At 41.1% G+C, this 492,499-nt stretch overlaps 10 protein-coding genes and 2 pseudogenes across 20 annotated transcripts; 5 read left to right on the top strand and 7 right to left on the bottom strand.

Moving 5' to 3' along the window:
• The first annotated feature begins 11,632 nt into the window (after positions 1 to 11,632).
• Positions 11,633 to 67,828, top strand: MRPL48 (mitochondrial ribosomal protein L48). Of its 3 annotated transcripts, none has more exons than XM_061202882.1 (8): positions 11,633 to 11,748; positions 21,995 to 22,047; positions 23,058 to 23,095; positions 34,693 to 34,781; positions 47,817 to 47,986; positions 65,283 to 65,385; positions 66,876 to 66,965; positions 67,514 to 67,828. In XM_061202882.1, exons 1-8 carry the CDS (start codon positions 11,728 to 11,730, stop codon positions 67,586 to 67,588), a joined length of 639 nt encoding a protein of 212 aa, XP_061058865.1. In that variant the 5' UTR covers positions 11,633 to 11,727; the 3' UTR covers positions 67,589 to 67,828. The 3 variants fall into 3 exon arrangements, with proteins under 3 accessions (XP_061058865.1, XP_061058864.1, XP_061058867.1); XM_061202881.1 differs by having other exon boundaries at positions 47,790 to 47,986; XM_061202884.1 differs by lacking the exon at positions 21,995 to 22,047 and having other exon boundaries at positions 47,790 to 47,986.
• Positions 24,211 to 24,587, bottom strand: LOC133099300 (large ribosomal subunit protein eL13-like; annotated as a pseudogene).
• Positions 67,829 to 75,702: 7,874 nt separating the features above from the next.
• Positions 75,703 to 78,698, bottom strand: LOC133099298 (cytochrome c oxidase assembly factor 4 homolog, mitochondrial). The gene is made up of 2 exons (XM_061202880.1): positions 78,583 to 78,698; positions 75,703 to 76,355 (listed from the first exon to the last, which is right to left on the bottom strand). The coding sequence occupies exon 2, from the start codon at positions 76,341 to 76,343 to the stop codon at positions 76,089 to 76,091; it is 255 nt and encodes an 84-aa protein (XP_061058863.1). The 5' UTR covers positions 76,344 to 76,355; positions 78,583 to 78,698; the 3' UTR covers positions 75,703 to 76,088.
• A 127-nt stretch (positions 78,699 to 78,825) lies between these two features.
• On the top strand, positions 78,826 to 123,565 carry PAAF1 (proteasomal ATPase associated factor 1). The gene is made up of 12 exons (XM_061202879.1): positions 78,826 to 78,903; positions 80,069 to 80,109; positions 83,031 to 83,134; positions 87,060 to 87,149; positions 99,635 to 99,733; positions 100,357 to 100,507; positions 108,116 to 108,310; positions 113,181 to 113,272; positions 114,611 to 114,726; positions 116,275 to 116,357; positions 121,618 to 121,700; positions 123,105 to 123,565. The coding sequence occupies exons 1-12, from the start codon at positions 78,857 to 78,859 to the stop codon at positions 123,180 to 123,182; spliced, it is 1,179 nt and encodes a 392-aa protein (XP_061058862.1). The 5' UTR covers positions 78,826 to 78,856; the 3' UTR covers positions 123,183 to 123,565.
• Positions 123,566 to 141,638: 18,073 nt separating this feature from the next.
• On the top strand, positions 141,639 to 157,655 carry DNAJB13 (DnaJ heat shock protein family (Hsp40) member B13). 2 transcript variants are annotated; one of them, XM_061202877.1, is made up of 9 exons: positions 141,639 to 141,721; positions 146,875 to 146,978; positions 148,051 to 148,212; positions 151,452 to 151,609; positions 152,649 to 152,762; positions 153,856 to 153,969; positions 154,958 to 155,034; positions 155,585 to 155,766; positions 157,585 to 157,655. In XM_061202877.1, exons 1-8 carry the CDS (start codon positions 141,654 to 141,656, stop codon positions 155,736 to 155,738), a joined length of 951 nt encoding a protein of 316 aa, XP_061058860.1. In that variant the 5' UTR covers positions 141,639 to 141,653; the 3' UTR covers positions 155,739 to 155,766; positions 157,585 to 157,655. The 2 variants fall into 2 exon arrangements, with proteins under 2 accessions (XP_061058860.1, XP_061058861.1); XM_061202878.1 differs by having other exon boundaries at positions 141,654 to 141,721; positions 155,679 to 155,766.
• Positions 157,656 to 159,385: 1,730 nt separating this feature from the next.
• UCP2 (uncoupling protein 2) lies at positions 159,386 to 166,131 on the bottom strand. Its single transcript, XM_061202876.1, has 8 exons — positions 165,974 to 166,131; positions 165,010 to 165,166; positions 162,389 to 162,608; positions 162,021 to 162,231; positions 160,880 to 161,074; positions 160,697 to 160,798; positions 160,176 to 160,356; positions 159,386 to 159,828 (listed from the first exon to the last, which is right to left on the bottom strand). Exons 3-8 carry the CDS (start codon positions 162,512 to 162,514, stop codon positions 159,714 to 159,716), a joined length of 930 nt encoding a protein of 309 aa, XP_061058859.1. The 5' UTR covers positions 162,515 to 162,608; positions 165,010 to 165,166; positions 165,974 to 166,131; the 3' UTR covers positions 159,386 to 159,713.
• A 10,661-nt stretch (positions 166,132 to 176,792) lies between these two features.
• Positions 176,793 to 185,895, bottom strand: LOC133099863 (protein FAM91A1-like; annotated as a pseudogene).
• A 3,496-nt stretch (positions 185,896 to 189,391) lies between these two features.
• LOC133099294 (putative mitochondrial transporter UCP3) lies at positions 189,392 to 195,222 on the bottom strand. Of its 4 annotated transcripts, none has more exons than XM_061202873.1 (6): positions 195,097 to 195,222; positions 194,381 to 194,586; positions 193,923 to 194,116; positions 192,678 to 192,779; positions 192,001 to 192,181; positions 189,392 to 189,506 (listed from the first exon to the last, which is right to left on the bottom strand). In XM_061202873.1, exons 1-6 carry the CDS (start codon positions 195,220 to 195,222, stop codon positions 189,392 to 189,394), a joined length of 924 nt encoding a protein of 307 aa, XP_061058856.1. The 4 variants fall into 4 exon arrangements, with proteins under 4 accessions (XP_061058856.1, XP_061058855.1, XP_061058857.1 ...); XM_061202872.1 differs by having other exon boundaries at positions 193,923 to 194,123; positions 194,385 to 194,586; XM_061202874.1 differs by lacking the exon at positions 192,678 to 192,779 and having other exon boundaries at positions 193,923 to 194,123; positions 194,385 to 194,586.
• A 6,112-nt stretch (positions 195,223 to 201,334) lies between these two features.
• Positions 201,335 to 337,037, bottom strand: C2CD3 (C2 domain containing 3 centriole elongation regulator). 3 transcript variants are annotated; one of them, XM_061201263.1, is made up of 33 exons: positions 336,792 to 337,037; positions 333,798 to 334,067; positions 331,145 to 331,302; positions 324,514 to 324,737; positions 323,663 to 323,910; positions 313,966 to 314,098; positions 313,403 to 313,531; positions 295,013 to 295,160; positions 291,625 to 291,779; positions 290,200 to 290,406; positions 289,542 to 289,654; positions 286,329 to 286,447; positions 284,014 to 284,136; positions 279,633 to 280,127; positions 277,777 to 277,928; positions 275,284 to 275,530; positions 273,370 to 273,550; positions 271,462 to 271,645; positions 270,316 to 270,488; positions 269,095 to 269,218; positions 266,165 to 266,433; positions 265,573 to 265,662; positions 262,013 to 262,615; positions 259,619 to 259,957; positions 248,585 to 248,723; positions 246,162 to 246,226; positions 245,105 to 245,310; positions 243,572 to 243,705; positions 238,490 to 238,651; positions 234,836 to 235,056; positions 224,275 to 225,196; positions 220,030 to 220,141; positions 201,335 to 204,980 (listed from the first exon to the last, which is right to left on the bottom strand). In XM_061201263.1, exons 1-33 carry the CDS (start codon positions 336,844 to 336,846, stop codon positions 204,840 to 204,842), a joined length of 7,041 nt encoding a protein of 2,346 aa, XP_061057246.1. In that variant the 5' UTR covers positions 336,847 to 337,037; the 3' UTR covers positions 201,335 to 204,839. The 3 variants fall into 3 exon arrangements, with proteins under 3 accessions (XP_061057246.1, XP_061057247.1, XP_061057248.1); XM_061201264.1 differs by lacking the exons at positions 220,030 to 220,141; positions 224,275 to 225,196 and having other exon boundaries at positions 204,824 to 204,980; XM_061201265.1 differs by lacking the exons at positions 201,335 to 204,980; positions 220,030 to 220,141; positions 224,275 to 225,196 and adding an exon at positions 225,484 to 225,536.
• A 257-nt stretch (positions 337,038 to 337,294) lies between these two features.
• PPME1 (protein phosphatase methylesterase 1) lies at positions 337,295 to 414,188 on the top strand. 2 transcript variants are annotated; one of them, XM_061201261.1, is made up of 14 exons: positions 337,298 to 337,566; positions 371,663 to 371,757; positions 372,476 to 372,567; positions 381,994 to 382,051; positions 382,501 to 382,552; positions 388,765 to 388,919; positions 389,814 to 389,904; positions 394,243 to 394,308; positions 399,792 to 399,915; positions 405,772 to 405,901; positions 406,804 to 406,848; positions 410,865 to 410,929; positions 411,561 to 411,628; positions 412,968 to 414,188. In XM_061201261.1, exons 1-14 carry the CDS (start codon positions 337,466 to 337,468, stop codon positions 412,984 to 412,986), a joined length of 1,161 nt encoding a protein of 386 aa, XP_061057244.1. In that variant the 5' UTR covers positions 337,298 to 337,465; the 3' UTR covers positions 412,987 to 414,188. The 2 variants fall into 2 exon arrangements, with proteins under 2 accessions (XP_061057245.1, XP_061057244.1); XM_061201262.1 differs by lacking the exon at positions 394,243 to 394,308 and having other exon boundaries at positions 337,295 to 337,566.
• An 11,888-nt stretch (positions 414,189 to 426,076) lies between these two features.
• On the top strand, positions 426,077 to 427,753 carry LOC133099293 (ras GTPase-activating protein-binding protein 2-like). Its single transcript, XM_061202871.1, is given in 1 exon segment — positions 426,077 to 427,753. A coding segment is annotated over 1 exon segment (1,347 nt). The 5' UTR covers positions 426,077 to 426,277; the 3' UTR covers positions 427,625 to 427,753.
• A 4,460-nt stretch (positions 427,754 to 432,213) lies between these two features.
• P4HA3 (prolyl 4-hydroxylase subunit alpha 3) lies at positions 432,214 to 466,386 on the bottom strand. Of its 2 annotated transcripts, XM_061202869.1 has the most exons (13): positions 466,172 to 466,386; positions 459,283 to 459,425; positions 457,995 to 458,218; positions 453,425 to 453,574; positions 448,968 to 449,019; positions 446,910 to 447,073; positions 446,488 to 446,664; positions 442,255 to 442,319; positions 439,436 to 439,595; positions 438,710 to 438,772; positions 435,008 to 435,076; positions 433,613 to 433,709; positions 432,214 to 432,824 (listed from the first exon to the last, which is right to left on the bottom strand). In XM_061202869.1, exons 1-13 carry the CDS (start codon positions 466,369 to 466,371, stop codon positions 432,754 to 432,756), a joined length of 1,635 nt encoding a protein of 544 aa, XP_061058852.1. In that variant the 5' UTR covers positions 466,372 to 466,386; the 3' UTR covers positions 432,214 to 432,753. The 2 variants fall into 2 exon arrangements, with proteins under 2 accessions (XP_061058852.1, XP_061058853.1); XM_061202870.1 differs by lacking the exons at positions 459,283 to 459,425; positions 466,172 to 466,386 and adding an exon at positions 459,182 to 459,272.
• Positions 466,387 to 492,499: the final 26,113 nt, after the last annotated feature.

Here is a 492,499-nt window from a genome sequence, read left to right as displayed (position 1 = left end):
CCCTTGATCTTAGAGCTCCCAGTGTATCATCCTTATTGTACAGTTTTGGATATTGAAGTCTAGAGAGAAGTGACTTGCTCGAGGTCACATAATGGTAGTGCTGGGACTTGAAAACAGGTTTCTTGAACCCCAGCGTGATTTTCTTTCCCTGAATATAAGCTGCTTCCTAAAACATGATAAGAGTATGTATAAAAGGCTGAGATTGACAGAAATAAAAGTATTAAGACTCCAAAGGATAAATGGGTAACCAGCAATTCAGAAAGGGAATAAAATTGTATAACAAAGCATGGGAAAGGTTCAATCATACTAACAACAGAAAATGAAAATGAAAACTATGCAATTTATACTCTACCAAATTTGAAAAGATTTTTGATATGAAATTTTTTACTTAACAAAATTTGGAAAGTTTTCAAATATATTAATATTCAGTGTTTCTGGAGGTGTGGTAAAACAGGAAATACAGAGAAATAAAATGATAGCAATTTTTTTTTTTTTTTTTTTTTTTAAGGTTAGATTGTTTACTTGAGATTTTTCTTGTTTCTTTAGGTAGGCTTGTATAGCTATAAACTTCCCTCTTAGAACTGCTTTTGCAGCATCCCATAGGTTTTGGGTTGTCGTGTTTTCATTGTCATTTGTCTCTAGGTATTTTTTGATTTCCTCTTTGATTTCTTCAGTAATCTCTTGGTTATTTAGTAACGTATTGTTTAGCCTCCATGTGTTTGTGTTTTTTATGCTTTTTCCCCTGTAATTCATTTCTAATCTCATAGCGTTGTGGTCAGAAAAGATGCTTGATATGATTTCAATTTTCTTAAATTTACTGAGGCTTGATTTGTGACCCAAGATGTGATCTATCCTGGAGAATGTTCCGTGCGCACTTGAGAAGAACGTGTAATCTGCTGTTTTTGGATGGAATGTCCTATAAATATCAATTAAATCTATCTGGTCTATTGTGTCATTTAAAGCTTCTGTTTCCTTATTTATTTTCATTTTGGATGACCTGTCCATTGGTGTAAGTGAGGTGTTAAAGTCCCCCACTATTATTGTGTTACTATCAATTTCCTCTTTTATAGCTGTTAGCAATTGCCTTATGTAATGAGGTGCTCCTATGTTGGGTGCATATATATTTATAATTGTTATATCTTCTTCTTGGATTGATCCCTTGATCATTATGTAGTGTCCTTCCTTGTCTCTTGTAACATTCTTTATTTTAAAGTCTATTTTATCTGATATGAGTATAGCTACTCCAGCTTTCTTTTGATTTCCATTTGCATGGAATATCTTTTTCCATCCCCTCACTTTCAGTCTGTATGTGTCCCTAGGTCTAAAGTGGGTCTCTTGTAGACAGCATATATATGGGTCTTGTTTTTGTATCCATTCAGCAAGCCTGTGTCTTTTGGCTGGAGCATTTAATCCATTCACGTTTAAGGTAATTATCGATATGTATGTTCCTATGACCATTTTCTTAATTGTTTTGGGTTTGTTTTTGTAGGTCCTTTTCTTCTCTTGTGTTTCCCACTTAGAGAAGTTCCTTTAACATTTGTTGTAGAGCTGGTTTGGTGGTGCTGAATTCTCTTAGCTTTTGCTTGTCTGTAAAGCTTTTGATTTCTCCATCAAATCTAAATGAGATCCTTGCCGGGTAGAGTAATCTTGGTTGTAGGTTCTTCCCTTTCATCACTTGAAGTATATCATGCCACTCCCTTCTGGCTTGTAGAGTTTCTGCTGAGAAATCAGCTGTTAACCTTATGGGAGTTCCCTTGTATGTTATTTGTCATTTTTCCCTTGCTGCTTTCAATAATTTTTCTTTGTCTTTAATTTTTGCCACTTTGATTACTATGTGTCTCGGCGTGCTTCTCCTTGGGTTTATCCTGTATGGGACTCTCTGCGCTTCCTGGACTTGGGTGGCTATTTCCTTTCCCATGTTAGGGAAGTTTTCGACTATAATCTCTTCAAATATTTTCTCTGGTCCTTTCTCTCTCTCTTCTCCTTCTGGGACCCCTATAATGCGAATGTTGTTGCGTTTAATGTTGTCCCAGAGGTCTCTTAGGCTGTCTTCATTTCTTTTCATTCTTTTTTCTTTAGTCTGTTCCGCAGCAGTGAATTCCACCATTCTGTCTTCCAGGTCACTTATCTGTTCTTCTGCCTCAGTTATTCTACTATTGATTCCTTCTAGTGTAGTTTTCATTTCAGTTATTGTATTGGTCATCTCTGTTTGTTTGTTCTTTAATTCTTCTAGGTCTTTGTTAATCATTTCTTGCATCTTCTCAATCTTTGCCTCCATTCTTATTCCAAGGTCCTGGATCATCTTCACTATCATTATTCTGAATTCTTTTTCTGGAAGGTTGCCTATCTCCACTTCATTTAGTTGTTTTTCTGGGGTTTTTTCTTGTTCCTTCATCTGGTATATAGCCCTCTGCCTTTTCATCTTGTCTATCTTTCTGTAAATGTGGTTTCTGTTCCACAGGCTGCAGGACTGTAGTTTTTCTTGCTTCTGCTCAAGTGATAGCAATTTGACAAAATATATCAAAAGCCTCAAAATGAATCTATCTGGAAGTAATTCTGCTTCTCATGATAGCTATCATTAGGAAGTAATTCTAACATGAAAATTTAGTATAATCTATAATATTAAAAGTAGACAATTTAGGATCCAATGATACATCTTTGTAATAGAATATTATTCAGCTACAATATGATATTTGCAATGAGTTTTTTTAGTAAACTAGGGTATAGATTATGTTATATTATACTGGAAACAAAACTACCTCTAAAATTGGATGCAGACCATATTAAAATTATTTTTTAAACACATGGATAAAAGAGAAATATAATGAAATGTCACTGTACTGGCTGTCTTTGGGTAGTGTTGATTTTGTTTTTTTTTTTAATAAATTTATTAATTTTATTTATATTTATTTTTGGCTGCGTTGGATCTTCGTTGCTGCGCGCGGGCTTTCTCTAGCTGCGGTGAGCGGGGGTTACTCTTCATTGCGGCGCGCGGGCTTCTCATTGCAGCGGCTTCTCTTGTTGCGGAGCACAGGCTCTAGGCGTGCGGGCTCCAGTAGTTGTGGCTTGCGGGCTCTAGAGCGCAGGCTCAGTAGTTGTGGCGCACGGGCTTAGTTGCTCTGCGGCATGTGGGATCTTCCTGGACCAGGGTTTGCACCCATGTCCCCTGCATTGGCAGGCGGATTCTTAACCACTGCGCCACCAGGGAAGCCCTATTTGTTTATAATTTTCTATCTTCTCCAAATGTTTTGCAGTAAGTATGCCCTCACCCCCATTTTTAAGAAACAGTCCTCAGAGACTCAAATAGGAGTAGCATATCATGAGAACTATTTATATTTTGATTAGAAAACTTGGGGCCAAAGATGTTAGTATTCTTCAGCAAGCCCAGTGTTTGTCCACAGATATTTTCTGGTGCCTCCAATATGTACATGCAATAAAGATGCTGAGAGAAACACAATGCTGAATCACACAGGGATTCTAAAATCAAAGAGCATGATCTGGGGGTCAGACAAACACATCTGTAAAGAACTATAATACAAGTGGTAAAGTCCAAAAGGGAGGTAAAGGAAAATAGGTTGAACGGAGTTATCAGTGTAGTAGAAGCAATGGGTATATAAATAGGAGTGGTTGGAATGGTAAATTGGAGATAGATCATGAGAGTTATGAATTCCAAGGAAAGGAGTATGTTGTTAAATTGGAAGGCTATAAGTAGCTATTGAAGGTTTTGGTTTGTTTTTTAATGTTGTTTTTTAAATCATGATCTCCATGATATATACTTCAGGAAGGCAGCTTTTGTAAATAAACTGGAGTGGGGATGAGACTGAAGGCTGTAGATCAATTAGAAGCCAGCACAATAGTTCAGGTGGGAGACAGTGAAAGTGGATCTTGGGAAGTAGATGTGGCGGTAAAGAGGAGGAGGCATTCAAATAAAGTCAGATAATTGGAGGATAGGATAATTGGAGATGAAGGTTAGAAGTTCCTATCTCAGTAGGTCAAGAAAGTATTCCTATCTTCCAAGGAATTTATTTCAAAATCAGCCTCCACATCATGATTTTGTAAAATCTGCACTTGTGTCTCCTATCCCAAGCTGCCAGGGAGGAAAATTACACTAGCAACTATGAGTAGGTTGCTAGCGTGAAATTATAGTTTTTCTGTTTCTGTTTTTTTAGTACACATGTGATATCTGGGGCTTGGGCAGCAGCAACACAAAGGATTCTTCCTAGTCCATAAGAAGAGTTTTTCGTATGTTGAGTAATGGTGTACATTAAAAAGGTGGTTTAGTGCAGGCCAACCTGAAAGGGATGGGAGGAGGCGGGAGAGGATGGCCTCTCAGGTATCCAAGTACCCCAGTATCCCTATGCTGGAGGAGCTTCGTGCTGCAGGTACTCTCCCAGTACCCCTGTGCTGGAGCCCAGGCCGGACCAACCTGAACACAGGTTCTGGGCTTCTAGAAAGATTCTCAACTGAGTTGAACGTGTAGCTGCTTGGTGAGAGGTTCTTTGCACCCTCTCCCTCTCTTCTTATGGGCTTCTAAGATCTCACTAACCACTTGAGCTTCCCTCTTGCAGCCTCTTCCATCATCCTTTCTCCCTCTCTACAGAGTTAGGTAATCCCCACTCACTTGGCCCAGCCCTGCACAAGCAGAAAACTCCTGGTAAAATACAGGCTGGGGAGTCAGCATCATTTCTTTCTGGCTTTTTTTAGGTAGCCAGCTCTCTTCCGCCTCTGGCCTTCTGTCTTTTTTTTTTTTTTCCTTTTAAGTATGATTTTCTTTGTACCAAAACTATACCAAAAAATAGAAGCAGAAGAGTCCTACTTGAAGCTAAAATAGTTTTCAGTTGGAGGTAGCTTAATGCATATATTTTCACTTAAGCCAAAAATTAGAGCTATTTGACACCCTTGGGAAACTTTTTATAATAGGTACCACAGGATTATTATTTTAAAGGAAGTTTAACCTGAGATCAAACATATTCTTTTAAAGGGCCTCCCTTTATTCTCTCTTGTTCCCTAAAGCTTTTTCTGATGTGGCTGTGCTGAGGGCTGGAACAGATATTTTTAAAAGCTTTTAAAGACAACTGGCTTGTGAAAATAAAGCCAGAAAGGCAAAAGTTTCTCCATGCTTTTGTGTGTGTGTGTGTGTGGTGCAAGATCTGGAAAAAAAATCTAAAATCCACAATTATATCTAGGAACCTATAAATATTCACTCATTCATTATTCCATTTAACATTTTAGGAACCTCATTGTGTTCTACAAACTGTGCCAAATGCTGGGGATACAAAGAAAAATGAAGAATATTCCTTTAAGAATGTGCTACACAGGACTAAGTATAACATTAATCGGACAAAGATTGGGAGACATCTGTCTTGAGGGGGAGGAGAAATTTACAAAGCTGAAGACGTTGGTGCTTCAGTGCATTTAGCCTCCATTCTTATCTGGGAAAAGACTGACCTCATTGTTAGTTCCTCAGTTAAGTTGCTCGGGGCCGAAATTCATGTGTGTTGTGTAAATGCCAATTCACCAAGTGTTGGTTTGAGATTTAGGATTGGCAATGGAAGGATCTCAGAGCTTCCAGTTTGCTTTTTGCTGTTGTTGACCATAAGAATGGACTTCCAGAGCTAATAAAATCTATTGTCATTACCCTGTTTTTGTCATGTACAAGGTGTTTAAGCTTAGGCAAGCCACCTATCTTCTTCCCTTAGTTTTGTCATCTACAAAGTGAGAAAACATACCTATCATCCTACCTTTGGTAAAACTGCATAATGTTCATGTAGGTGGTTTGATTATCCGTGGTAATCTTTGAGGTGGAAAAAAAAAGAATACTCTTTTAAAAATGCTCACATTTGGGACTTCCCTGGTGGTCCAGTGGCTAAGACTCTGAGCTCCCAATGCAGGGGGCCCGGATTTGATACCAGGTCAGGGAACTAGATTCCACATGCCACAACTAAGAACCCGCACGCCGCAACTGAAGATCCCACACTCGGCAATGAAGATCCTGCATGCCGCAACTAAGACCCGGCACAGCCAAATAAATTAATTAATTTAAAAAAATGCCCACAATCTAGTGGGAAAGATATACAAGTGAGCAAATAGTTACAATATGCTGTGTTGAGGACATGAAAAATAAGCCAGAGAAGTATAGTGGAGGGACCATACCATTCCTGTGAAATGCATGCAAGAGGTTAAATAGGAAAGGTAACATTCGACTTGTGTCTTGAAAGAGAAGTAGGAGTTTTCCAGGTGGATGAGTAAAGAAAGGTCATTTCAGCAGAGAAAATTGCTGGTACAAACGCAGGGAGGTGTGAGAGAGTATGTCATGGTTGAAGAATTACAGGAATTTATGTTGACAGGGGAGTAATATTTGTGTTGAAAAGGGTGGCAAATGAGGCTAGATAGGTAGACAAGTTCTAGAGAGTGAAGGACTTGGTATGTTGTATCCAGGAGTTTGGACTTAATCCTATAGGCTACTCTAGGGAGCCACTAGCCATATGTTGCTATGTACATTTTAATTAAAATTAAATTAAAATCCAGTTTCTAGGTTGCACTAGTCACATTTCAAGTACTCAATTGCCATAGGTGGTTGGTAGCTACCATACTGGACAGAGCAGATAATAGAACATTTACATATTTGCAGAAAGTTCTGTTGGATAGCACTGCTACAGGTAGTGTGTGGGGAGCATTAAATACATTCCCTGTCCTTGGGCAGGGAAGTGACATGGTCATATTTGTCATATTTGTGATTGGAAATATCACTCTGATGACAGCATTAAGAATGGCATGGAGGAGAGGGAGAGAGAGATTTGTCAAATCATTTTAAAAGTGAAGTGATCATAATTTACTATTTGGTTACCTCTTCCTTAGCCCTACTGTCTTAGCTTCCTCCCCTCCAGTATCCCCGCATCAAGAAGGCAAAACTATCCAGAATTTAGGCCTAAAGAATTTACTTCAGGCAGCCCTTACAGGTGGCATTCAAATGTTCCATCCCTTTTCTTCTATTTCTCCCAATGGGGAGGTCACAAGAGATTTGTTGAGCCTCAATCTATTTCCTACTCTAGGCTGATGGCCCAAGAGGCTTCTAGAAAATAAAGAGAGGGGAAGTAGCATATCATATGCCTGGAGAATGGGAAACTGGCTTATCTGCCACCTATTTGTAGATGGGTACTCAGTACTCATCCCAGGATATAACTCAGAATGTCCCTTACTGCCCACATCTAATCAGGCACCATTCCTGGTCATTATACCTCCTTAACATCTCTTATATTAATTCCTCTCCATCTCTATCAATGCCTTAATTTAGGCCTTCCTTCTTCTCTCTTATATTACTCCCTTAGGGAGCTTCCAGGTTGATGAACACCTGAAGATTTGGGGAGAGTGGTGTGCTCAGAGAAAGTACGGAAGCTCCTCCTCCTTTCCCCATACTTTGCCCTATGCATCTCTTCCATCTGGATGTTCACCTATAGTCTTTATCATATCTTTTTATAATAAACTGGGAATCCAGTTTAAAAAATTCCTCCCTTAGTCTTCTGGCTGGACTCCCTGGCTCCATTCTCTCCTCCACTATTCCACTCTTCACTGGCTCCTGACTGGTCAAAGCTTCCCCAACCCTTTGGCCTAGAATTTAATGATGTGACTCTGTTCTTCCTCTCTAGTCTCTTTTCTCACCATTTTTTCTCTTTGTCTACATTTCAGCCAAACTTGAAGTTCCCCAGACATTCATCACTCCCTCTTTTTCAAAACCACATAGTGAGTAAATGGCTGAAGCAGGATTGGATTCAATACATATTCTCCCATCCTTATGTCTCTACTATGCCACTTGTGAAAGTGCAGACAGAAATGCCATTGTAGAGATGGGTTAGAGGTAGGAGAAAAAAGAGCTAGAAGAAGAGGAAGATTTCAATCAGTTCACCAGATGCATATTACCATGGTTCAGGCCCTGGAGTAGATACTGGAGATACAAAGACAAGTCTATAGAAGGATGAAGCAAGAAGGTAGGAGCCTTAGTACCTGGAAAGTAGCCTGTGTTGAGGTGTGTCTTGGTATCCCCAAGAGAGTTTTAGTTTTTAGAGTCTGGAGAAAAAATAAGTCAGAGAAACTACAAAATAATGGATAGGGAAGGATATCTGATCATATCTGTATGAAAGTGTCCTTCTGGAAAGTTCAGTAAGCTCATATACATTTATAACTCATGACATAATCAACAAAGCTTGGCAACAATAATATAGATTCCAATACATTAATAGATATTGCTAAGGTATCTTTACATCCATGTATGCTGATTTCACCTCCCTTTTGGGTCCTTGATTCCTGACCTTTTAAAGTATTCTAGTTTAAAAGGGAAGCCTTGTACTTCGATACATAGAACTAATTGTCCTCTTCTTTTTCCCTCTTCCCTTCAGCTTCCTCCCTCCTCTGAGTGTATGAACAACACAAAGATGGATTTGTATCTTACTAGATAGCATTTACCTGGACTAGACAAGGAAAAAACTCTCTGGCTTAGCCAACCTGCCCTTTTGGAAACCTATATTTGCAGTCCTATGGAGCAGAAGGCGCACAGGTGCTGAAATTAGCCAGCTCATCACTTACAGTGTGCCTTATGTTAACTAGGCAACTTCTTTGTGCCTCTGTTCTGCATCTATGAAATAAGTATAATGATCCCCAGCTTCATAGGGTTATCGGGAGAATAACATGAAAAGATCTGACCTGACACACTAAGAACTTGAAGCGTTTTGTTTTGTTTTGTTTTTTCTATTTAAAAATTCACTTCTGGGACTTCCTTGGTGGCACAGTGGTTAAGAATCCGCCTGCCAATGCAGGGGACACTGGTTTGATCCCTGGTCCGGGAAGATCCCACATGCCGTGGAGCAACAAAGCCCGTGTGCCACAACTACTGAGCCCACGTGCCACAACTACTGAAGCCCATGCGCCTAGAGCCCATGCTCTGCAACGAGAAGCCACCACAATGAGAAACCCGCACACCGCAACAAAGAGTAGCCCCCACTCGCCGCAACTAGAGAAAGCCCGCGCACAGCAAGCAATGAAGACCCAACACAGCCAAAAATAAATAAATAAATTTATTTTTTAAAAAAATTCACTTCTAAAAATCCCAACAGCTTTTAGATACCCATGCAGACAATAACCTGTGGTGGAGCTATGACTTGTCTGCTATTTCCCCAGGAAGAATGAATTGCCATCTCTGTGTTGCCCCCAATACTTTACACACAATTCTGCTATTTCATCTGCCATACTACGTATTAATTATTTGTTACTTTCTCTTTCCCATGTTTGATTGTGAGTTCCTCAAGGACTGACATCCTGTCTGATTAATTCATTCCAGCATCTGGCACAAGATGTGTAGATCCGACTTCTAACCTCGATGTAAAAGCTGATTGACCCTAAGTGAATTTTCCGACATTCAATTGCCCCATAATAATTGATAATAACTATTTTTTATTTGAGTGGCCGCTATGTGCAATGCATTATGCTCAGTGCATCATTTAACTGTGAATTTGTCTCTTTAGATGGTGTCTTAGCAACTCTTCTCCACAGGGGTTAAGGGCTACCTTTGGGGGACGTAGATTTAGCTACATAGCCCTTTGTAGCTCCTTGGAATTTCATCATAGGAAGGATTGATAAAGCAATAGGACAAGGTATCTTGGCAGGGTTTCTGACAACAAAGGAAACTCCCTGTTACTGAAGACCTATTCATATTTACCAGTTTTTACACCTTTTCCTTGCTAAGTACAAAAATAATAACAAAAAGAGTAGCAGCAGCAATAATAACAGCAACAATAAAAATAACTGCATATTTGTTATTTCACTTGACGTTGACTTTGTAACCATGCACTCCATACAGAGTTTATATGTATATCTCTGTAACTGGAATTCCTCATTGCTTTATAATTGTTTACAACTTGGCCTCCTTACTAATCTCTATGAGCCACTTAAAAATTGTATATATTTAAAGTGTAAAATATGATGATTTGATATACATATACCTAGTGAAATGATTACTACAGTCAAGCTAGTTAATATATCATTTCCTCACATAGTTAGCTTTTTTTGTGATGAGAGCACCTGAAATCTACTCTCTTAGCCTATTTCCAGTATTCAATATGGTGTTATTAACTATAATCATGCAGTACATTAGATCTCTAGATTTATTCATCCTGCATAACTGGACATTTGTACCTTTGACTAACATCTCCTCATCTCTCCCCTTCACCCCCACTGCCCCAACCCCTGGTAACCACCATTCCGTACTCTGCTTCTATGAGTTTGACTATTTTACGTTCCACATAGGTGAGATCATGGAGTATTTGTCTTTCTGTGCCTGGCTTGTTTCATTTAGCATAATGTCCTCCACGTTCATCCATGTTGTCACAAATGATAGGATTTCCTTCTTTTTAAATGCTGTTGTAATATTCCATTATACATATACGGTTTATACTGTTTTTGATAGTGGCTGTACAAATTTACATTCCCACCAGCAGTGTGCAAGGATTCCCTTTTGTCCACATCCTCACCAACACTTGTTATCGTCTGTCTTTTTGATAATCGCCATTCTAACAGGTGTGAGATGATATCTCGTGGTTATGATTTGCATTTCCCTGATGATTAGTGATGTTGAGCGTCTCTTCATATACCTATTGACCATTTGTATGTCTTCTTCTGAGAAATGTCTGTTTAGATCCTTTGCCAAGTTTTAAATCAGGTTGTTTTCTTGCTATCAAGTTGAGTTCCTTATTTTAGATATTAACTCCTTATCAGATGTATGATTTGCAAACATTTTCTCCCATTCCATAGGTTGTCCCTTCACTCGCTGATTGTTTCCTTTGCTGCACAGAAAAACTTTTAGTTTGATGCAATCCTCTATGAGCCACTTAAGGGCAGGGACCATGTAAATATTCATCTCTGTCTTCCCAAGGTTCAAAGGATTGGCACAAAGTCATGCTAAGTAAATGGTTGATGTGTGTAAAATAAGTAAATGAATGTGTGCTGTGACATTATCTCATGTAAGAAGGGGTATGTCAGAGGGAAAACACTTTGTATAAATGACACGGTTTGAAACTCAGCTCTGCCTCGGTCGGTTGGCCCTAGACAAGTCTCTTAACCTCCTGCAATATCCTTACACGTAAAATCCAGTGATAATATCTCACTAACAGGCTTGTTATGAGGAGTAAATTGATGCTCTGAGCATAATGCGCTGCACATAGTGGTCACTCAATAAAAAATAGTTATTATCAATTATTATGAGGCAACTGAACGTCAGAAAGGCTCACTTAGGGCCATTCAGCTTTTAAATAGAGGTTAGAAGTCAGATCTCCACGTCCCGTGCTAGAGGCTGGAATGAATTAATCAGGCAGAATTTCAGTCCCTGAGGAACTCGCAGTCAAACACGGGAAAGAGAAAGTAACAAATAATTAATATATAGTATGGCAGATGAAATAGCAGAATTGTGTGTAAAGTATTGGGGCGACACAGAGATGGCAATTAATTCTGCCCGGAGAATTCGCAGTGAAGGTGACACTTGAGCTGTAGTGGGCGATTTCTAGACACTGAGTCTCAGAAGCTGCCGGAACCAAGGTGCTGCGGGAGTTGAGTGAGTCTCGGTCGGATATTGTTACAGGACCGGATTGAGGCCGTTCCGTCAGTGTTTTCGGACGCCCAGCGGTCGCGGCTTCTTGGGCCGATCTTCAGCTGGCACAATTACAGGCCGCGCAGCAGCAAAGGATGAATGGAGCTCTGGGAAAGGTAACGTAGGTTCCACGCAAGCTGGGCGCGGGGGAGGTGGTGAAAAGAGCTGAGCTGCGAGATGGCCGCGGGGCTCTCACGCTGCTGCAGACATCCGGGTAAGAGACTTGGGAGAGAACAAGGCTCTTCCCAGCAGCAAGTGGGGCGCCTTGTCAAAGGGTTGCGCTTAGTCGTCTGCTGCCGGGGAGTTAACCCGCGCGCCACGCCCCGCTTCGCGCTACCCTCGCCTCGCATTGGCCTGGAAAGAAAGGAGCCCCGCAATGGGAATCACAGCGGAATAGGTCCAGATAATATGTACGACCTTGAGCAGGTCATTTTATTTTTGCTTTAGGTCATCAGCTTCCAGATTTTTTTCTAAGAATACCGTTTTGACTCGCTGAACAGATTGGGATGTGAGGCTACTTGGCGACAAGGGAAGGGTAATAATAAAAAAAATGTTTACTTACAAAACCTTAATTACGTGACTGCAGTAAAACCGTGTGAAGCACGTGAAGCATTCCTTGACTTTCCTTTGTCCTCTTAACAGATTTCAGCTGTGCTTTTTCAGTTGTACCATGCTGCTTAGAATAATGACTTTTTTTTTTAGCAATTTATGTTAAAATTTTATTCGAGGCATTAATTTGGAGACTGTACTCCATGATACACAGCATGATCATTGCTGCTCATGGATCTACTGGTCCTAACTTTGGGGCAGCCCCTGAATGTCTCTAGGTTTGTTTCCTTAAGGTCCCAAACCTCACTTCATCCTTAATGAAGTAACTCTCTGTTGTTCACTTTAGCCAAATTGTGAAAATTTAACTAGATCTGGTGAAAGGATAATAGAAAAAAATCAAAGTTTTAAAATTTAGCTGTTAAAGATGGTCAGATTGGTGGCTCCACGCTCCTGCTCTAAGAGCCTTGATTCTGAGGAATGCTGAAAGGGAGGGATCATTGTTCAGGGAATACTGTTTTTGGCCATTCTATACTCCTGAAGAGCCCATGGAAATCTGTCATAGGCTATCACCTAAAGATACAAGGGCATATAGGGCCCCTCTGGGTCTGATGCCACTGTTCCCTTCCAGACTCCTTTGTTACTGACTTCACTCTTCCGTTCTGCCCTATTGCTTTGGCCAGGTAGTCTCTTCTTTATTTACCAAATGCTGAATTCCTAATCTTTGATCTTGTGGAGCTCTCTCACTTGGAATGCCCTCACCTTTTTCACCACCTATCCAAATGCTCCATGGTTTAAGGCCCAGCTCAGGTCTCATCTTTTCCTTAAAACCTTTCAGACCATTCCAGCCAAAGTGCTTGTTTATTTTTTGAACTCTTAGCTGGTATTATCTTTTGGCATCTAATCATATGCAGTCTTGTGACCATCCTTGTCTCAGCCTGTCTGGAAGTGTTAGTTAATGCTTTACATTTATAAGGAAAACACATGGGATTTGCATCAGACCTGTGTTCTATCTCTTGCTAGCTGTGTGACCTTAGGCAGGTTATTTGACCTCGCTGTGCTTCAGTTTCTTATCTGTAAATGCAGATAATGGTGCCCATCATATGGAATTGTTGTAAAAATTATAGAAGATAATGTAAGTAAGAGTATTTTCTAAGTGTGAAGGACTATACAAATAGGAATATTGATATTATTCTATAGTTAATAAACTGCTTTCATTTCCATAATTTTATTTGAGCTTCATGATATGAGATAATCCTGGCAGACACAACAGATAAGGAGGTGGAAGCTACTGGTGCAGTGTCTGATACATAATAGGTTCTCAGATGCTTTACCAAATGCCTGAATGAACGAATGCCTTGCTTATAGGTGAACAGTCTCTTTTGTGGTAGTGCTGAACTGGAGCCTAGATTTTCTACACCTCCTAAAACCCCACTGCCTTTCCTCTTCTGAGTATCTTGCATCTCCCTAATTTGATAATAATCTTGGTTTCTCTCATCTGTGAAATGAGGAATGAAAACCTTCCTTGACCTTCCCAGTTGTCAGTCCTTCCCTTCTTTGTGACCTGTGCAGCCCATTATACTGATCTCATTTCAGTGTAATAAATAATTTGCACATCTACTTTCCTCATTAGAAAGATTGAGGGTAGGGACTTCCCTGGTGTCCCAGTAGTTAAGAATCCGCCTGCCAATCCAGGGGACACGGGTTCGAGCCCTGCTCTGGGAAGATCCCACGTGCCGCGGAGCAGCTAAGCCCGTGCGCCACAACTACTGAGCCTGTGCTCTAGAGCCTGCGAGCCACAACTACTGAGCCCACATGCCACAACTACTGCAACCTGTGCACCTAGAGCCCATGCTCCGCAACAAGAGAAGCCACCGCAATGAGAAACCCACGCACCACAACAAAGAGTAGCCCTCACTCACCGCAACTAGAGAAAGCCTGCACGCAGCAACGAAGACCCAATGCAACCAAAAATAAATAAATAAAAATAAAATAAAATAAAAAATTAAAGAAAAAAAGAAAGATTGAGGGTAGGCAACTGTATTTTCTTCATGTCTGTATATATGCAGCCTACAGTGTACTTGACCTGATAAATATTGAATGAATAAGTGAATGAAAAAATGTTGACATTATGTGGTAAGTACACAGTAGAGCTGGGACTAGAACTTCAAACTCTTAGCTCAGTGCTTGTGACCCTAAGAAATCATTTCAAATTTTAGATGAGTGAGAAGCTCAGCTTTACTGGAATAAAACTGGGTGGGATCACATACCTCTTTAGGTCAACAGAAGTAGTAAAACAGGGTTGATACAATTAAGACACTAATGCTGATAGTCATCAGACTTCAGAAAACATATTGTTTGATCAAGATGGAAGGATGGTGCCTGTGGAAGTCAACATGCACAGGGAATTGGTAGTGACTCACCTGCTGAGTTACTTTGCAGAGAAAATGGATGGTCCTGGAGTGTCAAGCTCAGGTCTGGATGTCACTCACCCTCAGATTACCATTCTTTTCGGGGATTACCGTACCCTTGAGCCACAAGGATATGATTAGGGGAGTGGTGGTGATCACAAAAGATATGCTAGCCTTACCAGCCCAGAAGGAGCAACCTTGGGGACTGATCTCATAGTAAGATGTTTTCAAATGAAAACACTGAAGGCTAACATGGAGCAGAGTTCATATGAACAAATAGAAGTGAGGATTGAAAAAAATGACAAATCAACAGACATGAATTAGGAGGACATAAGAAGATATGAAACAGGAGGACAGAAATTTCAGAGGGCCTAGCAGGGCAGGGAGTCCAAAAGCCCAGCAAAATGGTCAAGAAGTTGGCTATTTCCTGGTCACTACTACACTGTAAGTTCTGGAGGACAGGGACATTTCTCTATTTTGTTCATGGTTTTATCTTCAGCACTTGTCACATACTAAAGTACATATTGTTTAATAAATGAGGAACTGAACAATCACCACTGTTATTGTCACTGCTCCCAATTTGACCGTTAACAATATGCCTTGCACTTGCTAAGTCCTTTTCATATAATATCTAATTTAATAGTATCAACAACTCTATGAGTTGTTTTTTGTTTTTTTGTTTTTGGGTTTTTTTTTTTAATTTAACTTATTTTTTTATACAGCAGGTTCTTATTATATGAGTTGTTTTATAACCTCTTTAGAGATAAAGAAGCGAGGTTTGGAGATATTTACTAATTTGATCAGCAAATATTTATTGAGCACTTGCTATGTGCCAGAGAGTATGCAAGATGCTGGGATGTAGTAGTTCCTGTCTTCATGGAGCTTATATTTCCAGCAAAACAGACTAATTAAACATATAACTACCTTTTGCTGTATACCTGAAACTAACACAATATTGTAAATCAACTATACTTCAATAAAAAAAAGTATAATTACTTAACCGTGATAAATGCCTCAAAAAAAAAGATTCTATGTGCTATATGGTGTGTATAACAGCAGAATTCAAGTAAGTCTGAGCAGTTAAGAAAGTTTTCTTGGCAATGTTACATGACTAAGACTTAAAGAATGATAGAATTTAGACTGGGGAGCATGTGCGAAGGCCCTGAAATGAGAACACGTTTGGAGCTCCAGAGGGCCCAGAGGAAATTGAAAGGGAGAGAAGCAAGGGAACTTGTATCAAGGGAGAGTGTGCGGAGAAGTATGGGGATGAGAGTTGGGGAGATGGTAGGGGATTGGGCTTACATTTCAGTGACCACAGTTGTTTTGAAACATTTTAGTCCTGGAGGAAGGTAGGGAATTAGGCTTAACAAAGCTCAGCTGTGGCCTAGAAGTGCCATCCAGCAGTATGGTGTGAGGCCAGATAATCCTTTCTTCCTCCCTTCCTCTCAATCTCTCTCTCTTTCTTTCTTTTTAAAATCGAGATATAATTCACGTACCATGATATTTACCCTTTTAAAGTGGATAATTTAGTGGTTTTTAGTATATTTATAAAGTTGTTCAGCCATCACTACTAATTCCAGAACATTTTCATCACTCTAAAAAGAAACGTTGTACCCATAAGCATTTACTCCTCAATTCCCCCCTCTACCCACCCACTGGTAACCACTAATCTACTTTATGTCTCTATGGATTTGTCTGTTCTGGTCATTTCATATAAATGAAATGATATAGTATGTGAGGCCAAGTATTTCTTAAGTGACTTCCCAAAGATCATACAGCTAGTAACATGGAGGAGCTGATATTCAAACCCAGGTCTGTGTGAATCTATAACCTGTGTTCCTAACTGCTGTAAAGACTCAGTGCAAAGACAGGCTTTGATAGTCACCATATTAAACACATTCAGAAGAGAATGGCCAAAGGAAAAATTACAAACATAATCAATTTCGAAAGAACTTAGGAAAAGGTCAGCTCGAACACCACTTATAGCTGTGTGCAGCAGACATATTAATTAACATTTCTGAGCTTTGGTTTCCTCACAGTAAAATGTGGGTAGAAATATCTACTTCACAGAATGGTTGTGAGGGTTAATGCAAATGATGCTTGGCATAAAGCAGGTGCTCAACAAATGGTAAGATTATTTAGGCTATTATTATTATTATATGAATTTTGCTGCTATTAAATTGGTATTGTTCTTTTGAGAGGTAGTATGGCAGAATGGAAAACATGGGTTTTAGAGTCAGATTTGGTTTGAATTCTTATTTATTTATTTATTTATTTATTTATGGCTGTGTTGGATCTTCGCTTCTGTGCGAGGGCTTTCTCCAGTTGCGGCAAGTGGGGGCCACTCTTCATCGCGGTGCGCGGGCCTCTCACTATCGCGGCCTCTCCTGTTGCGGAGCACAGGCTCCAGACGCGCAGGCTCAGCAATTGTGGCTCATGGGCCCAGCTGCTCCGCGGCATGTGGGATCCTCCCAGACCAGGGCTCGAACCCGTGTCCCCTGCATTGGCAGGCAGATTCTCAACCACTGCGCCACCAGGGAAGCCCCTGGTTTGAATTCTTGACACCTCTTACCAAACCTATAACTTTAGGCAATTTACCTAAGCCTCTGTTTTTTCCTCTATAAATAGAGACAATTATTTCAATGCCTCTATTAGAGGATTGGTGTAAAGATTGAGCAAAGTGCTTAGCACAAAGGATGTACTCAATAAGTGATAGTAACAATGCTATTTTAAATAATATTTGTTAATATACAAATATATTCTGTTAATATTCATAAGACAGTTGCTTGCCTCATGGGCCCCTTACCCACTTCTGTCACCATCCACCCCAGGGCTCTGGTGTCTGAAGCTACTCACACACCATAGATTTTGCCCCGTGACTTCAGTTCTTAAGTAGCTGTGTAGTCCTTTTCTGGTTCCTGACTCCCAAGCTCATGGGACAAGTATTTTTGTAACCCACTGCAACAGCTCTGTCCTCATTCATTCATTCAGTAGAGTCACTGGCCTTCTCTTCCATTTGGTCCGGAGCTGGAGCTGCTCTTCATTTGCTGACTGCGGGGAGAGAGTATTTGTGGATACAGTCCCAAAATAGATTACTTTTGTCCTGATAAATAATGCCGAGCATTGCAGGGGAGAGGAAGCACATTTCCCAGAGCTGAAAGGGAGAGTTCACACCACAGTTTGAATGTCTTCCAGACAGTTGGCAACCCTTAAAAAGGTTTGGCTTTTAGATAATTAAATCCATAGCTATTGTGGAGACTCAGAAATCTGAACAATTAAAGTGAGGAAAAATCAGTCTCATCTAGATCTTTCTTCCCATCCAATACCTCTTCTGTATGAAGTGACCCATTTAAGAATACATTCTGTTCACTCTGATTTCTATTCTGTTTGTTGTGGTTGATAGATCTTGCACCTGGAGGGACGTTAGAGTCATCTGTTCTTACTCCAGAGAGGGGAAAATTACTAGCCAATCACTAGTATGGTGACCAGTGTGGGGGGAGCCAGCCAGAGCTCCTGTGTCCTGGGGCTTCCAGTTGCCTGCTCTGTCTTTTATGCTGGCCAATATAAGGTTAAGCATATTGTACACATGTTTACAAAGTCTTTTAGTATCTGATTTAATTGTCATTTTTAGGATTGTCTGCATACTTTGTCCTTCCTTCTGTTATTCATATCCTTCCCAATCTTCATGACCTCACATTCTCTGGGAGACATTTCCTAAATTTGATCATTTTCCCCCCTGAATTCCTAAACACTAACACATTCATTTATGGGAGAGAAGGTGTAGAATAGTGGAAAAATTATAGGCTTTGGAGTCAGAGAAACCTAAGATCCTATGCTAGTTCTGATAGTAGCTGTTTGACTTTGGGTGAATTACTTAATCTCAGTTTCCCCAACTGTAAAATGGGATAATAATACTTGTCCTGTAATGGAATTATGATTTAGACACATGGTAGGTGCTCAACAAAATAGATGTGGGTGGTAATAAATGGTAGCAATGATTATCACTCATTCACATCTTCCTAATCATTTATTTATTTACTAAAACAACAGGAAGATATGACTCTTGCCCTTGAGGATCTCTTGGTTTAGCATAGTGGCCTATGGGTGATGTTAAGAGTTTCAGTGAATCTCTTGAAGTAATATGCAAACTTTTTTTCCCCCTTACTTACTTAATTTATTTGGTTCTACGTACTACATTTTAATTTTTTTTTTTTTTTTTTTTGGCCACGCCATGCGACATGCGGGATCTTAGTTCCCCGACCAGGGATCGAACCTGTGCCCCTTGCATTGGGAGCATGGAGTCTTAACCACTGGACCACCAGGGAAGTCCCCTACCTGCTACATTTAAAAAAATTGAAGTAGAGTTGATTTACAGTGTTTCAGGTGTACAGCAAAGTGATTCAGTTATATATATATGTATATATACCCATATTATATATATAGATTCTTTTTCACATTCTTTTCCATTATAGGTTATTATAAGATATTGAATATAGTTCCCTGTGCTAAGTATGCAAACTTTTGTATATTCGTGTCTATATGTATTTGTCTGGGGAGAAGGTTCATGACTTTGGGCAGATTATCAGCAATATCTGATCTGTAACACCCCAAAAGCTAAGAACTTCTCCTGGCCATCAACACCTGGATTCCCTGCCAGAGGTGCTTGTTGTTTGTGCCACCTATTTTGACTTAATCATATAATACTGTGATATTGCTTAGCTGTTTAATACAAATGTGTATTCATATCTTCAGCCATTCAAATTCCTATAAGACGGGTTGTGCTTACATTTTTTAAACAGCTTTATTGAGATATAAGTCATATACCATACAATTTGTCCATTTAAAGTATACAATTCAATGGCTTTTAATATCTATAGAGCTGTGCAACCATCACTACAATCAATTTTAGAACATTTTCATCACCCCAGAAAAAAAACCCATATCCCTTAGTTGTCATCCCCAGCTCCCCAGACCCCCCCAGCCCTAGGCAACCACTAGTCTTTCTTTCTCTATAGATTTTCCTATTCTGGCTATTTCATATAAATGGAGTCATACAATATTGGCCCTTTGTGACTGGCTTCTTTTATTTAGCATAATGTTTCCAAGTTCATTCATGTTGTTATATTTTGTTTTTACAGTCCGTTTCATATTCAGCACAGTAGTTGACACATAATAGGCTTTTTAAATTTTTTATTTTTATTTTTTAAAACTTTATTTTTGGCCTCGTTGGGTCTTCGTTGCTGTGCATGGGCTTTCTCTAGTTGTGGCGAGCAGGGGCTACTCTTCGTTGCGGTGCGCGGGCTTCTCGTTGTGGTGACTTCTCTTGTTGTGGAGCACAGGCTCTAAGCACGTGGGCTCAGTAGTTGCAGCGCATGGGCTCTAGAGCACACGGGCTTCAGTAGTTGTGGTGTGCAGTCTTAGTGGTTGTAGCTCGCAGACTGTAGAGCGCAGGCTCGGTAGTTGTGGTGCACGGGCTTAGTTGCTCTGCGGCATGTGGGATCTTCCTGGACCTGGGATCGAACCCGTGTCCCATGCATTGGCAGGCGGATTCTTAACCACTGCGCCACCAGGGAAATCCAGGCTTTTTTTCCTTAATTTTTAAAAAATATTTATTTATTTATTTACTTATTTTGGCTGTGCCGGGTCTTAGTTGCAGCATGCGGGCTCTTAGTTGTGGCATGCAGGCTTCTTAGTTGTGGCATGCAGCCTTCCTAGTTGTGGTATGTGGACTCTTAGTTGCGGCATGCAAACTCTTAGATGCGGCATGTGTGCAGGATCTAGTTCCCCAGCCAGGGATCGAACCCAGGCCCCCTGCACTGGGAGTGCAGAGTCCTACCCACTGGACCACCAGGGAAGTTCCCATAATAGGCTTTAAAAAAATAAAATTTAGAACAGTTTTAGAATTACAGAAAAGTTGCAAAGATAGTACAAAGAATTCCCATATACTTCATATCCAGTTTTCCCTATTATTATCTTACATTAGTATGGTACGTTTTTCATAATTAATGAACTGATATTGATATATTATTATTAAGTCCATACTTTATTCATATTTCTTTCATTTTTAAAAATCCAGTGTCCTTTTTCTGTTCTAGGTAGGATCCCATCCAGTATATTATATTACATTCAGTCATCATGTCTGCTTAGGCTCCTCTTGTCTATGACAGTTTCTCAGACTTTCCTTTGTTTCTGAAGGCTTTTACGCATAATAGGCTTTTAACACGTAAATGTTGAAGGAACTGAAATTGTTCCTCATAGTGGACAGGATTTTCTGTTTGTGTTATGGGACCTTAAGGGCATTTATTATTTATTATCTAGTTACTTTATAAAAAGAACTCCTCTATGTTAAGCACTCCCTTAGTAAACCTATAGCAGTGATCTTTTGAGTGGGTGCCAGCAGGGCAGAGTGAGATTAAAATAACTGGGTTGTTGGGGGTAAGATTGTGGGGAGTGGGGGAAGCTGCCACTGCAACTGCCTCCTCTCATTATTATTGTTTTGTTCATGTTGGTATATTATCATTATTATTATTATTATTAAGAGAGTGTGGTGTAATAGAGGCATAGTCTTTGGAGTAAAACAGTCCTCTTAGCCACTTATTAGCTATAATTTCTTGGAATATAATTTCTATGGGCCTCAGTTGCCTCACCTGTAAAATTGCCTTGCAGTGTTTTGAGAATTAGGGAAGAGTTCAGAAAGTCCCTTGCATGGCGACTGTGCTTGACATGTACATAATAGTTGTTGATTGATATTAGAAAATATAAATCAGGGACTTCCCTGGTTGTCCAGTGGTAAAGAATCCACCTTCCAATGTAGGGGACGCAGGTTCAATCCCTGGTCAGGGAACTAAGATCCCACATGCTGTGGGGCAACTAAGCCCACGCGCCACAACTACTGAGCTCGTGTGCCACAAACTACAGAGCCCATGCACCCTGGAGCCTGTGTGCCACAACTAGAGAGAGAAAACCTGCATGCCACAACGAGAGAGAAGCTCCCGCGCCACAACTAGAGAGAAGTCCGCATGCTGCAACGAAAGATCCCGCATGCTGTAACTAAGACTCGACGCAGCCAAGAAAATGAATAAATAAACAAAATAAATAAGTATTTTTAAAAAAGAAAATATAAATCAAATTAGAAAGGGGAAATAGGGTGAAAAAAAAGCAACCGAAGATGTGCGGGTGGTTGGGCTTCTGTTTTTCGAGCATTTTCTGTAGTGGGTAGAATAGGAAAGAAGATGGCCTTGGTTTGCCTGCATGTTTGGTATAACTGTAGGGCAGCTTCTTTGCTAGACAAGAGACTTTGGTTCCGTTTTGGTTTGTGTACTGTGGGTTTCTAGCCTCTATGTGAAGAGGTACTTGGATATCTGTGAATTCTTACAATTGTTCTAACGTGGCTGTTTTGCTGTAGGCGCTGTGTCTGAGGAATGACACCATTTTTAAGCAAGCCTTTTCCCTCTTGAGGTAAGGATATTAATAACAGTAAAAATATAGCTAATATTTGCATTCCACTAGGTAGTTCACACAGCATTCTTCTTTCATCATCTCCACTTACATGTTTACTAAGCATCTCAAGCATTAACTCCCCTGCCAACTTACTCCTTCCCCATTCTCAGTAAATGACAGCTCCATTCATCTAGTTGCTCAGGACAAAATCCTTGGAATCATCCTTGACACTGTTGTTTCTCTCACTCTACATCTAATTCTTAAATAAATCCTGTCAGCCTTGCTTTTGAAATATGTTCTAATAATGCAAGGCTATTGCAAGAACCACTTCACTGGTTCTCTTCCCTCAGTTTCACGTCTTCCTATTCATTGCTCACCTATTGCCAGGGTTAACTTTCTAAAACTTAAACTTGATCATATCACTTTTGTGATTAAACTGCCAGGAGCTTCCCACTGCCTACACAGAGTAAAGACAAAACTCCTTAGCACAGTGTTTGAGGTTTTCATAACCTGACCCCTGATTACCTCTTTTACCCTGCCCCCTTCCCTGCTGCTTAAGTGCCACTCACATCCACCTGCTTGCTGTTCCCCAGATATACTACTTTCATACCTCTGCCTAGAATGCTTTTCCTGTGGGGCTAAATAATCGAGAATAGTTCTTAATTTTTAAAACCTCATTTCAAATAGTTTCACCCCTCTGGTGAAATGAGCACGCTTTCCTTTGTATTCCACCAAATCTTGTACATGTTTTTGTTCTGGATCAGCACTGTATAGTGGCTCGCATCTGTTTACATATCTCTCTCCCAACTAGACCATAGATAGAGACATTTTACTTACTTTTGCATCCTCAGGACCTAACAGATTGACCCATAGTAAGTACTTAATAATGTTTATGGAAAGAAGAGAAGGAGGAGATAAGGAAATATGTAGCATTGATGTATACTAATGAGGAGCATACAAGTTTTGGTAGCTTTGCAAATAGATGTGGGTATCTAATTGTATTCAACATACTTTCTTCCTCTTTTTAGGTTCAGAACATCAGGAGAGAATCCCCTCTGTTCTGCAGGTAAACAGTTATTTCCTGATGTAGTCTTCCTGCTTTAAGTGACCCTCTAACACTATAATAATTTTGTCTAAAAAGATGCTTAACATATCTTTGAGAAGAGTGCCTGGGACCAAATCCTACCCCTCACATGGAACAGGACAAAGGGCAAGAACATAAAGTAGTGGGTTAAGAGCAAGAGTTCTGTAGTAAGTTTGGATTCCAACTCTACCACATACTATCCTGTGACTTTTAAGTACCTCTCCATAGCTTGGTTTCCTCACTTTAAAAAATGAGGAGAATTATAGTACAAACTGCAGTGAATTATTTGAAGATTCAGTGAGATAAAACATATAAAGTGCTCAAAAATAGTTAGTATTATTATTATTCTTGCTACTATTTCAGACCTTTCATGTCCATTATCTACCAGGCTAAGGCTTTTCTTCCAGTATTTTATCCAAAATGAATGTTCATTCAATCTGGTTAACTCAATGAATTTCAATCTGTTTCAACCCTATTATTTGCCATTTTTGCTTTGTCTATTATGTGACAAATTTCAAAGCAGCCATTGGATGGTAATGACATCTGTTTTTTGACTGAAGAGTATCAGAAACAGGGAATTCCCTGGTGGTCCAGTGGTTAGGACTCTGCACTTCCACAGTAGGGGGCATGGGTTCGATCCCTGGTCGGGGAACTAAGATCCTGCAAGCCACGTGGTGTGGCCAAAAAAAAAAAAAGTATCAGAAATAAAGGAATGGGAGCAAGGAAGGGAACTAACATTTACTGAGTGCCTAGTATGTGCCATGCAGTGCATAAGAAGCTTTACATCCATTAATTATTTCAGAAGATGGTGGCAATGTGTAGAGAATCACCACTTCTACCAGGCCTAAAGCCCAGCTTCTCAAAATATGTGCTTCTTTTTATTTATTCATTCTCTCAACAAACATTTATTGGACCAGGCTGTGTTTTAGGTGCTGGGGGTACAAAATTAAGATGATATAGTCCTTGCCGTTTGGAACCTTACAGTGTTATAAGAAATAATTTTTTCCCAAAAGAATAATATAATGAACACTTCTATACCCATTACTTAGATTCAACTGTTGTTAACATTTTGTCATGTTAGCTTTCTTTCTTTTTTTTTTTAATAACAAGTTGCCAACAGCACTTTATTTTTTCTTTTCAACTTCCTGTTCTGCAGCTTCCTTGGCCCTTTTTGCCCAGATGCCAAAGAGCCGGGCATTGGCGTGGGCCATGCGGAGACTGGCAAAGGCCTTGAAGTTCTTCTCCTCCTCTGTGATGACTCTGGCCTTCTCCTTCTTGTAGATGTTCCGTATGGGCATGACTGGTCCGGTCAGCTGGGTGACCAATTTGAGCTTTGCAGCAGAGCTGTCTCCTTGGGGGCCGAGGGCTTCCTGCGGATCTTGCGCGCTGGCTGGTTGAACCACGTGGCCACGCGCCGCTGCCAGTTCTTGTGGAAGTGGGGCTTCAGGATCATATCATTACGGCTGGGCGCCATGGCTGTGGCCGACTGGCCTGGGGAGCAGGGAGGACGGGGAGCGAGTTAGGGCCCGGGCGTGGCGGCCCGCCAGCGCGTGCACCCATGTTAGCTTTCTTGATCAGGTGTTATGATACTTCACCCCTGAATACTTAAGCATGCATTTCTAGAAACAAGGATATTCTCTACATTCTATTAAAGAACCACAAAATCATTATCTCCCTGAAGAAAATTAATAATAATGCCCCAGTGTCATCTAATACTCCGTCCATTTCCTCAGTTGTCCCCCAAAAGTCTTTTATGGGGTTGTTTATAACCAAGAGCCAATGATGGTTCATGCTTTGCATTTTGCTATGATGTCACCTTTAATGCAGAACAGATCTTTCACTATTTTATTTCTACAACAGTTGCTTTTTGATTAGGCTAGACCATTTGACTTATAAAATTTCCTCCCTTTTTAATTTGATTATTTCTGTGCGGTATTTTTATAATATGTTCTTCTGTTCCTTTCCTGCAAACTAGAAGTTATGTCTAAAAGCTTTTCTAGATTCAAGTTAAACAATTTTAGCAAGAAAACTTAATAACTGATGCTCTGAACTTCATATTGCATCCTATCAGGAGAGGAAAAAAAAAAAAAACTAAGAAAATCTGATCATAAAAGTGAAAAGCAGCCATTTTAGAGAATATGGAAAATAAACACACACACACACACACACACACACACAATACACACACGAAGAAGCTGAAGGAGATGAAGAAAATAAAAATCACTTGTAATCCTACCATCCAGAGATTATTGCTTAACATTCTGGTGTATATCCTACCAGGCCTTTTTCTAGGCATTTCTTTCTCTCTGTGTGTGCGTGTGTGTGTGCGTCTGTGTGTGTATTTTTGTCTTGCAGTAATGGGAACAAATTATATATAATGCTTCATAATCTTTTTTTCCTACTTAATCTATGGTGAACATGTTTCTACTATAATAAATAAATATCTACATAATTATTTTGAATATACTGCCTTAAATGGAACAACTTGTAGGGTAAGAACCTGAGTCTGGTTTTGAACATGTTGAGTTGGAGTGCTTGTGAGGAAGATATACTAAGTAGTCCATTGGAGACACTGATCTTGAACTCAATATATAGGTCTGGGTTGAAACTGTGAATTTGGAAGTCATCATATTGTTGATTTTAATTGAAGTCTTGGGAATGAATGAGACTTCCTGAGGAGAACAAGTAGAGAAGAGGCCCAAGGATCAGGCCCTGAGGAACTCCAACATTAAAAAATTGGGTAGAGGGTGCAAGATATGGCTAATGACCTTGAAAAGGGAGGCCAACGTGGTAGGAGAACACCAGGTTAGTATAGTTTCATGGCAGCCAAAAGGAGAGTGTTTCAGGAAGGGAAGAGTGGTTAACCACGTTACAATTTCAGCTGTGTGCTGCTGAGAGGGGATCGCAAAAGACATGAACTAACGATGTTCCTTGGTTTCGACAACATAGAGGTGACCTTAGGGAGAGTAGTATCTGTGTGGGTGTGGTGAGGTCTGTTGTGGAAATCAACTGCATTGACAGGTGAATGGGAGTTCAGAAGTTAGAGAAAGCTATTACAGACAGTACGTTTAAGAAGTTTGTCTTTGAATGGGAGGAGAGAGGATTGGCAGGAGCTGGAGAGGGATGTGGGGTTAAGGAAAGTTTTTTTTGATGGTTATTTTCCTCTTAATTATACTTTTAATTTTGAAAGATATAAAAAGTTATAAAAAAGTGAAAAGGGTGATATGTCAAATAAACCCAGATTTGGCAATTATTAACATTTTGTTAGACTTTCAATTTTTTTCTTGTATATTAAAAAATAAGAATTATGTTCAAGACCCATTTATTCCCTACTCTTGGTATCATCCTTTATCCCATAACCAGAGAAAAAGTTCATTTTGAACTGGTATGTATTCCGAGGAGGGTTTTAAAAATATATTAAAATTATCAACTGTTAAAAATTATAAAAGCATGCAAATGGTAAAAATAAATATAAATTGACGAAAGGGTGTATGATAAAAGTTTGAATTTTTTTCTATTTCCCACCTAGTCTCACTCCTCAGTGGTATGCATTGATAGCAGTTTCTTGTATATTTTTCAGGAAAGTTTTATGCGTATATGAACATATATGTTATAATGCTGGACATTTAGGTTGTTTTTAGTTTTTGTTATTTCAAAAAATGCTGCAACAACTGTTTCTATACATCTTTATAAACTTGTTCTGTACATTTGTAAGATAAATTCTTGGAATTGAAATTGCTGAGTCAATGGGTTGTCAGTTGAAAATTTTGATAAGTATTGTCAGATTGCCCTTCAGAGAAGTTGTATTAATTGACATTTCTATTTTCTGGCCAAAACTGGGTTTTACAAAACATCTTACTTTTTCGCTGGTGAAAATTATGTCTCATTTTAATTTGCATTTCTTGAGAAAGTTTGTCATCTTTTCATATTTTTTTGGCCATTTGTATTTCTTTTCTTGTGAACTGCCTGCATATATTTTTTGCCCATTTTTCTTTTGAATTGTTTGCTTTTTCATTTTTGATTTGTAAGAACTTTTTATATAGTTCCTTTTTTTTAATGAAAATTTTTTTTAATTTATTTAATTAATTTATTTATTTTTGGCTGTGTTGGGTCTTTGTTGCTATGCGTGGGCTTTCTCTAGTTGCGGCGTGAGGGGGCTATTCTTTGTTGCAGTGCGTGGGCTTCTCATTGCCATGGCTTCTCTTTGTTGCGGAGCACGGGCTCTAGGCATACGGGCTTCAGTAGTTGTGGCATGTAGGCTCAGTAGTTGTGGCTCACGGGCTCTAGAGCGCAGGCTCAGTAGTTGTGGCGCACGGGCTTAGGTGCTCTGCAGCATGTGGGATCTTCCCGGACCAGGGCTCAAACCCGTGTCCCCTGGATTAGCAGGCGGATTCTTAACCACTGCACCACCAGGGAAGTCCCATAGCCAGTTGTTTTAACATTTATTGAAACATCCATCTTTGCCCCATAGATTTGAGAATGTCACTTTATCATATACTAAGTTTCCATATGGATCTAGAACTACTGTGTTGTAACTTAGTATTGTTTTATAGATCTGTCTGTATATTTGATACCAGTACCAAGCTGTTTTAATACTATTGGTTACTGTAGTTTTGAGGTATATTTTAGTATCTGATTCCGAGGTAGTTTTATTTTGCTTTTGAAACTGGATTAAATGGGGCATGCTAAATGCTGTTGAAAAAAATCCAATTGAATAAAAGATCCTTTTGAAAAGAGAGGTAGGGACAATAACAATTTACTCAAACAGCTTCCTATTTGGAGAAATTTAAGTTGTCTCCAAAATTTTGCAATGTAAACAACACTACGATAAACATCCTTGTACATTAGTATTTGTGCCCTTGTGTGATTATTTACATAGGATATATTTCTAAGAGTCTAATTGTTGGGTCAAAGGAAATGCACATTTTAATTTTTTTTTTTGGCTGCACTGGGTCTTTGTTGCTGCACGCAGGCTTTCTCTAGTTGTGGTGAGCGGGGGCTACTCTTCGTTGTGGTGCGTGAGCTTCTGATTGTGGTGGCTTCTCTTGTTGCCTAGCATGGGCTCTAGGCATGCAAGCTTCAGTAGTTACAGCACACAGGCTCAGTAGTTGTGGCATGTGGGCTCAGTAGTTGCAGCGTGCGGGCTTAGTTGCTCCACAGCATGTGGGATCTTCCCGGACCAGGGGTCGAGCCCGTGTCCCCTGCATTGGCAGACGGATTCTTAACCACTTTGCCACCAGGGAAGTCCCAAAATGCACATTTTTAAAGCTATTGATGGGTATTGCCAAACTGCTCTGCGGAAAGATTGTACCATTTTATAGTTTTTTTGGTATTTGAGAATCCCTTTTTATACACTCATCAACATTGTTATTTTTTTAATATTTGCTAATATTAATAAGTTTAAAAATGCCATCTCTTGTATTTGTAATTTGCATGTCTTTGATTACTAGTTGGTTGAACATATTTTCGTACATTAACTGGCCATTTATCCTTTCCTTTGCCCATTTCAATTGTGGAATCTCAGTGCCTAGAAGGCTCCAAGGCCCAGGGTAACTCACCAATATCAGCATGCCAAGGTAATTCTCTGTGAAAGGACACAGCTTTGTTGGCATTTTTCATGGGTCTTTGAGATTTCTTTAAAGTCAGAAATTTCAAAATTGAATTATAATGGTGTTCGGAAAAGAAGAGTAGGAAGCAGTGTCCTGTTCCTACCTTTACACATCATACTCTCTGTGGGCCCTGGGTACCATCCCAGCTGCTCTCTCTAAGGGATGGGCCTCATTGTAGTGACCATCTTTTTCTTACTGATTTAAACGTACATGGAGAGGTAGAAGTAAATATATAAAGAGGTCTAAAGAGGTTAAATGAAGGGAACTCAGACTCTTCTTATTATAGCATGAGCAAAAAGGTGGAGTCATCAAAACATGGTACATTCGGGACTTCCCTGGTGGTGCAGTGGTTAAGAATCCGCCTGCCAATTCAGGGGACACGGGTTCGAGCCCTGGTCCGGGAAGAACCCACATGCTGCAGAGCACCTAAGCCCGTGCACCACAACTACTGAGCCTGCGCTCTAGAGCCTGTGAGCCACAACTACTGAGCCCGCATGCTACAACTGTTGAAGCCCGCGTGCCTAGAGCTCGTGCTCTGCAACAAGAGAAGCCACCGCAATGAAGCCCGCGCATCACAAAACGAAGAGTAGCCCCCGCTCACCGCAACTAGAGAAAGCCCACACGCAGCAACGCAAACCCAACACAGCCAAAAATAAATAAATAAATAAATGAAATAAATTTATTAAAAAAAAAATGGTACATTCAAGTCCAAATAGTTCAGTGTAATTAGAAAAACTGAAAGAAGTTTGAAAAGAGATTTTGAAAAAAGTGGGTAGCCGCCAGGGCCAAATCATTGCAGATTGTCTTGGTAAAATATCTCTAGAATTTCAAAACAAAACAAGCAAACAAAAACACCCCAACACTTACTGAGCACATACCGTTTGCCACATGCTGGGGTGTATCTGCCCTTCAGCAATGTGTATTGGATGGAGAAAATATCCTGTAATTAGACTCTTGGCTGGGGTTACCCCAGCTTTTTCCTCGTTCCCTCCTGCATAGCCCTGCCAAAATGCTTGTTCCAATTTTGAAGGAGAAATAATTAAAATAAAGTTGTTTATCCCCATCCTGGATTGATGGGTTTAGTTCCCAGTTAGGTAAACAAGGACATTGAAGGACAGTTGGCTCTGGCATATATAAAGGGAAGGGATGTGTTGTGGGAGAAGTCAATACATGATTACATTCTATAATTGTACTAACTGAAAGATTTTCAAGGCCTCCTTTTGAAATCATGGGGTTTTGTATCTTCTTCAACGAAAAGAGTTGCCTTTTCTCTCAGGAGGCTGCAGTGTTAATATGACAGCAGGAAACCAGCTTAATGACACAAGCAGGGGAAGAAATTCAGTTGAACTTAATGGAAATCAGAGGCTTTCAAACTTGTAAATTTTATAATTAAAACAACTGACTAATTAAGCAGTTTAACCACTGGTAATTTGACCAAAAACCTTTCATTTAAGGGGGAAAAGGGTTAATTTAACAGTAGTTTGAACCAGCTTCTTAATTAACCAGCTGCTCTAATTATAGGAATTGCCCCAAACTAAATTTGAAAATGCCTCCTTGCCAAGGAATTCCAGTAGATTAGAGGCTGAGGCAAGCATTTGTGGCATTTTCACCTGAGATGTGTCATCATCTCAAAGATCGCTTTTGGTTCTGCTACTTGAAACCACTGGTGGGTGATTGAGTTTCTGTGTACTTAAAGATGGTGACGAGTGCCTGGGCTGTTGTTGTTTTTTAATTTACACAAAATATTTTACTATATAATGGAGGCATGGGAGAGCTGCAACTGTAAACTCTTGATGATGTTTGTATGTTTAGGGCAGCACAGAGACGACATTTAAGCTGGCCATGGAGGCTGTGAAGGATATCACCAGTCAGAGAGGTGCAGTCCCAGCATGGGGGACAGCCCAGCACCACACAGAGGCATGAGAACTGCATGGTTTATACAGAATGGCAAGTGTAGCTCTGTGGCTGAGAAGCAAGGTTTTAAAAGTCTGGAGGATGGAGAGTGAGGACATGAAGTGGTTGGAACTAGATTATAAAATTGAGACTCTTAAATGCTTGCCTAAGGAGTATGAACTTCAGGCAGTGGAAAATCATCAAACATTTTGAAATATAGCAAGGACCTTCCTTGTCTCATTTATTGGTGTTACTGTAGTGCCTGATACAGTGCCTGGCACAGAGTAAGTCCTTTTTAAAAATTGTGTGTGTGCAGTGAATAAATGGTTGAATTAATGAAAAAGAATAACATGATTAGGTTTGTGTTTTAGAAGGATTAATTTGTCAGCTTTAGAGGATGGAATAGAGAGGGGCTTGTGGATACAGGAAGACTAACAACAACAACTCAGCCAAGGATGGGTTGCATCTCTGCTTGAACTTCCATCCACACTCCCCCTCCCACCACTTTCCACCCACAACAACCAAAGTGATCTTTTAAAAACACATTAGACATATAATTTCTCCGCTGTTCAGCATGAAATCCAAACCCTTAACATGGCTCAAAGTGGTGGGTTGCAATCCACTGCCCTAATCTCTGGTGCACTCAGCCCCTCTCGCTTTGCTTCAGCTACATGGACAGTCTTTTTGTTCCTTGAATGTGCCAATCTGTGTCCCCCTCTGGGGCCCTTGCACATGCTATTCCCTCTGCCTGGAACATTCATTCTCTATCTTTTTACCTAATAAACTCCTATCTGCCTTTCAGGTCTCAATTTATTTTATTTATTTATTTGAGTAGATAATGCATGTACATGGAACAAGTTTTAAATGATACAAGAGTATAAAGTCAACAGTAAGTCTCTCTCTCCTGCCGTCTAGCCACTTCTCCCTGGGGATAACCACTATTACTATTTTCCTCTGAAATCTGGTTTCAGTTCACATGTCATTTTTTTTAGAGGCCTTTCCTGATATTCCAATCTAAAATAGATCCACTGATTGTATTGCCATAGCGCTTTTTATCATTCATCACAATTTGTAATTTCATATTTATTTTGTGACTATTCCCTCCTCCTACTAGACTATAAGCTCCATAAACAGAATTTTGTTGGCCTTGTCCCCTGTTATATCTCCACCTCTTTGCATCATAAGTACTGAATAATTAAGCCCTCCCTAAACTTTTTGCCTGTTTCTGTAAGCTCATCTCTTGCCACCCTGCTGCTTATACTCTGCCTTGAAATTCTCTCTCTGGGTCTTCCCCTCCCCATACTGTGTTCTCTCTAACTCCTAGTCATCTGTCAGGTTTTACTTAAAAGCCACCTGCTCTAAGAATCCTTTCCTGACACCACAAGTCCAGCCTTAGTGCCTCTCTCATGTATATAGCCCTTATTGAGGTAGCCCTTATCACCTGCATTGATATTACTGTCTCGCCACTAGATCATAGATTCTGTATTGCAGGGACTTTGTCTTTGCCCATTGTTACAGCTCCAGCATCTAGGGCAGTGGTTGGTACCAACCCAGGCCTGCCGTGGATATTGGGTTGGTTGTACATTGCACAGCTCTAGTGTGTGCCATTCACATGGTTGTGAGGGTATAATTGTTTCTGGCTACCCCGGTGGGTAGTAATACATATTTGTTGAATGAATAAACATGCTTTGGAGAGTTCAGTGCTTTTTAGGAGGTCATGTTTTAAAGTCATAATAAAATCTTTTTGGATGGATTAATTTTCAAGGCTCTGATCTGAGGATGATTGTGTACCCAATCAAGGGGATTTGGATATCAGCTCTTTGGGTGGGGCCACAGGTTGCAGAGTCTGGAAACTAAAGCCTCAAAGAGTCAGCTGGGGCTGTGGCCAAGACGATGCCTCAGTTATGTTCAGTGCTCTTTGGAAGCCTCTGCCAAAAATACCTCCTTCTTCCGTGCGTGGTAAACTCTTACTCCTCTTTCAAGAATCAGCTGTTGGGACTTCCCTGGTGGTCCAGTGGTTAAGAATCTGCCTTCCAATGCAGGGGACACGGGTTCGATCCCTGGTCGGGGAACTAAGATCCCACGTGTCGCGGGGCAACTAAGCCTATGTGCCACAACTAGAGAGAAGCCCATGCGCTGCAATGAAAGATCCCACGTGCCGCAGTGAAAATCCTGCGTGTCGCAACTAAGACCTGATGCAGCCAAATAAATAAATAAATAAATAAATAAATAAAAAAGATGGGAAAACTGACTTAAAAAAAAAGAATGCAGCTGTTACCTCTCTGAACCTATTCCCCTGTACCGTCCTCCACTTCTCCCCGCTCACCCCTAAGGTGGAGTTAGTTGTTATTTCCTCTAGGTTCCTTGCTCTCATCTCCATTAAAGTATTTTGTACACTATAAGGTAATTATCTGCTTTCCCATCATCCTTCCCCAGTACACATTGAGTGTCTCTAGGGAAAGTAGTATATTTTAGTCATCTTTGTAACTGTCCCAGTATCTATTCAGTTGTTGGCATATAATAGTAAATGCGGACTACTGCACATCATGGAAGTGATCCATGATATACCAGGGTTGTCTTGATGAAATACTGTGGATTGTAAACGTAGGGAAAGTCTCTGAAGCCACGATTCTTGATTGGCCTGGCACAGAGCAGACCTGCTTGGAAGCACATTTTAGAAAAGAGAAGCTTAAGAAACATTTCACTTGATGTCATTAGACTTTTCCACACCATTTTGTGTTTAGCCCCCCACAAAGTGGTGGCCCTGGGGAGATGCAGGACCACAGGAGCTGGGAGGAAAGGGAGCATAACCTAGGACTAGTACTTTTCCAGAAGGTAGGGAACAAGCAAGAGAGACAGACAGACATAACAGAGCTGTGTAGGGCTGGTTCCAGTGAAGGGTAGAGGTAAGGAGCTGATATCAGATATGGGAGCAATCAAGTCTAGCTAGATTTTTTTTTTTTTTTAATTTGGCTGCATCGGGTCTTAGTTGCAGCACGCGGGATCTTCGCTGTGGCATGCGGGATCTTTCGTTGTGGTGCGTGGGCTTCTCTCTAGTTGTGGTGTGTGGGCTCTCGTTGCGGCACGCAGGCTCCCTAGTTGTGGCGCGTGGGCTTCAGAGTGCAAGGGCTCAGTAGTTGTGGCGCGCGGGCTTAGTTGCCCCGCGGCATGTGGGATCTTAGCTCCCCAACCAGGGATCAAACCCACGTCCCCTGCATTGGAAGGTTGTTTCTTAACCACTGGACCACCAGGAAAGTCCCTAGCTAGATTTTGTATTCCAGAAATTCAGATGTTATAACACATCTGAGAACAGGCTGTTCAGTCACATAGACCTGGGTTTAAATTGCAGTTCTGCCTTTTACTTGCTGGTTGACCTTGGCCAATTCCTATTTTTTTGAGCTGCAGTTTCTTTATTTGTAAATGAAGATAAAAATAATGAGGATTAAAGGAGAATATGTATATATCAGCAAGTCCTTCTTTGAAGGGAATCTGGGTGGCATATCTCTGGGTCTACCACAGTGAATATGTGTATAGAGATCCTATTTTTTACATACACACTGTTCTGTACCTTAGGTTTTTAGTTTTTATTGTTATTCACTTAAAGTCTGTTGGAGATTATTACATATCAACACAAATAAAGCAAATTAGATAGTTTAAAAAACTGTGGAAATTTGTGATTGTCCTTTTTCCTGGTTGTATTTGCCACCTGTCTCTTTCTCTGAACAATCCTCATTGGAAAACTTCAAAAGGATTATTGCCTGTTGAGGAACAGAGAAAATGAGAGCCCTGTGAGAATGTATTTTGTCCCCCTACCACCAGTGGCTCTAGCAGGAGAGAATTTCTCAGTGAAAGATGGGTGGTGGGGATTAGATATAGTCCAGGGGCCAAACGGAGAGAAAAATGGGGTAAACCGAGTGTCAGCTCAGGATCAAGAAATAGCTCTGGTTCTTTAAACCAGCAAGAGGCTCACTATCCCCAAATATTCCATTTCACGATGGAGAATTTGTCTCCTCATGTATGATCTATCTGTCCCTGGAGGAGCTTTGAAACAGGTTTGTCTTATTTTCTCTCTTTTAGGTGGCATTCTGCTGAGCATCAGTCGGCACTACAGGTCACAGCCCACGCATGGCATTGGAAGATACAAGCACCTAGTTAAAGCACAAGAGGTAAAAGGGGCAGGGGTCCTTTAGAAAAGGATAGTGTGCAGCTTTTACAAAGACCCCGAAGATCAGATGTGTATAGGTTGGATTATACTGGAGCTAGAAAGGATAGAGGGTTGTCCTTCAGTCCTCTCCAGTTAATTAGTTTGGATATGATCCAGAGTGGAGATGTTTTTGCCAGTTCCTAATCTTGTCCCTAGGCCAGGTTATCACAGTGAAAAGCAAATGATTTGGTTTTATTATTTGTGACACTTAAAGAAAATATCTTCTTAGTACTTAGTTCAATGTGGACCTCACAATGGAAATATGTTCAGTTCAGTTGAATGAATGGTTTGTGGCACATAGAGGTGGATTAACATTGTCAGCCAAATAGCTAAGTTTTACAGTATTTACAAATTTAAAATATGTATGTGTTTCTTGAATCCATTATCACAGATAACTGGGAGTTATTTCTAAGCATTGTAAGATTATTTAGCCTATTTCTTTGGCTCCAGCTGAAGGATTGCTTCTGTGGTGGTTAGATTTTTTGTGCATTTGCAGAGGATTTTGTAGTGGGATGGACACAAAACTGGCTTGAAAGCCAGACAGTCTAGCTTTGAGTCACGATTCTATCACTTCCTGTAAACAGTATAGTTAGGAAGATTTTGCTGTTCTACTTGGAGAGATTTCAACATCGCTTTTGGTTCTTTGGCTTAGTTCGATGCTCCCATGCAACCCCACACATCTCCCATTGCCTCTCACCTTGGCAGAGGTCCAGTACCACTGCATTTGGGCCTCAGAAGCCACTAAACTTGCCACGTTCTCCTGAGCAACATCCTTATATCAAGGAATTTCATGACAGGAATGTTGCCACACCTGAGGCTTGTATCAGGCACCTTCCCAGCAGGAAACAGCCCTAGTAAAATTGTTCCTTTGTGATGAGAAGAGTACTGAATTGGGAACAAGGAAACTTGTGTTCTAGGCTTGGTTCTGCCAGTTATTAGCTTCGTGATTTGGGGTAAGTTAACCTAACCTCTTTGGGCATAGCAGTCCCTGAAATTATATGTAAAATGTTTTCTATGTGTGACTTTTTCTGGGAAGAGAGTCCATAGCTTTTGTCAGACTCTTCACAAAGTTTGAGAAACTCTGGATTAGAATATCTTCAAGAGTCTTTCAGCTCTGATATCATGTAACTCCATAATGCTATGATACATTTTTCAAACATCTATTATGTGCTAGGTACTGTTGGGGGTGCCTTGCCTATTCAGACTGAGTTGCAATAAAATTTTATAGTATGAATGAACAAGACCTGGTTCATGCTCACAGGGAGCTGATAAACCACTAGAGATAAGACACAAATAATTATGCTCCCAAGCAGAAAGTGACAAGTGCTAAAAGGAAGATACAAAGTGCTATTTAAAATTCAGAAGAAGGAGTGATTTACACACTTCTGAGTTGTGACACCTCAGAGTAAGTTCTTGGAGTTGTTTTATTTTGGGATATCCCCCTTCTAAAAGTCTCACATAAATTTAGCAGGAAATAAAATTAGTTTTGTTTGGGTGTGAGTTTTTTGTTTTTTTTAATTTCTTGGGATCCTCCCTCATAGATAATTTTCTGTATATACCATGCTCTGGCCCAGTCCTTGGCTTGTTATAAAAGCTTAATGGCATGTCTAATGCCATCTGTCCCATCTTTCTCTCCATCCTCCTCTCCCATCTCATGGATACCATACTCAAATCATCATACTGTTTTGAGACCTCTCACATGCTCTTCTGTCTACTTGGAAGACCTGCTCTCCTTCTTCACTTGGCTAATACATTCTGGACATCTAAATCCCATTGAGGAAGCAGGATGAGGAGGGGAAGAACAAATCTCCCCTTCTGAGAAACCACTGACTGCCTGCACTGGGTTACTTGTCCTATCATGAGCTGCTGGAGTTCCTAGTGCTTCTTCTATTCTAGGACTTGCTGCTCTGTTTTAACCACCTGTTTTGATGACTGTTTCTCCTCCTAGATGATGAGCTTCCTCAGGGTAGAGGCCATGTCTCATATTTTTTCTGTATCCTCAGTGTCCAGCACAAAGCCTGGCATCAAGTAGAGGACAATAAATATTGACTGAGCTGAACCTAAATGTGGTTATTGGAGCTGCCCCGAGGTTTTATAAATCAGAGCTGGCAAACAACCCATTCTCTGCAAACAGCTGCCTCCAGATGACCTTGGTTGCTTGAAGGGAGTGATGCTCCCTTTTGTTAGGGCTGTAGGCTTTTCTCTGATGTCATTCATTGTTCCAGGGTGGCTAGCACAATAGGGCTGGATAGTGATGGAAGCTGCTAGAGGCTCCTCACTTCCCGCACGGAACAGCACAATGAAAACTTTCATCCGCCAGCTTACAGAGGCTCTGTCCCAAGTCCCTGTCCCTTTTGTACCCCTGGGGAACTGGACTGGAAAAGCTAGAAGTCATCTTTTGGCTTCCTTTCTCTCCCTGAACTTAGAACCTAGAAAAAACAATGAACAGCCATATTCCCATTTTTTCTTCTCTGACTCTCAGGCTGGCTCCTCTACTCTCTTGAGCCTTACATCCCTGAGACAAGAGTTAATTCTCATGCACAAAGTGGCCAACCCTTGTCCCTTTTCTGCTGGTATAATCTCTTCACTCCTCCTTCCAAAGGTCCCACACTCAGCCTTATGACTCCTGAACCTTGGGAAGGAAAAGGCACATCTACCTCACCTCAGCTTTCCTTGTCAATACTGGTTTTATCTCTATCTTGCATGGCCTGGTTTATAACTCTAGGTTGGTTCCCATCCCTCCATCCTGTGCCCTTGTCCTTGATGCTTCTCTGAGGAGTTAGTGAGAAGAGAGATGAAAACGAAGCTTCCTCTTGGGTGGCAGCATGGGGGATGATAGCAAACCATTTTTTCTGTATCCTCAGTGGGATTCCGGGTCTCTCAGCACAGACCCAATCTCCTTCTCAGTGATTTCCCATTTTGCACCCTATACTTCAGGCACATTTTCTCATACACCCATTCTGTCTCATGCTTCTGTGTCTTTGTACATGCTCTTTCTTCTTTAAGACATGATACCTTCCTTTTTCTTCTCTCATCATGTAAGACCCACCTTGACTCATGGCAGTGAGGGATCACACTTCAGAGCATATCTGCAGCCATAGCACTGTGTCTCAGTGTGTAATCTCATTATTCCTTCAAGGGCCCTGCATCATTCTGTTAAATTTAAAAGGCTTCAGATTGTTTGGTGTGATTTTTATTTGATAAAAATAAAAAGAATATAGTCCTTCACATTCGTATAGTGCTAGGTCATATCTCCCAAGACCACTTACTTACTTGCCCTCAGCTGTTGTTCAGCCTCCAATTTTAGGGTAATAGCAGCCCAAGAATAAAAGCATTGCCAAGAGGAAGATGTGAGAGGATGAAATGGAGACAACATAAATTGCTGTCAGTTTTAGCTGTTATATGTTCTGTTTTTCAGGCTCTGGGGCAAGAGAGTAAGGTTTTTGAACTCAGACAATTTATTTCCTCTTTGTAGAATGGCCACTAGGAATCAAGATACCTTTTCTCTTGGAAACTTCATGCTGTTCTGACTGTTGACATAGAGGAGGTGTTTGTCATTTCTGACACCTACTTATTTTGTTGTAGCACTCATAGATTGATCAGCTCTAACAGCCACAAGTCTGTGAGGAGACTGTGACATCATTCCCAGAAAAATCAGCAGATCAGAATCACTTTGTGGTGATAGTCCTAGCTTCCTGGAAACAGAAAGATTGGTTTTGCTGGCCTGGTGACTGTAGGGCTAGACATGGATTATAGGACTGGCTTACAGAGAGTTGTTTTAAACTAGCATCCATGTTTTCCCTCAAGTCTGCCTCTTGTAACTCATTGAAAAGAACAACCGTTATTGAGTGTCCGGTATGTGCCAGGCACTGTGCTTTGCACAGATGATGCTGTGGTGAGTGGGACACAGTCTCTTCCTACAAAAAGTGTGAAGTGGCCTGGGAAGGATAGTGCTCAAAAATGTAACTAAAATACACGTGGGAAGTGTTTTTCTAGGGAAATGAACTAAATATCAAGAGAGCAAAGTTAAAGATGCAGTTCTCCCTGAAAGGGTCAGTGGAGGTGTTATAGAGTTCAGCTCAACAAACATTTATTAAATACTACCTGTATTCTTGCACTGAGTATGTAAAGTGAACTGACACTCATCTAGGAGTATGCAGTCGCTTGGGGTAGCTGGAAACACTGGGGCTGTAAAAACTATAAAAGAGTTTCCCAGAGCTTTTCCAGGCACAGAGCGATTTCTGTGAAGACCTGACTTGTAGCCTGTGCCATTAGAGCACCCTGGTCTCCAGCCCACTGGGCTCTCATCCTGCCTTGCCTGTTCTGCTAAATTACAACAGTGTCAGAGTTTTAGAGAGATTCATATTTGATATGAGTAAAAGTAATGATCTCTTTCCATTTTCAAAGTGCTTTCACATCCATTATCTCAGTGCCTCTCAAACCATAGGCCCTTGGAACACTGGTGATCCTAGAATGGAACCTCTCCTCAGGTTTAATAATGGCAATCTTCAACATTTTAGAAAGACAATTAAGTTAATGGATAGAATTTTCTAAATTTCAAGTTTTTCTCCCATCAGTTTTACTTGATGAAAATAAATGTTAACAGAGAAACTCATATGTTTTCATATTTTTTGAAGTGCAGAGAACTCCATTTATATAATATAACCATATTTTCTGCTAGTTAAGTCATTCTTGTTTTATACAATGAAAGCACATTGATGAGTATTTCATGTGCTTCACGAAGGGAAACGTGAGTTTTTTCTTAGGCCCTTTGTAACCAACAGATTTGAAAACCATGCTTTTTGCTTCACCAACTATCCTGTGAGGTAGACTGGGCAGAAAAGGAAACTGAGGAGCATAAGTGATTTCTCTATGACCATATGGCTAGTAAATAACAGAATTAGAACCAGAATTTAATTCAGCTCAACTCAACATTTAATATTGCTGGGCTCTAGGAATAGAGAAATGAATGAGACATAATACTTTCTTATTGAGGTAGTGGTTTGGCTGCCATAAGAGGGAGATCCACTCAATCAAGGGGCTTAAACAAGATAGAGTTTATTTTTCTGTCATATAAAGTATAGGTAGATATTCCCGCCTTTTGTTTTGCAACACTTATCATACGGCTTCTATCTCATAGTCTGAGATGGCTGCCTCCACTTAAGCCTTCATGTCCACATTCCAACCAGCAGGAAGGGGAAAGGGAAAGCAGTATGCGTTAGCTCGTATCCCACTGGCCAGAACTTGGTCACATAACCATACCCAGCTGCAAGATTGGTTGGGAAATGTAATTTTTATTATAAATGGTCATGTGCCCAGGTAAAATTCAGCAGGTCCGTGATTAAAGAGAAAAGAGAGAATAGATATTGAGGAGACTGGCAGGCTCTGCGTACCTTCCTTAAAGAGAAAGACGGAGATTAAGAGAAATGTTTTAGAATTAGGCAGACCCAAGTTAAAGATTCAGTTCTTATGCTTACTAGTGTATGTCCTTGGGTAAGTTACTTAACTTTACAAGCCACAATTTTCTTGCCTTTAAATAACCATGTTATTTAAATGCTTTGTGAGAAGTAAGTTAAAAAAGAAAGTTTTAAGTACTTAGCACAGTGTCTGAAACATGGAGCCCATAAGTAGTTACTGGTGGTGATAATGATGATGCTGATGATGGCATTAGTCCCTCTTTTTACAATCCCATAGCACTCTATTTTCCTCCCTCAAAACATGCATCTTCTTATAATTGTTCTATGTATGCCTTTCCCAATAGATTGCAAGTTTCAGCAAGCAGAGACTATGGCTGTCTTATTTACTATCATATCCCCATTGCTAACCCTGGTCTGGCTTATCACTATTGGTTAGAAAATATTTGTTGAATAAATGGATACATGTGATAAGTGATAGTGGTATATAATGGGGAGGGGGTTGCTATGGGAACACATAGGAGTAGTACCTAACTCAGCATGAGGAATGAGGGAAGGCTTCCTGGAAGAGCATGAACAGAGTCTTTAAAAATGACTAGGAGGGACTTCCCTTGCGGTCCAGTGGTTAAGATGCCACGCTTCCACTGCAGGGGGCACGGGTTCCATCCCTGATCGGGGAACTAAGATCCCGCACGCCGCGTGGGTGCCGCAAAAAGCAACAACAACAGCAACAAAAAATTACTAGGAGTTAACTCACATTGAGGATGTTGGGTGAAGAGTCAGACTCTGCAGGGAGGGGAAGCATTCTGGGCAAAGGTGGAAAGTCATTGATCCTGGAGATGCAGTTGGGAAACTTTTAGCAGTTTGTTAATCCTGGAATCTCAAGTGGGCACTAGAGGATGATGGGACATGAGACTTGAGAAGTAGACAGGTCTAGATCAACTTTTTTTAAAGTTGCCATTTATTGAGGAACTACTATATACCCTTATATGTCACGCAAAAAACCTAGGAGTACTGACCTGATCATTGCACTTTCAGCTGCGGCCACCTGAGGTCATTGCTCTTGGGTTTTAATTGACATGGTGCAGGAAGGTAGCTTGTGTTGAACTTGCCATGGGAGGTGGGCTGCTTGTTATGATTAAATTGAGAGGATTGGTTCTTTTTCTTCTTTTTTCTTTTAAATTAATTAATTTATTTATTTTTGGCTGCATTGGGTCTTCGTTGCTGCGCACGGGCTTTCTCTAGTTGCGGCGAGCGGGGGCTGCTCTTTGTTGTGGTGCGCGGGCTTCTCATTGCAGTGGCTGCTCTTGTTGCGGAGCACAGGCTCTAGGCGGGCGGTCTTCAGTAGTTGCGGCACGTGGGCTCAGTAGTTGTGGCGCACAGGCTTAGTTGTTTCGCGGTATGTGGGATCTTCCCGGACCAGGGCTCGAACCCGTGTCCCCTGCATGGGCAGGCGGATTCTTCACCACTGTGCCACCAGGGAAGTCCTGAGAGGACTGGTTCTTTCATGTGTGTCTTCTCTCTCTCTCTTTCTCTGAACTGTAAGCCTCTTTAGAGTTGGGACTGTGTTTTCTCTTTCTTTGGTCTCTTTCCTTAGAGTGGTTGAATCAGCACTTTGCACAGAGAAGGTGCTTAATAAATGTCTCATTCTGTAAAGCATACCAATAGGATACTAGGAGCATGCTTACCTCCAATTTGTAGTAAAAATAATGTCCTATCTGTGTACATTACTCAATCTTTCTTTAAAGATACCACTTACTGAGCAACTACTATATACCAGACGTGTAACCACTGTGTGCCAGGCTTTAAAAGCATTATTTCATTTTACAGTATTACAAATGGTATGTTTTATTTAATCCTCAGATATGCTGTGGTTATTAAGGACCCTGTTTAAGGAATCTAAGACTCATTAAATAACTTGCCCAAGTGGCTAGTAATTTCCAGAGCCATTATTTGAACTGACAGTGGTCCGAATCCATCTAATGTCCATGCTATTTCCATTTCACATAAATTCACTATTTTGAGCTTCACAAGAACCTTAGGTGTTACAGATGAAGACACTGACACCTAGAGAGGTTACTCAGTGTCATGTAGTGACTAAGACAGTACTTGAGCCCAGATTTTCTTTTTTTTTTTTTTCGGCCATGCTGTGCAGCATGTAGGATCTTAGTTCCCCAACCAGGGATCAAACCCGTGCTCCCTGCAGTGGAACCGCGGAGTCTTAACCACTGGACTGCCAGGGAAGTCCCCCAGATTTTCTTTGGCTTCCATCTTAAGTCTAGGGCTCTTTATGCAGCACCAGGCTGAGCCTCTCTGCCATCCCAGTCAGGGTCAGGCCTTCTGTTTGGTGTACATTTCTTGAGTGTGCTACGCTGAGTTATAAACATAACCACTTGATTTCTGTGCACCCTACGGCTCATTATGGACTGTTCAGAGTACCATCACCAAATCATTTAAGTCCCCAGGTGTAGCTTTTAAAATTTCCATCAGCAGAATTTCTGGAAGCTGTATATGCTGCAGGCCTGTCAGCTTTTCATTTGAGGATTAAGATGATACAATTTCTTCTCAACTTTCCCACCCTAGAGAATGCCACCTATAGTGATAGGCAGCTACTATCATCACTTTTGCAGAATCTAGAGGAGAGAGCCTGGGTTTGGGGCCACAGACTCAGCTTCTAGCCATGGCTAGACGTATAGTGGTTGCCTTTTCCATTTCCTTACTGTTGTAACCTTTAAACAAGTCATTTCCCCTTTCTGGACCTCGACTTCCCCCTTATATAAAATTAGGGGAGGAAGGAAGGAGAAACTAAGTTATCTCTAAGTTACCTTCCAGCTATAACAGTCTGTGATTCTAATCTGAGTCCTTTCTCTATCTGTTCTTTGCCAGCAAAGTTTCCCAGTAGCCTTGGCCAAATAACATCCTTCAGAGGACCTCAGTTTTCTGTCTGTAAAATAGGAGTAATATGGATATTTCTGTACAAAAATGGTTTAGTGATTTATCCCATGGCCCATTTTGGGCATCATATTGTACTTCTACAGGGATCCAAGGATGGCCGCCCTGGGCCAACTCACGGTGAATCCAGGTCAGTCACAGGAGTACCAACGTTTGATGGTGGACAGTAGTCCATCTTCCCTGCCGTCTTTCTCGTAGCCTCCATTCCTTTCCTGCCTAGCTCTCCTTCATGGGCAGTCAGGGTGGCCTTCCCAAAACACAGCCCTAGTCATGTACATCCCTTGCACAGATATCTTTAATAGCTCCCCATGGCAGTCATGAAGGTCTGAACTCAGGCAGTAGGAATAAAAAGGAGGAGATGAGAAAGATTGAGCAGGTAAAATTATAGGAACTGGTGTCTGAAATCTCATGCACTCAAGCTCTTGCTGGGTATGCTGTGCCCTGGCTCAGAACTGAAATATAATATCACAGTGGACTCCTGATGGTGTGGATTGGTCCAGACAGATCTAGGCCAACATGGAAAAGCAAGTGAGATGCCAAGAGGGATACTAGAATCAGCTTTCTTCTTTTTGTTCTCCTAAAGTGACACCTTTGAAGAGCCCTGGCATTTTCCCTGGTTAAGAAAAGCCTCCTGCACGCTTCAAAGAAGCTCCTCCCTTCCCTGCTGGAAAATTTCAGCCACTCCCCTTTGCATTCTGACTTTAGCATTCTTCACAGCTCTGACTGCAGTGCTGTCATGATGAGAAGTCTGGATCGCTGCATTTGGCCTCGGGTATGGTGGGCTCTGCAGGAGAGCCAAACCCCTGCACCTTGATGGTTGGTTATAGACGTTGGCTTCTCACTCATAGCAAAGTCTAGGACCCTGGGGTGACTACCACTGTTAAGAAGTTTAATAATGCAGAGGCTTCAGTGGAAAAATTTCTGCATTGGGAGTCAGGAGGTCTGGGTTAGTTCCTAGCATCTGTCCTATGTGGCTGTGTGACTCTGGGGGACATATTTAATCTCTTTGGGCTTCATATTCTTCCCCTGCAAGGATGAAGAACTGGGAAAAAGTTATCTCTAAATGCCATCCTATTCTAAAATTCTAAAATAGTGATTCACTGCATGTTGTCTCTCTGCTGTGCCCTGTGCTAGATGTGAAGAATATGAAAATGAAAAAATAATAATAAAAGTTAATGTTTATTGAGTGTTTAAATATGTGCCACAGGTTGAATTAACTATATACAGTGTTTTGTTCAGTTCTCAGAATATCCCTGTGAGATCAGGTTTGTCATCAGTTTTACCGGCCTTGTGAAAGGACCATTTCTTGGTCCTCCCTCTGTTTCCCCAGATTGGGCCCCTGCTCTCTTAGACTGACCTGGAGAGCATTGATGTGAGAGAACCACTCTAGGTGCTCTGCCAGGAACACCTCTGCTGTGGCAGTAACTAGGCTGTTGGCTGTTAGATAGGGGTGACTTAAGACATGTAAATAGATCCCCACCCCATTTTTTTCTTTAAAAAAAATTTCTACCAAATAGCAAGATTTATTCTAAATCTCCAATAATTAGGACAGTGTGGTATTAGCTCAAGCATAGACAAATAGCCCAATGGAGCAGGATAAAGAATATAGAAACAGATCCAAGTATCTCTGAACATTTATTATATGATATAAGTGACACTGCATTGCAATGGTGCTGGGGTACTTGGGTCAATTGGATTGAATAGTCATGTGAAAAAAACGGACTTGACTCCTATTTCACACTGTGCACAAAAATCACTTAAAATGATTGTAGATCTAAATATAAATATTAAAATAATCAAACTTCTAGAAGATAACATACAAGAATATCCTCATGATCTTAAGGTAAGCAAAGATTTCTTAAACAGGACACAAAAGTCACTATAAATATAAAAGAAAAAAATGAGTATATTGGACTACATTAAAAATAAGAATTTTTGCTCATCAAAATGCACCATTAAAAAGTGAAAAAGGAAGACACAGGGAGGAAGAAGATATTTGCAACATGTACGTTTAACAAAGGATCATGTCTAGAATATAGAAGGAACCTCTACAAATCAGTAAGAGAAAGGAAGGCAACCCAATCTAAAAAATGGGCAAAATACTTGAATAGGCAGGTTATAAAAGAGAATATCCAAATGGCCAGTGGACATATGGGAACACGCTCAGGTTCAGTAGACTTAAAGGAAATTCAAGTTAAAGTCTCAATGCATTACCACTTCATACCAACCAGAATGGCTAAAAGAAACCAACCAGAAAACCTGACTATACTAAGTTTTGCAAGTATTGGCAAGAATGTAGAGCAACTAGAACTTTCGTGTACTGCTGGTGGGAGTCTAAATTGGAAACCACTTTGGAAAACAGAGAACTTATTAAAGATGAACCTCTACATTGTCTGTAACTCAGTAGTTCAAGTTCTGGATATATCCCCAATAGAAATACATACATATGTTCACTGAAAGATACATGCAAAAACATTGGTAGCAGTACTGTTCATAATGGCTCCACACTGGAAACAACTCTAATTTCCACCTACAGTAAAAAGGGTAAATAAACTATAACATATTCATATAATAGACTTACTGCGGCAATGAGAAGGAAAGAATTCCTGTTTCACCTAAAACATGATGAATCTTACAAACATAATGAGTTAAAGAAGCTGGACACAGAAGAGAACATAGTATATTATTCCATTTTCACGAATTTAGAAAAAAGGCAAAATAAGCATATGGTTTTAGAAGTCAGAATAGTGGTCACCAATTTGGGGGGCAGGAGACTTTTGGGGGTGCTGGTAGTGGTCTGTTTCTTGTTCAAGATACTGTTTATACAGGTATTTTCACTTTGAAAATTCATTGAGCTGTGTACTTATTTATGCATTTTTAGTATGAATATTGTAAAAACATTTTTACTAAAAAATTTTAAAAAGCAAGGTAGATTTTAAGATTCTAACTTTGAATTGATAAAAGATTCATATTATTAAAAATTCAAAAAATATAGAAGGGAAATAGTTAAAAAGTCTCCTTCCCATCCCTGTGCCCCAGCCATACAGTTCCCTCCCTCATAGGCAGCCAATGGTATTAGTATTTTTGTGTATCCTTCCAGAGTTATTTTTTTGATATGCAAACAAATAAATATGTAAGTAATTAAACACACACATCTGTTCTCCCCCACCCACCCTTTGTATATGTATGGCAATATTCTGAAAACATTATTCTACAGTCTGCTTTTATCATTTAATTTATCTTAAAAACCTTTCTGTATCAGTACATAAGGAAGTTCCTTATGTCTTCTTACAGCTGCATAATGTACTATTGAATGGATGTGCCATGTTTTATTTAACAAGTTCCCCTCCTGATGGGCATTTAGGTTAAATTATTTCTGGTTGAGAAGCTTTCTTGATCCTGATCTATGTTGTGTTACATATCTGTTTTCCCAGGGCTCATACTTTTTACAGCAGTTTGCACAGGTTGATATGTAGTGAAGCAATACTTTATATGAAAGAGAAGGGTAGAAATAAAATAATTTGTCTGCCTCTAAGTTTTTAAAAGGAAGACTGTCTAAATAATTGGACGGCAGAATTTCAAAGCTAGGAGGGCTGGAAGAGAAGTAATTCTGCACTTTCTTGTGATTGATTTCTTTAAGATTCTGATGAAAGTTAAGATTCTCTCCTTAGAAAAAATGTGCACACATGTAAAATTTTGCATATAAGTTTTGGGGTTGACACACCCCTTGAAATTCCTTTATGGATTCTAGATTAAGAATCTGTTGGGAGGGCTTCCTTAGTGGCACAGAGGTTAAGAATCCGCCTGCCAATGCAGGGGACACGTGTTCAAGCCCTGGTCCGGGAAGATCCCACATACCACGGAGCAACTAAGCCCAAGCGCCACAACTACTGAGCCTGCACTCTAGAGCCCGTGAGCGGCAACTACTGAGCCCGCCTGCGCGCATAGAGCCGGTGCTCGGCAACATGAGAAGCCACCGCGATAAGAAGGAGCCCGCACACCGCAACGAAGAGTAGCCCCCGCTCTCCGGAACTAGAGAAAGCCCATGCGCAGCAACGAAGACCCAACGCAGCCAAAAATAAGTGAATAAATAAATAAATTTATTAAAAAAAAAAAAAAAAAAGAATCTGTTGGGAATTCCCTGGCGGTCCAGTGGTTAGGACTCTGTGCTCTCACTGCCGAGGGCCCAGGTTCAATCCCTGGTCAGGGAACTAAGATCCCACAAGCTGCGCGGCATGGCCAAAAAAAAAAAAAAAAAAAAAACCTCAAGAATCTGTTATCTAGCATAACCCCATTAATATAAAAATTGGGAAACTGAGGGCCAGATTTGGAAGGTGAGTCTCAAAACTAGTTAATGGCAGAAGACAGTCACATGTATTTATGTTAAAGAATGCCAGCAATATTCTCTCTCCTTTCATTGACTGATGCTACAGCCCAGAGTGTCAAGGGAGGCTGCCCATTCCTTCCCAGGAAAAGTTCAATTTATAGGTAGGGTAACCTGAGAGAAAAATGGTAAACAAATTTAATTGAAAGATTGATTTTTTTAATGTATATATATATCAAGACGGTATGGTTAGAATTTCTTGTACAATACTTTGATTTAGTTTCTTTCTGTTTTGTTTCCTGTTCAGCCCAGGAAGAAGAGGGTAAAAGTGGAAGTGAGACCCATTAATTTGGGGACAGATTATGAATATGGGGTTTTAAACATTCACCTGACTGCATATGATATGGCCCTGGCAGAGAGTTATGCCCAATATGTTCACAACCTCTGCAACCATCTCTCCATTAAAGTCGAGGAAAGGTATGAAAGATGCCTTTGCATGGGATGTTCTTGGTGTGGGTAGTATGCTCTGCTTTATTATTGTTAAATGAAGTTTTGAGATATAATTTACATGTAGTAAAATTCACTCTTTTTAGGTATATAGTTTGCTACAATCAAAATATAGAACAAGTCCATTAAGTTCTTAAAACAAAAAGTTCCTGGGTGCCCAAGGTGTAGTCAATTTCCTCTCTCTTTCCTCTCAAGTCCCTGGCAACCACTGATTGATTTTCTGTCCCTATTGTTTTAAGTTCTCCAGAATATCATATAAATGGAATCATACAGTATGTAGCTGTTTGTTTCTGGCCTCTTTCACTTAGCATAATGGGTTTAAGATTCATCTGGGGTTTTGCAAGTATTCTGTTGCTGAATAGTATTGCATTAAATGGTGAACCTTAATTGGTTTATGCATTCACCAGTTGATATGCATTTGGATTGTTTCTAGTTTATTGGTAATTATGAATAAAGCTGCCATAAGCTTTCTCATACCAGTTTTGTAGGGGCATGTGTCTTCCTTCCTCTTCAATAACTACCTAAGCCTGGGATTGTTGGGTTGTATGGTGAATGTATGTTTAACTTTATAAGAAACTGCCAAACTTTTTCCAGAGTGGCTGTCCTATTTTGTATTCCCACCATCAGTATATGAGAGTTTCAATAACTCCTTACCCTGGTCAGCACTTGGTTTGTCACATTTTTTTAAAGCTATTCTAGGAGATATATGGTGGTATTTCATAGTGGCTTTATTTTCTTCTTCTTCTTTTTTTTTTTTTGGCTGCACTGCGCAGATTGTGGGATCTTAGTTACCTGACCAGGGATTGAACCACTGCCACGGCAGTGAAAGCACCGAGTCCTAACCACTGGACCGCCAGGAAATTCCCCATACAAACACTATCTTGATTACAGTAGCTTGATTACTGAAAAAGCAACTTTGTTCTTTATTCAAAATTATTTTGGCTATTTTAGGTCCCTGGGTTTTTCAATAAAATTTTAGAATTAGCTTGTTGATTTCTACAGAAAAGAGCCTGATGGAATTTTGGTGGGGTGTGTTGAATCTGAGGATCAATTTGAGGAGAATTGACATCTATTTTGAGTCCTCTGATCCATTAACATGGTATATCTCCCCATTTATATAGATATTCTTTCCCTCCTCTGCTTTTTACATACTCTTTGGGTTTGCTGGAAAACGTAGGGGAGGAGAACTAACATTTACTGACTAGCTATGCCAAGCCAGGCGCTTTACATATCTTATCTCAATGTTTGAGAAAGTGTGGGATGCCCTGTGGTTTGCCTTAAATAACATTAAATCACATGGTGAGAAATTTCTTCCCTTTTTAATTCTTTTTAAACCTAATTATGTCAAGGAGAAATTCTTAGTGTTGTGCTGGTATGTCCTTAACACCGCTGAAGTACTTCCTAATCTTTATAAGAAAGAGGGGACCTCAGGCTCAGAGTCTTTGGCAAGCACCACCATCTAGCTAGAATTTTATAACATTGTTTTGTTTTCACTGTATTTATTTTTAGCTTACCTTCTATTTATGTCAACTGATACTTGTTTTTCTATTTATTGTAGTGATATTAAGTCAGGCTTATTGAGGTATAATTTACGTTAGTAAAATTCACCCTTTTAGTGAACAGTTTCTGTGAGTTTTGACAAATGCATGCAGTAGAATAAATACCATCATAATCAGGATATAGAACATTTTCATCATCCCAAGATGATGAAAATCCCTCCCTTTGTAGTCAATCCCTTGTCCCACCCCCAGTCCCTGCAACTATTGATTTATTTTATGTCCTTGTAGTTTTGCCTTTTCCAAAATGTCATATAAATGGAATCATACAGTATTTTTCCATTTGAGTCTGGCTTCTTTCACTTAGCATAACGTATTTGAGATTCATCCATGTTGTTGCCTGTGTCAAGTAGTTTGTTCCTTTTTGTTGCTGAGTAGCATTTCATTGAATGGATGTACCACAGTTTGTTTATTCATTTGAAGGACATTTGTGTTGTTTCCAGTTTCGGGCAGTTACAAATAGAGCTACTATAAACATGTACAGGTGTTTGTGAGAACAGAAGTTTTCATTTCTCTAGGAGTGTGATTGCTGGGTCAAATGGTAAGAGTGGTGTATTTTTATTTTTATTTAGTTTTAAAATAAATTTATTTATTTATTGGCCGCGTTGGGTCTTCGTCGCTGCACGTGGGCTTTCTCTAGTTGCGGTGAGCAGGGACTACTCTTTGTTGTGGTGAGCGGGCTTCTCCTTGTGGTGGCTTCTCTTGCTGCGGAGCATGGGCTGTAGGTGTGCGGGCTTCAGTAGCTGTGGTGTGCAGGTTCAGTAGTTGTGGTGCGCAGGCTCAGTAGTTGTGGCGCACGGGCTTAGTTGCTCTGCAGCATGTGGGATCTTCCCGGACCAGGGGTCGAACCCGTGTCCCCTGCATTGACAGTCATATTCTTAACCACTGCACCACCAGGGAAGTCCTGTACTTTTAAATGTGTAAGAAACTGCCAAGCTGTTTTCCACAGTGGCCATACCACTTTTCACTCTAACCAGCAACATGAGTTCCAGTTGTTCCACATCTCAAGTTTCTTTTTTTTTTTTTAATTAATTAATTAATTAATTAATTTATGGCTGTGTTGGGTCTTCGTCTCTGTGCGAGGGCTTTCTCTAGTTGCGGCAAGTAGGGGCCACTCTTCATCGCGGTGCGCGGGCCTCTCATTATCGTGGCCTCTCTTGTTGCGGAGCACAGGCTCCAGACGCGCAGGCTCAGTAGCTGTGGCTCACGGGCCTAGTTGCTCCGCGGCGTGTGGGATCTTCCCAGACCAGGGCTCGAACCCGTGTCCCCTGCATTGGCAGGCAGATTCTCAACCACTGCGCCACCAGGGAAGCCCTCAACTTTCTTTTTAAAATTAATTTTTAAGTGAGTTGATTTAAAGAAAAATATTTAATAAATAATAGTTTGGGTGGTTGGTTTGCCATCGTAGCAAGGTAATACGTGGCATCATATGTGGATATGGCAAAAATTATACTTTCTTACTCACTAGATATTAGTATATTCCCATTTTATAGATGAGTAAACCAAGGCTCTGAAAGGCCAAAATTCACAGAACCAGTAAGTTGCCTGGATTTAACCCAGTTCTCCCTGACTCCAGTATTTTTAATTATATAGTATTTTATTTTAAGTCCTTAAGCCAAATTTGAACTTTTAAACCTTTATTACTTAGAGTATAACTGTGCTAAATGTGCTCCTTAGAAGACTGGATAATCAGCTGTGACTTTAGCTCTCACAGCTGATAGTATTTCAATTGTTTTAGGCCTAAAGATGTGCTTTATCTTTTTCTGATGCCCCAGAGACTTGGTTGCTCTTTCAGCACTTGACACATACCTCTGTCATGTCACTTAGTGCTCTGGGCTGTAATGATCTATTCATGTGCCAGCTCCCTTCCCCCCTGACTACATGGGGACTTGTGTTCTTCTTCATTTCTTCAGTACCTAGCATAAAGCCTGCCACATGGGGAACATTAAGCCATTCTTGAAAGAATGACAGGTTCTTGAATATGACTACACAATCCAGTTGTGTAGTATACATTTCCTAAAGTTTAATGAAAGTGCTTTTAAGTACTTAATTAGAGAACTGCTGGTTGAGCCTCTTCTTGCTCTGTGGTAGGCATTGGACTAGACATTCTGACTGGAGGATGCAAAGGTAAATGCCCGATTTCAAGGAGAGTATGTGTGTATGTGTGTGTGCACACATACACACACCAAAAAAAAATAATTATAACATAATGTGGAAGTGATAAGTGAAAGGTAAAGTTTAATATCAGTTCAAAGAGGCAGAGTAGCATAATAATTTAGAGCAATGCTTCTCAAAGTACCACTCTGCGAAGATTTTAGGAGCTTATGCCAAAATGTACATTAACGCTTTGCTTCCTTCAGCAAGAAACTCTTGCTATTGAAAACAAAATGTTGATTGAATTAAAGTGTGTTTACTGACTGTTTCATGCTTCTTATCTTGTCTTGAACTGATAACAAGCAGTTTGCTTACCAGCAGCTTGTCTTTGGATCACACTTTGAGTAACAAGTGGTTAAGAGTAAAAGCTCTGGAATCAAACTGTCTGCATTTAAATCCTAGTTCTACCAGTTATTAGCAATATGACCTTGAGAAATTCTGAACCTCAGTTTCTTTGTCTTCATAATGGGGATGATAATTTTCCTATTTCTTTGAGTTCTGAAAATTAAATAAGAAAATATATAATAGCACTTAACGTTGTAAACACTCTGTAAATAATATTATTGTTATTAGTAATTAATGAGATTTTTTCAGCTGGCAGGGATTAGGGGTAGCATCTCAGACATGGTGGTGGCAAAGAGGCATTAAATGCCATTTACAGAATGTTATCATACCTACAGTGGATCAGCTCCTTGGAATAGTGTTTTAAATTTTCAGAAGGACTTTTAAAAATATTTTGTTTTTAATACCCTACTGTGAAAAGCTCTGGCTGCATTTGAGTAAAGGCAGGCAAGCAGTAACATTTGTTGAGCACCTACTATCCTAACAGCCAGCCACTCTGCTAAATACATTTTTTGTATATTAGTTTACTTAATTCATACAAGCACCTTGCCATAGTGGATCAAAGCATTGATTCTGGAGCCAGACTGCTTAGGTTTTGCTCTTGTTCTGCTACGTTCTTACTGTGTGACATTGGGCAGTTTCCTTAACCTCTTTGTGTCTTGGTTTCCTCATTTGTAAAATGAGGTTAATAAAAGTACCTATCTAATAAAGCTATTGTGAAAATTAAGGGAGTTAATATATTTATTTATTTATTTATTTATTTATTTATTTATTTTTTTAAACATCTTTATTGAAGTATAATTGCTTTACAATGGTGTGCTAGCTTCTGCTTTACAACAAAGTGAATCAGTTACACATATACATATGTTGCCATATCTCTTCCCTCTTGCATCTCCCTCCCTCCCACCCTCCCTATCCCACCCCTCTAGGTGGTCACAAAGCACCGAGCTGATCTCCCTGTGCTATGCGGCTGCTTCCCACTAGTTATCTATTTTACATTTGGTAGTGTATATATGTCCATGACACTCTCTCACCCTGTCACATCTCACCCCTCCCCCTCCCCATATCCTCAAGTCCATTCTCTAGTAGGTCTGTGTCTTTATTCCCATCTTGCCACTAGGTTCTTCATGACCTCTTTTTTTTTTTTTTTTTTTTCCCCTTAGATTCCATATATATGTGTTAGCATACTGTATTTGTTTTTCTCTTTCTGACTTACTTCACTCTGTATGACAGACTCTAACTCCATCCACCTCATTACAAACACCTCCATTTCATTTCTTTTTATGGCTGAGTAATATTCCATTGTATATATGTGCCACATCTTCTTTATCCATTCATCCGATGATGGACACCTAGGTTGCTTCCATGTCCTGGCTATTGTAAACAGAGCTGCAATGAATATTTTGGTACATGACTCTTTCTGAATTATGGTTTTCTCAGGGTATATGCCCAGTAGTGGGATTGCTGGGTCATATGGTAGTTCTATTTTTAGTTTTTTAAGGAACCTCCATACTGTTCTCCATAGTGGCTGTATCAATTTACATTCCCACCAACAGTGCAAGAGTGTTCCCTTTTCTCCACACCCTCTCCAGCATTTATTGTTTCTAGATTTTTTGATGATGGCCATTCTGACCGGTGTGAGATGATACCTCATTGTAGTTTTGATTTGCATTTCTCTAATGATTAATGATGTTGAGCATTCTTTCATGTGTCTGTTGGCAATCTGTATCTCTTCTTTGGAGAAATGTCTATTTAGGTCTTCTGCCCATTTTTGGATTGGGTTGTTTGTTTTTTTGTTATTGAGCTGCATGAGCTGCTTGTAAATCTTGGAGATTAATCCTTTGTCCGTTGCTTCATTTGCAAATATTTTCTCCCATTCTGAGGGTTGTCTTTTGGTCTTGTTTATGGTTTCCTTTGCTGTGCCAAAGCTTTTAAGTTTCATTAGGTCCCATTTGTTTATTTGTGTTTTTATTTCCATTTCTCTAGGACCTGGGTCAAAAAGGATCTTGCTGTGACTTATGTCATACAGTGTTCTGCCTATGTTTTCCTCTAAGAGTTTGATAGTGTCTGGCCTTACACTTAGGTCTTTAATCCATTTTGAGTTTATTTTTGTGTATAGTGTTAGGGAGTGTTCTAATTTCATACTTTTACATGTAGCTGTCCAATTTTCCCAGCACCACTTATTGAAGAGGCTGTCTTTTCTCCACTGTATATGCTTGCCTCCTTTATCAAAGATAAGGTGACCATATGTGCGTGGGTTTATCTCTGGGCTTTCTATCCTGTTCCATTGATCTATATTTCTGTTTTTGTGCCAGTACCAAACTGTCTTGATTACTGTAGCTTTGTAATATAGTCTGAAGTCAGGGAGCCTGATTCCTCCAGCTCCATTTTTCGTTCTCAAGATTGCTTTGGCTATTCGGGGTCTTTTGTGTTTCCATACAAATTGTGAAATTTTTTGTTCTAGTTCTGTGAAAAATGCCAGTGGTAGTTTGATAGGGATTGCATTGAATCTGTAGATTGCTTTGGGTAGCAGAGTCATTTTCACAATGTTTATTCTTCCAATCCAAGAACATGGTATATCTCTCCATCTATTTGTATCATCTTTAATTTCTTTCATCAGTGTCCTATAATTTTCTGCATACAGGTCTTTTGTCTCCTTAGGTAGGTTTATTCCTAGGTATTTTATTCTTTTTGTTGCAATGGTAAACGGGAGTGTTTTCTTAATTTCACTTTCAGATTTTTCATCATTAGTATACAGGAATGCAAGAGATTTCTGTGCATTAATTTTGTATCCTGCTACTTTACCAAATTCATTGATTAGCTCTAGTAGTTTTCTGGTAGCATCTTTTGGATTCTCTATGTATAGTATCATGTCATCTGCAAACAGTGACAGCTTTACTTCTTCTTTTCCGATTTGGATTCCTTTTATTTCTTTTTCATCTCTGATTGCTGTGGCTAACACTTCCAAAACTATGTTGAATAATAGTGGTGAGAGTGGGCAACCTTGTCTTGTTCCTGATCTTAGTGGAAATGGTTTCAGTTTTTCACCATTGAGGACAATGTTGGCTGTGGGTTTGTCATATATGGCCTTTATTATGTTGAGGAAAGTTCCCTCTATGCCTACTTTCTGCAGGACTTTTATCATAAATGGGTGTTGAATTTTGTCGAAAGCTTTCTCTGCATCTATTGAGATGATCATATGGTTTTTCTCCTTCAATTTGTTAATATGATGTATCACGTTGATTGATTTGCGTATATTGAAGAATCCTTGCATTCCTGGAATAAACCCCACTTGATCATGGTGTATGATCCTTTTAATGTGCTGTTGGATTCTGTTTGCTAGTATTTTGTTGAGGATTTTTGCATCTATGTTCATCAGTGATATTGGCCTGTAGTTTTCTTTCTTTGTGACATCTTTGTCTGGTTTTGGTATCAGGGTGATGGTGGCCTCGTAGAATGAGTTGGGGAGTGTTCCTCCTCTGCAATATTTTGGAAGAGTTTGAGAAGGATAGGTGTTAGCTCTTCTCTAAATGTTTGATAGAATTCGCCTGTGAAGCCATCTGGTCCTGGGCTTTTGTGTGTTGGAAGATTTTTAATCACAGTTTCAATTTCAGTGCTTGTGATTGGTCTGTTCATATTTTCTATTTCTTCCTGGTTCAGTCTCGGCAGGTTGTGCATTTCTAAGAATCTGTCCATTTCTTCCAGGTTGTCCATTTTATTAGCATAGAGTTGCTTGTAGTAATCTCTTATGATCGTTTGTATTTCTGCAGTGTCAGTGGTTACTTCTCCTTTTTCATTTCTAATTCTATTAATTTGAGTCTTCTCCTTTTTTCTCTTGATGAGTCTGGCTAATGGTTTATCAATTTTGTTTATCTTCTCAAAGAACCAGCTTTTAGTTTCATTGATTTTTGCTATTGTTTCCTTCATTTCTTTTTCATTTATTTCTGATCTGATCTTTATGATTTCTTTCCTTCTGCTAGCTTTGGGGTTTTTTTTGTTCTTCTTTCTCTAATTGCTTTAGGTGCAAGGTTAGGTTGTTTATTCGAGATGTTTCCTGTTTCTTGATGTAGGCTTGTATTGCTATAAACTTCCCTCTTAGAACTGCTTTTGCTGCATCCCATAGGTTTTGGATCGTCATGTCTCCATTGTCATTTGTTTCTAGGTATTTTTTGATTTCCCCTTTGATTTCTTCAGTGATCACTTCGTTATTAAGTAGTGTATTGTGTAGCCTCCATGTGTTTGTATTTTTTACAGATCTTTTCCTGTAATTGATATCTAGTCTCATAGCGTTGTGGTTGGAAAAGATACTTGATACGATTTCAATTTTTTTAAATTTACCAAGGCTTGATTTGTGACCCAAGATATGATCTATCCTGGAGAATGTTCCATGAGCACTTGAGAAAAATGTGTATTCTGTTGTTTTTGGGTGGAATGTCCTATAAATATCAATTAAGTCCATCTTGTTTAATGTATCATTTAAAGCTTGTGTTTCCTTATTTATTTTCATTTTGGATGATCTGTCCATTGGTGAAAGTGGGGTGTTAAAGTCCCCTACTATGATTGTGTTACTGTCGATTTCCCCTTTTATGGCTGTTAGTATTTGCCTTATGTATTGAGGTGCTCCTATGTTGGGTGCATAAATATTTACAATTGTTATACCTTCCTCTTGGATCGATCCCTTGATCACTATATAGTGTCTGTCTTTGTCTCTTGTAATTGTCTTTATTTTAAAGTCTATTTTGTCTGATATGAGAATTGCTACTCCAGCTTTCTTTTGATTTCCATTTGCATGGAATATCTTTTTCCATCCCCTCACTTTCAGTCTGTATGTGTCTCTAGGTCTGAAGTGGGTCTCTTGTAGACAGCATATATATGGGTCTTGTTTTTGTATCCATTCAGCCAGTCTGTGTCTTTTGGTGGGAGCATTTAATCCATTTACATTTAAGGTAATTATCGATATGTATGTTCCTATTCCCATTTTCTTAAATGTTTTGGGTTTGTTATTGTAGGTGTTTTCCTTCTCTTGTGTTTCTTGCCTAGAGAAGTTCCTTTAGCATTTGTTGTAAAGCTGGTTTGGTGGTGCTGAACTCTCTCAGCTTTTGCTTGTCTGTAAAGGTTTTAATTTCTCCATCAAATCTGAATGAGATCCTTGCTGGGTAGAGTAATCTTGGTTGTAGGTTTTTCTCCTTCATCACTTTAAGTATATCCTGCCACTCCCTTCTGGCTTGCAGCGTTTCTGCTGAAAGATCAGCTGTTAACCTTATGGGGATGCCCTTGTGTGTTATCTGTTGTTTTTCCCTTGCTGCTTTTAATATGTTTTCTTTATATTTAATTTTTGATAGTTTGATTAATATGTGTCTTGGTGTGTTTCTCCTTGGATTTATCCTGTATGGGACTCTCTGTGCTTCCAGGACTTGATTAACTATTTCCTTTCCCATATTAGGGAAGTTTTCAACTATAATCTCTTCAAATATTTTCTCAGTCCCTTTCTTTTTCTCTTCTTCTTCTGGGACCCCTATAATTCGAATGTTGGTGCGTTTAATGTTGTCCCAGAGGTCTCTGAGACTGTCCTCAGTTCTTTTCATTCTTTTTTCTTTATTCTGCTCTGCAGTAGTTATTTCCACCATTTTATCTTCCAGGTCACTTATCCGTTCTTCTGCCTCAGTTATTCTGCTATTGATCCCATCTAGAGTATTTTTAATTTCATTTATTGTGCTTGTCATCGTTTCTTGGTTCCTCTTTAGTTCTTCTACGTCCTTGTTAAATGTTTCTTGCATTCTGTCTATTCTATTTCCAAGACTTTGGATCATCCTTACTATCATTATTCTGAATTCTTTTTCAGGTAGACTACCTATTTCCTCTTCATTTGTTAGGTCTGGTGTGTTTTGACCCTGCTCCTTCATCTGCTGTGTGTTTTTCTGTCTTCTCATTTTGCTTATCTTACTGTGTTTGGGGTCTCCTTTTCACAGGCTGCAGGTTCGTAGTTCCCGTTGTTTTTGGTATCTGTCCCCAGTGGCTAAGGTTGGTTCAGTGGGTTGTGTAGGTTTCCTGGTGGAGGGAACTAGTGCCTGTGTTCTGGTGGATGAGGCTGGATGTTGTCTTTCTGGTGGGTTCGTCCACGTCTGGTGGTGTGTTTTGGGGTGTCTGTGGCCTTATTATGATTTTAGGCAGCCTCTCTGTTAATGGATGGGGCTGTGTTCCTCTCTTGCTAGTTGTTTGGCATAGGGTGTCCAGCACTGTAGCTTGCTGGTCGTTGAGTGAAGCTGGGTCTTGATGTTGAGATGGAGATCTGTGAGAGATTTTCGCCGTTTGGTATTACGTGGAGCTGGGAGGTCTCTTGTGGACCAGTGTCCTGAAGTTGGCTCTCCCACCTCAGAGGCACAGCCCTGATGCCTGGCTGGAGCACCAAGAGCCTTTCATCCACACGGCTCAGAATAAAAGGGAGAAAAAATGGAAAGAAAGAAAAAAAGAGGATAAAATAAAATAAAATAAAGCAATTATAATAAAAAATAAGAAAAAAAATTATTAAGAGTAAATTTATTAAGAAAAAAAAATTTTTTTAATTTTTAAAAATAGATTTATTAATTTTTTATACTAAAAATAAGAAAAAAATTATTTAGAAAAAATTTATTAAGAAAAAAAATTTTTTAATTTTTTAAAATAAAAAATATGAAAAAACTTATTAAAAATTTTTTTTAAAAATAGAAAATAAGGAAAAAATTATTAAGAAAACATTTATTAGGGGAAAAAAAATTTTTTAAGCCAAAAAAAAAAAAAAAAAAAAAAAAAACGGACGGACCTAACCCTAGGACTAACGGTGAGAGCAAAGCTATACAGACAAAATCTCACCCAGAAGCATACACATCTACACTCACAAAAAAAAGGAAAAGGGGAAAAGTTAATATATCCTGCTCCCAAAGTCCATCTCCTAAATTTGGGATGATTCGTTGTCTATTCCGGTATTCAACAGATGCAGGCACATCAAGTTGTTTGTGGAGCTTTAATCCGCTGCTTCTGAGGCTGCTGGGAGAGATTTCCCTTTCTCTTCTTTGTTCGTACAGCTCCCGGGGTTCAGCTTTGGATTTGGACCCGCCTCTGCGTGTAGGTCCCCTGAGGGCGTCTGTTCCCCGCCCAGACAGAGCGGGGTTAAAGGAGCAGATGATTCGGGGGCTCTGGCTCAGTCAGGCCGGGGGGAGGGAGCGGTACGGAGGAGGCGGGGCGAGCCTGCGGCGGCAGAGGCTGGCGTGACGTTGCAGCAGCCTGAGGCGCGCCGTGCGCTCTCCCGGGGAAGTTGTCCCCGGATTACGGGAGCCTGGCCGTGGCGGGCTGCACAGGCTCCCGGGAGGGGCGGTGTGGAGAATGACCTGTGCTCGCCCACAGGCTGTTTGGTGGCGGCAGCAGCAGCCTTAGCGTCTCATGCCCGTCTCTGGGGTCCGCGCTGATAGCCGTGGCTCGCGCCCGTCTCTGGAGTTCGTTTAAGTGGCGCTCTGAATCCCCTCTCCTTGCACGCCGCGAAACAAAGAGGCAAGAAAAAGTCTCCTGCCTCTTCGGCAGCTGCAGACTTTTTCTCGTGCACCCTCCCGGCTAGTTGTGGTGCGCTAGACCCTTCAGGCTGTGTTCACGCAGCCAACCCCAGTCCTCTCCCTGGGATCCGACCGAAGCCCGCGCCTCAGCTCCCAGCCCCCGCCCGCCCCGGCGGGTGAGCAGACAAGCCTCTCGGGCTGGTGAGTGCTGCTCGGCGCCGAGCCTCTGTGCGGGAATCTCTCCGTTTTTCCCTCTGCGTCCCTGTTGCTGTGGGATCCGCGCTGATAGCCGCGGCTCGCGCCCGTCTCTGGAGCTCGTTTAGGCGGCGCTCTGAATCCCCTCTCCTTGCGTGCCGCGAAACAAAGAGGCAAGAAAAATTCTCTTGCCTCTTTGGCAGCTGCAGTCTTTTTCCCGGACTCCCTCCCGGCTAGCACCGAAGCCCGAGCCCCAGCTCCCAGGCCCCGCCCGCCCCGGCGGCTGAGCAGACAAGCCTCTCGGGCTGGTGAGTGCTGGTCGGCACCGCTCCTCTGTGCGGGAATCTCCGCTTTGCCCTCCGCACCACTGTGGCTGCGCTCTCCTCCGTGGCTCCGAAGCTTCCCCCCTCTGCTACCCGCAGTCTCTGCCCGCGAAGGGGCTTCCTAGTGTGTGGAAACCTTTCCTCCTTCACAGCTCCCTCCCACTGGTGCAGGTCCCGTCCCTATTCTTTTGTCTCTGTTATTTCTTTTTTCTTTTGCCCTACCCAAGTACGTGGGGATTTTCTTGCCTTTTGGGAGGTCTGACGTCTTCTGCCAGCGTTCAGTGGGTGTTCTGTAGGAGCAGTTCCACGTGTAGATGTATTTCTCATGTATCTGTGGGGAGGAAGGTGATCTCCGCGTCTTACTCTTCCGCCATCTTGCCCCTCCCCCCGGGAGTTAATATATTTAAAATGCTTACAACTAAGTCCAGAAACTGTTGGCTGCTATTATTATTGTTGTTATTATTATTATTAATATAATAAAAGCTTGCCTGTAGTCATAAGTGGCAAGGTCTGGATTTGAACCCACTTCTTTTCCTCCAAATTCGTAATTCCCTCTAACTGGTCCTCCACACTGCTTTTGGTGTAATTTTTCTAGAATGGAAATATGATCATGTCGCTCTCATGCTTAAATTCCTTCCATGGCCTCCCATTCCTTTAGGATCAAAATAAAAGTTTCTCACATACCTTGCTAGGTGCTCCATGGCCTGGGCTTGCCTCTCTCACCTTAACTCACACTTCTCTCTCCCTCTCCTTCTATCTCCAGTTACACTGACTTTGTTTTTTGTCCTTTCCCACCTCAGGACCTTTGCATATGCTCTCTAAAGCCTAGAATACTCTTTCCCCTTCAGCTAGTCAACCCCTATTTTTTTCTTAGGCTTTATTTTAAATGTCACTTCTTCAGAGAACCTCATTAAGTTAGGTCTTTATGTTATATATTTAGGAGAAGTAAACGGTATATTCTTCCCTGGTGGCGCAGTGGTTAAGAATCCGCCTGCCAATGCAGGGGACACGGGTTCAAGCCCTGGTCCGGGAAGATCCCACATGCCGCAGAGCAACTGAGCCCATGTGCCACAACTACTGAGCCTGCGCTCTAGAGCCCGTGAGCCACAACTACTTAGCCTGCGTGTCACAGCTACTGAAGCCCGTGCACCTAGAGCCTGTGCTCTGCAACAAGAGAAGCCACCGCAATGAGAAGCCTGCACACCACAACGAAGAGTAGCCCCCACTCGCTGCAACTAGAGAAAGCCCGCGCGCAGCAATGAAGACCCAACACAGCCAAAAATAAATAAGTAAAATAAATAAATTTATTTTTTTAAAAAAGGGTATATAACTTCCCTTTCAAAATGCTCATTCCTTACCCTCATAATTACTTGACTATTATTAGACTCTAAGATATGTAAGGCAGGGATTGTTTCTGTCTTCATCAGCAGTCACGCTGAGACCTTGCCCAGTACCTGACACATAGTAGGCACTGAATGAATATTTGTTGACTTGGATTGAGTTCCAATAGGCATGAACATGAATTCTAGGTTAACAGAATGAATGACGTGCTGCTTTTTGCCTCTTTCCTGGTTCTTTGCTCCAAATAGTAGAGCATAAAGAGCTGTTCATTTTTAGCAATTCACTTCTCTGCACTGATTGAGGTTTTCAGACCATCATATCAGGCATTCTTACTGCCCAGCTTTTCAGAGATAAAATGATTTTCTTTTCTTCTGATTTTCATTTTATCTTGATCCATTTTTCCTTTAGTAGTTGGGGGTAGGGCTCTGACCTTGAGATGGAATTGAGCAGGGGAGCTGTGTGCTAGCTTTTGTTCTATAAATGGTCTGCCTTGCTGCAGCTGCAGCTCACCAAGAAGATGAGAGGAAGGGGCCTCTCCTGTGGGTCCTTTAATTTGCCTGCATCTCTTGCTGAGCAGGTGTCTGGAGAGATGGAAATCTTACTCATCTGGGAGCAGTTTCCAAGCCTGAAGCTGACCCAGCTCCTGTTCTCTGTGGAGAGTAAAAGCATCATTCATCATCATTCTCTGTAAGGCTGCTCTTTCCTTTTTTTTTTTTTTTTTTTTTAATCCACTTACATTTTTTAAAATGGAGGTATAACTTATATATAGTAGAGTCCACAGATTCTAAGTTCCCTAGGATCCCAGCAGGGTCCCTTGGGTCCTATCCCAGCAGTACTCTTAAAAGCTAGCACTATTTTGTCATGTTAGGTTGACTTTTGAAATTCAACTACTTCATTTCTTCCCTTCTGTTTTTTTGTTTTTAAATATTTATTTATTTATCTATTTATTTATTTTGGCTGTGCTGGGTCTTAGTTGCGGCATGCGGGATCTTCATTGTGGCCTGTGGGATCTTTTTTTAGTTGCAGCGTGTGGACTTCTTAGTTGCGGCATGCGAACTCTTAGTTGCAGCACACATGCGGGATCTAGTTCCCTGACCAGGGATCAAACCCGGGCCCCCTGCATTGGGAGCATGGAGTCTTACCCACTGGACCACCAGGGAAGTCCCTTCCCTCCTGTTCTTACTATCTGATCATCCAAGTAATGTTTATTGCAGAAAATTTGGGAAGTACAGAAAAGAGTAGATACTAAAGAAAAAGATACCTATACTCTTACTACTCAAAGGCCTATTCTACTTTGAAATGACTAGAGTTCTCAGTAATTTTTTTTATCGAACTATGTCTGGTTTTTCTGTTGGTTCTCTTCGAGGGCCTCATGCCTCCTTACTTTTGTAGAATGCCGTTTTTTGGAATGGCAAACATCTATGTTCATTCTTTACATCTTGATAAAGCCCTACCTCACCTATGAAGCCTTCCCCAAGCTCTCCCCCTTCTCTCCCTCTTGTCCCTGTAACGTTTGGTACATACCTATATTGCCTTTGTCTTCCTGTAGTGCGGATGTTTGTGTACATACCTGTCTCTCCAAAACACTCTTAGCAAGCTCCTTGAAAGCATAGACTGCATAGTGCCCACCAGACTGCCTAGGACAGAACAGGATCTCAGTAAATGTTTGTTGAAAGAGTGAATGAATGAATAAACAAATCAATGGAATCTTGTAAGTGTTGAGGAATAAAATGCATGTTTAGTGGCAAGAATGAACAATTCTCACTTTATTCAGTCTTATCTGTGGAATGTCAAAAAGGAAAAAGAGCATTTTAGAGTGCTGTTTACTTTTCTGAAAGCTTTTACATAATTACCTTATTTGATTTTCCATAACAAGTCTATGAATGCATCCCAATTTTTTTTTTTTTGGCTGCACCACGTAGCATTCGAGATCTTAGTTCCCCGACCAGGGATCGAACCCATGCTCCCTGCAGTGGAAGCATGGAGTTTTAACCACCGGACCGCCAGGGAAGTCCCCAATTTTTTTATATAAGGAAGTTATTAGCAAAGGTAAATTTGAAGAGATTGTGCTATAAAATGGAAGGGGATATTATTTAGGGAGGCTATCTGGAAGTTTGCAGTACCTGGCATTTACTCACTGTTTATAAGGGCAAGGAAATTGGCATTTGTAGGCACAGTATGCCTGGCAAATTACTTATGTAATCTTATTTAATTATTGCTACAACCCTATGAACTAGGTATTATTATTTTTTTTTTTAATTTTTATTTATTTATTTATGGCTGTGTTGGGTCTTCATTTCTGTGCGAGGGCTTTCTTCTAGTTGTGGCAAGCGGGGGCCACTCTTCATCGCGGTGTGCGGGCCTCTCACTATCGCGGCCTCTCTTGTTGCAGAGCACAGACTGCAGACGCGCAGGCTCAATAATTGTGGCTCACGGGCCCAGTTGCTCCGTGGCATGTGGGATCTTCCCAGACCAGGGCTCGAACCTGTGTGCCCTGCATTGGCAGGCAGATTCTCAACCACTGCGCCACCAGGGAAGCCCTGAACTAGGTATTATTATCTTCATTTAATAGCTGAAGAAACTAAGACTCAGAGAGCTGAATTAGTTTGTCCAAGGTCAAATAGGTAGTAAGTGGCAAAGCCAACATTTAAATCCAGTACTGACTCTTATGTTTCTAATCCATTTTCCGTTACGCCAAACTTCTTTTAGTAGCAGTCTGTAGAGGGCCATACTCCTTACTCTTAATTGATGAAGCTTTGTGTGGCATGAAAATTCAGCAATCCTACTGTTGTTATTATTATTCCATTTATCTCCAGTTTGAGGAATTTTTGATAAGATGAACACAACACTAATACCATATTTCTGTGTAGCCATCAGTCCTATCTCATCACCATATCTGATTCTCACAATAGTCTATTGATATAAGCCTAGATTGTAATCCCCTTTATACATGGAGAAACTGAGGCCCAGAGTGGGAAGGGACTTGCCTAAGGAAATATTGCTAATAAGTGACAGGGCCAAGACTTGACCCCAAGTCCAGCACTCTTTACTGTGGCACGTAGATCTGCTGAAGCCGATTGTAGTGAGCAGAGACTCTACAACAATGGTTCTCAACCTGGGGACGTTTAACAATGTCTGGAGATAATTTTGATTGTTATCACTTCGGGGGTACTACTGGCACTTTCTGGGTGTAGAGGTTAGGGATGCATACTCCAGCCCCCACAACAAGAATTATCTGTTCTAAAGGGTCAGTAGTGCTGATGTTGAGAAATCCTGCTCTAGACTGGAGCAGGGGACTTCCCTGGCGGTCCAGTGGTTAAGACTCCGCGCTTCCATCGCAGGGGGCACAGGTTCGATCCCTGGTCGGGAACTAAGATCCCACATGCCGCACGACATGGGCAAAAAATTTAAAAATAAAATAAAAATAGAACTGGAGCAGGATTGGGTTTCGTGCTTCATTTCTTCAGAAGAGGTGAAATACCCAAGGTTAGCCTCCAAAGTGTACCTAGTGATGAGCTTGATTCTTTTAGAACTGGCTATTCTTCAGTAGCAGTAAATACTTAGTAATCACCAGGTTTTATTCAGAGTGTTATATTAGGCATGACTGGGGATGCAGAAGAGTATTAGACATGGTCTGTCCCCTCACGGAGTTTAGAGATTTCTGGAGGAGGCATAAGAGGATCTGGTTACTTTGCCCCTGGCTGAAGATAAACAGCCTTAGATTGCAGGAGCTACTGCATGCAGTAGTGGCTGTACTCAGGGACTACCCTGACTGAAGTGGTGCTGCTGGCTTAAGGGAACCCTCCCAATAGCTGACTCTTCCTTCCCACAGTTATGCGTTGCCCACCAAAACTGTGGAGATGTTGCAGTTGCAGGACCAAGGCAGCAAAATGCTCCTGGACTCAGTTCTTACCACCCATGAGCGAGTGGTTCAGGTAGGTACTCTGGGAGAAATTTGAAATGTATTTGCCTTTCCTGGTTCTTTTCTCTATCCCGATCTCTTGGTTGAGCTTCAAACCTGCTATCCAGTTGTCTACTGGGTTTCTCCACTAAGATGTTCCACAGGTGCCCTCACTCAGTGTATACAAAACTAATTGTAGAGGGACTGATGTTTTTTTCCTGTAATCCTCCTCACCTTTGAGCTTAATGCTTGACCCTTCTTTGCCCTTGGGTATCCATTCATTCTCCAAATTCAGTGGCTTCTACCCCTAAAAATCTTTCAGATCCATCCACTTTGCTTTACGCTCATATCAATGTGATCATGTCATTTTCCCTGCTAGAACCCCTCAGTGGCTCCCCTTTCACTCTGTACCTGTTAGCAGTCACTCCTCTTTCCCCATCCCCCCAGGTCCTGGCAACCACTAATCTGCTTTCCACTTCTATGGTTTTATCTCTTCTAGGCATTTCTTCAAATGGAATTATATAAAATATGACCTTTTATATCTAGCTTCTTTCACTTAGCATAATGTTTTCAAGGTTCATCCATGTTGTAGCATGTATCAGTATTTCATTCCTTTTTACTGCCAAGTAATATTCCAATGTATGGACATCACCCCTTTTTGATCCACTCAAGAAACATATCAGGAAGGTAACCAGAGGGATGTTACGGTAGTAACACCCTAAATCTATGTTAAATTTTTAAATAATTAAAGTACTTACAATCTTGGTTCTTTAAATATTATCAGGAATAAATTATTTGAGCTACATTTTATGACAGCTCTAACTTGCCACTGAGGCTCACAGGATAAAGTTTGAACTCTTTTGATTAGCCCCTAAGTGCCTTCATGTTACCCCTCCTGCTTTTCTTCTTCACACCCCCTTTCATTCCGGCCACACATGGCACTAGTTTTAATTCCCTAGTACTGTGCTATTCCTCCACGTTTCACTGAATATTGCTTCCTCTGCCTTAAAAAAAACTCCACACTACTGTTGAATTCTCCCGATTTACTCCTGTATTTCAAGACTCTAACCAGATGTTACCTCTTTTGGAAGCTTTTTCTGACCCTCCTGATTGTTAGGTAGGTGTTTCTCTTGTGGGGTCCCACAGCCCCCTGCATGCCCTTCTACCACATATCTGATTTAACTCTGGATTTTCAGCACAGGGTCTGACAACAACAGGTCCTGGTCTATGTGGGTAAACCTGAGTTGATTCAGAAAGTCATCCTGGACTTGACCTCTTGATCCAGTTATGACATTCATTGCCTACAAGAGCAGATATTGGCCATGACCATCTTAGTAACCAGACAACTTGGCAGATCAGCAAGAGAAATCCTGGAAAGTCTGGGCTCCAAAACCAGCTCTGGGTGTTAATCCTTCACCCAAAGGCCCTCTAGCTCTGCTGGAGCTGACATTTGAGCCCTTGCCATGTCTGCCCAATCACCTAGGTTTCAGTGCCTCTCTTAGAGCATCTTCTTTCCTTTTGCAGATCAGCGGTTTGAGTGCTACATTTGCAGAGATTTTCTTGGAAATAATCCAAAGCAATCTTCCTGAAGGAGTCAAACTGTCAGTGAGAGAGGTAGGTGCTAATTTGAGAAGAGGCCCGCTGGTGGGCTCAAAATATGGAATAGAAAATCTGGACTGGCTGGCTTTAGAAACAGAAAGACATGTGAATAATTTAGCCCAGATAATAATAATCAGGAAAGGTGTGCAGGCTGCTTTACCGTGATCATTATTCTGGCTTTTCCAGTGCATCAGGGATGATGCTTTATAGACCATGGAAGTTGAACTCCATCACAGCATCCTGATGTTAGGGGTGAGCCCATTACACCCACAAATTCCTTCCCCTGAGGCAGTTGTATAGCAGAAAGAACATGATTTACTATCACATACAGTGTAATTAAACAGAACACAAATAGGGAAATATACTTAAGGCAGGGAGAAAGTCCAATTCAACTTTGAATCCTTGATACCTAATGTAAGTCTGATACATAGTAGCTACGCAGTAAAAGTTAGTTGAATCTAAATCATTTTCTACAGAGCTGGCTGATGGATCCTTTTCTGATGCTGGGCATATCTGAGTAACTCTGTAGTAATTCCCTCTTATCTTCTTTTTCTTCTCCTCAGCACACTGAAGAAGACTTCAAAGGAAGGTTCAAAGCTCGGCCAGAACTGGAAGAACTGCTAGCCAAGTTGAACTAGCTCACTGCAGACCCTTTCATGCCAGCACTGGTGATACTGAATGGCAACGGGAAGAGCTTCCTGGGTGGCCAAAGTTAAGCAGGAGGGTCAGGAGACCCTGACCCTCAATATCATAAGTACCCATCTCCACAGCCAGGAGTGCCTCCTCTCCTCTGTGGAGGAGTGCCTGCCGATTGTCACCACTTTCCTTTGAGCCAACCCTAGGTATCTTCCATCTAATAAAGATCTGCTGTTGATGGGTGTGTGTGTATGTGAGAAGTCCATCCTGTCGAGTATATTTAACTAAGGGATTCAATTTCTCTTTGCCTGGTGCTTTAGCACATAAGCATGTCCCACTTCAGTATTTCTCCAATTAGAGTGAACTCATCCTTTAAATCAACCTGGCATGGAGTCCCTTTAGTGAAGCAGACAATCATAAGTAAACTCTCTGTGGATAGAAGGCATAGGGAGGGAGATTTTGTATATGAAAAAACCCTCCAGATAGGATCAGGGTCTGTCCATAAGTGAAAAAAAAAGTACCTTGTTGGGTAGTGAGTGACCTGTCACAAGTATGCAGGTAGATGTTACATAACTGCAAATTAGGGTTGCCTGGAATGAGTTTAAGCAAAGAATTAAAGGTTGATCTTGGTCACGTGTCAGAAAACTACTACTTGTGAGCCAAATCCCAACAACTGCCTATGTGCTTTTTAAAAATAATTTATTGAGGTGAAATTCACATGTCACAAAACGAACCATTTTAAAGTGAATAATTCAGTGGTATTTAATGCATTTGCAGTGTTGTGCAACCTCTATCCAGTTCCAAAACCCCATTGCCTGTTTTTGTAAGTAAAGGTTTATTGGAACAGAGCCCTGCTCATTCATTTACACATTGTCTGTGGCTGCTTTTATGCTACAATGGCAGAGTTGAGTGGCTGTGACAGAGACTGTTAAGCTAAAACATTTTTACATGGTCCTTTATAAAAATAGTTTGTCAAACCCTGATCCAAGTCATTGGTTCTCAAACTTAAGCATACATCAGAATCACCTGCAAGCCTTTTTAAATTTATTTATTTATTTATTTATTTATGGCTATGTTGGGTCTTCGTTGCTGCGCGGGCTTTCTCTAGTTGTGCTGAGTGGGGACTACTCTTCATTGAGGTGTGCAGGTTTCTCATCACGGTGGCTTCTCTTGTTGTGGAATATGGGCTCTAGGTGCACAGGCTTCACTAGTTGTGGCACATGGGCTTCAGTAGTTGTGGCTTGCGGGCTTTAGAGTGCAGGCTCAGTAGTTGTGGCACATGGGCTCAGTTGCTCCGTGGCATGTGGGATCTTCCAGACCAGGGCTGGAACCCGTGTCCCCTGCATTGGCAGGCGGATTCTTAACCGCTGTGCCACCGGGGAAGCCCCTGCACGGCTTTTTAAAACACAACTTACTAGGCTCCATCCCCAGATTTTCTGACTTAGGAGATCTTGAGCAAGGGTGATGCTGCTGCTGGTCCAGAGTTACCTCTTTCAGAACCACTAGTCTAAGTTGACCTCTAATGTTTTTCCTATTCTGAGCATTAGTGCATTCATACTTTTGTACAGAATAGCTATAATTTATTGAGCTAGACCCTATGCTAGGTACTACATTAGCTCTAATCCTCACACCAGTTTTTTAGGGTGTATATATGAGTGTGCGTGTGGATAGTAACCGTGAATATCTGAGTGTGAGTGTATCTCACTCACATTTATTGAGCCCTAATTTGCTATATACTTTATACAGATTATCCTTGAGATTGATGGTATTATCTCAGTCTTACAGGTGGAGAAACTGAGGTTTGGAGAGATGAAGCGACTTCCTAGGGTCACACAGTTATTAAGTGGCAGACCCTGTCCCCCACTACTTTTCTGGGATACCCCTGCATAGAGGTCTGTGGGAGCGTAGAGCATTCTTAGCATTGTGTGTACTTTTCTGAAACTCATCAGTTTCAGTCCTGAAGTTATTTTGTTTTTTTCGACTTGGTTTCCAAAGGCAACAAGAGGAAACTCAGATTTCCTCTCAAGGTGTAACACTAAGGGAGGGCTGTCAAGATAGCAGGTGCCTTCAGTTAAAATGCTTTTCTGAATTCAGATTGAAGGCTCAGCAGGCCAGGACTTACAAGTGAACCCCATTGGGAGTGTGGGCAGAATTTGCCAGGTGAGGACTGATATTTTGGTTGCAGAATTGCTCATTGTTGAGTCTCCTTTAGGGAAGATGAAAGAGCAGCAGCTAATGGATGAGTATAAAGTTGGAGGATGTGTAGGGACTTGAAGATAAAAAGGTGAATAAACGCATGTATACACACAGACACAAGCTGCCTCCATATCATGTGGGCAATGGGCAATGTCATGTGGACCCCATTTAGGAGTCTGGAATACAGTGGTATTTTCCAGTTGCCCACCTTTCCTTGTTATTAATTTGTGAAAGCAAGATGTAAGGTTTCATAAATTGACAAGATATTAGAGCTAAGGGACCTTGGAACCCAGCCAGCCTAAAGCAAGTGCAGGTTAGGGGCCCAGGAAGGGCAGTGCTTTACTCAAGGTGACAGGGCACCTCGTTGGCAGAGCTGGGAGCAGGATTCAGATCTCTTGATTCCCAGTGCATCCCTTTCCATTACATCACTGAGGGATGAGTCAGGCTTCTCTCTTAAACAGGAGGCTGCTGGGTTCTGTCACCTTGGAGCTCTTGTGTCACTGACCTAGTTGATTTATCCTCTCACCAGAGCCAAAGGGCTTTTGTTGCTCATGATTAGTCTGACCTGAAACAAATGGAAATTGCTCATAATGCCTTATCCTGGTAAGAGGGACAGATATTCTGATTGCTAGAACCTCAGAGTTACAAAACAATTATAAGCTTCATTTGATTTTCCAGAGGGAAATGAACTTCCCTAGGATCACATGGCAGTGAAATCAAATGGAATGCAAATCTCTGGCTCTAGGTTGAAAATACCGTCCCCTCCCTTCCTGAGACAACCTATAATATTATAAAGAAAAGAGGCAGACAAACCTGAGCTATTCCTAATTTCTACATTTATTAGTTTTGAGGCCTCAGGTGAGTTGTTTTAACCTCATTAAGCCTCAGTTTTCTGATCTGTAAAGTGAGGATAATCCCTTGTAGGAGCTTGAGATGGAGATGATGTATAAAATGGGCAAGCATGTGCTCAGTAAATGTTAGATTACCTTCCCATCTAAACTTCACTATACATTTTTTTTTTTAAGTTTGTTTGTTTATTTATTTATTTATTTAGGCTGCGTCGGGTCTTAGTTGCAGCACACGGGATCTTCCTTGCAGCATGTGGGATCTTTGGTTGCGGTGTGCGGGCTTATCTCTGGTTGTGGTGCACAGGCTCCAGGGCATGGAGACTCTAGAGCACGCAGGCTTAGTTGCCCTGTGGCATGTGGGATCTTAGTTCCCCGATCAGGGATCGAACCCGCATCCCCTGCATTGGAAGGTGGATTCTTAATCACTAGACCACCAGCGAAGTCCCTCACTATACTTTTTTAAAAGATTATTTTTTCATTGAGGTATAATTTATCTATAGTGAAACACACAGATCTTAAGTGTATATTTGATCAGTTTTGAAAATGCAGTCACCTATGAAACCTACACTTAATATCAAGTTAAAGAACATTTCCATCTCCCCAGAAAGTTCCCCTACATTCTTTCATAGTCATTCTTCCCAGAAACAACCACTAATCTTATTCCTATTGCCATAGGTTAGTTTCGCCTATCTAGAACAATATATAAATATCATAGAGTTATAACCTTTTGTGTCTGACTTCATTCACTTACCCTGATGTTTTACCCACATTGTTGCATGTAACCATAGTTCATTTCTTCAGCATACTTTTAGTTTTGAACCCAGTTAGGGTTAAATTATGCCTAGTACCGCTGCAAAAACATGAGAGCTAGGCAAGAGAGAAGAAAAGGAAGGTCAGTGGATTAGGAATCAGGGTAACTGGGTTCTAGTTTTGGCTCTATCAATGCATAACCTTTGAGATAATCTGTTTTGATCTTCATTTTACAGATGACTTAACTGGCCCAGGAGGGAAAGAAACTTGTCCAAGGTCACTCACAGGGATCGCTCCAGGTCACTCGATTCCTGGTTCAGTACACATTACTGAGATTTTTAGAAATGGATTTTTATGTGGATCAGTAACTTTCAAGAAGAACCAAATGTCCAGGTTAAACGGGCAGTTTTCCTAGTGAAGGCCAGTGGATTCCTCGGCTTGTTATTCCCTTTCTTCTGGCTGAGGATGCCTTGTTCCTCCACCATCGAGCCTAAAAATTGCCAGCTGTGGATTCTGAAAGGGTATTTTTTAGTTGCAGAGAAAGAAATGGAATCTGGATATTCTGGCTATTCAGACAATGTAGCAACACTCAGAGACCCCAGTCCCCACTGTTCTAGGATGTAAAGTATATTTAGGGAAGGAAAGCTCTCTGAGCATGCATTGGGTATGTCTGGAACTAGACCTGCTGACAAGGCACTACAGACAGAAGCAGCCAATGTGTCTTGTGCTTGTTTAATCTGTACTTTAATCTTTGTGCCATTTTTGTCTTCAAATGTCTGATCTCCCTGGAGAATTTGAAATGATTCATTTAGTTCTTATACCCACCCTGGAATAACTTTCATTCTCAGACATTTCAGGTTTAGAGAATCAGCTCCATGTTTAGACAGAATAGCCAGGCTCTGAAAGATGTCCAGGCTCTGAGGAATGAAAACTCTTCAGAAGATAACTGCTAGAGAAGGAAAGAATCCCTCCTGCTTCCTCTGCCTGTTTTAAGTCCCTGCTGGAGCAGAGCAGGGAGCCCTACCATTCCATACAGTGGAAAAGTATATAAGGTTTCAACCTGGACTTCCTCCAGTTCTCCTCGGATTTCTAAAGTCAGCAGCCCAGGATTTGGTCTGGCAACTTTACCTGAGGGAGGAAGAGTGGGAGGAGTATCTCATTACTCATCTAGTAAAACACTTTACAGTGCACCTTTGTACTGAGCACTGGCCATATCCCCAGCCAAGGAACTTGCAGGGAAGAGCCAAATCATGAGTCTGCCCTAGGCCTAGACAACGGTGGCACCCAGCCAATAGATCTCTCCACTCATCCCTGGCACCAAGCCTCTCTGCAGAGGTAGATGTAGAATGTATAGGGATAGGCATGGACCACCCTAAACTCCAGGTCCATGGCTGTGGGCTACAGAGCTGAGAGACTAAAAAACCATACTAATCTAAAACACTGTGGGGAACTTGCACTAGTTAGTTTCCTTTATTATAAAGCACTAAAAAAAAAGTAAAGTAATATGTATTTACACAGTAAGTATGGTTACTTACTGTGTGTTAAGCACCGTACTAGGCACTAGATGCTTGTGAGAGAGAACAGAGCAGAGAATAGCATAGGCTTTAGAACATACACTTGGAGTCTGATCCCCAATCTGTCCTTTATTTCCTCCTCTGGAAAGGGGTGTTAGTAGTGTTATGAGGATTAAATGAGATAATGTGACTCAGGACAGTGACTAGCACACAGTAATAATAATAGCTAACATTTAGTGAATGCTTACTATGTGCCAGATGCTATTTCTAAGCTCTTTACCAATATTGACTCATTCTTTCAACAACCCTATGAGGAAGATCTACATTTATTAGCTTTGAAGCCTTTGAGGAAGGTATTTTTGCAGAAGAAAAAACAGATCCTGAGATGTTAAGTAGTTTGCCCAAAACCACACTGCTAATAAGTGGCATAGTGGAATTTGAAAGCAGCATATCATAGGGATTGAGAGCACAGACTCTGGAACCAGATAGCCTGAGTTAAATGCTTCATACATATTAGTTATAGTAGTTTAATAAATACTAACAACTTTTATTACCAGGTATTTATATATTACCTCTCATTTAATTATCTTAGTGTGCCTATTAAATAGGAATTATCCCCATTTATTGATACTTGAGGAAACAGGCTTGGGTGGCAATAGAGCCCTCTTTGCCCAAACATTCTGTGACTGTCCCAGTGTTAGCTCCCTGTCGACTGGAGTCCTTCCAAACCTGCTCCCTCCACTTAGCTGGTTTGAAAGCCATTCCTCCTGCTGAGGTCCTTCCACCCTTTCCTTTTGCTAGAATACCCTGCCCCCCATGACCTATTATTTCTATTTTAATTATACAAATTAATATATAGGTACATTTCTGTTGTAACGTATTTGAATATATAAGAATACAGTCCTTACTGATGGAACTTCACACTGTGACCACTTATTCACTATTATAAACAATGCTGCAATGAACATAATAGATGTTTAAGTGGATTCCTAAAAGAGGAATTGCTGTTTAAATATTTAAAACATTTGTAGATCTCACCAAATTGCCCTGAAAAGCTTTACTAATTTATGATCCCTTCAATAGTGTGAATGTGTCTGTTTCTCTCCATCCCCACCAACACTGGTCATTATAAATACTTTTAATTTTTGTCAACAGGATCATCTAATAGTACTTTTATTTTTAATTTTTTTTAAATTAATTAATTTATTTATGGCTGTGTTGGGTCTTCGTTTCTGTGCGAGGGCTTTCTCTAGTTGTGGCAAGCGCGGGCCTCTCACTATCGCAGCCTCTCTTGTTGCGGAGCACAGGCTCCAGACGCGCAGGCTCAGTAATTGTGGCTCACGGGCCCAGTTGCTCCGCGGCATGTGGGATCTTCCCAGACCAGGGCTCGAACCCGTGTCCCCTGCATTGGCAGGCAGATTCTCAACCACTGCGCCAGCAGGGAAGCCCGTACTTTTGTTTTTAAAATCTGTATTTCTCTGATTATAAGTGATGTAGAATATATTTATATTTTCCTATGTTTGGGGGGCATATTTAACTTTGTTCACTTCTCAGTTGGGCTATTTGCTTTTTCTTACTGATTTCTAGGTTTTTTTTTGTTTTTTTTTTTGCCGCACCATGTGGCATGCAGGATCTTAGTTCCCCGACCAGGGATTGAACCCGTGCCCCCTGCAATGGAAGCAGTGTCTTAACCACTGGACCACCAGAGAAATCCCTCTAGGGACTTTTTATTTGTTGCAGATGGTAATCCTTTCTGCTATATATGTTACAAATATGTAGTGTCTACTTCATCTTTAATGGTGTCAACTCAACTACCTCCCTTCTCTTTGAAATTCTTGCTGACAGCTGCAGTCCACACTGCTACCTCTGATGACCCACAGCACTGGGTATACATGGCCCAACAGAGATTCATTCATCCTTTTATATATATATACACACATACACACAATCATCCCCTTCTGCCTGAAGGCTGAAATTGGATTTTATTGTTCTTTGAACTCGTATTCCTCATATCTTCTCCCCTTCTCTCTTTCTCTCCTTCCCGAATACCAACACAAAGGCTCAAAGTAGTTTTAGGGCCTACTATATTTCAGACTTGTGCTTCTAATACATATATATGCTTAAGAAATGTTACTGATGATGATGAGAGCATATGCCCCTTTGCATTCCAGTTCTATGGCAGGGGTCACCCTCTCAACTCCCTTCCCACTCCCAAATGTCAGACAGAAAGTAATAGAATGGGTAATGCAGTTCCATGGAAGAAAATGAAAAGTGGTGGCAACTGTTGTGAACTGGAAAACACATCCACCTAAAAGAGGAATTGTTAATTCAGCTCCAGCAAATTGTTAAGTAGGAATATAAGCTCCATGTTGACAGCTTCTCCAATTTTCAAAAGCTGAAAATCTGTATGTTAAATGTACTTTTGAAATGTCAAGCCAACATTGTGTGTTTTTTTGTTTGGGAACATGTTGAGGTCAGACTCTTTATCTGTTAACGCAACAGAGTCTGGCATATGAGAGGCACTCAGTATTTGTTTTCCCATTTGCCTTCTTCCTTCCATTAGACTGACTGAAACATCCAGAACAACTGATGAAAGAGAAAGTCATTTACATCATTGTCAGGGATTAATTAGTTGTTCTAGTGTTGTTTTGTTTCTCTCTTAAACCAGACTAAAGCAACATAAAGGCAGAGATCATATTTTCATCATATCAATTTCGTACACAGTGCCTGGCACATGAGAAGGTCTCAGAAAAACTTGATGTTTTTGAACCAATGACTGAATAAATGAAGAACTGACTAGGTAACCAATTTACCTTTAGATTGTAAATTTACTTTAAAATTAAATGTCCATGTAATCAGCGCAGTACTTGGCGCACTGACCCAAGATGTAGCATAGGAGAGCATCCCTTAACCCATTTCTTTGTTTTACATGGCCAATACTGGTCAATATTTAATATCGGTGACATAAGATGGGTGAGGATGTGTAGGATCTCAACATGACAATATGACTGCTCTTTATGGCAGTCATGACCAAACCCATGGCTGCCTGGCTCTCAACCCCAGGCCCAAATACTATCCCCAAGTCTTACACTTCTTGGCCCACACTTCCACTGTGGAAGGATTTCTTTCTCCCATGATCTCTCTGGGTGCTAGCTTCTGCAGGGCCATCCTCTGGGGATAGGTGGTGTGGGGTCTCAGTGGTGGGCACTGCTTTGCTCTTTCCTCCTCTGCAGCTCCTCCCGTCGCCTTGCCTGCTGTTCACTCATGCAGTCCCTAAAGGCCTGCACCTGTGGCTGGCACTGTCGCCAGTCCTGGTGCTGGGCCATGCACTCCTGTACTGCATAGTGGGAAGCAGCACAGCCAGAGCGGGAGATCATCTGGTCCAGTGGGTCCTCTTCTTCGTCTTCTTTCTTCACCTGTCGGGACCAGGTATGGCCTTGAGCTGACATCTTTAGGAGTTTCTAGAACATCAACGGAGGCAAGGTTAGAGTAGGGACATGATTATATATGACACTGTTCCTCTGTTATAAATAACGTTGACCACTGCATTGTTATAGCCTATTTAAGCATATGTCTCCCCTTGAAGGTTGTAAGCTATTTGAGGACAGATACTGGGCCTGATTCACCTTGGTACCCCTAGCACTAGGCCTGGCAGAGAGCAGGCCTGCAAAATGGTCTGAACTGAACATAATGAGATAAAGTATATGAGAATGCTTAGCACAGCACTAATAAGCTCAAATGGATTCTACTAATGGAATCTGAATTAAGTGAAATGTTTCCTTTCTGGAAAAGCTATGTTCTTTTCTCCAATTAGTCTTAATCTATGGCTGGAGAAGAACAAAGTTTAGCACTTGGGAGAGTATCCAGATATGTGTAGAGTTTGACATATGAGAGAATGGAGAGAGTTGTGTGGCTGTAACATAGAGCATACAGGGTCCAGGGCAAGAAATGAGTCTGTGAGGTGTGAGAGTATTTAACGTGAGGTGTATCTGCCCAGACTGTCTTCCTACAATCATCTGCTTCAGAACACCCAGCACAAGGTAGCATACAGAAGGAACTTAAGAAAGGTTTGAAGATAAATGACCTCAGCCTTTGTACAAATTTTACCATGACAGACTGTAAATGAGCTAAGACTACTTAATGTTTTTCCTGGGTCTCTGATTCATTCAACAAATGATCACTGAGTACCTATCATGTACCAAGCACTATGCTAGATTTGAAGATACAGGAGTGACCTAGACAAGACACAGTTTCTGCCTTCACAGAGTTTACAATCTAGATAAGTAAATAGGCTGTTTACTTGTGTACAGTGTGTACAGACAGCTAAGATTGGGAACACAGTGGAGGAATACTTAATCCAGACAAGGGCAGGAACAGGCAGGGAAGGCTTCTTGGAGAAAGTGATTTCTAAACTGAGGCTTAAAGGATGAAAAGGAGTAAGCCAGAGATGTAAAGAATATTCCTGGTCAATGGAACAGCAAGGTGGGGGTTTGAGACAGAATTTGACATGAGAGGAACTGAAAGTTCTACATGACTGGAGAACAGAGTAGGAGAACAGGAAAATTAATGAAATTGGTGAGTTGAGAAAGTGTCTGATCATAGGAAGGCCTCATGTTAAGGCGCCCAGAGGGCAATGGGGAAGTCACAAGAAGGATTTAAGAACTCTATAGCCCTACACGAAACTCATTTGCTTTAGAGGCAGTATAACCTAAGGGAGGAGGGGGAAACTGGGCTTTGAAAACAGACTTGGATTGGTAACTTAGCTTTGTCACTGACTCACTGGGTGACTTTGAGCAAATCACTTCATAATCTCTCTTGAAAAATAGAGATCAAATCTACCTCACAGGATTGTTGAAGACTAAATGAGATAATGCGTGTAAGGAGCCTGGCACGTCCAAAGAGTTGGATAAGTAATAGCTCCTATGTTTTCCTCTTCCTAAATACACTGTGAGCTCTTTAAAGACAAGGGCAGGGACTTCCGTGGCGGTCCAGTGGTTAAGACTTTGCCTACCAATGCAGGCGGTGTGGGTTCCATCCCTGGTCCGGGAGCTAAGATCCCACATGCCTAGTGGCCAAAAAACCAAAACAGAAAACAGAAACAATACTGTAACAAATTCAATAAAGACTTAAAAATGGTCCACATCAAAAAAAAAAAAAAAAACTAATAAATAAATAAATAAAGACAAGGGCAAACCTCTTGGAACAGTGCGGTGGAAAGAACAGTGCCTTGGATCCTAAGCCAAGAAATCTGGGTTCAAATACTTTACTCACTTTACTATGCACACGCCTTAGCGTGCAATCTTTTTTAGTTTCCTTCTTAAGGTAATATTTAACTCTTAGAATTACTGTAAGGATTAATATCCTAATAAGTCACAAGTGAGTGCATGGGCTACAACAGGACTCAAGTAAATGCTGCCTGAAGTACTCAGTCTTCCCTAGAGTAAAAAAAGGAAGACCCTCGCTCAGAGATCAAGACAGGCTAAATGGTCGGTAGCTGGTTCGCGGAAACCGGCCTGGCAGAGGAAGGCACGGAAAGGATGGGAAAGCAGAGAAACCCAGGTGGCTAAGTCACCTACGGCTCCTCTCCCACCTTCAGAAGAGGACGCATGCGCGTGCGCGGCCGCTGGGCACACCCCCAGTTGTGCCAGCTAGGCTTCACGGCGCAAGATCGCGGCACACAGTGCTCACCGAACACGCGGACAAGAGGACCCGAACGCGCGCTCCTGCACAGCTGCGTCGCTTTTGCAGGCACTTGGAACTCTTCCGACACTCCTGTCAGGAACCAGCCTCCTGTAGGAAGCGCGGGCGCACAAAGGGGCGGGGAGGGGAAGAGGATCCACCGCGCATTTTCATTGGTGGCCTCTCGGTGTAGATCCCGCCCTTCGTTCTCGACGCAGCGCCTAAGCGGAGACCCACTTCCGTGAAAGAGCGGAAGACGCGGGCTGGTGGAGGCGGGATCAAGATGGCGGCGCCTTTGAGGATTCAGAGCGACTGGGCCCAGGCTCTCAGGTGAATCTAGGTCCAGAACCGGGACGGAGGAGGCGGGTAGCGGATGTTGCCTTTACGTTAAGGAGAGCCATGCCCGATCCAGGATATCCGTAGGCGTTACCTCATCAATTGTTGAGGGAACCTTGGGTCTAGAAAAAGAAGTCTCAAACCCACATGGTCATTGTTTTTCGTTCTCGCAAGAGCTGGGCTGAGGCCAAGGAAACACATATGCACCGTGTGATTTCAGAGACAGAATAGGATCAATGAGTTGGAGAAAGACAGGAAAACTGGGAGGCAGGAAGACTCTTGGCCAAGTAGTCATGGTCATTTAGCAAATATTTATTGGTCCTCAGTTATTTGCAAAAGTCCCAGTACTCTCCACCACCACATTGTCTTTGAGTGTGTGATGGAGTCTTTGTATGCTCCTCGACCCCTAGTGGTATATTTAGTCATATTGTACAGTTCTTTTCAGGGAACAGTGTAACGCCTACCATGTCCAGACTCTGACCTAGATAGATGCTCGGCGGAGTTCAGATGTGTACTCTAAAGTTAAGGGATGGTTCCTGCCCTCCAAAAGGAAACAGCTTAATTGGAATGCACAACAAACCATTCATTTATTTAACATATATTAATCATATACTGTGCAAGTTATTATGCTAGGCACTAGAATGAGTACAGCAGTGCCATGAATGGCAACTATTATACTAATGAGTTTTTCAAATTGAAACAATGGTGACGATGAATAAAACATAGTCTCCTGCATTTAAGAAACTTCCACTTTTCTAAGTGGGCTGAAATAAAATACACATTGCTTACTACAACACAGAATATGTAAAAGGAAGAACAGTGACATTTATTGAGGGCCACCAAGTGCCTTTGAGAGAATGCAAGACCAGAATCAAGAAGTAACTTTGACCAAGATTGTGCAACTAATAAGTATTTCATGAAATGTTTGATGAAATACTTGAGCTTCATTTAACCAGCAGATCTAGGCGTTAAACACTTAGTCCACAAATATTTCTTCAACAAATAAACAAAATTTGTCTGTGCCTGGATGAGATGTTAGACTAGATCATGTCTAAGTGCTGTGGCCAAACTAGAAATTATATGATCTTTCTCCCTTGCATCAGTGCCATCCTTTTTTGACATTGAGTGAGCCTAATTAGGTTTTTGTCTCTCTTCATAGGAAGGACGAAGGGGAGGCCTGGCTGAGCTGTCACCCCCCAGGTAATGTCCTTAAATCTATATGCCTTCCCTTTAGAGAAAGAGGATTTACTACCCCTAGGAGAGAGCTTCCTTTCTCCTAGCCCAAAGTTCTTGCATAGTGCTAAGGGTCTTCAAATGTTCTTGACCACTCTGCTGTAATGATTCTGCAACTCCATTCTAGGGGAAGGCCTTCAGATTGGTTTTCCATTTGGAAGCCACAGACTTATTCATGGAGACATTGCTGATGCTTCTTAATCAGTCTCTTAGCCATATATTATTGTATTCTAAGCAGTTCTATAGCTTCAGTTGTGACCTTCCTGATTATGATTCCTAGATCTATAGGTCTAGTTCTGACCTCTCTTCAATTTCAAGCAGACATTGAGTAGTTGTCTGCTATGCGTTTCTGCTTAAAGCTCTCACTGTCGTCTTGAGTTTATCAAATTCAAAACCTGAAGCTGAGCACTTCTGTTGTCAAACAGGTTCTCCTTCTTGATTGTCTCAGTTCTTAAGTTACCACCATTCTAGGCATCAGAGTAAAACACCTGGTCACCTCACCCTGCCATTTATCGTTCCCAAGGTTTATGAATTTTCCTTTGTTTTACTGATTATTTGTCATTTCAGAGACCTTTGATATCTTTTTATAATAAGATATTTTATTTCTATGAGAACTAGAGTTTTAAACAGAATTTTCTTTTGAGGAAATTGATGCTGCATCGAAGAAGACAGGGTTGCTAGAAGGTCTCCAAATCAAGGGTTTTTGTTTTATTTTTAAAGATGGGAACTAATTGGAGAGCAGTTAAAATATAGGTTGTAGGTAGAGAAGACAAGGACTAATGGAAAAACCATTGTCTTAGAGGAGAGAGAAGGAGATTGAATTAAGTCTAAAAGCCTAAGATGAAAGAAGGTGAGGGTAAGTGTAGATGTAGATAAATGCAAAGACATGAATATGGAAATGTGAGAGTATCTTATAGCCTCAGTTTTCTTTGTGATGTTGGAGGTAGGGTCAGCTTTTTCTTTGAAATAAAATGTGCGCTATGTTCTAGATGCTTTATGTACATTATTTCTGTTCCTCACAACCGTATCAGGTAGGTACTATTAGCATTCTAATTTTTTTTAGATAATAGCTGTATTGAGATATAATTCACATATGATAAGGTTTATCTTTTTAAAGTGTACAATGCCGTGGATTTTAGTATATTCATAGAGTTGTATGTCTGTCACCACTAATTCCATACATTTTCATCACCCCTGAAAGAAACCTTGTGCTCTTTAGCAGTCACTCCACATTTTGCCCTCCTCCTAGCTCCTAGCAACCACTAATTGACTTTCTGTCTCTATGGATTTGCCTGTTCTTGACATTTCATATAAATAGAATCATAAGATGTGGCCTTTTGTGTCTTTCATTTAACATAACATTTTCAAGGTTCATCCATTTTGTAGCATTCATTTGTTTTTGCGGCCAAGTAATGTTCTGTTGTAAGGATATATCACATTTTTTGTCCATCAGTTGATGAACATTTGAATTGTTCCCAATTTTTTGCTGTTATGAAGGAAGAAGGTTTTGATGGCAGGCTAGGTGTCATGAGAATTGGCTGCTCTGGGGAACAAAAGGGGCAAAAGGACTGCAAAACTGTGCAGAGTTTGGAAACTGGTAAATTGTAGTGGTGCCAGTCTGCACAGTTGTGTCCTTTTCTGTATCTGCACTCAGCAGCCTACATGTAGAAATGTAGAAGGTGAGTAGTTGGATCATTCCCACTTTTGTTATATAGACAAAATACTGAGACTGAGATCATTTCAGAGACTTTACAAGTGTAGAGAGGTCATTGAGGGTGATGACAGGGGATTGGTTGAAATAATGTACCAAAAGGGCCAGACTTCATAGGATGGTTGGTGAAGTCAGGAGGAAATCATAAAATGTGACAAAAAGCAGAGTTCACTCAATCCTATTTTTGTGGCATCTTTCTGAACTAGAATTTCATGCCATCTCTCTGCAAAACCTACTTCACTAGATCTTCTCTAGTCCATACTTCTACACTAGATTGTGAGTTACTCCATTAGTATCTTTCAACTACCAAACTGGTATATTAATTGATGCCTCCTTCCCCCTTGTTCTTTGTGACTTTTTTTAATTCTTGACATGCCCCTCCCTGACTTGGGGTTTCCTTTCCCTTATCTTTGGCCTAGTCCTGTCTTTCTTTCAAGATCCTACTTAAGTCCCACCCTCTCTAAGAAGCTCTCCCACTCTGCATGAATCCATGATGGTTTTTACTTCCCTCTTACTCCTAGAATTTCAGTTTGGTGCAAGTTACTTACTGAATAATTTGTAGCACCTTGCTAGTTTCTGAACTCAAGGACTTCACAGTCTGGTGGGGAGGCCAGAAATGTAAACAGTGTGTTATGGGCTGTTGCAGAAGTGTATATATAAAGTGCAGAAGAAGAATAGAATGTTTTTAACTCCATTCTACCATCTACATATGTTTATGTGTAGGATAATATCTTATTTAGCCCATATCACTGCAAAAGCAGTGTCCTACTTAAGCAAATTTTCCAGTTATTGAAGCTTAACTCTTTACTCTGAATTATGTGTATATACTGTGGATAAATGCACATGTTCATGTTCATCTTCACCTTTCATCCTGGTAGAATTCCATTTCACAGCCAGTAAAACTGAGGTTGAGATTACTCTAGTAGTTTTCTCTACAAATACTATATTGTATCTCAAAATCTTTGTTCCTGGCTTTTAGTCCTTGAATTTATTTCTTCCAAATTAGGTTTGCCTAGACTAGTGCTCTTTCTACTTCACCTCACTTTTAACACAAGTGCCTGCTTTTCTTTCATGAGCCAATTTCCTCGCATTTATACAGATGCCTGAACTGGGTCTTCAAGGAGAAAAATGTTTAATTCTTGTATTTTTTTGAGACATGCTTTTTTGTGCTATATAGGGAAACCAACTTTGTATGGCAGCCTGACTTGTCAAGGAATTGGCCTTGATGGCATCCCAGAGGTTACAGCTTCGGAAGGATTTATTGTGAACGAAATAAACAAGGTAGGTTTTCATGTCTTCTAGATAGCACTGTGTCCAAAACTATGGTAGTACCTATATACGTACTTTAAATATTTATACTGTTATCTGCGTATCAGTGTTGTCTTCATTTCATTTGTATAATAATCGTAGTTTTTACTGCCTTTGAATGTCAAGAGTTTTCTTTTTCTTTTATACATACATATGCTTTTAGATGCAAACTTCCTCTTACTTCCCTTATACCAGTGCTGTCCAGTAGATGAATAATGTGAGCCACATATGTAATTTTTTTTATTGAAGTATAGTTGATTCACAGTGTTTCAGGTGTAGAGCAAAGTGATTCAGTTATGTATTACATATATATTTTCTTTATCAGATTCCTTTCCATTATAAGTTATTACAAGATATTGAATATAGTTCCGTGTGCTATACAGTAGGTCCTTGTTTATCTATTTTATACATAGTAGTGTGTATCCACATGTGTAATTTAAAATTTTCTAGTAGCCACCTAAAAAAGGTAAAAAGAAACAGGTGAAGTGAATTTTAATAATGTATTTTATTTAACCCAGTATATCTAAAATATTATTTTAACCTGTAATTAATATAAAAAATTATTAGAGATAGTTTACATTTCTTTTTTTTATTAAGTCTTTGAGATCCTCTGTATATTTTACACTTAGAGCACATCTCAATTCAGACTCTAATTTTTTTTTAAAATAAATTTATTTATTTATTTTTGGCTGTGTTGGGTCTTCGTTGCCGTGCACGGGCTTTCTCTGGTTGCGGCGAGCAGGGGCTACTCTTCGTTGCGGTGCACGGGCTTCTCATTGAGGTGGCTTCTCTTGTTGCGGAGCACAGGCTCTAGGAGCGCGGGCTTCAGTAGTTGTGGCGCACAGGCTGAGTTGCTCCGCAGCATGTGGGATCTTCCCAGACCAGGGCTTGAACCCGTGTCCCTTGCATTGGCAGGCGGATTCTTAACTACTGTGCCACGAGGGAAGTCCCAGACTCTAATTTTTTATTGGAAATACTTGATATATATTTAGGTTTTAAAAAATTTACAGTTGAAAACAGATTCACATACCTAAGTAGTTCCAAACGTACTTAAAAAGTTTTCCAGTAACTGAATCAAGTATGTTTTTAAACTAAACTTTAAATAAAATTAAAAATTCATTTACTCATTTGCATTAGCCACATTTTAAGTGCTCAGTAGCTTTATGTGGCTAGTACCCACCATATTGTACAGTGTAGTTTTATAACGTGTCTGGCCACACCTTGGTGAAGACCTGTATTAGTAGTACTTAATTGTTTTTCTCATTGGTCTTTGAGGTGAGTAGGTGGCCATGTAAGTGTTGCAGAACTCATGATCTGACTTTCCTTCCTCTTTCTGATGGCAGCAGTCAGTGTGCTCTGGTGAGATGATTCCCAAAGGGTGAAACAGCCTTTTTTGGTGTGTGTATAATTAAGCTTTTTTAGTTGTAAAATATTTCAGGTGTACTGACAAGAGTAGAGAATACTTTGTTTTTTACATAAGATCTTTAGCAGATGTTCATTCATTATCCTCTGTGCAAAATAATAAGCTACATGTTATTATGTATTTTATATTTGTTTTTCATAAACAGTATTGTAGAAAGTGCCAGAAGATCTGAGTCCAAGTCTTAGTTACTGTGACACTTACTAGCAATATGGTTTTGGACAAATAACTTAGTTACCTGAGCCTCAGTTTCCTCATCTGTAAAACAGAGACAGCCTCATAGGCTGATTAGTGGGGAGTGAAATTGCATATGAAAGAAACTAACATAGTTCAAAAGTGAGTTATTGTTTATCATAACAATCCTGTGGGATTGGCATTTTAAATTTCCATTTTGCAGATAAGCAAACAGATTCAGAGAGGTTAATTAACCCCTAATAATCAAAGCTAGTTAGACTATGTCAGAATTGAAACCCAGTTCTATTAACTTCAAGTATAACACCACCTTGCAAGCCTACATTTTTTCCAGGTGTTTGCCAATATCCATCCACAGCCTGGGCGCTGACTTCCTTTCTTCCCTTTGTACTCAGGCTGTGATACAATCCTTATCTTTTCCAATATCATTACTAATTTCTGCAGTGTACTTGCTAAGTCAGACAATAAATGCTTATGGTTGAACATTCGTTTCCTAACTGCCATGAGTCACTTTGCTGTTTGATGTTGCTACATTGTTCTATTATACAGATCTGTCATTATGCTTAAAAACCTAACCTGGAAAGATAAAAAGTTTGACTTTTAATTTTGTCTTAATGTGGAATATTCACACCTCCCCCTCACACTGAATTTTGTCTGTTTTGATATCTCCTGCAGCTTTTCTTTAATATCTTTTCATTAACAGCATGATTCTCTACTGCTGGAAGGTAATTCAACATTTATCTTCCTTCATAGTCTGTTTATGGATTAAAGGGTGATTTGCAGGATCGATAAGCAGGAGAAAACCACTGATTCTTGAAATCTTTTACATAATTAGCCCAAAAGAAATAGTCTTCTGAGAGCAAACCCAGTTCTTACAGAGGCTCGAACACTAAGCTTTCAGAGCTCCTCATGTCCTTGCTTGGTATGAATATTTAGCCAGGAAAGTTTAGCTGACACTTCAGTTTCGGGTACAGGAGACAATTCCAAATCCGGGTCAGCTCTCTTGCAGCTGTATGGGCTTTGTCATGTGGTTAGAAGCAAAAACTCATTTAATGAAAGGCCTGCAGGCAGCCAGGCATAGATACGCTGGCTAAGAAAGTACTGTTTGTATAGATAATCTAATTCTCTTTTTAAAGGAGAAGACCTGTAATAAGAGCATATTGATTTTCAGTGATGAGAATATTATAACTTTGAAACTGTTCTTTCTAATGAATTACGAGGACTGTGCTTGTTGTACATAGATTAGCCTTATAAAGAGGTTCAGAAAATCTTGATTATTGAAGGCATTTTCATTGTCCAGCAGAATTTCCAGAAACTTTCAAGTACTACTGCAGAAGAGATAACAGGTTAGGGGCTATTTGGTGAGAGCAGCTCCTCGCTCTGTGTAGGAGATATACACGTAGGGGATGGTGTTAGTATTCTGCAAATTAGAGTAAGGGATTGTCGTATTGCAAGAATCCTTGAGGCGATGTTTACCAAGCCTTTTATACCTCTGCATTGAAACACCAACATACTTACCCTAAATGGTTGCAATCTGCTTTCAGCAGGTCATGTCACTTGAATCTAACATCTGGTTCTAGGTATAATTTACTACTGTGTCACTAGTGTTATCTTGCTATAGTAGCTGAAATATATGTGATAATGACTAGTCAAAACATGTGGGAAGTCATAAGACAGCTATTTGGTGATGACCAGTCTATGAACATGTATACTCAGTTTAAGTCCTAGTTGGGAATGGGCACCACAAGCCTGACCAGGGCCTACACATTGTATGAGTGTACCGTAATTTACTTTACCTACTTTCTTACTCTGGTAACTATACATGTCAGTAGTCTAACATTTTTTCTGAAAGTTCTTTTATAGGCAGCAAGTTTACTTTTAGACTAGTCTTTTCAGCCCTAGGCCCGGGAGCTGGTGCTGTTTTTTCACAACTGTTGGTACTATTCCTTGCCACACTGCTGACTGAGAATACTGGTATTAGATTTTCTTATGAAAATTAATGTTCTCGTGTTTGTCATTTGTATCTTATTGTTGGTTTGTCTTCTATGGAACAGTTTTCTTCAACATAAAAGCATAATAGCTCAGCAGTACCAAATTACATTGCAGCCCTCTGCAGTAAAAGGACTGCTGATCTGTAGGGGAGTGATAGTTTCTTGGGTTGGGGAAGGAGGATTAGGGTACACTTAAAAGGTAAGAGTGTTCTTTCGTCCTAATGTTTTCTTTAAGAAGCTTTAATTCCATTGGAGTAGCTTTACTGATGGATTTCATTTTTCCTTCTCTGTTTAGAAAACCATTCATATTTCATGTCCAAAGGAAAATGCGTCTTCGAAGTTTTTGGCACCATATACTACTTTTTCCAGAATTCATACAAAGAGTGTAAGTATTCTGATAAAATGAGGAGAAAATATAATAACATGTTAGTTTTTCATTTTATCTGCTTGTCTACTGCTATAAACATATTCATAATTAATGTGTTTTTCATTTACTTTGCATTATAAGATGACACAGCTGATAAAGTGTGATATGTTTGGCAAAACTGGTACTTGGGTCCACTTAGAATAAATATACAAATCCACTCACTGGTAATCTCAAAGAAAGGAATTGTATGAAATTTCCTTATATATGTTTTACCAGAGCCACTTACCAGCTTTTGGATAATGATGATAGTAGTTGATGTTTGAGTAATTTGCCACTGCTCATATTTCTGTCCCTTTGCCTAATGGAAGGGGCATTTTCTCAAAATTCCAAGTACAGCATATTGAGGGATAATTTTCAAAGGTCTTTGTGATAAAGCCCTTTCTACTACCATAAGCTTTTTAGAAGCAGAAATGAGAAATAGGTGAATAAACTGATTATATTAAAGCCTACTGCTTCTTAGTGTGTGGTACATTTTCAAAAATAGCTGTTTTTATCCTTATTGCAAAACAAATATATATTTAGTGATGAAAATTTAGGAAATGTAAAAGTGAAAATCACTCATTTCTATAATCTGAAGATATCTATTGCAAGCTTTTGTTTTGTAACACTTATGAATAATAATCACAGTAATCTTGCCATTTGCAGCAACATAGGTGGACTTGGAAGGCATTATGCTAAGTGAAATAAGTCGGAGAAAGACAGATACTGTATGATGTCACTTATATGTGGAATCTGAAAAATAAAACAAACTAGTGAATATAACAAAAACAGACTCACAGATACAGAGAATAAACGAGTGGTTACCAGTGTGGGGAGGGAAATAAGGAGGGGCAAAATAGGGGTAGGGGATTAAGAGGTACAAACTATTATATATAAAATAAATAACCTACAAAGATATATTGTACAACACAGGTAATATAGCCAATATTTTATAATAACTATAAATGGAATATAACCTTTAAAAAATTGTGAATCACTATTTTGTACACCTGTAACTTATATAATATTGTATATTAATGTATCTCGATTTTAAAAAGTTAAAAAATAATAATCATAGTAGTAATAGCTGACATTTATTGATCACCTGCTATGTGCCAGTACATGCTAAGCTTTACATACCATTATTTTGCTTGATCCAGTCTTTTTTCTTTAAATATTTTACCACAATAGGTTTTTACAGTACATGCTGTTTTATAAGTTATTTTTTAATTCTTAATAATATATTATGTACATCATTCTGTGTTTACTTTATGTGTATTATTTTAAGAGTTACATAGTATTCCACTGTTATGACTTTACTATAATTTATTTTTCTAATCTTACATTACCGGACATTCAGTCATTTCCGATTTTGTGACTTCATATTTTGATGATGTAGCTAACCCTTTTCTCACAAAGATAAGAAAAAATTAGAGTACATTTATAAAAGTATAATGTTGAGTCACAGGAAATGTACTTTATAAGGCTGTTGGTATGTTCTAACTGACTTCCACTTAACTGATTTATTGAGTCAACTGTTGCTCTACATTTCCTCTGTAAACCATTCTGACTCACGCCCACAACACATTTGCAGCTTGTAGTCTCTGAGGTCTGCATACTGACAATCCCAGTTAAGCTGAATGCTTACCAAGGGTCAGTTACAATGCCAGTTGTGTTGTTTTTGAAATTATGTTGATTAAATATATTAAACCAATGAAATATGAGTGTGAAAGGCAGAGTGACTATGTCTTTGAAAACTAAGTTGATTGCTTCATAGAGACTTGATAAAGAAGAGTTGTTTTTTTTTTTTGTCTGCGCCACGCAGCATGCAGGATCTTTGCTCCCTAACCAGGGATTGAACCTGTGGAGTCCTAACCACTGGACTGCCAGGGAATTCCTAAGAAGAGTTTTTTTAAAACCTTCTATTTTAGTACGTGTGGACAAGATAAATGTAGTAGAATATTAGGGGAAAGATTTTTTTTAAAAACCCTGTATAAATTTTTGCTCTTAGATTGCTTTGTAAGTGTGACTAAAGATTTGCCTTGCTTTAAGGAAATTGGAAGTTGTGTACCTTTTGCTTAGAGTATATTACAAGCAAGTCAAGATAAAGCTCTCTTATAGTAGTTAGTGGACTGATGAAAAGATTAGTGAATATTAATGTACATTTATATATTTGAGTTAAAATAAAATGTAGGTATTTACATATCATTTTTTATTATTTCCTACTCTAACTGAATTTTTTGATTAATTGACCTGCTACTGGGCCCTATCCATTGACTAAAAAGACTTTTACCATATTGCTTTTCTACCAGTCTGCCTTGACATTCTATGCTGATACTGGGTATTCGAATTTTTTAAAGTTTTACCATTTTTAGGGATGGTGTTTCATTGCTATTTTAACTTACATTCCTTTGATTAATTATGAATTGACCACTTTTTCATATATTTATTGGCCTCTCTTCATGTCATTTGCCCATTTTTCTAAGTGTGAATTTTTTTCTTTATTGATAAGAGCTCTTCTTATAATAAGGGTATTGATCCTTTGCTATATATTTTGCAGGTTTTTTCTAGCTTATTGTTATTTGTTTATCGTGTCTTGACATACAAAATATTTAATTTTCTAGATAATAAAACCTATCAATTTATGGTGACTACCTTTGGGACCCTGCTTAGGGTAGTCCATGATTTTATATAAATAAATATATATAATATATATATTTTTACTTGTAATTACACAGCATAATGGGTAAGAGCAGGGACTCTAGAGACGGGCTCATTGGATTTGACCCCCTGGATTCGAATTCTGGTTCTGCCACTTACTAACTGTGTGACCTTAGGCCAGGTACTTAACCTTCCTGTGCTATAGGTTCCTAATCTGTAAAATGGGAGTAAAAATATTTATCTCTTAGGGTTGTTATGAGGATTGAAGCAGTTAGAATTGGGTCTAGAACATGGCAAGCACAATATAAATAGTGTTTAGTAAATAAAATTATAAATATAGTAATCTTTGAATTTTTATATTTTATTTTTTACATTTCAAACTTTATTTTTGTTATTTGATTTGAAGTAGGGGTCTAACTTAATTTTTTAAAATTTATTCTGTGGAAGTTTAGTTGATTTACAATGTTGTGTAACTTAATTCTTTTTGAAATGATTAGCTTGTTACAGCAGTACAAAGTAATCCATCCTTTATCTCAAGGACTTGAATTGTCATCTTTTTTTTGTTTTTTAACCTCTTTATTGGAGTATAATTGCTTTACAATGGTGTGTTAGTTTCTGGTTTATAACAAAGTGAATCAGCTATACATATACATATATCCCCATATCTCTTCCCTCTTGCGTCTCCCTCTCATCCTCCCTAACCCACCCCTCTACATGGTCACGAAGCACTGAGGTGATCTCCCTGTGCTATGCGGCTGCTTCCCACTAGCTATCTGTTTTACATTTGGTAGTGTATATATGTCCATGCCACTGTCTCACTTCGTCCCAGCTTACCCTTCCCACTCCCCATGTCCTCAAGTCCATTCTCTACGTCTGCATCTTTATTCCTGTCCTGCCCCTAGGTTCTTCAGAACCTTTTTTTTTTTTTTTTAGTTTCCATATATATATGTTAGAATATGGTATTTGTTTTTCTCTTTCTGACTTACTTCACTCTGTATGACAGACTCTAGGTCCATCCACCTCACTACAAATAACTCAATTCCGTTTCTTTTTATAGCTGAGTAATATTCCTTTGTGTATATATGCCACATCTTCTTTATCCATTCATCTGTTGATAGACACTTAGGTTGCTTCCATGTCCTGGCTATTGTAAATAGAACTGCAATGAACATTGTGGTACATGACTCATTTTGAATTATGGTTCTCTCACAGTATATGCCCAGAAGTGGGATTGCTGGGTCATATGGTAGTTTTATTTTTAGTTTTTTAAGGAACCTCCATGCTGTTCTCCATAGTGGCTGTATCAATTTACATTCCCACCAACAGTGCAAGAGGGGTCCCTTTTCTCCACACCCTCTCCAGCATTTATTGTTTGTAGATTTTTTGATGATGGCCATTCTGACTGGTGTGAGGTGATACCTCATTGTAGTTTTGATTTGCATTTCTCTAATGATTAGTGATGTTGAGCATCCTTTCATGTGTTTGTTGGCAATCTGTATATCTTCTTTGGAGAAATGTCTATTTAGGTCTTCTGCCCATTTTTGGATTGGGTTGTTTGTTTTTTTGATACTGAGCTGCGTGATGAGCTGCTTGTAAATTTTGGAGATTAATCCTTTGTCAGTTGCTTCATTTGCAAATATTTTGTCCCATTTTGAGGGTTGTCTTTTCATCTTGTTTATGTTTTCCTTTGCTGTGCAAAAGGTTTTAAGTTTCATTAGATCCCATGTGTTTATTTTTGTTTTTATTTCCATTTCTCTAGGAGCTGGGTCAAAAAGGATCTTGCTGTGATTTATGTCATACAGTGTTTTGCTTATGTTTTCCTCTAAGAGTTTGATAGTGTCTGGTATTACATTTAGGTCTTTAATCCATTTTGAGTTTATTTTTGTGTATGGTGTTAGGGAGTGTTCTAATTTCATTCCTTTACATGTAGCTGTCCAGTTTTCCCAGCACCACTTATTGAAGAGGCTGTCTTTTCTCCACTGTGTATTCTTGCCTCCTTTACCAAAAATAAGGTGACCATATGTTTGTGGGTTTATCTCTGGACTTTCTATCCTGTTCCATTGATCTATATTTCTGTTTTTGTGCCAGTACCATACTGTCTTGATTACTGTAGCTTTGTAGTATAGTCTGAAGTCAGGGAGCCTGATTCCTCCAGCTCCATTTTTCTTTCTCAAGATTGCTTTGGCTATTCGGGGTCTTTTGTGTTTCCATACAAATTGTGAAATTTTTTGTTTTAGTTCTGTGAAAAATGCCACTGAGTTTGATAGGGATTGCATTGAATCTGTAGATTGCTTTGGGTAGTATAGTCATTTTCACACTATTGATTCTTCCAATCCAAGAACATGGTATATCTCTCCATCTGTTGGTATCATCTTTAATTTATTTCACCAGTCTCTTGTAGTTTTCTGCATACAGGTCTTTTGTCTCCTTAGGTAGGTTTATTCCTAGGTATTTTATTCTTTTTGTTGCAGTGGTAAACGGGAGTGTTTCCTTAATTTCTCTTTTCAGATTTTTCATCATTAGTGTATAGGAATGCAAGAGATTTCTGTGCATTAATTTTGTATCCTGCTACTTTACCAAATTCATTGATGAGCTCTAGTAGTTTTCTAGTAGCATCTTTAGGATTCTCTATGTATAGCATCATGTCATCTGCAAACAGTGACAGCTTTACTTCTTCTTTTCCAATTTGGATTCCTTTTATTTCTTTTTCATCTCTGGTTGCTGTGGCTAAAACTTCCAAAACTATGTTGAATAATAGTGGTGAGAGTGGACAACCTTGTCTTGTTCCTGATCTTAGAGGAAATGGTTTCAGTTTTTCACCATTGAGAACGATGTTGGCTGTGGGTTTGTCATATATGGCCTTTATTATGTTGAGGTAAATTCCCTCTATGCCTACTTTTTGGAGGGCTTTTATCATAAATGGGTGTTGAATTTTGTCAAAAGCTTTCTCTGCATCTATTGAGATGATCATATGGTTTTTCTCCTTCAATTTGTTAATATGGTGTATCACGTTGATTGATTTGCATATATTGAAGACTCCTTGCATTCCTGGAATAAACCCATCTTGATCATGGTATATGATCCTTTTAATGTGCTGTTGGATTCTGTTTGCTAGTATTTTGTTGAGGATTTTTGCATCTGTGTTCATCAGTGGTATTGGCCTTTAGTTTTCTTTCTTTGTGACATCTTTGTCTGGTTTTGTTATCAGGGCGATGGTGGCCTCGTAGAATGAGTTTGGGAGTGTTCCTCCCTCTTTTATATTTTGCAAGAGTTTGAGAAGGATAGGTGTTAGCTCTTCTCTAAATGTTTGATGGAATTCACCTGTGAAGCCATCTGGTCCTGGGCTTTTGTTTGTAGGAAGATTTTAAATTACAGTCTCAATTTCAGTGCTTGTGATTGGTCTGTTTATATTTTCTATTTCTTACTGGTTCAGTCTCAGAAGGTCATGCTTTTCTAAGAATTTGTCCATTTCTTCCAGGTTGTCCATTTTATTGGCATATAGTTGCCTGTAGTAATCTCTTATGATCCTTTGTTTTTCTGCAGTGTCACTTGTTACTTCTCCTTTTTTCATTTCTAATTGTATTGATTTGAGTCTTCCCCCTTTTTCTCTTGATGAGTCTGGCTAATGGTTTATGAATTTTGTTTATCTTCTCAAAGAACCAGCTTTTAGTTTTATTGATCTTTGCTATTGTTTCCTTCATTTCTTTTTCATTTATTTCTGACCTGATCTTTATGATTTCTTTCCTTCTGCTAACTTTGGGGGTTTTTTGTTCTTCTTTCTCTAATTGCTTTAGGTGTAAGGTTAGGCTGTTTATTTGAGATGTTTCTTGTTTCTTGAGGCAGGATTGTATTGCTATAAAATTCTGTCTTAAGAGCTGCTTTTGCTGCATCCCATAGGTTTTGGGTCATCGTGTTTTCATTGTCATTTGTTTCTAGGTATTTTTTGATTTCCTCTTTGATTTCTTCAGTGATCTCTTGGTTATTAAGTAGTGTATTGTTTAGCCTCCACGTGTTTGTATATTTTACAGATTTTTTCCTGTAATTGATATCTAGTCTCATAGCGTTGTGGTCAGAAAAGATATTTGATATGCTTTCAATTTTTTTAAATTTACCAAGGCTTGATTTGTGACCCAAGATATGATCTATCCTGGAGAATGTTCCATGAGCACTTGAGAAGAAAGTGTATTCTGTTGTTTTTGAATAGAATGTCCTATAAATATCAATTAAGTCCATCTTGTTTAATGTATCATTTAAAGCTTGTGTTTCCTTATTTATTTTCATTTTGGATGATCTGTCCATTGGTGAAAGTGGGGTGTTAAAGTCCCATACTATGATTGTGTTACTGTCGATTTCCCCTTTTATGGCTGTTAGCATTTGCCTTATGTATTGAGGTGCTCCTATGTTGGGTGCATAAATATTTACAATTGTTATATCTTCTTCTTGGATTGATCCCTTGATCATTATGTAGTGTCCTTCTTTGTCTCTTTTAATAGTCTTTAAAGTCTATTTTGTCTGGTATGAGTACTGCTACTCCAGCTTTCTTCTGATTTCCATTTGCATGGGATATCTTTTTCCATCCCCTCACTTTCAGTCTGTATGTGTCTCTAGGTCTGAAGTGGGTCTCTTGTAGACAGCATATATACGGGTCTTGTTTTTGTATCTATTCAGCCAGTCTATGTCTTTTGGTTGGAGCATTTAATCCATTTACATTTAAGGTAGTTATCGATATGTATGTTCCTATTACCATTTTCTTAATTGTTTTGGGTTTGTTATTGTAGGTCTTTTCCTTCTCTTGTGTTTCCTGCCTAGAGAAGTTCCTTTAGCATTTGTTGTAAAGCTGGTTTGGTGGTGCTGAATTCTCTTAGCCTTTGCTTGTCTGTAAAGGTTTTAATTTCTCTATCGAATCTGAATGAGATCCTTGCTGGGTAGAATAATCTTGGTTGTAGGTTTTTCCCTTTCATCACTTTAAATATGTCCTGCCACTCCCTTCTGGCTTGCAGAGTTTCTGCTGAAAGATCAGCTGTTAACCTTATGGGGATTCCCTTGTATGTTATTTGTTGTTTTTCCCTTGCTGCTTTTAACATTTTTTCTTTGTATTTAATTTTTGATAATTTAGTTAATATGTGTCTTGGCATGTTTCTCCTTGGATTTATCCTGTATGGGACTCTCTGCGCTTCCTGGACTTGATTGACTATTTCCTTTCCCATATTAGGGAAGGTTTCAACTATAATCTCTTCAAATATTTTCTCAGTCTCTTTCTTTTTCTCTTCTTCTTCTGGGACCCCTGTAATTCGAATGTTGGTGCGTTTAATGTTGTCCCAGAGATCTCTCAGACTATCCTCAATTCTTTTCATTTTTCTTTATTTTGCTCTGCAGTAGTTTTTTCCACTATTTTATCTTCCAGGTCACTTATCTGTTCTTCTGCCTCAGTTATTCTGCTATTGATTCCTTCTAGAGAATTTTTTTTTTTTTTTTTTTTTACTTATTTTTATTTTTTGGCTGTGTTGGCTCTTTGTTGCTGCTCGTGGGCTTTCTCTAGTTGTGTCAAGTGGGGGCTACTCTTCATTGTGGTGCACTGGCTTCTCATTGTGGTGGTTTCTCTTGTTGCGGAGCATGGGCTCTAGGTGTGCGGGCTTCAATAGTTGTGACTCGGGAGCTATAGAGCACAGACTCAGTAGTTGTGGCACACGGACTTAGTAGCTCCATGGCATGTGGGATCTTCCCCGGACCAGGGCTCGAACCGATGTCCCCTGCATTGGCAGGCAGATTCTTAACCACTGCGCCACCAGGGAAGCCCCCTTCTAGAAAATTTTTTATTTCATTTATTGTGTTGTTCATCATTGTTTGTTTGCTCTTTAGTTCTTCTAGGTCCTTGTTAAACATTTCTTATATTTTCTCCATTCTGTTTCCATGATTTTGGATCATCTTTACTATCATTACTCTGAATTCTTTTTCAGGTAGACTGCCTATTTCCTTTTCATTTGTTTGGTCTGGTGTATTTTTACCTTGCTCCTTCATCTGCTGTGTGTTCCTCTGTCTTCTCATTTTGCTTAACTTACTGTGTTTAGGATCTCCTTTTTGCAGGCTGCAGGTTCGTAGTTCCCGTGGTTTTTGGTGTCTGCCCCCAGTGGCTAAGGTTGGTTCAGTGGGTTGTGTAGGCTTCCTGGTGGAGGGGACTGGTGCCTGTGTTCTGGTGGAAGAGGCTAGATCTTGTCTTTCTGGTGGGCAGGACCACATCCGGTGGTGTGTTTTGGGGTGCCTGTGACCTTATTCTGATTTTAGGCAGCCTCTCTGCTAATGGATGGGGTTGTGTTCCTGTCTTGCTAGTTGTTTGGCATAGGGTGTCCAGCACTGTAGCTTGCTTGCTGGTCGTTGAGTGGAGCTGGGTCTTAGCATTGAGATGGAGGTCTCTGGGAGAGCTTTCGCCATTTGATATTACGTGGAGCTGGGAGGTCTCTGGTTGACCAATGTCCTGAACTCGGCTCTCCCACCTCAGAGGTACAGGCCTGACACCCGGCCGGAGCACCAAGACCCTGTCAGCCACGTGGCTCAGAAGAAAAAGAAGGAAAAAAAGAAAGAAAGAAAGAAAAAAATAAAATAAAAAAGTTATTAAAATAAAAAAATTATTAAAAATAAAAAAAATTTTAAAGTAATAAAAAAGGGGGGAAAAAAAAGAAAGAAGAGAGCAAGCAAACCAAAAAACAAATCCACCAATGATAACAAGCACTAAAAACTATATTTAAAAACAAAAAACAAACAAAAACAGACAGAACCCTAGGGCAAATGGTAAAAACAAAGCTATGCAGACAAAATCACACAAAGACGCATACACATACACACTCACAAAAAGAGAAAAAGGAAAAAAAAGTATATATCTTTTGGGAAGTCTGAGGTCTTCTGCCAGCGTTCGGTAGGTGTTCTCTAGGAGTTGTTCCATATGTAGATGTATTTCTGATATATTTGTGGGGAGGAAGGTGATCTCCACGTCTTACTCCTCCACCATCTTGAAGGTCTCTGAATTGTCATCTTTATCCAATATTTAGGAATGCTGCATTGATCTGTCTGTTCTTTTGCTGTGACTAAGGAATAGATCTTTAGCTTTAGGCTCTGACCTAGGTTTGTATCCTGGCTCTGCTCTTTCACCTTGGGGAAATTAAACTACCTCTTAAACCTCAGATTTCACACCAATACTTAAAGATTTTTGAGTGGATTATATGAGAGTAGTGTCTGTTACATGTCTGGCACATAATAGCTAGCTATTCAATAAATGTTAGTTCTCTTTCCTCTTTCTCTTTAAAAAAAATCTGGAGGAAGGAGACAACTGGTATGAAGTATAATCTACTTTTCAGTGTTCTATCACTTTGGAAGAATAGATAGTTCAGACTTAATTACTTTTTAGGTCTAGGAACTAGGGCCCCAAAGATATGTAACTGAGATAAATAACACAATATCCCTGTCCTCTCCAGGAAGAGTAGATTAACTGAGAGGGTACCAAATAATGTATCAGAGTTTCTCAACCTTGGCAGTATTGACATTTTAAGCTAGATAATTCTTTTTTGTAGGGGGCTGTTCTATGCACTGTAAGATGTTTAGCTGCATCCCTGGCCTCTAGCCACAAGTTGTCCATTGGACACCGCCCCCAGTTGTGACAACTAAAAATGTTTACACACATCACCAAATGTCCCCCCAGAAACAAATTGCCCCTGGTTGACAACCACTATGATATATTGGGTTGGCCAAAAAGTTCATTTGGGTTTTGCCATAAGATGTTATAGAAAAATCCAGATGAACTTTTTGGCAAACCCAATATAAACATAGAAGCTGAAGACCACTGGGGAAGGAAGTGGTGAACTCCTTGGGGAGTTGGGAAAACCACTTACGTTTTGAGGAGTGGGTCATTTTAAAAAAAATCATTAATTGTTCCTTTATTCTATTTCTTATTCTCCCTTTCTCTTATTTGAGCTCATTATTAGGTGATTCACCTATTTATTAATCACCTACTATATTCCAGATACTCTTCTGGGCACTGGGGCTATATAGTAATGGATAGAACTGTGGTATAGAGCCTGTATTCTAGGGTGTGGGTCCAGACAGGATTTGCCAATGACTTGGATATGAGATGTGAGAAAATGAGGAGTTGGGATAATTCCAAAAATTTTGGCCTGAGAATTGGGAAAATTCTGGTGTCATTTACTTGGGGGACAAGTAGTTGCATTGGTAGGGAGCGGGAGAAATAAGAGTTCTGTTTTGGACATGTTAAGTTTCAGGTGTCCACTATAAAGCCAAAGATAGATGCCTAGCAGGCAGTTGGATAGATGGTGCCTGAGTCAGGAAAGAGGTTGGGCTGTATTGCTTTAGGGATTAAATTGATTTCAGAGTGAGTAGGAAAGTGTTTAAATATGTTTTGTTTCTGGGACCCTTGAAAGGGGACAGTAGCTGGTCTCATTGATATAGGTCAGATGGCTTTACTTTCTTATCTAGTGTTGATGAGCTGCTTCATCCCTCTTCCCAAACTGTTATTAGGTATTTGTTAAGTAGTTACTATGTACATAGCCTGTGATTTGTGTGAGAAAGTGCTGGACATGGTTCTGACACTTATAAAGCTCATCATGTAGTTGGGGAGCCAGAATAGAGTTGAACTTGACAGTACTGGTAGTCAGATTTAAGACCCAGGATTAGGGTGGTAGCAGTGGTGTTGGAGAAGAAAGATAGATCTGAGAAATGTTTCCTACACTAGAATGTGAAAGCAGTATCCACCGATGAGAAGCTAGGAGCAGAATGGGATTATTATGAGGATCAAATGATTCAGTATATTTGAAAATGTTTTATAAATGATAAAACATGATATAAATGTTAATTCTTGTCATAATCCTTAAAATTAAAAGAACTACAATTAAGTTAATGGTCCTTTTATTGAGGAACCAAAATAAAGAAGAAAAAGTCTTAGAAAGTGTTAGAGTTGACCCATATATCCCTTTAGTTTTTGCCAGACCTATTCATTAAGGCTTAATTGGCATAGAAGTGTAGAGTGGAAGGTTGAATAATTAAAGGCAAAGCTCCTATTTTTTTTTTGTTTTTTGTTTTTGAAAGTTCCTACTTTTTAAAAATAATTTAGGTCATATTGGAATCATAGCTGCTGGGAATATGACTGTGAATATATATCTCAGTCTTACATTTCTGGAATATTTGCAACTGGGTGTTTTTTAATAAAAAGAGGATATTATGTATGCATGTATTGATATATGAAAGAGACTTGGCATTCTGATCATGGCTTATTCATGAAGTGATTCCTAATATTGAAATTGTATAAGTGAATTTGAGAATTTTTCTATTACTTATTCTGAAATACACACACAGTTAAGATTTTACAGAGGGAATGTAAAGTAGTAAATTGGAAGCATCTTTGCTTTTCCTTGAATCCTGGTGCATCTTGGAAGTCTGTCTTTTTGTGTAAGTGGGTTCCTAAGAATTAGGAGAGGTATCTTAATTTTAAAATAAAATAGCAAAAGGTAGAAACTATGGAAATGATATGGGAATAAGTAACTTTATAGCTGAAGCAGGAGATTATAGATGACTACAAGAATAGTTTTTTGTTTCGAGAAATAAAGAGTTTTGGCTCCAGCCTTGTTGGGAGATCAGTGATGATAACTCAGCCTTCATATGAAACACATGTCCTTTGTGTTGGGACGCATAGGCTTGAAGAAGTCTTAGAGGAGTGTGAAATGAGAGAGGTTTATAACATATTTCAAGGGAAGAAGAGCATTTTGTTATTTGTAACACTGGTTGTTTTGTCGTTTAAACAGATAACATGCCTGGACATTTCCAGTGGAGGAGGCCTTGGTGTGTCTTCTAGTACCGATGGGAGCATGAAGATCTGGCAGGCTTCCAATGGAGAGCTCAGAGTAAAGGCTTTGGGTACACTTTTAGGGTGGTCTGAGAAACCTTAGACTGGGCCATGGAAAGAAGAGTGGCCCATTCTGAAAATGTAGGAACACTGCACTTCAACTGATCTTTGTTCTTCCATTTGTTAATCTGAGAACCATGCTCAAGTTTGGTGATTTGCCAGAACAAACTGGGGCTGGAACAGTGGAAGAGCCAGGCTAGTGAATGTCTGTGAGTGGATGATATGAACTGCCTTCAGTGACCCATTTCTAAGACAGAGTAGCTAGGCTGTTACACTGACTATATGGCTGAGCCCCCCAACCTGTACAGAGGGTTTTAAGAAAAGACAAGTAAAAGAGCCCTCAAGCCTCCTCAGCTCCTTATATGTAGAACTAGACTTAGGGATGGCTATGAGAGCTTTGGAATTCAAATTCACAACATCTGCAGCCAAATCCCAGGAAAGGGAGCCAGCAGCTCTAAGAACATTACCTGGTATACAGATGAACTAAAGAGATTCTTTGGACCTCTTTTGTTTTAAAATGCAGTGTGTAGATATATCATTTACGGGACTAAGGATATGGGAGGTAAGAACATCAAGGGATGGACAAGAGAACTAGCATGGAATTTTCTTTTGTTTTTCCAGAGAGTATTGGAAGGACATGTATTTGATGTGAATTGTTGCAGGTTTTTCCCATCAGGCCTTGTGGTTCTGAGTGGGGGAATGGATGCCCAGCTGAAGATCTGGTCAGGTGAAGATGCTAGCTGTGTGGTGACCTTCAAAGGTCACAAAGGAGGTATGAAGAGTGATTTCTCCTAAAGGTTTCTCTAATGATCCCCAGAAATGAATCACCAAAAAGATAGAAACAGAATTTAGTTATCCACAAAAACACAAGTAATTCATCCAACTGGCCATTTAAATGAACTGGTATTTCCCCAAGGATTAGAAATTCCTTTCCTACTCAGTCTTATTATTGCTATCTAGAGTTAACTAACTTACATAGATCATTGTTTTCCACAATTGATAAGGGAAAAAAAGCCTCCATAGGAGATCATCTACTTGTGTGGTGGGAAAAAAAGAGAGAGAGGTGTGCCCACTATTTCACATTAGTCCTTTGGCTGAGGTCATAGTAAAAGCTGGGTTGCAAACAGCTGCATCACCAGACATCAGATAGACCTTGGTACTGATGGTCGGTTCCTGTGGATTTAAATCACAGTTCAGTTTTTTTAAATGGATTAACCATATAACCTGTTGATATCAGATTGTAGAGACAGAGTGAGAACATCATCCCTCTGTAACTGATTGGTTGGTTTGTTGGGGAAAAAGTTAATTTAGAGATGTTTTATCCTTAATTTGGAATGTTTAAAAAAAATGATAAATATGTCATTCTTATTTTTACAAGTTTGGTTATTTTTGAAAATGTAATAACATCCCCAAATAATTTCTTACCTTGATCCCTCCTTTGGGACCATAATACACATCATCTACACCACTCATTTGGGAATTTATTATGTATTTGCCCTATACTTATGGTATTTAACCCAGTGTTTTTGCCTTGTGTACCTGACTATATTATAAATAGCTTGTGTGTAGAGGTTGATTTTTTTAAGTTTTAGTATTTCTTTATAATGGTTTGTCAGATTACATACAGATCATCTAGCAAACACACATGTTAACCTTAGCAAATAAGTGGGTTTTCTTCTGAAACTTAAGTACATGGGTGCATTGAGAGGGAATAGAAGGGATATATAGAGCCTTCTTCACGTTCAGTCCAAAGAACTGACAGGTCTGAGGAGTCAAAACAGCCTGCACTGTTGGGGAATCCAGGAGCCAAAGGAGTCTAGAAGAACACTGAGGGATTCACCTTAGATCTGGCCACCTTGAAGATGCAAGGCATGGGGGACCTTTCCAGTGGAACAAGGCATAACTCTGCATGTTGAACTTAACGAGATGCATATTTAACATCCGTGCACACTTAACTTCAGAATACCTTTGGATTACTACAGTTATTGACTGTGCCCTCCACATGAATCCTAAGTCTCCCAATGTTCTTCAGTTCTCCTTAAGAATCCATGTGTGTCGCTTAGCTTAGGGTGAACTGTAGAGTGTTTGTTGATCTGATTTAAGCTTTTATTCATATAGTTGTTCCATTCTTTTGGCCTTGTGAGAAAGTTCTGGGGTGGGGGTAGGCGCTTCTCCAGAGTATAACAACCCTTACTTTTTTTTCCTTGAGAGGGTTTGTTGTTTTTTTTAAAATTAGATTGAACAGAAATGATAAGCTTTAGGGGAAATTGCATGAAGTCAGGTCCAGGTTAATGTCTGTCAGGTCTTGAATGCTTCTCTCTAGTTAGTTCTATAAAGGAGCCCCGGGTTTGGGGTTGCCCATTCTTCAAAAGTATGGAGCCAAAATCAAGATTAATCTCCAATAACAGAGGCATATATGGGTCACTGTCTTTACGTAGTTGACTTCCAAGTTGCTTTGTGTGGTTCCTTTTTTACAATCTCTTTAATTCTGAGATTTTGAAGCATTTTAATAAAAGTCATGAACCACATAAAAAACAGAATAAAGAATTATTATTTGCATTTGTGATCTTTAGTGTTTTCACAAGTGGTGACTAAATAAGAGAAGCAGAAGATAGTATTGAAGTGAACATGGTCTTTTATTGCCTAGGTAAGTCTTGGCAAGCAAGACATAAAAGGAAGACTGGACTGAACATTACCTGATGCTTATTGCAAAGAATCATTTGGACACTAATAGAGCAGCTCTGTATAAAGATCTGTTATAAAGGATAACCTTTCGTTAGCTTAATTAAGTCCCTGGCTTGCTTACTGCTTCTAGTATATGGAAACATGATAGTAAGGGAGCCAGTACAGTAGAGTGGCAAAGCATAGGATTTGGAGACATACAAATCTTGGTTTAAACCATAATTCTTCCATTTAAAGTCTGGGAAGCCTTGGAAAGTTGCTTAACTTTTCTGAGCCTTAATTTCCTCATGTGTAAAATGGGGATAATAGTATTAAATGAAATGGTGCATATGAGAGATTTAGTATAATCCCTGGTGTATAATAAGTGTACATTGAGTGCTATTATTGTTCATAAAAAATATGACACTATACTTTAAACCCTGCCAGGAAAGTTGAACCTTGTGATGTTTTAACATACTTGTCAAATGTGAAAAGCAGAAATTGTTATTTCTAATACAGTAGACATTTTTGATCTTAGTTGATATGTAATTGGTCTTTTCTAATACTTTTAGATACATATTTTATATTTATTTAAAGGATTAGTGTGTTCTTAACAAGCAGAGGTAAGATTTTTGTAAATCTGTCTAATGAAAGGATAAACTAAAAGTAGTGTTCTATTTGTAATATATGAGTTTACTAAGCAGCTCTAAAGTGTACTTTAATCAGTTTGAAAATTTTTAATTGACCAGGCCATTTAATTAAGGTTGGTGAATTTGGAGATACATATTCATAATCTTAATTCTTTGTAATAAGCACCAGGTCTTTCATAATCTGTGAAAACATTGAGACCAAATGAAACACCATTCCAGTTGATTGGTTGAGGTTTTTTGCTCACCAAGGTAGGAAAGATGCTTACATTTGAGAAACCAGGTGGCATTCTTTTCAAACTCTTATATACTTTCTCTGAAATAGGATATGCTGCCTCCAAGTAATAGGTGCTTCAAGGCTCATTATTTTCTGAGATCTGAATAGAGTAAACTTGTTAAAAAACCTGCCTAGAGGGCTTCCCTGGTGGCGCAGTGGTTGAGAGTCTGCCTGCTAATGCAGGGGACGCGGGTTCGAGCCCTGGTCTGGGAAGATCCCACATGCCGCGGAGCAACTAGGCCCGTGAGCCACAACTACTGAGCCTGTGCGTCTGGAGCCTGTGCTCCGCAACAAGAGAGCCCACGATAGTGAGAGGCCTGCGCACCGCGATGAAGAGTGGCCTCCGCTTGCCGCAGCTAGAGAAAGCCCTCTCACAGAAACGAAGACCCAACACAGCCAAAAATAAATAAAATAATTTTTAAAAAAAACAAAAAACCACAAATGAGTTTAAAAAAATAAAAAATAAAAAAAAAAAAAACCTGCCTAGAAATATGAAATTTGCTCTGTTTCTTACTAATACTTATTTCAGTCATAGTTTAATCTAACATTATTCTTATTTCCCAGACTTTGGCTAGGATGTTTATATGTGAATCAGCTGAATCTTTTCTTGAATGCAGATTTTTTTTTCATCTTGGTTCATATGTTGAGGACTTCTGTCTGTTTGGTTTGATATCTAAAGCCTTTGCAGCTCTGCTAGGTCTTAGCTATGGCTACTTCTCTTACAAAGGCATTCCTGCTACTTTCATAGCTTCTTCTTAAGGTAATTCCTCACAGATTCCTGCTCCTGTAAGGCTCCTCTTTCTTTTATTCTTGTCACCTAAGAGTAAAGAGACCCACACTAGATGCCACTATGTTGTAAGTGACATTTTATTAGAGAGGGAGTGATAGTTTTCCACTCTACTTTAATAAAAAAGGAAAACTTCCTAGATGGCAGCTCTTTACTGAGTATTAGTTGAAATTTGTACACAGTTAATACCATTCACAGCTCCCTAGCCACAGCTGTAGCATCCTGCCTTGGATACATATTTTTCAGAACTTTTTTTTTTTTTTTAAGTTTGCATCACTTTCATGGAACTCAGCATTTTTAAATAGTGGTTAGAACTTCCCAATAAAGACATAAACAGATCTTTGATGGCTTAGTAAGAGTTGAAGCCCCTTCCTAATGTTCCTGTTGGTGATTCCTTAAGATTCTTGAAAGATCTAAGATCCTTTTCTAGCTAGAATGCTGAGTATGTTATGGAGATAGAGTGGAAAGGTGGATTTTCTAAACTCAAGGTTCTTTGTGATTACAAAATATGTTGTAAATAAGAAACATAAAATAGCAACAAGATATGTTGCCTCCTTAGATCTGCTTCTGAGGGAAAGGCTACTTTTAAAAGCTTATCTAGGCTAACACAACATTGTAAAGCAACCACATTCCAATAAAAATGAATTTAAAAAATCAACATATAACCAAAAATAAATAAATAAATAAAAGCTTATCTATATGGCCTTTATCCATTAGATATATAAGTACAATGATTACATTGTATTTTTCCAACAACTATAACCAGCTATATAAATTGTATGTAGTTTTTATTTTAAATTGGATATATTTGGAAACTTAACCCTGTGAATTAGATCCCACATGCTGTGGAGCAACTAAGCCTGTGTGCCACAACTACTGAGCCTGTTCTCTAGAGCCTGTGAGCCACAGCTACTGAGCCCACGTGCCACAACTAGTGAAGCCCACCCTCCTAGAGCCTGTGCTTCTCAACAAGAGAAGCCACCTAATTCACAGGGGTAAGAAAATCATATTTTATCAAACCTGAGAAAATCATATTTTATCAAACAGGCCCTAAATTGGCTACTTTTAAAATTTGTGGCATTTTTATGAATTCATCTTTTTTCTGAAAAAGGCTTTCAAAGTGAAATTTCCACTGAGAGTTGAGGCATGTGGTTAACTGCATGGCTCATCCATCACTTGTGCCTTATATTGAGTTTTTGTAGAGTTTTGTCAAGGTGTGTATATCTGAAGTCATCTCATCTTGAGCGGAATGGAAGCAAGCCAGGGCACTAGTTTACTAAGTAACCTTCGATCAGGTACTCTTATTATTCAGCCTGCAAGTGTTTATTTGGCACCTATAATAGGATAATTAAATGGGTTTTAGTAAAGCAAGTACTAGCCCTGCCTGTATCACCATAGGGCCAGAGTCCCTTTCTACTCTACAGTCCTATGTTGTCACATATATGCCCCTGTAACTCTTTATGTCCTTGACTGTCTCTACGTTTTTACACTGTGTGCTCCTGAGACCAGGGATCATAGCAAATAGATAAGGGGTGACAAAGGGCTTCAAAAGTTGTAAAATCTGTGGACATTTTGGATATTATAACACTCTGCATCTTACTTGATCTTTTTTAGCAGGTGGTCCCCTGTCGAGGTATGGTACAGGGGCCCAGGAGGTGTGTATACTCAGCTTCCTGCTGGGCTCCTCTAACACTGCTCTGGCAAAAGTGGAGCACTGCCTCACTCTACCTGTCTGCAAACAGGTGAGGTAGAAGCTCAGCTTCCCCTTGACCTTGCTGACGCCTTCCTGGTGAAAACGGGGCACCATCTTGCATCACCTCAACTTGCACCGCTTCCTTTCCTCCAAGTGGGCTTGTAAGCTCTGTTTCCTGCTGACTGACACCAGGGGATGGGTTGGGGAAAGTGGAGTGCTACTTCCCTGTCCCTCATGTTTTACCTCTTTCCCCCATTGGTGCTGGGCGAGAATAGAGGCCCAGCTCCCCGCTGACAGTACCCTGCCGGGCCTGGTCAGCGTCGCTGGGTTGGGAGAATTGGAGAGCTGTCTCCTGCTTCCATGGGGGTTGAGGTAGAAATCACTCCCTGTTCAGCCCCACTGAATCTTTGGGAGAGGGGAGGTAGCAGTTTTTCTGTTGCTGTTTGAGTAAGATGGATATTGCCAAAAAGGTTTTCTGTACTGTTAGGCCACCCTTTTCTCAGTCTTCTGCCTAGAGGCAACAGACTTTTCTTGGAGTTGTTTGGTTGTTGTTTTTTGTTTTTAATTTGCGCCTGTTTTTGTTTTTGTTTTTGTTTTTTTTAATTAGTTCTATGTTAGAGGCTTCTGCATTGTCCTGTCTAGGATATATGGGAGGCAGTAAGGAAATCCAGGGAACTCATTGCCCTGTTGTTCTTCAAGTCCTGAGGTCCCTAGGTGGACTGCTTTCTTCTTTACATCTTTCAGCCTTCTTGTGCTTGTTTGTTGTCTTATGTCCACGTTTTTTTAGTTGTAAGGGGAGGACCTGGGAGGAATGGGACTACTCCATCTTGGCCAGATGAGAAGTCACTCCTTTTTTACGATTAGTTCCCAATGGAAGCAGCAGGATCTTTTAAGACAGTGATTTTCACACTGAACTATCTAGGTTGTCTACTTAATTTTTGTTTAAAAAACAGGTTTTATACGACCCAGCAATCCCACTACTGGGCATGTACCCTGAGAAAACAATAATTCAAAAAGAGTCATGTTGGGCTTCCCTGGTGGCGCCGTGGTTAAGAAACTGCCTGCCAATGCAGGGGACACGGGTTTGAGCCCTGGTCTGGGAAGATCCCACATGCTGCGGAGCAACTAAGCCTGTGTGCCGCAACTAGTGAGCCTGCGCTCTAAAGCCTGTGAGCCACAGCTACTGAGCCCACGTGCCACAACTAGTGAAGCCCACCCTCCTAGAGCCTGTGCTCCTCAACAAGAGAAGCCACCACAATGAGAAGCCCACGTACCACAACGAATAGTAGCCCCCGCTCGCCACAACTAGAGAAAAGCCCTCGCGCAGCAATGAAGACCCAATGCAGCCATAAATTAAAAAAAAAAAAAAGAGTCATGTACCACAATGTTCATTGCAGCACTATTTACAATAGCCAGGTCATGGAAGCAACCTAAGTGTCCATCGACAGATGAATGGATAAAGAAGATGTGGCACATATATACAATGGAATATTACTCAGCCATAAAAAGAAGCGAAATTGAGTTATTTGTAGTGAGGTGGATGGACGTAGAGTCCGTCATACAGAGTGAAGTAAATCAGAAAGAGAAAAATAGATACCGTATGGTAATATATATGGACTCTAAAAAAAAAAATGGTTCTGAAGAACCTAGGGGCAGGACAGGAATAAAGATGCAGATGTGGAGAATGGACTTGAGGACACGGGGAGTGGGAAGGGTAAGCCGGGACGAAGTGAGAGAGTGGCATGGACATATATACACTACCAAATGTAAAATAGATCACTAGTGGAAAGCAGCCACATAGCACAGGGAGATCAGCTTGGTGCTTTGTGACCACCTAGAGGGGTGGGATAAGGAGGATGGGAGGGAAACGCAAGAGGGAGGGGATATGGGGATATATGTATGTATACGTATAGCTGACTCACTTCGTTATACAGCAGAAACTAACCATTGTAAAGCAATTATACTCCAATAAAAATTTTTTTAAAAAATAAATTAATTAAATGAATTAAAAAAAAAACAGGTTCTAAAGCCAAAATAATAACTTGAAAACCACTGCTCTAGAAAACCACATGCCACTAAAAATTAAATCCAAAGCTTCTTTTCCATGTCTGTCTCTTGCAGCTAGTCATTGGGAAACAGGGACCGTGTTCTGTTTATTTCTGTTTTTCTGGCACTTGGATGTGCCCAGCCTGTAGTACATATCCAGTACTTGTTTGTGAAGGAATAGAGTCATTTATGCAGATCCATCTTCTCTGCCCTTGTAGTTCCTTTACTACGTACTCCATCTGAGGGTCTTTTTTTTTTTCTCTTGCCAGGTATCCTGGATACAGCCATTGTTGATCGGGGGAGGAATGTGGTATCTGGTTCTCGAGACGGGACAGCACGACTTTGGGACTGTGGGCGCTCAGCCTGCTTGGGAGTCATTGCAGACTGTGGGTCTTCCATCAACGGAGTGGCTGTGGGTACTGCTGACAACTCTATAAACCTCGGCTCCCCTGAGCAGATGCCCAGTGAGTTGATAACAATATATGAATTTATTTTGTTTCCTTATATTCCTTCAGTGTTTGCCTTAGTTTCTCCTTTTCTTCCTCGTTTTCTCCTGCTCTGTAGCTGGTATTTCCATTTTTACCATAAGATTAATATTTGTTGCATGTCTACTATGTTTCTGTTGCTTTGGAATCTACAAAGGAAGTATATGTCATAGTTACTGCATTTGAGTAAGTACAGTTTAATTTAGCAGATGAGACTAATGCCTATAAAACAGAGAACAATAAAATTTTGGCTGAAGTAACTTAGTGATTCACTTAATGCAAATATAATAGTTTTTTGGAAGAAGAGAGTGTTTTAGGTTAGTATAGATGACAGGTGTCACAAAAGAAATTGAACCTTGAAGGATAGATTCAAGTTGAACAGACAAGAATGGGAAGGATGGGAGAATGGGAACTGGGGCAGGGGTAGAGGTAGGGGCAGTTCACATTAAAATAGTGTGGAGGTAAAATTGACTATTGGGTAGAGAGATGCTTCGTTGGGCCAGAAGTTGGTATAAGCATAGTAGGGGGAAATAGGTGAGTAGAGTGATAGCTCTGGTTGAGTCAGAATGATAAAGGTCCTAATAAGGCAGCTTGCATTCTTTTCTTATTTTCCTATGATTATAACATACTTGCTTCTCTGTTTCCATAGGACTATTTTTCTACCATCATCTCTGCTTCTCGCATTTTTTTAAAAAAACAGGCTTTATTTTTTAGAGCAGTTTGGTACACATGAAATTGAGCAGATAGAGAGTTCTTGTATACCCTCTGCCCACACACCCGCACACCCTCCCCTGTTATCAGCATCCCCCACCAGAGTGGTACTTTTGTTACAATTGATAGACCTAAACTGACACATCATTATCACTCAAAGTTCAAGGTTTAAATTAGGATTCACTCTTGATGTTGTATATTCTGTGGGTTTGGACAAATGTATAATGACATGTATTTATCATTCTAGTATCATGCAGAAGTTTCACTGCCTGAAAAATCCCTTTTGCTGCACCAATTTGTCCTTTCATCCCCTATAACCTTTGGCAACCACTGATCTTTTTACTGTCTTCATGGTTTTGCCTTTTCCAGAATGTTGCAGTTGAAATCATAAACTATGTAGCCTTTTCAGATTGGCTTCTTTCACTTAGTAATATGCATTTAAGGTTCCTCCATGTCTTTTCATGCATTGATACCTCATTTCTTTTTTTCCATTTATTTATTTATTTATTTTAACATTTTTTTTCAGGGGGGCTTTCTCTAGTTGTGGCGAGTGGGGGCTACTCTTCGTTGCAGTGCATGGACTTCTCATTGCAGTGGCTTCTCTTGTTGCAGAGCACGGGCTCTAGGCACGCAGGCTTCAGTAGTTGTGGCGTGCGAGCCCAGTAGTAGTGGTGCATGGGCTTAGTTGCTCCGCAGCATGTGGGATCTTCCCGGACCAGGGCTCGAACCCGTGTGCCCTGCATTGGCAGGTGGATTCTTATCCACTGCGCCACCAGGGAAGTCCTTGATACCTCATTTTTTTAAGCATTGAACAATATTCCATTGTCTGAATGTACCTCAGTTTATCTATTCATTCATCTACTAGAGGACATCTTGGTTGTTTCCAAGTTTGGACAATTATGAATAAAGCTGCTATAAATATCCCTGTGTAGGTTTTTGTGTGGTTATATGTTTTCAGCTCCTTTGGGTGAATTTTGCCCCTCACTGTGGACACACTGCAGGTACTCTCCTCACTCTCTTAAACTTCCCATATAGATACACTGTGGTCCAAGAACTAAAATGGTTGTGACTACCACATGTTGCCTGGCCCCTCTTTGGGAATTAATCGATTAATAGGAAGAGTCTACTTCCCAAAGTGTGATACATGTGCAGTGAGTGGTAAACAAGATCATTTCAGGCAGTACACATTTTTAATAGTTACATATTAATGCACACATATCTCACTTCAAACCTAAGATTTCGTAGATACTACTTAAAATAAGGTTGAGTTTTTTAAAATTAGTTGGTTTAAAGTAATTTAAATGAAAATATTCTTGTTTCCTCTATTTCCTCACTTCCCACTTACTCTTCAACCTGCCCTAGGATGGTTTGTGCCCCAGCTACTTAACCAGCAGCAGCTCTTGTCGAGGTCACCAGTGACTCCATGTTGCATAGTCCAGTGTTACTTCTCTGTGCTTATCTTTCCAAATTCTCAACAGGATACAACATAGTAAACTCTTCTCTTCAGGACACTTTTCTTTCTTGGCTTCTGTAATACCACACTACACTGCTTTTCTTTCTATCTCATTGGCTGCTGCTTCTTAGTCTCCTTTTTTTAAAAAAACGTTTATTTATTTATTTGGCTGCGTTGGGTCTTAGTTGTGGCACGTGGGATCTTTTTTAGTTGCAGCATGTGGAATCTAGTTCCCTGACCAGGGTTTGAACCCGGGCCCCCTGCGTTGGGAGCATGGAGCCTTAGCCACTGGACCACCAGGGAAATCCCAGTCTCCTTCTACATGTCTCCTTTATTCTACCTTTAAATATTGGAGGGCTCTCAGCTCTACAATTTCTCTCTTAGGTGATCTCATCATTTCCATGACTTTAAATATTGTATTTAAGCTGGTGATTTCCAAAAGTATATCTAAAGCATAGATCTTTCACTTGCATTTCAGACTCTATTTAGATGTCTAATAGACATCTTGAACTTATAACATGGAGTGTTTGATTTCCTCCCACCCCAGATCTGTTTTTCCCGATCTCAGTAAATGGCACCACCATCTTCTTGCTCAAGCCCAAAGCCTGAGATTCATTCAAGATCCACCCCCACCTTTCCTCATGTCCCGCATCAGCAAAGTCTGTCATCTCTACCTTCAGAATGTTGCTCATTTTTCCACCTCACCTTCTGCCTCCAGCTCTCCCTTCCTCCTGCCAGCATCCTCATCCATTCTACCATCATCTGTTGCCTGCACTATTCTATAATCTAGTCTCCTCAGAGGAACCATCGTGGTCATTTAAAAAACATAAATCCAGGGACTTCCCTGGTGGTCCAGTGGGTAAGACTCCATGCTCCCAATGCAGGGGGCCCGGGTTTAATCCCTGGTCGGGGAACTAGATTCCACACGCATGCCACAACTAAGAGTCCATGTGCCACCACGATGATCCAGTGCAGCCAAAATAAAAAAATTAAAATTAAAAAAAGTAAATGAATAAAAAACATAAATCAAGTCATATCACTCTCCTTTGTCTCTACTCTCCTCTAGCAGCCTCCTTTTTGTATTTTTTTGTTTGGTTGGTTTCTTTGGCCATGTGGGATCTTAATTCCCCAACCAGAGATCGAACCTGCATCCCCTGCCCTGGAAGCATGGAGTCTTAACCACTGGACCGCCAGGGAAGTCCATAGTGGCCTCCTTTTATACATACGTTTGGCCCTCCATATCCATGGGTTCCTCATTCAGAACACAATCCACAGTTGGTTGAATCTACGGATGTGGAACCTTTGGATATGGAGGGCCAACTCTGGGGACTTGAGCATCTGCGAATCTTGGTGTCTGCGGCAGGTCCTGGAAGCAACCTTCTGTAAATACCGAGGGACAACTGTGTATTAAAATCCTAACCCCTTACCATGGCTTATTACAAATGCTTACACTTTCTAACCCCTGCAGTCCTCTCCAGCCTCAAGTCATACCACCCTCTGCCAGGTCCACTGTGTCCCAGCCATAGGTCTCTGTTCTTTTAGCACAACAGACTGCCAGCCTCCCGGCCTTTGTCTTGTTCTTCCCTTAGCCTGGAATGTACCTCCCAAAACTTTTCACGTGGCTGGCTTCTGTTTACCATTCATGTCTCAGTCGAAAAATAACCTCCATGAAACCTTTTTAAAATTGAAGTATAGGGCTTCCCTGGTGGCACAGTGGTTAAGAATCCGCCTGCCAATGCAGGGGACACGGGTTCGAGCCCTGGTCCGGGAAGATCCCACATGCCGCAGAGCAACTAAGCCCATGCGCCACAACTACAGAGCCTGCGCTCTAGAGCCTGTGAGCCACAACTACTGGGCCTGTGTGACACAACTACTGAAGCCTGCCTACCTAGAGCCCGTGCTTTGCAACAAGAGAAGCCACGACAATGAGAAGCCCATGCGCCGCAACGAAGAGTAGCCCCCGCTCACCACAGCTAGAGAAAGCCCGCGTGCAGCAACGAAGACCCAATGCAGCCAAAAATAAAATAAATTAAATTAATTAATTAAAAAAATAAATTAATTAATAAAATTGAAGTTTAAAGTTACCTTCCCCCACTCATTTCCCCACCATCTACTCCCTTTTGGTTATATTTTCCTATTTTATTTCCTTTGTGGAACTCATCACTGTCTGAAGATATCCTACTTGTTTATTTGCTTCTTTTACTATTTCCTATTTCTACTAGAATCTAGAATCTAGAATCTACTACTCCTTGAGAGTAAGTACCTTGTCCCTCAGTAAATATTTGTTTAGTGAATGGATAGATCTCATTTCCTCCAGACCATAAGAGCCATGAGGGCAGAGACTATCTACTTTGTTAAGCCTTGTACTCCTGCTCCAAGTATGGTATCTTTCCATATTACAGATGACTTAATAATAATATTTTAAAGTTGGGTTTATTGAGATATATTTTACATGTAGTAAAAGTCATCCTTTTTAATTGCACAGTTCTGTGAGTTTTGACAAATATGTACAGTCATATAAACAATACCACAGTCAAGATATAGAACATAATAAATGTTTCTTTAAGATTAATAAGTGAATCACTAACAGAATAATTCAGTAAACAGCCATCAATAGTTGTGCTTTCTGGGTACTGCCTGCTGATCAGCCTAGCCCATTATTGACATAGCTCATTTGTCATGCAGGCGAACGGGAGGTTGGAACAGAGTCGAAAATGCTGCTGTTGGCCCGAGAAGATAAGAAACTTCAGTGCTTGGGACTGCAGAGCAGACAGCCGGCAAGTGGTTCCTCTAAGACCTTTGAACTCTGGGGCAACCTGGGTCACTCTGTTTCTTGGAAAGCTGTTTTGAAAACATTTCTAATTTCTCTGTATGTTCACCTTTTGAAGAAGCTGCATGAGTGAGAGGCAGTACAGTATAGTGATTAAGAGCATGGGATATGGAATAAGGGCAACATTTAAATCCTGGTTCTTCCTAATGGCTATGACATTGCACAGGTTACTTAACCTCTCTGAGCCTCAGTTTCCTCATCACTAAACTTGTCATAGTAGGATTTACCACATAGGGTTATGTGATGGGATTAAATGTCCTACTGCTTTGTGACCTTTATCAAGTCACTGGGCCTTAGTGTGCTGTATGTAAAATGATAAGGTTCTATAGATTCCCTTCTTCCTCTAAGATAATGTGAAGATTTTCTGAGTAAAGGACTTAACGCCTTCAGGGCTCTAGATTAATTAATGACCAGAATATCTTTCGTAGAAGAATTGAATTTTCTTCCTTCATTCGCTGAGGTTTTGACAAGCAGACTATGCTCTTAATTAAACTCTGAGTTTCTTGAGATTTTCTAAATTTCTTTCCAGCTCCTGTCATCATCACCCAGACAACTTGAATGATTTGGTTTGACCACAGGCTTTGTATTTTCATTTCATCTCATGACTTCATTGTGCTGGTGATGTTTCCATTTTCAAAGTTTGTTCTGGGAACATCACTATTTTTGATCATATTGCCTTTATACTCTGAATTTCCATGCTGGCTTTTACTTCCAAAGGGAAATCAAGGGTTTTTGTTTGTTTTGTTTCTTTTTTTAGAACTTTCAATCTTTACTGTTTGAACTAACACTAAGGAATAAATAAAAGTCTAATAGTTTGGGGTGTTTTTTTTTTTCAGGTACATGGGGTGACTTGTGATTCTTTAAATTGCCACTTTGTTTCTTTCCCTTCAAAAGGTTGTCACAAGTGCCTTGAAGCAAAACTTAAATGTGTGAATTGCAAGTGTTTATCAAATGGAGGGTTGTGCTGAAAAGAGGGTAAAGGAGACTTTTTGGTTTCAAGGATCCCATGAGTCAATGTGTTAAGGGGAAATCGTATGAAACCTGCTGCCTCAGACTACGATATTATATAACCTGCTTAAGTCCTCAGCCAGCCTCAGGTTCCTGAAATCCTGGGAGTGCTTCCCCCTCAGTTGTTGATGAATGCTTAGTTTAGATCGGAAGTGCTTAAATGGGGAAGAAAGCAATTCTGTACTAAAAGTAGTAAAATTCTCCTTTTCTTGGTGCCTGTGTATTCCTGGAAACAAATTAATCTTTAAACAGCATCTTTGTCTCCTACTTGTTCCAGGTGTTCCTCTTTATTGGCTCAGATGCCTTCAACTGCTGTACTTTTCTTTCTGGCTTCTTGCTGTTGGCTGGGACACAGGATGGAAACATTTATCAGCTGGATGTGAGGAGTCCAAGGTGAGTCACCATTTGTTTGCATGATGCAGGTCTTCTGCAGAGTGGAAATTTTTATTGGCTTTCACAGTGATTTAGTCTGGCATACAGATGGCTATTGAATCAAGGGTATGTTTTTCCGTTTATAAAGGTTTTCCAGTGTGAATTGTCCGATTGTTCTTATTATTCCTGGAATCACATTAAAAGGTAATTTGAGTCATACTGTCATGATTGTCATGATTGCTTTCGAAATTAAGCTTAAATAATGAACTAACATTTCACTTACAATAATTGTGTAAAACTTTTCATTTTAAGGAGCTTAGTAATTTTCTTCATGGTATTAGATCCGGGTTGGCCTAAGATTGATCATTTTTAGTTCAGGTAAGCCAGCTCTGATTCTTTATTTGGCTGTGATCATAACCTATCTAAAATAGGCTTTATCCTGGTCTTAAAGATATCCAAAGGGAATCCACAACCTATTTGTCCCAGGATTTAACAGTTTCTACAATTCTGTCCCTTCCTCCTTCTGTTTCCTTCCTTTGTTCAACTGATAGTTATTGAATGGCTTCTGTAGGCATTGGGCTTTGGGCAGGGCAGTGAAAAACAGGAGTAAAAAATAAAAACTATGCCTTTGAGGCATTTGGAGTCTAATAGTAAAGATGAACAAGTAAAAGACTGTTATGACGCAGTGTGGTCAGTGGTCTGACAGGGCTACACACAAGAATTTGAGGAAACATCGAGAAGGAGAGGGAAGAAGGTGAGACTGCTTCTCCAAGGAAATGAGGCTTTAATTGGATCTGGTCTAGTAGAAAGTTACCAAGTAAAGAAGAGAAGGACCTGGCTTAGGTAGAATAGCATATAGAGAAGCATGAAGGCATGTGAAAGTATGGCACTTTAAGGGACCTCTGTGTAGTTTAATATGACAAGTACGTACCCTGCCGATGGAGCAGTGATGAGAAGTGATGCCAGACAGGAAAACAGGAATTTGCTTAGAAAGGACTTACATACCCTCCCAAGGAGTTTGGACTTTATTCCAAGAGCAGTGAAAAAATTCCAGCTGAAGAATGACTAGCTTATACCTTTTCTTCCATAATTTAAGTTACTTTATTTTTGTACTTGCTTTTGCCTCCGTGGAGATAGGGAACCTGATTACTGTTATAAAGTCACATATATGTAATTGATTCTCACCTTCCTCTTTCATTTTACAGAGTCCTGACAATTTTAATATTTCACAATTGTCTTAATTCTGTCTATAAGTAGAACGATTAACATATTGTTAACATTGTTATCTTAAACCCTTGTCAGGCCTCCCCTAAAAACTGGAAATACCGGTGGTGACTTAGTTCGTTCAGCTCAATAACATGTTTAGATTCACTCCAAGGTGGTTTTGAACGGACTACCTTGATCTACTATTCAAGGATTTTGCCAGGAAAGAAACCATATGAATGTTTAATTTCTGTCCACATTTGTCCTTTGTGCTGTTATGCAGTTAGTGCTGTATGTTGAATATAGTCAAGCATTGCTTTTGAAGGAAAAAAATTGTAAAATTGCCCCATTTATTCTGAATCCTAGGGCTCCAGTACAAGTCATCCACAGATCAGGAGCACCAGTTATGTCCCTGCTGAGTTTCAGAGACGGATTCATTGCTAGTCAAGGTGGGTCCAGGGGCCAACTGAGGTGATTTTATATAGTTCAACTAAACATAGGTTTAAGTTCCTGGTCTGTGGCAGGGCTAGGCTCATAGTCCTACACGATTCTTTGGCGTACTGTACTTTTTACATAGTGTTTAACACCCTACTTGTAATTGTCTCTGCCCCCTCCAATTTGAGCTCCTTGAGAGTAATGACTGTGCCTTATTCATCGTGTTATCCCCAGCATTTAGTTCAGTGCCCACTATGTAGTTGGTGCTCAATAAACATTGTCAGAGTAAACGTACTGGCCCTTACTGCAAATCATTGAGAATTCAATAACAAATCAGTTACAGTCTCTGCTCTAAAGGAGCTCACAGTTAGTAAGGCAGACAGACATGTGGACATGTGATTGAATACCATTTGATAAGTACTGCAGCAGAAGACTATATGGGAACATGGGGAACAGCTAACTCGAGTGGTAGGAGTGCTGCAGGGATGTCTTCATGGACTGGGTGATGTGTAATCCAGTAAATATTTTACCAACTGGAGATGTAAAGATGCACATTGAAAGCCAAAGCTATAGTGTGTGCAAAGTCATAAATAAGTGAAAGGGGGCAGAAAGAAGGGATCTATCATTTATTAGGTGCCTAGCATGCAGTAGGTACTGTGTTTGATGTTTTATGTGCATAGTCTGGGTAAAGTGAGTACCTTGGTGTAGCCAGTGCAAAATATTTGGAATGGAGTTTGGGAGTGGGGTTGGGGAAAATACATGGAAGAAGGTGTCCATTAAGGGACACTGAATCCTCATAGGAATGATGTAGGTGAGGAGGACTGGTCTATAGGCCTGAAGGGACCACCTTATGTGAGTATTTTGGTGTATCAGCTAGGATGTTTTTAGCTGTTAGTAACAGAACACCCAACTGAAAATGGCTTCAGTAATTAGGAAAATGTACTACTTCACTTAACAAGACATTCAGGTTTATGGTGGCTCCACATTAGATTAATTTAGTGATTTGAAAACAAAGTCAACAGAGAGACTAAGAAAAGTTAACTAAGTCAGTATGGTATCCTGGATTGCATCCAGGACGTTAAAGACTGGTGAAATCCAAAAAAATATAAACTAAAACTGGCCGAGGGGCACATGAGAACTTTTTGAACTATCTTTGTAACTTTTCTGTAAATCCAAAATTATTCTAAAAATATTTTTAAAATTTTTTAAATTTAAAAAATAAATAAAGCTTTAACAAGGAAAAAAGAAATAAAATCAAGAACCCAGCTTTGCTTCATCTTTTGGCACTCTCCTCCCTAGCATGCTGACTTTTGTCCTCAGGTTACAGCACAGGATAGCTGCAGCAAGTCTCATCTTCACATAACATAAAAATTGTTACCCTTTTTAAGAATGAGGAACATTTCCTCAGGAGCAGCCCAGCAGACTTACTCTCCTATGTCATTGGCCAGAATTATATAATATATGACGTGCCCAGAAGACCTAAATAGACATTTCTCCAAAGAAGATATACATACGGCCAATAGGCACATGAAAAGATGCTCAGCATCACTAATTGTTAGAGAGATGCAGATCAAACCCACAATGAGGTATCACCTCACACCAATCAGAATGGCCATCATCAGAAAGTCTACAAATAATAAATGCTGGAGAGGATGTGGAGAAAATGGAACCCTCCTACACTGTTGGTGGGAATGTAAATTGGTACAGCCACTATGGAAAACAGTATGGAGGTTCCTTAAAAAACTGAAAATAGAGTTGCTGTATTATCCAGCAGTCCCACTCCTGGGCATATATCTAGAAAAGACAAAAACTCTAATTCAAAAAGATACATGCACCCCAGTGTTCATAGCAGCACTATTTACAATAGCAAAGACGTAGAAACAACCCAAGTGCCCATCAACAGACGATTGGCTTAAGAAGATGTGGTGTGTATATATGTACAATGGAATATTGCTCAGTCATTAAGAAGAATGAAATATTGCCATTTGCAGCAACATGGGTGGACCTAGAGAATATTATACTAAGTGAAGTGAGTCAGAGAAAGACAAATATATGACATCACTCATATGTGAAATCTAAAAAATAATACAAATGAATCTATATACAAAACAGAAACAGACTCACAGACATAGAAAACAACAATAGGCAACCAACAGTATCCAGATTTCCATGGTCATCTCTCTGATATAGGTACCCTTCGTCCCTGTCAAAACTGGTGCCTTATTTCCCTAGCCCTTTGATTTCCAGACCATAGCAAAGAGTAATCAGGAATCTGTACACCTAATTTTTCTAGCTGTCTGCACTCCCTCTCTCTCAATCTCTTTCTCCCACATGGCTGGGCATAAGTTAGTGATGCAGTGGTACTCTTTATAAAACCTTAAAAAGAGTACAGCTGGAATCAGCTTGTGACAGCTTCCCTTGATGCTGCTGCCAGCACTCACGATCCTATTTTTTTTTATTCCTTTTGCTGCCATACCACACTCTTCCCTTGAAATCTCTGCAGTGTGCCCTCCATCCCCATCCCTCTGTTCAAACTGCCCTCTTGAAGGCCACCAATCATGAGCCTCTTGCTAGATCCAGTGGCCTTTTATGTGTACAATCCTATCTTGTCCACTAGTCCCTAAGCTTCCTTGAGGACAGGTGGCATGTCTTCTTCTTCTCTGTAACCCCAGCTCTTGCACAGGACTGAAGAATCTCAGCAAATGTTTGTTGAATGAGTGAGTACATATGTTTCATCTTTCATGATTCTTAGTGGTAATGGATTCTTTTATGTTATTTCTTTCTTAAAACTATGAGGTCTTTTGACTTTGGTGATACTAATTAATCTCCTGATCATTCTCTTTCTCCAGTTACTGCTCCTTTCCCTGATTTCCCTGGTATTTTGCCTAGCATGATTCATGGTTTACTGTAGGTTCTCTAATTTTTTGTTGGCGTTGAATCCTTTTGCTCTTCCTAGTATTGTTGCCATCCCTAAACCAGAAATATTTCCTGAGTTCAGCCTTTGTCCTTCTACCTTTTCTTCTCCATGCTTCCTCAAGCACCGACTGTTCTCATGGTGTTAACTGTTAATGATTGGAATCCATAGCTCTAGCCCTGATCTCCTACTTAGCCTTTATTTTATTGGGCAGTTGCATGATATAGAAAAAGCATAGATTTTGGATGCAAACTGACAACCTAATCAATGAATTTATATCCTCACTCCATCACTTACTATTAGATTCAGCTCTATGAAATTCCTAATACATGGCCATTTTTGATTTATAAAAATGGCAGTTGTATATGGTTTAATCTAACAGTCCTATGACCTTTGTAAACCACTTCACATTTCTAAGACTCAATTTACCTAGAGATAAAATAGGTACTCGACATAAAGTAGACATTCTGTAAGTAACAGTTTCTTCTTACTCCTATAACTACCCCTTGCCCTATAAGCCCTCTTAAAAAGTGTTTCTTCTCATCATGATCCAGTGAAAAAGCACACACTCACAAAAAGTAGAATTATGCTATAGGGAAAGATATGTGGAAGTATCAAAGGAATAATAAGTGTTACAAGAAGTTGATGGGAGGAAGGGTTTACTATATGGGGTGGTTAGAAATGGCTTCCTGGAGGGAATGGGAATAGAGCTGGGACTTATCAAGTAGATTTGTGTATAGAAACTTGAGTGTAGAAGAAGAGCTATGGTAATCAGACTGTCTTATCTCCCCTGTCAATATTTCTATATGTATCTCTAAAATATATAAGAATTCTTTTTTGGAAAATATTATTTTTAATAATAATAATTCAAGAAAGGATAAATTCCTCCTGTATGCTGCTGGTTGCAGTATAGATTAACAGATAAATTAAAATTGATTAACATGTAATTCGGAAAGCAGTTTTTCAGATTTCCAAAAAGTTTCAAATGGTTAATTAATATCTTTTGATTCTTTTCCAGGGTTCTATACAAAGTCATAATCTTAATATAGAAAAAAACCTTATGCATAAAGATATTCTTTTATGCAGTATGCTCTCAACCATGTAAAATAAAAATTTACACAGAAAAGTTTGGAAAAATACATTAAAATGTGAACAGTAATTATATTTAGTGGTAGATATGGGTGATTTTTTGCTTCTGTTTCTTTACTTTTATTTTTAATTTTTTTTCTTTTTGGCTGCACCATTCAGCATATGGGATCTTAGTTCGCCAAACAGGGATTGAACCTGTGCCCCCTGCATTGGGAGCGCGGAGTCTTAACCACTGGACCAGGGATGTCCCTGTTTCTTTATTTTTAAAGTTTTCTTCAGTGAGCACGTGCTACTTTTATATTAAATAAAACAGGAACAAAAAAGTCACCCATTCAGCAGTTTATAGATCATTCCAAGTTTCATTTGACCATGCTCTTCTGAGAAAATTAAGTTTAAAAATTAGATATACTTTTATTTTCTTGGTATAACGTTTCTCCTTTGCCTGATTTATGTGGTCAAGTTTATAGATTGAAGAATAATTTGGGAGCATAGTTGTTTTTATATATATATATATATATATATATATATATATATATAAATTTATTTATTTATTTACTTTTGGCTGTGTTGGGTCTTTGTTGCTACGAGCAGGCTTTCTCTAGTTGTGGTGAGCGGGGGCTACTCTTTGTTGTGGTGCTCGGGCTGCTCATTGCAGTGGCTTCTCTTGTTGCAGAGCACGGGGTCTAGGCACACAGGCCTCAGTAGTTATGGCACGCGGGCTCAGTAACTGTGGCTTGTGGGCTCTAGAGCACAGGCTCCGTAGTTGTGGCGCACGGGCTTAGTTGCTCCACAGCGTGTGGGATCTTTGCGGACCAGGGCTCAAACCCGTGTCCCTTGCATTGGCAGGCGGTTTCTTAACCACTGAGCCACCAGGGAAGTCCTGGGAGCATAGTTTTCTTAAAGAAAACATTTATACAGGCAAATTCCCTGTTAAAAATCATTGTCTAGGATAAGTTTGCAAACATATGTATAAGCCTACAGTTGCTTGCTCTGTGCCCTTGGCAGTTATTGCTAATCAAAGATAACTCTTCTTCCCACTGAGCTTGCACTTGGCCTTCAGATCCTCTCAAGCCCAGCATTTTAGGCAGTCACTGTAGGTCCTCATATTTGGCCCACATAATGAGTCCTGTCTACCATTCTGTGTCTTAGGACAATCTTCTTTAGGCTAGTGATGTAAAGAAATAAACTAAAGTGTTGAGGGGTTTGTTTTTTTTTTAACTTTGCGTGCAGCTTCCTCTTCAGTTATCTTAAGTTTTCTTTCTGCCTTTTAGGTGATGGGAGCTGTTTCATTGTCCAGCAAGACTTAGACTATGTCATTGAGCTCACTGGGGCTGACTGTGACCCTGTGTACAAGGTACAGACCTGAGAGGAGACCAGGCCTGGGTGATTCTCACCTGGGACCTAGGGCTTCTGAGGGGACTGAATCCAGCTACTTTCTGGTTATTAGGGGTAATACAATACTAAGGGGTGGGATAGGAAGAAATAATTTTGAGTCAGAAGTGACTTCATCACTTACTGGCTCTGGAAACTTAAAAAATCACTTTACCTCCTCAGTCTGTCAATTTATCTGTAAAATGAGGATAACAGTGAGATAATGCATATGAAATTTCTTTGTATATTTTAAATATTCTGTAAATATTAGCTATTATTACTATTGTTGTTATTATTAGTATTTAAGTTCAACACTGATTTGGTTAGAGTGAAAAGAGAAAAATGAAAGGGGAAAGAATATTTGTTGACCAGACATTGTTCTAGATGTTTTTACATATATTATCTTATTTAATAGTTGCTATCATCCTTTGAGGTAGAATATTATTATTCCTATTTTTTCTTATAATTTAAAATAAATTTATAATTAATGCATACATATAAAAATTCAAACAATACAGACTTGTACAGACTTAAAAGTCTGCTTTAAGACTTTTTTGGTTCCACTCTTCTTTCCTGAAGTAACTAGCATTAATAGTTTGGCATGTATCTTTTAAGACTGGTTTTGGAGAATTTGCACTTACATCTTTGTGTATTTATGTAAATAATATAGTTTTGTCTTTACTTTGTACATAATTGGGATCATTCTATATGTATTGCTCTATGACTTGGTTTATTTTACATGACATTTTGGAGCTCTTTCCAGACAAATGAATATATAATAGATACATTTCATTTTTTAAAATTCCTGCATATTGTTCTGTATTGTGAATTAACGTATCATTTTCATTTTACAAATGAAGAAATGGGCCCAGAGGGGTTGAGAAAGTTGCTCTGGGTCGTGCAGCTACATATTAGCAAACCTGTGATTAAGCTAACTCCAGAAATTGTGACATTTCCACTAAATTAGTGGTGCTTAGCCTTCTTTGAGTCTCAGACTACTTTGAGAATCTGATGAAATCCTCCTCAGAAAAAAAAAAAGGCACATTTTGAGAACTTCTTTGCATATAATTTTATGAGGTTCAAGGATACCCAGGCCTTTCTATGGACCATCTGCTCCCCCAGTACACACTGTCTGCGCTAAACCATGCACAATGCTAGTGGGTTTGTTCTCCACTTGGTCACTTAGTTTCTCTGTTCTGTAGTCATGAGCCCCCTTGATTCTGGCCAGCTATTTTTTTTAATATATATCATGGATGTAAGTCTTGTCTTTGGAGTCAGTAAAGCTTCTCAGACTCCTTTGTACTAGTGGGGGTCAATGACAAGGCTCTATCTTTTTGAAATGGAAGAATCCCGGGCTTCCTTTGAGCTGTGAACTCTTGTGTTCCAGGTAGCCACATGGGAGAAGCAGATCTACACGTGTTGTCGAGATGGTCTTGTGCGACGCTATCAGCTCTCTGACCTCTGACCCCTTGGGAAGAGGAGTCCCAGTTAATGAGAAAGATTGACTCTGATCAGCAGTGAGCAGAAACATCATCAAGGACCATGGAAGGACCATGGGTGCCCTTTATTGTATTGGGTACCCTTTGGAAGCAACAAAAAGTCAGCTGCATTGGCCCATGTGGAGCTATCATTCCATGACAGGACCCACTTTGAAGTGAGTAAGAAGCTCACATGTGCTCGCTGCATTTGTCCCAACTTCTCCCTTAAACTCACCCCAGCAACATAGGACAAGGATATGGATGCTTATAGTTTGATCTCACACCGATTATGTTAAATGTTTACAAGGACCGGAGGACTGAAGCCTGTTCTCTGGAGGAAATAAAGAAAATATGTTTGGAGGAGTCTGAATTTGAGAATCTTTGTTAAATACTCCTGCTCTAGCAAAAAGTCAGTCATGGTGATGGGATTCCCTTCTCAGGCACTTCCTGTTAGCCTGCCTATAGGGTAGGACTACTTGACAGTAACAGTAAATATCCCATACGCAACCTGGGAAACATTGTTAGACAGGTAGGGTAACCAACCTTCCCAGTCTTCCTCGGACTGAGGGGTTTTCTGCTACATGCCTTCTGTCCCAGGCAAACTGATATGATTGGTTACCCTTTATACAGGTGACGAAGTTGAATCATATAATTGTAAAGGCAGTGGCTGTCAAAGTGTGGTCCCTTGAACAGCTGTATCAGATCACCCGGGAACTTGTTAGAAATAGAAATTCTTGGAAACCACTGCCTCCCCGACCCTTTCAGACTTAAATCAGAAATTCTATGGATGGGGCCCACGATTAGTAGTTTAACAAGACTCCCAGGTGATTCTGATTCTTAACACCTAGAGAAAAAAATGGTGAAGGGCAATTTAGTCATAGATGGAACTCAGGACTCAAGGGATGGCCAGGCTGGTCTATAGGAGATGAGGCTGGAGAGGTTGACAGGGTCCAAATAGTGAACAGCCTTGAATGCCAGGTAAGGAGCTTGAACTTCACTTGATTGGCTATGGGGAACCACAGAAGGGTTTTAAGCAAGGGTACAACATGGTCACCTCTTTTTTTTCCTTAAACATACAAATGGAATCATTATGTATTCCATGGTTTATTTTCACTTAGTATCTCTGAGTTCTTTCCATCTTAGTACATTTAGACGTTCCTCATTCTATTTTTTTTTTAATAAATTTATTTATTTTTTATTTATTTTTGGCTGCGCTGAGTCCTTGCCGCTGTGCACGGGCTCTCTCTAGTTGTGGCGAGCGGGGGCTACTCTTCATTGCGGTGTGCGTGCTTCTCATTGCAGTGGCTTCTCTTGTTACGGAGCACAGGCTAGAGGCACGTGGGCTTCGGTAGTTGTGGCACACGGGCTCTAGAGCATAGGCTCCGTAGTTGTGGCACATGGGCTTAGTTGCTCCGTGGTATGTGGGATCTTCCCGGACCAGGGCTCGAACCTGTGTCCCCTGCATTGGCAGGCGGATTCTTAACCACTGCACCACCAGGGAAGTCCAGACCTTCCTCATTCTTTTTTTTTTGAATTTTATTTTATTTATTTTTTTATACAGCAGGTTCTTATTAGTCATCAATTTTATACACATCAGTGTATACATGTCAGTTCCAATCGCCCAATTCATCACACCACTACCGCCACACCCCCGCTGCTTTCCCCCCTTGGTGTCCATACGTTTGTTCTCTACATCTGTGTCTCAATTTCTGCCCTGCAAACTGGTTCATCTGTACCATTTTTCTAGGTTCCACATATATGCGTTAATATATGATATTTGTTTTTCTCTTTCTGACTTAACTTCACTCTGTATGACAGTCTCTAGATCCATCCACGTCTCAACAAATGACCCAATTTCGTTCCTTTTAATGGCTGAGTAATATTCCATTGTATATATGTACCACATCTTCTTTATCCATTCGTCTGTCATTGGGCATTTAGGTTGCTTCCATGACCTGGCTATTGTAAAAAGTGCTGCAATGAACATTGGGGTGCATGTGTCTTTGAATTAATGGTTTTTTCTGGGTATATGCCCAGTAGTGGGATTGCTGGATCATATGGTAATTCCATTTTTAGTTTTTTAAGGAACCTCCATACTGTTCTCCATAGTGGCTGTATCAATTTACATTCCCACCAACAGTGCAAGAGGGTTCCCTTTTCTCTGCACCCTCTCCAGCATTTGTTGTTTGTAGATTCTCTGATGATGCCCATTCTACCTGGTGTGAGGTGATACCTCATTGTAGTTTTTTTTTTTTTTTTTAGAAGAGTTGGTTTTCTTATTTATTTATTTTATTTTTGCTGTGTTGGGTCTTCGTTTCTGTGCGAGGGCTTTCTCTAGTTGTGGCAAGCGGGGGCCACTCTTCATTGCGGTGCGTGGGCCTCTCACTGTCGCGGCCTCTCTTGTTGCAGAGCACAGGCTCCAGACGCGCAGGCTCAGTAGTTGTGGCTCACGGGCCTGGTTGCTCCGTGGCATGTGGGATCTTCCCAGACCAGGGCTCGAACCCGTGTCCCCTGCATTTGCAGGCAGATTCTCAACCACTGCGCCACCAGGGAAGCCCCTCATTGTAGTTTTCATTTGCATTTCTCTAATAATTAGTGATGTTGAGCAGCTTTTCATGTGCTTCTTGGCCATCTGTATTTCTTCTTTGGAGAAATGTCTATTTAGGTCTTCTGCCCATTTTTGGATTAGGTTGTTTGTTTTTTTTAATATTGAGCTGCATGAGCTGTTTATATATTTTGGAGATTAATCCTTTGTCCATTGATTCATTTGCAAATATTTTCTCCCATTCTGAGGATTGTCTTTTCATCTTGTTTATGGTTTCCTTTGCGTGCAAAAGCTTTGAAGTTTCATTAAGTGCCATTTGTTTATTTTTGTTTTTATTTTCATTATTCTAGGAGGTGGATCAAAAAAGATCTTGCTGTGATTTATGTCAAAGAGTGTTCTGCCTATGTTTTCCTCTAAGAGTTTTATAGTGTCCGGTCTTATACTTACGTCTCTAATCCATTTTGAGTTTATTTTTGTGTATGGTGTTAGGGAGTGTTCTAATTTCATTCTTTTACATGTAGCTGTCCAGTTTTCCCAGCACCACTTATTGAAGGGACTGTCTTTTCTCCATTGTATATCCTTGCCTCCTTTGTCATAGATCAGTTGACCATAGGTGCGTGGGTTTATCTCTGGGCTTTCTGTCTTGTTCCATTGATCTATATTTCTGTTTTTGTGCCAGTACCATATTGTCTTGATTACTGTAGCTTTGTAGTATAGTCTGAAGTCAGGGAGTCTGATTCCTCCAGCTTTGCTTTTTTCCCTCTAGACTGCTTTGGTTATTCGGGGTCTTTTGTGTCTCCATACAAATTTTAAGATTTTTTGTTCTAGTTCTGTAAAAAATGCCATTGGTAATTTGATAGGGATTGCATTGAATCTGTAGATTGCTTTGGGTAGTATAGTCATTTTCACAATGTTGATTCTTACAATCCAAGAACATGGTATATCTCTCCATCTGTTGGTATCATCTTTAATTTCTTTCATCAGTGTCTTATAGTTTTCTGCATACAGGTCTTTTGTCTCCCTAGGTAGGTTTATTCCTAGGTATTTTATTCTTTTTGTTGCAGTGGTAAATGGGAGTGTTTCCTTAATTTCTCTTTCAGATTTTTCATCATTAGTATATAGGGATGCAAGAGATTTCTGTGCATTAATTTTGTATCCTGCAACTTTACCAAATTCGTTGATTAGCTCTAGTAGTTTTCTTTTGGCATCTTTAGGATTCTCTATGTATAGTATCATGTCATCTGCAAACAGTGACAGTTTTACTTCTTCTTTTCCAATTTGTATTCCTTTTATTTCTTTTTCTTCTCTGATTGCCATGGGTAGGACTTCCAAAACTATGTTGAATAATAGTGGTGAGAGTGGACATCCTTGTCTCGTTCCTGATCTTAGAAGAAATGCTTTCAGTTTTTCACCATTGAGAATGATGTTTGCTGTGGGTTTGTCGTATATGGCCTTTATTATGTTGAGGTAGGTTCCCTCTATGCCCACTTTCTGGAGAGTTGTTATCATAAATGGGTGTTGAATTTTGTCAAAAGCTTTTTCTGCATCTATTGAGATGATCATATGGTTTTTATTCTTCAATTTGTTAATATGGTGTATCACATTGATTGATTTGCGTATATTGAAGAATCCTTGCATCCCTGGGATAAATCCCACTTGATCATGGTATATGATCCTTTTAATGTGTTGTTGGATTCTGTTTGCTAGTATTTTGTTGAGGATTTTTGCATCTATATTCATCAGTGATATTGTTCTGTAATTTTCTTTTTTTCTAGTTTCTTTGTCTGGTTTTGGTATCAGGGTGATGGTGGCCTCATAGAATGAGTTTGGGAGTGTTCCTTCCTCCACAATTTTTTGGAAGAGTTTGAGAAGGATGGGTGTTAGCTCTTCTCTAAATGTTTGATAGAATTCACCTGTGAAGCCATCTGGTCCTGGACTTTTGTTTGTTGGAAGATTTTTAATCACAGTTTCAATTTCATTACTTGTGATTGGTCTGTTCATATTTTCTATTTCTTCCTGGTTCAGTCTTGGAAGGATATACCTTTCTAAGAATTTGTCCATTTCTTCCAGGTTGTCCATTTTATTGGCATAGAGTTGCTTGTAGTAGTCTCTTAGGATGCTTTGTATTTCTGCGGTGTCTGTTGTAACTTCTCCTTTTTCATTTCTGATTTTATTGATTTGAGTCCTCTCCCTATTTTTCTTCATGAGTCTGGCTAATGGTTTATCAATTTTGTTTATCTTCTCAAAGATCCAGCTTTTAGTTTTATTGATCTTTGCTATTGTTTTCTTTGTTTTTATTGCATTTATTTCTGCTCTGATCTTTATGATTTCTTTCCTTCTGCTAACTTTGGGTTTTGTTTGTTCTTTCTCTAGTTCCTTTAGGTGTAAGGTTAGATTGTTTATTTGAGATTTTTCTTGTTTCTTGAGGTAGGCTTGTATAGCTATAAACTTCCCTCTTAGAACTGCTTTTGCTGCATCCCACAGGTTTTGGATCATCGTGTTTTCATTGTCATTTGTCTCTAGGTATTTTTTGATTTCCTCTTTGATTTCTTCAGTGATCTCTTGGTTATTTAGTAACATATTGTTTAGCCTCCATGTGTTTGTGTTTTTTACGTTTTTTTCCCTGTAATTCATTTCTAATCTCATAGTGTTGTGGTCAGAAAAGATGCTTGATATGATTTCAATGTTCTTAAATTTACTGAGGCTTGATTTGTGACCCAAGATGTGATCTATCCTGGAGAATGTTCCGTGCGCACTTGAGAAGAAAGTGTAATCTGCTGTTTTTGGATGGAATGTCCTATAAATATCAATTAAATCTATCTGGTCTTTTGTGTCATTTAAAGCTTCTGTTTCCTTATTTATTTTCTTTTTGGATGATCTGTCCATTGGTGTAAGTGAGGTGTTAAAGTCTCCCACTATTACTGTGTTACTGTTGATTTCCTCTTTTAGAGCTGTTAGCAGTTGCCTTATGTATTGAGGTGCTCCTATGTTGGGTTCATATATATTTATAATTGTTATATCTTCTTCTTGGATTGATCCCTTGATCATTATGTAGTGTCCTTCCTTGTCTCTTGTAACATTCTTTATTTTAAAGTCTATCTTATCTGATGTGAGTATTGCTACTCCAGCTTTCTTTTGATTTCCATTTGCATGGAATATCTTTTTCCATCTACTCACTTTCAGTCTGTATGTGTCCTTAGGTCTGAAGTGGGTCTCTTGTAGACAGCATATATATGGGTCTTGTTTTTGTATCCATTCAGCAAGCCTGTGTCTTTTGGTTGGAGCATTTAATCCATTCACGTTTAAGGTAATTATCGATATGTATGTTCCTATGACCATTTTTTAAATTGTTTTGGGTTTGTTTTTGTAGGTGCTTTTCTTCTCTTGTGTTTCCCACTTAGAGAAGTTCCTGTAGCATTTGTTGTAGAGCTGGTTTGGTGGTGCTGAATTTTCTTAGCTTTTGCTTCTCTGTAAAGCTTTTGATTTCTCCATCTAATCTGAATGAGATCCTTGCTGGGTAGAGTAATCTTGGTTGTAGGTTCTTCCCTTTCATCACTTTATCATGCCATTCCCTTCTGGCTTGTAGAGTTTCTGCTGAGAAATCAGCTGTTAACCTTATGGGAGTTCCCTTGTATGTTATTTGTCATTTTTCCCTTGCTGCTTTCAATAATTTTTCTTTGTCTTTAATTTTTGCCAGTTTGATTATGTGTGTCGGCATGTTTCTCCTTGGGTTTATCCTGTATGGGACTCTCTGCGCTTCCTGGACTTGGGTGGCTATTTCCTTTCCCACATTAGGGAAGTTTTCAACTATAATCTCTTCAGATATTTTCTCTGGTCCTTTCTCTCTCTCTTCTCCTTCTGGGACCCCTATAATGCGAATGTTGTTGCGTTTAATGTTGTCCCAGAGGTCTCTTAGGCTGTCTTCATTTCTTTTCATTCCTTTTTCTTTATTCTGTTCTGCAGCAGTGAATTCCACCATTCTGTCTTCCAGGTCACTTATCCATTCTTCTGCCTCAGTTATTCTGCTATTGATTCCTTCTAGTGTAGTTTTCATTTCAGTTATTGTATTGTTCATCTGTGTTTGTTTGTTCTTTAATTCTTCGAAGTCTTTGTTAAACATTTCTTGCATCTTCTCGATCTTTGCCTCCATCCTTTTTCCGAGGTCCTGGATCATCTTCACTATCATTTTTCTGAATTCTTTTTCTGGAAGGTTGCCTATCTCCACTTCATTTAGTTGTTTTTCTGGGGTTTTATCTTGTTCCTTCATCTGGTATATAGCCCTCTGCCTTTTCATCTTGTCTATCTTTCTGTGAATGTGGTTTTTGTTCCACAGGCTGCAGGATTGTAGTTCTTCTTGCTTCTGCTGTCTGCCCTCTGGTGGATGAGGCTATCTAAGAGGCTTGTGCCAGTTTCCTGATGGGAGGGACTGGTGGTGGGTAGAGCTGGCTGTTGCTCTGGTGGGCAGAGCTCAGTCCCTCATTCTTTTTAATAATTTCCAAAGTTTGGACTTCCCTCACGGTCCAGTGGTCAAGACTCCGCGCTTCCACTGCAGGGGGCATGGGTTCGATCGCTGGTTGGGGAACTAAGATCCCGCATGCTGTGCAGCGTGGTCATTCATTTCCAGAGTATGAATACCATATCAATTACATTATTAGAGAAAAGCAACCCTTGTGCTGGGCCATGTAGGCTAAGATCAGGATTTATTTAAAAGAAGAAGGTAATTCCTAGCTGGGGTAATATTATGGTTTACAGAGTTCTTAAAGGCTGGTGGTAGGGAGTTCCCTGGTGGCCTAGTGTTGGGATTCCAGGCCTTTGGTGCTGTGGCCCAGGTTCAGTCCCTGGTCAGGGAACTGAGATCTTCTAAGCCACACAGCGCAGCCAAAAAAAAAAAAAGGCTAGTGATGAGACTCAGTGAGATCTAGTTATTTGCCAAGGGTCATAGAGAGTAAGAACTTGAACAGAGTTTATCTTAACTTTAAATCCCATATTTTCCTTCCGGTTGCTTTTGCCTAAACCAAATCGAAAATAAAATACTATAATTCATTGAGTATCTACTGGGTATCTACTCTGTTCTAGGTACTGTATGTAAATATTTAATCCTCATAACACTCTTAAAAAGGAAATGGTATTATTCCTGTCTAAAGGATAAAGAGGGACTTCCCTGGTGGTGCAGTGGTTAAGAATCCAACTGCCAATGCAGGGGACACGGGTTCGAGCCCTGGTCTGGGAAGATCCCACATGCTGCGGAGCAGCTAAGCCTGTGCATCACAACTACTGAAGTCTGCCTGCCTAGAGCCCGTGCTCCACAACAAGAGAAGCCACCACAATGAGAAGCCTGTGCGCTGCAATGAACAGTAGCCCCCGCTCGGCACAACTAGAGAAAGCCTGCGTGTAGCAACGAAGACCCAACGCAACCAAAAGTAAATTAAAAAAACAAAACAAAACTGAGGCTCAAGGAATTAAAGTACCAGAGCCTTGATTTGGACCTTGCTCAGTCTGTCTCCAAGGCCCATGCTCCTTCCACTGTACCATGTGGTCACAAGACCTCTGGGACTAGAGCAATTTCATTCAAGGAGTGATTTGTGATAGGGTCAGGTAGACCCAAAAGGACATATTCCAGAGCTCAGAAACATTGAATCCTAGAACGTCCAGGGGGAACCTCTAAAAAGTCAGACTAACAAAAAAGGATGAAGAAGAATATAGCTGAGTTCACACAAGTATGTCTCTGAGTTCCCATTCCAGGACTCGTTCTCCATTGCCATCATATTTACAAGCCCCTTTTCACAGGTCTTCAGAGTTGATGTCCTGATTGTGATAGATGCAGTAACCCTTGACAGCTGTCCTGAAGTCCAGACCCATACCGAAGGAGCAGAGGCTAGCTCTCAGGTACCCCAAAGCCTTATCTACTGTGAATGGAATAATCCCCAGTTTGCAGCAGACAAAGCTTTTTTTTCCTTTTGGGTTGAGGAATGCATTCTGGGTAAGGAAGGGTTGACAACCGCCATCTGCAGCACTGCAGGCCCAGGGAAGCTCTGTGTTAGACCTTGTTTCTTGGCTTTCAGATGCCCCCTTGTGACTTCTTGTGAGAAGTGCCTCTATTTCTCAGTCCTCTCAGAAAAGTTGGCAGTGGCAGCAGCTATTGAGCATATACTGTGTGCCAGGCACAGTCCTCACTATAACATTGTAAAGCAAAGGTTTATTTTTCTTGAACAAGTCTCTTTGTGGATATATTTTATATATTTTTCTAATTTACTTTTTATTTTGAAATAATTTCAAACTTGCAGAAAAGCTGTAAGAATAGTTCAGAGGATTCCAGTATATCCCCACCCAGATCTCCCAGTTGTTAACTTCTTATGTTTGCTTTATCATCCTCTCTCTCCCTCTCTCTTTATATATATATAGATATATTTTTTACACAGGTTATATATGCTGTATATATTTTTTCTGAATCACTTGTGAGTAATACACAAATTTTATGTCCTCTTACCTTTAAATACTTCAGTATGCATTTGCTGAAATCAGGGACACTCCTGCATAACCACAGTACATCTGTCAAAACAGGGAAACCTGCATTGATACTATACTATCATCCAGTTTGCCAGCCCCATTCAAATTTTGCTGGTTGTCTCAACAATGTCCTTTATAATCACTCTTTCCTTTGTGGTCCAGGGTCTAATCCAGGATCATACGTTGCATTTATTTGCCTTCTGTCTGGAGTACTTCCTCAGTTTTTCCTTTTATAACCCTGATATTTTTGAAATGTAGGCCACTTTGGGTTTGTCTGATGTTTCCTCATGATTAGATTTAGGTTATGTATTTGGGCAAGAATACTCCCGATGTGATTCTCCATCCTAAGAGCATGGTATTGGGAGCCACACAATGTCGATTTGTCTCATTACTGGTGATGTTAACCTTTTGTTTTGTTTTTTGAGATATAATTCACAAACCATAAAATTCACCCTTTTAAAGTATACAATTTGGTGGTTTTTAGTATATTCACAAGGTAGTACAGCCATCACCACCAATGCCAGAACATTTCATCACCCCAGAAAGAAACCCCATATACTTCAACAGTCACTCCCCATGCCCCAGCCCTGGCAACCACTAATCAGCTGACTCTCTGTCTCTGTGGATTTGCCTATTCTGGATGTTTTATATAAATGGTATCATATTATATGTGGCCTTTTGTGTCTGGCTCCTTTCACTTAGCATAAAGTTTTCAAGGTTCATCCATGTTGTAGCATGCATTAGTACGTCATTCTTTTTTGTTGCCAAGTAATAGCCCACTTGTGACGGTTAATTTTATTTGTCAATGTGACTGAGCCATGTTGCCCAGATTTTTGGTCAAACATTCTGGATGTTTCTGTGTTTTTTAGATGACACTGACATTTAAATCGGTGGACTTTGAGTAATGCAGATTACCTTCCATAATGTAAGGCCTCATCCAATCAGTTGAAGGCCTTAATAGAGAAAGACTGACCTCCCCCAAGCAAGCAGGAATTCTACCAAAGGATTGCCTTTGGACTCAAACTGCAACTGTTCCCTGGGTCTCCTGCTGTACCACAGGCCTACCCTGCAGATTTTGGACCCTTCAAGTCTCCATAATTGCATGAGCCAATTCCTTAAAATAAATCTCTCTCCACACACACACACACACACACACACACACACACACACACACACATCTTACTGTCTCTGTTTCCCTGGAGAACCCTAATAGACCATTGTATGGATATACTACAGTTTTTTAATCCATTCATCAGATGATAGACATTTGGATTGTTTTCACTTTTTAGCTATTACGGATAATGCTGCTGTGAACATTCGTGTACAAGTTTTTTTGTGAACATATATTTTTAGTTCTATTGGGTATATACTTAACTGTAGAATTGCTTGGTCATATGGTAACTCTATGTTTAATGTTTTAAGAGACTGCCAGCTATTTTCCAAAGTGGCTGCACCATTTTACATTCCCACCAGCAATGTGTAAGTGTTCTGATTTCTCCATGTCCTTGCCAATGCTTGTTTTTGTCCATCCTTTTTATTTTAGTCAGGCAATGTTAACTCAGTTAAAATGGTATCTACCAGGTTTCTCCACAGCAAAGTTAATAAGTATTTTGTGGGGAGCTACTTTGAGAGTATAAATATCCTATTCCTCATCAATCTTGTATGAACTAGTTTTAGCATTCTGTAATGATTTCTGTCTGAATCAGTTATTCCTATGATAATTGCCAAATGGTGATTTTCTAATTCCATTATTCTTTTTACATTTATAATCAGCATTCTACTGTAAGGAAGAACTCTCCCTTCTCCCTCATTTATATATTCATTCACTCATTCATTCTTCAGATATATTATTATAGATTACTCATGGATTCATCTTTTATTCTATGGATTATAATCCATTATTACTATTATTTATTTTGCTATTTAGAGTGTCCCATTTGGGCCAATGGGGGCTCCTTCAAGCTGGATCCTGTGTCCTTTTGACATGTTCCCATCATTCTTTGAGCACTTCCATATTCTCTGATACCACAAGATATTCAAGCCTCAACTTACACTTTCCCATCGCAGCCCTGGAATCAGTTGTTTGTCTAAATAGCCCTGGTTCCTTTTAGTGGAGAATAGTATTCAGAAACCAAAATCTGGGCAATAATATGCTCTTTACTAGTGGGGTATGATTGCTTCTTGGCCCTATCAGTAGATAGTACATATACACATCTCTCTTTCTACATCCATCATTCTATATATATTAAAAATCATGCACTCACACTGATGTCACCAATTCCAATCCAGCTCCACCTTTTACATATTTACCTCCTTTCTCCAACAATGAGAAGCTTCACTCTCATAATTCTTTGTATATTCACTTATTTGCTCAATACCGCTGTGAGTAACCAATCTTCCAGCCACACAGGCCACACAGGCCATCTCCTTCCCTTTTACTATGGCCCTTGCACACCTGGTGTCCCTCAGATAGAGTCGCCTCCTTCCTCTCCATTCATCTCAGCCAGTCCCAGACTAAGCAAGGCCTTCCCCCAACCCTCTGAGTTTGATTTTTAACAGCACTTTTTTCTGGCAATAAGAGTAAAACAGGTAATTCCCTGGCAGTCCAGTGGTTAGGATTCGGCACTTTCACCACGGGGGGCCCGGGTTCGATCCCTGGTTGGGGAACTAAGATCCTGCAAGCTGTGTGGCTAAAAAAAAAAAAAAAAGAGAGTAAAACAAATGGCCAATACACAAGAAAAAATGTTCAATTTAAGTAATTAAATAAAAATGCAAATTAAATACATAAGAAAGCTCAGAAATGCAAAAAAATATAAAGAGTAATTCCATATTTTCATTTTATAACTGGGCAATTGTAGCTAAGAAATAACTGTTTTAAGGTCATAAAACTAGTAGCTAACAGATAGGATTTGGCTCTGAGTCTACTGCCTCAATGCTGAGGGAGCATCTTCTATGTGATGCGTGCTTTTGTATAGTTTTATTTAATATTTTCACACCAACCCTGTGGTGGAGTTCATGTTAATAATCCCATTTATTCAAGGAAACTTAGACTTGGGACCATTAAGTAAACTTGCTTCAAGTCACACAAATGGCATGTGAATACAGCAACATCAAGATATGGTCACTCTGGAATGGATAAAGAAGATGTGGTACATACATACAATGGAATATTACTCGGCCATAAAATGGAACGAAATTGGGTCATTTGTAGAGACGTGGATGGATCTAGAGACTGTCATACAGAGTGAAGTAAGTCAGAAAGAGAAAAACAAATATCGTATATTAACGCATATATGTGGAACCTAGAAAAATGGTACAGATGAACCAGTTTGCAGGGCAGAAATTGAGACACAGATGTAGAGAACAAACGTATGGACACCAAGGGGGGAAAGTGGCGGGGCAGTGGTGGTGGTGGTGTGATGAATTGGGAGATTGGGATTGACATGTATACACTGATGTGTATAAAATGGATAACTAATAACCTGATGTACAAAAAAATTAAATTAAATTAAAAAAAAATAAAGTAGGGTCACTCTGACCAGTCAACTCACCCAGAACCTACACTTTACTTCTTAGCTTTTTAATTGATTTCTCTGTCCTTTGGCCCAACTCCAAAAGTGTGTTTTACCACTTTCAGATATACCTAAATATACCTAAAATAGATCTTTTGCCTCAAATAATATGAAAGATCTACTTTAAGGCAGGCCCTCCTCTGTAATATTGTGGCTTCAGAGGACCCAGGAAAGTTCTTAAATATCTCAGTCATTAGTATCTGAAGTGCCAGCAGGGAACTATCAAGATTTTCCATCCACAATTAGAGATGAGGTTTAAAATGTAGCACCCCTCTTTTCCCTGTATGACTGATATTTGATCCTTTCTTAAGAATACGTTTCCATTTGAGAGGAGTAAGAAGCTAAGTACTTAGAGAAGATACTCCTGAGGAAGGAGGAGGAGAGGAAGGGCTGTAGTGTGGCACTGGCCCAGGGATCGACCAGTGGAACAGTAGTCCAGATACAAACCCATGAATATATGTAACATTTGTATATAACACAGCAGTCATACAGATTTGTGGGGAAACAATGGACTGTTGAATAAATGGTTCTGGGATAGTGGGATGTCTAAAAGAAAAAAACAATACCTACCTGGCACCATATACAGAAAAATAAGTTCTAGGTGGATTAAAGATTTTAAAGTAAAATGGACTTTTGGAAGAATATGTAGGTGAAGATCTTTATGACCTTGTGTAGGGAATATTTCTTAAACTAGACACAAAAAGATAACCAAAAAGGAACAGATTGATAAATTTGACCCCATTTAAAAAAATGGTAAAAAGACAAGCTCCAAGGTGGAAGGGGTTTGTATTTTATATTATCAACAAAGAAACATAAAGAGTCACAAATCAATTTGTAAAAAAAGAATAGCCCAGTAGAAAAATGGACAGAAGCTGTAAATAGGCATTTCACAACGAGGAAAAATAATTGCAAATAAAAATGAAAAGACCTCCACCAAGAAACGCAAATTAAAATCCACAATGAGATGCTTTTTCACACCTATATTGGGAACCATTTAAAAATTTGACACCAAGAATTGGTGAGAATGTGGAGCAAAAAGGAACTCTCACACACCGCTATTTTGCCATTGTAAATTAGAATCACCACATCAGAAAACTGTCTGATATTACCTTGCAGAGTTGACACACATGCCCAAATGTTCAGGATCAGCAGAGAATGCATTACAACCTCTGTGAAGACAAGTCACACCCACACACCCACACACACACACACACACGCACAAACACATACCATTTGCATAAATGATACCATTTATATAAAGTTTAAAAATATGAAAAGGTAAATATGTTCTTTGGGATACATGCAGTGGTATGTGGAGCTGGCTGTGCCAACTTGGGAGAAATTGGCAAATGCTACAGATCAGGGCTATTTTTTTCCTTCTGGTGAGCCTGTTAAACATTTGGCAGTACACCATCAGATACATGCGTAGTAGTAAAATGATAAAGAAATGCAAGAGAATAATAAACAGGTAGGGAGGGGCACACGGGCAGCAGTCCTTCAATAACAAATGTTCTAATGCTGCTCTTTCTTGCATGTAAACTATTTCATAAGAAAAAAAAGAATGAGTAGGAGTCAGCTGGGCCAAGCGAGGGTTGGTGGTGGGTTTGGTGGGGAGGGTCTGGGTAGAGGTGGCAGCATAGGTGAATGGGAGAGAATGGTTAGCTGGGCATTTGCAAGTGCTGTAGTGAATTCTGACGAGCGGGTGGAGTGTGAGAAGTAAGAGCAGACAGCAGGGAGCAGATCCCTGAGCACCTGTGTGCCAGGATAAACGACTTGGATTAACTCTGGGCAGTGTTACGGAGCCCAAGCTCGCTCTGCTCGCCACACGACAGGCCAATAAATGGGGAGACCAGTTGTTGGGGCAGGAATAGCGACTTTAATTGGAAAGCCAGCAGACCGAGAAGATGGCAGACTAGTGTCTCAAAAAACCATCTTCCTCAGTACAAATTTGGGCTCCTTTTACACAGAGGAAGGGGAGAGTGGGGGCCCACTGCGATGCCTACCAATGGTTGAGTGGGACTGCTATTGGTCACGCCTGCCCTGCCCTTATTACAAGTGGAGCGAGGTCTCGGCAGGGTAGAGACAAGGTGGCAGGACAGTGAGGAAGTCGTGGTGAACTTGCTGAAAGATGAAAGCCAAAGCAAGGCCATGGCTAGGAGGAGGATGAGCAGAGGAGGAGCTCGAGAGACGTCTAGGGGGTAAAATGGTCTGAGCTTGGTGACTGGGTGTAGAATGTGGGTGGAAAACGACGCTGCTGCCCTCAAGGAGGTGGAGCGGAACTCCCCACTCTTTAAGGGTGGACTGTGAAAGGACTTCCTTCGAAAGAGTACAATCCAGAAATGGGGAAATTAAAGTAACTTTATAGGGGAGAAATCTGACAAACACTACCTCAGCAGGTGATCAAGGTCAACCTTGACAGTGATAAGTCATGGTGATGGTACCTTTGACCTGATGGCATGAGGATGGCACTTTACCTCTGTGGTCTTCCTTCCAAAGCACCCCAACCCCAATCATCTAAATCATAAGAAAAACATCAAACAAATCCCAATTGAGAGACAGTCTACAAAATACCTGACCAGTACTCCTTAAACTGTCAAAGTCATCAAAAACATGGGAAGTTTGGAATAAACCTACCTAAGGAGACAAAAGACCTGTATGCAGAAAATTATAAGACACTGATGAAAGAAATTAAAGATGATACAAATAGATGGAGAGATATACCATGTTCTTGGATTGGAAGAATCAACATTGTGAAAATGACTGTACTACCCAAAGCAATCTACAGATTCAATGCAATCCCTATTAAACTACCACTGGCATTTTCCACAGAACTAGAACAAAAAATTTCACAATTTGTATGGAAACACAAAAGACCCCGAATAACCAAAGCAATCTTGAGAACGAAAAATGGAGCTGGAGGGATCAGGCTCCCTGACTTCAGACTATATTACAAAGCTACAGTAATCAAGACAGTTTGGTACTGGCACAAAAACAGAAATATAGATCAATGGAACAGGATAGAAAGCCCAGAGATAAACCCACGCACATATGGTCACCTTATCTTTGATAAAGGAGGCAAGCATATACAGTGGAGAAAAGACAGCCTCTTCAATAAGTGGTGCTGGGAAAACTGGACAGCTACATGTAAAAGTATGAAATTAGAACACTTCCTGACACCATACACAAAAATAAACTCAAAATGGATTAAAGACCTAAATGTAAGGCCAGACACTATCAAACTCTTAGAGGAAAACATAGGCAGAACACTCTATGACATAAATCACAGCAAGATTCTTTTTGACCCAGCTCCTAGAGAAATGGAAATAAAAACACAAATAAACAAATGGGACCTAATGAAACTTAAAAGCTTTTGCACAGCAAAGGAAACCATAAACAAGACCAAAAGACAACCCTCAGAATGGGAGAAAATATTTGCAAATGAAGCAACTGACAAAGGATTAATCTCCAAGATTTACAAGCAGCTCATGCAGCTCAATAACAAAAAAATGAACAACCCAATCCAAAAATGGGCAGAAGACCTAAATAGACATTTCTCCAAAGAAGATATACAGATTGCCAACAGACACATGAAAGAATGCTCAACATCATTAATCATTAGAGAAATGCAAATCAAAACTACAATGAGATATCATCTCACACCGGTCAGAATGGCCATCATCAAAAAATCTAGAAACAATAAATGCTGGAGAGGGTGTGGAGGAAAGGGAACACTCTTGCACTGTTGGTGGGAATGTAAATTGATACAGCCACTATGGAGAACAGTATGGAGGTTCCTTAAAAAACTAAAAATAGAACTACCATACGACCCAGCAATCCCACTACTGGGCATATACCCTGAGAAAACCATAGTTCAAAAAGAGTCATGTACCAAAATGTTCATTGCAGCTCTATTTACAATAGCCAGGACATGGAAGCAACCTAGGTGTCCATCATCGGATGAATGGATAAAGAAGATGTGGCACATATATACAATGGAATATTACTCAGCCATAAAAAGAAATGAAATGGAGGTATTTGTAATGAGGTGGATGGAGTTAGAGTCTGTCATACAGAGTGAAGTAAGTCAGAAAGAGAAAAAGAAATACAGTATGCTAACATATATATGGAATCTAAGGGAAAAAAAAAAAAAAGGCCATGAAGAACGTAGTGGCAAGACGGGAATAAAGACACAGACCTACTAGAGAATGGACTTGAGGATATGGGGAGGGGGAGGGGTGAGATGTGACAGGGTGAGAGAGTGTCATGGACATATATACACTACCAAATGTAAAATAGATAGCTAGTGGGAAGCAGCCGCATAGCACAGGGAGATCAGCTCGGTGCTTTGTGACCACCTAGAGGGGTGGGATGGGGAGGGTGGGAGGGAGGGAGATGCAAGAGGGAAGATATATGGGAACATATGTATATGTATAACTGATTCACTTTGTTATAAAGCAGAAACTAACACACCATTGTAAAGCAATTATACTTCAATAAAGATGTTTAAAAAAAAACAAAAAACTTGGGAAGTTTGAGAAACAGCTGTAGCCAAGAGAAGCCTCAGGAGACATGACAACTAAGTTTATTTTTATTTTTTTATTTATTTATTTTGGCGGCACCATGTGGCATGTGGGGTCTTAGTTCCCTGACCAGAGATCGAACCCGCACCCCCTGCATTGGGAGTGTGGAGTCTTAACTACTGGACCGCCAGGGAAATCCCCACAACTAAGTTTAATGGGATATCCTGGATCGGATCCTGGAACAGGAAAAAACAAAACAACACAAAACAAAAAACGGCATTAGGGACTTCCCTGGTGGCGTGGTGGTTAAGAATCCACCTGCCAATGCAGGGGACACGGGCTTTCAGGGGACACGGGTTCGAGCCCTGGTCGGGGATGATCCTACATGCCGCAGAGCATCTAAGCCCATGCGCCACTACTACTGAGCCTGTGTACCATAACAACTGAAGCCCGCACACCTAGAGCCCATGCTGCACAACAAGAGAAACCACCGCAATGAGAAGCCTGTGCACCGCAGCAAAGGGTAGCTCCCCCTTGCTCGCTACAACTAGAGAAAGCCCACGCGCAGCAGCAAAGACCCAACACAGCCAAAAATAAATAAATAAATTTATTTAAAAAAACAAAACAAACAAAAGGCATTAGGGTAAAAACTAGGAAATCTGAATAAAGGAGGGAGTTATGTTACAAATGATGTACTGATATTGGTTATTATTTGTGATAAACGTACCATACTCATGTAACGTGTTAATGATAGGAGAAACCTGGTGTGGAGCATATGAGAGCTCTACTATCTTCACACCTTTTCTGAAAATCTAAAAGCATTCTAAAATAAAGATTTATTTATTTGTCTGAAAACTTTTAATTAAAACCAATTGCTACTCTCCTTAAAAACTGTTTTCTTTTTAAATTTACTTATTATTATTTTTTCTGAATTTTATTTTTTTTATACAGCAGGTTCTTATTATCTATTTTATGCATATTAGTGTGTGTATGTCAATCGCCATCTCCCAATTCATCCCACCACCACCCCCCCGCCACTTTCCCCCCTTGGTGTCCATACGAAAAACTCTGTTTTCTGAGTTGAGTGATCCTTAAAAACTCTGTTTTCTGAGTTGAGTGATCCTTAGGCTTGCAGAATCAGTCCCAGTTTTCTCAATCCCTCTTCTACCGGCACAGCTGAGAAGGCGGTTTGCTTAGGCAGGAAGGATTACAACTCCCAGAGTGCCCCTGTGCGGTTGTCAGGAGCAACCACTGAATGCAGACTAACAGATCCGCTGGAGTCAGGACTATCCACCGACTGACAACCAGCCAGCCATGGGCCAGGATTATTACTCTGTGCTCCAGATCCCTCGCAATTCAGAAGATGCCCAGATCAAAAATGCGTGAGTGGGGGGCAGGAGCGAGGCTTTTGGGTTGTACTGGGACAGGCCCACCCTCATCTCTTCCAAACTGAGCTTTCCTGCACAGCTTAGGGCAGGCAAGGTAGACCTTGTTCCTTTTCTTGCTTCTTGCACACCTACTTCCTGGCTTTGGGCTGGGTCAGGTTTCCCAATCCATCATCCTTTACTCTCTATGCCCTGTCTGCTCTCCTGGGTACACTGGTATTCCTAGCAATAAAATGGGAACAAAGGAGACTTTATGCTTAATATTATGGAGACCCAAAGTATTGTGAACAGGAGAGTGACCCAACCAGATGGATGTATTACATATTTTATTCTGGCTGTCCACGTGGGGTTTTGGCATTGAATAAATTACATCTCTGAATAGTTCCATCAAGTCTTGGGGACTTTGTGGTGTGTCTAAGACAGGAATCAGCACATTTTTCTGAAAAAATATTTTTTGACGAATATTTACTGAACGCCTACTTATATGGGTTCGGTGCAGTCTCAGCAGCTAGAGATATCGTGACTCAGACAGATGTGCAGCTTAACATTGTTGGTGGATACAGATGTTGAATAAGTCACAGCAAGCTTGATGAATGTTACAAAAGGGAACATACAGGGCATGTGGAAGCTATCTTGGAAGGAGAGAGACCCCCTTCAGAAGCTGTCATGGTAATCAAGGCAAAAGATGAGGCTTGAAGCAGGGCAGTGGTCTGGAGAGAGAAGAGAGAATGGACTTAGCTATAAATTGGATCATTGTAGGGTAAAGAAAAAAGGGAGGAATCTAGGACAATTTAATTAAGGTTGTATGATAATAGCTACACTTATTGAATTGTGCAGATGCTGTTCTGAGAACCTTCCATCATTATTTCACTTAATCCTCAAAACAGCCCTGAGAGGTAGGTACCATTATTATCCCAAGGCTATGTGCCTAGTAACCGGCAGAGCCAGTATTAAGACACCTTGCCTGCTCTAATTGCCTACCACGGGCCAAGTCCCATAGGGGATCTCAGTGGGGTAAGTGGAGAGAGTCTACAGTGTGGCTGGCGAAACAAGACACAAACTCGTTAATCAATTAGAGAACAATTGGGAACAGTGTGTGATGTCACCCACTGTTCATAGCATTTCATTGGCCAGTGAGACCTGTCTAGGGAAAGGTCACAAGGAGGGAGGGCAGTTGGAATGCAGAAAGATAAGCCCAACTTAAGCACTGGAAGGAGCCAGGTCTGAACCTAGGTTCTCCTATCTGCTAGCTGTGTGACCTGGGCAAATTGCTTAACCTTTCTGAGCCTCAGTTTTCCCATCTCTTAAAAAAAATAAAATGAAAAATAAGAATTGTTGTGGTATTGAAATAGAATTATATGAGATAATGAGCATGAAAATGCCCAGCAATCATTTGCATCTGAAACCATGTCTTATAAAGAGTGATTAAAAGAACCATATATGTTCCAAACAACAGTCCTTAACCTTTCTCCCTGAAACAACTCTTTTTTAAAAAAATTTTTATTTATTTATTTATTTATTTTTGGCTGCGTTGGCTTTTCATTGCTGCACGCGAGTTTTCTCCAGTTGCGGCGAGCGGGGGCTACTCTTCATTGCGGTGTGCGGGCTTCTCACTGCGGTGGCTTCTCTTGTTGCAGAGTACGGGCTCTAGGCACGGGCACGTGGACTTCAGCAGCTGTGGCATGCAGACTCAGTAGTTTGGCTCCCAGGTTCTAGAGCACAGGCTCAGTAGTTGTGGCGCACGGGCTTAGTTGCTCCACGGCATGTGGAATCTTCCTGGACCAGGGCTCAAACCCATGTCCCCTTCATTGGCAGGCGGATTCTTAACCACTGCGCCACCAGGGAAGTCCCCCTGAAACAACTCTTAAGGCATGAGTCACATGTTTGACACACTCTCCCATGGGAGTACCTAGATTTTGACCCCTCCCCCCAAAAAAGGCTAAACTTGTATAATGAAGACAAGCACCACGATGATTCATAATCGCCCAGCTATTAACTTTTCACTCATTCATCCTAGGCTGCCACATCTGGGCTGTGACTTCACCCCTTTCTCTCCCACTCAGGAAAGCAGGTGAATGAGAGTGATGTTACTGCAGAGCTTAAAACCACTCAAGTTTATATGGAAAACTGAACTCTTCTCAAACCTTGTTACTTTTACTCACTGTTAGAGTTTTCTTGCAATTCTCACACCTGACTACAACCTTTGTAATTGAGAAGGGCTGGTTTAGAAGTCTCAGGGAGGGTGTGAAAATTGCCTTCAAGTCTGTCAAGGTAGACAGAGCAGATTCTGTCTGTAAGGCCCCCCAGGGCAGAGTCAGGACCAGGACCCTCGTGGATGGAGGCAGAGTCACAGGACAGCAGACCCAGCTCAGTAAGAGAAATCTTTGCCTAAAAGTCAGACTGGCCCCATAGTGAAATGGGCTGCCTTGTGGGACAGTGATTTCACAACGTTTACTCACTGCACTTGGTGCTAGGCACTGAGGACACAGAGAACTGGACACAGCAACTGGAGGGACTCACTCACAGGCTGGTGGGAGAGACAGATCCATCAAACAACTGAAGCACCACGTGCTAAGTACGAGGATCAAAGGCACTTGGGGATGTGGGAAAGAGTATCTAATCTAGACTGGAAACTGCAGTCAGGGAAGACATCATGGAGGAGCTGACCCCTGAGTTGAATGTGGAAAGATGAATAAATATTTGCCAGGAGGAGATGAAAGGGGCTGGAGAGGGGTGAGCATTCCAGGTAAAGGGAGGAGAATGTCAAAGCCATGAGCAGTGCAGAGTGCAGAGTTTGGAGCCTGGAGAGAAGGACAGGAGAGGTCGTGGGAGCAGGGAGGGAGAGCTGTGAGTGAGAAGGGCAGAGAGAGAAGCGGAAGTTGAATCTCAGAGACATTTGAATTTTATGCTGAAGACAAAGGGGGAACCAGTAAAGGGTTCAGGCAGGAGAATGACTTGGTCAGGGAGCATTTTAAAAACATCAAATTAACAAAAGAGAGAGAGATCAAACTGGTGGCAGCACACAGAACAGACTGGAGAGGGGGAAACTGGAAACAGGAAGACATGGTTCTGCAATGGTTGTAGGGATGAAGAAGCAGCAAGGAAACATTATTTAGAAGGAAAAGCTGATGTGCCTTGGTGACTGATGGGATGGGGGTGGAGGGGACGAAGGAGAACTTGGAGTGGAAGATACTCAGCTTTTCTGCTTCAGGGTCTGGACAAATGGGGAAAAGATTAGGGAATGAAAGTGTGTGCACGTTTGGGCTCATTGAGGTTATGGGGCCCGTGAGACACTGGAGAGGAGATACCGAGTAGGCAGCTAGGTACAGAGGTCTGGAGCCAAGGGAGCGAACTGGTTTGAGATAGAGATTTGGGAATCATCAGCGTGTAGCTGGTGCTCAAAGCCGTCAGCCAGCTGAGCTTGTCCACGGAGTGTGTGGAGTGGAGTAAGGAGCACAGCAGAGCTCTGGGGTCACCGGCATGGAAGGTGTGAGCAGGGCTGAGGAGACGCCCTGTGACCGGCGGACCGTGTGTGGGACCACATGTGTACTGAGTGAATGAGGAGGCTGTGCGGATGCCCTCCTTTTGCTCCTGCAGACCCCCGCCCCACCTTTCTGCACCCTGCTCTCTGCTCTGGGAGACTGGCCCATATGAACTGCATCAGTAGACCTCCTGGCCCTCAGGCTTCCAGATGCATCCTGCAAAAGGAGCACAAGGCAGGAGATTGGGAGGGAGGAGGGTGGGGCAGGGGTATTTATTCCCAGCTCCCTTCTTATGAGATCTGTTCAGGTTGGCTATGGCCCTGAATCAAAGATCACAGCTTTTACCAAGGCCCTGTCCACACACTCTCTCCTGCGGGATTTCAGTAACCTCTCCCTCCCCTCACTGCTACAGGCTCATGGGTGGTCAGGGCACCTCAGGACTCATAGCCTCAAGGAATTGTGCTGTCCCTTGTGGTTTCCTGCCCCACCTCTCACACCTTGGTGTGTGGTCCATTATTAAACTCTCCACAAATCACCAGCTCCTGCCATGTCTTTCCTCCTGGGATGTAAAGATACAGATCCCCAGATGCTGCAGGTGTGGCATCACTGTGTGGTGGGATTGGGCAGACACATAAATGGGGGAAAGAGGGACTTCCCTGGTGGTCCAGTGGTTAAGAATCCACCTTCCAATGAAGGGGACGTGGGTTCGATCCCTGGTCGGGGAACTAAGATCCCACATGCCGAGGGGCAACTAAGCCCGCGTGCCACAATTACTGAGCTTGCAGGCCTCAACTAGAGAGCCCGCGTGCTGCAAAACTATAGAGCCCATGCACTCAAGCCCACGCGCCACAACTAAAGAGAAAACCCGCATGCCACAACTAGAGAGAAGCCCGAGCACCACAACAAAAGATCCTGCATGCCGCAGCAAAGATCCCACATGCCACAACTAAGACCTGCCTGACACAGGCAAATAAATAAACAAACAAACAAATAAATAAAAAAGAAATAGGGGAAAGAATGAGCACAGAGGGGGAGACAGCGAGACGACCTGATCTGTGCTGAGTGCCTCTCTGTACGAGGCCCTCTGACACCTTATTTTATCTAATCTTCCCAAGAAGCCTGTGTGTCAGTTCAGACACCAAGACAGAATTAGATGTGCAAGAAGTGTTTGAGGGAAACAACTGTGAGGATGAAGCGGGACTAGGAATGTGCCGGGGAGCCTTCAGACCATAGTGCAGGTCTGATGCTTGTGAAAGGAGAGAGGGAAGGAAGGGCTGGGTAGGGAGGGCTGTGGCGTCGTCCAGAGAAAATCTCAGCCAGGCTGATGGGGGGACCTCAAGCAGAGGTTGGGCATTGGAGGAGACCTGGGTCCTGTAGGGCTGGTGCAGCACTGATACCCCTACAAGCATAGGCATAGGTTGGGAGCAGCTTGGGGCCAGTGCAGCCTCAGCACAAATGGCCAGTGGGGAAGCTACTGGGACTGTCAGTCAACCATGCTCCCGACACTGGGTTCTCTTCCAGGGGATCTGAGTGATGTGCCTCCCTGGCCACCACAGCCCTGATTTATAGCTGGAACATCAAAGCTCCGAGAGACCACCAGGCAGCAGACAGCAGAGCCAGCTCTGAACCTTGGTCTGTGCTTCAGGATATTAACCCTCCTCGCTCTAGGTACCGGAAACTTGCCCTTAAGAACCACCCGTTGAGGTCCACTGAGCCATCCGCAGCGGAGGCATTCAGGCAAATAGCGGAGGCCTACGATGTGCTGAGCAACCGTGAGTGATTGGGACTGAGCATGGAGGGCGGCTCCTCCGTCCCGCGTCTCTGTTAACATCAGCCCCACGTCTCTGAGCGTTGGGCTTTCTGAGGGGGCCCAACAGAGTAAACATTCCTCTTCCCTGCCCAGAATCTAAACAAATTGAGAAAGAAAACATAATGAACTGCCTTTCTCAGTAGACACAAGCTAAGGTGGAGGACGTGGTGTGGAGAGCCCCCAGATTAGGCTGATGTGCTCCCCTAGTCTCAGCAGTGCAGGACCTGGGGCAGGGCCCCCCCCCCCACATGCCCCATGCCCCACCCGTCCCCTGCAGGACTGCAGAGTGAGATGCTTGCTGCCCAGGGAAGAAGGCTAAGGCTGAGGCAGACACGCCCGGTTATTCCCTCATTACCAAGAAGCTAAATCTCCATCTCCCCGAGGACAGCATATGTACAAAGGGACAGAGAGGGGTCTGTGATTAGGAAATCTCTCTCCTATGGAAAACTGGAGCCTAGGGAAAGAGATCCCTTGCCCCTGCCCGAGGCAGTGCCCATGGGTTCCCTAAGGGCTTGCCCTGGAGACTGTAATCATGGATACTGTGCAGAAGAATGGCCAGAAGATCACTAATGTTTCTCCAGCCCCAAGTTTTCAGGACTTCGGACTCTAAGATTTCAAAGCTCTAGAATTTGGAAGCTCTAGAATTCTTACATCCTACAATCTCAAGGCTCTAGGATTCTATTTACCCCACAAAAGACAGTAGCTGTGATGACTGAGTTAAGCCAAACCCCAGGATGATTGCCCGACCCTCAGTCTCTCACTGTCTTCTCCAATCCCCACCCCTCCCCCAGCAAGTTTCAGTCTTTATCATCTCTCCTCTGGGCTACGGGATCATACCTAGGTCCACCCAAGATGAAATGAAATCCCTAACTTCTAGAGTCTCCCTCCAAAGACTGCCAGACAGCAGGCACCTTAGAAATAAGGCTGTTTTCGCCCCGCCCCTTCCTCTCTGCCCCATATCCTTCTGCTTCCCAGCCCTCCAGCTCTCTTAGCCCCTATGCTGGATCCCTCCTCAAGGTGACACATATCCACAGCTGTGAAAAGAGGCATCTATGACAAGTTCGGAGAGGAAGGCCTGAAGGGCGGAATTCCTCTGGAGTTTGGATCGCAGACCCCGTGGACAACTGGTTACGTCTTCCATGGCAACCCGGAAAAGGTTTTCCATGAGTTCTTCGGGGGAGATAACCCCTTTAATGGTAAGAGGTCTTGCCTGCCCCTTTGCCTTACTGGGAAGGACATAGCTATAGAAGATGCTTTTCTCTGAGTAGTTTTGTTTACTTTAAGAAATATATAGTCCATGGTAAAAAAAAAAAAAAAAATTATTGAAAAATTCCAGTCCTCCATTCCTTCCCCAGAAGCAGCCACTCACTGTTAACAGTGTTTGTATCCTTCTAGAAATATTCTATGGATTTATGAGCTTATATTTATTTTTACATAGCCTTTAATTTTGTTAAGGAAATGGGACCACATTATATACACTGATTTTTTTTCACTTATATCTTGGAGATTATCTTATTATACATTATATTATAAACAGATCTACTTTATTCATTTTAATGGCTGCATAAGATTTCAACGTACAAGCGTGTGTTAGTGAGATGAATACAGGGATGGATGTGTGAATGATTCCAGGTTCTAGTCAAACTGACAAAGAGTTGATTTCCAAGGCTCTGAATCATCTTTCAAGGACAGTTCACCTTCAGACCTGTCTTCCTTCCTGGCTCCAGTTAAGCAACTCACAGAGTCTAGATTTTCATTGCCTGGCTTCCCCAGCCCCTTCTCCCTGGCTATACTACAGCTTGTCTGCATTTCAAAGGTTTCCTCTTCCTCTTCTCCACATTGATATGTTAAGTGGGCTACAGCCTGCTCAGAGGCCCCTCCTACTGTGCATTGCCTTCACCTGTCTGCCAGAGGAAGCTGAGTTTATAAACTCCAGGTGAAACTGGAAAAGCAAGGGACTTGGAGTCAGAGGGCCTGTTTCAAATCAGTGCACCACCACTTGTGAGCCATGTGATTCTGGACAAATCTCTTCACCTCTCTGAAACCTCAGCTTCCTCATTGTTAAACAGCCAGTTCCTCACAGGTCATTATCAAATGAGATGATCTTTATGAAAATGGGCTTTGGAGTCAGAAAAATGCCATACAATGGGCCTATCTCTCCCAGGGACAGGTGCATGGAGAAGAAGCTGTTCAGAGGAGCCAAACCAGAGCTTACAGGGGCATTGCTCATTAGGGAAGGTCAGATTCATGGTATGGGGGTCCCTCAGGCAGTGCCCAGGAGTTATACTGCTATAGTGCTTCACCCTAGGGGTTCTTGTGTCCCATCTCCCTGCAGAATTGAGGGGCTTGGCTTCCTGTGACCTGGCTTTTGGGGTGTCTGATACCTGGCACACCATAGGTGCTGGGAGAACAAATGAATTCAACCATGCAAGAGGGGACCCGGTAATTCACAGGCCTCTCGATGACCCATCACATTTTTTTTCTTTTGAATTTTTGAATTTTATTTTATTTATTTTTTATACAGCAGGTTCTTATTAGTTATCTATTTTATACATATTAGCGTATATATGTCAATCCCAATCTCCCAGTTCATCACACCACCACCACCCACCACTTTCCCCCCTTGGTGTCCATACGTTTGTTCTCTACATCTGTGTCGATGACTCATCACATCTTAAGGGGACAGAGTGTGACACCACCTTGCCCTCCCTAGCCTAAGGTCATTCTAGCCTGCAAAGTTCTTTTTGTGACACTAACCAGGAGGGGCAGAGTACAGAAAATCTTAATTATGATAGTGACCCCTGCAGTTTACAAAGGGCTTCATTAAGCATAGTGGTTAAGCGCACAGGTTCTGTAGTCAAATCCTCCTGGGTTCACATCCCAACTCTACTACCACTAGCTGTGGGACTGTGAGCATTTTGTTTGACCTCTCTGGGCCAATAAGATAATATCGCAAAGAGTTGAGAACAGCACCTGACACGTAGTAAGCTCTCAGCGAGTTTTGTTTTTAGTTATTTTTTTTAAAGATTTTCTTTTTGATGTGGACCATTTTTAAAGTCTTTATTGAATTTGTTACAATATTGCTTCTGTTTTATGTTTTGGTTTTTTTGGCTGTGAAGCACGTGGGATCTTAGCTCCCCAACCAGGGATCGAACTGGCACCCCCTGCATTGCAAGGCAAAGTCTTAGCCACTGAACCACCAGGGAGGTCCCTCTGAGCTAGGTTTAGTTCATCATCATCTTGTTATCTGATCCTAATGGTGGAAGGCAGGTCAAGCATGTTACCCCATCCCACAGACTGAGAAACTGAAGCCCAGACGATTGCAGGGCACCTCAAGGGCAGGGGCTCTTTGCACTAGGATGGAAGGTGGGGCAGCAAGAGGGGTTATGGGTGTAGAGCTGGGAAGGGCTAGAAGAAGTTGAGGAAAGAGGAGTTTGGGAACATGTTGGTGACATCTCTAATTTGTTAGGGATTAACCCTGTCTCTCCCCATCTCAGCTGCTGACTTCATAGAAATTTGAGTCTGGGGTCTCTAGTGCTCTTGGGGTGGGCTGAACAGGGAGGAGGAATGGAGCCTGGGGAAGGGTAGGGAGGACTGGCATGCTGTGACCCTCGTCCACAAAAGCTGACAGCACATCATTTCTGGCACTACCAGCCACTGCCACCAGAGGACACTCCTCTCTCCTCTGAGGCAGCCAGAGTTGAGGAGCACTTCCCCAGAGGTAGGGGTGGGGTGGGGGAGGGAGGTAGGGAAGTGTGGGTGAAGGGAGTCCAAAATGGGGGATGAAGCAGTAGAGGGCATCAAGAGATGGTAATCCTTGGATCTACAGTTGAGGATGTTACTGAGTCCAAGCTTCTACTGCTCGCTGCAGGACAGGCCAATAAATTGAGAGATGAGTTGTTGGGGGCAAGGAATAGCGACTATATTTGAAAAGCCAGCAAACCAAGAAAATGGTGGACTCATGTCCCAAAGAACCATCTTGCCGGAGTTAGAATTCAGGCTTCCTTTATACTAAAAGGGGAGGGAGTAAAGTCACATTTCTTAGCTCCAGTCAGCCTCAGGAGGGGAGGTGTTAATTTCTTCCTGCCTGCAGTCATTCACAGGTGAGCCTGGTCAGGATGTTTCCTGTGAGCTAAACAAAGGTATTTTAGCTTAATGCTCATTACCTGGGAGGTAGGGTTCCCAGAGATGGGCCATTACGTATAATTTAAGCTTATAGGTAACATCCGTTTAGTGATTAACTTGTAATAGAATACAAAGGTTCTTCCCTATTACAAGGACAGCTCGTTGGCCCGGCCAAACAGGCTGAGTCTGCGAGGTGGGAATGGGAGTCTGGGTATTACACTTGGGGACTGAAGAGATGGGGGGATTGTCTATGAATCCGAGTTCCTGGACACAATTTCTCCTACTCCTCGCCTCTCCCCACCTCCTGCAGAGTTTTTTGATGCAGAAGGAAATGAGGTGGATCTGAACTTTGGGGGACTCTGGGGCCGAGGGGTCAAGAAACAGGACCCCCCAATCGAACGAGACCTCTACCTGTCCCTGGAGGACTTATTCTTTGGCTGCACCAAGAAAATTAAGATCTCCCGAAGGGTGAGTACTTGGGAGCCACCTTCTATCCTCTCCAACCCTACTGGTCACCTCCTCCCTGCCCTAACTGGAGACCTCAGGTATGGTCTCTCACAGAATCATGGAATCTTAGATTTGGAGATGGTAGAATTCTAAAATCTGAAGTTTGGAAGGGACAATTGAGGGTATTAGCCTGGTTCTTCCCTAGTGCAGGAATCCCCTCTGTGTGCTTCTAACTGGGACGAGCTCTTTCCGTTCTTCTCAGTTCAGCCCCATCCCTGAGGGAAGAGGGAGGGCTTTGGGTGGGAGGAGTCTCCTGTGAATTCTGCTCTCTGGGCATTACCAGACCATACCCTCTGGGTTTCATCTGGGTGTCCACCTCATGAGTAAGAAGGAGCTGTGTGGGCAAGGGGGGTGGGCTGGGGGACAGTTCCCAAGGGGACTGGTTGAAGAAGACCCTCAGTGCCCCAGGGTCCAGACCCTGCATTGGCCCTGTCCCATGGTCCAGCCCTGTGCTAGGCACATGAGCAAGGCCACCTCACACCTTTGCCCAACAGAGGAGATGCCACCTGTAGCCATGCTTTCCACAGATGGCACCCATCTGGGTACGTGATTGGAGAATAGATGGATGACATAACAGAGGAATGCTTTGGGTGAGGCTGAGATATGTTGCCCTCTGTGGTCTTTCTCCCTTCGGGATTAAGAGACCTGCCAGAGGCTCAGGGCCAAAGCCTCTGGGGTGGGAGAAGAAGTGAGTGCGTGTTCACCGTGTGTCTGTTAGAAGCCAGGGCTACGTAATTTCTAGGGCTGGAGTTGTGGCCTTGATCGACTCATGGTGACTGCTTGGCACCTCAGGCCCTAACCCCATGACATGCCCTGCCATCCTGGAATCATAAGCTCTTGGTTCCAGTGGAATAGGGTGGGAGTGGGGATGGCTCAGGGCAAATTCTCCCCATTGCTAGAGAACTGAGCTGAGCACAGATCCCATGGAGCATCTCTCATGTGTGTAAAGGCCAGCTGGGAAATCCTGAGCAAATCTCCCTCCGCTGTCATCTCGCTACAGGTGCTGAACGAGGATGGGTACTCCTCTACCATCAAGGACAAGATCCTCACGATTGACGTGAAGCCTGGTTGGAGGCAGGGCACACGTATCACCTTCGAGAAGGAAGGGGACCAGGTGAGAAGAAGGGAAGCTGCCTAGGGACAGTCACATGGGTTCATGTGGTGGGAAGACTGAGGGAGAAGGAGGCAATGCTTTTTCTTGCCCCTATGAACCCTGGTCTGGAAGGGAGACCGGTCTGCAGCGTGGGTGAGCTGATCCCTAATGTCCCTTCCGAGGGACAGAGCCTCACACAATGCCTCGGGGAGTGGGTAGCCCAGGGCTTCTCCCCATTTTGCAGAGTGAGAAACTGAGGCCTAGAGAGGGAAGGGACTTTCCCTGGGCAAGAGCACCAGAGCTGAAAGGAGAATCCAGTCCTAACATCAGTGTTCTTCCTGATTTTCTTTAGTGTTTCTCTGAGTAAAGCCCAACTATAGGAGCTATGCAGAAACCATTTATTTATAATAATTTTAAATTACTTACTTAAATAAAAATATAAAATTATTGTCCAAGGCATGCTGAATCCTCAAGTCCTGAGAAGAGGCAGGATGATGGTGTCTTTGGAGCCCGAGTGATGAATTCCTCTGCCTGTACTTCTTGCCCTCTTTCTCACTTATGAAACACCTACTTCCGAAAAACCCACTTCAAGACCCAGCTCCAATGCTCTGGGCATCCTTCCCTGACCTCCCCCACTGGGTCAGCGCCTCTCTGAGCTCCCGCCTCTGGGTTCCCTTTATCACTTTCTTGAGCCTGCTGAGGAGTCACTGTGTGCCTGTTTCCTCCACTAGACTGGAAGCCCTTGGGGGTGGTGGCCAGTCTGATCCCTCTGTCCCCAGGGCCCAGAAGAGACCCAGCAGAGTTCTGGAACTTAATGAAGCTTGGCAGGATAGACTTGCAGGCAGTTCTCTGTCCCCAGTACAGTGTTCTGCCCTCCAGCCGCATGCATCTACTTGGGCTGCTCAGTAGAGGACAGTAATGGGGGTAGAGCAGGATTCTTTGGGGTAGGCTTCTCAGAGGAGGGGCTATGAAGACACACTGGAAAGGCCCTTCCAGAAAACCTGGTCTAATCTCCTCATTATTCAGAGGAAGACATGGGGACAATAGAGGCAGAAACTTGGCCAAAGTCACACAGCCAATTAGGCCTTGTCATCCCTTGGCTCCCCCTGCCCAGGGTCCCAACGTCATCCCAGCCGACGTCATCTTCATTGTAAAGGAGAAGCTACACCCTCGCTTTCGCAGGGAGAATGACAACCTCTTTTTTGTGAACTCCATCCCCTTGGGCAAGGTGAGTGGGCAAAGTGGAGGAACAAGGGGTGGGCAGATCAGAGTGAGGCACCCCCACCCCATGGGAGGCCCCAAGGCAAGCAGGCCTCACTCCCCACTCCCCCTGGTGCATGGCGCAGGCCTTCAGAATGTGATAAGTGCCACACAAAACCTTTCTGGCTGTCTTCACTCCTGAGTGTGAGTGGCCCCTCTGCACCCTCACAACCCAAGCAAGAAATTGGGCACCAGCCTAGACTTTGCCGCCCCTCCCCGACCCCACCTGCGGTCAGGCACTAAGTCCTGTTAATTCCACCTCCAAATCTCTTTCCACTTGGTCCACTTCTGATCAGCCCCACTGTCCCGGTCTGTGCATCTGGGTGTGTGCAGCAGCCTTCTCAGTGGCCTTCCTGCCTTTCTTCTCATCTCCTTCAGGCACTTTCCCACCAGGGTCTTTCCACAAAGTCATCTGACCCTGCCACACTCCTGTCTAAACATCTTTGCATGGCATTCAAGGCCCTCTGCTGTCTGGCCCCTGCTGATCTCATCCCCTGCACTCCAGCCACTGCCACTTAGAGCTCCTGCCCATTGGGTGCATTCTTTTTCACACCCTCGTTCTCTTGCTTATGCTGGGCCCTCTGCCTGGAGTGCTGTCTGCCCACCTTGTCTAACTGGTAGGCTCCTCCTCACCCTTTAAGGCCCTCATCAACTGCTACCACCACTATGGAGCCCTCCTGCCCCACCCCAGAATGGTTCGGTGGACCCGCCACCTTGGCTCCCACCGACCCCTTTACTTCCCTCTGTCATAACATGTATCAACATCATTCTTATCTCCCAGACTGTGAACTCCTTGAGGGCAGGTAATAGCCTGGCTCACTCACCTATTAGTCCTTGAACATCCTTCTGTCTCCAGTGCGTAGGGCCTGGCACTGAATAGTCTCATAAAGTGCCTTCTAAACAGAATGGACATGCGGACCTCCCCCACTCCCACCTTTGGCCTTAATGTCCCCTAGGCTCTGACCTGCTGCACCGTGGAGGTGAAGACCCTAGATGACCGTCTGCTCAACATCCCCATCAATGACATCGTCCAGTGAGTCCATCTGCTTGGGCCCCAATACGCAGAAGGGCTGCCTGGTCCTTAGAGGGTGTGTCAGACAGGCTGGCCTGGTATAGTTGTTCAGGTTGTACCCAGCACAAAGGGGTGAGAGAGACTGAAATCCAGCCCCCTCTCTGGCCAAGCTGCGGGCCGCCATTGTGGAGGCCAGAGGCCCCCTTTGTTGGGAAATCCTTGTTGCCTTCATCCTCTAGAAGTTCTAGAATTCTGAGTTGCATCCCCTAAGCCCTTTTCCAAGCAAGGCCCTCTGCATGGGAAGCTCAGCAGCCCAGCACTCCCCCAACCCAACCCAGGGTCTGCTCCTTGTCCTGTTTCCCATCTAAAATGGGATTCCTGGAATCCACCATCAGAGCCTCAGTGTAAACGGTTTTCAGGGAGCAAGTTGTCTGGAACAAGCCAGTCTCCTCTCCCCTCCCACTGGTTCTAGAAGCTGCTGACCGCCCCACGCCTGAGGTTTTCTGGGCAGGGGCGGGTGTGCTGCTCTGGGGTGCCCTCTGAGCCCCCTTCTTTCATCCTCCCGTCTCAGCCCCAAGTACTTCAAGAAGGTGCCAGGTGAGGGGATGCCGTTGCCAGAGGACCCCACCAAGAAGGGGGACCTCTTCATTTTCTTTGACATCCAGTTCCCCACCCGCCTCACACCCCAGAAGAAGCAGATGCTGCGCCAGGCGTTGCTGACATAACTCTGGTGGGCTGGAGACTGGAGCAGGGGTAAGAGAAGGCTAGCTGGGCCTGACCCCACCCCTACCCCCAGCATGGGGTGTGCACGGGAGCCAGCCCACTGCACAGGCATGATGTGAGGACCGGATGGCCTGGGATTTTAAACTGATACAATAAAGTTTTATTTCCTATCCTCCAGCTACACCCAAGAGAGTGTGTGTTGGAGGGAGAAGAGCTTCATACAGCCCTTCTTGTGGAGCAGAGGGAAGGGCAGGGCTCAAGAAGCTGAGGACCTGGGACCCTGTCCTGGCTGTGTGAGCCTGGCCAGGTCCCTGAAGGTTCAGAGCCTCTGTGCTCACACCTTGATAGCGTGGGGCAATGCTGCATCGTCTCTGAGGGTCCCCAGCTCTATTTCTCATGACACATGATCTTTGGAAGGGCAGTCTCTAGTGTGATATAGTCACATTGTACTCAGGAAAGCAAAGCACAAAGAGAACAAAACACTTGTCTCAGGTCACACAGGGCTCAGTGGCAAAGCCGTCATCAGAACCTTGAAGGCCACTTCCCACAGCCTCACTCTGCTTAGATTAGAGGCAGCACGAAGGACACAAGTGCTGGAAATGGCTTTGGTTTCTGCCTTGCCTGGGCTGCCTCTAGGCAGGGTCTTATTATTATTTTTTTTTAAAGGGAACTTTATTTTTAATTAATTAATTAATTAATTAATTAATTAATTAATTAATTAATGGCTGTGTTGGGTCTTCGTTGCTACACGGGCTTTCTTTAGTTGCAGCAAGCGGGGGCTACTCTTCATTGCAGTGCGTGGGTTCCTCATTGCGGTGGCTTCTCTTGTTGCAGAGCACGGGCTCTAGGCACACGGGCTTCAGTAGTTGTGGCACGAGGGCTCAGTAGTTGTGGTTTGCAGGCTCAAGAGCGCAGGCTCAGTAGTTGTGGCACATGGGCTTAGTTGCTCCGTGGCATGTGGGATCTTCCCGGACGAGGGCTCGAACCCACGTCCCCTGCATTGGCAGGTGGATTCTTAACCACTGCGCCACCAGGGAAGCCCTAGGCAGGGTCTTAGAACTGGGCTCTGCTCCCAATCCTTCCACTGACCCTTTGGATGTTTTTATCTATCTTGTTAGTAAAGCAGAACCCATAACCCTCCTCAGGCAGCTCATTGGTGTGAAAGTGCTTAGTGAACTCACTGCTTAGATTATCAGGGTTACAGCATTGCTATCAATGTGGCCTGGGGGAGTGCCAGCCTCCAAGCCCAGCTGGGCCTTTGCAGACCACACCTGCTTCCCCAGCCTGCCTTCCATCGACAGTGCAGCACGCACCTCTTCTGTGCCAGGGGAGGTGCCCTTCACTTGAGTCTGGACTTGGGCTAGGAGAGATCCAAGCTTATGACAGAGAGGGTGGCCACTTTTGTGAAGTGACTTAAGAGGTGCCAGAGGGAATTCCCTGGTGGTCCACTGGTAAGGATTCCGCGCTTTCACTGCTGAGGGCCTGGGTTCAATCTTTGGTCAGGGAACTAAGATCCTGCAAGCCACGCAGAGTGGCACCCGCCCCCAAAAGAAAAAAAAAAAGAGGTGCCAGAAAAGGGCCCCATAATATCCATATTGCTTGGATTCCACCATTCAAAGCATCATATTAGCTTAAGGTTTTTTTCTTAAATGGGGGTCAGTAGCACCAGTCAGCCATTTTTAAACCATCAGGGAGAAAGCAGCAGACCTTGAGACAGTCTTGACCCAGGGTTCACTAAAGAATGGGGGCTTTGGAGTTAGATGCACCTCAGGTGTTCTACTTAACCAGCTGTGTACCCTTGGGCAAATCGCTTCACCTCTGAGGCTATTTACAATCCCTATCTTGCAGGGCTGTGGAAACCAGAGGAGTGAAGCTGACTCTGCCCTGAGGCAGGACCCAGGTGGAGAGGTGGTGGTAGGTGCCCTGTTCTGAGAGCAAGCAAGTGGGTGAGGGCCTGCCTTGTGAAACTCTGGTGCTCCAGCTCTCCTCTAGGGCAGCAGCAAGGCCTGCTCTTAACCTCTTCCTCATGGTGAGACTCTCAGGCCTGTGAGAGCCATTTATGAGATTGTTGTTATTACCTCAGTGTGGTCTTCAGTGCTACCTTGTGAGTCAGGTATTTTATAGGCATTAAGGGTTGAGGAGTTACTGAGGCCTCCTGGTATGCTGTCCAGTGGTTCCTACCACTTTTCCCAGCCCCTCATTGTCTCAGGGTCATGCCTAGAACCATGATGAAGTCTGGTGGCCTCATGTCCATGCCAGTGTCTGAAACACAAGGCTGGTGAATGAGCCAGCTGACAATGTGTAAGGCAACAAATTGCCCCTCAGTTTTCTCTGGTGCAAAACAAATCCTGCCTCAGAGGATTAATGTGAGAATTAAGGTGCATTAAGCACGCTGACCATTCTTCCACTTATGCTGACTCCCTGCCACCTTCACCCTGGCTTGACTCATAGCCCCCAACCCTGTCCCTCTTGGGGACTATGAGACCTCAGCTCAAAAGTAAGGTGAGGTTGTAAATCAACTATACTTCAATAAAAATAAAAAGGTGAGGAATCCTGGGCCCTCTTTCCTTCTCTACAACCCTAATATCCTGGACCCCTTGCCCAAGCACTGAAGGGCCCAGCCTCCAGCTCTGACCAGTGGGGAAGGCACAGTAGCACCAGCTGACTTAAACAGGAAGGTCATGTTCTCTGGGCTTGGCTCCACAGCTGCCCAACAGGCTTCCTGAAGGACGCCAGCCCCTAGGGGAAAAGTGCACAGGGGGAGGGAGGAGTCTGAGTCCCAGTCCCAGTTCAGCTGCTGATTTCCTATGTGTCCTTGCCTGCATGACCTGTCTCAGCCTTCAGCTTCTTCACACATCTATAAAATGGGCCTGGATGGCTTAATTCTAAGGGCCCAGCCCTTCACGAGATGCCTTGAGATTCTGGCACCTCACAGAGTCCCCTAACCCTTGAAACAGAAGTAGCCCTGCCCACCTGCTTTCCTGACTGGAGACAGATGGTAGGAAGAGGGACAGGGAGGCTGACACCCCTGGTTTGTCACCACCTCCCTGGGATCTCTAGCCTGGGGTGAGGATGAGACTCTAAATGGAAAGACTACTGCTGAGGCTGGATGTCTGCTCTACAGCCTGTCCCACCCAATGCAGTTATACCGCCTCCTAAGGGTATGACTGTGGAGGATGGGAAGCAACCTGACTTGTCCTCACTAAGCCTGGGACTTGGGGGAGGTGGATCTCCCATTTGTAAAATGGAATAAAATAAGCCTACAGCATCTAAGGTTCCTAAGTTCCTCTAAATCTTCCAAGCAGCACAGGAGAAGCAAGGCAAACAGGAACTCATTTTGCAGATTAACAGGCTCAGGGCCAGCTGGGGGGTTGGAAAGGCAGGTACTGGAGTACCAGACACTGGTGAGTGAAAGCCAAGTGGTCTGGCGAGAGAGCAAGGCCACTGCTGACTCCAGGCCGCTCCTTTACTTGCCACCTCAGCCCTGGCCTGATCTGGAAAGAGTAGACTGGATGACCTCCACCCAGATTGCTGGAGGAAGATGGGTCACACCCCCCTTTCCAAGTCAGGTGGCTCCTCCCCTGCCTACCAGGTGCCAAAAGGGCCCATTAGACCAAGACCTCTGGTAACAGAGAGAGGGAGGAGATGCCAAGGTTGAGCTTGTTTTATGGGTGACGTGCTAGTCGGGCTCAGGGGCAGGAAGCAGGACGAAGAGTCAGGCTGAACTTCTCAAGGGACTGAGGGCTTGAGATGCTGGCTGGTGCCAGGCTTCCCACAGTGTCAGCTGGGGTCAACTCCATCGGGACTGTGAGAGGCAACGGGGAGCTGAGGGGTGAAAATGTGGGGAGAGGGAAGGGAGGTGGTGGGAAAGGGAGCAGAAGGAAGGGGTGGGGAGAGAGGGAAGGGAATGAGGGGAGGAGGAAAAGGGAAGCAGGGCCAGGCTGCAGCCAAAGCCAGAGGTGATCAGCAGGGGAGGCTCAAAAGGGAGCATCCTGGGAAGCGCAGGCAGCCACGAGGGCCCGTTTTAGCTGCTCGTAGGTGACGAACATCACCACGTTCCAGGAACCCAATCGGAGAAAGGAGGGCATGAACCTAGAGGGGAGAAAACACAGGTCATCTCTTTCACCCTGCTGGGCCCTGGCATCCAATCCAACCCAGATGCTCTGTCCCAAGGAAGTTGGGAGGGCCCAGGGAATGGAGCTGTGGCCTGTGAGCAAGAGTCCCCTGTGAGTCTCCATTTTAACACCCACAAAGTAGGCACGATAGCAACTCTGAAAGGAAGGAGTTAAGAGCATGAGAATGCCAGGACCAGGATCAGAAACAGTTTGACACGTTGTTGCCATGGCAACCACTCAGTTCTGGGTGGTTCTCTCTCACCTGTGTGATGGGTACAGGTGGCCAAGAGGCCTAGAATTGGGTGGGGTGGATCAGAGGCTCACCCTTTGTAGAAGGCTTGGGGACCCTCCTTCTGGAGCATGGTGAGGGCGCAGTGGCCAGCACTGCGGTACTGGCATAGGGCAGAGTTCATGTATCTCGTCTTGACCACGTCGACAGGGGAGGCGATGATGGTGGTGCAGAAGCCCGCCCCGAAAGCGGAAGTGAAGTGGCAAGGGAGGTCATCTGCCAAGGAGGAGGAGCAGGGGAAGCAGTCAGGACTCCTCACCCCATAATTCCAGAAGGAAAGAGATGATTTAAGTAGCTAAGGTCTCGTGGTTTTAGAGACACAGAGACTGCAGCTGGGACCTCTCCCAGTGTCTCTGAGAGTCACTTTGCCAATCTAGCCTCAGCGCCTCAACGTGCAAAGTGGAAACTTCACCCCAGTTGGCTTCAATTCAGTGAAAGAAAAACTCACTCCATAAGCAAAGGGGAAATGGGATGAAAAGATGTGGTCTCCAGGCAGACCCACACTGGCTTCTGGTTTGGGGGAAGGTGAGACCCAGCATCATCTACCCTAACTCACCTGTCATTAGGTTGGCCTTCAGGAGAGTGTCCTTGATGAGGTCGTAGGTCACCAGCTCAGCACAGTTGACAATAGCATTACGAGCGACATTGGGAGAGGTCCCTGCAGAACGAAAGGGTGCCTATGTGAGACCAAGGAATAGGGGAAGAGGAGGATGGGGAAGGGAAAACACCTGGTACACACCTTTCCAGAGTCCCCGAAACCCTTCCTCTCGGGCAATGGTCTTGTAGGCCTCAATGGTGCTTTGGTACCTCCGGCCACCTCCAGCCTGGGCCTGCGCTTGGAATCGGACCTTTACCACATCTGTTGGCTGGGCCACGGCCACAGCCAAGGCACCTGTGGTGCTGCCTGCCAGGAGGCGGCTCCCGATGCCGGCATCTGTGGGAGAACCATGGGGGTCAGTGGCCAGCTGGGTTTACACTCATTTTCCACCTCCCCTCACCAAAACCACGTCACTGTCATTTCCTGTCTTCACTGTAACCTTTCAGTAATAAGACCCAGACTAGCTCTGCTCTAAGAACTTTTTGCATCATACAGTGTATCACTGGGAGTGTCTACTACGTGCTGGGCACTGGGACAGAGCGAGGAGCAGGACAAAATGAGACTTAATGCTTTCTTTCATAAAGCATTTTCATTCACTTCATTTTACCTACTCAACAGCCCCGAGAAATCAGAATCATTTTATTTTTTTTTGGCAGCGCTGCGTGGCTTCTGGGATCTTAGTTCCCGACCAGGGATCAAACCTGGGCCCTGGCAGTGAAATTTGACAAATATGAAAGGCTCCGAGAGAAGTGGCTTTTCTCAAGGACTGGGATTCATAGGACTTGGGTTCTCATCCCTGATCTACTTCTCCCTGCCGTGTGATCTTGGGAAAAGTCAACCTTTTGATCTGGGTTCTCATTTTCCTCACGTGTAAAATGGAGGGTGGGCATGGCACGCTGAGAAGGTGAAATGGAAGAGTGCTGGCCTTGGAGGCACAAGTCCTGAGTGTGTTTTCTTTCTGGCTCCCCATTAATGTGCCCTTGGCCAAGTCCCTCCCACCCCAGCAAGCCTCAGCCTCTTCATCTGTAACACGGGGATGAAACCACCTGCTCCCGAGGTGGTTGTGAGGACTGTCATGAGATGATGCCCTACTCGGAGCCTGGCACAGCCCAGGTGTTCAGGAATCATTAGAAGAATCAGGGACCCTTCTAGTTCTCAGTTCCTCTGATCTGAAATTCCTCCTAGAGGTCTTGGGGCCTAAAGAAACTGTGCAGCTAAAAGAACTAGGATCAACCATCACTGAGAAGAGGCCAAGAGGCCTATGGCCCAGCTCCACACTCACGCTCAGAGCCCTTGGTGTAGAACTGTTTGACAGAGTCGTAGAGGCCGATGCGGATGGAGGCGAAGCTCATCTGGCGCTGCAGGCCGGCTACCAGCCCTTTGTAGAGGCTGCGGGGGCCCTCGGTGCGCACCATGGTCAGGATGGTGCCCAGCACCCCGCGGTACTGGGCACTGGCCGCAGCCTGCACTGGCCCCTGCCTTTCTCCTTGGATCTGCAAGGCCAAGGCAGGTGGTTGCCCTCCCCATCTCCTTCCATCCCTATGCTCTAAAATTTACAGCCCCCGAAAACCCCACTGGCCCTTGAGGAGTCTGTGTCTTGGGGAGGGAGCAGACTAGCCACCATCAGAACCCCAGGCTTCATCTCCTCACCTGTAGCCGGACTTTAGCAGTATCCAGGGGAAAGGTGATGAGATCTGCAATGCAGGCAGCTGTGCCAGCCCCCAGGAACTTCACAGTGGCAGTAGGGGGCACATCTGTGGCCTTGAACCCAACCATAATGCCAATTCCTGCTACCTCCCAGGAGATGAAGAAAAAAGAAGGGGGCACCTTCAGTCAGCAACAAGACGAGACAGAGGAACTCTGCTGGAATCTAAGCCAAGGAGAGAGAAGGTCCATCAGAAGCCGAAGCTCCAGACCCCCCCTTCTCACTACCCCACCCCACTTCCCCTGATAGCACCACCTCCCTAAGCAAGGACCCAGAGCTGCCCCTGGAGGGCAAATAGGAGTGAGCTCCACAGGCACTCAAACAGGGGCTGGAGAAGCAATTCATTCCTGAGAAGTCCTCCCTTTCACCACAGGGAGTGTCTGGATCACAGCTATCCTAGTGCTACCTCACAGGCACTGGCCCAGCCCTTTGTCTGCTGGGTGCAGAAATTTCACTGATGCCCACATTCCTGATTCTGCAGATCTGTTTAGAGGGCAGACAGAAGTGGGGAAAAGGTTTCAGCTAGACCAAGACCTGACAGGCACAAACCCACAGGCTTATGCCCTGGATGTCTTAAGAAGGAGAGGTTCCTATGGGTCTTGAACTAAGTCTAGAAGAAAAGGAGTGAACAAGACCTATTCAGCTCCTTCAATTCAGTCTAATTCTCTTCCCCACCAGCCCGCACACAGCTTGGGCTCTCTAGAGTCACTCTTTCAAGGAGTCTGCTTTGCCGGGCACTGGCTCACTGAGGCGCAGGAGATAATATCTACCCTAGAGGGGGGCTTATTGTCTGGCACAGGGGATGGACAGGTGATTCAAGCTGCATTTGGGCTTGCAGAACATAGTCTCAAAGTGCAAAGGAGGGAACATCCAACTCCACTGGGAAAGAAAGGGTGGGTAATCAGAAAAGACTTAGAAAAGGTAGCATTTAGCTGGGCCTTGAAGGATACTGAGCAATTCTCAGGGCTGAGAGTAAGTGCATAGGTGCTGTACCCACCCCCACCCCAGGCCTACTGTGTAATGCAGGGAAAACTATTCCCTCTCTGGCCAGTTTCCTCTCCTCCTATAATATAGAGGAATCCACATCTTCATGAGAGGTGGGGATAGGGAAGTGCAGGTCAGAGCTATAGTGACAAAGGAAACCAAAACCTCCATTTTGTTCTCAGAATTGGAACAGCACCTTCCTCCCCTGCCTTGGGAGGAAGTGAGCCCAGCACCCCAGTGGAGGAGGGTGACCTGCTTCTCTCCCCTGAGTTTCTTTCTTTCACTACGTAGGAGTGGCTGCTCTGAGCCTCACCTAATTGGCTGCCCCCATTGCTGGGGCCGGGAGGAAAGAGCTGGCCAGCAGAGGAATGATGTAGTGGCAGTCAGTTGTGAACACACAGACCCATGGAAACAAAATGCTCACCAGGCTTCTTCCTCCTGGGCTTCTCATCCCAGGTGGCTGGGCAAACAGGGAAGTCTAAACGCTACTCACCACTCAGTTCCTGGCCTTATTCATGCTTCCCTGGAGCCTGGACCACATGAGGCTCAGTGAAGGCTGGCACTCAAGCAGCAGAAGGGGTTGATGAAGGTGTTCCAGAACCCCCAGCGTCCCTGCCCTGACATCCTCGTTCCCCAGGAAGTGCTCCACACCTTTCCTCCCCGCTCTGCCTGGCACATTCTACTAGCTCACTTACTTGTCAGTGCAGCCCTGTGAGGTGGCTGCCCTTACTTCCATGTTTCAGAACAGGGAACTTAGTAAGCGTCCTGTCTGCAGGCTCCAAAGTTTAGGCTATTTGCTTTGCACTGTGCCCAGCTCATTTCTTTCCTGCTGTTTTCTCAGCCCCAGGCCTTTCACGAGGAGGTCCAACACCCAAGTTCTCTCATGACAATGTGACAGTTCTGAGAAGGTTCAGGCAAACGGCATCCCTTCTCTGGGCATCAGAGACATGATGACATGAGTCAACCCTGACCTTGATCTGGGTTGCAACGTGTTGTGAGGGCCAGAGAAGAATAAGGCCCAGCCCCTGCCCACCTCAGAGACAAGTGCAAAGGCTAAGTTGCCATTTTGAATGTTGCCTTGGGTTTGCCATAAGTCAGGTCCTTCAGAGGCATGGGTATGAAGGCAAAGGTCTCTGTGCTAAAGACCATACTAAGAAGATTAAACTCAGGCCTAACGAGAAATAGTTAATAATATATTACAATCCCCAGCAAATAACCACTTTCACCTGATTACTAACTGCAATCTTAAGGATAGTCAAAAGCTTGAGTCAACAATATGTAGTTAGAACAATAGGTTCCTGTCCTAACTCTGCTGCTGACTCCTAGGGTGACCTGGGGCTAATCACTGTCCCACCTGGGCCTCAATATCCTCCTTTGTAAAATGGGGATTACCATCCTTGGATTGTCAGTTCAGCTTAAGGGCCAGAACGAGACCAGGGATATATGAAAGTGCTTTGTGAACGCTAAGAGTGACTTTACTGGGACGGTGGTGCTAGTTATTTGTGTTAATGTCCTGCTAAACCTGCCCCCAGACCACAGGGCTGAGGCAGTAGAAGACCCCTCCCTTAGAATGGACTCTTACCCGGCTCTGTTAGATCTCACGCTGAGGCCTTCAAGATCAAGCTTCTCTAAAGGCATCCCATTCTTCAAAGCTGCCAGTGGCTATCATGGCCTGATCCCTTTGGTTTTCCATAGAAAATGGCTGGGAGATGAAACACCTAATGGTCATACTATGTGTCCTGCAGGTGAGGGCAAAGGAGGAGAGTTTAGAAAGGGAAATGGACCTTAAAGGACCACACCCCAGCAAGGAAAGGGCCATCTGTCCAAGGCACATAAGCCCACTCAGTCCTTATCGGTGGGTGTGAGGGTAGGGAACAGGGTCCATTTCCCACAGGGCAGCTGGGGACTAATTAAGTGCACACACTGGAGTAGGGGATGAACCCAGGAGTCCTCCCTCCCCCGTCTGCTCTCTTAGTATCACACATTGCTCTGTTGCAGATTTCTCCTTTAGTGGAACTCAGTATTCTGCAGAAGCGTCCCGCAACACAGCAGACTCTGGTGAGTGGGAGTGGGGCGAGGGGGGTGGGGGGGAGTCATGATGGGTCAGAGACTCGCTGAGTCAACTAGGGACCGGAGCGGGGCTGCGAGGAGGTTAGAGGGGCCTGGAGCGGGCCCTGCTGAGGCCGCATCAAGCAGCTCAAAGCCTCCTGCCAGCAGAAAGAGCCCCAGGAATGGTCTGGGGCCGCCTGGAGTGGGAGAGGTCATTCTGGTCTTCGCTGAAGGTCCCCCACCCCGGCCGAGGAGAGGAAGTGGAAGGGTGAAGGCTTATATTACAGCCATTTGAACGCGAGAGGTAAAGAACAAAAGCAAGACACGAAAAGAGTGAAAGAAGAGAGATAAAGAAAAACAACAAAAGGTAAAATACAAAATAGGGTGGGAGGCTAGGAGTGAAATTAAAGGTGGCGCGCGGGTCCCTTCCGCCGGGGTAGCGGGAGTAGGGCAGGTATAGCGGGCGCAGGGCTGGGGCGGGCCGGGGCCGGGCTCACCGGGCCGCAGGGAGAACAAGCGAGTACTGGCAGATATGTCTGTCGGCGGGCGGAGCACGCATCCACGGAGAGCAGACTGTACTCGACCCAAAGGCGCGGCCGGCCGGACTTGCAGAGACGTAGGCAGATGGTGCGGCCCAACTTCGATCTATGGGGCGGGGCCTGCTGGGCGGGGGCGGAACCTGCGGGCTCCGAGGGCTGGGAGGCGGCCCTTTAGCTGCCGCATTTCCGCAGAGACCGCCACGCCCAGCGTTTTCTCCGCGCCTTCCTCCACTTCCATTTCCGGGAGCCGATCCCAGCGTCTGCCCCTTCGTTCCCCCATAGGGTTACCCCTCGCCCCGCCAACTTCATTGTGAGGATGGCAAGACTGACTCCCGGAAAGAAGCAGAGGCTGCCCAGGGTCATACACGCCTCTGGCCCCTAGCCAGGGCTCTTTTTAACAGCGCCCAGAGGCTCGGGTAGAAGAGCACTCCCTCCTTTCAGGGACGCAGTCCGCTGGTCCCAACTCAGCTACCCGTAATTCCGCAAACCGCTCGCTCTCCCCAGGTGCCAGCGCGGGCCCCCGCGGGGCGGGGCCTCCCGACCGGCCTCGCTGGCGATTGGTTAAGGGAGCCGTGGGGCCAGAGGAAGGAGCCAATCTGGGCTGCAGCAGCAGGTGGCGGATCACCGCCAACGGCCGTTGGGCGCGGCTGGGTTTCCCGCTGCCTCCGGGTCCTGTCCTGGGTTCTCCGGGGACTAAAGGACGGGGAGGGGGCACGAAGCGTGACGCTCCCCCCCCCACACACACACTTACAGAAGAGCCAATGGTCAGGCGCCCCTCGAGTGAGAAGGCCGAACAGGGCGTGGACCTGCTGCGTGTCTAGGCCCCGGCATGAGAAAGGGATGGTAGGAGTTAACCGGGACTGGGTCGCCCTCAGGTGGGTGGTGGTCTTATGGGGGTGACAGACACGTAAACAACCGGTAATTGTGTCCTGTGGCCGGACAAACACGTGCACGTGGAATGTAGACGCAGATAGTCTATGTTCGCCCTTGGACTCTATGTCCCTACTTTTGTGTACCTTCTGACCCCCTCTACCTCTTTTCAGCCTTGTCGACCGTCTGGGACTGTTGTAAGAATTCGTGGAGGTCGTGGAAGTCATATCGTTGACTACATTGTAAGCTCTTCTAGAACAGGAAGCTATTTCCTATATTTTTAGTATCACAACCCTCTAAGACCCGCTTTAGATGTGGACAGGGACCGTTGCCTGCCGTTCTAGTAAACAAAGAATGTTGCCCACCATTCCAGTTCTATAAGGATCTGGCCATTAGTCACTGCAGCCTTCCACCCACCGTGAGCCCTGAAAGGAATTCAGGGTGGAGAAAAACAGGAAGTATTCTGTGCTTTGGATTCTATTGGCCCTAGATAGTTAAGATGCATACCTAAGGAATAATTTAAATGAACCCAGATTCTTGCATCTTCCCATATACAGAAAAGCACTAAAATCATTAATTTGAGATGTCTGTTCTTTGTGATTGACAGTAATCTTTTGATGTTCAACTACATTTTTTTTCCAGCAAAAAACTCCTATTTATCCTGACTTCTCTGTTACCTCTTCCGAGCATTTCCTCAAAGCTATCTGAGAGGCCGTCTCCTGGGCTATTGTCTTCAGTAAGATCCCCAAATAAAACTTAACTTGCTACTTTTAGGTCGTGTGTTTTTCTTCAGACATATAGTAGAGGCTCAATGCATGCTGTTTGGGCTGCTGTTGAAAGTGCCCTTGGGAAGTGTAATGGGAGGATCCGGGAAGATGAACATTTAGTGAGTGCAGTTACTATGTTCAGGTTCAGTGTGGATACTTCACATAACCCTGTGAGGCTGGTATTAACCTCTGATCTACAGATGCATGCCAAAGAGGTTAAATCATCTGCCTAATGTCACACGGTTAGGAATGGTGCGCCATGACTTAAGCCCTGGTTAATCAGCTCAGTGTGTGTATTTTTTGTCCACAAGCAGAAGGAATTGTCAGCCAGGAGACTATATAGCTGGAATGGGACTGGATAATTATAGCAGAAAAGAAAAAACACACTGAGCCTATGATCCTGGCAGAAACAAAGTGGAAACTGAGAAATCAAGCCAAAAATTTATTTCTGGCACTGTGGAGTCTCCCATCCACTGCTGGCCTAGCTTTTGCACGTAAGCTTCTGTCTTTGGCTGTGATGAACGGATTCCCAGGATGCTCAGCAAGTTTGTGGTGAGACTACTGAACTGGTCGGTGATCTTTGAGGAGACATGAAAAATAGAGTAAAACAAGGGCTTGGAAATAAATGTGTTGTCCTGATTGCCAAAACTGGGAAGAATCTGGATTTCAAAGACTGTATACCTGTGAGATGTTTGTTCATCCCTAGCAAAATTCAAGGGACTGTTAAAAGGATGATGTGTGGATACTAAAAAGAGAAGTAGATATCACCAGGATTCAACATGGATTTCTTAAGAAGTCCTGTTAAATTCTCTTTTCCTTAGGATGGAGCCAGGCAGATCAGGGTGATGCTACAGACACTGCCCCTCTGGATTTTTAGAGATACAGCTCATCCAAATCATAAGATGTCTTATGGAGAAAGTGAAGAATGTTTGGTGTCAACTGAAACAAATGCACAACCTAAAAGTTGAGAATTATGTTTTATTTGGGGCATTACTGAGGCCTTAAGCCCAGGATACAGCCTCTCAGATATCTCTGAAGGACTGTTCTGAAGAGGTAGGGGAGGAGCCAGGGTATATAGGAGTTTCTGCAAAAAAACCAGGTAGCTGAACATCAAAAGATTACTGCTAATTAAAGAAAAACCAGATATCTCAAGTTAATGAATTTAGCACTCTTCTATGTATGGGAAGATGCAAGAGTCTGGGCTTAATGAAATTATATCCTGTTTTTCTCCATCATGAATCCCCTTAGGGTGCACCATTGGGGGTGGCTGCAGTGGCTGATGGCTTGATGGTCTCAACATCCTTTGTTTACTGACACAGCAGACAGACATTCTTTGTCCACAATGGATACAGGTAAGTGCATTTTACAAACCTGTTTCACATCTAGCTCACTGAAAAAAAAAAAAAAAATATATATATATATATATATATATATATATATCTTTATTTATAGTTTTGGAACTTTAAAATTTTAAAAACGTTGTTTGAAACACTGAAAATGAAAAAGACACAAGAATGACAGAGAAAACTGAAAACATCAGGTAATGAAAACCAACATGAGAAAAAAATTAAACATTCAAATGTCTCTGGTGTTTTTTTGCTAAAAATGAGTAAGTTGGCTGTATTAATACCCCCCCCAAAACAAATACAAAATTATCTGATTGCATTTTAAAAAAAGAAATCAAGGAAATTTGATGATCATACATTTTTTAAAAAATGATATAAAGCTGAATTTCTTTAAAAACATTTAAGAGGTGAAATTGATCCATACGTGTTTTTAAAACGTCCACGTCTTTTTTTTTTTGGTAAATTTATTTATTTTATTTTATTTTAGGCTGCGTTGAGTCTTCGTTGCTGTGCACGGGCTTTCTCTAGTTGCAGCGAGCGGGGGCTACTCTTCGTTGCGGTTCCTGGGCTTCTCATTCGATGGCTTCTCTTGTTGTGGAGCACAAGCTCTAGGCACGGGGACTTCATTAGTTTTGGCTCGTGGGCTCTAGAGCCAGGCTCAGTAGTTGTGGCACACGGGCTCAGTAGTTGTGGCACGCAGGCTCAGTAGTTGTGGCTCGTGGGCTCTAGAGCGCAGGCTCAGTAGTTGTGGTGCACGGGCTTAGTTGCTCCACGCCATGTGGGATCTTCCCGGACCAGGGCTTGAACCTGTGTCCCCTGCATTGGCAGGCGGATTCTGAACCACTGTGCCGCCAGGGAAGCCCCACCGCCACCCCCACCTCCCCAACCCCCCTCACCCCCGTCCATGTCTTTTTGTTGTTTGTTCTTCTCTTTCTTGGTTTCTTAAAAAAAAAAGAAAGAAAGAAAATGTGGGGGAAATGGCCACACAAAATGAGATAGAATTACTTTGAACATTTGCAACAACAAAACTGGATTAAATTCTTTAATGAATCTTTGTTGTCAAGTAAGAAACCCTACATTTTATTTTATTTTTTTTATTTTTTATTTTTTTTTTTTATTTTTAAATTTTATTTATTTATTTATGGCTGTGTTGGGTCTTCGTTTCTGTGCGAGGGCTTTCTCTAGTTGTGGCAAGGGGGGGGCCACTCTTCATCGCGGTGCGCAGGCCTCTCACTATCGCGGCCTCTCTTGTTGTGGAGCACAGGCTCCAGACGCGCAGGCTCAATAATTGTGGCTCACGGGCCCGGGCCTAGTTGCTCCGCTGCATGTGGGATCTTCCCAGACCAGGGCTTGAACCCGTGTTCCCTGCATTGTCAGGCAGATTCCCAACCACTGCGCCACCAGGGAAGCCCGAAACCCTACATTTTAAATATTAAATTGGGAAAACACTGTTAAGAGTTAAAAGATGCTTCTTTGTGTGAATTAATGTGTGATTGAAACAAAGCTCAGTTCATAAAGCAGAGCATGAACATAGCAGTTGTTCACATTTTGCTCATACCTCTGAAAATGCAAGTTCTCCCCCAGTTTCTTTACAGCATGATAGGCCTTCAGCTGGTGATCGGATGGCTAACATTTCCATTTTTATATAAGAAACAACTTGATCACATGGTTTTTCAGCGCTTTCCCTAAAATCCATGATTGTTAATAGATTCTATTTTTTCCTCCATTATTTCTCAAAGGAAATATAGCAGCAAATTCATTCACTGCCAACCATTACAAATATTCAGTCCTTTATTAAGGTACATAACATTACAGTAGGCTTAGAGTGCTAATACATGGATAATAAAATAACTATAGCTAGTAAAACAAAGCAAATGAAAAGAAAATTAAAGAGCCTTGATCAAATGAAATACAACTTTCAAATGAAACACTGTAGAAATTATATATTGAAAAGCACTAGGAAGATACAATAATTCAGTAACAATTGAGGGAATAAATGAAAGAATCACAGTGATTAGAAGTTATTTTCATATTAATATGTATATTAGTGGGGTTCTCCAGAGAAACAGAGCCAACAGGATATGTGTGTATATGTAAAGAGAGATTTTTGGGTGGGGGGGCATGCTGCGTGGCTTTCGGGATGTTTAGTTCCCCGACCAGGGAGTGACCCCAGCCATGGCAGTGAAAGCACCAAGTCCTAACCATTGGATCGCCAGGGAAGTCCCCATAAAGAGAGATTTTTAAAAAGGAGTTGGCTTGTGCAATTATGGAGGATTGACAAGCCCAAAATATATAGCATAGACCTGCATATGTAGTTAGAGACCCAAGGAAGAATTGCAGTTCAAGTCCAAATGCAGTACTCTGGTAGAATTCCTTCTTGTTTGGGGGAGGTCAGTCTGTTCTGTTCAAGCCTTCAACTGATTGGATGAGGCCCACTTAGGTATGGGGGCGGGGGTAACCTGCTTTACTCAAAGTCCACTGATTTAAATGTTAATCTCATCCAAAAAACACCTTCACAGAAACATCCAGAATGTTTGACCAAGTTTCTGGGCACTGTGACCCAGCCAAGTTGACACAAAATTAACCATCACAGTATGTATTAGTTTTCCTTATATAGATAAGCATAGCATATATTTAGTTTCTAGTTCATGTAAGACAAGTTAGAAAACTAAACATTATTACATTTACTCCAAGTACAGCACTGACTGAGCCACAGGTAACTTGGTCTAAAATATTTAATCCTATAAATAGGCCATAGTATTGAACACATGGTCGTGTTAACAGTTCAAAGAAAGACGTATATTTCTAGAAGTAAGTTAAATGCACATATAGTTTTATAAAGAACAAAAAACAATCAGTAAAAATATTTAGGTTATAATATTCCCAGAGTCTATTTTCCACATTTTTGTTTGGTTAATTTGGTCACAATTTTAAACTGTAAATAATTACCCTTTAGAGGAACTAAACCATAACATGACATAAACTTCCTAAAGAAGGTAACTTGAAAAATATAAAAAGTGATTCCAATTTTTCTAAGTAACATTTGAGATACTACAAGAGCAAATGAATTAAGAAAACCTTTGAAATTATTCAATTATCTTTAAAATTATACTGGCATAATTTAATATCTAGAATGCCTAAAATACTGTTTTCATAGTAGATTTATCACTAGAGTATTTTGACCTTGAAAGCCTCAGTGCTTCTTTTTTTTTTTTTTTTTTTGGCTGCATTGGGTCTTCGTTGCTGTGCGCGGGCTTTCTCTAGTTGTGGCGAATGGAGGCAACTCTTCGTTGTGGTGCTTAGGCTTCTCATTGTGGTGGCTTCTCTTATTGTGAAGCACGGGCTCTAGGCGTGCGGGCTTTGGTAGTTGCAGCATGTGGGCTCAGTAGTTGTAGCACGCGGGCTCAGTAGTTGCAGTGCACGGGCTCAGTAGTTGTGGCTCGTGGGCTCTAGAGCGCAGGCTCAGTAGTTGTGGTGCATGGGCTTAGTTGCTCCATGGCATGTGAGATCTTCCTGGACCAGGGATCAAACCTGTGTCCCCTGCATTGGCAGGAGGATTCTTAACCACTGTGCCACCAGGGAAGTCCAGCCTCAGTGCTTCTAATGTGTAGCTTTAACCTGAAATCATAATCCTCGGTTTGCAAACATCAAATTCAATTTTATGTTAGTTGATATAGAAACTAAACAAAAAATTCTTAAATCAAAGTGATAGCATGCAGCAACCATTGCTACCAAAATGGAAAAGTTCTGTTTTTCCTTAGAGATTCTATGAAAAGAAAACCCAAAGTGAGTGACAAAGCCTACACATAAACATTGTTTAAAAATAGGATGTTTGCCAAAAATGGAAAATAATCCAAATGTCCACCAATTGTTGAATGGATAAATAAAATGTAGTATACCCAAACAATGGGATACTATTCAACAGTATAAAAAGCAATAAAAAGGAATGAAGTACTGATACATGCTACAATATGGATAAGCCTTGAAAACATTATGCTAAGTGAAAGAAACCAGTCACAAAAGACCACATAGTGTATGTTCCCATTTATATAGGCAAATCTATAGAGACAGAAAGTAGAGCTAGGGAGGATGGGGGGATTTGGGCATGACAGATAACAGGTAAGGGGGTGTGGTTGTTTTGAGGATGAGGAAAATGTTCTAAAATTGATTGTGGTGATCGTTGCACAACTCTGATTTACTAAAAAGCATTGAATTTTACTCTTTAAATGGATGAATTGTGTGATATGTGAATTATATTTCAATAATGCTGCTACCAAAAAAAAAAGAGAGAGAAACAAAACAAAATGCAAATCAGACCATGTTAACATCCTTTCAAGGACTGCTCTTGCACTCTGAATAAATTCTAAATGGGTTAAAAAAAAAAAAAATGTTTTCTAAAATTTCTCGTGAAGTGTCAGTGAAACTTTATAGTCTGAATTAAGACCTTATAAAACAAGGTTAAATTATACATAATTTTGCTGATTTGCATAACTTCCACATATAAAACAAGGTTAAATTGTACTGATTTGCATACCTTCAACAAGGTTCAGCTGATACACATAATTTATAGGTATCTACAGGAATTCTTTTTTTTTTTTTAACTTTATTTTTTTGGCCATGCTGTGCAGCTGCTCGGCTTGTGTGATCTTAGTTCCCTGATCAGGGTGAAGTGAAAGCACGGAGTCCTAAGCCCTGAACTGCCAAGGAATTCCCTCCATAGGAATTCTTAATGTCTCATCATATCTTCTCTCAGTAATTGTTGTTTATTGTTTTATACTCTTTCTATTCTAAATACCAAGAAGTCTTTTCACAGGGAGAGTTAAATCACTTTCCATTATCCCCAAAAGTGTAGGTAACAAAATATAAAATTAAATAAGATTTGTTAAAGTAACATAAAATCTCCATAACAATATTCAGTGACTGCTTATAAATGTTACCAGTTATCATAAAGCCTATAAAGTTTATCCTTAGATTAATAAAAAGAAATGTAGGGACTTCCCTGGCGGTCCAGTGGTTAAGACTCTGCACTTCTAGTAAACTCAAAATGGATTAAAGACCTAAATGTAAGACTGGACACTATAAAACTCTTAGAGGAAAACATAGGAAGAACACTCTTTGACATAAATCACAGCAAGATCTTTTTTGACCCACCTTCTAGAGTAATGGAAATAAAAACAAAGATAAACAAATGGGACCTAATGAAACTTAAAAGCTTCTGCACAGCAAAGGAAACCATAAACAAGATGAAAAGACAACCCTTAGAATGGGAGAAAATAATTGCAAATGAAGCAACTGACAAAGGATTAACCTCCAAAATATACAAACAGCTTATGCAGCGCAATATCAAAAAAACAAACAACCCAATCAAAAAATGGGCAGAAGAAGACTTCCCTGGTGGTGCAGTGGTTAAGAATCCGCCTGCCAATGCAGGGGACATGGGTTGGAGCCCTGGTCCAGGAAGATCCCACATGCCGCAGAGCAACTAAGCTGGTGCACCACAACTACTGAGCCTGCACTCTAGAGCCCGTGAGCCACAACTACTGAGCCCATGTGCCACAACCACTGAAGCCCAAGCACCTAGAGCCTGTGCTCTGCCACAAGAGAAGCCACCACAATGAGAAGCCCGTGTGCCACAACGAAGAGTAGCCCGCACTCGCCACCACTAGAGAAAGACCGCGCCCAGCAACGAAGACCCAATGCAGCTAAAAATAAATAAATATATGGGAAAAAAAGAAAAAAAGGGCAGAAGACCTAAATAGACATTTCTCCAAAGAAGACATACAGATGGCCAAGAGATGCATGAAAAGATGCTCAACATCACTAATTATTAGAGAAGTGCAAATCAAAAGTACAATGAGGTATCACCTCACACTGGTCAGAATGGACATCATTAAAAAATCTACAAACAATAAATGCTGGAGAGGGTGTGGAGAAAAGGTAACCCTCTTGCACTGCTGGTGGGAATGTAAATGGATACAGCCACTATGGAGAACAGTATGGAGGTTCCTTAAAAAACTAAAAATAGAATTAGCATATGACCTAGCAATTCCACTACTGGGCATATACCCAGAGAAAACCATAACTCAAAAAGACACATGCAGACTTCCCTGGTGGCGCAGTGGTTAAGAATCCACCTGCCAGTGCAGGGGACACAGGTTAAAGTCCTGGTCCGGGAAGATCCCACATGCTGCGGAGCAACTAAGCCCGTGCGCCACAACTACTGAGCCTGCGCTCTAGAGCCCGTGAGCCACAACTACTGAGCCCAAGTGCCACAACTACTGAAGCCCACGTGCCTAGAGCCCATGCTCCACATCAAGAGAAGCCACTGCAATGAGAAGCCCATGCACCGCAAGGAAGAGTAGCCCCCACTTGCCACAACTAGAGAAAGCCTGCACACAGCAATGAAGACCCAACGCAGCCAAAGATAAATAATAAATAAATTAATTAATTAATTAAAGAAAAAAAAAGACACATGCATCTCAGTGTTCATTGCAGCACTATTTACAATAGCCAGGTCATGGAAGCAACCTAAATGCCCATCGACAGATGAACGGATAAAGAAGATGTGGTATGTATATATAATGGAATATTACTCAGCCATAGAAAGGAACAAAATTGGGTCATTTGTAGAGACGTGGATGGATCTGGAGACTGTCATACAGAGTGAAGTAAGTCAGAAAGAGAAAAACAAATATCATATATTAACGCATATATGTGGAATCTAGAAAAATGGTACAGATGAACTGGTTTGCAAGGCAGAAATAGAGACACAGATGTAGAGAACAAATATATGGACACCAAGGGGGGAAAGGGAGGGTGGGCTGAATTGGGAGATTGGGATTGACATATATACACTAACTAATATGTATAAAATAGGTAACTAATGAGAACCTGCTGTATAGCACAGGGAACTCCATTTTGCTGTACAGTAGAAACTAACACAACATTGTAAAACAATTATACCCCAATTAAAAAAAAAAAAAAAAGACTCTATGCTTCCACTGCTGGGAGCTTGGGTTCAATCCCTGGTCGGGGAGCTAAGATACCGCATGCTGCTTGCTGTGGCCAAAAAAACCCAAAAAAACAAAAAACAAAAATACCCCAGAAATGTAGATTTGCCTTAAAATAAAAATACAGTGCTGATTGCTAAAAAGTTCTTTGTTAAAAAGAAACAAACAACCTAGGGATCAATTAAAAAAAAAAAAGGAGCTCTTTGTTGCATTAGGATGTGCTATAATGAGCAAGACTCCAGACAAAATTAAATGTTTGCCAAACTACAATACAACACACTTTTTTTAAAACAATTAATTAATTATTTTATTTTATTTATTTTATTTTTGGCTGTGTTGGGTCTTCGCTGCTGCGCGCGGGCTTTCTCTAGTTGCGGCGAGCGGGGACTACTCTTCGTTACGATGCGTGGGTTTCTCATTGCGGTGGCTTCTCTTGTTGCGGAGCACGGGCTCTAGGCGCGCGGGCTTCAGTAGTTGTGGCACGAGGGCTCAGTAGTTGTGGCTCGCGGGCTCTAGAGCGCAGGCTCAGTAGTTGTGGCGCACGGGCTTAGTTGCTCCGCGGCATGTGGTATCTTCCCGGACCAGGGCTCGAACCTGTGTCCCCTGCATTGGCAGGCGGATTCTTAACCACTGTGCCACCAGGGAAACCCTACAACACACTTTTAACATCATTAAGTGTAAGTTATACTGCACCAGCAGAATAGTTTTTTTGACTGGCACTATAAAACTAACTTTTAGAAAGAAAAAAAGACACCAAGTGTGAATAACAAATGGTGTAACTAAATTACTGCAAATGAAGATTAGCAGTGAGAAGTGAGGAAGGTGATACTCTAAACCATTCTGATACGATGGCATCTCTAATTTACAAGAAGTAGAACTCCCGTATCAGCATAAGATGGTAAAGTGGACTTGAAAAAGCTGGCCTCAGTGTGAATATCCAGTGTTGAAGCACCTTCCCTGAATGAGTGAACAAAGTTAAGGACATGTAGAGAGAATTTTATGCTGGAATGTCAGAGTCTTTGAAGGCTTTCTTCTCTGCAAAAGTTGTATGTAGCAGTTTTCCTACAAACTTCTCATTTAATTCAGAGCTAAATGGTGGAATTTCAAAGCACAGCTTAAGAGAAAGCCAGTCACTTTTGTTGTGGCAACATCGGAGTTGTGTTTGTTGTTGAATCCGTTGTTGCCTCCTCAGTGACCATTTCACAGGATTCTTCATTTGCTCTGAGCCAGAAGTTAAATACGGTAAATCAGGTTCTCCTTTCTCATCAGACGCATCAAGTTTTCTGTTTACACGTTGACTAGAAGCTTAGATATGGTGACACATTCACAGAAATCCCTGCAAGCCCACTTTATTCCTTAATATTTTCAATGTTTTATGAACATCCATGTTGATACAGCAAACTTTCCTTATAGTTCTGTTTTAATCAAATGAAAAAGGTTTTTCTCATCCCATCATTTAACATCTGAGCTAATCTGAAGTAGGAATTACTTCAGGATTATGACTCCAAAACATTATTAATACTCAGTATTAGCTCTGAAATATATCTGATGGTTTTTGAAGTCTTCTACCTTTGGCCAGTAAAAGAAATAGGGATCTGACTTCTGAGCAGTGGCTTCTGGATAACTGGTCTAATATTCTGAGGAGTACTATTGCTGATGGGCTGTATTCATTAATGAGAGGAGCCATGGAAACAAGCCATGTGTAATTTTGTTTAGAACTCTGCTGCGAGTCACAGGGTCCGAATCAACAAGGCTCTCACACCTTTTAAGAGATTCAGAAGAAAACCATAATTGATTGTTCTGGCTATGTAGTTGTGTGACTATATCATTATTATGATGCAGAGACAGTATGGTGTTTCTCAGAGTGAGTGCCTGATCAAAATATCTCTGCAGTCTGCACTTTTTCTTCATCAGTGTTTTGAACCTTTTCTAGTTCTGTAAGGAAGCTGTCCAGAGACTTATGTGAAAGTCTGCCAACTTTTGGTACGAGATTTCTCATCATTACAAAGGAAAGTGTTGAGTCAAATAGGAAAGCAATACGCTTTGTGAGTCCTGTAGACAGATGCAAATTGCTTATACTGGCTGTGTCAGCTGGATCTTGACTATTTCTATCAGTACCAGAGCTGACAAAACTTCTTTTCAGGACTCCTACTTTCCTTGCCATCTTTTTTTTTTTTTAATTTAATTTAATTAATTTATTTATTTTGGTTGCATCGGGTCCTAGTTGCGGCACGTGGGATCTTTGGTGAGGCACGCGGGATCTTCCGTTGCAGTGCACAGGCTTCTCTCTAGTTGTGGCGTGCAGGTTTTCTCTCTGCAGTTGTGGCCCGCGGGCTCCAGGGCACACGGGCTCTGTAGTTTGCAGCATGTGGGCTCTCTCGTTGAAGCGCGTGAGCTCAGTTGTTGTGGTGCGCGGGTTTAGTTGCTCTGCGGCACATGGGATCTTAGTTTCCCGACCAGGGATCGAACCCACATCCCCTGCATTGGAAGGTGGATTCTTTACCGCCGGACCACCAGGGGAGTCCCTTTCATTGCCATCTTATATCGAATAAAAAGAGTATCTTTTGTGGATGGAAAGTACTTTTAAATCTTTTTGCGGATGGAATATTGCACCTTGATGAATGTACTTGCTGCACATTTATTACTTATGTCTCTTCTTAGGAGCAAAGCCCAAGCAGCAATACATGGAAACATCCTTAGCCAGTGGTATGTCTATCTCAAGGACATTTGCAAGCTCTGCAACATTAATATGCTCATCTATTGAAAGAAATATAAAGTTTCAAAGTACTCACCTAGTCATCTTGAACTCAATTCATTACAAAACCTTCAGGAGAATAAAATTCAGATATTGACACGTTCAAATAAATCCTTTGTTGTATAAACTATGTAGCATATTGTAATATAGGGATTCAGAGAGTTGAGTATATTTCTCAGGCAAAATGCACATCTTTATGTCATATTTGAGATCTGACCAGCCTATACCACTCACCATGCCTCTTTGGCAGTTTCCACTGGCTTTATTGGTAGAAGATGTGACCATTCCTCAAATTTCAAAAAGAAAAAGTTTGATGATCTACACTGATCCATAATATCAATGTACTGCTATCTTTTTATGCCAAGAAAACGTAGACAGTCAGCCCTAATAAAATTGGGCAATGACGCATACCTTTTTTTTTTTTGGCCACGCCAGGCGACTTGTGGGATTTCAGTTCCCAGACCAGGGACTGAACCTGGGCCACGGCAGTGAAAGCCTGCAATCCTAACCACTAGGCCACCAGGGAACTCCTAAAGCATAACTTTTCTCATTGTTCATAATGTCCTCTATAATCTCAGTATAATATGATAATGGTGTTATCCTCAGACCCTTTAGCATAATACCCAATAAATGGTAAATGTACAGCGTGAAATAATCTCGACTGTAATAGTTCCTCAAAGTATTTGCATTCAATCTTTCTTGACGTGTTTAAGTTATATTTCTGTATCATAACTGACTGTGGGTATGTAGAGGACAATCTGCTTTGTGTATTTCCTCTGTGAATTTCCAAGACCCTATCACATGTTGGTGGGCAGCCTGTTCCGTGAGTGGCTGTGCCTGATGTGGAACTTCCTATCCATGGTGCGAGGGCCCTGGGACAGCTGGTGGGGAGCCTGCTGGAGGCCTGGTGCCTTACACTTTAGAATGCCTGGGCTGCCCCATGGTGAGGGCTCCAGACAGCTCAGCACGGCAGAGAACAGTGTCAGGGGTGCATCAGAGGATCTCAGTTTCTTCATTAAATTATACTTTAAGGAAAAAAGAGCTTTTAAAATCATCATTCTTGTAAATAATTATGCAGGTTCACTAATCTACTCTCATATGTGACTGTTCCTCAAATTTCAATGAAAGGATTGGAGAATGCCTTCATTTTGCTTCTCTCCATTTCAAAATTCTTGCCTATGTGACTGTTTTATTTCTAGGTTTACCATATCCTTTCCAGAGTGATCCCTCCTGCCTGTACCCATTATTCTAAGCTCTTCTGTTTTCTCTAGGACCTTTCCTCCTATCTTCAATCTTTCCTTTCTTCTACTCTGTGTGTGTGTGTGTGTGTGTGTGTGTATAAATTAAAAGATACCCTCAGGACTTTCCTACTCTTTTTACAGTGGCTATTTTTTCTCCTTTCTTTCTCTGCCAAACTTTCTGAACAGTTGGCTGTCCTCTGACGTCTCAGCTTCTGGCACAACTCTTACATATCTGATGAATGAATAAATGAATGATCTCACATTCATCTCTTCATTCACTTGACGCCAGCCACACAGGTCTTTCTTCTGTTCTTTGAACATGCCAAGCTCCTTCCCATGGGACCTGTGGACTGCTTGTTCCCTTTTCCTGGAACACTTTTCCTCAGATCTTTACGTGGCTAGCACCTCTCATCATCCCTACAAACACACAGATACACAGATACAGACACACACACACACACACACACTTCTTGGAGATCACCAGTAGTCCTTTCTTCAAGTTGAGTGCACTTTTTAATTTTTTTATTTTCTTTTATTTATTTGTGGCTGAGTTGTGTCTTTGTTACTGTGCACATGCTTTCTCTAGTTGCAGCAAGTGGGGGCTACTCTTTGTTGCAGAGCACGGGCTCTAAGCGTGCAGGCTTCATTAGTTGTGGCTCGCGGGCTCTAGATCGCAGGCTCAGTAGTTGTGGCGCATGGACTTAGTTGTTCCACGGCATGTGGGATCTTCCCCGACCAGGGCTCGAACCCGGTCCCCTGCATTGGCAAGTGGATTCTTAACCACTGCACCACCAGGGAAGCCCTGAGTGCACTTTTAAGTAAAATTTTTATAGAAGTATAACATACTTATTAAACAGTGCACAAATCATAAGTGTACAGCTTGATAAACTTTCATATAGTGAATGCCTCTATATAATTTGCACTCATCAAGAAACATTAACATTATGTTAATTATTCTTCAATAAAGCTAAAAAAATTTAAAAAGAAACATTATTAACACCGCAGAAACAACCTCTTATGTCCCTTCTCAGTCACTATTTTTTTTTTTTTTTTTAATTTTTGTTAAGTTATTTATTTATTTATTTATGGCTGTGTTGGGTCTTCGTTTCTGTGCGAGGGCTTTCTCTAGTTGTGGCAAGCGGGGGCCCCTCTTCATTGCGGTGCGCGGGCCTCTCACTATCGCGGCCTCTCTTGTTGCGGAGCACAGGCTCCAGACGCGCAGGCTCAGTCATTGTGGCTCACGGGCCCAGTCGCTCCGCGGCATGTGGGATCCTCCCAGACCAGGGCTCGAACCCATGTCCCCTGCATTGGCAGGCAGACTCCCAACCACTGTGCCACCAGGGAAGCCCCTCAGTCACTATTTTCCCAGAGAATAACTACTATACTGATTTTTTAAAACGTATTTATTTATTTATTTGGCTGCATCAGATTTTAGTTGTGGCATGCAGGATCTTTTTTTTTTTTTTTTTTTTTTTTTTTTTTAGTTGCAGCACGTGGGATCTAGTTCCCTGACCGGGGATCGAACCTGGACCCCCTGCATTGGGAGCGTGGAGTCTTAGCCACTGGACCACCAGGGAAGTCCCTATACTGATTTTTAACATCAAATATTTGTTTTGCCTGTTCTTAAACATCATACACATGGAATTGTACTATTTTCTATCTTTCACTCAACATTAAATTTGTGAGATTCAGCCAAGTTACATGAAGTTGTAGATCTTTAATTATCTTTGCTGTATAGTCTCTACTGTATGAGTATATCCAGCATATTCACTCTACTGTTGATGGGACATTTCAGTTGTGTCCAATTTTTGTCTATTACAGTAGTACTGCCATGAACTCTCATAACCTTTTGCACTTTTAATAGCCTTATTGATGTACAACTTAAATACCATACAATTCACTCATTGCTAAGTGTATGATTTAATTAATTCTTAGTAAATTTATACAGTTGTGCAATAATGACCACAATCCAGTTTTAAAACACTTCCATCACCCCCAAAAGTTGTGTTGTGTCTGTTTGCAGTCATTTCCTTCTCTCACCTCAGCCCTGGATGACCACTGATCTACTTTCTGTCTCTACAGCTTTGCATTTTCTAAAATTTTCATATAAGTGCAATGTAGTCTTTGGTGTCTGGCTTCTTTCACTTAACATAATGTTTTTTGAGGTTCATCCATGTTGATGCATGAATCAGCAGTCTGGTCCTTTTTTATTGCTGAGTAGTATTCCATCACAGTGATATAGAACATTTTGTTTGTGTATTCACCAGTTGATGGGCTTTTGGATTACATATTTCCAGTTTGGGGCTATTATGAATAATGCTGTTATTGACATTCATGTACAAATCTTTGTGTGGACATATGATTTCATTTCTCTTGGGTAAATACCTAAAAGTAGGATGGCTGGATCAGATGGTAAATATATATTTAGTATTTTTAAAAATTCAAAAATTTCCAAAGTGGCTCTACCATCTTACATTTCCACCAACAATGCATGAGGAATCCAGTTTGTTTCCTACAAAGTTTACCACTTTTAGTGGACAAAGCTGTGGATTTTTGCTCTCTGTCAAATTATTACCCATGTTTTATAGGTAAATAAACTGGGGCTTAAGGAGACCAAGAATTTGACCCATGTCACATAGCTAATGAGTATCAGAACTGGGATTCTAACTTTGGTTTTTGTTACAAGGTTCATACTCATTCCATTGACATGAATTGAGATGTATACTTGAATACTCAAGAGATCCCCACCCCCTCTGCCAAAATAGATTATTCATTGTTTTTTGCTCTCAAAGGCAAAGCTCTATTTTAGGAAGGGGTTTTCTTTAGCTCTTAAAAATTTATTTATTTTAGAGAGAACTTGGATCCTTACCTAACATCATACACACAAATTAACTCAAAATGGATCAAACACCTAAATATAAGATCTAGAGAACTATATGGACTTCCCTGGTGGTCCAGTGGTTAAGACTCTGCGCTTCTAATGCAGGGGGCACGGGTTTGATCCCTGGTTGGGGAAATTCCTCATGCCTCGTGACCAAAAAAAAACCACAAACCCAAAAAACCTATAAAACTCTTAGAAGAAAACACAAGATAAAAGCTTCATACCATTATATTTGGCAATGATTTCTTAAATGTGATGCCGAAGGCACAGGCAACAAAAGAAAACATAGACAGGGACTTCCCTGGTGGCACGGTGGTTAAGAATCCACCTGCCAATGCAGGGGACACGGGTTCGAGCCCTGGTCCAGGAAGATCCCACATGCCACAGAGCAACTAAGTCCGTGCACCACAACTACTGAGCCTGCGCTCTAGAGCCCACAAGCCACAACTACTGAGCCCGCGTGCCGCAACTACTGAAGCCCGTGTGCCTAGAGCCTGTGCTCCGCAACAAGAGAAGCCACCGCAATGAGAAGCCCATGCACCGAAATGAAGAGTAGCCCCCGCTCGCCGCAACTAGAGAAAGCCCGTGCACAGCAATGAAGACCCAATGCAGCCAAAAATAAATAAATTAATTAATTAATTAAAAAAAAAAAGAAAACAGACAAATTGGAGCTCATGAAAATTAAAAACTTTTGTGCATCAAAGGATACAATCGACAGAGTAAAAAGACAACCTACAGAATGGTAGAAAATATTTGCAAATCACATATCTCATAAGAGGTTAATATCCAGAATATATAGAGGACTACTAAAACTCAAAAACAACAACAAAAACCCAATTCAAAGTTGGGCAAAGGACTTGAATCGACATTTCTCCAAGGAAGATATACAGATGGCCAATAAGCAAATGAAAAGATGCTCAATATCACTAATCATCAGGGAAATGCAAATCAAAACCACGAGATACCACTTCACACTCATTAGGATGGTTATTATTTTTTAAAATGGAAAATAAGTGTTGGTGAGGATGTGGAGAAATTGGAACACTGTGCACTCTTGGTGGGAATGTAGAGTGGTACAGCTGCCATGGAAAACAGTATGGCAGTCCCTCAAAAATTGAAAAACAGAATGATCCAGCAATTGATCCAGCAATTCCACTTCTGGGTATACACCCAAAATAATGGAAAGCAGGGTCTTGGAGAGATATTTGTACACCGATGTTCATAGCAGCATTATTCACAATAGTCAAAAGGTAGACACAACCTAAGTATATCCATTGATGGAAGAATGGATAAGTGAAATGTGGCATACAGATATATGTATATAAAATGGAATATTTTTCATCCTTTTAAAAGAAGGAAATTCTGACACATGCTATAGGATGAACCTTGAGGACATTATGAGTGAAATAAGCCAGTCACAAAAAGATAAATTCTATATGATTCCACTTATATGAGGTACCTAGAACAGTAAAATTGAGCGACAAAATGTATAATGGTGGTTGCCAGGGGCTTCCTGGGGGAGGGAAATGGGGAGTTATTGTTTCATGGGTATGGAATTTCGGTTTTTCAAGATGAAACGAGTTCTCGGGTTGGATGATTGCACGACATTATAAATGAACTTAATGTCACTGAACACATAAAAATAGTTAAGTTGGTAAATTTTATGTTATGTGACTTTTATTACAATTTTTAAAAATTAAAACATTCATTCATTCACTCATAAAGTTTGCAATATTCCAGGCACTCTACTAAGGGCAAGGGATACAAATGTAAACAATACCCTGTTCATGCCTGCAAGGAACTTATAGGCTAGTGTGACCATCAGACAGGTGGGCACAGTGTGACCAGGGTTGTGGGAGCCTGTTGGAGGGGCACCTTAGTCCCCTATGTATGTCAGACCCAGCATATGTTTAACAAATAACAGAAGTCGGCAAAGCAATAAATACTACAAGATCTGTGCCTTTGATTCATTATCAGAAAACTCTCTCCTAGGCAGAGCTGGAGATGGTGAGTCTGCTACTACCCAAGTGGTTTGGTTCAGAGGCCAAAAAATGATTTGCTGGGACTATTACTGAGGGTATTTCTAAGTTACTTAGAACATGTGAGCACTGTCCTTTTTTCTCACTACTCCTTCCAGATGGAATCTTCTATTGATTTTATTACTATTCTATTCACTCAACTCCCACTTCCAATACTCTTGTCTGGGTTATGACAACAGCTTTATCTTCCTGTGACCAGAGTCCACTCCACTGATTCATTCTCTGCACTGCAGTCAGTCATCCCTATTTAAAACACTTCAGTGGCTCCACATTACCCTCAGAATACTCCAGACTCCTTAATGTGGTGTCTTAGCTCAGGCTGCCATAACAATATATCACAGACCTGGTGGCTTTAGCAACAGGAGTTTATTTCTCATTAAGGTCTGGAAGCTGGGAAGTAAGATCAAGGTGCCCATCCATTAGGTACCCTGGTGGGGGCCCTCTTCCTGACATGCAGACAGCCTTCTCACTGTGTCCTCACATGGTGGAGAGAGAGCACTCTGGTCTTTCTTCCTCTTTTTATAAGGACGCTAATCCCATCATGGGGGTGCTACCCTCATGACCTCATCTAAACCTAATTACCTCTCAAAGACCCAAACTCCAAATACCGTCACATTGGGTGTTGGGGCTTCAACATATGAGTTTTGGGGGCACAAATATTCAGTCCATAATATGTGGCTTCTCCAGCCTTTCAGGGCCCCTGTTTTCCTCTTTATCTCCATCTCTCTCACTGCTTCCCTTTAGTCTGCAACCTAGCCATGCTGATAGCTGGCAATACTTGAATGCCCCTTGTTCTTGCTTCTTTCTAGGCCTTTGTACAAGCCATTCCCTCTACCTAGAATGACTTTGCCCTCTTTTGCTAGGATAACTCCTATTTGTCCTTTAGGTGTCCTCTGCAAAGAAGCTTCCTGGGCCCCAAACCAGGTCAGGTGTCCTTCATCTGGGTTTCTGCTCTCGAGTGCCTTGTGCATTTCCGTACGGTGGCTCTCATCACACTGTATCGTTGTCTCTCCTGCCCCACCATCCACCACCCCAGTGAACTCCCTGAAGGCAGGACGGGCCTCGTTCACCTCAGCACCTTGTACAATGTGTGGCTAACGATGTATGCACAATGAATACTTTGGTTTGTATAGCGCTCTGTAGTTTTCAGAGTGTCCTGACACAAATTAACTCATCTATAGAGGTATAATTATATTTCCTTACTTAACATTCATTCCTCCTGAATAAAATATTCCTTTAAAAATATTACTTTTACTAACAAGATTTCTGTGAAGTCAATAATCCACCATGTCACTAATGTGACTGAGTCAGGGGTCAAACGATCTCATTTTTCCTGATATACTAGAAGAGTTTGTGAAAAAGCAGATTTCTTTCTATAACCCAGCAGGACCCTATGGGGCCTTCCTGGGACAGACCCCTCTCCTATAGTCTCTGCTTTAGCTCCTCTGTGAAGTACCTAGATAATCGTATCTGATGCACATTTCCTGAGTAGTTTTACAGATGTTAAAACTCCCACCAAATGGAAGAAATTAACTACTTGATGATGATGAGCCCATAGCCCCCAGACCTACTGGCGCCTAAGGACTGATAATGTTACCCCTGTGACATCGTCCTGTTACCTCACCATCAACCAATCAGAGAATTGTGCACAAGCTGTTCACGGACCCTGGGATGCCCCTCCCTCACTTTGCCTTTAAAAATGCTTTGCTGGGACTTCCCTGGTGGTCTAGTGGGTAAGACTCTGTGCTTCCACTGCAGGGGGCACTGGTTCAATCCCTGGTGGGGGGGGGGGACTTCCCTAGTGGTCCCTGGTGGTTAAGAGTCCGCCTTCCAATGCAGGGGATGCGGGTTCGATCCTTGGTCGGGGAACTAAGATCCCACATGCCACAGGGAAACTAAGCCCGCGTGCTGCAGCTAGAGAGCCCATGCACTGCAACTACCGAGCCTGTGTGCCACAACTAAAGACAAGCCCGTGCATCACAACTAGAGAGAAGCCTGTGTGCTGCGACGAAAGATCCAGCGTGTCACAACTAAGACTCTACCCAGCCAAAAACAAACAAACAAACAGAACAAAAAAACCATTAGGGAGTTCGCATGTTTTGAGTACTAGCTTTCCTGAACTCCTTGCTTGGTGCCCTGCAATAAGTGCTATACTTTCCTTCACCACAACCCAGTGTCAGTAGATCAGCTTTACTGTGTGTGGGTGAGAGGATTCAAGTTTGGTTCAGTAACATTTTGAATGACTTGATGGAGGTAGGTGTCTGTGAGGGTGCAGTGGGGGAATGGGTATTGGCCTCAGCTGGTGATCTGACCTCAGGAGTTTGCATCCCTGGCTTCCTGGTGGCAGAAATTGGGAGGCAGGACTAGGAAGGGAATGCCTGTGGCTTGGAGGAAGCTCTTAGTTCTTAGAATCACAGAACTTTAGTCTTAGGTCATTTGGTTCAACCTCTGCCTTTAAGAAGTGGGGAAAGAGATCTAGTATTTTGCCCAGAAAAACCTCAGAAGACCTCCTACCAATCTTGTTTTCCCTCTCCCAAAAGCCTGAAGTTGGAGGTCACTAGGCTTCTGATCTCAATCAAAATATCTCTCAGAAGCATTTATCCCCTCTCTTTCAGCAGCATCATCTGAATAGTATACTCTGGATAGATGATGGGTTAATATTGCTACATATAAACTCATGGAAGGCATAGTCCTTGGCCTCTAGGAACTTACAAATCAAGACCAAGTGTTTAAAAATGATTTGCACATGCCGTCAAGTCAAAAGAAAGAGAAAGTTTTAAATATAGCTTTTATTTGAAAGCCGAACCAGACATTAAATCAAAATAATTTTTATTTTTTTGCTTTTGCTTGGACTTTCCACTTCGTATATGTAGATGCTCTAAAATTATGATTTAGATTTAGGAAAGTGCTGATTTCGGAAAGTGGATGTTCGTTTTTCCCCAGGGTGCAGAGGAGTCAGAGTAGGGATGGAAGGATGACATCACTGAGCACCTCCTGCAAAGTGAGGATTGTCATTCCCACTTCTCTGTAGGACTCTGAGGTGCAAGGATTCCCCATGGTTAGGTTGCTAATAGTTGTGTGTGTGTGTGTGGTTTGAACCCAGTTCTGTCATCAGAGCCACACAGGCTGCTAAGAAGCAGAAAGTCTGGCATTCTGGGTCCCAATTATCAATGTGAAATACAGCCAGTTAAGTTCAGAAGGAGGTTATCTGGTTCAAGCCTGCCTTTTACAGATGGAGGAGCCGAACCCCTAAATGACAGAGCAGCCAGCCTGCAGAAGGGCAGAAGGCAGTGTATGTGTGTGGGCCAGGTGTGGCCCAGCGCTGACACAGGAAGCCTGAAGCGAGAAAGGGTGATTCCATCCAAGAAAGAGAAGGCGGAAAAGTGGCTATTCTCATTCCCACACTCAAGGTGTAAATTCCTTTATTGAGTCATAGTAATTTTCCAAAAATTCTGAGTCCTGGTACTTTAGGCTCTCAGCCCAGTATTTATCTCTTTGTCCCAAAACTCCACACCCTTCAAGGTGCCTCACGGTCCAGCAGGGAGTGGGGGGCTCCCGCAGCTGCACATCATTCTCTGTCACCCCTAGCCCCCGAACCCCTGGTTCCTTTGGTCTCACCTCTAGACCACTGTGTCTTTCAAAAACTTCTTCCCTGGCACTTCCTCACTGACTGACAAAATCTTTCCCAAGGCATGGTCCTTATATTTACATTTGTACAGAGCTTTTGCTTTTATAATGTACTTTCTTGCCCAGCTTCTCACTTGATCCTCATAAACACCCCAAGTGAGGTAGAAGGAAAGGGATTATTACTCCCATTTTACAGGAAAGAAGACTGAGGCTGCCCTCTTGATTCTCCAGTGTCATCAGCAAACATTTATGGGTCTAAGCCTCACACTGGCTCAGCAGTGCTCCTTTGACACAGGTTCTAGGTTTTCTCCTTTTCTTCTCACGTTTCCTGGAATCCCAGTGGGTTTTACACAGCAGGCACGCTACAAATATAGCTGATGATCCATGGCTAACCGAAGGCTGCAGTCAAAAGCTTTGTGTTGCTTTGGCGGTGCCCCTCTAGACTCCTTAGCTGATTTCCAAGTGAATCGCATGCCACTCCTGTCCCTTTCCTGTTTATAATTCATTGTCTAATCAGATTTTTCAGGGGACGTAAGTTTGCAAACTTCCGTTTTATCCAAATGGATCGGTTTTTCCTTGCCTAAATGTTAGGCATCCATCCTGATGGGTTTCACAAATTAATGTAATTTATTTTCCATTTTGTCAGTGCAAAACAAAGGTGTTCTTAAGACAAAGGACTGAAGACCACAGTCCTTCCTCCTCTTCTATTTCTTGAGTCAGCAGCAAGTAAACAGTTCTGTAAACATGTGTGGGTCTACGTCCTTGTGTGTGTGGACCCGCTGCTTTATTCCATCCTTAACTGGTTTTGTCCTAGTTAAGTACCAAGTGGCCTTGTCTTAGTCAAAACGGAGATTCCCGTAGCATCTGGACTTTCATCAAAGCCCGTTTCAGTTGCTCGTAGGTGACGAACATCACCACATTCCAGGCTCCCAGACGCAAAAAGGAGGGTGTAAATCTGATGAGAGAAACAACCACATGGTCAGGTGGGTGGACTTGAGTCCTGCATGGATCTATGTGCTCCCCCCTTGGCGCTGGTGCCACAGGACCAGCCTTCTGTTCGTCACGAGCATTTTCTGAGATAGTTCAGTCATTTTCTTCTCTGCTGAAGGAATTTAGGCAGAAGCTAGAGTTGGGAAAGGAAAGAAAACTAACATTTTGAGCCGTGTTACTGTGTCAGGCAGTTAATTCTCACAGTTCTATCAGGTAGCTATGATTGTTGCCAGTTTTTTCTCTTCAGAAACCGAGGTTAAGTAGCTCAGTTAAAACCACCTGACTCCACTCTGCTGCTGGGTATTTCTGGGCTCATTTACAAGCTGAGTGGCCACCCATGTGGAGACCCCGGCCTCCAGCTGGAGGCCCCCCAGGGCGAAAACAACGTGACACCAAATTTAGCTACTCTCCGGAGAGCCTGCCAGTCCTGCGGTAGGTGTTGCGGCCGGGCGAGAGCCCCCCCTCGGCTGTGCTTCGCAGACTCAGGGAGCGGCCCGGCCCCCGCTCTTCTTCAGCCTCTCTCTCCGCTAATCCCCTCCTGGTCCTCTCAGCTCCTGCCAGACGCTTCCTCCCACAGCTTTGCCCATGTTGCTCCTTCTGCTTGGAATATCTCCTTCTCTCCTTACCGGGCTGTTCGCTCTTGGCTCCGTGGGACTCAGCTTGGGCACCAGAACCTCCCACCAAGGCCTCTCCTGAACCCTCAGCCTGGGCCCCTCACAGGGCGTATAGCACGGGGACCACGAACGTGCACTCTGGCGTTAGACCTGGATTCACGTCCTAGCTGGACCAGCTTCTTGAACTTAATCTTTCTCAGCCTCGGCTTACTTACCTGTAACATGAGGACATCAACACCTACCGCACAGAGTTGTCGAGAGGATTAAATGAGTTAAGGTACAGCACATAGCACCAGGCTCGGTATTAGTAAATCCTCAATAAATGTCCCTTACTGGTTGGCTGCTCTTCAAAGGAAGCACAGCACAGGGCCCAGCACCCGCAAGATGCTCAGTGAATGTTTGCCAAGTGAAAGTACAAACCGAGACAAGTGGCCACAGCTGAAGAGTGAAATGATGGAGGCACTTACAGGAAAAGAACTGTCAGCTGGAACTCAGTTTTGTGACGTCATCCCAGGGTCGAGAACGTGGTTGCTTGTTGGGCCCAATCTAACGCTGGGCACCAGAAGACTATCTTCAGTGGTGGAGGTAAGAGGGCCAAGCAAAGAGCTTAGCGTGGGATGGACGATGTGGGTGGTATCTGATGGTCAGGGTTTGAGCCGTGGCTCTGCCGTTCAAACTTTGTGAGCTGGGACAAGTTCCATGACCTTTCTGAGTCTCAGTCTCTTCCCCAGTAAATGTGGAGAACACGGCCCAGTTCATGGGGGTGAGATAATATTTGTGAAGTGCTTAGCAAAAGGCCTCATACTTAGGGACTTAGCAGTCACGATGATTGTTAATAACTACACTATAGAGTGCTGCCTTGGTGCTGGGGACTCTGGGATGTGGAAGATGTATACAGTTGACCCTTGAACAACACAGGTTTGAACCGTGAGGGTCCACTTATACACAGATCTTTTTTCAATATTAAATACTACAGTACTGTATGATCTGCAGTTGGTTGGATCCGTGGTTGGTTGAATCTGTGGATGTGGAACCGGGGATATGGAGGAACCATGGCAACGGAGGAACCTCATGTATGGAGGGCCGACTATAAATTGTCTACGTATTTTCAACTGTATGGGGTCCATGCCCCTAACCCTCTCATTGTTCAAGGGTCAACTGTATAAGCCACAGTCCTTGGCTGCAAGGAGCCTGCACTCTAGCATGGGGGATAATTTAAACTTACAAATGTTATAATATTGATACAAAGTAGGAAGTGGTAGATCCCATAAAAATGGTGTGGAGGAAGTATCGCTGAAGTTCACAGAGGGGGAAAATTTACACCTGAGAGTGTTAGGGAGGAGGTGGCATTTGAACTAGTCTTGAAGGACAGCTAAGTTGTAGAGCATGTGGATGGCGCAGGAAAGGCATTCCATGCAGAGGGAACAGTAAATGCCAAGGCAGAGAAGCAAGAAAACATGAAGCACATTGGGCACTTGGGCTGCTGACTGTGGTGATCCACAGTGATGGCAGGGGTTCAGGGAAAAGTCTCAGGATTACCAACCACCTTTCCCTCCTCCTCCCCTGCCCAGGACGTTTGGGGATGGCACTTTGACCTATGCCTAGACACCTTTTTTTTCGGATAAGCCTCCCTGACTCTCCAAATCAGATCTGGTCCACTCTTTCTAAAAATCATTTCCGTAGGTCTTTATACTTGTCCTTTGCGGCATTTACACCTGTGCTGTTCACCAGTGTGTTTCCAGGTGGACCCATGGTAGACACAATCCACATGGGGGGAGGAAGGGAGGTGGGGAGGGAGGCCTGCTTCTCTAGGAGGGAGTACTGGCAGCAGGAGGGGAGGCTCACCCCTTATAGAAGGCTGTGGGGCCCTCCTGGGTCACCATCTTCAGCATACAGTCGAAGGGGCTGCGGTACTGGCCTGGGGGTGAGTTCATATACCGGGTCTTCACCACATCCACTGGGGAGGCCACCACTGTGGCACAGAAGCCAGCTCCAAAGGCAGAGATGAAGTGGCAGGGGAAGTTGTCTGTGGCAGGTTAGGGAAGAGCAAATATTGGGCTGTGAGATGAGGAGTGCCCTTGCTTTCTGTTTCATATGTGTCCATTGTTTGTCCCTCATGAAATTGTGAACTCCCTGAGTGTAAGGATAGTGTTTTCCAAATCTCTCACAGTGCCCAGGGCGGACCTCTTGGTAAGGACGTGTAAAACAGAACTGGGCTGTCCCAGAGTTGGAAGGTAATCCAGTCCAACCACCTAGTTGGAGGAAACTGTAGTCAGAGAAGGTGACCCTTGCTTAAAGGTGCATGGGGAGAGGTGGCACGGGGCTGGAAGCCAGGTATCTGGCCTCCTGTCCGGGGTTCTTTCCTACTCATCATAATGATATACTGGGCACTTTTTGCTGGGCACTGCGCCTCCCTCTACTCTTTCTAAAGCCCAGTTGCCCGTGGGTGGTGCCCACTCTCTGGAGTCCCGGGTTCCCTCTCTGCTATGGGAGGGCCGTCTGCCTGGAGCCCAGGGCCTCACCGGTGAGCAGGTGGTAGTCTAGCAGCTTCTCCTTGATGATGTCATAGGTCACCATCTCAGCACAGTTGATGATGGCATTTCTCGTGATGTTGGGCAGAGTTCCTGTCAGGGAGGGGGTGGGGCTGATGAGTGGGGAAGAGGAGAAGTGGACCCCCTGGCTGCAAGGGCACAGGCCCCAGGTGGGGGGACATGGTGCCCCATTCCAGGGGTCTCAGAGGAGCCCACCTCAGGTGGGCAGATTCCATACTTTCCTTTCTGATGTTTAAAAACTCTCAGGTTATCTATGTCCATCTTAGAGACAAAAAACAGAGAGGCCCTCTTGTGTTTGTTTGGGCCACATTTCAGAGCATAATCTGCAATATCTATCAAAATTAACATATGTCTCCCTGAGACCTGGCTAGAGCCAGAAAAGGAAGCCTTTCTTTGGGAGAGGGAGGCTAGGCTCTTGGAACAGTGACAGGATGTAGTCCTGGCAGGGCCCTTGGAGAGCGTCAAGACCACCCCCCTGGTTTCACAGATGAGGGCCGGGCTCCAGGAAGGCACACAGCAAGTGAGGCTGTGACCCAGGTGTCCTGCCTTTAACCTTCACTGGGTCACTGTTTCCTCTGCAAGATTCACGTGAGCCCCGGCCACATGTGGGAGAGACAACAGCATTTGTCAAGGTGGCCACCACTCAGACACATAGGGAACCCTAAAGCCTTGTTCCCAAGGAAGCCCCCTCCTCAAAGCTGCCTCCCCCAGTGGCCTCTGTTTCTTCTCCATGCCCTGCAGTCACCCCTCATAGGCCTTTGCTGGGAAGGCCCTTCCCACCCTCTCTGCACGCTGGGAGCCTGCTGAGCCTTTGAGGCCCAGATTGTGTGTCACCTCCCCCCGCCCCAACCCCCAGCCCGCATGGCCTCTCCTGCCTCCGGCCCTGCCCCTCCACGTGAACCCAGCACATCCTGCCCTGTGGAATGGCTGCTCCTTGACATGTCCCCTCTCCTCTGTGTGACTGTGAGAACCACGAGGATGTCTTCTATTCATTTCTCTCTCCCTCACAGTCCTGCGCATGGTGAAGAGTTGGCAAACTGAACTGAATTTGGGGCAGGGTGGCGGGTCAGCTGGGATGTTGCAGTGGTTGGGATGTTCCTTTAGAGTCGCTGGAATACAAGTGCTGGGAGCTCCCCCCTTGCCCAGTTCCCTGCTCTAGCCCTAGGGTAGGGAAATCACTGCCCAAGACCCCCTGAACCTGGAGTCCAGACCTACCTTTCCACAGGCCCCTGACCCCTTCCTCCCTGGCGATGGTCCTGTAGGCATCCATTGTCCTGCTGTACTTCCTATTGCTCCCGGGCCCAGCGTGCACGCTGGCCTGAAATCGGATCTTCACCACATCCGTGGGCTGGGCACAGGTCACTGCCATGGCCCCGGTGGTGCAGCCCGCCAAAATCCGGGTAGTGATGCTGGAGTCTGGAGGGGAGGAGAGTGAGTGGGCCAGTGTTCCGCCACCCAGCACCTCTCTGGGCCTGATGCTGATCTCTGGGGGCTTCCCCTGCTTGATGCCTTCCTCTCTTGGGCCAAGGTTCCAGAGCCTCCTTAACGGAGGCTCAGAGTCTTCTCATGAGCATGTTACCAACTTCTCACGCCCCAGCTCTGCCTCTGAGTCTGCACTGCCCTGGTCTTCTGACCCACAGCCTAGATTCTGCTTCCGCCCACCCCCTCGGCACTCACGGTCCGATCCCTTGGGGGTGTAGAACTGCTTGACGGAGTCGTAGAGGCCGATGCGGACGGAGGCGAAACTCATCTGGCGGTGCAGGCCGGCGACCAGGCCTTTGTAGGGGCTGCGGGGGCCCTCGGTGCGCACCATGGTCAGGATGGTGCCCAGCACCCCGCGGTACTGCACGCTCCGGGCCGCCTGGTTCTCCCCCTGGATCTGAGGGACACCCCGCAGCGGTGTGAGGAGCTGGGTGGGGGGTGGACGGGGCTGTGTGCAGGGGGGCCTGCTTGGGGCTGGACCTCGGAACAAGCATGATCACTGGGTCACAACCCAGTAAAAGTGACAGTTTTGTGTAGCAAGTTCCAGCCCACAAACTGTTGTACACAGTGTGGTGTTGGATCCTCAGGGAAAACAGAGGGTGGATTGTTTTTCTTGGTACAAGTTGTCAGTGGCTTGCCCAAGCTCACCCAGTAATTCCTTACTTCTACTTCTCACTTTTTGGCTTACAAAGTAGGGCAAGGCATGTCCTGCCAAGGAATTAAGATCTTTTGGTCTTGGGTGATGGCGATGGGGAGGTGGCGAGGCAGGGTCGTGGGCAGTGGGGTGAGTGGCCTGCTCAGGGTCCGCTGTGAGGAAGAGCGAGCGGGCAGACACTGCAGGTGCCCCGGTGGAGAACTCAGCCCCTCCGCTGATGGGAATAATGACCTTCGGCCAAAGGGCGCCTACCTGCAGGCGGACCTTGGCTGTGTCCAGTGGAAAGGTGAGGAGGTCAGCAAAGCAGGCCGCTGTGCCCGCCCCCAGGAACTTCACAGCCGTTGTGGGAGGCACCTCTGAAGGCTTCAGTCCAACCATGGTCCCAGGGGCTCTGCCCGGTCCCTCCAGGGCCCAGCGGAGGTCCAAGGAGAGAGGCTGCTGCACAGCCCTGGGCTTCAGTGCATGGAGGAGGCTGCAGGAGACAGGCCAGAAGAGGGGATAGAACCCATGCCCTCTGGGCCCGTCCCCAGGCCCCCCTCAGCATCAGGAGGGTGTTTATAAGGGAAAAACCTGTGCATGGCTGTGCTTAGCTGTGTGGATTTGACTTATAAGAACAGGTCACTTTCCTCCCCTTATCTCTTGCCATCCTCACCCTGCCCCCTCTCCCCTCCCGGTTGGAGGTGGGTCTTCACTGTATAAAGGCTCAGGCAGGGACAGGCAACCCCCCAACCCCATTCTCCTTCCCCAGCCTCAGGCTGCTTCCTGGGAAAGGCCTGCTCCCTGAGGTGTATGGAGAGAGAGCCTGCCAAGTCTCATCACTTTAGGCCCTGCCGTCCCAAATCAACAAAATAAATGTGCCTCGTGGCTCAGTTAAACTGCTAGCCATCTTGGATGCGGGGTTGTAGTTGTTGTTTCCTCCAAGCCTGCCTGAATGTACTCTTCTTTACTTAAAACAAACACAGTCCTTCTCAGCCTGTGATTGCTTCTCTGTCACTAAAGACATTTAGCCTGTGACTAGAGATGTTTCCCCCCGACACTGTAGGACTCCTGGGCTGGTGTTCTGCTGTGGAGGGACGGGGTAGGGGGGGTGGTGACTGACCCTGGGCCCCTCTGCTGCTCGGCATCCCCAGGGCTCTGAGGGGGACTGTGCCCCCTCCCTGCCCCCAGGTGTGCACTTGTGCCTGCACCCATCTTACTGCTGGTGGACCAGGGGCATGTGTACATGAGGGTCCTGGTTTAGCCTTGGTTACCTTGGGAAGCTGGCACAGGCCTTTGGTGCTGATGCCATCTCTTAGCAGTTCATACCCATGGGCACCCCAACTCACACACTCGGCGCCCCCCAGTGTGCTGGGATCCTGGACCCTTCAGCATTGTCACCCCTGGAACCAGGGCCAGTCCCACAGAGTTAACTGTTAAGTGGGCAGAGTGTGTGCCCCCTTCTCTACAGTAATGGAAAAACTCTGGTCCTGTGGTGAGGAAACCTGAGTTCCTGCCCTGTCTTCATGGCTTACTAATGGGTGAGGGACATTAGATACATTATTTAACCTCTCTTGGGTAAATGGGAATGATATATTACCTATTCACCTGTGGTGAAATGGATTCCAAAAGATAGGGGTGACCACTTGAGGCTTCTTTCAGGACTGTGGTCTACAACTCTGGTTCTCCCTGTGCTGTCTCTTCAACCCACATGGCTCCCTGGACTCTTATGCTTGCTGTCGCCTTTCCCTAGAAAAGTCTGTTCTTAAGAAGGAGCTGATGTTTCTAATTCATGCTAAGGTGTAAGTGACTATCTTAATGATCAGCTATTTCTTGACCACTATGGCAGGTACTAGGGAAGGAAAGATATGGAATGAGTCATGTTTGGCCCTTGCCCCCAAGGAGCTTACATTCAGGAACACAGATAGGTGTAGAATTATCCAAAGGGAACGAAGGAGGTGAGATGGAGGATGGGTTGAGATGGGAGCTCACCAGCCACTGCATCCCAGTCTGGAAGCCTGGGTCATAGTGTGGAGGGACAACTTTTGAATCCTGTCCCGAGGAAGGGGGTGCTTTTATTTTGATCTCTCCCAGCATGAAATTGCACTTAACATTTTACTTTTATTTTTAAAACTTTTAAAATTGAGATATAGCTTACATATAAGGATTGTATGCATTTTGACGGTTACTGAGTCATAAAGGGAATTGTGCACCGATTCTGGAATGTTAGGCCTGGACAGCAAATGCAGGAGGAGATTTTCTGGATGGGGACCTAACCTAGTGTCCAAGCATAATTCAGATCATGTCACTCCCCTGTTTTAAAGCTCTCCAACCGCCCTCGCCCTGCCTAGTTATTCAGAACAAAGTCCAAAGTCCTTGTCGTGGCCTATGGACCTCCCTAAGACCCAGCTCATGCTAAGTTATGTGCTTGGCGCTCCAGGAATCTGGAGATGAGTAAAAACAGTCTGTGTGACCTGCCCGTGGGGAGCTCTCAAGGAGTCTTGTGGGGGCATTAGACACACCCACACATAACTGCAGTGCAAGATGGGCTGGATCAATGTTGGAAGGAAGGAACCATCAGGAAGGGACCCAAAGGAGGGAGAAACCCTCTCTCTTGTTTGTGAGGTGGAATTAGGACAGTTTCATGGTGGGGGGTGGGAGGAGGGCCTTGAAAGGTGGGCAGAATTTCAGCAGCTGTAGAAGTGGGAGGGGGGTTCCAGGTGCAGGGAAGGGCATGCGCTTGTGCGAGAGTCCAGGGCACCGCTTAGGGTAGGAGGAGGGAATGGCTATGGGGCGTGAGGCTCTTGCAGTGGAGCTTTACACACAATCTCACTGAATTCTCACAGCTTTCCTGAGAGGTAGCTTCCCCCTCCTCTCCCTGCGTTTGGATGAGCAAATGGAGGCTCAGAGGTGTTGGCTTGCTCAGTGTTACCAGCCACCAGTGTCAGAGCCTGGTTCACTCTGCTCTACTGGGCTTGAAACAGCCCTGGAAAGAGGTCAGGACAGCATTTAAATCCATTTAACAGGTGAGAAAAGAGAGGCTTAAGATGGAAAGAGACTTCCTCAAATTCACAGACCTCCAACCAGGTTCTTGTGGTGGCAATAAGGCCCCCTTCACCGTTCCTTCCACTCAGGGGCCCCAGTGGATGTGGTAGGGTGGATATCCACCATCTTGCTTTTTTGTTGAGGGCATTCAAAGCCCTTTAAATTACATGCAAAACCCCTCTCTGGGGAATTAAGTGCTAAGCACATAGAACAAGGAGGGCTGGGTGGGTGGGCATCGGTGTCCAGCTTGGCAGAGGAAGAAAATGTGCCCAGAGAGGCTGAGACCGGTGCACGGCACGCAGTCAGGCCTCAGGCTCCCTCTGCAATGCTCCTCCCACAGCCCGTCTGCCTGCCTTTCTGTGCTGCCTCCCTGAGAAGGTCCAAGGAGGATCTGGCCCCTCGGGAGGTTGGCGTGGAGCTGAGCCTGGCTGAGGGGATAGCACTGCAGGTGTGCGGGGGGGATACTGTCCTCCTTCCCCTTGGCCTGCAGAAGCCCAGCAGCTGCCAGGCAGGCGCAGTCCCTGCAGGGAGGCTCTGGCTCCTCTGTCTGGGGCTGGAATGAAGGTGCCTGGTTGTGTGTGGGAACAGCTGCCAGTGCCTGCATCCTGTCAGCCTCCCTTCCCTCAAGCCCTGGCTTTTCCCCTCCTCTGATAGGAGCTGTGCTGCTGGGCACCTCGGCTTCAGGAATCTGAGGGCCTGACTCTCGGGGCGGGGAGGCCCTTGGGAGGTGTGTTCTCTAGTGTCTCTGGCTGGTTGTACAAGTGTCCCTTTTTCAAAACCTTGGTGGCCACCCAGGCTCTAATAGAAGAGTCCTGCAAGTTAGGTATCTTAATTCCACTTTCAGAGTTAGGAACTGAGGAGCAGAGGTGGGATCCCCCCGAGGGCTGTGTGACTCAGTGCATTCCCTGCCATTGGCCCCTGGCGTGGAGTGTTTGCGATGGGCCAGGCCCTGCAGGGAGCACTTCGTGGGCTTTGCCTCATGGGCTGGGTCCGTGTCCCAGGGGGAGCATGTGTCTTCTGGCCAGAGGGGCTGAACCATCAGGCACGGCTTCCCTTCTGAACCTCCTTTGTCCTCAACTGCCTCTGTCCCACACCTTCTTTAGAATTAGCTCTGTTTTTTTTTTTTTTTTGGCCACGCTGCACGGCATGCGGGATTTTAGTTGCCCAACCAGGGATCGAACCTGTGCCGCCTGCAGTGGAAGTGTGGAGTCTTAACCACTGGACTGCCAGGGAAGTCCCTAGAATTAACCCATTAACTGCAATGGTTTCCTGCCTAGATGGGGGGGGGGGGTGGTCCCAAAGCAGGGACTGGGGCTACTTATTTTGCTTCTCTGTGCAGCCTGGTACAGGGACGGCCCAGGGCCAGAGGTGTCCAGGGAGGACCAGCTGACCAAGGGACCCCACTTGCTGAGGTGGGGAAATGGGCAACAAGATCTGAGATGCCCACAGTGTTCTTTGGTCGAGGGCCTCAAATGCCACAGCTGTACTTAATCTAGCGAGAACGTGGACTGGTTGGTGTCTTCAAGTTGAGAAATGACACCATGAGACCTGTGTTTGGATCGGGCTGGTGCAGGTGTCAAGGATGGACTGGAAGGGAGCAACTGGAGGCTCAGAAACAAGTGAGGTTGAAGGGATGGTGCAGCAAGAGGTGTTGGAGCCTGAACTTGGTCAAGAGCAGCGGCCAAGGGTGAAGCTGGAGCCTATTCCAGAGGCTGTCCTGAGCCCCCCACGGGAGGTGGAGTGGACGGGCGTGGACTCAGGTGGGGAGGGCTCTAGACTGTCACTGGTCAAGTGGGGGCAGGGCAGGGGGGAGGCCACGATGGTGGGCACAGGCAGGGGCCCTGAGGCCAGTGCTCCTTAACCTCCTTCCCCCTTTACTCCAGCCTCCTGAATTGGTACCCAGGGAGCCCTAGCAGCCAGAAGAACTTTCCCACTGGCAAAGGTGAAGCGTAGAGCAGACCCTCCTTCCTGTGCTCTGCTGGGGCACGTGAGGGATGGGGCATTTCAGCCTGCACGCCCAGAGTCGTGGTGCCCCATTAACATCTGCTGAGTGCTTCCTGCACCAGGCACCGTGCTGAGGGCTTTACAGGCATTGACTAATTCAACCCCTTTATAAGGCATACAAGGTAGTTGCTATGACTGTCCGCATAAACAAGGGCCCTGGGGCTTTGAGGGCTTCAGCTAATCATAAGGCTAATGGGATGGAGCTGGGATTAGAGCACAGGTCTGTCTAGCACCTGTTCCTGTTCCACCACCCAGAGTCTCAGACTTCAGGGAGAGCTCAGGATCCCTGAGCTGCTTGTTTACAGAGTGGATTCTTGGCCCTCAGCCCCGGAGATTCAGGTCTGAGCTGGGGCCTGGGAATCTGCATTAGAAACAAGTTCTCTGTGGTGGCTCTGAAGCAGGGATCAGAAGCCCCTTTTCTGAGATATGCTGCCTGACTCCACCCTCCTGGCAAAGCCTCTACTGCATTCCCGCTGAGGAAGCTGTCTGAGCAGAGCTGGGGTGCCCCCCCTACTCAGGAGAGGGGGGCCTCATGGGAAAAGGGCTTTATGCTCTGGGGGAATCCTGGGGACTCTAGGCCAGACTAAGGAGAAAGCCACCTCTTTATCTATGGGGATTTGCAAAATCACAGCAGAGGCAGCCAGCAGGGCAAGGGGGAAGTGAGTCCTGGGTGAGTGACACAGGAGTTGGGGTGGAGTCCCAGCCCCTCCATAGTGCCCTCATCAGGGCTGCCGTTCCCTCATCTTGACTCCACCTCTACCGGCTCCGTCCTGCTATGGTTAGCGACCCCTGACAGCTCCTGGCTGCTCTCCGTAGGCTGCCGCGAGGGGAGAACATGGAGGAGGAAGGTGGGGTGGAGAGTGGGGTCTTACCTGTGAGTCCAGCCAAAGTGGGGGAAGCATAGGGTCTCTTTAAGGCTCCTTAGGGCTCCATCCCAGGAGGTGGCAGCAGGGACCTGATCACCCTTCTGTCATTTGCTGTCGTCCCTGCAGCCTCTGGCTTGGCACCTGTCTTTATACACTCTGGCTGACCTGAAATCTTATCCTGGAGAAGCTAGTTGACAGCCTGGTCACTTGACCAGAGGCGGCTGGTGAGGGGCAGGGAGGTGAGGGGGAAGGTCGGAGTTCCAGATCTGCTTCAGCTCCCTTGACTTGGGGTTTTTTGAACTAGCCCTTTCCAGCTGATGAAAGAAGAGCTCCCTCGGGTGATGAGGGTATATATGGGGTGGGGGGCTTGGACTTGTCACTTTTGAGAGTCCAAAGGTCAAGGCTTCCATGATAGGCTGGGCAGGGCTCTCCTGGGCCTCCTCTTAGTAATAGCAATGATAACTCACTTCTTGGTGCCTACCACGTGCTAGAAACTTTACATACATTATTTCTATCTCTTCACAGCCCTATGAGGTAGGTACAATTAGGAGTCTAAGTTTTTTTTTTAAAAAAAAGCTTTATTGAGATATAATTCCCATACCATACAATTTACCTATTTACCTGGTACAATTCAACGGTTTTTAGTGTATTCACAGTTATGCAACCATCAATCATCACAATCAATTTTAGAACACTTTCATTACCCTCCCCAATATCCCCGTACAAATCAACAGTGTCACTTCCTTTCTCCCCTCCCCACAACCCCAGGCAATCACTAATCTACTTTGTCTCTATAGATTTGCTGATTCTGAACATTTTGTATAAATAGAATCACACAATATGTGACCTTTTGTGACTGGCCTCTTTGACTTAGCACAATGTTTTCCAAGTTCATCCATGTTGGAGCATGTGTCAGCACTTCATTCCTTTCTATGGCTGAGGATCCATGCATTTTGATGCTTAGGATACAGAGGGGAAAACAGCCTTAGGGAGGGACAGTGACTCACCCAGGTCGCAGTATGTGGCAGGGCCTGACTTGCAGCCTGCAAACTGTAATGTACTTTGGACCACTGTTCTCTATGTTATGACACTTGGGGGCTTCAGCATGGACACCCCTGAAGCCAAAGGGCTCTGGGGAGGGTGTGAGTGGTGGGGCGGGAAGGGTCCCTCGCAGCAGCCGCTGAGGCCCCGTTGGTAGACACGGAGGGTAAGGGGTGGGTGAATCTGAACCTGGGATCCAGGTGATTGAGGAAAGAGGAGGGAGGGGCAGGGGGCAGGGGAGGAGAGAGGGAGAGAGGTGGGAAGGGAAGGGAGGTAAGTGGGTGGGGCAGAGGAGCAGGCAGAGGCCACTCGTAGACTTGGGCGCAGAGCCATGGCCACGGTCACAAGTCCAGACACTCAAGTGCAAAGGTCCTCCTCCTTGGAGCAGGCCCTGCCCCAGTGTCAGCAGAACAGGCGGTTGGGTTAGTCCTATGAAGGGAAGGGGCTGTTAGGGCTGCTGAGGTGGGGGGAGCGTTCTGGAAGTAGGTTCTTGGCTCCACCTGAAAAGGGCAGTCTGGAGGTGGTGGGTGAATTGCAGCCGGGAGGTGGGGAGGGGTAAATAGTAGGAACCCAAACAAGGGGGCAGTGGGCCCTGGTGAGACCCAGAAGGAGGGCAGCTTAGCTCACGTGGGCCTGGGAGCTCTTCGAGGGCAGGGCCAGGTCTGTCTGCTTTGGCTCCGTGTCCCCAGAATCCAGTCTGTGCTAGAAGTTCCAAAGCTGGCTGCCATGGGCTGAGATCAGCCAACCTCTGGGTGATCAGAAGCACCCATTTTCAGGGCTCTGTGGAGGGAGTGCTGAAAGGGAGGTAGGGAGACACTGGCTAGTTCTGTTGGTGGTGGTGGAACAAACATGTACCTCATGCCCTTACCCGGTGCTGCATGCTTGGCAGGGCGTTTCTCGTCTGAGCTGTTACCGCAAAATAGATCCAACTTCTGGGGAGAGGACACTGGTAAATAACACACTCTGTAAGTGTAGGGGGAGGTTTTCAGACCCTCAGGGTGCCTCTGTGTTATCAGAGGCCGCCCTCAGCCTGGGTAGGAGTCATGCATGTCCTTATCCTAACTCGACCCCATCAAGCTATTTACTGGAGCTGCAGCAGGATTGGGAAGGAATATTCTTCACCTGAGGCTTAACCCTTCAGGCCTGGGCCCCTAGGTTCTCTGTGGCCTCAAGGGAGGCAGAAACCTGGGCCTTGAAAGCTCCTGGCAGACAGGCAGCTGGTGAGCTGAGAGGGAGACACTGGGGAGGAGGTGAGCTGGCAGGCCGAAGGTTAGGGGGCCGAGACAAACAGATGAAGGGGGACATGCTGGTCTGAGTGCACTTGACCGATGAGGAGGGCACCCTGCATCACCCTCTACCCTCTGGGGCATGTCCTGCCTCACAGTTAGTGGTGAGCCTGCCTATCTACTGACTTGCTCCGGGTGAGTGGGGGAGGAGTGGGTGGGGCTGACATTTCCTACGCTTCCACTAAGTGCCAATTGCTGGCAAAGCACTTTCACAAACGTCATCTCATTTAATCTTCTCAACAACCCAGTGAAGCTGGGCTTGTCATCTTGCTTTACGGATGAGGCAACAAAGGCTCAGATAGAGGCGCGCGCAGTCAAGCCGGAGGGGACCTATCAGGAAGTGGCAGAGCCGGACCCGTCTCTGCTCTCTCCCCAGCTGGACCGTGGCCCTGCTGGTTCCTGCCTGGTCTCACCCCCAGACTTAGCTCTTCAAGGAAGCCTTCTCTGACTGCTCCAGCCCACATGGTTTTCTCCATGAACTCCCCGAATTCAAAGCACTTAACTGACCGTATCCTCGGCACAGAAGCCTTGTGACACGTCTGGAGGTGTCTTGTGTGATCTGCTTCCTAAGTACATGAACAGAGGCAAGTCACTTAACTTCGTTGAGCTTCAGTTTAACTATAAGACGGGAATCATAAGATGTGGGTTATAGAGTTGTTCTGAGGACTGAGATGACCTGTGCTTGGGGGTGGAAAGCAGGGCACTCCACGTAGTTCCCTCCCAACCTTCCCTCCCAGCCACTCTGCACATTTCTGCCCCCTTCTAATGCTCCCCACAGGCCCTTTCTATGGTAGCTGCTTGAATGTTTGGAGTCCGACAGTCTAAGCCAGAGCTATGTACTCATCCCAGAGAGATGGGGCATTCTGAGCGGGCCTGTGCCATGAGCCCCATTACTGTGCTGATAGATTTGAGGTACCAGCAAAGGAAATACTAGGTGTCACCCTAATCTGGATCAACCTAATCTTTGGAGGAGTCAGAAGTCTCATGGTGACCGAGGACCCCCCCGTTCCAGATGAGCTTCTCCAAGGGATTGTATGGTCGCAAAGCTTTCTCTCTGGCTGTTAGAGCACAAGCAAATTTCTGACACTGCAGTCCAGTGGCCAACCTGGGAAACACTTGTGCACAAAATACAAATACCAATATGATTTTATTCAAACACAGGCAGGAACAATGACCTTCAGAGCTGGGTAAAAACAATAAGTTAAAAGCATGGTTAGAGTTTCAGACAATCAGATAAAAAGTTTGAAGGAGGTAATTTCCCCCTCCTCTCCTACTGATTATTTCAACACAGCATAAAAATAATTTTATCTGTAAAATACCCTTATTCCCAAGCAAATGAACTGGAGGTCGGCCCTAGGATTTCCCTGGCTATGCACGATGCACAAAATCTCCACCCACCCTCCCCAACCCTTAAGGCAAAAGGGCCTATCATATTCAGGCAGAGGGTAGGCTCGTGTCAGCAGGAGGCTCTGGTCAAGGACACTGGGAGGAGTTTCCCAGCCGAAAGATGCCCGCTTCGGTCCCTTGGTCAAAAGACGGGTGGGCCACTTGGGCACTGGAATCCACCATGTCTAGCCTTTGCCTCACCATCAGAGGAGGAAGCTGAAGTCCTGGCAGGTGGACACTGGGCTGGTCTGTGACGCTCCTCTAGTCTGGGCTGACTGGTGTCCAGGGACAAGGCTGGTGGTGGTTTCAGGGCTTTCATAGCCCTGAAGGAAGCCAGACAAAGCTGAGGGTGAGTGGGTGGGTGGTCCTTCCCTCAGTCTCTTGGGCTGCATTAGTCTTTCTGGGAGTATCGGGAAGAAAATATCCGTGCAATCCTGCGAGTTTCTTCCTCAGACAGGCTGGGAGGCAGCGAGTTAGGTCTGGGACGACAAGGCCTTTGGGACAGGGCTCCCCTGGTGGTCTCGCTCTTGCCCTGGAGAGGAAGAGGTCAGCTAGGTTAGCACTGCGCACATAGCACTGCCTAAAGATGACTTTGACTCTTCTCGTCTTTTGGTCCTTTGGCTAGTACTGGTATAGAGCTCACTGATTTACAAAGCACTTTACATACCTGAGTGTGTTTAACCCTCACCTCGACCCCACAGGTTGGTACATGGTTCCCATGTCATGGATGAGGAAACTACAGTTCAGGTGAAATAAACTCAAGGTCCCACAGCTTGGAGTAGCAGACCTAAGATGTAAACCCCTGTTCAGACTCCTTCTATGCCTCTGGAGAAGGAGGGGCAGTCTCCTCCAGGACATCCCTTCTCTTGCTGCACGTGTCTAGACAAGTCATTTGTCCTCGAAGTGTGACTGTCCCATGTGTGACCCTGCCAGGGAGAAGATGCTGGTGAATAATACACTCTCCGTATGGCCCTGGGGAGTTCCTGGAGCTGCCAGGTGACATGAAGCACATACCCACAGCCCTGCTACCAAACATCTCCCTGTCTTGGGCTGACTGGGTATCACGAATTTCCCCTTTAAGGTGCGTGCATTTGGGTTATGACATCGTGGTCCTTTGGACTCCTCTATGACTCACCCATTTGCTCCTCCAACCCTTTTGTTTGCTTGTTTCTGTGCTTACTCTGTGCCAGGTTCCTGCCCTGAAGGAGCTCAAAGGATACAGGAAAGCCACCCCAGGCAGGTGGCTGACAGCAAGGCCCCAGGGAGGAGATGGAGGCCTGGTAGAGGAAGAGGCAGTGCTGAAAGGACATGGTAATTGCCCCGACAGGCAAACTTGGCTGACTCCACAGCGTGCAGCCTGTCCCCAAATACTGAAGGCACACGCACCACTCCCTAGGCACCAAGAATCAGCTTGGTGGAGACCCTAGAGATTAAGACTACTTCCCTGCCCCTTAGTAATTCTGCTAATGGGAAACTGAGGCCCATTGCTTGTGGGAGTGGAGTTGCTTGTGGGATCAGTAATATTCAGTAATTCCTTCTTTCCTTCACTTCTTTAACCTTCTTACTGCCTACTGTGAGGGGGAGATAGAGATGAACAGTTCTCGATCTCCATAGCTCAGAGGTAAGCTGGGGAGACAGAGAGAGCTATTCAAAGAATTAGAATAGCAGCCAGGAAGTGATAGGGGGAATGGAAGTCAGGCAACCTTGAGGGCCCCTGCCAATCTGGAATTCTAAATGCCGAGGGAGTGCATACAGCCTGACAAGCTCTCAGCACTGACAGCCCACAGGCAGGTTCTCTTTGCGGAGAACCAAGAGCAAAGTGGAGCTGGAGGCTGGACACGCCCAGCAGAGGTGAGCACACACAGCTCCCCATCTTCCAGGCAGGCCTAGGCTAAAAGGGGAGAAAGGAAACCCACCCTGTGCTGGTGTTTGTAGTTCTTCCTTTCAAAACATGGGAGGCACCTGCAACCCATAATGCCTCAGGCTGGGGAGGCCAGCCACCCAGCCACTGCCTGAGGCCCTCTCCCTCCAGACTGGATGCTCCTGCAGGGCATGGCCTGACCCTGATGCTTGTGACTCCTACTGAGACAGGTCCAAGATGGGAGCTTGGTAGCTGATAGACCAGTGAATGGGTCAAAAGCCACGGTGACCAGAGGCTTAAATTAATTGGGGAGGAGACTGCCTCTTGTAGCAAATATCTCATTCAGTCATTCTTTCATTCATTCCAGAACCAGTGATTGCTCAAGTTAGAGGGGAGACGAATGCTGACCTACCCAGCAATCACGAAGAGGAAGCTTAGAGCCCGGGAGCACAGAGAAAGAGCAATTCATGACAGCTGGGAAGGACAGGGCGGCTTCACGCAGAGGTGGGATCTGAGACGCACAGGGTTTCAGCAGAGCTGTGTGTGGGGTGAGGTCACTGCACTGGAGGGGCAGCATGAGCACGGGCCTGCACCTGCTAGCTGGGCTGACATCTATGAACCAGCCACAGCCAGCCTCCCAGTACCTACACCTGGGCCCAGCAACCTAGGGGGCCTTATCTGCATGGCCCCAGCCCAGGGACAGGACGGGGTTTGGCTCCATGTACTGGGCAGGGCAGAGCTGTGGAAGGTCAGCAGCATGTGGCTTTTGTTGACCTCAAAAGGGTCTAAAAAACATCTTGACTAGTAGTAAAGTCTCTTTCTTCGTCAGGGTTGCTATCCCGAGACATACAGCCTTGGCGGGGCTGGGCAGAGGTGTAGCTGCCCACAGCAGGGACACCCTTCCATGTACCCACCACTCCTCTGAAAATACTCCCATGCTCCTGCTGGAGCTCTGGGGGCACCAGCAAACTGTCACCGTAGCTTATGGTTTGAGGAGCCTTGGCCTTCCTGGGGAGGCAGGAGGAGCCCACGTGGAAGCAGGACCATCGGACTGAGGGGCTGCAGGGGCCTTGGAGTCTGGACAGGGGGTGTCACACGTGGGGTGAAGTCCCTGGAAGGGTACTTTCAAGAAGCCGGACTTGAAACAACATGAAGGTGGAATCTGGACAAAGAATATGAGAGAGGATGCTCCAGGTGGAGACTTAGCTTGAGCAAAGGTGTGGAGAAGGAATTTATTTGCTGGGAAAGCCAGGGGGATGGGACTGGCTGACTGCAGGTATGGAGAGCAGAAGACAAACCCAGAGAGGGAGGCGCTCAAGTTCCTGAATGTCTGGGGAGGAACTGACCATAGCCCCCTTGGACTTTCCAATGATCTGGGGGCGTGGGGCTGACCACTGTCCTGGGGTGAAGGACGGAACAGGCTTTACTGTGGTCTGGGTGTTAAGCCTGGCAGTACATGAGGGGCTCTGATTGTCCCATTAAATCCATCCAGCTCTCCCATTAACTTCTCCCACCTCCAAATATGGGGACCTGCTCTTTTCTGGGCCCAGCAACCTGGACACCCAGGCTTCTCGGCCTATTGTTTGAGACAGACATCTCAAAGGAGCCTTCAATGTCAAAGGTAGAACTCCACCAGGGAGAAAATAAAGCATCAGGGGAGGAGTAAGGAGCAGTGGTGGCAGGAAAATATGGGGCTTCCAGGGGTTCCTCAAACCAAGAGGCTAACCCTGGTGGGGGAGTTGGTTCTAGTCCTGGCTCTACCACTTCTTAGCCAAGTGGCTTTGGGCAAGTCACTTCCTCTCTGGGCCTTGGTTTCCTCATCTGAAAACAGATCAGGATGAGCAGATAATACAAGAGGAGGTGCCCTGTAACCCAGGGACTTTTCCCAGCCCGTGGCTCCCTCTTTGGCCAGCTCCCTGTGATAGCATCTTCTCCAAACGCTCTCTCAGGAGGCTCCAGCCCTCTTCTTTGGCCTCGAAATGTGAGCTGATTCAAGCCACTGTGTTCTGGGTTCCCTCCATCCAGTCCCCAGATGGATATCCCTACATAGGGCACATGTTTCCAGGAGGGTGGCAGGTGCAGGTACCCCCATTTACCCCTGCCTCTGGGTGTCCCTCGGACTTTCTCAGAGGGGAGGCAGTGGGGTGGAGTGGAAGGAACACTGGTCTGTGGCCCAGCCCAACTGCCCCACTTGCTTGAGGCCAAGACACTTTGTCTCTCTGGGTCTCAGTATCTCCATTACCAAGTGGAGCTGAGAACTTGTTTGCCTCCTTGCCCAGGTCTACCGTGAAGCTGAAATACAATTCAGATGTGACCAAGGCTCTGGCCAGATACAAAAGCACAGGGGCTAAATAAGCTGGAGACACCAGCTGCGGAGAGCAAAATGAAGCCCTGCTGTTCTGAGACCTCACTTCAGCTGGAGTAGAAGTGGGGTACAGCACCCCCAAAGGCATGCCCAGGGCTAGGCCAGGACTGGCCATGCTCTCCCCCTACCATTGCCCCCCACCCAATGAACCCCTGGGCCAGGCATCAGGACTGAAGGTTTTTTTTTCCAGAGCAGATCCCTTACATGACATAAACACTGCCTCAGGGGCTGGAAGCAAAACTTTCCAAAGAGCTGAAAACAGAAAGTAAAGAGCCGGCTGGTTCTGGCTGGCTAGGATAGGGCTGCCAACAGATTGCTGCTTCAGAGATGAGTGAGGCTCAGTAGAGCCACCTGCCTTGTTCAACTTTCACCTCCTTGGCTGGCTGCCTTCCCCTGTGGTGGCTCCCAGAGTCCTCTCCAAAGGCTGGGACTAGGACTTCCTTGTGCTAAAGAGAGTAGCAAACTCAGCAGCTGCAACTAGGAGCAAGGGGGAAGCGAGGATAAGACACGCAGACCAGGGGCCCAGCCTTGGGAGGCAAATCCTAAATCTGACCACCTAGCCCAGCCGCAGTGTGGCTGGGCTCCAAGCTCTGAGCTCACCCTCCATTCCTGCCTTAGAGTTCTGGTCATGTGGTTCTCACTACCTACACACTGCCTCTGTTCCTCCCCACCCCCCGATGCCTCCCTTTCCTTCCTCCGAGAAGGCTTCCCTGACAACCGGCCTATTCCGCAGGGCCTGGGTCACCCCCTCAGCCCGGGCCTCAGTCTCCCAATCTACACCGTGGAGACGCCAGACTAGATCAAGGCTCTTCAACCTTCTGAACCCACTCCCTGCCAGTGAGAGGGAAGGGTTAAAGTGACACTCTTGGAACTCCTGGCTCCTCCCAGACTCTGGCCTCAGTGCTCAGGCAACTTGAGCCTAGCACCTGCCCAGCAGACCCGTAGGCCCTTTCCCTCACGGTGCCGGCCAAACTGCATCTGGGCCAAGGTGGGCACCAGCCAATTCTGGCTGCTTCCCCTGACTTCTGTACACCCTTGGCCAGAGAGCTCATCTCCTCCTCAGAGCTTTGTGTGGCCTTAATCAGAAGCTCTTTGACCTTTGGGACTCCTCCTGGGGCTCTGCAGAGGGCTAGGGACTTGGTAGCTAAAAGAGGTGAGGTAATAGGTCAGGGCTTCTTGCCCCAAGATGGGCAGCTCAGCCATCAGGCCTGGACCACAGGCTGAGAAGAGGACACCAAGCTCAGGAACTTCTCTTGGACTCCAACCATCTGGTCTGGTGATTTTGTGGAGGACTGGGTTCCTCTACCAAGACTGTGTTTCTCTTAGATGGCTCTGGGCTTGGGGAAGGGAAACCAAGGGACAGAAGAATTCTTTGGGCTCCTCGGAGAAAAGCAGCAGCCTCAGGACTCAAAGGCAGGCAGGCCACGGACTTCTGAGGCTAGGGCTCTACCACCCTTAGGTGGGGGCAGTGGGTCATCCTGGGCCTCTAACTCAGGGTCTGAACTGAGCACACAATCAACTGCTAGGGCCCTGAGCAATGCTCTCCATCCTTCTGGGGCTGCCCTGTGGGGTCTAACTTCCCGGCTCCCTGCGGCTCCCTGCGCCTGGTGCTAAGCTTTTGATGATGTCCCTATCCCTTAGCATTTTTTTCCTACTAGTCCCCCCAGAGTGTAACAGCACAAGAGGGGAAGTTGTCTCAATAATAATGATGATAAAAATAACAATAGTTAACATTCATATAGTTCCTACTATGTCATGTGCTAAAAACTGCTCTAAGCACTTAACATCTTACTCAGTTAACCCTACACAAGCTCTAGGAGGCAGGTACTGTTTCACACATTTTTCAGATAAAGGAACTGAAGCACAGAAAAGGTAGGTAACTTGCACCAGGTTACACAGCCAGAAAGTGGCAAAACTGAGCTCTGAACTTAGGCTGTCTGGATTCAGAGGCCATGTGCCTAACCGCTATACAAAACTGCCTGGTAGGAGAGAAGAGGGACGTATAGCCACAAATTAAGTCCGTGTTGCCTCCTCAGACGGCCAGCAGCAGAGCCAGGGCAAGAAACCAGGTTTGGGCTTCCCTGGTGGTGCAGTGGTTAAGAATCCGCCTGCCAATGTAGGGGACACAGGTTCGAGCCCTGGTCCGGGAAGATCCCACATGCCGCCAAGCAACTAAGCCCGTGCGCCACAACTACTGAGCCTGCGTGCCACAACTACTGAAGCCCACGCGCTTAGAGCCCTTGCTCTGCAATGAGAGAAGCCACTGCAAAGAGAAGCCCGCACACCGCAATGAGAGTGGCCCCCGCTTGCCGCAACTAGAGAAAGCCTGCGCGCAGCAACGAAGACCCAACGCAGCCATAAATAAATTAAAAAAAAAAAAAAAGAAACCAGGTTTGCTGACTCAGCTCCCCAGCTGCCTGGAGTGCCTCAATCCCGATGATGTCTGAAACACTGTGGTCTGGCCAGGTGGAGGTGAGAACTCTAAGATGGGGGGGTTGGACAACTCAAGGCTTTCAAGGGGACACTCGTGCCTGGCCTTGTTGCCGACCTCCTGCCTCCTACACGCACTCCTCATGAACAGTAGCATCTGGCCCCAGGCCTGTGGTTAGTCCAGGAGCTCAGATGACAGGTGGATTCTTGCTCTTTACTTCTGATTCCTATCCTGACTGCTTTGGTCCAGGCTGATCTCTCCCCAGCTCTGACCTCCTCTCTAGCACATACTATTTGTACTTCCCAGTTACCAGATTCTGTTGATTCTCTGAGAGGTTTCTTTTCTCCAAATCCACAGCCTTCAAAGCCTTTCCTTCATCTTTGCTGAATTCTACTCATGCCACCCTACATAGCTCTGTCTTCCTTTCCCTGTACGCATTCTCTTTGTTTTGTTTTACTTAAGTACGAATATAGGCTAATGTCATTTGAGAAAGTTAGTGAGTGGTTTGGTGGCCAGTGCCTCTCATGGAACTGTGACCTCCCTGAAGAGCGTCCATGGCACCACGTCTAGCACTTTAAGCACGACGGACGCTTGGTGGAGTTGGTGGAACTTACATATGAAGCTTAGTCCCCTGGGGAACTGTGAGCTTTGGCGGGGGAAGGGACCACAGCTCCTTCTCTGTCTACTTCTGCACCTAGCTCAGGACTATGGCTTTGTAACTTGCTGAAAGATGTACATTTCAAGTTTGAGGCCCAAACTACTTTCCTACTCTTTGGCCTGCCTGTCCTCAGACCCACCTTGGGCTCTCCTAGTCATCGATGGTAAGTTACTGGAGGGTTCTGAGTGGAGAAGTCACATGATTTATTCGATGATTTACTTAACATCTTAAAAACTTAACAGGATACTGTATGGGGAATGGGGGCAAGGGTAGAAGCAGAAAGGCAAGTTAGGAGGCTCCTGCAACAATCTAGGCGAGAGATAATGACAGTTTAGACCAGGTAATGGTGGGAGTGGTGAGCAGTGGATGGAACTGAATTTAGAGGTAGAGCTGCCAGAATTTCCTGGTGGATTGGAAATCAAGGCATCAGAGAGGATTCCAAGGGTTTTGGTAGGAACAACTAAACTAGAAGGATAGAATATCTATTAACTGAGATGGGGAAGACCAAGGAACAGATCTGAGGAATAAAATCTGGAGTTGAGTTTGGATATATTGAGTAGGCAGCTGGACATACGAGCCTAGAGTTAGAGGAGAGGTCTGGGCTAAGATAATCATTATGAGTCTTCGGCATATAGAGGGGATTTAAAGCCTTGAGATCAGACAGGATCGTCTAGAAAGTAAGTGTAAATAGAGAAGTCTAAAGACCACACACTGGTCACCCCTATTAACAAGTAGGGGAAATGAAGGAGAACCAGCAAAGGCGGCTGAGCAGGAGCTGCCAACAAGGGAAGAGGAGAACCAAGAAGCACTGATGCCTTAGAAACAAGTGAAGAAAATGTTTAAAGGAGAGAGATCAACTGTGTCACATGCCATGGAGAGATCAAAGAAACTGGGCACTCAGATTTAATAACTGGTTTAGGAATATGGAGGGTTTTTTTGGATTTTGACAACCTTGAAGAGTCCCTCCCTCCTCCGGTGGTAGAGTGGGGTAAGAGTCGGATTACAGTGGCCAATCACACTGGCTGCAGTATGGAGACGCATGGTGGTGGGAAAGTGTGGCTGTGAGTAAGAGTAGTTAGAAACAGCTATGGGGGAGACGACTGGGGCTAGATACTGAAATGGTGAGAAGTGAGTGGATTCAACGATATTTAGGGGACAGAATTCACAGGCCTTGGTGATGGTGGGTTGTGGGGGATAAAGGCGTAGGAGGAGGGGAAGATGACACACATGCTCTGGCAGGAGTAACTACATGACCGTGGTCCTGTTTACTGAGATAAGGAATGCCGGCGGTAGAGGGGGTGTGCAAAGGAAGATGACAAGCTCAAGCTTTGGATGTGCTGAATTGTTTGTAACATCAAGTAAAAGACTTCTAGGATGTAGCTGGATCCACGTGTGTCTGCAGCATGGCAGAGAAGTCTGGACTGAAGATAAGGATTTGAGAGTCATCAAACTGTAATAATAAGTGAAATAATTGAAGTGGTTGAAATTTTCCCAAAGAAGCATCTACAAGAGCAGAAGACTTAAGTCTGGGGAAAACAACATGTACATTAGTGCTGTCTCATCCTCTACCTCCCCTTTTAGAGAAGTTGATAAAACTAGTTTGCCCCTGGAAGCTAAGCAAACAGAATCAGAAGTAACTATAAATAAAACCAGGGAGCTGTCCCATTGAAGAGTTACTTTATCACAAAGAGGAAAGAGAAAGCAGAGGCAGCAGAACCTGACTGATTCATAAGGAATTTCAAATGTGCCACTGGATGGCTGTTCAATGGTCCTGCTAGACCCGCCATCCTCCTCCCTCCTTTGCTTCTTGAAGAGGTGACAACCAGAAGATGAAACAGTCATGAGGAAGGGGGGCTGAGAGCTGGCCTCTATTCCCTATCTGTGTGACACCTGGTGCTCTTAAGTGCAACCATGCTTTGAGGCCTGATAACCCCATCTGACAGATGACACAGACTCAGAAAAATCAGAAGACTTGACGAAGGTCACACAGAGAACTGTATCCACTATACTGTGGGGAAAAGAGGGGAAAAGGCCTGTTTCACAAATGCTAGAAATGGAGATTGTCTGGGAGGTTCCTGGGTTCAGGTGCATTTTTTCAGTGTGGTTGAAGGATTAGGCCTTCCCTTAGATCTTGTGGTGAAGCCAGGTGAGCTAAGTATCGCTGTTCCAGGACACTGGTTGAGGAGAGTCAGCCTCTCAAAATGCTCCTCTTCAGCCTTCAGAGCCTTAGGAAGAGGCAAAATAGATGGAATCCTCAAGTTGGGGGTACAGGACAAGGCTCCTACCCTCCCCTGCCCACCTCTCACTTTGAGCTGTTGACTGTGCCTGAAACATAACCAAAAATAGAAGACAGAAGAGAAAACAGGGACTTCCCTGCCAGTCCAGTGGTTAGGACTCTGTGCTTCCAATGCCGGGGGCATGGGTTTGATCCCTGGTCGGGCAACTAGGATATCGAATGCCAAATGGCATGGCCAAAATAAATAAATAAATAAATAAATGGACATAAGAGAAAATAGAAGCTTCCATCAAATGGGAAACTCTATCACCAAATCTAATCCTATCTGCTTTAGCACCCATCTTCTCTGTCTGCCTGTATGCTTGTATGCTACAGGGTGAGTTTTCTTTTTCTTCTCAACAGGCTAATATCTCCACATGTGCTCTGGATCCAGGGACTAGTCTTTCTATTCTCTCCCTCTCCTGCATCTTCCCCCTTCTTCTTTTCTCTACTGGTCACTGCACTGCCGTACAGAAAAAGCTGAAGCCTTTCCCATATTAAAAAAACAAAACAAAAAACCAAAAAATCTTACCTTATCTCAGATGCTACCCCACCCGCTATCCTATACTTCTGATCCATATTCACAGCCAAATCTACGGAAGGACTTGGTGTCTCCATTTTGTCACCATTCAATCATTCTTAAAATTTAAATTACATACGATTTTGTGATTTCATGATGTAATATACCAAATTTAAATTATGAAGCATGATAAAAATGAACATCAATAAACCCACAACCCAACCTAAGAACTAAAACATTGTTAATACTGTTGAATAGACCTATGTGCTCTTCCTCCCCCATCCTATTCCCTGCCTCTGCAACTATGAACACTGTAGTCAAACTCTTGAAAACCAAAGAAAAAAATCTTAAAAGTAGCCAAAGAACAAAGGTCACATAACATTTGGGGCAAGAGCAATAAGAATGATAGCTGCTTCTCATCAGAAACAATGGAGGTCAGTAGAATGTGGAGTGATAGTTCTAAAATGCTAAAACAGGTAATACCCTGGCGGTCCAGTAGTTAGGATGCGGAGCTTTCATTCCTGAGGGCCAGGTTTCAATTCCTAGTCGGGGAACTAAGATCCCACAAGCTGCGTGGCGTGCCCAAAATTAAAAATAAATGAATGAATGAATAAATAAAATGCTAAAACAAACACAATTCAAGTTAGAATTCTATATCCAGTGAAAAAATATCTTTGAAAAATGAAGGCAAAATACATTTCAGCCAATTGAAGCTGAGAGCATCAGTTCCCAGTAGGTCTGCACTACATGAAATTCTAAAGGAAGTTCTTCATGCTGAAGGGAAATGGTAATAAACTGAGACCAGGGTGTGAAGAAGGAATGAAGCCAAGAGCATAAGTTGCAGAAAACATGCTGCTACAAACACATCAAGTAGTGAGAAAGGCTCATCACCAGTGAGGACGATGAACACCCTGATGTTTCCTGGATCATGGGACTTTCAATGCTGAAAATGAGACAGCTCTGGGTGAACTGTGATGACTGGCTACCCTAACTAGGACCCAGAATAAGGTCCCAAGGAGGGAGGTGTTCCTGAGAGCAGCAGACAAACAATGGAGTTTTGCTGTGGGCAAGAAAGAAAAAAGGCTACAAAGTGTATGAAACTTTATCTTCTCAAAACTAGACTTGCCCTTTAACTGAAGTAAACATTATTACATCCCTCTCCCACCCTTTGTATCTTATGTTTAATAGATCAAAGATAATAAGTCCCCCCAGAAGCTGGCACATCAAGAAGGCAGAAACACAAAAGCAGGAACAGCACAAAAGCAGGAACAGCAGTTCTGTTTGGCAGTTGAGAGCTGACAGCTCGGACACAGTGACTCACAGACCTCCCTTCCTACAAGGCACATCTCACTCACATTTCACCCACTTGGCTGGGAGGGGAAGAGGGAAAGGAAACTAACAGTGTCTGCTTTTTTCCTCTAGGGTAATTCTTGTCATCCTCTTACTAGGTAAGAATTCTATTAGCCTGATGTTACTTTAAAAAAAACCAAGACTCAGAAAGGTCAAGTCACTTGCCCAAGATCACTTAGCCACGTAGCAGATTCAGTATTTCATGTCATAGATGTCTTGTTCAAAAGCTTGTGCTTGGTGCTGGACACAGCCCTGCTACCCTAGCATAAGTGCTGACGTGAATACATGGGGCATGCAAGGGAAGATGCAGAGCAGGAGATGAACTGGTGACCTGAACCAGAGGAGAAATAAGGCCACGGAAATGCAGAGCTTCTGGTGGGGACTGGCACCTCCCCTCCTCTAGGACAGGAATACAAATTTGATAAAAACTGAGATGTGTGGGAATTCAGACTTATCAATGTGCCAAAGAAATGAGGTGTCCTCAAAATGGTTCTGGGGAAGCTGAGGGAGAAGTCGGGAAGGAAACCAGTAAAAGAACTAGACATCCTATGGCTTCTCTTTAGAACTATACCCCTAGGCTCCCAGGATACTTCTGGACTGACCCCATCTGTCATCAAAGTAGGCTCTGGAAGAACATAAAAAAATGTTTAAACGTTAACTGCAAAATGAAGCCTATATAAAGAAGGCAAATTAGCTAGAAAAATATACCGTAAGCCAAGTGTCATGATTTTAAAGTGGTGCAACGGAAAGCACAGAGTTTGGAGTCATACTGGTTGGGAGACCCTGGGTAGGTGACAACCTACTTAACCTTTATGTGTCTCAGTTTCTACAGAATAGAAACTATAATACCTTGTAAGTCTGTATGGGAAGTTCTGTATGGGAACCTCAGTTTTCTAGTCTATTAAATGGGGATAACAATAGTACCCCTCTTATTGGGTTCTTGGGAGAATTAAATCAGTTTACACATGGAAAATGCTTAGAATAATGTCTAGTGCACAGTAAGCGTTACATAGGGGTTGGCTACTATAATTAACAAATAAGCTAATACATTTTGCTCATAGCATGTATTATTCTCTGAAATTGTTTTTTTCAAAGCTCCACAATCCACCTCCTAGAGTAATGAAAATAAAAACAAAAATAAACAAATGGGACCTAATTAAACTTAAAAGCTTTTGCACAGCAAAGGAAACCATAAACAAAACGAAAAGAAAACCCACAGAATGGGAGAAAATATTTGCAAATGAAGCGACCGACAAGGGATTAATCTCCAAAATATACAAACAGCTCATGCAGCTCAACATCTTAAAAAAACAACCCAATCAAAAAAAGGGCAGAAGATCTAAATAGACATTTCTCCAAAGAACACATACAGATGGCCAAAAAGCACATGAAAAGATGCTCAACATGGCTAATTATTAGAGAAATGCAAATCAAAACCACAATGAGGTATCAACCTTACAGCGGTCAGGATGGCCATCATCAAAAAGTCTACAAACAACAAATGCTGGCGAGGGTGTAGAGAAAAGGGAACACTCCTACACTGCTGGTGGGAATGTAAATTGGTATAACCACTACGGAGAACAGTATGGAGGCTCCTTAAAAAACTAAAAATAGAACTACCATATGATCCAGTAATCCCACTCCTGGATATATATATATGTGTGTGTGTGTGTATGTAAGTAGTGCTGCAATGAACATTGGGTTGCATGTATCCTTTTGGATTATGGTTTTCTCTGGAGATATATATCAATGTATAGTGCAACTGTAACTAGTGCTGCAATATATATATATTACAGCACTACTTACAATAGCCAAGACATGGAAGCAACCTAAATGTCTATCAACAGAGGAACGGATAAAGAAGATGTGGTACATATATACAATGGAATATTACTCAGCCATAAAAAAGAGTGAAATAATGCCATTTGCAGCAACATGGATGGACCTAGAGATTATCATACTAAGTGAAGTAACTCACACAAAGACAAATATCATATGATTTCACTTACATGTGGAATCTAAAAAAACCAATACAAATGAAGTTATTTATAAAACAGAATTAGATTCACAGACTTCGAAAACAAATTTATGGTTCCCAAAGGGGAAAGGTGGGAGGGGGAGGGGTAAATTAGGAATTTGGGATTAACGTACACACACTACTATACATAAAATGGATAATCGGGACTTCCCTGGTGGTCCAGTGGCTAAGACTCTGTGCTCCCAATGCAGGGGGCCCAGATTCAATCCCTGGTCAGGGAACTAGATCCCACATGCCACAACTAAGAGTTCACATGCCGCAACTAAAGATCTCACATGCCGCAACTAAAGATACCGCATGCCTCAACTAAAAGATTCTGCACGCAGCAATGAAGATCCTGTGTGCTGCAACTAAGACCTGGCACAGCCAAATAAATAAATAAATATTTTTAAAAACCCCAAAAACCAAAAATGGATAATCCATAAGGACCTACTGTATAGCACAGGGAACTCTACTCAATATTCTATAATAACCTACATGGGAAAAGAATCTGAAAAAATATGGATATGTGTATATGTATTACTGACTCAGTTTGCTGTACACCTGAAACTAACATTTTAAATCAACAATACTTCAATATAGGGACTTCCCTGGTGGCGCAGTGGTTTAGACTCTGCCTGACAATGCACAAGATACAGGTTCAATCCCTGGTCCGGAAAGATCCCACATGCCACGGGGTAACTAAGCCCGCATGCCTGGAGCCCGTGCTTCGTGACAAGAGAAGCCACCGTGATGAGAAGCCCGCGCACCACAACAAGTAGCCCCCACTTGCCGCAACTAGAGAAAGTCCGCACACAGCAACCAAGACCCAACGCAGCCAATAAATAAATAAATAAATAAATAAATAAAAATACATTAAAAAAAAACCAATAATAATTCAATATAAAATAAAAATTAAATAAAAAGAAAAAAAGTCTTCATTGGACTGTTGGTGAGATGAGCCTAACCATTGCAACTGTACAACCAATAGAAATTTATTCCAAGATTTCATTTACTCTTATAAACTGCGTGCCCAAATAATAAAAAAGGGAATTAAAAATAAAATAAAATAAAAGCTCCATGAGGCAGGGGCTTTGTATCTCCTCCTCCATATAGCACAGTAGTTAGAAACACAGATTTTGAAACCAGACTGCTTGAGTTCCAATTCTGGTTCTACCACTTAACTACCTGTGTGAGGCAAGTTACTTAATCTCTTTGTGCCTCGGTTTTCTCATCTTAAAATAGCGATAAAAGTATGTACTTCATCAGGTTGCTGAATTAAAGGAGTTAACCTAAAGTGCTTCAAACAGTGCTGGGTACCACCATGATCACTGTTTTCAGCTTAAACACTGCCTCCTCAGGGAAAGCCTGTTCTTTCTCAGGGCATCTAGGACTCATCACAATTTGTAAATATTTTTTGTTTACTGTTTGTACTCCGTTAAGACAGGGAATTTGCCTTATTTACTACTGCATGCTCAGCACCTAGCACAATGCCTGATACAGCACAGGTACTCGGTAAATATATGCTGAATGATTAGAGAAGCAGATATTATTTCCGTGCCACCTGCGAGAAAGGTCTGGTGCTGTGTCAAGGAAGAAGAGGGCACAGCTAGGATTTGCACCAAGGTTCCAACCACCTAACTCAGCTGCATGACGAATAGTTATGAGGTATTCTGTAAACAACAAATAGGTCTAACACTCTGTTACTCTCTTCATCCAGACCTTACTCATCTGCCACGGTCTCCCGAGGTGGCATCTCCTGTTTGAAGCTTCCTCCATTCAAACCCATCTTTGCTTAGTTGGAGCTCCCACAGCACTCAGTATGCGCTTCTTAGCTGAGTCCTGTTTTTACACTTCTGTGCTATTTCTTCTACCTGTCATCTCAGCTGATGACGCCCTTGCTCTTAACACATTTGCTCTGCCTCACTTTTCCCGAGCTCCTCCCACTGCTGGGCCCACAGGATACGCTCAGCACAAGCTTGGAGAGTGACCACTGCTGCTGCCTTTCCAGGAGCATGGCCGGGGCCACTCTGCATTCTGTATGCTTTCATGAAAGAGGAGACGACTCTATAGGAAACAGGAGGTCGGCCAGGTGTCCTCTTACCTGATCTGCTGTGGCTGGTGGTGGCAAAGCTGTAGAGAGAGAGAGCATCCGCAGGGAGGCCTCCAACTGCTGGGGAGGTAAAAAGAAGTTGGGCACCACAATGGGCTCTGGGCTATAAAGGTAGTTAAGGGACACAAATACCTAGAAATCTTCCCCAGACCAGCATCTCCTCTGACCTCTACCACCCCTTTGTTTCCTTCCAACTTATTCCTGCCCATGAATCCTTTGCTCAAGTGGTTCCCTCTGCCTGGAAGGCCCTGCAACTCCTAACAAATTGGTCTATACTTTATGGGTCACTTCAGATCCTGCCTCCTCCCGGAAGCCTCCTCTAAATCTCAGCCACAGTGACCCCTCCTTTCCTAGTCTAGAGCCCAGTCTGAAACACAGGCTAATGCTTATTTAGTCTGATATGATTCTCAATTTGTTTCCCTCAATATTCCCTAAGCTTCTCAAAGGCAGAGGTGGTGTATTTCCTTCAGTCACCTCACTACTTCCCTAGAGCCCCATGAGGCTGGCAGGTAGCAAGCACTGGATGATACTTGCCGAGGGCCTGCTGGCCAAAACCTGACAGACAGGGTAGGGGTGGGAAGGTGGCTCCAGGGCAGCATCTTAGGCTGGAAGGTGCTGCCTGGCATTGAAGGAGGGCCTGTCCTCCTGGGTGTTCTGTGCTCACATCCAGAAACGAGGGCTCTGCATAAGTAGGCACAGCTGATCCACCACCTGGACGTGAGCCCTAGAAGTCAGGTGCTGTATCTTGCACTTCTCCATATCCTCTGGAAGTACCCAGTACTGTGTTGAGAACACAGTGTTCCACAAATTTGTTCGGTCAAAGCAATGATTCAGTTTGGGAGGGGAAGGAGGGGACTATTTTGATGGTCTATTTGTTTCTGTTCAATAAGCTAAGTATGGTTCTGATGCAAATTGGTCTATCACTGTTCTTCCATGCTAGACTTTGAACTCGAGGAGGGCAAAGATGAGCTCTTTTTCATAATATATTCCTGTCAGCTAGCATAGTACCCGAGACACAATAAATGTTCAATAAATATCTACTGAATGAATGAAATGCATCATTTCCTGCTTTGGCTCAAGTCCCTGATTTTTCTACAGAGAGGTGGGGACGGAGTTGGAGATCCTGAGGGGAAAGAGCCCTTTGACCTCAGCCTTCCTCAGAGACCCCGGTGAGGTAGGGCCTACTTGCTGTTGCCGCTCTGACTGCTGAGGACTCTCAGCCTGACAGTCAGCTTGGCTGTGAGGTGCCCAGGGTGTGCTGAAACACCAAACTCCCCTGCTCAGCCCAGCACCACCTGTCTTTCTAAGGGTCCTGCTCCAACAGTAACCTCTGTCACTTATTAGATGGTACCGTCACAAAAGTTCACACTTTGTGCTTGTTCCTTCACCTGTAAGATGGATACAATAATTGTACCTTTTGAGAATTAAATGACATTATATATACAAAGTGCTTAGAATGGTGCCTGACACATAGCATGTACTCAGTAAATGTCAGCCCTTCCTGTCTCCCCAGTTGAGGGGGAAAAGTCACCATTGGTTCCCTCACACCTACTGAAATCTGCTTTCCATCCCCACCTCTGCACTGTCCTCCTAATGCTAAAGCCAGCAAATACATGTCAGTCCACATTGTGCTGGACTTGTCTTAAGCATCAGGGTGCTGACCACCACTCCCCGAAACCCTGCTGCTCCCGTCTCTCACCGGCTCTCCTCCACCTCCTCTGTGGGCACGTCTGCTCCCCCTGCCCTCACGTACTGGTGATCCTCAGGGCTCTGTCTTGTGTGGCTCTCCCTTTCTCTGTCTCCTTGCTGTTCTTGTCTGTTTCCAGAGATATCTACCTTCATAGCTGATCTCATCCTGAACTCCAGGCCTGCATTTCCTCCTGGACGTCTCACAGGCACATGTGCAAAACAGAAATCTGCCTCTTCCCTCCAAACTGTCTGTCTTTATGTGCTATTTCTTACCTAGTAAATGACCTAACTTGTGACAGAAATCTCTCAGTCATACTTTCTATTTTCCTCTTTCTCATCCCCTGCCCCTATCTAATCCTCTCAGATTCCTCCTCCTTTTCCTCATCATAAAGCAGTCTATGCTTTAGGTCAGACTTTCTTCATCTTTCATTATTACTGCAAGTTTCCTACCTGGTCTCCTTGCTTCTGGTCTCCCCTGACCTAATCCACCCTCTACAAGGCACTGGGAGAATTTTCTAATATGTAAATCTGACCAATCATACGCTTGCTTAACATTTACTGAACACTATTTACGTACCAGGCACTATGCTAGGTAGTTTACATTGTTAATTTAATTTTCACAACAACCCCACAAGAAAACTACTGTTATTACTTATTTATTTAAAGATAAGGAAACTGAAGTTTAATCTGCTAACAAGACAGAGTCCAAGTACCTTAGCCAGATATAAAAGGCCCCTTAAGATCCAGCCCAGCTTCACCCCTCACCATCCCTCTTATCCGGGGGCTCTAACCACAGTGACTTCTGCCCACAGGCCAGGCTCCTTCAAGTGGCTACGCCTCTGCGCATACAGTTCGCTGTGACTACAACGTTCTTGTCCCTGCCTACAGAATGGCTATTCATCTTTGAGGTCCAGCTCTACTGTCTCTCTTTCTGGGGTACCTCCAAACAGAGTTATGGCAGCTTCCTCCTCTTGTTCCCTAGCATTTTGTCCATGCCTTAGAACAACAAAGGCTATTTATCACTGCCTATTTACTGTTACTGTCATTACCTGTCTCCTACCTCATAATGGGAACTTCTCGAGGTAAGGGCTGATTCAAATCTCTGTCCTCATTACACAGCACCGGGCCTGGCAATACTCACTTTTTGAAAGAATGAGCAGTTGGGAAGGCCCGAATTAAAGCAGTGCCCTTAGGACCTGGCACATGTGACTGCTCCTCCACTGACTATAAATTCTGAGCACAACTAAATCGACTGTAGAGGCAGAAACATCAGAAGCCAGGAAGAATGAGGCCAGGAAAGAACACCGAGGCACTCTGCTTTCAGTGCTCAGCCTCCAGCCATTTCACGCTTTAAGCCTCTCCTGAGCCCACACCCCCTACCCTCAGGTTTCTCTCTGCCTTGCATCAAGAATCACATCTGTGTGGTATGTACAAATGTTCCCACTCATTTGAGTTTCTCAAGAATCCTGTCAAACTGATAGCTCATTTCAATCTATATTTACTGATCCTTTCTGTGTGTCATGTCTGGGGACATGGAGAAAGACAAGGTCCTTGACCTACCTGGGAGTGTACAGTCTGGTGGGTAAGGGATTATTACCTCCATCTTATAGGTGAAGAAATCGAGGCTCAGAAAGGTTAAACTATATGCTTGATGTTACACAAGTAGTAAGAGCTGGGTCCGAATGGTCGAAGTCAGGCCCCCTGATTTCTAGTGGAGAAAGAACTGCAAAGCACTACAAAGGCAGCCTGCTTCACCCACCAGCCCTGCAATAACCCCTGCTTATTGTTGGGATATCAGGTGAGCTGATGTGATCAGCTGGTTAGGCTACAGATATGAGGGCTACTGATGGTCCCAAGTGGTTTCCTTTCCCCATAACATGCCCATCTGCATTTCAAAGGAGGAAGAGGGGGAATGTCAGATGCCCCTCTCCCCATCAACACTGCCATCCTGGGGGGGCTTGGGTAAGACCATTTCAACAGTGCCCACTTTCCCCTCCCCTTGGCCCCATCACTTGCCTTTAAAAAAAATTAATTAGGCAAGTCACTAAAACTCTGAGTCTCCATTTCGTTACATGCAAAATAGAAATGATACCAACTTTAAAGACTTGTGTGACCGAATGCAAAATGTACGTAAAGTGCCTGGCACATGGTAAATGCTCAATCTGTGGTAGGACTCTTCTTTCTCTATACCCTCCCCTGAAATTTCAACTGAGATTAATGGTCTCATTCCTTAGATGCAGAACTTTGCCTTCAGGTGTAAAATACCCAGAGATTAATCAGATAAATCAGGCTAGGATAGGCTAATGAATGTACTACCAACATCTAAACCCAGTTCAAAGCATTATGCTTCAGAGGCCTGATGATAATGGTAGAATCGTAGCACCTGATCAGTACAGGTGAGTCTTCAGCAGGAAAGGGCTCCCCACGCCCCTGAGTGCATTCTATGAGGGGACCACTGCTCACGCTCATGCGGCTGGCCTAAGCACCAGCACCCAAAATGCCTAGAGATGGCTTAAGGGGCTACCTGGGGGAAACACCAAAGGATACAGGAGGATGCTCTGCTTCGTGGACACCTCTGACCCAGATGTCTCCTGCTTCTGCCTGATGTCAGGGCAGTTGATGGGTGGCTGCTTATGGTTTTCCCTTCTGCTCTGGGAGGCTGGGTGTAGAGGGAGCTTCTCAGAGCTATCAGCAGAGTCACTTAGCTCATCGGAGACCACTTCCTTCTCAGCCTGGGCCTCTGGCTTGGGCTCCTGGTCCTGGTCTGCCTTTGGTGAGTGCCACCCAACACAGGTTTTGCTCTGTTGGGCTCCTGAGAGTGTCACATGGGAGCTGAGCTGAAGGCCTGCTGAGGCAGGCTCTCCAACCCTGGCCTTACAGGCCACACCCTCACAAGGAACAATACTGTGGCTAGGAGAGCCCTGCCTATGCAAGTGGGGGTTAACAGTCCTTTCCGGGCTGGACAGAAAGCTACTTCTGACCTTGAGCTCCTCTCTGGGGAAAGGCTCTGAAGGACAAGAGAGGCCGTCCCTCTGCCCCTCATCAGGCTGAGGGCTGATGATCTCACTTGCATCTGACATGAAACTGGACCAAGGGCTAGTTTTGTCTGTCACGGTGGTGATCTCATTGAGGGTCCTGGGCTCAATGATGTCTTCTTCATAGTCCTCATCACTGTAGGCCGGGCGTGCCTTGGTGTCCTCACTGCTCTGCATTCTTGTGATGGGTACCGTGTGCCCCAGGGCCTCATGAAGCATCCCTCTTCCACTTGAAGTCTCTTCAAGAGCAGAGGGAGGTGGGGAGTTTCCGCCCTCATCTGGAGCTCTTGCCAATGGCAGGTCTGGAGTTGTGCTTCGTTCTTCCGTGGCTACTGTGTCCTGAGCATCTGGGAGGGTGGTGACTTCTCTGCTTCTACTCCTCGCTTGGTGAGAATGCAAAGATCCTTGAGAGTTCCGGGTGATAGTCTGCAGATCTAAACAGTAACAGATATCACTCTTACTACAAGGTAGGGCCACAGACCACTCAACTTTCCCACATTAGCTTCTAGTTTCAGATGTAGTCTTGCAATCAGACCTTTGAACAAACCTTAAAGATAATAGTTAATTTGCCCCCAAGAGTCAGTGAAACTATATTCAAGGCGGTACAATTTCTAGCATTTTATTCTAATATCAGAGGACCAAAATCTAATCCATTTATAGCTGTGGTTACGTCTGTGGAAACACTTTCAGAGACTATCTGCTCATGCTCAGGAATTCTTGGGAGCTGGGAGTCCTGGTGGGAATGTTCATGCTTCCATTTACTTCAGTAATTACCTATATTAAAAACCAAAATGAGAGAAGATAAGGTCTGGGCAAGATGGCGGAAGAGTAAGACGCGGAGATCACCTTCCTTCCCACAGATGCAGTAGAAATACATCTACACGTGGAACTGCTCCTACAGAACACCCACTGAACGCTGGCAGAAGACATCAGACCTCCCAAAAGGCAAGAAAATCCCCACGTACTTGGGTAGGGCAAAAGAAAAAAGAAATAACAGAGACAAAAGAATAGGGACGGGACCTGCACCAGTGGGAGGGAGCTGTGAAGGAGGAAAGGTTTCCACACACTAGGAAGCCCCTTCGCGGGCAGAGACTGCGGGTGGCAGAGGAGGGAAGCTTCAGAGCCACGGAGGAGAGCCCAGCCACAGGGGTGCGGAGGGCAAAGCGGAGAGATTCCCGCACAGAGGATCGGCGCCGAGCAGCACTCACCAGCCCGAGAGGCTTGTCTGCTCAGCCACCGGGGCGGGCGGGGGCTGGGAGCTGAGGCTCGGGCTTCGGTGCTAGCCGGGAGGGAGTCCGGGAAAAAGACTGCAGCTGCCGAAGAGGCAAGAGACTTTTTCTTGCCTCTTTGTTTCGCGGCGCGCAAGGAGAGGGGATTCAGAGCGCCGCCTAAACGAGCTCCAGAGACGGGTGCGAGCCGCGGCTATCAGCACGGATCCCACAGCAACAGGGGCGCAGAGGGAAAAACGGAGAGATTCCCGCACAGAGGCTCAGCGCCGAGCAGCACTCACCAGCCCGAGAGGCTTGTCTGCTCACCCGCCGGGGCGGGCGGGGGCTGGGAGCTGAGGCTAGGGCTTTGGTCGGATCGCAGGGAGAGGACTGGGGTTGGCGGCGTGAACACAGCCTGAAGGGGCTAGCGCACCACAGCTAGCCAGGAGGGAGCCCGAGAAAAAGTCTGCAGCTGCCGAAGAGGAAAGAGACTTTTTCTTGCCTCTTTCTTTCGCGGCGCGCAAGGAGAGGGGATTCAGAGCGCCGCTTAAATGAACTCCAGAGATGGGCGCGAGCCGCGGCTATCAGCGCGGACCCCAGAGGCGGGCATGAGACGCTAAGGCTGCTGCTGCCGCCACCAAAAAGCCTGTGGGCGAGCACAGGTCACTCTCCACACTGCCCCTCCCGGGAGCCAGTGCAGCCCGCCACGGCCAGGCTCCCGTGATCCGGGGACAACTTCCCCAGGAGAGCGCACGGCGTGCCTCAGGCTGCTGCAACGTCACGCCGGCTTCTGCCGCCGCAGGCTCGCCCCGCCTCCTCCGTACCGCTCCCTCCCCCCGGCCTGACTGAGCCAGAGCCCCCGAATCAGCTGCTCCTTTAACCCCGTTCTGTCTGGGCGGGGAACAGACGCCCTCAGGCGACCTACATGCAGAGGCGGGTCCAAATCCAAAGCTGAACCCCGGGAGCTGTACAAACAAAGAAGAGAAAGGGAAATCTCTCCCAGCAGCCTCAGAAGCAGCGGATTAAAGCTCCACAAACAAGTTGATGTGCCTGCATCTGTTGAATACCTGAATAGACAACGAATCATCCCAAATTTAGGAGGTGGACTTTGGGAGCAGGATATATTAATTTTTCCCTTTTTCCTTTTTTTGTGAGTGTATATGTGTATGCTTCTGGGTGAGATTTTGTCTGTATAGCTTTGCTCTCACCGTTAGTCCTAGGGTTAGGTCCGTCCGTTTTGGGTTTTTTTTTTTTTTACTTAAAAAAATTTTTTTTCCCTAATAAATGTTTTCTTAATAATTTTTTCCTTATTTTCTATTTTTAAAAAATTAAAAAAAAATTTTTAATAAGTTTTTTCATATTTTTTATTTTAAAAAATTAAAAAAATTTTTTTCTTAATAAATTTTTTTCTTAATACTTTTTTCTTATTTATTATAAAAAATTAATAAATCTATTTTTAAAATTAAAAAATTTTTTCTTAATAAATTTATTCTTAATAATTTTTTTCTTATTTTTTATTAGAATAGCTTTATTTTATTTTATGTTATCCTCTTTCTTTCTTTCTTTCTATTTCTTCTCCCTTTTATTCTGAGCCGTGTGGATGAAAGGCTCTTGGTGCTCCAGCGAGGCATCAGGGCTGTGCCACTGAGGTGGGAGAGCCAACTTCAGGACACTGGTCCACAAGAGACCTCCCAGCTCCACGTAATACCAAACGGCGAAAATCTCTCAGAGATCTCCATCTCAACATCAAGACCCAGCTTCACTCAACGACCAGCAAGCTACAGTGCTGGACACCCTATGCCAAACAACTAGCAAGACAGGAACACAGCCCCATCCATTAACAGAGAGGCTGCCTAAAATCATAATAAGGCCACAGACACCCCAAAACACACCACCAGACGTGGACGTGCCCACCAGAAAGACAAGATCCAGCCTCATCCACCAGAACACAGGCACTAGTCCCCTCAACCAGGAAGCCTACACAACCCACTGAACCAACCTTAGCAACTGGGGACAGATACCAAAAACAATGGGAACTACGAACCTGCAGCCTGTGAAAAGGAGACCCCAAACACAGTAAGATAAGCAAAATGAGAAGACAAAAAAACACACAGCAGGTGAAGGAGCAGGGTCAAAACACACCAGACCTAACAAATGAAGAGGAAATAGGCAGTCTACCTGAAAAAGAATTCAGAATAATGATAGTAAAGATGATCCAAAATCTTGGAAATAGAATAGGCAAAATGCAAGAAACATTTAACAAGGACGTAGAAGAACTAAAGAGGAACCAAGCAACGATGAAAAACACAATAAATGAAATTAAAAATACTCTAGACGGGATCAATAGCAGAATAACTGAGGCAGAAGAACGGATAAGTGACCTGGAAGATAAAATAGTGGAAATAACTACTGCAGACCAGAATAAAGAAAAAAGAATGAAAAGAACTGAGGACAGTCTCAGAGACCTCTGGGACAACATTAAACGCACCAACATTCGAATCATAGGGGTCCCAGAAGAAGAAGAGAAAAAGAAAGGGACTGAGAAAATATTTGAAGAGATTATAGTTGAAAACTTCCCTAATATGGGAAAGGAAATAGTTAATCAAGTCCTGGAAGCACAGAGAGTCCCATACAGGATAAATCCAAGGAGAAACACACCAAGACACATATTAATCAAACTATCAAAAATTAAATATAAAGAAAACATATTAAAAGCAGCAAGGGAAAAACAACAAATAACACACAAGGGAATCCCCATAAGGTTAACAGCTGATCTTTCAGCAGAAACTCTGCAAGCCAGAAGGGAGTGGCAGGATATACTTAAAGTGATGAAGGAGAAAAACCTACAACCAAGATTACTCTACCCAGCAAGGATCTCATTCAGATTTGATGGAGAAATTAAAACCTTCACAGACAAGCAAAAGCTGAGAGAGTTCAGCACCACCAAACCAGCTTTACAACAAATGCTAAAGGAACTTCTCTAGGCAAGAAACACAAGAGAAGGAAAACACCTACAATAACAAACCCAAAACATTTAAGAAAATGGGAATAGGAAAATACATATCGATAATTACCTTAAATGTAAATGGATTAAATGCTCCCACCAAAAGACACAGACTGGCTGAATGGATACAAAAACAAGACCCATATATATGCTGTCTACAAGAGACCCACTTCAGACCTAGAGACACATACAGACTGAAAGTGAGGGGATGGAAAAAGATATTCCATGCAAATGGAAATCAAAAGAAAGCTGGAGTAGCAATTCTCATATCAGACAAAATAGACTTTAAAATAAAGACTATTACAAGAGACAAAGAAGGACACTATATAATGATCAAGGGATCGATCCAAGAGGAAGGTATAACAATTGTAAATATTTATGCACCCAACATAGGAGCACCTCAATACATAAGGCAAATACTAACAGCCATAAAAGGGGAAATCGACAGTAACACAATCATAGTAGGGGACTTTAACACCCCACTTTCACCAATGGACAGATCATCCAAAATGAAAATAAATAAGGAAACACAAGCTTTAAATGATACATTAAACAAGATGGACTTAATTGATATTTATAGGACATTCCACCCAAAAACAACAGAATACACATTTTTCTCAAGTGCTCATGGAACATTCTCCAGGATAGATCATATCTTGGGTCACAAATCAAGCCTTGGTAAATTTAAAAAAATTGAAATCGTATCAAGTATCTTTTCCGACCACAACGCTATGAGACTAGATATCAATTACAGGAAAAGATCTGTAAAAAATACAAACACATGGAGGCTACACAATACACTACTTAATAACGACGTGATCACTGAAGAAATCAAAGGGGAAATCAAAAAATACCTAGAAACAAATGACAATGGAGACACGACGACCCAAAACCTATGGGATGCAGCAAAAGCAGTTCTAAGAGGGAAGTTTATAGCAACACAAGCCTACATCAAGAAACAGGAAACAGCTCGAATAAACAACCTAACCTTGCACCTAAAGCAATTAGAGAAGAAGAACAAAAAAACCCCAAAGCTAGCAGAAGGAAAGAAATCATAAAGATCAGATCAGAAATAAATGAAAAAGAAATGAAGGAAACAATAGCAAAAATCAATGAAACTAAAAGCTGGTTCTTTGAGAAGATAAACAAAATTGATAAACCATTAGCCAGACTCATCAAGAGAAAAAGGGAGAAGACTCAAATCAATAGAATTAGAAATGAAAAAGGAGAAGTAACCACTGACACTGCAGAAATACAAACGATCATGAGAGATTACTACAAGCAACTCTATGCCAACAAAATGGACAACCTGGAAGAAATGGACAGATTCTTAGAAATGCACAACCTGCCGAGACTGAACCAGGAAGAAATAGAAAATATGAACAGACCAATCACAAGCACTGAAATTGAAACTGTGATTAAAAATCTTCCAACACACAAAAGCCCAGGACCAGATGGCTTCACAGGCGAATTCTATCAAACATTTAGAGAAGAGCTAACACCTATCCTTCTCAAACTCTTCCAAAATATTGCAGAGGGAGGAACACTCCCCAACTCATTCTATGAGGCCACCATCACCCTGATACCAAAACCAGACAAAGATGTCACAAAGAAAGAAAACTACAGGCCAATATCACTGATGAACATAGATGCAAAAATCCTCAACAAAATACTAGCAAACAGAATCCAACAGCACATTAAAAGGATTATACACCATGATCAAGTGGGGTTTATTCCAGGAATGCAAGGATTCTTCAATATACGCAAATCAATCAACGTGATACATCATATTAACAAATTGAAGGAGAAAAACCATATGATCATCTCAATAGATGCAGAGAAAGCTTTCGACAAAATTCAACACCCATTTATGATAAAAGCCCTGCAGAAAGTAGGCATAGAGGGAACTTTCCTCAACATAATAAAGGCCATATATGACAAACCCACAGCCAACATTGTCCTCAATGGTGAAAACCTGAAACCATTTCCACTAAGATCAGGAACAAGACAAGGTTGCCCACTCTCACCACTATTATTCAACATAGTTTTGGAAGTGTTAGCCACAGCAATCAGAGAAGAAAAAAAAAATAAAAGGAATCCAAATTGGAAAAGAAGAAGTAAAGCTGTCACTGTTTGCAGATGACATGATACTATACATAGAGAATCCAAAAGATGCTACCAGAAAACTACTAGAGCTAATCAATAAATTTGGAAAAGTAGCAGGATACAAAATTAATGCACAGAAATCTCTTGCATTCCTATATACTAATGATGAAAAATCTGAAAGTGAAATTAAGAAAACACTCCCGTTTACCACTGCAACAAAAAGAATAAAATATCTAGGAATAAACCTACCTAAGGAGACAAAAGACCTGTATGCAGAAAATTATAGGACACTGATGAAAGAAATTAAAGATGATACAAACAGATGGAGAGATATACCATGTTCTTGGATTGGAAGAATCAACATTGTGAAAATGACTCTGCTACCCAAAGCAATCTACAGATTCAATGTAATCCCTATCAAACTACCACTGGCATTTTTCACAGAACTAGAACAAAAAATTTCACAATTTGTATGGAAACACAAAAGACCCCGAATAGCCAAAGCAATCTTGAGAACGAAAAATGGAGCTGGAGGAATCAGGCTCCCTGACTTCAGACTATATTACAAAGCTACAGTAATCAAGAGAGTTTGGTACTGGCACAAAAACAGAAATATAGATCAATGGAACAGGATAGAAAGCCCAGAGATAAGCCCACGCACATATGGTCACCTTATCTTTGATAAAGGAGGCAAGCATATACAGTGGAGAAAAGACAGCCTCTTCAATAAGTGGTGCTGGGAAAATTGGACAGGTACATGTAAAAGTATGAAATTAGAACACTCCCTGACACCATACACAAAAATAAACTCAAAATGGATTAAAGACCTAAATGTAAGGCCAGACACTATCAAACTCTTAGAGGAAAACATAGGCAGAACACTCTATGACATAAATCACAGCAAGATCCTTTTTGACCCAGCTCCTAGAGAAATGGAAATAAAAACACAAATAAACAAATGGGACCTAATGAAACTTAAAAGCTTTTGCACAGCAAAGGAAACCATAAACAAGACCAAAAGACAACCCTCAGAATGGGAGAAAATATTTGCAAATGAAGCAACTGACAAAGGATTAATCTCCAAGATTTACAAGCAGCTCATGCAGCTCAATAACAAAAAAACGAACAACCCAATCCAAAAATGGGCAGAAGACCTAAATAGACATTTCTCCTAAGAAGATATACAGATTGCCAACAGACACATGAAAGAATGCTCAACATCATTAATCATTAGAGAAATGCAAATCAAAACTACAATGAGATATCATCTCACACCGGTCAGAATGGCCTTCATCAAAAAATCTAGAAACAATAAATGCTGGAGAGGGTGTGGAGGAAAGGGAACACTCTTGCACTGTTGGTGGGAATGTAAATTGATACAGCCACTATGGAGAACAGTATGGAGGTTCCTTAAAAAACTAAAAATAGAACTACCATACGACCCAGCAATCCCACTACTGGGCATATACCCTGAGAAAACCATAATTCAGAAAGAGTCATGTACCAAAGTATTCATTGCAGCTCTGTTTACAATAGCCAGGACATGGAAGCAACCTAGGTGTCCATCATCGGATGAATGGATAAAGAAGATGTGGCACATATATACAATGGAATATTACTCAGCCATAAAAAGAAATGAAATGGAGGTATTTGTAATGAGGTGGATGGAGTTAGAGTCTGTCATACAGAGTGAAGTAAGTCAGAAAGAGAAAAAGAAATACAGTATGCTAACACATATATATGGAATCTAAGGGAAAAAAAAAAAAAAGGTCATGAAGAACCTAGTGGCAAGTCAGGAATAAAGACACAGACCTACTAGAGAATGGACTTGAGGATATGGGGAGGGGGAGGGGTGAGATGTGACAGGGTGAGAGAGTGTCATGGACATATATACACTACCACATGTAAAACAGATAGCTAGTGGGAAGCAGCCGCATAGCACAGGGAGATCAGCTCGGTGCTTTGTGACCACCTAGAGGGGTGGGATAGGGAGGGTGGGAGGGAGGGAGATGCAAGAGGGAAGAGATATGGGAACATACGTCTATGTATAACTGATTCACTTTGTTATAAAGCAGACACTAACACACCATTATAAAGCAATTATACTTCAATAAAGATGTTTAAAAAAAAAAAAAAAAAACCAAAATGAGAATCCACTTATTTACCTATTTGATGACAGTTATTAGAACTATTTTATTTGGAAAATAAAAGTAAAGAAATACCCATCACCCAAATGATAAGGCTGTGGAGATTTGTGAAGAAAATGGAGGCGGCATGGTGTGCTGGAAAGAGCACAGGCTTTGGAGCCAGTCAGTCTTGGGTTCAAATCTCTACTGTCACTTGTCAATTTTATGGTTACGAGCAAACTATCCTGAGTCTGTTTATCTTTAAAATGTGATAAAACACCACCTTTTTAACAGCGTTATGGTGAAAAATATATGAGATAAATGGGCATACATTGTGTAGCACATATATAGGCATTCAGTAACTCCTTTCAAAATTCATCCTCTCCTTGTGAAAATCAGTTTTCCTTCTGTCATACCCTTGCTTAGAACTCCCCTTTTTCTTCCAGGATAAAGATTAAACTCCTAAGCTTGCCTTCAAGGCCCTTCGGCTTCAAGCCTTTGATTCTCCTCATTCTCCTCTTTTAATATGACCTTTAAAGGGATTCTCCTTATCCACTCTCACCTCCACCCCAAACAAGCCTCCCTCTATTTTGCTCTTATGCTTTCTTTCTGGGGGGCAGCAGCTTCTTTGGTTGACTATAGCATGCATGCTTGATGAAAGCACAGACAATGCCTGTCTTGTCCACCACTGTATCCTGCCAGAACTAGTGACACAATAATGCCTGGCACAGTTGGTGCTCAATAAACAGTTGACTGATTATTTCCAAGCAAGTGGAAGCCAAACACAGAGTACACTTCTGTAGTCCTGGCTACCAACAGGTTAGGTATCTGGGAGAAGAGGGTAGGAAGGTTTGTGCCTAATATCAACCATGGTGGCTTTTTTTCCCTTTAAAAGGAAAAAACTGAACTTACTCATCCCTGTGTAGAATCTACACATTCTGCTTGAGAAAAATGATCCCGGGAATTCCCTGGCAGTCCAGTGGTTAGGACTCCGTGCTTTCACTGCTGAGGGCCCGGGTTCAATCCCTGGTTGGGGAGCTAAGATCGTGGTGTGGCCAAGAAAAAAAAAAGCTCCCTCAATGATATCAATACAGTCAAAGTGAGAACCACCACTTAAGGGGGCTTTTCAAAGGGTAGACTATGGACCACCAACACCTAGAATCATCTGGGGTGCTTGCTAAAAACGCAGTCTTCTGGCCTCTGAGAATTAAAATCTGAAATATGTTTGTAGCTGAGTTTTTCTGAAAATAGAGCGGCACGAGTTCACGAACTGCCACTGAAGAACTCATCTAATCCATTCCCCTCTTTTTCTGGTTGGGGAAACTGAAGCTCAAGAAGGGAAAGGGTATGCTCAGAGTCAAACAGTAAGTCCGTGCCACAAACCCACCAAGGACTCGACTCGGGTCCCCTGCCTCTCAGTCCCATGTTCTTTCCATTGCACATGTTCCACTGCCACGCTACTACGTCTCTCCTTTCAAAAGGAAGACAGTAAATAAGTAAGTAAGAAAGATGGTGAAAGCTGTTGGTCTCCATTTGCCATAAAGACTTGTCTGAAGGCACACATTCAAATGGTTTTTGAATAAGCACCCATGACCATAACTCCTCAACAAGAGCGGCCCTGAGCCATACCCGTGATTAAGGAGCTGACTTGCAACACCAGGTTATTGGATTTCTCCAGGATGCAATGGCTTTCGGGGTCTAGGCTGCTGGCTCCTGGCCAAAGATGGTCCCTCTGACTCTCTTGGCACTGCGAGATGGCAGTATGGGTCTGAGGACTGAGGGGAAGTAAAGGCTTGGTGAGCTTCCGGCTGAAGTACCGCTGGATCTGATCTAGCTCACTCAGATTCCTCCTGCAAAAGAAGAAGGGGAGAAGAAAAAAGGGTCATTCACTGGGATTATGAGCATCTTTTATGTTCCCCTGACCTTCCATTGCTTGAGCTAGAACCTTAGCATCTCTCACTTGGTCTATTAACAGCAGGGCCCCTCTCTCTCCAATCCACCAATTCATCCTTCACCTCTCTGACTACAATCCCACTGCCGGGGACAACATTTTCCCCCTCTGTCTGGCTAATGGGATTCCTCTTCTGATGTCCAGCAAGTATTCTACCTCCTTATAGGGAACCATTCTTATCATCATTCCAATCCTCACTTCCCCTTACTCTGGGCTAGCACTGACCTCTGCTACCTTTTAGCCATTCCTGATCCTTCAAGCAAGTGACCTCTTCCAGCAAGCCTTCCCTGACTCTCTAAGTTGGTTTAAGGGCCGCTCCTCTGTGCTCTAGTTCTTTCTGTACTCTTCAACCATATCATCTGTTTGTTTCACATCATTTCCCCTGATGTGATGTGAACTCTGTGCTGATTCCTTTATATCTACTGCACCCAGCACAGTGCTTGGCACAAAATAAATGAATGCTGAATGGATAAATAGACATGAATAAATGACCTTTAAAAAAATCTTCTGTTCAAAAACCTTTAATGGGGGCACATTCATTCTTACTACTCCGAAGAGAAATCACACCAACTATTACCACCTTCACTTGCATAGGATTTTACATTTTATGCTTTCAAACACATTACCTTGTTTAATTCTCATCCAACCAGATGAGATCAGTAATTACTGTTTTATAAATAAGGAATGTGAGGGTCAGAGAATTTAAGTGATTTGTCTCGGGTAAGTAGTAGCATGCAGCTACTCAGAAACTGGAACTCCAAGACTTATGCTTTTTCCATTATAGTAGATGGGCTCTGTCCCAACTGGGTTCATTTCTGCCTCACACCCCTGCAGGCTAGAACCCGAGTTCAAGCTGCTCCCTGCTCTGTCCCTGTCCTATTCACTTTTTAAGGTGCAGCTCATATTTCTCCTTTTCAAAGTCCACTGCCCCAAGTCATTAGGCCACCTCTCCCTTAAACTCCTTCACTCTTGGCATCTAACCTTCTGCCTTAGATTTTCCTTTAGTTTTCTCATTATGTGTTAGTTTAGTTTCCCTAACTAGGCCATGCGCGTCTGGTAATAGAAGGTAATATCTCAAACTTCTCCATTTCTCTAGTATACTCAGTGTGCCTGGCACAACTGGCACAACACAGACACTAAATAACTGTGAAGTAAACAAAGTCTTTCTATCCTTTTGTTAAGAACAGTCTGCATATCTTAGAGTCAAACGTAAATTAAATGAGAGGACAAAGCTGATCCTTATTCTATCACTAGAAGCCACAAGTCTATCAAATCATAGTCGCTTTACTTAGGTGTCTATATCTGGGTTTATGCCACATAGATAAATACCTGTAGCAGGAACATGCAGACAAATGTCAACTTGGTGAAGCTTTAGAAAATATGCAAACCTAACTGGCCTTGTCAGAGGTTCTGGGTATAGAACCTATTAACACCAAGCTGCAAATTCCTCATTTATGGGAAAAGTTTGGTAATACTTGCCCTGCAGGCCTCACAGGATTGCTGTGACTCAAATGAAACACTGCTTTAGGGCTCCATGAACCCAAGGAAGTAATGCAAAATTGACATCATCTTGTTTCATCTGTTTCGTAGGGAATTTGTCTACGGCAGTGGTTCTCAAAACCTGGCTCTAGGATTGGCAGCATCAGCGTCACCTGAGAAGTCGTTAGAAACGCAAACTATCAGGCCCTATCCTAGACCTACTGAATCAAGAGCTGTATGCGTGGGTCCCAGCAATAACTGTTTTAATAAGCTCTTCATGTGATTCTGACACACACTAAATTTTGAGAACCACTCCTCCAGGGCAGTGGTTTTTAGCCTGATGGTTTTAGCTCCAAGGGGACATTCGGCAATGTATGGAGACATTTTTGGTTGTCACAGCTGGGGGAGGGGTGCTACTAATATTTAGTGGATAGAGACCAGGGATGCTGCTAAATATCCTAAGATGCACAGGACAGGCCCCCACAGGCAAAATATCTGGCCCAAATGTCAACAGTGCTGAGGTTGAGAGAAACTGCTCTAGGGTGAAGGAGAGTTTCTTTCTCTCCTTCCTCAGTGGGTGCTAAAGTGTGTCATGTGAATGGTCCAATAAAATGCAGCCACACTGTTGATGGTTTTACTTAGCCTCCAATCTCCAGCATCTTCCTAAAATGAGAATCTGAACATATTACTTCCTTATAAGTTTGAGCAATTTCCCCGTCTATAGCACGACTGCTCAGTCCTTTCTAACCCATGTCCCACCAAAAAAGATTTTGCCAATCTTTCATTCTGAGCTTGTTTTATGAAATCAAATAATAGATTAGTTTTTTTAAAAAATAAAATCCTTTTTTATATTTGTTTCCTCAAACTTTACACATTCTCTTCCTCCCGACCCCATCACTTTCCATTTGAGAATCACTGTTGTAAAAGTGCAAACTCTTGGCCTGACATCCAAGGCCCTTCAAGAACTGACTCCCACACAACTTGCCCTGCTCCTTACATCTTATGCTCAGCCTCACCCTAACTGCACTGCTGGTATCTCCCCAAACTGGGCTTATTGTTTCATGCTCCTGGGCCTTAGCACATTTTTTTTCTGCACAGAATGCCCTTCATATTTGTTGACTTGTTCCTTTAAAGACCAGTTCAAATGTGACTTCTTTATAGCTTTCCATGACCAACCTAGAATGTTACTCATTCCTCCATGTACCCTTGGCCAGGAAACCTGGAACTCTTATCATACATGGTTATAATTATAATGGCAACATGGCTGTCTCCTCCGCTGGGAATGGCAGAGCCAGGATTGGAAATCAAGTCTATCTGACTCTGGAGCCAAGTCCTTTCCACTGCACCACACTTCTTACTAGGTAATCCAGGGGCTGATCCAAATGATCTCTAATGGTCCTTTCAATTCTCACAGTGCTTTTCTGGCTCAGATGCTGACTAAACTAAGAAAGAGACAGGGAAGCATTAACAGGACAGATGCTGGTCTGGAAGAATCCAGTGGTTGTGAGGATAAAGACAGTGAGACAGTAGGCAGGATCAGGCTTCATAAATTGTAGAGTAGATGTGAGGGTGGTTATTATGAAGTCTGATGACCAATCTAAAGTTTCTATATTTATAGGTGGACCAGAAATATAGCCCCCTGAAGGACTGGAAGGCCCCAAGCTGAGACAGATTCATCTGTGAGGAATCCTGTGAGGCTCCAGGTCCACTTCGAAGCTAACATACACGAAAGCCCTTGCTAAACATCCCGGAGCAGTGGTAGCTGATAGAAAGCAGTACTGCAGGTTGCCTTTGCCCATTCACCTTGCGCTCCACTATGGTTCCCTGGGTCTTTACTCAGCAGAGAGCCTCACCTGAGAGAAGTCAGAATGGAAGTATGGGAGGACAAGGGTGATGTGGTCAGTTTGTCATCACTTGGCAAGATTGCCTCTCCCTGCTGCAGGGATTCATGGAATCGGCGGATGTTCTGCACATGCTCTTCATGGCGTGATGCCTTGCTTCTTGTGGTACTGCTTCTATCAGGAATAAATGGGGGCAAAATAAATTCCCAACCAATGAGAAAACAAACAATAAATCTGTGACAACAAACAAATCACCCTCCTGACATGGTACTGCAAATCCATCCCCACTACCACAGTTCTGGCTTCATCGACTCAATTGCTTGGATTATAATTATCTCCTGAATAATTCTGTCTTCAGTCTTATTCATTCCCCTTTTATAAATTCTCTACATTATAGCCTCAGTGATTTTTTAAAAACACAGAACTGAAATAACAGTAACAACAACATTTATGGAGTCCTTATTATGTGCCAAGCACTGTTCTAAGCATTCAACATGTACTAACCTATTCAATTACTATCATTCCTTTCTAGCTTTGGCTTCTCTTTTTTTATCTTTAGAACAAATTTCAAGTTCCTTAGCATGGTATTCAAGAACTTGATCCCAGCAATAATCATCTTCTTTTTGTTTTTTAATTAACTAATTTACTTTTTAATTAATTAATTATTTATTTATTTTTTAAAATTACACTATACTAGGTGTACTTTATTTATTAATGGCTGTGTTGGATCTTCGTTTCTGTGCGAGGGCTTTCTCTAGTTGTGGCAAGCGGGGGCCACTCTTCATCACGGTGCGCGGGCCTCTCACTATCGCAGCCTCTCTTGTTGCGGAGCACAGGCTCCAGACGCGCAGGCTCAGTAATTGTGGCTCACGGGCCCATTTGCTCCGTGGCATGTGGGATCTTCCCAGACCAGGGCTCGAACCTGTGTCTCCTGCATTGGCAGGCAGATTCTCAACCACTGCGCCACCAGGGAAGCCCTTTATTATTTATTTAAAAAATTAATTTATTTAATTTTGGCTTAGTTGGGTCTTAGTTGTGGCACGCAGGATCTTTCGTTGCGGCGCACAGGCTTCTCTCTAGCTGTGGCGCGTGTGGGCTCCAGAGTGCATGGGCTCTGTAGTTGTGGCACATGGGCTCTCTAGTCATGGTGCACGGGCTCAATTGTCCCGCGGCATGTGGGATCTTAGTTCTCCAACCAGGGATCAAACCTGCGTCCCCTGCATTGGAAGGTGGATTCTTAACCACTGGACCACCAGGAAAGTCCCATCTTCTTTTTAAATAACAGCTTCATTGAGATATAATTCACATAACAAATAATTCACCCATTTAAAGTGTACAATTCAATGGATTTTAATATATTCAGAGCTGTGCAACCATCAGCACAATCAATTTTAGAATATTTTCATCACTCTAAAAAGAAATCCTATACCTAACAGCCATTACTCCGTATTTCCTCCTCTCCCCTGACCCTCCACCCAAACCTCCCAGCCCTAGGCAACTGCTAATCCACTTCCTGTCTCTATAGATTTGCCTAATCCAGATATTTTATATTAATGGAATCATACATATGTGATGTTTTGTGACTAGCTTCTTCCATTTAGCATAATGTTTTCAAGCCTAATCTATGTGGTAGCATATATCAGTACTTCATTCCTTTTCATGGCTGAATAATTTTCCATTGTATAGATATATCACATTTTGTTTATCTACTTACCAGTTGATAGACATTTGGGTTGTTTCTATTTTTTGGTTATTAGGAATAATGCTGCTACAAACAATCATGTACAAGTTTTTGTGTGGACATATGTTTTCATTTCTCTTGGGTATATACATAGGAGTGAAAGTACTGGATCATATGGTTCTTCTATGTTTAACCTTTTAAGGAACTACCAGACTGTTTTCCAAAACAGCTGCACCATTCTACATTCCCACAAGCCATGTATGAGGATTCCAATTTCTCCATATCCTCCCCAACACTTGTGATATTTGTCTTTTTGATTACAGCCGTCCTAGTGGATGTGAAGTGGTATGTCATTATAGTTTTCATTTATATTTCCCTGATGGCTAATGACAAACACCTTTCATGTGCTTATTGGCCATTTGTATATCTTCTTTAGAGATATATCTATTCAGATCATTTGCTTATTTTTAATTGAGTTATTTGCTTTATATTATTAAGTTGTAAGAACTCTTTATATATTCTGGATACAAGTCTCTTATAAGATCTATGATTTGCAAATATTTTCTCACATTCTGTGGGTTGTCTTTTCACTTTCTTGGTATCGTTTGTAGAAGGAAAGTTTTAAATTTTGATGAATCCAATTTATTTTTTCCTTTGTTGCTTCTACTTCTGGTGTCATATCTAAGGAATCATTGCCTAATCAAAGGTTATAAAAATTTACTATGTTTTCTTCTAAGAGTTTTTATAGTTTTAGCTCTTATATTTAGATATATGACCCATTTGGAGTTAGTTTTGTATATGGTCTGAGGAAGGGGGTCCCACTTCAGTCTTCTGCTTGTGGATATCCAGTTGTTCCAACACATTTCTTGAAAAGACTATTCTATTAAACCATCTTGGCACCTTTGACATCTTGGCATCCTTGGCACATGGGTTTATTTCTGGACTCTCAATTCTATTCTATTGATCTTTATTTCTATCCTTATACCAGTACTGTATTGTTTACTGTAGCTTTGTAGTAAGTTTTGAAATTGGGAATGTTTTTCTTCCTTTTCAAGATTGTTTTGCCTATTCTGTGTCCCTTAAATTTCCATATGAATTTTAGGACTAGCTTGCCCATTTCCATAAGGAAACCAGCAGGGACTGTGATATAGGGAGTATGTTGAATCTACAGATCAATTTGGGGAACTGATCTTAACAATATTAAGTCTTCCAATCCATGAACATGGGATATCTTTCCATTATTTAGAACTTCTTTAATTTATTTCAACAATGGTTTATAGTTTTCAGAGAACAAGTTCTGTACATTTTTGGTTAAATTTATTCTTAAGTATTTTATTTTCTTTGATGCTATTGTAAATGGAATCATCTTTTCAATTTCATTTTGGATTATTCATTGCTGATGTACAGAAACACAATTGATTTTGTATATTATGTTTTAAAAGTTTCTCAGTTTGGGAGTGGTTGCAGGGAGGGATAAGTTAGAAGGTTGGGATTAACATATACACACTACTATATATAAAACAGATAACCGGGAATTCCCTGGTGGTCCAGCAGTTAGGACTCTGTGCTTCCAATGCAGGGGGCACAGGTTTGATCCCTGGTTGGGAGACTAAGATCTTGCATGCTGCACAGCACGGCCGAAAAAATTTAAAAAATTAAAAAAAAAAAAAGATAACCAACAAGGACCTACTGTATAGCACAGGGAACTATACTCAATATTTTGTAATAACCTATAAGGGAAAAGAATCTGAAAAGGAATATATATATATATATATATATCACTGAATTACTGTGCTGTACACCTGAAACTAACATGATATTGTAAATCAACTATACTTCAATAAAAATAAAAATTAAAAAAAATTGTAAGAAATTAAAAAGTGTCTCCATTTAAATTTCTAATATGGTAAAAACTGATAGCTATAACCTACAGAAACAAACCTCTTTGAGGTCACCAATAATTTTTAAGAGTATAAGGGGGTTCTGAAGTGGAAATGTTTGAGAACCACTGCTTTATTAAAGTATAACCGGTATATAATAAACTTCACATATTTAAAGTGTACAATATGTATTTTGACATATATGTACCTCTAAGGAAACCATTACCACACACATTAAGATAATGAACATATCCATCACCCCTAAAAGTTTCCCCCTGTCCTTTGTAATTCCTCCCTCTTTCCCGCTCCATTCATCCTGCGTTATCCCTAGGCAACCACTGATTTTCTTTCTGTCACTATAGATTAGTACATATTTTCTAGAATTTTATATAAATGGAATCATATACAATGTACTCTTTGTCTAGCTTCTCTCTCTCAGCATTATTCTCTCTCTCAGCATAATTATTCTGAGATTCCTTTGTCTCACTGATTGGCTACGGTCAACGTAACACCTATAAAATAGATATTGGGATCTAGGATTTCACATACACATGGGCTCCCTTTATGCAGAGGGCAGAGGCTCTCTTCATGTGGTAGGAAAGCTACATAGCACTGAAATGGGTCTTTGAGTGGCTAAGCAGTATTAGAGTATTTTTCTTGGAATAAAGGGTCTACTCAGTAACTGCTGCTGTAGGAGTATCTCGTATAAGATCCCTTGCCTTCTCCCTGAGGTGGAGAGAGAGACAAGGAAAAGACTGATGGAGGCAGGGGGATGCCAAATGACACTAGGGCCTGAGGGGAATGGGGTGGAAAGAAGCAATCTTAGTCTTAGATTCTACCCTTTGACAGGATGGAATATGCTCTAGCCCTGATATCCATATGCATATCCACAGTTGGCTAGGTGATAAGGGTGGGCCAACTGCTTTTCACAAAATAACCTGGCATGTAGGTTTGGGAGGGGAAAGGTCATGATATGTTTCTCACACAGCTGATGACTGATTTTAGGGATGAAGGTTAAAGGCCTCTGAGGAAAAGAGAAAAGAGTCCCTTGCACTGAAGCTACCCTTTTGATAGCAGTAAAACTTTCCTATCTTTTTTTTTTTTAATATTTATTTATTTATTTTTGGCTGCGATGGGTCTTATTTGCAGCATGTGGGATCTTTCATTGCAGCACGCAGGCTCTCTAGTTGTGGCGTGCGGGCTCCAGAGCACGTGGGCTCTGTAGTTGCAGTGCACAGGCTCAGTTGCTCTGCAGCACGTGGGATCTTAGTTCCCCGACCATGGATCGAGCCTGTGTCCCCTGCATTGGAAGGCAGATTCTTAACCACTGGACCACCAGGGAAGTCCCTAGTTTCTATCTTATAAAAACTGTTTTCATAGGATCTTGGGGTTCCCAGGGGTTATGAAAGAAGGTCAATTGTCTTTCCCTGTCTCTCATTTCTTCCTCTAATAAAGGAAAGAGAGAAATGACAAGCTAGTTTGCTCACTTCCACTCTTGACCCTATTTCCTTCTATCATCAAGAAATCACTCACCTCCCAGGAGAGGAGAAATCAACCTCCTTTGATGAGGTGTGAACAAGTTGTTCTGGAGTCTGTCTTGCAATGCAGCCGGGGAATGCACCGTACATATCAGAGGCAGGGAAGGAAAAGGTACTGTATATTGGGATCTGTAGAAGCAAAGAGAAAAATGGCACACTTGTTGCCACAAATCCTTTTGGAAAAAAGCAGTATAAATAAATTTGTAAAATTTATTGTATGCGTATAATTTATTATTTTCTATGTATTGAACACTGTACTAAGCAAGGTACATGCATTTTCTCATTTAAACATCACAATCTTATGAGGTAGGTACTATTATTATCCCCATTTTACAGACTACATTATCAGACTGCTTTTTTTAATTTTTAAAAAACATTTAATTAATTAATTAATTAATTAATTTTTGCCTGCATTGGGTTTTCGTTGCTGCACGTGGGCTTTCTCTACTTGCGGCGAGCAGGGGCTACTCTTCGTTTCAGTGCGTGGGCTTCTCATTGTAGTGGCTTCTCTTGTTGTGGAGCACGGGCTCTAGGCATGCAGGCCTCAGTAGCTGTGGCTCGTGGGTTCAGTAGTTGTGGTTCGTGGGCTCTACAGCTCATGCTCAGTAGTTGTGGCACATGGGCTTAGCTGCTCCACGGCATGTGGGATCTTCCTGGACCAGGGATCGAACCCGTGTCCCCTGCATTGGCAGGCGGATTCCCAACTGCTGTGCCACGAGGGAAGCCCTCAGACTGCTTTTTAAAAGCTGCTTTATTTTTATTTATGCTCTTGTTTCCTCCACTAGTTTGTGAACTCCTGGCTGGACATCTTACATTTTCCTTACATGTGAGGATAATCTGGCTGTGATATTTCTTGTCTCATGATTACCAGGGTTGATGTAAAGAAAAGACCCTCCTATATGGGGACTATTTAAACTCTTTGTCATTTTCTCATGCATGCATTTATTCACTCATTCATTCATTTGATATTTACTGATGCTCACTTTACCAAACCCTGGGCCAGGCATGCGTGACAGACAGATGAGTAAAACACAGTCTTTGCCTTGATAGCGCTCTCCTATCTGGGACAGCCTGGAAAATTCTCCTTTCCTTTACAGTTAAACTCCCTGAAAGAGTTGTCTGTACTTACTATCATCAATTCCCCTCTTCCCATTCTCTTTTAATTTTTTTTTAATAGACCAATGATTTTAATGTAACAGAGTTTTTTTTAAAAAAGTTCATCCAATGTGGTTTCAGATTCCACACTGCAACTAATCTTACTTTATTTAAAAATTGAGATTTAATTCATGTATTATAAAATTCACCCTTTGAAAGTGTTCAATTCAGTGGTTTTCAGTATATTCAGAATTGTGCATCCATCACCACCATGTAATTCCAGAACATTTTCACCCCAAAAAGGTCATGAGGTCATTATGAGACACAAATGTATTCTGTATGCTGGAAAGTACCAAACACATGTAAATTATCTTCTTACAGGTTTCGCTCAGTAGAACCCTTATTGGTTAAGGATGTGAATCAGGATACATACCAGTGATCCTGAGGTCTCCATCCCACGTCTTGCTTGCCTTTCTTCTCTGAAGTGCATCAAACTCTCCAAAGGGGAGATGGCAACTTTTATCTGCCCTTGGCACTCTCCACTGAAGTCTGTGATGTTGTACCAGCCACAGACAAACTGGAAGCCAGAGAGAAGCGGGGAGAGGTCCACTGAGGCAAAGCCAATCACCCTCTCCTCATCTGTGGGGGAAAGAGAAGAGCTGGGCAATGTGGCTGGGCACGTCCTGCCACTGAGATTCGAGGTGGCACACAGACAAACTGATTTAGAGGATGGGAAGGTTCAGTGATTCCACAATCAACAGAGAAGACAGATAATGAGGATGAGAGACTGGCAACCACAGCCTGCTTTCTAACTACTGTAAGTTCCCTTTTTGTATGGTAGGGAAAAGCTGGCAGGGTTGAGTTCTGTCCTCTTGATATAGGCCACTAGAAAACACCCCTTAAACATAAGAAACACTTGTTCTTTTCCCTATGTTACCACGTCTCACTGATTTTCCTTAGGGCAGTGGCTCTTGAAAGAAATCATTTGAAAGACCATCACCCTTGGAATTATGAGGGATTTGCATTTTCTTATTTTTACTTGTCTGTATTTTCCAAATTTTCTATAACATACACATGTATTATATTTAATTAAGAACAAAAGAGACATAACTCACAAAAAAAAGGACAAATAACCCCCTAGAAAACCAGTACAGGGTGCAAAATGAGCTTGGGCTATGGCCGCTCATTTTTTGGTTTTTTTTTTGGCTGCATTGCACGGCTTGTGGGATCTTAGTTCCCTGACCAGGAATTGAACCTGGGCCACAGCAGTGAAAGCTACCTAAAGTCCTAACCACTGGACCGCGAGGGAATTCCCTCAGGCCGCTCTTAATGACAGAGAGCGGGTAATCTGTGGGATTACCTCTAACATACATATGTGTTCCCAGAACCATCAGTGCCGTGGTTTTACTTGGTTAAAAAAAGAAAAGGATTGGCAAATTGTCAACATGATGTGAACTTATTTTTACAACCAAGTAAGATAGAGTTCATACCTCCTTTATGCCAAACTTTGAAGACCAGAGTTTGTTGTGGGTCCAAAAGAAGCTCTTTTGATAGCCTATTAAGAAAAACAACTACCATAAATTAACTGCGTAGGAAGCTCCTCTAGTATGAAACTTAGACTTGAAGAACATCTTATAGTTGCAGAACACTTTTCTAACATTTTAATTTCATGCTTATGATCATCTTCTAGGATATATTTTTTTTTTTTTTTTTTTTAGGATATATTTTTATCTTCACAGTTAAAAGGAGGGAATGGAAGCTCAGAGAGGTGAAGTAACTCGGAACTTGTCAAGACCTAAAAACAAGCAACTGTGATGTAGTATTCTTCCCCCTACCCCCCTACCCCGTTTTATTGGAGCAGGTAAGGATTCTTCTTATGCCTTGTGGTGGTGCGTGGAGATGGTGAGAAGAGAGGAAAAAGAGTGTTTATTGAGTACCTACCTTGGGCCAGCCATGGTGCCAAGTGTTTCTTATACATGTAATCTGCACAAAAACCTATGACATGGACATTATTATCCTTGATTTACAGATGATGAAGCTGGGCTCAAAGATGCGAAGTCAGTTTTTCAAGGTCACATAAGAGTCAGTAAGTGGCAGAGCTGTGATTTGAACCCTAGTTTGCCTGACTCCAGAGCCACACTGTGCAGAGGCAAGGCACCAAAATAAGAAAGTACCCAACTTTCTTACCAGGTTAAAGAAGTCAATGTGGAACTCACTGAGCACCTCTAATATATTTTATATGAAGTGAATTATATAGTTTTAAACTACAAAGCAGGTACCCTTGCTCCAGGTGAGCAAGATGGAGAACCAGAGAAAACTAAGAGACTTAATTTCCTTCTCCAGACTCCACTGGGGAACTGAAGAGAGCCGACTTCAAGACCAGTGAGAGGCACTGTGCTAACTTGGAACAAATACTGTGTCAGAGATTTGAATTCTAGCCGGGGGTCAAAATATCCACCTCTGAATTCTAGCTCTCCTAGTATCACCTGAGTGACCCTGAGCACTCAGTCTCTTTGAGCCCTGATTTTCCTACCTGTTAAACGGGATATTATTATCTACCTACAAGGTTTCTAGGAGGATCAAATGAAACAATTTTGTGATAAAGAAATTGCAAACAGCACCATCATTCATTTTTTTTCTAATCTTGCCTCTGTTACCAACAGACTATGTAACCTCCTTGGGCCACAGTCTCAACTGTATAGTAAGGGGATGAAATGAGGTGATTGTTAATGTTGCTTAAACAAGTTAGTAAAGTTAGGTTCTGAATGAACAAATCACCCTCACTTAGAAGCTCAGCCCTCTGGTCGCCTATCTTTTGAGGCAGATTTGATATTTCAGTACTGGCCACTATGGCCAGAATATCTATAATTTCCAGTAGCTCACCATAGACAGTACTGAGTTGTCACTGCAGCTATAGCTCCTGACTCAAGTCAACCACTCAGATTTCACAACACTGAACATGTGAGCAACTGCTGAGACTCGATTAGGTACATAAACACTGTGAGAAAACAGCAGATCAGATACCATGTGGCATGGCTGGTGTTGGTGGACAAGAATTAAACTTTGCAAAAGGTGATGCAGTGTAAAGATAATAGTAACAATAATTAGTAATAGAATCCCACTTTTAATGATAATGCAACAGGTAACAGAAGAAAAGGGAGGAGAGCCTGGTACCACAGCAGTGGGCCTCTGTACCAGCCCCTGACCTCCAAGCTGCACTGCCACATGGTTGAAAGGACTCCATCTCCCCCTTTTTTTGAGCTTCCAAAGAAGATCTGTCATTTGTTATGTACCTACCACGTACCAGGAGGTAATTTCCCTAAATGTCATGTAATTTGGACCTCCTAATAACCCTGTAAAAATTACCTCCACTTTACAGATGAGGAATCTGAGGCTCAGAGATGTTATGTAACTTGTTCGCACAGCTAGTAAATGACAGAGATGGGGTATGAGGCCAAGTCTCTCTAGTTCCAAGCCCTGGCTCTTTCCACTGCAACAGAAATCTTTTCCAAGGATGTATAATCCACAGCCTTTCCTGAGATCAGTCCTCTCTGCCTTCTTTACCTAGATAGCTTGTATACATTCTTCCACACTTAGCTGAGGGGTCTTCAGGGACTGTCTTAATCGATTATCTTTAATTCACACTGCCCAGAACAGAGCAGAGCATATAAGAGGTCTTCACTGAATAATTTTTGAGTTGTACTGAGCAGAGTTAAAAAACACCACAACAAAACCTTTAAACCACCACTAGCTGTGAATTCATAAGCACTAGGATTAAATAACTGTTTGATAAGGAAAGCATTCTCCAACTCTGCTCAATATTGTTGTGTCTGTTACATTCCTCACTCTGTGTTTGTCTCTTGGAACAAAAAGCAGATTTTGGAAGGCTGATGGAACGTCATAAAATACAAACCTTGATTGCTGTTGAAAATTCCAGATGGGGGATTCTGTGTTTTCAACCACTGGGGTGTAGATAGGAGATGGCTCATCAGCTGTTGTGAAGGATACACAACAACTGGGTATTGATACTTTCCTCTGTGTCAAGGGGCTCCCTGAAATAGAAAAGAGTGGAGTGACTATACTTTAGGGTACCAAAAAGAATGTGTTGGAAGCCTCTCATTATGCAGGTACAAGAAGAACCATTCTTAGCTCTCTCCTACCTTTGGGTCTTTCTTTGAGCTATTCCCTGTGTCTGCTACTGAAACTGTCCTTTAAAGGTTCAGTTCATAAATACTACCCAGCAAGAAACAACTTCTCCCATCTCCTTGTACTCTGTGGGATGATGGAAAATATTGGATTAAGAGACAAAAGACAGAACTGCAAAGAGCCTGGACTTACAAGTCAGATGATCAATGATTAGCTCTGCCATACACATTCTGTGTAACCTTGGGCAAGGCCTATCTAGGCCACCGCTTCCTCAAATGGGGCGTATGATACTTACACCTCCTCAGATGTTGTAAAGATTAAAAATAAATAATAATAGTGGGTAACACTTATATAACACTATGTGCCAGGCACTATTCTAAGTACTATACATGTATTAACTCATTTAATCATTACAACAAACCTATGAGGAAGATATTATTATTATTCCCATTATATAGATGAAAAAACTGGGGTACAGAGAGATCAAACACTTATTAAGTGGTCACACATTTACTAAATGGTAAACTGAGAGTCAAATTCAAGCATTCTGGCTCTAGAGTCCAAGCTCTCAGCCATTGCCTGTATTGCCTCCACTAGAGTTAAATGAATGTAAAACACTGAGTACTGTGCTGATGCTAATTTTACAAGATCAGGTTTCCAATGTGGGAGACTCAGTCATTTATTTTCTCTTAAAACAATGTAAAATGAAGACGGATGACAATACTAGATAGTCTAACTCAGCTGTCCAACAAGATAACCACTAACCACAGGTGGCTATTTTACTTTAAATTAGTGAAAATTAAATAGGATTAAAAATTCTGTTTCTTAGTTACACTAGCAATATTTCAAGCACTCAATAGCTACATGTGGCTAGTGGCTACCATACTGGACAGTAAAAATATAGAACATTTCCATCATAGTACAAAGTTCTTTTCAACAGTGATGAATAACACAGACTCTATATAATGTAGTAGACTCTATACATTCCATAAGATCCCTTTCAGCTCTAAAATGCTATGACTCAGGATTACAGATGAAGGAAAGAGAAGAGAAGAAAATAAGTATGTCTTAAATATTATTTATGTGATCCAGAGGAACAAATTCTGTATGTGGATTCTAAATGGTTTGTCTTCTTTCTACCTGACTAGCTCAAGGCTTCCCCAAATGCATACTACCACTTTACTTTGTAGGTGAAGTTGATCTTTGAGGCTCCACCCTGCTCCTTCTCTGATTGCTCCTTTCAGTAACTACTCTTCCAAAGACCCCAGGCTGTCCCTGTGGACAGAAAATCCGATGAACACATTTATACTCAGGAATGCTGACTTTACTCCCTTCCACAAGCAGTGTAACATTTAATAAGTAGCCTTTAAAAGACAGACTCTAGCACCTTCTACTCTGAGAAGCCTCTCTTGACTCTCTAGGCAGAAACTCTGAACGTTACACCCCCATCATTAGATCTCTCCAACTTCAACATTCTTTAGGGAAACAGAAGTGCCTGCAATTTTGCTTTGCTATGTTTTCCTCAACCAAAAGAATTTCCATTAGAGTAGACCAGTTTTTTTTTTTTTTGTAGTTTTATTAAGTGCTTTTTTAAAAACAATTTATTTTATTTTTTATTAAAGTATAGTTGATTTACAATGTTGTGGCAATCTCTGCTGTATAGCAGAGTGACTCAGTTATACACACACAGACATTTTTAAAAATATTTTTTCCATGATGGTTTATCACAGGATATTGAATATAGTCCCCTGTGCTCTACAGTAGGACCTTGTTTATCCATCCTACATATAATAGTTTACATCTGCTAATCCCACACTCCTAGTCCTTCCCTCCCCCACCCCCTTTCCCCTTGGCAACCACAAGTCTGTTTTAATTTCCATTAGAGTAGACCAATTCTTTTCAAATTTTCCCACCAAAGTAACAACTTTTAGAGACAAGTAAATACTAAAATCTGGAGCATTGGGGTTCTTGTTGCCTTGAAAGAGCAACAACACACATGACATCTATTAACAGGCTTGTATTTTATCTAAAATTTCATGAGGATTTTACATTATCTTCCATAATATAGCCCTATTTGTTTAAACTAAAAATGATATTTCCCCTCCAAATCTTGGTAAAAAATTTACATCATGTTATTTAATTTCATGACCTCTAACAACCAGACCAGATGGCATTACTTTTTAGTCCCTCTTACTGGGGATAATTAATAAAGAAAGAAAATGGGTGATGAACAGAGACAAAGGAGTGGAGATTTTGCAACGAGGCCTTGGGAAAGAGAACTGAAGAGGAGGAAGAGGAATGCTAGCCTTAGAAGTGAGACCTGGTAGTAGCTGCGAGGCAGGAGGGAGCTGAGGCGTGTGCAAGAGTTGCCAACAAAGCAGGACCTGGAGAAAGGCTTAACCAGGAGGCAGAGAAGCACTAAGATACACAGAACTACAGGAGGAACAAAATAAAACAAAAAACCATTGGCTACAACCTGGCAAAACCAGTTTACAAGCATATTCTTGAAAGAGCAGGAAAAAATGATTCTAATAAAATGGTAGTAAGCAAAGAATAGTTAATGGAAATCAATAATATAGCACCTGTCGTTACTAATGTAAAATGTACAGAATAGCACTAATAGTACCTTTATCTAGTGAGCTATCTTCTTAAAAAAGTTTTATTTTTGTGAAACTCAACAGTATTACATGGACTGACTTGCTCAGCATCCACCCCCACTAACTTTTACCGTATTGTATTCCTTTATTGTAGAGACTGAAAGGGTCACAGACTCTTTTGTGCTAGAGTATGGATACAAAGAGGTCTCTATCTGTTATATGCCATTACAACAGATCTGGAAGGCAGACGTGAGGCAGAGGACATGTTCCTTTCCCTTTTGCTTTTGCTACTAGCAAGGATGACACTGAGTTTTCTGCTCCAGGGTTTGGTCCCTGAGGCCCTAGAGGCCCGATGTCAATAGTGCTGATGAGAGTTTCCGATCACTGGACTGCAGTGTTGGCACTGTATTTCAAACTTAAAAGATCTACTGGTTCTCTCCTGAAAGCTTAGCCTAGAGCCCACTCCTTGAGCCCTTCCAATAACTTGAAGTACCTTAATAATCTATATTAAACTCCTCTCTGTTTAAAATGGCTGGAGTGGAGCTTCCCTGGTGGCGCAGTAGTTAAGAATCTGACTGCCAATGCAGCGGACACAGGTTCGAGCCCTGGTCTGGGAGGATCCCACATGCTGCGGAGCAACTAAGCCCGTGTGCCACAACTACTGAAGCCCGCACACCTAGAGCCCATGCTCCGCAACAAGAGAAGCCACCTCAACGAGAAGCCTGCGCACTGCAACAAAGAGTAGTCCCCCTCGCTGCAACTAGAGAAAGCCTGTGCGCAGCAATGAAGACCGAACACAGCCAAAAATAAATAAATAAATAAATAAATTTATAAAAATAAATAAATAAAATGGCTGGAGGGAGTTGTTTCCTGTAACTGGACTCTCCCTGACACAGCTTCCATCTCTCTCTCAATCTCACCTCTCTCTGTCTCCCATTTTCCTTAGTATTAATAGGTCTCAAGCTTCTCAACTGATTTCTTCCAATAGAATGTCATAAATCCTCACAGCTAGGGAGAGATAATCTGCCTCTATACTGGCAGCTTCCATAGTATTCTACAATAATCTGTGTGTGTCTGTGTTTCCCTCACTAAACTAATGCACAGAGTAGGCCCACGGCCCTTATTAAAGGTTTGCAGACTCCCTGCTGCCCTTTGTCTACAGATGATTGCCAGGGTTGGAGAAGAGAGAGAAGCTGCCTTGTGTGCGTCCCGAATGCTCTGAGAGAGATCAGCAGAGAGGACCAACTGTAGTTCTGAGAGATAGGACCCCTTGGTTCTGGTGTACTCTGCCACTGATTTAGTGTGACATATTGGGTACTTCATTCTGGCTCTCTGGGCATCAAGTTTCTTCATCAGAAACATGTGCTCTCAAATTACTTCCTACGATAAAATTCTATGATTCTAGATATATACCAATACTGCTCAGATCTCTCTCTCATACCTCAACCCCCCTTTTAAGGTTCGTTAATTTTGAGGCTGCTATTTGCTAAAGTCCCTGAAAGAGAAGTACTATTTTTACTTTGGAAAAAAAGTGTTCCTTATTCAGTCTTGAACAGAAATACTCCTTTCAGCCAAAGAGGCAGGTGATAAAGAAATCTGCTTGGGTCTATCAGGTTTCCCTGGCTCTCCCCTTGTGGTTGGAAATTTAGCTGGGCCTGTTTACCTTCCTGAAAAGGTCAAGTTCTGATATACTTTTGGAGGCAGCCGAGATGAAAACTGCTATACTTCCTACTGGGTTGGGACACACATCGAGAGCAGTTAAGAGGACTTGAGATGAGCCAGCTTTACCATTTTAAGAGTTTTCACTGGATTTCCTGTGTTTTACATAAGTATGAAAAGTAGTAGTTTTATGCATCAAAAAATGGTATGATTGCTTCAATGAGATTAAAATAACCCCTTATTTTTAACACTTTACAGCTTACAGTCTTCTTATCAGCACTAAACTTGTGCTGATGACATCCTTGATAATCACACAAGATGGGTGTCTCTATCTCTATTTTACAAATAAGGCAACCAAGGAACAGAAAGGTAAAGTGGCTTGCTCGTCACACATCTGGTAAACTAGCATTTGGAAGATCCAGCCAGGTTTCCTAACTCCTATTCCAGGGATATTCCATTGCAATAGTTCTAATTAATTCTACCTGGTTAAGAGAAAAGCTCTCCCTCTGGCCTGGAGTTTTGTTAAGCTAACATTAACTGACAGCTGTTCTGTGGCACACCTGCACAGATGAGTCAGATCTGATTCTTGATCTGGAGGCAGACACACAAATAATTATAATACAATAAGATAAAGACTATGCCAAAAGCACAGGGGACTGTGGGGACACAGAAGGACCCGTAACCCTGCCTGGGTAGTTGGAAGAGAGCCTCTAAAGGATGATGATACTGAAGATGGTTTTGATTTTCACTGAGTATAATTTAGATTACCTCAAATCACTTTACCTTTCTGTTCCTTGATTGCCTCATTTGTAAGACAGGGCTAGAGATACCGGTCATGTTGAGTGTAAGTACACAAGTCTTATGAGTACTGAAGCTGATTCTTGAAGGTTCCTTAGAGCTTTTTCTAACAAAAGTACCCAAGAAACTCTTGTATTTCAGAACCAGGACCACAGTGGGGACTATGCTGCCTCAGGTTTAAGGCATAATTCAGGGCTGTTAGTGAATCCTCTGCATGCAGCTTTGCACTAAGGAATCATTCGTTTCCTTCCTCAAGGAAGAAGCTTCTAAGGCATGAGAGGGACAGACACACAGAGAACACTGTTGAAGGCAGGAGGACAGCCAACGTGGATATTAAGGAAGCATCTACATGGTTTTCACAAAAGCTTGGCAATTTATAGCTGACTCACAGAGTGTGGGATATGCTGCCCTCAGCTCCATATTCTTAGAAGATGAGAGGTGAAGAGAATCTTAGAGATGATCTTATATGACCATCACATTTCACAGCTGAGGAAAAGAGAACTGGGTTTGCCCAAAGTCACTAAGCAAGTTAATGGCTTAGCTAGGGCCAGAAGCCAGTCTTCTGACTCCCATTCCAGAAGTCTTTCTATTATATCGTCATTGGGAAGGCAATTTCAGAGATGATAGGCTGGTCTGTACACTCAGGGCCCAGCACAGGGTCTGACTGAAGCATAAATATTTGCGGGGCGAAGGACTATATGGGCCTATCACTGCGAGGGTAGGACTTGGGAGACAAGAGACCTCTGAAAGTGTCCACTCTGAAGCTTGATCTGACCTGGCTAAACGGAAAGAGGCCAAATAACAAGTGATTTACAGATTAGTAACTCATACCAGAAATATGAGAGGTGTTGAGCATCACATTCACAAACAAGAGGACATTATGCTTGCTTAGTTGCATCAGGAAGACCCAGGTGTTGAGACACAGAAATAAACACACAGTCCCTGTCCCCAAGGAACAGGCAGCCTAGTGGAGAGACACATTAGGAAACATTTTCAGTACAAAGTAATAAGCATAACCTCAGTAGTATAATGAAAAAGATACTGAAAGAGAATATTGTTCGCAGCAGTCATTGAAAGGGCTACCCCATTAGTCCAAGTTTCTGAAGGCTGAACAAGCAAGGAGGCAGTGAGAATAGAGAAAAGGTGACAGAAACCTTCTGTGTAAGAGGACATGATCCTATACCCTGTATTAGACACAGTGGAAGCTTAATAACTATTTGTTGAATGAATCTATTAATCCCTGCAACTTCTCCTCTGCTAAATTCCACATAAGCAACTTTCCTGCAGGAGAGGCAAAGCATAAAATCAGAGAACGTATTAAAAGGAGAAAAAGGGCATTTGAGCAAGGTCTCATATTCATCTGCTTCCTCATTTAACAAATATTTACTGCTTATTATGTGTCAGACACAGTTCTAGGTGTTGGGGATTTAGCAGTAAATAAAACAAAAAATTTCTGTCTCTGTAGGACTTATCTTTTTCTAGAAAGACAGAAAATAAACAAAATACACTATTTAAAGGCCATAGGAAAAAATAACGCAGGAAAGAGGGACAGGTATTGTTGGAGAAAGGCTGTAATTTTAGATGGGTGACCAAGGAAGGTCTTGCTGAGCCGGTGATTTCAGTAAAGACAGGCCAGGAGTGAAGAATATTCCAGGCACAGAGAGAACACCAGATTCAAAGGCCCCAAGCAGGAGTCTGCCTATACATTCAAGAAAAAGCAAAGAGGCCAGCGTGGCTGGAACAGGGTGACTAAGAGGAAGAGCAGGATGTTGGGGAGAATTTGGTAACTGGGGAAGGGAAAAAGGAATCCTGGCTAAGAAAGGTGCATGAGCAAAGGCCCAGGGAATGGCTTGCCATATGTTATGATTGGAAGGGAAAGGAAGCCAAGCACTGCTGGAAAAAGTCAGCATTGTGCCACCAGTATGTCCACTACCACTCTAAAATCATGTCAATTAGTTTTAGTTGAGCCCTTGCTGCAGTTCAGCAATTTTCTTATTTATATCTTCATGATTCTCTATAGATCCCTTGTAATGACGATGAACTTCAGCCAAAGAGGATCAATTGCCACCACAATTCCCCATGTTTGCTCCAAGTAGGCCTAGAACATACACTTTCCCACTTCAATATGTTCGTTCAAGTAGAGATAACCACCTGGAATTTCATTCCCACCTTTCTGAAATCATATTCATTCTAAAAAGTTCTGATTTCTTAGATATGTCTGATTTCTCTGTTTCTAAACTCTCTAGACACTAGATATATATTTTTTGTGTGTTTCTTTTTTTCTGAATTTTTGAATTTTATTTATTTTTTATACAGCAGGTTCTTATTAGTTATCTATTTTATACATATTAGTGTATATATGTCAATCCCAATCGCCCAATTCATCACACCACCACCATCCCCCCCGGCACGTTCCCCCCTTGGTGTCCATACGTTTGTTCTCTACATCTGTGTCTCTATTTCTGCCCTGCAAACCGGTTCATCTGTACCATTTTTCTAGGTTCCATATACATGTGCTAACATACGATATTTGTTTTTCTCTTTCTGACTTATTTCACTCTGTATGACAGTCTCTAGATCCATCCACGTCTCTACAAATGACCCAATTTCATTCCTTTTTATGGCTGAGTAATATTCCATTGTATATATGTACCACATCTTCCTTATCCATTCATTTGTCGATGGGCATTTAGTTTGCTTCCATGACCTGGCTATTGTAAACAGTGCTGCAATGAACATTAGGGTGCGTTTGTCTTTTTGAATTATGGTTTTCCCTGGGTATATGCCCAGTAGTGGGATTGCTGGGTCATACAGTAATTCTATTTTTAGTTTTTTTAAGGAACCTCATACTGTTCTCCATAGTGGCTGTATCAATTTACATTCCCACCAACAGTGCAAGAGGGTTCCCTTTTCTTCACACCCTCTCCAGCATTTGTTGTTTGTAGATTTTCTGATGATGCCCATTCTAACTGGTGTGAGGTGATACCGCATTGTAGTTTTGATTTGCATTTCTCTAATAATTAGTGATGTTCAGCAGCTTTTCATGTGCTTCTTGGCCATCTGCATGTCTAGAGACTAGATATTGTACTACCTATCCTTCTGGTCCGTAGAGCATTCTGCTTTATACATCAATAATCATGTAGTTGCTAATCCCCTTATCTGGGTTATCAGCTCTTGGAGGACAGAAACCATGTGTCATTTGCTCTGCACTTTCTGTACCTGGCACTGGTCTGGCACAGATCTACTACTTGATGAACTGAACCACCATTCTTGCAATATAAGCACAGGACTGTGTGTATAGTACATAAGCACCTTTTTAAATACAGAGAGTAAACAGGACTAACTGGTAAACACAGTTTATCTCATACCTAAGAGTCAGGATGGTATAGAGGAAAGAGCACGGGTTTTAGGTCCAGACATAGCTGGATTCAAATTCCAGCTCTGTAGAGCTTATTAACTGTGTAACTCAAGTCATTTTACCTTTTTGAGCTTCAGTTTCCTCATTCATAAAATGGGTATGTACTGTAATCTGTTCATAAAATAACTCCATGGTGGTAAGGATTAAATGAGATAATTAATGTACAAAAAAGAGAATAAAATTTGGCACAAGGAGATGCTCAATAAACTACTGTCAATTGTCAAGCCGTATTTTAAAAATGTAACTCTGTCTAATTGAGAAGTTACAAGTATACTTGCTTTTTGCAATATGGGGGCAACCCCTAAAATGGAAAATAACCATATTTTTGCACATTAAATTTTATTTTCAATGCAAAAACAAAAAACCAAAACAGTTCTTGCAAAAAATCAAAGCTTTTTTTGTGCTTTCCTTAAATTCATTCATGTATTGATTTTTCTCTTTTTAAAAAATTCAGTTTTTACAAATCAGACTTGTCACAAATGGGCTGCTTTGGTAGGGCAGTAAAAAAGCAAAAACTGTTTCCCAACTTTGTGACTCATACAGTATGGACCTCAGTATCTCTAATACAGCACAGCAAGACTGTGGAGAAGACTTTGTCCTGAGATAGAATGTTTCAGGGTCTCTGACACACAAAGGTTATGAGAAGGATGAGAACCTCAGAGTCTTTGTAGAAGCTTATAATCCTGGAAGTAATGTCTGTTGGTAGTGTGTATATGGAGAAATAGAAATGAAAGACAGACAATAGTTACTAGGAGCATGAATTTTGTTTCTGTTCCAAAGTAGTAAGGATACACAGAAAAACTGAGGCAACACAGAATTGATAGGAACCAAGTAGGGAGGCCAAACCAGAAGATGTATATTGAAACCTTCTGGACTCATAAGGCTATGGTTTTCTGGCTCTCAGAACCATCATACATCTCAGAACTGTTAATCACAGCCATTTACAGATGAGAAATTCAAGACAGAGAGAGACAGTAACTTGCTCAAAGTCACAAACACCACAACTTATTGGAAATACAGGGCTGAATACATTCCTACTAGAATGTAAGCTCCACAAGGGCACTATTTTGTCTGTTTTGTTCATTGCTTTATCCCCAGCACCATGGACAGTGCTCACATAGAGCAAATATGACGTAAGTTTTGTTGCTGAATGAATGAATAATGAATGAATAAATGAATGAGATAAGGTCTTTGCTCTTAAACAGCCCCTACCTAGTGGAGAAGAAAATCATGCAAACAATGTTAGTACATGTGATATATGCTATGATAAAAAGGGCAAAAGTGCTAGGAGAGCAAACAGGAGGCAGCCTTTATGTCAGAGAAACTCTGGTAAATGGCGATGTTTGAGCTGAGTCTTGAGAGAGGAGTGGGAATTAAGCAGGTGAAAGAGAAGGGTGATGGCAAAAGGGAAAATTTTAGGAGAGATTACAAGGCTGAATAAAAAGTAAGGCAGGGGTTCCTTATGCCATGGATTACTTTGGCTGTCTGGTGAAGTCTATGGGCCTCTTCTAATATATATATATTTTTTTTTAATGCTTATTGTAAAATACATAAGATTACAAAGAAATGAAATTATATTGGCATAAATTATCAAAACATTAAAAAACAGTGACATAGTAATCACTATAGTTTTATTAATGCATAACAAGATCTAACTGTAGGTTTAATAACTACTGTAATTTTGAAGTAATGACAGTTATAAATGATATTCCAAGATATCTGCAGTAACTAAAATGTGATATGAAAATACCTGTGATTTCTATTGTTGACAACATCACAGGTACTGTTAATATTAATAGGTCTATTGCCTACACTCACAACTGGAGGAAATGTTCAATTTTAGTTAGAGATTAATAAAAATAAAGATGTAATTATTTTCCTATCCAAGTTCACCTACCCTGACTTTAATCCTTGGATCCCTGTGGGCTTATGGATCCAATGCTAAGAACCCTTGGCCCTAGGTACATAATGAAGAGGGCCTGAGTTGGAAGGAATGGAGAAGAAGGTAGAGATCTAAGAGAAATTTAAGAGATACAACAATTTTAATGGATCTGATGATTTGATGGTGGAGAAGAGGAGTATCTAAGTTGATACTCAGGTTTCTGGACTGGGGAATTTATGATATGCAAAATTAGGATAACTGACAAGGCCCACTTAGGGCCTCAGAAAGGCTTTCACTTGGCTTAAACCTTTAGGCTTGAGAAATATAATTATGATTAAGATGATTAACAATTCTTCCAGACCCTGTCATGATTAGAAAGATTTGTGAAGACAGGACCATAGCCTGTGGAGTCAGATACCTGTTTATGGATAAGTGAGCAGAACATACCTTTCAAGCTCAAGTGCATTGCTCTTTCTACCAGGATACTGACTGCAAAAGTTCCATCCAATGCAGTAGGGCCCTCCTGGGCCAGGCAGACTTCAGCTGTGGTGCTGCTGCAGGGGACCTGGGTGGAGGCCGGAGACTTCTGGTGGTCATGTGGTGGAGAGAGCTGGAGCTCATCATTTCCTCTGGGGAGCTGCTCAGACTCACTGTGGCTGCTGCAGTCCATGGAGTCCAGCTCATTAGTGGGCCCAGGGTGTGAAGAAAGAGAGGAGAGAACCACATGAACTCTCAAGGCAGCTCCCGAGAGGTTGGAAGCATTTCGTCCAAATAGAGGATACACACCTGCAAGAGGATGAAGGAGGATAAGCCTAGGCAAGCAGGGACAGTCTCTAAACCTGGAGATGCTCTCTGAGGGTGCTTGCGGCCCTCTCTTCTTTGGCAGTGCTACAGGCCCTAATATACCAATTTGCAAAGAAACTGTGAAGTTAACACACACTGTGAGAGTTTTTACTGCCCCTCCCCCCATCACTACCAGCAACAATGGAAAGTAGTGAGAGGTCTGATTTCAAGGCAAGAGGATAAAAAGCTGGTGGGAGTGGAAAAGTATGAGGGAATAGACAATCTGAAAAGTTGAATACTGCCTTTGGTATCCCTCAATAAAAAGAGGTATTTGTGTTTGAGTTCTGATCCCTAAATCTATATTCAGTTTCCTAAACCTACTTGCTCCAGCAGAGCGAAGTTAAAAGCCTGTCTTTAAGAACTTTAGTTCAAGTGAGCCTTGCACACTTCGAGGACTTTTTCTGTAGTCTCTTTGAAGTGACTCTAGGCCAGCCCAGATAAAATAGGGCACATGGCATTTGATGAGGTGCTCAACAGAGCCAGAATTATACCTGCTGGGTCCAGAGAGAACCAGAGAATCCGGGATGATCACCCAGATGCTCAGTTCTCCTTCTTTAGCTTGGGTCACCCGCTCAACAACAGGGTCAGAGCACAAGGCTAACAGAGCTAAAATAGGGTTGTGACTCAGTTTCTTCAACCGTATAGTGGGGGAAATAACTAACCTTACAGGAATGTCAAGATGAATAAATATGACGTTTGTAAAGAGTCTAGTCTGGCTGTCTCCAATTCAATCTGTACTATAGTTGCCAGCCTTATTTATCTAGAAAGCAAAGCTGTGTCACTCTTCTCTTCAGAAGCCGTTAAAATAGCTTTCCATAGCTCTCACAAAAAAGTCCAAACTCTCCTGCTTAGAAGAGGCCTTCAACGTAGTACTCCTGCCCAGCTGTCTAGCTTCATCTCCCATCATTTCCCAAACTATACATCCTGTGACCCAGCAGTACCAAATTACTTATGGCGCCTAAAATGTATCAAACTGCTTCCTGCCTCTGTGCCTTCACCCACGCTGTTCCCGTTTAGAAAACCCTTCTTTCCCCCTTTTCGTGACTTACTCCTAAATCCTCTGTAACTCAGGTCAAGCATCATCACTTCCACTGAGATGCTGTCCTTGAACCAAAGAGATGTTGTGTCCCTGTGCTCCCATAGTGCCACTGAGAATACCTTTTTCATAGTTCTTATACTTCGCTGTAATTGTTTATTTACTACTCCACTCTCCCATTAGACTATAAGCTCATTAACTATTTCTGACTCATCTTTGAATTCCCAGGGCCAAGTACATGTAGCAAATACTGAACAAATGTTTGAAAGAAAAGCACCCATAGTGCCACTTGCAAAATGGTACCTTTCTCCTTTCAAACCAGTTTATTACCACGTAGATTTTATGATTCCAAGATGTGCTGACCAGAGAGAGAGGATATCTTAATCTCATTAGCAGGTATGCTTTTCAGTGTATTTAAAAACTAACATTCTAGATTATAATATAGGCTCTTATACAGGTGGTTAAAGGTAGTCTCCTAAATTCACTCTTTTTTATTTTACATGTATTAACTGAGGGCTTACAATGTTCTAGACACTATGTTAGGTGCAAGAACCTTATGAATTTGGATGTAGTCTAAGGCTACAAAGTTTAGCACCAGTTCTTAGATCTCAGACAGTATACCTTAGACTCCACTAAGGTATACTGTCACTAGATAATGCCCTTCTTAAAGCATCCAGCGAACCTCCTTCTGAAATCTCTGTAGTTTTAAGAAGCATTACTAAATTACTATTAATCTTTCAACATGCAACAATGGAAAGAACACTTACTAGCATGTGACCCTGGGCAGTTACCCAACCTACCTGAGCCTCCATTTTCATGACTGAAAAACAGGTTTGATACCTACTTCACAGGATTGCTGGGAGGATCAAATAAAAAACTGTCTGAGAGGGTGTCTCACACAGTGCTTGTCATGGAGCAGCAGGTGCTCAAACCACAAGTGCTAAGGCTGGTTCCTCACTTACCACTGACAGTTAGTGTCCTTGCTGACCTCTCCCCAAGTCTGGCCAGGTCCACATAGGCTGAGCCAATCCAGCTGTCTGTCTGATGGGGCCTCTCCACACTGTCATTGCCATAAGCCCGCCACACCTGGATCTCTAACCTCTCCTCTCTGAAGTACCAAATCAGCGATGGGCTCCTAGTGACTTCTGCTCTTTTGGATGCCTTGAAAGTAACCATGACCTGCTTTTTGTTTGTAGATTCCTTAGGTTTCTTGAGAGGGGTCCAAAAGCCTTCATGATCGTACAGCTTGTAGCGGAGGTAGCAATATGTATTCTTATGAATGTGCTTCTGGCCAGCAAGCAGCACGCAATGGATGGGCAGCCAGAGCCTCGGGGTGGAGATGGTAACAGTGGCTGGCTCCTCTTCATCCATCTTGACAAAATCCTTCAGATTATTCTCAAAGCTCCAGCCCAATAGCTCAGCAGCTTCCAACACCCGCTCTCTGTCTCCAGGATGGGTGAAGGAAATGGAAAGCTCCAGACCACCCACAATCTTCTGCATGAGCTCCAAGCCATGAGGCAGGGCCCCCTCTTCTGGTAAAATGATAGGATACCATCCTGTGATCCCTTATGAAAGAAAAGGAAGATTTTTCAATTATTGTTTTAAAAGTAAAAAGACTTAGCCACTTTCCACCCCATAGCCACTATCACCCTGGCCCAAGACAGAAGAGAAAACATATATCCACAGTGCATTGAAGTTTGTTTCATCTGACCACTGAAAGACAATGAGATCAGGTTGAAGAACAAAGGCTAGGAGCTGGAAGACCTGCATTTTCTTCTTGGCTCAGCCCAAAACTAGTGGTTCAGTCTGGGTAAGCCATTAATTTCTCTCAGCCCTATTTCCTTACCTGACAAATGGGAAAAATAGTGCTGATCTTGCCTACCAGACAACCTTATTATAATTGTCAAATGAGATAATGATTTTGGAAGAGCTTTGAAAGAAAATAAAAAATGTGAAATATTATTATGGTACTATGAGTAAAATGGAGAAGGCATGGGACAAGATCAGGAGATCTGGGGTCTAGCCCCTGGTCTTTCACCAAGGGAATTGCCACTTAATGAACACATACCAAGGACCAGGCACTAGATTTCAAAATAACAATTTAAAATATTAGCTACTTGTTACTGAGCATCTATTATGTGTCAGAAATTCTCTTATGCTTTATATATATTACTTCATTTAATTCTCTTAATAACCCTGTGAAGTTCTGAGGATTAAATGGGATAATAATCCCTATTTTGCAGATGAGGAAATGGAAGAGACCTGCCCAAGTCGTTATAGCTACCAGGTAGTAGAGCCAGGATTTGAACCCAGGCCTAGCTGGCTTTAAAGTCTACACACCACCTATTATAGGTTCACAATATCTTATCTAAAACCCTTAGGGTCAGATTTGTTTCTGAATTTAAAAATTTTCAGATTTTAGAAAGATACTGTGGTACATAAACTGAATATTATGTACTAGTCAGTGGTCACATAGGTCAGGGGTTGGTAAACTTATTCTGTAAAAGGCCAGATAGTAAATATTTTAGGCTTTTGGGCCATATGGTCTCTGTTGCAACTATTCAGCTATGTTGTTGTAGTGAGAAAGTGGACACAGAAAATATGTAAATGAATGGGCACAATGTGTTCCAATAAAGCTATATAATCAGGCAGTGGCCTAAGTCAGAAAATAAAGACTAAATAGTCTCATGTCAGTTGAGGTCAGGTTTGGCTGCTTAATGAGTTAATAAAAAACTTTTGACTTTCTGAGCTTTTTGGATTTCATAATTACGTAAAACAGATTGTGGATTGGTATAATATTCACAGCAATTTTCTGAGAAAGGTTTTGTATTAATTAAAATTATAGATGGGAAGATTCAGACTTATTAATTTGCCAAAGACCACTTAAGGTGTTATGATTTTTGGAAAAGGCATTTAATTTTGGGGGGCCTTCCAAGTTTTCGTTTATAAAATGAGGACACTGAAATGAGGAGGTTGATCTCTATGACTCCATTTGACTTGGTCAGTCTAAGAACCTATGGCTTTGGCTTTAGTAATTTCTCATCACTTGGGTATTAATTTCCTCACAACCTAGTGCTTCTTAACATTATTTGGTTACAGACCCCTTTGGCTCTAATGAAAGTTATCTCCAGAAAAATGTACAAATACATAAAAAATTTCACACCACTTCAGCATGTAAGTGGATTAGATCATTCCTCTTGGTCTGTGACTCTGTAATTGAGATTACTGGCAGGAAGAAACAAAATAGAATGTTCACTGTAGAATAACTGAATATAAAGACAAATGATACATTCCAAACTGTCTAAAAGGTTTATTTCCAAGGGGTTAAATTTAATTTGTGAAGGTGGGATTTCTCAGATGGTGCCTATTCTCTGACAAACTCTGTAGTAAGTTTCAGAAGGAAGGAGACTGAGGTGTCCTATGTGCCCAGTCCTGTGCAAAGATCTTTCACGCGTATAATTTCATTGAATGCTTCGATAATCTTGCAAAGATCTTATTATTTCCATTTTTAGAGATGAGGAAACTATGGATCTGAGAGATGAAGTGACTTGTTCTAGATCACAAACAGTTAGTGACAGAAGTGAGATTTGAACCCTATATCAAGCTGTAGAGACTTCTCTCTGGCAGGCACATAGTACCTGTTTATTGAGTATTGCTCCAACTTCAATTCACAATTAAATTTGGGAGACGTGTGATAAAATTGTGGAAACTAGATTATACAATCCTAGGGAGGAAGATGGGCAAGAGAAGGAAAACTAACATTTACTGAGTGCCTACTATGTGTCAGGTACTTTATATATCCTATTTCATTGATTCCTACCTCGTAGAGTTGTCAGCATTAACAGTCTCCATCCATAACGTAAGTGGGGCTCAGAGAGGTCAAGGTCACTCTGTCAAGGTCACTGAGCTAGTAAAATGTAGGACGGGACCAATATTTCCAGACTACTGCCCTGGTGGTTGTGCCTTCTCTTGGGTCTTTACCTCATACCCTTATTCCTTCTTCAGTGAGAGAGGAGAGTATAGTGAAAAAGAATAGGCAAATCTGGATTTGATTTCTAGTACTCTACTACCTGGCTGTGTGGTTGACAAATCACTTAACCTCTGTAAGCCTAAGTTTTCTCATCTGTCAAATGAAGATAATCCTGTATCCCCATCAGTAAGAGTTACCATGAGGCTCAAATAAGATCTGAGAAAATATTTTACAAAGTGATATATAATGCAATGGGTATTGCCATATTTATTATAAGTAGTATCATCATCATTATCTTTCCTGGAGTAAGATGACAGTACAATGTTTTGAGCTTCTTTGCTTTATTAGAAGGCCTTTGAAATGATTAGGAAAGGACTTAAAATGTTTTTGAGAAAACCTTTGAGGTATTTGGGAGAATTCAGAAGCATGTGTTAAGAGGTTTTTTTTGTTTTTTTTTTTGCATATCTTGCAAGAGAGCCAGACAAGATGATCTCTTGCAGGGAAGTGAATGGGAAAGGGTAGGATGAGAAAGTGATAATCCAGGATCCCTACCAGATCTCTTGATCAGCAGATCTTTTGTTGGAATCTTTACTACTCCAAGCAGATAATCTTTGAATGAGTGGATACTGGTTATATCACTGGCTGTTAAATCAAACAAAGAAAGAGAAATTATTTGGTGGTCTACTGACCAAAGGGCTTGTATTACAATATAGCCATATAATCCTCCACTTACACTCAGTGAATTTCAGTGTTGGAAGATGCATTAGAGATCATCTTGCTCCAGTCAAAACTTGAATGCCCTCTAAATCATTTTAATTAAATCATTAAGTATGTGTATGCACACACTTAAATTTTGAAAAATTCAGGCATACAGAAAAGTTAAAAGAATACTACAATGAACTCCTATATACCCTTCACCTAGATTCACCCACTAACATCTTGACACATTTGCTTTATCTCTCTCTACATTCTCTCAAACACACTCAATACATATTCTACATATTTTTGCTATACCCTTCAGAAGTAAGTTGCAGAGAATATGACTCCTCACCCCTAAACACTTCAGCATGTATCTCCTAGGAAGTGCTATACCATTCAAAACAGAGCCCTTTTTAATTTTGATTGTGAGTCATTTGGTGCTCACCTGACTTGGTATCTTCATGATAAATAGCAAAAGTAACTTCTGCAAACTCCAACAACTCTGCCAGGAAACAGGCTTCTCCACTGCAGTGCTGAGTTACCAAGTTACATGAGAATTCACTGTGATGGGAGAACTCAGGGCAGAAGGAACAGGCCACAGGGCGGGTTTGGCGCTGTTCTCCCTTGGGCAGGAAGGACAGATGAGCGGTGACAAAGGCATTGACCCCGACTGTGGCACTAAACTGCAGAGCAGGTTCCTGCTCAGCCAAAGTCCTGTAGGGAAGAAGGGTGGGAATGAGAAGGAAGTAATATCAGAAATCAGCTTGACTGCCTAGAAAACATCACCATTTCCACAAGGCCACCAAGAACACTAACCAGCCATGTGTTTCCTATTTATGTTTTTGGCAATGCCACTATGTGTTTTCTTAGTAATCTCAGTATCACAGTGTACATGTATATGAGGGAGACAATAGTCATCTGCCTACTAGAGTGATACTACAAGGACACTCCATTGTACTGGTCTGGCTTCTTGCCCTTTTTTCTTGAAAGCGCAACACAGACCAAATGCAGGACTTACAAAAAAGTGCCTGCCATCTAATCTGACTTTCCCTGTGAGTTCCCAGAGAGAAAAACAACTGAGTTTCTTATCTATTACTCAGTCTCTCTGAGGTCTACTGAGTATCGAAATTCCAAGTCCTTCTCTGTCAATTAAACAGTAGTTAATTTAACACCATGTTTAAGAATTCTGGCCCGGGCTGGGTCTTACCCACAACAGGTACTCCATTATACACAAGTTTCATGCCTCCATGGCCTTTGCACATGTTCTTCTCTTTGACCAGAATAATCTTCAGCTCTCTTGGGCATTATGATTAACTCCTACTCTTCTTTCAAGACTCAGATTAAGATATTTTGAAGGGTCTTGAATGCCACGTTGAGCAAGCAGGTTGGACCTTATCCTGTGGACCACTACCCTAAAGTGGAGTGAGTACAATCTAGGGGGTTCATAGGGTAAACTATTTGGGCATAGGAAAAAAATTATTAAAACTTCTAGAGTTGTTATCTCATATATTAAAGTTTTACTACTCTCTGGTATATTTTATAGTGTATATATTAGTGTAGTAGTACATGAAGATGACTTATACATGAATAAGTATACACATATTTAGAGAGTATGCTAAATTTTTATTTTTTTATTAATAGGAATGTAAAATTAAAATTAGGAAACCACTGCTACTGACAATGAGAAACCATCAAGAGTTTGAATATATGGGAAAACATGATTAAAAAACTGCCCTGGCATCTCACTCACACTAAGATGTTCTCAAGCAATTATTGGAAAAGTCTATTTGGAGAATTTAGTGAGGAAAAATATTAATTAGACTGAACATTTTACCAGCTACTTCAGTGTCAGACCTCACACGGAAGTAATCCCATTAGTTATTTAGCGACTATGAAGTTAAAGGTAAATAATCTGACTCTAAGTTGTAACAAGGGAAAAAGTTAAGGAGCACTTGCCTCTTTCTTTTTTTTTTTTTTTTTAATTTTTATTTATTTATTTATTTATTTATGGCTGTTCTGGGTCTTCGTTTCTGTGCGAGGGCTTTCTCTAGTTGCGGCAAGTGGGGGCCACTCTTCCTCGCGGTGCGCGGGCCTCTCATTATCGCGGCCTCTCTTGTTGCAGAGCACAGGCTCCAGACGCGCAGGCTCGGTAACTGTGGCTCACGGGCCTAGTTGCTCCGCGGCATGTGAGATCTTCCCAGACCAGGGCTCGAACCCGTGTCCCCTGCATTGGCAGGCAGATTCTCAACCACTGTGCCACCAGGGAAGCCCCAGCACTTGCCTCTTTCTTGAATTCATGTCCAAAGTGAGCTAGTCTGCCTCAGGATTGTGATCTAGTTCTCCTTACTGGGCACCTGATACGTGCTGGAACTATGCTACGTGGTGGCGGGGACAGAGAGGAGTTCAGGCAGTGTCTGTGTCTACAGGAACTCACAGCCTAGGTGAGGAAAACTCATGTATGCAAATAATTGAAACAGAGTGATATGTGCTGCAACCAAGGTGCTAATAGACAAAGGACAAAGCACCGATTCTATCTACATGTAGGAGAGACAGAGGAAGGCTGCAAAGTCTTGAAGAAAACAGGAGCTTGTTTAGAGGACAAAAGGAGGAAGAACATCCAAATTAGAGAGAAGAATGAGTGAAGACCTGAAGGAGGGAAGAGAGGGCCATGTTGTTTATATACAGAAACAGTGTTTCGGGCAGAGAAAATAGCAAGACAAAGGCCTTGAGGGGAAAAAGAGCATGGTGTGTTCAGAAGTAATAAGAAAGCCAGTGCCTGGAGCGAAGTGAGTAGAGCAGCAACTACCAGGAAGAGAGGAGGTCATAAAGATAACGGGGTCAGATCATGTGGGGTCTTACAGCCATTTTAAAGACTCTGGCTTTTACTCTGAATGAGATGGAAAGGCATTGGTGGGTTTTAAGTAGATGTGTGTCAAGACCTGATTTAAGTTTTCATAAGATCACTGGCTTCTGTACTGAGAACAGACTAAAGGGGAATAAGCTAGAAAAATAGGAGGTGGTACTCAGAGATTGAACATGAGAGACTATAGAGGAGGTGTAGTGGTGATTGGTCCTGGCATGGTTGGTGGGCATAGGGTCTGACCTTGGGAATAAGAGGGTAAGTAGGGTAGAGGATAAAATCGCTGGACAAGGTCAAGGAACTAAATTGCTAATAACAGTTAAAACAGCAAAATTTGCAAGTGATTTATTCACTTATATTCCTATATGCTTTCTTAAGAGAAAAAGAGTAGAGTTGTGTTTAATAAACTGGAAATTGTATGCAAGAAAGTTTTACGTTATTTGGGCATCACATATCATGTGGACTGCAGTGGAGAAAGGTTTTCTTTGAGAACTGCTTTTCTAAGGTGAACTTACTTGGCTGCTGCTTGCAAACCACAGGCTCTGATAATCTGGACTGAGATGCAGACAGCTCGGGCTGCAAGAACTCCCTCCGCTGTCCTTGGAGTACACCTGTACCTTAGGCCCACATCCAGTAAACCTAAAGAATGAGGGCAAAAGGAAAAATGAAAAGAAGGTTGGTTGGAATAATCTCTGTTCTACCAAACCCCAAGTCTAGTCAGGAAGGAAGGAAGAGGATAAACACTATAATCCTAATGAACAATATGGGACCTTAGCAGTGAAACAATCTGTCTGTGGTCAGAATCACATTATATTATTGTACTTTAGGATTAATAAAGCAGAACAGACGTCACTATTTTCACTTTATATCCAAGAAACTATGGCTCAGAGATTCAACTGCTTGCCAAAATCACATTAACTATCAGAGGCAGAACTTAATCCCAGTAATTTTTATAGAATTGAGATGGACTCTAACCTTTCTTCTTTTTTAAACCTTTAAAAGGTTTTTGCACTCATATATTTCTGTCACCCTCCTACTACCACCACCTTAAACACCTTCACATGCCATCTTTTTATAAAAATTCTCCTATCACATTCCAGGGAAAGCTTTAAGGAACAATAGAACAAGCTGATCAGTGAGGGTCAGGAGGAACAACTCAATCTTAATCATAGCAAGATAAAACCTTTTGTTTGGGCAGATACTCTCCAGTAAGAATGAACAGTAACTTGATTTAGAAGGCTAATTCTAGTTATTCATGATGTATTTGGAGGGTGGGTCATCCAGCTGGAACCATTAGGATATAATTCAAAACTCCAAATTCTAACTAATCCCTTCTAACTTTAAATCCTGACTTCTTCCTCCCTCACAGTGAATTCCCAGTTCATGCTGACTATATTCTTCCAATCCTACATCATGTTGCCTTAGAATAATAATTCTCTGAGTACATCTATATGATACTTAGGTTTTATGCCATAAGGGTTTATCAAATACTTGCTGAAGTTAAAGGTGAGATGAGACAAGCAACATTTATATACAGTCTACATAACTATGAATTTTCTAAAATTATATGCAAAATTTGCAGTGTATATTCTACACTCATTTTCTAAGAGAAGGTGTCTCCTAGTTTTTATCAGATTCTTAAAAGGGTAAGTACCACAAAATGTGAAGAATCACTAATTTAGAGAGAAAAGGGATATTTATATATACTAGGGAAAGATAAACTAGTCTTCAATTACCTGATGATTGGTTCCTTAGTTCATTCCTATTCTCTAGCCTGGGGGTTAAAGGGAGACTAAAGGTCTGCATTCCCACATCCTCACGGCGTTGCATGGTTACAGTGGCACAGATCCTCGATAATGGCAAGGTTCCTCTGGCGACCATCTGGTCTCTCACATTAGGATAATAGTACCTGTAAGCCACAAAAGCACAAGCTGTCAGTTGAAAGAATAAGGTGGATGAATGATTCACTCTGCCCCAGGGATCAGCTTTCAGTATCTATTTATCTTTGGCGCCTGATTGTTCTGTATTTCTGGTATACAGCTGTGGTTGTGTCTGGTTAGATTTACTGTCCATTACTTGGAGGAAGAACCCCATAAATTATACCCTGTGTTCAAGACAAAGCCCAGCTTCTCACAGGTTTTCTGTTTGAGAAATCTGCACCTGGCTTGGCCCTTTGGGAGTAGCCACTCCTGAGAGCATCCATCCTGCAGCATAAGTGGTTCTAAGTAGTGCAGTTCCAATCTCTTCTATGGCTTCAGGCCCATGCCCCTCAATTCCGAAGGGGCGATGAGGATCTGTTAGTACCTACTCTATTTCCTCCTCACGTTAAAATTATTTTAGTTGGTTTCTTGGGCGTGAGGATGCAAAGGGGGAGGTTAAACACCTGTATTCATGCCATTATCTTTCCTGGAAATCTGCTGAAGTCTGTGCCATGAGTGGAATTGTATTTTACAAAGGCCACTCTTCTGGTGGTGGGAAGAACGGATTACAAGAAACGATTCTAGAAGTGGGGAGACCAGTTAAGAGGGTATTACAATAATTTAGGCATGATATAGTGAGGGCCTGAACTATATAAGGCAGAAAGAGAAGCAGAAAAAAGGTGACTGATACATTTAAGTGACAGTAGGAGATAAAACTAAAACTTCTCTTCCAAATGTAAGTAATGGTTAGAAGTATGAGATACAACTGCTCCCAAGAGCCTAATAACTGAACAGATTTCAGTAAAATCTGGACAAGAGTCATTATCAAACCTAAATAATATTAAACAGGGCAGAAGGGGGCTCTTTGCTTGCTTATAATTCAACCTGGGCTAATTAAGGGAAGGATGCTCTGTGACTGTGCACTTCCTTCCTAGGCACAGGCATGGGTTCTCCACACTGTACCTGCACCAGATTTCAAACTGGACTCCACCTCCAGGTACAAGCTCGTGTGCAGAGAAGGCACCGAGTAGGAGCCTTTGCACTGGAATTTCAGCTGGCAACAGGAGAGAGTGACGGTGCTCACTATTAAAGATGGGGTCTGGAACGCAGAGTGTGGTTGCAGATCTGAAAGGCTTCAGAGTGAATCCTTTGGAAAAGAAAATCAGTTCAGAATAATCCAACACATCATTTAGTGTTTTACAGGGACTTCCCTGGTGGTCCAGTGGTTAAGAATCCACCTTCCAACGCGGAGGACGTGGGTTCGATCCCTGGTTGGGGAACTAAGATCCCACATGCCGTGGGGCAACTAAGCCCGCGCACTGCCAACTATTGAGCCCACGCACCACAACTAGAAAGCCCGCGTGCCGCAACTACAGAGCCTGCACGCCCTGGAACCTGCAGACCACAACTAGAGAGAAGCCCACATACTGCAATGAAAAGATCCCGCAAGCCGCATCTAAGACCCGACGCAGCCTAAATAAATAAATAAATATAGTGTTTTATATGTAGTTTTACAGTATGTTAATATCCAGTATTGTTCAATTTTATCCTCACAATACTCCTGTAAAGAAAACAAAGCAGGTATTATTTCTCCTACTACACAGATGAGGATATGATACCTTGATGTTACATAGTCAACCCAAAGGTCTTAGAGCTAGCAGGTCACCGACCTGGAACCGGAATCTGTATCTTCTGACTGTATTACTCCTACCAAGGTCCATTTCCCTAGCAGCTCTGGTCCCCTGAGATGCCATGGTAATACAGAAGAGATTACTTTTTTGGTAGACAACGTGTAAGAGTTCCAACTTCTTCACTTCCTTACCAACACTTATTAGTCTGTTTTTAAAAAAATTATAGCCATCTCAGTGAGTGTGAAGTGGTATCTTGTGGTGGTTTCGATCTTTATCCCCCAAATGACCAATGATGTCAAGCATCTTTTCATGTACTTATTGACCATTTGTATATCTTTAGAGAAGTGTCCATTCAGATCCTTTGCCCATTTTTAAATTGGGTTGTCTTTTCATTACTGATTTGTAAGAGTTCTTTATATCAACATATCCTGGATACAAGTCTATTATTTGAACCTCAAAACCAATACTGGCAGCACTTTCACGGTTATTCAAGGACATGCTCAGAATAGCAGAAAGTTTGAGTCACCCAACTTGCTCATCCCCAGCTGAGATCAAACAAGGTGACACTCTGTCTTCTTGTTTTAGCTCTCAGAGATGGCCAGAGGATCGGATGGCAAGGGACAGTGCAATGTAGTGCAGGGGCTCTGGCTCTGGTGCCAGTTGGACAGGGTTTGAATGCCAACCTTGGCACTTGTTAGTGGGGAGGCCTCAGTCACTAACACTCTGAACCTTGTTTTCTCTTCTGTAAAATAAAGAAAATAGAATCTATGAGGATGAATTGTTTTAGGATTTAAGATTATGATCTATGTGAGATATGTATATGTACATATTTCCCCCAGGTGCTATGGTTTGGTATTCTCTTAATTCAGTGCTCTTGATGACTTTATAGAATATAACTACAGTAGATAATGAGAATCAACTGTATGTTAATAGATGATAAGAGTGAGTAGGCATGTAAATGATATAAAATGAGACAAAATGTAAATAACTGATGGACCTAGGTAAAGGGTATACAGAAGTTCTTTGTACTATTTTTGTAACTTTTCCATAAATTTGAAATCAAATCAAAATAAAATTAAAAAACAATTTAAGAAAAGTAAAAACTCAGGCTATCTCCTGTACTGCCCAGGTAAGGCTGGAAATACTGAGGAACATAAAACTGACTCAGGAAAAAAAATCCCTAAGCATACTCAATAAAAGAGCCACACAAGAATGAGAAAGCCCAATCTCCCAAACCTACCATTTTCAAGGAACTCAGGTCCTTTCAGCACACTGGGTTGCGAGTCTTGAACTGGAAAGTAGTACTGGACATAACAATCTGCTTCTCCCCAGACTGTTGCCTGAAGAGGGGCGAGCCCTTTAATCTTGTCTATAAGGAGTTCAAAGTGGTGCTCCATCAATCCATTTCCTTGGTCCCCTGCCTATTAAATGAAACAGAGATACTGGGGAGCTTTAAAGAGTAATTTGTATAGCGTATTCATGCTTCTCTATGAAGTCTGAGAATAGACGAAGAAATAAGCATAATTGGCTGATACTAAAACAGATACTTAATTTTCATTGTGTATAAATCTCACAACTGTTCACTGTAATCAGATCAGGCAGGACTTACTCTAGGCTGTGAGACTGGGTCAATATTAGGAAATCCATAAATGTAATAGAGTGCACTAATAGAGGAAGGAAAAAAAGTGACTATCTCAATACAGGCTAAAAAGGCATTTGATAAAATTTAATCAGATGTTCCTGATTCTTCGTACACTAAAAACAGAAGGCTATTTCCTTAATAGGATAAAGAACACATATTTGAAACAAGTTTTCATTTACTTTATTATTATTATTATTTTTTTGGCCGTGCCACATGGCATGTGGATCTTCCCTGACCAGGGATCGAACCCGTGCCCCCTGCATTGGGAGCGTGGAGTCTTAACCACTGGACCACCAGGGAAGTCCTTAATTATTATTTCTAATGAAGTTAGGAATAACACTGAGACTGTTTATTAATGGGGAGGTAGTGAATACACTGTTACTGAACGCACGTCTACTACTAATATGATAAATATATAATAGAAAAAGTTTAGAGTTCATAACAAATAAATAACCAAAAAATCAAAACAAAACAAAAACAAAACCAATGACCTACTAATAGGTATTTTCTTAATAGTTCTTTCTCTGCTAGAGACATTAAATTTGTCATTCAGATTAAAAAACATAACATATTTAAATGGTGTGGACACTGAGACTTGGCTATACTAATAAAGACATCAAATGTAAGATAGAGGAGAACATGATACAGTGGACTTAAAGAGTCAGAAGACCTGTGTCTGAACACCAATTCTCCCATTCTCAGCTGTGTGACCTTGGACGAGTAACATAACCTCTTTGATTCTGTTTCATCACCTAAAAAAGAGAATGACAATGACCTACCTCATGTAGTTGTTAGGGGAATAAACATGATAAAGTATGTCAATGTGCTTTCTCAATTGAACAGCACTGTACAGGACAAATAACTTTTAAGTTATTAGTAGAAAAGCAAGGAACTTCACTTTAACTTTCCAACATGGATTTGGTCAAGAAACAGAATATTTTGCTGGTTTACATTTGGGATCACTCTTCATCTCCATCCCCATTTTCTCCCCCAGATTACCTTTTCTTTTTTTGTCACTGAGACTATTTTTTTAGAGCAGATTTACGTTCACTTCAATTTTTTTAAAAAGGCAATTAAGTTAGTAAATTAGAGGATTAAGATCTGGTTGTCCAATTACATTTTCTTTATAAATTCAAGGAGCTCAGAGGGACACAGGTATCCATTTAAACAAAGAAATAAAAATACCAATGATTCTTTTGAGCTACAGCAAGCATTGAAGTGCAAGTATGTTCTTTTGTTGAGCCTTTCACTATTGAAATAAGAATTTGGGGCAATGGTTTCATTAAAACACGCAAGATAAAATGAGATTATGGTGCTTGAAATTTGCTAAGAGAGTAGATCTTAAGTGTCCTCACCAAACACACACAAAAGGTAACTAGATAAAATGATGGATATGTTAATTAACTAGATTGTGATAATCATTTCACAGCATATGCATGTATCAAAACATCACCTTTTAAGCCTTAAAATAAGATTATGTTTTTTGTAAACAATCAAGTGTTTAGTCACTACCATAGCAACAGATGCTACAGATGGCTGGTCCAGGAAATGGGCTGGCCTGGGGTTGAAGGGAGGAAGTGTTCCTTCTTCATTCTTTAATCTTTGCAGTGCTATTATCTGATCTGAAGAACCCATAGCTAAAAAGACTCGAAGACTCCCATTTTGGTGGCCTGAGAACACATCAATCACAGGCATGTAGCTGTCGACAGCAACAACTGGATACTGAGCGTCAAGCAGCAGGCGAGAAATCTTGGGATCTCTAAAGGGAGAGAAATTGTGCACGAGTAAGTAACAATCATCAATCATGTCATAGAGTTGCTTCATTTCTTACTTGGCTTGTTTTCTCAGTTTGTTAAAATGGATCTACAGGGACTTCCCTGGTGGCGCAGTGGTTAAGAATCCGCCTGCCAATGCAGGGGACACGGGTTCGAGCCCTCGTCCGGGAAGATCCCATATGCCGTGGAGCAACTCAGTCCATGCGCCACAACTACTGAGCCTGTGCTCTAGAGCCTGCGAGCCACAACTACTGAAGCCCGCGCGCCTAGAACCCGTGCTCCACAACAAGAGAAGCTACTGCAATAAGAAGCACGCGCACCGCAACGAAAAGTAGCCCCCACTCGCCGCAACTAGAGAAAGCCGGCGTGCAGCAACGAAGACCCAACACAGCCAAAAATAAATAAATAAAATATAAAAAAAATTAAAAAAAAACAAAGAAAGAAAACAGTATACCAATTCCTCAAAAAAAATTAAAAAAAAAAAAGGATCTACAACTAGAAAATGGTGGTTCAAAAAAATATATGATTCTATTCATAATCCATCAAATAAAAATGACCAGGCAGATAAGTTCTAAACTCAGCAATTTGACAGGTGGGGGGAATGTGTCTAACTTACTCTGTATCATCATGGCCCCAAGGCTTGCTGAATAGCATTATTTTAGAGGTAGGCAGTGTGGTCAGCTAGAAAAAGTATAGATTTTAGAGTCTGGCAGATAAGATTTGAGTAATATTACAAATAATATCGGCCATTTACTGAGTACTTACTATGTGGTAAGCACTTTGCAATGTTTCTATAATCCTTCTAACACAGCAAAGGTTGCTATTATCCACTATTCACAGATGAGAAAAAAGTCCAAGTGCTCTTCATTACACCATGCTGAATCTCAGATCTGCCTCTTACTTGCTCTATGACTCTAAGTAATCAATATAAGTTTTAAAAGTCTGTTTCCACATCTGTAAAATGTAGGTAATAAAACTTCCATCAAAGGGCTGTTGTTAGGACTAAACTGAGATAACAAATATAAAATACCAACATGATAAGTGCTTAGTAATTGATAGCTATTACCGCTTTATGCTCTCTCGGCAATGAATGGGGTCTAAGGAAATAAGAAGGAAAGGGGAATACCAGACCAAACTAATACCACAACAAAAAAGGGGAAAAAGCCAAAAGCTTACAGCTGACAATGACATCCATGATTCCAGCAGCACTCCTTAGCCTGACCAGGCTTCCCAATGTTACCATCATATAAGTACTTAACTGTTCACTGAAGGCTTACCCGTTTATTTTCTCACTGGATCCTCACAACTGCTCCAAGAGGGAGATAGGAGATCTGTCATCGCCCTCATTTTACAGATGATGAAAACAAAGCCAGAGAGGCTGACATCTCCAAGTTATATAAGTTTCCTCATTTGTATAATGGGGATAATGACAATACTTCCTGGGGTTATAGAAAGGCTCACATGACAGTGAGCCATTTCTATAGACAGTGCCCACAACAGTGCTCTTTGCAAAATGTAAAATACAGCATTTAAAACACAGAACCATGAGAAGGCTGTTAGGAAAGAGGTCAGTTCTAAAATAATTAAAAATCACTACCTTGAGACAAAAAATGAACAGTCTGTACTGAGGATAGAAATAATCTTCAGATAAATCAATACCCCATCTAGGTTTTGAGTAGTGATAAGTGAGGTACAGCAATCAAATCTGAAGGTCTAAGAAACAACGCTCAGTACAGAAATCTTGCAAATGGCTGATGTGAACAATACTAACTGAAGTTTGGGACAGAGAGATACACCATCAGTTTTTTGAGGTGATAACTTGGCAGTTGAGTTTCTTGGTGAGGAGAGTGGACTACAGAGCCAGACTCTCTGGGTTCTAAACCTGGTTCCACTACTTACAATATATATGACAAGTTATTTAACTTCCCTGTGCCTCTGGTAACTCATGTGTAAAACAGGGGAAATAAAATTTACCTGCCTCATGAAGGACTGTTGTGAGGATTAAAATGACTTGATATATGTAAGGTTCTTAGCTTAGGGCCTAAAACATGGAAAGCAGTATCTGTAATATTGTTATAACATAGGAGAAAGAGTAGCAACTGTGGTGAAATTGAGAAAAGTCCTCCAAGGAATTATTGGGTTGTTCATGTTTGCAAACCACAAATATTCCTCTTCAGTTCATACAAAGTTAAAGATGTAAAAAAAGAATACTTCAAAAGGTCCTATTTACTTGAATGACATGTAAAACTGATGGAGGGGGAGTTTCACCAGCCCGAGCAGCTTGTCCTGTCCTGGGCTCCGCACCTTGTTCCAAGTTTCAATTACCATCACATTGTTCTTAAGCCTTTCCAGGCATTTGGAAGACAGAGAGACAGGAATCACCTGGGGAGAGGAACAGCCGAAAAAAACAAAACAAAACCCCACATATGAGACAAAGTATTAATTTATACTTTTATTCAACAAGCATTTACTAAAGCCTATTTGTGTGCCAAGCACAGTGCTAGGAGCTGAAGACGTCAAAATAAAACCCACTCTGTTATCCTCAGTCTAAAGCCACAGTCTTGTGTTAGAGACAAACACATAAAGGCCAAATACAAAATGGCATGAATTCTCTGAGGACAAAGCTCATATAGATAGGGCTTCTGGGACACAGGTAGGAAAAGAGGATATTCAGGAAATGCAAGTAGCTGAGCACAGCTGGACTATCTAGTGTGAAGAGTGGCCTGAGTCGAGACTGGAGAAGTATAGGTAGTTTTAAAGGGTCTTGCAGTCCAAACTTAGGGTTTGGATTCTATCCTGAAGGCTACGGGTAATCACTGAAAGGCTTTCAGCAGGAGAGTAAAATATTCAGGTTAGTGTTTTAGAAAGATCATTCCTGTTGGTGCACAGAGGAAGAAATGGACAGGGAGAGACAAGAAACAGGACAGTCTGAAGGCTAGGTGGAATGAGAGTGAGGGTCTGAAGGAAAGCAGTGGCAATGGAGTGGAGATAAGAGAATTTATTACAGAGATAATTAAGTTTGCAGCATCTACTGGATTTGGTGAATCATTATGTAAGAAAGACTCAAGGACAACTTTTAGGTTCTGCTTGGGTTTCTGAGTAAATTATAATATGAATTAGGGCAGACAGGAGGAGGAGGAACAGATTTGGAGGGAATAATAAATTCAGATTTGAATACATCTGAATTTCTTCTTCCATTTACACATCTTTATTGGATACCTGCAATTTGCCAGGTGATGTGTTAGGTGCCAAGAGAAAAGTGCTTTTGAGATATCCAGGTGGTGACGACCAATAGGCAGTTAGACACAGAGATCTGAAACTACAGGGAAATGCCTGGCCTGAAAGAAGTGTGGATCTTGAAGTCATCTTCACACAACTGAAGCTATGGGAGTAGCTGTGGCGACCAAGGGGAAAAGAGGGTTGGTTTGGAAGAATGCCGAGGATAGAGTAATGAATAAGGAACACTAATAATTAAAAGTAGGAGAGAGGAAGAAGTACTGGGATCACAACTCTTTTCCTAGTTTTCCTACTGGCCCAATGACTGAAAAAAAACAGTTCTTGAGTCAGGAAGAAAATAAGAGGAGAGAGTTACAAAAATCAAGAAAGGAAACAATTTAAGCGATAGCATCAAATTCTACTGAGAAATCAAGTAAGATGAGTACTGAAATCAGTGGAGGAATAAATGAGATTGAGGAAAAATAAATAAATAAATAAAATAAAGAAGGAGAGATTGGAGAAACAGAAAAGAAAGAAGGAAGTTCAACTGATCAAAGCCCTAGAGGAAGCAGAAAGGAACAGAACTCAGAATTCAGGCAAAAGAAACAGTGGGAAACCATATCAACTGAGATAGAATAGAAAGAAATAGACACACAAAAAGTTTTAAAATGTTGGCAACGTCTTTTCCTCTTCCCATACAATAGTGGGATTGGATCTGCATACCAGATAATTATAAAAGTCCCTCCGGTCTGAAAATTCTCGTTTTTTTTTACAATGGAATTATGATTTGGGAAACATACTTCTCTCCCCTCCCCAACTCCTGCCTTCATCCTTAATGCATATGGAATGTTAAGACATGTACAAAGTTACCTGAGAAAAGTTAAAGACTGGTTTTGTTGTGCCCCATGCGATGACAGATCTGGTGACTTCTTCTGTGCTGAAGAGCTTGCAATTTAAATAAACATTGCATGATGGTTGTTTCTCAGATTCTCCAGTAATGAAATCTTTCCCATCTGGCACCATCAAAAGCACATGCAACAGCAAAGTACTTTCTTTTGTTGACACATTTATCTGACTTATCAAATCGTGAGAGGCTGGCACAGCCATGAAGGTTGAAGGACTTGGTACAACAGGGCTTGGTGACTTTGGGGTGGGGAGCACCAAATTTTGTGTTTTCTTTACAGTTTCTTCATGAATTTGATTTAGGTTCTGTGGATTTTTGGTACAGGTAACATGTTGACTAGGTTCTGGCAGTGTCTTATCTGGACTTGTAAGAGCACAAAGTGGGCTATGTTGGGTGTTGCTACTTAACTTTGTATTGACACCAGCGAAATCCTTGTTATCTATAACAAGCTCCACAGTTACCTACAGAACATAAAAGGAAGAGAGTTAATAGGAGTATTTTCTAGAATCAGAATCAGAATTTTGGAGCTAGGAGCAGCATCAGATTGTTAGGATATAAATTAATTCATCCTCAAATACCACAATAGTAGGAACACTAATAGACTGCACATACATCACCTTACCAGGACTAAGAAAAGCTAGGCAGATGATTTATTAATAATACAAGATGAGCCTAAAACATCATCTTGTGCCATAAGTAAGTGCTCAGAAGAGAATGGAGACATATTTAAAGGACACAGAATCCAGCTGAAGGGGCTCCCACTGGACAAATCCAGGACAAGTTGAGTCTCAAAATGAAAAATAATAGTAGTGGATTATAACCTTTTGAATAACATAAGAATCCATGAGTCCATACCAATATAAATAAATAAGGGAGAAGGGACAACTCTTCTATATAGTAGAATGCCAAATAATAAATGCACAGGGAATGATGGAGTTAATGGTCAAGTTAGAAAATCATATTCTTTCAAATATCATAGTAATAAGTGATTCAGATAAACCCCAAATGGAGGACATTCTACAAAGTAACTGGCCTTACCTTTCAAAAATATCAAAGTACTAAAAGACAAAGAAGGGCGGCAGAACTGTTCTAGGCTGAAGGAGATTAGAGAGAGATGACATTTAAATGCAATGGGTGTTTGCTTCTTGAGTCTAAGATACAAACCCGTGTAGTATTTCTGACACACTTTCACTTATTAATGACTGTTAATGGCCTATAATCAAACCCTACCCATTAGCTACGCAAATAAGACCATTATGTAAATTGAGGTTAATTGTTTAAAGGTTCATCCGTTCTTCAGAATTAGCTACCCTATGATCTTTAGCTCTATCACATATCATATGAATAAAGGTAATAAAATAAATTTAATTCATTAAAAATAAATAAATAAACGCAATGCATGATCCTGGACTGGAAAAAAAATGCTACAAAGGGTAGTATTGGCATAGTTGGTGAAATTTGAGTATGGACTACAGACAGAATATACTATTGCTGTTCAATTGATCTTTATAACTGTACAGCATTATGTATAACGTTGCCTTTGTTCTTAGAAAATACACACAAGAAATTAGGGAGAAAGAGGTTTAATGTCTGTAACATATTCTCAAATAGTTCAGAAAGAAATTGTGTATGTGTATAGAGAGAGAGTGGGGAGAGAGACAAAAAGAGAGAGAGAAAGAGACAGAAGAGGTAGATAATTACAAAGCAAATACGACAAATAATTGCTGAGTCCAGGTAATGGGTATATGAGTTCTTTGTACTATTTTTGCAATTTTTCTTTAAGTTTGAAGTTATTTTTAAAAGTTTAAAATGTTAAAAAGTAAAAAAGGATGTGGGATAAATGATGAAGAATGAAAGTGGTCACTATTACGAGACTGAATTACTAGAGATAAAGGGGACTTGCAGCTTCTTTTATTTAAAACCCACAGCAAAGTTCTTTTGCTCTATTGAATATAGACAGCAATCTATTTAGAACAGTACTTCTCTCAACAAAGCCAGGACAGAAACAATTTCCAGTCCATCAACTCTATTTATTACCCCTTTCTGATTATAAACCTTGCAGTCTAGAATGAACTAGGAAAGCAAAAAATAAAACTTTGGTAGTGGAAGAATAATGTGATGTTAATTTTTTGCAATGGTAGTCGAACAAGTTTTTAAAATTAAATGGTATCTATTACTAAGAAGGCCAGGAAGAGGGCAGAGAGGGCTTCCAAGAAGAGGAAGCAGCATGAAAATCAAGAACAAAAGCATGGATGCATAATCCAGCACAATACTTTAGCAATTCTTTACATAGTTTGACACGGCTATTGGTAGGGAAGCTGGAACAGAGAAAGCTGTAGTGGTCAGCTGGGGTCATATGGTATGCCCTGTATTTTATCCTCTGGGTGATGAGGAGTCATGGAAATGTTTTATGTATGGCTGTGATGATTTCAAAAGCTCGCCAGTACAACAGGACAAAGCTATAGTGAAGCCATACATTCAAATTCTTCCACCTAATGGGAATGTAAATTGGTGCAGCCACTGTGAAAAACAGTATTGAGGTTTCCCAAAAAACTAAAAATAGAACTACCATATGAATGAGCAATTCCACTCCTGGGTATATATATGAAAGAAACAAAAACACTAATTCAAAAAGATACATGCACCCCAATGATACCAGCATTATTTACAACTGCCAAGATATGGAAGAAACCTAAGTGTCCATCAACAGATGAATGAATAAAGACGTTGTACATATACAATGCAATACTATTCAGTCATAAAAAAGAATAAAAGTTTTGTCATTTGCAACAACATGGATGGACTTACGGGTATTATGCTAAGTGAAACAAGTCAGACAGAGAAAGACAAATACAGTATCACTTATACATGGACTCTAAAAATACAACAAACTAGTGAATATAACAAAAAAGAAACAGACTCACAGATATACAGAACTACTTAGTGGTTACCAGTGGGGAGAGGGAAGTGGGAAGGAGCAATACAGAAGTAGCAGATTAAGAGATATAAACTATTATGTATAAAATATGCAACAAAGATACATTGCACAACACAGGGAATATAGCCAATATTTTATAACTATAAATGGAGATAATCTTTAAAAATTGTGAATCACTGTATTGTACACCTGTAACTTATATAATATTGTACATCAACTATACTTCAATTAAAAGAAAATGATTAGGGCAAGCTCTAAAAAAAAAAATTCTTCCACCTAAGAAACTGATGCTTCTCAATAAAGAACCCTCTCTCCGATGAATTACACATAGCATTCATCCCACCACACACAAACTCAGCCACTTCTCTCCTTGTTCACTGCCACTACTCTAGTCCAAACTATCAATCATTTCTTTTCTGGACGAACGCAACATTTTCCCTCCTGCACCCTACAATATTCTCTACCCAGTAATCTTTTAAAATGTAAATCAGATGTCACTTCCACGCTTCAGTGTCCTTTCTTGGCTCTTAGGATAAAAACTAAACCCTTTACTCTGACCTACAAAGCTCTGAGCGACATGGCTCCCGCCTGCCTGTCCAACCTCCCTTTTGGCTCACTATCCTGTGGCAACATTCTGCCCCTTGATGAAGTGAAGCCCATTCTCACTTTAGAGCCTTTGCATGTGCCATTCTTTTCTCTGGAACGATCTTTCCTGTGCTTTTTACTTGGTGGCCTCTTCCTCTCATTCTTCAAATCTCACCTTAAATGTCACCTCCTTAGAGAGACCTTCCCATCTCCTACTTCCTCCCAGGTACTTCCTCCCAGGTACTATCACATTGTACCATTTAGTTCCTTCCCAGCAGGTTTTTTTTATTATACACGTGAAATAAATTCATTTATTTATTTTTAATTAATTAATTAATTAATTAATTAATTATATTTTTGGCTGCACTGGGTCTTCATCACTGTGTGTGGGCTCTCTCCAGTTGCGGCAAACGGGGGCTACTCCTTATTGCGGTGCGCAGGCCTCTCATTACGGTGGCTTCTCTTGTTGCGGAGCACGGGCTCTAGGCGCGCGGGCCTCAGTAGCCGTGGCACGCAGGCTCAGCAGTTGTGGCTCACGGGCTCTAGAGCGCAGGCTCAGCAGCTGTGGCACACGGGCCTAGTTGCTCCACGGCTTGTGGGATCCTCCGGGACCAGGGCTCGAACCCATGTCCCCTGCATTGACAGGCAGATTCCCAACCACTGAGCCACCAGGGAAGCCCCCTTCCTAGCACTTTTGTTGTCCTGTTTTAATATAAGCTGCAAGAGCAAAGATGCTGATTTTCTTGTTCACTGCTATAATCTCAGGGCCAGCCAGTAACACATGCTCCATAAATACTTGACTACCTGAATGTGAATCTACATACCTTGAGGGGGCCAAGTGGAGTCTGACCATTTTCCTGTTGCACTGGAAGCTGGTCACTGAAAGAAAGCAGCTCAGACTGAATGACAGCTCTCAAAGGTAGTGATGCAGATCCAATGACTTCAGGCTGAGAAAAGAAGGAAAGAAAAAGTTTAGGTTAAAGTAAAGAGAAGCCACAAGGGACTTTAATTGACGTGACAACATATGATGACTTATAAAGGAATCCATGCTTTATGAAGTCAGTAGCTTAATTATTTGACTGAGGCAACTCTAAGTGGGAGCCCATATTCTGTCATTTTGGTCTCCCTTCTGGGTTTTACCAATTCTCCCTGGAAGATTAGAGAGGGTTTCATGAGTCACAAAGAGGTCAGAAGATTATATTTTTCTATTTTTAAGACTTAGTTCTTACAAAAATGTTCAACTTCACGCTTAAAAATAAAAAGTGCAATTAAGATGATGCAAATGTTTGCCATTAAAGCTGGGAAAATTATAAAATATGCCCGATGCTATCAAGGCTATGGAGAAACAGGGGCTGTCATATGCCTGAAGTTGGGAATATAAACTGGCAACATACTTCTGGACAGGAAATTTAGCAATAAATACAAAAAGCTTTTAATATTCACACTCTTTTGCCCAGTAATTTCACTTCTGGAAATTTATACTGAAGAAATAATAAATAATACATAAGAAGCTTATACACAATGTATATTTTAAAAGTTAACAATGAGAAATATGTTCAAAATCAGGAATTATTAATTATAGCACATTCCTAGAATGGAATAATATATAGCTATTAAAATGATGTTTACTAAAATTGGAAATAATATGAACAATATTCATTATGTTTATTAGAAATAGGGTACTAAATTATATATAGTAAACCTTCACATATTTATAAAATTATGTGGAAAAGATTTACATTTTTGAAAAAAATGAATAAAAATCCTCAAGACAATGTTAAATTTAAAAAAAAGCAGGATAGGGCTTCCCTGGTGGCGCAGTGGTTGAGAATCTGCCTGCCAATGCAGGGGACACGGGTTCGAGCCCTGGTCTGGGAAGATCCCACATGCCGCGGAGCAACTAGGCCCGTGAGCCACAACTACTGAGCCTGCGCGTCTGGAGCCTGTGCTCCGCAACAAGAGAGGCCGCGATAGTGAGAGGCCCGCGCACCGCGATGAAGAGTGGCCCCCACTTGCCGCAACTAGAGAAAGCCCTTGCACAGAAACGAAGAACCAACACAGCCAAAAATAAATAAATAAAAAATTAAAAAAAAAAAAAAAGCAGGATAAAAATTGCATATAAAATTATCCTAATACTGTCAAAGATTTACATATATAATGTATTCATTTGAAAAAGATAAAAGAGATACACATAAATATTAACAATAGTTATTTCTCGGTGATGAGATTATAGGTGATTTTTGTGTTTTAAAAATATTTTTCTATTAAAAACATGTATAATTCTTTTATAATTAGAAAAAAGCCTTAACTACGTGATTCAATGCAAATATACTGAAATGCTTATAGAGGTTGTCTTGAGGTTGTGAAATTATGTGTTTTTCCTTCTCTTCCTATTTTGCTATATTTTCCAAAATGAACTTGTATTATTTAGATCTCCTGAAAATACAAACAAAAAGAAAACAAGATGCATTCCTCATACTATCCATACCAAAGAGGAAGTCAAGGATTATAAAAACTACTCTTTTAATTGAAGGAAGTAAAAACTGCTCATGACATAGTTTGATTTCTGTTGTACCAGTTGCAAGTGGATTTTATAAACTTGGAATTAGCTGATAAAACTGCTACCCACATTATATTATTTTGGATATGGGATGGATAACTTATGTATTCTGTCTGAAAAAAGAAAGTAGAGCCTCAAATTAAGGTTACTATCCTGTATCAATCCAAACAACCCTCCATAGCAGGGAGCATAGTAAAGAGGTTAAGAACTTAGGATCTAAAGACTCGGGATAGAGTCCTGGCTTTGTCTTTTATTAGCTTGGGTGATCTTAGACAAGTTACTTCACTAAATCTTGGTTTTTTTCATCTGTAGATTGAAGATAATAAGGTATCTAATTCACAAATTGTTTTAATGATGAAATTTGATACTGTTGTTCACGTAGAGCCTTTAGCATAATATCTAGCCTATAACAAATATCAAATAGAAATTTAAAATTATAATAATAAACAATAATCGTAAGTATTAATATCGTTTGAGCCTGGAGAATTTCCTAGTTTAGGTAGGAATATAATTTTAAGTATGCTCCAAATCCCTAGTGTGAATAAATGGTAAGGCAAAGGTCAAAATCACTTGAAGTACCTTTAACTGTGGCGTTTTCTTTGTGTAAATTTGGAAAGTAAGATTGGAATTCCACCAGTGTTCTATCATTGGGCCACCGAACTGTACCGGAAACACAAATCTCTGCTGGAATTTCACCACTGTAAGGAGAACCAGACACATAAGCACATGTCACACCACCCAACTAGAGCCATCTCATCAATCCATGCCTTGATACCACCCACCTCCCTTTCAAATCTAACTAAGATCTCTTTCAGGAATCCAGTCAGTGTAATTTCACAAAAGTGTTAGGGTTATTAGGACTGAAGGAACAGAGACAAAGAGAAAATCCTGGGTACAGCACAGAGAAGATAAGCAGGGCTATGTTGCTCTGCTTTGCTATGAGAAATGAATGTCAAGCATAGGAGCACAGGATGTGTAAAGAGACATACCATACACTTCACTGCGTGTAAGGTATGACCAGTGCTTTAAAAGACAAGTTGATTGGTAATGTAATGAAAGAAGGGGGCTGGCTGGATGTGGGACAATGAGGGATAAATGAAGAGAAGAACTGAATCAAAAACTGTAATAATGAAAATGAGTTTATTTTCTGGCTGAAGACTAGGGGACTTCTCCTGTCACACTTGTACAAGGTTCTAAGTACTGATCTTAGTTTGCAGTGTTAGGCAGAATGGAGTCTGTCTTTTCATAGATGGAAAGGAAGGGGTTTTTGCTGTAATAGCAAGTGTAAATGGGATAAAGTGATGGTAGTATCTGAGTCTGTGCTCACTGCTACGCGGACTTAACAGGTTTTTAAAAAAAAAAGGAATTTGGGGCTAGAATCATTTGATATGAATAAGTTCTGTTACTTACTAATGAACCACTTCAGCCACAATTTATCACCTGTAAAATGATCTTCCAGTCCATTCACTTCTAGACCCTTAAAATGGATCTGAAGAACCCAGGCAAAAAGGCCCAGTTACAGAGAATCCACTATCTCTGATATTCATTCAAACTGCCCATTTGACCTACTGATCTCTATCCTTCCCATCTTACTTCTTGACTCTTTTTATTTCTTTTGGTACTCATGGACAGGATCTGGGTCTCGCTATTTGGATCCATCCACAGGAACTGTGAACAAAAGGTCTGGGCCCAGCAAGCGCACACCCACTAGACCAGTTTACCTGCTTATCCCACCACGGAAAGAAAAGTAAGACAACACCTACACCTCAGTGGTGTGCTGAGAGGATCAACTGAGGTAACATAAAAAAGCACTTTAAAACACTATAAAATCTTTTATGTACAAACAGAACTGTATTTCAACCTGGTGCTACTCAGATTTCTCCTTACTACTTAAGTATGTTTTGGTACTATATTATTGTATTTGTCATATAATTCTCTGTTTCTTAAGCTTATTTTTTTAAAAGTAAGTTAAGGCAATAATGGAAGAAGAAATTCATGTAAATAAATTGCTAACAATATGCCAAAGAAGACTTTTTTAAAGTGTTGGAAGGGATCCTGAAAATAACTTGTCCATCCCATATTATTGTTAAGAGAGGCCCAGAGATGAAAAGTCATTGTGTCTAGGGTCACACAATTAAGTGTGTGGTACAACCAGAACTAGAACTCTTCCAAATCCTGGCTTGATGCTTATTCCACATGTCCCATACTATCTTTCTCAGAAGGACAAAGGGAGAACTCAATCGCTGTGGCCAATAATAATAATAATGCATGAGAAGCAATATAGATTAAGAGCACACGATTTGGATTCAAAAAGGTTCTAGTTCAAATTCTAGTTCTACCATAAACCAGTTGTGTTATCTTAGACAAGTTACTTAACTGATTTATGCCTCAGCTTCCTCTTTCTTCATCTGTGTGTGTGTGTATGTGTTTTAAAGGATTACATGATTAATATATATAAAACACTGAGTAGAGTTCTTGACACATAATTTAGTGCCCAATAAATGTGAGCTAGTATTAGTTACATACGACTTTAGAGTTTAATGCTTTTACATTCATTATCCCATTTGACTGTCCATTAAGCCCCTGTGTAATACAGGCAGTCCTTGCTTTGTAGATACTATGTTAACTGAAACTCGTGCATATCAGAACCGTGTCCTTGCTGTACCTCAGTTTTACAGATGGGGAATCTGAGGCTCAGAGAAGTTTTAAGGAACTCATAAATGTCCTGTAGGTAGAAGGAGGTAGAGGGGGAAGACCTGAGAAGAGAATCCAACATTTTTCTTTGCATTGGGGTTTGATAAAAACAGTTTAATTGCATTAAAGCTCCTCAAACACATTGACTTCAGCCAGCAGAATCAAGTATACATTCTTGAATGCTTTTAACAAACCCCCAGAGCACCTTCTGTTGCTATCGATAATTTAAGCATACAGAAAATAAACATATGAAAAATTTTAAATGCCCTAATTCTTCCTTACGGTGATGGGGAAAGTGAAACAATGTACTCTAGTAAAAGAGTACATTAAATTACTTTAGGTGCTGTTTTTAAGGGTAAATAAGTATTTATTTTAAACGCTTGTGCTGGATATACTCACGTCAAATGAGAAATGATACATGTGCAAGATTATTCACTGAAGCACTGTCTTTAATAGCGAAATATTGAAAACAACTTAAATATTAAAAGTTGAAAATATTACAGCAAGTCCAAAAAGCCAGTCACAAATATCACATATTATATGATTCCATTTATATGAAATGTCCAGGATGGGAAAATTGAGAGAGACAGAAAGTAGATTAGGAGTTGCTTAGTGAAAGGGGGCAAAGAGAGAATTGAGGAAAGAATGCTAATAAGTACGGGATTTCTTTCAGGGGGGATGAAAATGTTCTAAAATTAGACTGTGGTGATGGTTACACAACCTATAAATATGTTAAAAAATCATTGAGTTGTATACTTCAAATGGGTGAATTGTATGGTATGTGAATTATACCTTGATAAAGCTATTTTTAAAAAGGGAAGAAAAGAAAAACGTCAATAGTTGAAAGAACATGATCTAAGCATCAGGAGTTCTGAGTTACAGTTTCAGCTATGTCACTGCCTTTCTGCCTTGCATCAGAATAGTCATAGCACCTCTGGACCAGTTTCCTCACTTGTAAAGTAAGGGAATTAGATTCACTTCAAAATTCTTTCTGCCTCTAAGATTCTACGATAATACAGGAGTATATGAATAATTAGGGATTCAAAAATTCTTCCAAAGCCAAAATATCTAAGGAGCAGAAATCAAGTTCTCTCTTACTTCCATCTGTAATTTTACTGGATGCGAGTCGAACCACCTCAGTGATCAAAGCTGTCTTTGTCAATCCATTTTTGGAAAAGCCCACAGGAAAGTGATATTCCACAAAGAAGGTGCTAAAAAATCAAAACAAGAAAAGTAATTAAAAAACAAACCAAATAATAAACCTATTTTCTCTCTGATAAATCCTACATATCTTTCAAGGCCCTATTTTTAGAACCTCAGGTCCTCAGAGGACCGACCTGCTCTCTTCAAAGCCTTCACCAGTCTTGCGTTCCTACAGCACTTTTCATATAAAACATCTCTTTTGGCCCCTAAAGCCCTATCATATTGAGTTGGCCAAAGAGTTCGTTTGGGCTTTTCTGTAACATCTTACAAAAACCCGAACGAACTTTTTGGCCAACCCAACAGATAGCCATTTAAATGTTCCTCTCTCCTGCTGACTGTAAGGCATGGAAGAATGGAGCCTGGGTCTTAATTTTCTTTATTTTCATACTTTTAACACTTGGGACCTAGTGGGGGATTCAGTACATTTTTGTTGATTGAATGAAGCATATGAAAGCACTTTACAAATCATAAAGTACTACATAATTATTTATTATTACTACCAGACACACTTTCCAAAAATGTCAAATTTAGTTTTCCCATGTTAGAGACATACCGCTTTTTTGTTGTCAGCTTAGGTGGTCTCCCAGGAAAGCTTTTTTTGCCAGGGGTCTCCTGAGGACTATCTGGAGGAACTCCCATTGTTTCGATGATGATTCTGACTGAATGTGTTCTACCCAGAAGGGCCAGTCTATCCACACTTAGTGTCATCACTTGTGCATCTTCTGGAGTTTCTGATAGCATCTGTTGTTCAATCAAGTTTCTGAAAGGAGTTCATATAGACAGTGAGGCAGATCGTCAGAAGCCAAATATGAAATGATCTAGTTGGTACAGGCAAGAGGAGGAAGGAGGAAGGGCAGCAGGCATCTTAATTCACAAGTTATCAAGGATTGGGAAATGGCTTTAATCATAATTCTGGTCTTAATCTACATGAAAGAAATCTCAAAATATGTAAAAACAGGGACTTCCCTGGTGGTCCAGTGGTTAAGACTCCGCGCTCCCAATGCAGGGGGCCCGCATTTGATCCCTGGTCAGGGAACTAGATCCTGCATGCCGCAACTAAAGATCCCACAACAAAGATCGCACATGCGGCAACAAAGATCCCGTGTGCCACAACTAAGACCCATGCAGCCAAAAAAAAAAAAAAAGTAAAGGGCTTCCCTGGTGGCGCAGTGGTTGAGAATCTGCCTGCTAATGCAGGGGACACGGGTTCGAGCCCTCGTCTGGGAAGATCCCACATGCCGCAGAGCAGCTAGGCCCGTGAGCCACAATTACTGAGCCTGCGCGTCTGGAGCCTGTGCCCCGCAACAAGAGAGGCCACGATAGTGAGAGGCCCGCGCACCGCGATGAAGAGTGGCCCCCGCTTGCCACAACTAGAGAAAGCCCTCGCACAGAAACAAAGACCCAACACAGCCATAAACAAATAAATAAATAAATAAAATTAAAAAAAAAAAAAAAAAAAAAAAGACTCTGTGCTCCGAGTGCAGGGGGTGTGGGTTCAATCCCTGGTTGCTGCACGGTGCAGCCAAAAAATAAATAAATTAATTAAAAAAAAAAAAAAAAGTAAAAACATTCTTGTAATCCAAAGGCTTATTATCTCCACACAAGTACAGAAACTGATATAACAGAATTAGGTTTTCAACAAGGGATACAGACTTTACTTCAGTTATTCACTACTTTAATATAACTACTATCATCACTTTTGTGTATTCCTTTTCATTTGCTTTCTTTATGCATATTTTCTACATTAAGTGTAACAGAGCATACATACAACTTAGAATTCTGCTTTCTCCCTTAACTATTTTATCACATCCATCTTTTCATGTTATTGCATGTTTAAGGACTGCAATACTTATTGAGTTACTGTAACTCAACCAGTCTGACAGTGTTGGCAAACATAGGTGATTTCACTTGCAGAGATCTTGTGAAAATAATCTTCCTTTGCTTTTGACTCTAAACAAGCATTCATAAAGAGGCTCACCTATTTTTCTTGCCCACCGCCTTCTTCTTCAACTTATGATCATTTGACTCTAGAACCTTAGAAGATCTGGCAAGAGCTTTTGACTGGCTCATTTTTTTAGAAGGGACAACATCATCATCTCCACTGAAGACATCACTGACACTGGTATCAGATTTCTATGGGGGGAAGAAACAAAAAGAGAGGCACTAAAAGATAACTGCTTTGGGGATAGTGGTAATGAAAACATTTCTGTAAAAGTAGTAATCAAAAGAGATAACTGACACCAGGGAGATAATCCTGTTTCTCCTGGCTATACAAAAATAATATGAAGTTCACAAAAATAACCTACAAGTTCAGTTCAAAGAAAATAAATGAAAATAGATTCTTCTCTCGAATTCTCAATAATAATAACAACCACTATTTACTGACTGCCTTCTATGTATCTGGTACTATGTTAAATGCTGCATGTGTATTTCTAATACTTAGTATATTCCTGTAAGGTGTCCCCATCTCAATTTTTACAAGTGAGAAAATGAAAGCTGAGAGAAGTTAGATAGCTTTGTTTACGATTCACAGCTGTAAATAGTAAAGGCAGATCTTGATCTCCATGAGTTCCAAAGCCTGTATTTCTACCACAGTTTGAGGGAAAATGATGGCACAACATCACCTAACTATATGGGTGCAAAGATTCTACTTTTTTTCAGCACTCTATACTCCTAATGACTCATTCTGCTTTTAATCTTGCTAAGATGAACTGTTTATTATACGTCACAAATTTTCGTAATGGCGAACTGGTGGGTAAACCCCCTGTAATTTTATCGTGAGAAAAGGCAGCTGGAACAGACTAATCAGCTCTAACACAAACGCAAAATAAGAAGACAGCGTTACAGTTATTTGGCTCCAATTTTAAAAAAAGCTTGCTGTTATAAATGCAAGAGACCAATCCAAAGTAGTTTTAAGCTTATCACCTCCAACTCCCTTTTTTCAGCATCTCAGGGTGTATAACGTATTGACCTGTCATAAGGGTAACAAATTAATAGTTAAATAGGCATGATCAGAATGTCCTTCCAGGAGGCAATGTAACTTTTCCAAGGTGAAATTACAAAGCTTTTTGCTCTTAATTTTTTCTTTGTTAAGTGGCAGCTTCTAAAAATGGTTTTGACAAGGTGATCAAAAGCTAGATGGGTCCACAGCCTGAAGAAAATTAGAGTAAATATAAACCAGGTTGTTCAAAAGCTCATAATTTCAGGAAACAAAACCACAAGGTAATGCTGAATTTCTAAGCTGTGGATGTTATTCAATATTAAGAACATTAAACACTGACCCCAAGGAAGGACATGAGCATTCTAACTCCTTGGTCTTCCCAGCCTCAAGGCCAATTGGTTCACTCCTTCTTCCAGTAAACAAACATTTTCTAAAATTATTTTGTTCAGATAGCATGGGGGATTACTTAGTACCATTCACACATTCATTCGTTTATTCATTAAGAATTCACTGAGTACTCAAATTCTATCAGGCTTTGTTTTACAGGTAATAAAAAGATAATGAAGACATGTTTTTGTTCATGAGGAACTGTATCATACAACATAAGGGCTCTAAGAGAGGTATGTGCAGGATATTGTGGACATTCAGGCAACAAACTCTGCTTAGAGGAGTCTGGGATGGTTTCTTCATAGAGGTGATGAGTTGATTTTTAAAGAATGAAGAGAAGTTTACCAGATGTATAAGGGCATTTCAACATTTAAAGTAGAAGGATCAGTAGGAGCAAGAGATATGGGGATGGAAAAAGCTAGACTGTGGAGTGTTGAGACAATCAGTATGACTGGAGTCTCCAGTGGTTACAGGGCAAAAGTGGGAGATGAGGTTAGGGAGGTTAAGTCAAGATCAGATTCTAATGCTATGCTCAAGACTTAGGAGATGGTGTGTTCTAGTGGGAACAACATGGGCTTTTTGCCACAGACTAGGGTAAGAATTCTAGTTCTGCCTAATTACTAGTAATTAATGTCTCTAAGCTTTTATTTCATGACATGTAAAAGAGACAACACTATCTCATGGGGCTAGTAAAAGAATTAAATGAAATAATGAACTTAAAACATTTGGCACAGTACTTAATAAATTACAGGTAACGTAAATTCCCTGGCACACAGAAAATGTGTACTAAATGTAAGTTCCCTTTCTCTTTTCTCCTACAGGTAACATAGTTTCAGTGATGACTTTTAAGGTAGAAAGTCATGAAATCCTAACAATTCACAGTATCTTTTAAGTCCATCTCCTCCTTTCCAATCCCACTGCTGCCACTCTCATTCTGGCATGCTCTCTCTCTCTCTCTCTCTCTGTCTCACACCTCCAATAACCCAATGGCTTCCTTTCTGCTCCCATTATTCTCCCCTCAGTTGACCTCCTACATCATTGCCAGATTAACATTCCTAGAACACTATTTCAGTCATGTCATTTCCTCCTCACTCGACATTCAAACGCTGTTACAGACTGCTTGCAATGCGCTAGCCTGCCTCGTCAATGTCTCTTCCACACGAATTCTTACCCAGTCAAATTAGATGCCTTGTAGTACACAAACTGCTTCTCTAAATAGGTCATTCTTTCTATTCCTATTTCATATCATTTATCTCTCTGAACACTACTTTTCAAGTCTCAGTTAAAATCCCTTATCCCTCATGATGCTCCTTCCTGACAATCTCATGTAAAAGTCCTCCCTGCTTCTTCTGCACCCTGGTTGCCCTCATTGCTTTTCCACTGAGCTGGCTATAAACTACATTGTATTTCAGGTATCTTTGCTGACCTGGAGAAAAAGAAAATAGGGAATATGACAGCAATCTTCACAAATATGATTATTTGTGGAACAGTGAATGAACTCATTTTGTATACACTCTAGAAGATGTTAAACCAATGAATAGAACATACAGCTTGACATAAGAAAGAACTTTGAAAATGCTAAAACTGCTTGAAAAGAGAATGTTCTGTCTTAAGGGTCAGTAGAGGTATTTGTCCGCCATGAGTAGAGGTGTTTCTGGAACACCTGTATCTGAAAAGATACCAGTCAAGGGTGGTTCTGAGGGTATACCTACATTAGCTCTTCCTTGAAAGAGCTCTTAGGAAGTCATATAATATACTAAGATTATAGGCTTTGGACTCAGGTAAACTTGAATTTGAATCCTGGCTCTAACACTTACTTGGTATGATGTGTCCTTGGACAAAATAATTAATCTTAGTAGGCTTATCTCCTCATCTGTAAAACGAGGATAATACTCTCCTCTTCAGATTGTGATTATAATTAAATAAGGTATGTAAAATGGATAGCTTTCTGTCTGGCAAGTGGTAACATGCCTACACCCACTAATATTATTAATACTCTTGTTCTCCAATTCCTAAAGTTTCAGATTCAGTGACTTACAGGTGCTGTGTAAAACAAGTTCTCCAGGAGACTCTGGTCATACTGAGGGTCATTGGGCTCACTGCTGCAATACACATCACTCCCAGGAGATGGGGAATCTGGAGGAGAGCCTAGCCCGTCCCAGTAACGACCTTGGGATAATTCGGCACTGCAGAGATAAGAAAAACAAAGCAGGACTTTAAGTTTCAGCTGAGCTATTCTTTTTTTATTAAACGTTCTGAAGTTCTAAACATGGAAGAAAATATGTTAAACAGAAGACTTACATTAAACAGAAGATTATCTGATAAATAGTTTCATACTATATTCCCCCTCCTCTGGGGTGTCAACAGCTAGCATTCAAAAAATACACTACTGACAGAGATTGTGATCTCATTCATTTATTTAACAAACATTTTACTGGGTAACTATTATGTGCCAGGCATGGTGTTAGGTCCTGAATGCTACAGAGATGGCTAACCTAACTTGTTCTATTCTTGTGCTGCTTATGGTCTAGTAGGGAGGAAAAAAGGCAAAGAATTAACTATAATTCAATGAGTTAAATGTTATATACTGTTTTTGTGAAGAATGGCTAATTCATAAATATGCCTTCTTCTATTAAGCAAAAATATGTGTATTTAGGTTAATTATGGCAAGATTTGTTCTATGTGGGATAGAGAAATAAGTAAAACAGATACTCTACTTATAGAGTTTGTAAACTAATAAACATAAGCATACAAATACGTGTATATTTCATTCATTTTTGTTTCTCCTATAGTAACTAGCACTTAATGAACATCTGTAAATGAACTTACTGATTCTTAATGAACATGTTATTAATAATAAAAACAATATTTATTAAGTACTTAATATGTGCCAAACACTGTGCTAAGCATTTCAATTATTCTTTCAACTTTGCTTCCCTTTCAAGCTAGCTACTATACTTTTTTTCCCTTCTGTAGTTTCCCAATAATACGTGATCACTACCTTCACATTAGATTGTGTTCCTATAATTCTTGGAACAAAGAAATGCTCAACAAATAGATGCTCAATGAATGTTCCTTTCTTCACCTTTCCTTAATCTATAGCAGAGTTTCTCAACCTTAGCACTACTGACATGTTGGGTCAGATAATTCATTGTCACTGGGAGCTACCCTGTGCATTTTGGATCCCTAGACCCTACTCATCAGAAGCCAGTAGCACTCCTCCAGGTGTGACAACCCAAAGTATCTCCAGACATTACCAAATGTCTCATGGGGTAGGGGTAGGGGAGAACTGCCCTCCAGTTGAGAACCACTGATCTATAGTAATCTCTCTCTCAAAGGTCAAGAACAACTTCCTAACTGCCAAAATCCAACTAACAACTTCCCAATCCACACAGCTTCTCTGCAGCTTGTGAGCACTGCTCCTTTTTGAAGCTCTACTTCTTGGTATTCTACACAATTCTCATTTGCCACTTATGGTTCCCCTTCCCAACGCCCTCCCCAGCACCCCCCCCTCCACCAGTTGCTTTTCTCCCCTCTTTGCACACCCTTAAATTTATGAATTCTGTTCAGTATCTAGTCCTCTACCTTTCCCCCCCCCCAAATTAACATTTCTTTGAATTTATTCTTCTGTCTTTGACACAGAAAAAGGTATGCCATTTCCCTCCATGCAATATTTAGGACATACTTATAACCAGAAACTGGGAGAGGTCAGAGATATTTTGCACAGGCCAGAGGCCTGGGGTTCCTGTTGGGAGGGCAGGAGATATAAAAGTAAAAGAAAAAGGGGGGGGGGTTGGAATTTGCCTGTATTCTTTGGCTACAAGACAAGTCCATTCTCAGAACTTCCTTCTTCTTCTTTTTAATCATGTTTTAATCAAAGAACACATGTACCTATTTTATATTTTTATTTAAAAAAAAATTTATTTATTTTGGCTACGCCGGGTCTTAGTCTGCAGCATGTGGACTTCTTTGTTGCGGCATACACACGGGATCTAGTTCCCTGACCAGGGATTGAACCCGGGCCCCCTGCATTGGGAGCCCCGAGTCTTACCCACTGGACCACCAGGAAGTCCCTACACGTACCTATTTTAAAAGTCAAATAGGACTACCAAGACATAATGAAAATCAGTAGCTGCCTGCCTCCTTAGAATCACTTTCAACTCCCTAAGATGTTTCTTCTGGTATTTACCTTCATATTTCTAAGTAACACATGTGTACTGCTATTTTCTGATTTTTCACTTTTCTAAATGATTTATGGACTTTCTAGTATGAAAAATGAAGGATCCACTCTCTTATACCATTATTCTTGGAAACAGATTTCCCTTTCCCCCATCTTCTCAATTTATATTACAATTTTTTGTTGTTAATCTTCAGGGTTAACATATCAGAGCCAAGTATAATTTACTATACTTTCTTTACAACTTCTAGTTTTCCTTGTTTTAATAACTGTCTTAATTTTCATTTACTTAGTTTTCTACGTGCCTATTACTATTTCATTATTGAACTCTCCAAGAGAACGGACAGATTTCCTCTCATTCTGCTCAAACACAGGAGAAATGTGTTTCCACCTACCCTTTCCCCTCCTTGGAAATATCCCTACTGAAGCCCTGTCCTGCTTCCATAAGAAGTGTTTGCTCTCTAAATATGACATAGGCCATAAAGCTCCTTTGCTCTTTCTTCTCTGTTACATCCCCTACTTCTTGGACTCCATGCCTTGCTCTTTATTCCTATATTCTCTCTGTTGTAGAGAATACCCTATGGTTCCCTGAGAACTAGTGCAAGAGAGGCAATCTTTCGAGTCCCTGCATGTATGAAGATATTTTTACTCTACCCTCACACATGATTGATTGGAAACGGAATTTGAGGTCAACAATTAAGAATTTTCAGAATCCTGGGACTTTCCTCGTGGTCCAGTGGGTAAGACTCCATGCTCCCAGTGCAGGGGGCCCGGGTTCAATCCCTGGTTGGGGAACTAGATCCCACATGCATGCCGCAACTAAGAGTTCGCATGCCACAACTAAGAAGTCCACATGTTGCAACTAAACATTCTGCAACGAAGATCCCGCATGCCGCAACAAAGATCCCACGTGCCGCAACTAAGACCTGGCGCAGCCTAAACAAACAAACAAAAATAAATAAATAAATAAATATTAAAAAAAAAAAAAAGAATTTTCAGAATCCTGAAAGCAATTCTCCACTGTCTTCCATGGAGCTGGTAGAAAAGTCTTTTTTATTTCCGGCTTTATTGAGGTATAATTGACAAATAAAATTGTAACATATTAAAAGTGTACAATTGATGACTTGATATACATTGTGAAAGAATTCCTCTCATTGAGTTAATTAATGCATCTATCACCTCACATATTTCCTTTCCCCTTCTTTCTTCCTTCCTTCTTTCCTTCCCTTTTTATTTTCTTGTGAGAACATTTAAGTTCTACTCTCTCAGTAAATTTCAGTTATGCAATACAGTGTTATCAACTATAGTCACATTATAACTAGATCCTCAGACCTTATTATTCTTATAACTGAAAATTTGTACCACTTTACCAACCCTTCCCTATTTTCTCCAACCCCCGGAAACCACTTTTTGACAATGTTTCAATAAATTTGACTTTATTTTTGATTCCATATATAAGTGATACCATGTAGTATTTCTCTGTCTGGCTTATTTCGCTTAGCATAATGCTCTCCTGGTTCATCCATGTTGTCACAAATGACAGGATTTCCTTCTTTTTTAAGGCTGAATAATATTCATTCCATATTTTCTTGATCCATTCATCCACTGATAGACACTTAGGTTGTTTCCATACCTTGACTATTATGTATAATGCTGCAATGAACATGGGAGTACAAATATCTCATCAAGATAATGATTTCAAGCAACCTAAATGTCCATCAACAGAGGAATGGATAAAGATGTGGTACATATATACAATGGAATATTACTCAGCCATAAAAGGAATGAATAATGCCATCTGCAGTGACATGGGTGGACCTAGAGATTGTCATACAGAGTGAAGTAAGTCACAAAGAGAAATCAAACATCGTATAATATTGCTTATATGTGGAATCTAGAAAAACGGTTCAGATGAACTTATTTGCAAATCAGAAACAGAGTTACAGAATAGAAAATAAACTTATGGTTACCAAGGGGGGATGGGGGGGTGGGATGAATTGGGAGACTGGATTGACATACATACACTGCTATATATAAAATAGATAATTAATGAGAACCTACTGTATAGCACAGGGAGCTCTACTCAATGCTCTGTGGTGACCTAAATGAGAAGGAAATCTATACAACAGTGGATATATGTATATATATAACTGACTCACTTTCCTGTACAGCAGAAACTAACACAACATTGTAAAGCAACTATACTCCAATAAAAAAAAAAAAAGATAAACAACAAGGACCTACTGTATAGCACAGGGAACTCTACTCGATACTCTGTAATAACCTATATGGGAAAATAATCTGAAACAGAATAGATATATGTATATGTATAACAAAACCACTTTGCTGTACACCTGAAATACAACATTGTAAATCAATGATACTCCAATATAAAATAAATGCTTTTTAAATTTCAAAAAAAAAACAGACAATGATTTCATTTCCTTTGTATATACAACCAGAATTGGGATTGCTGGGTCATATGGCAGTTCTATTCTTAATTTCTGGAGGAACTGCCATACCGTTTTCCATAGTGACTATACCAGTTTACATTCCCACCGACAGTGTACAGGGTTTTCTTTTTCTCCAAATTCTCACCAGCATTTGTTATCTCTTTTCTTTTTGTAACAGACATCTTAATAGGTGTGAAGTGATATCTCATTATGGTTTTGACGTGCAGTTCCCTGATGATTAATGATGTTGAGCACATTTTCTTGTACCTCTTGGCCATTTCTATGTCTTCTTTGGAAAAAAGGTCTATTTAGGTCCTTTGCCCAATTTTTAATTGGGCTGTTTGTTTGTTTGTGGTTTTTTTTTTTACCATAGAGCTGTATAAGTTCCTTGTATATTTTGGATATCAACCCCATATCAGATATGTGGTTTGCAAATATTTTCTGCCTTTGCATTTTGTTGATGGCTTACTTTGCTGTGTTTTAGTTTCATGTGGTCCCACTTACTTATTTTTGCTTTTGCTCCCTTTGATTTTGGTGTCAAGTCCAAAAAATTATTGACAAGACCAATGTCAAGGAGCTTACCCCCACTATGTTTTCGTTCAGGAGTTTTATGGTTTCAGGTCTATGCTCAAGTCTTCAATCCGTTTTGAGTTGATTTCTGTGTAGAGTGTAAAACAGTGTCCAGTTTCATTCTTTTTATTTTTTTTGGATTTATTTTTTAAATTTATTTTTTTATTTTTTTATTCAAACAGAAAGTCACAAAAATTATAATCATCCTCATCAGTTCACTCAGTCCCATGTAATTAAATTTTTTTTATCTTGATCTTTTGTTAGCACTTTTATGAATTCATCAGTTTTCCATTAGAGTTCTGAAAATGCTTATTCATTCAGTTCAGCAGTATAGTCAGTTACCAGAAACCTGTGCTTGTCACCATCTTTTCCATGAATTCCTTGAAGATGAAGCCCTTTTATAGCAACATTTTTGCAAAAGCATGAGAGTACACCCAGAACTGTCTGTAAATGACAAAAGACTTAAAAATGACCACGGTTAAAGATTTGATGAAAGTTCATAATAATGCAATTGACAAGGAAATTTAGTTATTTCTAAGATAAACATTTTAAAATAATAACTAGAATTATGACTTATAACACTATAGCAGAACATATAAGATTTTTAGGAATTTCATGTAATGTCTGAAACATTTATATTAACATACTTCCATACAAATAACCCAAAGAAAGTTTAATATTAGTCGTTTTTTTGTTTTTTGTTTTTTTAAATTTTATTTTATTTATTTTTTTATACAGCAGGTTCTTATTAGTCATCAATTTTATACACATCAGTGTATACATGTCAATCCCAATTGCCCAATTCATCACACCACCATCCCCAACCCCCCGTGGCTTTCTCCCCTTGGTGTCCATACGTTTGTTCTCTACATCTGTGTCTCAACTTTTGCCCTGCAAACGGGTTCATCTGTACCATTTTTTTAGGTTCCACATACATGCGTTAATATACGATATTTGTTTTTCTCTTTCTGACTTAACTTCACTCTGTATGACAGTCTCTAGATCCACCCATGTCTCAACAAATGACCCAATTTCGTTCCTTTTTATGGCTGAGTAATATTCCACTGTATATATGTACCACTACTTCTTTATCCATTCGTCTGTCGATGGGCATTTAGGTTGCTTCCATGACCTGGCTATTGTAAATAGTGTTGCAATGAACATTGGGGTGCATGTATCTTTTTGAATTATGGTTTTCTCTGGGTATATGCCCAGTAGTGGGATTGCTGGATCATATGGTAATCCTATTTTTAGTTTTTTAAGGAACCTCCATACTGTTCTCCATAGTGGCTGTATCAATTTACATTCCCACCAACAGTGCAAGAGGGTTCCCTTTTCCCCACACCCTCTCCAGCATTTGTTGTTTGTACACTATCTGATGATGCCCATTCTAACTGGTGTGAGGTGATACCTCATTGTAGTCTTGATTTGCATTTCTCTAATAATTAGTGATGTTGAGCAGCTTTTCATGTGCTTCTTGGCCATCTGTATGTCTTCTTTGGAGAAATGTCTATTTAGGTCTTCTGCCCATTTTTGGATTGGGTTGTTTGTTTTTTTAATATTGAGCTGCATGAGCTGTTTATATATTTTGGAGATTAATCCTTTGTCAGCTGATTCGTTTGCAAATATTTTCTCCCATTCTGAGGGTTGTCTTTTCGTCTTGTTTATGGTTTCCTTTGCTGTGCAAAAGCTTTGAAGTTTCATTAGGTCCCATTTGTTTATTTTTTGTTTTTATTTCCATTACTCTAGGAGGTGGATCAAAAAGATCTTGCTGTGATTTATGTCAAAGAGTGTTCTTCCTATGTTTTCCTCTAAGAGTTTTATAGTGTCCGGTCTTACATTTAGGTCTTGAATCCATTTTGAGTTTATTTTTGTGTATGGTGGTAGGAAGTGTTCTAATTTCATTCTTTTACATGTAGCTGTCCAGTTTTCCCAGCACCACTTATTGAACAGACTGTCTTTTCTCCACTGTATATCCTTGCCTCCTTTGTCATAGATTAGTTGACCATAGGTGTGTGGGTTTATCTCTGGGCTTTCTATCTTGTTCCATTGATCTCTGTTTCTGTTTTTGTGCCAGTACCATATTGTCTTGATTACTGTAGCTTTGTAGTATAGTCTGAAGTCAGGGAGTCTGATTCCTCCAGCTCCGTTTTTTTCCCTCAAGACTGCTTTAGCTATTTGGGGTCTTTTGTGTCTCCATACAAAATTTTAAGATTTTTTGTTCTAGTTCTGTAAAAAATGCCATTGGTAATTTGATAGGGATTGCATTGAATCTGTAGATTGCTTTGGTTAGTATAGTCATTTTCACAATATTGATTCTTCCAATCCAAGAACATGGTATATCTCTCCATCTGTTGGTATCATCTTTAATTTCTTTCATCAGTGTCTTATAATTTTCTGCATACAGGTCTTTTGTCTCCCTAGGTAGGTTTATTCCTAGGTATTTTATTCTTTTTGTTTCAGTTGTAAATGGGAGTGTTTCCTTAATTTCTCTTTCAGATTTTTCATCATTAGTGTATAGGAATGCAAGAGATTTCTGTGCATTAATTTTGTATCCTGCAACTTTACCAAATTCATTGATTAGCTCTAGTAGTTTTCTGGTGGCATTTTTAGGATTCTCTATGTATAGTATCATGTCATCTGCAAACAGTGACAGTTTTACTTCTTCTTTTCCAATTTGGATTCCTTTTATTTCTTTTTCTTCTCTGACTGCTGTGGCTAGGAATTCCAAAACTATGTTGAATAATAGCGGTGAGAGTGGACATCCTTGTCTTGTTCCTGATCTTAAAGGAAATGCTTTCAGTTTTTCACCATTGAGAATGATGTTTGCTGTGGGTTCGTCGTATATGGCCTTTATTATGTTGAGGTAGGTTCCCTCTATGCCCACTTTCTGGAGAGTTGTTATCATAAATGGGTGTTGAATTTTGTCAAAAGCTTTTTCTGCATGCTTTGAGATGATCATATGGTTTTTATTCTTCAATTTGTTAATATGGTGTATCACATTGATTGATTTGCATATGTTGAAGAATCCTTGTATCCCTGGGATAAATCCCACTTGATCATGGTGTATGATCCTTTTAATGTGTTGTTGGATTCTGTTTGCTAGTATTTTGTTGAGGATTTTTGCATCTGTATTCATCAGTGATATTGTTCTGTAATTTTCTTTTTTTGTAGTCTCTTTGTCTGGTTTTGGTATCAGGGTGATGGTGGCCTCACAGAATGAGTCTGGGAGTGTTCCTTCCTCTGCAATTTTTTGGAAGAGTTTGAGAAGAATGGGTGTTAGCTCTTCTCTAAATGTTTGATAGAATTCACCTGTGAAGCCATCTGGTCCTGGACTTTTGCTTGTTGGAAGATTTTTAATCACAGTTTCAATTTCATTACTTGTGATTGGTCTGTTCATATTTCCTATTTGTTCCTCGTTCAGTCTTGGAAGGTTATACCTTTCTAAGAATTTGTCCATTTCTTCCAGGTTGTCCATTTTATTGGCATAGAGTTGCTTGTAGTAGTCTCTTAGGATGCTTTGTATTTCTGCGGTGTCTGTTGTAACTTCTCCTTTTTCATTTCTAATTTTATTGATTTGAGTCCTCTCCCTCTTTTTCTTGATGAGTCTGGCTAATGGTTTATCAATTTTGTTTATCTTCTCACAGAACCAGCTTTTAGTTTTATTGATCTTTGCTATTGTTTTCTTTGTTTCTATTTCATTTATTTCTGCTCTGATTTTTATGATTTCTTTCCTTCTGCTAACTTTGGGTTTTGTTTGTTCTTCTTTCTCTAGTTCCTTTAGGTGTAAGGTTAGGTTGTTTATTTGAGATTTTTTTTGTTTCTTGAGGTAGGCTTGTATAGCTATAAACTTCCCTCTTAGAACTGCTTTTGCTGCATCCCATAGGTTTTGGATCGTCGTGTTTCCATTGTCATTTGTCTCTAGGTATTTTTTGATTTCCTCTTTGATTTCTTCAAAGAGCTCTTGGTTATTTAGTAACGTATTGTTTAGCCTCCATGTGTTTGTGTTTTTTACGTTTTTTTCCCTGTAATTCATTTCTAATCTCATAGCATTGTGGTCAGAAAAGATGCTTGATATGATTTCAATTTTCTTATATTTACTGAGGCTTGATTTGTGACCCAAGATGTGATCTATCCTGGAGAATGTTCTGTGCGCACTTGAGAACAAAGCGTAATCTGCTGTTTTTGGATGGAATGTCCTATAAATATCAATTAAATCTATCTGGTCTATTGTGTCATTTAAAGCTTGTGTTTCCTTATTAATTTTCTGTTTGGATGATCTGTCCATTGGTGTACGTGAGGTGTTAAAATCCCCCACTATTATTGTGTTACTGTTGATTTCCTCTTTTATAGCTGTGAGCATTTGCCTTATGTATTGAGGTGCTCCTATGTTGGGTGCATATATATTTATAATTGTTACATCTTCTTCTTGGATTGATCCCTTGATCATTATGTAGTGTCCTTCCTTGTCTCTTGTAACATTCTTTATTTTAAAGTCTATTTTATCTGATATGAGTATAGCTACTCCAGCTTTCTTTTGATTTCCATTTGCATGGAATATCTTTTTCCATCCCCTCACTTTCAGTCTGTATGTGTCCCTAGATCTGAAGTGGGTCTCTTGTAGACAGCATATAGATGGGTCTTGTTTTTGTATCCATTCAGCAAGCCTGTGTCTTTTGGTTGGAGCATTTAATCCACTCACATTTAAGGTAATTATCAATATGTATGTTCCTATGACCATTTTCTTAATTGTTTTGGGTTTGTTATTGTAGGTGTTTTCCTTCTCTTGTGTTTCCCACTTAGAGAATTTCCTTTAGCATTTGTTGTAGAGCTGGTTTGGTGGTGCTGAATTCTCTTAGCTTTTGCTTGTCTGTAAAGCTTTTGATTTCTCCATTGAATTTGAATGAGATCCTTGCCAGGGAGAGTAATCTTGGTTGTAGGTTCTTCCCTTTCATCACTTTAAATATGTCATGCCACTCCCTTCTGGCTTGTAGAGTTTCTGTTGAGAAATCAGCTGTTAACCTTATGGGAGTTCCCTTGTATGTTATTTGTTGTTTTTCCCTTGCTGCTTTCAATAATTTTTCTTTGTGTTTAATTTTTTCCAAATTGATTACTATGTGTCTTGGCGTGTTTCTCCTTGGGTTTATCCTGTATGGGACTCTCTGTGCTTCCTGGACTTGGGTGGGTATTTCATTTCCCATGTTAGGGAAGTTTTCAACTATAACCTCTTCAAATATTTCCTCGGGTCCTTTCTCTCTTCTTCTGGGACCCCTATAATGCGAATGTTGTTGCGTTTAATGTTGTCCCAGAGGTCTCTTAGGCTGTCTTCATTTCTTTTCATTCTTTTTCTTTATTCTGTTCTGCAGCAGTGAATTCCACCATTCTGTCTTCCAGGTCACTTATCCGTTCTTCTGCCTCAGTTATTCTGCTATTGATTCCTTCTAGTGTAGTTTTCATTTCAGTTATTGTATTGTTCATCTCTGTTTGTTTGTTCTTTAATTCTTCTAGGTCTTTGTTAAACATTTCTTGCATCTTCTTGATCTTTGCCTCCATTCTTTTCCCGAGGTCCTGGATCATCTTCACTATCATTATTCTGAATTCTTTTTCTGGAACATTGACTATCTCCACTTCATTTAGTTGTTTTTCTGGGGTTTTATCTTGTTCCTTCATCTGGTACATAGCCCTCTGCCTTTTCATCTTGTCTATCTTTCTGTGAATGTGGTTTTTGTTCCATAGGCTGCAGGACTGTAGTTCTTCTTGCTTCTGCTGTCTGCCCTCTGGTGGATGAGGCTATCTAAGAGGCTTGTGTAAGTTTCCTGATGGGAGGGACTGGTGGTGGGTAGAGCTGACTGTTGCTCTGGTGGGCAGAGCTCAGTAAAACTTTAATCTGCTTGACTGCTGATGGGTAGGGCTGGGTTCCCTCCCTGTTGGTTGTTTGGCCTGAGGCAACCCAACACTGGAGCCTACCTGGGCTCTTTGGTGGGGCTAATGACAGACTCTGGGAGGGCTCACGCCAAGGAGTACTTCCCAGAACTTCTGCTGCCAGTGTCCTTGTCCCCACAGTGAGCCACAGCCACCCCCCGCCTCTGCAGGAGACCCTCCAACGCTAGCAGGTAGGTCTGGTTCAGTCTCCCCTGGGGTCACTGCTCTTTCCCCTGGGTCCTGATGCACATATTGGCCTATAATTTTCTTTTCCTTGCAGTGTCTTTGTCTGGCTTTAGTGTCAGAGTAATGCTGGCCTCATAAAATGAGTCTGGAAGCATTCCCTCCTCTTATGTGTTTTGGGAGAGTTTGAGAAGGATTGTATTAGTTCTTTAAATGTTTGGTAGAATTCACTACTGGAGTTTTCGGGACCTGAAATTTTTTTTTAATTTACTTTATTTAATTTATCTTTTTGGCTGTGTTGGGTCTTCGTTGCTGTGCACGGGCTTTCTCTAGTTGCGGTGAGCAGGGGCTACTCTTCATTGCGGTGCACGGGCTTCTTTTGTTGTGGAGCACAGGCTCTAGGAGTGCAGGCTTCAGTAGTCGTGGCTCAAGGGCTCAGTAGTTGTGGCTCGCGGCCTCCAGAGCACAGGCTCGGTAGTTGTGGCGCACGGGCTTTGTTGCTCTGTGGCATGTGGGATCTTCCCGGACCAGGGCTCGAACCCATGTCCCTTGCATTGGCAGGCAGATTCTTGACCACTGCACCGCCAGGGAAGCCCTGTAATTATTTTGTTGGGAGGTTTTAAATTATGATTCAGTCTCCTTGCTAGTAATCAGTCTGTTCAGATTTTTCTGTTTCTTCATGATTCAGTTTTGGTAGACTGGATATAAACTTATCCATTTCTTTTAGGTTTTGCAATTTGTTGGTGTATAATTTTTCATAGTAGTCTCTTACAATTCCTTGTATTTCTGTGATATCAGTTATAATATCTCCTATTTCATTTATAATTCCATTGAAGTCCTCTCTCTTTTCGTCTTAGTACGTCCAGCTAATGGTTTGTCTACTTTATCTTTTCAAAAAACCAGCTATTAGTTTCATCGATCTTTTCTATTGTCTTTGTAGTCTCTATTTCATTTATTTCTGCTCTGATCTTTGTTACTTCCACTCTGATTTTTGTTATTTCCTTCCTTCTGCTAACTTTGGGCTTAGTTTGTTGTTTTTTTCTAGTCCCTTGAGGTGTAAAGTTAATTTTTTAGTTGAGCTCTTTGTTTCTTAATGTATGTGTTTTTTAATGTCTTACATGTTATGTCTTACAAAACCTTACATGTTTCTTTTTTTTTTAATTTTTATTTTATATTGGACCATAGTTGATTAACAAGGTTGTGTTACTTTTGGGTGTACAGCAAAGTGATTCAGTTTTACACTTAATGTACATGTTTACTGCTATAAAATTCCCTCTTAGATATGCTTTTGTTGCATTCCATAGGTTTTGGTATGTTGTGTTTCCATTTTCCCTTGTCTTAAATGATATTTTTACATTTCTTATTTGATTTCTTCTTTGACACATTGGTTGCTAAGGAGCCTGTTGTTTAATCTGTACATATTTGTCAATTTTCTAGTTTTGGTTATTGACTTTTAGTTTTATACCATTGTAATCAGAAAAGATGCTTTATATTTCAATCTTCTTAAATTTATTGACTTCTTTTGTGGTCTAATATATAATCTCTCCTGGAGAATGTTCCATGTGTGCTTGAGAAGTGTATGTATCCTGCTGCTGTTAGACGAAATGTTCTGTATATGTCTGTTATGGACATCTGACCTAATGTGTCATTTGAGTCCGACGTTTCCTTACTGATTTTGTTTTGATGATCTATTCATTGTTAAAAGTGGGGTACTGAAGTCCTCTGTATTGCTGTTTATTTCACCTTACAGATCTACTAACATTCGTTTTATATATTTAAGTACTCCTAGGGTGGGTACCTAAATATTTACAGGTGTTGTATCCTTGTGATGAATTGACCAACTATAATTATATAATGACCTTCTTGATCTTGTTATAGTCTTTGGCTTAAAGTCTATTTTTTTCTGATATAAGAATAGGTACCCCCCCACACTCTCTTTTGGTTTCCACTTGCATGAAACATCTTTCATATCTATTCACTTTGAGCCCATGTGTGTGTCCTTAAAGCTGAAGTGAGTCTCCTGTAGGCAGCAGATAGTTGGGTCTTGTTTTTTAATCCATTCAGCTACTCTCTATCTTATGATTGGAGAATTGAGTCCATCTACATTTAAAGTAATTAATGATAGGAGTGAACTTATTACTACCATTTTGGTAATTGCTTCCTGGTTGATTTGTAATTCTTTTGTTCCTTTCTTGCTCTCTTCCTTTAGGATTTGATGACTTTCTGTAGTGGTATGTTTTGCTTCCTTTCTCTTTCTCCTTTGTATATCCACTATAGGCTTTTGCCCTGTGGTTACCATGAGGCTTACATAAAATATCTTACATTTATAACAGTCTATTTTAAGGTGATACCTTAACGTTGAACACATATCAAAGCTCCTCCCCCCCATATTTTAAGTTTTTGATGTCACAATTTGCATCTTTTTACATTGTATGTCCATTAACAACTTATTGTAGTCATATTTATTTTTATAACTTTTGTCTTTTAACCTTCATACTAGATTTTTAAGTGATTTATCTACCATCATTAGAGTAATAGAGTATTCTGAATTTAACTGTATACTTAACTTTATCAGTGAGTTTTATACGTTCATGTTTTCTTGTTACTAATTAGTGTCCTCTGGCTTCAGTGTGAAGAACTCCCTTTAATATTTCATGGAAGGTTGGTCTAATGGTGATGAACTCCTTCAGTTTTTGCTTGGAAAATACTCTCTCTCTCCTTCAATTCTGAAGGACAGCTTTGGCAGGTAGAGTATTCTTGTTTGGCTGTTCTTTTTTTTCAGCACTTTGAATATAACATCGCACTCCCCTTTAGCATGCAAGATTTCTGCTGAAGAAAATCTGCTGATAATCTTATGGAGGTTCCCTTGTCCATAACAAGTTGTTTTTCTCTTGCTGTTTTTAAGATGCTTTCCTTGTAACTTGACAATTCAATTATAACATGTCTTGGTGTGGGTCTCCTTTGAGTTGTCTTACTTGAAAATCTCTGGGTTTCCTGGATCTGAATGTCTGTTTCCCAGGTTAGGGAAGTTTTCAGCCATTATTTCTTTGAATATTTCTTTTTTAAAAAAAATATTTATTTATTTTTTTGGCTGCACCGGGTCTTAGCTGTGGCACGTGGTATCTTCTTTGTTGTGGCATGTGGGACCTTCGTTGCGGCATGCGGGATCTTTAGTTGCAGCATGTGAACGCTTAGTTGCAGCCTGCGAACTCTTAGTTGTGGCATGTGAACTCTTAGTTGTGGCATGTGGGATCTAGTTCCCTGACCAGGGATCGAACCCGGGCCCCCTGCATTGGGAGCATGGAATCTTAGCCACTGGACCACCAGGGAAGTCCCCATTATTTCTTTGAATAAGCTTTTTGCCCCTTTCTCTATCTCTTCTTCTTCTGGGGCCTTTATAATGTATATATTGGTCTGTTTGTTGGTTCCCCAACATCCCTTAAGCTATCTAACCGCTTCATTTAAAAATTTTTCCTTTTTGCTCCTTTGATTGCATTCCACTGCCCTGTCTTTGAGTCTGCTGATCCTTTCTTCCCATTGATCTAGTCTGCTGTTGAACCCCTCCTGAATATTTCATTTCAGTTATTGTATTCTTCAGCTCTGTGATTTGTTTGGTACTTAAAAATTTTTTCTATCTCTTTGTTGAAATTTTCACTTGGTTCATGCATTGTTCTCCTGACCTCAGTAAGCACACCTTTATGACCATTATTTTTAACCCTCTATCAGGTTAATTACTTATCTCTGCTTCATTAAGATCTGTTTCTGGATGTTTATCCTGTCCTTTTCTTTGGAACATATTCCTCTGTTTCTTTATTTTCCTTGCCTTTCTGTGTTGGTTTCTGCTTATTAGATAAAACCGTCACCCGTCTCAGTCTTGATAGAATGGTCTTGTGTAAGAGATGAACCTCATTGATCAGCCCAGCCCAAGATCTTAGTTGCCTCATAAGCTTTTGTGACTTTCTAAGCCTTCTTCTTTGTTCTTAGTGGTTCCCAGTAGTGGAGGGTGTGTTAAGACCCATTAGTGTCCCAAAGGGGAGGATCACAGCCAACACCTAGATGTAGGCTGATTAGAAGCTGGACCCTCACTAGCAGCACCTTCCAGGGAGAAACTGGGAGATGGGTGTTTTTGCCTTCTTCCTCTGTGCTGGGTCCAGGTGTACAGCTGTGAGGGTGAGGGTGCTCCTGCACCCATTATGTTTCGGGAGCTCATCTCTCTGGTAGGAATCTTAAAAGTTGGGAATGCTAGACGTGGGGTTCAAGTCCTTTGCTCCTCAAGGAGAAGCTAGGAGTTGGGGATTCCCTTCTGATTGTATGGTGCGTGTTGGGGGTGGGGTTTATGGTGAGAGTGTTTCTCAGACTTTCCTACTCGTTTGATGATATTTTCCCATTCCTCTGATGTGTAGGAGTTGGTCAGTTACTTTCTCGATCTCTTTCAGAGGGAACTGCTCTGTGTGCAGCTGTACATTTGGTGCATCTGTGGGAGGAGGCGAGCTCAGAAGCCTCCTATGTCTCCATTTTGGTCAACTCTCTGGAATGTGATGTTATTCCAATTCCTGATATTGTATACATGACCTTTTTTCCTTCTTTTTGGACATTTTTAAGATTGTCTATTTATACTATTTTGAAAATTCATGATTGTATATCTTGGTGTAGTATTTTTTCATTCACTGTGCTGGATTCTTGATTCTTATTTTTTTTTTAAACAGCTTTATTTAGACATAATTCACATAACATACAATTCACCCATTTAAGGCGAGCAATTCAATACTTCTCAGTATGTTTACAAATATGAACAATCATCACCACAGTCAATTTCAGAACACTTATGTCACCTCAAAAAGAAACTCTGTATTCAAGACCTATCATCACTTACCCTCCATCCATCACACGCAGCCCTAAGGAACCACTAATCTTTCTGTCTCTAGAGATTGGCCTATTTTGTACATTTCATATAAATGTAATCATAAAATATGTACTCTTTTGTGACTGGCTTCTTTCATTTAGTATGATATTTTCAAGGTTCATCCATGCTGCAGCATGTTACCTGTACTTTATTCCTTTTTATGGCCAAATAATACTCCATTGTGTGGATATACCACTTTAAAAAAATCCACTAATCAGCTGATGGACATTTTTGACTATTATGACTATGGAAATTCATGTACATGTTTTTGTGTGGACTTATATGTTCATTTTCCTTGGGTATATACTTAGGGAGTTGAATTGCTGGGTCATATGGTAACTTGATGTGTAGCAATTTGAGGAACTGACAGACTATCTTCCAAAGTGGCTGCATCATTTTACACTGCTATTAACAGTGTATGAGGGTTCCAAATTTTCCACATCCTCACCAACACTTAATCTGACTTTTTGATTCTAACCATCCTAGTGGGTATGAAGTTTTTTATAGTTTTGATTTGCATTTTCCTGATAACTAATGGTGTTGACATCTTTTATGTGCATATTAGCCATTTGACTATCTTCTTTGGAGAAATCTCTATGTAGATACTTTGCCCATCTTTTAAATTGGGCTATTTGTGCCGTAATTATTAAGTTGTTGAGTTCCTTATATAGTCTAGATATAAATCTTTTATCAGATATATGATTTGAAAATATTTTCTTCCATTCTGTGATCTTTTCACTTTCTTAATAGTATCCTTTGAAGCACATTTTAAATTTTGATTAAATCTAATTTATCTACTTATCTATTTTTTATTGTTGTTGGTTGTGTTTTTGATGCATATCTAAGAATCCTTTCCCAAATCCAAGGTTATAAAGATTTACCTCTGTGTTTTCTAAGGATTTTATAGTTTTAGTTCTTCCATTTAGCTATCTGATCCATAATGAGTTAATTTTTTTATATGGTTTGAGGTAAGGGTCCAATTTCATTTTTTGCATGTGGCTAGCCAGCTGTCCCCATACCATTTGTTGAAAAGACAATTCTTTCCCCATTTAATGGTCTTGACACTCTTGTTGAAAATCAGCTGACCATAAACACATGGGTTTATTTCTAGACTATCAATTCTATTCCATTTATTTATATGTCTATCCTTATGCCAGTACCAAACTAACTTGATTACTCTTGCTTTATAGTAAGTTTTAAAATAGCAAAGTGTGAATCCTATTTTTTTCTTTTTCAAGATTCTTTTGGTTATTCTGGGTCCCTGTAACTTCACAGTAATTTTATAATCAGCTTTTCAATTTCTACAAAGAAGCCAGCCATGATTCTGACAGGGATTGCATTGAATCATGAACATGGGGTTTTTTCCATTTATTTAGATCTTCTTTAGTTTCTTCCAACAATGTTTTGTAGTTTTCAGAGTTGTTTTACACTCCTTTAGTTAAATTTATTCCTAAGTATTTTATTCTTATCAATGCTATTATAAATGGAATTTTTTCTTAATTTTATTTATTTATTTATTTATTATTGTTTTTCTGGCCATGCTGCGTGGCTCACAGGATCTTAGTTCCTTGACCAGGGATCAAGACCAGGGATCGAACCCGGGCCCCAGCAGTGAAAGCACAGAGTCCTAACCACTGGACCACCAGGGAATTCCCTTAATTTTATTTTTCGATTGTTCATTGCAAGTATATAGAAGTACAATTGACTTTTATATAATGAACACGTATCCTGCAATCTGTCTGAATTTATTTATTATTTCTAATAGTTTCTTAGAGGATTCTTTAGGATTTTTTTACATACTAGATCATGTCATCTGTGAATAAAGATAGTTTTACTTCTTCCTTTCCAATTTGGAACCCTTATATTTTTTTTTCCTGCCTAATTGTTCAGGCCACATAGGTAGTAAGAGACAGACCTCAAATTTCAACTTGTGTCTGTTTAAAATCCATGTTCTTTTCATTATAACCTGCTAGCTAACCTTGGTGTTGGGGAGAGACATGAAAAATAAGAATGGAAAGGTAGACTGGAGACCATTCTGTAAGTGAAGCTAAGAATAAAAGGCTAAAGATTGGATTTTTATTTAGTAGGTAGCGAATAACCAAGGGAATGACTTGGTTATTCTAAGGAAGTGTTGCTTTAAGAAGATAAATCTGTTAACAATGGACACAATGAATTGGAGGAATAATTTAAAAGGAAAGAAAGCTAGTTAAGAGCTCTTACCTGCCCAATAGCAGCTGTATGGCTCTGGTATCAGCTTTTGTGTCATGTTTCCAAAATGTATTCTCAGTTGGAGGGAGGAGGTGATTTTCAATGTGGTCTTTAAATTGATTCCTAGATAAGGCTTTGATTCTAAGGAATGAAAAAAATACTTTTTCAGTGGCTAACATATGGGAAAAATCTAAATCAGAATTAATTGAACATGGAATATTTAAAATACTTCAGCCTTCACCTTAAATGTATATAAAACTTCACAATTTACAAAGCTCTTTCCTATATTAGAATCTCATTTATGTAAGAGAGGGAGGAGAGAATATACCCATTTTTTATATAAGCATGCTGGTTCAGAAGAAGTTAAGAATTTAGCCATTTACATATTTAGCAAGTGTCAGTGCTAGGTCTAGATTTTGGGTATCTTAACTCCTAGTTTAGGCTTCTTTTCCACCACATTAAGAATTACTTGCTGAACATTTCCAAGATTATTCAGTCCACATCTTGACAAAAAACACGTGTTAACAACTATCAAGAAATTAACTATTGGGGTTCATGTTTATCCGGTAACTTACTGTGTTGATGCTCCGAGAAAATCTTCCTTCATAGAAGGATGAACTTCTTCCAACAACATGCTAGTATCTGGGCTTGATTTCATTGCAGAAATCACCATGGCATTACGCAGTTTATTGCCTTGTTCTAACAGAGCTGAAGAGGGCAAAACAGAACACAGAAAATCTAAAATCCAACAGAAATACTTGAAATATTTAGCACCTTTCCTTCTCCCACAGGACTTACCATAGTGTACCATAGTGTACTTACCATAGTGTACCATAGTGTACTTGTCTGCCTTCCCCACTAGCTTGAGAATCCCTTGAGGACATTCACCTTACAACAAATGTTTACTGAGCCTCTATCACGTGGACCGTTTTAGATGTTGGCATTACAGCAGTGAATGAAGTCTCCATTATTTAGAGACTGACCGCCTTACTGGAGTCATTACATACATGCATTGACTCTTCCAACTGGTGTTTGCACATAATAAATTTAGTAATATCTACATAATATATTATTTTTGTATCCAGCTATCTTACTGAATTCTCTTATTTGTAACAGTTTTAATGTCATTATTATTTGAGGAACACTAACAACTATATCAGCTAAACTGTTAGGAGTCATAGTGATAATCTAGTCCAAATGTATACTTTTATGGATGAAGAAAAGAATACCAAAACATTTCTATGAGTTGTCTAAGATCATACATCAGGTTAACAGAAAAGTCAGGATAAAGTCTTTAAACTTTCTGATATGTAAAATTTCTCTCATCCCTAAGCAACAACAACAACAATTACAGAGGATAACATTTATTGAACCCTTACCACTTCCTGGGCACTACTCTTAAGTATGTTATGTATAGGAACTCATTTAATCCTCCCAACAATCCTCTGAAATAGGTACTATCATTTCCTTCACTTTCCAGATGACAAAGCTGAGGCACAGAGGATAGGTAACTTGCCCAAGTTATGCATGCAGTATAACCAGGATGACTCTACATCCTATGATTTAACCACTATACATATATGACCCCACTTTTTCTTAGACTCCTTTTTAAAAGCTTAGGACCAGTGGTATTATTTCAAGGAACACTGGGAAGAATTATTATTTTCTTGAGGTTCCACAGTTGCTTAGGAGGTAGGTAAGACTAGATACCAAATGCCTGTCTATCTTGGTCTAGAGTTTTATAGCTTCTAAAAATAAAGAAGATATGGCAGTCAGGCCAAGAAAAAAATAAGCCAAACAGATCCATAAATGTTCAACATTTGTTAGCATAAAGAGTTCAAAATATAGCTTAAAAACTCAAAACCCCAAACCCAAAAAACCCTGAAATATCATAGGTTCAATGTGTTATGTCAAAGTATAAGTAAAAGAAAACAAAGATCACCATCTGCGGTAGGCAGAATTCTACACTTGATCTTAGCCAAAAGGCCAAAAAGCGATGTAGGCAGAATTCTAAGATAGTTCCCCCCAAATTTCCAGCCACTGGTATACAAATACCTTCTCCCAGTGATTCAGTCATCTAGGTATTGCCATAAAGGGATTTTACAGATGTAATTATGGTTCCAAATCAGTCTACCTCAAGACTGGGAGATTATCTTGGTGGTCCCAAACCTTTATAAAGCAAGAGTTTTTTCTGGCTGTTTGCAGGATATGAACTCAGAGATTTAAAGCATGAGAAGGATGTAATGTTTCATTGTTGTCTTGAAGATGGAGAGGACCACGTGGCAAGAAATGCATGTGGCCTTATGGCCTTTAGGAGCTGAGAGTGGACCCTGGCTGACTGCCAGCAAGGAAATGGGACCGCAGTCCTACTACTGCAAGGAACTGGATTCTGTCAACAAGAATGAACTTGGAAGTGAATTTTCCCTCAGAGCTTCCAGATGAGAATTTAGCTTGGCTGACACCTTGATTGTAGCCTATGATACCCTAAGCAGAAAACCCAACCATACCTTGCTGGACTTCAGATCCACAGAACTGTGACTAATAAATGGGTATTCTTTTAAGCCATTAAGTTTGTGGTTACTTGTTATGCAGCAATAGAAAACTAATATTTCCATTAATGCCACTACCCACAAATAATGATTAACATTTTTATATATTCCAGATTTTTTTTTTTTGTGGCTACATTGGGTCTTCGTTGCTGTGCACGGGCTTTCTCTAGTTGCGGCGAGTGGGGGCTACTCTTCGTTGTGGTGCACGGGCTTCTCATTGTGGTGGCTTCTCTGTGTGGAACACAGGTTCTAGGTGTGCGGGCTTCACTAGCTGTGGCTCGCAGGCTCTAGAGCGCAGGCTCAGTGGTTGTGGCGAACAGGCTTAGCTGCTCCGCGGCATGTGGGATCTTCCTGGACCAGGGCTCGGACCTTTGTTCCCTGCATTGGCAGGCAGATTCTTAACCACTGTGCCACCAGGGAAGTCCCCCGGATAGTTTTTAATCTATGCATACATACACCTGTATATGTATGTGTGTGTGTATATATATATAAATTTTTTCTTTTGCAAAAATGGTATATTATGTATACAGTTTTTTTTTTCAATTTTATTTTATTTTTTTTATACAGCAGGTTCTTATTAGTTATCTATTTTATACATATTAGTGTATACATGTCAATCCCAATCTCCCAATTCATCACACCACCAACCCCACTTTCCCCCGTTGGTGTCCATACGTTTGTTCTCTACATCTGTGTCTCTACTTCTGCCTTGCAAACCAGTTCATCTGTACCATTTTTCTAGATTCCATGTATATGCATTAATATACGATATTTGTTCTTCTCTTTCTGACTTACCTCACTCTGTATGACAGTCTCTAGGTCCATCCACATCTCTACAAATGACCCAACTATGTATACTGTTTTATAACTGCTTTTTCACTTAATAATATGCATTAACTTTTTCTATGTAAATAATGGCTATATAAGTATGTATTTTTGTTTTTACTTATTTAAAAAAAAATCTTTTTGGGATTCAATCAGAAAATGGCTGTCTTGTTTATTCAGTGAGAAAGGGTGAGGAAAACATGGTCTGCTAGCATTGGAAATTTGGTTAAAGAAGCTTGCTATGTGACAGGAAGCCCTCCTCCTTTTAGTTTCTAGTTAATACTTGGCTTAATTTGATATGGTTTAAAGTTCTTTAATGAGGTGGGCACACTCAATAAATGCTTTATGAATAAAGTAGTTAATGACAAGCAGTGTCAATAATAAACTTCATTTGATTTCAGGGCCATGTAGAAAAATAGTTTTTCTACTGATACCCAAAATGTCTCTAGAGATATTTGGTACTTGGTACTTTATAATCTAACCACACACAACTATTTTTAATTCCTTAAACACAATACTTCCTTTGTGCTCTCAAAGTTCTGTGTATCTGATTCCATCAAAGAATTACCATGCAGTATTAAAACTGTCTATCTCACCCAAACAACTTTGAGAGGAGAGATTGGCTTTTGTTGGTCTTTGTATGCTCGGTGCCTAGTATATATCAGGAATTTGATTAAATGTTTCAATAAATACTTCCACTGTTGCATATATCATACAAAATTGTACTCTATCTGCTTTAGAGTCTGTTTCCTTTACTACAATGCATTCATTAAGTCAGGGACTATCTTATTTATCACTGTAATCCCAATACTCAAAACAATGGCTGACACAAAATAGGCACTCAAAAGATATCTGCTGAATTGAATTGAGCTTAAAGTTTTCATTCCTGCTAAATAAAATTTCCCTGGGAATAGTAATATTTTAAGAGTGACTTAATTAGTCATTAACATTTGAATAGGAATAGGTACTTAAGATACTTTACAACAGCAGGTTTTAAAAAAGAAATAAACATTGAAGACAACAAGTAGGACAAATCTGAGCAAGGGTGGTCTATTCATTGGCCTCCAAGTGGTTTCTTCCTTGAAACAGCCATTCTTAGAATAGTTCTCTAAAGTCTAAGGCATGGCAACAACAACACCTTAACTTCCCTTCTTAAGAGGAAGCTGGTTCCACACTAAAAGAGCTGTCATGGCATCTTCCTGCACCTCAACTCAATAATTATTGTCTTAACACAAGGGAAGGGCACTTAGTTGAGTTCATGACAAATGCTTCCCTTGTTTATTTCCTACATGCCATGGGCACAGCCCCTGCTAAACAGGGAGGTATACAGCTTCTGGTTTTTTTTCCTACTCCTTGCTATCTATTCTAAACCCCAACACTTAACAAACTTATGGTTACCAGGGGGGGAAGGATAGGGAGAAGGGAGAGTTAGTGCGTTTAGGATTGAGATGTACACACTGCTATATTTAAAATGGATAACCAACAAGGACCTACTATATAGCACAGGGAACTCTGCTCAATGTTATGTGGCAGCCTGGATGGGAGGGGAGTTTGGGGGAGAATGGATATATGTATATGTATGGCTGAGTTCCTTTGCTGTGCACCTGAAACTATCACAACACTGTTAATCGGCTATACTCCAATATAAAATAAAAAGTTAAAAACAAAAAACAAAAACAAAAAAACCACCAACTCTTATAAGCAGGGTGTGTAGCTAGTGTTTCATAAATACTAGCTCGATGACTAATTCAGCTCTGTACCCCCCTTACTGGTATGATGTCAGTATAATAAAGACCAGGAAGATAATTAGGTTTATGTATTTGTTATAAACCTCCATGACTAGCTTTAGACCTACTTACTAAAATGACCCACTTAATCTTAGTGCTCCATGGTCTTGTGGTTGGAAGGGATCTTTAAAGATCATATCTGTCTACTTGATGATTTAATCCCATCTGTAAGAGTCCCATGACAAGGTTATCCAGCCCATACTTGACCGTTCCCAGTGATACAGAATTCACTATCTCTTGAAGCTATCCCTTCCCACTTTTGCAAGGTAGAAATATTAACCCAGACTAAGTCACAATCTGTCTTGTTTTATCTTTAAACCCAATGATCCTAGTACCTCTTATGGAAGAGATTTGCACATTGGCAGCCCATGGGTTGCACCTGGCATATTGTATTTGGCTTGAACAGCTGGCCAGCAATAGTCTTGATTTTTTAAAAAAGCAGGCCTAGGTAAACAAGGAAGCTACAGTAGGATGAAGCAAAGGACTTTGCTGTACAGTTTAAGATAATGATGAACTGGAGCTGAGAAGCAGCTATCCCGTTTGACAGGGCAGAAGCTCCCTAACTGTGAGCCTGTGTCTTCATTTTAAAATGGGGATAACAATCCCAACCTCACTTGGTTTTTGTAAGTTTTTCTGTAAAAGGCACTTGGCATAGTAGGTAGCACATAATGAATGGTAAGTAAATGGTAGCTGTTTTCTTGAGGCTAAATATCTCTTGGTGGTCCCTTCCCCAGTCTAGGTATTCTCCTTAGAAGAAACTCATCTTCTATAGATCTTTAATATTAACTTCTTAAAGAAGACTTCCTTTGGGACTTCCCTGGTGGCACAGTGGTTAAGAATCTGCCTGCCAATGCAGGGGACACGGGATCGAGCCCTGGTCTGGGAAGATCCCATATACCGCAGGGCAACTAAGCCCATTCGCTGCAACTACTGAGCCTGTGCTCTAGATCCTGTGAGGCACAACTACTGAGCCCATGTGCCACAACTACTGAAGCCTGTGCACCTAGAGCCTGTGCTCTGAAACAAGGGAAGCCACCGCAATGAGAAGCCCAAGCACCGCAAGAGTAGTCCCCCGCTCGCCGCAACTAGAGAAAGCCCGCACACAGCAACAAAGACCCAATGCAACAAAAACAACAACAGCAACAAAATTTAAAAAAAATTAAAAACTCCCATTTACCATTGCAACAAAAAGAATAAAATATCTAGGAATAAACCTACCTGAGGAGACAAAAGACCTGTATGCAGAAAATTATAAGACACTGATGAAAGAAATTAAAGATGATACAAATAGATGGAGAGATATACCATGTTCTTGGATTGGAAGAATCAACATTGTGAAAATGACTATACTACCCAAAGCAATCTACAGATTCAATGCAATCCCTATCAAACTACCAATGGCATTTTTTACAGAACTAGAACAAAAAATTTCACAATTTGTATGGAAACACAAAAGACCCCGAATAGCCAAAGCAATCTTGAGAAAGAAAAACGGAGCTGGAGGGATCAGGCTTCCTGACTTCAGACTATACTACAAAGCTACAGTAATCAAGACAGTATGGTACTGGCACAAAAACAGAAATATAGATCAATGGAACAGGATAGAAAGCCCAGAGATAAACCCACGTACATATGGTCACCTTATCTTTGATAAAGGAGGCAAGAATATACAGTGGAGAAAAGACAGCCTCTTCAATAAGTGGTGCTGGGAAAACTGGACAGCTACATGTAAAAGAATGAAATTAGAATACTCCCTAACACCATAGATAAAAATAAACTCAAAATGGATTAAAGACCTAAATGTAAGGCCAGACACTATCAAACTCACAGAGGAAAACATAGGCAGAACACTCTTTGACATAAATCACAGCAAGATCCTTTTTGACCCACCTCCTAGAGAAATGGAAATAAAACCAAAAATAAACAAATGGGACCTAACGAAACCTAAAAGCTTTTGCACAGCAAAGGAAACCATAAACAAGACCAAAAGACAACCCTCAGAATGGGAGAAAATATTTGCAAATGAAGCAACTGACAAAGGATTAATCTCCAAAATTTACAAGCAGCTCATGCAGCTCATTATCAAAAAAACAAACAACCCAATCCAAAAATGGGCAGAAGACCTAAACAGACATTTCTCCAAAGAAGATATACAGATTGCCAACAAACACATGAAAGAATGCTCAACATCATTAATCATTAGAGAAATGCAAATCAAAACTACAATGAGATATCATCTCACACCGGTCAGAATGGCCATCATCAAAAAAATCTACAAACAATAAATGCTGGAGAGGGTGTGGAGAAAACGGAACCCTCTTGCACTGTTGGTGGGAATGTAAATTGATACAGCCACTATGGAGAACAGTATGGAGGTTCCTTAAAAAACTAAAAATAGAACTACCATACGACCCAGCAATCCCACTACTGGGCATATACCCTGAGAAAACCATAATTCAAAAAGAGTCATGTACCAAAATGTTCATTGCAGCTCTATTTACAATAGCCAGGACATGGAAGCAACCTAAGTGTCCATCGACAGATGAATGGATAAAGAAGATGTGGCACATATACACAATGGAATATTACTCAGCCATAGAAAGAAACAAAATTGAGTTATTTGTAGTGAGGTGGATGGACCTAGAGTCTGTCATACAGAGTGAAGTAAGTCAGAAAGAGAAAATCAAATACTGTATGCTAACACATATATATGGAATCTAAAAAAAAAAATGGTCATGAAGAACCTAGGGGCAAGATGGGAATAAAGACACAGACCTACTAGAGAATGGACTTGAGGATACGGGGAGGGGGAAGGGTAAACTGGGACAAAGTGAGAGAGTGGCATGGACATATATACAATACCAAATGTAAAAATGGAAGCAGCCGCATAGCACAGGGAGATCAGCTCAGTGCTTTGTGACCACCTAGAAGGGTGGGATAGGGAGGGTGGGAGGGAGGGAGACGCAAGAGGGAAGAGATATGGGGACATATGTATATGTATAACTGATTCACTTTGTTATAAAGCAGAAACTAACACACCATTGTAAAGCAATTATACTCCAATAAAGATGTTAAAAAAAAAAGAACTCTAACTTAAGTCAAAAGCAAAAAAATAAAAAATAAAATACATAAAATAAATTTATAAAAATTAAAAAAGAAAGAAACCTTCCTTTGCCAACATACATAAAACAGCATTCTATCCTCTCTCCTTCCTTGCTTCATTTTTTTCCCATTGCCATTATCACTATCTAACACTACATACTTACTTATTTATCTAGTTTATCATTGGTATTCCTATCTAGAATATAAGATCCATAGGGGAGGATTTTGTGCCTTTTAAAAATAAAAATTTTAATTGCTATATTCTTAATACCTAGAAGACTGCCAGACATTTAGTAAGTGCTGAATAAATAACTGCTTAATGAGTGAACAAATATTTTATCAAAGTCTGGTGCCCAGGTCTACACAAAATACTCCAGGTGTGGGAATGACAAGTGCTGAGTATAGTCAGACAATTTTCTTTCTTGTTAATGTAGCCTAGGGTTGCATTAAAGTCTAAAATTAATATAGGAACTTCTCTGGTGGTGCAGTGGTTAAGAATCCGTCTGCCAATACAGGGGACACGGGTTCGAGCCCTGGTCCGGGAAGATCCCACATGCCGCAGAGCAACTAAACCTGTGCGCCACAACTACTGAGCCTGAGCTCTAGAGCACGCCAGCCACAACTACTGAAGCCCACGCGCCTAGAGCTCGTGCTCCACAACAAGAGAAGTCACTGCAATGAGAAGACTGCGCACCACAATGAAGAGCAGCCCCTGCTCACCGCGACTAGAGAAAGCCCATGCGCAGCAACGAAGACCCAATGCGTCCAAAAAAAAAAAGTAAAAAAATAAATAAAATAAAATTAACATACCATAATCAGAGTATATTTTTTAAACTAGGGGATCATAGACATTTTAGTTGAAAAAATATTAACACAATGTCTTTCTTCATTAAAAAAAAATCCTTACTAATGTAAATTTTGTATCCAGGTAATTTTTTTTTTTTGTCTTTAAACTAGAATTTATTGGTATACAAAACTCCATTTCATAGATAAAGTGGCACATCTTTGCAGCTTCTATTGCACCAAGTATTGAAGATTAAAAACACACAAAAAGAAACATCTGGTTTTGAAAACACTGCAAATAGCCAAGTACAGTACTTTGGTAAATAAAAAATAAAATGGTTCAGAGTAACACAATCTGAGGAAAGAAACATCCTGGAGGAAATGAACTATGGACATCAGACAATGGTCACATTCCCCCCGTCCAGCTCCACAGATAAGGCAAGACTTGCTAAGTCTATGGATCATGACCCCACAGAGGTCCAAGTAGTTTTAATTTAAAAGACTTTTCTACTAACACTGCAGATATTCTACTTTGGAAATTTTACTTGTGAGGATGGAGACAAATTTATGTCATGCTCTTGATGTCACAGAGATATATGGTTGACCATTACAGTGTAACATAAGGTACCAAAATTGCTTTTCATATAATACCACTACCTAAAATGAGGTAATCCAACCTCGTTCCTATTTCCTTTTTAAATTTCAGTGTAAGCCCTTACACAGGTAAACTGACTCCTTTCTACTTCTGTTTGGCTGTCAGTCATATTTAATACCCAGGCGTAAGATCAGCAGTTTCTGTGCACTGAATGTTCCCACTGAAACCAACAGTTTTCAGAATATGAAACAGGTTTAGTACTAGCCTCTGCACAACGGTATAAGTAAATTCTGATGATGAGACAAAAATCTTATTTGCTTTGAATTATCTCGGAAAAAATCAGGACTAATATTTTTCTATGATAAAGGCTTTCCTCCCATACCCAGGTTCACTTTAAATGGTTCCTTCCCTAAACTTAAAATTATAAGTGCCCAGTAATTATTTAGAAGAAACTCAGTGGTTTAATAGAGCTGCCCTTAAATGGTTAGAAATTCTGGATTCTAGTAAGATTACTCACTTTTATTTGGCTATTTAGTTCAAACAGAAGTCTTGGTTCTCTTTGTAGGTTGCCTAATAAGCAGAGTAATCCCAATAAATATAGCTTAGTCTCAGTTCACAAATATATACATACCTAAAAGAAGGTCCTTGGTAGGAGGGTTGTTTGAAGAAAGAATGCATGAGTCACTGTGACTCTTGGCAACTGTCCTAATTTGAGGCCGGAATTCAGAACTGTTGAGAAGGGACATCTGCTTCTGTGGGGCTTTGCCTTTCAGAGTCATAGACTCTAAACTCTGTCCTGAATTAAGATGGTGCTGTAGTCCAAAGAAAGAGTCCTTTATTGTATCAGAGTTCTCTGCAAAGTACAAGTGGTCCTTTCCCCTGTTTTAAAATAAAGGAGAACTTCAGCAGTATATTATCCATTATGGTAACATTCCACTTTGTCAGAGAAAGAAAGTGGATCAGTGGTGTATAGCAGTGTAGCTCAGACTTTGTAAATATGTTTTTCATTTCCCAAATTAAATAAATAATAGATGTTTTACCTATCATTGTATGGTTGTGGCTAAAGTGAGACAATGAAATAAAGAGCTCAGTGCTGAGCCTGACACAAAGCAAACGCCTGATAATTATTTAAAATCAAAATCTGTTTCTCTTACTTCATTCCATTTCACAAAACACTGCTTTTTCCCTCTTTCCCTTCATGTACACCTATCATGGCATCTCTATGTGACTTAGACATACTTATTTATCTGTATATTGGCCTCCTCACTAGATTGTGAGCAATCTTCAAAAGTAGGAATTGTGTCTTATTAATTTCTATGCCTAGCACCTGGTACTGGACCAGGAACATAGTGAGTACTTAATACTTACTCGCTGAATGAATGACTACCTTTAACCTTTTACACAACCACAAATGAAAGACGGAAATTATGAGTACACTGGGAGTTAGCAGACAGTCTGACTGGTATTAGGTGTAGTAATTACCTTGGAGTGGTTGACCTACTGCTGTTGGCTGCTAACTCTTTTCCATCAATTTTGGTGGTAGGGATCCTCTGAGGCCTTGATGGAACCAGAAACTGAGTATTGCCTGCTTCAGTATATTCTCTGGATCCTTGTTCAGATAAAAGCACATTTTCTGTCATGTCAGTGGTAGGAAGAGGATTGTAGCTGTCATAAGTTTCTGACAAAGGCTCCAGGGCAAGTGAGACCTGAAAGGGACAGGTAATGTATCAGAAGTTTTTTGTTTTTTTTTTTATAGCATTGATTAATTTTAAAACTCTCTAATATAAATTAATGGCCCCGTTCCTTATAGGATCTAGTTCAAATTCCTGCCTACCTCAGAAGCCTCATCTCTCACTGTGTTCCCCTCCTCCATCTCTCTCTCCTGGATATACCAATTACCTAGAGTTTTCTAAATGTACCTTATATTTCATTCCCTTATGCCTTCATGTGCAAATTTCCTCCAGCATTACTTCCTCTGTGAAAACTTCTTTGTGTCCAGGCAGACATGTTATGGTCACTCCGTTTTTCATGTTTCTACTTACTTTGTATCTATCCATTAATATAAACACCATTTATTGAACACTTCACAGTAGGCCAGAAACTGTGCTATGTTCCTCACACAGAGAAGCTGAAGTGATGATATAACTGTCAGGAAAGTATATTATCCTAATCTAAAGATTAAAAAAAAAAGCAGAGGCTTAAAGGAGGTATTTGTACTTCCAGTTTATTTGTCATCCTGATCAGATTATGAATTCCTTGAAGGCATGAACTGTCTTATTCATTTTTCTGAAGACTAATCAGTGTAAGAATACACTTAGTGTACAAGTATGCATAATAATGACTAATGGTCTGAAAAATAAAAGAATGACATAGCACCTGTTGCATCTTTATTGCTAGCTATTTGAGAAAAATAAGGCCCTAGTTCTATGCTGGGGATGAGGCAGGGTGGAGAGGGAGGAACATTAAGATGAAAAGTAATTACTTGAAGTTTCCTTTATCGTCCAACTCCTCTGAATTCAGGCACTCTACTAAAAAGCTTTCCAGGTCTCTGAAAAGCCCGATGGAGAAAAGCCTAATGTAGGAATAAAAAATAAAACAGAGCCTAAAGCAAAACTTTGGAGAAAAATTGAAGAATGTACTCCAAAAGAAAAGAAGAGCAGTGTTGAAAGTTCAGTTACAATGACATAGACAGCAGAAGGAATTGTTCAAGTAGCCAAAGAGAGTCACATAACGATGAATGGCCTAAGACAAAAGTGAAAGATTGCAGTTAAATATTTAAAGAAGTCTCTGGGAAGGTCAATGGAATAATTTACGTGGAGAAACTGCCAAGGCACAGACTCAATAAACACACTTGAGTCTTGATGAGGAGAATTTTGTTCATGAACCAGGTAGCATAAAGTCCTTTAAATCTATTCATCATTAAGATTTTCTACAAAGACAAATGACCGGAATGCAGTGGGATAAATACTTTGTGCAGTCACTGCTATAAGAGGATCACATAAAATCCTGGCTGCCCAAATATAAGTGTCAGAAAATCATCCCTTGCCATTCATCACTTGCCAAAAGACTGCCACTTTATTCTAGAAACAAAGGAGACACTGAGAATAAAGGCTGCGTCCCTGGCCTTAACAATAACCTGCTGGCTGGCCAGAGTTTTGCTTTTTCCCTAAGCAAATTTGAACTAGGCCCAAAACAACTCAAAGGCCTTTACTACCAGTGAGAAAGAAAAGGAAAGTCCAGTTACCTGCCACACCCACCTTACAATCAAAATATAGGTGCTGGCCCAACTCCTTTGTTCAATTAACAAACATCTGTTGATACTAGCTCAGTGCCAGGCTCTGTGCTACCTGCCTGGGGCAAAGAGATGAATAAAACATGGAACCTGACCCAAAGGATCAGAGTATCTTGTAGGGGAATTTAAAAAGAAGTAATTTTAATATAAAATGGTGAGTTCTGGGATTATCTACTACATTTATAACATCTGATATTGGAGAGAACATATTAGTATGTCTATTTTTCAGACTTACGCTAGTCAATATAGCATTTTAAAAGATTTCAAAATTATTTAACAGTGATTAAGAAAACAGATTTTATGTAAAAATTTGAATTTCTGGCTTCTCTTGAAAAATCAGAAGATCCAGCAATGCTGGGTTTCCATCCCATTGTGGCAAAAATCAGCTGGAGTAGACTAGTGGCTTTAATCAGGGTATGTGCTCCAGTTTGCGAAGTCCCCAGCCACGTCCCAACATGAGGTAGAGGGACAACTTCTGTTTATCATCACATTTGATCTGCTACATTAAAAAAAAAATTATTTAATACAGTAAAATGGACATTTTTGTAAATATACACTTCTATGAATTTTAATCTATGTTTAGATCCATGTAACCACCACCATAATTAAGATATGGAACACTTCCATCACCCCCCAAAAACTCCCTTCGTAGTCATGCCCTCTTCTCACCTCTAACCTCTAGCAACAGTTGAATTTGATAAAATTCAATACTCATTTATGATCAAATCTCTCAGAAAACTTCGACTTTCTCAATGATAAAGGGCATCTATGAAAAACCTGCATCTAATACATATTTAATAGTGAAAAGACCAAATGCTTTCCTCCCAAGAACAAGAACAAGGCAAGGCTATCTGCCTGGTTTCATCCAAGGCAAATGGATGAAAATTGTGTAATATCCATACAATGGAACACAACTCTGCAAAAGGGAATTACTGATGAAGTAATATGGATGAATCTCTAAACCTGGCTTCTTTCTGTTATTCTATTAATATTTCTTTTTTTTTCCTATTAACATTTCTTAACCTAGTTGAGGAGCCAATGGGTGTTCACTGTATGGTTATTTTTATATCTTATACATCTAAGATATTCTTTTGCATATCTATCTCTATTTAATAAAAACAAAAAAATTAAATGAAATAAAACATGTAGTGCCTAACATGTGGTAGGCATGCATATAATAAGTGTTGCTAATGGGAATTCCCTGGCGGTCGAGTGGTTAGGACCCCGTGCTCTCACTGCCAAGGGCCTGGGGTTCAATCCCTGGTCGGGGAACTAAGATCCCACAAGCAATGCGGTGTGGCCAAAAAAATAAAAAATAAATGTTGCTAAAAAAGTTATCAGCATGAACTCCTTCAATGTTATCCATCTCAAAATGTTTCTCCTCTTTCCCTCCTTGTTGTAATTCCTCCATTCCAAAGGTAACCCCTATCAGTTGTGTTCTTAATAGAAATTCATTCCCATCTAATTCTCTTCATAACCTTACTTGCTCAATTATCCTCTTTTATTTTCAATATCTTTCTTCACTTGCTTTTCTCTTGGTCTACAAAACAAATCAGGTCTCTAATACTCTAAAAAAGGCTCAGCAAACTCATTCTGTAAAGGGGCAGAGGGTAAATATTTTAGGCTTTATTGCACATTCTTCTTTTTTAAAGTGACCCTTTAAACATATAAAAACCATTTTTAGTTAGAAGGCCAGATTTAGTCCACTGGGCAAAGTTTGCCAACTCCTCTTCTAAAGTAGCAACAAACTTCTTAATTCTGCTACCCACTATCAATACTTTCCTCTCCAATTCAAGTAAATTTGGCATGTCCCTGTCATGTGCCTAAGTACCATGTTAAGTGCTTCCATATTTTTTTCATATCATTTAATCCCTACAACAATGCTGTAAGGTAAAAGTTATTATCTTCATTTTATAAAATAGGATACTGAAGCTCAGAGAGTACAAATGAACACCAGAAATGTTTTCATAACCAGTTTTTCCATGTCCAAGTCTTGTGCTATTTCCATTAGGTCACACTACCTCTCCCTCTCTTCGCTGCCATTTATCTGGGAAACAGAAAGAAATCTCTGTTATTTCTACTTCTTCACTGTAATTACTACTTATTTACTTATTCCATAATCTTTCAAAATCTGACCTCTGTCTCCAAGGCTCTATTAAAACAATTTTCTAAAGAACACAATGACATTTAAATAAAAAACATACAAGTATTATTGTATCAACTGACATTTAAATAAGGGGGGGAAAAAAGATGCACCACCTTAGAAAACGGTCCAATAGTTCCTCAAAGTTAAACATAGTTACCATATGACCACAATTCTACACCTAAGTATACACCCAAGAGAACTGAAAGCATCTGTTCACAAAAAACTTGTATGCAAATGTTCATAGCAGCATTATTCATAAAAGTCAGAAAGTGGAAACAATCCAAATGTCCATCAACTGAAGAATGGATAAACAACATGTGCTATAATATACCCATACAATGGAATATTATTTAGCTATAATAAGGAATAAAGTACTGATTCATGCTACAACATGGATGAACCTTGAAAACATTATGCCAAGTGAAAGAAGCCAGATACAAAAGGTCACATATTATATTACATCATTTATTTGAAATGTCCAGAATAGACAATATATAGAGACAGAAGGTAGATTAGTGGTTGCCAGGGGTTGGGGAAAGGTAAAAAGGGGAATGACTACTAATGGGTATAGTGTTTCTTCTTGGGGTGATAAAATGCTCTGGAATTAGATAATCGTGATGGTTGTACAATCTTGTGAATACACTAAAAACTACTGAACTGTATACTTTAAAAGGGTGAATTTTATGGCATATGAATTATATCTCATTTTTTTATATAGGGAAAAAACCTACCTAGAATTCTACACTCCAACTGTTTTTATTTTCCCTTGTTTTTTCTTCCCCAGTCATTAATCATATGCATATATGTGGGTATAATTTTAATTCTTTTTTGTCATCAATCCAAAATAATTTTCCATGTTGCTACACAATCATAACTATATAATTTTATCTTTTACGGAAACAAAATATTCCACTAATAGACAATTTAAATATCATTGAATAAACTGTTTTCATTTTTTCAATACTAAAAGTGCATTTCCATAACCAGTCTGAAGCATATAACTTTCCTCTCTTTTTATGGTATTTCCTTAATATAAGACCCCAGGGGTAGAATTATTGAGGTAAATGATATATGATAATTATTATGGCTCTTGAAACATAATGCCAAACTGTTCTTGCAGGTCTGATGCAAATCTGTACCATTATCAGAAAAGGAGGAGTAAACCAGTCCCATTTTACCATGAAGTTACCACCATAAGGTGTCACTATCTTTCAATATATTATAAATAAAAACATGATAAATAGAAAATAGAAAATGTTCAGTTCTTTTACTTAGTTAAATCTATTTCTGGACTTTATTCTCTTCCTTTGACAATTATGTGCTTGTGGTTTTTTTTTTTTTTTTAATTTTTTTTATTTCTTATTTTTTTATTTTTTATTTTTTTAATGCTATTCTTGTCTGCTTACATTCTTTTTATGTATGTATGTATGTATGTATGGCTGTGTTGGGTCTTCGTTTCTGTGCGAGGGCTTTCTCCAGTTGCGGCAAGCGGGGGCCACTCTTCATCGCGGTGCGCGGGCCTCTCACTATCGCAGCCTCTCTTGTTGCGGAGCACAGGCTCCAGACGTGCAGGCTCAGTAGTTGTGGCTCACGGGCCCAGTTGCTCCGCGGCATGTGGGATCTTCCCAGACCAGGGCTCGAACCCATGTCCCCTGCATTGGCAGGCAGATTCTCAACCACTGCGCCACCAGGGAAGCCCTGCTTGTGGTTTTATAATAGGTTCTTACACCTGGTAATGTTATATGTTCTTTCCTCATCTTTTTTGAACTGTTTTCTTAAATACCTGCTTAAATTTCTATACATATTTTAGAATACATTTGACAAGGTATAAATTTCTCAAGGATTTGAATATTCAGAATTCTCTAGGAAGAACTCCCAGAGTCTCCCTCAGAAAGAGACCCTTCTATGTTCTTTCCCCCCATCCTGTACATATCTATAGTATATGTGTATCAATATCACACTGCGTTCTACTTGCTACTCTCTTCTATTTCCTCCTACCTGACTTTGGAAAACTAACTGAAAGGCCCATCTCTTATCTTTGTATCTTAAGTTAGTGGCACATAACAGCATATCAAAAAAATGTAGGCTGAATCAATGAATGAACAATCAACAACTGGTTATGGAGATGCAATTCTAATACTGAAAAAAATGAAAAGTTTATTCAACAATATTAAAATCGTAGTCTATTGACTCATTTAAGATACCACTTAAATGAGTCAAACAAGCCATTACTGCTTGGCACTATGTTAGGAGCTGTGGGAAAAACAAAGAAAGTAGAAAACACTGTCCTGTCTCCCAGGGAATATAGAAACTAAAAGGAAGGGAAATTAAAGGGAAACTACAAATACAAAATTTTGGAGACTATGTAGGATTATAACTGAACAATGATTACGTAATTCATGTTATTCTGAATTTAATAAAGAGTACAGAGAAGAATGAGTGCAGTAGGAGCTGCGAAGGTCTCTTGGAACTTGAGATGGGCAGCAAAGCACTAAGAGGATATGGATAAGTGGGAAATAAGTACATGACAGTCTGGGTAAAAACATGAACAAAAGCATGAAGTGGGAATTTGCATGGTATGTGGGAGTCACGTACCTACCCATTCTACAGACAGACTCAACTATTTGTGCCCCCAAGGTTTTATTCTATGTAGCAGAGAATTATAATATTTTTACCTGGAGTTCTCCAAGTTTCTTAGATGTTGGTGAAACAATGGTAAAAAATCCATTGATGTGATGGGTTGGAGAAAGCTGGGCTAGTCCACTGATCTGAACTCTACCAACCGGAAGATGTTCAAGTTTGGTGATTACTTCCAGCACCAGCACAGCCATATCTAATCAGAAACAATTACAACATAGGCAGACAGTTTTCATTTACTTTTTTTTTTGGAAGTGGGAAGAGGAATATACATTACAAAATTTTTTTACTTAAAAAAATCATTTTATTTTCAAATAAACTATGCACTTACCATATCATTCAGGGGGTGGGGAAGAGTGAACCCAAGATCAAAAGAACAACAAAGTTTTAGAGAAGAGCAATGACAAATACCTCAAATGGAGAAAAAAATTACATAAAAATATTTAGAATATCAAGTATTTGATAAGGAAAATACCTTTAAGATAGTATATATATATTTTTTACATATTTGGCAAGGACTCAGACTTTAGTTTTGAAATAAAAAAGCAACAATAAGAAAGTTCTCAGTTTTAAAATTCTCACCATTTCTAGTTTTGAACTGGACAAAGGGCTTCTCTTGTATAGATGCATGGGTTGGTCCCTGCCTCTCAGGAGTATTTTACTGCTTATTTCTCAATAATATCTGGAACACTGAAAGGTCGAGAGCACTTAAAACTAAAAGGAATGGAAATAAACTCCTTAGCTGTATTCATCAATTGGTTGCTTAGACTTAATACCTTCATGGTCCTAATTTACAGCAGGAGAAATAAAATGCATGCATATGCAATCTGAGATTATTTCAGGACAGTGTAACTTCTGAATATTTTCTTACCAAAGTTGAGAAAGTGGTTCACTTTCACCCTTTGTTCAATGCTGTAGTGAAAGGAGTATTGGATTTACAATTAGAAGATTTGTGATTGTGTTGTGGCTCCAACATTCACAAGCTACTTCTGTGTAAGCCACAGCTGTCTATAAAATAGGCATCATAATAACTATATCATGGCTGTGTGCGGAATGGGAGTATTGCAAGTAAAACACATAGCACAGTATCCTCTTAAATGGCAGTTGCTTAATGGTTGTTATATGACTTTAGGCAACTTACTTAACATACCACCGTCCCTGTCTTACCTAATCATGCAAGTTCTCTGAAAATTCTATGAGCTAATAGGTGTAAAAGTGCTTTGTAGACTATAAAATAACGTGCATATATAGAATAAGGGAAATGTACCAACATTTGTTGGTTATTTACTAACAGCCAGGCTCACCCGTGTCTCATTTATTTTCTTAATGAAATATCTATTTGTATCTTTTAAAAGTTCTTATCACTTTCTACCTACTATTGTAACTAAACTTCTTTGTGCATTTAGTTAGAATTAGATACCATTCTGATTAAATTTTTTGATTCATTTTTGTAATCTCCACAGTGTCTAGCACAACGTCTAGCACATGTTAAGTGTTCAATACGTATTTTTTGAATAACTGAATTTTTTTTCTTTATATTTTGATGTCTTCAAAATTTTCTTCTTTAAAGAATGCAAACTTAAGGACAAGTTAATCTTTAATTCACCTCTGGCTCTCCGGTATTCTTAGCCCAACAATATTTACATGATAAATGCTTAATTTTTACTGACTTGAACTGAATTGATTTGATAAGTCCACCATCCAAAATGTGTTTATATGAAAACTTGACCTGAATAGAGAAATAACACAGTACATTTAGAATGCTTTCCTTTAACAGCAATGAAGAAATTTTGGCTCCTGGTTCCAGTAGAGGGATCCTCCCTTCTCTGAAAACCCGTACTATTAACTCACTAAACCACTCAGTTGGTATTTAGGATGTATTATCTTGTATTATTGGTAAATTCTATATCTATATCATCTTTCCTTGAGCATAATGTAAGTCCCAGAGTAGAGACTACAGTTATTCCTTAAAGAAGCATGGTGTGGTGACAAGTGAATGAGTTTTTTTTTTTTTTTTTAAATCTAGTCTGCTCTTTTTTTTTAAAGGAATTCCTTTATTTTTATTATTTATTTATTTATTTTTGGCTGTGTTGGGTCTTCGTTTCTGCGCGAGGGCTTTCTCTAGTTGCGGCAAGTGGGGGCCACTCTTCATCGCGGTGCGCGGGCCTCTCACTATCGCGGCCTCTCTTGTTGCGGAGCACAGGCTCCAGACGCGCAGGCTCAGTGGCTGTGGCTCACGGGCCTAATTGCTCCGCGGCATGTGGGATCTTCCCAGACCAGGGCTCGAGCCCGTGTCCCCTGCATTGGCAGGCAGACTCTCAACCTCTGCGCCACCAGGGAAGCCCAAGTGCATGAGTTTTGGTGTCAGAGAGAAGTGGGTTCAAATCCTAGTTTTGCCATTTGTCAACTATGTAACCTTATAAAGGATTCATTTTATCTCTCTGAACCTCAGTTTCATTGTCTATAAAACAGAGAAAATATCTATCTTGCAGGGTTATTAAGGATTAGAAATAATATGTATCAACTGGTAGCACATAGTATACTCTCAATAATGGTGGCTATTATAAAACCTCTTTGACTCAATAATTAACAATGCCATAGATACTAAGTACACAATAATACCTATTGTTAACAACATAATCACATGCTTCTTATTAGGCCTACAGGTGAAATGATAAGACAAAAACATACCTGTTAGATAAGAGGTAAACTGCTTTGGACCACAGCGAATAGCATAACGTGTAGTTGTTCTCACAGCTTTTGGTTCGGTCTGCAATGCATCCCTGGGACAAAAGAGTGTTCCTTCTGATGTTTCTCCCCACCATCTCACTCGAACAAGTACACAAGCAGGAGGCTTTGTAATCTTCCATATGACTTTATTAACAGTAAGTTTCAGAAAGCAGCGTAGCTGGCCTTCAACCAGGGGTGGTAGGCTTGTAGATGGAGAAATGTCACTTAAACCTGTGGAGGAATCCAAGAATACGAAGTCGAAATTTAGTCTAAATACAGAAAACACATAATCTGCTTTTTGAATGAAAACACACAAACATTTTAGTCTCTACAGAGAGAAGGCTTATTCTATTTATTCTAATACATGAGAAGTAACTAGCAAACCAGACCACAGAATAACCTATCTGGTCACTTAAGCCACCCTGACAACTAGTTAGTATTCAGGATTGGATTCAGGTTATTGTAAGTAAAGAACATACCAACTTAAGACATGCTAATACAAACTCCTCTTTAACTGAAAGATATTAAATGAAAAATACAAATACAATGATACAGTATACAGGTTTAAAAAAATCTATGAAGTAGTTGAAATTTTTCTTCCAAGTACTGTTATTCTGATTATTGCAATGTCTACAGTTTTTTGTTTTTTTTTTTAAATTAATTAATTTATTTTTGGCTGTGTTGGGTCTTCGTTTCTGTGCGAGGGCTTTCTCTAGCTGCGGCAAGCGGGGGCCACTTTTCATCGCGGTGCGCGGGCCTCTCACTATGGGGGCCTCTCTTATTGCGGAGCACAGGCTCCAGACGCGCAGGCTCAGTAGTTGTGGTTCACGGGCCTAGTTACTCCGCGGCATATGGGATCTTCCCAGACCAGGGCTCGAACCCGTGTCCCCTGCATTAGCAGGCAGATTCTCAACCACTGCGCCACCAGGGAAGCCCCACAGTTTTTAAGATATGTTATCTTTACCTAATTCTCTTACTTTAAAACCATCACTAAACATAAAACAGCAACAACTCCTGTCAATCAGCTCTCAAATGAAGTCTACACCTTACAACTCAGCACTTCAAGAAAGACCACCTTAAACTGTGTCTTTTCTTCCTGCCGATATCACACAATGAGGACAGAAACTATCATCTTCAGATTATGCCATTATCTTTTAGCACAGTGCTGGGTTCATAATATTTATGGCTTTTAGACAGATAATAAAATGTAAATCAGGCAATTAATCATGGCTTTCTATAAAGTTTTCCTTTAATGACCCTGATTGTCTTCTATTCACGTATCTTCTAACCATGACTTAGAGGAGATTTAAGAAGTCATTCCAATATTACACACACCTTTCTACTCCTCTCACTTTTCCCTGGGGAGTGGTCATGCCTCACAAGAAAAAAATATACTGGAGTCTATCAGATCAGGAATTTCTATAACTAATTCTTTGGATTTCTAAAGTGAACAGCCTCTCTGCTTTCTTTAGTGAAGAAAAGACCCACCATAATCTTTATGGATAACTAGTTTCAATATAAAAATTATACATAGGTGTGTACATGAGTATTACTGTATATGCATGTGGTATAATGAGAAGGACATTCTTACGTTATTTCTATTTTGATTTTCCTCCTATCAACCAAATATGCTTGACTGGTTTGACATAGGCAGCACCAGCACTGAACACTTCCACACTTCTGTTTCATATCCTCCCATCATTCCTGAAAGGAAAGGCATTGCCTCAAAACTGCCTTAGTTATCTTTAAACAGTTTGGATAAGGTTTATTCCCAGACTGCACCTTTAGTCCTCAATCCAATGGCCTAATGCACTATCACTATTCCTAATACCTCTTTGCCTATACTATAAAATGCAGTCACCCAGTTTTTGTTTTGTTTTGAGGCAGCCCTGTAGAGATTCCATTTCATTTCATGATCTGCCCTGGGTTCCCAGGGTGACTGTTCTTGCTGCAGCTCACATTTCCCTGGTCTTTTCATAAGCTTGCTTCTTTTTGAGCAGACTAACCTGATGAGGTCCTCTTGCTACACACTCTTCCATCATCTCAAATCCTTCAGAGATCTTCATGCCCTAACCCCCGCCACCCCACTCCAACCCTACCACACCGTCACTCACCAGTCTTTCTTCCTCTCTCCTCCACAACTATCTTTTCCCTACTCCCACCTGTAGCCCTTCATGATTCATGACTGTCTCACGCTTCAGTCATTCAATTAACATTTACTAAGTCCTGCTTCGTGTTAGCTCTTGGGGATTCAGTAATGTGTAAAACGTGATCCTTGCCTATTAGGATTATTGACATACTCTCCAACTTATTTTTCTTCCAGTTCTATGTGGACCTGCAAAGCTATACCTCCCCCCTCCCGTCCCCACACATTTAACTTTTATCAAAAACACCCCTAAGTCATGGGGATTTAAAGTACTGCACAGTGACTATAGTTAATGATAGTGTACTGTATACTTGAAAGTTGCTGAAAAGTAGATCTTAAAAGTTCTCTTCACAAGAAAAAAAAATGTTTGTAACTATGTATGGTGATGGATGCTAATTAGACATGCGGTAATCATTTCGAAATATATACAAACATTATGTTGTACACCTGAAACTAACATAATGTTATATGTCAATTATACTTCAATTTTTAAAAAGTAAAACCAAAACATTCCTACAATTTTTTTGTTCCCTTCCTCTGGAAGGGTCCCCTTTTAGCCCTCACTTCGTCCCATTTATTCACCCACTTTGCCCCCTACTCCAGCCCCTATATCCTTTCCATTCGCGGGAGGGCCAATTGCCCTCTCTTTTAACCTTCTTATTCCCTGGTTGTTCTCCCTCCTCAATCCCTTTTTTTTTTTTTTTTTCTTTTAACAGGCGGCTGTGGGAGGTCTCCCTAGAATGCTTCGCGCCCTGCTCCCCCAACTCCGCCCAACTACGCTTTCTTCAACCTTTGGTCGCTCGTATTACCTCTCTTCTGGCGGCTACCGCCGCCCACAGGCCCCTGGGCTTTCCGTTGTTTCATGACGAGCCCCAGCTCTTCTTCACCAACTCAACTCCGGGCCCAGCACCTAAGCCGTAGCCTCCAGCCATCCCTGCCCACGGCGCTGGCGTTCCCCGGCAACCGGCGCCGCTGGGCAGCTTGGGAGGCAGGAAGAAAGCGGTTCTTCCTTTAACAGCCTCCAGGAAGCCATGAGAAAGGAAGGCGCCAAGACTCCTTCCCGCCAATAGACTACAACACCCAGGATGCTTTGCTACACTACCTCTGCGGGGTTGGACGCGGTCGCCTCCAGCTGCGCAAGCGCAAAGGGATAAGCCCTTTGAGGACTCCATTGCCCAGGGTGCATTGCCTTCAGTAACGCTTCTCTTTCCGGCGAGGGTCGTCGAGTTCTCCGCTTGGGGTCTGAGGGATCACAGAGACTCCGTTACCCAGCTCCCTCTGTGGAGGCTGGTGCGCACTTCCGGTGGAAGCACTGGGGCGAGGGGGTGGAGTTTACAGAGCCGGTGGGCGGTGCTGCTGGTAGCTGGGTGCTATCCAAAGGCGACGGGGCGTCGCTAGGGGAGCGAGCCGTGTGACCGGTTGGGCCGCGCTTAGCGTGGGACGAAGCTTCGGGTACTGTTCGACTGCCTGCGGCCTCCCTTTCATGTCGGCCCTCGAGAAGAGCATGCACCTCGGCCGCCTGCCCCCTCGCCCTCCTCTACCCGGCAGCGGGAGCAGTCAGAGCGGAGCCAAGATGCGAATGGGGTAAGTAACCCGTACCCCTTCTCCCTAGAGGCCAGGGCCCGGCCATTGGAGAATGGTGTCTCTGGGCGTTTAGAGCGGCACGTCAAGGGAGGCTAAGGGTAGGAGAGAATGTTGGCGGCGGCCTGGAGACGTTTAGATGAAGTAGAAGGCAGATCTGGGGACTAGGGGAGGCGCCAAGTCAATGGAAATTGGAGGATAAATAGTATTGGAGGGAGAAGGGAATGAGGCAAAGATTGAGGAAGCTGAGAGGATAGTTTAAGACATGTAGGAGGCACCTCCAGAAGAAGGGGTGGAGGAGGTTTGAGAAAAGGGAGAAGAGCGGTGACAAAGGTGGAGGGGAAATCTGCCAGGGATGGTTGAGGGAAATGGGAAACGACGAAGAGAAAAGTTGAGGGGAATTAGGAGAAGAATTCGGAAAAGATTTGGGAGGAGTAAATCTTTATCTAGTTTCTCTGAGAACTAGATAATAGAAAAAAGCTGGGGGAAACAGAGAACACCTGAGGCAGGGTTGGAGCGGAAAAGACAACCAGGGAACAGAAGGTTCTAGAGAGAGTTCCTAGGGGGTGTAAGAGGCAGATTCTGGGAGTGAGGAAGTGACTTAGAGATTAAGTCTCTTAAGGGGTACTGAGAAAGTGTGGGGAACAGGCCTAAGGAAAGATGGAGAACACAGCCAAGAAGACTGTTAGGGGTGATACGAATGTGCTGATAAGGGAGGGTAGGGAATAAGGGGAGGAGTGAGGAGGGAGAGGGCTGAGGGGCTTAGAGAGTAACCATGGGCTCCAGAGATTGAGAAATGACTAGGAATAGGGTCTAGTGAATGGCGTGCTGCAGAGGTAAGGTCTGGGAAGCTTGAAGAGGAAGATTTGGGAAATTGATTTTTGCTGGGCAAATAGGTCTGGTGGAAGCTATGTACTGATCTGATAAGATTCAATTAATGAAGCACTGAGAGGAGCCACTTAAAATGTTTTGGAGGAAACCGTCGTTTACTGGAATTGGGAGGAGCTGTGTTGGCTTTTGGAATTTAGGTTGCTGAATGGCTTGGGCCAGGTTGGGGGATACTAAGGTGTAGGAGAGAGAGTGTAATGAGTTGAACCTGGGAGAAGTAGAAGGCAGAGGTAATTGAACAGGCAGTTGGTTTTGAGGGGTATTTGTAGTATCAGATAGGATTCTGGAGACTAGTGACTGAAAAGAGAAAAGGGGTAGGAAAAATACTTAGGTATGTGGTAGTCAAGAGTGTGTGTTTGGGATTCTAGAGATGGGTTGGTAGACATTCTTGGGATAAGGACTAGAGAAGAAATACCTTAGGTTCTGAAGATTAATATGTACAAAAACTGATCGAAAAGGAGATTTAGATAGGAGATACAATACTGTGAAAGCAGGTCCTAGGAATGAAGAGAAAGGAGAATCCTATAAATTAAAACAGTGGAGTAGAGGGGTGGTGAGAATGGTTGGAAAAACTGGGGAAGGAAACTAAGAATTGAAGTGGAGACCTGACTATGAGACACAGTAGAAAACTGAGAAAACCTTGACAAGTGAAGATAGGTCGGTGGATGCACAGTACAAAGAGGTGGTAGAAGCCTACATGTAAGGTAAAATGAAGATCGTTTTGGCTTTGGAAGACAAAAGTAGGACTGTAACATGATTAAGGAGGATCTGGAAGCTGATCCGTAAGAGATTATTTGGGAAAATTAACCTGGACTATAAAATTAATGTAACGTTTGTTGTTGATATGTATCTTAGTTGCCACCTTTCTTAAACTAAACTTTGATCTTTCAGTATTCCAGCACTCTTCTCTAAAATATATATAAAAATACTAGCTTTTTAATAACCATATGTCCTTCAGACAAGTTAGAGCTTAGCTTCTCACTTTATCAAAAGTTCTCTGAAGATGAAGAACTGAAGAAAAATACTAAGAAAAAATAAAATCTACTGATTAGATTATTAGTAACTTAACCTCTTTAAATAGGTGCTTTGGTCCTCTTAATTTAGGTTAACTGCTTATCCTGGAAAATAAATTTCTTTAGAAAAATGCTTCTTTATAGTACTGTGAAGAGAAGAGCATATATTGGTGAATTTTATGTGGTTCTCAAGTAGCTTATTTTCCTGTGTTTTTATTTTCTACTTCCTTATTGGAACATAGGCATGCCTCATGTAAGCCTAATGTTAATGATAATATAGACTGTCTCCTCCCCTAGAATCATAAAGCTGGAAGAGAGTCTCTGAGACCTATTGTGTTTTTTGGATTCATAGTTGTTATCGTTGGCAATACTTAATTTGAGCTGTATATCTTATTCCTTTGCAAATTCTTTAGGATTCAGTCTTCCTTTTTCCTCAGTCAGTCCTGGTTTATGAAGTCTCACTTCTACCAATTTCACATCATCCTTCTTTATTTCTAACTTCTTCTCACTTGCTTTTTTTTTTTTTTTTTTTTTTTTTTTAACTCTTTCCATCTTTTCCACTCCCCAGTCCATCTCTTACTCTCAGGTTGGACCTGTTCCTTTGACAGTTTCTTATATGACTTACTCTTTCAACTATTTTTCATAATCTCTTGCCTTCAGTTTCAGTAAACCTTATTTAGATGTGTTTGCATATTCAGGGTGGTTTTGAGTTTTTGGTTTTTCCTGAGTTTCCATAGTTTTGTTTTTCCAAATGGATTTAGTAATTCCAGAGTATTGCTGGATAAAGCAATAATAACAATTACTTTTTTTTTCTTTTTTTTCTTTTTTTTTTGAGTTAGTACTATGTGCCAGGCATTGTGATAGTAGCTTTATGTATGTTATTTCTCAGGTAAGGCCTGAAATCCTGGTTTTATTGTTCCTTGATAGATGCCAGTAGATGATACCCAAAACAGTGGTTTTGAACTTTTTAATTAAAGCTTTTGGAACTACTCTGATTTTAGAGCCCTACTTGCAACTGGTATTAGTCTGTTAGGGCTGCCATAACAAAAATACCATATTTTTTTTCGCAAAAGTTCTAGAGGCTGAGAAGTCCAAGATCAAGGCACCAGCAGATTCTGTGTCTGGTGAGGACCACTTCTTGGTTCATAGATGGCAGTCTTCTCACTGTGTCCTTACATGTGGGAAGGAAGAAGAGAGCTCTGTGAGATCTCTTTTATAAGGGTACTAATCACATTTATGAAGGCTACACCCTCATGACCTTATCACCTCCTAAAGGCTTCACCTTCAAATACTGTAGAGGTTATTGGAGATTAGGATTTAAAGTGAATTTTGGGGGGCACAGACTTTCAGTCTATAACACCTGGTGTGCTTGAGGGTGTTTTTATTTTATTTTATTTTATTTTTTTATTATTTTTTTTAATTTTTAAATTTTATTTTATTTACTTTTTTATACAACAGGTTCTTATTAGTCATCAATTTTATACACATCAGTGTATACATGTCAATCCCAATCGCCCAATTCATCACACCACGATCCTCACCCCCCCGCGGCTTTCCCACCTTGGTTTCCATACGTTTGTTCTCTACATCTGTGTCTCAACTTCTGCCCTGCAAACCGGTTCATCTGTACCATTTTTTTAGGTTCCACATACATGCGTTAATATACGATATTTGTTTTTCTCTTTCTGACTTACTTCACTCTGTATGACAGTCTATAGATCCATCCACGTCTCTACAAATGACCCAATTTCGTTCCTTCTTATGGCTGAGTAATATTCCATTGTATATATGTACCACAACTTCTTTATCCATTCATCTGTCGATGGGCATTTAGGTTGCTTCCATGACCTGGCTATGGTAAATAGTGCTGCAGTGAACATTGGGGTGCATGTGTCTTTTTGAATTACGGTTTTGTCTGGGTATATGCCGAGTAGTGGGATTGCTGGATCATATGGTAATTCTATTTTTAGTTTTTTAAGGAACCTCCATACTGTTCTCCATAGTGGCTGTATCAATTTACATTCCCACCAACAGTGCAAGAGGGCTCCCTTTTCTCTGCACCCTCTCCAGCATTTGTTGTTTGTAGATTTTCTGATGATACCCATTCTAACTGGTGTGAGGTGATACCTCATTGTAGTTTTGATTTGCATTTCTCTAATAATTAGTGATGTTGAGCAGCTTTTCATGTGCTTCTTGGCCGTCTGTATATCTTCTTTGGAGAAATGCGTATTTAGGTCTTCTGCCCATTTTTGGATTGGGTTGTTTGTTTCTTTAATATTGAGCTGCATGAGCTGTTTATATACTTTGGAGATTAATCCTTTGTCCATTGACTCGTTTGCAAATATTTTCTCCCATTCTGAGGGTTGTCTTTTCGTCTTGTTTATGGTTTCCTTTGCTGTGCAAAAGCTTTGAAGTTTCATTAGGTCCCATTTGTTTATTTTTGTTGAGGGTGTTTTTAAAATCACTACTTTAGAACATTCCATTACCATTTGAGAGACTATAAGTTATTAAAATCATTTGACCATTTTCCAACATGTTTTTGGTTCATCAATAGTTTCTGTAATTCTATTCTGTTTCTATAATTATCTCTTACATTTTTATAGTGCTTTAACTGACATATATTAGTGCTGTTTTGTATTATTCCATGAGGTAAGTTAGGGCAAGGGTTAATATTTTCTCTTAATGAGGAAACTCAAATGTTCATTGACTTGTCTAGGATCACAGAATGATGAAGTGGCAGAAACAAGACTTCAGAAACCCAGACTTTAGATTTGTAGTCCGTTGTTGTTCTTGTTATTCCTTGGTGCAAAGAGACTGTTGTTTGAAGTGATAATGATCTGAGTTTGAAGGCTAGCTTGAGTATTTATTTTAGTTAAGTCATTTAACCTCTTATAGTCTGTTTCTTATCTCTAAAACTGGGATACTTAATGCTTACCTTAGAGGGCTGTGAGAATGAGATAATATGTGAAAAGCAGTTATGCCTCCTGACACATAAGCTCTTAAGGAATGATAACTAGTAAATTATTATATGTTGAGAACAATGAGAAAGGCTCATTCTTTATGAAGTAGAAGCACTCCTTTCAGTATCTTATAATGTCAACTCTTTTCCCTCAAGCTGTGTATTTATTCATATCTGATCAGATAGTTTTTCATTCAACTTCTTAAGTTTATTATGGATATCAGGCCTCTTAGGAAGGCTTTAAGGGGCTGTTCACACAGATGGAGAAATAAAGGGCAAAGTGGAGTGATTTGCTCAAGGTCACATATTAAGTTACTAAAAGAATTAAATCTTCGTGTATCTGTTTATGTTGATTATCAGTTTCAAAAAATTAAGTTATAATTCACATACCATAGAATTCACCCTTTCAGAGTATACAGTTCAGTGATTTCTAGTATGTTCAAGGTTGTACAATCATCAGCACTATTTCCAGAACATTTTCATCATCCCATAAGGAAACTACTTACCTGTTAGCAGTTACTCCCCCTTCCCCCAGCCCCTGGCAACCATTAATCTATTTTCTGTCTCCATGAATTTGCCTATTCTGGAGATATGTAAATAAAACCATACAGTACGTGGCCTTTTGTGACTGGCTTCTTTCACTTAGCATAATGTTTTCAAGTTGCATCTATGTTGTAGCATGTATCAGTACTTCATTCTTTTTTTTTTTTTGGCTGAATTATATTCCATTGTATAGGCATACCACAATTTATTTAATCATTTATCGGTTGCTGGACACTTGGGTTGTTTCCATTGTTTTGCTATTATGAATAATGCTGCTGTGAATATTCACATGCAGAGCTCTGTGTGGAAATAATGTTTGCCTTTCCTTGGATAATTACCTAAGAAAGGAATTGCTGGGCCATATGGTAAATTATGTTTAACTTTTTAAGAAACTGCCAAATTGTTTTCTGGAGTGGCTCTTTGAAGCTTTTTATGTATCAGGGATATTTTTTTCCTTATAAGTGTTAAAAATACTTTTCCAAGTTGCCTTTTTACTTTGCTTATGATATTTTTTGCCATGTAAAAAAGTTGTTTTTAAATTTTAATGTACTCAGATCTATCTAGCAAAATCCATTGCTTCTGGATTTTGGATTGCAGAAAGACATTTCCTTCTCCCAGGTTGTAAAATGATTCATATTTTTTTTTTCCCTAGGACCTGTATGCTTTCTTTTCTCGTATCCATCTTGTTTATCTTGATGTGCAAAGTGAGGAACAGATCTAATTTTATCTTTATCCATATGCTATCCAGTTGTTGTAACACAACTTATTAAAAAGTCCTTTTCCCATTGTGTGAATTTCTCCTCTATAAAAATTAGTCCTTTTCCCCACTAGTTAAAATGACATTTTTATCATACACCAAATTTCTGCATAGATTTGGGTCTGTTTATGAATTTTCTTTCCTTTTCCCTCGGCCTATTTATTTATGTGCCACTACTATGCTTTAAATTGGAGAGGCATTATTAATATGTTTTAGTAAATGGTAGAGGTAGCTTCCCCTTCATTCTTTTTCAGGGTTTTCCTGGCTCCTCTTACTTGTTTATTCTTACAAATAAACTTTCTAATCAACTAGACTAGTGCCTAATAGTGTTTTTATTGGCATTATTTTAAATATGTAAATTAACTTAGAATGAACATTTTTATGATGTTGAGTCTTCCTTGAAGAAATATGTTTTTCAATTTGTGTAAATCCCTTTTGAAGGAAAACTATTTCGGATCCCAAGTACTAACGTGTTATATTTAATGTTCTGTGTTATATTATGTAAACATAATGTTTAACATTGTATTTAATGTTACTTAAATATGTACAAAATAAAACTAGGGATAAATTCCTGTGTATAAGAGTAAATTCCATATTACTCTTATATAATTATAAAACTCAACAGATTTACTATTTAAATACAACTAAACCTACAAAATTCCTCAAATTCAGATTAGCAATATTACATTAATGTGAAATAATCTAATTTTCTGTTAACAGCTTGTGATTTAAATGGAAATATTATTTATTGAAATAAGTAATATTTTTTATAAATAAGTTCAGAGTTGATTCAGTTATTCAACTGTATCAATCATGACCCAGGCTTTTTGTATCCTTTCTTTTTCCATCCTTAGAAATGTTGGCTTTTCCTTCTCTTGCTTGTCACCTTATGGTTGCAGGATGTCTGCTGCAACTCCACTTGCACCTTACCTTTATTCTGTCTTTCTAAATAAAAAGGAAGGAACAAGGGCAAAGACCTTTTTCTAACTTACCTTGTCCCTGTTTTTTTTCCTAGAATGGGAAACTCCCCAGCAGGTTTTTCCCTTAAATCTCTTGGTCCAGAACTGGTTCACATGTACATCCTAAAACCAATCACTGGCAGTAGGGAATGGGATTACTATGACTGGTTTAGACCAATTCTGATTTATTCCTTTGGGCTGGAGGAAAGATAACAAAAGATCTCTACTAGCTACCGAAACAGTTTGGAATTCTGTTAGGGAATACAGAGTGGTGGGAAGTGGGAAAGGAATGTCTGGAGTAGAGAGTAAACAGCATCTGTTCGGAGTCCTGACATTAACAAGTGGGGGAGACTAATCTGACTTCAGATTCCCTACTGTTTTCATTGCTGCACAGGTATAGGAAGTGATTTCTTTCTTTCCTTCCCCCCACCATTTCCTCTTTATGCCAGGTTTGAGCCGCTTGACCTGAGCACTTCTGAGTGAATGTCCGTTTTTCCATTTTGCTAGACTTATTGCCAGCAAATCTATTTCTCCAAAATTGGGTAATTGGAATTTTTTTTAACCTAATGAGCCTTTCTTGTCATGTTACTTGATGTCAGATTTGAGGAAACGCCTCTGGTTAGTTAGGAAAAACTTTTTCCTTCATGATGTGAAATAGTTTCTTGTAGAGAAGAAAGTTTTAAGTAATAGCACAATTAAGAGGATGGTCCACTTATATACCACACTTAGTTCTTCAAATACAGTATTGACAACCAGTCCCAAGCACATACTACCAATATAGTTGACCCTTGAACAACAGGGAGTTAGGGGTGCCCACTCTTCCCACAGTGGAAAATCCGGGTATAACTTACAGTTGACCCTCCATATACCATGGTTCAATGTCTGTGGATTCAACCAACCTCCAATTGTGCTGTATTTACCATTACAGTTGTGTAGTATTTACTATTGAAAAAAATCCTTGTGTAAATGGACCCATGCAGTTCATACTGTGTTGTTGAAGGGTCAAGTGTACTACACTACTACAATTGACGATTGGTTGAATTAATGTATTTGAAATCTTGAATACAGAGGGCCACGGATATGGAGGGCCAACTGTAAGTTATACACAGATTTTCAGTTGCTCGGAGGGTCTCACATACACACACCCTACTCCTCCTCCCATGTTGTTCAAGGATCAACTCTATATTTTGAAGATTGAATAAGAGATTAAGTTGAAAATTCTAGTCATTCCAAACCATAGCAGAAGGCTGAAGTTGTTTACTATCAGTCCTTTTCCACCGTGCCTCTGTGTGTGTCCTTTGCCATGGACTTTTTCCAGGTGTAAGTGGGAATCCTATCTCTGCCACTAATAAGCCATGTGGCTTGGTCAAGTTTTCCTCTTCCTGGGCCTCAGAAAGAACTCTGGGGTGTAGTAGAAAGAATTCTTTGGCACCAGACATGCTTGAGTTTAAATCCAAGCTCCAGTGCTATGGGAAGTGGCTCTGGGCAATGTATCTTATGTATCTGAACCTGTATTTCTCATTTTTAAAGAGAATATTTTTCTTGCAGAATTCAAAATCCTACTTGATACATAATAGACAGCTAATTATTCCCTTCCATAAAGTAAGATTTGGCTTAGATGATCTCTAATAGCATGATCCAGTATGTAGTTTTTAGAATCTAAGTCTGCTGCTTTAATAAGATGCCCTTATCAATAGTAATGAACTATCATGACCTCAGACAGCCATTTGGTTGCCTTCTTTCCATTCTTTCCATCCTCTTCAGTGTTGCTAATGAGGATTTTTTTTTTTTTTATTAAATCAGTGGTGCCTTGATTTAAATAGCTGGCTGCAATTAAACTTCATTATTTTGTCTCCACTACAAGACTCCTAAACTGGAGAATTTGTGACAACAGTGACTAGGACTGCTACTGTGCAGCTCATGACTCATTAATAACTCTCCTATCAGACTTAAGCAGCTTAGTAGATGTTGAAGTATATTATGTCTTTGGATTTGAGACATTCACTTAAAAACATACAACTTATATTTCCTATTCTTTGTTCTCTAAGTAGGCAGGGAAAATTTTTCCTCCCTCCTTTCATCCTTCCCCTCCCTTATTTCCTTAGCAGTTGATACATAGCAGTCATATAATTTTGTTGGTTTTGGTTATTATCGCCTAGTAGGCATCATCACATAGTAGTCAACGAGTACATCCTCTATGCCCCCATAACCTTCTGTAGATATAACACTTATCCCTCTGACTATAATTATTGGTTGACTGTCTACTCCTCAAGACTGTGAGCTTCTTAAGGGTAGGAATTGTGTCTTAGTTTCCCTGGTGTCTGACATGCTGACTACTTAGGTGCTAACTGAATGAGAAACCGAAATCCTAGACCTATTTAGCCTAATTCTATAAGGAAAATCTTATTTCCTTACCAGTTCCATTAAGATGGCATAACTAAAGCTATACTCCCTTTCTTCTGAAAGCTGTTTTTCACTTCATAAAATAATAGAATCCGTACTTTATTTCAACATCAACATTTAGGTAGAGTGTGTTGTGAGTGTTTACAAATACATTGTCCAATTTGAGATTTAAAATACTCATATGGTTGAAACTCATGCTTGGAATTAGTCTCTTGTATGTGAATATTCATGCCTGTTGCTTAGTTTTACTTTATTAAAATTTGACAATCCATATCTTCCTCTCTCGTTCCCCAAACCTGAAAGCAAGTCCATTACTATAAGAGAGCAAATGTCAATTAGTAATTATTTTCAGACCAGCTGCATTTTATAGGATTGGGGTTTTCTGCCCTTACTCAATTTCTCTCTTACTCCCTAAGAGAGAAGCCTATTTTCCAATGAGGCTGTATCTACACACTGGTGACTCTAACAAGTGTAGGGATGAGAGCAAGAAGTCTACTGTTAAAAGTAGCATTAAAAGTTCTCCATAGTCATGTCCCAGGCAATGTCAATTTTCTAAATGTTTCTTGTACTTACCAACTGCCAAGTTTATTTTACTTTCGAGGCCTCCCATATCACTTTTTCAAGTCCTTCCCATCCTCTAAAATCCATGAAGCTCTTTCAGACTATTCTAGCTCATTCATTTGCTCTGTCCCTCCTCTGAGCATCTGTAGCACTTTCTGTCATTTCTTCTTATTTGCCAATTGTTGTGCGTTACTACTTGGTATTGTGTTTTTTAATTGTTATGTCAAATTTATTATGGTAATTTATATGGGTGATTACCATAAACATCATAATTTATATTTCATGTTTTTATTTTGTTTTTGTGTTTTTGGTTTTTTTTAGTTTCCCCAATAAAATTGGAGGTCCCAGAGTACAGGAGCCTTTGTTTTTATTTCTTTGTGTATTCTACAGTAGCACAGTTTAAAAAATGTTCTCATAAGGTTTGATTTAATAGACATGTGGCACACAACATTCATATAAAATGAGATCCTGAAGCTTTTCCTGATCATCCAGCCTGCACTGATCTTTCCATTTTCTCTCCTTTTGTAGCACCTATCATTTATACCAGGGCTTGGCAAACTTTTTCTGTAAGTATTTTATGCTTTGCAGGCCATAGTTTTTGTGGCAACTACTCAATTCTGCCATTGTAAGGTGAAAGCAACCATAGACAATATGTAAATGAATGTAATTGTATTCCAACTACATTTTTTTTGGTGTCACTGAAATTTGAATTTTATGTAATTTTCTCATGTCTTTAAATACTCCTCTCTTCTTTGTTTTTCCCCTCCACAACCTTTAAAAATATAAAGACCATTTGCAGCTCATGAGCCACACAAAAACAGGGGGTGGCTGGATTTGCACACAGGCCAACCCCATAGTTGCCATAGTTTGCCAACCCCATGTCAGTATGATTAGCTCTGTACTTCTGTTGTCTTGTAGTAGAAAGAATGTAGGTTTTAAATCAGCAAACTAAAATTCTCTTCCGGGCTTTACTACATACTGCTTATAAGCTTGACTGTTATTAAAATGTGTGTAATACTAACCTCACAGTGTTGTTTTTGAGGAGCAAGATATACATATGAGGAATTATTATTTAAATAGTAAAGCTATGTAGTGGAAACTTATTTACTGTATTTCATAAATTCTAAGATACATTTCTTTTCATATTTGAAATGATAGTTTCTTAATAATTGCTCTTGGTCAGGTAAGCTGTAACTTGGTTCTCATTGCCTGTACATGAGTGAACACCAAGACCAGTATCAAAACTTACAAAATAGGTGTTGGCAGCTTGGAAGAAAATGCTGGAGACAAAAGTGGAGCACTCTTTTAATCACTAAGAGCTGAATGGCTGTGAGGAGGGCGGGTGTTCAATCAGATGAGTTAAACAATATTCCTAAAGTGAGAGTCAAAAGTAAGATAGGTCTTCCTACATAATGGTAAAGTCAGCATATGAGCTGGTGTTTAGTTTAGTTTTTTTTTTTAATTATTGAAGTACAGTTGATTTACAATGTGTTAATTTCTGCTGTACAGCAAAGTGATTCAGTTATACATAATACATATATATATATTCCTTTTTTTAAATTTATTTATTTTATTTATTTACTTTTGGCTGCATTGGGTCTTCGTTGCTGCGCGCGGGCTTTCTCTAGTTGCGGTGAGTGGGGGCTACTCTTCGTTGCAGTGCGCGGGCTTCTCATTGCGGTGGCTTCTCTTGTTGCGGAGCACGGGCTCTAGAGCGCAGGCTCAGTAGTTGTGGCGCACGGGCTTAGTTGCTCCGCGGCATGTGGAATCTTCCCAGACCAGGACTCGAATCCGTGTCCCCTGCACTGGCAGGCGGATTCTTAACCACTGTGCCACCAGGGAAGTCCCCAGAAGTGAAATTTTAAAACTGTGATTATTAACAGTATATTTATATCCTTCTATGATTCCATATTTATATCCCTCTATCTTTATCCTACTAAGAAAATATAGCCCAGGTTGTTGTGAGGATTAAATTTAGATAATGCTTGTAAAGTGCCCAGCATAAATACATGTGTGTCTGGTTTGTTTCATTTAATTCTTCTTATCCTTTTAATTAAACCAGCTTTTCCGTAAGCATAAGAACATGGTTCTAGATATATTAATATCACTTTATTTTTATTATTTTTAAAATAAATTTATTTATTTATTTATTTATTTTTGGCCACATTGGGCCTTCATTGCTGCACGCTGTCTTTCTTTAGTTGTGGCGAGCGGTGGCTACTCTTCGTTGTGGTGTGCCGGCTTCTCATTGCCATGGCTTCTCTTGTTGCAGAGCACGGGCTCTAGGCGCTCAGGCTTCAGTAGTTGTGGCTCACGGGCTCTAGAGCACAGGCTCAGTAGTCGTGGCACATGGGCTTAGTTGCTCCACAACATGTGGGATCTTTCTGAACCAGGGCTCAAACCCGTGTCCCCTGCATTGGCAGGCGGATTCTTAACCAGTGTGCCACCAGGGAAGCCCAATATCACTTTAAATTTAGTTTTCTGTGTTAATCACCTGAACTACATCATTATTATTAGCTGAATTTCATCACAAATAGCATTTTAGTGTATTATGGCTAAATAGACTTGGGAATGGAGCTTCCCAGAGAATCTACCAATATTTCATTATACTGTTAATCAGGGGAAATGTACTTCAGTTTTTCCAACAACCTATTTTACAAACCTTTGGAATATAAACCCATTTTTAAGTTGGAGAATATGTTGACACTTGTTTTTTCACTGAATATTGGGAAATTGTATTCTTTACTGGTAATTAGAGGATTTGTACTTTTGCCTCTTCCCTATCCAGGTCATTGTTTAATAAAAATAGTACTTCAAATTTTTATAGCATTTGGTTTAACAAAATCTTCACACCAGACATAATCTTTGTGAATCCTTCTCTGACTTGGTTCCCTCCCTGTAAGTGTCCTGAGCAAGATTGAATGTCCCATCTGTGAGCTCTCATGGTACGCTAGGCTTATTTCTGTCATAGCTATAGTATACAGTGACTGTTTACTTCTTATTTCCCTCCAGACATGAGCTCTTTGAGGTCAAGAACCAAATTTTATTCATCAATGGGAATTTCGGGCCTGCTGATTTCCCTAGTGCCTAGGAAGTATATCAGGGCCTACAATACAGGGCATAGCCAAATGTCTGTTTAATTGGAATTAAGTTACCTGTTTATATATAAGCAAGTTGTGACTGGAAAGAATCTCTCAAATAATTGCCCTAAAGATATTTGCTCTTTGTCTTTTTTCCTGGATCATTATGGCATTCAGGTGAGTCTGGGGAAGGTGTTATGTGGCCATTGGTTCTGAAATATACTTCATTAGGATTTTCTGTATGGATTTTATTGGCTTTTAAACTCTGACCTCAAACCTGCTTGCTTTCTTCCTATTGTGATATGTCTAAGCAGTATAGTAACTTACATGCGTTCTGATGACTGAATATCGCCACACACATTAAGAGAGTGAACAGCTCCATTTGGTCCTTGCAAAATATCAAAAAACCTTGTATTCTGTCTGCTTTTTTGCTTTCATTACTGATGTCTCACTGGTTGTATTTTTGTTTGAGGCCAGATCATTTTAGTAGAATTGTCATTATATCCTTTTTTCTATTTACTTTTAGAGTTTTGGAAAAAGAAGTTATTAATTATGCTGTTCTGATGTTAGGTGAATGGTAGAAATAAAATTTAGAAAATTTTCTAACTTGAGTAAAGCAGAATTCTTTATTATCGGAGGTATAAGATTACAGTTGTTCTTGTGCTGCAGCAGTCTGTCCACATCCATTTAAAACAAAGCATGGGGATATAGTAATAAAACAATCATGTGCCTCTTATGGAGCTGATATTCTCATGGGGAGAGGCCAACAATAAAGAAAAAGCATAGAGAATATGGTGTCCACTACAGATTTAAAAAATTTGGTAACCACATGCCTAGATATTTAAACATGCTCCTTTGTCATGGATGTTATTTTGAGGGAAAAGTTTGAGAGGTACTAAGATTAAACCTAACTCCAAAATAATGATGGCTTAACACTCACCATCCTCCCAACCCCTGCCAGTGCTCATTTCTGTTCACCCTTCTTCTCTTGTATTATCTTGAATAAAATAAAATTCCAAGAAAAATAAAAATAAAAAAATAAAACAAAGTATGTTTTTGTGTGATCTGACTCAGCAGGTTGGAAGTTCCCATACACTAAGTATCTTATCTGAAAATGGTTGTAAGTGAGGTTAGGTTTCATTCATTTGCTTGAAACCACATTGTATGTTGGGCCAATGTCTAATGCAGAACTGTGTGAAATGCCACTATTTCCATTTTTGGATTCCATGATGCCCAATTAACATTAACACTCTCATCAATGGCCAACAGAGAAAAGTATTAGGGATAGGATGTAGGATTTTCAAGCACATGGTAAATCAGTATATAGTAAGTTGGAACTCTTTTAAAAGGTCTCCTCTGTTCTTTCTTTGTGAATGACATCAGAAAAACTTAAGAATTGTCTTTGATTCTTCCTTTCCACTCTGCCCTTCTGCTTTCTCCCATCATTCATTACAGTTGTAAACCTTGACTTTCTTCTTAGTCTCCATTGTACTTCGGCTTGCTGTAAGGGTCCTCTACCAATCATTTTCCCTACAGCAGGAACCAATCCTCTTTCACCTCTTCCTGGGGATTTCTGGGTGCTCATTCTTAGCTTTGATGATTTTAAGAATGGAGAGAGAACCTAGTATTATTTTGAGGGTAGTATTGAAAACTGATAAGGAAGTGACCCTAAGAATAAGATTCTAGCTGATCTGCTTTCTATACTGCTGGATGAGTTATTGATATTTAACCTCCCTTGGCTTTACTTTTCTCATTTGCAAAAGAGGAATAATAGTAGCTACCCTAGAGAGTTGTTGTTGAAATTAATTCATTAATTCATCTCCATTTTCTCCCCAAACCCCATGAAATTATAGTAAAGTAATTTGGAAAAAGGAATATGATCAAAGGACAAAGAAGAGGAGGGAAGATAAGATACCAAGATTTAGGAAGATAGCAAGTTGAAGAATGTTAACTCACTAACAGAGAAGAGCAAACTGAAAACTACCCGCAGAAGGAGAAAGTGCAGACTAATCCATATCACAGCCCCATAAATGCTCAGGAATTATAGGTGCTAGGTACCTCTGAAAGGACACTAAAAACAGGAGGATTGATTGACTATTAGACTCCCAGATTTTTTCCTTTCCCTCAATTTATTGAAAATAAATTTCTCAATAATGGGAGACAGGTTAACTTTTGGAGGAATTGAACCAGATGGCTCTGGACTCAGTAGGCTTATGCGGGCAAAGATAAAGCAACTGGATGAAACAGGTATTAAGTGAAGGTATGTGTTGTGTCCTCTAAATATGTTCATGGCTTTCTCCTTTACCTCCCTCAGGTCTTTGCTTAAAGATGCCTTTCCTGATCACTGATTTAAAATTACATTCCTTCCCAACCTGATATTCATTGTCCCCCTTCCTGGCTTTACGTGGCACTTATTGCTACCTTGAAAATTTTTGCTGCACTTACTGCTACCTTGAAAATTTTTGCTATGTCTCCTTCTACTGAGTGTTAACACAAGAGTAGCGGGTTTTGTCTTTTGTTCACTTCAGTATTCCCAGTGCCTAAAATAGTATCTCATAGGTGCTCAGTGAGTATCTGTTGAGTGAATGAACAAATGAGACTATTCAGTTTCTTTTCCCGAAGGCTCACAGCTAGTCTTATGTCTCCAGGCAGGAGATTGGAGGATTCCTCTCTGGAGCAATGACTGGCCTAAGAGAAAAGACATGCAGATATTGATATTTGGTGGAAGAGTCCCCCATTTAAAAGGCTGGGTCTCTACTTGATAACTGTACAGTGATATTCAATAGTCAACAAACCCTGCTTTTTCATAGAATCACCAGCCATCCAGGGAAATCCTCTAACACAAAAGACAGGCAAAAACAAAATGGGAAAAGGAAACAATAATGCGTAGAACAAAAGAAAATACTAAAAAACCTAATATCTCTCGTCAGAGACAAGAGACAGTATGGCATCTGTGAAACAAGAACAGGATGCTCTTTTACAAAAAAAGGAACCTTGTTTCAGAGAACAAAATGTAAATGTTGGGAATGAAAACATGTATAGTAGATATAAATTCAATAGAAGAGAAAGTTTAAGGAATCTCCTAGAAAGAAGCTTGTTCTACATTAAGATTAAAATTTAGAAATATGAGGGATAAAAAGATTCTTAAAAAGAAATCTCAAAAGCTATACTCCAATATAAAATAAAAATTTTTTTAAAGTGGTAAGAGATGACCAAAAAAACCCCTATAAATTAAAAAAAAAAATCTCCACAGCAGTACCTCAATTAGAAGTTGATAGAAGAATGCCCTAAAGTTTGAGAAAGAACATCTAACCTAAAATGGTTTTGGCTAATATTTGCCTACTGTGTCTTTGTCCATTTTTTAAATTTTGGAACTTTTTGTCTCTTTTTAAGTAGTATATAGCTGGAATTTAAAAAAAAATCTCATCTGAGGGTATTTCAGACCTAGAGTATTTAGTCTACCCTTGATATATTTGGATTTATTTCTGCCATCTTATTTTGTATTTTGTTTCATCTGACCTCTGACCTGTGTTCCTTTTTCTCATTCCATTTTTTTCTCTATTAGTGTACTAATGATATAATCTATTCTTTGAATGTTGCCCATCATTTTTTGGTAACTTTATTGAGATAGAATTCACATACCATACAACTGAGTCATTTAGCGTGTACAATCAATGTTTTTTTAAGCATATTCCCAGAGTTCTGCAACCATTACCACAATTTAGAACATGTTCAGCACCCCAAAAGGAAACTTTATAGCCATGAGCAGTTAGCCCTCACTTTCCCCCAAACCAACCAATCTGTTTTCTGTCTCTATAGATATACCTAATCTGGACATTTACAATAAATGGAATTAAACAATTATGTGCTCTTTTGTGACTGACTTTTTTTGCTTACCATAATATTTTCAAGGTTCATCTATATTGTGGCATGTTGTAATATTTCATTCCTTTTATTGCTGAATAATATTCCATTGTATGGATATATACCAAATTTTATTTATCCATTCAACAATTGATGGACATTTGAGTTGCTCCTACTTTTTAACTATTATGAACAATGCCGATATGAACATTCGTATACAAGTTTTTATGTAGAAATATGTTTTCATGTCTTTTGGGTATACCTAGGAGTGGAATTGCTAGATCATATGGCATCTCTCTGTTTAACCTTTTGAGGAACTGACAAACTGTTTTCCAAAGCAGCGGTACCATTTTATATCATCAGCAGCAATGTATGTGGGTTCTAATTCTCTACATTCTTGCCAACACTTGTCATTGCCAGTCTTTTTGTTTATAGCCATCTTAGTGGTGTGAAGTGGTTCTTTGTGTGGTTTTGATTTGCATTTCCCTAATAACTAATGATGCTGAATATCTTTTCATGTCCTTATTGACCATTTGTATACCTTCTCTAGAGGAATGTCTATTCAAATCCTTTGCTCATTAAAAAAATGGGTTGTCTTTGTATTGAGTTATGAGTTCTTTATATATTCTAGATACAAGTTCCTTATCAGATCTATGATTTGTGGCTATTTTTTCCCATTCTGTGGGTTATCCTTCATGTTTTTAATGGTGTCCTTTGTTTTTGTTTTTATTTCGGCTGCGCAGCAAGGCTTGTGGGATCTCAGTTCCCCAACGAGGGATTGAACCCCAGCCTGGGCAGTGAAAGCGCCAAGTCCTAACTACTGGACTGCCAGGGAATTCCCTTTAATGGTGTCCTTTGAAGCAAACATTTTTAAATTTGATAAAGTTCAATTTATTTTTTTTCTCATGCTTTTAGTATCATATCTAAGAAGCCTTTCCCTAACCTAGGGTCATGAAGATTTATGCCTATGTTTTCTTCTTAGAGTTTTATAGTTTTAGCTCTTACATAGAGGTCTATGATCCATTTTAAGTTAATTTTTATATATGATGTGAGGAATGGGTTCAGCTTTGTTCTTTTGCATGTGGATATCCATTGTCCCAACACCATTTTTTTTTTTAATTAATTAATTTATTTATTTATGGCTGTGTTGGGTCTTCGTTTCTGTGCGAGGGCTTTCTCTAGTTGAGGCAAGCAGGGGCCACTCTTCATCGCAGTGTGCGGGCCTTTCACTGTGGGGCCTCTCTTGTTGCGGGGCACAGGCTCCAGATGTGCAGGCTCAGTAGTTGTGGCACACGGGCTTAGTTGCTCCGCGGCATGTGGGATCTTCCCAGACCAGGGATCGAACCCGTGTCCCCTGCGTTGGCAGGCAGATTCTCAACCACTGCACCACCAGGGAAGCCCTCCCAACACCATTTAATGAAAAGACTCCTCTTTCCTCCTTGCATTATCTTGGCACTCTGGTCAAAAATCAATTGACCATAAATGTATGGGTTTATTTTTTAACTCTCAATTCTATACCATTGATTTATATATTTGCCTATATACCAGGATCACACTGTATTTATTGCTGTAGCTTTGTAGCAAGTTTTGAAATCAGGAAGTATGAGTCTTACAACCATGTCTTTTGTTAAGATTTGTTTTGACACTTCTGTGTCCCTTGAATTTCCATGTTAATTTTAGGATTAGCTTGTCAATTTCTGCAAGGAAGTTAGATACAATTTTGTTACTTATTACTTTGAATCTGTAAATCAGTTTGGGGAATATTGCCATTTTAGTAATAATAAATCTTCTAATCCATGAATATGGGATGCCTTTCTATTTATGTATATCTTTTTAAATTACTTTCAGCAATGTTATATCAATGCTATTATAAATGGAATTATTTTCTTAATTTCATTTTTGGATTGTTTCTTTCAAGTATATAGAAATACAATTGATTTTTGTATATTGATCTTGTATTCTGCAACTTTACTGACATTATGTACTAGTTCTTATAGTTTTTTAATGGATAACGTAGGATTTTGCCTTAGACATTTTAACATGCATACTTAATATATAAAAGTGCAAGTTGAGGGACTTCCCTGGTGGTGCAGTGGTTAAGAATCTGCCTGCCACATGAAAAGTTGCTCAACATCACTAATTATTAGAGAAATGCAAATCAAAACTACAATGAGGTATCGCCTCACACCAGTCAGAATGGCCACCATCAAAAAATCTACAAACAATAAATGCTGGAGAGGGTGTGGAGAAAAGGGAACCCTCTTGCAGTGTTGGTGGGAATGTAAATTGATACAGCCACTATGGAGAACAGTATGGAGGTTCCTTAAAAAACTAAAAATAGAATTACCATATGATCCAGCAATCCCACTACTGGTAATATACACTGAGAAAACCATAATTCAAAAGGACACTTGTACCCCAGTGTTCATTGCAGCACTATTTACAATAGCCAGGACATGAAAACAACCTAAATGTCCAACGATAGACGAATGGATAAAGAAGTTGTGGTACATAATATACAGTGGACTATTACTCAGCCATAAAAAGGAACGAAATTGAGTCATTTGTAGAGATGTGGATGGACCTAGAGTCTGTCATACAGAGTGAAGTAAGCCAGAAAGAGAAAAACAAATATCGTATATTAATGCATATATGTGGAATCTAGAAAAATCGTACAGATGAACCTATTTGTAGGGCAGGAATAGAGATGTAGATGTAGAGAACGGACATGTGGACACAGATGGGGAAGGGGAGGGTGGGACGAATGGGGAGATTAGGTTTGACATAAATACACTACCAAATGTAAAATAGATAGTTAGTGGGAACCTGCTGTATAGCACAGGAGCTCAGCTCGGTGCTCTGTGATGACTGGGATGGCGGGTGGGAGGGAGGTCCAAGAGGGAGGGAATATAGGTAAAGATATAGCTGATTCACTTCATTGTACAACAGAAACTAACACAACATTGTAAAGCAATTTTACTCCAATTAAAAAAAAAAAGAAGAATTTGCCTGCCAACGCAGGGGACACAGGTTCAATCCCTGGTCCAGGAAGATCCCACATGCCGTGGAGCAGCTAAGCCCATGAGCCACAACTACTGAGCCTGTGCTCTACAGCCCGCAAGCCACAACTACTGTGCCCGTGTGCCAGAACTACTGAAGCCCGTGCGCCTAGAGCCCATGCTGCACAATAAGAGAAGCCACTGCAATGAGAGGCCAGCTCACCGCAATGAAGAGTAACCCCTGCTCGCTGCAACTAGAGAAAGCCTGCGTGCAGCAATGAAGACCCAATGCAACCAAAAATAAATAAATAAAAATTTTTAAAAAGTGCAAGTTGAATCAATATTTCTGCCATTCTTCTGAAATAATACAAAGACTTTAGAAATCTGTGGCAGACAAAACAATGATATCCCAAAGATGCTCGAGTCCTGTCGCTGGAACCTGTGACTGGATTATTTTACATGGCAGAGGAGAATTAAGGTTGCAGATGGAATTAAGGTTGCTAATCAGCTGACGTTAAAATAAAGAGATTATCCTGGATTATTTGAGTGGGTCCCATGTAATCATGAGTGTCCTTTAAAGAAGAGGGAGGCAGAAGAGTAGGCCAAAATCTGAGAGAAATTTGAAGATGCCACATTGCTTGCTGGCTTTGAAAATGGAGGAAGAACCTGTGAGCCGAGTAATACAGGCAGCTTCTAGAAGCTGGAAATGGTATTTAAATATCTCAGTTTAGGCACTAGAGGAACTCATTGCTATTAGGTTGATTATTGCTATAGGCCTTTACAATGGCAGAGGTAGCATATTTTTTTTTAACACAAAAGGAATCATGAGTTCATGTTGATATTTCCGATTCAAAATTAAGATTACAGGGTTTTTGGGAATTTCCTGGTGGTCCAGTGGTTAGGACTCGGTGCTTTCACTGCTGAGGGTGCAGGTTCAATCCCTGGTCAGGGAGCTAAGATCCTGCAAGGCGCACGGCATGGCCAAAAAAAAAAAAAAAAAAAAATTACGGGGTTTTTAAATTCTTTGACTTTATATCATCTCTTTTCTCTTACAGTGGGAATTTTGGTTCCTCATGATATTAACCTAACGATCTACTTGCTTTATATATGTATATAAATATGCACTTATGTGATGTTCAAAATAACCAATTATACCACCAATAAAAGCTACTAACAGGGACTTCTCTGGTGGCTCAGTGGTTAAGACTCCTCGCTCCCAATTCAGGGGGCCCGGGTTCGGTCCCTGGTCAGGGAACTAGATCCCACATGCATGCCACAACCAAGGAGCCAGCAAGCCGCAACTAAGGAGCCTGCTGGCGGCAACTAAGACCTGGCACAACCAAATAAATTAATTAATTAATTTAATTAAATTTTTTAAAAAGCTAGTAACAATGTGATTACTGAATACTGTTTAAGACTTCTATTCAGTTGTTTTTTTTCCCTTAAGGTATATCCCACCAGAGATACATAGTCAAATAATTATGTTTTAAAGTCACTTGGAATAATTGTTAGTATACCATTAGGTTAATTTGTTCCCTTTTTTGTTGTTGGTGGTGATTGGTTTTTACAAACTTTTAAACATATTTGTAAAACAAAAGTAAAATTATTTACATGACTACAAAATTGGAACTATAATAGTGTATTCAGAAAAGTATAGCATCTGTCCTTTTTCCCTCCAGTACCCTACAGATAACTATTTTCATTATTTTTTGTTTAATCCTTCCACTTAAAAAAAGTATATATATTTATATCCCCTTCTTTCTTAGATAAAAGATAACATATATACCATTCTGCTTTACTTTTTTTTTTTTTAAACAAATTTATTTATTTATTTATTTTTTGGCTGCATTAGGTGTTTGTTGCTGTGTGCGGGCTTTCTCTAGTTGTGGCGAGTGGGGGCTACTCTTCATTGTGGTGCATGGGCTTCTCATTGCGGTGGCTTCTCTTGTTGCAGAGCATGGGCTCTAGGTGTGCGGGCTTCAGTAGTTGTGGATTGTGGACTCTAGAGCGCAGGCTCAATAGTTGTGGCGCACGGGCTTAGTTGCTCCACGGCATGTGGGATCTTCCTGGACCAGGGCTCGAACCCGTGTCCCCTGCATTGGCAGGTGGATTCTTAAGCACTGTGCCACCAGGGGAGCCCCAGCAGGCGGATTCTTAACCACTGCGCCACCAGGGAAGTCCCTGCATATTACTTTTTAAAATTTAATATATCCTGATCACTCCTTAACAGTATATAAAGATTTCTCATTCTTTTTTTTTTTTTTCTGCAGCTGCATAGAACTCTATTCTGTGAATATAACACAGTTTATTCAACCAGTTTCCATATTGATGGATGTTGGGTTCTTTTTATCGTTTTCTATTTCAAATAGTACTGAAATGAACAAATTAATGTATACGTCATTTTGCATTTCAGGGAGTAGGGACTGATTTTAACATAATTGTCTTTAATGTTGTGTACTTTTACCATAATATGGTAATTCTCTTAAAATCTTGTGTTTTGTTGACCTTTAGGAATCTGTGATTGGTAGTTTCAGTTATGAAAACTTCAGCTACTACTCTTCAAACCTTTATCCATTCTCTAATTTCCTGTTATAACTCTGATTTGACATATGTAAAACGTATTTCTGTTTCCTGCATATCTCTTAACTTCTTCCATATTTTTCATCTTTTGTTTTTATGTTGCATTCTAGATGTATCCAGATATATCTGAACAAATATATTAGTTTACCTTTCTCCTTAGCTGTTAAACTGATCATTTTCTTTTTAATTCTATTCTTTTCATTTTAGAAGTTGTATTTGTTTCAAGTTTCTATTATTTTTTAAACATATGAAACAGTTATTTTATATTCTACCTTATAATTTCAATATATGAAGCCTTTATACATCTGTTTCCTCACATGTTTTATGGTTTTTGACTGTGAGATGGTCATGTGCTTTGGAACTTTATCCATGGGAGTTCTTGGTTCTGTAATGAAGGTTCATTCCTTCAGAGAGGATTTGCCTTTGTTTCTGTTGGACTCCTGAGGGCACTGCTGGTCTGGGTTCACTTTAAACTAAATTCTCAACTTGAAACTTATTCGAATATTTAAGTGTATGAATTTAGCTAAAATCAGTTTAAGAGTTGTCTGTGGCTACAGTTTCATCAGAGAAGGACTTTTTGTTTTTTCTTTCTCTCTTCTCCCGTTCATTCAATGCCAAGTTTCAAGACATGTATTTTTTTTTTTCTTTTAGTCCTGGGATCAGAGTAGGGAGCAGAGCATTACTATTTTACCCTTTCACTGACGATACGATCCTTTGACATCTCAGCTTTATGGGAAAAATAACTTCTACTGGCCTCTCCACCAAGGATTCCCACCTTGTGCTTTGTGTCTTGTTCTGGTGCCCCAGGAAACCCCCAAAACCTCAGGTTCAGCTGGTTGGCAAATGCCATCAAGAAAAAAGCCAGCTTTAATGGACTGAATGCCTCTCTGAGTTCCCACCTACACTTAACTTTTGGCCTCAGTATTCCGTATTCCTTACTTTCTTGCCAACCTCATCTATGCATTTAAAAAGAAGGAGTGAATACAAGACCATTTATTTATTTATTTTCTTTTGGCTGCACAGCTTGTGGGATCTTAGTTCCCTGACCAGGGATTGAACCTGGGCCACGACAGTGAAAGTGCCAAGTCCTAACCACTGGACTGCCAGGAAATTCCCTATGTATATTTAAAAAATATAATTAGTATAATTATATAAATATCTTATATATAATTATTTTTATATATTCATGTATTTTTATACACACATACATATAATTTTAGCCAACATTTCCCAAGTTGGATCTACCAAGGCACCTAGTTATCGTTGATGGAAACAGTCCCTGACAAAATTTCTATACCAGAGAAAGCTGTCAGTCAAGTGTAAAAATGGGTAACAGCATTTCCTGACATGCAGAGTTTCAAAATTAATCCGACTTTCTCAGAAAGCTAATGGAGGATGTGTTCCATCAAATAAGAGAGTGCATCAGGCTTCCCTCATGGCGCAGTGGTTAAGAATCCGCCTGCCAATGCAGGGGACACGGGTTTGAGCCCTGGTCCAGGAATATCCCACGTGCCGCAGAGCAACTAAGCCTGTGCGCCACAACTACTGAGCCTGTGCACCACAACTACTGAGCCTGCGTACCACAACTACTGAAGCTTGCACGCCTAGAGCCCGTGCTCCGCAACAAGAGAAGCCACTGCAGTGAGAAGCCCACGCACCACAACAAAGAGTAGCCCCTGCTCACCGCAACTAGAGAAAGCCTGCACGCAGCAACGAAGACCCAACGCAGCCAAAAATAGAATTAAAAAAAAAAAAAAAAAAGAGTGCATCAAGAAAAATGTGGGATATGGGAATCAGGGATTCAACACAGAAGAAAGGCAAGGGGAATTCCCAGGATGATGATGAAATGACAGGAATTCATTCTTTCCAGGGAGCAAGCAGTCCCATTTGGAGCAGATAAATAAAAGGTGCCAGAAAAGGGAGTTTCCAAAGAAAAAAATGAACCTGATCATTTAATGTGGTTGACCATATTAAGAGAAGTTTTATAGATTTCTCAAATTATAAATTTATATAAATTTTATAGATTTATAAATTTCTCTTAAGTTAAATGTTTAATTATGAAATATAAGTTTAAAAAATATGTAGTTTAAAAAATATAAGTTTAATAAATATGTTTAAAAAATATGTACAGTTTAAAGAAGAATAAAATAAATGCCCATGTATTCACCACCTAGCTTATGACATAGAACCTTTTATTTAATTAAAAAAAAATTTTTTAACATCTTTATTAGAGCATAATTGCTTTACAATGTTGTGTTAGTTTCTTTGTCAGCACTTTAGAAGCTCATTGCCTCTCCGCAAGAGCATTTCCACCTCCACAGCCTTGAATTGCATGTTTATCATTCCCTTGCTTTTCTTTATATTTTTACCACCTATTCATATATTCATAAAAATGTATTATTTCGTTTTGCCTGTTTTTGAACTTTATTACTAATGGAATCATACTGCATTTATTCTTCTGTGCTTATATCTTTTTCCAAATATACTTCTGCGATTCATCCATGTTATTGCATATAATTCTAGCACATCCATTTTCACATCAGTGCCATATTCAACTGTCTGAATATATTATAATTTGTATATTCCACTGATAGTGAACATTTAGCTTGCTTGTTATTCTTTGCTTTTATGGAAATGCTTCTGTGAACATCCTTTTATGTGTATCTTAGTACTTAAGTACAGGCGTTTCTCTGTAAACTGAAACTACTAGATTGAATGACACCTTTTCAGTTTTACCAGGTGATGCCTCACTGTTTTCCAAACAGTTTTCCCTATTTACACTCCCACCAGCAGTGGATGACAGTTCCATCTGATCCGTATCCTCCCCAGGATGTGGTAATGTTTGGCTTCTTATATTTTGTCAACATGCTGGGTGTGAAATTATACCTTACTGTGATTTAAAATTTTATGTCTTTTGGAGTGAGTCAGTTTTCCTGGCGTCTCCTCTATATACATGTTGTTAAAGTTTGATTTTCTCCTGTTTTAAAAAAAATTATGTCTCTTGACTATGAATGAAATTGGGAACCTTTTAATGTGTCTATAGGCTATTTGTGTTTCCTCTTTTGTGAAATGCCTATTAATGTCTTTTGTCTATTAAAAGGTTTTGGGAAGCAATTAGTGATAGTTTAATAGAAACCTCAGTAAACAAAATAAAAGACAGTTATTAATTCTGGACAAAAGTTTTACAAGAAAAGAAAATATCAGTATACTATGTGGCTTAGCTATGAACAGTATTTCTATAATAACTAACATTTATGAAGTACTTATATGCCTGCTTGTAATCACATTTCAGAGCTTACAGTTGAGGAAATTAAGGCAGAAATAACTTGTTAATAATGGTCACAAAGCTTATAATTATTGGAAATAAAGTTTAACCTGAGGTAATCTGTACATAGCCATACTGTAAAAATATATATAATGTTTTTTTAATTAATTAAATTTATTTATTTATTTATTTTTGGCTGTGTTGGGTCTTTGTTGCTGCATGTGGGCTTTCTCTAGTTGTGGCGAGTGGGGGCTACTCTTGGTTGCGGTGCACGGGCTTCTCCTTGCAGTGGCTTCTCTTGTTGCAGAGCACTGGCTCTAGGCGCGCGGGCTTCAGTAGTTGTGGCATGTGGGCTTAGTAGTTGTGGTTTGTGGGCTCTGGAGCGCAGGCTCAGTAGTTGTGGCACACGGGCTTAGTTGCTCCGCGGCATGTGGGATCTTCCCGGATCAGGGCTCGAATCCGTGTCCCCTGCATTGGCAGGCAGATTCTTAACCACTGCACCACCAGGAAAGTCTCTATAGTTTGTTTGTTTTTTTTTTTTTTTGGCTGCATTGGGTCTTTGTTGCTGCGCGGGCTTTGTTTAGTTGTGGCGAGTGGGGGCTACTCTTCGTTGTGGTATGTGGGCTTCTCATTGCAGTGGCTTTTCTTGTTGCAGAGCATGGGCTCTAGGCATGCGGGCTTCAGTAGTTGTGGCACAAGGGCTCAGTAGCTGTGGCTCGTGGGTGTAGAGTGCAGGCTCAGTAGTTGTGGCATACGGGCTTAGTAGCTCCGTGGCATGTGGGATCTTCCCGGACCAGGGCTCAAACCCTTGTCCCCTGCTTTGGCAGGTGGATTCTTAACCACTGCGCCACCCGTGGAGCCCAGTCTTTATAGTTTTAATAAATAGTTTTAATTTTGGTGAAATCCAACTCTTTAATTTTGGTGAAATCCAAATCTTGTCTTTTATCATTTCTGCTTTTGGTGTTGTATCTAAGAAATTGTTGCTTAACCCAAGATCACAATATTTACTCCTGTGTTTTCTTCTTAGAGTTTTATAGTTTTAGCTCTTACATTTAGGTTTGTGATCCACTTTGATTTAATTATGTATATAGTAAGAGGAAAAGGGTCTAGATTCTCATACTTCTGCATGAATACTTTTGCAGTTGTCCTAACTTCATTTGTTGGAAAGACTATTCTTTCCCCAGTGAATTGTCTTGGCCCCTTTGTTGAACCACTATTGATGTAAAGGTTAGAGTTTATTTCTGGACTTCGAATTCTGTTCAGTTAATCTGTATGTCTACTCTCATGCTTGTACTACAGTCTTGATTAGTGTAGCTTTGTAGTGTCCTATTTCCTTTCATTGGAAGCCTTGTCAGGATTCAGTAAGGAGGATTCTGTTTATTAGCCTCAAAGCATAATAATAATAGTAATAGTAATAATAATAATAATAATACACCAAGCTAAGTACTTTATGCACATTAACTTATTTCGTACTGTCAACAGATAATCATCAATGTGTCAGGCTTTGAGAGTACACTGGTGAACAAATGGAGAACATTCTTGCTCTCATGGATCTCAAACAGTAGCAAATTAGGTGGAGTGACTGAAAGATAATAACATACAGGAACAAACTAATTTTACACAATGACTAGTTCTGTGACAAAAATAGAACAGGCTAATTTGAGGGTAACCAAGGGATAAGAAGACTACTTTAATCCTCATAACAAAGCGTGTAAAACTGATGCTATAACCCTATCTGACGTGAAGAAACTCAGGCCTGGAGAAGTTAAGTGACTTGCCCAAGGTCACACAATTAATAAAGGCAGAAATGGGTTATGAAAACAAATCTTTAGTCCCTAGGAAATGGAAAATTAATTTAGATTTAGAAAGTTTTAAGGGTGGAGTAGCCCCTCATTCTTTTCTTCCTCTTTAAAAATTTTCCCCTTTCTGCTGGAAATAGATTGTTAAGGTCAACATATAGGCCAAGGGTTCTTTTTTTAAAAATTTTCTTGAAGTATAGTTGCTTTACAGTGTTGTGTTAATTTCTGCTGTACAGCAGTCACTCAATTATAAATATATATATTTTTTCATATTCTTTTCCATTATGGTTTATCATGGGATATTGAATATAGTTCCCTGTGCTATACAGTAGGACCTTGTTGTTTATCCATCCTATATATACTAGTTTGCATCTGCTAATCCCAAACTGAAAATCCTTTTCTCCCCCAGGCCCGCACCCTTGACAACCACAAGTCTGTTCTCTATGTTTGTGAGTCTGTTTCTGTTTCATAGATATGTTCATTTGTGTTGTATTTTAGATTCCACATATAAGTGATATCATATGGTATTTGTCTTTCTCTTTCTGACTTACTTTGCTTAGTATGATAATCTCTAGGTCCATCCATGTTGCTGCAAATGACATTATTTCATTCCTTTTTATGGCTGAGTAATATTCCATTGTATATATTTACCACATCTTCTTTATCCATTCATCTGTCAAGGGACATTTAAGTTGTCTCCATGTCTTGACTATTGTAAATAGTGCTGCTGTGAGCATAGGGGTGCTTGTATCTTTTCATATTATAGTTTTGTGCGGGTATATGCCCAGGAGTGGGATCATATGGCACCTCTATTTTTACTTTTTTGAGTAATTTCCATACTGTTTTACATAATGACTGTCCCAATTTACACTCCCAGCAACAGTGTAAGAGGGTTCCCTTTCTCCACACCCTCTCCAACATTTATTATTTGTAGACTTTTTAATGATGGCTATTCTCACTGGTGTGAGGTGGTACCTCATTGTAGTTTTAATTTGCTTTTCTCTAATAATTAGCGATGATGAGCATCTTTTCATGTTAGGCCAAGGGTTCTTAATTTGAGATTCATAGATGGGTTTCTTGAAGCTAGGGAATTGTATACGAAATATATGTGTATGCATTTTTTTCTAGAGTGAGGGCTCATCGGTCATCAGATTCCGAACAGGGTCTATGAGAATAGCAAAGGGTCCATAAACACACTTGATTCACGTGGTTTAGGTAGAAGCCATATTTCCTGTGTGTCTCTTATAGTACTATTTTGTTCCTTGGCTGCCGAACTCCTTCCTCTGGTAGCAGGAGATGGGAGGAAATGATACATTTATTTTGTTAGGTTTGAAATAAACTTTTTTCTGACCTCAAAAATTTTGTATACATTTACCTCCCAAAGTAGATTTTTATTATTTTTTTTTAATAATTTTTTTTCTTATTTTTATTTATTTATTTGGTTGTGCTGGGTCTTAGTTGCGGCCAGCAGGCTCGTTAGTTGCGGCATGTGGGCTCCTTAGTTGTGGCATGTGAACTCTTAGTTGCAGCATGCATGTGGGGTCTAGTTCCCTGACCAGGGATCGAACCTGGGCCCCCTGCATTGGGAGCACTGAGTCTTAACCACTGTATCACCAGCAAAGTCCCCCAAAGTAGATTTTTATTTATAAATTGTTGGACTTAATAATTCATCTGTTAGTTCAGAACTTTAGAACTGACTTTGATTCTACTGTCAGTCATCTTCCAGAGCTTGAACATTCCTGAGATTTGTTGATTGCCTTTTTGAAAGTTCTTTCTGTGTTTTCCTCCTTTTAAATTCCATTGTCAGTCTATACTCCCATCTTTTCCTACCCAGGTTATTGCGACATATTTTTTTCCAGAATCAAGTCCATCTTGTACCTCTCACCACATTGATCTTTCTGAAATACTTTAATCTGTGCATTTTATTGGCTGCTCATTTTCTACAATACCATTCAAACCCTATCTGGCTTTTGGGACCCTAACACACAAATAACAGAAAAAGATCATATATTTTGTACTTTATTATTCTTTCTCCACTATCTGCTTTTACTTGTATCAGCTCTTAGTTTTCAAAACTGCTGTACTTATTCCCACCTTATTGCATTTATTTTTTTACTTTGTTTTTTAATAGTATCCCCATGACAGGCATCATACCGGCTCCTTATTTGTGCCCTTCTCTCTCCCTGAAATGTCTGCCTTACCCCTCCCTATTTCCCTGCTTCCATCATCAGTCCAAATTCTATTTGTCCTTTAATGCATAGCTTAAATATTATTTTTTCTTTGAAGTCTCTATTTCCCAAGCTGAAAGTAATCTTTATTCCCTCTGAACATTCACAGCACTGTAGCTGTACCTCTTAGGCTATTTAAAGTATTTATCTGTACATTATGTTAGATATTTAGGTATTTGATATTAGCTTCTTGAGAGCAGAGGCATTGTCTCACTAGTTTTATGGTAATCCCAGCATCTCCTACTACCCCACCTCAGTCACAAGCCTGATACATATAATAGGTTCTTGGTGAATAAATCGTTATTTTTAAAGTATAACTTAACCTTGTTATGCTTTTGAAAGTTCTTTTCTTATTTCAGAATTCTTTCATTATGACTCCATGGAGAAAAAAGTCAGTAATTAATTCATTTAAAACAATTATAAGTAGGGAATTCCCTGGTGGTCCAGTGGTTAGGACTCAACGCTTTCACTGCCATGGCGTGGGTTCAACCCCTTGTTGGGAACTAAGATCCTGCAAGCCACGTGGTGCGGCTAAATAAATAAGTAAATAATAAAATAAAAAATTATAACTAAAAATAGCCTACACAGGCTGTAATGACCATAAAGTAGCTAGGCATAAAAGAATAAGAAACTATTTTTTTAAAAGAACCAAAACTTCATCTCTAAAATACAGAGTATTCTTTCTGACTAGAATATAAAGATATTCTACTTCTTATCTAACCTTGTGCAAAATTTCCTGAAGTCATGGAGTGTATAAACAATTATGTGTTCAAATGCAGATGCTAGGAGTATGCCAGAAAAATCTCCATGGGAGTAGGAGCAACATTTTGAGGTACAGATTATTGGCTTTGTAACTAAATGGGAATTACTCATATGTTGTATAAGTTGGGTAGTCCCTGAAAATTTTTTTTTTAAATGAAGATTGGAAGTGGAGGCTGTTTTCCTAGGAATGATTGCTGATGGTAGGAAGTAATTTTTCTTTAACTAGTGCCTGGCCAACTTGGAAAGTTTCTGTGGCCTTGGCAAAGTCAGTCATAGTTAGACTCTGAAAAGGAAACCTCTGATAATATGCCCTACATAAAGCCTTATTACTTTTCTGAAGTATAAATGAGAGAGGGAGAGACAAAAAAAAATCTGAGAATTAATGTAGCATTGGAGTAAAGAACAGAGACTTTGAAGAGTGATGGAACTGGATTTGAGTCCTGTCACTGCCACTTAGTAGTTGTAGAACCTTTGGCAAGTTGCTTTGTATCTCTAAATCTGTTTTTTAATCTGAGAAATGGGGATAAAAACAACCCAAAGTTTTGTCAGAATTAAATAGAATCATGCCTGTAAATTGGCACAGGGACTCACTGTTGCGTACAGTAAATGTTAGGTACTATTACGACGATATCCTAGCTCTAGACATCAAAATTTCATGCATGGATTCTTAGAATCTATTATAATAGGTTTGGCATGCTATGTTATGATTGTTATATGTACTCAGATTTTAGTATATGCATAGATGAGTTTGTGAGTGACATAAGTAGAATTAAGAGTTCTGCTTTTAGAATGAAATTCTGCCATTTGTAGCAATGTGGATGAACCTAGAGAATATTATGCTTAGTGAAATGTCAGACAAAGACAAATACTGTATGGTATCACTTATATATGGAATCTAAAAAATAATACAGATGAATGTATATGCAAAATAGAAACAGACTCACAGATATAGAAAACAAACTAGTGGTTACCAAAGGGGAGCAGGAAGGGGCAGGGACAAATTAGGAGTATGGGATTAACAGATTCAAACTACTGTGTATAAAATAGATAAGCAACAAGGATATATTGTATAGCACAGGAAATTATGGCCATTATTTTGTAATAACGTATAATGATGTATAATCTGCAAAAATGCTGAATCATTATGCTGTACACCTGAAACTAATATTGTAAATCAACTATACTTCAATAAAAATAAATAAATAACTGACTGAAAAAAAAAATAGGTCTGCTTTTAGTTTTGCAGTAGGAATTCAAGTGCAACCAGCAAACCAAAAAATAGGTCTAGGCTAAAGTTGTAGTTTACTTCCACAGAGGGAGTTTTTCTATCAGAAGATAGGTTTACCCATTTACTGAGCAACTACCAAATGCTAGATATATTAGATTATTTTAAAGGATATCTTATTTTACTTAGTCATTATAATCCAAGGCAGAAAGAATTTAGATAATTTGAATTTGCCCAAGTCCATACCGCAAGTGTTAGGAATTATAGGGAAATGGTATGAACTGTGAGGAATTTGAACTCCTCTCTCATTCCAAATCATATACTCTACCTTTGTATTTCTAGCACCTCTCTCTCAACTTGGGGAGCTTTAAAAATTATCAGTACCTAGGCCACATCCCAAACCATTTAAATCAATTTTTAGAGGTGAGATCCAAACATCAGTATTTTTAAAAGCTCCCCAGGTGATTTTATTGTTACATGGATTGAGACCTACTGACCTGTTTCAATGCCTAGTAGAAGGTAGATATTCAATAAATACTTGACTGTTGAGAGAATACATTCCTTACTGCCCAGCTGCCCCACTGTAATTCTTTCCAGTATTATAGTCAACCTAGAGTGCTTTTGTATTAACTTGTTTTTTTTTTTAATTAATTAATTTATTTTATTTATTTATTTTGGCTGTGTTGGGTCTGTGTTGCTGCGCGCGGGCTTTCTCTAATTGTGACAAGCGGGGGCTACTCTTCATTGCAGTGCGTGGGCTTCTCATTGCGGTGGCTTCTCTTGCTGCAGAGCACGGGCTCTAGGCGCGTGGGCTTCAGTAGTTGCAGCATGTGGGCTCAGTAGTTGTAGCTCACGGGCTCTAGAGCACAGGCTCAGTAGTTGTGGCGCACGAGCTTAGTTGCTCCGCGGCATGTGGGATCTTCCCAGACCAGGGATCGAACCCGTGTTCCCTGCACTGGCAGGCGGATTCTCAACCATTGCGCCACCAGGGAAGCCCCTTAACTTAAGTTTTTAAAAGTAGCTTTGTATTATGCTTTGTACATAGTCTCAATTCGGTCCCATAGCATATACAAGAAGTTGTCAGGCAGGAGTTAATGTTTTGCTGCTGATGGAATTCTAAATTTCCTACATTACTGGAAAGAATCTGTGTGGAAATAGAGGAAGACTCAGGGTTTCTTTCTTGTGTTCCATCCAAGGTTGAAGACATAGGTTGTAAACAGATATTTATCGATTATTTTTGTTTTGTTTCAAAATAATTTAATATAATAATTTAAAATAACAATAATTTAAATAATAATTTAAAATAATACATGGTTCAAAGATCAAAAGATAGAAAGGGATGTACAATGAAAATTGTCCCTCTCACCTCCCAGTCACAGTTCCCCTCCCAGGTTACCATCAGTGTTATATCAGTATTCGTCCAGAGATATTCTAAATATATATAAGCAATTACATTTATGCATATTTCTCATTTTTACTCAAATGGTAGTATGTGCATCATGTTTGTTTCTTTGTTTACTTAACAGTGTATCTTATTCATAAATAAGGAATTTTATCAATATATAATCGCTTCCTTCTTTTTACAACGAAATATTATTTCTCTGTGTACCAAAATTTATTTTAATTAGTCACCTGTTGATATTTAGGTTATTTCCAATTTTTCTCTATTACAAGCAATGCTACATTGAATAGATAAGTCATTTCACTTCTGTGTGAGCTTCTCTTCAGATAAATGCCCAGAAATTCAAGGTATTGATATGGACAGTTTGCCTTCTATGAAGCTTGTATATTGATTGGTTGGGAAATGACAAAGAAGCATGAAAAAATGTGAAGGATTAAAGGTATGAAGAAGCAATAGTGACCAAAAATTATTGTAGCAGGAACAATATTAAAGTGGATTGAGAGGATAGGAATGAGCCTATAGCCAACAACAAGGTGAGAGAACTAGCAGGTTTTGTTGTGTGTATATACACACAATATATTTGTGACTAAAACATACTAATGAATTTCCTAAAATCCTAAAATTTTATACATATTTGAGCTTTTTAAAACAGTTTAATGTAATACTTTGTGTATGAAAACTCTTCATATCTTTACAAGAAAATATCTTGCTATTTTCATTTCAGATTTACATTTAATATTTGTTGATGAAGATTTTACCTTTTCATGCATAACTATTTTTTACTTGAAATCTCTCTCTTTTTTTTCCCTCAGCCCTGGAAGAAAGCGGGACTTTTCTCCTGTTCCGTGGAGTCAGTACTTTGAGTCCATGGAAGATGTAGAAGTAGAGAATGAAACTGGCAAGGATATATCCTTTGTAAAATGGCTTATTCTTTAGTAGGCTTATAACGTTGTCTAAGAAGGTTTGTGTAGTTTCTAAAATGTTCTTTATTCCTGCTATTTATTTCATTTTCATTCTCTACCTGTTCCTTGTACAACATGGAATATTTCTTGTAAGACTGTGCCAATATCTTATTTGGCTATAATTGTCTCATGCATGGGGAAGGGATTAAGAATTAAATTCTTAAAACTGATATATCTTTTGAGGGCCCAGGTTTTGAGGGGAAGGTTTCATGAGTCAAGTGAGTTGAACCGGTTTAGCGTCTAGAAACCAGGGACTGTGTCCTCATTAGGGCAAAGGGAATAGTTTTTTCTCCCATTGAAAAAGTGGTCATGGGCATTCCCTGGTGGTCCAGTGGTTAGGACTCAGCACTTTCACTGCGGAGGGCCTGGGTTCAGTCCCTGGTCAGGGAACTAAGATCCCACAAGCCGTGTGGTACGGTCAAAATAAAAAAAAATAATTAAAAAAAAAAAGTGGGAAAAAAAACGTGGTCATATTGGCTCCATGCCTCAAAAACAGGTTTGGTGTCTCAGAAACTTCTGCTTGAGTGCCTCTTAGATTTGGAAGTCTGCAGCTTTGCTTATAGCTTGGTCCTGACTGAGTTTTCTGATCCAGTCATTATGACTAAGTAATCAAAAACTTCAATGAGCAAAAGCTTAGCTATGTTATCTTTAACTATTCATACACTTTTCGAGTTTACAAGAGTGGCTCAGAGGGTCCAGTCCTACTTCTTCTGCATGGAGGAGGCCATTCTGCCCTTTCTTGGGCTGTGTTCACGGTAAGTAAGCAGTTGATAGTGGAAGTTAATGTTAGTTAGCACAATCATTATTGACTTGGGGATGAATTTGACTAGCCTAACTTTCTTCTGTGCTCACTCACTTAGCTTCATATAAGATGGTTAGGGATGTAAGTCGATTTCAAACATTTATCATTGTAGGCCAAAATCATGTGTTCTTTAAACTAGAAGATTTTAACTGGAGTGAGCTTTAGCACATGAATTCTTCAGTTTATAAAATGTTCTATATATATTGCACTGGGATGAAGGGGATGGAATTCTCCAAAGTAGGGGAGTGTGTCTCAGTGATTTAAGTAATGGATAAGCAGACAGTCTATTTGGGTGCTTTCGATAATGTCTGTCCTTTGTCTCCCTAATAGAACCTGCTGTAGTACTTAACACATCAAAATGTCCCATATATATTTGGAAAGTGTTCCTTCTTTTTTAAATAATGTTTATATTTTAATGGTACTAGTGAGCTACTAGGAAGTAATATTTGGTTGATGATACCCTGGTCTAGAGTACAGAATATGTGTCTATGTGAATACTGCCAGTTGTAGATCTTCCCAATATTCTTGACTCTGGGGTAAGGTAGCCCATATATAAGGGGAGATACTGTTGAGGAAGATACTGGCAACATTCCTATCTAAAATGAAATTGTCATCTCTTCTTGTATGTATCAAGCAGATATACATATGTCATCTACTTACCACTAGTGAGTCTGAAGGACAGCAAGTGGGAGCAAGTGGGAATGCAGCACTATATACCTGGAGCCAGATAGCTGTGGAGTTGAGGAGGGCCCTGAATATATCATTTCGTTCTTGGAAGCAGGATTATTGGAATTAAGTATAAAGGTGCCTTCTCGTGTCTTCTATTAGACCATGAATTCCTTGAGAACAGGGATAATGTCTTACTTCTTTTGTTTCCCAAATTCCTGAAACAGTTCTTGACACATAGGCACTTACTTAACCATTATTAAATTATTGAATGATTTGGCCCTTGTCTTGTTTGCTACTTCCTTTCTCTTACTGTGGAATGTAGCCGTATGATTTGCCTGTAAGTGCTAGACTCTTTCATGTCTCTAGACCTGTGTTATCCGGTAGAAATATAATGTGAGCCACACATGTAATTTTAAATTTCCTAGTAGGGACATTAAATAGGTAAAAAGAAACATGTGAAATAATTTTTAATATATATTTTATTTTACCCATTGTACCCCAAATATTATAATTTCAACAGATAATCAATATAAAAATTACTGTTGAGCTATTTCACATTATTTTTTATACTGTCTTTGAAATCCAGTGTGTATTTTATACTTATAACAAATCTCAGTTTGGACTAGCCACATTTCAAGTCCTTAGTAGCATGGCTTCAGTCATTTACATCCCTCAACTAGATTGTGAGTTTTTTTGGAGGCAAAGACCAGGGTTTATTTATTCTGGGAACATATTGTATACTCAAGGAATGTTTTTTGAGTGAACAAGTAACAACAACATGTGCCTGTTCCTAATGTAGCAACTATAGTATCAATAGTAAACATTTAAAAAGTAGTGAAAATCAGCCTTCAGTCCTTTTCAGTTTTGGTACCTCTGAAGGACCTGGGACCAACCAAGTATGAACTGATTGAAGCCAAGAATTGAATCTGTAGTATCTGCTGATTTCTGTTTCTTTTCCCAGTTAATTCAATTCATGTTAGCAGATATTTATGAATGTATTCTGTATTTCAGGTTTTGTGCTGGGTTACTAAGGACAGAGAAATGAGAGTTCACTCTTTAATAAGATCAGCCAATCAGCAAATACTTAAACCACTACTTTGTGCCAGGCATTATGCTAGGTGCTATAGATACATCGGAGAATTAAATGTATCCTCTTGTTTTTATATGATGTTTTAAGTCTAATGGGGAAAATAGGAAAAATGGAGATAACATATATATAGATAATACAGCAAAAATTTTAAGAAGCTTTTATCTCAGACAGACTGGGATTTGAATCTCAACACAACTTAATCTATCATGCTTTAGTTTCTTAATTTGTAAAATGGATATAATACTACCTAGTTAATAGAGTGGTTATGAGAATGAACAAAAGATGTGAGGTTCTTGATAAAGTGCTTGACTCAAGCACTCAGTTGTCAGGACTGCCCTGGTGGTCCAGTGGTTAAGAATCCGCCTTCCAATGCAGGGGATGCAGGTTAGATCCCTGGTCAGGGAACTAACATCCCACATGCCACAGGGCAACTAAGCCCACACACTCTGGAGCCAGCGCGCCACAACTAAGACCCGACGCAGCCAAATAAATAAATATTTTTTTAAAAAAGCACTCAGTTGTTAGATGAGTTTATAGCATCTGTACAAGATACAAAAGTAACAGAGGAGGGAATTATTAACTCTGATGATGGTTGAGGGGGGAGATTAAAGAAAGTTTCATAAGAGAAGGGACATCTGGGCTTTAAAGACTGAATAGAAGTTAGATTAGTAGAGAGGCATTTCCAGGAGAGATGAGTACAAAGGCAGGGAAGAGTGTAACAGTGAAGTATGTTTTGGAAGTTATAAGTAGCTCGAGTATAAAGTATAAGGGTAGGGAGCAGGGAAAGATGTGACTAGAGAGATCACAGGAACAAAATTATGGGAGGGCCTTGTATGCCTGGCTAGGGAATTGCACCCCTATCCTTTAGTTCAGGGTAATAGTAGAGGGAGCTATTTTTTTAACACAAAACTTCTCCTGTCCATAAACGTATTTTAGGCATGTCAAAATTAGAGAAGGGGTATGGAAAGTCTGATTTGCTTGAAACAATTGCAGACACACCCAGATTGTAAAGTTCTGGGAAACTGAGCATTATGATACACATCTACCTACTTGTGTAATTGAGTGTCACTGTTTTAGGCAATGGGAAGTCATTGAAGAGCTTTAGAATAATCAGGATGCTAGTATAGATGATGGGTTGGGCAGGAGACACAAATGGAGACAGCGAGACTAGTTAAAAGGCTGTCTCTTTTATTACTTAATTCTAAATATTTGATATCTTATGGAATGTTAGTTTCTTCTCCAAAGGAGAAAGTTTAATTAAAATTTTTCACCACATAAAAATACTACTTAGAGTAGTACTATTTTAAGTTACCCAATTCATTTGTGAAGGTAGCATCAGTCTAATACCAAAACCAGGCAATGACTGCAAGAAAACTGTGAGCCAATTTCGGTTATAAAATAGATGCAAAATCCTAAATAAAATAACAGCAGATCGACTCCAGTAGTGTAGTAAAATAGTAATACATTGACCAACTACGTTTTATCCCAGGAATGTGAGAATGGTCCAGCATTAGAAAATCTATCAGTGTAATTAATCTCTCGCCTCATTTGATACGAAAAAAGGACATGATCAAGTACAACACCCAGTATGTTGAAAACTCTTGGCAATTAGGAATAGATGAAAAACTTTCTTAACTTTATTAAGTTTATATACCGGAAAATTACATAACTATACCTAGTGGTAAAACAGACACTTTTAAAGTCAGAGACAAGATAGGGGTGCTATTTTCAACAGTATACTGCAGCTTCTAGCCAAACAATAAAACAAGAAGGAAAAATGAGTTTTAAAGTTTTGAAAAGAGTGAGGACTGTCATTACTTGTAAATACTGTCTCTCTAGAAAACCAAAGAAAATCAACTGGCAAACTACTAGCAAAGCCATAGTTTACAAAGTAAATATAAAAAAATCTACTTCTCCTAAATATTAGCACTTACTAGATTTGGAAATATAAGAGGAAAAATTATTCTATCCATAAAAGTGACAAAACTATAAAATAACTGGGAATAAGTCTTATTTTTTTTAACTTATAAGACATTTATGGAGGAAATAATCCAGAAGAATATAAAGGAAAACCTGAATAGAGAAATAAATCATGTTCCTGTATGAATCTGGCTAACTCCCCTAAATCTCAATGGGATTTTTCATGAGACTCTAAAATTCACACAGAATAAATGCCCAGTGATTGCTGAGATAATTTTGAAAAAGAGCAAGAGGGAAGGGACTTGCCCTCTCATATATCAACATATTCTAAAACTCTATCAATAGTATGGTTATTGGCAGAAAGAATCAAGAAATAGGCCCATGTTTAAAAATAAGTTAATATAAAAAAACCCAAATGGATTAAACTACTGAATTTAAAAAACAAACTGTAAGAACATTCATATATGACCTTGGAGCATCCAGAAGAAGAAAAAGCCATAAAAGAAAGGCTGATAAATTCAACTTTACCAAAATGAAAAACTCCTAGACAAGATATCTTAAAACACAAGCTATGTGCTAGGTAAAAAGTATTTGGAATATGTGCAATATGGATAACAGACAAAGGGTTAACAGTTTCATTATATTAAAAAAAACTCCCGGGACTTCCCTGGTGGTCCAGTGGTTAAGAATCCGCCTTCCATTGCAGGGGACATGGGTCTGATCCCCGGTCGGGGAACTAAGATCCCACACGCTGTGGGGCAACTAAGCCTGTGCGCTCTAGAGCTCGCATGCCACAACTAGAGAGCCCGCGAGCCCACGTGCTCTGGAGCCCACACGCTGCAACTACTGTGCCCGCATGCTCTGGAGCCCGTGTGCCACAACTAGAGAGCCCGCACGCTGCAACTCCTGAGCCCGCGCTCTCTAGAGCCTGCGTGCCACAACTAGAGAGAAGCCCGTGCGTCGCAATGAAGAGCCTGCGCGCCACAACGAAGACCCCACACAGCCAAATAAATAACCATTAAAAAAAAAAACCCTCCCAAAAAGCAGTAAGAAAAAGATAATCCGGTAGAAAAATGAGCAAGAGATATGAAGTGGTAGTTCACAGAAGAGGAAATATAAATAACTGATAAACTTATAAAAATGGGTCTACCGTACTATTTTTTTTTAACGTTTTTATTGGAGTATAATTGCTTTACTATGGTGTTTTAGTTTCTGCTGTATAACAAAGTGAATCAGTTATACATATACATATATCCCCATATCTCTACCTTACTATTAATGAGTAAAATATAAACTAAAATAAAAGAATACCACTTTTCACTTATCAGATTAGCCAACATTATAAAGTTTGAGGATTTTATGTGTTTGTAAGGATACCTATTTCTCCACACCTTCACCAATACCTCTCAGAACCTGTTTTGTCAGCAACAAAATTTGGGCTAATGTTTTCCCAGCCTACTTCTCAGGGAGATAATTTAGTGAGATAATAAAGTGATACAGAATACCCAGATCTAACTTCCAGTCTTGACTCTTATTCTCTAGTCTAGAGCTAGGCTAAACTTTGTACATTAAAATCACTTGGGGAACTCTAAAATGCGTTGATATCCTGGACCCCTACCCAGATCACTTAAATCAGAATTTCTGGTGGGTTAGTACCTGGGGAGCAGTATTTCCTGAAGCTCCTTATGTGATTCTGTTATGCAGCCAGGGTTGTGAACCACATGGAATCAGGCTGTTCGGATTTTAAGTTTGGCCTCACCACTTATTAGCTGTTTGACCCTGGGCAAGTTACCAAACCTCTCTGTAAAATGTTCTCACTTGTAACATGATGAAAATTGTATCTAAATAAAAGAGTTGTGAGGAGAAAGTTAGATAATTCATTTGAAGCGATTAGATTGGTGCCTGATACATAGTAAGATTTAATAAAAATTACGTGCTATTGTTATTGCTAACACCGCAACTTCTATTGAGAAAATGGTTGGATAAGTCTAGTTCTTAAATAGCTGCTTTTTACTCAACCATTCCAGAAGTGGCAAAGTTGTACTATTTGAAGCGAGATCTAGAGTGGCTACCCACCATAGACATGCTCTCACAATTTTCTATAAAATGTATTACTTTCTGAATTTACTTTGCTCATTTATTGATTACTAGTCTTCCTCCACCAAACTAGAATGTAAGCGTCATGGGAGCAGGAACATTGACTGTCTTTTTCATACTGTAACCCCATTACTCAGTTGGTGCCAGACTTTTAGCAGATGTACTTTAGATTTGTTAAATAAGTGAGTGAGAAATCTGTTTTTAGTATTATTGTCAGTGTTTTCTGATAGGCACATAAGATTGTGAATTCTTGCTTTCAAGTTAAAATTGGAATTGACATTTACTGCCTTCAATTGAATATTTTGTTGCTGTTTTCTGGACCTAGTTTCACCTTTTTTTTTTTTTTTTTTTTTAAATGTAGAGCAATCAGGCAAATTTGACACTATCTTTACCACTTAATTTTATTTCCAAAATACAGATTTGTTTTTGGCATTAAAAGCTTTAGTACCACCATAATGCATTAAATAACTCCTGTAAATTAGCTTTCAGGAGCAAATAGCAAAGTATATTAGAATTTTAGTCCTTTGTTCTCTTTAAAGATATTCATTAGTTAGAGTAATGGAAGTAGAAACAGACTTGATTTTCTAGGTGATTTTTAAAATATGATTAAGTACACTAACAATGAATTATCTGGAAAAGAAGTAAAGAAAACAATCCCATTTACAATAGCATCAAAACATAAAATGCTTAGGAATAAATTTAACCAAGGAGGGGAAAGATCTGTACATTGAAAATTGTAAGACATTGATGAAAGAAATTGAAGAAGACACAAACAAATAGAAAGATAGCCCATGTTCATGGATCATGAGAATTAATATTGTTAAAATGTCTGTACTACCCAAAACCATCTACAGATTCAATGCAATCCCTTTCAAAATTCCAATGACGTTTTTCACAGAAATAGAAAAAACAATCCTAACATTTCTGTGGAACAACAAAAGACCCCAGGTAGCCAAAGCAATCCTGAGAAAGAACAAAGCTAGAGACAACACAATTCCTGATTTCAAACTTTATTACAAAGTTATAGTAGTCAAAATAATATTGTACTGGCATGAAAATAGAAACATAGGCCAATGGAACAAAATTGAAACCTCAGGAATAAACCCACACATATACAATCAACTAATAATTGACAAGGGATCCAAGAAGACTCAATGAGGAAAAGATAATCTCTAAGATAAATGGTGTTGGGAAAACTGAATAACTCCATGCAGAAGAATGAAATTAGACCCCTATCTTACATCACTCACAAAAATTACCTTGAAATGGATTAAAGACTTAAATGTAAGACCTGAACCTATAAAACTACTGGAAGAAAACAGGGAGAAAGCCCTGTGGCAGTGATTTTTGGATATGGCACCAAAAGTGCAAGCAACAAAAGCAGTAATAAACAAGTTGGGACTACATCAAACTAAAAAGCTTCTGCACAGAAAAAAAAAAAGAAAGAAAAAAGAAAAAGCAAAATAAAAATGCAGCCTACAGAATGGGAGAAAATATTTGCAAACCATTTATCTGATAAGGGATTAATATCCAAAATATATAAGGGACTCATACAATTCAATAGCAAAAAAAAACCAATCCAATTTAAAAGTGGACACAAGACTTGAATAGACATTTTTCCAAAGAAGACATACAAATGGACACCAGGTGCATGAAAAGATGGTCACTATCACTAATCATCAGGAAAATGCAAATCAAAACCACAATGAGATATCACCTCACACCTATTAAAATGGCTGTTAAAAAGGCAAGAAAGAAGTGTTGATGAGCCTGTAGAGAAAAAGGAACCCTTCTGCACTGTTGATGGGAATGTAAATTGGTATAGCCAAACTATGGAAAACAGTATGGAGTTTCTTCAAAAAATTAAAAATAGAACTCCCATAAGATCCAGCAATTCCACTTCTGTATATCCGCAGGAAATGAAAAAATGATCTTGAAGAGATACCTGTACCTCCATGTTCACAGCAGTGTCATTTGCAATAACCACAACATGGAAACAACCTAAGCATCAATCAGTGGATGAATGGATAAGGAAAATGTCACACAGACACATACACACACACACTGGAATATTCAGCCATGAAAAAGGGAATCCTGCCTTTTGCAATAACATGGACCTTGAGGGCATTATGCTAGGTGAAATAAGATAGAGAAAGACAAATAATGTTATTGTGGAATCTAAAATGTATATGTGGAATCTAAAAACGCTGAATTCATGAAATAGAGATTAGAATGGTGGTTGTCAAGGGCTGGGAGGTGGGGGAAATGCGGAGATGTCAGTGAAAGGGTACAACCTCCCAGCTATAAGATGAATTAGTTCTGGGGATCTAATGTACAGGATGGTGACTGTAATTAATTATACAGTATTAATACTTGAAAGTTGTTAAGAGAGTAGATCTTAAATGTTGTGTCCACACACACACACACAAATGGTAATTATGTGAGGGGATGGAGATTATTGTGGTAACCATTTTGCATATACACATATATCAAATTATCCCATTGAACACCTTAAACTTACATATGTTATAAATCAATAATATTTTGACAGAGCTGGGGAAAATGATCATAGGAAATATCCAAAGAGATGACATATGGATGGCAAATCAGAGGAGTTTTTTCTCCTCTCTTATTAATTTTCTAAATGTTCAACATTTTTATAATGTGAATATATTCAAAATATGTTTAATCAGTTAAAAATAAAATGAGGGGAAAATGTGATTTAAGAGCTCTGATTTGTTTCATGGTATACATTGACTGTTACGTTAGTAACTTACCTTGATTCTGGTCTTATTTTTGCTACTAGTTGCATGACCCTGAGCAAATAATTTCCTTTCTCTTGACTTCAGTTTCCTCATTCATAAAATGTAAGAGTTAGCCTAGATAGTTTTCCTATCTTATTCTTAAAAGTTAAAAAAGTGTTGATGACATTTACTAACACTAATTGTGATATATTATTGTCAAAGAAGCTAGTTCATTTGAGGAAGAAGATCCTCAATTATTTCAGGTTTGTTTAAACCTCTGAAATTATACTTCCTCATGATATTATGATTTCTTTTTCAATATATTTTTGTTTAACTGGTACAAACTTATGTGTACTCCTTCTCTGTCTTAAGTGAATCTTTGGTAGATTTCATGACTTGTGCTGCTTTCAAGGTTATTTCATGATCTGAGTGTCACATTTGTGTGATATCCTGAGCCTAGATATAAACTGACTCATGGTCCTTATCTAGAGAATTTCCCTTCCAGATTAGGGAAAAGATAACCAGTGAGTATGGATGAAAATCATAAGTAATAGCAGAGCTCAGAGGGTCATTGTATAAAGGTGCTTATTCTGTTTTATGAAAAGCTAGGAAGAGTTAAGTTTTAAAGAGGGATTTAGGTGGAGAAAGCCATATTTTGAAGTTGGGATATAACCAGAATATGCCCACAAAAAGCAGAGAATCATTATTTTTAAAATTTTGCTTTAAAGTGGAAAGTCTCTTGATTCTATTGAGATCCTTGAATTCTGATGGCAGTTCATCTGACAAAGTTATTGGTAATGGGGAAAGATTTGCTAACCCAGATGTATCTGAATACTTTTCCTTTTCCTCTTCCTCCTAGGCAGCAATCATTAGTAGGGTTCAATGTAGGATTGTGGCTTTGGATCTTCGAGGTCATGGTGAGTGAAGTTCTTAATTAGTCACTGATTCAATGATATATTTGCCAAGCCCTTTGAATAGTGTTAAATATTACAGATTTCATTGTGGCCTGGGCTGTTCCATTTGTGCATTTGGAGGGAAGTCCTAGCTTTCAGTTTTCATAAATATTTTTATACACACACATATATATATATTGTTGTTTAGCTAAGAAAATGTCCACTAACGTAACCAAATTCTGATGCTGGTGATGTATGAGGAATGTGGAAAAATCTTTGCTACTGTAATTATCCTTCTTCAGATGGCCAACTATAGAGATATGTCTGTAACAGAAAATCCTTGCTATGCCCATCATATACCATTATAAAGTTCCAATTTCATTATCCCAAGGTGAGATTTTTTGAAAGCAAGTACTCTTGCTTTTATGATTTATCTTCATGGGAATTTTATTTTTAAAATATTTTCTTTTTAGGTGAAACAAAAGTCAAGAATTCTGAAGACCTGTCTGCAGAAACCATGGCAAAGTAAGTAATCTAATACTGTTTATACAATCACCTGGCTTCCATTACTATTATAAATAATAGTACATCTTTATCGCTCTCCTGGTGAGATTGTTGAACAACAAATAACACAGAAAATTTTACTTCTTTTCTCTTTCCTCTATATCTGGTGTTTCTTTACTATTTAATATTGAAAGAAACCTCCATCTTCCTTGGTATATTCAATGTGATGGTCATCACTTAAAGCAGTTGAAAATTCTTCAAGGCACAGTTTAGTTTGTGTTGGCTTTTGAAGAGTTTTCTTCTGTTGACAGAGTTGAATAAAGTCTGACTATCTATTGGGGACCTATGCTTGAAAAGTAGTTGTATACAAAAGGCTCTGTAAGATGTTCTTAAGATATCCTGCCCACATTCTTTGTCAAGCGTTATAGTAAGACAAAAACAGGGTATTAAAGAATAACTGATTATACCCTGGGCACAAAGTAAAAGATGAGTATAGCACATGCAGTGGCTCTCACACCTGGCCACTCATCAGAATCATCTGAGAAGTGATTAAAGTACAGATGATTTGGCCCTACCCCAGACCTATTGAATTAGTGCTTCTACCAGTGGGTCTGGGCATTTAGATTTTGATAAATTTCTATAAAGGAATCTGATGCAGCCAGTCCCATGACTGGTGTTTGGAGACCACTATTCTATATTGTAAACAGGATTTTTCCAACTACCCTGCTTTTAATACGTACTCATGTGCTTAATGCATGCTCTCTCAAGTGTATTTTTGGCACCAAAAATATCTTGTCCCTTTTTACTTCAGCAGCTTTAATCCATGAGTAAACTATTTTTCCTTCAGAACCCAGTCATATGACCATAATTGTATTGTTATAGTAGGTGTTATTTATGTATTGTATAGTAGGTGCTATTTATGTGCTTCATTAAGTGTAAATTAAACATTTGTTAAGAATAAATTAATTATTTTAATTAGTCTGTAGTGTAAATATTATCACTTTTTTACCAATGAGAAAACTGGCTCGGATGGGGTGAATAACTGCATGAGGTCATACAGTTAATAGACCAGAATTGTGATCATTCAACCATAGTGCTTGGCAGAGAGAGAGAAACAACACTGTGGGAGGACCATTCCACTCAATAAACATGTGCCTGAGAAACCATGAAAAGAGAGCCAAGAATCTGCTCCCTCAATTGTTCCTTTGTAATGTGAGAACAATAAAGCCCAAAAATAATCAAGCTTGTTAGTGATACCTATAGAAAGATTTGTGAATAATTTTTAAAGCATTTCTTGACTGTTGACAAAAAAGTGAAATACATCATCTAAGTGGCCAGGCAGCCAGACAGGGGTGATGATGGCTTGACTGACATTCAAGAAGAAATTAAAGAATTAATTGATGACCTTAAGGAAACATTGCCTAATAATGTATCAGTCTGGGACAATCAGGAGAGAGAAACCACACAGTAATTTAAACAAGGAAAGTTTAATATAAAGATTTGTTAACTGTAACACGGGATTGGAGTAATGAGGAATTGGCTAGTAAGAAGTAAAGAATACAGGGTTAATTAACTTGATTGTGGGAATCATGTCACAGTGTATACGTACGTCAAATCATCACATTGTATACTTTAAATATATTACAATTTTACTTATCAGTTGTATCTCAGAAAGCTGGGAAAAAACTTGAAAAACAGAGAGAAGTAAAGACTAGGAATAGCAGATGTAAGAAGCAGCCACTTCATATTTCCCCTCAGACTGAGATGGAACCTGAGTGGAAGAGGTTGAGATCCAGACCTTGTTGGAGAGGGCACAATGGTGGCTTACTGAAGGCAGAGAAGTCACTTGGATACTATGTTACATGGCAGAACTTGTCAGAAATCTGCCCTTTAGGGTGCAGGAGAAGCTGTTCACAGGGAGGTATCTCACCAGTGGCACTTTGCAACAAAAATATTGGGGGGGTTCCAGAGATCTGCTGTACAACATAATGCCTACAGTTTGTTTTTTTTTAATTTTTTTTATTTAATTTATTTATTTTTGGCTGCTTTGGGTCTTCATTGCTGCTTTCTCTAGTTGCAGTGAGCGGGGGCTACTCTTCGTTGTGTTGCGAGTGCTTCTCATTGCGGTGGCTTCTCTTGTTGCAGAGCTGGCTCTAGGTGCATGGGCTTCAGTAGTTGTGGCGCGTGGGCTCAGTAGCTGTGGCTTGCAGGCTCTAGAGCGCAAGCTCAGTAGTTGTGGCACATGGGCTTAGCTGCTCTGCGGCATGTGGGATCTTCCTGGACCAGGGCTCAATCCCATGTCCCCTGCATTGGCAGGCGGATTCTTAACCACTGCACCACCGGGACGTCCCCATAATGCCTATAGTTAACGATAAGATACTGTGTACTTAAAAGTTTGTTAAGAGGGTAGATCTCATGTTAAGTGTTTTTACCATGCATACACACACACACACACACACACACACACACACACAAACACAAAAGAAATGCAAGGACTCTTTTGGAGGTGACGGATGTGTTTATTTCCTTGATCGTGGTTATGGTGACAGGAGTGTATATATATACCCAAACTTACCAAATTGTATATATTAATTATGCACCATTTTTAAAATAAATTTATTTACTTATTTAATTTTGGGCTGTGTTGGGTCTTTGTTGCTGCACGTGGGCTTTCTCTAGTTGTGGCGAGCGGGGGCTACTCTTCGTTGTAGTGCACGGGCTTCTCATTGCGGTGGCTTCTCTTGTTGCAGAGCACGGGCTCTAGGCACGCGGGCTTCAGTAGTTGTGGTGCACGGGCTTAGTTGTTCCGCGGCATGTGGGGTCTTCCCGGCCCAGGGCTCGAACCCGTGTCCCCTGCATTGGCAGGAGGATTCTTAACCACTTTGCCACCAGGGAAGTCCCAATTATGCACCATACCAATTATACTTCAATGAAGCTAGAAGGGACCAACAAACAAATGAAAGGATGCTCAATATCACTAATCATTAGAGAAATGCAAATCAAAACTACAATGAGGTATCACCTCACACCAGTCAGAATGGCCGTTATCAAAAAATCTACAAACAATAAATGCTGGAGAGGGTGTGGAGAAAAGGGAACCCTCTTACATTGTTGGTGGGAATGTAAATTGATACAGCCACTATGGAGAACAGTATGGAAGTTTCTTAAAAAAACTAAAGATAGAACTACCATATGACCCAGCAATCCCACTACTGGGCATATACCCTGAGAAAACCATAATTCAAAAAGAGACATGTACCACAGTGTTCACTGCAGCACTGTTTTCAACAGCCAGGACATGGAAGCAACCTAAGTGTCCATCGACAGATGAATGGATAAAGAAGATGTGGCACATATATACAATGGAATATTACTCAGCCATTAAAAAAAAAACGAAATTGAGTTATTTGTAGTGAGGTGGATGGACCTAGAGTCTGTCATACAGAGTGAAGTAAGTCAGAAAGAGAAAAATAAATACCATATGCTAATACATATATATGGAATCTCAAAAAAAAAAATGGTTCTGAAGAACCTAGGGGTAGGACCGAAATAAAGACGCAGACATAGAGAATGGACTTGAGGACACAGGGAGTGGGGAGGGTAAGCTGGGACGAAGTGAGACAGTGTTATGGACATATATACACTACCAAATGTAAAATAGATAGCTAGTGGGAAGCAGCCACATAGCACAGGGAGATCAGCTTGGTGCTTTGTGACCACCTAGAGGGGTGGGATAGGGAGGATGGGAGGGAGCCCCAAGAGGGAGGAGATATGGGGATATATGCATATGTATAGCTGATTCACTTTGTTATACAGCAGAAACTAACACACCATTGTAAAGCAATTATACTCCAAGAAAGATGTTAAAAAAAAACAAAGACATTTTGCTAAACGTTAGAGAAAAAAAAAATGTTAAAAAAAACAAAAACAAAGGTGAACCTCCCATTAGGTTCGAACAGCTCCCTATACCCCTCCTTCATAGTTTTATCCCAGTTTATACTTGGATTTTCAGTACCTCTTTGCTCACTTTCCCTCCCTGCAAATGTAAGCTCCATGAAGAAGGGGACTTGTCGGCCCTTTTTACCACTGTACCCCCAGACCTGCCACAGTACCTGGCCTGTGTAGAAACTCAACAGACAGTGACTTAATAAATGGATAAGTGAGTCCTACTACAAAAAAAAAAGCTAGAGGAGAAAAAGGAACATTGGGGATGGAAGGCTGCAGTGCTTGGAGACGCCTCCTGTGTTTCAGGACCTGGGCCCTGGGGAAGCTGTGTGTGCTTCAGGTCTTGGGTGCTAGACAAACTACAGGAGCTTGTGGAGTCAGTGCAAACCAGGAACTAAACCCTCTTTTTCTGCAGTATCTCTCCTTTGCCCTCTGTTGGCATAGCTTAACATCTTGCTGGCTGGCAAAGGAAAACAATTTAAAGGCCTCATCCAGTTTTGCAGAACATGAAATAAAGGGTGAATGAGAGCTAAGAGACAATAAGTTGCTAACTCACACAAAAAGTTAAAAAGAAAATAAATGATTAAAACTTCTATAATAGATGAAGATAATTACTAAGAATCAGAAGAGCCAACAAGTTGGATTCTTGCTGAAATAGTTGAAGCAATAAAACATTTATATTGTTTCTGAGTTCAATCATTCTGTGAAACAAAAATCTCAAAATGGGCATCTTAATGGGCAATTAGAGGGGTTTTCAAGTAGCACTGACAGCATGATTTTTGCCTTTGACATCAACTTCAGAACCTAAACCCTACATAAAATGCAACTCCACTGAAAGTGGAAGAGCCAAGATTTGAGTTACTCTGATACTCCTTTTTCTGTTATGTCTGTGATATGCTATACTGCTTCTCAGGAAATGAGCTAGTATTAATAAATATGATAGAATCCTCCTAGAAGTCATCTACCAAAATTGTGGTACATTCAGTTACTGACTAGATAATCTTTCATAGCATCCTTTTATTTTACTCATTATTTCTGTTATGAACCAAAAATTTTAGCCTTAAATTTAACTCCAAAGGAATATTAAACTATTATTTGTTTTCGCTTATAAAATTGCGTGGCTTTATCTCCCATTTAGATTGTCTGCAGATGCTAACACTACCCTATTCACATCTGTAATTGTTGTATGAGATTTTTAAGATTAATTCCTTCATAAATAATTAATAACATTTACCTTTGCCATTCTGAGTACTGTGGAGACCATATCTGAATGGCTGTGTCCCTACATTCACAACTGCTGTATTTGGCTAACATTGTGTGAGTGCCTGAGATATGTAGTGACACTCAGCAAGACAAAACTGTCTTTTGAAGTTGACTGACTCACCCACTCACAAAAGAAGACAGTAGAGGCAGTGGTCTCTAGAAACACACCTTACTTATCTATTGCTATGCTATTGCTATAGCATAGAAGGCCCGTATGCAAATAAAAACCAAAGTTCCTGCTTTACTTCTCATTTTCAAAGCTTTGAGGTTTGACTTTGTTAAATAGATCCACTCATAAAGACTGGAACAGAAGCCAATAAAAATTAGCTCTGAACATCTTTCTAGTTTCTCAGAACACTAAATTTCTGTTCATACTTCAAACAACTTTACATAACAAATTGTAAATAATAGTTAACGTTTGAATAGCACTTTACTCTTTTCAAAGTAGTTTTACATTCAGTGTCTCAGTTAATCCTCAAAGCAATCCAGAATAGTAACTGATATTCTTATCTTCATTTTATAGATGTTGAAACTTCATCTGAGAGATTAAGTAGCTAATCCAAGTCCAAATAGTAAAAAATAAACTGGGGCTGCAATTCATCTTGTGACGTCAAACTTCACTACATTATAATGCTTAAAATTGTTTTCCTGTTTTACGGATGGGGAAACTGTGGCATAGAGCAGTTAAATGATTTGTCCAGAGTTTCAAGCTTAGGTTTAAAATAAAGGTATATGTTTATGTAATTGTACTAAATGTGTGGAATAGTGAAGGTGTGATGTAAAGGAAAATTAGAACATTTTGGTTCTTAGTCCTTAAACTTCCATTTATCAGAAGAGCTAGCTGTGTGGCTACACTGCGGGGGGCGGTGTTAGGAGGTTTACATAGGTACATTTGCAAGATGGTCCAGTAGACCTTTACAGTCCTAGGACTGTTAGTTACAGATCAAAGGAGAGAGTTAGGAAAGAAAACTATCTTTACAGTGTTGTCAGAGTACATTCCATGCTTTTTTTCCTTCTCTTTGCAGAGATGTTGGCAATGTGGTTGAAGCCATGTATGGGGACCTTCCTCCTCCAATTATGCTCATTGGACATAGCATGGGTGGTGCTATTGCAGTCCACACAGCATCATCCAACCTGGTGCCAAGCCTCTTGGGTCTGTGCATGATCGATGTTGTGGAAGGTAAGTTTTTTTAGTGCTGAGCAAATCAAAATCTTTGACTTACTAAAGACATCCATGGTAGATTATTGTTATCTTGTTTTTATTTATTATTGACTTCTCTCATCTCGAAGTATGTTCCTCTGTCTTTTATATCTTTTTTTTAATGTTATTTTGTGGCAGAGGCATTCCCAGTATTTTTTTATTGGGATACAATTGACATATAACTTTGCATTAGTTTCAGATGTACAAAATAATGATTTGATATATGTATATATTGTGAAATGATCACCACAATATGTCTAGTTAACATCTATCACCACACATAGTTACATATTTTTTTTCTTGTGATGAGAACTTTTAAGATCTATTCTCTTAGCAACTTTCAAATATGCAATACAGTATTAACTATAGTCACCATGCTGTATGTTACATCCCTAGGACTTATTTATTTTATAACTGGAAGTTCGTACTTTTCACACCTTCACCCATTTTGCCCACACCCCACATTATGTAATAATTTTACATGTCATCAAAAACTCTTCATAAACATCTTTTATGGCTGCATAATATTTCAGTTGTATGTATGCCCCATAATTTTATTTAACATCTAAAAAGAAACTGCCATGTCTTTTATGACCCAGCATCAGAAGTCACACTATTGCTCATATAAGTCAGCCAGCCCTATTCAGTGTGGAGGGACTGTTGAATACCAGGAGGCAAAAACCATTGAAGGCCGTCTTGGAAGCTGGCTATCACATCAGTCTTCTGAATTTTCTTAAACTGTTTCTTTTTTTTCCCCCCAAGTGCCACTTAATTCTGCTGTCATTGAGGGGAGATGTATACAGTTGACTCATTAAGTATAAATGCTCAGAATATCTTAAGTGCTGTGGTTAAATTTTTTTGTTTAACATCTAGGTACAGCCATGGATGCACTTAATAGCATGCAGAATTTCTTACGTGGTCGTCCTAAAACCTTCAAGTCTCTGGAGAATGCCGTTGAATGGAGGTAACCCACAAATCTATATTGTCTATATTTTAAATGTTAGATTGTAGCTTTCCTTTTTCATCAGCTCAAGCACCAAGTTGAAAGGAATATTTTAGTTCCCATGCCTTAGCTTTATTGTAGTATCATGTATGGAAACATTTACATAAGGAGCAGATTTTTAAAAAAATATTTTAAATGTTTCAGACTTGGCTCAGTTCTCTAAAACCCATCCTTTTTCCAATACACTATAGTACCTCCTAGAATCTTAATAATTATGGATCATCTGCTGTCTAGCTGTTCCCATCTCTAAGGTGGGAGTTTGGACTAAATGAGATTCTAAGGCCTTTTCCATCTCTGATGCTCCATGGTTCTAGATTCACTTTCTGTGTTCCAGAGAAGATGGAGAAACAGATGGTTGTGGGTTCCCTTTTCAGTTTTTATTTGGTTTTTGCATAAATAAAAACCCTTTGGCTAAATGGTTCTCATAAAAATTACTGACAGAATTGGCTATGGCTTCCACTTAAGTAAAGGCTGTTCAGTCATTAATTATACACTAATTCAATCAATTATTTGAATATTTATTAAATGTGTTTATATTTATTGAACACTTTGTGCTAAAGGGTAATGATTCAAAGATGAGTAAAGCACTATCCCTCCCCCAAGGATATCAGTCTTGGGATAAAATATCTTCAGTGTCCTGTCTTCCTACCTATCCCTCAAAATCCATTTCTAGTCCCCTCTCCAGAACCCTTCCTATAACTCCTACAAACCACCCAGGTCCCTCCTTCAGCAAAATTGCTGAAGACCTTTAAGTCTGTATTATATTGTACTGTTTACCCCTTAAGTCTTCTAATCCTCCTTTAAGGGATATGCTTATATTGTTAATTTTCATTTCTATCTTAATGCCCTTCCTGCATCATAAGGTCAGAAGCTATTCTCTATTTCTTTTGTACTTTCATATAGCATATAGCATACTGCTGGCTGCTTTAGCAGGCAGAACGTATCTATTTACTGAGTCAGAGATATCAAGTGGAAATTAAGGACCTGGTAAATATATCCTAGGGATTCCTCCTAGGACAGAGGATCTCATGCCAAATATGGCTTGCCAGAATGATATTTGTGTTTGATATGGTTGCTTTTGCCTCCCCTGTTCACTACTGTGATGCAAGATGTACTCTTGGAAGCACCAAAAATCTCTCCATCTTGAGCAGCCACACTGAGAATGCGGCTGCTGCCAGCTCAACATGAACCTTGGGTACCCTGCCTGCTTCCCCAGTAACAACTAGTGAGAAAATTATTCCAAATAACTTAAAATTTATTCAGTAAACATTTTTTTTTTTTAGTACCTAAGATGTGTCAGTGCCTGATCTAAGAACTGGGGATGAATCAGGCTTAGTTCCTATCATCAAAAAACTGGGAACATACATACAAGTAAATGCATAAACACAATACAATGAAGAAGGTACAGAAGACAGGCACCCAAACCAGCCCAGGGGTCATGATGAACCTTTTGTTAAGGGGAGATAGAGTCTTGATTCTAGTGCCAGATATAGGGTAGAATAGGCATTCCATTTGTTGAATGTTAAAATGTTCTGGGTTCTATGAGAGCCACTGATTTCTAGACACTTTCTGAGCCTAAGAATCAGAAAGAATACAGTGAAGTTTTTGGTAATTTTGTTTTGTGTCTGCTGGATATCTGAATCAAGTTTATGACTCATGGCCATTTTGGTTATTCTAGATAATTTTTTTTTTGAAAAAAAAAAAGGTGTTGAAATACAAGACCAATCTATTTAAATTCAGTAAAGATTTAAAGCAAAGTGAATTTCTGCTTTTGCCCTCTTGGTCATCCAAATGAGAGGCAGTAGGGTGTAGTCATTAAGAGCCTGGGCTTTGAAATTTGGAAAAGAATAGATACAGGTGTATGTATAGCTGAATCACTTTGCTGTACACCTGAAACTAATACAACATTGTTAATCAACTATACCCCAAATTAAAATAAAAAGTTAAAAAAAAAAAAAAAAAAGCCTGGGCTTTGAGGTCAGATATGGATTTCATCTTGGTTCCACCACCTGGCTGTTCTGAGGAAAACAGAATAGGGGAAGGAGTGGGGAGTAGGGGTGATGACAAAAGTGAGAAATTGGTTAGGAAATAATTATAGTTGTAGAAAAGAGTAACGATGGTAATCATAGACTATGATGGCAACAGAGGAAGTTATGTGGTCATATTTGGAATGTATTTTGAAGGTAGAGCTGACAGAACTACCTTATGGATAGTGTGTTGGGAGAGGGGGTTGGGGGAGATGCAGTATTCAAGGATGACTTCTAGGTTTTTAGCCTAAGCAATTGGTGAATGGTAGAGACAAAGAACAGCAGATTTGAGAGCAGGCAAGGGGCAGGGTATCAGGATTTTTGTTTGGATAAGCTGAAATGCTTATTATACATCTAAGTGAAAATGTTAAATAGGCACGTGTATACACTAGTTAGAAGAGGTTGAGCTAGAGATAAATTGGAGAATCATCATCACATAGATAACATTTAAAGCCAAAATATTGAATGCAGTTACCTAGTTGATAGAAAAAGATCCAAGAACTGAGCCTTGGGTTACTCTACAATATTGAGAGCTTGGGAAGGAAAGGAAGATCCAACAAAAGAAACTGAAAAGACACAGTTGGTGAGATAGAAGGAAAGCAAGAGAGCAGCATAGCAAGTGTTTATAGAAAGGAGAGGGGATCTAGGTCAGATGCTGCTGAGAGATCAAGTAAGGTAAAGACTAAGAAATGACCATTAGGATTGGCATGATGGAGGTGACCTTGACAAAGGAAATCTCAGAAAGTAGGAGATAAAAACCTGATATAAGTTGGGGATATTGGTTGAGGAAAGGATGGGAGGTGACAAAGTGGAGAAAGCATGTAAGATAACTTTTTTGAGAAGTTTTGTTGTATAGGAGAGCAGAGAAATGGGGTAGTATCTAGAAGTGAATATGGGGTTGAAAATGTTTTTAAAAGGCTAGAGAAGGTTTTTATTTTTATTTATTTTTTGATGTGGATCATTTTTTAAAAACATTCATTCATTAAAATTCATTCATTCATTTAGCTAGCTAGCTACCTGTGCTGGGATCTTTAGCTGCGGCATACAAACTCTCAGTTGTGGCATGTGGGACCTAGTTCCCTGACCAGGGATGGAACCCGGGCCCCCTGCATTGGGAGCGCAGAGTGTTAGCCACTGGACCACCAGGGAAGTCCCCTAGAGGATGTTTTTAAAGGATGTTTTATAGTATTCACTAGAGAAAAAAATAACAACATAAGAAAGAGACAGGATAAGTAAAGGAAACGAGGTCTTCATAAACAAGAGAGGATGGGAAACCAGTGCCCAACATTGGCCTTGAATAGGAACAGAGATATTTCACCTATTAAACAGTCTTCAAAGGCAGAGTATATGATTTTAAATACTAGTGGATTTGTAGATTCAGTTTGTGGTAGAAAAACGACGTAGTAGTTCTGATTGCCTCTGTTTATCATTAAAATAAGAAACAAAGTCATTATCTAAGGGGGGGTACACTAAAATTTTATGTGATTTTTTTGTTTGTTTGTTTTAAGCTAAAAAATGAGATTTGAAGAAATGTGTTCTTGTGGGCCTGCTTCAGGTGGTGTTTTCAGTTCCCCCTGGGACATGTCTTTTTGCTTGGGCCTTAGCCAACTCTGAGAAGACTAATCTATATTTATAGAGTCAAAGCTCCTAAGTTCTATCATGGCATGCAAGACCCTCTAGGAGCTAGCCCCTGCATGCCTATCCTTATTCTGTCACACTACTCCTTTACTCTCCTCTGCTCCTCCTTGCACTCTGCCTTCTAAAATCATCATCCTCCTGACTTTTTCACATCACAGTGTCTTCATTCACAACGTGCCTTCTGCCTGTTTTGCTCCGACCACCAGCTTTTACCTTCCGCTTAACTTATCTTCAGTCCTCAGTTTAGGCAAGACATTTGGGAAGCTTTCTCTAACCTCATTTAGAATAAAGTGGTTCCTTTGAACCTTGCTTTATTATATTAAAATTATTTGTTGTGTTTCTTTCCCCCACTGAATTATGTGCTTCTTGAGCACAGGCCTGGCACATAGTATCCTACTGGTAAATATTTGCAGAACTGAAGTGATTTTAATGCCTTTACTTAATTTTTACTGCTTGGCTTATAGCCATAATAACCATGTGGGAAGTAGTGGTAGTCTCCATGGTAAGCTACATTGGTAACCACACCTTTTTAGTAGATCGCACAGAATCTGCAGAATTATTGATTTGACCCTGGTGACATGATATTATGGATGCTGAATAACCTCCTCTCTCCTGTCTCACTTTTCTCTTCTAGTGTGAAGAGTGGGCAGATTCGAAATCTGGAGTCTGCCCGTGTCTCAATGGTTGGCCAAGTCAAACAGTAGGTCTTATTTTGCCCCCTTGGGCTGGTTAGAGGCTGAAACATGGTGAAGGAATTACAGATTGCTTTTATTGTCATATACCTATTCTACCATCTTGGTGAAAGCCTTCATTATTTTAGATAATTTTTATAAGTGAGCTCATTAGGGCCAGCTATATAGATTTTCTTTTTTTCTTTCTTCTTTTTTGAAGAAATCCCAAAGCCAAATAATGTCTTCTATATAATACTGGATTACCTTATTAGCACAACTGTAGGTGTTAAAAGGTGAAGAATACCAGAGAAAGGACGTTAAATTAAGTGTTCAGTGCTGGAAGCTATGGTTTCATTCTTTTTTTTTTAACATCTTTATTGGAGTATAATTGCTTTACAATGGTGTGTTAGTTTCTGCTGTATACCAAAGTGAATCAGCTATATGTATACATATATCCCCATATCTCCTTCCTCTTGCGTCTCCCTCCCACCCTCCCTATCCCACCCCTCTAGGTGGTCACAAAGCACCGAGCTGATCTCCCTGTGCTATGCGGCTGCTTCCCACTAGCTATCTATTTTACATTTGGTAGTGTATATATGTCCATGCCACTCTCTCACTTTGTCCCAGCTTACCCTTCCCACTCCCCTTGTCCTCAAGTCCATTTTCTACGTCTACATCTTTATTCCTATCCTGCCCCTAGGTTCTTCAGAACCATTTTTTTTTTTAAGATTCCATATATATGTGTTAGCATATGGTATTTGTTTTTCTCTTTCTGACTTACTTCACTCTGTATGACAGACTCTAGGTCCATCCACCTCACTACAAATAACTCAATTTCGTTTCTTTTTATGGCTGAGTAATATTCCATTGTATATATGTGCCACATCTTCTTTATCCATTCATCTGTCGATGGACACTTAGGTTGCTTCCATGTCCTGGCTATTGTAAATGGTGCTGCAGTGAACAGTGTGTTACATGTCTCTTTTTGAATTATGGTTTTCTCAGGGTATATGCCTAGTAGTGGGATTGCTGGGTCATATGGTAGTTCTATTTTTAGTTTTTTAAGGAATCTCCATACTGTTCTCCATAGTGGCTGTATCAGTTTACATTCCCACCAGCAGTGTAAGAGGATTCCCTTTTCTCCACACCCTTTCCAGCATTTATTGTTTGTAGATTTTTGGATGATGGCCATTCTGACCAGTGTAAGGTGATAGATACCTCACTGTAGTTTTGTTTTGTTTTGTTTTTTTTAATTTATTTATTTTTGACTGAGTTGGGTATTCGTTGCTGCGCACGGGCTTTCTCTAGTTGCGGTGAGTGGGGGCTACTCTTCGTTGCGGTGCGCAGGCCTCTCACTGGGGTGGCTTCTCTTGTTGCGGAGCCCAGGCTCTAGGCACGCGAGCTTCAGTAGTTGTGGCTCGCGGGCTCTAGAGCGCAGGCTCAGTAGTTGTGGCACACAGGCTTAGTTGCTCCACGGCATGTGGGATCTTCCCGGACCAGGTCTCGAACCCATATTCCCTGCATTGGCAGGCAGATTCTTAACCACTGCACCACCAGGGAAGCCCTCATTGTAGTTTTGATTTGCATTTCACTAATGATTAGTGATGTTGAGTGTCCTTTCATGTGTTTGTTGGCAATCTGTATATCTTCTTTGGAGAAATGTCTTTTTAGGTCTTCTGCCCATTTTTGGATTGGGTTGTTTTTTTTTGATATTGAGCTGCATGAGCTGCTTGTATATTTTGGAGATTAATCCTTTGTCAGTTGCTTCATTTACAAATATTTTCTCCCATTCTGAGGGTTGTCTTTTCGTCTTGTTTATGGTTTCCTTTGCTGTGCAAAAGCTTTTAAGTCTCATTAAGTCCCATTTGTTTATTTTTGTTTTTATTTCCATTTCTCTAGGAGGTGGGTCAAAAAGGACCTTGCTGTGATTTATGTCATAGAGTGTTCTGCCTATGTTTTCCTCTAAGAGTTTGATAGTGTCTGGTCTTACGTTTAGGTCTTTAATCCATTTTGAGTTTATTTTTGTGTATGGTGTTAGGAAGTGTTCTAATTTCATTCTTTTACACGTAGCTGTCCCATTTTCCCAGCACCACTTATTGAAGAGGCTGTCTTTTCTCCATTGTATATTCTTGCCTCCTTTATCAAAGATGAGGTGACCATATCTGTGTGGGTTTATCTCTGGGCTTTCTATCCTGTTCCATTGATCTATATTTCTGTTTTTGTGCCAGTATATGGTTTTATTCTGATAAGAGTCTCCTTCTAAGCCAAGCCTGGTTGTGAGGAAATTATATTATAAAAGCTTTGGCATAGCCTGAGTGAAAGCCAGATTTTAAGGGTGAGCTAAGATTATTTAGCCCAATTGATCCTCCTGGATAGGGTTACATCAGTCCTGGGTATTGCTATATAGTCACAAAATAAACTTTAGGTGAATTGGGAAAATGTTGCCCACCAGGACAAACAGCACAAGAGTTGATGAAAATGATAATGGCATTATTGAATGCCTGCTATTTGCCAGGCACTGTGCAAGGTATTTTATATACACTATGTAAAATTTAAAACCTTGTGTAATGGAAATCTTTCAAACATACACAAGTAGAATAATATAATGAACCCCAATGTACCCATTGCCCATCTTCAACAGTTATGAACTCACGGACAGTCTTGTTTCATCTGTGCCCCTATTTATTTCCCCTAAGGACAAAATATTTTGAAAGAAATTTCAGATAAACATAATTTCCTCTGTAAGATTTTGGTATGCTCTAAAAGGTAAGGACACTTTAAGCACAGTCACAAGACCGCTTTCACACCTAAAAAAATTAACATTTCCTTAATATCATCAAAGGTCTTTAGTATTCACTTACCTGATTATCTCATAAATGTTTTTAGTTCAAACCAGAATTATAATAGGGTAAATACATAGCAATTGATTGATAAATCTCTTAAGTATCTTTTAATCTATAGGTTCCACTTCTCTCTCTCTCTTTTTTTTTTTCCTGGCAATTTATTTGTTGAGGAAATCTAGTTGTTTGCCCTGTAGAACTTCCCACAATCTGGATTTGCTGATTGATTCCTCAAGGTGTAATCTAACATGTTCCTTTATTCCCTGTATTTTCTGTAAATTGTTAGATCAGAGGTTTGATCAATCTTAGGTTTGTTTGTTGTTATTTTGGTTTTTTTATTTGTTTGCAAGTATAGGTGATATTGTATACTGCCATCAGGAGGCACATAATGGTCTGGTTGTCTCTTTTATTTTTTTAATGTTAGTAGCCATTGATGATCACTACCTAGATTCATTCATTCATTCATTTGCACTATCTCATTTAATCCTTACCATACCTCTTCAAGGTAACTATTGTTTTACAGGGGAGGAAATGGAAGTTCAGAAAGGTAAAGTGACTTTCCCGGGATCACATAGCTAATGAATGATAGAGCTCATATTCAAATTCCCGTGTTTTTGACTTCAAGGCCTATATTACGGATTTTATATCCATAATATATAAAAAGGGAAAGGGAAATTTGAGTAGTAATATCTGGCAGGCACAATGCAGAGGTTTTAAATAAGCTGTGAGGCTGCTAACTTTTCAGTGCTTAAATATTTTGAGATCTGACTTGTCTAAGCAGTGGTAAAGCATTTTGAAAGGGAGTTAATTTACATGGCTTGTATGCAGGTAGTTCGCTGATTTGTAAATTTTTACTTCAAGTGGTGTTTTCTCTAAATATGTAAACCTATGTATGTAAGAGTCTGTGTGTTTTAATTGTGACATAGATATCTGCTGGAACCTTCTTGCCCTTCTTGATCTAGGTATAATTCTCTTGAACCTCCCAATCCACTCCCAAAGCACATGTTGTTTCTTTGATACTTTGACCTAGATGTGAAACTTGACACCCCAAGTTCCTAAGAAAACCCCCACTTAACAAAACACTTGTGAACATACAGGTCACTGAAGGTTTGGTAGAGGAGACAGAGAAGGAGAAGTTATTCTTAAAAATCCACCACTGAAGCTTGACTGACCCTTGAATTTATCCCAGTCTCTTTTTGTCTTGCTTGTTCTCTCTCCTTTCCTCCCTTCTCTCTCCCTTTTCAAGGGCAAAATAACAGATTATCATGCAGAGCAGACCTTGGCCCTAGCTGCTGCATAGGCTGTTGAGGTTTTACCTTTAACGCTTGTCAATGTATTTTTTTCCGAGTTCTCTTTTTTTTTTTTAATTTATTTTTATTTATTTATTTATTTATTTTTGGCTGTGTTGGGTCTTCGTTTCTGTGCAAGGGCTTTCTCCAGTTGCGGCGAGCGGGGGCCACTCTTCATTGCGGTGCGCGGTCCTCTCACTGTCGCGGCCTCTCCCGTTGCGGAGCACAGGCTCCAGATGCGCAGGCTCAGTAGTTGTGGCTCACGGGCCTAGTGGCTCCGCGGCATGTGGGATCTTCCCGGACCAGAGCTCAAACCCGCGTCCCCTGCATTGGCAGGCAGATTCTTAACCACTGCGCCACCAGGGAAGCCCCGAGTTCTCTTTAAAAGGAATTATGGTACCAGCTATTCCTATAATAATTTTTCTACCTAATTACATAATAGAGATAATATTTTTAGATGAAAAACAACAATAATTGGTTGCATCAGATGTGCTAATCTCTAAGGTTTATCTGGCCCTGGTTATTGTTTTTTATTTATTTTTTATTAATTTATTTACTTATTTATTTTTATTTTTGGCTGCATTGCGTCTTCATTGCTGCACACGGGCTTTCTCTAGTTGCATCGAGCAGGGGCTACTCTTCGTTGCGGTGCGCGGGCTTCTCATTGTGGTGGCTTCTCATTGCAGAGCATGGGCTTCAGTAGTTGCAGCACGCAGGCTCAGTAGTTGTGGTGCACGGGCCTAGTTGCTCCATGGCATGTGCGATCTTCCCAGACCAGGGCTCGAGCCCGTGTCCCCTGCATTGGCAGGCAGACTCTCAACCACTGCACCACCAGTGGCCCTGGTTATTGTAATTGTCAGTTTCTGTCAGCTCATTAAAAGTGGGGGCCTTTTACCAATCTGTTTGAGCCTTGTTCTACTACAGGCAGGGTACAGTAGAAAAGCACTATGCTTTAGAGTTAATTGGGCTTGGATCTGCCTCCCAGCCTCATCTACTCATGAGCTAAGTGATCCTGGACAATTTTTTTAACTCTTCAGAGCTACTTTATGGGATTACTGTGAGGATTATATAAGATAACGCCAATAAAACTCTTGTCACCATGCCTCAGGAAACGGTTACTCCCTTCTGTGGGTCAGTATATACGCTGCAGGAACTGGAAACCAGCCCTTGGAGTATAGTCAAACATTGGTGATGACTTCCACAGTCCTGGTCAACTTTTGTACATTTTAAAATGCACATTTTTCACACCCTCCTTCTCCCAGGAGCACTGTTAAGTTTTAACTAATATTTGATTATAAAAGGCCATAAATATCAGCATCTCTAAGGTAATTTGTGTGTAGAAGAGAGGTGTGTGATAACACTTTTTTTTTTAAAAAAACATAGGTGTGAAGGAATTACAAGTCCAGAAGGCTCAAAATCTATAGTAGAAGGAATCATAGAGGAAGAAGAAGAAGACGAAGAAGGAAGTGAGTCAGTAAACAAAAGGAAAAAGGAAGATGACATGGAGGTGGGTGAAAGCCTGTATTCTTGGAAGGATGGGGTAGGGAATGGTTCAAAAGTGTGTAAGGTGCAAAAGGGAGGTAACATTGTTCTTTTTGTCCACTGTTAGATATTTTAGGAGACAAAGATACCATCGTAATAGATACTTAGATTAACTATAAGATGTAAAGCACTGTTGATGGCTCTGACAAATTGGAACATAAAACTTACAGTACTACCTACCCTACCCTCAAGCAGACTGCTTTCTCATCAGGCCCTTTCTCACCTCTGTACTTCTGTTCCTGTGATTTATTTCATGAGAAAATCCCATTTTGTACCAGTCTACCCTAAACTTATCCAGATCCTGCCCATCTTTCAAGGTGTATCTCCTTGGGGAAGCTTTCTGACCCCAGTTTATATTAGTCCCTCTGCAGTACAGCACTGAGAGTCTGTAGGACACACCTTAGCACTTTCTTTTCTGAAGTTGTGACCAAGTCATAGAACTGATTTTCATAAGCCACATTCAAAATATTATGGTTTTCTGATAGTCATCCCTAGAATGCAGATTCAGTGTCCTCTAATAACATAAGAATTGTCTCCCAACAAAAATAACCTATGTATTTTGAGGGCAGGAACTGATGTTCTGTGGGAATTTCCTTCAGCGTATAGCTCAGGGTTGTGTGCATAGTGAGTGTTCTGTGAGACCTTGCTGAGCAACTGATTTGAGGACAGCAGTGGGAAGGGGTGCTTTTTCTGGGAAATGATGAGTGAGTGTGAGCCACAGACTTTCTAGGATGGATTATGAACATCTTACTAATGACAGGGAATTAGTAAGATGTTACTAATCTTACTTATGTATACTTGGTGTATACCACATATTCCTTTGCATTTGGAGATGCTAGTGTTAGCAAGGAGGAGAGTGCATTTTTTTTAAACAGTATTTTTAATTTAATGAGGATCTTCTTGTCATCCTTAAGATCAATGAATAATACTTTGTACCTCTTTGGAGTTTACAAAATTATAAATAATGCATGATCGATTTGCCCTCCAACACTCTGTGAGGCGAGGGGAGACCTTTTCTCACATGTTAACACTATAGAAACTGAGACTCAGAGATGAAGAGATTTGTTCAAGGTAATCAAGTAGTGTTTAGTAGATTTGAGACTGATACAAACTATCAGTTACATTTTACCTTTTATGTGCTAGGATCTATACTGAATGCTTCACATTAATATCTCTAGTTCTCATTTTGCCTCTGCATTGTAGATATTAGCACTGTTTTACAACTCAGATGCAGATACTTGCTTATGGTCACATATAAATGTTAGTGCTGAAACACATCTACATCCTCTGATTTTTAATTCCAACTCATTTTTTCCATATAATTTTTTATAGGGCCTATTATATGGGGTTTTATGAACTCCAGCAGTTTTGTTAGGAGGACAAACTGAGGCATATCAGTCAATGAGGAGCATAGCTAAACAGTCTCCACCTGAGGAAGGACACAGAGACACTCCAGTAGTCACAACTTCTTGCAACTAGTAGATAAGTCCTGGAGATCTGATGCACAGCACAGTAATTATAGGCAACAATACTGTATTATAAACTTCAAAGTTGCTAAGAGACTAGATCTTAATTGTTCCACCACAAAAAAATGATAATTATGTGACATGTTAGAGGTGTTAGGTAACACTATGGTGGTAATCATATTGCAATATATAAATGTATCAAATCAACATGTTGTACACCGTAAACTTAAACAATGTTGTATGTCAGTTATATCTCAATAAAGGAAAAATAAATAAATAAAAATGATGGAGAAAATGTTAATAATGCCAATTAAACTTAACAACAACAACACAAAAAACCGGGCACAGCTTCGTAGGGGCATCTCTGTTTAGCACAGTACAAAAAATTGTGTTTCAAATGACCCTGAGGCATACATAAGAGGTCAGTTGCATCCACTCTGCTCTGTAAAAGAAAACAAGCTATACATTTTTATTGGGGATGGGGAGAATCTAATACAAAATGGTTAAAATACAGAAAAGAAAGGGAAAACATTTAAGCTTTGATCCTTAAAGGAATAAACTTCACTTGTCCAGGACATATTCCTTTATGCATAAATCTCTCTCTTTTTCAGACTGTTTTATTGAAAGGTAACTCATCCAAAGTATACCATTCAGTGATTTTTAGTACAGTCACAGTTGTGCAACCATCACAACAATCTAATCTTAGAACATTTTCGTCACTTTTAAAAGAAATGTCATACTCATTTGCAGTCACTTCCCATTTCTCTCCAACCTTTCCAGATCTAGGCAATCACTAATCTACTTTCCGTCTGCACAGATTTGCCTAATCTGAGCATTTAATATAAGTGGAATTACGCAATATGTGATCTTCCATGACTGGCTTCTTTCACCTTTGCATAATGTTTTCCAGGTTCATTCTTGTTGTAGCATGTATCAGTACTTCATTCCTATTTATGGCTGAATAATATTCCATTGTATAGATAGACTTTTTTTTCAGATTTATTGAGGTATAATTGCCAATTAAAATTGTAAGATATTTAAAGTGTACAATGTGATGAACAGATGCATTGTGAAAGGATACTCCTCAATGAGTTAACACATCCATCACCTCACAGATTTACCTTTTTTGTGTGTGTTTTTGAGGACATTAAAGTTTACTCTCTTAGCAGATTTCAGTTATACATTACATTATTTTCAACTGTAGTCACTATAATTGTGTTTTATATTAATTAGATCCTCAGACCTTATTCATCTTATAACTGAAAGTTTATACCCTTTTACCAACTTCTATCTATTCTTCTACCTTCCAGCCCCTATCCTGGTAACCACTTTGATAGACCACACTTTTAATCCATTCATCAGTTAATGGACATGTGGGTTATTTCCACTTTTTGTCTATTAGGAATAATGCTGATATAAACATTCGAGTACAAATTTTTGCGTGGGCATAGGTTTTTATTCTCTTGGGTATATACCTGTGAGTGGAATTGCCGGATGGTAACTCATTTGAGGAACAGCCATTCTGTTTTCCAGAGTGCCTGCATCATGTCATATTCGCAGCAGCAGTGTATGAGGGATCCAGTTTTTCTGCATCCTTGCCAGCACTTGTTACTGTCTTTCTTTTTTATTATAGCCATCCTAGTGGGTATGAAGTGGAATCTCATATTTGTGGTTTTGATTTACATTTTTCTAATGACTATTGATGTTGAGCATCTTTTCATGTGCTTATTGGCCATTTCTGTATCTTCTCTGGAGAAATATCTCTTCATATCTTTTGCCCATTTTTAAATAGGGTTATTTGTCTTTTTATTATTGAGTTGCATTTGCAGATGAAATCTAGTATGCATTTGGGAGGGGCTTGTGAGATTATGCTGTCTCTGTGGAGCTGATCTCTTATAAATGACTCATAAATGGGAAGCACTGCATGCAATAGGACAGGCTGAGGTTCCAAGTTGAAATGACAGTTAGTGTTCATTTCAAAGTGTCCTGTGCCTGGAAAATATTAATAGAAGAGAGAGTGTTTAGTGTTTAGTGTTTAGTGTTTAGTGAGATCTGGAAGATCCAAGTTTCCTGACTCCCCATCCAGTGATCTTTTTCTTTTTTTTTTTTAAATTGTGGTAAAAAAGACACACAACATAAAATTTACCATCTTAACCATTTAAAAGTGTATAGTTCAGTAATATTAAATATATTCACACTGTTGTGCAACCAGTCTCCAGAATTTTCTTATCTTGCAAAACTTAAACTCTGTACCCATTAAACAACAACTCCCCTTTCCTGCTTCCCCCAACCCCTAATAATCACCATTCTACTTTCTGTTTCTGTGCATTTCACTATACTTTAGATACCTCATATAAGTGGACTCATATAGCATTTGTGATCATTAATGATCAATGCAAATCAAATCAAATGCAAATCAAAACCATAAATATCACTTTGTACCCATTAGGGTGGCTACTGCCAAAAAAAACCCAAAATAACAAGTATTGGCAAGGACGTGGAGAAATTGGAACACTTGTGCACTATTGGTGGGATTAAAAATGGTACAATCACTATTAAAAATTGTATGGCAGTTACTCAAAAAATTAAAAATAGAACTACCTTATGATCCAGCAATCTCACTTTTGGGTATATAGCCAAAAGAAATGAAAGCAGGGTCTTGAATAGATATTTGCACACCCATGTTCATAGCAGCTGATCTCTTAATAAGTGCTGTTGGAACATCTTTTCATGTACTTATTGGCTGTTTGTACATCTTCTTTGGAGAAATGTCTGTTCAAGTCCTATGCCCATTTTTAAATGAGGTTATTTGATTTTTTAGTTGTTGAGTTACAGGAATTCTTTATATCCTTTGGATATTAACTCCTTATGAGATACATGACATGCAGATATTTTCTCCCATTCAGTGGTATGCCTTTTCACTCTATTGATTGAGTTCTTTGATGCACAAACGTTTTTAAGTTTGATGTAGTCCATTTATCTATTTTTACTTTTGTTGCCTCTGCTTTTGGTTCCATAACCAAGAAATCATTGCTAACTCCAATGTCGTGAAAAGTTTCATGATGCTTTCTTCTAGAAGTTTTATAGTTGTAAGTTTTTATATTTAGGTTTTAATCCATTTGAGTTAATTTTTGTATGTGGTCCAACTTCATTCTTTTGCTTGTGGATATCCAGTTTCCCCAGCACCATTTGTTGAAAAGACTGTTCTTTCCCCATTGAGTGGTCTCAGCATCCTTATCAAAGATCATTCGACTATATATGTGAGAGTTTATTTCTGGGCTCTCGAAGTTTTTATTCCATTGCTGTATTTGTCTTTATATCAGTAGTATGCTGTTTTGATTACTGTAACTTTGTACTATATTTTGAAATCAGCATGAGTCCTCCAATTTTGTTCTTCTTTATTAAAATTGTTTTGGCTATTTGGGGTCCCTTGAGATTCTATATGAATTTTAGGAATAATTTTTCTGTTTTTGCAAAAAATGCCATTGGGATTTTGATATTGTGTTATATCTGCAGATCATTTGGGTAGTATGAACATCTTAACCATGTGGTGATCTTTAATACAATATATGCTGTCTCATGCTCACTTCTAGATTTTCATATTTTGGTTGATATGTGGTCGTCTAATTATTTATTTCAGTTATAATATTTCAAAATTTTGATGCAGAAAAGTATAGAGAACCTTTTATTTGTTCAGCTTGTATTTGATGAGTGCATACTCTGTGCCATCTACTTTATATCGAGATTTAACAGATATTGACATTTTGTCATATTTGTGTGAGATTTCCTTTTTTAAATTACTGTTGCAGGAACATTATATCATTGTCATAAATAAAAATATAAGAAAACATGTTCTACGAACAAATCAACATTTTCAGTTTTCCCTTCCAGTTCTTTCCCAAAGTATACCATATTTTTCCAGTAGTAACCCTAACTTAGATGACATGTTGTACTCTGCTTCTTTCACTTAATATTATATTGTAAGCATTTTTCATACTACAATGTGTTTTTGTAGTTTTTCTTCTGATGATGTGTTCTTTTTGCCAAATGAGTATAAGAAGCTCAATCTTGGCCTTACCATTTACTAGCTTTGTGATCTTAAGAAAGTTACCTAGGTTCACTGAAACAAATAGAAGTAAAAAGTAAACTTCTAATTATCTAAACATGGAAATTACAACAATAACCTATGTCACAAGGCTGTTATAAGGATTAAATGTATATTAAAATGTCAGGGACATGGTAAGCTCTTAATATGTGCTAGTTTCCTTCCCTTTCCTTTTCCCAGGGACCTAGTTTTTATCCTGTTCCTCCATGGGTTGCTCTCAGAGACTCAAAACTTGCTCTTATTCCTCCAGACCAAGAAAGACCATCCTTACACTTGGAGAATTGAACTGGCAAAAACAGAAAAATACTGGGATGGCTGGTTCCGAGGCTTATCCAATCTCTTTCTTAGTTGTCCTATTCCTAAATTGCTGCTCCTGGCTGGTAAGTGTGTATGTGTTTTTATTAGTCAGCTTGGGCTGCCATAACAAAATACAATAGACTGGGTGGCTTAAACAACAGATTAATTTTCCCACAGTTCTGGAGGCTGGAAGTCTGAGATAAGGGTTGCAGACTGGTCGAGTTCTGCTAAGAGCTTTCTTACTGACTTGCAAACAACCACCTTTTTACTGTGTTCTTACATGGCAGAGAGAGCGAGAACAAGCTAGCTCTCTGGTGTTTATTCTTATAAGGACACTAATCCTGTCCTATGAGGGCCCTACCCTTATGACCGCATTTAACCTTAATTACTTCCTCATTTAACCTTAATTACTTCCATATCTCCAAATATGCTCACATTGTGAATTAGGCCTTCATCATATAAATTTTGGGGGAACACAGTTGAGTCCCTAGCAGTGTAGGTATATTGTCATCTCAGCATGTCTTTGTTAAAACTATTTACCAAATGGGTAGCGGCTTCCAAAGTGAAGTACCATCCTCACTCATTTGTGCCCTTTCTCCTCCCTTTGCCAAATCCCTAAACCTAACTAAGAATAAGCATCCACCTGGGATGGCCGAATTCTGGCCTGGCCTCTGCCTGGTCAAGCCCAAGTCCTTCTCCTTGAGTGGTATAAGGATATTCTGAGTATAATGGAAATTTGAAAAGTAAAACCCTATTTTCAGAAACCAGCTTAAACAAGCAAAGTGGTTACAGGGAACCTCAGCCTAGAAAGCTTCATGTGGTGAGAATATACCCTCAGGGAGTTAGGATTGGCATTAACATGAATTGAGAATGTCATCATGTTTACAACTCTGTAGCAATTTTTACTTCATTATTGAACAGCAAAGCCTATTTCACACAGCTTTTTTCTAGTAAGCTACTTATGGATTCTCTTATTTTGTTCTAGGTGTTGATAGATTGGATAAAGATCTGACTATTGGCCAAATGCAAGGTAAACCGTGAAGAAATTATGTTCCTAGGTCCCCTGAGGGCAGAGAAATGGGCAGAGTCATGTGGAAATTTTCCATCTAAAAATGGGAATTATACTACCACATATGCCTCAGAGTTGTAAGGATTAAAGTGAGGCAATGTCTTTGAAAGGGGCATTATAAACTATAAAGTACTCTGTGTAAATATACAATATTGTGAAAGGAGATATTCTGAATACTGATCAGTATTTTTATTATTGTTAGAATTCTTAGGAAAGGGAAAGGTCCAAGATAACCCAGATACAAAACGGTTGAACTCTATTTAGAAGACAGCATAATGAGGTGGTAAAAGCAAGGACTCTGAGAACTGCGTTTGAGTATTGCTTCCTTCCTACTAATTTTTTTGACCTTGGGCAAGTTACTTGACCTGCCTCAGCTTTAGTTTTCTCAATCTATAAAATGAGAAAATTGATGGCAACCTCACAAGGATTGTGAGGTATAATGAGTAGGAAACTGACATGTTGTGCTTAGGTCCAGGTGTGTTGGCTAGATGACTGTGGAGGTAGTGGAACCAATTTCATGGAAGCTTTTGGCTTTAGTACAGATGAAAGGCCTGGTGAAGGTGAAGTCAATAGGCACTGACAACTTTGGGATATAGGAAGAAGAGGTGCCAACTCCAAGGCCAAGGTTTCGAGCTTAAGCAGATTCTGTTCTTGACCTTCCTTCTTTTCTACTTACTCTTCCTGGGCAGTGTCATGGCTCCCATTTATACCCTGATAACTGCCAAAGCTAAACATCTGACTCATACCTCTCCATGTATCAAACCTGCTGGACATCTCTACTTGGATGTCTCATGGGCCCCTCAAACTGTTCCTTGAGCTGTCCTCAAGCTCTCCACAGAGAAGGGGGCTGTTTTCCTTGATAATAGTTGTTTAAAGGCCTCTGAATGATTTATCAAACTCTGGCCTTAGACCCTCATACCATACCCTTCCCTTCCCCCAACTACATAGTGTCCTGAGGCCTTGAGGAGGACCATGGGCTGGGACTATGTAATTTTTTTGGCACTGATGTTGGTAATTCTGTTTTTTTTTTAAATTAATTAATTTTTAAATTTATTTTTGGCTGCGTCAGGTCTTTGTTGCTGCACGTGGGCTTTCTCTAGTTGCGGCAAGCGGAGGCTACTCTTTGTTGTGGTGCATGGGCTTCTCATTTCGTTGGCTTCTCTTGTTGCGGAGCACGGGCTCTAGGCGCGTGGGCTTCAGTAGTTGTGGCACGTGGACTCAGTAGTTGTGGCTCGTGGGCTCTAGAGTGCAGGCTCAGTAGTTGTGGCGCATGGGCTTAGTTGCTCCGCGGCATGTGGGATCTTCCCGGACCAGGGCTCAAACCCCAGTCCCCGCATTGGCAGGCGGATTCTTAACCACTGTGCCACCAGAGAAGTCCTGATGTTGGTTATTCTGAGCTTAGACATTTTTCCTTAAATTCAATTAAGCAAACCTTTTCTAAGCACTCTTTCTGTGTAAGACCTGTGCTTGATGCTGGGCACACAGAAGAATCAGACATAGCTCTTGATACTATCTGAAAGCAGTTAATCTCTACTAGAATAGCATTTGGAATCAGTGTTGATCACCAGCCTTGGAAGCAGATAGTCCTGGGTTTGGATCACTCTTACTGGTTTTGTGGCCTGAGTGCATTGCTAACTTCCTTAATTCTGAGTTTCTTCACCTATCAAATGGAGATAATGAAATATCTCAATTCAACTGTGTGAGGTTTAAATGAGAAAATGTGGGTGAAGTAAAATAAATGATGGCTTCATTGTGTCCAGGAGGCACTCCTGATACTTCATTAAATCCCTCCTGTTTCCCCAGTAAGGTTTATGCCAAGACCACCTTCTCTTTCAAAGCATCCCATGAGTATGTATAGAGAGTAAATGGCTGGGATGAGGGATGACATCCATAAAACAAAAGGAAATGGCTAAATCACCACAGATTCCAAACCACAGCCTTCCCAGCACTGTTTAAACCAGCTGAATTAGTTACTGAATCCTAGAAATCCAGCACTCATTTATGGTGCAACTTAGGTGAATGATTTAGACTCTCTGAACCTAAAGTTCCTCATCTGTAAGACTGGCAGGGAGGGGCTTCCCTGGTGGCACAGTGGTTAAGAATCCACCTGCCAATGCAGGGGACACGGGTTCGAGCCCTGGTCCCGGAAGATCGCAACTAAGCCCATGTGCTACAACTACTGAGCCTGCGAGCCACAACTACTGAGCCCACATGCCACAACTACTGAAGCCCGCGCGCCTAGAGCCCATGCTCCGCAACAAGAGAAGCCACCGCAATGAGAAGCCCACGCACTGCAATGAAGAGTAGCCTCCGCTCCCAGCAACTAGAGAAAGCCTGCGTGCAGCAACGAAGACCCAACGCAGGCAAAAATAAATTTAAAAAAAAAATTGTCGGGGAGTTGCAAATATGCCCACCTCATAGAATAATTGTGAGGATTACCCATGATTATGTTATTTTATGTGTACTGGGTACAGTATTGTTAGTATATGTGAGTTCTCCCTGATTCCTTATACCCACTCTTCCAAAGAGGAGTGAAAAATGCACCACCAGTCATCAAGGTTTGAGTTGTAAGGTTTATCAGGTTATTTGCTCGATCGTTCATTCATCCAAGACTTACTAAACACTTATTTAATATCTAGCCCTGGCTTGGGCCCTATTAGGGATATAGAGCAAGTAGTGATATTAGCCCTGTTCTTACAGAAATGACACACTCCTGGGGAGGCAAGCACCAGTGGCATATAGATATTAGCTTACAGAACAACAGGGGCACAAGCTGCTCTGTGTTTGGATCCATTAAATGCATTAACAGTAGTACATTAGGAGACACAGTGGAGAGGGGACTAGGCTGGAGTACCCAGAGGCAGCTTACTGCAGGAAGAGGGGCATAAGCAGGACCTTACTGGAGGGAATGGTCTTAGTTCCTCTGCTGACTAATTAAGTGGCCTTGGGCAAATCACTTCACTAATCATGGCCTTGGTTTCATCATCTCAAAAAAGAATTTCAGTATTTGTCCTGCTTAATTTTATAGGGTAAATTTGAGAATCAACTTAAAAAATGGATAGGTGAGTATTTTGAAAAAAAAATTTTAAAGCACTGTGTAACTGGGGTAAGAATCCCAGAATGTGATAACCAGAAGGACTTCCAGAGCTTACTCCCTTATTTTGTAAATGGAGACACTGAGACTCTGAGAGTCTGCTCTCTCTACCTATGGGAGCTCTGGGTCCCATATTCTTTAGTCTCCTTAGAGATCTTGCTTTATCAATCATTTCTGTTCATTCTTAATAACTATCACATTAGTTGTGAGCTTACAGTGTTCTACAGGACAGTGTGAGAAAGTGCCTAGTACCGTGTCTGGCACATAGGTAAGCACTCAAATGGTAACTTATTATTGTAATAATAAATCTCAAAGTCCTTAACATAGCCTACAAACCCCTTAATGGTATGGTCCCTGCTTACCTCTCCAGCCTCATTGTTAACTCTCATGAGCACCATGCCAAAGTTTTTCTTTTCAGGAGCAAATACCATTTCATCCTTCTTTCTTTGTGTAAGTTATTTTTTCTGTGTGGGAAGCCTTCCTGGATCCCTACTTGATTGCAAAGCCCCTCTTCCTGTGTTTTTCCAGTTCTATATGCTCTGTGTTATCATAGGAACTACATGCTGCATTAAAATGTTGGTTTTTATGTTTTACTCTCCCACTAGACTGTAGTGTATACAGGAACTGTTTCTATGTGTCTGGCCCAAAGTGAATGCATACTAAATAGATGCAGAAAGAAAAAGTGAAGGGAAAATGATTTGCTCAAGGTTACAATTTCAAGTATTACCATCCTCCTCAAAGGCTAGGTGTAATTGGGTCCAGAGTATTGGCAGGGAGGGGATGGGGGAGTCCTGGCCTCCTGGAGTGACCTGTGAGGCTGCAGAGATGGTAAGGAGAGGACCATTTTAGTCCCTGAGGTGGCTTTGGTTTGTATCTTCCCCAGGGAAGTTCCAGATGCAGGTCCTACCCCAGTGTGGCCATGCAGTCCATGAGGACGCTCCAGACAAGGTGAGTCTGGTGCTTGATGACTGTAAAAGGACAACGTGAGAATAACTGTGGATCTCACAGAAGATAGAACCAGCCTCTGAGTCAGCCTGTGTCGCCTGCAGCAGCTGCTGTGGGGCCTACACAGATGGGACTCCACCAGCTCCCCAGACCTCTCCCTGGCAGCTGCTTCTGGTCTTGGCTTTGTGTGTATGGGCTGAGGAGTTACTGGCACCCTGCTATTTCACCCAGGGCCCTATGGTTAAGATCTTAAGCTCTACTTCTCCATTGCCCCTGAAAGCCAGATGGTAGAAGGGATAATCGGGGTAGAAACTGCTCCCTAAACCACAGTCACAGTTAGGAATTAATATGTGCTCCTCCTGTAGGAAAAAAGTGCTTTGTAACTCTAAGGGGATAAATAAGCCTTCATATCATTCCTCTTGACTTCTCTGGACCCATCCCTGGCAAATGGTGGGGAGGAGTCTCCCAGCCCTGCCAGGACCCAGGTCCTTTAGATTTCAGGCTCCTCAGAACTGTAGGTAGGACCCATGAGTCCACCAGAGAGCCTTACCTTCCAACAGAAGCCCACCAGACCTCCAAGGATGAACCCCGTTGCTACCCTTAACATGGCCTGGAATATCTCTCCCTTTTCCAGGTAGCTGAAGCTGTTGCCACTTTCCTGATTCGGCACAGGTTTGCAGAGCCCATCGGTGGATTCCAGTGGTAAGGAAGTACAAAGGTTTAAGGAGCCCAGCAGTGCTCCAACAAAGAGATATTTGCGAGGTTATAGATATCTCTGCCTTACCCCTGCCTGGTTTAGGTCACCTTGCCTTTCTTCTTCCTCTTCAACACAGAGCCCAGCGTGTGTGTTTCTGCAAAGCCATGGTTGGTTCTTTCCATGTGCTCTGGTTCAGTGAGTTGTTGCCTAGCTGACATTAAATGATGCCTAGTCCCCCACCCTCACTGTGATGCGTACTTCTTCTTGAGATGCCCCTTCCTGTGGAGGCTGGGATGGGAATCCGTCCTTTTCCAGGCTCTTGGAGAAGTTCTATATGCCTTCTCCTGCCCTGCTGCCAAGGAAGGTGGGGCAGGCCTTGAGGCTGTGTAGAGATCCGGAGCAGGGTTTCCAACCCCAGCACTAGTAACGTTTGGGGTGGGTAATCCTTTGTGGTGCGGGCTGTTCTGTGCACTGTAGCATGTTGAACAACATCCCTGGCCTTTACGTACCAGAAGCCGGTAGCACCCCCGAACACACACAGCTGTGACAGGCAAAAATGTTTCTAGATTTTACCAAGTGTCTCGCGAGGCAAAGTCATTCCCAGTTGAGAACCACTGGGTCTAGAGGAACAAGGATGCCCCTCATCCTAGGAAGCTCTCCGTGTGATTAGGCAGACATAGTAGGTCTCTTTGTTGAGGAGGAGGAAAAGAGGCATGGTGACCCAAACCACACGGGCCCGGCCCCACCTCAGGGAGCTCCCAGTCTTTGCTACAGAAGGCCCCTGATCCTCAGAGAGCCCACAGTCCTAATGAAGAGTCACACCTGCCAGTTGGGAAGTCTCTTATCTGATTTTGATGATGGTCTAGGGGAACTTGTTCCCCACCCTCAGGAAGTTTGAAGAAGAAAAAATGTTGAAGAAAAAGAAAGGGTTTCTGCATTAGGGAGTTCTGAATGCCAGGGCCTAGGAGGTGTGGATGACAGAGCAGGGTAGGCATTGGAAATGAGGACAGGAGCCTGGTACAGTGAGCCACACAAGTGATTCCCTTATGCCAAACCACCCCTCAAGCAGCTGACCATTGATGGATCCCAGGAATCAAAATAAAGACTTAGTTTCGCTTAATAAGCAGTGTTTGGGGCCCCGGGCCCATTTGGAGCTGTGGTCAAATCGGCAGTACCCTGAGAGCAGACCCTGTGTCTAGCCCTGGATGGGGCTGAGAAGAGGTGGGAGAGATCTACAAAGGCCTTGGTGATCATTAGGGAGGGTTTCCTGGATGAGACAGAGTAAGCAGGGGGAAAGCTAGTGACGGTCACATTTGTTTTCCATTCTCTTTCTACTCTTCACAGTGTGTTTCCTGGCTGTTAGTGACCTGCTCTCCTTCCCTCCCTCAACACTGAGCTCTGTTGTAAATACATCGCACCAGAGGCCACTGTGATGCCGCTGTCTCCTCCTCACCATCCTGCCCGACCATGTGACACCGGCTCCCTATAGACGGGCATCCCCAGATGTACAAACCCTTTTCGTGTATTCCTGCCGAAAGCATTGTTTTCCAGGGCCTTTGACCAAAATTGGTCTCCCCAGTTTAAGGCTCCCCAGCTCCTATCCCTTCCCTGTTCAGGGGTAGCCCCTGCCTGTCCTCCCTGCCTTGCCTAGGGTGAAGCCTCCATCAGAACTGCCACCCTGGGCCCCTATTCCTGGCATTAGGCAATGCACCTGCATCCATATGTTTCCCAGGCTCAGGGACCTCCATTCCTTGAGATTGTTTTTGCCATGGTCCTGTCCTACCTCATGGGATGGACCACGTGCGGGATGGTCCTTATTTTTCCCTTTTAAATAAAATACCAGTCAGGTACCTTTTTATCCCCGTCTTACTATTCTAGGCTTGGAAGACCCAGAGAGGCCAGGATCTCATCCTTAGGTACAGGGGTGGGGGATGGATAGCATCACAAGAAACCAGCCTGAATATCAGGCCCAGCCAGTCCAAGCACATGGCCTCCCATCTGGGGAGGGCCCACGGTCCCACTCCCACATGTCTGGGCACCTGCCCTGGGCTGAGGCCAGGCTGCTCCAGGGGTCTCTTGAGCCCTCACCTGCCACAGGGCAACCCAGGTTGAATACAGCCCACGCACAAAGCCACAGGCTAAGGCCCGTGGAGTTGTTTTTAAGAATCAAATTGAACCATTTTCATAATTGGTCCCTGGAGGTGTGCAGAGTGCCCGCTTGCCTTTTCTAGACCCACAGCTTATCTTAGCCATTTGTGGTTTCCATGTTACTCTTCATAGAAACAGTACAGCCCAGCATCCTCAATATTTGCCCTCTTCCAGCTGCCTCATCACAGCACTTCAGCCTCCCCCTGCTGCCCAGGCACGCCATTCCCAAGGGCAGGGAGGGGCAGTCTCCTGCAGCCCATCTTTTCTGTGACTGTCTTAGGTGATGCGTAGCCCCCTCCACCTTTCGACCCAACAACTTCCTGTCCCTGTCCTGCTGCAGGGTCTGAAGTCTGGGACCTACTTTGTTTCTTTGTTATTTATGATCTTGTTTAAAGAAAATAAATCTCCTAACCTTTATCTATCTGGTCTGTATGGAGTTGTCCTTATTTCTGTTGATCTGGGGGCAGGGAACATTTCACTGGATTTAGTCACCATAGAGCACCAGAAAAACCTCTTTCCTGCAGCCTATCAACATCTTATGCTCTGCCTGCTCCCCAGATCCATAATGCCCAGTGGAATGGACATAACCAGCCTCCACTGCAGCCCGGGAGACTATATTCCAGTCCCATCTCTTCCAGTTATTTGCTGTGTTGACTCTGGCCCAGAACAGGACAGTCTGTACACCGTCCACATGACCTCAGGCACTCAGGGCTTCAAATCTGCCAATACCCAAACTTTGTCTACAACCTAGATATCTCCTGAACTCTGGATACTTCTAGAGTTACTAGATACCTAGATACTCTAGGTCCATCTACTTCTCCATATCTCCCAGATGTCCAAAAGCCACTCATATTGACCATTCCTAAAACCGAACTCACCTTCCCCCTAAAACTTGTTCTTCCACCCACGTTTCCTAGCTCAGTAGTGATAGATACCACCATCTCTCCACTTGTCCAAACCAGGCAGCCAAAGTGCCCTAGATGGCACCCTCTCTTACATCCATATCCACTCTACGACCAAACCCTGTCCATTCTCTGTTCTATGATGTCTCCTTTCCTTGCCTCAGCCCTTCCCCTGGTTATCCTCTACATACTGTTGGAGTCCTCTTCCTAGTAGGCTTTGGAGCCAGGCTGCCTAAATTAGAACCTAAGGCCCATCCCTTACTGGCTGTATGAGATAGCTGCGTACTCTCTCTCTTTGCGCTACAGTTTCCTCATCGGAAAAATGGAGATCAATAGTATTTACGCCAGGGAGTCTTGAGGACTATGCAAGTTAATATAGGTTAAGTGGCTCTCTCAGTAACTGACACAGGGTAGGCACTTAATAAATAGTTCCTGTCATGTCAATCCCATATTATATTTAAGACCTTCTTTACTCAGAGTGGTTTGTGGGCCAGTAGCATCAGTATCATCTGGAAGCTTGTTAAAGATTTTGTCCCTACCCCAGACCTATTGAGTCGGTACTGATCTGCATTCCAACAGGCACATTAATCCTGAGAAGTTCTGGTTTAGATGTTCACTAAATATTTCTGAGTAAAGCATGAGCTCCCTAGCAGAGAAGAAAAGTGCCTTGTGTGTGATCTGCATCCTCCCACCAAGCCCTTTGGGGGTGGGGTGGGGAAAGGAGCGGGCCAAGGTCTCTTTGCTGGGCTGTGTGCACTCTCTACAGGGGGGCAGCATAGTCAAATGCACGGTTTTCAGGGACACATATCAGACACTTTTGTTAACCAGGCAAGTCATAATAGTCATCAAAGTTGATCATCAGCTAATTCACTTTACACATATCTACTTAATCCTCACGGCAACCCTATGAGGTAAGTGATGTTATGTTCCTTTTACAGGTAGGCATTAGGTCCAAATTTATATAGCTCAGAAGTGGTGGTGTCAGAATTCAAACCTAGGTTGCTTCCTCTTCACGCTTCACACAATATAGGGGACCCTGGTCAGAGTTCTTTCTGGTGCAGATACCTGGCAAGAGGATGATGACCAGCCTTGATGGATGGAGACTGAAAATGAATGAAATGTTCATTGAGCTTTGTGTTAGATACTGTGCTAGTTACTTACATCTTTATCCTTTGTATCCTTGTGAAGTATGGGCATTATCCCCAGTTTATTTATTATTATTTTTTTTTTAAAGTTCACATAAATTATATTTTTAAGTTGAAGTATAGTTGATTTACAGCATTGTGTTAGTTTCAGGTGTACAGTAAAGTGATTCGGTTATACATATATATGTATTCTTTTTCAGATTCTTTTCCATTATAGGTTATTACAAGATATTGAATATAGTTCCCTGTGCTATGCAGTAGGTCCTTGTTGTTTTCTATTTTACATATAGTAGTGTGTATCTTTTAATCCCAAACTCCTAATTTATCCCTCCCCACCCCCACCTTTCCCCTTTGGTAACCATAAATTTGTTTTCTATATCTGTGAGTCTATTTCTGTCTTGTAAATAAGTTCATTTGTATCATTTTCTTTTTTAGATTACACATATAAGTGATATCATATGATATTTGTCTTTGTCTGTCTGACTTAATGTGATAATCTCTAGGTCCATCCATGTTGCTGCAAATGGCATTACTTCATTCCTTTTTTATGGCTAAGTAATATTCCATTGTATATACATATACACACATATATATATATACCACATCTTTATACATTTATCTGCTGATGGACATTTAGGTTGCTTCCATATCTTGGCTATTGTAAATAGTGCTGCAGTGAACATTGGGGTGCATGTATCTTTTCGAATTAGAGTTTTTGTCTTTTCCAGATATATGCCCAGGAGTGGGATCGCTGGATCATATGGTAACTCCGTTTTTAGTTTTTTAAGGAACCTCCATACTGTCTTCCATAGTGGCTGTACCAATTTACATTCCTACCAACAGTGTAGGAGGGTTCCTTTTTCCCCACACCCTCTCCAGCATTTATTATTTGTAGACTTTTTTGATGATGGCCATTCCAACTGGTGTGAGGTGATACCTCACTGTAGTTTTGATTTGTATTTCTCGAATAGTTAGTGACCTTGAGCATCTTTCCATGTGCCTGTTGTCCATCTGTATGTCTTCTTTGGAGAAATGTCTATTTAGATTTTCTGTCCATTTTTGGATTGGGTTGTTTGCTTTTTTGATATTGAGCTCTATGAGCTGTTTGTATATTTTGAAAATTAATCCCTTGTCGGTTGCATTGTTTGCAAATATTTTCCCCATTCCATAGGTTGTCTTTTCGTTTTGTTCATGGTTTCCTTTGTTGTGCAAAAGCTTTTAAGTTTAATTAGGTCCCATTTGTTTATTTTATTTTATTTTTAATAAATTTATTTATTTATTTATTTATTTATGGCTGCGTTGGGTCTTTGTTGCTGTGCACGGGCTTTGTATAGTTGCCGTGAGCGGGGCTACTCTTCGTTGAGGTGTGTGGGCTTCTCATTGCGGTGGCTCCTCTTGTTGCGGAGCACGGGCTCTCGGTGCACGGGCTTCAATAGTTGCGGCACACAGGCTCAGTAGTTGTGGCTCACGGGCTCTAGAGCGCAGGCTCAGTAGTTGTGGCGCATGGGCTTAGTTGCTCTGCGGCATGTGGGATCTTCCCGGACCAGGGATCGAACCCATGTCCCCTGCATTGGCAGGCGGATTCTTAAGCACTGTGCCACCAGGGAAGCCCCATTTGTTTATTTTTGCTTTTATTTCCATTACTCTAGGAGACAGATCCAAAAAAATATTGCTGTGATTTATGTCAAAGAGTGTTCTATGTTTTCCTACAGGAGTTTTTTATAAATTTATTTATTTATTTATTTATTTATTGACTGCATTGGGTCTTCATTGCTGTGCGCGGGCTTTCTCTAGTTGCATTGAGCGGGGGCTACTCTTTGTTGCGGTGCGCTGGCTTCTCATTGCAGTGGCTTCTCTTGTTGTGGAGCACAGGCTCTAGGCGTGCGGGCTTCAGTAGTTGTGGCACGTGGGCTCAGTAGTTGTGGCTCGCAGGCTCTAGAGCGCAGGCTCAGTAGTTGTGGCACACGGGCTTAGTTGCTCCGCGGCATGTGGGATCTTCCCAGACCAGGGCTTGAACCCATGTCCCCTGCACTGGCAGACGGATTCTTAACCACTGCGCCACCAGGGAAGTCCCCCCTACAGGAGTTTTATAGTATCTGGTCTTACATTTAGGTCTTTAATCCATTTTGAGTTTATCTTATTAGGTCTTTAATCCATTTTGAGGTGTTAGAGAATGTTCTAATTTCAGTCTTTTACATGTAGGTGTCCAGTTTTTCCCCAATTTAAAGGCAAGGAAATTTTTTAACATCTTTATTGGAGTATAATTGCTTTACAATGGTGTGTTAGTTTCTGCTTTGTAACAAAGTGAATCAGCTATACATACACATATATCCCCATATCTCCTCCCTCTAAGGCAAGGAAATTGAATTTCAGAGATGTGAAATGACTTGCCCACAGACATGGCTAGGAGATGGCAGCATCTTTGAGTGGTCCACTGTACTCCAGCAGAGAAGGGACCATTCATATGTTCACATAACGTATCTTTAAGGAGCACCTGCTATGTTCTGGATGTAACAACATCCTTGTGAAGCCTACAGATCAGCACTCCATACTCAGGAAGAAAATAAAGGAGACCCTCGGACCCTTTGAATGAAGGAGTTCTACAGAGCCAGAAGGAACTTATTTCGGTCAAACCAGGGGCCGTTCTGTCAGACACACACTCTAAGGAATGTCCAAGGAGAAATGCCCGAAAGAAGAAGGTAGGCAAATGGGTAGACACAGATCTAATGTTGAGGGCGGAGAATCTTGAGATTGAGAAGACTCAAAGGCATGAGGAGAGCTGGGCATGACTTGTTGGTGTTATCCTCTTCTAAATCTGCAGTTATGAACATTTATTTGCTGATTAAGCAAACCTGAGCAGTTATTCTGTGCCAAGCCTCCAGTGGACTCTGGAGACAGAGATAAATAAATAATGAGACCCTTCAAATGAGCTCATAGTCTAGAGAGACCATTATAGAAACACTGCCCACATTGTATAAAGGGAAAGGGACAGGTAAACCTCTTTGGAAACAGGTCAGGGATAGTTTCACAAAGTAGGTAGCATCTGAGTTGAGCTTTGAAGCATCATCACAAAATGGAGGTGGAGAAAGAAGGGAAATACATTGCAGGAAGAGGGGGCCGCGTACACAAGCCCAGGAGACTTGAAAGTCAGTCTGATACAGCTGGTAGATTAGTACGATTAGTATGGCTGGAGTAAAAGCTGTAACAGGAGAGGCTGCAGGAGGCAGGATATAAAGGCCTTGAGTGGCAAGATGGGGAGTTGCCAGAAGTTAAGGAAAGTCACTCTGGTGTCCGTGTAGAGGGACTGGCAGGCACCAGACTAGAGGCAGGGAGAGCAGTAAAGAGGCAGTGGTCGTCTAGGTAAAAGGCAAAGGTATACTTAACTAGACAGTGGCTGCAGGGTGAGAGAAGGAGAAAGGCTCAGTATTTTAGAGATGGAATGAACAAGACAAACTGATTTGGACAGTGAGGTGCCAAGGACCCTTAAGCTGGATTCAAGGGCCTGCCATCAGAACTGGGGGTGGGGAGTTAAAAGGTCACAACTTTTAACAAGGGGAAAGCAAGAAGAGAATCTACAACAGGAGTAGAGAAAGCAAACAGCAATCATACTCTTTCCTGCAGAGACAGTGTTTTGTTTGTAATCTTCGAGCCAACGCTTCTCCTGCCCCAGCTGGCTGCCCCATCAGCGGCCAGAGTCAACACATTCTCAGTCTGGGTCCCGGGCTCAGAAAGTTATATAAACTCAAGAGGCTCCGATATTCCTAGAGCTGGCTTCCTCTCCCAGCAGTTTGCTAGAAACCCCAGCCTGTAGCCAGGTGAAACCTTGGAACCTGAGACTAGTCAAGTGGCTGGCCTCTTACAGGTGGATGGAGGGAACAGTTAACTGGGTAGTTAGCTGAACAATGGGGGGAGAAAGGTTTTTCCTGATGATCAATGATGATACCGCGTATCAATGGTTAATCAAATGTAAACTTAGAATAATTGACACAATACAGTATGTGCCATTTACAGAGTACATTTACAGCCTTTTGAGACCTCACAACTCTGTGGAGTGGTAAGGCAGACAGATTAGCAATGCCACCCTACAGATGAGGAAATGAGAGCTCTGATAAGGAAAGTGATTTGCCCAAGGTCACACAACAGCTCCCCCTTTCTCCCTGCCCCCAGCCCCTGGGAACCTCTATTTTACTTTATGTCTCTGTGAGTTTGTCTATTCGAGGTACCTTATATAGGTGGAATCATACAATAATTGTTCTTCTGTGTCTGGTTTATTTCACTTAGCATAATGTTTTCAAGATCCATCCGTGTTAAATCATGTATCAAAATTTCATTCCTCTTTGTGGCTGAATAGTATTCCATCACATGTACATGCCACATTTTGTTTATCCATTCATCTGTTGTTATACATACTTGGGTTGTTTCCACCTTTTGGCTATTGTGAATAATGCTGCTGTGAGCATGGATGTATAAATATTTATTTTGAAGTCCCTGCTCTCAGTTCTTTTGGATATATACCTAGGAGAGGTATTACTGGGTTCTTTGGTAGTTCCATGTTTAACTTTTTGAGGAACTTACAAACCATTTTCCACAGCAGCTGCAACATCAGCAATGCATGAGGGTTCCAATTTCTCCACATCCTCTCTAACACTTAGTATTTTTCCTTTTTTAAAAAAAAAAAATTACAGCCATACTAGTAAGTGTGAAGTGGTACTTCATTGTGCTTCTGTAGTTTTTGTATTCCAAGACAGCTAGATGCGGGAGAGAGTGAGTGAGGTGACCCCGGGCAGGGCCCCCATAGAGGGCTCTGGAATTAGGAATGTGGGCTGATGCTGGCTGGCCCAGGCACTGGAGGCTGGCCCTGCCTGTCCCCAGGCCCACAACCCCAAGAGCCAGAGGGACTCAGGGAACTGATAGAGAGGATGGCTTTTTCTGGCCTCAAGCACCAGAGGACCAACAGGCTCAGTGGCAACCAGAAAAAGAATTGATTGAGCAGAGGCAGCAGGATAGATTGCCTTGCTCCTCCAGGATGAGCCCACTGACAATTCCTATTTCCTTTTTTGTTGCAAGAGGGTTAAAAATAGAAATTCCAGAACTCTAGAACCTGGAGAGCATTGTGGGAATTTCTAGGCTGATGGCATCCCCTAGGGGACAATGTGTAATTTTTAAAAGAATATTTAATATAATTTTTGATATGGTAAGGGGGAAAAAAATCTGTCTTCTGAAACAGATTAAAGAACACAAAGTTAGAGAAAATCTCTCCTGAATGATGTGTCTGAATTTTCAAGACTAAAGAAATTTTTAGATTTATCAGAAGGGTATGGATTTTTTGAGGTTTTTTATACACTTGTGAGTTAGGGAGATAAGCTCCCACATCTCCATAACACACACACACACTCACACACACGAACCTCCTTATCGTTCAAGGCCTAAATCAAGTGTCACATGAGCCCATCACACCAGAGATGTAGTGATACCCCTTCCGGACATGTAACATGTTGCGTGTCCCCTTTTCACTAGTATTGTCATTGTGTGGGTTTTCTTCTCTGGGAGCTCTTCAAGGATAGACAGTCAGAGTCATCGTCTCCAGCCCCAGCAAAGGGCCAGGCACAGAGGCAACATCAGTAAAGCTTAGTTGAATGAATGAGTGACAGCCACACATGAAATCTGTGCCCATGAAAACACCATCAAGGGTTGGTTGATTCCATCATCTGTCCACTGTGCTCCTGTTCCAAGAAGCGGACAGGCATGGGTCTCTGAGCCCAGAAATCTGCCTTCTAGTCTTGGCTCTGCCACTGACACACTGTTTAACTACGGACAAGTCACTTCACCTTCTGGGCCAGGGAAAGTAACTGCCGCCCTCTGGTCCCATAAGATGACAAGCAGTTGGACAGGAGGCATGATGGTCATTATTTTAGTTATGCCCCATCTCAAAATGTGGTGAGAGAAACAGTAGTTATCTGTGGGGAGCCATCTGATCCATGCCCTTAAATCCTTAACCAAAAAGACACCTCATTCCTTTGAGATTATATTTGATTTCACCATGGGCTACCCATTTAAAATGCAAATATGCCCCTGGCAGGGACAGAAGGACCCTGTCACTCAGACCTTAGGGGGAGCAGGCCTATCAAGCATTTGATGGGAAGGGTCACATGATGAAGAAAGGGAATAAAAGAGGATGGGGCAGAGGGGAAGAAGAGAAAGAGGCAGGCTCTACTTCCTAAGGGGGAGAAAGTTGTGGGGATCCCAACATGAGGAAGGAGAGGTTAGAAGTAGCTGACGGCGGGAGACCTCCCTAGCTCCAAATCCGGCTCTGCTTCTAGCAGAGGTCTTTTCTTTGAGCCTCCTTTCCTCTCTTGCCAAAAGGGATGATAATTGTTGTGAATAAGATAAGGGAGATAAAATAGCTGGCACAGAGTAGGCATAAATGTTTGTCTCCTCCCCCAGCCCTTAGCTGATTTCCTCGTTTTTCTGAGTATACAGCAGTCTGCAGGCAAATGTCCCTCTGTCCCCACCTCACCCCCTCTCCTTTGGCTTCTCCCAGCTTGAGCAACCAAGGCCCCCGAACAGGGGACTCTTTGAGTGGTTCCATGAAAGGGCAGTTTGTGCTGGCTTCTCTTGGCATTGCTGGACAAGGGCCCCCCAGAATCAACACCCTCTCACTTCCTCCTTCCAGACAGCTCTCCCTGCCCCCTTGTGCGTGAATGGGGGACAGTTGAGGTGGCAGCTGCTCCCCGCCCTCTACAGGCACATTCTCACTCTTTCTGTGTTCCTGGGGTCCCAGTGTGGAAGCCCTCTCATCCCACTCCAGCCATAGGGTTCTCCCCTTTCTCCCAACTCATGTGATCCTTAGGGTGAGCAGCCCACAGCTTTCTATTTGATTATATATAATTCTCTATACTTATATTTGGGCATGTGCTAATTTTGCCTTAAGGGCAGTGAGCAGACCTCCTCATTTTATTGGAATCTCATGGGGCACCAAGCATGGGGCTGGTCACACAATAGGTGTTCTCTTTATATCTGTGGAATTGAGGTGATTTGTTCATGTATTCAGTACCTACATCTGACAGGGCTCTTAGCCATTAGGCATTAGAGGCACAAAGGATAGATCTTTTCAATGCCTGGGAAAAGGCTGGAGACTCCTTTCAAAAATTGTTGGCTCCAAAAGACATAATTGCTAATGGGAGCAAAGCAACCACAGCAAAATAACATGTAATTCAGACAACAGAGGGCTAGTTAAGATCTTTAGAGACAGACATTCTTTTTGATGGCTGAGTAATATTATATTGTATATATATACATCTTCTTTATCCATTCATCTGCTGATGGACATTTAGGTTGCTTCCATGTCTTGGCTATTGTAAATAGTGCTGCAGTGAATGTTGGGGTGCATATATCTTTTCGAATTAGAGTTTTCTCTGGATATATGCCCAGGGGTAGGATCACTGGATCATATGGTAACTCTATTTTTAGTTTTTTAAGGAACCTCCATACTGTCTTCCATAGTGGCTGCACCAATTTACATTCCTACCAACAGTGTAGGAGGGTTCCTTTTTCCCCACACCCTCTCCAGCATTTATTATTTGTAGACTTTTTTATGATGGCCATTCTGACTGGTGTGAGGTGATACCTCGTTGTACTTTTGATTTGCATTTTTCTAATAGTTAGCCATGTGGAGCATCTTTTCCTGTGCCTGTTGGCCATCTGTATGTCTTCTTTGGAGAAACGTCTATTTAGATCTTCTGCCCATTTTTTGATTGGGTTGTTTGGGTTTTTTTGATACTGAGCTGTATGAGCTGTTTGTGTATTTTGGAAATTAATCCCTTGTCAGTCTCATCATTTGCAAATATTTTCTCCCATTCCATAGATTGTCTTTTGTGTATGGTTTCCTTTGCTGTGCAAAAGCTTGTAAGTTTGATTATGTCCCATTTGTTTATTTTTGTTTTTATTTCTATTGCCTTGGGAAACTGACCTAAGAAAACATTGGTATGATTTATGTCAGAGAATTTTTTGCCTATGATCTCTTCTAGGAGTTTTATGGTGTCACATCTTATGTTTAAGTCTTTAAGCCATTTTGAGTTTATTTTTGTATATGGTGTTAGGGACTGTTCTAATTTCATTCTTTTACATGTAGCTGTCCAATTTTCCCAGCACCACTTATTGAAGAGACTGTCTTTTCTCCATTGTATATTCTTGCCTCCTTTGTCATAGATTAATTGACTATAAGTGAGTGGGTTTATTTCTGGGCTTTCTATGCTTTTCCATTGATCTATACATCCATTTTTGTGCCAGTACCATACTGTTTTGATTACTGTAGCTTTGTAGTATAGTCTGAAGTCAGGGAGCCTGATTCCTCGAGCTCCATTTTTCTTTCTCAATATTGCTTTGGCTATTCAGAGACTTCTGTGTTTCCATACAAATTAAAAATTTTTTGTTCTAATTCTCTGAAAAATGCCATTGGTAATTTGATAGGGATTGTGTTGAATCTGTAGATTGCCTTGGGTAGTACTGTCATTTTAACGATATTGATTCTTCCAATCCAAGAACATGGTATATCTTTCCATCTGATTGTGTCATCTTCAGTTTCTTTCATCAGCATTTTACAGTTTTCAGAGTATAGGTCTTTTGCCTCCTTACGTAGGTTTATTCCTAGGTATTTTATTCTTTCTGATGTGATGGTAAATGGGATTGTTTCCTTAATTTCTCTTTCTGGTATTTCGTTGTTAGTGTATGGAAATGCAACAGATTTCTGTGTGTTAATTTTCTGCAACTTTACCAAATTCATTGATGAGCTCTAGTAGTTTTCTGGTAGTGTCTTTAGGATTTTCTGTGTATAGTATCATGTCATCTGCAAACAGTGACAGTTTTACTTCTTCTTTTCCAATTTGGATTCCTTTTATTTCTTTTTCTTCTCTGATTGCTGTGGCTAGGACTTCCAAAACTATGTTAAATAAAAGTGGTGAGAATGGACATCCTTGTCTTGTTCCTGATCTTAGAGGAAATGCTTTCAGCTTTTCACCATTATGATGTTAGCTGTGGGTTTGTCATATATGGCTTTTATTATGTTGAGGTGTGTTCTTTCTGTGCCCACTTTCTGGAGAGTTTTTACCATAAATGGATGTTGAATTTTATCACAAACTCTTTCTGCAGCTATTGAGATGATCATATGGTTTCTATTCTTCAATTTGTTAATGTGGTGTATCACGCTGATTTGCGGATATTGAAAAATCCTTGCGTCCTGGGATAAAGCCCACTTGATCGTGGTGTGTGATCCTTTTAATGTATTGTTGCAGTTGGTTTGCTAGTATTTCACTGAGGTTTTTTGCATTGATGTTCATCAGTGATACTGGCCTGTAATTTTCCTTTTTTTGTGATATCTTTGTCTGGTTGTTTGTTTTTAGTATCTTTTTATTTATTTATTTTTATTTATTTATTTTTTAACATCTTTATTGGAGTATAATTGTTTAAAAATGGTGCGTTAGTTTCTGCTTTATAACAAAGTGAATCAGCTATACATATACATATATCCCCATATCTCCTCCCTCTTGCATCTCTCTCCCACTCTTTGGTTTTGATATCAGGGTGATGGTGGCCTCACAGAATGAGTTCAGAAGTGTTCCTTCCTCTGCAACATTTTGGAATAGTTTCAGAAGGATAGGTGTTAACTCTTCTCTAAACGTTTGGTAGAATTCACCTGTGAAGCCATCTGGTCCTGGACTTTGGTTTGTTGGGAGTTTTAAAATTACTGATTCAGTTTCAATACTGGTACTGGTAATTGGTCTGTTCATATTTTCTGTTTCTTTCAAGGTCCATAGATGGACCTAAAGATTATCATACTAAGTGAAGTAAGCCAGACAAAGACAAATATCACATGATATTGCTTATATGTGGAATCTAAAAAAATTATATAAGTGATGAACTTATTTACAAAATAGAAACAGACTCACAGACATAGAAAACAAGCTTATGGTTACCAAAGGGGAAAGCAGAGGAGGGATAAATTAGGAATTTGGGATTAACACATCTACACTACTATATATAAAATAGATAACCAACAAGAACCTACCGTATAGCGCAGAGAACTATACTTAATATCTTGTAATAATCTATAAGGGAAAAGAATCTGAAAAAGAATATATATATACACATATATACTGTATGTGAATCACTTCACTGTACACATGAAATTAACACAACATTGTAAATCAACTATACTTCAATTTAAAAAAATTAAAAAAAGAGGTCGTTCGCCACAGTGCCTGGCGCCCGGGAAGAGGTGGTAGTGAGGGGAACCAGGTCGTGGCTCTCCGGTTTCCGAGGTTTGAGGTTTGTCGGAGGAGGGAGAGGGCGGCGAGCGAGAAGAATCCGCTGCAGCCGGTCCTCGGCGACTTTCCCGCTGACCTCCGCGCGACGTACCCGCCGCCGCTGTTGGTTGGAGCATTTGACATTGTGCAGCAAAGAAATGGTTATGGAGAAGCCCAGTCCGCTGCTTGTAGGGCGGGAGTTTGTGAGGCAGTATTATACTTTGCTGAATAAAGCTCCAGAATATTTACACAGGTTTTATGGCAGGAATTCTTCTTATGTTCATGGTGGAGTAGATGCTAGTGGAAAGCCCCAGGAGGCAGTTTATGGCCAAAATGATATACACCACAAAGTATTATCTCTGAGCTTCAGCGAATGTCATACTAAAATTCGTCATGTGGATGCTCATGCAACCTTGAGTGATGGAGTGGTGGTCCAGGTCATGGGTTTGCTGTCTAATAGTGGACAGCCAGAGAGGAAGTTTATGCAAACCTTTGTTCTGGCTCCTGAAGGATCTGTTCCAAATAAGTTTTATGTTCACAATGATATGTTTCGTTATGAAGATGAAGTATTTGGTGATTCTGAACCAGAACTTGATGAAGAATCAGAAGATGAAGTAGAAGAGGAACAAGAAGAAAGGCAACCATCTCCAGAACCTGTGCAAGAAAATGCTAACAGTGGTTACTATGAAGCTCACCCTGTGACTAATGGCATAGAGGAGCCATTGGAAGAATCCTCTCATGAACCTGAACCTGAGCCAGAATCTGAAACAAAGACTGAAGAGCAGAAACCGCAAGTGGAGGAGAAGAACTTGGAAGAGTTAGAGGAGAAGTCTACTTCTCCTCCTCCTGCCGAACCTGTTTCTCTGCCGCAGGAACCACCAAAGCCGAGAGTGGAAGCTAAACCAGAAGTTCAGTCTCAGCCACCTCGTGTGCGTGAACAGCGACCTAGAGAACGACCTGGTTTCCCTCCTAGAGGACCAAGACCAGGCAGAGGAGATATTGAACAGAATGAAGCTGATAACCGTAGAATAATTCGCTATCCAGATAGTCATCAACTCTTTGTTGGTAACTTGCCACATGATATTGATGAAAATGAACTGAAAGAGTTCTTCATGAGTTTTGGAAACGTTGTGGAACTTCGCATCAATACCAAGGGTGTTGGGGGAAAGCTTCCAAATTTTGGTTTTGTGGTTTTTGATGACTCTGAACCAGTTCAGAGAATCTTAATTGCAAAACCAATTATGTTTTGAGGGGAAGTACGTTTAAACGTGGAAGAGAAAAAGACAAGAGCTGCCAGAGAGCGAGAAACTTGAGGTGGTGATGATCGCAGGGATATTAGGCACAATGATCGAGGTCCTGGTGGTCCCCGTGGAATAGTGGGCGGTGGAATGATGCGGGACCGGGATGGAAGAGGACCCCCTCCAAGAGGTGGCATGGCACAGAAACTTGACTCTGGGAGAGGAACCGGGCAGATGGAAGGCCGCTTCACAGGACAGCGTCGCTGAGTCTCCACTGTTGGCAAAGTCTTGGCAGTGGTACATTATTCATCGTGTTTGCATTCTTGTTAATTTTTTTTGGCTTTGGAATGTGACACAGCCTTTTTGATCATTTCTTTGATGTGAAAAGCATCTTTTAGTTGTCAGTTAAATTGAGGTGGACATTATTTCCCCAGTTTTACAACAGGATTCGCATTGTTAATTTATAAATCTAGACTTGGAGAATTAAGGACTGAGAAATGACCATATCTTAAACTGTCTGCAACAAAATGAACTTAAAAGGACATGCCCAACTGAATTCAGGTCCTTTGAGTCAAAAAAAATCCTCTGCTGCACATTTTGTTTAAGTGTTACTGTTTCTGCCTATTAATGTTGGAAACACAAATAGTGCAATTTGTGCAATTGGAGAATCTTGCCTTTTTCCTTGGCTCCCCCCAAAAATACAAACCAACAGAAACTTGTTATGCACTCATCAAAATGCACTAATGGGTACTCTGAACTCATTAACATTGACATCTGCAAAGGAGGCAACAGGGGAAAAAATCTTTCATCTTTTTTTCCAGTAGCGCATAGTTGTGAAATGATGAGGGCATTTTTACCTGCTTGCTGTGACCAGCGTGTGTACACATAAACCTTAACAAGACTACAAGTATGTTCCAGAAGGAAATCATTTAGTTATGAACTAAATAACAAAAATCAGGACTTCAAATGCTATGGTCTTGAATATTAGACCAGATTTCGTAGCTCCATATCTAAGATTTTTCTACCTGCCCCTCTTCAGCACAGGGATGGCTGGCTGCTCAAAACACTCTTCCTCCCCCTTTTCCTTTCTTTAAGCTGTGTACAGTGAAAATTGTCTTTACTGTATTTTGTTCTCTGGTAATGTAATAAGCATGATGGTGCCTTCTATTAATACATCATTCCAGTCTTGCTGGTAATTTTGTACAGTATAGTGTATGAATTGCTGTGCTGCAAAGCCAAACAGCTACAAAATGTTGAAAAATCATTGAAGTGTATAAAAATTGCAGTATCTTTAAAATCAGTAAAATTGACTAGCATATTATTTACCTTGTTCTTCAGTTAACAACTTTGTGTTCTCTGTGGGAGGGAGTCTTGTGTGTTTGGGAGGGAGGGGGAAGGAGGAAGTCAGTTATTTGAGTAAGTCTCTTGTTGACTTTTCTGTTAGCCTGAATGTGAACGTTGAAGCGTATCACTTGAGAGGTGCTGGAAAAGTCAATCAACTTGATGTACATTTTTAGTGACATTTTAAAAGCAGTCAGATTCCATAAATGGCAAGTAAACCTGGAGTGAGGATACTGCAATTTTCGGAGAAAAGAACAGCAGCTCTTAAGTGTTTGCATTTTCTATTTGGGGGGCAGGGAACTGTCATTCATTTTGCACAATTCTTGAACTGATGTCAGCACCCGAGTGGCTCTGAATTTAAGTCTGGGACGACATCTTTTATTTTTACATGAATCTCTAAACAATTCTGTGAGCAAAGTTTGTAGCTGCTGGATTATTGTCTGTCTTTATAGCAAGTTCCAGTAAACCGCAAGTATGACAAAGGATATCCAATTTTATGCTTGGAGCATTTAGTACCTACTAGTTTCTGGATGTTTCAGGCTAGGAGTGGGGTAAATAAGTGTGACCACTTAAAGCTGCTTGTTAACATGGACGACTTCTCCATTCTATCTTAGTAAAAACAAACAAAAAATGCACTTGACATAATAGCAAACGGGTTCTGAATTATGGAACTGTTTGCTGTTTAGTAAACTAGCAAATGATGCACATATTTTGTTTTTCATGTACTGGGCGATGTAAGTAAAATTAAATCTGTCCCTTTTTTTCCCCCTTGAATGAGGTCTTCCATGTTCGAGGAAAAGTCTTGCACTATTGCGTATATTTTGGGGACACAGATTTCTCAGTTTCCATTTTGGGGGGTTAAGGATTTTTTTCCTGTTTGAAATACTTTTACACTTTCTGATGTATAGTACTTGAAGTTCTTACCAGAAAATTACTTTTGAGTTTTGAAGCCTTTATTCAAACTGCTTTTAAATGAGTGGTTTCTTGTCAGTGTTTTGTTTTTTGTAGCATATTTTCCCTCTTTCATTTCTTTCTCCTTCCCATTTTATATATATATATATATATATAAAATTTCCAATCCAAGATATTGCCCTGCCACCCATGAAAACTTCTGGCACCAAAAGTAATGACAAATGTTAAGTGTAATGGAAAATTAAAGCAAAGAGCCATTCAGCTTCAGTCTTTACATACCATGAGTAAAACATTAAAACATCACATGGAGAAGTTTACATGGTGATTGTTCACCTGCAGTACTGTGGACTTTTAACATTTTGTCCCCTTTCAGTGAACCAGAGTAAAAGTATTCATCTACCATTACTGTTATTTGCTGTTTTTTGTTTTGTTTTGTTTTTTTTGTTCGTTTTTTTTCTTTTTGGATGGTAATATTCTATGCTATCCTTATGACACTATTGCAACCAAATTGGCTTTACCATCTTGGCTTTAGTAGGTATAGAAGACAATGGATTACCATCTTTATTGCTGTAATGTGTTAAGCATTATATGCTAGTAGTATCTAGTTTAATTGTTTCAGGTGGAAAGTATTCTTTGAGTTTCCATTTTGAATGTGTTTGGACTAAACAAACAATAAACTACTGATGTCTGCAGCAAAAAAAAAAAAAAAAAAAAGATCTTCAGAGGCAGACCTGTATTCGAATCCTGCCTCTGCCACTTTATAGCTATGTAACCTCAGGCAAGTTACACATTCTCTGCCTCAGTTTCCCTCATCTATAAAATGGAGATAATAGTACCTATTCATCGTGAGGATTGAAGGAGACAAGTACACCTCAGTTCTTAGCACAGTGCCTGGCCAGTAGTAAATGGTCAGTATGTTACTAATGACAATGATAATAGTCATTAACATAAAGAATCTTCCCTGTAGTGAATCTTGTGAGAGATACTGAGTGCAACACCAGGAACCCAGGTTGGAGAAAGCTGTTAGAAAAACAGTTGAAGAAACGTGCAAGAAAGAAACAAAATTATAAACTAGCTATGTACCAAGCCACAGTCAGTCCTATTTAGAAATAGCTACCTACTAAGCACTTTTGGGGCCCCACAGACACACCACTTTCCCTGAACTGCTCTCACCTGCCTGAAGACAGATGCTCCAAAAGGAACTCAATTGTTAGAAATCCCCTCCTCAAGAGTTTCACCAACCAAGGAAGACTGACCCTTACCACAGGAGAAGAGACTACAAGTGGACAACACACCTAGATAAACTGTCACCATCACATCTCCCACGTATGGGCTGTACTCTAAGGGCCCATTTATCATTCCTAAAAATCTAAGAGGGCTACATCCCCCCTTTCCCTATTAAGATGGTATTTCATCCCAAGTTCTAAGCCACCTCGGGGAGTTATTCATTTTCCTCTGGGTATCTCCCATGTATACATGATATATACATGTCACTAAGCTTGTGGGTTTCCTTTTGTTAATATGTCTTTTATTACACAGGTTTCAGCTAAGAACTCAGAAGGGTAGGGGGAAAGTACTTTTTCTTCCCTACATGACAGTAATTTAGTAAGAGGGTTTCCAGAGTCCTGATGCACTCAGCGGAAATGCTGGGGATGTGACCAGGTGCTCATGGAGGCTCTTCAGGAACCTGAATATCAGGACACCAGAACCTTTAACTTGGGGCCCACGGAGCTCTGGGAGGCAGAAACCCTGACGTGCATGGTGCAGGGAGGGGGCGGAAGCAGCACAGTTTCTAAGCACCTAGTCCTTTACTTGTGTGGCTTCTTTGTGAGCAAGGCACACGCCCTCGCTCCTGTTGAGGAACCTGAGCCAAGTCGCCTGGAATGTTCTCTTTGCACAAGTCACTCATCAATGCAGCCTTAGCTCATGCTAGTCCTTCTGCTGGGAAATGCTTCTCCTCATTAGACTCTGCCTATAAAAAAATTCTACCTGTCCTCCAAAGTACAACTCAAAGGAGGCCTTCTTATTCATTTATCCAAAAATATTTGCTGAATGTCTACTTATTTGAAACAGACCTTTTTCTGGGGATACCAAGAGGTATAAGGAGTGCAGGCAGGCAGGCAAATAAACAAATAGTGAAATTCAGTGAGATGGGGGCTACAATAGAGGCATTTACAAAGTATAGAGGGGTCTTAAAGCACTCACCCTGCAGGGAAGGCCACTGGCCACAATTAAATGAATAAAAAGTAATTTCAAGAAAAGTGTTTGTTAGGAAGAAAACAAAGTTGGCTAATGTGAACGAAAGTGGCTGGAAGGTTGGGTGTCAGAGAAGGCCTCTCTGAAGCGACACTGAGCCAAGAGTGGAATGGAGAGACCATGGCAGAAGCAGCGAATGCAAAAGGCCTGAAGAGTGGGACTGATGTTGGTTTTGAGGAATAGAAAGAATGTCTTATGTCTGGAATGCAGTGAGAGGGGCGCCAAGATGAGATTACACATAAATAAAATGTTATACTCTGCCTTTTTCACTCAATATTACAATGTAAGAATGTTCTTGGTTGTGAAAAATGATTTGTAAACATCTTTAATGACTGTATTAAAACATTTTTAATGGCTGTATTAAAAAATCATATTTTTAAAAAGTTATTTTCTGCTTTAAAAAAATCATCACATGAGGTACACTCCTGATACAGAGACACCCCCTGCTCAGCCTTCAGCAGAAGTCAGTAGGCAGAAGGGCATATGGGGGTCAGGCACCACCTGCAGGTGTCCTCACTGCCACTTCTGGGCCCCCGTGGTCAAGGCTCAAGTAGCAAAAGCCCCAGTGACCAAACCCTGGAGACTGTTGATATGTCCTGTTCCCAACAGAGTGTGTCTGAGCTCCAGAAACTTCTCTCTCCAGCCTCCTTGCCCCCTCCTTTGTATTGTTCATTCTACTGTGACTCATGGCTCGAGGAGAAACTGTAAGTTCTCAGATGTCCCCTGCTAGAGACTACTTCCTTGTCTCCCATTTGCAAGGAATAGGCAATGCTGACAAAGGCCCTCCTCCAGAAGCTTGCTCTCCTTTCTCCTCTCTTACCATAGCTTTTGGCTTCTGGCTTCTCTGGAAAGCCAAAGGACTCCTCCAGCTTCTCTCTGCCAACATTTTAGTCTTCAGGGCTTGCACTGCAAGGTCTGCGGAATTCCTGTCCATACTCGTGTATCCACTTGTTGGCCACTGGGGGAAATGGGGAGGAAGAAGAGCAGGCTCAGCAGAGCAGACAGCAGCGACGCTCACTCACAGGGTCGTTAAATTCCACACCCTTGGCAACTCACTTGCCTCACCCCGGTCCCAGCCCTACTATGGACTACAAGATGTTGCTTCAGCAGCAGTAAAGAGCAGAAAGGACAGTGGCACCTGGAAAAAGTCCCTGACAGGTCCTGCTACTACAGACTAATTTTCAAACCCGTGGGTACTGTGGTCACTTACCCTTCATGTAGCTCCTAAAAGCCCACCTCCCCCAGGGAACCATTCCAGGGTAATGAGAGAAAAGGGATGGATTCTCCTGGCAAAGTCCACCTCAGCACAAGAGTCCCTCTTCTACTTCTTTTTCTGTCTTCAGAGCTAAGCGCTCTTAGACACAGATATGACATAAACACATCCCCTACTTATTTATCTCTTCCTTGTTTGACCATCTCCTCATGGGGAAGCACCTGATGGTTCTCTCCTTGGGATAGAGGACTGGGACTTAGCAACATATTATTCCTTAGCTGTGCTCAGGAATCAAGGCCCATCTGGTCAGGCCAATATACTTTTACTGACACCTGCTCTATGACAAAAGCCTGCCCTTATGGGCTCCCAATGTACTGGTGGCAACTAATCCAGAATCTGATCACCTCAATATAATGTGGCACTGTTAATGAAGCTTTTGGAATGAAAAGGCTATGTTATTTTCCATCCATCCCCTATTTCACTTTACCCTGAACCCCTCACCCAATTCCCATGCCCAGAAAGGCAGGCCTTACCCCACTTATCTCCTACCAGGACGGGACAGCCAGCATGAAGTGTGTCACCATCCCCTTCACCACTCCTATGCAGGTTCCACCAAAATAGTGCTGCATTCTGAAAACAAGCAGACCCCGCCCCAGGGGAGGTCAGCCCAGAATCTCAGTCCTTAGGAAGCACTTGACTGAGGACAAAGGCATGCATGTCATTAAACAAGAAAACTGTCCATGCAGATTGGGGGCAAGGCATGCATAAAATGCCACAAAATGGTGTAAGCTGCCATTTACTCATTCACTCATGCATCACTTATTGAGGGCCTGCTCTGCTCTAGGCCCTGAGGATGCAGAGACAGATCATGTCCATTTCTCTCAGGGAGTTCATAGTCTTGTGGAAGAGACAGACATAAAAACAAACCAGGATAAGACAGTGTGACAAGTGCTAGGGGAAAGGTGAGCACAGGGTGTCATAGGATCACTGAGGAGAGAAACTCGACAAAAAGCACAAGGTGGAACAAAATATTCCTCACACAACTAGGAACTTAATTGAGCCACTGACTCTTCCTTAGGCACTTCCTAATAACACCCCCAGGAAGCAGGGATCATCATCATCCCCACCTCACCAGCAAGGAAGCTGAGACTTAGGGGCTTTAAATAATGCAGCTAAGAAGGAGCAAGGTCAGGACTCAAACCCAGGCATTTTGATTCCAAATCGTATATGTTCTTTTTCCCCCCCCATCCCCAGCTTTTTTTCCTATATGCTTACTTTAACCTTGGCCAACCCCCTGAGTTTTGACAGATACCCAGCATTTACTCATTGAATGCTTAGGATGTGCTGGGTACTGTGCTAAGTGCTATGAGGCGTGATCTCAATTATTGTCTTCATTTCATTCCTGAAGTAAGGGCTGTCATCCCTGACTGATTGATCTGAAATTTGGGGGAGATATTAAATTCATTAAACAAACCTCTTACCACACTGGCCGCCCTCTCTGCCTTGCTTGATGTTATAGCTCCTACTGCAATACGTTTTTATGTTAACTTCTGGAGGCAAGGACTGCGAGTTTTCCTCGGTACTCTCAGTGCCTTCAGCCCCCAGTGTTTACTAAACGAATGACTGAAGGGACCAGTTGTTGTCAAGGATCCGAAGGGGACTCTCGCCTTTGAGGAGCTCTATTGTAATGGGAAGGCACACATGTAATCATCCTCTTGTAATATAAGTGTAAATAAAATAAAAAATAGAGGCACAAGTAAATGCAAGAGTCAAGAAAATTGAGGGATTATCTTTGATTCTGGGAATCAGGGGAGACCTCTTTTCATTCCCTCTCCCAGGAATAAGCTTGCAAGCACAGGCAGCATGAACGCTAGGGTGTTAGTTCTGCACTGCTAAAACCACCTGTTGGGGTCAGACCCCCCACTCACCTTGACCACAGGCACGCTAAAGTTGCCGTAGATGAAGGCTGTGGCTCCTCCAGCTTCCACCGAGCTCAGCTACAAGGCCAGAGGAAGAGACAGGGTTGAAATAGCCCGACTGCCCTACTCTGCCTCACATGACGTCTGATGTCATTTCTGCATAAATTCCCTCTTCTGTGCCCCTCTTTCAACTCTGGGAGAAATACTTATGGAAATACAATCATCCAATTTAGGAATTGAGAGAGCCTACTCAGTGGCATCAGTATTTGCCTGCAGGGCCACAAGAGGACACGTTTAGAAATGCCCCCTTTCTTTACCCTTTGAGCTAACATCCTTATTGAGGGTTACCATAAGTAGATTCAAACTTTGAGGCCCTCAGGAAGAAATACAGTTTATGTCACAACCCAAGACACAGACACATCCCTGAAGTAAGTTTCATAAAACATTCTTAACTATATCAGATGCCCTCTGGTATTTTCCATTTTATTTTATTCTATTCTAGTTCAGATTTCTTAAATGCTGACCAGATCCACTAAATTGATTTCACAGCCCACTAATGGATCATGACCAGTGGCTTACAAAACACTGTTTAGATTACAATGATTATTTTTGAAAGCTGGGCATCATAGGAACTACTGATTGCACCTTTGGTGTGTTTCCCAGATCACTCAGACCCTCTCTAGGTAATCTCAGCTAAAGAGTTTCACCACTGGTATATTCTAGAATTATAGATGTGTTTACTTAACTTGAAGAGTTTTTTCTGATTGTCAAAGAAATACGTAATAACCTAAACATTTTGAAAAATACTGGAAAATACTTTAAAATACTTAAAATAATATTATTCATCATCTTACGATCTGGAAAAAGAAAAAAGCACTGTTATGGTTTAACTGTAATAGTTGACATTTATTGAGCACTGGCCGTATGTTAGGCATCACACTAAGTCCTTACAAATATATTATCTCAGTTATTCCTCACAACAAATATATCATCCTCACTATTCCTGTGACTTAGGATTGTTATTATTTACATTCTACAGTTGAGGAAACCAAGTCTCAGACAGATTGAGTGGTTTACAAAAGGTCATATAACTCCTTGGTGACTGAGCCAGGACTGGAGCTGAGCCAATGCTGTCTGACTACAAAGCCCCTGCTCATAACCATTATGCTACATACACTCTTGAACATTAGGTTATTTCCCACTGTTTACTATTATAAACAACACTGTGAACATCTTAACGAGTAAAATCATTTTTGCGTTTTAGATTGTTTTCTTAGGAAAGAGTCTGAGCATTAGTATTATTGGGTCAAAAGTATATGCAAATAGTCAATACTCTAGATACATACTGCTAAATTATTTTCTCACCAGCAGCATGACACGGAGTGCCAGTCTTACCTCGCCCTGGCTAACTGTCTACCAGCACATTCACAGATCCCACCATATTCGCCTGTGTTACAGAGCAAGGGCTATGGGAGTTGGGATGTTAGCACTTGTTAGAGGAAACTGAACTGACGTGGCGATTCAGAACCTGGAAAAGGCAGTGGTGATTTTTAGCACATCTTGGCTCCCCCTGTAGTCCTTTGGGAAGGGCGATGAGAGCAACAATTTGCTCCTTGTGTTCAAATAACTAACAAACTGGATGATTCTGTTCAGACCCCTGTTGTCAGCCACTGTGGGTGTAAGCAAGACACAACAGAGGGAACCTGGACTTTCCTGCCTTCCTCTACCTGTGGTTTCACAGTATAGTGGGAAGGAAGGACTTATCCAACAAATTGAAAAGAGAATCCGATGTGTGTGCTATGAAGCTCACGAGCAGGGCATGGATTGTAAGATTGGTGGAGGGGTGGGAAATCTTCCCTCTGTAAACTTTCCGCTGTTTTGTACTGGGACTGATCTTATGTCCAGTCTGAGTAGAAAATCACTAACCTGATTTCAACTCAATCCTCCCAATACTTCTTAAAGATTATTTTCTCCCTATATAATATTACTCTTATGTTCTCCATAAATCTTATCTCTTATGTTCAGAAATGTTTATGATGGTCTTAACACCAACCTGAAGATGAAAGGATTGGGCATAACCTAGCACTTCCTAGGTCCCACGATCCCAGTTATGGGGTCCTATGCTTGCTTTCTGGGATACATGATAGAAACATATTGTATGAAACTTCACAGAGAGATATCCCCTTACATTATTTCATCAGGTCCTCATGACAGCCCTGTGAGGAGGCGCAGAGCAAGAAAACAAGCTCAAAGAATTGATGTGATTTGTGCTGAGGCCACATGTTAAGTGGCAGAACCAGAATTAGACCAACTGACTCCAAACCCAAAACGCTTTCCATTCCACTGTGTATCAAAGACTTAAAATCCAAACATATACACACTCTTGCATTTGTCATTTAACATTGCTGGGCTACCCTTACCATAGTACCCTTACCATAGTAACTGGGCCTCTGTAATCAGGGAGTCAGCTACAGAAGATACTAGGGGGATAAAGAACAGAGAGATATTGGCCCCTAGATGTCCTATTCTTTGGTTGATATCAATGTACTTCACTGCCTGTGACCTCCCATGCCAGCTTGAGTCATCAACCAGAGATGTACCAGCAGCTGATCCAAGCTGTGTCTCCTGCCCAGAGAGCTGACGTCAGCCATCCCTCTGCCTGATCAGAATGCTCAGAATGAACACGAGAGGCCAGACACCATTGGCAATGGCAGCCTTCCACTTCCGCGTAAAATTAAAACCGAGCCACACGAAGAAACATGTTGGGATTGCCAGCATTAAAACTACAGAGTGCTGGCCTCTGATTGTCCTTTCTTGGCTACACTGTGGAGACCAGTTAACAGGACTAAGAAAAGAGGGAATGCTAGGGTGTAGGTGTCTGCTATTCTAATGAGCCTGAAACCAGGCCTTCATCTTAGGGTGTTATGTAGAGCACTTACATTTGGCATGTTTATTCCTTCATTTAACAGTAATACACCTCTTATAATTTAAGTGACAGATGCCTGAAATTATGACTTGTCCATAGAGAAGGAGGTAAACCCACATGATCTGAAGGGAAGAGGATAGGTGAGATAATAAAGACTGGGTCCAAATTCTATAGGATCAGGTCAGACACTAGGAGAGGAGGCCAATTTATTTTTTAAGGGGGTATAATGTAGATTTTAGTGAAGGATTTATGAGGAGATAAGGAAGAAAATTTTCACCGCATATGAGAGAGCCACACTTAAGGAATTTCTCTGTAGGCATCTCTGTTCTTCCCTTTCGTAATCTCAGCTGCTTCATTTCTCTCCTCTCTCCCCTCACAGCTCCACAACCTCATCTATAGGTCCATGCTTTTCAACACCAACTAGTCTATGGGACCTCAAAGACAGAGACCCTCACATCCCCTTCCTGTGTTGTTCAGGTCCCAGGATCTCTTGGCCTTCAGTGTAACCCCACTTCCCATCCTAATCACTGACAATGACAAGGTCACATTTAGGTCTACACAATGTAAGCTCTTTGAGGGCAGGAACTGACTTGTATTGATATTTCTTTCTCTCTCCTATAGTGCCTAACAAGAGTGCCGTATGAAATTCACAAACATCCTGGAGATTTTTCTGCTGTGAAATTCAGATAAAATCAGTATCTGATATTGCTTTGAAAACCGTAAAATAAAAGAGATATAAATAGTCATTAAGTAAGCAGCCCTGGTCCCTCCAGAGCAAGACTCACGTAGATCATAAATGTTGCGACTCGGTTCCCAGAGTTCATTCTGTACAGTGGGCTGGTTGGTGACTGAGACAAAAATAGAACATATCATTATTTTATGCAGATGGCACCAGAGTAACAGCCAGGATGCCACCATAATACAGGGAGGAGAAAAATGGAGGAGTCACAGATGGGATATAGCCTTGAGCTATACCTAGTCAAGTATGTGCCCGTCTTTGCTGGCAGGTACTCAATATACTTTTTTCCTCTTACTACTTTATTAGATACTCATATAAGTGAACTGTATACTACTAATCAAACAAAATTGCTTGTTAGTAGTGAAAGCACTATGTGAGGCGTTGATTGCACCTTCAGGTTCTTGGTGAAATAAATTAACATATAAAATATTACAGATAATTATTCTGTAAAAATACTAAGTCATAAGACTGGAGTTCCCAATTATTTGCCAAAGAGACACACTTTTTTGTCACAGAAGAGTTTAACTGATATAATTTACATGTCATAGAATTCAATCATTGTAAGAGTGTTTTTCAGTGAGTTTTAGTAAAAAGAAGATGATTCAGCAGCAATCAGCTTGAAACCAAGGCTTTCAATCTACCTAGAACGAGAACCTTTGTTCTAAAATTTCACGCAGTATTCTCTGGGGGCCCTATAAGAGCTCTGTCTCAGAGAAATAAATAACACCCTCGTTGCCTACCCCATGAGATTGGTCACCGACCCCATGGTTACCGTAGCATGGTCAAAGTGAGGCTCATAGTGCCCTCCAATTCCGTAGTTTACCACCTGGAGATACTCTGCGTAGGGAGGCTGGACATCAAGGCCTGTAAGGGAGGCAATGCGATGGTCGAGGGTCACCAGCACTGGGTCAACGGTGTCCTTTAGCCAGGCACTAAAACACACCACAGGTTGCAGCATCAGTGATCTGATGCCAGAAATGACTAAATGTCTGTGAATGAATGAATGAATGATGTCAACTGCCAGAAGGAAGGAAGGAAGGCAAGGAGGACAGGAAGATAGACACAAATACCTAATTACCTACTCACTCCTCCTGTTAAGTCGGCCCAGTCCATTTTGTGCTCTATCTTAACATTCACACATTCATTCAACAAACATTCTCTGAGGCCTACTGTATGCCAGACCCTGTGCTAGGTGTGTGAAGAGTAAAGGTTCACATCACCAGACACTGGGATACAAAGAGAAAGAAGACAAAACCCTGTCTTTAAAAATGCTATGTTTAGGGGCTTCCCTGGTGGCGCAGTGGTTGAGAGTCCGCCTGTCAATGCAGGGGACACGGGTTCGAGCCCTGGTCCGGGAGGATCCCACATGCTGCGGAGCGACTAGGCCTGTGCACCACAACTACTGAGCCCACGTGCCACAACTACTGAAGCCGCAAGCCTGGAGCCCAGTGCTCCACAACAGGAGAGGCTGCTGCAGTGAGAAGCCCGTGCACCACAACGAAATCGCTGCAACCAGAGAAAGCCCAAACACAGCAACGAAGACCCAATGCAGACAAAAATAAATAAATTAAAAAAAAAAAAAAATGCTATGTTTAGAGACATCTCAATGGAGGAAGCTGGGTGCAATGGAAAAAGCTTTGGATTCAGAGGAGTAAGACCAGTCCCGGATCCTCAGCTTGACCCTTGGTCAGGCCCTTAACCTTTCACCTCTCTTAAGGTTCAGTGTATTCATCTATAATATGGGGATGGTAATAATATCTACTACACAGACTTATGAAGATTGTGACAGACTGCTTATGAAGATGCTTTGTAAGCTGTATGTTATTGATTGCTGTAAAACACAGAAAAATATCTGCTCTTTTGCTCTACTCCAGGACAAACCAGGATAGGTCAAAGGCCAAAGAGCAAAGTTCAGTCTCTTTTCCTGAATGTCTTGTTGAGGTTCTGATAAAGTAGAGGATTTGGGATCAGAATGTAGGTCCCTGGGAAGTGAGGAAGTACTCCCCAAGCAAAGCCAGTGAGCCTCCTGGGGAGATGACGAAGGCTCTTAAGGGAAGCACCTTGGCATGTCTGGGAAGACCACTTCTTTGGTCTATAAATGATGGATTAATTTGTTCATTCTTTTGTATGGAGTGCATGCATAGTGCTATGCTGTGGGCTCTAAGGTTTACAAAGATACCCAAGACAAAGCTGTTGTGTTCAAAGAGCTCATGAGAGGAGACACACAAATATACACAAATACAACTGAGCACAAATCAAGGTAGAGTGAAAAATAAGAACCAGCCCTTAAAGTAAAGTTCTGGGGAGCACAGAGGAAGGAGATGTTAATTCTGACTGGGGCACTGAGGTAAGATGGACATGTAGGCGAAATTTTGAAGGGTGCATAAAATTTCAATAGATGGAAAAGACACAGGGATATGCCAGGCTGAAGAAATAGCATCAGCACAGACATGGTGGGGTGATATAATACAGTGTGTGTCAGCACAAAAGCATTTAGTCTATGAGAGAAGTAATGGGAAATAATGCTAGCAAAGTAGGCTCAGGGCATGTTGTAGAAAGCTGAGGACCCTGTGGTCGGGAACCTGGTCTTTGTGGATAGTGATTAGGAGTGCACAGGTGACCTTTGAGGGACCAGTTCCAGTGAAGTTGTGAGGACAGAACCAAAATTCAAGTGGGTGCACTGTGGTGGAGGGTGGGTAGTGAGAGGAGGCAATGAGGGTCTCAGTTTCTTTACCTGAGAAGTAAAGAGAATATCACCTACTCCCCTAAAAGCAATGACTCTAAATGGAAGGTTGAATTTTCTCCTTGACACTACAATGTCAGAAAGGTTAGCAAAGCAACAAAGCTGAGGTTAGACGGGCCTTTCAAAACTTAGAAAATAACTTCTAATGTAAAAGGTCCCCAAAACGTACCAGACCAAATAAGTTAAGCCAGATGATTCTGAATCCAAGCTTTCATCACTCGCCTTGCTTCCCAGACAACAAAACCATCCACCCAGCTTGAGGTCTGGCCTCTCCCCAAGGATGTCATCACCGTCTCCCATGGCTCCAGTGGGGACCCTCCTCTTACAGTATCCTGTCCTTACAGCACAAACCAAGGGCTGCAGTGGAGGGGGAGCAGGGATGGAGGGGAGGGAATACGGCTGGGCTCTCAACTAGAGAAGGTATCAGATCCAGAGATTCTGGCCATCCGTCTTGCCTGAGTGGTGGCAAGTCATGCTTTGAATATGAGTCAGGAGGTAAAGTCAAATTCCAAATAGAGACAGGACTTGTTCCCTGGAAAAGCAATCCTGGTTAGGAGAACAACTACACACTTAATTTTTGGTCTAGGGCATAGGAGCTTTTTCAAGTCTTTCCCTAATGGCCTCCTAGTTAAGTCCTCAGACCATGTAACCACCTGAGAAAGGCCCTTGGGTAAGGGGAGTGGAAACTGCTCCCTCTCAACAAGAATGTACAGATATAAACGTGGACTACAGTGGCGTCTCTAATGGCACCTGAATGGCTGTTGCTGACCTTCAGTCACCTGTGCCACAGGCCCGAGGGTGGCCAGCAGGCATGACCAGTGTCCCTGCCAAGAAAGGACCCCTCTTACCTTTTGCTGATGCGGTACTCCACTGGTAACTGCTTTTCGCCTGATGCCACCACAGATCTCTGTAGCTGGTGTGAAGGATGTAAGAGAAAGTACAAGTGGTTATGATGCAAAGGGAAGGGCTCTCACTTCCATAGACACGCCCCTCTCTTAGCATAAACCTAACAATCACCCGTTTCTCCTTTATTAAAGGATATTTTGTACATGCTACTAATTTAGTGATAGCTATCAATCTTAAGTGACATAAAAGCTCAGAGTTGAAAATAACCTTTAGCTTCATATCTGGTAAACAGTAAAAACTGGAAAAGGTCTGTAGGACTGAAACACAAGTGATTTTGAATCCCTTTTGCATCTGCAAGACTGTGAGTTCTGTAAGAACAAGGGCTGTTTCTTATTCATCTTTATATCCCAGTGTTTGGGGCAGGGCCTGACTGATGGTAAGTTAAGCTTTGACTTAGTGTTCGTCAAATTAAATGAACACCTCCAATGACAGGACGCTTTCTACCCTCAGAGGCAGCCTGCTCCTTCTGAACAATTCTGATAAAAGCCCTTCCTTACAGAGAATCAAAATCTGTTTTGTCTGCAGCTGCCTTGGTCACGGGGAAAAAACAACCAAACAGGTTTGAAGTCACTAATTTAACTGAATGTCTCTTATTTTGTTCTGAATGTCTAGATATAAATTTTAAATTATTTTTAAATAAAGTGGCCTCTAATTGCAAAGGTACTGTACCAGGGACAGAAAGAGAAATATTATTTACATAAGGATGTCTACTTCTGCATTTGTCATCAGAATGTCAGCTCCATGAGGGCAAGGACTTGGTCTTTTTTCAGTGCTGCATCCCCAGGATGCAGAGAAGGCCTGGCAGGGAGTAGGTGCTCAATATTGGTGAAATGTACCCAGGAGTGAATGAACCAGAGTCCGGTGGCTAAAGACACAGCCCCGGCGCCTCACATGCAGCCACAGCAGGGCACGGAGCAACAAAAGGCACGTGACAGAAACCCTTTCCCTTCTCAGAGCCTTCTACAATATTGTTGTTCCTGCTGCTAAACCAGGCAGATAACCTTGGAAAAGGCTCTTCCTTTGCTTGGACCCATTCCCCCAGCTATAAAATGCAGCATGTGAACAATACATTCTTGGAGTCCTTCTCAGCCTCTCCCTCTACAATACTAGGATGCAGGGAATCGGTAAGTGACTGATATTGTCTCTTTCTAGTCCTCTAGCCAGCATCCTCTCCTGAGCCATTCACAGAGGAGTGAGGAGAGATTCATAGAGAGATAGTCCCTTCTGTTCTTTTCGGACAACATCAATGGTTTAAAAACAAATCCTAGGGAATCTCCACTCCACCCTGCCCGCCCCCTCCCTTAAAGAGCCACACTGCATTTAATTCCTTTAAGAATTATTTACTGTGCACCTACAAGTCATTCATTTGGGGGGACAAATACTTATTGGTCGTTCTCTGTGCTAAGCACTGTGCTGTGCATTGTAAATACAACATAGGAAACCAGACATAAGGCATCCAATGGGGCCCTAATGGACAAGTACAGGGTGCTATGGAAATACAGAGAAGGAGCATCTAGCCCATTCTTATGAAGGCCAGGAAGGCTTCCCAGGATGCCCAAAAGACAACTGGAATCACACAGGTGAAAAGAGGCCAAGGGAAGAGTGGTTCAGGCAGAGAGAAGAGTGTGTGGGGAGCCAGTGAGAACACTGCCTGTTCGTGGAGATGCAAGTTGTTTAGGGTGGCTAGGGTGTCGGTATAATGGGAACATGCTGCAGAGGGAGTGGCAGCGGCCAGGCCAGGGAGCTCTGTAATCATTTGAAAGCAAAAGTGACCCATTAAAGAGTTTAAGTGAGGGCTTGACTCAGTCAGATGTGACCCTTTGCAAATTGCTCTGGCTACAACGGGCCTAATACGGAGCCAGGCATTTCAAGGACAACATATGATCCCTGCTAGTTTACAGTCTAGCTGGGGGGACAGGATGCTAACCCATGAAACTGGTCGTGATTCCAGACAACACGTAAATGGCAGAATAAATGAAAGTACCAAACAGGTGGAGACAAAAACTGAGTTCAGAGGAGGGAGGTTACTGTATGTGGCCCCAAAAAGTGCTCTGAAAAAAATGTTCCTCCTGAAAGAATCTATGAAAGTGGGCCAAAGTGGTCAGGGATAGGGGCCAAGAGAGGCATAGGGTTTCAACTGAGTCTTCAAGGATGCGGAGGATGCAGATGGGGGAGGAATGATGAGAGAGCAGAGAAATGCCTCTTTGAGAAACACACAGTGAAGAGGAGCAGAGAAATTCAACACAAGCCACTGAGGTGGCTCGGTCCCATGGGGCAGCCGCTACCACACACCCCCAGGGCTTATTCCTGGCTGAGCCAAAGACCAGACAGCGATCAGCAACCCCAGCGAGACGCTTCTGGAGGAAGGGAGCGTGGCAAGATCTTTGCGTGCCAAACAGATGACCTGGCTACAAGGGATTAAATGAACATCTCTGAGTGGGCCGCCTGTCCTGTTACCACAGCAACAGAGTTGTCCCGAGGAAAAAGGAGCTGCCGGCCAAACGCTCCCGCCGGCTCACTGAGAAGCCAAAGCTATTGAAAATACATCGTTCCAATTCACCAGGGAGGGGAGCTTGATCGCTTCAAAAACCTTCTGTACAAAGATTCCAGATTTCTCTGAAGGGCTTTTAGATGAAATTATTATTGCTGTTTTTCGCCCTCCAATCCACGTCTGCTGTCAGAGACTTCCTCAAAATCTGCAGACCTGATCAGGGCACTCTCCTGTTTCAAACTGTCCCATAGCTCCCCGCCTGCCTTCGAGGTAAAATCCAAACTCCCCAGCTTGGTACTTCCAGCGCTTCTAATTGTGTCTCACGTTGCAGCCTCATCTCCCATCACCTCGCACCCCCTCCCTCGCACACTTCAGCCCCCGGGCTTCCCCCACTCTCTGGACACACCACACAGCAGGCCCGTGCACAGACTGTCTGTCTCCCTGGAATACCCTTTGCCACCTTCCACTCTGATGAATCTCAGGTCCACAGAGAAGCCTTCTCTGTTTCTAACTCTCCCCCTTCCCCCATGTGCTCTTCACCCAACTGCCTTTCCCTGCCTTTCCCTCGGAGGAAGGTTCACCTTTTTAGGCTGCCGTAGCACAACTCCCTCACACACCTCTATTACAGCACGTATCACAGTGCATTGTAAATATGTTTTCCCCATTCTGCAGGAAGCTCCTAAATGGGAGCGAGCAATACTTAACCTCCTCGTAACAGCCCAAGCACCCGGTACAGCGTCTGGCACACAGCAGGTGAGTGATGGACTGGCTGCCGGGGTGAATAGCACACCGTGAAGGCCACAGTGTCTGCTTTGACACAGTAGCTCTGAGACCATCTTAATGTACCGTTTGTAAAGAGGCAACATGCTTATAGTGGTGAGGTCGACCGCATGATTTTTCTAAATATTTGCCACACTTCCTGGTGGACTAAACTCCCCTCCGCATCAACATCAAGCTTGGCACAGTGACTGCAGGGCCTCCTCCATGGGAGAATAAGATACACTCTCCCTGCTGACTGCAGTGTTAGCTGTACGCTGTGCCTTAGCCAGGGAAACGTGGATGGAAGTAATGCCTGGTGCGTCCAAGCAGAAGCTTTAAGAACCAGCTAGTAGTTTGCCATCTCTGCCTTTTTCCTCTCGCATGAGACGGCAGTGTTCCAAAAAGAGGCTGCTCTGTTGGGTTGGGTCCCAGAGGAAGACAGCACAGGGCGGAGCTGCAGCCAGCCCAAGACAGACAGGAAACGAGAGGATGAAGCCGACCTCTACTGCTGTTGTAGACCTCTTCCACGTATATGGAATGACTGATATTGGGGGAGGGGGGGTTCCTTTAATTTTTTTAGGTTAAATTTATATATGATGATACGCACAGATCTCAGGAGTACCATTTGCTGAGTTTTGACAAAGGCATCCAGCCATGGACTCCACGTCCCTAACAAGATATTGAGAGCACATTTTCAATACCCCAGAAAATCCCCTTGTATCCTTTCTCAGCCAGTCCTCTCCCTCCAGAGGCAACCACTACTGTGATTTTTTTCACCATTGATTAGTTTTATGGAATGGCTGGTATTTTGAACTCCTGAACAGATGAAGTATCTAGTTGTTCAGGCTGCCTATTCTCCCACTTCTGAACACCAGTCATATAAAGAAACAAAGGGAAGTTCTTGGCAGGCCTTGGGGACACTCACCCATGGTTCTGCAAGCCCTCTGATTTTCTGAGCCTCAGTGTCACTGACAAAGTCATGGTAGAGAACAACATAGGGTTCCAGGTGGATGACCTCTTTCCGGACAGGCTGGAGGAGCAGGTAGGGGCTGGAACTGGTCTCATAGGAGCAGTAGAGCCTGGGGATCTGGTAGTGAGTCGGCTGAAGGGAAAGACTAGAATCAGCTTAAGAGAAGAAGGGTCTAGGAGCGAAAACCGATTTAGGGGAACTACAGCATAAAAAACCTGGAATGCAGGAGATTCAGAATTCAGTCACTGATGCTGTCCAAGTGAGCTTTATTTATTTATTTTTGGTGCATCAGGCTTTCCCCTCACATTGTCCCAATTCTACCTTTTCTCCCTCTATCCGAGCCTGTTCCCTGTTTTTCATTCCCTGAGAAATCCTACCTGGGAACCCAGGGTCTGACATAACTCCTCATAGGTGTCCCTGGTGCGCAGGTGGGGTACGTTGGGCCTCTGGATGACAGCCTCAGCTACGGCCTGGTTGGGGCTCTCTGCCAAGAGCTTTTCGTATTTCAAGACATTCCTGGCCATCCTCTTATTATCTGGGCCTGGAAGAAATCGGAGCAGGGAATAACAGAGGTTAACAAACGGTGGTCCCAGAGAGTGCCGCCAAGGTTTCCTATAGCTTCACTGTCACACGTGACCAGCAACTGGACACCTAAATAACTCCCTGTGTCCATGCACAGGAGGACGTAAGGCCCTCACTCCCAGGAGAGTACCTGCCATTAAAAAAAGACTGAGTAGGGCCTGGTAGAGCTGAAGGAACACTCTTAGACCAAGGGATCATGAGGATGTGGCTGTAGGATGGTGTGATGGTCAGTTTCATGTATAGGGAAGAAGCTTCAATCTTTTATTCATTCATTCACCCATCCATTCAGTAACTCTCCAGTGAACATCTACTATGTACCAGACACTGTGCTAGAGGCTAACCTCCCAGAGTTGAGAGTCTAATGGAGAAAAGACACATTAACTACTTACAATACAACACAACACGGAAGTGCTATGACACAGAAGTTCAAAGAGCCAAAGCCTATAGCAGAGAGACCCGATCTATTCTTCCCTAGAGAACTGGAAGCTAATTTATTCCCAGCTCTACTAGATCCTTCAAAATCCCTAACTGGCCTAGACATAGCAGAGGAGTATGGGACAAAGGGGCTCTAGATGTTGGTTCTAGCCTAGGTTCCTACAGGGGTCTTGTGTCTTGTTTGTGCCCGCTTTGGCTGCAGATCCCCCATGGATTGGAGCTACCCATGGCCTGCTAGCCTCTGTGCATGATTCTCAGTGCATCTCAGAAGGAGGTGCTGACTTGTTGTAAGGCTCACAAAGCATCTTTCTCTGAGGAGCTCAATGTCCTTCTAACCACCACCGCCACCACCACCATTATTCTGGCAAAGGAGGGGACAGAAATTACCATCCTTTTTTAACCAGAGAAGAAATGAAGTTTGGGGGAATGGAAATGATGAGCCCAAAATACCAACAAAAATATTGCAAAACCATTTATGGAACCAGGAATCTCAATTTGCTGTGTCCTACTTATCCACCTATAATAGTGCACAATTTGGGTTCTCTGGGAGAGGCAGAGATTTTAATAGATAAAGCACAAAGAAATAAAGAGGGGTTGGGTTATCAATTTGTACCACTAACTGTCTACGTGTTTCCAGACCATACAGCTACTTCCTTATCCTACTGTTTGCCAAATTATCAGAAAGGAATAACATTACTAAATGGGTTCATTAGAAAGTGACAGTGAAATCCTACACGAAATACTTCATAAGTATTAAAACATAATAGTGATTATGTATCTTACTTTAGTATCTAACTATCTTATTAAAAGAAAACCTGGGAAGCCATCTACCACCAACATTTTAAACAAAAATATCCAAGTAGAGCTAAGCTAGTAAATCTCCCTCCCAGTTTTACTCCGGTGAGGCGCTGCCTGAACAGGGTTGAAGCTGAACTCTGTGGCCAACTGGGCAGGATGCTTGCATAGCAAAGTGAGCTCCGGTTTAAAGAGAAGAATTGCTATCTTTCTATGAGCAGCCAAAGTGAACATCCCTGCTGAGTCGCTCTCCTTCTTGCACACACAGCTCTCATTGATTGCACTCGTTCCCAGGTCTGCTCCCGAAACCTGGATCTTCAAATGTCCCTAAAGAAACTGGCTCCCAATCTCGGACTTGTTCTCCACTAAAGCAACACATATATATGACTGGATGGGGGTGGAGGAGGAAGGGGACAGGTTGATATCTTTTTCTTAGCTTTCTAACTAACTTAAAAACTCTTGATCAGTATGTAAGATTTAATCAAAAATTAGAAATGTGCCTTGGATTATGAAATGGAAAAATAAAAATAGACAGCTGTGTTTCATTTGCAAGGACTAAAGGCCAAGAGTAGGAAGGAGTTTCCAGTAAGTCAGACCTGTAGTTATCTTTTATCGTTACGTACTGTACAGAAGAAACTCTTGGGAGAGGCTGAGGGCACAGGAAATATTTCCCACCTATAAAAAAGAAAGAAAAGGAAAAGAAAGTGTTAACTGCACTAAGGATATCTCCTCTGACGAACCATTACATGGATTTTTAAAAAAATTATAAAATATTCTTACCAAGAATAGATAGTAAGACTCATTGAAATGAGCTGCAGACTAAAATGTAGAGGTTCTCTGTCCTAATTCAGGATTTGAGCCCTGATCCAAATCAGGTCTCCTCAGTTTCCTCATTTACAAATGACTTATTAACACCCTTACCAGGGAAGGGAGAAAAATAAATGAAAATAAACTGTCTTAAAATGCCCTCAAGTCTTTCAAAGCATGCAAAACCATGTAATTGTAGGGTATTGTTATTTTGGTATATTTTATTATTAAAATTAATATGGAACTATAAAAACCCTACTAAAAATATAATTTGCTCTCCAGGCTCAGTACTTCTGAGAGTCCACAAAGTTAGAGGAAGGCAAAGGAAGAACTAAACCTGAACCATTGCCACTGCATAGTAATGACTCTCCCTGCAGCCATTCAACCTTGGGCTACACGTGGTCAAAAGTAAACAGGGGATTTCCAGACAAACCTGGGCAACAGAACCCAGGGTGGGTGGGCTGTGATCCTGCTCTGAGGGCCATGGAATGATGATGAGCTGCTAGAACTGTATTTCCCTCCGATCATTTTATTTTTGCATGTGAAAAAATTCATTTTTAATGATAAAAGTAACAATAAGAACACTATAAAACATACGAGAAATAGGGAGAAAATGTTACACTGAAACCCAGGCATTTCAAGCACTTTGGTTAATATATAGTGTTTACATAGTTACAATCATATTTCTTATACATTTTCATATCCTGATTGTTTCCCTCTACAGTGTAATCAGGAGTACTTTTTATATCTTTACATAGTCTTCAGAGACAGCATTTTTTAATTATATTATTACTTTTCATTGTGGTAAAAAACACAAACATAAATTTACCATCTTAACCATTTCTAAGTGTATAGCTTCAGTAGTATCAATATTAAATATATTCACATTGTTGTGCAACCAATCTCCAGAGTTTTTTCATCTTGCAAAATTGAAACTCTAATCATTAAAAAACAACTGCCAATTCTCCCCTCCCCTCAGCCCCTGGTAACCATCATTCTACTTTCTGTCTCTATAAATTTGACTATTCTAGATACCTCATATAAATGGAATCAAACAGTATTTGTCTTTTTGTGACTGGCTTATTTCACTTAGCATAATGTCCTCAAGGTTCATCTATGGTGTAGCATGTGTTAGAATTTCCTTCTTTTTAAAGACTCAGTAGTATTCCATTGTATGTATACACCACATTTTGCTTATCCGTTCATCCGTTGATGGATACTTGGATAGCTTCCCACCTATTGGCTGTTGTGAATAGTGCTGCTATGAACATGGGTGTACAAGAGAGACAGCATTTTTTTTTTTTAATTTACCATCCTAACCATTTTTAAAATTAATTATTTATTTGGTTGCACCGGGTCTTAGCCTCGGCAGGCGGGCTCCTTAGTTGCAGCATGCAGACTCCTTAGTTATGGCATGCTATCTCTCAGTTGCAGCATGCATGTGGGATCCAGTTCCCCGACCAGGGATCGAACCCAGGCCCCCTGCATGGGGAGCTCGAGTCCCAACCACTGTGCCACCAGGGAAGCCCCAAGACAGCATTTTTAATGGCTGTATTTTATTCCATCTAGAAGCTCCATCACAGACAATCTAACCATTCTGCTATTGTTTGGGCATATAGATTGTTTCTAATTATTTAATATCATGAATTATTCTGTTCTGTACTTAACAGAGGGATAGTTAAGTAATCTACCAATATCTTATAATGTCAGATATTAACTCAGGGTTATAGAGTTTCAAACCCTTTTGAGATGAAGAGAACTAAAATACAATTTTACATATTTTTAAAACTCAAGGGCTTTATCACAAGGTAAAATATTTTATCAAGAACAAAGTTAGAGTTACTTTTGATGTCCCAGTTAAATTCCTTTGGAAATGTGTACACTAACTAATGTTAAATGAAAAAAGAGTATACTGTGTATAATATAAAAATAGATTACATGTATTGAGTGTATATGTGTCATAAATTGTGTTAAGGGCTTTACATGTATTAGCTCATTTAATCCTCATGACAACCCTTTGAGGTAAGCATTGAAGGGTAGCAGAATATGCCACCCCAAAATATGCCTCTTTGGCATAAAGATTATTTTGAGCTAATTATTTTGAGAAACAACAGATACAGGAGAAGTTTTTCAAACCAGAGTAGAAGTTGCCCTTTTGTAAGGCAAATTTACATTTATAAAGGAAATCTCCATTTGTGAGGGTGTCTCCCCCTGTGTACCTGGAAGAAAAGGATGACTCTACATCAGAGGAGAATCTTATCAATGGAGAAGGCACCCACTTAAATCTACATAACAATCTTACCCTTGCTTGCTATGCCTGGTCACCTCCCAGAACTGGCTCTCCCCACACCTTCTTTCTTTTGTCTTTAGCTGGATACAGTATTTAAGATGGAGGTTTAGATCCCCTCAGAGAGTTACTCATCCTCCCTCCCCGCCCCAATAACTCCCATGTCTACAGGAGGTATACATGTTAGTTAACTTATGTTTATTGTTCCTTTTGTTAATCTGTCTTACATTACAGGGAGGTCTCAGACAAAAACTCAGAAGGTTATTCGGAAAATTATTTCCACACTCCTACAGCATCATTATTATCCCCCTTTAAAGATAAGAAAATTAAGGTCCAGGGAGGTGAAGTAAGTTGCCCAAGTTTTCACAGAATTTGAACATAGGTCTGCCTGACTTCAGAGCCTATGGTTTAATTACTACACTCTACTGTCTCTCATTATTAGTAGTTACTGAAATGATTTTTCACTAAAATTTATCATGAAAAAGAATTAATAATAGTACTATATATAATATTATATATATTATACTTTTCATGGTATATATAGATATATAATTTTATATGATAATGTAAGGTCCATGGAGGGACATTTATCCCTAATTTACTAAGGGTAAAAAGGGGACCAGAAATTGTCCATAAGACGATGCCAATGTGTTCTACTACTGTGGGATAAAAAATAAAAAATGTACTATGAGAGCACAAAGAAGGAGAGTCTGAGGAGAATTATGGAAGACTTCACGAAATAGGTGACATTTGAGCTACGCCTAGTAAGATGAATAAAATGTACCAAAGCACGATTGTGGAAAGGGAGAGTCTACAAGTGAGAAGAGGAGAAATCTAAGTCATCATAGGGGAAAAAAAGCAAAACAATTAGTCAGACACTGTATTTAAAACTGTCTTTCAGGGTGAGCTGCTTTAGTTTATCTTCGCTGAGTCTCCACATCAGTTCTCCATTTTCTTCTTCTATTAAAATTCAATAACTTCTCGCCATTTGTTGCATCACAGGGATTCTGTTTCAGCTTTAGTATGTAGCAATTAAGCAGCAGAGTTGGGAAGAGCACCTTGGAAAGTTTTACAACAAAGAGCCACTTACCAGGGACTTGCATGAGAGGAACAGGACTATTTGCTGCACTGCTGTTTTGGCAGCAACACATGGGTTTGAACCACGCACATCCTCCTCCCTTTTCTCAGGAAAAGGGAGAAAGAAAAAGGAATGTATGGAGCAGAAATGGTTTATTAGTTTTGGAAACTCTAGGGAATTGGCTCTGTAGTGATTTTTCCAGCCTATTCTTGAAGACTGTACAACTCTGGTGGGAAATGGGATTAGCTACACAAAGGATGGCAGCTCCCACATGTAGGGAAACGAGCTTTCACGAGGGGCACAACAGGTTATAGATCAACAGTGCCAAAGAAAAACAACAGCTGGAGGAGGTACTGAGCTGATGCTCTGGACCAGTGGCACCAGCTGTGTATCCAGACACTATTCACGTCACAGCTGGACTTGACTGCAGACGGGAGAGGATAACAATCAAACTTCTTCCTTGACATTGGCAGTATCATGGCATAATATCTGTAAAGAGTTATGAAATGTTGACAGGGCAAAAGAGCGATCTGCCTTGACTATGAAGCTATTAAACATTTGTGGATGCAGCTGCTGCTGCTACAGGTGAGAGACCGCCTCCTACATGGGAGACGATGACTTTAAAGTAGTCAGTACATTGGAAAGAGTACTAACGCAGAATCAGACAGACTCGGGCTCTAATCCCAGCTCTGTGAACTTTGTGACAGGCTAGGAATTCTTTGGAGATTCAGTTTACTCACATGAGAAATAGGGAAATAACAAAACAACTGCCCTGCTTGACACATTTGGTCCTGTTGGGAAGACGAAATAAATTAAGAGACATGAAAATGCTTAGAAAATTGTAAAGCAGATATAAAGCATTACGCTTACTGTGATGAAAGCAGTGAGCCTCCTGCTTACTCCCCTACCTGGAAATAGGCGAAGGCCAAGTGATCCAAGGCATCCTCTAGACTTGCCTCATCCTCTGTCTTCCATTCTCCATAAGAGCCTCGGAAGAGACTGACAGCCTCCTCCAGCCATGGAATGGCATGGTAGTAATCTCCCATGTCATAGGCCACCTGCAGGGAGCATAAGTACCATCACTAAAGCCTTAGTCCATGGGTAGAGAAAGGAAATGATACTGCAAAGAGTGGAGGGCCTTTGGAACCCAAGAAGGCAAGTTTTCTCTCTAATTCATTTAAATTAAATATATTAAGCATCTATTTTATACAAGACAATGTACTAGGCATGGAGAATACAAAGCGTTCTTGCATTTAAAGAATTTATAATCTGGGGAGATGTGAGATATGAACTCAAGTAATTATAACACTGGGCAGAATGGCATGAATGCTTGAGAATCTCAGAAAGCTTCACGGAAGAAGTGCCATCTGAGATGAGCCTTCGTTGAAGAAGGAAAAGAATTTCAATGAGCAGAGATTGGAATGAAGGGCATTTTACAGTGAGGGAATGGTAGAAACAGAAGCCAAAAGCAAGAATGTGTTCAAGCAGTATATTGTGGCTATAGTCTAAGATGAAGAGAAGCAGGAAATAAACATAAAAAGGCAATATGGGCTAAGCTAATTAGAGTGTGACTGTCATGTTTTTAGGAAGATGCTATTGGTAGCAATGTGAGGAATGGATTAAAAGCATTCATTTATTTATTCAATATTTACTGAGTATTTATAAATGTACCTGGTGGTCCCTGCCTTTAAAGAGCTTACAATCAATCAAGGGGCATATAAGTAAACCAATAATTGTGACATAATGCATTAGACATCTTAATGAAGGTAGACATTGGAAAGTTATGAGAGCTCAGTGGATCTGTCCTATATTAAATGTCTGAATGTGGGGAATATGGCAACACGCACTAGACATAGCTCCTGTCTCCTAATAGCTTACAGTTAACTAGAATACCAGAACTGCCGGTGGAATTTCCTGCAAGTTGCTGTTGGAGACAGCAGGGAATTATAAAGTCACAGATGTGGAAGGCCTCTTTCTAATTCAGGTATAATTTCCAGCAGGCAGAAAAATAGGCCAGAACCTAGAGATACTGCAACTCTGCCGCCTAAACAGTTAAGTCCATTCCTATCCCCCATCTGCCATTAGCCTGCTGTGTTATCTTTCTGGTCCTTAAGTTTTCTATTTGTAAAAACGTTGAGTTGAAGAATAACAATAAAAAATGACTGAACTTTTCCTGTTAACAATTTATTTAATTAAGATTTCCATGAGGAACTTTAAGTCTCAGCAATACAGCAGACTGAGATAACTGGAATCCTTCCAACCACAAAGACTTAGACATTTTGAATAAAATATAAAAAGCATTTAATTATATATTTTCAAGAAAGATTGGAAAATACCCAGGTACCAGAAGTAAAAAAGGAGTTGAAAATCCAAGTAATAAGCTTATGAGCAGATGCTGAAGCTGCCTAGGATGGGGTGGGGGTTAGTTCTAGTAACCTTGGTACTTAGTAACCTTAGGTTATAATACCCACATGAGGACAGTATATGAGCCTTCTGTAGACCTCCCAAAACCTAGGAATTGGAATTAAGACACACTCATAAAACTGAAACCCAGGGACTTCCCTGGTGGCGCAATGGTTAAGAATCCGCCTGCCAGTGCAGGGGACATGGATTTGAGACCCGATCCGGGAAGATCCCATATGCCGTGGAGCAACTAAGCCCGTGCGCCACAACTACTGAGCCTGTGCTCTAGAGCCTGCGAGCCACAACTACTGAAGCCTGTGCGCCACAACTGCTGAAGCCCGTGCGCCTAGAGCCCGTGCTCCACAGCAAGAGCAGCCATAGCAATGAGAAGCCTGCTCACCGCAACAAAGAGTAGACCCCCCTCACCACAACTAGAGAAAGCCCGCGTGCAGCAACAAAGACCAATGCAGCCAAAAATAAATAAATTAATTAATTAATTAAAAAAAAAACAACAACAAAACTGAAACCCATGAAAAACTACACCATAAGGGAAAGAGTAGACCAGAAAAAAATCTACCCACTGTCATAAGGAGACAAGAAAGTTGGTTTGTTTCTGTCTGGCCTCTATTCAGAGAAATAGATATGGAAACAACCTGTGTCCATCAATGGATGAATGAATAAAGAAAATGTGATCTATATAATTCAGCCATTAAAAAGAATGAAATCTTGCCATTTGTGACAACATGGGTGGACCTTGAGGGCATTATGCTAAGTGAAATAAGTCAGACAGAGAAAGACAAATACCATATGCTCTCACTTACATGTGGAAACAAACACAGAAACAAAACCAAAAACAAACAAAAACCCCAATCCCATAAATAGAGGGAGCAGATTGGTTGCCAGAGGCCAGGAGTAGGGGGTAGGCAAAGTGGGTGAAAGGGGTCAAAAGGTATAAACTTCCAGTTATAAAATAAATAAGTCATGGGGATGTAATGTACAGGGGAAAAAAAAAAAAGGATCTAAGGCTAGTGATACTACCAGAGTACCTGGAAGAAGAAAACCCAAAACTCTATGAAGGGATATTCCTACAACTCTGGGCAGAAAAAGGCTCTTAGAGGGGAAAAAGTCCTGCTAAAAATAAGCTCACAATCAAAAATGATAAACTACATCAGGAAATAACTGATAATGAACAAGAGTCAACCGACACAACAGGAGGGTAGTAAAACTAGACAATTAAGAATTTCAGAAAATAGAAAGATTGATCTGCTTTAAAATAATCCATGGAGGAGGGTGCAGATGAAACAGATTTGTCTACATGCTAATAATTATCAAAGTTTATTCTTCGACCCAGCAATACCACTCCCAGGTATTTAACCAAGAGAAATGAAAACAAATGTCCACGGAAACACATACATAAGAATGTTAATAGCAGCTTTATTCTAGCTGATGCTGGAAACAAATCAAGTATCCATCAACATGAGATTGGATAAACAGTTTGTGGTATATTCAAACAATGGAATACTACTCAGCAATAGAAAGGAATGAACTACTGATAAATGCCGTAACATGTATGAATTTCACAGATACAACGTGCTGAGTGACTCAAGAGCACTTACTGTATGGTTTAGGACAGTGGTCACCTGGTACCTGGGCAAGGTTAGAGTAGAAAGGGTGGGAGTGGTGAGAAGAAAAAGGAGTAGGGCTGTATTTAGCTATCTGTAAATTCTTTTTTAAAAATCTGAAAAAAAATCTGAAACAAATATAGCAAAATTTGAACATATATTTCATCTCAATTATAGAGATAATTGCTTCTTATTTTATGTGTACTTTTCTTATATTTGAAATGTTTTATCTTTCAAAATAAGTAAATAAATACAGAAATAATGATTGCCAGTGAGACTTTTAGGAAGCGACTTACTGAATTTTCAACATATGGTTTTAGTCTCAGAAAAGCCTCACTAAGGAAGCATATATTGATACCATACATGGAACTGTTTTAACTGGCTTCAATTTAAATTAGCCATGAACATGATGATTCAGCTCTGATTCTATTCAGGATTTCAGAAAAGGAAAAATGGCACACGGAGAGGCTTAGGGCAACCCTCTCCACATTAATTTGGAAGACTGATTCTCAAAACTTCAATTCAGGACACAGGAGGCCCCCTCTTATATCTGCTAATGAATACTGCAGGGGCTGGGAAAAATTCACTTTCCTGCAATATGCATCTTCAAAATTAAAAAGGATTTACTCCATTACTTCTTGGGCAAAGGCTAACAAAGAATATATTGTAAAATAACCTCAACAGTGTTTAAAACTTGTGACAAAGATCAGTTAAATATCTCATATGGAAGGTTCTTGAAATCTGTTTTCTCAAGCAATGTTAAAGCGATGTTTTTTTCCATTGGCCGCAGCATGCGCCTTACAGGATCTTAGTTCCCTGACCAGGGATCGAACCTGTGACCCCTGCAGTGGAAGTGCAGAGTCCTAACCACTGGACCACCAGGGAATTCCCAAATGGCCTGTGTTTTGGCACTATTTTAATTTAGTATTTATAAATGCCTAGGAAATGTTGCAAGGGATTTCACAAAGTCTCAGGCGGCTGAGTTTCCGTGATCGACCTTCACATCACCATTTCCTTTCCTTTCCCCCACCCTTTGACGCTGCTTCTCCTTTCCACCTGGCTTTTCATCTACTGGTAGGGTGCTCTACTTAGGGTGACCATAGGGCCATTTTTCCCAGGACAGTCCCATTTTATGTCTGTCATCCTGGCTAATAACACCTCCTTCACTCTCAAGAGTGTCCTAAGTATGTGATTTCCTTATTATGGAAAGAGCAGGGGATTCAGAGTTAAAAGATGCAGGTTCAAATTTTAGTTCTGCTACTTAAAACTGTGTAACCTTAGGCAAGTTATTTACCCTCTCTGAACCTCAGTTTCTTCATCTGAAAATGGGGAATAATACCAAATTTCCAAGTTTGCTGTCAGGATCAGAAATATGTAAAAGGAATCGGGATACAGTGATTTCATCCCCCAGAAAGAGAGCTGAGCAATTTGTCCTCTCTCTGAATATCATTACCTTGCCAACTTGAAAGCAGTCATCCCCCGTGAGGGAAAAAAGCCGTCTGGGACTGTACAGGTCAGTGACAGCACAGCCGGTGACTCTCTGGAAGACGCCTCGGGCAAGTCCCTTCACACTGAGCATGTACACGTCCTGCAGCCGCATCAGGGCCCTTGCTGCTCCCTCAAGGTCCTCAAAGGCTGGCAGGTCCTGTTCCACCTTCTCATAACCATCCTTCAGAGCTGTAAAGGTCATGAAAGCATCAATCTACCATTCAAAAAACAGGCGGTGAGCATTTAATACAGCAAGGCATCATCACCTTAATCACCATAATCATCAGGCTCATACTATTTCATGAGCAAAGATAATGTTTTATCTGCTTTTGTTCCCAGGGTAACAAAATCTTCTGAATGAGGAACAAACACTCTAGAGTAAAAACTAAGCACCTTTATCACGTTGTTCCATTCTACCTGTGTCCAGGAGTCTTGCCTTTTGGGGGACAAACTCTTCTTCCTCTTAACTTCCCCAAAGTCAACAAACTTCTTCAAGTACAAAGTAGAGTAAAATAGGAAAGTGATCTTACTACAGACCACACTGTAGTGGCAACTTAATAAAATAGAAATTATTAGAAGACATCACTTTTAGGGACTTCCCTGGCGGTCCAGTGGTTAAGACTTCGCCTTCCAAAGCAGGGGGTGTGGGTTCGATCCCTAGTCGGGGAGCTAAGATCCCACATGCCTCGCGGCCAAAAAACCAAAACATAAAACGGAAGCAATATTGTAACAAATTCAATAAAGACTTTAAAAATGGTCAACATCAAAAAAAAAAAAATCTAAAAAAGAAAAAGAAGAAGACATCACTTTTACACGTATGTAAATGGGATGATATAACCTATAGTTCTTCACAGGATTGAAGATCAAATGAGATAATGGATATGAAAGTGCTTTCTAGGACTTCCCTGGTGGTCCAGTGGTTAAGACCCCACGCTTCCACTGCAGGGGGCGCAGGTTCAATCTCTGGTCAGGGAAGTTCCTCAGGCTGCATGGTGCAGCCAAAAAAAAAAAAAAAAATTAACTAAACTAAACTAAAAACTTACTGAAAAAAAAAAAAAAAAAGTGCTTTCTAATTATAATCATATAAACATATTAACAAAGGGACCTAGTTCTTTGTAATAGTTAGAGCTAAGGAGATCAAGTAATACCTACCCACTTCATTATCCTTCATCACATCCCTTCAGAATCTCTCTCCTTTCCACTAAGTCTGGAGATAGAATCTTCTCTTACCCTCCAGCCCTCCTCCTCATTACCTCGGATGTTCTCACTGGCCTCCAGACTATGTACCACATTCTTCCAGTCGGACTGTAGGCGTTTGATGAGAGTAAATGCAAGCAGAGGGTTAGACACAGGGGTTGCTGAATCTTCATGCAAAGATAGCACCTTATCATAGAATCTGAAAGAGATGAGTAGAATGATCTCACCTACTGATACAACCACTCCACCGAATGAAGGCTGGCATGGTGTATGCATATTTAGAGTAGTTAAAAATGAAATGCTGAACCCCTTGAGACTCATGTAATATTCTAAGCAATAAGCACAAAGAATATGAAATCTACCAACACAACAAAAGTAGGTCCATTCATTTGTTCATTCAGCGAGTCAGTCTCCACTGGTCAATTATTGTACGTCAGCTATCATGCTAGATGCTCGAGACCCAAAGGCAAGAGAGAGTGGAGCTCTCAAGGAGGTCACAAATAAGAAAATCTTTTTTTCTCTTATCACTCTATAATCAAAACTTAGAATCTGGTAGAAACTCAAAAACATTGTTGAATTAATTATGAAAACTGTGATATGTGCTATGAGAGAAGAGAGCATATAATGCTATGAAATGCTCTGGCAATTTGTAGGTAGGGCACCTAACCCAGGTGGGAGTTAGAAGGTGTAAGGGAAGACTTTCCAGAGGATATGGCACCTGATCTGTGTTCTGAAGGATAAATTAAAATATCAATAGCTACTATTGAGCACTTACCATGTATTAGGCATCCTGTTAAGTGGTTTAAACATATTGTCTCATTTAATCCCCCCAGTGATGCTTAGAATAGATTTTATCATGCACTTTTTACAGGAGGGGAAACTGCAACAAGGCTACGCTGTTGGTAAACAACAAAGCCAGGAATGAACACAAGCCTGCCTGACTCTGAAGCTGGGGTTCTTGGCTGATTTTTTTTTTTTTTTTTTTCTTGGCTGATTTTGCCACACTGTTTCCCATGGAGCTAGAACAAAGAAGGGAGGAGAGTATTTTTTTTGAGCCAACAGGGACCAATGTGTCCAAAGGCACAGAGGCTTGACATATATTTGATCATTCAGTAAGTCACTTGCTAGATGTCAGACTCCATGCTGGAAGCTGAGGATAAACAGGCAAGACAGGGTCCAATGATCAAGGATTTTTTTTTTTTTTTTTAATAAGGAGGAGGGGGAAAGGATGGTGAAAGGGAGGGGGAGGGGAAGCGGAGGGAAAGGGTGAAGGAGAGGAAGAAGGAGAGAAGGAGAATTTATCTATTATTATTATTTTTTAATTTATTTTTTGCTGTGTTGGTCTTTGTTGCTGCACGCGGGCTTTCTCTAGTTGCAGCGAGTGGGGGCTACTCTTCATCGTGGTGCGCAGGCTTCTCATTGCGGTGGCTTCTCTTGTTGTGGAGCACGGGCTCTAGGCTCTCAGGCTTCAGTAGTTGTGGCACACGGGCTCAGTAGTTGTGGCTCACAGGCTTAATTGCTCCGTGGCATGTGGGATCTTCCTGGACCAGGGATTGAACCCACGTCCCCTGCACTGGCAGGCGGATTCTTAACCACTGTGCCACCAGGGAAGTCCGATCAAGGGTTTCATGGACAAGAAAATAGCTGATTTCTCATCACTTTTTTCCTAAGTTCAACATATATTTCTATGAAAGAATAAATGAAATACATTCTTCTAGGAGCTAGGAACAAAATTTTGAATAAGACAATAACCTTGATCTTAAAGACTTGCAGCCTTTGAGATCACAAATAATTACATTACAGGTGCAACACCAGATTTAAGAACAAGGCTTAGTGGAGAGTACACAGAGGGGGTGATTAATTTGGCCGGAGCAGGTCAGAGAAGGTTTCACAGAGGAGATAATAAACTGACTTGATGGGTAAATGCAAATAATGAGGAAGGGAAAAGGAGGCCTCCTTCCAAGGCAGGCAGAGACAGTTCAACATATGCAAAGGTACAGAGAGAAATAGGGAAATTACAAGCCGTTTAGTATTGCTGGAGCACGGGGTATATTGGGAGGATGGGGAGACTAGACTGGAGAAGTGAGGAGCGCCTCACAGACCTTGCTGAGAAATTTGATTTTTACCCTGCGTGCAATTAGGAGCAGCAAAAGGTTTTAAGTGAGAGTGGAATGCACTATGATACGTTACATATATAAATCTGTGAGAGGGTGGGGAGGAGGGGTTAGAAGTGGAAGTGACCAGAGGCAGAAAGACCATAACAGTGACAGTGGGAGCAGAAAATGGGATGGTTTCAAGAGAGATATTTAGGAAGCAGATCATATAGAAACTGGTGATGGTTGTAATGGGGAATGAACAGGTGGGTTATCCAGCATGCTTCCAACCTTTCTGGTTTGCCAACATTTGCAGAAAATGGCCAGAATTGTTGGGGCCAGAAGTGATCATCTTTCTCATTAATTTCTCTCCTCCTCGGATGTCCTACAAGAGTGTTCATACAAGCAAAAGATGCTGTTTCCTTTCCTGGCATACTATGGTTATTCCATTGCTAACCCTCTAACAGGATTTATATCGTTGAAAGTTATTATAGTAAGGCAGACTTAAGAGTTCCAGTCCTGCCCTCTAAGACCTTTTTCCCTTTGTTTTAAAATTATTAATTTCGAAAACAATACAATAACAACAATGGAAGTAAAAGAAAAAAGTGTGGGGACTTCCCTGGTGGCGCAGTGGTTAAGAATCCGCCTGCCAATGCAGGGGACACGGGTTCGAGCCCTGGTCCGGGAAGTTCCCACATGCCGCGGAGCAACGAAGCCCGTGCGCCACAACTACTGAGCCCGTGAGCCACAACTACTGAAGCCCGTGTGCCTAGAGCCTGTGCTCCGCAACAAGAGAAGCCAACGCAATGAGAAGCCCACGCACCGCAACAAAGAGTAGCCTCCACTCGCCACAACTAGAGAAAGCCCGCGTGCGGCAACGAAGACCCAATGCAGCCAAAAGTAAATAAATAAAAAATAAAAAAAAAAAAAGAATCCGCCTGCCAATGCAGGTGACACGGATTCAAGCCCTGGTCCGGGAAGATCCCACATGCCACGGAGCAACTAAGCCCGTGCACTACAACTACCAAGCCTGCGCTCTAGAGCCCGCGAGCCACAACTACTGAGCCCACATGCCACAACTACTGAAGCCCGCATGCCTAAAGCCCGTGCTCCGCAACAAGAGAAGCCACCGCAATGGGAAGCCCACGCACTGCAATGAAGAGTAGCCCCCGCTCGCTGCAACTAGAGAAAGCCTGCGAGCAGCAATGAAGACCCAACGCAGCCAAAAATAAATAAATAAATAAATAAATATTTTTAAAAAGAGAAAGTGTGAGCAAAGTGAAAAGGATATGGATTTATATGAATGTATGCAAGAGCACGTGAGAATAGAAGAGTCCTTTGGCCAGAGTGGAGGACTTCAGTGAGTGGAAAGGGATGGAAGTGACTAATAGAGGGAGTGGCAGGGTGGTGGCGGATTTCAATCCCGTGAAACAGTCAGACCTAAGGATTTCTCAAGGGGGCCTCAACTATAAACAGAGCCTGAAACAGAATACTTGCTTCGGGTAGAGGTGCTTCTAGCGAGCCAAACATTCAATTCAAGCATAAACTAAGGAAAAAGAATCTGCGCCTGGGTGCCCCAGGGAAGAAATAGGAAGCCTGTCAAGTCCCAGGACGTCTCTGATCCCCAAGACAGTGGTATCTGAGAGCAGCTACTCTAGGGTTTTGAAACTAAACCAGCCTCCAGGGTGTGGGATTTTTTTTTTACTACCCATTATTTCCTGCTTCAGCTCCATATGGAACTACCTAGTGAAAGATATTCCACTGCTAGACAAAAACACTTACAAGCCGAGACTTGGGCTTGAGTTCAGCCTGAAGGGTAAGTGTCCAGGGACAACTGAGGCTGAGTGGGCAGGGATTTTACAAGACAGTTGAATGGGGAGGAGCTGGAAGGAGACCTGAGAGGTATCCTGACCCAGCCTCCAACTATCCCTCAGTTTCCTCCTCTATAAAATGGCAGAACTGGTCTAGTCTAGAATATCTCTATGAATCTGTTCGGCACAACCATTCTATTATTTCTTTCCATCACCTTTTCCACAGCTGAATAAACAGATTCCTCATCTGGTGCTTGAAAACTAATGTATAACAGGCATCAGAGGAAACTGAAGCACAAAGAGAAAGAAGCAAGACAGAGAGGTGAAGATCTGTTCCAAGTCACCCATCAGATCAAAAGCAACATCTCCTTGTTCTCTTCACATCCCACTTTGTATTATGGTGCCAATTTATTTAGGGAAGGGGTTTGATCTCTACTGCAGCACATAATTCAGTTCAGTGTTCAGGTATGTCATCTTTCTGTCACACAAAGAAAAAAAAACCTATCAACTGCTATCTGAGGCTGGTTTGGAATCTAAACGTTGGCCTTATGCTCAGCCTCTGAGCAAACAGCTGGTTTTCAGAGACCGAGTTACTGGATGCTGAATTCAAACCTCAGGGTTTCCTAAACGGCATTTTGCTTTAACAAATGCTGAGAATGGAAAATCAGATCCTTTCCTTCAAGAATCTGCACATAAAATTTGCAACCCAATCCCTGCATTAAACATAGTCTACACAGGTTACCCAACCACAATACATGGGCTATTTTAATTCAGTATGTTTCTCCTTTGGAACTCAGAAATGGCTTTGTCTCGGTTCTTCTGAGATATTCTGAATGCTTAATTCCTAGCACAGAAATAATTGCTGCTGATACTACTTTTTAAATCTTGGTGATTTTTTTAAACTGCAACAACAAAAAAAGCTAGAGGTTAGCTAAATATTATATAACTAGTATTCGTAATACTATACTAGTATACAACTGTATATATTATTGGGTTGGCCAGAAAGTTCATTCAGGTTTTTGGAAGATGTTACGGAAAAACCCGAACGAACGTTTTGGGCAACCCAATATAACTAGTATAATTTTTATTCATTAACTTGGGGTAGGGAGTAGTAGTTTCAACACCAAAAATATTTAATTTCTAAATTTAGAAATTCAAAGAAGAAGTGATCAACACTGCAAGCTCTCTCTTCTGAACCTGTTCCCCAAGAGGCCCGGCATCAGGATTCTGACACCCATCTCTATCTAAGCCACTCAAATAAAGAGATTAGTGGTATGAGAACAAGCACATGAGTAGCAGGGAGCAGGATGGCATCTTGAATAAAGAGAAGGGTCTGTTCTACTTCCACCAATGAACTTGGACTCCAATGAATGTGGATTAAGAACAAAATTATGTCATTTTGCTCTGTAAGCATGGGCCCACAGAACACTAGGCAACTATGCTACTCCAAAGAGTGACAAGAGTTATTGAAATTATAATCGTTTATTGTTATAAGTAATACACACTTACATATACTCTACATGTGTGTGTATCATCATGCTATTTCAAACTAACAGTAAATTTAAACATGCATACAACTACTTATAAGCAAACTACATACTTAAGACCATGTATCAAATTACATCATCATTCAGTCACCATTGAGTAACAAACAAGATCTCTCACATACACTTCCTCACACAAACTGATTCTCTTCTACATGGGCGCTCCCATACAGCCATAGTGGCCCTCACACCTTCTTCCCATATGGCCTGGAAACAGTATTACTACCGCATACACTCACTCACAGTTTTATCAGCGGCACATTGTGAGATAACCCTCTGTGGTCTCAGCTCAGCTGAGGGTCACAAGATATAAATACAGTATTAATATATTCAGATAACTATGTGGTTACACCTCTGTTTCTCATATTGTGAGCTTCTCAGTGTCCCGAGAGAAGGTGCACAGCACATATTCATACACATGGTATCATATCCAGTCATTCATCTTTCATTGTTTGACACTGCAGAGTCAATACATGATGACAGTGCCTCAGTGTTCCAAGTCTTACAGTAGTTTGTTGACTGTATAGCAAAACAACATTGGCTGAGCATCTGCCAGTGTGTGCTACACTCAGCATCCCCTAGCATCAACTATGGTTTTGCCCAGTGTTTTCTTGGTGTCAAATACTTTCATATTCATATAACATCTCAGTTATAGTATTTAGAGCTGTTACATGTGTAAAGAGAAGGGAGAGCAGAAAGCAAGGGGAAGGATGGACATCTCAGATGAACAATCATGATGTTACAGACTCGGAGCTCCTAGAGGGCAGGGTTTGGTCTTGTTCACCATTCTCTCCCTAGTGCCTGGAACAGTGCTTGGCTCATGGTAGGCACTCAAACATACGTGTTGAATAAACTGATGAACACAAAGCATTATTCATACAGTGACCTGGACAATTACTCGGCATCCTTCACATGCAGACTGATATCCATAGTGTCATGCCTACTCAGTCTCAATGACATGTAAATCTCATACATGGTCACAGAATGTCACCCCATACTAAACATCAGTTCCCTGGATCACACGGTCAACACATGTGTGGCTACAGTGTCACTCTTCTCTCCATTTCACTCTTGCAATGTCGTTGTGTCTCTGTGACACAGAGCCTGGGGGCCCACACAGCTTGACCCAGCACCTTGTGCAGCCCTACTCCGCCTCAAAGTCGCTGCACCACACTTTTCCACAGTGTATCAACTTGGCGGTGCGATGTTGGATGGGGGTCACTGTGTGTGTGTGTGTGAGGGACAGAGTCAGAGGTCCTACACAGTGTGACACAGTGTCTTGAGGTCCCACACAGGATGACGGTGTATCTGGGGAGTCACACTGGGCCATGGTTTCGCAGTCTCACCGTGAGACACCGCGTGTGAGGTCCCGGCAGGGTGACGATGAACCTAAGAGTTACCCCTCCCCCCCCGCCACCACCCCCACCGTGGCACAGTGTCTTGGCCTCGTCCTCTGACTCGGTCTCCCCTACTCAGACCCCACCCTCGTGCCCTCACCTGGTCAGATCCCGCAGCCGCGCCTCCTCCCCGCGCAGGTAGCGCCGCAGCAGTCCCAGCAGCCGGCGCTCGGGCTCCAGGGCGCGCGCCACACTGGTCAGCGCCGAGAACGTGTCCCCGCGCGCCGCGACCCCGGCCGGGTTCCCTGCCTGGAGCGTCAGCACCGCCAGCAGCGCTGCCAGCCGCGCAGCGGGGCCCATCGCCGGCGCTGGCGCGCGTCCTCTCAGACCTTCCAGCCCGGCCCTGCGCCCGAAGCTCCGCTCCGGCCCGCCCCCGGCTCCTCCTCGCTCTGACCCCTCCCCTCGCTCTCCACCTCCCACCTTCTTGCCCCCTAGCTCCCCAGACCGCGTGTGGACTGCCTGCAACCTCAGTGCCCGCCCGCCCTCCACTAAATCACAGCCCTGGGACATTTCCACGGTGTATATTTCACACCTGGGGAAATTGAGGCAGCGGGTGTGGCGAGGCATGAATTCACCAGTCTATGGCTGCACAACGCCATCCAAAAATATTCACCCCTCTGGATCAAGGGGTGGAAATGCAGAAACATCACTGGATTCTGATGGAGAAATCATGACAGACCAGAGGGGAAGAAAACACTTCACACAGGACTTGACGTCTGAACCATCTTGAAGGATGAGTAGAATTTTGACCGGAGGTAAAGAGGGTGAAGGCCATTAGGGTCAGCGCATGATAAATCTAGGACCTATACAACCAAAAACTCTGGGGTCCTGGGTCACTGCTCTACACGACATACCCATGATCACTGAAACAAACAAATATTATATTATATATATATATATATAATATTATTATATTATATATATTATATATATAATATATATATATTATATTATTATAAACAAATATTATTATATCCTACTACTTATTCTTTCCCCCTCTTTCCCAGGCAGTGTTATTCACTCATTCATTCATTTAAAAAATATTTAGCACCTGTTCTACTGTGCTGAGGACAAAGAGAAATAGCAGATCCAACCCTGGACTCACAAGGGGAGAGGGAGATGTAAACAAATAACCACAAAGTGCTGTCAGGGTAACCGAGGGTTGTGCAGTGAGCAAGGGCAACCCTGAGGAGGGAGCCCATCCCCATGCATAGACGGTGGAGAGGGCTTCACAGAGGGGGCAACGTGTGCAAGTCCAAAAGGAAGAAAAGGAATTGTCTGGAAGATGTCGGGCAAGGGAGGGATGGGCTTTCCTGGAGAAGGTACTATGTATGCCAAGGTTCGGAGATGGAAAATAGTTTGAGTTGCAGAAATGATGAACAGGTCCTTGTGGTTGGGCCTGTCAGATTGTGAAGTGTTTTTGCATGTCATACTAAGAAATTTAGCCTGTTATGAAAATCCAATGGAGGTTTTTTTTTAATTGAAAAAAAAATTTATTTATTTGGCTGCATCGGGTCTCAGTTGCGGCACGCGGGATCTTCGTTGAGGCATGCAGATCTTTCGTTGCGGCACGCGGGCTTCTCTCTAGTTGTGGCGTGTGGGTTTTTCTCTCTCTAGTTGTGGCACACGCAGGCTCCAGGGCACGTGGGCTCTGTAGTTGTGGTGCCTGAGGTCGAGAGCGCGTGGGCTCTGTAGTTTGCGGCACGCAGGCTCTCTAGTTGAGGCACACGAGCTCAGTAGTTGTGGCACACAGGCTTAGTTGCCAGGGATCGAGCCCATGTCCCCTGCATTGGAAGGTGGATTCTTTACCACTGGACCACCAGGGAAGTCCCCCAATGGAAGTTCTTAAGGTGGCATTAATAGCCATCCAGTGACTGAGCAAAGTGAGGGAATAAAGGCCCAGCCATTTAGGCCCCACATGAGACAGCTCTGACAGGCAATACTAGCTCTAGCCCTCCTGCCACATTAATCAACGCTTTGTCAAGCTTCTTTGACTTCTTCCTCTGCCCTTTCCTGCTTCCTGTCCCTTTCACAGATGTTGATCCCTAACAAATATCTTGCACTTCAAACTTCATCTCAGCATCTGCTTCTGGAGAACCCGATCTGTAACACCAATGCAATCAACATACACAGCTGGTAAGTGTAGAGCAGGAACCTGAACCCAGGTGGTGTGGATCCAGGTGCCATCTTCTTAATTGCTACCAGAGGCAGATTTACCATGAAACCTTTGAAGCTTAAGCTTCAAGGCCCCTAACTTGCACAAACCCTTTCCAATGCCCTCAGGACTGAGGGGTGGCAGAACCTAACAATATGTTCACATTGTTATATGTATTTGTAAAATTTGCAAAATAAAGCTATTTTAACGACAATTTTCTCTTTCCACTCTTCCTCTCCATTACACTTCCCCTTATGGTGGGCATGTTGGAATGGCCAAGGGTCTGTATTTGCAGCTGAGTAGTCATCTTAGCCTGCTTTCTGCCCATAGAAGGTTGAGGGTTGTAGTATGAAGAATAATGGCCCCCCAAAGATGCCCATGTCCTAATTCCCACAGCCTGTGACTATGTTGCCTCACATAGCAAAGGGAACTTTGCAGGTGTGATTAAGGATCCTGAGATGCCCCATTTATTTACTTATTCATTTATTTTACATCAGTATGGGCTCATGAATTTTACTGAATGAATTATAATTCATTACTTTGCTTATTTTGAATCTCATATTGCCCTAGAGTTGGTCAATGGTAGCCTCTTCAATCTGGCTCCTGTGTCCTTTTGATATGTCCCCTTCATTCCTTGAGCACTTCCATAATTTGTTACTTCCAAGGTATTCCAAATCGCCATGCACTTTCCCTGCTCCTGTCCTGGAATCAAGCATTTCCCCCATGAGCCCTGGTTCCTTGTATTCAGAAACTAAGATCTGGGTGCTAAGTATGCTCATTGCAACTGTAGTGTCTCTGCTCTCAGGTCCTTTCAGCAGACAGAACTACGTAATTATATATAACTCTGTTAAACTTTTCTTAAGTATTTTTTCTTTTAAAAACTGAGATATAATTTACAAACTATAAAATCCACATTTTTAAAGTGTACGATTCATTCATTTTTACTATATTCACAAGGTTGTGCAACCATCACCACTAATATTTTCTTGCCCCCCCCCCCAAAAAACCCTATGCCCATTAGCTGCCACTCTCCATCCCCTTCCCATGTGACAACCACCAATCTACTTTCCATCTATATGGATTTACCTGTTATGGGCAATTCATATAAATGGTTTCACTTTTGATGCTATAATAAATGGAATTTTCTTAATTTCATTTTTAGATTGTTCATTGTTAGTATATAGAAATTCAGTTGATTTTTTTATATTGATCTTGTGTCCTGTAACCTTACTGAAATTGCTTATTATGTCTAATCATGTTTTTTGTTTATTCCTTATAATGTTATATATAGAAGATTAAAACATTGGAAAATGGAGAGAATTTACTTCCTCCATTTGAATCTGGATGTTTTTTCTTTCTTTTTTTTTCCCTAATTTACTTTGCTAGAACTTCCAGTGTAGTATTGAAGTGACAAGAGAGGATATCATTGTCTTGTTCCAGATCCTGGGTGGAAAGCTTTCAGTCTTTCACCATTAAGTATGATGTTAGCTGTGTGTTTGTCAATGCTTTAACTAGGTTGAGGAAGATCTCTTCTGTTCCTAATTTTTTAAGTGTTTTTATCTGTCAAGTACATTTTCTGCATCTATTGAGATGATCATGTGGTTTTTATCCTTTATTGTCTTAATATTATGTTATAATGATTGATTTTTAATATTTATTTATTTATTTATTTGGTTGCGTTGGGTCTTAGTTGCGTCAGGTGGGCTCCTTAGTTGCGGCAGCCAGGCTCCTTAGTTGTGGCAAGTGAACTCTTAGTTGTGGCATGCATGTGGGATCTAGTTCCTGGATCAGGGATCGAACCCAGGCCCCCTGCATTGGGAGTGCGGAGTCTTAACCACTGCGCTGCCAAGAAGTCCCATAATGATTGATTTTTCTTTGTTAAACCAACCTTGCATTCTGGGTTAAATCTTGTTCATATGTTGCTGGGTTCAGCTTGCTGTTTGTGCTTCACTGAACTTCTTGGTTTATGTCTTTTCAAATCTGGGAAATATTCATATATTATTTCTTCAAATATTTCTTTTTGAAAATCTTCTGGAATTCTGATGACATAAATTAGGTACTGGCTCACAGATCATTAAGGCTCTGTTCACTTTTTTTGTTGTTGTTGTTATCTTTATTTTTATTTTATTTTTGAATTTTTTTTAACATCTTTATTGGAGTATACTTGCTTTACAATGGTGTGTTAGTTTCTGCTTTATAACAAAGTGAATCAGCTATACATATACATATATCCCCATATCTCCTGCCTCTTGTGTCTCACTCCCATCCTCCCTATCCCACCCCTCTAGGTGGTCACAAAGCACCGAGCTGATCTCCCTGTGCTATGCAGCTCCTTCCCACTAGCTATCTATTTTACATTTGGTAGTGTATATATGTCCATGCCACTCTCTCACTTTGTCCCAGCTTCCCCTTCCCCTTCCCTGTGTCCTCAAGTCCATTCTCTACATCTGTGTCTTTATTCCTGTTCTGCCCCTAGGTTCTTCAGAACCATTTTTTTTTTTTTTGAGATTCCATATATATGTGTTAGCATACAGTATTTGTTTTTCTCTTTCTGACTTAACTTCACTCTGTATGACAGACTCTAGGTCTATCCACCTCACTACAAATAGTTCAAATTCATTTCTTTTTATGGCTGAGTAATATTCCATTGTATATATGTGCCACATCTTCTTTATCCACTCATCTGTCGACGGACACTTACGTTGCTTCCATGTCCTGGCTATTGTAAATAGAGCTGCAATGAACATTGTGGTACGTGACTCTTTTTGAATTATGGTTTTCTCAGGGTATACACCCAGTAGTGGGATTGCTGGGTCATATGGTAGTTCTAGTTGTAGTTTTTTAAGGAACCTCCATACTGTTCTTCATAGTGGCTGTATCAATTTACATTCCCACCAACAGTGCAAGAGGGTTCCCTTTTCTCCACACCCTCTCCAGCATTTATTGTTTGTAGATTTTTTGATGATGGCCATTCTGACTGGTGTGACGTGATACCTCATTGTAGTTTTGATTTGCATTTCTCTAATGATTAGTGATGTTGAGCATCCTTTCATGTGTTTGTTGGCAATCTGTATATCTTCTTTGGAGAAATGTCTATTTACGTCTTCTGCCCATTTTTGGATTGGGTTGTTTGTTTTTTTGACATTGAGCTGCATGAGCTGCTTGTAAATTTTGGAGATTAATTTGTCAGTTGCTTCATTTGCAAATATTTTCTCCCATTCTGAGGGTTGTCTTTTTGTCTTGTTTATGGATTCCTTTGCAGTGCAAAAGGTTTTAAGTTTCATTAGGTCCCATGTGTTTATTTTTATTTCCATTTCTCTAGGAGGTGGGTCAAAAAGGATCTTGCTGTGATTTATGTCATACAGTGTTCTGCCTATGTTTTCCTCTAAGAGTTTTATAGTGTATGACCTTACATTTAATCCATTTTGAGTTTATTTTTGTGTTGGTGTTAGGGAGTGTTCTAATTTCATTCTTTTACATGCAGTTGTCCAGTTTTCCCAGCACCACTTATTGAAGAGGCTATCTTTTCTCCATTGTATATTCTTGCCTCCTTTATCAAAGATGAGGTGACCATATGTGCGTGGGTTTACCTCTGGGCTTTCTATCCTGTTCCATTGATCTATATTTCTGTTTTTGTGCCAGTACCATACTGTCTTGATGACTGTAGCTTTGTAGTATAGTCTGGGAGCCTGATTCCTCCAGCTCTGTTTTTCTTTCTCAAGACTGCTTTGTCTGTTCAGGGTCTTTTGTGTTTCCATACAAATTGTGAAATTTTTTGTTCTAGTTCTGTGGAAAATGCCATTGGTAGTTTGATAGGGATTGCACTGAATCTGTAGATTTCTTTGGGTAGTATAGTCATTTTCACAATGTTGATTCTTCCAATCCAAGAACATGGTATATCTCTCCATCTGTTGGTATCATCTTTAATTTCTTTCATCAGTGTCTTAGAGTTTTCTGCATAGAGGTCTTTTGTCTCCTTAGGTAGGTTTATTCCTAGGTATTTTATTCTTTTTGTTGCAATGGTAAACGGGAGTGTTTCCTTAATTTCTCTTTCAGATTTTTCATCATTAGTGTATAGGAATGCAAGAGAGTTCTGTGCATTAATTTTGTATCCTGCTACTTTACCAGATTTGTTGATTAGCTCTAGTAGTTTTCTGGTAGCATCTTTAGGATTCTCTATGTATAGTATCATGTCATCTGCAAACAGTGACAGCTTTACTTCTTCTTTTCCGATCTGGATTCCTTTTATTTCTTTTTCTTCTCTGATTGCTGTGGCTAAAACTTCCAAAACTATGTTGAATAATAGTGGTGAGAGTGGACAACCTTGTCTCATTCCTGATCTTAGAGGAAATGGTTTCAGTTGTTCACCACTGAGAACGATGTTGGCTGTGGGCAATTTTTTTTAAATCTTTTTTTCTCTCTGTTGTTCGGATTAGATAATTTTAATGAATTTATCTTCAAGTTCACTGACTCTTTCCTCTGTCATGTCTATTCTACTATTGAGTTCATCAGTGAGTTTTTTAGTTTGGTTATTATACTTTCATTAGATTCCTCTTTATATCTCTTCTTTCTTGATACTTTCTACCTTTCCATTCACTTCAAGAGTATTCACCCTTACTTCCTGGAGCATTTTATAACAATCTTCAACAATTTCAACATTTGTGTCATCTTTTCCTTGACATTTGTTGATTGTCTTTTCTCATACTAATTAAGATTTTCCTGATTCTTTGTATGCTGAGTATCATTGGATTAAATACTGGACTTCTTTTTTTTTTTTTAGCATAGAAAAATATCTTTATGATCTCTGGGTAGGTAAAGGCAAAAGTATAGATCTCAGGGTGGGTACCTTAATAAGCCAGATACCCATATCACTAACCATCAAAAAAACTTTCTCTATTTGATTATACTAATAAAAGTTGAGGACATCATTAAGCAAGTGAAAAATGCAGCCTGGAACATACAAGAAGATGTTTGCAATAAATATAACCGAAATGCACCCATATTCAGAATACATACAAAGTTATTCAAATTAATAGAAAAAAGACAGAGAACTCAATAGAAAAATTGGCAAGAGGCTTGACCAGGCATTTCACAAAATAGATTATTCAAATAGTCAACCAAAAAGTGAAACGGTGCTAATCCTCACCAGCAATTTGGGAAATACAAATTAAATTTCAGGGGCTTCCCTGGTGGCGCAGTGGTTGAGAATCTGCCTGCCAATGCAGGGGACATGGGTTCGAGCCCTGGTCTGGGAAGATCCCACATGCCACGGAGCAACTGGGCCCGTGAGCCACAACTACTGAGCCTACGCGTCTAGAGCCTGTGCTCCACAACGAGAGGCCGCGATAGTGAGAGGCCCGCGCACCGCGATGAAGAATGGACCCCGCTCGCCGCAACTAGAGAAAGCCCTCGCACAGAAATGAAGACCCAACACAGCCAAAAATAAATAAATAAATTTATTTAAAAAAAAAAAATTTCAATGAGAACTCATTATACTTCTATCAGAATGACCAACATTAGAAAGGCTTTATGAGAGTAAATATTGATGGAGATGTGAAACAATGAGAACTTTCACACACTTGTGGTGGTAATAATACTGGACATTTTGAATGTTATGTTTTAAATGTCTAGATCTTGTTTAAATCTTATGGATAACAGTAATATTTTTCGTTTTAGCATACAGTTCATCCAGTTTGAGTCAGAAGTACTGACCTGCCTCTGTGGTTGTGGTTCCAATGTCAGTTCAGTTTTCAAAGCTTTTGCAATGCTATTCAGATCTGTCCCAATTGTATGCCACCCAATGGCCAGTCTTAGATCTGGACAGTGGCCTATTCTATACCTCAGTACTCAGGTGTATGGTATGCTATTTAGCATCAGATCCATGCCTGCACAGTTCAGGGGTGAGGTCAGAAATTATGGGGCTGCTCTCCTGAACTCCTCCCTCTCTGTGATTTCTCTGATACTTTCCAGTCTTCTGAACCCCCCACTTTTCAGTCCTTTGGCCAAAAACCTGGGGATTCAGTTACTCTTCTCTGCTGTGTCCTTTTCATGATTGCATGTATCTAGGGCCAAGTGGCAGGAGGATAGAGGTAGAAAAAATAATCAATGGGGGTTTGCCCTACACTACTGGGATTGTTGAAAGCAAAAATTACAGCATTATTTGATATGGTTTCGGTGTACATAGATGTAATACATAAGATAAATTGAAGTTTTAGGTGGCCATAGACCCTCACTGCCACCACTGCCATTGTGGCCACCACTGCGGGATTGCCTGGAGGGAGGGTGCAGGAGGACAGAGAACAAAAGACAAAAAAGGTTGGATGTTACCCCCCCACCCCCAAACCTCAATGTGAGAGTCCTCTTTCCCTCTTCTTGAGCCAGAGTTAGAGGGCTTCCCCTGCAGCTGTCTCAGTACTCAACCTGGGGCCCACTTACAGGTTTAAGGTTACTGAGGATCAAAAAGAGGAAACTCACTGCCAGTTCAGTGGTGCTTCAAATTCTGGTCTTTCCCCTCAATCTAACTGCTATCATTTACTTTGCAGAGTCCTCAAATGCCCGTTCCATGGATTCTGTCCAGGTTTTATAGATGCATTCAGGGGGCAAGACATCATCCCACAACCAGAATTTCCTACACTTTTATATTTTGTTTTAATTCTGCATCAGAGAGGAATTTTTGAAGTCACTCTAAGTAACAACAGAGTTCCAAGTTCAGCTAAAACCAAACTAAATTTTAACTAAATTATGCTACAAGTACAAATAATTGTGTGACAATAGAACAGATATTTTCCAAGAAAGCTAACTTTGTGAGGCTCAACTTATGTTCCTGTTTGGTATTCAGCAAGGTTTTTTTGTTTGTTTATTTTTTGACCTGTGTTATTAGACAATTTCTATTTCTGAATGTTAAAAACTAAAAAATGCATGTTAGCTTTGAAGAAACGCTACTATTAGGTTTTTTAGTGCAAAAATAGAAAATTGAAGTAGAAATAAAAGGGTCAAGGAAAAGATCACGATTTTCAAATAAATATCAAGGCAGAGGAGAGAAAGGCTTTTCCATAAATAATCAATAGCAGCAGCTTCATGTCAGGCCCCTCTTCCCTGCTCACTGCACACCAGCCACACTGGCCTTTGGCCTTTTCATTTCCTGCTCCTGCCAAGCTCTTTCCTGATTCATGAGTAATTTCTGACCTACCCCTACTCACCCTTTGAGTCGTTTCCTCAAGGATCTTTTATTTGTCTGCAGATGAGGTTCAAATCCCCATAATATTCAAAACACCCCCTATGTTCTCCCTTGGTAGGATTTATTACAATTATAATTCCTTATTTCTATAATTCATGTCAATCTGCTCTACCAGATCATAAGTTTCATATAGGCTGGACTGAGCTTAGCAGAGTGCCAGGCAATAGTAGGTACTCATTTAAAGAGAATAAATAGAGCAAAAGGAGCATTCAAAATAATCCCACTCATCAATGTCTCTATTGAGGGTCCTCTATGTGCCAGTCCTCTGCCAAGTATTTTCTAATATTTATCTCCTTTATTCTTACAATAAGCCTATAAGGTATGTATTGGTTTTTTTTCATTTTATGGTTGGGAAAACCATAGCTCATTGAAGTTAGTGATTCAACAGCAAGATGGTAAAGCCTGAAATTGAACCCAGCTCTCGGCTGAGTACTCTTTCCACTGCATCATTACTTGGTGTTGTTCATTACCAGCTCCTGGCTCAGCCTCCTTCCGATATCCAAGAAGAGTTTCTGGGATACTCACTTCTCAGTTTTCTTCTCCTCTGTACTATGAAAGGATTAAACAAATGGATTGATGTTTCTAAAAGTGTGGTCCACAGTACACCTGCATCAGAATCATAGGGGTAAGAGTGGATGTGCTTATGAAAAATTCAGTGTCCATAGCCCTACCAGACTCACTGAATCAAAATGTAGGGGACGAGGAGGCAAAGTCCAGGAATCTGCATTCTTAACAGGCTCTTGAGGAGATGCTTATGCACATTTAATTTAATTTGGTGATTTCCAAAGTTCCCTCCAGCTTTGACAGTCTTTTCTTCTAAGACATTAAATTTGGAGGGCATGCCTTTGTATCTCTATCATCTTTTACAGAGCTGTGAACTCAATATATACTATTTTTAGTGAATGAATACATTTGAATTTGGAAGACAGATTCTTAGGTATTTACCAGCTGTGATTCCTTGGGAAAATTACTTCACCTCTTGACCCTTAGAGTTATCATCTTTTAAGATGGAATTAATAATAACAACCCCTATCCGGGCTTCCAACAGTTGGTGTGGAAGATAAATTAAATCATGTTTTTGAAAGCTCTTGTGATTCCAAGTTGAGGAACCACTACAGGTATAAAATGGATACCAACAGGTGTTACTTCAGTCCTCAAACTCACAGATGGCTCAGTTACAGCTCTTTCAAATGGACAGACTAGGTAGTTTATTAAAACACAAAACAGGTCTTCCCTGGTGGTGCAGTGGTTGAGAATCTGCCTGCCAATGCAGGGGACACGGGTTCGAGCCCTGGTCTGGGAAGATCCCACATGCCACGGAGCAACTGGGCCCGTGAGCCACAATTACTGAGCCTGCGCGTCTGGAGCCTGTGCTCCGCAACAAGAGAGGCCGTGATAGTGAGAGGCCCGCGCACCGCGATGAAGAGTGGCCCCCGCTTGCCGCAACTAGAGAAAGCCCTCGCACAGAAACGAAGACCCAACACAGCCATAAATAAATAAATAAATAAAAATTAAAAAAACAAAACACAAAACAGCAACCACCAGCTTTGAAAATCATATTTCCTTGGAAAGACTCTACTTGCTTTTTTTTTAGAAACCTGAGGCATTCCTATCGCGCCCCCTGGTGGAACTTAGAAGCCAACTCAAATCCACCATTCTTGTCAAACACTTGCTGTTTACTTAGCAACAAGATTAATTTATCAATGTATATATCTGTTCTCCACCTAGACTAGGAGCTTTTTGTGGAGCTTCTCTTTGTCCCCAGAGCCTACCACTCATCCATTCATTCATTCATTCAACCATTACTGAGCATCCATGGTGCCAGGTGCTGTTCGTGGCACCCAGGGACATAGCAGAGAAGCCAGATGGCATCCCTGCCCTCAGAGTTCTTATAGTCAAGTATTAGAGGCAGACAAGTAAACAGCCAAGAACAATGGTGACATATGCCATGTAGGAAGAGGTGCAGGGAACTGTGGAAGCCATTTTCTTTGGCCAAAATCCAATGAACAGTTTTGAGAAAAAGCACAGCACATGGAGGGATGGATGGCAAAAATGAGGCATGAAGTAAAAGCAGGAGCCAGATGATGAAGGGCCTACTCTATTAATAAGTTTGCTTTTACCCTGAGGTCAATAGGAGGCAACTGAACAGTTTTAAGTAGAGGAATGATGTGATTGGATTTTTGTTTTTTAAATATCATTCTGACTATAGTGGGTAGCAGTGATTGGAGGAGGCAAGACCAGAGGTAGAAAAGGCCAGTTAGGAAGCTGCTGCATAATCCAGGTGAGAAATGAATGTTTAGTTAGGAGCGGCACACAGGAAGCTTCAAATGTATTGGTAAAATTCCATTTCTTTCTCTGAGTAGTAGGTACAAAAGTGTTTTATTCTTTATATCTTACATTTACGTTATACAAATTCTTCAGTATATGAAGCCGTTCATTTAAAAACATATAAAACTGACAAAAAACCCCATATGTATGTATGTATATATGTACACATACATAAATTTTAAAATACGGAAGGGAAGGATACACACAAAATTCATGAAGAGGGTGGCCTCTGAGGAAGTAGAGTAGACTGTAAAGATAGCCATGATCCTCTTTCCTCCCTGTATCCACACCCTTTGTGGTGTGGCTTCGCATCTCCCTCCATTAAGAAGTGGAGTCGGGACTTCCCTGGTGGTCCAGTGGCTAAGACTCCACGCTCCCAATGCAGGGGGCCTGGGTTCGATCCCTGGTAGGGGAACTAGATCCCACATGCATGACGCAACTAAGAAGCCCGCATGCTGCAACTAAACATGCCTCAACGATGATCCCTCGTGCCACAACTGAAACCCGGCACAGCCAAAATAAATAAATTAACGAATTTTCTTTAAAAAGTGGGACTTCCCTGGTGGCACAGTGGTTAAGAATCTGCCTGCCAATGCAGGGGACATGGGTTCGAGCCCTGGTCCGGGAAGATCCCACATGCCATGGAGCAACTAAGCCCGTGCACCACAACTACTGAGCCTGCGCTCTAGAGCCCGTGAGCCACAGCTACTGAAGCCCACATGCCTAGAGCCCGTGCTCCGCAACAAGAGAAGCAACCACAATGAGAAGCCCCCGCACCACAATGAAGAGTAGCCCCTGCTCCCCGCAACTAGAGAAAGCCCGCACGCAGCAGCAAAGACCCAAAACAGCCACAAAAAAAAAGAAAAAAAAAAAAAAAAGTGGAGTCAATTTCCCCTCCCCTTGAACCTGGGAAGGCCTTATTCCTTTCTTTAGCCAATAAAATGCAACAAAAGGGACAGTGTGCCAGTTTTGAGCACAAGGACACTTGCATGCTTTGGCCCTCTCTTTGGGAAACCTGCATGGGCACCCATGTGAGCAAGCCTGGGCTCGCCTGAGGGAACATGAGAGCTACGTGAGGCAGAGCTCGGCCGACCCAGCCGAGGCCGTCCTGAACTAGCCAGCACCCAGGCGACTTGGCAGCTGACCTCCACCTATACGTGAACCCAGCTAAGACCAGAAGAACCAGCCTGCTGACCTCAGTCCAAATTGCCAAACTGCAGAACTGTGAGATATATAAATACTTGTTGTTTTAAGCCACTAAGCTGTGTGTAGTTTGTTTTGCAGTAAAAGTTGACTGTTACAGAAATTGGTGTCTGAAATGCTACCTTTAACAAAAACCCCCAAAGTCACGGCATTGGCTTTGGGATCAGGGATGGGTGGAGATTGGAAAAATGGCAAGCAAACAGTGAAGTCTCAGAAAATGGTGAGGAAATTGTGACCGGAGGCTGGAAAAATGGTAATCTGTGTCTTACAGTGGCAAAACAATTGGCAAAACTGTTGCCTATGGTAACTTGGAAGGTGGAGGAAAAATACTCAAAAATTTTTGGTTTGACTAAGGAGATTTCTAAGCAGAATGTTGAAAGTGTCAGTTGGGTTCTCCCAGCTGGGTATGATAACTTTATAACAGGAAGAGAGGTATGAGCTAAAGAAAGGACTGGCCTGCTTGAAACATGAATTTAGAGAGAATAGAGAGGGGCAGGACTTACTATGTTAAAAAATAAAACTTTCTTCATCTTGAGGCTCTCTAGCCAGCAAAGAATATTTACAAGGAAATATAGCCTGGAGATGTGAATCACATCAAAGGTGTGGCTGTAATACACTTTATAAAGACCTTTGAGAGAATTAAAGTGATGTCTAGTAGACTCCTAGACAAAAAGACTTCTTGGACTCTTAAGAGCAATATCCACAGAGATCTAATTCCAAAATAGCACTGATAAAATTGAGAGAGATGTCTCAAAAACGATTGTGTGTGTGTGTCATTTGGAGTATGGAGTAGACTAGAATCAGATACATAGAAAACCCACAACATTTTTAAATGAGTTGCACATGTTAAAGTGCCACCAGCCACAAGTAAAAGGGACTGAAACAATTCAAATTGCCACTCAGCTGCCAATATGAGTCACTTTGTTAGAAGTAGCCAAGGAAGGTGATGGACAAAGGATAGTTCAGAGAGCAGAGCAAAGAAGCAGAGATCAATAGACTAGGGAACTACCCCCAGGGAGTAGAATTTAGGCCTGAGCAAGGAATATTCCCTCTCCCAGGACAGGGGACCTGACAACCTTCATCTACCTGGAGTCCAAGATTGCCCTGTTTAAGGATGTCTATGTACCTTTCATGCTTCTCCTTCTTGAATGGAAATGTCTATTGATGTTATCCTGTCTGCCTCATTGCATACTACGTGTATGGGAGGCAAATAACTTATCTTTTAAATTCATAGGTATCAAGGTCAGAAAGAACAAGATTCATCAAGTCATTTACAAACCTGATATAGATGATAAGATCCTAGACTTTGAGCCTGATGACATAATTGCAGGAAACTTTTGGGGGTTCTGGAATGGAGGTAAGCATATTTTGCCTGTGGGAGGAATGTGAATAATTATAGTCAGAGAGTATATACTGTGGTAGATTATAAAAACGGTCACAATCCTTCAATCCTCCCTGAATCCATACTCTTTGAGTTGTGACACTGCAGTTCCTCTCATCAAAAGATGGAGACTATTTCTCCATCCCTTAAATCTGAAGTGGCCTTGTGACATTTTTGGCCAATGGAATGAAGCAGAGGCATGCTTAAGTCTCAAGATGCCTCAAAAGCATGTTTCAGTTCTTTTTCTTGAAATCCTGTCCTGCCGCCCATGTGAACAGACCTGACCTAGCCTGCTGGAAGACAAGAGACCACATGGAGCAGAGACGAGCCATCCCCGCAGAGGCCATCCAGCTCCCAGACAACTTGGCAACTGACTTCAACCCATAAAATGAACCTAGCCAAGACCAAAAGAACAACTCAGCTGAGCTCAGCACAAATTCTTGATTTGCAGAATTTCGAGCTATATAAATACTGGTTTTAAACCACCAAGTCCTTTGGGGGTGTACTTTATTATTTAGCAAAAACTAACCAATTGAAAGACATCTAACCAATATAGGAGTCAAGGCAGGGAATTGGATTGGGTAGGGGTTTTATAGGAAAGGAAAATATATGAGACAAATGAGAAAGAGTATTGACATTTATTGTTCTAGGTGGTGGGTACATGGGTGTTTGCTGTTATCTTTCTAATTTTATTTATTTTAAAGTCTTTATCATGCAAAATTAGATTAAACTGTAACTTTAAATTTAATATAAAAAGAGTAAATGTGGAAGTTCCAAAAGGCAAAGACTCTCCTCTCCATACTATCATAAGGTGATAATATTCATGTCTGTGGCTTTAAATATGTTGATAATTTCTAAATTTAGATCTCTAGCTTAGACCTCTCTTCTGAGCTCCAGACTCATATTTCCAATTGCCTATTTGTCATCTGCACTTGGATGTCTCTCAGGTGTCTCAAACATAGCATGTTCAAAATTGGTCATTTCATCTTTCTGTCTGTGATAGCCAGTCTCCAAGATGGCCCTCATGATCCCCACCTCCTGCGTAGTCCCTCGCACACTGTATCAGGATTGATCTGTATGACCACAGAATTTTGCAGAGATGACAGTGTGTGACTTCCGAGGCTAAGTCATAAAAGACACTGTGGCTTGTGCCTTGCTCTCTCTTTGGATCACTCACTCTGGAGGAAGCCAGCTGCTTTGTTGTGAGGACCCTCAAGCAACCCTATGGAGAGGCCCATGTGGTGAGGAGCTGGGGCTTCTTGCCATGTGAGTGAGCTATCTGGGAAGCTGATCCTCCAGCCCCAGCTGATCCTAAACCTTCGCATGACTGCAACCGCAGCTGACATCTTAATTGCAATCTCATTGAGACATGGAGCCAGAAGCACCAGTTAAGCAGCACCCATACTCCTATTCCATAGGAATGGTCAGGGCTTCCGAGCTCACACATGTGCCTCTCCATAGGGCTGCTCATGACATGGCAGCTGGCTTCACCCAGAGCAAATGATCCAAGAAAGAGTACCAAGATGTAAGATAAAGAGTCTTTATAACCTAGTCTTGGAAGTAGGATGCCATTACTTCTGCCAGGCAGGGATTATTGGGGGCCCTCTTGGAGGCTGGCTTTCATATTGCTCAAGGTCTCATAGCTAGTAACTGATAGAAAGGGGGTTTTTGAAACTGGGCGCTCTGAAATTAGAACCTGTGTTCTTAACTACTACAAGGTAAAGAAGAAAAAGGGGGAGTTTTATAGATACTGTACAACAAAACTCCACAATAACTGAATTCAGTTGACAACTACAGCTGGATCTCAAATCCTGGCTGGGCTAAAGTTATTGGAAGTGAAGGCGAGGCTCAGTGGGTAAATGACAAGACAACCCCAACTCTGGAAACTGGAAAGTAGAGAATGGGGTCCCAGGGTTCCCAGTTTTCTACTGAGTCTATCTCCCCACATAAGCTGACTGAATGGATGTCAACTAACCAGGCAAGTTCCAGAATCCTTGCTGCCATTCCAAAGTCCCAAACAGCCTTAGAACCAGGAATTGTTTCTAAGCCATGTCTTAGGCTGGCTTAGAAAGGCTAGATAGATCTGGATGGTACAACCAAACTTCCAGAACTCCAGGCTGGCTCCATTACTCTAGTAATCATATGACTCCATATTTTATTCAGTTTTAATTGAGAAAAAAAAATCCCCACCTCCATCCTGTTACAGTAAGGGGTTTTCATGCATTAGGAAGTACGATTGGCAGCTCCAGGTACTTATTTCAGTGTGGGGTAGGGGTAGGGAGGGAGAAGAAATAATGAACGACGACGCATTGAGACAGTCCATATAGGAGAAGGAGCAAGCTTGCTGGCATCGGGGGGGTGGGGGTGGGGGTGGGTAGTCAGGTGTGAGAAAAAAAGCCTAGGCCTGGACAACTTAAGTTTGAAGTGCTGTGGGACATCCAGGTAGAGATGACTTGAAAACTGTTGTGTGGCTCTGAAGCTTGGAAAGAAGGTCTGGCCTAAAAACATAGACCTGTAGTCGTCAGCTTCAGAGTGATAGTTGGAACTTCGGGCATTTCACCCAGAAAAAGTGCGTAAAATCGGAAATGCCGTTGGCTGAGATCAGAAACCTATTATCTAGCCTCCGCAGGATGCTTCTTCCTGCGTTCTTTTTGCTGTCTGCTGTGTCTGCAAGGTCTTTTCTCTTTTCTCTACCTGACAAGCTCCTACTCTTCCTTCAAGGCTCCACTCTAGTCCCAGCAATACTTTAGAGCCCTTCCTGGATCCAGCACAGATGTCCCTCTATTCCTGCACCATTCTATGCTTACCTCTACTACTGCACTTCTATTGCATCATAATTGCTTTTGTCTTCTTAAAGATGTGGGTTACATCTTATCAACTTTTTATTCACTGTCCTGCTCCTGGTAGGCTACTAAATATTTGTACAGAAGGAGAAAGGGACTACCAGTCAGGAGACCTGAGTATTAGTCCCAGGTTTGCCCCTGAACTGCTTTGTGACTCAGGGGATCACTTCTCTTCTCTGGACCTTAGTTTACTCCTGATTACAAGGAAGGAGGACTCCTTATGGCTGAAGACTAAGATTCACTGAATGAATTTTAACCAGGTCATGGGGGAGAAAGCAGCAGATTGGGAAGAAGATGAGTTGGGTTCTGCAGAAAGCCACTCTGTGGACTCAAAGTGGATCTCCAACCTGACCCTCAGGCTCTCCTCACTGTAAAGAGAGATGCTTGCATTGAATTTGGGTTCCTTCCAGGGCAGAGGTTCTGAGTTTGTTTCACGGGACACGGATCCCTATCCACCGGGGGAAGCATGCATATGTGGGAATGGCAAACAACTGGAAAAAACTCTGATCCAGTTACTGTTTTATTTTTTTCTGCCCTTGCTCCCTGCTCACCTGAGAATAAATCTCTTCTACCCCTCCCCCAGTCCAGCTTTCCTGATTTAGCCTCAGGTTGGTTTCCACCCCACCTCTCCTGTTATTATATTAATTTTGGACCCAGCTCTTTGAAAATTGTCCATGGGGGTGATCAGGAAGGTGAGGGGGATCTAAAAAACAGGTCACACACCGGTCAGAATGGCCATCATCAAAAAATCTACAAACAATAAATGCTGGAGAGGGTGTGGAGAAAAGGGAACCCTCTTGCACTGTTGGTGGGAATGTAAATTGATACAGCCACTATGGAGAACAGTGTGGAGGTTCCTTAAAAAACTACAACTAGAACTACCATATGACCCAGCAATCCCACTACTGGGCATATACCCTGAGAAAACCATAATTCAAAAAGAGTCATGTACCAAAATGTTCATTGCAGCTCTATTTACAATAGCCAGGACATGGAAGCAACCTAAGTGTCCATCAACAGATGAATGGATAAAGAAGATGTGGCACATATATACAATGGAATATTACTCAGCCATAAAAAGAAACGAAATTGAGTTATTTGTAGTGAGGTGGATGGACCTAGAGTCTGTTATACAGAGTGAAGTAAGTCAGAAAGAGAAAAACAAACACCGTATGCTAACACATATATATGGAATCTAAAAAACAAACAAAAAAATGGTCATGAAGAACCTAGGGGCAGGACAGGAATAAAGACACAGACATAGAGAATGGACGTGAGGACATGGGAAGGGGGAAGGGTAAGCTGGGACAAAGTGAGACAGTGGCATGGACATATATACACTGCCAAATGTAAAACAGATAGCTAGTGGGAAGCAGCCGCATAGCACAGGGAGATCAGGTCGGTGCTTTGTGACCACCTAGAGGGGTGGGATAGGGAGGGTGGGAGGGAGGGAGACACAAGAGGGAAGAGATATGGGGATATATGTATATGTATAACTGATTCACTTTGTTATAAAGCAAAAACTAACACACCATTGTAAAGCAATTATACTCCAATAAAGATGTTAAAAAAAAAAAAATAGGTCACACAAGGAACAGTTGCTGAATTATGCATATTTAGACTGAGGGGAAAAGTCTTTGAGTGACAAGGAAATGGATTTTTGTGTAACATTGAGTTTCCAAGTGCAGCCAAAGAGTAGAAGCTTCAGGAGGCAGATTTCAGCTGAACAAAATAAAGGCCTTTCTTTCAAAGGGAACAACTTGTCTTGGCAAGTTGTCACTGGAGAGGTTCAAATATATATCCTCATTTGGTAGTCATATTGCAGAAAATGATGAGATTGGATAAGATGACCTTTAAGGTTCTTTCCAGTGGTGGCTTCTCTCGTACCTCCCTCATCCCCACCATCCTCTCTTGGAGACTTTCTGCTTAAACCTTCCCGTGACTCTCATTACCTGCTGATTGAAGTCCAAGCTCCGCAGCGCAGCACACAGGGCCCTCTCCCACCTCTCCGCTCTCATCCCTACTCCCAATGTCGCAAGACCGAACTACTCATGGTTCTCTGCACACTAGTGCTGTCTTCTGTGCTTAAGATGTCCCCTCTCTTCCTTTGCTGAGCTTTTGCTTCTTCTCCAACACTCCCTCTGGCACTGTAGCGGATGTTTGTCACCTTTTGTCTGCACAATTTCCAATTGGTCAATTAACTTCCTCTCACTGTCTTGATGGAAGGGTAACTGCAGTGCCCTGTCTCCTGCTACCATTCAGAAGGAAGGTGAGGGGGTCAAATCTCTTTTTTTTTTTTTTTATAAATTTATTTATTTATTTATTTTTGACTGGGTTGGGTCTTCATTGCTGCATGTGGGCTTTCTGTAGTTGTGGCGAGTGGGGGTTACTCTTTGTTGTGGTGTGTGGGCTTCTCATTGTGGTGAGCACAGGCTCTGGGCATGCGGGCTTCAGTGGTTGTGGCACACGGGCTCAGTAGTTGTGGCTCGCGGGTTCTAGAGCACAGGCTCAGTAGTTGTGGCTCATGGGCTTAGTTGCTCCGCGGTATGTGGGATCCTCCCGGACCAGGGCTCGAACCCGTGTCCCCTGCATTGGCAGGCGGATTCTTAACCACTGCGCCACCAGGGAAGCCCAGGGGGTCAAATCTTTCCCTTATCAGGCTCTAGTTTCAGCTAGGAGGCAGGCATGTGACAAAAGTCCAGCCTACTGGGCCTTCTCTCCAGGTACTTTGAATCCAAAGACATCAGGAAAAGATAAAGGTGATCTGGTGGTGTGAGGGTGGTGGGAACAGTGTCCCAAACAGGCTGTTCCAGCAGTAACCAGGTTGCTGTGTCCTTTCTCCTACTTCTTAGCCTTCTGCAGTGCTCTTGGTTCCTACCTATTTCCAGGTCAATAAATATTTATAAAATGAATGAATGAAGCAGAGGGATAAAGGTCAAAGACTTAATTTAAGCAAACTACATGCAATACTGGACCATTTAATGATTAGAACCAGAGGTAAAGAGAGGGAAATAAACAGGAGAATGGTCACATCACTACAGGAATGAGGAAGTGCTAGTTTGGGGAAGACAGGGAGGAAGAATGGGGAATAAACATTTTTATTATAATCCCTCCTCCAAGACATCTCCATTTATATACACATGAACTCTTCTCCCTTGGGGATAACAGTTCTATTATTATTTTAGGTGGGATTAGCTTCTTGGTCCCTGTTTTAGGTGGGTCTCAGACCAATGGCCTTGCCCTTACCTTCAGAGACTGTTAAATTTAAAGAACTTGTCAAATAGCACATATCCAGTGGCAGGAGAAATCAAAGATGACTTGGAGGTTTCAAACCAGGAAGATACCGGGCCAGGAAAGCAGGAAGAAAATGCTGAGTTCGAGATCTCAGGAGGACATGGGTAGAGATGACCCAGAGGCAGCAAGGAGTAGGTGTTGCCTGAATGAGATGTTGATTAATGGGTTTATAAATCTCTAAAGCTGGTGGCATCACTGCTGCATACTTCTCATCATGTGCAACTCTGTGCATATGCAGAATCAGTGCAGAATTTAGTGCTTTTCTTCCACAGGCAGAAACATGAGATGGGTTCATTCATTCAATAAACATTTACTGGGCACCTACTATGGTGCCATGCACTGTTCTAGGCAGTCGTAAAGTAGTGAAAAAGCTACACTCATGGAGACTATGGAGTCAGGTAATACTACTACTTAAATTTATTTGTTATACTGTTTATGTGCTATGAACAACAATAAAATGGAGGAAGCGGGAGGGATGGGATTAGCACGGTTCCCAGAACATTCCATGCAGAAGGTGATAAAATGACCTTGTAGAATGTTACTCTCACTCATCTTACCTTTAAGCCTGATCAGAGGAAGGCAGGCAGTGGAGACCAGGACTACAGGGTCCTAACAACCCTGGAAACTAATTCCATGACCACCACTCTATCACAGCTATATAGTTACTTCTTTGAGAGATTTCCAAACCTTTAACTTTTTATTATGTTAGCTGATGCTAACATGGGCAGACAAATTAGGTCAACTGAAGGAGAGAAGGAGAAAAATAAGGAGAACTTCAATGTTAGTCCTTTCTTCTGGGACTGCTGATGAACCAATCAAGAAATATTTACTGAGTAATGAGCTGTAATATTCATTTAGGGTCAAAGTAGCTTCTATGCCATGTATATATATCAAGAATGTGTTCAGTCTGGATAGCCAACTTTATAAACTACACAGTATCTAAGATAATAAAAATTACACAGAAACTCATGCCTATGAAGAGACCTGTTTATTACCGATAACACTTCATTTGGCTAAAACCACACGAAAACCACACACACAAATACTTAAATGCAAATTCTCATAGGCAGTACTTATGATACACCCTGGTGTTTTTGTAAGGAAAAATGAGAAGATGTTGACAGAAACTATTAAAACAAGGGCACAATTTTGAACTACTGCTACACAAAAAAATAAATAATTCTTAACTGCATATATTTTATCTGGCATATTCAAGGATGTATACAAAGAGTTTGTTTTAGCCTATAACACAAGGCCTCATTATATACAGATGCAACTCTTGTTTGAGTGGTTCTTGTAAGATATATGATGAATCACAACACTGAACAAAAATATACCAAACAGTATCAAATTAGTTGTGACTCACTTGGAAAGCAGCCCTAGCAGGCTCATAATGGCACTAATGCTAGCGATATTAAGTCTACACAGACACTCTCTTAGCCTTCTTGGCCAACATCTTGCTTTGAGTGTAAAACACTAGGCATTACATACAGTTTCGAAATAGGAATATGCTCTTCTCTCTCCAAAGAAACGGGGTATTTAAGGGTGTGCATGCTTAATAAACTTCAGTACTGAGAATTGTTTTAAAAGCTGAATCAGAAAATTAATGTTTTCGATTGTTTCCTAAACTATTTGTTTCTTTAAAATAAAATCCCATAATTCCTATTGTCACCCATTAAGTACTCTACAACAGGTACTATACGAGGTGGTGTGGAGATGAAAAAATAATAAACCACGATCCTTGCTCTCAGGGAGCTGATAGTCAGGTGCTCCTTCTTAGTCAGGGAATGCCAAAGAATTAAAGAGAACAAACTGGCCAACACCTCTGACTATATTATGAGGTTCAGTGGTAACATAACTGTTTCAGGTCACTTCAATTTGGCAATAATACTTTCAAAAGTCAGCTTCTAAAGGGAATATCCTTGGTATGTGTTATGTTTATATTTCTCACACTAGAGTCAGTGCGGTACCCCCAGGGATATGCAGCAACTGAGGGAGGGCGGGGGGAGAAAACTGAGAGCCCATGTGATAAACACGGTGCCTCTTTCTGGCAGCACCGGTTTCCATGAAGATTGAAGGAATCATTTTTATACTAAAACAGTTTTATTATGGAGAATGCAAAATTCACTTACATTTTTAAGACAGAACACGAAATTTCATGAGTGGCAGGCTGCTTCTGATTTTGCTCTCAGGCCCCTTCCCCTACACATTCATGCTCCTCTGCTTGAGGATTATGCTGGTGGAAAAATTCGAGAGGCAAACTTTAGATATGTCACTTTGCCCTTATCTTGGTCACTTTACTCATTCTTCTATGTTCTCTTTTTTAAGTACACAATCGTGAATTAACAAAGAGATGTCTTAATGAATGTAACAGTATGGTGAATATTTTAAAGTAACCCATGGTAAACACTAACTTTGTTTCAAACCGGGAGTAAAATCAGGCTGTGTAAAGAGTCAGACAATGAGAGATTCTCTTCTTTCCACTTAGTCTTCTTATGGCTTAGGGTAAGATGCTTTGAGGGACAAATGTGAAAAAAGATTATCTCGGATCTTGTGCTTTGGATGCCCAAAGTACAAGGAAACCTGAAATAAAATGCTAGATCAACTGACCATTCATTTAGGTTAGTATGACTCTTTCTTCATCAGTTTCTAGAGCAATCTCGGAAAACAAGTGAATTGTAAAAGGCCATAATAAATTAATATATAGTAGTATCCAGACAAACCAAAAAAGGTTATGCAATAGATTTAAAATTACTTCTTACAATGTCTTAAATATTCTCACAATAATAACAAAATAACCCGAAGTCCATAAACAAAAACAGCTTAGGAATAAGTTTAAAGCATTCTGAATGAATACAGTTAAGATCACTTATCAGTGAGGTAATAGGACAACAGCTTTTCACAGTAACAAAATGTGGGAGGGCACCTAGGGAAAGAGGGAGGTAGAGAGAAAAAAGCATAAAACAAATTTATCCAGGCAGAATTTGGATTTTTCAAGCATCACAAACATCAGTGGAAAACATCTAAGAGAAATACCAATAGCAGCAGTTCGTAGAACAATTTCTCCACTAAACTCCAGCTAATATCTCTGTTGCATCAATTCCAGAAGCAACTTGCTTAAGAAATAGGAGGTCTATTCCCTATATAAAGATATTCCAAAGCATCCAACCTCTTAGAACCTTCTGTCTGCTGAAGTTACAACATCCAAATAACAATAATTTATATTTAAAACAAACCTCTGAACTATCCTATAATGCTATACATTCTTCAAGATGAACAAAATTGTGTTCAAGTCTCACTTAATTTGCAGGTTAAATTAAGCAGGTCTTTATACAATGAATAAAGACTGCAATCATGCATCTACTATTCAACATACACGAAAACTATCTTGTGAGCTAAATTCTTCTAGGTATGGAGTGAAACTGAAATGTTACTTTCAGTGCTCTTTATGACATCATCTTTGTTCCAACCTGAGATTAAAAAAAAAAAAAGTATTGGAAGGAACCTTAAAAAGCCATTTAGTATACCCCTTTAATATTAAAATGTTTAATTTTATTTTAAAAAAAAATCCTTATTCCCTCTTATTCTGTCCTTGATGGAGATGGAGAACAGTCTGTCATATTATCAAACTTCCTACTTCGAATTCTTCAATAAACGATTCAATTAATAATTCAAGAGTTATTAAACTATCTCAACAGCTCTCTCCCCTCCAGAGTTAAATGATCTTAATCCTTTCAACTATTTCTCATGGATCTTATTTCCCAATCTATATTTCATTCCTTTTTATTTCTGCTATATCCTCCCCTCCCCAGTTCCCATATGATCCTAAAATACAACATCCTAGCAGGAACTGAATCAGTAAGAGAGGTACTTTTCCTCACCTCCTCAAAGGCCTCCCTGGTCTCTCTTTAGTGGTCACTAATAAAGGAAAACAAAAGCATCACTATCTGCTCATCATAATAACAAGTAAACACACGTAAACAACTTGCCCACAGCCAGTTCACTCCCCACTTTTCGGGTGATAAGTTTGCTCTTCACACAAAGCATTTCCTGTGCCACCTTACTGACCTTTCTATTGTTATTTCTACTGTTTATTTCCAGTGCTTTGATCTTGCCCCATTAATTCTTTCCTTTTCCCCAAAGCTCTAGAAAATACCAGTTTTGATCTACACACTCAATGAGAATGCATTCATTTCCATGATATTATTCATAAACAAAAAGATAAACAATGTAGATCCTAAGGCTGAGACCTACCGGCCAGTACTTCTGTTTCTCTTGGTTGGCTGGGGCTACTGAATTTATTCTGTTAGGCAAGTGTACACCCACTATGTCAAGTTCTTGTTAAATATCATGCTTAGACAGACTTGAGAGCTTGGCTAGAATCAGATAATTCCCTCAATCTATACACTTCAGGAACATTTGTAAAATTTCATTAATTTTAACTTTGGATTTTTAAATTTTTGAGATAAGAATCCAAGCCTTAATGACTTTTCACCTTGATTAAGATGACTCAAGTGTTGCATTATATTAAAGCACTCAAAACTGTTCTATTTATAATAGAATGACAGTATGACACAACTTTAGTGATTATGAATGAGCTATTGTATCATTTTAGCTCAACTTTGTTCTTCAGTCACTGAAACACAGATACTAAAACCCAATATACATATTTTTCATATATATATATGTAGCATTGTTCATACCACTTTGTAGAATATAGGCCATTTCCTAAATTACAATCTACATTCCCAAAAACAAATAAAGCAAAAAATTCTACACATTTCTTCTTTAGTGCAAAGCCTTTGGAAACAAACTCATTCAGAAATAGTGCTCTACATTTAGCTCTATTATCTACAGTCACACAAGACTCAGCTACAAGAAAGTAAGGAAGGAACAAATTAACAATAGTGGCAATACAAAATTTGAAAATCACATCTGGATTATCTGGATTCAACCAAATGTTAGCTGATAGCTGCAATAAACCAAACCATGATTTAATAAATATTCTAGTCAGTTCAAATTTTATATTATTATTATTATTTAGGAAATAAATTCTCTCATACTAGTTATCGCCCATAGGCAATTTGTTTAGTATAATTACGTACATCCAAGGCCTCATTATTGTTACCTCTTAACTATACCACATGTACTAAGTACTCTGTGAGCTATATAGGACAGGATACACTTTAAGAAGATTAAACAACACTTCTCTATTAACTCTTTTTTAGAAGATGCAGAATCAACTAAAAGTGACCTTCCAAAAAATTTTTTTTTCCACACTAAAAAAGATAAATAGTACTCCTGTGATCAGAAATTCTACAGAAGTCAGCAAGATGTTAGGATAAACTGGACTTTAGTTTTAAAACATGTAGTTTTAGCGTTTCATAAGATCTAAAATCTGGATGTTTTATTTCTTAGTAAAATGAGCATTACTTCATGTGATAAAGAAATAAATATACTTGTAAAATGTAATTTAAAGGTTAGGCTTTTAAATAAATTCACAGCTCCTTTCTTAGTTTGGATATTTTTCTTTACTTAGAGGTTGTTATAACTGACACAATTCTAACATGAAGATCCTTAACTACAGTTACACTGAGCCTGCTTTTATTGAGATTTTTACTTACATTCATAACACTTTTAAATCAACAAACCTATTTGATATAGAGGGGAAGCACCTATATAGTTTGGAAGATTTTCTTTAACTGTCTGCAAATTAACTGATTAAATTATATTCAATGCAAGAACACTATTTCAATTCAAACCATGCCCTGAGAAGGCACTGAGAAATTGACAAGAACCAAGCCACTAGGAGTGTTGCCACTACTGTTTTATGTTCGGTAAATGTCAGAATTTTAAATAAATACAATAAATTTACACTGCACCAAGAGCACCTGAAACAAAGGTGCTGAAACCACATATTGTAACATCTGTTCTAAGCTAGAAATGCTAAATACCTCATTTCAAATACTCTAATTTGTAAGTTAATA

Source organism: Eubalaena glacialis, chromosome 10 (assembly GCF_028564815.1).
Source record: "Eubalaena glacialis isolate mEubGla1 chromosome 10, mEubGla1.1.hap2.+ XY, whole genome shotgun sequence".
Taxonomy (NCBI): domain Eukaryota; kingdom Metazoa; phylum Chordata; class Mammalia; order Artiodactyla; family Balaenidae; genus Eubalaena; species Eubalaena glacialis.
Note: the sequence above shows the minus strand (reverse complement) of the source record. Positions and strands in the feature narration are given on the sequence as shown.

Coding starts and splice junctions, on each gene's coding strand:
- MRPL48 (XM_061202881.1), top strand. CDS start 11,728: ATGAATGGAGCTCTGGGAAAG. Junction 11,749..21,994: donor TGAATGGAGCTCTGGGAAAG/GTAACGTAGGTT, acceptor GTTTTGCTGTAG/GCGCTGTGTCTGAGGAATGA. Junction 22,048..23,057: donor CAAGCCTTTTCCCTCTTGAG/GTAAGGATATTA, acceptor TCCTCTTTTTAG/GTTCAGAACATCAGGAGAGA.
- LOC133099298 (XM_061202880.1), bottom strand. CDS start 76,343: ATGTCAGCTCAAGGCCATACCTGGTCCCGACAGGTGAAGAAAGAAGAC.
- PAAF1 (XM_061202879.1), top strand. CDS start 78,857: ATGGCGGCGCCTTTGAGGATTCAGAGCGACTGGGCCCAGGCTCTCAG. Junction 108,311..113,180: donor CTCCCCTGAGCAGATGCCCA/GTGAGTTGATAA, acceptor TTTGTCATGCAG/GCGAACGGGAGGTTGGAACA. Junction 116,358..121,617: donor CGGATTCATTGCTAGTCAAG/GTGGGTCCAGGG, acceptor TCTGCCTTTTAG/GTGATGGGAGCTGTTTCATT.
- DNAJB13 (XM_061202877.1), top strand. CDS start 141,654: ATGGGCCAGGATTATTACTCTGTGCTCCAGATCCCTCGCAATTCAGAA. Junction 146,979..148,050: donor CTACGATGTGCTGAGCAACC/GTGAGTGATTGG, acceptor ACATATCCACAG/CTGTGAAAAGAGGCATCTAT. Junction 152,763..153,855: donor TCGAGAAGGAAGGGGACCAG/GTGAGAAGAAGG, acceptor CCCCCTGCCCAG/GGTCCCAACGTCATCCCAGC.
- UCP2 (XM_061202876.1), bottom strand. CDS start 162,514: ATGGTTGGGTTCAAGGCCACAGATGTGCCCCCTACTGCCACTGTGAAG. Junction 162,232..162,388: donor CTGCTAAAGTCCGGCTACAG/GTGAGGAGATGA, acceptor TTGGCCTTGCAG/ATCCAAGGAGAAAGGCAGGG. Junction 160,357..160,696: donor GAAGGCCAACCTAATGACAG/GTGAGTTAGGGT, acceptor CCTCCTTGGCAG/ATGACCTCCCTTGCCACTTC.
- LOC133099294 (XM_061202872.1), bottom strand. CDS start 195,222: ATGGTTGGACTGAAGCCTTCAGAGGTGCCTCCCACAACGGCTGTGAAG. Junction 194,124..194,384: donor CACCCCCAAGGGATCGGACC/GTGAGTGCCGAG, acceptor CCTCCCCTCCAG/ACTCCAGCATCACTACCCGG. Junction 192,780..193,922: donor GGTCAGGGGCCTGTGGAAAG/GTAGGTCTGGAC, acceptor CCTCCCTGACAG/GAACTCTGCCCAACATCACG.
- C2CD3 (XM_061201263.1), bottom strand. CDS start 336,846: ATGAAACAACGGAAAGCCCAGGGGCCTGTGGGCGGCGGTAGCCGCCAG. Junction 273,551..275,283: donor CTGTAGCATCTGTTGCTATG/GTAGTGACTAAA, acceptor TTCATTTAATAG/GCAGGGGACCAAGGAAATGG. Junction 220,142..224,274: donor ACGAAGCAGAGCATCCTCCT/GTATCCTTTGGT, acceptor CTACCTTTATAG/CCCAGAGCCCATTGTGGTGC.
- PPME1 (XM_061201261.1), top strand. CDS start 337,466: ATGTCGGCCCTCGAGAAGAGCATGCACCTCGGCCGCCTGCCCCCTCGC. Junction 371,758..372,475: donor GAATGAAACTGGCAAGGATA/TATCCTTTGTAA, acceptor ACTATTCATACA/CTTTTCGAGTTTACAAGAGT. Junction 410,930..411,560: donor ATGAGGACGCTCCAGACAAG/GTGAGTCTGGTG, acceptor TCCCTTTTCCAG/GTAGCTGAAGCTGTTGCCAC.
- P4HA3 (XM_061202869.1), bottom strand. CDS start 466,371: ATGGGCCCCGCTGCGCGGCTGGCAGCGCTGCTGGCGGTGCTGACGCTC. Junction 449,020..453,424: donor TGGCCTTCGCCTATTTCCAG/GTAGGGGAGTAA, acceptor TCTTTTTTATAG/GTGGGAAATATTTCCTGTGC. Junction 439,596..442,254: donor GAGTACCGCATCAGCAAAAG/GTAAGAGGGGTC, acceptor GGTGTGTTTTAG/TGCCTGGCTAAAGGACACCG.